The 576716-nt window shown below is 39.1% G+C and overlaps 5 protein-coding genes and 1 non-coding gene across 12 annotated transcripts; 5 read left to right on the forward strand and 1 right to left on the reverse strand.

Annotated features, from left to right (window-relative positions):
• Window positions 1–16390: 16390 nt before the first annotated feature.
• Window positions 16391–18583, forward strand: LOC145999736 (uncharacterized). Its single transcript, XM_083137016.1, has one exon. The coding sequence runs from the start codon at window positions 16391–16393 to the stop codon at window positions 18581–18583; it is 2193 nt and encodes a 730-aa protein (XP_082993142.1).
• Window positions 18584–19019: 436 nt separating this feature from the next.
• Window positions 19020–19979, forward strand: LOC145999737 (uncharacterized). Its single transcript, XM_083137018.1, has one exon. It carries the CDS (start codon window positions 19020–19022, stop codon window positions 19977–19979), a length of 960 nt encoding a protein of 319 aa, XP_082993144.1.
• A 14475-nt stretch (window positions 19980–34454) lies between these two features.
• Ntan1 (N-terminal amidohydrolase 1) lies at window positions 34455–417538 on the reverse strand. Of its 5 annotated transcripts, none has more exons than XM_083136527.1 (8): window positions 417349–417538; window positions 364271–364317; window positions 108970–109157; window positions 105238–105303; window positions 68470–68652; window positions 47389–47496; window positions 42910–43010; window positions 34455–35328 (listed from the first exon to the last, which is right to left on the reverse strand). In XM_083136527.1, exons 3-8 carry the CDS (start codon window positions 109154–109156, stop codon window positions 35038–35040), a joined length of 936 nt encoding a protein of 311 aa, XP_082992653.1. In that variant the 5' UTR covers window position 109157; window positions 364271–364317; window positions 417349–417538; the 3' UTR covers window positions 34455–35037. The 5 variants fall into 5 exon arrangements, with proteins under 5 accessions (XP_082992653.1, XP_082992655.1, XP_082992650.1 ...); XM_083136529.1 differs by having other exon boundaries at window positions 34455–35322; window positions 364271–364320; XM_083136524.1 differs by having other exon boundaries at window positions 364271–364320.
• A 7532-nt stretch (window positions 417539–425070) lies between these two features.
• Window positions 425071–483943, forward strand: LOC145999540 (uncharacterized). Of its 3 annotated transcripts, none has more exons than XM_083136530.1 (13): window positions 425071–425146; window positions 428457–428716; window positions 431665–431782; window positions 438519–438692; window positions 439985–440091; window positions 444215–444336; window positions 448021–448169; window positions 453419–453555; window positions 463557–463619; window positions 471135–471365; window positions 473179–473380; window positions 476769–477737; window positions 482571–483943. In XM_083136530.1, the coding sequence occupies exons 2-13, from the start codon at window positions 428630–428632 to the stop codon at window positions 483242–483244; spliced, it is 3033 nt and encodes a 1010-aa protein (XP_082992656.1). In that variant the 5' UTR covers window positions 425071–425146; window positions 428457–428629; the 3' UTR covers window positions 483245–483943. The 3 variants fall into 3 exon arrangements, with proteins under 3 accessions (XP_082992656.1, XP_082992658.1, XP_082992657.1); XM_083136531.1 differs by having other exon boundaries at window positions 425116–425134; XM_083136532.1 differs by lacking the exon at window positions 463557–463619.
• A 13135-nt stretch (window positions 483944–497078) lies between these two features.
• LOC145999541 (serine/threonine-protein kinase meng-po) lies at window positions 497079–552169 on the forward strand. The gene is made up of 3 exons (XM_083136533.1): window positions 497079–497329; window positions 502973–503066; window positions 545923–552169. Exons 2-3 carry the CDS (start codon window positions 502998–503000, stop codon window positions 547069–547071), a joined length of 1218 nt encoding a protein of 405 aa, XP_082992659.1. The 5' UTR covers window positions 497079–497329; window positions 502973–502997; the 3' UTR covers window positions 547072–552169.
• On the forward strand, window positions 523905–523975 carry TRNAS-GGA (transfer RNA serine (anticodon GGA)). The gene has a single exon. It is a non-coding gene; the product is annotated as a tRNA-Ser (tRNA).
• Window positions 552170–576716: the final 24547 nt, after the last annotated feature.

Genomic DNA, 576716 nt, shown 5'->3' on the forward strand with positions numbered 1-576716 from the left:
TATGATATTTTTCAAATTCCTCCCGGACGCTGGACATAAGGCTAAAATGTAGGACATGTCCGGGAAAATCCGGACGTCTGGTAACCCTACCTCTTATGCTTTAAGAATCGGTTTGGATGGAGGGGGGAGGGGCGTGGTATTCGCATTAATACAAGGTTAGTCGAGCAGACAAACTGTGGAGAATAAGGTTGACTAACAATGGCAGTGAGTCTATAGTATCTGAAGTAAACATATATTGCTTAATTATGTCTGTATTATACAGTGACGCAACCACAGGGGGGCGGGGGTCAATGCCTCCCCCCAACCTTCGACGGAAGTCAAATCTAGGGTAACAAGGGGGGGCAAACATTGACGGCCAAGGGCACCTGCAGGAGGGGGGGTACAGAGGAGCAATTAATTACCCCTTCGATTTCAAATTTTATGCAAATAAAAATTTATTTTGTAAAATTTTCTTGCTTGCTTCGCTCGCATTATCTGCTTTTCTCGTTTTCGTCAAGTTCAGAGCTGTAGCTAGGGGCGCCAAATGATCTAAAAAAACTGTAAAAGAGAGAATACCATGGCGTCCAGTGAAATTATTTGCGCCCTATTAAATCAATATTGTTTTCAATTGCAAAAATTGGATCTAAAAATGTTCTTGCTCGCTTCACTCGCATTCTAATTGTTTCCCGTAATCTAATGTATTTATATTATATTTGTTGTAGCTATATTTGTATTGAATAAGCTTTGAATACGTACACAATTTAGTGTTAGCTTGTTGCATATGGATTTCGTATTTTATGTCGCTCCATGTTGCATATGTGTAAAACATATATTGTACATGAAAGTTACACATGTATCTTCGGAATGCATTTATCATTCATTTTCTGCCATTCAAAAATACAGTTTGTGTGCTTGATTTCCATTATTAGCTAATGTGAAATTGACGGTGTTGAAAAAATATTTAAAATCGTTTGTTCCAAACAAATGCTTTAGCACAGACTTCTATCCGCTCTTTGCGTAATTTACGAGGATAATAACGTCTTTGATACTACTACTACTATTACTGGTAGCAGCAGCAGCAGCAGCAGCAGCAGCAGCAGCAGCAGCAGTAGTAGTAGTAGTAATAGTAGTAAAGCTATTATTATTATTATTATTATTATTATTATTATTATTAGTAAGTGTATCCTGGTACTTGCCCCCCCACCCCCACCCCGCCACACACAAAAATTCGTGGTTGCACCTTTGGTATTATATTTTTCCGCAAATTTTGTCTAACAAAAATAATTTGAGTAATTAATTCGGCATAAACGTGGGGGGAAGGAATGTTCTACCTTTTTGGGGGAGTGCGTAATGGGCTTTGGGGGGGGGGACGGGCATTCCTGAACTGAAGACATTACGAGAAGACATTGACACATTAGTATTGATCTTGAAAATCATGCTGCAATTGCTTAGACTGAAATTTCAATTTGGAAACAACCAGCACCGAACAAAAAACACTAACCAACTCATACAATGCAAACAAATATTTTTGGACCAAATGTCGCTATAAGGAAGCAAGTCGGCACACAAATTTTTCGAAAGTAGTGGAATATTAGTCTACCATTGTACGGGCAGTGTAAGAATACTTGGAACAGACACAAAATTACTGTAAAGTAAAAGTATTAATGAGAAAGCTGTGAAATAACACATCGAACAAATCAGAATCAACTAACTTCATTGTGTGTGCGTATGTGTACCATCTTACCTGGTTGGGACTTGAAAGGTGAATGCGATAATCCGGTTTAAATAGGCTCGTTGGACTCGTAAATGTTCCTGTGAATAATATGCAACGATTGCTTGTAAACACGATATGCATAAACAACCATTCCACACCAAAAAAGCACCATTTAAGTATTTAACACTCGAACGACTGAAACACTACCGCGCCCGCCATAAATACGTTCATATTCTGGTGCCAGGGAGGGATTAAAGTGATTATAAACTTGGTCTACTTTCTGTTCAGTCTGCGCTTACAGGAAAACGAGGCGTGGAGCCACCTGGTAGCTGGATTGAAAAGTACAGCTTGTCATAATCCACTAGACAGAAGCTTTGATCAATCTCTTGCCTAGCCAAATAATTTACATATACAGAGAAAGCGTGAAGGAGAGGAAAATCATAAAAGCTTAGTAGAAAGATATCTTGAAACAGAAAGAATGGAAGATAGAAAACTATCACTACTACTTTATGTATACTACTGTAAATGAACAGAGGTAAAAAGGAAGGATAGTAAGAAAATAAAAACGGAAGAATGAAAGATAGAAGGAAGATAAAGAAAGCAACGCAACGAGAGACTTAGCAGCAAGCATGTAGCCAGGGGGAGGGCTGAAGCCCCTGCCAGAATACTACAAATATTTAAATTGAAATACTGTATTGTGATAATCAATTTTACTTCCTAAGCATGATTGTGTAATAAGTTATAATATACTGATAAATTCATGTTCAGGGCTTCATGACAATTTTTTGTATTTAGTAGATGGAGGCTGCTGATGAGGGATGAGCCCCTCCTGAAATAAAATTCTGGCTACTGGCCTTAGCAGCAAGGACGTATTTAGATGGTGGGTCCAGGGTGGTGCAATCGTTCCCCCTCAGAAAATTACTTACCAACTCCGAAACTAAATAAGCCAAATGCATGCCTTTGCAATATGCAGTTGATTTCCGCAGAACTTACACAAAGACAGGAGTTTGTGATTATATAGCATTGCTTTGACAGTGACTGCAAACATCTAATCAAACCACCTGTAACAATAACATGCACAAAAATAATGATCAGGAACTTTACTTTTCATTAGCTGGATCTAACTACCCCTTTTGGTATTCAATTAATAATCCATTCAAAAATCACATTAATTTCTCCTGCAAGACAGCTGTTTTTATATATAACAGGCGATCTCTAGTAAACATAAGATAGATACTGAATATCAGCTGTTATGTCTTTATATTATCTCTTTACCTGTTCATATAAAAATCATCATTGTTGTTATTGTCCATCAGCAACGTAACTTGAAAGTTGTTTTCTGATGGTGAATATCAACATTATCATCTTAGTCTTACTGTTATTGACCCGTAATCAAGATATCCCAGGTTCGAATATCAGTGGTGGCATATTTCAATTTCAAATATATCCAGTAACAATTAGCCTATGATTATTATTAGTAGCAGACCTAATAATCTCATTAACCTATTACAAACTATTATTTCTAATGTGAGATGCTTGGTTTGGATCCTTCACGAAATATAATTCTATACTCTGACCGTCAGAATCTCTCAAGCAAGATCGTGCATAATGGTAGAGAAGGGGAGAAAGGGAGTGGGTGGAGCGAAGTAGCACAGGAGTTCATTGGTCGAGCCCGATTGACTTGGTTATACTAAAGACAGAGTATAGATACGTGCCTGCTCTGCTTGGCAGCCATGACCACCAAAGTTGAAGTAGAACAAACCTAAAAATATTTCGTTTATCTTTGAAACCTCCTCAACAATGTCCTCTGGCAATGTTACTCCCTCTAGGAAATAAAAGTTAAATGTGTTCCGGTGCATGCACTCCTATTTTGCAATTTGTAATATACGAGGTGTGGCTAGAAAAAAAACCGGACTGTTGCTACAGAATCTTTTATTGGTTATTTTATACTATACGAACATTATTCCCTTCAAAGTACTCCCCTGCACTATCGATACACCGCTCCATACGAATCTTCCATTGCTGGAAATCATTAGCTGAAACCATGTTCATGACCTCCGTCGCTTTTGTTTTCACAGATTCTACGGTCGTAAATCTGGTTCCTTTCAGTGCTGATTTGATCTTTGGGAATAAAAAAAAGTCGCACGGAGTAAGATCCGGCTAATAGGATGGATGTTCTAACACTGGGATCCCATGCTTGGCCAAAAAAGCCTTGACTGACAATGCTGTGGGGCAAGAGCATTGTGCTGATGAAGCAGACATGACTTGCTTTTTCACAAATCAGGTCGTCGTCTTCTTACTCGCTCACGAAGGGTCGTCAGCACTGTAATGTAATAATGTTGGTTGTTTTGCAATAGCTCGAATACTCAAGCGACGATCTGTTCGAATCAATTCACCGACACTTGCAATGTTTGATTCCGTTTTTGACGTGCAAGGCCGTCCAGGACGCGAGTCGTCCACGACCACTTCTCGTCCCTCTTTAAACCTTTGAAACCACTCAAACAATTGCGTGCGTGATAAACACTCATCTCCGTACACTTCCTTCAACAAACCATAAGTTTTTGTGGCGGATTTTTCGAGTTTCATAAGAAACTTTAAATTGTTCTACTTTCATACTTAACATTTTTCCGACGGAGCACAGATGTACGATTCACTTCGTCCACAAGCTACAGCGGAACTGATCGCCGCGCACCCTGGGCAATCACACAGTCGATAGGCAGGATATCAGGTTATACACTAATGCACCGCTTGACCTTGACGCGCTTGTCGTTTGTCGACAGCAACATCAACCCGGTTTTTTTTAGCCACACCTCGTATCTCTGATAATCCAATAGCTGTAATAGTTTGAGGACTTCCTTCAACTGCAATAAGATGAAATATTATATGATAATTATAACTCAAGTCCAATATCATAATTACAGCAATATTTGCATTACAAGGCAAATTGTCTGTCTCTATTCTTGTGCAACCACGGTAGTATTTGAAGGGAGATAAGGGGAATTACCTTTACTGGATGCTCCTCTTTACTCTTACAGGGTAGGACTATATGTACAATTTTTATAATATCCTGACAGGCACGTATCTAGAAATGGGAGGGAGGTCCCAACCAAATGTCTTATTATATTATAATTAATAATATTAATATTTAAATTAAAATAATTAATAACAGTATTAATTAAAATATTCAAATTAATTAATATTGTATTTTTATTACATGGATAGGTAAAATGACTGTATAAGGATAGTGATATTAATAGCAAATATTCATTATCTAGCTTACGTATAGCTCGGCAAAATTTACATATAAAAAAATAAAAAAACAACTGTAATGGCAAGGAAATTTCTGTCAAATAGATAAAGAATTGAATATCAAAAAAAGGATGTTAGATCCAGTTAACGGAAACTGGTAATATTTTATGCATATTATTGTAAGCAGTCATAGATCTCGCATAAATCTTCTTTGGTACTGTCATTCAAAGTCATATAATCCCAAAACCCTTGCTTTCCAAATAAGTTCGGCAGAAATAAATAATCCTCGATTGAGGGTTTTCACTATTTATTTAAATTATTTTCACTATTTAATTTTATTTATTTTAATTCTTCATTATTTAATTTTAGCAATTTTAATATTTCATTTTTGTACTTAGAAACCCCCTCCTAAATTCGACCTTGTATCCTGATGCTTCCAGAGTAATTAGTATTTTGGAAGTACCGCATACCACACCACCACACCACTTACAGGGTACTTGATTGTCAGGATTAGAATTGTTAATGGAGAAGTTACCAACAACTTCTTTGGCATCTTGTTACAATTCTCGAATCTTGCATTGCTGCAAAACAAAATGAATGAACATGACCGAAGTTCCGGGGTTCGAATCCCAGCCTGGATGTTCTTTGCGAATGTCCCTACACCAGTGATCAGAACGCTACATTTTAAAAGTAGCTTCGCTACAGCTACAACTACTCTTCCAAAATGTAGCTTCGCTACAGCTACAGCTACATTTTCCAAAAAGTAGGTCGCTACGCTACTCCTGTTTGCTACTCGCTACTTCGCTACTTTTTGCGCTACTTCTGCATAAAAAAATTAAAACAACCATATGGGTATTAAAAAATCCCCTAATACTGGTAAATAGATTATGTTATTTATTATCATGATTCCAGTCATTCGATAATTTTGATAGCAGTGTTACTTCAGTTACTTATTTTTACTATAGTTTTTGAGAATACCATACCTATGCAAGTGGCATATCAATTCAAATTTGATATATGAATATTGCAATTAGGGTGTTACCCAAATTAATTATTACAACTATACACAAATAAAATTTGGTAGGATTACGTATTTATGTTCACAGCAACATATTTTTCTTGAGAATAAATATTTCATTTTTTATAGACTAATATCAAGTCAGTATTTTGAATGAAAAGTACCTGGAGCCCTTTACTACAAAAGGGCCCCAGGTTCAATACCCAGCGGATTCACATAGTGGTTAGGATCCAGTCTCAATCAGCTTATCTATGCATAAAATGGACTCAAAACAAAAACTAGGAAAGATGCCAAGTTGGGAGGATGAGATCCTTCTGCTCCTCCATTCCCCACACTGCTCATCATTCATCATTCTTCCTCGTTCTCACAATTAGCCGAAAGTGGCAGAAAGGGACTATAGATAAGAGAATAATTAAATAAACCATTCATCCTCATTGTCATGATTGAGAGAAGTGGAAGAATAGATGAGGAGGTAAACAGAAGAGGATAAATGGGTGGTGGACTATATCAATGCGTTCGAAGATTAATATGGAACAGGGATGAACCTATGAAATGCAAGAAGGTAATATATAACACATACTATATGCCAATAATTACGTACGGAGCAGAGACTTGGACAATGACACAGAGAGACAAAGAAAGATGCAGGCAGTGGAGATGATTTTTTTAAGGAGTATATTGGGGAAGACTAGAAGGGATAGAATCAGGAATGAGGAGATCCGACAGATAGTGGGTGTGGTGAAGCTTCAGGACATTATAGATCAGGCACAGATGAGATGGTTTGAAAGAGGATGGGTGCATAAAGACTGCCAGTAAGAGCTTACACTGAACAAGGAGTGGGAATAAGGCCAAGGGGGAGACCAAGATGTCGGTGGAAAGAGCAGATAGTGGAGAGTGTTAGGAGAAGAGGACAAGATTGGAACACGTGGAAAATGAGGAGTGGTGGAAGACCAGGAAAAGATGGAGAGGCTTGACTTCTATGCCGACCCAGCCAGAGGCAGGAAACAGCGAAGGATGATGATGATGATGTCATGATTAGCAAAAGTTACAGAAAAGTGACGCAAAAGTAGGAGAAATACATAAATTTGAAAACTATGTATATTAACTAAAGAAAATTGTCCTTTCTGCAGGAAAGTCAATAACTCGTACATACTTTTTGCAATATGATAATTATTGAGGAAACTGTCGTGTAAACCTGAGTGTTCTAAACGTATTGTAATTTTAAAATTTGTGAACAAATACTATCGCGAAAATAATTGTAATTCCAGTAGAGTCTCGTGCGCATATTTTCATGCAAATAGTTTACTAACTTAATTAATTATAGCATGGACAAAACTGCAACAGGATCGAGAGAGTAAGATTGAACGGAAAGGATTAAGTAAGTCCCTCTACATGTATATAACGGGTCTCCATGACAGCATAACGCTTTAGGAAGCCAGAGGTCCTAGTTTGAACCATAGTAAGGCAAAAAGCAATGCTTGTCTCATTCTCCACTCATTAGTTCATCATTCATCCTCATAGTAGCGATCAACCCAGTAGAAATTCGTATTTAAATGAACGACACATACATACATATTGATTTATTATTATTTCGTTTTTCTGCTACTTCTGGCTAATCGCGAAGATGAGGATGAATCGTGATAAGATGAGGCGAATGAAGGGACAATCATGAACATGTAAGGACAACACAATACGAGCCCCACCAAGAATTATACTGGCCACGAGTCCAGACGCCAGAGCCTCGCTAGTCACTAGTATGTAAAATGCAGTCCAGGGTGTACTACGTGGAAATTAATACAATTGGGCACTCAGGCACTTGTGTGTGTAACGAACCTATATTTAGGCTTTTTTGTAGTCTTTGGGTGGTCCTGTCGAGTTGCATCCACAGGAAGCTCCAAAATTTCGGTGTTGTGTGTGTGTGAGTAAAACTATTATTATTATGAAGTTACAGTTACGCAATAATAAACTTCTAAGCCGTATGAATGCAAATATTGCCATCAGTTTCAATAATACGAATGTCTATAACAGTATCCTTCGTATTTAACACGTAGTGTTTTTTTTTATACGGAAGAAAACATGCATCAAATTATGTCAATATATTGTACATATATTCAGGTAGTGTTGTATTTTAAAAATTCCCAGCAGTAGAATTTCAGCAACTTCTTTTCAGGGGCGACTTATTGTTGAGAAGAATTAATTGAAGTTACTGCTGCATAACATAATAAGTACGAGTATATTGCAAAATCATAGAGAAAATGCAGTGGGTGGAGGATGTCTATGAAATTTATCCTAGTGGGGGAATTTTCTTTAAGAGGATTTTCTTAACTAGAGAGATAACATTCCAAAACCTTTCCCTCTTTAAGCACTGCTGCCTCTCCTGTGAAAAAATCTTGCGGGCGTCCTTGTCAAATTCCGTCATTACGAGGCAAATATTTTTTTCTTATTTTTGGTTTGCTTTCCTGTAACTTTTACCTAATTGGAAGGCGAGGATGAGTAATGAATAGATGAAATAGATGGACACCCGCAAAGGGACACAATGTCCAGGCGGGACTCGAGCCTTAAACCTTCTCTGGGTAGCGAGATCGTTACTGAACCAATTAACGTTCTCATCTATTTCTATTTTGAGGGCCTCCCGATGGCGTAGTGGTGGCGTCATCGCCTTATAATCAAGGTATCCCGGGTTCGATACCCGGTGGAGGCACGTAGTGGCTCGGATCCCACTTTAAACTGTAGGTCCAGTCCCAATTAGCCTCAATGTGCATAAACTAGACTTGAAACGCCAATTCAATCAATCTGTCTTTTTATTTCACGTCGCTTTTTGACATATAGAGCAAACTAGGGCAATGAAATGAAAATGAAAGATGAAATAGATAAGACACACAATGATACACACCCATGCCTCAACGAAGGTTCGCTTCTGAGTCCATAGAGCGTTACGCTAGCGATTCCTCCAGGTAAGGGATATACGATAGACGATTTGACGTACACCGAGGGGGTTCATACCTGCAGTTGGGAACATTCAAATGGAAAGTAATTGCTTCCAGTTTCCGAAAGCGACATGGCTTTCATTGTTCGGTATAAGCCAACTTCGAGGCACAGATTTCTCCCAGATGTCAGAAAAATCTGCAGGTCCAGTAGTAGCGATCAGGTATTCGTTTACAGAAGTGCTTGTGCTGTTTGTCTTGAATATTGAAAGCGAGTAATTTAGGTCGTATTACGTGTACCATGAATAAGCGTGCCAAAGGTAAACATTCTTGTGCTGTTGCAGAGTTTACCAATTGGGGCTTTAAGGAATCTGGCACCACATCTATTTCTATTTTGAGGGCCTCCCCGATGGCGTAGTGGTGGCGTCATCGCCTTATAATCGAGGGATTCCGGGTTCGGTACCCGGTGGAGGCACGTAGTGGTTCGGATATGGAAAAAAGATATTCAATTTGAGATTGTGTTTGCATCCTTCCATGGGTCAACTGTTTCCAAGCAACATAAAGTTATGGACACTCTAAAGACAGTACTTCAGTCAAAATTTCCTGAAGTTAACGAAAAGATGATTTCCCTGTATGTCAGAACAAGAACTTTTATTAGAATTCGACGTTTGAATAAACTAATGAAACTCAAGTCCATGGAAGCAAGTGCAGCGAGAAAAATACGACAGTGGGTAGCATCGTCTTCAAAATCATAAGTCTCCAGGAAGGGTAAGTTGTAATGAATTTTTATTCTTACTGATATTTATTTCCGCCTCGGCGTCCACCGTATAGTGATTAACAAATCACATTGCTAAACCAAGACAGAGGCCAGACCTATTGTTCATGTATTTGTTATTTGACGTCGCTTTTTTACCACTTTTGGTTAATCGCGGCGATGAGTGTTGATCACATAAAATTGATGAAAGGGCAGGCACAAAGAACATCAATGCCCACGACATGACTCCAAGTCGGTAACTTCAGTGATTGGATTCAAAGTCGAACACGCGGTTGACCAGATTCGCCATCGAGCTGGCACGAGATTCTTTGAATTTATTAAGGAATTACGCTTTCCCACGACACTGCATTTTATCCATTTATTATTTATTTATTAATTTCTAAAAAACATATTTTGATGTTACGGTATTTTAAACACAAATCAGTTTAGGTAGAATATTTCTGCAATTTTACCATAGTGTAAACTTTAATGTAAGCGAAAGCATGTGTGCATCACTAGTTAAAGATTTTCACATCTACAAAAAGAAAATATCTAAAACCCATTTCCACCTCACTCAAGGATTATGTTAATTCAATTCAAATTGTACGCGGGTTCAGTGCCATGAATCTAACCTTTACTGAACAAAATGAGATTGGTTCATAGAATGTATCGCCGGAAATCAATTTCGCTGATATCCCGTTGTCGCTGTTCTATTTTCATTAGATACGAGCTCCAATTACCATTTTAATCCTTCGTTTTAAAAGTTATTCAAACACAAAAATAGTTATCGGGGGTCATTTTAAAGTTATTTTTACTTCATTACTGTCTTCATATGATTTTTTTTTATTTTCTAAGAATTTCGGCGGGCTGCAACCCCTTAAGCCCCCCCCTGAGTACACCAGTGCTTGCCACACACATCTAGCCTACGCTCCCATCAAATTTATCATTTCATCATTCATTTTTATTGTTGCGGTTACCCTAAATACGTAGAAAAGCGACGTCATATAACAACAGCGACAGCGACATCCTATGTATACTAGATATATAAATTATAATGAACAAATTATTAATAACAAACATCTGTGAAAATTTGAAGGTGTGAAGGATAATAAGTATTGGTGTGGTAGCGAAATATTTAATACGTAAAATTGTATTTATTTACCCATACGCAACTTCAGATTTCAATGTAGGGGCGATATAAGAGGATAGTCGTGATTAGTTTTTGTTTGATCTGTATAACGCCATTTATTGTAATTGCGTGCTGTAAACTTCTTCATATTATTGCCTAGGCCTTATTCCTTGCATTTTGATTATTATTCTGCTGTAAATGGTTAATAGAACCAAGATATGGACAATTAAAAATGAAAATATTTCCCGTAAGCTTCCATTGCTACGCGAGCCTCGCCCCTTGACAGATCCCCTTCGTCACGTCAGAGCTCGTTGCGGCTTCTAGCCAATGGGAGAGCTCCGTGTCTCGGAATGCTCTTCCTAAAATACTTCTATATTCCTTGTGCGTGTGTGTCGCGGGAACACAATCTAGTTGTACTCGTTAGTTTGTGTATGTAATCATGTGTATTCTTCAAATATAGCATTTACAAGAAAAGAAACGTCTACTGCATCCGTACAAAAATCAGTATGGTGAAACAGTTACGGCAATCGCAAACATGTATGGTCCTCCGGGCCGGATGCCATTGTGGACGTTATCAAGTGCGTAGTTTGTGATGTGAAAAACAGTTATTGCAGTACAGTTATGTGCGTGTCGCTTCAAGAACACACTCGGTACATTCGGTTAGTGTATTACACACATTGAACAGCAGCATTAATGTGTATTACATACATTGAACATAGCAGCATACGTATATTTCTCAGTACGGGAACTGAGAAAGTTACATGAACATTTCGGGCGTGGCACATTTCGCCCGCAGTTCATTTCGTCGCGGCCAGCAATTCTTCTCGTGTTGCAGCCACTATCAACAACGGAGCTCCGAGCAGCCTTGTTGACGTCTGGAGTCAGGAGCAGCAATCAGCTGTACAAAGGTCAGTCATTTCTGCTAACACAACACCCACACAAGCTCAATTCCTTCCCTCTTGTTTCTTTCCCTTCCTTTTACAATGAATCAAGAAGCACGGAAGAAATTAACACGACAGCGCGGAGTTGTAAAGGGGCAACTTACACGTTTGTTAGAATTCATTCAGAACTTTGAGGAAACTCAAAATATTGAGGAGGTGAAATGCCGTGCTCTGTATTTATCAGATGTTTGGGCAAAATTCAATGAAGTGAAAACACAGCTGGAACTCGAAGACGACGAGTCAGAAGAACATGAAACTTACCGCATTGAAGTTGAAGAGTTGTACTTTCAAATAAAAGTTCAAATGCAAAACATAATTTCTAAACATGCTGCAATCAATAATCAGGGTCAAGAATAATCTAATCAGAAATTTACAAATAAAGACAACCAGCTCAAGCTACCTTCGATTTCTCTTCCTACTTTTGATGGTAGTTACGACAAATTGTTAGGGTTTTCGGATACATTTGTAGCCTTAGTGCACCTTATCTGCAATTCAGAAATTCCATTATTTGAAATCAGCTGTGAGGGGCCAGGCACTACGCTTAATCCAGAATTTGCCAATCACTGAAGGCAATTACACAATAGCTTGGGAACAGCTAGTTCAGCGCTATGAACACAAGAAGCTCATAGCGGCAACACACATAAAGGAACTCTTGCACATTCACTCAGTTAGTAGGGAAAATGCGTCAGATTTGCGTCACTTCGCAAATACCATTACAAGCAATCTTTCGGCATTAAAGGCATTACAGTTGTCGCAACCTTTAGAGGATGTAGTATTATTGCAGCACTTCGTATCTCAATTAGACATGCAAACAAGACGTGATTGGGAATTAACTCACACTGAGCAAGACTTCCCACCACTCTCAGAATTCTTTACGTTTCTCGAGCATAAATGTCAAGCACTAGAAACTATCAAACCGCAAGTAAGCCAGATACCAAGGGATAATAAATTCAATGAGGCAAGGACCAAGCAAAACAAAACTACACAGCAGTCACATTCATATTTGGCTTCTTCATCAAATGCATGTTTGTATTGTAAACAACAGCCTTCTCATTTTCTATATGCATGCCCAGGTTTTCTCAGTGCAAATGTACATCAAAGGAGACAGTGTGTGCGTGAAAACAAGTTGTGTTGGAACTGTTTGAAGCCACATCGAAGCAGGGACTGTAAATCAGGCAATGGACATTTCCACTCAATTTTTTTTACAACAATTTTAAAAACTACACCCTGGAAAAATGACCCCTGCAAGTTCTCGCGTTTCTCTGCGTTCAGTTTAAGGCAGAAACGAGACTTCCAAAGTTGGGAGGCTAGCGTTGCGCTGAAAACACGCCGCCGCCATGTTACTACGTCACTCATTAGGGAGAGCTCGTTTGTCGTCTGCTTCGAGCGTCCAGTTCCGGATGGGTAGCCCACGGTGAGCGAACACGTGCAGCAGTTTTACAAATCTGTACCGATTTAAATAATGGAAGAAGGAGCGATAGGAGAAAGGAAAGCTATGCTTTGTAATGATCATTCTTCTATGAAATATCCGTGCTGCTCACGTGCAAGATGAATGAAAGGGTTCAGCTGCGTGTGTGTTCTCAGGCCATGCGAAAAATATTGCTTATAAAATTGGTTGCTGACCAGAGACTCAAAAATATTTTTTAAACTTATATTTATCGATATTTAAAGTAACCTATGTAGTGCAAAATAGGAATTTTCACATTCTTCACTTTATTTATAAAGCCTATTTAACTTTCTTTTCCATAAAGCAATTTCAATTTGTGTTCCAATTCTGTTGCGCAAATTATGATCAAATATTTTTGTGCAGATAAGAGAAAATACACTGAGAAGATTACATTAGTTGCACAGTACATATATATACTTAGTTTATGTATAATTATTACAAGGAAATAATGTGTATAACCATGGGCGTATTTAAGGGGGAATCAACGGGTCCAACCCCTCTCTTTTTTTGGTTCACTAAAATTACCAGTTTCCTTGTTCTATCCGCTTGTTCATAAAAAATTCCTTCGGACTTATTTCATTCTCTTAAATTAGAGACGTATAGGACGGGATACGGATGGGAAGGATATTTCGTAATTCCACTCACCAGATGGGACTGCAGACCAATATCTGCAATTTCCTGATAGTTTCGGAATTTCTGCGATAACAAACTGCATTGAGACTATCAAATCAGTTATTTTTTCCCCCTCGAATCATATTAAAGAAATTTGGTTCTTAAAAACGTAGTGACACAAGATGAACAGAAAAGTATCAATACTTCGTGACTACAAACACACAACTTTGTCGGGTCCAACATCCCCTCCCCCCATGCTCCCCAACAAAGCTTCCGGCCACCAGTGTCCTGGATTTTCACTTACGAAATAAAGCAACCCTAATCATACCAAAAGTTGATCCATCCCTCCCCCTCGTGAACTATATATACGCCCATGTGTATAACAATATCCCATACTGAAATGGTACGATATAATTATTTTGAATTTTGTACTGCGAAAAAAGCCGCCTCATCTCGTTACCCCGAACGCATTAATTGGTTGGTTCACAACTTCACCACTAAGGATCCTATCGAGACGAGACATGGCAGCCTTGGTCTCGTTCTCGTTGAGAGTTGTAAATGTCTGTCTCGTGTTTATTTGTAAATGTCTCATTGACAGTCTCGTCTCAATTTATAAACATCCATCTCGGTTTGGGAGGGCAATTCTCGTTCTCGTCTCAAGTCTAGAAAAATATAGAATTAACAACGTATGCAGAGGCTTATCATTATAAATACAAAGAAAACCTTTCTTAATATATTTTATTATTATTATTATTATTATTATTATTATTATTTTTTGACTCCTCGTTTCGACGGTAAAGCCCTCGAAAACTAAATATTATCCTGCTTATATATGCAAACCAAACTGCAGATTCAGAATTACCAGGAATGAACTGGCGTTGTAATTATTATACACAAAATTCATGATTTATCTGAGGAAGTCGCATGTTCCAGGTTTGACTCTCGACCTGAGCATGACTGTTTCCTTGTGAGTGACATTTCATTGAACTGGAAATTGTTACATGGGAGGATGTTTGCTCGAGACTTTGGGGACAGCTAGGGCGATGCTTCTATTGTTAATGTTAGTGTTGCTCACGAGACGAGGCATGTTCCGTCTCGTCTCATAAAAGGAGATGGGACAAGTGAATGTTTTCGAAATGAGATGGGACAGAAGAAAAACTTCGTCTCTTATCATGGCAGGTTGGGTGATACTTAGATTGTGCAGTTGGTGGTAGTGTGTGTGTGTGGGGGGGGATGTACTCCTGCACCCCGACTTCGAATACAGCTTGTAGTTATAGTTATTCATCTTCATTGTAGCGATTAGCCAAAAGTGGGAAGAAATGTGATGTTAGAGATGAAAATTAATAAATAAATAAATTATAATAAATTAACCATGCGTTCTCATCGTTGCGGTTAAACAAAGTGAACGGAAAAGCGACGTAAAAGTAGGCTAAATACAAAAATTTGCAATATATATATTAACTGAAGAAAACTGTCATTTACTGCAGGAAATTGAAAGACTACACGTACCTTTTTATACCGTATCACCTCTTATATTGCAGACATTGGCGTGTAAACCAGTGTGTTCTAAAAGTATTATCTTAAAATTTGTGAAGAAAATATTATGACGAAAATAACTGTAATTCCAGAAAAGGCATTCCTATAATATTAAGTTCTTGCCAGTCAGAGCTAACCTATGTATTCGCAATGAGCAAGGCTGTTCACGTGTTCAGCCATTGACTGTTACAAGGTTTGCTTTGTCACCCGAATGGGAAAACCCTCTACCGAGTGGCTGAATTATAGTAAATACTACTATGCTGCTAGGGCATAATTCATCTTCAAGAAATGGAGCACAGATTTTTGCACTGGAAGTTGTAAGATACTTGTTTTACACAGTAGCAAGTGAAATTTCTGTCGCTTCCGCGTCTCATGCTAAGTTGTCGGGACGAGCAGATGCCCCGCCTGCACGCATTTCTAAGTGATGACGTCAGAGGACCTCCTGTCTGTGGAGAGGACGTTTTCAAATCCGTGACGTAGTAGGTGAATTTCAGCGGTGTTTGAATGCGTGTTTCTCGAGAACCGAAACAAATATCGCCGAGATATTTTGCACATCTCATGTTTGTGTCATTATCCGTAAAATGAATGGATTTAAAACGTTTTTCATGTCAAAGTGGAAATGTCCATTGCAGAGCATGTTCACAGAAGCACAACACTTTGCTGCACGATGATCAACGGAAGCTCGGTGCTGTTCGAAGGGAAACACAGAACAGACACACCGACACCCAAGGCTCAGTGGCGGAGAGTGAGACTCACAATCGGGAAAATACGCAAGCATCATACTGCAGTTTCAAGACCAGACACACACCGCATGTTCTACTTTCAACTGCTTTGGTACAAGTGAAGGATAAGGACGGAAGATTGGTCACATGTCGTGCCTTACTAGATAATGGAAGTCAATCAAACATCGTAACGGAGGAAACCGTACAAAGACTGCGTCTCAAGAAACAAAGGGCGTACATTCCAATTCATGGGATAAATAACAACGTTGGAAACTCACTTCAGTGTGAATGTGAACATTTCATCACTCGCGAATGACTTCTCAACTACAATCTCTTGTTCAGTTCTGCCAAAAATCACTGGAGATATGCCTGCAGAGCACATAAATTACGATACATGGAATATTCCAACGGACATCGCACTGGCAGACCCCACATTCAATAAACCTGGCAAGATAGACATTCTTTTGGGTGCAGGGCTTTTCTACTCCATACTGAAGCCAGAACGTCTAAGTAGAGAAGGCAATTACCCTGTTCTGCAAGATTCGCAACTTGGATGGATACTGGGTGGATCCATGCCTCAAGAATGCAACTCATCAATCACTGCATGTTTTCTAAGAACAGATGACAGTTTGGAAAAACAACTTATACGCTTCTGGGAGTTGGAAGGAATAGAGTCGCCACACAGATCTAAGGAAGAAGAGCTATGTGAAGAGCACTTTAAATTAAATACAACGCGATCCGAATCAGGTTGTTTCATAGTACGTCTACCTAAACGCCCAAATCATCCACAATTAGGAGATTCAAGTCAGCAAGCCATGAGTAGACTGGAACAACTGGAGAGAAGATGGAAGAGGCAGCCAGCTCTGAGAGAAGATTACAATAACTTCATGAAGGAATACGAGAATTTAGGACACATGAGAAAGTTAGAATCAGACACAGTCAAGGATGACACACAAGTATTCTACATGCCTCATCATCCAGTATTCAAGCCAGACAGCAGCACAACGAAGACCAGAGTTGTCTATGATGCCAGCGCCAAAACTACATCTGGAAACTCACTTAACGACATTTTACTAGCAGGTCCAATTCTGCAACAAGATCTGTACTCCGTCATTCTACGATTTCGCACACACAGCATAGCATTTACGGCAGACACGGAGAAAATGTTCCGCCAAATTATGGTGCATGAAGACGACTTACCATTGCAGAGAATATTCTGGAGATACTCATCAGACAGCCCAGTAGACACTTATGAACTTTTAACGGTGACTTATGGCACAAAACCAGCTTCATTTCTCGCAACAGCGTGTACACAAATGCTAGCCGAACAACAACAACACGTGTATCCGAATGCAGCAAGAGCTGTAAGGGAAGATATGTACATGGATGATTGTTTATCAGGCAGCGACAGTGTAGAGGATGCACTGAAATTACAAGAAGAATTAATACATATTCTACGAAGTGGCGGTTTCAATCTTCGAAAATGGTGTTCTAACCATCCCGCACTTTTAGAGGCAGTACCTCATAGCCAGAGAGAAGTGCAGTTACCACTTCAGTTAGATAAGGATAAAGGTGTCAAAACTCTTGGTCTACTCTGGGATCCAGGCACAGACAAATTCTTAATCGCCAACAAGGCAGGATCAACATCTGCCCACGCAGCAGAAATAAGCAAAAGAAGAGTAACGTCAATAATCGCTTCAATATTCGATCCTCTTGGATTGGTCAGTCCTGTAGTCATCAGTTTCAAGGCATTTCTACAACAGTTGTGGTTTCAACGCATCGATTGGGACGAGAGCTTACCACCGACGTTATTGCAGCAATGGTTTCAGTTGTATAGAAACCTACCACGCATCAATGATATACAAGTCAGTAGATTCATCTTGATTGAAGGAAAAATCAATGACATACAGCTTCATGGGTTCTGCGATGCCAGTACAAAGGCTTACGGTGCAGCAATCTACGTTAGGTCAACAAACAGAAGTGGTGATGTTGCAGTTAAACTTCTTTGCGCCAAATCAAGAGTGGCTCCAGTAAAACAGGTTACACTTCCACGTCTGGAACTATGTGGAGCAGTTTTACTTGCCAAATTAATGAAGAAAGTATTAGCGGTACTCAATCTTGCAATCAGTCAAGTATATTTTTGGACAGATTCGAAGATAGTCCTAGCATGGCTGTCATTGCCGCCAAACAAGTGGAAAACTTTTATCGCCAACAGGGTGGCACAAGTTCAAGATTCAACAAGTCCTTTACAATGGAGACACGTGTCATCACATGACAATCCTGCGGACCTTGTATCTCGAGGTGTAGAACCGGCCACATTGCAAGACAATATACTTTGGTGGAATGGACCCACATTCTTGAGTGAAGAATCTTCATCGTGGCCAAATTCTTCGTTACACGCAGAGAAAGAAGAAGTTACAGAAGAAAGAAAGGGGGTCACATCACTAGTCATTCAAGTTCCATCAACGACCTTCATCCACAAATTTTCGTCATTATCGAAACTAGTTAAGAGTCATTACCTATTGCCAGCATTTCATTCACAACACAAGGAATCGTGAGAAGAAGAAAACAGAGCAGCTAACAGCAAACGATTTGAGACTCAGCCTGGCAGCAATAATCAACGCAACACAACGAGATGTTTTCAGAGAAGCATTCCAGGATCTTCAACTCAATGGACAAGTGGGAAGGGATAGTCCATTAAGAAGTCTCTATCCATTCATAGACGAAAACAGCATGCTTAGAGTAGGTGGGAGACTACAAAATGCTCAAATACCCTATGAGAGCAAACACCAACTCATATTGCCATCAGAGCATCATTTAACAAGACTCATTATACTAGCAGAGCATCAGAGATTACTTCACGCGGGCTCTCAGCTACTGTTGGCCTCACTTCGCCAAAAATACTGGATTCCGAAAGCAAGACAAGTCATCAGGAAGGTTATACATAATTGTTTACCTTGCTTCAAGCTAAAATCATCTGTGTCAGAGCAACTAATGGGTCAACTACCATCAACAAGACTTCAGCCAGGTAGAGCATTCCTTAATGCAGGAGTGGATTATGCTGGTCCATTTAATGTGAAATCAGGAAATGCAAGAAGCAACATTTCGAGAAAATGTTATGTAGCAGTCTTCGTCTGTCTCACTACAAAGGCTATACACCTAGAATTAGTCTCAGATCTAACATCATCTGCCTTCATCGCAGCTCTAAGGAGGTTTACTTCAAGAAAGGGAAAATGTAGAAATTTATACAGCGATAATGGAACAAACTTCGTTGGAGCTTACAGAGAACTACAACAATTGCGTCAGCTGTTTGAGTCTCAAGAATTCAAGACTGAAATACACAAGTATGCAGCATCAGAAGAATTCATATGGCATTTCATACCTCCACATGCGCCCCATTTCAATGGCCTGCAGGAAGCAGTGGTAAAATCAATGAAATACCACTTAAGAAGAGCAGCTGGAAATCAGCACTTCACATTTGAAGAACTTTCGACTTTGATTTGTCAAATCGAAGCCTGTTTAAATTCACGTCCTATCACTGCTATGTCCAATGACCCTACTGACAATAGTTATCTCACCCCAGGTCATTTCCTAATAGGTAGTCCTCTAACATCCTTTCCCGAGCTTGATGTAACACATATAGCAGAAAATCGTCTGGATCGGTGGCAACGGATTCAACGGATCTATCAACACATCTGGCAGCGGTGGTCCAGAGACTATCTCAACAATCTGCAGCAGAGAACCAAATGGACAACAACCAAACCCAATCTCCGACCAGGAATGTTGGTGCTAATGAAGGAAGACCATGTTCCACCCCTCACTTGGAGGACTGGAGTCATCGAAGAGGTCTACACAGGATCTGATAAACTTGTGAGAGTAGTGAACGTTCGCACTACTCAGGGTACATTTAAAAGACCAATTCACAAACTTATCCCTTTTCCAACAGAGAAATAACTTGTTGTAGTGTTTTATGTTGATTTAATAAATCAAGGAGGGGGGAGAATGTTCAGGTTTTAATCGTTAATCAGTGTATTTTAGTGGGACTTGTAGCACGCCAGTGAAGCAACGTGTAAAGTTGGCAACACTGCCTCAAGACAGTCTCAGTCGGCAGCAGTGGAACATTCTACGAAGACGTGCGTGTGTTTGTGTATGTAATCATGTGTATTCTTCAAATATAGCATTTACAAGAAAAGAAACGTCTACTGCATCCGTACAAAAATCAGTATGGTGAAACAGTTACGGCAATCGCAAACACTCATATAGCCATATCCAGCAGCGAACAAGGTGAACTCTTGCCTACAATCTTGAAAATGAGTGGTGAAAAAAGCCGTTTGGTTCATTGTGCTTTGTACATCAGAAAGTAAATAAATTTGAAATAATTCAGCATTGCCACAATTTCGAAGTTGCCATAACTGGTAAAGTGTGGTTGCATCCTTGGAAAAACTTCGATTTTTGTCCTCCTGGAAATAGTCTTGGTTCACCCATGATCTTCCTGTCTTACCTCAGATTTTCAAAAAGTAAAAGAACCTCAGATCCTTGAAAAATGAGGCCATAATACAATGGTGATATACTCGTAGAATCTATCACCATATTTACATATTCCGCAAAATTCGTAAATATCTCAATAGAAATCTGAATAGACATTTCTACCTTTCATTTATTCGTCCCGTATTCGAGTATGGTGCTAGTCTTATTTTTGGCGGTAACATAACTCATCTGAAGAAACTTGAAACTATCCAAAACAATTGCTTAAGAATCATACACATGCACCCCCAAGAATATAATTCCCAACAATTGCGCAAGATTTACAATATACCTACAGTCACTTCGAGAATACATTACATCTACTTGAATAAGGTATTCCATAGCATACATAACAAATCATCTCCATTGCATAATAGGATTAAGCTCCGCTCAGAGTTCAGCACCCGAAACACCAGATCGTCCTTACATAGAGACCTAGTAATCCCCAAACCCAACAAAGCAGATTTGGTCAGAAGTCTTTCTCGTACTTAGCAGCGGTAACCTGGAATTCACTCCCGACGAAGATCAAACTCAGTACCAGCAAAGCGCAGTTCTGTCATCTTCTACGTTCACATGTCTATAAAATCTAACTCCAGTAATATTATTTTCAGTGCTTACCCCCACCATCCCCCACCCACACACATAAAATTTTCATCCCTGTACTTCGAACAGCAATTCCGTACACACTCATATCCAAACCCACTCACCTTTACACTTTCTTTTCTTCTAAATGTGTATAACTCTCAAACTTTCTTTATTTCATTGTTACTATAGAACACTATATATACTAATGTAAATTCATCACATTTTCCTTAGATGTAGCTTTTGCATATTTTTTTTTACTACGTATATAGGGCATCAAGTCATTATTTGTATTAATTTTGTTCAAAATGAAATGTTGTATGGCTTAATTGTAACCCTATGGAAATAATAAATAATAATAATAATAATAATAAAAGTATCTTCACAATAGCCCCTCTTCTAAATATGTCACTTGGCTACAACTGCATTTACCAAAACGTAACTGTACTACATACAGCTTCATTTACTAAAAAGTAGCTTCACTACAGCTCTACAGCTATTCCTCTACCTACTTCACTACTCTTGGATAAAAAATTACACAACCACATGGATATTCAAAAGAAGTCCTTAGTTTAATAAATAATAGGTTCTATTATTATCATGATACCCATCATTCAATATTTCATAGCAGTGTTACCATCTGTGACTTGTTCTTACTATTTATTGAGAATAATAAATGGCCTATCAATTCAAATTTGATGTATGAATAATGCAATTAGGATGCTATACAAATTGATGTTTACAACTGTACATAAATATAATTTGGAAAGATTGTTTATATTTATATATCATTTTTGTGAGGAATAATTATCATTTTCTAAAGATGAATTTGAAGGCATTATTTTGATCTAAAAATATCAATATATATTTTTTTTTACCGACTTCTAGGATGATAATTATCATGATCATGATGGATATCCAGATATCTGGATTGACTTGATATCCATCAATACTATAAAATAATTATTTGATAATTCAAATGGTGGAGATCTATATACCGAATATTCTCAATTTGGATATCTAGATCTATTTTAACTGAGCATCCAACATTTGAATTATCCATTTACTGTCACTACGGATATTTACAGGATGTGATTTGAAAGGCAGGTGGGGGAATCCTCTACCTCTCTGGTGTTTATGAATGACACATCCCAACCATTGATAATTAGTTCCCACTCACGGGACATATGAATTTTATTACTAAATATAACCTTCGTCAGAAAAGTTCCAAGACTGAAGTTAAAAATTATGTATTCAACTCACCAACTAATGGCCCTTGGTCCTGTCAAAGTATCCCCTCCACTATCGATATGCAGTTGCAAGCATATCTGGAGGTCTCGGAAGTAACCAGAGAAAGGCTCTTCTCAGATGCTTCTCACATCTGTCACAAACTTTTGGATTGCTGGAATTTCTTGACGCTGTTTCCCTTTCAGTGGAATTGAAAGAAATTGTCCAGCAAATATGGAGGATGTGGATATATATTGACTGCTGCACCAATACAGCAGTATGGGGCCTTGCATTATCATGCAAGAGGATGCCCACAAGTCAGGTTGGAACGTCAAGCTGGTCCGCTTTGTTGATTTATTACTATTATTTTTTTTATCGATATTTCACTATATTTTCCTTTCCTGTGTGGGGTATTATAAGCTTCCCTTGAACATAGAGATGTGTTATTGCCGACCAGAGCATGACGATTTCTATGCTGCCTTGGAAACAAGTGCGGTGCATTGGAGCTGCAGCCAGTACACCATTTTTTAATAAGTATTATTAAGACAAAGTATTGAGGATATGTGTATGTAATTCAAATTTTGTTCCCCTTTTGGGCAAGCTGACTACCATTCACGATTTCTCTCTGTTTACATTTTAAAAAGTAGAAAAATCCAGAAGCTTCTTGTCCAATATATTTTGCATTATTTGATATTTATGTAAACTTTTCAATACTAACTATACGAGGGTAGGGTGGAAAGTTTCTAGCCTGGCCCAGAAGGAAGCATTTTTGGTTCATGAAATTTTTGTATATTAGAGAGTAGTCCTTATATGGATACCCTACGAGGTTACATGTTCTAATGTTGAGCCGTTCCTTTTCAGCAGGAGGAATTGTGAGCCAGGATGGAGCCATCTGTGACTGAGCAGCGCATCGCCAATCGTGCAGTGATTCGGTATCTCTTCCTGAAGGGTTGGACGGCCAAACAGATTCATGAGGACATGCATAACACCTTACAGGACCTTACACCTTACATCCTATGGAACAGTGAAGTGGTGGGTGAATGAATTGAAACGTGGACGACAGTCCCTCAGTGATGAACCTCGAACCGGGCAATTGCGGAGTGCTTCCATCGACGACAACATCACGAAAGTGCATGACATGATCATGGCGGATCGCCGACTGACGCAACAAACTATTGCAACACGTCTAGGCATTTCGAAGGAGGGCATGCATGTCATTATTCACGATCATTTGGAAATGCGCAAGGTGGCTGCGCATTGGGTTCCACCAGACTTCACCAAAAACACACACGAGTGAAGCTCTCAGTTGCACATTTGCAACACATGCGTGCAGACCGTGAAGACTTTCTGAACAGGATTGTAATTCAGGATGAAACATGGTGTCATCATCTCGACCCCTGCCATGAAGACACACCTGAAGGGCAAGCATTTCCGCACACGGACGATGATGTTATGGATGCTGTTAATGACTGGTTACACCCCCAGGAAAAATATTTTTTTTTCCAGTGGGTTAGAGAAACTGGAGCAACGCTGGGGAAAGTGCATTCAAGTGGAAGGGGACTATGTAGAACGCACATAAAATTTCAGTTCGCTACCACATCTCCTTCCCCCTCAGGCCAGAAACTTTCCAGCCGACCCTCGTAATTAATTTCAATACAGCACGTCATATCACTAATCATTAATCTAGTCACAGTAGTAATCAGAGGCATGAAAGACAATACCATGCTAACAAAAGTACAGGGTTCCGTTTCGTGATAATTCTATTTCAAGACCCGTTAAGCAGTATGCTAAATAAAACAGTTATACAGGGTAATTCAAAATGAATGGTACAACTTTACAGTTATTATGACGTTACTATTTATAATAGAAAATCAGACAAGGCATCAACCTGAAGAAAAACTGTGGAAGTTTTACTCGCATGACTCACATTACAAAGATTCAACATGGGAACCACGTGTCACGCAGAAAAGGTCCTAACGATGATCAAGTACTTGCTATGCACGAGACAACAAGTCATTGTCAACGGTTTCAAAGGCACTAACAATTTGCAGTTGTCACTTTGTCAAATCTTTCGGAAGGGAAAAACATATGCATTACTACCGAAAAGCATGCGAAAATGTCTTTGCACCATTGTGATTGAATCAGTTCTCGATAGCTTCATCACACAATACGCCTTCTACTGGTCATTAGCCATTTTGCAACACTGGCGATCCTGGTGGAGCATCGGCTAAGCAGAATAAGCCCGCTAAGTGGGAATGAAACTTCCAGAGTTTTTCTTTACATTGGTGCCTTGTCTGATTTTCTATCCTAAATAGTAACGTCTTAATAACTGTGTAAAGTTGTACCATTCATTTTGAATAACCCTGTGCAGTAAAACCTCGTTAATACGGACCCCGATAAGCCGGACTTTGCTTGATCCGGACAGGCAAAAGGGAAAAAAAGCAGAAAGCAAGGTTTTAAATGTGGCTAGAAGTCAACAACAGAACTTCCCAAAGAAAAGGCAGTCAACCACTGATGAAATTCTGTTTCACGCAGACTTTGTACTGTACTGTATAGTGTATTTAGGCCTATGCCCTTTAAATACACCATAATAAACGTGTTTTGTGGCTATAAACGGAGTTTTAATTCACTTTCTATTGTTCTTTTAGGTTATTCCAGTTAATCCGGACTTTCGTTAAACTGGTCAACTTATCCCCCCCCCCCATTAGTCCAGATTAACGAGGTTTTACTGTATTTCTAAACTAGTAAGTGCAACTGGGTTACATTGTGTGCAAAGTAAATGTAACTTGGTTACTTTTAAAATGTAATTTTCTAAAATCTGAGTAATTATGCTCTTTTGTATGAAATAATACAAAATTAAATAAGAATTAATAAAACATTCCACACCTACCTGCTCCTTCCATTCTTACAATAATGGTAAATGCACAGTATAAAAATAAGCATAATGCTTCATGTACAACTATGTATTCAAATATATTTATTTCTTTTGTTCAACAGTTTTACAAATAAGTCATGTAACACTGCTACACAACATACTGGCACTTTACATATTTCTCACATATTCTTGGCACCATTTATTTAATGTAATAATATATGCATATATATAATATATATATATTTGTCTATACGAAACAAGTTTAACCCAATAAACAACAAAGAACCTTGTGCCAGTAAAAGCACCGAGTATAAAGGATATCAGATGCATCTAAACAGATGTGTAACTTAAGAAAGAGGCTATGTAAGGATAACCTGTTAACTGAGTATCTTTGCAGGTGTAACATCCCCTTGGCATTTTTCATAGAATTTGTACAGTGCTGGAGAAAATTCAATACTGCAATATGCGTTATATTACATTAAGGGCATGTTAAAATGAGCTTGAATATTGAATACACCCTGATGTATTCTAGAATATGTATTTCTATTTTAATTGTGGTAGATAAACGCTGATCTGAATGTCGAGTAAAGCTAGAAAATCGAAATTAAAATCAACAAATGTATACATATCTCATATGGAGATTGAACATTTTCCTTTCTTAACTTAATATTATTGCTATTTAAAACCATATTTCTGCATGTATGGTCTCTATTCATTATTCTTCTGTAGTTTACGGTTATTACAAGCATAAAAAACAGTTTTTCGTTGTGATGTTTCAGGAGAACACTGGAATAAATTAAATAATGAAAATGGTAACATAGATCCAGTATGGGGTTTTCTTTTTCACAAATGCAGTAAGCCACCATCTTTAAAATTTAATGTAACAAAACATCAATAGACTTTGTGAAAACAATGATGAATTTGAATTACCTGCTGATATTTGGGATTCATAATTTTAAATTAAAAAATAATGTGATCAAGTTTTTTTTATCTGAAATAAAAGTAAAACAGACTGCTTCTTTTCACAGTTAAGTTACTACCGTGCGTTCATTTCGATCTGCAGCCGAGAGATCGGGAGAAGAGTGGCAGGCGGCGCTCACGGAGATGCCGACATTTGCGGCCTGTAATGCCCGCTTATTTTTATGGACTAATGCAGACATTTATATAAATATTGCAAATCGAGCACTAACCTGTGTTATAACATGCAAAAGTTCTTCTGTAATTCATCACACAAATAAATACGCTTTAGAAACGATGTTAAGAGCCACAGATAATAAAACATTTTAATCATAGTTTTGACCAGTAACATCCTGCTTAAGTTTATATCCTTGAAAAAGTTTTGTATCGATGGGGATCGTTTGGAGGTTTCGAATGTGCAACACTGTATCAAGATTACGCTGCAGACGAAACCATCAAAAGTCACTGGTTTTCGTGAGCTTCCTTGCAATCCGAAATCTCCGAGCTCGAGTTTTTGTTCCTTCACGACTAGATTAAGACAGAGCTGTGAATATAGTGGCGAGCAGATGTATACCAAGAGCGTGTTAATTTCGTACTGTGCGCAAGAGTGTTATTCTTGGTTACTTGTTGTTACTTGTTTTATTGCATTGTGTGTGTGTGTTGTGTCAGTGAGACGATTGGAATGCCAGCTCAAGTTTCACTTTAAAACAAAGAATTTTTATGTATGACACTTACGTGAAAACAGACTCGTGTCGGGAAGTGTGTAGGCAATTTGTACATAAATTCCCAAGCGTTTCAACCCCACATAGAGATACGGTTAGACATCTTGTCCTTAAATTACGATAAACTGGATCGTTAAATTTTAAAACACCTAAGCAAAAACGAGTGATTCTAACCGAAGCAAAACTCGATGAAATTGGTGCAGCGTTAGAACGTTCTCCAAACAAACCTCTACGCCATGTTTCACAGGAGATGGGCGTGTCAAAATCATCAGCACATACAGCCACTAAGGTACAAAAATTAAAACCGTACTCTTATAACAAAGGTTAGTGCTCGTTTTGCAATATTTATATAAATGTCTGCATATGTCCATAAAAATAAGCTGGCATTACAGGCCGCAAATGTCGGCATCTCCGTCAGCGCCGCCCGCCACGCTTCTCCCGATCTCTCGGCCGAAGATCGAAATGAACGCACGGTATATTACAACAATGTAACATTGACAACATCCATTATATAACGGATTCTTTTTGTTTAAAAAAAATTGCTAACCATTGTTATAACTGTATCTTTAGTCAAAATGAAAATAAATGTCTGCTGAAGGGAGTGTGTGTTTTCCTGAAACGTCACAACGAAAAACTGTTTTCTTATGCTTGTAATAACCGTAAACTACAGAAAAATAATTCTACAATGCAAGCCATGTGTACATACATGAAAAACTATTTCTATTCATGTGCAGTTCCTACAGTTCTTTCAAAAAATATATTTCCATAAACAAGCCATGTGGAATTCTAGCTTCTGTCAACACCAGGCCACGTACATCTCCTTGTTGTTTGGTTATTTGTGCTCTGTGAAGGTAACTGTGCCTTTGTTCTTAAAGCTGGACTGAACCTTCACTCGATGCCAGGGCAGCTGTTCTGGAATCTCTCCGTTCGAAAAACCATTACGATATTCCAAAATTTGAAAATTTTACATATCCTCTAGAATAGAGCATTCATTCTCAATAGTTTTGTGGTAAAGTGAGTTTACTAAACTACTGATAATATCTAGTTAACAGTGAAAACAAGCCACGTGAAAATTCACGCAAATGTTCTAGAAGGGATTCTAAGCACATGTAAATTTTCAGATTTTGGAATGTCATAGCGGTTTTTCGAAACGAGGGGAAAATTCGAAAACAGTTGCCCTCGCATTGACCAAAGGTTCCTATTTTATATAATTTCTATGCAATGTTTGGCTAACCATGATGATAATGATGATGATATCTAACTGATGAAAGGACACTCACACCCATTCCCAGACTTGTATCGCCTCCAGATGTGGAAGTTTCCAAGTGCAAAAAAGCGGTGTTGCCACACATCTGTTGTCAACATGTACACCTCCCTCACAGTACAGAGAGAGGCCATTACGCTTAGCTCCTGATTGGGCCCTGAACTGTTGCTCTGTGGCATAAATTTGAGATTTAGTTTACCACAAGAAGTTCCTCTTACTATGCTCACTGGATCAACCTGATTGGTTCTAGGGCTCATGTGAACCTCCCTGCGCAAAAGGCAGAATTCCAAGTTGGCTCTTTGCTGATGGGGGATTAAGTATTCAAAATTTTTTACAGCACAAAATACGTGTTAATTTGAATTGTTACGACAAGATCCTGCAGTACGTTGTGCTGCATCATCGTGCACTCTGGTGGGCAAAAGGTCGATTACTGCAACATATTCTGGGAGCATTTGGTAGAAGAAAAAACAATATTACTGAGGAGTCATGGCATCAGATTCAACTCATCATACTCAGGGAATGTTAGCCTCTAAACAGCATGGATGTAACATTACATCATACCAAAGGGAAAATGTTTATGTACACATCATACCCAGTTAAGGGGTTAAATTCATGGAATTGCGAACAAAGAGTAAAAAGTACACTAACAACACTATAACTCATCGGTGAATAAGGCATTATCTTCCTCTTCTGAAGATTTTTGTTATCAGTAACAAAAAAACAACCATTTGTACTTTTGGTACTTCCACTAACCATAATTACAACATAGTAAAGATTAGTACAATTTTTATGTGCAATTACCATGCTTGAAATCTACATTTTCGGAGTGTAATTTGAACAGGTGTTAGTGCTTCGTCACATTTTTGTGGTGGGGAAAAAAATAATTACAATGTTCTTGCAACGTATATGTACCTGCAACTCTATTGAATGTTTTAACCCTTTCACTGCTGTAGGTAAGTTCTGTGAGATGCATGTCCTCTATGCTGAACCTGTAGATTTACAGATTTCACGTATCACATACTCAATAGTTTGTTTCTTACTGACAATATTATGAGGCGTGTTTTTAAAGTAAGGTCCATTAGCCAGTAACTTGCTATAGATCGACCACAAGGAAAAAAAATCTTGGGACGGAAAGTCCCCGCGCAGCTTTCCCTTCTTCCCTCCACCTTGGGCCATAAGGAAGCATGGTCCACTCTCCCCCTCCCCTACTCGCCGGGGTACGGTGCACAGGAGTCGCGGGTCTCAGCAGGTTGTTTTGCTCATGGTTTCACTATATATCCTGTGCAGACATGGTGTGCACGAACTCCCAGCATCCCTTGCACAGAAGCAGACACCATTTGGCACCATGTTGTCTTTGTGTGCAGTTCATACTGTGTGATTGCAATGTTTAAGACGATCGAGCAGCCTGCCGACTGTGATATATGGTCAGGGGTCCGGTTCTTGGCAGCACCAGCAGAAAGTCATCGCCAGATTTGTGAAGTGTACAGCTCCAATGCAATCGGTGATAGAAAAGTGCGGAAATGGGTAAGAATGTTCAAGGACAGACAGGAGAATGTGCATGATGAGCCACGCTCTCGTCAGCCATCTGTAATCAGTAACAATTTGGTGTATGCGGTATTGCTAAAATCCAGTAAAATGGACAATTCACAATCTCCACGCTGTCACTGGCCGACAGCAACAAATAAGTGAAAACGAGAGTTGGCGAATGGCTTGCCTCCCAGGCGCCTGACTTCTATGAGGAGGGTGTACAAGCATATCATGCATTATGACAAATGTTTAAATAACCATGGAAACTATGTGGAAAATAGATCAAGGCATGTAGAATCTGATGCAAAATAAATTTTCACTAAAAATTCGGCTATGTAGGTTTTTATTGGCAAAACGGACCTTACTTAAAAAAACATCCCTCGTAACTTAGAATATTCAAACTTCTCAGGCATGCAGAGACATCTCTTACGAACCGAATGTTAAGTATTTTTATATTGGTTCTTCTCCTTGGATGACATCTAGAGGAAAACATCTGAAGTGGTGCTATTGCACCTAACTAACCATGTAGCTATAGGAATCTCAGGGATGTTAAAGATGGTGCCTAGCAGCAAGTTTCATTTCCATGCTAGCTTACGGAAGCAGGAATGAGAGAAATTCTAACTACAAACAAATCGAGTGATAACATTCTGATTTTGATTAATTATTTAGTTCCAACAGTGAAATTTCACATGATGCCGATGTACAAATGTGGCCCCTTAGTAAACACCATTAAAAGTATAGAACTCATATAAAATCTATTTTAATTTTAATTTTGTGTAAGAAAATGTGATTATATTAAGTAAAACTCAATCAATGGCATATTCCTCATGTTACTGTATTCACCGCCAGTAAACAAACTTTTTTCACAAATTTTTACACATTTAACTTTAAGATATGGGTAATTGCTCATTATATATTATGCAAATTATTAAAACACTCTTCTAAACCAGAACTTAAGTAAATTATTGCTACATGAAGAGAAATTTCCCTCCAGATACAATTTTTGGTAAAAATATTGATTTTATAAAAATAAAGAACTTGACAGAATATTTGAAGTTGTCAGACTCCTGTTTTTGTTTTAATTGCATGCCTGCATATGTCTTTGATTTCTATCACAACTAATTAATTTAGAACCGGTATATAATAAATATATATACAATAAATAAGAATTACTGCAGTAAACTAGATCAAATTTTCAGAATACGTCACTGAACTCAATTACTAATTGTAAAATTTATTGAGCACAGAGTGCCATCACAGGAATATGCATATCTTCAGCAGTGAAAGGGTTAATTACTGAATGATGCATCTTGTGTACAGTTGTGCATAATTTATGTGTGGTGTTGCCCTCAAACATGAGACCTGTTTTCAGGAACTAAATTCAAATTTTAATATCCATCACCACCCACTATGACGCATGGCCACAACCTCGCTAAAATTAGTCACGATACAGTTTAAAGCTCATCTCACAATGCAAAAATGAAGATTCGTAAAGCATTACTTGAGCTGCAGTGTGTTCCCAGTCACATATTAGATAACATCATGTGATGGTACGGTCAGAAAACCCTCAACTTCTTGGTGTGAACTCAGTCGAAATTATTCTACTGAAAGTCTCTGGGATCATAACAACCCAGAAGTGTACGTGCCAGTATCATGATGGAGGCATCTCCTGAACGCATGTGGTGCATGCTGCGCATGTGTCAATTGTGAGAAAAAGGACAGCTTGCTCTGCGACGACATTAATGAGCATTTCTACATTCTAATTTCTTCATATAGGAGAAGTATTTATTTTACACGGGAGCGCTCAAGAATTATTACTTACTTACTTACTTAATATAATCTTAGTTGAGCGCTCTCGTGTAAAAGAAATACTTCTCCTATATCTATATTCATCTCTACATTTTCTTATGCATGTCCAACTAGAATTTTTCTGATGCATTCCCTGCATTATCTTATGCCAAAATGTATGCTCCTTGTATGGCTAAATTAAAGGATTGATTGATTTGGTGTTTTAAGTCCACTTTATGCACAGTAAGGTTAATCGGGACTGGACCTACAGTTTAAAGTGCGATCCACCAGGTATCAAACCTGAGACCTCTCAATTACAAGGCAACAACGCTACCACTGCGCCATTAGGAAGGCTCGCTAAATGAAAGGAAAAGGGGGTATTGTATAAATGGTGTAAGTTACTAAAATACTGCGTAAAGGAACAAGAACAAAAATTTGGTAAATTTAGTGCAAAAGTTTTGAATTTTCATTGGTGAATTCATGTTTTCCATAACCAGTAATGGAAAAGATTTACACATCAATCAGGTTTGCATGGCAGTGATCTGACTGGTTAGCTGGTTGGCATATGCTAGTCTTTAGAAGTTGCATGCATGGCGGAAAGAAAATTTGGCTATAGATAGTGCAATTCCTACCGCTAACATGAGAAATTATTGTGGAAAAGAAACTACACTTCTTGGTGAAACAAGGGATCAGCACATCACTTTTGTTTTCTGGCTTTCAAGACCAGATTATTGCTTTCAAGCAGCTCCCCAATTTTCCTCAATTGATCAACACCAAAAGTTTCAAGCTCGAACCAGATTGAATCTGGAACTAATTGCACCAAAAGTGAGTGACCCATGCAATGGTACAGAATAAGTTAATATTCAGAATAAAATGTTAGAAAGATTCAAAATCTTAACAAGTGTACAACTTTAATTTAGTAAATATTAATGATCTCAGACATTTTACTAAATTTTTGAAAATATCGAATCAAATCGCATCATGTTTTTAATGGATCTGAAGTATGTGCCATGAGACATGATGCCTTTCAGAAAGTTGACAGGTATTCAAAGATAAGAGGTCCAGTCGGTAGGATCATGCGGGAAACCCTGGTTCGATTCCCAGAATGGGTGATCTAAGTTCGGAATTTTTCCAACCTTGTCCCCTCATAAAGCAGCTCTGGGGCTCACCCAGCCTCAAATCAATAGGTACGTGGGGGCAACCCTGGGGGGTAAAGGCAGCCAGAGCATGGTGCTGATCATATAAGCCTCCAAATTGGCCGATATCGATAATATGCGAGGCCCTACCACCATATCCCCTAAATGTGCTTTCATGGCACAGTGATAAATGCATTGGAAAGGTAAGAAACAGAATATCGGAATTGGTATAAAAATTGCATTTAGCCAATACTAATGGTGGTGTCAATTTTGGCCAATATTCTCATGCATCTCATCAGCTCCTTACTCTATAAGAAAACAGAGCCCTGCCAATTGCAGTGATTTTGCACCTCATGTGAAAAAGAGGTGTCAAGACAATCAGATTCACAATAACGCAACACTAAACTCGAATGACGTTGTTACTAATGACTGCAGTACACTAGCAGGCACCTTCAAGATGATCATGCTAGTACAACTTATCACGAATGGGTCATTTCATATCAAATCATCTAACAGTGGTTACATGACCAGTTTAGAAAATTTTCATTTTTAGTACATGGATTTGTGCATGTTACAGTATATCAGAACCAGCGATTAAAAAAAATGTTCTGTGCTTATTTCTCCTGGGAAATTAATTTTTCCAACATGGCGGATGACATTTTTTGCTCACATAACTGTTTACAGTTACAGAAATGTAATTACTCGAATTGCTGGCCACTCTTGTAATCAAAGGGTTCCAGGTTCAACACCTGGTGATGGAGCATTGCACAATGGTTGGAATCTAACTTTAAGGACCAATTTGAGTTATTTAATACTGAAAACTGTTCAAATTCCATGAACAACCATGCTTGACTTGATGTTGGAAAAAAGAGGAATGTATTTCTAAATTATGATTTATTATTTGAAGACATCCTGTATGTAACTAAGTCTTGCACGTAACAAAAAATTTAAGCTTTAAACTAAACACCTTCATTTAAAAATTAATACATTTTTACCGGTTGTTGATGAAGTCTCCATTTAATTTTAGCAGTAAAAAGCGATTTTGAGCAAAACTTAGCTGAATATCTTAGGAAAGGCACTTCAGTAGCTACAAAATTAATTTTATTTCAGGTTTCTAAATCTAATGGTTTCCGAGATATTAGGTTTCCATAAACAGCTACGTCAGCAAAAATTGTCATCTGATACATTGTAAAAACAGCCACCCCAGGCGAACTTTAAACACTGGTTCCAATATCCCAAAACGTGTAAAAGCAAACGAACTGAAAATATGTTTTAAGAAATAGTTATGCAACCAATTTTATATTAAATTGGATAATCTGATATGGAATGACCCAAATCTATTTTCATACGACTAGGCAATGCGTTGCATTGGACGAACTCCTATATGCAAATTTATGTAGATGGCAACCAATTAATTTGTAATGATCTCTCACTGGGACGACACAGTGCTCCCCTTATTATACATATTTCACATAATTTAAATATTATGAATCAAATACCTTGCACAATGTAAAAATTTATATTGTTTTGGGAATCTGAGCACAAAATATTCACTGTACCAATAACATCATTCTGTGATTTGGAAACAAGAATTATGATTTGTAAAATGTTATATTAAGTTTTGATAAAGTTACGTATCATTTCCAGCAACAGAAGTATAATGTACAAAAGAAACTATTTATGTTGAAAGTATAACCAAAGTCATAACCATATTTCACTGGTTGAGTCTAAATCAGAAATGTAAGTATATAACACACTAAAAAAAATAAATCACATGTCATTTATGTACAATGTAAACCAAAACAACCATGTATGATAAAAAATGACTGCAAGAATAATAACTTCTTTACTTGAAGGAGAGTTTGTACACACCAACATAAAGTAGGAGAGTATAGCAGAAGAAAATACACGAAGGTCAACAAAAGAACTATTCAATTTGGTAACTGCTCCACCAACGAAGTCAAATTATACGTAATCCCCAATGTAGCTGCATGCATAGAACTTCTGAGGCTAAGAAAAAATAATAATATTATGAAAACACTTACACTAACGAGCATCTGATACACATAGTCTATAGGTGATCAACCTACAATCGTAACTTTCTGATCTACCATGCTTCCATTGTTCTATATGCTACAAGTTCCTGAAAATATACATGAAATGGCTCCTTCGTCGACTCACGTTTCCGAGTGACAGCATGAACATTTGTTCCGACCGAAAGACAATGGTTCTCCTCCGTGTGGTCACGGAAAAGCACAACAACAACTTCCTTTTGAACGACAACATGTTCACCCAAAACACACATTCGTTAGCACACATGTTCACACAACACACACGTTCCCACCCTGGGAACTCAAAATTAACAACTCGTTCACCGGATCAACTTGCAAAGAACAAAAACATCGCTCGGCTAATATCGTACCGGCACCCACGTACCACTTTCATCCCTCCTGTAATAGTGCGGTCTGTTGTCCGGGAAAATGGTAATGGCCGGGAAAGGATGCTCCTTGATGTGTTTCAACGTCGCCCGGACTTTAGGCACGAAATGTGGTGGCTCGACTTCAGGAGACGTAGAGAGATGTTGAAGGATGAATTCATCCGACTGCTGCAGCCAAAGGTTGACTCCTCGAAGAGGTTCGTAATGAAAAGGACCGATCCTCAAAAGGCCTAAACCGCAGTCGTAAATGTCCAACACCTGAAACTCAAAAAGAGAAAGTTCATCTGAGAAACTGACCACTATTTACGTAACATTTGTACCGTCAAGAAAAAGATCACCATTGTTAGTGACATTGCAAAACACTCTGAAATCACCGTATCCTGAAAAACAACCTTACGATCAGGATGACCACTCTAGGACCATCTTAAAATTCAAGCATAATTCCAACTTTTCGAGGTGAAATTTCCTAAAATTCAAGGGTCCGAGCAGATGTGTTTTTTTTTCTATTTCAACCTTATGTATTACCACCACTTCTCACCACCCACAAACGGATATATTAACAATATAAAGGATTTGTGTGATTCCAATGAATCCAAAAATTCTAATTCAATTCAATTCAATTAAATGGTACATATATAACATTTGAATTTTATTTATTTCATGTAGGGATGTGCCGAAGCCGATTACAGATGTATGAAAATCGACTGAAATTGACACATCGGCATCGGTATTGGAATCAGCAAAAATCCGATATTTAAACCGGTACAGATTATACTAGAGTTTTACCATATAATAAGTTTTATATTTTAGTTTTGTAAGATTTATTGAAAATTTGGTTATGATTCGTCTTTATTGTAGAGTTTTTGTAATAAAATTATTGCAAACTCTCATTCAGAGGATCAACCTAACTATAAATCGGAAATAAAACAATACATTGCTGAACCAGGATCTGCTGTTGTATTGGAAATTCAAAATTGAGTATTCAATCCTGAAGCAAGTCCTGAGAAAATACTTGGGCATACCTGCTGCATCAGTATTCAGTGATTGAGTGTTCAGTGTTGCTGAACAGATTTGGGATAAGAGAAGAAGTAGGTTCCTTCCTGAAGTGCTCCCAAAACTCGTATTTCTGAAGTTGAATCTGGCAGAACAGGAATTCATTTTGCATTTCAAAGAACTGCTTGTGTACTAATGTTAAATCTCTAGGTTCACGTAACCTTTTGTAGATGCAAATGAACTTTTGCATCTCTTGTGAATATATATGTACACTGCTCACCATTAAAATTGCATCACCCAGAAGGAAATGAGATAGAAACACGAAACTTGGCAAATATGTAGTTCATAATAAGATAAGAAAATGATTACAGTTAGAGCTCGGTGGTGTGACATGTGACACGTAGAACATGGTTGCATAACCCCAAGGAGCTAGTAGCGTGTACAGCCTCCACGGGCGGCAATAACTGCTGCAACACGGCGAGGCATGGACAGAATGAGTCTATCGATGTCTGCTTGTGGTATGGCGTCCCAAGCGGCTTCCACACGGTGCCAGAGGTCTTCAACATTACGTGCCGGAAACCTGAGTTGGGCCAGCCGGCGACCCACCATGGACCAGACATGTTCAATTGGCGAACGTGCTGGCCAAGGAAGCAGGGGCACGTGGTTAGCTTCCATAAATGCGAGGACATTCCTTGCAATATGGGGGCGCACGTTATCCTGTTGAAAAGTGGCATTATGCAGTGCATGGATTAATGGGACAGCAACAGGGGTGAGAACCTGTGTGATGTACCGTTGGCTGTTCAATGTCCCTTGAATGCGTATGAGACGTGAACGAACACCTATGGCGATGGCGCCCAATACCATGATACCCAATGAAGGCCCTGTGTGATGATGCATGATGCAGGCGCGGCAATTGGGTTCCAAAAGCAGAGGGGGAGCAAGGTGCCAAAACTAGGGGGGGCAAAGACAGTTGTCTTTGCCCCCCCTAGTTTTGGCACCTTGCTCCCCCTCTGTAGATAAGATTTAGCATAGTGCTAGGACAAAAGTGGTGAAAAGTGGGGGCCCCCTCGCTACCCTAATCACCGCCACTGGTTACAACTTTTGCTACATTTATCTAACTGTTCTAAATTTCACATTCTAGTAATTAATACCTAAATAATCAGCACCAAATTGTTACAAAATACTAAAATATCCATTCTTAGAAGTGGATGGCATGTTTGCGTGTATACTAGGGATGTGACGAAGCTGAAAATTTACCGATGCCGATGTACTCACCGGTCATTTTTGGAACCGATACCGATGCCGATATTTAACCGATTCCGATACATAAGATTATTAAACAGAAATGGGATGTTATTTTCATAGCAAAATAAATTTGCTATGTACATTTCTATTGCATATCATATGTATATACATATATATTCTCAAGAGATGCGAATGTACATTTGCATCTACAAAATGTTATGTGAACCTTTAACAAGAACATGGATTCTCAAGAACTTAAACATTAGTACATAAGCAGTTCTTTGAAATGCAAAATGAATTCCTGTTCTGCCAGATACAACTTCAGAAACACGAGATTTGGAAGCACTTCAGGAAGTAACCTACTTCTTCTCTTATCGCAAATCTGTTCGGCAACACTGAACACTCAATCGCTGAATACTGATGCAACAGGTATGCCCAAGTATTTTCTCAGGACTTGCTTCAGGTTTGAATATTCATTTTTGAATTTCCAATACAACAGCAGATCCTGGTTCAGCAATGTACTGTTTTATTTCCGATTTATAGTTAGGTTGATGCTCTGAATGAGTTTGCAATAATTTTATTACAAAAACTCTACAATAATGACGAATCATAACCAAATTTTCAATAAATCTTACAAAACTAGAATATAAAACTTACTAGAAGGTAAAAACTCTACTATAATCTGTACCGGTTTAAATATTGGATTTTTGCCGATTCCGATACCGATGCCAATATGTCAATTTCTGCAGATTTTCATACATCTGTAATTGGCTTCGGCACATCGCTAGTGTATACGTATGCAAATTATAAAATGCTGTTGTTAGTAACACACTGAAAAACATGCTAAATTACTACAACCAGGAGGGTTGTTCGAGTCGTTCCCAAAGTGTGCACTATGGCTGGCTTACAGGTGCACCATGCAATGTTTCAATATTCTCACTGAAATGACACTTATTTCAAGTGTGTGCTTATTTAGTGACTTTCACATATAAAATGTCTCTGAATTTGAAATGTGTGTTCATTTTTTAACTTAAGGCTAGAAACCTAACCACACTAATAAGCGTTGCAAGTGTACAAAAGTAAGAATCCAATTTTTAAGTGTTAAAGTGTTAAATTTTTATATAGTTTTACTTTAGATAGGCCTACATTCTGAATTGGGTGCCGCGGAAAAGTCTTGAAACACTAAGGGTGCAGTAAAATGAAAAAGTTTGGGTAACCCTGGGCTAATATATTGTTTTCTTGGGGATTCACCTAAGTCATATGACACATATTCAGTTTCTGCAAATAGACCTTATCTCCCAAACAGGGAACGATTTAAAGGTTTATTATCCAGAACTTTTTCATCTTAGAGTAAAAGGTTATACAGAGGTTGTTTCCGATCTATGGTGACGAAATTGCACACCTTCTGCAGGACCACCAAGCGAGAAGAGAACGAAGCTGCCAGTCGTGTGGGCACGTTGGACCGTTGACTGTGGGTGACAGGTGTGGTCATTGCGTATCGGAGAGAATGCCGCCGAAAATCAGTGCATATTGGGAGGGTTACATAACTGCACTTTCCGACGTAAACTACAGTTATAGTGCCATTATAAAACTGTGCAAGGAGCGTGGATTCACAGTGTCCAAAAATGGGATATCACAGGTGTTGAAAGGGGCAGGTAACGTGAGGCGTGGGATGCCACTAGCCGCACACCAGCTAGAATTCGGGACGTCAGTGTGCTGGTCACCAGGGAGAATCCAGCCACACAGAGAAGTATTGCGAACCGGCTACACACATCACTGAAGACAGTGCACGCCATCATTCACCGCGATTTGGGTTTGGAAAAGCGATGCAAGGGCGTATGGTTGCATCAAGACAAGGGGTAAGTCACACATCTCTCGCTCAACCTGCCTCTTCCTTCAACAAATGGCAGAATAATCTGGAATTCGTGCCATTCCCCTTTCACAGACATTCCAGTGAAGTCACCTGACGCCTCACTGATGGACTTTTGCGCCTTTGGCCTACTGAAACGAGCCTTGTCTCAAAGAAGACCCCACACCATTGAAGGGCTATGGAAAGCCTGTCAAGAGGAGTGGTTGAGGCTGGACTTGACTTACTTCGTGCCAGTCTCCTACAGTGGAAACTTCGCTGTCGGGCAATTGCCAAGATGCAGGGCCACCAAATACAGCACTCTGATGGTGGTGACATGGTTTCTCTTAAGGTAGGTGCAGTTTGAAATCATCACCATAGATCGGAAACAACCTCTGTATAAGAGGAATCTAACTGGTTGCGTAGACCTACTACAATGGCTGGGGATATGTTGGGCTGACCCCCCAACTATTCCAATCCTACTTGAAGATCTCCACGCTTAGAGGTGACGAAGGAAAGCGTGGCAGGTAGACCGGCAGTCGGTAGGTAAGCCAAGGCCCTTCATGGGCTGTTACGCACAGGGTTTTTAAGAGGAATCTAAGAGTTTTGCACCACAATAAATTGTGCCTTTATGAAAAACTTGCGGTCTGTCTGAGGAAAGAATGGGAAACTGTTAAGAGTGTGTTGGGGATGTGTGGGTGAATCCTTTCATACAGCCCACATTAGAATGAATAAAATATCAATGATAAACTACTTATACACCTACAAGAATTATTATAAAATTTAGAAGAAAAAAAACAGAACTGGACCTACAGTTATTAACTAAATACATTTATAACTCCATTAAGCCTTGTTTCCATGATTATGAAAAACTAAATATGCTGACCAAGGCAGTAATTTATTTTATTAAAAACATAAACTAACGTAACGTTTCAACCTTCTAGCAAGGTCTTCTTCAGACTCTGTATCAAGTACAAAAGTAACCAGATACAACAAGAAGGGTAATATATATACACAAACATTACTCCCTCCAGACTATTTAGAAAGTTGTTTGGAACTTTCTAGCAGATGACTTTCACTTTCCAACTTTACTTTCACCTAAAAGGCTAAACACAATTACTTCCATATAGGGGCTATCCACCGGAAGGAAGTGCCTTCGCGCGGACGCCATACTTGTAGCACAACAACTTCCGGTTCGTAGGCTCACAACATGCCGCTAAAGGGAGCTGAGATTGTGTCATGTATGAAAGGAATGAATGAGTGTGTACAAGGAGGATGTAAACTACGATCACGGCTAAATAATCTTTCACGGATCTCTCTTCATCCATTTCCTCGAGATCTAGGCGCCAAATTATTGCATTCAAGCTGTCAGGCGTGAAAATTGGAAGACCATTAGCAGGAGTAGACTGCGCAGTAATGACAACGGATGTGCAAAAACCCAAAAAGTCGGGACCTAAAAAAAAAAACCATTCCGATCCAGACCGGAAAAAATGATAGTTTAAAAGTAGTTTATTCCCTACATTATTTTTGTACTAATTGTCCGAAATTTATTGAAATTAGCAGTTTTTATTCCAGAAATGCAAAATACATCATCACCCGAGGGTAAAATTTTGTGTATAATTAACATTTTTTTAGTATCGGGTAATGTTGAATATTTTCCGCTCCTATAATCTCCCAATTTAGTCGGGAAATAACATTATTTTTCCCATTTTGAACGTCAGGACTTTAAAAATACCCCGTCCTGTTTCCTTCCCTACCAAAAATTTTGCGTCCCGCACCCCTTGCACTCCGTTAAAGGTAGAAGAGAAATCATTCAAATCTCGATTTTCTCTCTGTTTTAGTGATATGAGCAAAAATATTACTTTTCCTTTCAAAAGATGCTCGGTCATAGTCAGCTAGGTTACACGTTACGTTCTTGAAGTATACACGAACTGTATTAAATTTTTGTGTAACCAGATTTTTTTTGTGTGTTTGTAACCAGAGGAAATAAATTTTTGTGCAACCAGAGGAAATATTTTTTTGTGTAGCCAGAAAATTAAGTGCGGGTACTATTATAAATTTTCGTCTTTTGCAATGGAAATCTTTTCAACATTGATAGATAGAGTGCCTCCCCGATGGTGCAGTGGTAGCCTCGTCGCCTTGTAATCAAGGGGTTCCGGGTTCGATTCCCGGTGGAGACATATAGTGGTTCGGATCCCAATTTAAACTGTAGGTCCAGTCCCGATTAGCCTTACTGTGCACAAAGTGGACTTAAAACACCAACTAAATCAATCAAATCAACATTGATAGAAAAGAGGTCCTAGGTTTGAACACCATGGCGAGGCAATGGTGTGTCATTGTGTTTGTCCCATCAGTAATTTTTCCAGTTTATTATTCACCTTCATCGTCATGTTTAACACAAATAGCAGAAAATTGACTTCAAATAACAATGAGCGTTTTGTATTTCTGTGTTCAAACGAGAACGAAACCAGCAAGTGTGCATTATCGCATCCATCTGACTCGTCCTGACTGAAGAAAGAAGAAAAGAAGCTCCTTTTTCAGTTTTTTATATGTTCGTACATCTCGCACTTTTTCACTTAAACATAAATGTATGCATTTAAGCGCTCTCGCTCTGTAGGAAAAATTACTTTCTATTTAATATGTAGGCTACAAATATCGCCAAGGAAACGACGATCAGCAAATGAATCTCATCTTGGAATAATGCCGTATTACTTCCTAGTTGCTCATCCAATTGATATGCAAAGGCCTCTACTTTGCCCTGATATCTCTTATTCTCCTCGTCGTCAAGTGCTTTTATATGATCCATTTCATCCGGTATACAAAACGAGAAGAAATGCCACAAGTACGTGCTTGAATTACCCGGCCGCCGTGAACCGGAAGTTGTTGTGCTACAGTTCGACAATCGATTGTGCCGTTTGATATGTTTTTGTTTACTCGTGGATAGCCCCTATAGAATGTGGTTGGACTTTTTAATCTCACGCTCTTTTCCCTTCATTTTTCTTCCTTCTCCTTTCTAAGTTAAACAAAGAATGGAAGAAGATGTTGGAAAGAGTGGAAAGGACAACAGAAAAAGAGGAGAGGAGAAGGAAGAAAAATGAAGGGAAAAGAGCGTGAGATTAAAAAGTCCAACCACATTCTATATGGAAGTAATTGTGTTTAGCCTTTTAGGTGAAAGTAAAGTTGGAAAGTGAAAGTCATCTGCTAGAAAGTTCCAAACAACTTTCTAAATAGTCTGGAGGGAGTAATGTTTGTGTATATATATTACCCTTCTTGTTGTATCTGGTTACTTTTGTACTTGATACAGAGTCTGAAGAAGACCTTGCTAGAAGGTTGAAACGTTACGTTAGTTTATGTTTTTAATAAAATAAATTACTGCCTTGGTCAGCATATTTAGTTTTTCACTAAATACATGTGTACCTTAGAAATCGAACCTGAGACCCTTTGAATTAATATGACAGCTTTGTACACTACTGCTCTGATAAACTGGCACACACATCAACTGCACTGCATATTAATTAATTGCTTGCCGGCTGTTCATTATGCACAATAAAAAAAGATCGTAAAGATCAACCCCAACCTTTACAAAGTAGCTTCCCAATGATGCTCGGTCAACAGCAGAATATTGGAACTCAAATCTAGGATTGTTCACACCAAAAAGGAGATCACTAACCACTCAGCTACATGGGAGTTTGTCACCCAATACTCTATCATTTAAAAAAATCAACGTGGCTCCATCCCTACAATACTCTAAGAATACTAACTTGCTGTCCTGCTGTGAAATGCCTTGCACTTCTTAATGCCAAGTCTGGACCTTTGTCAGGGAAAGTTGCAGGAAATATTTCTCCCGTCTTTATGTTGACTCCTGCGGAGGAAGAAAACAACAAGATGCAATGAATATGAGGTTACTTTTTGTTACATAGATATGCATTATTACATACTATTATGTATATTACTGATTATCATGCTAAATATTAAAACATAAACAATAACATAATACATTTGCTCAATTACAAACACAGTACAGGTGATATGTTCCAAGACCTAACATAGACACAGAAAATGAAGAATATATTATGTAAATATACATAGATTATATTTATACATAGTTTACATATATTAGTATCACAGATCACAACTTTCATAACTCAGTCATTTTTGAACAGGTTCCAGGTTGATGTATCATATTTGGATATAGGGTCATTCCAAGCGAAATCACCCAGAGCACGTTGCTTCATAGTCATGGATTTGCTTCAATTTTTCTATACTGATAGATACTTGGTAAAATATGACAAATATGTAATATTAGACTTGTCCAACAAATATTTTGAAAGTTACAAATTTTTGAAAATTTGAAGATTTCCACAAATTGGGTGGACAAATAAACGCACCTTCTGACACGAAATATCCATATCTCAGAAACTATGTGAAATATTGTGATGATTTAGGTATTGTTGGAGAGGAGAAGGACAGTCTTAGCAGACAGTTGTGATAATTACGATAACTCGGCTAAGAAAAATGATAGACTAATGATAGATATGGATATTTCGTGTCAGAAGGTGCGTTCATTCGTCCATCCAATTTGTGGAAATCTTCAAATTTTCAAAATATTCTAACTTTCAAAATATTTGTAGGACAATCTCATATTACACATTTGTCATATTGAATCAAGTATATATTAGTAAGAAAAAAATTGAAGCAAATCCATGATTATGAAGCAACTTTTTGTCCTTCAATTGGGTGATTTCATGTGGAAAGACCCTATAGGAAAGGCCTTCGACTGTGTACATCACGAGATATTATTATATAAACTTCGGTTTTCAGATAGTTGTTGCAAATGGTTTGGAAACTACCTCTTGGACAGAACATTTAAAGTTAAAATTAGCAATTGTTATTCAGAAATTGCCAATATAAAGAGTGGTGTACCGCAAGGGTTATTCCCAGGACCACTATTGTCCTTGCTCTTCTTAAATGATATGGAACATTCTGTCTCAAGTACCAATCTCCTATTATATGCAGATGATGCCAAGGCATAAGGAAATAAATTCTATTAATGATTGTTATTTGTTACAGAAGCATTTGAATTACATAAACAAATGGATGCAAAACAATTAATTGCAGCTAAATGTACATAAAAATACATTTGTAAGATATACCAGGAAAACGCAATATACTGTATATAATTACAAGATTAACAATGTATCAGTACAGAATGCAGACAATATCTCAAGACCTAAGCCACATGTAAATATGATTGTTCAAAAAAGCAAGATCTATTATGGGAAACTTGACACGAAGATAGAAAGCAATTTGTAACTTTTCATCTTCATGTTGGTTAGAATATGCTTGTCATATATGGCATCCATTACATATATCTCAAAAGTAATACATTGCTAATTGAAAATGTTCAACGCATGTTTTGTAGATTTATGTATAATAATTTTAACATGCATCCTGTCTATTAACAGGGTGTCTACCAAAATTACAAATCCAAAATTCTTGACTTCTTCATGACTTTTTCTTGGCCTTTTCCCCCCTTTTCTTAATATTTATTGAATCGCCCCCTACTTAGGTACAATTATTTATCTTGTAGTCTACAATCTATATATACAAAAATGGATGAATGTGTGTATATATATGTATGTTTGTTCCGGCATAACTCTTGAATGCCTGGAGCAATTTCAACCAAACTTGGTACACATATGATTTACAATCTGGAAAGAAATACTGTCGGGGTAAGACACCCCTTGCACCCCTAGGGGTGAGGGTGGGAAGGGGTGACATGTAAAAATAATCTAAAATGACCGATATTAGTGTGGAATCCATAGCTTTCGAGGTCGCTAAGATGAATAGTGACACTCCCAATGCCTTTCGGGCCTCCCCAATGGCGCAGTGGTTGCGTTGCCGCCTTGTAATCAAGGGGTCCTGAGTTCGATTCCCAGTGGAGGCACATAGTGGTTCGGATCCCACTTTACTGTAGGTCCAGTCCTGATTAGCCTTACTGTGCATAGGTGGACTTAAAACAGCAATTCAATCAATCAATCAACCAATGCCGTTCAATTTATTTATTCTTGCTCCTGGAGGTGAAACTAAAAATATTGTTTATAATCAAGTTTTGAGGTAATTTAATATTACAGTGAATTTGTAACAGATTTTACTTTATAATTTGTACACTGTACTTATACTTCTAAATACCTGTAAATAAAATTAGTTACATTTTACACTATGGTTAGAATTCATTATTTTCCTGTCTAATAGAAGATTGGGATAAATAAATACTTGGCCAACGCCGGTAATCAGTTAGCCAATGTCTGATGAAGGGAGCGTGTGTTCTCCTGAAACGTCACAACGAAAAACTGTGTTTCTATGCTTGTAATAACCGTAGACTACAAGATATAATTCTACAATGCAAGCCATGTGTACATACAAGAAAAATTACTTAGGTACAGTTAGAAATTAACAAAATCTCTTTTTTTTTTTTGATGCAATGGAAAACCCCTACCACAAGGCACATTAAAATGAAAACTGAAGATGTAATTTAACAAGAGATTTAGACTTGCTTTAATTATTAATTATTAATGCATGTAAAAATCAATGCTCAGACTTCATTCTGGATGGGGAATGGCCACATTACTTTCTTAAATATTTTTACAAAACTTGACGCATAGAATTCTCAAGAAACAAACTGAACAAATCGTAACCACAACTCAATACAATTTTAGATTTCCAAATATTCAATTTTATCAAATCACAGTACATATATATAACAATGTAAATTCACTATACTATAAAAAAATAATAAAGGAAAAATTCTTGACTACAAGCATAATTTCTTGACTTTCTTAACTGGTAGACAAACTGAATAAGAATACAGTAACACAATATCTTAGCAGGTATAATAGATTGTAAAACAAATCTGGAATAATTATGTGAGAAAGTGCCTCAGTATAACACCAGAAGACATCATAATGAAACTGCAACTACAGTCATGAAATCTAACTCTTGGATGGACGAATTGGTAATGCTAGTGGGGGTAAATGTCCTGATGTATAGAAATGAAATTCGACAATAACGTAGGCTATTTTTAAGAACAATTATCTTTTACCTCTTTTCATTTTTTTTTTTTTTACATTTCTGACTTATGTATTGAATGTAAATTATTATAAACCTCTTTCATGTAGCTAACCTTACTCTGTAAAATAGTTTTATACATGTAAGTTACACACATGGTGTTGTATAATGGTGTAAATCTGTTCACAGCACTAAAATAAATCCATTTCAGTTCAATTCAATATATATATATTCATTCATAATGCCCACATCTTATCGAAACATGGCAGCAGAATCTGCAGATACAAGTGTTCTCACATAATTACATCTATAGATTGATTGATTGCATTGGTGTTTTAATTTCACTTTATGCACAGTAAGGCTAATCGGGACTGGACCTACAGTTTAAAGTGGAATCCGAATCACTATGTGCCTCCACCGGGTACGAACCCGGGACCCCTTGATTACAAGGCAACGATGGTACATCTATAGATGGGAGTTTTATCCAACCACTGGTGTAGATATCAGCAGCGTATATTCTCCAATGTAAGCTTGTAAACAAAATTTATTCATATACAAGAAATTCCAAGAAAATTTGAAGTTTCCTGACTTCTGTTTGCGTTTTACTTGCATGCTTGCATTGGCGTTTTATTTCTATTATATCTAATTAATATATACAATAAATAAGAATTGTTGTGGTAAACCATGTCAAAATTTCAGAATATTCAGAATTTCACTGGTCGATATCACAAGGAAAAATATTGGACACTTCAAACTTTTTTTTTTAAAAAAAAAGAGCACTGTCATGCTAAAATGACAGCCAGACTGACTTGCAAAATTCCTGCGCATACCATACTTATTTGTAGGCTCTCATAATTTAAGACAACAACATGCCATGACCATCATTACAATTCACAGATGAAAGAGACAGGTCATAAATGTTCATTTATGAATACCTAAAATCAGGTTGGTATATGTGTGGGAGAATGAGGGAAAAATTTCCCTTTTGGACGAAGGCATCATGCTTCTGGTTTAACTATTAATTCCTTGATGGGACAATATTTGGAAAACCAGAGATAATGTATTCAACAAGCTTAGCACATATTACTTGCACTTCAAAATGATGTAGTAAAAATTGACAATACCTGTTTCAACTGTATCACTTCCCATGTACAAAAAACTAAATAACTTACCTATTCCATAGATAATAGGCCAGGGAATCCCTCCACGAATTGCTGTGTTCAACTCCCCAATGCATGCTAAGGACAAATCTATTTCCACAGGCTGTTTGTGAAATGTATCTGAAAAAAATAGAAATGTGTGAATGTTAATACACTCAATAATATAGACATACATTTTACAATAAAATGTGCCATATGTCTTGGCGAAACCATAAAATTGTTTCAATAATAAACATTCTGTTCTAGTTTACTGTTGTTAAGTATTTAAACACATTTTTTATGCATGATGAAGGAAGTGTGCAATATCTCGAAACGTTATATAAAAAAAATGTGATTAAATGCTTTTAACAACTGTAATCTACAAGAGAAATAATTCTACAATTCTACAATGCAAGCAGTAAGTACATAGAAGAAAAAATAAATATTATCTATTCTCTGAAAGTTTGTAGGGGAAAAAAGTTAATTAACTCTATTTAAATCAATAGGTTTGTTTGAAACTAATCTTAAAACTATAAATTTTTTCAGTCAACAATTGGAAGAAACATGGTGTGCTCATATTTTTATCATAAAAAGCTTCACCTTTACACCATGTGCCGTTAGCATCATATGTCAGTTAAAGACACATGTTCAGACACATACTTTAAAAATGGTGCAACATTATAAATCCACCTTATTTCTTCTTCAGGGCCTGAGAAAGGACAGATGTTACATTAAGTAAAACGGTTAGAAACTTACAACTCCCCAGATATCAGTAATTTTAGCTAATGTAAGATATGTCCTTTGCGAAATGATGAAAAGAACAATTGAAATTAATTGATTTCATTGCTGGGTGAGATTCAGCTGTTGTTAGTCCACCACCTAACACCAGGTGACTTTGAAAATTTGGATCATTTTCTTAAAGTGTGTGTTTGGACACTAGTCTCTTAAAATATTTATCATACTTTTGCATAAGGTAATGGCAAAGCATAATTTTTATTTTTCTGCATGTCTACCAACAACATGTACATCTTAGTGAAATTAGGAGTAAACATCGAAACAGAAGGATAGTAAAGACAGTAAAAATGGAATAGCTACTGGCCCATCAAAGGATAAAAATTATAAATGATGAATATGAAGAAGACATGCTCTCTTGAAGTCTAATGTTTGAATAGTAGCAAAAATCAGACAATGGACTAAACATGAAAATAAAATATCATGTTAAACTTATGCTAGGGTTGCTTTACATCCGTTTTTGTTGCTGCACAGGGTGTCTACCAAAATAACAAATCGAAAATTCTTGACTTTTTCTTGACCTTTTTTTCTTTTTCTTTAGTTAGGAATAGTTGGAAATTAAAAAAAATAGATTTCTTTATTTAATGAAAAACACCTACTACAGGATCGGTTAAGAAGAAAACTGAAGCTGTACTTTAACATGAGTATAACCGATGTGCCAATTACCATTTCCATGTGCCAATTACATATCCCCATCGGTCTTTCTACGCTTTCCCCCAAGATCTTATTTTCTGCTCTCTGAGAAGAAACCCAGCTGCCTCGCCGAGCGTTAGTTCCCATGAAGCCTAAATTTATATCACCACCCCTACTTCAATGTGAAGGAAACAGTGTGTCCGGCAATAAACTCCCATAAACTCCCATATCTGTTCCGTACAAATTCACCTAAACTCTGGCTCACGTCAAGATAATTTCAGCCCAGATGGAGCCTATCGAGATAATTTCGGCAGAGAAGGAGCTAATCACCTGGAACTTCAGGCATTTAAAATTTAAAACCCCAAGAAGACTTTCTCCCTTGTTTTGAACAAAGATCCTCTGTCCTCGTGAGATTTTGCAGGTGGCCAGGCTCGGAATCGAGACAATTGCTCCACACATGGTGTTCTCCACGAGACGCATAACTTCCACGATCGCCGCCATCCCGTCTGGCTCACTGACGTCAAATTGACAAGAGTAAAAAGCAGAGAATCTTGAACTCCAACCCTGCCAGAACATTTCTTTTCGCATATCCTCGCTTCGATGCAATTTCGACAGCAAAGGAAGGAATAACTTTACTGAAGTGTCCGAGTTGTGTGCGATAAAATTTGAGCTGAGAGCCATTAAAATTAATTAGAACAGATGCTTTTCATTCCTCGAGATCAGCTCTCAAACAAGGTGCTATTGTGTTTTCATGCTATGCGATTATCGCCTCTCAGTAAGCAATTCTCACCCTTAACTTCCCCGTGTGTTACGATTATCACCCCTACATACAGAAGTGACCACGTGTGGGCGGAGCAAAAAGTTCAACGACCAATAGAGTGAAGGACAATTCTTCGGAGAACGGAAAGAAAAGACGAAGTAAGGACTTAGCAGGAGCAGTGCAAAGTGAGAGTGGAAATACACAGTTCGACATTCATTTTTTAGAGAGACAGTTTTAGAACATTCGCAGTTAAACTTTCAGCACCTTTATAGGTCAGAGAGAAATTGTTTTCTCTTCTCTGGACCATGCATCGAGTCCTAGCTTTGTGATTTCAAACTTCTTTAACGTAACTGGATAGGCCATGGTGCTAGAAACATAGCGTTTATGTACGTATAACGCCGACCATCAGCGGTCTGCGTTGCTCACTTGTTTAGATCCGGTGCATTGTGGGTCGGTATCAGTGTGTTTTTCTTATGGTGCCTCAGTAGGAGAGCGGAATTGTAAGTATGTATACAGGGATGTATTAAATATTATGTCGTAATTTATTTCAGTGTCCAGTGTTCTGATTTCCGATTCCTAAATTCATGATAAATTTGGCTAGTAAACGAAGACCATTGTAGAAGGAACTTCATCGTCCTCCTCCAATGGCCGAACCAGTGGCCGTTCACGCAATGTACATTTTAATTTCTCCTTACATTAGAACATCCATGCCTAAAAATTAGCCGTAACCTTGGTTCGAACCCTAAACGCCTCTGTTTTTTTTATTATGTTATTTATAATTACTGTTATAAATGGCTTTTCCCGAACAGGGACTTGTTTACAAGCCAGATTTAATGTACCGTTGGTAAAATTCTAAAATTCTAAATTTGCCCTAAATTTTATAAATCTCAAAAAGAAATCAGGACACTGCAATAGTTTCTTTTTGCATGCCACGCGAAGTGCACTAACCTCCGCTAAAACTAACAACAAACACTTGTTTGATTTTTTTTTCTTTCTCTTTCTTTCCTGTAAATTTTGAATGCCCATAACGAGAAAAATGGCACTGACATGGAAGGGCTTAGGGACACCCTAATGGAAATGCTCAAAGCTAATAGTGAAAAGTTAGACTCATTACAAAGGGGAAATGAGGAACTGGGAAACAGGATAGAGGCTCAAATAAAGAAATGTGAAGTAACAAGAGGGAAGGTAGACCAGTTAGAGAAGAGAGTAGAGAAGTCAGAGGGAGAGAATAGAGAGTTAATTGTTAGGGAAGTACAACAAGCAGAAGGTAGACTTAACAGAGAGGCTGTTAGCTACATGAACTCGTTAAGGGATGCCAGGGAACACGAGTTCAATACATACAAGGTTAGCTTTGAAGCTAGGAGTAAAAAGGAGCTCGAAGTGATTAAACGCAGAGTGACTGGCATCGAAGAGTTTAATAAGGAAGCGAGTGATCAAGTTAATGCTAGGTTAGGTGAGTTAGAGAAGGGAAATGCTAAAATACTGAATAAGTTACAGAGCAGATTAGATAGAATTGAGAACCTATCTAAAAATGTAAAAGGGAAGAAAGATAATAGTGGGGAAATTACCAAATTAGAGAAGGCTATCGAAGAGCTAGAGAAAAAATATGAGAGCAACCAGGGGGAGATTAGCCAGCTAAAGATAAAAAGGGAAAAACAGGCGGTTAAGCCTAAGGTTCAATCCCAAAGCACCCCTTATGCTTCCTCGGACTCGGACAGTGATTCCGGGGTAGAGCATAAGCCAAAGCCAAGGAAACGGACTGCCATCAGGTTTGGGGACCTAGAAAAACTCCCCAAATTCAGTGCCGCAAGACCTGAGTACCTAGCTTCTCAGTTCTTGGCAGACATTGAAGAGTCGTTTTGCTTGCTGGGTGTGCAGGAGGAGGATATTTTATCCTACCTGCCAAAGTTACTGACAGGGGTGGCCAAAAACTGGTACCTCCAAGTAAAGGGGAATTTTGATACCTATTCGGGGTTCAAGGCATTGTTTCTGTCCACGTATCAATCAGATACGTGGAAGTCAACGTACCTAGCCAAGGTAATGAATAGTAGGTACACTGACCATAGCAAGGGCTCCATGCTTTCCTATTTTTGGCAACAGGTAAACTTACTGAATAACATACAAACTGGCATGACGGACCAACAAAAGACGGTCATCATAGCCAACCAGCTCCCCAACAAGGTTAAGGAGGCACTCTTAATCCACCCCTACATTAGCCTAGAGATGGCAGCCGAGATTGTAGCCAGGTTAGACATAGTGTCCCAATCCAGTCAAAGGGAGGACCAAAGGAGGTTCCAACCCCGGTACCCCCAAAATAGACAAGAAAACTTTCAGGCTAGGCAGGTCAGGGTACGAAGACCTAGGTTCGAACCCAGCCCCCCGCGAAGAACTGAAAATAACTTCCGTCGGGGTAGCACTTGGGATAGCAACCCGCGACACAACAACTCATACCGGGGCAGATCGAACGCATACTCCGATAATCGTAACGGGGGAGGTAGTAGTTTCAGCTATCGTAACGGGAGAAGAAACTCCCCGGTACGTAGGAACAACAACCAGGCTAGCCAGGGTAGGGGTCCCACTTATGCACAAGTGGTGGCTGCGGATCGAACCCGAGCACCAGAACAAGGCCCCACCTTAAATCCTAACAGCCCTCCATTTAGAACTGGTAACCAGCCTACCAGATCTTTAAATGCTTAGGCTCCCCTCTTACAGAAGGTAGGCAAGGGGGAAGCTCCATTGATACTGATGACAGGGAAACACAAGTAAAGCAACTGGTGAATGATGAAAATAAATATGAAATTTGTAGGGTTGATTTGAATTTTTATGAGGATTTTGAAGATAATGAGGAATATTATAGTGCTAAAAACCTTTCATTGCCAGTAAATATCAGGAACAAAGTAAAATGTAGTTCATTTGTTAATGTAAGTTTCAATAATAAAGAATATAAGGCACTTGTAGACTCGGGAGCAGAAATTTCTGTAATGGCTGAGAGTGTTTGGAGAGAAATAACAAGTGAAATTTCAAGACCTACCTTGCTTAATACTGATAATATAATGCTGATAGATTACAGTGGGAAAAAGAAACAAAAATCACTAGGGAAATTCATTACAGATGTGGATATTGGGGGTAAAATAGTAACCGTGCAATTTTTAATAGTCAGAGAACTACCAGCAAGAATTTTGATTGGGTTGGATTTACTTTTTGCACTAGAGGCTAAGCTAGACCTGAAGGAAAGAGAATTGTTATTAAACACAGAACAAGGAAGTAAAGTAGTACCATTGTTACCCCTACCACTTGCTGAAGGCACTCAGGATTTAGATAATCCTTGTAACCAGGTACACAAGCAAACTAGGTATACAATACCAGTTGGGAATACTAATTGTAATACACAGGCCACATCCCAAGAACTTTTTCAAAAAGCACAAGATGCAGAAATCCTAAATCCTACAGAAAAGGATATACTTCTAGACACATTATTAGAATTTAATGATCTTTTTGATGACAAGCCTGGGTGTTGCAATAAGTATGTACATAAAATAGAGGTAGATACCGCAGAACCTTTGGTAGCGAAGACTTATCCCATACCATATAACTATAAATCTCAAGTCAGGGAACACTTACATAAACTTTTAGAGTGGGATATAATAGAATTTAGTGAATCTTGTCACCTCAACCCCCTGGTGGTAATACCGAAATCTGATGGGTCGCTGCGCATTTGCACTGACATGCGTAATGTCAACTTGCACCAGAAATTGATTCAAACAAAGCCTATTAGGATAGATGAGGCTTTACAAGGTTTTCAAGGCAAGAAATACATAACCACCATAGACATGTTTTCAGGTTTTTACCAGATTTTGATTACCGAAGAGTCTAAACCACTTACAGCATTCAGTTTCGATGGTAAATTATACCAGTACAAAAGGTTAGTTTTTGGTTCTTCGAACGGAGTGCAAGCTTTTACTGAAGCTATGAATAGAACACTGGGGGATACACTTTCAGATAAGGTTATGATCTATGTAGATGATTTGTGTATTAGGACAGAGACTTTTGAAGAACACATAGAGCTTTTAAAAGAAGTATTTTCGAAGATTAGGGCTGCTAACATGACCATCAAACTGAAGAAAAGTTTCTTTTGCAAAGAGAAAATAAACTATTTAGGCCATACAATTGATCAGAAAGGGATTCACATAAATCAGGATAGGATACAGTCAATAGTTGAACTTCCTAGACCTAGAACTAGGAAACAACTACAGAAAATTTTAGGTGCTTTTGGTTGGTTGAGAAAATTCATTCCCAGTTATTCAGAAATCTGTAAACCACTAACAGACTTGCTTAAGAAAGACAAAAAGTGGGAATGGGGTAGAAAAGAAGAAAATAGTTTCTTATCTATGAAAGATGCCATAGCCAGGGATGCTACATTACATCACCCTGACATGCAAAAGGAATTTTTCATACAGACAGATGCGAGTGGAATTGACATAGGGGGATATCTATTTCAAATTGATAACGGGGAGCCTCGTGTCATCTATTATGTAAGTAGAACATTGAGACCATATGAAGAAAAGTACACTATTACTGAACTAGAGTGTTTGAGTATAATCTTTTGCATTTCTAAATTTAGACAATATGTAGCTGGCACTAAATTTACAGTCATTTGTGACCACCATGCTTTGCAGTGGCTAAACAGCTCAAAAAACTGGAATGCTAGGCTAACCAGGTGGTCTTTGCAGTTGCAAGCCTACCAGTTTCAAGTACATTACTGCAAGGGCAAAGAAAATGGTCTGGCAGACCTGTTAAGCAGGACTTTTGAAAGTAAAGAAACTGAAAACTTACATATAAATGCCACAAGCGAACCGTTCCGTAACGAGATACTTGACTTTTCCGTTGACTTCGTAGCTGCGGAGCAACGAAAAGACCCCGTACTTCTCCCTATCATACAGTTTTTGGAGGGTACACACACAGAAAATTCAACTAGGTCTAGAAATTGGTTTAAGTTTTACAAAATTTTGCCAAACAACTTATTAGTTACGAGGGATTATCATTTTTTGAATGAATGGAAGCTCTGCATACCAGAATCATTTGTACCAGTAGTTCTTAGAGCTTACCATGACAATTTAGGACATTTTGGGGTAGATAAAATGATGAGAAGGATTTTAAAACTGTATAATTGGAGAAATATGAGGAAAGATGTCAGATCTTATGTTACAGACTGCATTACATGTCAAAGTACTAAAGATAACACACACCCACCTAGACAAACACTGTTATTGCACAGTATGGAAGGTAGAGATATTGTTTTGTTCATAGATATTCAGGGCCCATTACCAAGGGGTAAGAGAGGTGAAAGATTCTTACTAACTATTCAAAATGCAAAAACTAGGTTTCTAACCGCATACACATTACGTAACAGTACTACCGACGGCATACTACGGAAGCTAATTGATGTCTATTTTTTACATTTCGGGATCCCAAATTTAATAGTAAGTGACAACGGAGTCCAGTTCAAGGCAAATAAATATGTACAGTCGTTAGCCTCTCTAGGCATAAAGGTTGCTTACACCCCGGTATACAAACCGAGCAGTAACCTAGTAGAGAGGATACACAAAGATTTGAACCGGCTTATGCGAGTGGTCTGTGAGGGCGCGCATAATGCTTGGCCAGAGCATGTCACCAAAGTTGTTAACTTGTTGAATGGAAGTGTCAACCATTCCACTGGTTTTGCACCCATAGAGCTTCAATTAAATTATCCCATTGACAATGCAGTAAAAACACACTTTGACTTGCCACCTGGTGAAGAGATGAACTGGGAACATAAGCTGTACATGGCTAGTATTAATACAGCGGGTGAAAGAGACAAAAGAAACGCCAGGATAAATGCACAATTGTCCCAAAGGCCAAATGTCTCTGTAGGTAACTTAATCTTTTTGAAAACACACTTTCTTAGTAGCTTATTGGATGCCATAACCAGGAAATACTGCAATACCTTCTCCGGTCCTTATTACTGCTATCAAGAAGAGCGAGTTGACGTGTTCACGCTGTTGGACTGCTGTACCGGCCAGATGGTAACCAATCAGCATGTGGAAAACATGAAGCTGTGGCACTGTACCGAAGGTAAAAGGACATTGTACCTCAGGATGTTGAAGGGTAAGAGACCAGATCTTTTTCCACAGGATGTTAATGACGCACATGTTACATAACACGCATACTTACAAAGGGAAGTCCTCTTAAAGGACTGGAGGCTGGGAGAGACTTTTACACTTGATTCTCAGGATGGCGTAAATAGAATCTTGTTCTTTATTTCTCCTTCAACCTAAAAATTGGTTCTTAAAAACAATATTTGGCTTATCTTTTATTTTCCAAACTAAAAGCATTACGCTGTTAAATAAGGCACTTAAAATGAATTTTCAGCATAAAAGCTACAATTTTTGTAACAAATTCTTACATTTAGAACTTAATAATAACAATTAAGCTATAAATTACTTAAATATAAAGAGTTAATCTTGTATTGTTTCATAAAATTGAGCTACTGTGACGTAGAAATCCAAATTTTGTCTGAACTAGTACCTTTGCGGAGAACTTGAATTTTAAATCAGCCATAAAATGCTTAATTACAGTCGGATCTTTATGAAAACTAATTACTGAAGTCATAAACAGACTACCCTTGAGGGAAATTACAAAAAATCAACCAGGACTTGCATAATTTTATTTTTAATTATCCAGTTTTTATACGAAGGTGTCGTATCGGAGGCTCGTAAACAGAGAAACTTCGAATTTATGTAAAAATTTTACTTTTATTTCAGGATATTTACTTCGAACTTGTTTAATTATTTAATATAAGTGTTATAGATGTTTTGCAACCAACTACCATTTAAAGTTAGTGAAAATCAGTGTTGCCAGCTAATTTTTTAGAAAATTTTTGACGTTCCGAGGAATTATTTTCCGAAATCACCTTTCTTCAATGTACTGATTAAGCCAACATACCTGTGACTTGTGTAATCATACAGTATAATAGTTACTAAGTAACAATTCATTATAAATGGTTTTGCAACCATCAACTTTAATATTTTTCTCAGCATGCGTGCTTACCTGTACATGCTGAATGCGACGGATGACCTGATGATAAATAAAAAACTTATAATGAAAAGGGAGACCAACTTCTTCGTTTTATATATCTCCCTAGGGTTAATTTCTTGCTATAGAGAACCTCAAAGATCAAAATTTCTATTCTCAAAGGAGACTAGAACTCAAAATTTATTTTTGCCACCATTTTGAAATAATTTTGGTATACCCCGGGTAACTTGAAAGATTTTTTTTGGTGTGGAAGTTAAGGAGTTAGGAAGAGGAAGATTGGAGCACACCGCGTGTCACCTGTCCTCCCAACAGCTCATAAGACGCTATGGCAGCGTGAGCTAAACATGATTTAAATATGGATTTGACTTAATCATTGCGGAATTCGACAGTTTTCATGCGCGGAGCATATTTTATTTTACACTTTGCCTTCTTTAGGCTTTAAGGGATTTTTTTTATTATCAACATTTTATCTTGCTGTCGGATTCAAGGGGGGGGACTCTTTTATATATACATGCGGGTTGGGTTTGGACGTGTTCGGTTCCTGGATTCTATCAGCCACGTGAAAGGTCGACATTTGGCTGCTAGAAGTTAGGGCCTAACTACGTAGTCCTCATAAAATTGCCCTTTGCGGCTAAAACATTGCAACAATTGCTTAAGAATAAGTAAGACAACAATTACACTCGACCAAAAGGGAAAAATTTCATACACATGCATACACTTGTAATATAGTTGTATTTTAATCTTTTGATTTTATGATGTAACTAACAGAAGGTGGTGTTAAGTCATCTGTTTGTAATAATCTCATACATTTGCTCATATTAACTTCTTCATTATATCTAAACAATAATATTATCTTAATATTTTTGATGTGTTTAAATTTTATGTTTTATCATTTTGTAATCCTAATTTTTGTAAACTTGTGTAATCAGGTGCAACTCTATAAATGCACACACGTGACTCAGTAAGTCACCTTATCATTTTATTAATGTCTAGTTAGTGGTGAAACTTATAATTTTGTTTATTTAGCACAGTCATAGTGCCATGTAATCCTTTATTTACTTAGAAGAAGAAGTAGTTTTCTTTGTTTTCCTTTTCATTTGTTTGTCAATATTTACAGAAAATATTAATATCAATTGATTATTGATTAATCTATTTCTATGTTTTATCTAAACATGTATTCTGATCTATTATAGTTAATATTTGATAGGCTAGACACGCCAGACCAACCAAGGCATTGAACGGCCAGTGATGTATGATGAAGAAAATAAGTTGGGTCTGTATAGTAAAATAAGGATTAAGTTTGTATAACAACTAGATTCATGCACCATTTAGCTTTGATCAGGAGAAAATGGAGGCTAGATCTCCATAATGATTATTCACTGTTTGTTTTTATGTTGATAAGGAGAGTATTTAAATTTTGGCATTTTAACTGGCTCAAGTTGCATAATTTTACTTAATGTAAGGTATAAGACACAGAATAAATACATCTACCACATACACTTGCTGACAACACACAACAAGGATTTTGGTGTTATAAGAGGGTTGCGCTAATTTTAATTTGCCCAAGGAGGCCTATGCTTTATATAGCATTAAGACTGTGCCTATGATGCACACATAATTCCTGCCATAGAGCAGAAGATTTGCCCATAGTGGCCATTATAGTTTTAAGTATGCACATGTAAGGGGCTGAATGCCCGTGCAGTAAATACTGCCTAACCTATGAAGTGTGTTAGTGAAGTAGACTTGTGTTGGTAAAGCCTTGAGCCAAGTAATGAAATATGAGATAAGCTAAAAACGATGAGATAAGTTGAAGAGAAGGGTGCATGAAGGATATAAAGTAAAGGGAATTTTCTTATTTTAATGTGTGTATCGGTAATTTTTCAATTTTTTATCTCAAAACTAACCAACAAATTTTTATATATAATATTTTATTAAATCCTGTATTGATTTTCATACTATCTTTGTAGAAGCTACAAATTTTTGTGTAATTTTCATTATTCATAAAATGTAATCAAGAGACATAGTGGTCAAGTGCACAAAGACAAGGAACTTAAAGTGGTAAAGAGACTTGAAGTTGTGACATGTGAAGAAAGTGCATGAAGATAAATTAAGACTTTCAACTAAGCATATTCTAATGCCTTTAAAACTTTCACAGACTAAGATACTACAGCCAAAGAGATGGCAGGAGAAGAGGTACCAAGGAGACTCCGGACACATTTCTCCAGCTGATACGGGAACTCCAGTCAGACAGACCAGATGACAGAAGGAGAAGCCAGGACAGGCTACCATTCCAAGACGACTAGGCAATGAGGGCAGCACACCATTATTACCAACCATGCTCCTGAGCCACTCAACACCGGAGTTAGCAGTCAGAAGAGAGAAGAAGATGCCATGCACACCAAATGAAGCAGAGAGCGCACAACTCACTTGCCCAGAGCCAATCCAGGCAGGAGGAGAAGCAGCAGAAGAGAACTACAGCTATGGGAGAAAGAGAGTGGCAGGCAAACTTGCCAATAAGAGGCAGATGTGACCCGAACACTTAAGTCTACGGGTGCTAGGGTTACAGTCTGACCTAAGTTAACATCGGTAGGCAAGACACATCAGAAGTCCTGCAGGAGGCAACGCAACAGCGAACTGAAAAAATTTGCTTCCCTACATTTCAGCAAATTTTATTCGGGAGCAGGGGGATGTATAACCGATGTGCCAATTACCATTTCCATGTGCCAATTACATATCCCCATCGGTCTTTCTACGCTTTCCCCCAAGATCTTATTTTCTGCTCTCTGAGAAGAAACCCAGCTGCCTCGCCGAGCGTTAGTTCCCATGAAGCCTAAATTTATATCACCACCCCTACTTCAATGTGAAGGAAACAGTGTGTCCGGCAATAAACTCCCATAAACTCCCATATCTGTTCCGTACAAATTCACCTAAACTCTGGCTCACGTCAAGATAATTTCAGCCCAGATGGAGCCTATCGAGATAATTTCGGCAGAGAAGGAGCTAATCACCTGGAACTTCAGGCATTTAAAATTTAAAACCCCAAGAAGACTTTCTCCCTTGTTTTGAACAAAGATCCTCTGTCCTCGTGAGATTTTGCAGGTGGCCAGGCTCGGAATCGAGACAATTGCTCCACACATGGTGTTCTCCACGAGACGCATAACTTCCACGATCGCCGCCATCCCGTCTGGCTCACTGACGTCAAATTGACAAGAGTAAAAAGCAGAGAATCTTGAACTCCAACCCTGCCAGAACATTTCTTTTCGCATATCCTCGCTTCGATGCAATTTCGACAGCAAAGGAAGGAATAACTTTACTGAAGTGTCCGAGTTGTGTGCGATAAAATTTGAGCTGAGAGCCATTAAAATTAATTAGAACAGATGCTTTTCATTCCTCGAGATCAGCTCTCAAACAAGGTGCTATTGTGTTTTCATGCTATGCGATTATCGCCTCTCAGTAAGCAATTCTCACCCTTAACTTCCCCGTGTGTTACGATTATCACCCCTACATACAGAAGTGACCACGTGTGGGCGGAGCAAAAAGTTCAACGACCAATAGAGTGAAGGACAATTCTTCGGAGAACGGAAAGAAAAGACGAAGTAAGGACTTAGCAGGAGCAGTGCAAAGTGAGAGTGGAAATACACAGTTCGACATTCATTTTTTAGAGAGACAGTTTTAGAACATTCGCAGTTAAACTTTCAGCACCTTTATAGGTCAGAGAGAAATTGTTTTCTCTTCTCTGGACCATGCATCGAGTCCTAGCTTTGTGATTTCAAACTTCTTTAACGTAACTGGATAGGCCATGGTGCTAGAAACATAGCGTTTATGTACGTATAACGCCGACCATCAGCGGTCTGCGTTGCTCACTTGTTTAGATCCGGTGCATTGTGGGTCGGTATCAGTGTGTTTTTCTTATGGTGCCTCAGTAGGAGAGCGGAATTGTAAGTATGTATACAGGGATGTATTAAATATTATGTCGTAATTTATTTCAGTGTCCAGTGTTCTGATTTCCGATTCCTAAATTCATGATAAATTTGGCTAGTAAACGAAGACCATTGTAGAAGGAACTTCATCGTCCTCCTCCAATGGCCGAACCAGTGGCCGTTCACGCAATGTACATTTTAATTTCTCCTTACATTAGAACATCCATGCCTAAAAATTAGCCGTAACCTTGGTTCGAACCCTAAACGCCTCTGTTTTTTTTATTATGTTATTTATAATTACTGTTATATGAGATTTATGCCCGGTTCGCTCAACCATCTTTAAAACGTTCTTAACGAGTTGATAGTTAACGCATCACTAAAATCTTAGCAGCCTGTTAAACTTTTAATGTTCGCTCAAGCGATTTTACAGGCCCGTTAACTAACGACATGTTAGAGACATTTTGCTTTGATGCCTTGCTATTCTCATACTTTGATACAAGAAATGCAACGTTTTCATTGGTTGCACCGTGGACAGTAGACTGTGCGTAAGCGGAATTGGGCTTTTTTGTATGAAATCCCAGGAACAAAAATAAATAAAGTAACGTGTAACACATACATATATGTTTAAGAAATGAATGTTAGTTAGGTATTTACGTCCGCACACCGAAAATGTTATGTATTAGGATTAACAGTTACATTGTAATATCTTAAGTTAGATTTAAATGAGTGCCTACCGACTGGAAATACAAGATCATAAATATATAAATAAAAACTACTGTTCTAGGTTAGGGTTATCTGTTTGAAGTTTGATAAATTTAATTATATTAAAATGACATTGCAAAAGAGGCCTAAAGGTGGAAATGAACGTGTGTTTCCTATAATAATTTTCCTCAACAAAAGAGAACATTTCACGAAATGTACGCCATGCATAACTTAACTTACTGCTCCATGGCAATTAAATATGTAAATATTGCAACAAGTCACTTCTATTGGCATTGATGTGAATGTGGCATTGCAAACAAGAAGGCACGTAAAATGTTTATCAGTATGATTACCGTTCATGCATATGCACAAGGGACGTTTCTGAATGGTTGTGTTTTTGTTTCGTACAAATATTTTTCAAAGAAAAAATATACGTATATAATACAATACGATATTTTATATTTTGATTTATCATAAATGGTAAAAAGGACAAGTACACTGTTAGACAGTATCCTCACCACTTATACGAACGTACCGTGCAAAGAATAATTTCCGAATGCGTGGTAGTGTGTTTTACAAACAAATATGCATACTTTTACAATGTCCATGCACGTACCTACATAACCAGAAACAGCTTAGGATTAAGCTTTTTTCTTAATGAAACATACATGTACTTTACATTATGTTCGGTTATTCATTATGTCATGAAATTGTAGTCATTCAGAAAATGTCCCTTGTACATGGAATGGTTGATTAATATGATATTTTACATTTGATTTATCATAACTGGTAAAAAAAAAAACAGTGCACTGTTAGACAGTACCATTACCACTTGTACGTACGTACAAGGAAAAATTTCCGAATGGATGGTAGTGTGTTTTTCAAACAAATATGTATACTCTTACAATTTCCATGCACGAAACGACAACACCTTTTAACTGCTTAGGACCTGAAGCTTTTTTCCTTAATGAAACATACATGTGTAGTACGGTTCTTTACAATATGTTCGGTTATTCATTATGTGATGAAATTGTAGTCATTTAGAAAATGTACCTTGTACATGGAACGGTTGATTAATATGATATTTTACATTTAATTTATCATTACTTGTAAAACATATAACAAGTGCACTGAGACAATATCATTACCACTTGTACGTATGTACAAGGAATAATTTCCGAATGGATGGTAGTGTGTTTTATGTCACTGCACAATGTCAAAATGTTACAATGTCCATGCACGAAACTATATACTTGAAACTGCTTAGGACCTCAAGCTTTTTTTCTTAATGAAACAACATATGTAAGCTATATTACGCGATGAGATGGTAGTCGTTCGTAAATGTACCTTGTACATGTAACGGTTATTTTTTTTTTCAATTTTTAAGTGCTCTTTCAGTTTGTTATGAATACGATTTAATTTCTATTTGCACCGTTATATGTCAGCCCATTTTCAATATACTGCATAATAATTGTTTTGATTTTGTGATTATATTAAGACTCACGTTATATTAAACAACATGTTTTATTCTACAGTACTTACGTACAGCTACGTGCTAAATAAGTATATAGGTTAGGCAGGTTTTCTTTATTTCTGTACTTGGTTAGGTTAGGCTGGTGAGGTTTGGTGCTTTTAGCATCTTCAGTTTGCTACAGCTGTCCCTAGCCGCTTGTGATTTAGAATATAGAATGATGAACATTTACGTCGAGCATTCTCGTCACTGCAAAATCATTTTTTCCATTATGTTAATTGGAGTAGGTGGAAATTAATTTGAAAAGTTCGAAAGAACAATTCCCTACTACTTTGAAAGATTGCAGGCTACATTGTGTAATGTCACAAATTTATTTGACATTAAATGAGAGTACAGGACGTGTATTGCCTCTTTCTAGGACAGTTGCTTCATTTTAATTTTATCTCTTACGTTTTCCAGTTTAAAAAGCAACATAAAATTGGAATGGTAGTTATAAGCAGACATAAGCATAAACACAAGAAACCACGACTTTCTCCAGTTTCTATGTGATCCACTGGAAAACGGCGTGGACGACGACACCGAATATTTTGGTGAATGACTTCACCTTATACAAATTGAAATATGTAAAAGGAGGTTACATTATTTTAAAAAGTCATGCGATATTTTGTGTTTATGGTTACAGTGCATTGAAGGTGGAAGCCCAATATGCATTTTAAAAACATCAAGTTCGTATAATTAACTATAAGCATATATTTTTGGCTCGACAGGCAAAATTAATAAAATTTGAATAATGTGTGATGATCACGATGCCATTATTGACAAAACTTAAAAAGTACATTGATACGATATTTCTCATTTAACTTACATGTGATTTCTGATTTGCAGTACGAATTTATAATATGAAATACGAAATGGGAAAATTATTTTTGCTGTAGAAAGAAATCGAACTAGTGTGTTTTGCGACGGTATGCAAATAATGTGTTCAGATCGGTTTGGGACAACCTTTCAACACAACAGCTGGCATACGCAATTTCGCCATCTTATTTCCGACACAGCACAACGCGCTGTTAACCACTTTAATGAAGCAAAAGAGTGCCTTTAGATTTAACGACGACATTAGAGGTCTGTTAGCCTTAACGAAGGTTGGAGAAATGCCTCAATGTGCTAATGTAGCGTTAACTTGATTTAACGCTTCTTTAAAATTTAATGCGCGTTGAGCGAACCGGGCATTAGACTTGCTTTAATGATTAATGCATGTAAAAATTAATGCATCAGACTTCATTCTAGATGGGGAATGGCCACATTACTTTATTTAATATTTTTACACAACTTACATGCAAGAATTAAATTCTGAAGAAACAAATGAAATTTTTAGGTGCCACCATGATACACAATTATAACACAAGAAATAAAACTAACTTACTAATCCCTGCACACAATACAGTTTTATATGAAAAAGGGCCTAGGTACACAGGGACTCTCTTGTATAACAACCCACCAAAACACACAAAAACAATCGAAAACCTGCAAAGCTTTTAAGAGAGAACTATACAAATATTTACAGGAACATTGCTTTTACTCAATTGATGAAAATCTAAGCATGCAACAATAAAATTTCATTTTTTATTCTTATATCTTCTTTACTTTTCACTGTATACATATATTGCATCTCATTGTTATACTGCATTATATTTTATATTTTATTATATTCCACTGTAATCATGCACTGCATTGACAGTGTATTATTGTTGTAATGCTCATGGTATTGGAAACGGAAATTGGTAACATTTCCATTGCAGTCTTTGTATTTCATCACATTAGACTATATCATTGTATTTTACTATATTTCATGTGTACATATATTGTATTTCATTGTACTATTTGGTCTAGGAATTAATTCGTGCACCTGGACAAGAGATGGCGTAACGAGCGTATCTTCCCACAGTTCCGTGTATCCACACATGCTTTGAAAACTCCTGTCAGCGAGCATCGTACGTAGTATAGGGCAGTTGATTGACACGTCAACAACAGCATTTTGTAGTCAACTGAACATGGCGCAGTTCGTGCCAGATAAAGTGTTTTTGCGGGGTGTTCTGCTTCATTGCTTTAACATGCAGAAAAGTGCTACCGAAAGTCATCGTATTTTGGTGGAAGTGTATGGTGACCATGCGCTAGCTGAGCGAACGTGTCAGAAGTGGTTTGCACGGTTTAGAAGTGGTGATTTCGGCCTGGAAGACCAAGAGCAACCTGGACAGCCAGAAATATTTGAAGACGAAGAATTGAAAGCATTGCTCGATCAGGATTCGTGTCAAACGCAGGAAGAACTTGCAGAAGCATTAGGCGTTGATCAAACAACAGTTTCCAAATGCCTCAAAGCCATGGGAATGATTCAAAAGATGTTACATTGGGTTCCACATGAATTGAAAGACGAAAAACCATTTGCGAATTTCTGCTTCAAAGACAGAAAAGAAAGGGGTTTCTGCATCGCATTGTTACTGGCGATGAGAAGTGGATCCATTACGAGAACCTGAAACAAAAAAAAGCCTGGGTGAAACCAGGTGAACCAGGTCCATCACAACCGAAATGAGATATTCACTGTGCAAAGGTTATGCTGTGCAAATGGTGGGATATGAAAGGTGTGGTGTACTATGAGCTGCTGCAACCGGGTGAAACTATTAATGGAGAACGTTATCGACGACAATTAATGCGTTTGAAGCAAGCTCTGGCCAGGAAACGACCAGAATGGGAGAACAGACATGATAAACTTATTTTTCAACATGATAACGCTCGCCCACATGTCGCAAAACCGGTCAAAACCTATTTAGATAATGTCGGATGGGAAGTTTTACCCCATCCGCCGTATTCACCAGACGTTGCTCCTTCGGACTACTACTTGTTCGATTGCATGAATAACGATTTGATTGGACAGCGGTTCACTTCTTCAGAAGATATCGAAAAATGGGTCTCTGACTGGATCGCTTCAAAGGATGAGGACTTCTTTCGCCACAGAATCCGTAACTTGCCTGACAGATGGGCGAAAGTGGTGGCTCGCGATGGACAATATTTTTCTTAAGGTATTTATGTATTTTGTGTTTGAACTACAGCTTCAATGTGTGCGTAACAACCGCACGAATTAATTCCTAGACCAAATATTATATTGAAATATCTATGATACTGTAAATATAAATTGACATGTTCGATATCACTGCATGTAAATGCAAACAATGTGATTCATGGACGAAATCAATCAATCAAAGTACACAAATCATAACCACAACTCAATGCAACTTTAGATTTCCAAATATTCAATTTTATCAAATCCCACTACAGGTATATACCAATATAAATTCACTATAATGTAAAAAAAGATGCAAAAATTCTTGACCACAAGCATAATTTCTTGACTTTCTTGATGTACCTGTTGATTTCTTGACTTTTTCTTGACATTCCTAACTGGTAGACACTCTGTTATAGCAGAATAATGATCATACTGCACTACCTTTTATGCCTTTCGGAAGGATTTTACTGTATCAAGTGCATTAACAAACTGTTTTAACACACCGCTATGCAAAAAATGTATTGAAGAGTATTGAAGAAACTGAAATAACTTAATAGAGATGTTTTTACTCATCGGTGCAATCAAGGTTTGGCTGATAAAATATAAATATCAATTGTTATGCAGTTACTTTTTCATGTAATGACATTAACAATCATGACTGATTGATTGATTGGTTTATTAGCATCCATTCAACTTTACAAAAGTTTGGAATTGTGGTGTGATCATATTTTTATCACAAAGAGCTTCAATTTTACACCATGTGTCGTTAGCATCATATGTCAGTTAAAGACATGTTCAGACACATACTTTAAAAATGGTGCAACATTTTGAATCCAGGACAAGAGGAAATGAATGTAATATAATTTTATTCAGTGCCTCCCCGATGGTGCAGTGGTAGTGTCGTCATCTCCTGGGCTTGATACACAGTGGAGGCACATAGTGGTTCGAATCCCACCTTAAGCTTTAAAAACCTCTACCAAAAGGCCACTTCTCATGAAAACAGAAGTTGTATTTAACAAGGGAATTAGACTTGTTTTATCTATTAATGCATCCAGGACTGCATTTGGCAAACTAACAAGGCAAAGGTCTGGCAACTGGGCTCTTAGCCAGCATAATCTTATGTGGGGCTCCTGTATTTCTCATTGTCCCTTCATTTATCTTGTCTTACCACCATTCAACCTTACCACCTTTGCAATTAGGCAAAGGGGCAGAAAAGTGAAGTAAAATAAACTAAATGAATTTGGTATTGATAACAAAAATTCATGACCACAAGTATAATTCCTTGACTTGTTATTGACTTCTTGATGATTTCTTTTTCACGACTTTCTTGTCTGGTAGACATGTACAAGTAAGAAAGGTACAGAATGTTGTAGGAACACAATAACTTCGAACTGAAGGAGTATTTTGGGAGGAATTCTTGCATATCGTCACTGGAAAAAAAATCTTTTGGACATCCTCTGTAACTTTCAACAGAAATGAACAAAATTATGGCTGCTAAAGAAAATATAAATAAAAGATTACTTCATGCATGCGTATTATTTTACATTTGTGGAGTAACGTCTTCGAGTAATATTTTACTTTGAATTTACTATATTTATATATTTCAACATCTAAGGTTAATTAAAATTTAATGAGAAAAATATATAGATAGATGGCATCAGTTAAAAAATAAGTTTTTTACAGTTCAAGTAACACATTATACATAATACAGTAACTCAGTTACTTTTTGAAGACCGATAAATATCAACACAAAATTTATTTAAATATAGTGGCATATTTATTAGAGTAACCACTGGATGTTAAATAGTGAGATACTTAAAGTGAGGTTTCAACTGTAGGTTAGGTACCAGGTGTGCCGGTAATTTCGTCGCTGGATGGCGCTGGAAGCAAGGGTTGGTGCACAGTCTCAACTGTTACGTCAGTGTGTTGCCAGGACAGTACCTGTCAACCGAGTGCGAGTGATCGTGATATTGGGTTTGTGTGATAAACAAGTCGACCTGCAAACCAAATAAGGAGCATGTGCGGCACGTCCTGCTTTTCTTGTTCAATCAAAAGAAAAACGCGAGTGAAAGCCATCCTATCCTTGTGAAAACGTACGGTGACAATGTCCTAACGCAAGACGCGTGTGTGCGTTGGTTTCGACGATTCAAAAGTGGTGCTTTCGACTTGAAAGACAAAGATCGCTCGGGCCAGCCGAAAAAATCCAAGACGCCGAATTGAAAGCACTGTTGGACGAAGAAGATACGCAAACGCAACAACAACTGGCAGAGAAGATAAATGTTGGTCGTCAAACCATCTGATCGTCTTCATGCCATGGGAAAGATCCAGGTTGGGCGACAAGACACGGAAAAGTGATTTTGCAGCACGACAACGCCTCATCACACACAGAGAAAGCCGTGAGACATACCATTTCTGCACTTGGCTGGGAATTCTTGCCCCACCCGCCATACGCACCAGACTTAGCCCTACCACTTGTTTTCATCGATGTCTCACTCACTTTCCCAGCAACACTTCAACAATTACGAAGATGTCGAACAATGGTTTGCTGACTGGATCACCTCAAAATGTATAGCTAGCGATCGATGGGACATACTTTGAATAAAGTATTTGTTACCTTTGTCCCCAGATACACTTGTTTTCTTTCGGATCAATTAAGAACTATCAACCGGGACACCTGGTACGTCCCATGAGTTTGTTAAATACTCACGCATAATGTTGTAGAACAGCTCTTCTGAGTACCCTCTGGTGTCTGAGAAGCCTCCAATGAGCTGGAGCTCGATCCTTCCTTCCGGGTAGCCGAGTGACAACTCCTGCACTCGGTGCACCATGTTCATCACAGCCTCGTCCACACCAGCACCATCTAGGTGCGCCAGAGCTACGGCTCCAGATCCTACAAGAAGAAGGATAAATTCATTTAATAGGATTCTCACGTCATGTGCAGAAAGCAGATTTCTTACTTTTAAACGCGTTTACGAGTGGACAAGATAAAAACGAACTTTGCACAAGAACATCATGTTAAAATAGTAACATTCTTCTTCCTCTCAACATAGTTCCTACCGTTTACCTATCTCCGTTAGTGTTTTAACCTGACGAGTCATGCAAAACCGTCGTTTTGTGTGACGTTTGTGCAGTGTTCAGTGGTGCCAACTTATGTGGGGCCTGGGCCCACCCAATAATTTGCCTGTTTATTTTATTTTAGAAATAAAGTCCCTGCGCATAAAAAAATTCTCATCATTACACACTTCAAGAAATATCACAAAATAATTACTGACTGACCATTATCAAAATATTTCATAATAATCTGCTATATCTCTAATATGATGCTTTTCAGTGTTCTGCATTATTTACACTGTCCACGATTACGTTATTTGATTGATTTATTTATTTGCTTCATTTTACTTCGCTTTTTGTGCCACTTTTGGTAATTTGTGAAGATGGGGATGAGTGATGATATGATGAATGGACTCACAAACACCCATGCCCAGGCCGGGATTCGAACCCAGAACCTCCGGCATCATAGCACGATGTGATAACCACTCCACCACGGGGGACGGCACATCCTTAATTGAAAGTTCCCGGAACCCATAAATTCTAATGAGTTCTATTGGGTTCCGCTGAAGGACAGGAACCTTTCTTCTCGCACAATTTAAATTCGGTCCTGCGTATTGCTACATTCAAAAAGGTTCCTCGACCGAATTGAAATTCTTCCGAAAAAAAGGTTCCTGGACCGAGTTGAAATTCTTCCGAAAAAAATGTTCCTGGACCGAATTGAAATTCTTCCGAAAAATAGGTTCCTGGACCGAATTGAAATTCATTCTGGAAAAAAGGTTCCTGGACCGAATTGAAATTCATCCGAAAAAAAGGTTCCTGGACCGAATTGAAATTCATTCTGGAAAAAAGGTTCCTGGACCGAATTGAAATTCTTCCGAAAAAAAGGTTCCTGGACCGAATTGAAATTCTTCCGAAAAAAAGGTTCCTGGACCGAATTGAAATTCTTCCGAAAAAAAAGTTCCTGGACCGAATTGAAATTCTTCCGAAAAAAAAGGTTCCTGGACCGAATTGAAATTCTTCCGAAAAAAAGTTCCTGGACCGAATTGAAATTATTCCGAAAAAAAAAAGGATCCTGGACCGAATTGAAATTCTTCCGAAAAAAAGGTTCCTGGACCGAATTGAAATTCTTCCGAAAAAATGTTCCTGGACCGAATTGAAATTCATTCTGGAAAAAAGGTTCCTGGACCGAATTGAAATTCATTCTGGAAAAAAGGTTCCTGGACCGAATTGAAATTCTTCCGAAAAAAAAAGGTTCCTGGACCGAATTGAAATTCTTCCGAAAAAAAGGTTCCTGGACCGAATTGAAATTCTTCCGAAAAAAAGGTTCCTGGACCGAATTGAAATTCTTCCGAAAAAAAAGTTCCTGGACCGAATTGAAATTCTTCCGAAAAAAAGGTTCCTGGACCGAATTGAAATTATTCCGAAAAAAAGGTTCCTGGACCGAATTGAAATTATTCCGAAAAAAAGGATCCTGGACCGAATTGAAATTCTTCCGAAAAAAAAGGGTCCTGGACCGAATTGAAATTCTTCCGAAAAAAAGGTTCCTGGACCGAATTGAAATTCTTCCGAAAAAAAGGTTCCTGGACCGAATTGAAATTCTTCCGAAAAAAAGGTTCCTGGACCGAATTGAAATTCATTCTGGAAAAAAGGTTCCTGGACCGAATTGAAATTCTTCCGAAAAAAAAGTTCCTGGACCGAATTGAAATTCTTCCGAAAAAAAGGTTCCTGGACCGAATTGAAATTCATTCTGGAAAAAAGGTTCCTGGACCGAATTGAAATTCTTCCGAAAAAAAGGTTCCTGGACCGAATTGAAATTCTTCCGAAAAAAAGGTTCCTGGACCGAATTGAAATTCTTTCGAAAAAAAGGTTCCTGGACCGAATTGAAATTCATTCTGGAAAAAAGGTTCCTGGACCGAATTGAAATTATTCCGAAAAAAAAGTTCCTGGACCGAATTGAAATTCTTCCGAAAAAAAGGTTCCTGGACCGAATTGAAATTCTTCCGAAAAAAAAGTTCCTGGGCCGAATTGAAATTCTTCCGAAAAAAAGGTTCCTGGACCGAATTGAAATTCTTCCGATAAAAAGTTCCTGGACCGAATTGAAATTCTTCCGAAAAAAAGTTCATGGACCGAATTGAAATTCTTCCGAAAAAAGGTTCCTGGACCGAATTGAAATTCTTCCGAAAAAAAAAAGGATCCTGGACCGAATTGAAATTCTTCCGAAAAAAAGGTTCCTGAACCGAATTGAAATTCTTCCGAAAAAAAGGTTCCTGGACCGAATTGAAATTCTTCCGAAAAAAAGGGTTCCTGGACCGAATTGAAATTCTTCCGAAAAAAATGTTCCTGGACCGAATTGAAATTCTTCCGAAAAAAAGGTTCCTGGACCGAATTGAAATTCTTCCGAAAAAAAAAGGATCCTGGACCGAATTGAAATTCATTCTGGAAAAAAGGTTCCTGGACCGAATTGAAATTCTTCCGAAAAAAGGTTCCTGGACCGAATTGAAATTCATTCTGGAAAAAGGGTTCCTGGACCGAATTGAAATTCTTCCGAAAAAAAAGTTCCTGGGCCGAATTGAAATTCTTCCGAAAAAAAAGTTCCTGGACCGAATTGAAATTCTTCCGAAAAAAAGGTTCCTGGACCGAATTGAAATTCTTCCGAAAAATAGGTTCCTGGACCGAATTGAAATTCATTCTGGAAAAAAGGTTCCTGGACCGAATTGAAATTCATCCGAAAAAAAAAATGTTCCTGGACCGAATTGAAATTCATTCTGGAAAAAAGGTTCCTGGACCGAATTGAAATTATTCCGAAAAAAAAAAGGATCCTGGACCGAATTGAAATTCTTCCGAAAAAAAAAGGTTCCTGGACCGAATTGAAATTCTTCCGAAAAAAATGTTCCTGGACCGAATTGAAATTCTTCCGAAAAAAAAGGTTCCTGGACCGAATTGAAATTCTTCCGAAAAAAAGGTTCCTGGACCGAATTGAAATTCTTCCGAAAAAAAAGGTTCCTGGACCGAATTGAAATTCTTCCGAAAAAAAAGGTTCCTGGACCGAATTGAAATTCTTCCGAAAAAAAAGTACCTGGACTGAATTGAAATTCTTCCGAAAAAAAGGTTCCTGGACCGAATTGAAATTCATTCTGGAAAAAAGGTTCCGGGACCGAATTGAAATTCTTCCGAAAAAAAAGGTTCCTAGACCGAATTGAAATTCTTCCAAAAAAAAAGGTTCCTAAACCGAATTGAAATTCATCCGAAAAAAAATGTTCCTGGACCGAATTGAAATTCCTCCGAAAAAAAAATGTTCCTGGACCGAATTGAAATTCATTCTGGAAAAAAGGTTCCTGGACCGAATTGAAATTCTTCCGAAAAAAAAAAGGTTCCTAGACCGAATTGAAATTCTTCCGAAAAAAAGGTTCCTGGACCGAATTGAAATTCTTCTGAAAAAAAGGTTCCTGGACCGAATTGAAATTCTTCCGAAAAAAAGGTTCCTGGACCGAACTGAAATTCTTCCGAAAAATAGGTTCCTGGACAGAATTGAAATTAATTCTGGAAAAAAGGTTCCTGGACCGAATTGAAATTATTCCGAAAAAAAAAAAGGATCCTGGACCGAATTGAAATTCTTCCGAAAAAAAATGTTCCTGGACCGAATTGAAATTCTTCCGAAAAAAATGTTCCTGGACCGAATTGAAATTCATCCGAAAAAAAATGTTCCTGGACCGAATTGAAATTCATTCTGGAAAAAAGGTTCCTGGACCGAATTGAAATTCTTCCGAAAAAAAAGGTTCCTGGACCGAATTGAAATTCTTCCGAAAAAAAGTCCCTGGACCGAATTGAAATTCTTCCGAAAAAAAGGTTCCTAGACCGAATTGAAATTCTTCCGAAAAAAAGGTTCCTGGACCGAATTGAAATTCTTCCGAAAAAAAGGTTCCTGGACCGAATTGAAATTCTTCCGAAAAAAAGGTTCCTGGACCGAATTGAAATTCTTCCGAAAAAAAAGGTTCCTGGACCGAATTGAAATTCTTCCGAAAAAAAAGGTTCCTGGACCGAATTGAAATTCTTCCGAAAAAAAAGTACCTGGACTGAATTGAAATTCTTCCGAAAAAAAGGTTCCTGGACCGAATTGAAATTCATTCTGGAAAAAAGGTTCCGGGACCGAATTGAAATTCTTCCGAAAAAAAAAGGTTCCTAGACCGAATTGAAATTCTTCCAAAAAAAAAGGTTCCTAAACCGAATTGAAATTCTTCCGAAAAAAAATGTTCCTGGACCGAATTGAAATTCATCCGAAAAAAAAATGTTCCTGGACCGAATTGAAATTCATTCTGGAAAAAAGGTTCCTGGACCGAATTGAAATTCTTCCGAAAAAAAAAGGTTCCTGGACCGAATTGAAATTCTTCCGAAAAAAAGGTTCCTGGACCGAATTGAAATTCTTCCGAAAAAAAGGTTCCTGGACCGAATTGAAATTCTTCCGAAAAAAAGGTTCCTGGACCGAACTGAAATTCTTCCGAAAAATAGGTTCCTGGACAGAATTGAAATTCATTCTGGAAAAAAGGTTCCTGGACCGAATTGAAATTATTCCGAAAAAAAAGGATCCTGGACCGAATTGAAATTCTTCCGAAAAAAAATGTTCCTGGACCGAATTGAAATTCTTCCGAAAAAAATGTTCCTGGACCGAATTGAAATTCATCCGAAAAAAAATGTTCCTGGACCGAATTGAAATTCATTCTGGAAAAAAGGTTCCTGGACCGAATTGAAATTCTTCCGAAAAAAAAGGTTCCTGGACCGAATTGAAATTCTTCCGAAAAAAAGTCCCTGGACCGAATTGAAATTCTTCCGAAAAAAAGGTTCCTAGACCGAATTGAAATTCTTCCGAAAAAAAGTTCCTGGACCGAATTGAAATTCTTCCGAAAAAAAAGGTTCCTGGACCGAATTGAAATTCTTCCGAAAAAAAAGGTTCCTGGACCGAATTGAAATTCTTCCGAAAAAAAAGTACCTGGACTGAATTGAAATTCTTCCGAAAAAAAGGTTCCTGGACCGAATTGAAATTCATTCTGGAAAAAAGGTTCCGGGACCGAATTGAAATTCTTCCGAAAAAAAAGGTTCCTAGACCGAATTGAAATTCTTCCAAAAAAAAAGGTTCCTGAACCGAATTGAAATTCATCCGAAAAAAAATGTTCCTGGACCGAATTGAAATTCATCCGAAAAAAAAATGTTCCTGGACCGAATTGAAATTCATTCTGGAAAAAAGGTTCCTGGACCGAATTGAAATTCTTCCGAAAAAAAAAAAGGTTCCTGGACCGAATTGAAATTCTTCCGAAAAAAAGGTTCCTGGACCGAATTGAAATTCTTCCGAAAAAAAGGTTCCTGGACCGAATTGAAATTCTTCCGAAAAAAAGGTTCCTGGACCGAACTGAAATTCTTCCGAAAAATAGGTTCCTGGACAGAATTGAAATTCATTCTGGAAAAAAGGTTCCTGGACCGAATTGAAATTATTCCGAAAAAAAAAGGATCCTGGACCGAATTGAAATTCTTCCGAAAAAAAAGGTTCCTGGACCGAATTGAAATTCTTCCGAAAAAAATGTTCCTGGACCGAATTGAAATTCATCCGAAAAAAAATGTTCCTGGACCGACTTGAAATTCATTATCGAAAAAAGGTTCCTGGACCGAATTGAAATTCTTCCGAAAAAAAAGGTTCCTGGACCGAATTGAAATTCTTCCGAAAAAAAGTCCCTGGACCGAATTGAAATTCTTCCGAAAAAAAGGTTCCTAGACCGAATTGAAATTCTTCCGAAAAAAAGGTTCCTGGACCGAATTGAAATTCTCCCGAAAAAAAGGTTCCTGGACCGAATTGAAATTCTTCCGAAAAAAAGGTTCCTGGACCGAATTGAAATTCTTCCGAAAAAAAAGGTTCCTGGACCGAATTGAAATTCTTCCGAAAAAAAAAGGTTCCTGGACCGAATTCAAATTCTTCCGAAAAAAAAGTACCTGGACTGAATTGAAATTCTTCCGAAAAAAAGGTTCCGGGACCGAATTGAAATTCATTCTGGAAAAAAGGTTCCTAGACCGAATTGAAATTCTTCCAAAAAAAAAGGTTCCTAAACCGAATTGAAATTCATCCGAAAAAAAATGTTCCTGGACCGAATTGAAATTCATCCGAAAAAAAAATGTTCCTGGACCGAATTGAAATTCATTCTGGAAAAAAGGTTCCTGGACCGAATTGAAATTCTTCCGAAAAAAAAAAAGGTTCCTGGACCGAATTGAAATTCTTCCGAAAAAAAAAAGGTTCCTGGACCGAATTGAAATTCTTCCGAAAAAAAGGTTCCTGGACCGAATTGAAATTCTTCCGAAAAAAAGGTTCCTGGACCGAATTGAAATTCTTCCGAAAAAAAGGTTCCTGGACCGAACTGAAATTCTTCCGAAAAATAGGTTCCTGGACAGAATTGAAATTCATTCTGGAAAAAAGGTTCCTGGACCGAATTGAAATTATTCCGAAAAAAAAAGGATCCTGGACCGAATTGAAATTCTTCCGAAAAAAAATGTTCCTGGACCGAATTGAAATTCTTCCGAAAAAAATGTTCCTGGACCGAATTGAAATTCATCCGAAAAAAAATGTTCCTGGACCGAATTGAAATTCATTCTGGAAAAAAGGTTCCTGGACCGAATTGAAATTCTTCCGAAAAAAAAGGTTCCTGGACCGAATTGAAATTCTTCCGAAAAAAAGTCCCTGGACCGAATTGAAATTCTTCCGAAAAAAAGGTTCCTAGACCGAATTGAAATTCTTCCGAAAAAAAGTTCCTGGACCGAATTGAAATTCTTCCGAAAAAAGGTTCCTGGACCGAATTGAAATTATTCCGAAAAAAAGGTTCCTGGACAGAATTGAAATTATTCCGAAAAAAAAAGGATCCTGGACCGAATTGAAATTCTTCCGAAAAAAAAGGTTCCTGGACCGAATTGAAATTCTTCCGAAAAAAAGGTTCCTGGACCGAATTGAAATTCTTCCGAAAAAAAGGTTCCTGGACCGAATTGAAATTCTTCCGAAAAAAAGGTTCCTGGACCGAATTGAAATTCTTCCGAAAAAAAGGTTCCTGGACCGAACTGAAATTCTTCCGAAAAATAGGTTCCTGGACCGAATTGAAATTCATTCTGGAAAAAAGGTTCCTGGACCGAATTGAAATTATTCCGAAAAAAAAAAGGATCCTGGACCGAATTGAAATTCTTCCGGAAAAAAAATGTTCCTGGACCGAATTGAAATTCTTCCGAAAAAAAAATGTTCCTGGACCGAATTGAAATTCATCCGAAAAAAAATGTTCCTGGACCGAATTGAAATTCATTCTGGAAAAAAAGGTTCCTGGACCGAATTGAAATTCTTCCGAAAAAAAAGGTTCCTGGACCGAATTGAAATTCTTCCGAAAAAAAAGTTCCTGGACCGAATTGAAATTCTTCCGAAAAAAAGGTTCCTAGACCGAATTGAAATTCTTCCGAAAAAAAAGTTCCTGGACCGAATTGAAATTCTTCCGAAAAAAAGGTTCCTGGACCGAATTGAAATTCTTCCGAAAAAAAGGTTCCTGGACCGAATTGAAATTCTTCCCAAAAATAGGTTCCTGGACCGAATTGAAATTCATTCTGGAAAAAAGGTTCCTGGACCGAATTGAAATTCATCCGAAAAAAAATGTTCCTGGACCGAATTGAAATTCATTCTGGAAAAAAGGTTCCTGGACCGAATTGAAATTCTTCCGAAAAAAAAGGTTCCTGGACCGAATTGAAATTCATCCGAAAAAAAAATGTTCCTGGACCGAATTGAAATTCATTCTCGAAAAAAGGTTCCTGGACCGAATTGAAATTCTTCCGAAAAAAAAAGGTTCCTGGACCGAATTGAAATTCTTCCGAAAAAAAGGTTCCTGGACCGAATTGAAATTCTTCCGAAAAAAAGGTTCCTGGACCGAATTGAAATTCTTCAGAAAAAAATGTTCCTGGACCGAATTGAAATTCATTCTGGAAAAAAGGTTCCTGGACCGAATTGAAATTCTTCCGAAAAAAAGGTTCCTGGACCGAATTGAAATTCTTCCGAAAAAAAGGTTCCTGGACCGAATTGAAATTCTTCCGAAAAAAAAGGTTCCTGGACCGAATTGAAATTCTTCCGAAAAAAAAGTTCCTGGGCCGAATTGAAATTCTTCCGAAAAAAAGGTTCCTGGACCGAATTGAAATTCTTCCGAAAAAAAGGTTCCTGGACCGAATTGAAATTCTTCCGAAAAATAGGTTCCTGGACCGAATTGAAATTCATTCTGGAAAAAGGTTCCTGGACCGAATTGAAATTATTCCGAAAAAAAAGGATCCTGGACCGAATTGAAATTCTTCCGAAAAAAAAATGTTCCTGGACCGAATTGAAATTCTTCCGAAAAAAAAATGTTCCTGGACCGAATTGAAATTCATTCTGGATAAAAGGTTCCTGGACCGAATTGAAATTCTTCCGAAAAAAAAAATGGTTCCTGGACCGAATTGAAATTCTTCCGAAAAAAAGGTTCCTGGACCGAATTGAAATTCTTCCGAAAAAAAAGTTCCTGGACCGAATTGAAATTCTTCCGAAAAAAAGGTTCCTGGACCGAATTGAAATTCTTCCGAAAAAAAGGTTCCTGGACCGAATTGAAATTCTTCCGAAAAAAAGGTTCCTGGACCGAATTGAAATTCTTCCGAAAAATAGGTTCCTGGACCGAATTGAAATTCATTCTGGAAAAAGGTTCCTGGACCGAATTGAAATTATTCCGAAAAAAAAAGGATCCTGGACCGAATTGAAATTCTTCCGAAAAAAAAATGTTCCTGGACCGAATTGAAATTCTTCCGAAAAAAAAATGTTCCTGGACCGAATTGAAATTCATTCTGGAAAAAAGGTTCCTGGACCGAATTGAAATTCTTCCGAAAAAAAAAAATGGTTCCTGGACCGAATTGAAATTCTTCCGAAAAAAAGGTTCCTGGACCGAATTGAAATTCTTCCGAAAAAAAAGTTCCTGGACCGAATTGAAATTCTTCCGAAAAAAAGGTTCCTGGACCGAATTGAAATTCTTCCGAAAAAAAGGTTCCTGGACCGAATTGAAATTCTTCCGAAAAAAAGGTTCCTGGACCGAATTGAAATTCTTCCGAAAAAAAGGTTCCTGGACCGAATTGAAATTCTTCCGAAAAAAAGGTTCCTGGACCGAATTGAAATTCTTCCGAAAAATAGGTTCCTGGACCGAATTGAAATTCATTCTGGAAAAAAGGTTCCTGGACCGAATTGAAATTATTCCGAAAAAAAAAAAGGATCCTGGACCGAATTGAAATTCTTCCGAAAAAAAATGTTCCTGGACCGAATTGAAATTCATTCGGGAAAAAAGGTTCCTGGACCGAATTGAAATTATTCCGAAAAAAAAAAAGGATCCTGGACCGAATTGAAATTCTTCCGAAAAAAAATGTTCCTGGACCGAATTGAAATTAATCCGAAAAAAAATGTTCCTGGACCGAATTGAAATTCATTCTGGAAAAAAGGTTCCTGGACCGAATTGAAATTCTTCCGAAAAAAAAAAAGGTTCCTGGACCGAATTGAAATTCTTCCGAAAAAAGGTTCCTGGACCGAATTGAAATTATTCCGAAAAAAAGGTTCCTGGACCGTATTTAAATTGATCCGGAAAAAGCCCGAGCTGGCAACTATATGGAAAGATAGCTTCTCCTGATTTCACTAGGGATGAGAAGAAATTCATTCTCGCCGTGCAGTACTCAAGTATAAATTAAAACCGTGGGGCCATTCCAGAGTTAGGGCTTGCAGCCCGAGCTGGTAGCCAATGGAAAGATGGCCTTTGGTTCGGGGTTCGCCAACGATAAGAGGAAATTCTCTTTATCCAGTGCTGGTGAGAAATCAAATCTGCTGAGAGGGGACTGTCACCAGTGCACCATAGGAAGGGTAAAACGACTTGCAGCCCGATCTGGCAACCACCTGGAAAGATAGCCTTTGGTTCACCATCGATAAGAGGAAAACTTCACTTGAATGCTCTAGATAGAATTTTTAAGCTTTACAGAGAATTTTTCGAAACAGTCTTTGTTGGTGCAGACGAAAGCTCCCTGTGAAAAGTTTTCGAAAGGCTGGAACGTACAAAAATCACCAGCATGCGGGGTGCCATCTAGCGGAAGATTTTTCCTCCACAATTTCCTTTCTGGGTTTCGAAATTGGGAACAGCTGAAAGTGAGAGGGAAAAGTAAATGTCAAGAGGTTCCTTTGAATGGGAAGGCGACAGTCAATTGTCCCACTCCTCCTACAACGGCATTCCTTTAGACATGCAAGGACACAACAGCTCAAGGTCGCCATTTTGTAGGAAAAACAATGGCGTATCTCTCCAATCTCCTCTGTTCACTTAACTGGGTTTGTTTCTTTTTCTTCTTATTAACAGTGAGCAAGAACAATGGATCAGTAGATCTGGATGCTGAAGAACATTCAAATGTTTTTCCTTGCGGCTCTGAGGTTCACTCAGCTTCTCACCAATGGGTACCTGGGACCAGAACGTGGTGCTGCTCACACCATGCTGCCCACATCCCTATGTGCCTTGACGGGACCGTATAAATTCACAGGGGAGTACTTTACCTTTTTAATACAGTCAATCTCGTCCATTATGTTTAACAATTAATGATTCCTGTTCAAGAGAATAAGTTAGTCGCTATTTCAACCCCTGGGAGAGAAAGATGAAAAGTGAGGCAGAAAGATAGAGGTGGGAGGGGAACCAAATGAGAGGAGACAGGGAAGGAAAGAGAGAGAAAGGAGGGAGAAATAGATAGGGAGGGAATCAATAGCATACAATGTTAATTGAACATATCAATTAACAAGGATACTTAGAATAAGTATACTTAAAAGCGCTAGACAATGGTAAACGACCAATTAACATTTCACTAACATTCAGAGAAGCAAACAGATGAGATACACACACTGAGGTTTACCCACAATTTTCAATCGGGGGAAGGGGATAAGTTCGTATCAGCGGGGTGCAAGTGTAAATCTAGAGCCAAAAAGATAATAAAGATAATAAATTTTTGGTGCAACATTTTAGTTAGTAAATTCTGGAGGAGCCAAACACATTCTATCTATCTCGGTAAAGTTGAAGGTGGTGATCAGCACCACGCTCTGGGCGCCTTTCCTCCTCCGAGTTGCCCCCAAGTGCCCATTTAGTTGAGCCTGGGTGAGCCCCAGAGCCGCTATATATGGGGACAAGACCGGAAAAATTACGACCTTAGATCACGTATCCTGATAATCGAACCAAGGTCTCCCGCGTAGCAGTCAGACGCCATACCGACAATACCACCACGACTCCCCCCCCACACACAGAGGGCGAGCGCAAAGAGATACAGACAAGGATACTGTTACGTACCCAATGGGACCAACTCATGTAAACGGTTTGCCGAGGTGAAATAGAGATAGCAGCACCAGGTGTGCAAGATTGAAGATTAACAAGAGATACGCGAATAGCAGTGTAAATAAGCGCAGATTAATCTGGAAAGATGAACAACAATAGAATCCATTATAAGAGGATCAAGAAAAGATATAAAAATAATAAATTAATGTAAATACTTAATAAAATAAATTGATGCTCATATGCAAATATACCGGAAAACTAAAGAAGTGAAAACACTGATACAAATTTGGGTCTTTTAACAGATCTTGAATCTGTGACTTTGATTTACCATTCCCTTCGTGGAAATTTTGATTTATACCAGTGGCGGCGCGTTCCAGTCGCGAACCACAATTACCTTTGGTTGCGCGTTTCAGTCGTTGCCTCAAAGGAGGAGAGTAGAAATGGCCGGCGTAGATATCAACCCTCACCCTCGAAATCGTAACCCTCTGGGACTTGGTGTAAATGAAGAAAAAATGAGGTGTTACCAGCTTGTGAAAAAAGGACTTAGTGAAGAGGGACACTCTACATGTGAAACTACCAGAGGAATTGGCATAAAGGACACACGTTCCAGGGATTACATAAGAGTCCAGAAGGAAATCCAGATTTCCCACAAAGAAAGAAGTACAGAAGGAAGAATCTACTAAAGAAGATTATACAAATTAGAAAGAAGAAATAAATTCGTAAAAGCATACAAATTGGATGTAAATAAGAATCAGAGAAATACGTATCTCATTATGTAAATTATATAAATCCATGTATCCTTTTTGAGATAATATAATCGTTTAAACGTCTCCATTGGAAGGCATCCTGTCTGGTTTCGTTTTCAAAAAGGAACCCTACCCTGAAGATACATTAGCCGTGGTTGAACATTAAGATTTATGTACATTGCACAAATAGAGGTAGCAATACATAAACAGAGAAAAAGGGGGGAAGGGAGGGGAGATAAATAGAGGGAAGGAGGAAGAGGCAACGATAGGTTATACTCTGTCTCGGTTATCTCTGGACCAAGGCCGCGCATAGCGGAAAAACAGGTGGTGAGTTTATTGAGTTTATTGAGCAATTTTCACACCGAAAGTACTCCTGAGGGTCATTGGTGCATGTACATTACAAAATACAACATGTTGACATCGCACATAATATATTTCTATACATCAATTTGGCAGAATTTTTTATAATATAACATAATATAATAGTAAAACATACATTGACAAATTATTTTTTGAAGTGAACTAGTGCTGTAAAAGTACATATTATATAGTTGAGTTGAGTTGAGTTGAGTTGGTGTTTTAAGTCCACTTTATGCACAGTATGGCTTATCGGGACTGGACCTACAGTTTAAAGTGGGATCCGAACCACTTGTGCCTCCACCGGGTATCGAACCCGGGACACCTTGATTACAAGGCAATGACGCTACCACTGCGCCATGGGAGAGGCCCTACATATTATATAGTGTATACAATCTACATTTATTTTATAAAGTTATTTAATTCTTAAAATTCTTGAACTGAATATAATGTGTATTCCAATAACAATTTTTTCACTTTACTTTTAAAGATTGTGGATCTTTCAAAATTTTTGTAACATTTTGGTAATATATTGTATAACTGGATGCCTGAGTAAAAAGGTCCCGTTTGGTATGCAGTTAGCCGCACTTTGGGAATGTGGAAGTTATCTTTTTGTCTGGTATTGTAATTGTGGGTGTCTATGTTCTTTGGATAGTTCGATTTTGTTTCGTGTATGAAAGTAAGTGTTTCAAGTATGTACAAACTTGGAAGTGTTAATATACGGAATTTTTTGAAAAGAGGTTTACATGTATCAGTTTTGTGTGCATTTGCCAAAATATACAATGCTCTTTTTTGAATTTTAAAAATCCTCTGCGATTGAGCCGAGTTCCTCCAAAATTGGATACCATACCTTAAAATACTTTCGAAGTTTGAGAAATAGATACTTAGCATACATACTGTATTGAAACTATTTTTTAAGGTTCTTAATTGGTAACATACGGTGTTTAGCCTCTTGCATAAATGATCTATGTGAACTTTGCAGTTTAGACACTCGTCTATAAATATTCCAAGAAATTTTGTATTGTTAGTAGCTGTTATAACGGCATGCCCTACTGTGAAATTATATTGCTTAATAGAAGAGTTTTTCGTGGCCGCGGTGGCTCAGTCGGTAACGCGTCTGACTACCATGCTCAAGGTCCCGGGTTCGATCCCCGGCCGGTTCAAATCCGGGAACTTTTCTAACGATGGAAGCGGCCCCGGCGCCCACCCAGCGTCGAATAACATGGGTACCTGGGGGAAACCCTGGGGGGTAAAGGCGGTCAGGGGCGTGATGCTGATCACATCACCCCCACTCACGACCGGATCAAGAAAGTGTGGGGCGTTACCCCCACACCCCCTATACGCCTTCATGGCGTGGTGCTATGCACAGGGGAGCACTTTACCTTCTTTTTAGAAGAGTTTTTGGCTCTAGATACACCAAATTTTATTATATTAGTTTTTTCGTTTGTCGTGAAATCGAGTGTGCAGAGCGAAGGTAACTGCAGTCGCTTTCATCGCCTCCACGCAACCAGTTTCCTTCTCACGTGTTCATTGGTGGAGCCGTCTCGCGTCACTACTTGCGCAGAGACTTGTTTTCGTTCGCTTGCTCCAGACATAATTGGGACAGCGTATAGGGGGCAACGAAAGAGAGGGAGAGAATGAACGAGAATCAGAGACTCGTAAAGGAAGACCGAGAATAGAAAGGATGGAATATGATTGTGAAAGAGACGAGGACTCATCAGACACACGCAGAGTTCGAATTCAAAATGAATGGTACAACCAAACTTCGCAAAGCACGACTGAGAGCCACTTGGACACAAGCATCGAAGATGAAGGACGAGGGAGTCGAATGATGATGGATGAAGAAGCCGAAGACGAGAGAATAAAGCGTGGGGCGCTGAACATCGGAGGTTTCCCCTGAAGTCGCACGGGGGGAGGCAGTAAAGAAGAGTTTCCGTGAGGAATAACGTGTCATTAGCACCCATAATTCCGAGCTTAATCGTCCGGCCGTGAGCCGATTTCGAGGCGGGCATTATGTATGCTCGTGGAAGGAGTGCAGCCGCTTCGAACAAGTAGAAGGGTCGGATTTCTCCCCGCGAATGTTTCATTAAAATGTGCTCAGATATTTTCCTCTCTTTGCAAGAGTGGCGAATAATGACTCAATGATTTGGCACAGACGAGGCTTCAGGAGATCGGAACACTTCAGGATTTGAAAACCGGATACAGGATTTTGGATATCGCACTCGGGATTCGAAATTCGCGTATCGGATCAAAGAACAGGATTCGGATGAGTTCTGAATTGATCCAGAATTTGAATTTGGGTTATTTAACGTGGATTTTCTGCTACGTTAGGCTAATCGATACCCGCCGAGTATAACTTATGATTACATGAAACAGATGAATACAAACGCAAAGAAGTCTGTCGAGAATTCGAACCTATGCTCGTGCAAGGGATGATCAGGCATCGTGCCCGTCTACAGAGGCGGCGAATCTGTTATCGATACAATTACATATAAAATGTCGGTGTCTTCCGACTTGCGAAAAGAGAGATAAAATGTGTCTGTGAGAGAGGGTGAGAGATACTGAGTGGACCCTTGTAGCAGAGAGAGGGAGTCAGTGGGGGTAGAAAGAGGGAGATAGAAAAATAAGGACAGAGAAAGAAAGAGCGCGTGAGAGAGAGAGAAAAAAACAAAGAGCGTTAGTTAGAGAAAGAGAGAGAGAGAGAGAGAGAGGAAAAAGAGCTGAGAGAAAGAAGACTGAAAGGAAAAAGATAAGGGAGAAAGATTGTTAGAGAAAGATAGGAAAAATTGGGAGAAAGAGAGAAAGAGGAGGAGATGAAGAAAGCAGGAAATGGAGAGAAAGAGATAAATGGAGAAGGAAGGCAAGAGAAAGCGGTAGAGAGAAAGAGATGAAAGGAAATAGGAGAGGTACAAAAGGGAGATATAGAGAGAGAATGAGAGAAGTAAAGAGAGGGAGGAAGGAGAAAGAAAGAGGGAGAGAGAGAGAGAGAGAGAAGAAGACTCGAAGAGGAAAAGAGAAAAAGAGGGCCGTGTTGCATCCGAGTCCATCCCTTCTTATTTAACAGTCCTTCTCCTCGATTATTCTCTATCCGTTGTTTCTTTGTGTCCATATATTACGAGCCGTCGACTCCCAGGCTAATTGAATCGGCGTAAGTGGCCCTCTAATGCATGCTTAACATAAGCACGCCGCTGTCGAAACTGATCGTTCCGAACATTATCATATTTCTCCGCCGCCTCTCCACTTGCCATCAAGCGTCCCACATTCAGAGGACTCTGGTTGGCATCCTGCCACGTTACTCCCATAGGAGACTCCAACGGGCTATGGAGAAGATGCAAACATCTGCGACAAAGGAACTGATCATCTGGGAATCGAACAAAGATGCTTCGTCTCGGTCCCGATTCATTGATTGATTGATTTGCTTTATTTTACTTCGCTTTCAAGTCACTTTTGGCCATGGTTCTTAAGGGTCCAGGAATATTAAATAAATTCCATTCCGGTCCAGGAGAGAAAATCAGCAAGCGTAAATGGGTTCTGGACCGTAAGTAACCTTCTTATCTGTAAAGTATTTCAATTCGGTCCCGGAAGCTTTTCTCCGGATCAATTTTAATAAGGTCCAGGAAACTTTTCTTCCAGCTCAGGAACCATTTTTCGGTATCATTTTAAATCGGTCCCGGAATTTTTTTTCCGGGTGATTTTAAATATGGTCCAGGAACCTTATTTTCCGGATGAATTTAAATACAGTCCAGGAACATTTTTTTCGTATTGAAATGAAACAATACGCAACTACGACAGAACTTAAAGTTTTCGAGTAAAAAGATTCCGGTCCTGTTACGGAACCCAATAGACCCCATTAGAATTTAATGGGTTCCTGGACCTTGAACAACCCTGGTTTTGGCTAATCGCGAAGATGATAATGAGCGATGATATGATGAAGGAGCATACAAAGAACACGTATGCCAACGCCGAGATTTGAACCCGGGTCCCATGGAGTCGTAGCGAGCTGTGATAACCACTCCGTCCGGGAAGTCGGCGATCTCCCGAATTTGCTTTCCTTGTTTGGCGCTTCGTTTCGACGCTACTGACCCTCGTAAAGGGAGAATTTTCGTAACCACAACGTGCTCGTTCACAGTTGTCGGCAATGCACTAAATGCGTACACCGTAAAAACAACTTAGTCAAAAACGAGCAAAATTTAGTCACTTTTTGACTAAATCCAGTACTCAAAATAGCACCGACCCGATTTTCATCAAAACCGACTAGATGCATTTAGTCATTCCATTTCAGTGTGTTATATAGTCAAAAGTCAGAAATCAATTTAGTCATTTTTAAACTAAAATTTAGTCAAAATTGAAAAATTACTGCTTCTCAACGCTGAGGTAGATTTATTCATTTTTCATTAAAATTTAGTCAAAATTGAATAATTACTGCTTCTCAACGCTGAGGTGGATTTATTCATTTTTCATTAAAATTTAGTCAAAATTGAATAATTACTGCTTCTCAACGCTGAGGTGGATTTATTCATTTTTCATTAAAATTTAGTCAAAACTGAATAATTACTGCTTCTCAACGCTGAGGTGGATTTATTCATTTTTCATTAAAATTTAGTCAAAATTGAATAATTTCTGCTTCTCAACGCTGAGGTGAATTTATTCATTTTTCATTAAAATTTAGTCAAAATTGAATAATTTCTGCTTCTCAACGCTGAGGTGAATTTATTCATTTTTCATTAAAATTTAGTCAAAACTGAATAACTATTGCTTCTCAAGCTTGAGGTAGACTTAATCAATTTTTGACAAATTTAGTTACAGAGAAACTACTTTCCAAGATTGAAATATATTTGTCGTTTTTAAAGTTACCTGTATTCGAGACCAGTTGTTCGGTAACCAAAATCTATCCGATTTGATTTGTGCTTTTCTTCCACTTCTGGCTAATCGCGACCGAGAACGCCAAGAAACCGCCACGGACGTTCCCGGGTTCGAGTCCCGATCTGGACGTGGTGGCCCTTGAGAACCCCGCCGTAGCCGTGCGGCCTAGGAGCTACAGGACGCGCGCAGGTTCGACTCTCCTGGGGGAACCGTAACAACTTTTCTCCTGAGATTTCGGCCAGTGCATGGCACCGGTGGTCGCCCACCACCGTGAGGAAATTGGGGAGCTACGAATGAGTAGCGTAACCCGGTCATAGGAAAACCAACAATGACTGGGGGTTCGTCGTGCTGACCACACGTCACTAATTGGATGATCGCCCACTTCTGCTGTGGCCAGGAGGACTGATTAGTGTATTGTGGTAATTAAATTTACTTCACTGCAGGTTTAAACATCTTGTGTAGTAAGTCTCATCTTCATGGCCTCCGTTCTCCCACTAATTCGCCGGCTTAGATGCCGGCTCCTGATAAGGGATGAGCTCCCTTCGAGATAAAATTCTGGCTACGGGTCTGCCTCACGGTTTCTTTTTTTTATTGTGTCCCTTCATCAATTGCATTTCATAATCACTAGGTAGCGGAAGTTGATGAAATGTCATCTTTCTTCTGACATCTCGGACACGATCACCATTAAATATACACAATATTACACTTCGTCCAGAACCCAAAAAAAGGTAATTTTAAAGTGCATTTTTTTCCCCAATTTTCAGGTTTTAGGTCATTTTCCCCGATTTTCGGGATTTTCCATTTTTCGCAAATATTCGGTGTATTGTTTCGTCATATTTTGTCACTTATTTCATTTTGGTAATATTCTTGAGTCTTTTCACCAAGGTGAACATAGGCCTATATATATATATCTCGCAGGATTGCAATTTACGAGCAAAACAAATGCTGAACTGGTGACAGTCTTTGTTGTGTCGGGGGAAACTACGTACTAGGTGTACGTCTGGGGCAAACTCAGATTTAAGATAAGATTTTTTCACTGGAAATCATCATTGCATATTTTAATTGAATGTGCAAGTTGTATCATTATTTTGGTGCCTTTCTTTTTTTTTAAAGCAAGATTGCATTTTGTTTAGTTTCCTGCTTATTTCAATTTTTAACCTGAAACTAACAAATTTAATGGTTATTTTTTTGCATTTTTTACGTCATTTCCTCCCATCTTTTAGGACATTCTATAGGTCATATACCTATATTTTTTAGGTCAAACTTCCGCTCCCTAATAAACACTCATCCTTATCGCCGCGAATAGACGAACGTGGCATTAAAGCGACGTAAAAATATAAATACAAAACACACATGATTATTAGGGCACATAAACAGAACGACTCTTATGCACAATATCCTACCCACACCTATCAATTCACTTTGTTCCTACGACATTTCCATAAATACTCAGCTTCTCCGGAAACGGGCCTTGCCTGAAATTACTAACGGGTATTTCTCCTCCTTTTTCCTGGTACATATCTTGGAGGAGAGCTACAGAGTTGTAATGATGTATCACCGAGAGCTAATCTCGACCGGAGATCTTTTGTCCGCCGTGGAAACCATAGACTACGCCTATGGAGCGCTTCCTCGCGTGGAGGCACCGAGTATAAATCAACGCCACGGCTGTTCAGCGCTATTAAAACGCACGGTCGTTTTTCACTGCGAGAACGATTGTAAAACTCCAGAGTTTCAACACGACTGCACGAGACCGAGAGAGGGAGGGAGAGGTTGGAAAGAAAGGAAGAGAAATTACGAGACGATGCGAGAGAATATTGAAGACAAGAAGAAGAAAGGAGACAATGAAGGAAAGAGAAAATATGGAGAGTGATGATTGACATACAAACACTGAGAGAGAATATGAAAGACAAATATAGACAGAGAGAGAGAGAGATAAATGGTTAACGCTCTTCCTTTGATGCGAGCGGTCCTGATGGGAGACCCCCCCCCCCCAAAAAAAAATAATCGGGGTAGACCCAGCAGTGCGAGGACAATTGAGGAACTAATTGAACAGGGTGTCCAGAATTATAGAAAAAACAAAATTCCATGACTTTTCAAGAACAAAAACAAATATTTTCTAGACAAAGTCACGAAGACAATTCATGTATTTAAACAAGTGTATGAGAACATCCCTACATTTTCGTTATACACCACACTTTGAATTTCACTTAATCAAGCTTTTAGAATATTCACTTCATATGTTGCACGGCCCGGATTTTGTTGACATTTCATCTTTTAACTGGTGCAACGTAGACATTGCTAACTAGTACAGAAATCCTGAACACTCTCCGCAGGTTGAAGAAATGTAATTTTTTGGGACATTTTTTAACCATTTCTATTTTTAGTTCATTTTTTAAAATTTTGCGTCATTTTTTTTAAAAAAATGCGTCATTTTAGGCCATTTTTTAAAAATTTTGCGTCATTTTAGGCCATTTTTAAAATTTTGCGTCATTTAAGGCCATTTATTTTTAAAAAAATTGCGTCATTTTTAGGTCTTTTTTTTTTTCAAAAAAATTGTCATTGCATCCTGAAACATAAGAAGTTCAACAATTTCTGTTTTGTCTGAATGTTATCTTGCGGTACTTACTCTTGTGTTAAACTACCAGCGCAACAAAAAGCCTGTCTGAAAATCGCGAAATGCAACATTGTCGAGTTTCTTATTCACAGTCCGTACAACACACCAAGGTGAAGAAGCAATTCTTAAATTGTTAGTCTTGGAATATACACCAGGCTGTCCCAGAAGTCCTGCACCATCAGCACACTGAGCTCCAAGAGGTGAAGTTTGCGAGGGTATGTGTCGCCACCGATGAAAGGCTGTTGGCAGGCATAGAGAACAGGTTCGTGTAATCAAGTGAAGGCATGCACTGGATGTGTAGCGAGTGTTCCCGTGAAGTTAAAGTGAACACGATGAGTGAGGACCAAATTGCATTTCGTGCAGTGCTACGTTTTTTATGGAAAAAAACGACTAACAGCAAAAGCGGCAGCGGAGGAAATTTGTCGTGTGGAGAACGAAGAAGTGCTGAATCGATCGACAGCTTCCCGTCGGTTTAAAAAATTCGCTTCAGGTGATCTACGCCTCGCGGACAAACCCCGCACGGTGTGACCTCCGATGGACATTAACGAGTCTCTGCAGGATGCTGTGAATGCTACACCACAATCCAGCACACGTGTGTTAACAAGACTGGTTGGAGCATCCAAATCGACAGTAAACCGTCGCTTGCATGACATGGATTACACCAATAAACAGCCCCGACAAAGTCTGCACGAGCTGACAAGAGGTGCAGGCCCAGCGCAGAGATGCAATTTGCCCGACATTGCTACAAAACCCGAATGCTCTTCGTTTTTGGAGGAGACTTGTGACAAGAGACGAGAAGTGGGTGTTTCTGAAAACCCTGATACACGTAAACAGTGGATGAAAAGAAGACAGGAGGCCATCGCCGATGTGAAACAGGACAGATTTTGGAAAAAGCTCATGCTGAGTGTGTGGTGGAATATTGACGGGATTGTCCATTATGAGTTTGTTCCAGAAGGTCGTGCTGTAACAGGTGAACTGTATTCTGAACAATTACGCCGAGTGTATGCCATTCTGAATGGGAAATACCTGGCATTAACGAGAAGGAAGAGGTTACTGCTGCAAAATGACAATGCTCCCAGTCACCGGTCTCGAAGAGTGACCAACATACTAGCTGAGCTTGACGGATTTGAGTTGTTACCTCATCCCGCCTATAGTCTGGAAGTTGCACCATCGGATTACTGTTTGTTTCTCTCTCTCACACATTTCGTGTGTGGTCCTCACTTCAATTCATATGACGAGGTAAATTCTGCCTGTCGTGAGTTTTTCAATTCTAAACCTGCCACCTGATATCGCCATCAGATTGAACTGTTGTCGCAGAGATGGGTGAAGGTAATTGAACATGGAGGCCTGTACTTTGCTGAATAAAGTCTGTCTTTGTATCTGATATTCTGTGTTTTATTTTCTCCCTTGTATGGTGCAGGACTTCTGGGACAGCCTGGTATATACTATTTTCAACAAGGAGATTGAGTTTTGTACGAATTTTTGGGTCATTTTTCAAAGATTTTACGTCATTTTACAGGATTTTTGTCGTCATTTTAAAGGTCATTTTTCAAAGATTTTAGGTCATTTTACAGGATTTTTGTTGTCATTTTAAAGGTCATTTTTCGAAGATTTTTAGGGCATCAAAATCCGGGCCCTGGGCCAGGGAAACTAAACAGAAATTGACTGTTGGATAGGGGCATCAAGGGTTAGATATTATAGCCCATGCGTTTACTTCGTTAACGTCGAACAACTAAAGAAACCGCCGCCACAAACGTGGGTGGGGATAAATAGCGGGCGAGCTGTTTTCGTCCAATCACACTCAACCTTCAGCCAATGGGCGCAGCAGTCATTCTGCTCGTCTACTCCACGTGGAGTCTCGGTCACATGACTGCGGATACGCTGTTGCCGTACTCTGCAACTTCAATATGAAGACCGTGGGTAGGTGCTTGTGCGCGGAGGGACAAGGTGGCGTAGAGTAGATGTGTAGCAACACTTTGCGTTGAATGTGATTGTTGCAGCTGGTGGGCGCGCTCCGTGGACTTCAAAGCCAGCCGGTCGTTAACGCTAGCTAGCGCGTCGACTATACGTAATACTTGCCACGTATTGACTAATGATAAACATAGAATTATTTTTTAAAAAACAACAATAATTTATATTGTGTTAGGAAATAAGCAGGAACAAGGAAGTGTCAGCATGAGCTGGAATGCGGATCGGTGCAAGATGTGATAAGGGTGTTGACGTAGAGAGGGAAATAATCGGGAGTTTTGGTGGATAAGGGAGAATGAGGGTAGAGCTGTTGAATCACAGCCGGCAATCCAGGTAGCATCCATTCAGGAGAAGGTCCTCACACATCCCAGGCAAATGATACCAACCTAGTACCTATAAATGTGAATCTGTCTGTCGTTGTACCAGTTATTAGAAATGTAGGAATAAATAGGTATTTTGTAATTCGAATACATAAATTCGTAGTCGTTTGTTCGTTCCTTTTGCCAAGGATGAACCTCCACCTATTTCATCCCCTATATTAGTCGACGTTAATTACCTCTCGCAGCCCTTCCCTATTTCTAGGAAGGCTACGAATTATAGCATAAATAATATATAATTATAGTAAAATTAATATCAAACACAACCCAAAAAAAGCAACAAGAAAGTGGTGAATGTCACTTACTGTAGATTTCTACATGAAAACAGTCGAAAATATAACCCGTTTCCTTCGAGCATTCAATACACAATTTCTACTGTAGCTACCAGAAGCACTCAGTATATCAAACTAGTGTGAAATGCACACACACACACACACACCTGTTTTCCCACCCTCCATTAAGAGGAAGCTGTACTTTTCACGCCAAACCGAGGAAGTGTTAAAAGTGCTCTGATAGGACCGAGATTTTTACACGTAATAGAGCTACTCCCGAGGATAGCGGGAATCTGGGTGTGGCTGCTATACACTCCATGGAAGTTTAGATATTGACAAAGAATGGGCGGACAAGCACAGCACCCCGAAGAGAGGAACGTACAAACTTAAGAGTATTACGAGGAATCGTTATTCATTTGTCTTTTCTTAGGTCACACACTACGTTGATGAAACGCTATGTAACAAGCACCAAACCCCGAAGCGAGGAACCAACGAAACACAATAGTGTTCGTAAGACGTGAATAGAGAGGAACTACTTGTGTGAGCGAGAGGGACATTTAAAAGAGGAAGAGAGATTATAGATTAAGTAATTGTTTGGTTTCCTTTATTTTACTTCCCTTTTCTGCCACTTTTGGCAAATCGCGAAGATGAGGATGAGTGGTGATAAATGAAATAGATGAAGAGACAATCACAATACAAGCCTCACAGAGCATTATACTGGCTGTGAGCTCCAGACGCCAAGCCATCATTAGTCTGCGTAGAAGAGAGTTTGGCAATTTGGTGTCTTCGCAAAGAATCACTCCTTACATCACAGAGAGAGAGAGAGAGAGAGAGAGAGAGAGAGAGAGAGAGAGAGAGAGAGACAGACAAGAGTTGGTCATACCCAGTAGGGTGGGCTAATAGGTTTCGACAGCCCAAGCGCCGACCACCGTGGCGGAGTGGTTAGCACAGCGCGCTAAGACGCCAGGGGCCTCAGGTTCGAATACCGATCTGTGGATGGGTGTTCTTTGAAAGCATCCCTTCATTATATGACAACTCGTTCTCATCGTCGCGATTAGCCAAAAAACGCAGTAAAACGACACTAATTAACAAAAATCGAAACTATATTTCAAGCTCTATTTTTTCATGCCTTTCAATGGGGGAAAATTATGTTTATTTGTCCTTTTGATACGATAAAATATCGAGTTAGGTACCGGTGTAGTGGTACTGCCATGGGCTTGTAATCAAGTGTTCCCGGGCTCGATACCCGGTGGAGGCACATAGTGGTTAGGGTCCCACTTTAAACTGTAACTCCAGTCCTGATTAGTCTATGCACAAAGTGGAATTAACACAAAAATACAGCCGAAAATGACGATAGTAAAATGTTTGACCAGGGGGAATTTCGAGCAGGCGGTTGGCAACACTTGCAGCCCTAGCTGAATGCGCTACAGCCTTGGGCGTCCGCACGACCACGGCATAATAACAATAACTCACGCAGCCAGTCCGGCTACATTTTTTCCCTGCTTGCAACGGCACAGCTGATACCTCTATTCGAAGCATGTGCGCTTGCAATGATAACACTCGGAGCGGGCGAGAGAAAGCGTGGAATCGAGGAGGCAACAATCTTTGGTCTCTTACGAAGGCATTTGCGGCTTACCGATCATCCGAGAGTGGGGATGCACACGACAGAAGCCTGCTGGTTGACACTGCAGTCAAATGTCTTCTTCGCATAAGGGTTGTTAAAGAGGTTCCGGAATTCTAAATAAATTCGATTCCGGTCCAGGAGAGAATATCACCAAGCGTAAATGGGTTCTGGACCGAAAAGGAACCTTTTTTTATCTGTAAAGTATTTCAATTCGGTCCAGGCACCTTTTTATTCCGGATCAATTTACGGTCCAGGAACTTTTTTTTTTTCAATGAAACAATGCGCAACTTGTACCGAATTTAAATTGTGCGAGAAAAAATGTTCCGGTCCTTCGGCGGCCACCAACCAACCCTGGTACACTCACGGGACTTTCCCGACAAGTGCACACACCAATATAATTCCACGTGTGCTTCATTAGCAAGTACAGCGGCACACGCAAGGTCCAGGATTAAGTCATGCCTCTTTTCCATACGTGCAGATATCACTCCTCTGTCAACCTGTTCGGCAACTTGCATTGTCTCCAGATGCTCACCGACGTTCAAGGAATACATCAAACATGGTGCAGTGTTGCCACATGAGGGGGATATTTCCCTTTTGAAGGGAAATTCTGACCGAATTCCATGCGAAAAGGGAAAATCGATGAAAATAGCAAAATTTCAATACTAGTACAGAACATATTACGTCGTAATTTCATATTCATAGTTTTATGCGGTTATTTGTTAATATTTTCACTACTTTTAAGCCTATATATATATACATATACATACATACATGTATATCTCCGTTTTGAAGTCCTGAGCCGGGATACTTTCGAGGGGTCTAAATATCCTCAAAATTATGCACATTTAGATTTACACCACTTTTATGTGAAAAAAAAAACAATTTTGTGATAACACGTAATTTAATATTCCGATGAAATTCTCAAATATTTTAAAGGAAAGATCTGTGTAAATGGATGCACATAATTAGAGTCGAGTATTTACGCACTAATATTAATCAATATCTTGAACAACTTTTAAACACAGTAAAACCTCGTTAATCCGGACTAATGGGGAGGTCTGTTTGTGCGGAATTTAATATCGGTGGTTCTCGATTATTTTTACATGTCACCCCTTCCCACCCCACCCCTAGGGGTATCTTACCCCCACAATATATATTTCCACATTGCAAGTGATACGTGTACCAAGTTTGGTTGAAATTGCGCCAGGCGTTCGAGAGTTATTGCTGAACAAAACATACACACATACATACATACATTTATATATATATACAAGAGAAGATTATGTGAAGGGAAAAATTGCGGGAGAAAGGGAATTTTGCCTCTTGGAGAGGGAAATTATGTGGAAACACTGTTCGAGGAATACATCAGGCCTGGCAGAGCGGACGGCATCCGGCTAACTCGCTGGTCTCCAACAGTTATATATGGTCGCCGTATTGAATTACAAGGAATAATGCGGCTTGTCACTAATATTTAATAGCCCTTCCACGTAGACAACCGGTTGTTGAATGGCTACGGAATCTATTAATAATCCCGCAGCCCACAAACGCGGAGGTAAACACTGGAAAACAAGAAACCGGTGTCCCTGTGTAACTCGGTTGTTCTTGCACAACCTCTCCATTGTACAAATTGAGGAATAGGTACATTGTGTGTATAAAATGGTATAAATGTACACGTTTAAACATGAAGTAGTCGGAATGGCTTCCCGGAACAGAGACTGTGAGTTGATTGATAGAAAGCCTTCATGCAGAGGAGGAGAGTTTCAATGGTTGGCTGGCCAAAAGACCTCTCGTCCCATATATCTGCCTCGTTTCCATCTGCATCAACGTCGATGCAGAAGTTGAAAAGTTTTTTAAAAAACAAAAACAAAAAAGAAACATAGGACTAAGAGCAGAAGGTGAAAATTTAGAAAGAAAAAACAGAGATAGGAAATAGGGATACAAATATACAAAGAAGAAAACAAAGATAGGAAAAAGGAATACAAAGAAACCAAGATGAAAACAGAAAAAGGAAGAAGGGATATAAATAAACAAGAAGAAGAAAACAGAGAAAAGAAAAATGGTTACAAAGAAAAAGACAAGAAAATAGAGATTGGAAAGGGATACAAACAAACCAAGAAGAAAACACAGATAAGAAAAAGGGATACAAATAAACAAAGAAGAAAAGAAAGATAGGACAAAGGGATAAAAATAAACCAAGAAGAAAACAAGGGATAGGAAATAGGGATAAAAATAAACCAAGAATAAAACAGATAGGAAAAAGGGATACAAAGAAAATAGAGAAAGTAAAAAGGGATACAAAGAAAACAGGGAAAGGGAAAAGAGATACAAAGAAACCAAGAAGAAAACAGAGATAGAAAAAGGGATATAAATAAACAAGAAGAAGAAAACAGAGAAAGGAAAAAAGCGTTACAAAGAAACCGAGAAGAAATACAGATAGGAAAGGGATACAAGCAAACCAAGAAGAACACAGAGATAGGAAAAAGGGATACAAATAAACAAAGAAGAAAATCAAAAATAGGAAAAAGGGATATAAATAAACCAAGAAGAAAACAAGGGATAGGAAATAGGGATAAAAATAAACCAAGAAGAAAACAGATAGGAAAAAGGGATACAAAAAAATAGAGAAAGGAAAGATGGAAACAAGTAAACCAAGAAGAACACAGAGATAGGAAAAAGGGATACAAATAAACAAAGAAGAAAACAAGGGATAGGAAGTACGGATAAAAATAAACCAAGAAGAAAACAGATAGGAAAAAGGGATACAAAGAAAACAGAGAAAGGAAAAATGGAAACAAAGAAACCAAGAAGAAAACAGAGATAGGAAAAAGGGATACAAATAAACAAAGAAGAAAACAACGATAGGAAAAAGGGATACAAATAAACCAAGAAGAAAACAAGGAATAGGAAATAGAAATAAAAATAAACTAAGAAGAAAACAGATAGGAAAAAGGGATATAAAGAAAATAGAGAAAGGAAAAAGGGATACAAAGAAAATAGAGAAAGGAAAATGGGATACAAAGAAAACAGGGAAAGGAAAAAAGATACAAAGAAACCCAGAAGAAAACAGAGATAGGAAGAAGTGATATAAATAAACAAAGAAGAAAACAGAGAAAAGAAAAAGGGTTACAAAGAAACCGACAAGAAAATAGATAGGAAAGGGATACAAACAAACCAAGAAGAACATAGAGATAAGAAAAGGGGATAGAAATAAACAAAGAAGAAAACAAAGATAGGAAAAAGAGATACAAATAAACCAAGAAAACAGAAACAGAAAAAGGGATACAACTACACCAAGTGTTTTTTAATCATACCCCAAGGCGGGAATCCAAGAGGGGTGGGAGTGTGCATATAATTTAATTACAGTTATAAAATGAGTATCAACTCGGAGGAAATATGCTTGAAAGAAGACCGAGAGAAGGGGGTGGGGAGTCTGCCCCAGAAAAAGAAAAACTCGAAGACGATTTCGCTGAGAGTTTCCCACGGTGCGAGAGAGATGAAAGAAAGCTGGATGCTGGGAGATGGACTTCTCACTTCGCCGTCAGGGGGCACCGTTACACTCGGTGGGGACCACCTGGTATACTCCCAACCAGGGAAACCTGCTGGTCCTCGTAGAGGAAGCAAAAGCCGACAAAGAACTAGATTCGACTTTAGCCTTCTACTTCTCAGAAGTGTACGTGGGAAGTTTTCATAGTCTCTCTTCTGCCAATGATTCTTAAAATTTCCTGCGACTGTGCCTGTGGTAATTTATTATGAATTAAGCGACTCGGGAGTAAAACTTGATTACGCACAGAAGTGTAAAACCGAGAAAAACGCAAGTTAAAGTTCGTTGGCTTATGGATTTTTACGTAGGCAAAACAAGCGAAATATGTACATAAATATGTAGAAAAAATGTTGAAATATGTTAAAATATATACAGGGTGTACCAGAAGTGATAGCACAAAACTAAAACAGTCAAAAGTACACGATAGTAGAAGCAAAAAAGTCTCAGTACATATAGGGTCGCAAACGAACCGTTTGCGATGTAATTGCCACTTTACATATTGCTTCTACTATCGTGCACTTTTCACCGTTTCAGTTTGCGCTATCACTTCTGGTATACCCTGTATAAATATACTGAAATATGTAAAAATATGTAAGTACATTAAAATATCTAATATGCGTATCCTTTCTCATTTCTTTGCTGTTTTTAGGTTCCTGGCAGTAACAAAAAGTAATTAGGACTAAATTTATTTCTCAATTTTATTATATTTTAAAAAGTTACCTTCAAATAAAGTAATGTGCCAAATTGCATTGGAAAATTCGTAATCTGATAAACTGATAACGTGAATAACAACAGGCATGGGCGTCCGGAAGGGGGAGGGGGCACGGTCCCCCTGGAAAATTAATGTCCACCTAAAAGTTATCTATTTCACACATAATTTCATTTCAGTCACAGTAATTTGTGGTATTATAATTTCGTTGACCAAACATGATAATTTCAGACTGATATAGTGTTTTTTGAGGGGGCATCACTATCATGGGGAAAATATGCCTTTCCCCCCCTTGGAAAAAAATTACCTTGCTTGCCCCTCCCTGGTAAAAATCCTGCGGACGTCCATGACAACAGGGGTATTTTTCATTTAGGGTGTAAGGCAACATTATTACCTAAATTAACGCAAATCAAGTCTTTACAATGAGTACATACAAGGTGTACAACTTTGCTTCCGCCGTTTTCCGACAGGTGGCAACAACAGGAAGTAGCGGTCGAAAGAAGCAGATCGCAGACGTCACGCAGTTAGCTTGGACCTCTGTCAAGATAACCCCATTTAAACATTAGTCGAGTGGTGTGTGCATCGTGAAGTTGTTCGCGATTGAAAATGTCAGTGTACGAGCCAAATTCTCGCCATTTGCGGGAGGTTCTACTTTTTTGTTTCAATATGAAGAAAACTGCGGCTGAGGCTCATCGAATGCTCTCCACTACGTATGGTGAGGATGCTATAAGTGAGAGAACCTGTCGTGAGTGGTTTCAACGCTTCAAGAACGGTGACTTTAACGTCGAAGACCGGCATAGTGGTGGAAGACAGAAAGTTTTCGAAGATGCAGAATTGGAGTGAAACCAAGTGAAACAATCACAGGTGCTCGTTATCGAACGCAATTAATGCGGTTGAGCCGAGCATTGAAGGACAAACGGCCGCAATACAGCGAGAGGCACGACAAAGTGATTTTGCAGCATGACAACGCACGACCCCACGTTGCTAAAGTGGTGAAAACGTACTTGGAAACATTAAGATGGGACGTCCTACCCCACCCGCCTTATTCTCCAGACATCGCTCCCTCTGATTATCACCTGTTTAGATCAATGGCTCATGAACTGGCTGACCAACACTTCCGATCTTATGAAGAAGTCAAAAAGTGGATCGATTCGTGGATCGCCTCCAAAGATGAACAATTTTTTAGACGCGGCATTCGTACGCTGCCCGAAAGATGGGAGAAAGTAGTGGCCAGCGATGGACAATACTTTGAATAATGCCTGGGTAAGCAATGTTTTTCATTACAGCGTCATATTTTTGGGGAAACACGGCGGAAGCAAAGTTGTACACCTTGTATAAAAATATTTCCTTTATTAAATTATGTTGGCCATTTTAATAAAAGTACAAGAATTGGATATTAACAAGGTTGTTGAAGTAGCAAGATTAAGGATGTGTGTGCGTGTGTGTATTAGTGGGAGGGTAGTATTGCGGAAACGTTGGAGTTGTGTTTGAGGCCTGTTGAGGATGGATGGATTAATCGCTGTTGATTTATTGGTTTCGTTTATTTTACGTTGCTCTTCTGTCACTTTTGGCTAATTGAAAAGATGGGGGGACATTCACAAACACCCATGGGACGCCTGGCGTCGTAGCGCGATGTGCTAATGGAAAATCGCTGCCAGTAGACAAGAATTCACTACAATACTCTACAAGGGATTCTCAACACATGCAATTCTGCACAATTTGGAAAATTTTCCTGAAAATCTGTACAATTTTTCAGAAAAATCAGTCGGTGGACCTTACGTGAAAACAAAACAGAAAACCGCTGCTTGAAGTCCAGTCCGCAGTGACAGGCAAGAAGAGACCTTTGACCTCTCAAAACCCATCTGGCAATTTATTCATCGCCTTCCCCTCTAGGCTCCCCGCGTCCAGTCGGTGCATTTCGATTCCGTTTAATTGAATTACCTCTGACCTTCTGCGTTTTCGCATTTGCAGCAACGAGGACGCGGAGAGAAAGAAAATTCTCTTCCTTATTAAGTTTCAGCGCCGTGGCCCCACCCGTTCTCGGGAGATGCCTTTTGAAATCACGCGGGGAAGTAACCGTTAATTGGGAAAGACAGGTGCACTGCCCAATGTATAAGGCTCCATCCGTATGTGTACCGACCAGCAAAGGGGTCAACACCAATGGCTACATCGTGATGCTGTGGTCCTCGGGAGCAGTGTTGCAGACTCTGGCAAGTTTTGCTCTCGTTGCTTGCGCTTCGCATTTCCATCTTCTTATGTAAGGGCAAGGTGGTGTGATTTAAATCATGCTGCTGAATAATAATATAATAATATATTTCCTGAATTGGCTCTAATTTATGAAATAAATGAAACTAAACCAAAATGGCGGAAACATAAGACATACATATAAATGAACTTCCAACAACAATTTAATATTTCTTTTTGTGATTACAATCATTATTATAATAATAAATTTATATAGGCCTATGATCATAATAATTAAGAAAATATGTACACAATGAAGAAACAAACTATGTGAAACGTTTTCTATACGATTTCCTGCTGTATTGCTTTTTAGGACAATCCCTCTGTAAGCTCCAACAGTAGTCGGCCATCATGTGGCGATCCCACCGTCCCTGGTACCTTTCTTCCATTATTCTTATATCCTGATGGAAAAATATATTCCACATATATAGCAAAAAACATTTGGGTTATTGAAACACTTACTACGTGAGGAACTCATATTTCCAATGTATTCACATTAAACGCATTTCGCTTAGTTATACTACAAAATTCAACATTAAGAGATATATTGCCTAGCAATGCTTCATAAGTTGCCTAGCAACAATTTACAAATAAATAAATAAGTTTCTTAATGGGAATTTCAGCCCATTATCAAATGTTGATATTACCGAGAAAAGTGTGGAGCAATTTTACCTCCTACATTTTCCATGGTGCGTCTATTTTTATAACTGGAGTCAATTCAACTGGACCAATCATACAATTGACAATCACAGCTGTTTTGTGTGCTGAAACTGTTATTAAATTTTATGCCACAAAATAAAATCTTTTTTTTGTTCCCCAGTGTAATTTATAAAATAATGTACATAAGGATTCTGTATATATCAGAATCACTTTTGATGAAAGTACATTAATCTAACGGCGCTTATTAGGCTCTTACAAAGGAAACAAAATATATGTATTGATGGTGTGAAGCTCATACGAAAGGAAATGTAATACCGTCAAACGGGGTAACTTCGTCATGAGACCGATAGATGTCGGTAGGGGTCACATGCTGGTGGAATAAAGGGAGTGTGAAGCCACACACGTGCAGTTGTGGAGCGGACATCAAGGGAGGAAGTGCGTTGTGTGCTGTTTGCAGCATTTTCTCGTGCACCATGCCAAGGACATATAGGAAGGTAGTTGGTAATATCAGAACTATACCTCCGATCAGGTGCAGGAGGCTTTTTTACGACTGATCGGAAAGGGAAAGGGCTACAGCCGGATTGCGCACACTTTTCCGGTTTTATCAGCGGTATCCGAAAGCCGTTGACAAGCTGTCACACTGTACAGGATTGCGCACAAAGAAATGAGGCGATGTTGTCAGATGTAAAATGTTCTCAAGCCGTTCTCACTTCTGTCGTGTTTGTTTGTTTGTATGTGTGGACTTACACGTGTTTTTGCTAACCTAACTATTGAGTAAATTGGTATGAAAATTGTATCTTGAAAACATCAATAGTGACTTACTGTATTATGTAAATTGGTATGAAAATTGTACCTTGACTTGCTACATTTACTGGTCAAATTATATTTTTTATTTAATCCTTAAGAGATTTACTATTTTATTTCTAATTTCTCTCTTCTTGTCTAAAGAAAAAAAACAGTTCTGCGCACAGACTCTAAAGCTATCAAAGTGGCTACGTTCGATCAAAATCTGTGCGCAAAACAGGTCAGGGAGATTTGTGCGCAATTCTGGATCTAAGGACGGTCGTGGAAGCGTGACGATCTTACCTCCTCATGGGGGTAACTTTGACCTGCTAGGAACGTAAGCACAGATGACGAAGTTACCCCCATTTGCTGGGGTAACTTTGTCACGAAAATGCTGACGTATTTGCCCCACCCTAATATTTTGGAATTTATTTGGCATTCCTTCAGTACATTTATAAAGGACAAAGTGTTCCTCGCGTATAATTCTCGTGTTGTAACTCGCTACGAATTTTGCAGGGCACATTGGAATATGCCAAAATCTGTACGACCCTGTTTCACGGTATGTAAATTCAATAACTTTTATAGGCAAAAATAGTAAACATTTTGTTAGAATAATATACAAAATACTGATCATGTTAAAGTCTTTGTATATGCATTTTGGCATTATTTTAAATGATAGTTTGCTTACAGTTTAATGATATATATAAAACTTTCTCACTGTACTAGATGTATAATTTTTCTAGTATCTACAGTCACTGTCAATGAAAATGGAACACCTGGATCCTGAAATAATAGCTTCCGTGCTAGATGTTATGTGTGTTGCCTAACTTTACGGCGATAAGTGAATTTTAATAGCAATTTTTGAATGGCAATTTCTACCACCGGCAAAGCACACAACGCCTTTCAGGAAGTGAGTACTTCAGGATCTAGGAAAAGGGGGAGGGATAAGGTCGTTGGATAACTTCATTAGTAGAAATAATAACAATAGTTACTAGTACGATGATCTGAACCTGTGACCTGCTGAGTGCGAGTCTTGAACGGAAGAAATAGTGCAACTGTTGACTCAATGTCGCTCTACAAATACGTGTAAAGGGGAGGGATGGAGATAAATGAGAGCACTGAAAGGGGTTCTACATTTTTAAACACGGATCGAGAGAACTGAGGACCTGCCTCGGGGGGGGGGGGGGGAGGGGGGGCTTATTCTGAAAAAATTACACTTCTCCATAATTTCTCCGGTGTTATTTCAGTTCCCACGCAGACTGCAACAGCTCTTGCATCAAAACCGTATCCAGAATATCTTTACACGACTTGTAGTTCAACTGCTGAAACATCTTGAACGCAATTACGAATAAGAAAATGAAGCTAAAAAAAAAGTATACTATTTACTTCAATAATATAAGATCCATAGTAAGGAGCTCTGTCCCCATGATCCCCTCCTTTCTTTACGGCAATGCGTTGCCTAGATAGAGCAATAGTGTTGCGGATCGCTATTCCAACAGGAATTGCAACGCAAACAAATATTTCCTCGATGCCTTACGGGAAGAATTTCTTTCATAACTTAAAACTTCGAACAGCAATTCCATACACACTCATATCCAAACCCACACACATTTACACTTTCTTTTCTTCTAAATGTGTATAACTCTCAAACTTTCTTTATTTCATTGCTACTATAGAACACTATATATACTAATATAAATTCATCACATTTTCCTTAGATGTAGCTTTTGCATATTTTTTTTTACTATATAGGGCATGAAGTCATTATTTGTATTAATTTTGTTCAAAATGAAATGTGTATGGCTTAACTGTAACCCTATGGAGATAATAAATAATAATAATCATAATAATAAAAGTTATGGTACTTCACAATGACTGTCATATTCTAATTGCCGATACACGCCAAAATATCCATCGGGACTTTAATATAGAGATACGACATAATATCGTTTCAGCATGAAAAAGGTGTAAGGGTTGGCAACCATGTTAAGGAAGGCTTCATCCATTGGGAGGAGTAGTAGTTGGACCTGTTCCCACTAGAGGGGCGTGACGTGTCCTACCTGGAGGATTGTGGGAACTGGGTTTTCGACAATTCTCAACGCCTGGGAGAGAAGAGAAGAGGTGGTCATCTTTCTTCTGCGGAGAATCAACTTTCTCCGTCTTATTAATTTCCCTCCTGTGACCAATTATGGGCGCGCGATGCTTCCTCGTTCCTTATTTATTAAATTGCTCCGAAAAAGATGCGGCGCTGGAATTCGCGCGGGGAAAATTAATCGACTCCGTGAGCCTCTGGCGCGAGGGAAAGAAATGCACTGGAAATCTAATTTGTTTTCCGGTACGAGAAGAAAAGATCGGAGATGGATGGATCATGTGGAGATTGGAAGGTGGGTGGTGGAGAGGGACTTTGGTGGCACAGAGAGTACTGCATTGGACCACTCTCGCTCGAAAACACTCGATCGAATCTCCCACGGTCGAGAATATCAATGGGACAATAATCGTACAAATATATGTGTCAAAATTCGTCCTGGTAGTTTCAGCTCTTTATCATCTATCCATTTTCATACCGGGTGGCCAGAATTAAAGTTACCCAACTCAGAGCCCTCTGTAGCCCGTTTGAGGCATCGTAGAACATTGAAATTTGGTGAATCCATTATGCAGACCTTAGGGAAGAAGATTGCGATAAAAAAAGTAGTTCACTTTTCCTCCACCAGGTTGAAATGTGGCGCTGTACTTTCATGATGGGTTGTACAAATAATCACGTTAAGTGATTTAGCTGAGTTATTAATTAGAAAGACATTTGTTAGTGGCTGGAAGTTGCGAGAAAATAATCTCACGCTTATTGCAAGATTGCAAGGTAAAGGCAAATCCATAACCAATTGGAGCAGTTTACGTCATTATTACAACCCATCATGGAAGTACAGCGCCACATTTGTACCTGGTGGTGGAAAATTGAACTTCTTTTATCGCCATTGTCTTCCCCATGGTCTGCATGGTGGATTCACCAAATTTCAGAGTTCTACGATGCCTCAAACAGACTACAGAGGGCTCTGGGTTGGGTAACTTTAATTCTGGCCACCCGGTATATTGCTATGTATTGGTATGATATTTCACTGCGTCTTTGACTTCAGGATCAATATTTGAAGGCCCACTATACGTGACCTACGATCGTTTGAATGTTCGAGCGTTATTCGCTCGAGCGAAGAAACTGTCCATTCCGTAAGCCATCTAGCGTCATCCGTGCGAACTATTAGACGATCGAGCAAAACGGCCTCGATGCAGCACTCTAACAGAGAGAGAGGAAGATGCTGGAAAAGGAGAATCGGAGATTGACTGTGGAGGACAAGGATCTGCAAAGGCTGGAGAGCGACGGAGATGGGTAGGGAGATAAAATATGGAAAGGAGAGAAACAAAGAAATAGGGTGAGATAGAGAGAGAAAGACAGAAAGAAAGGGAGGGAGGGAGAGACAGGTATGGAGACAAAGCCATACAAAAAAAGAGAGAGAAAGGCTAAAACAAACAAGAGTGAAAAAGACAGAGGAGATAATGAAACACGGCGAGACAAGAAAAACAGAAAGTAAGAACAAAATGAAGGAAGGAAAGCAAATTACAGAAAATCATCAGAAAACAATAATGTGAAAGCAAGAGAAAGTTTAATACAAGTATTATGATACAAGTGAAAAGAACGAAAATTAAAACGGCTTCAAAACAGAGAATAGGAGAAAGGGAAGGAAAACGCAAGGGCATGCGAGAGAAAGATATAGCAAGACAGTCATGGGCGTCCGAAAGGGGGGGCAATAGGGGGGCCCCCACCCTGGAAAATGAAAGTCAACCAACAATTATGCATTTCACACATATAAGTTCATTTTAGCCACAATAATATGTGTTAATAATTGCATGAACATCATACATTCAAATTTAAGCAATGTTTCTTTAGGGAACAACACTATTTTTGGAGAGAATGTGCCTTGTTTGCCCCCACCTGAAAAAAAATTACCTTCCTTGCCCTTCCCTGGAAAGAATCCTGCGGACGTCCATGAAGACTGTATAGAGTAAAGGAAGGAAACGTGTATAGAGGGAAAGCAAGAAAAACGAATATGGAAAAGAAAATATAGAAGCAAAAGGATGCGAAGTGAAGGGCAAACTACACCAGGGGAAGGAAATCGGGTGGAAAGTATGAGAGCACAAGAGAATAGAAAATAAGCAGAAAAAATATGTGAACAATATGGAGTCAAGAGCAAAGAAAGATAGCAAGTGGATTAAGAGTGTAACCGAGGTAATTTTAAGCAAATAATTGAGCGAACTGACTTACCTGAATGTCTAAGAACGACGATGAGGCACGTTGTTGCATCATCTGATCCCAGGATGCTGACGTTCTCTGCAATGATAAAGAAGATGTTCCTTAAGTATATCAGTTAAAAATAAGCAAATCATTACCAAATCTAAACACGGTACTACTTTACTATAGGGGTGACACCTATAAATAATTTATTTCGCACTTTTTTACATTGCTAACGTACTATTCTGGAATGCGGAACATTTCTTTAGGTGAAATAATGAATTTCTAATGAAAATAATGTCTATTTCTTACATTTACGAGTACTTACTGTTAGTAGTTATTTCGATTCTGTAACACACATTATGGCGATAGCCTACTGGTTCATCGCGCGTTGTGATAGTGTTTAGTCGATTTGTGCAGTGTTGCAACCTTGTTCACCGGAAAATACCTACTTTCGTGCCCGGATTTGAAATTATGCTAATACCTCGCAAACCATTGACGTTAGCCCCACAAACCACTCTCGTTAGCCCCACAAACCACTCACGTTAGCCCCACAAACCATTTTCCGTAAGGTTAGGTTAGGTTAGGCAAGCATAGTTAAAAAAAATACTCGACACGTCATGTTATAGTGAGAACACGGAGAGTTTGAAACACTGACAACGGGGTTTACGTAATGTAAAACAAGGAGCATTGTGCTCTCGTGCAGAAAGCAAATGGCGGCAGCAGAAACAGCGTGTCGGACATATATTTTCGCAGAAAACAACATGCATTCGCATTAAAATGGATCAAAACTACATTAACGAACTTCCACAACGCTACAGAAAATGATTTCCGCAAGTACTTTCTCCTGTAAAAAGTAAGAAATCCGTCACACCTATAGTAAAGTGTTACCCTAAACACAAACACTAAACCAGTCCTATGAATAGGTGATTGATTCATTACATGTGTGTCTTTAAAACAGTAACAAGTCAAGCCTGCGATGGCAAGTCCCTTCATTTCACGCAACGCGAGCTAGGGCGGACTTAAAGAGTGCCTCTAGGGGCCTACACTCCCAGAAAGACTTGGTAAGAAAGTCAGAACTGGTGTTATTAGCACTAACATGAAAATAGAATATTTGTATGTCATTTGCCATATCAATTTCCACCGAACTTCCGTATAAAGATACAACTATATTTGCATTAGTCAGTCTTGTATTAACAGTGTGTACGAAAATTAATGCATTATTATATTAATCAACCTGTCTTATAAGAACCTTTTTGTTATCTTAAAAATCTTGGGTTTTAAAATTTGCTTTTCAATTATTTTTCACCGAAGTTACAAGGTTCGAATCCAGACTTGAGCATGGGTGTTCTTTGCGAGTGTAGCCTCATCAATTTAATCTACTCATCGTCACGAATAGCCAAAACTGGAAGAAATGCGACGTAAAATAACAATACAAATAGACTACTTTCCTTCGTGCACCATCTTTTACACCTTTCATGTATTAACAATTATGATTACCATAAATAATACTACAATATTACAAATAATATACCCATTAATATAACTAAAAATGTATTATTATTGCAATAAAATGACCTAAAAAAATGACTTCAAAATTTTGTCTTTATTTCAGGGTATGACAGTTAGTATGGCACAGTTCTTATTTTTGTAACGTTAGAACTGAAATTACAAGATGTATGTGGATTTTAGGCATAAAAATCTTATTCAGAATTACAGTAAAACCTCGTTAATCCAGACCTCAGAATGCAAGGTTTTAAATGTGGCTAGAATTCAACAATCACATTCGTCATATTGCTCCGTATCGGCTAAGAATATGTACATCCAACGTCCATGGGAGAACTTCCCAAATAATGTACGTACGTACTGCGTTGTATGTACAATATTGCTTAACATTTTACTGTACTGTACAGTATATTTAGGCCTATGCCCTTTAAATACATCATAACGGAGTTTTAATGGACTTTCTACTGTTCTTTTAGGGTATTTCAGTTAATCCGGACTTTCGTTGAACCGGTCAACTTATCCCCCCATTAGTTCGGATTAACGAGGTTTTACTGTATTGCAGTATGTAATGTTGAACGGCATGTTACTTAGTTCCTACAATCGGGTGGCAATAGAATTCTTGTTTTCATTGTTTCCAACATCCAGACGATAATTGTAAGTTCCGGGCTAAAAATGAGTTAAAGCCCTTTTCAGTTCTTACGGCGGCCGGTCCTAGTTCTGCCAATGGAAGTGGGGAGCGAGGATTACGCAACAGACCAACCAGACACAGCAGTGGCGCCGAGAGACACGACGCGGCCGGAAAAAGCACTACGTGAAACTCGTCTTATCGCGCTGGATTGGTCGCTTCCCCGCTCCCCACTTCCCCTGCCAGCTTCTAGAGCGCCCGAACGACCAAAAATTACCTAAAACTTAAAATAATGAAATTATGACGAAAATGCACAATAAAATCACCAGAGGTTCGTATTCAGGATTTTAATACGGGGTAATTCACAATGAATGGTACAACTTTACACAGTTATTATGACATTACTATTTATGATAGAAAATCAGACAAGGCATCAACTATGTAAAGATATCTCGGATGTGGAAAATGGGTAAAACTTATAATGGAAGTGGTAGCAAATGATCCGAGCGTTGATATAAACAATATATCACTTCAGTCATTCAAAAGAGCCCTACTGGCTCAATGGAGAAAGGAGTGAGGGTTTCGTCTATATAGTAATTAGTGAAACAATTTATGTTATGCACAAATATATGTAAGCCTCAATGGAGCAATGTTCTCTGCATCATTTGTTTAATAAATAAATAAATATAAAGAAGAACTCTGGAAATTTTACTCACATTATAAAGACTCAACATGGGACCACGTGTAACGCAGAAAAGGTCCGAACGATGATCAAGTCCTTGCTATGCACGAGACAACAAGTCAACGGTTTCGAAGGCACTAACAATTCACAGTTGTAATTTTGGCAAATCTTTCGGAAGGGTGAACCATATGTTTTACTACCGAAAAACATGCGGAAATGTATTTGCACCATTGTGATCGAGTCAGTTCTCGATAGCTTCAACACACAATACGCCTTCTGCTGGTCATTTGCCATTTTGCGACACTGGCGATCCTGGTGGAGCATCGGCTAAGCAGAATAAGCCCGCTAAGTGGGAATGAAACTTCCACAGTTTTTCTTTACATTGAGGCCTTGTCTGATTTTCTATCCTAAATAGTAACGTCTTAATAACTGTGTAAAGTTGTACCATTAATATTGAATTACCCTGTACTTAAGAGCAATGCATAGAAAAAAAGATGACATGCGTGACATTCACTAGTCAATCATTTGCACGATTACATTTCGTTCAAAAATAATCCGAATTATAACGGGAAGGTGAAGGTACAACTTCTATGGGTCTAAGTAGTATTAGAATAACTGACTAATATGCCGTTCGCTATTATCTATTTCCAATTTCATTATTTGATTCTCGTTGCTGTAGCAACGTTAGAATTCCAAATATTACCTCATTTATACAGCGTATAACGCAATAAATAACAAAAAAACATAATTAACGTTGTACAAAGTAGTTATTATACATTTTTTAACTGTTATTTGAAAGTGACTTGTATAATATGAAATTAATAATTTCAATAAACATATAATTAATTATATTGTGCGGATCCGCAGGACAGTCACACATGTCATCAAAATCAGGGGCCTGGTTAATATTATTGAGGTATTATGAGAGTAGTCGAACTATAGCACAACTTACTGTCCTGAGGCACAGTGGCCGCATACTCCCTCTGCTGGACGTAGAGAAGTCCCACGGGGCCCACCATTTTGGTGGGGATGGCCAGCAGCTGGGACGCCGAGTCCTTGTAGATGGGATGGTTGAGGTACAGAGTCCTCGAGTCGGGCGGAGACTCCTCCTGCAACACCCCGCTGAGCACTAGCACCATCCTGCAAGAAAAAGGAAAAAAATACATAAGTCGCTGATGGAATTTACCAATGGACACGTCAGAGGGAATGGGATTGCGTGGAGGGGGAAGCGACTGCAGTTACCAGCCTTCGCGGCAGCGTGTACTGCTTCGCTCTGCCCACTCGATCCCCCCCCCCTTTTCTCTGCCGCTGTGCGCGGTTTTGCTCCAGAGATAACCGGGACAGAGTATAGTTTTTCGTTTTGAAAATAACGCAAGTACAGCATGCGATAAATACAGTATTACCGAAGTATCACGCTATTCAGAGAGAAAGTTCAATTACACCTTTTTTTAAAGTTATTTTGTTTGCAAGTTTGACAAATGTCACTGGACCTTTGGCCTTTTTCAGCAAAAACTTACTCGAAAATATAGATCTGCTGGTCATTTTTTTTTCCTAGTTCGACTGGTTTCTTTATTTTACTTCGTTTTTCTGCAGCTTTTGACTAAACGCAAAGATGATGATGATGATTGATTTACCTTATTTTACTTCGCTCTTTGTGCCACTTTTGGGTGATTTGCGAAGACGAGGATGAGTGACATAATAACATAATGGGACCCCTAGCGTCGTAGCGCGATGTGCTAACCACTCCGCCACGGGGGACGGCGCAAAGATGAGTATGAGTGAGAGTGATTATATGACGAAACTGATGAAGGAACACTCACAAAGAACACCCACGCCGATTCGAACACTGAACCACTGGCGTTGAAGCGCACTGTGCTAACCACTCCGTCTGATAATTAAAATATCAGGATTTCAATAATCAAATTTGAAACTCGGATAGAAAATTATCTAATATGCGGATATTATAGAGGGACCACGTGTCCTGAGTATTGTACTAGGAATGGCCAAACGGATCCGAGAGTTTCGTATCTCAATCCCATTATAATATTACCACACCTTAAAAAGGTATTATGATCTTCGATTACAAAGAAATGTTTCATTAGTTAGTCCTACAAGAATTTTTTTCAAGTGTTGTTCCTAAAATACTTTGCTACGCATCGGCTAACACACTCGTGCACAAAAATAATCTTACTTGTTTAACATAAAATGTCAGAGGTGATTTTGTAAATGCCATTGAAACGAATATGTATTCATTCCAATGTATTGGAAATTGAAACACACATAAATGTGAGACATTCCATTCCAGGATGAAACCTTTAACACATATAACAAGATAGAAATGTTACACAAAAATTATACAATTGTTCTACAGTTACAGTTTTAAAAATTTAAATAAAACATTATAATATATGCAGTGTTATATATTTACAAAGTGTAAGACTAAGTAAGTGTATTAATTACAAATCGCGCACACACACACTATATATATGTATATTAGAAGGTAACAATATGTTATAAACACATTCTTACTTTCCAAAGAAGCGCTCATGTGGGATTGCCAAACGGATCTGGATCTGGCCATCCCTACATTGTACTCGCGCTTGGAGGGGAGGAACACGGTGGAGGAAGCTTCACCGTAGGCCGAACTAAAGGAATGGAGGGGAAGATGCGCGAAGGCTTCGGCCCGAAGGTCCTCTTGTTTGTGGTAGCACTACAGTTTGGTCAAAAAAAAATATCCCCACCCAAAGATTTTATTGAAAGCACATGGGAATGAAAACTAACCTAATTTAACCAATAATTTTGAAGTTTACTAATAGAGAACTACCTATACTTTATCTTTGGAATCCGTGGAGCAAGACCATGTGGTAGTGAAGGGGAGAAAGCGAGTGGGCAGAGCAAAGCAGTGCGCGCTGATGCAAGCGGATGGTAGCTGCAGCCGCATTTTCCGCTCCACGCCCTCGCTTCCTCTCTCATGCGTTAATTGGTCGAGTCAGTACTTGTCCAGATGCATGTGCACATGCAAGAAAATTACTCTGGGGTGTTGAAATAAAATTGTTTATCAGAAATAAAAAGAAGCAGAACCATCCACAACATTGCCATCAAACATATACGTCATAAAACACAATTCAATTCTTGTGTATGTATGATGTAATTCACGTCGATGTGTGAAAGGATGCCAATAATACGCATTCTTATCTACAGTTACAAGTTAATTGATACTTGTTTCTAAAGTAAATAATATTGGCGGATCCGCACAGCCGCCATGTTTGCGGCCAATTGTATTTGCTGTTTACAAGGAAATATCTACCACGTAATGTTCGTTACATCTGTACCAGCTGCACGCTTGCTTTAAATCACGAATGCCTGTGTTAAGATCTCCCGGCCGACCGCTTACACTGCTCAAAGCTACAATGCAACAGCTTGTGACGTAGGTGAAACGCACCTGTAAGTTACAATGGCTCTGTCCGAAAGGTACAAAGTACGGACTTGAAGTATGGTCTTGAAGGAAGTGACGTCACTTAGTACAGTTCGAAAGCGCCAAGAACAGGAGTACGCAAGTGCAGAGCTCGCAGTGCAAATGGGAGCTGACTCGGTCACGTGATTTCCACACTCGTTGTTCATTTGTTTAAAAATCGTTATGGGCCAGCAAGTTGGTGGTCAAAGTTCTTATAGGGTGTAGAAATGTATGTGTATGAACATTTGAAAATGCTATGTGATTTCTATGGTGAAAAATAAGTGCTTAAAACGCAAGGAAAACAACGAGTACTCAATTTTATCTACTGATCGTATTTGGCGCTGCAGTCGAAGTGCAAATCGAAAGACTTTCACTTGCAGTTCACGACTTGAAGACCGCACTCCAAGAGCATACTCGGAGGATCCTCGCTTCAAGTATGTGCATGCACCTTTCGGACACGGCCACTGTCTCAGATGCCTGGTCAAAATTGTAGGAGACTGCAACACTGCATGCTCTGGAGGTGGAAGCTTTCGGCTTGGAGGGCCGTGACGAATGGAAATGCACGCCGTGGTGGAACCAACGTTTTCCCTCCAACATCCACCAGAACTAGAATGGCGGAGCGGCGTCTCTCTGCTTCCAATTTGGAGGCTGCTGATACACAACGTCTTCATCCCCTTCGGAAGATCTCTCAATCACTGCTCTCCGGCGAGCACGATTCGCGCCCATGCTAACATCCCGTTCCCGAAGCTTCGTGATGTGGGCGCACGGCATCTTACCAGAAATCTTGAAAGCCCGAACAGATACAGCAAAGCGCACTCAAGATCTTAGGAAACAACCGAGTTACGAAATGGCAGGGAAGACGCTAGCCTCCGAAAAGCAAACTGCTTTTAACTGAGACCTGAAATACGTTTTTGTGAGCAGATTCCTAATACAGTAGTACTCTGTAGCAGTTTGGTCAGTGATCGGTTAGTTCGTATGAACTTTCCAGCCTAATTATTGCCTATTTTTGTGGGAGCAGGAAAAGGTATATTATCCATTTTGCCTTGACTCATCTCACTCAACAGGTCGCTAGGTGCCGTGGCTTGCCGCGAGTTGACAGCTTCCAGAAGATGAGGCCTTGCTCGAAAAAAAGGTTTATTATCCATTCCTAATACAGTAGACTCGCGATTATCAGAGCTAATTGGGACCGAGACTACCTCGGATACTGAAAAACTCGGATAATACGGAGATAATGTGCTAATAGGTTGTATATGACGAAACAACACTTAAAACTGTATAGTAATTATTTATTACTAGTACAACATAAATGAGAAGATTACTTTTTCAAAAAGTCTTTCATAGTTTTTTGGACAAACCTTTTTCCTCTCTTCGACGCTGCGATGTAACGCCAACGCTGTAGGACGAGTGGATCAAGCGGCGTAGACTCTTCTTGCTGTTCAATGTAGGCTATAGCAGCTTCGATCGCCTTCAGTCCCTCAGAATGTGATATTTTCGGGATGCTCTCGTCGGTGTCGTGCTCCTCGTAACTTTCTTCAGGATTGATGACCATATCAACAATAGCGTCGTCAGTCAGCTCCATTTGTTGATATTTGTTACACAACTCGAGGACGTCTTCATTTTCTATTGGCGTTTCCACTGGTAGCTCATTAGCTAGCTGGACGAATTGGGAGACATTTTCATTGTCCGATCCCGGCAAAGTTTCGTTGGATTTCTCCAAGCCATACAGCTTTCTCCATGATCTTATGCGTTATGACGCGCGATGTTTTCCAACCACTCCCTCGGTTAAAACGCAGCCTCGGTTAATCGCGAGTCTACTGTATTTCAATTCACAAGTATGTTTGCAGAGTGTATCCATCCCAAAGTATGCTGAGGGTGTGTTTGAGGCGAAGAGTGACATCTCGCACATTATTTCAATATCTTCAGAATGAGGACGGCTACAAAATATAACCCCGACTATACAAGGGGGTATGAATTTCTCCCCACGTTATATTTTCAAGTTCATCATTAAGCTAGACAAAATGTTTCAAAAACATGACGAACAAGTATTTTCAGAATCCCATGAATTCCTTATGGATAAAAAAAAACGCAACTTCAAGTTACGACAGAAAGGCTCATCGGGTACAGTTCAAAGTGGGATCCGAACCACTATGGGCCTCCACCGGGTATTGAACCCGGGATCCCTTGATTACAATGCGAGGACGCTACCACTGCGCCATCGGGGAGGCGCTAAATAATCGAATTGGAGTTTTCGACTTTTCCATTCCACAAAATTCTATATTGAAACTTCATGTTAAATACGTTGTTTTTCTACCTTTCTTGTATCGTTGGTTCAATTCCTCCTAACCTTCTGGTGTTTTGGCTGGTCGTCCGTGATACCCTAGATCTTTGGTGTACTGGACGCGTTCATATCTTCGTAGTCTGTCAATTTTCCCAAAATTTGTGCGTTCCTTGCAACACTGCCATACACCGTTTCGCCGTAGGAAATGACGTTACAAATGCGATTAAATGTTGTGTTGGGTTACCAGCATTCAGGCGGCGAAACGGGCGTTTTTGAACCACTGTAGCACCGAAACGACGCACCAGCGAGAAAAATATTAATGAGAAAAGATGTTTGTTTTAATGTCCTCTACACGTTTCTGTGGTCCATGGGCGCCATTAAAATGACACCCTGTATATTAACTTTACAACAATTAACTATCATTGATTGTGTGTATTTTGTCTGCAAGAACATTTCGAAATGTGAAGGTAACTTACAATGATTTTTCAAATACGAGAAACCGTAATTGTTAATGACTTACTTTGTGATTCAAGTAATTTACTGTGCCGGCCCCTGTGCAGGAGTGGTTAGCACATCGCGCTACGACGCCAGGGGTCCCGGGTTCGAATCCTGGCCTGGGCATGGATATTTGTGAGTGTCCATTCATCAATATCATCACCCATCCCCATATTCGTAAATTAGCCAAAATTGACACAAAAGGCGAAGCCAAAAAAAAAAAAAAAAAAAAGTAACTAACTGTAAATCAGTTACTTTTTGATCCATGTAATTGTAACTTTACTTTTTGATCCAAGTAACTGTAACTGAAAATCATTGATTGTAATTAGTTATACTGAAGTGGAAGGGACGAAGGAAAAGAGTGAAAAACAACGACAGGGAATTTCTTGAAAGTTCTTTACAGGAAGACGTTCCTGAAACGGCGAGAAATTCCTCACCGAAAGCCGTTACGCAATTTGTGAATCTCATCGACTTAGTAATTACTGTAGATCCACTCCACGTGTCGGCCAAGAATGCACGTGAAATCTGTATGTAATATCTTTTAGGGCTGAGAATTTTCCATAACCCTGTGTGCCGGAGAAACCATTGCCTTGTAAGTGCTCGGGAACTCCTTGGAGGTTGTTGGAAAACCGCTTTAGACACTGTGCCCGTACTTCAAGTGAAACATCTGACTCTTTAGACTGTGCCAGCAAAGGGCATTCTCCAAAATTCCCCACTTTTAGGAGAACAGGTATGAGTTTTAAGTCCACTTCTGGGTAACACTTTACTATACCGGAGACGGATTTCTTCAAATTTACAGGAGAAAGTACTTACGCAAATCATTTTCTGTAGCGTTGTTGATGTTCGGGAATGTAGTTTTGATCCATTTTAATGCGAATGCATGTGGTTTTCTACGAAAATCTATTTCCGACGCGCTATTGCTGCTTCCTGCATGAGAGCACAATACGCTCTCGTATTGTCCGTATATGCTTAATTGAACGAAAGGAGTGCTAATGGAACCTAACCTAACAGGCCTAACCTAACCTAGTAGGCATACCTCGTCCCCGTGATGGTTCGTGGGGCTATCGTATGTAAGAAATAGACATTATTTTCGTTAGAAATCCATTATTTCACCTAAATAAATGTTCTGCAACGCAGAATAGTACGTTATCATTGTAAAAAATTGTGAAATAAATCATTGATAGGTGTCTCCGGTATAGTAAAGTAGTACCCACTTCTGCACATATAGGCTAATCAGCGCTGAACCTACAGTTCAAAGTGGGATCCGAACCACTATGTGCCTCCATCGGGTATCGAACCCGGGAATCCTTGGTTACTGGTTACAAAGTGACGACGTTACCACTACGCCATCGGGGATGTCCGAAGAGCACAGAACGAACTTGAAACAAAGCTTTAATAATATACTCACTGCGGCAGATCCAAAGACCAACACGTCACAATCACAAACTCTTAACTGCCGATCAGGAAGGTTGCGTTGTTGTCAAGGTGCGTAGGCGGTTGGACAACGCGCACACGCAACAATGCACGGTAGATTCAGAATAGACCCACGCGGCTCAACCTTCAGCGGCGCCTTTTGACGAAATAACTAGAGAACGATTAACAATTCTCCGTCGCCTGAATACTTCCACGTCGCTTTGGGCCACTAATTAATTTCCAATTACTCTCACCGCATCTGTTGCGTAGGCATTACGATAGAAAGTTAGCCACAGGTATCCCCCAGCTCCTAAACACGTTATGTATTCCAAAACGCGGTATCTTACAAACCAAATCAACTTTTCTTTCTAATTAACTTTTAGTTTTACGTAAATGTACTTATATCTGAAAGTATTGTCTTCCTGCATCAATTATTATTGGCGATTCGCTTCAATTTAATGTTGTTCACATGCAAGCATATTACGGCCAACTTCCGTGGTGGAGTGGTTAGCACAGCGCTCCAAGACGCCAGGACTCCCTTGTTCGAATCACGGTCTATGCATGGGTGTTGTTTGCGAGTGTCCGGTCATCAATTTCGTCCTCATCGTCGCGATTAGCCAAAAGTGAAGAAAAGCGACGTTAAATAACAAGAACGATAAATCAAAAATTACTTAAAGAAACACATACTGTCCAAACAATAGTGCCTGGCTTTGTCTTTCCTGCAGGGACAGGAATGAGGTATTGACTTTAAGCCGGACTTGGCTTAATCCGGACAGGCAAAAGGGAAAAAAAGTCAGAATGCAAGGTTTTAAATGTGGTTAGTAGTCAACAAGAGAACTTCCCAAAGAAAAGGCAGTGAACCACTGATGAAATTCTGTTTCCCGCAGACTTTGTACTGTACTGTATAGTGTATTTAGGCCTATGCCCTTTAAATACACCATAATAAACGGGTTTTGTTGCTATAAACGGAGATTTAATGCACTTTCTACTCTTCTTTTAGGTTATTTCAGTTAATCCGGACTTTCGTTAAAACGGTCAACTTATCCCCCCATTAGTCCGGATTAACGAGGTTTTACTGTAATACTTGTGGTTTTAGATTTTACTCTGTCAGGGTGGCTACTCTAGGACCATGATAAAATTCAAGTATAATTCCCAGTTTTCAAGGCAAACTCTCCAAAAATTCAAGCAGATGTTTTCTCCATTTCAACCTTACGTATCACCGCCTCTCAACATCCACACACAAACATCTTCATAATGTAAAGGGTCTATGTGGATCCAACATCAAAAAATTATAATTCAATTAAACGGTATGCGTAATATAATTAAAATATTTAATTTAAGATGCTGAGTTTCAATTTACAATCAAGAAGCGCAACCACGATTTTTTGTCTGGGCGGGCGGGGAGAAAGTGCCAGGATAAACGTACTAATAATAATAATAGTGTTAATAATATTTTAATTATGATGATTATTATTATTATTGATTTATTTTATTTTACTTCGCTTCTTGTGCCACTTTTGGCTAATTTGCGAAGATGGGGATGAGTGACATGATGAAATTGATGAATGGACACTCACAAACATCCATGCCCAAGTCGGGACCAACATCGTTATTATTGTTATTAGTAGTAGTAGTAGTAGACGTTATTATCCTCGTGAATTATGCAAAAAGGGGGTAGAAGTTGATGCTAAAGCATTTGTGTTCGAACAATGGATTTCAATTATTTCTTCAACACGTTCAATTTCATAATGGAAAACAAGCACACAAATTATATTTGAGACAGAAAATGCTTGATAAATGCATTACAAATATAATTATTTTATACATTAACATGTATAACTTTCATGCACGATATATGTTTCACATATATGCAACATGGAGCGACGTGGACACTAAACTGTGTACGTATTCAAAGTTTCTTTAATACATATTATATACAATATATATTATTGAAATACAGTACAGAACCAATTCATCCATCTCACAATAAACCAACAGCAAAAATTACATAAATTGTCTCTCAAATGTGCACGCTCCCTTTCCTCCAAACAATTGTTCATGCATTTAAAACAAAATCAATTAAGACAATTGTTATTTCTCTGTCTCAAAATTAACAATACAATGCATATGATGAAATTGGATACAGGAACACTGACAAAGAAAGCCTATGTCAGGCGAGGATTCGAACTCGGGACTCCTAAAACCCCATTGCGCTGTGCTACCCACTTCGCCAAAAGTCTGTGTGGTGAGACAATGTAAATGTATGACTACTACCATTTAAACTACCGATGGTGTAGTGCTAACGGCGGCTTATAATCACGGGGTTCCGGGTTCCAAACCCGGTTCAGAAAAACGGTGGTTCGAATCCCGCTTTAAACTGAAGATACAGTCTCGATACATGTGCACCAAACTCAAATCATTACTACTGCTATATATAGATTGGTTTGGAAATTAGCAAAGAGAAAACCAAATATATTCTTACAGGCCGAAACCAAGTGTTAGGTAATAATCAAAATCTAATTATTGATAACAACTCATTTGAACCAGTTTCCAAATTCAAGTACTTAGAAGTAATACTAACAAATGAAAATGATATTAAAGAGGAAATGAAAAGCAGGCTTAATTCAGGAAATGCATGTTACTTTACTCTTATTAAACTTTTGTCTTCTCGTTTAATATCTAAGAAACTAAAAGTTAAAATATACAAAACAGTAATTTTGCTTGTATTATTATATGGGTGTGAAAATAATTGAGAGTATTTGAAAATAAGATCCTTAGGAAAATATTTGGACCTAAAAGGGATGAGGAGACAGGTGAGTGGAGAAGGTTACATAATTTGTATTCATGTCCAGATATTATTAGAATGATTAAATCAAGAAGACTTAGGTGGGCAGGCCATGTGGCACGAATGGGAGAGGAAAGAGGAGTTTACAGGATTCTTGTTGGGAAGAGACCTGTATGAAGACCAAGACGAAGATGGAGGGATAACGTTGAGATGGACCTAAAGGAAATCGGTAGGGATGGAAAAGAGTATATAGATCTCGCTCAGGATAGGGACAGATTGAAGGCCTGTGCTGCTGCATACATGAACCTTCGGGTTGAAGAAGGCTAGAGAGTTAGTTAGTTATATATTTGTATGACATGGGACCATATTCAGTCGATTGCCTAACGCAAGCGTGCCGCGAAATGTTCCAATATTTTCAATGAAATTCAATCAATGACAGGATTGTTCCAAATATGTGTTTACATAGTACTTTGTACATGTGAAACGTTTATGAATTTAATGTTGTTTCCTTTTTACTTAAGGAAAGCAACCTAACCTAAAACTGAGGTTTGCCAGTGTTAGATAAGTCTACATTCCGACTTGGGCGGCGCGGAAAAATATTGAAACAAAAAAGTTTAGGAACTCCCGGCCTAACGACAGTTTTCTCCGCACGGCACTGCTAAGCTACATAGTGTGTGCACAGTTTGATTTCACTTCTGTTATTTAGCGTCCGATGAGGATCAGTGATGATAGGATGAAATTGATGAAGGGACACTCACAAAGAATATCCATGCCCACGCTGGGATTCAAACCCAGGATCCCTGGTATGTACAGTCACGGACTCTTCTGGGTTGTCACAATCCCATTGAAAGCTAATGGTATCGTTACAATCCAGAAGTGTTACTGTACAGTCTGTTGTCGATATACACATGTACCAGACCCGTAGCCAGGCAGGGGCATGGGGGTGCTCCCCCCTGGAACTGCCGTCAGCCCCCCTGAGACTGAGGTCAGCCCTCTTGACATTAGGTAAAACTATTTTGTGTAATTTCTTTGCAGTGAAGAGTGAATATGTAGACAGCCGATATTATTTTGCTCACAACTTTGGTGAAGGATAAATTCAGGGAGCATGAACAGCAGCTATTACATTCGTTCATCTTATTTATAAGAAGTCTAGTAGCGGCAAGTATTTAGATTCTCTTCTCTAGACTTCAGAAAGTTCCTTCACAGGGGAGCTTCTTTATCTGTACCTTCGTTGCCTCTGTTGCAACCTCCCATTTATACAGAAATCCGTGACTTTGATGTCATTATGCACATTCCCTCCGCATCTTCGTCAAAGGTTAACAGCTCCCAAGTTTTGGGAACGAAGGGGAGTTTTATTGTTTCTGCCGGGGAGTGGAATGTACGCTAGGCACTATGATTGAATATTGCCCCTTTTTGTTGTGTGATATCTGTATCATCAAACGTAGTATGGAGTGTGTAGTAATGGATTATTTCAGTAGCGGCCAATTAACACTTCAAGTGATATTTTAAAAGATGTGGAATAAATGTACTCCCTCTGTCCCATAATTATAGTCCGGTATGCCAAAATGGTGACTTTTTATTTATATTCTTTTGGATACTTGATCGGCCAATTTGTACTGATCCTTGAGTAATAACGTTGTATGGTTCATTCCCGTGTTTAATTTTCTTCTTCTGTATACACCAATGTCACAGTTTGCCTATCGGACAATTATTATGGGACAACAAACTAAAGTGTACCGGACAATAATTATGGGACAGAGGGAGTAGTATTTGTGTGATACTCTCTCTGTCCCATAATTATTGTCCGGTACACCTTTCTTCGTTGTCTCATAATAATTTCCCGATATTCAAACTGTGACATTGGTGTATACAGAAGAACATGAAACAAGGGGATGAGTCATACAACTTTACTACTCAAGGATCAGTACAAATTGTGCTTTCCATCTGCCTCTTCGTCTGTCATTTCTGTACTACCATTTTGGCATACCGGACTATAATTATGGGACAGAGGGAGTATTTCTAAACTTTATGTAACTTAATGACCCCACCCCACACATAATTTAGCTTAATTTAACACTGTTAAACTTTTGAAAAATGGAGTTGATTTACAAAGCCCCCCCCCCCCCCGAGATCAATTCTGGCTACGGGCCTGACATGTACAGTAGGATCTATGAGTATTACCGTGCAAATCGTCCATCACCATGCTCGTGCACTTTATTTGATCCAATAAGAGCTTCAAGAATTAAAAGAAAACTCAAAAGAAGCTGTTGACAATAATTTGCACGGTAATACTCACGGATCCCACTGCACATGGGCCCGAAGCGAGTTCGAAAACTGTCGTCTCGACTTACGACACCGGTACGCATGGGAATATAAATTTCGCATCCGGGCTCAGACTGCAAGAAAATGCTACACTCTTCACGAAGAAGCAATAAAGTACACGTTAAGGAGAATCATCCGAAGCAACAATACCCGTCATCAAAGCAAGCTAAAGCCCTGAGAAGATGACCGACAATTGGCAATTACTGGAAGATCATCCAGAGAAGGGGAAAAAATCTATTCCAACTGTTCGTTAAAATCCCATCAACCCTTCCTCGCAAGCACAACGAGAGGTGATCGTCCTTCATGAAATGCATCTTTATTCTCCTTGCTTCTTTGCATGGGACTTCCTCTCTTCTGGAATAACTGTGGCGCCGAGAAAAAAGTCTGAAACGCGAAGACCTTTTATGCTCCGTTTCGGAGGACTATAAATTCTCCGTTGAACTCAACCTCCTGCCCTTACATTCGAAATGCTTGCAGACATCTTGGGACGAACAAGAAAAGAAACATCTCCAGAAATTTGTTATTTGAGCTCAGGTTTATTTGAGGACTTGGTCACAGTTAATCACTTGAAAAAGTAACTCGGATCTTAGTTATTTCATTCTAGATAATCTGCGGTAGCTCTGAGCATCTGGCCACCACATGGAACACTCTGTGTTCGAATCCCGGGACAGGTGATCTGGACTAGGATAATTTCCAGTCACTTCCCTGTTTCTGCTCGGCTCTGAGGCCCACCCAGCCTTGTAAATGGGTTCCTGAGGGCAACCCTGGAGGGTAAAGTCGGCCGGGCGTGATGCTGATCACATCATCCCAACTATGGCCGAAATCAAGAGCTCTACCTCCACATCAGCCCATATGCCTTCATGGCATGTGTGAACAGGCACAGGGGTACGTACCTTTTACCTTATTATACATCAGTGTGTAACGATCCCGGATCGTCACAAGTAAAGACGAATCCACCTCTAAGTTTGTTAGCTTCTATGATCAACTTTTGTAACTGTTTAATGTAAATATTGTCAGTTCAAGATTGTAACGAACTCGGATCGTCACAAGTATAGACGGATCCACCTCTACGTATAATCAACTTTTGTAACTATTTAATGTTAATATAGGTAGTTCAATATTTTCCCGCTCGCTTACGCTAGCATCGCCGACCGTATATAAGGGGGAAAGCTTGGCTGGCAAGTGAGTTAGACTCCGCCTGCGGGCGAGAGAAGGTGCCCTCCGAGGCGAGTCTCCAAGCACCATAGAGAAGTTAAACTCCACCTTCTGGTGAAAGAGATAAAAGGCCCTTATAACATTTAGTTTCGGCTTAATCCTACCTAATAATGGGAAAGTATTTCGGTTGCTTTGTAAGAAACGGTTGAAGTAGGAAATGCGTTTTTCCGTTTCCCTACTTGTATATATGTATAGGATAATTTTAGTAAGATTAATGAGTAAGCTTCTCAAGGTACTTATTATTGTTAACCCTGGGTAGTTTTGTTTTTAAAATGTGTATATATATTATTATTTTGTTAAGGAAATAAACTTTCATCACCTGTTGTTCTGTTGAGGTAAAAGCTATTTCATCTGAAATCTTTGGAGAAGCTCTTTTAACACCCGATCCCTGAGAACTATGGAGTCTCATCTCTCCGCTGAAGAGACAGTTAGCATTATGGGTAAATTTATGCACATTACGAAATGTCGTTCTCCGCAACGCGCTCACCGTGCTGGTGCGTGTCTACGTCGACGACGGAGGATGTTGCAAGTGTTGGTCTGGAAATCTTGCCAACCTCCGTAGCGAGAGTGGTTAGCACAGCCCGCTACGACGCCATAGATCCCGGGATCGAATCTCTGCCTGGGCATGTGTGTTCTTTATGAGTGTGCCTTTATCAAATTCATTATATCATCACTCATTCCTCAACTTCGCGATTATCCATAAATCCAAAAATAGCTGGAAAGACAAGTAACATTACCAAAATCAAAACAAAACCTAACTATCTGGATATGTTAGGGGAACAAATCTGAAAAGTACTAGTTGTTAACCCCACCACTTGCCCAGAAGGGTACAGAGGCCGAGCAACAAAGGGAATTTGGAGAAACTTTTGATTTTAATGATAAAACTATGACATTTCATTGGCAATTCAAATATTCTCTCAGGCGAACATTTGGTTCAAAATACTGAAAAAAAAAATTCTGGCTAAGAAAATTTCTTTCCATGCGAAAACGTAAGGAAAAGTAACTGTAAAAGTTTACTTTATTTCTCGTTACTGTAACTCGAAAAAGTAACTATTACTAGCAACTAAATTACAAGTAACCAAGTAACTCATAACTCCAAACGGCTACAAAGTGAGGGAGTGTATGTGAAGATGAACAATAACAATGAAGTGAAAGCCAGCCCCCGTGGCGGAGTGGTTAGCACAGCGCGCTACGACGCCAGAGGTCCTGGGTTCGAATCCTAGCCAGGGCATGGCTGTTCTTTGTGTGAATGTGTCTACATCAATTTCATCATATCATCACACATTCCTCAACGTCGCGATTATGCAAAAGTGGCAGAAAAGAGAAGTACAATCAATCAATAAAGAGAAAGGAAACAACATATGGGGAAGAACAAGGACTTGTTTTAACAAGACTGCTACCAGCATCGACAACCCGAGGCAGTCCCTGTTCTTGCATAGGAAGGTTCCCGGGCAGGTCACGGTTTTTAAGCAGGGCTGTAAAAGGAAAGCAACCGTCCGTTATAATCTTTGTTCCCTTGCCTCCTGGGCCCAATATCGTCTCTTTCATCTCCGCATTCCCTCGGCATCTTTATTCATGTGCGATGACCGCGCTGGCGGGAGACAATGACGAAAAACCTCTTCGGACCCTCTTAATATGGATCAACTTCCGGTTTACTCTGCGATGCGTGAAGGCGAGACGCTGAACTGAGTGGACGGGAATTCCTTACTCTTCGGATGTTTGGCACCGTATGCTTTCATTTTCCTTATTTAGTTATTTACGTAACCTCGGAACCCCACATTTTAAAATTTTGTACTGTTATTGAGTACATATCTTTGCGGATGATTGTAAACTCTTCAAGCAGATCTCATCCCATCATGACGTGACGATTCTTCAAAATGCTCTCACAGAACTTATTAAGTGGTGTCGTCAGTGGAATCTAGAATTAACCCTCAGAAATGCTCTTCCCTTACTTATTCCCTAAAAAAGAACAAAGTGCTGTCTGCTTACGCTATTGAAAACAATCCAATCCAAAAAGTTTCCACTCGAAAGAACCTAGGTATTATCATGGATGAAAAACTCACTTTTAATTATCATATTATAGCTACCACTAAAAGAGCCACGCGCCTTCTCGGTCTTCTATACAGATTTAGCGAAATTCAAAACCGATCATCTCTTGCTTATTCTTTAAATCTTTCATCTCGCCCATCCTTGAATACTGTTCCCCAATTTGGGCAATGGCCTCAAAAACCAATCTCACCAGAATAGATTCTGTTCTCAGTTTCTTTCTTGCAATTGTTCGCCATAGAATACCTTCCTTTCGACATGTATCCAAATCAGACACCATGGCTGTTCTGAATATTCACACTCCAACCATTCGTCGTGATCTAGCTAACATGAAATTTTTATACAAGATAATACTGTAAATGACAAAATCAGAACAGATCCTCTAATCAGTGAATTCACACTTAGGGTACCCCAAAAGCAAACGCGCAACCTGCAACTCTTCCACAACCCAATCACTAGGCTATCCCTTCTACAACGCTCCTTGTTTTACAGGCTGCCAGAAATCTTCAACAAACTTCCCCTAGATGTAGATATTTTCCTTACAGAAAGTAATTTTTGTACATTACTGACCAAGAACATGTAAATCTATCCCATCTTGTTATTGTTTTTATCTTTTGTTATCTTTGTTTCTACTTTCTGTTGTTTCAGTGTAAAATGGCCAAATAAGACTGTATCTGAAACTCTGAGTAAATAAATAAATAAATATATACTTTAATATATATATATATATATATTATATATATATTAAAAGAACAAAATTAAAAATACATGTTTTTGAGAAAATGGCCACCAAAGTTCTCTTTACACCACCTTCAATTGTTTTTTACCCTGAAATAAGCATGTAATATTTCGTGTGATAGAGCCCTTTAACACCTTTCCAACGCCTCTTAAATCACTCCTATAGGTGCACCGGTTGCCGAAATATTGCAATTTAAAGTTAACAAGATGTTTTAAATGGTCAAAGTGGCTAATTTTACACCCCTGTAATTTCGGAAATACGAAAGATATGGATCTACCGGGTGAACCGTTTGAGATGTCAGAAAAGTAAACCTTTACATACAAGAGGTTAATGCACGTATCTCCGAGCAGCTTGTTGTAATATAAGCACAAAGGATGTAAGTTTCGAATGAGTGGAGGTTTACAGACTTCAGCCACATGGTGATCATGGCACAACAGCGCACACAGTATGTCGTATGGTATGCGAAATCATCGAGTATTACATGCATGCTACTACCACCACCATTGGCGCCGACTTGTCAAAATTATTGGGGGGGCTCTGATCTCTTAAATAAATTAATGAATGACTCACTCCCTCCCTTTTTTTAAAAATAAAAATTACGTCTTCGTATAGCAGTTTTTAAGCAGCTATGATATTCCTCATGCAAATGAAATGTAACATGAAAAACGTTTAGAAAATGTTTCAAAGTCTCTTTATGTCTTTTGTTTTTTTAGATAACAATTAACATTTTTATTGAAAAGTATGTATTTACATTAAGAGTCCAACCTAACAGTTTTATGCCGGCCTCAGTAGGCGAGCGTGTTGGGTGGTCGACTCAACTCGATTTGATCCAGAGGTCTCGGGTTCGAGTCCCGGCGAGGGCATGGGTGTGTTTTAATGTCCGCAACAGACATGTAATGGGTTGCAAATAACCTTAGTGTTGACGTACCCATAAAATAACGAATATTTACAATATTTAACAGTTTTATTTAATTATTTACATAAATGCTAACACAAATCGCAGGAAAATAGTTTTACTTTTTTTGTTCTTGCTACAATATTTAACTTTATAAATTTCATTTTGTAATAATAAAAAAATAGCATGTACACTAAGATATAAAGTGACATACACAACAAAAACATATGAACAGGATTTAAAAATAAAGCAAAAGTTGCTCTACGCAGTGGGTTATTTTTTTATGAACTCATTAACGAGCGGTCTCAGGTCCAAATTATCAAGCAGTTTGATGTATTGGAGTACCGCTAAGTTGCTAAGTCTCTTCTGCCTCATTGTAGGTCTCAAATATGTTTTTAGTCGGCGAATAGCACTGAATGACCTTTCGACTGTGGCTGTTCTTACTATCGTGAGGACCATTGTATTTGGCAACTTCAAGCAGAAGATCCTGGAGGGTGCTGTCTTCGCTGGCTTCCAAAAGAAACTTCCTTATGTCACGCATGGTAGTTAGAACCACTTTCTTGTGTTTGGCGATATCACCCAGCATGGACATGTGTAAGGAGAGCCTATCGGCATCCAAATCTTGGCGAAGGAATTCTCGCCGCATTTGCTGAAAGTTTGTTGTGCAACTGTTCACAGTTCAGATGCATTCTTTCTCTACGGCTGTTATTTTTTGTAGTCCTGTAGATTCATGTCCTTGTTTAACACATGATTTTGCTGTATCACACACGTCAGTGTATATTGATTTATAATACTATTTTGTAGTGTAGAACTTGTGATGTTTGGCAGCATCAGGATTTTCAAGTCTCTTAGGGACGTGACGTTGGCCGTCAATTCTGGCTCATCAAGGAGACTGGGTTTGCCCTCTGTGCATTTCAGCCAGAACTGCTCAAAACACATTCGCTTTTCTTGAAAGATATCAATCAAGTATTTTAGTTTTGATTCCACTTCTGTAGCACCAACGCGTGGAGACTGAATCTTACAGTTTACCTCTTCTATTGGACCCATCACATGGCAGTAGAGGGAGAGAAAGAACAATGTCTTGAAGTGAAGCATTGTCTCCAGGTATCCAGCACATTTTAATGCTGCGTCAGTAGAATCTTCTTCAGAAAATTTCTCAAGAAAATTGAGAAGGTTTTCATAGTTCCTTAAGATCTGTTGCATACTGGAGGCTCTCAACGTCCAGACGAGGGCAAAGTGGTCGCAGTCTAGTATGGCCACTTCTCATTCACATCAATAATATTCCTAAATATTTGCATTCTTTTAGGGGATTTCCAAACAGTCTTTAACAAGTCCTTGGCTAAATTCATTATGTCTCTGATTAATATATGTATAATAGTAAATAATAATTATATACTTAGTATATAGTAATAAGTCATGTGTTTTGCTGTCTCCGGTCATAGCCTCCCCTCCCCAAAATTGATGGTTTAGCAGTCTCAACCCCCCCCCCCCCCCAAAGTTGATGGTCTTTAACATTTCAAATGTGCATTTAAAGTTAAGTTCATGTGGCACAATTCAGAGAACTTTACAAGAGAAGAAAAATAATACATTAGATCCTCTTAAGCAAAATTATTTGGGGGGCTCTGCCCCCACATCATTAACATTGGGGGGGCTCGAGCCCCCCTAAGCCCCATGGAGTCGGCGCCTATGGCCACCACGCAGCTGAAGTCACTCGAAATTTACATCCTTTTTGCTTAAATTACAACAAGCTGCTCGGAGATATGTACATTAACCTCTTGTGTATAAAGGTTTACTTTTCTGATATCTCAAAAGGATCACCAGGTACAACGTTGCATATTTTTCTACCTCAGGTTTCTGTATGCCAAATTTCAAATTAATCAAAATATGTGAGGTTGAAGTTCCTCTTCATTGGTTGATTTCACAAGGATGTAATTTACAAATTATTAGTTTTCTCCCCAAAATATGCACACACTCTCACACACAACATACATTTCCTGATTTCATTTTGAATTATTACGGTTCAGTGCAAAAAGTGTCAAAAAGGGCAGGGGTACATGAGCGACTTTAAGGGGTACGCACAAACACTACAACATTTGTGCTGCAGGTGTGTAGAGCAGACTTCATAGCATTAACACTCAACAGGAAAATAAGATTTTTCTCACTCACAGTCTTATCTTTGTTTCATATGTTTTGAAATAAAATACTCGTTCGAAATTTATAATAGACAAATTTTGGAGACGAATCTCCGCTTGAAAGTTTCAAGTGCACAAGCAGACATGAAGAAACTCTGTCAGGCTATGCAGGCACATCTTTCTCACCAGAAACTCCGGGGATTTACAATGAAAACTCCAAAATTGTGCTTGACAGTTTGTTTACAAACTTATTTTTGGTATTTACTTTTTCTTCAATAACTCTTGGGGGAAAAAAATGAAAATTAGAGTTTCTTATATACTTCTTAGCATGTGTCACAAATTTTCATTTTTGTAACTAACCATAAAGATTGTAAACGTACGAACACCCAATAAAATAATAAACGTACGATTCTAATGTTAATTTGTTTACCATCTTTCCACATACAGCACAAAAGCCATTTGGCACTATTGCAGATACGCGCCTCCAACATATCAAAAACGCCCCACCAATCAAGCAATCAAAAACAATTCCCCAAAACCCACTATTTGGAGAAATTCTATGGTGGGGATACATTAGACGTTTAGGAAAGACTAAAGGGTACAAATGAGTTGGTGTTTTAAATCCACTTTAAGCACAGTAAGGCTAATCGGGACTGGACCTACACTTTAAAGTGGGATCCGAACCACTTGTGCCTCCACCGGGTATCGAACCCGGGACGCATATTTCACATGTGCGTATTGATTGGGGACGTGGTTTGTAATGGAGATGTTTCTGGTTGGCTTAAGTCACTGTTTTTACTTTGTTGAGTACTTCTACTTGACTATAATCTTGAACTTGTTGAAAACTGAAAACCACTTATATTTTTCTTTCCCATCTATTATCTACTTTCAATACATTGCTTTCATCTTTTTCTACATATTTCTATTACAGCTTCACTTTCACTAAATCGATACCTATCCTCCAACGATTTACATTCTTTCACCTTGTGTTGCCATCTACTTTTCTATTTCGAAACTACTTTCATTTCATTTTGTGTTGTTATATTTGGTTTGTAACAACTCTTTTAAAAACAAATAGGCGCGCGCTTATATAGTCAAAATTAATGTTTTGGTGCTACTCAAGGGTTTGATAGATTTTTAAAGTAAGAATTCAAAATGTTTCTTGCTTGCGTGTGACGAAAACCGGAAAATGACCCAATATATTTAGTAATTGTATAAGAATGGTCATCAAACGCAACATTTTTAAAATTATTTCCAATAAGAAAGTCAATTCGCTTTCCGAATATTGATTACTATTCGAGTGCGTTGTCTTCCCCGACCAGATGGTTCTGCTTGTGCTGGGGCATAGTAGTCTGTGGTTTATAAAAAGTGTTCGCTCAAGTCAATGAAAAAATGCCAGTTTCCTATCCTATAATACAGATAATAATATACAGCGTGTCCATAAATATACTGTCATAATTTAAAGTGGTATTACGTCGCTTTGGATTATCGTATTTAAATTAAATTGGTGACATTTGAAAGAAAAACTCAAATATTTTATTTTACAACTCATAGACATTGAATGTGGCACCCACGAGTGGCCCTGCAGACATCAAGGCGATATTCCCATTCATGCCACACACGCTCCAACATATCCACAGGGATGGACTGGATTGCAGAAGTGATGCGAATTTGCAGTTCTTGCAGGTTTTGAGGCAATCGGGGTACATAGACACAATCTTTTATGTAACCCCATAAAAAAAAAGTCGCAGACCGTCAAGTCTATGGCCTTTCCTTTGATGACATATGCAGCCACGATCCACGTTCACCAAACTCTGCGTGTAATGATATTCTAAAACACACCAACTACGTTCTTAAATCTTCTGTAATAACAACACAATTTTAAAAGAAAACATTCACATGTAAATATCCTGCTAAATATCCAACAATGAACCCGCATCGGCCATTGTTGTCAGGTGTGAATTTATTTCAGTTTCTATGTTTGATCTCGTTCATTGTTGTCCATTGCTGATATTGGTGTCCATTGTTGACATGCACAAAAATATTTGAGTTTTTCTTTCAAATGTCACCGATTTCATTTAAATACGATTATCCAAAGTGACGTAATACCACTTGAAAGTATGACAGTATATTTATGGACACGATGTATAATAATGTAGGTTATCATTGAGGCAGTTTGCTAGCCAATGGGGAGCATTCATGCACAAACCACGCCCAATCTCTATTTCAATGTGCACATGTGAAATACGCACCCGGGACCCCTAAAGGGTACAGTGAGAAAAACATTTGAGAAACGCTGTTCTAAACCATTTAATGTTTTTTACATGTAATCCTTCTTTGTACAACATTGTCCAGAGTTAGGTGGTAGAGCAGCCCTAGGCTATAACTCGCTCTGCAGAAAATAAAAAGACTATTCTATTATATTCTATTTCAACCACTATACAGTCAACGGCAAAGATAACAGTCACTATTTTCATTTCTCTTTATACTCTTGATACAAAGCAGATGTTGTCCTCTGCCTATTGTCGTGTATACAGTGTGGAAAACGGACTGAATGGAAATGGTGATGGACAATTTGCCTACTATTTCTTTTGCCGTTGGGTGTACAACAAATCAAGCATCAACAGGGACGGCAAAGAGAGAGCTTTCGTTTTTCTTAGTCTCCGCTTGGTTTATTGACCGTTGCGTCACGGAAAACAGTGGGAATCCATCGACAAGGTACGTCACGCGTATTAGCCTGTGACGTCTTATTTGCGTGAGCTGTTTTCCAGCTGCGCCTGAGGAGGGGGCGGGGGGGGCACCCACCTGTCACTGTGACGTGGAATGTTTCAAGGTCGGGCTCTTTGTTGGACGTTTGCTGGTTTTCTGAAGCACGCGTTTCTGTTCATTTTTGTTCGCAGAATTACTGCATTTTTTTGTTATTTAGCGTCGCCTTTTCTGCAATTTCTGATCAAACGTGAGGACGGTGATGATGAGATGGAACTGACGAAAGAAGAATCACTAATATAAAATAACAACAATGCTCAGGCCGGGATTCGATCCCAAAACTTTGATGGCGAGATCAAATGTGGACCACTCAAGGATATAAGGGCCTTGTCCGAAAGGTGCACGACCTCCGAGAATAGTCTCTAAGACTCTGTCCGAAAGGTACAAAGTACGGACTTGAAGTATGGTCTTGGCGGAAGTGACGTCACATAGTACAGTTCGAAAGCGCCAAGAACAGAAGTACGCAAGTGCAGAGCTCGCAGTGCAGATGGAAGCTGACTTGGTCACGTGATTTCCACACTCGTTGTTCATGTGTTTAAAATCGCGGAGGTAGAAAGTCAGCAACAAAGGTTAAATATACGTTATGGGTCAGCAAGTTGTTGGTAAAAGTTCTTATAAGGTGTAGAAATGTATGTGTAGGAACATTTGAATATGCAATGTGATTTCTGTGATGAGAAACAAGTTTAAAACGTGGGGAAAACAACGAGTACTCAGTTTTATCTACTGATCGTATTTGGCGCTGCAGTCGATGTGCAATTCAAAAGACTTTCAGTTCCAGTTCACGACTTGAAGTCCGCCCTGCAAGAGCATACCCGGAGGATGCTCGCTTCAAGTACGATCTTGCACCTTTCGGACACGGCCTCAGTTCAGTCTCGAAGCCTTGGACTGGAAGCTGAAATCTTTCGAATTGCATTTCGACTGCAGCGCCAAATACGGTCAGTAGATAAAACTAAGAACACTTTTTAATGATAGAAAACACACAGCATTTTATAAAGTTCTTGTACTTACATTTCCACACAATAGAAGAACTACAATTAACAACTCCTTCACTTTCAACTTCCATGCTTTCAAACAAGTGAATAACGAGTGCAGAAGTCTAGTAAAGAAGACTGCAATCTCGCGTGCTGCGCGCTATGTGCTTGATTGCTCGTTTGATTGGCGCTTTCGAACTGGACTAGGTGACGTCACTTTCGACAAGACCGTACTTCCAGGCTGCTCTTTGGAGCTTTCGGACAGCGCCTGAGTCACCGAGGTGGCTCGAGAATTATTGCTGGTCTCGTGTTGATGTAGCCTTGGCTAAATGTCTTAGGTTGAAACATCGGGGGGCTTGGGTTTTATATGAAGACGACACGCTGACAGGTTACTCCAGCAAGAAACACAATTTCATATGATCATTTCACAGAAGACCAAATGCAGCAAATCTGCCTTTCGTAAACACGAAGGCACTGGAAACAAGGAAAGAGGATGACAAAATGAAGAGAAGAACGAGAAAATAAAATAAAGATAAGAGAAAATACGAAAGAGAGAAGAGAGGTGAAGCTAATAGGAGATAAGAGAAGATAAAGCAAGAAAAAGAGATGAAGAAAACAATTGAAAGAAGATAATCGGAGAGGATGAAATAGAAAAGAAAGAGGAAAGGAAAGAAAAGAGAATGAAAACAGAATCGAAGATGATGAAAAAGGGGTAACGAAGGAAAAGGAGGTTTGAAGAGAGGAGAATGAAAGAGATGGGAAGAGAAAAGAGAAGAAAATCGAAGAGAGAAGACAAGGGAAGAAGAAAAATGTAGTATGAAGTAGCGAAATAATTGGAGACAAAGAACTTTTCGTGACGGAAAATACTGAAAGAGTTTGAGAAAATCAACTTTATGGTCGAGCACTGAAAAAAAAAAAGAACATCCTTTAATGTTATGTGGGTGATAGCAGGAATACAAAATGCAACTATTTATTCACACTACCTTAGTTTCTTCCCCCTACACAAAAACCCGCAGATAAAAAATCTGGGAACACCTCTGCTCGGTACGCGCTGGATACGCAACAAGTAGTTTCCCAAAGACGTGAGAAGGGGAAGGAAGGGTATCTTCTCTGCTCCTCCCAGCATCCGTACGGGGAAAAGCGACAGTCGCGCCATCTCCGTCAACACGAGCGCAATGGTGGGAGAGAAGTGGTCCATTTGTCCCCCCGGACCGTCACCTCTGTCCTCTTATCACGAGGATCAGCCAAGGAAACCGATGACTGAACAACGAAATCTGGAAATTGGGGTGGCGGAAGGAGCCGAATATCTGCTCTAAAAAAAAACAGTCGGCGTAGAGTCTGGAACATGATTGCTCCGCGGTTCGAAGGTGACAAAGGGGAGATAAAGCCTTGAGTCCAAGGGGAAGCAATGCATCATCTCCTGACGCGAAGTATCTTCATATCTTGACATGGGCTATAAGGCGATACCAGCGGGACTGTTTAAAACTAATTTATTTTGGGGGAAAAAAAGAAGCTGCACATATAACAAATAGAATAATAAAACAAACAATAAAGCAATATTATAGTCTTCAGCTGCTTGGAGGCGTCGTCAATGAATTGAGTCCCATCGTCGTTGTTGTCTGGCATGAAACTTCTTTTCAAGTAGCTGCCCCAATTGTCCTCGGGATGCTTGGAGGCTCCGACCGAGAATCGAACCCGGGACCGTTCGCACCAAAGGCGAGAGCCCTAGCCATCTGGCTACGCGGGGAACCATTACGACAATAATGATGATGATCATGATACAATACCAAAATATCAATAACGATTCCTATAGGAGCACGCAGTGATGTGCTTCGGATTCAACATTCAACTGTATGTGTTCTTCTGCCACTTTTGGCTAACCGCGACGACGGGGATGCATGGTGGTCAGTTGAGATGGATGAAAGCACAATCACAAACACACACTGACACAACACAATACAAGCCCCACAGATAATTATATTGGCTGTAAGTCCAGGCACCAGAGCCTCCTTAGCAGTGGCGTATACTGAGTTCAGGTTGCCAACTCATAAGAAATCAGGTTGCCAACTCATAGGAAATCAGGTTGCCAACTCATAGGAAATCAGGTTGGCAACTCATAGGAAATCAGGTTGCTAACTCATAGGAAATGAGGTTGGCAACTCATAGGAAATGAGGTTGCTAACTCATAGGAAATCAGGTTGGCAACTCATAGGAAATCAGGTTGCCAACTCATAGGAAATCAGGTTGCCAACTCATAGAAAATCAGGTTGCCAACTCATAGGAAATCAGGTTGGCAACTCATAGGAAATCAGGTTGCCAACTCATAGGAAATCAGGTTGGCAACTCATAGGAAATCAGGTTGGCAACTCATAGGAAATCAGGTTGGCAACTCATAGGAAATCAGGTTGCCAACTCATAGGAAATCAGGTTGCCAACTCATAGGAAATCAGGTTGCCAACTCATAGAAAATCAGGTTGGCAACTCATAGAAAATCAGGTTGCCAACTCATAGAAAATCAGGTTGCCAACTCATAGAAAATCAGGTTTCCAACTCATAGCCTAGCTAGCCTAGAATATACGCCCCTGCTCCTTAGTCTGCGAAAATGAACTTCAAGCGTGTGGGGGAGAGGTTGGAGAACGCTGACCACTTTAACAGACTCCAACTTTTCCTTTCTAAAATAATAATAATAAGCAGGGTAGTGTCTGGGTTGCAAATTTTTAACCGTTGGGGAGAATATTTCATACATAACACCTCAATGGTTCAAAATAAGTTTGCAGAATTGACCTAAAACTAGAATTTTTCCAAATACTGTATCCATCTTCGGCCCCCGTGGTTAGCACATCGCGCTACGACGCCAGGGGTCCCCGGGTTCGAATCCCGGCCTGGGCATGGATATTTGTGAGTGTCCCTTCATCATATCATCACCCATCCCCATCTTCGCAAATTAGCCAAAAGTGGCAAAAGCGAAGTAAAATAAAGCAAATCAATCTATCTCTTTCGGATGTCTCTCGACGCTTTTCTACGTCTTTGCTTAATCGCTTCGATGAACTGATGTAAAAGGAGCGATCAGACGACACAATAATGCACACCAATGTTTTACCCAGATTCCGAACCTGGGGCATCTGGCTTTGTAGCACGTCAAGCTCACCACTCCGCCACGGAACGAAATTATTTACTCTTGTTGCCCCGCTACTACAGGAAAACAAAACTTCGAATATGAAAAAGCTTTGTGGTGTTCGTGAACAACACTTGTTGCTTTCCACACTTGCATATCGCAGGAGGGGTGGGGTGCTATAATTAAGCGAAAGATTTGGCAACACTGTCGTAGAGAATAGAACACTCAACAGTTGTAAATTAAAATTGGGGTCGTCCAGGTTTCCACGGCGTCGTGACGGCCTGGGGGGATCCAGTGACGTGTGTGTGTGTGGCAGAGGGGCGTTCCTTGCTGTTCACATGCATGTTCTGGCTACACTGAAAGAAGTTCGCTTTCTTTCTATTTATGGGGCCATCGGCGCGGCTGGCTCAAAGACAAGCTTACTGGCAGAAGAAGGAATGCTCAAGGAAGTTAATTGAATACCATACGGACAATGACGCGTCGAATGACACACAACAACAATTTTCACGATGCATCGTGGAGTGGGACGATTGATTGATTTTATGGGCATGTCAGCATGTAGGCTATTTTTACCCGTCACATAATACGGGGATCAGGCCCTTAAGTAAAAAAAAAATGAGGACAGGCCACTAACAAGAAAATACAAGATGTCTATTAAAAACTTCCTTCCTCAATTGTTAAAACTAAATCATTCATTAGGGCCTCCCCGATTGCGCAGTGGTATCGTCATTGTCTTGTAATCAAGGGGTCCCGGGTTCGAACCCGGTGGAGGCACATAGTGGTCCGGATCCCACTTGAAACTGTAGGTCCAGTCCCGATTAGCCTTACTGTGCATAACGTGGACTTAAAATACCAAATCAATCAATCGATTTTAAAACTATAGTGTTTTTGAGGATAAAATCTCCTTATCTCTTAAAAGCTGAGACTGTAAAGGGGCACTCAGCACGTATGGACTCAGGCGCCAGTGCTTCGTTGACCTGCAAAAACAATTACCTTGATATAGAGTCTCAGTCCTCATTGGAAAGCCACTTTACTTCAAATAAAGTTCCGAAAGATCAGTTTTCCTCTGACAACCACGTGCCAAGTTCGCGTGGAGACCGGCACATCCTCCCCGCAAACCTTTCCCACCAATAGCGTCCGTTTAAGGCGAGGAGGGACATTTTACCCTAGGTCTTTCTCGCTGGGGCAGCTGCCGATCACTGTTGCCAACTTCGCTCTTTTGGAGCCAGATCTGGCTCTTTCGTGCACTCGTTTGACTGTGAACTGTAGCACCCGCCCTCTGCCCCACCATGATGCCGCCACTGGCTCCGGCCCATAAAGACCAACCCTTGCCATGAGTGTACATTTTGCACGTGACGTGAGATTCATATACAGGCTGCGTCACCCACCCCATCTTTCCTCCCCAGGTATTTTTATATATAGAGCTGTGGCTTAAGGTGAAGATGTCAATATTATTATCCGGGAATCCTTTATTTTCGATTTCATATGAACATCATTGAATTATTGAGATGGGTGATGTCGCCAATCCTAGGCGGTGAAAACTAAGAATAAATTGCCATCACTTTAAAGCTAACTGTAATAGCAGAGCCCCCTCCCCTCTGACACCTAAAATTACCCTAGGAGGCACTATATGCAGCCTTCGTTAATCTAGCTCATTGAAAGTCATCTTTAGCTCTATTAATGGTGAAATGTAGCTCTTTTATGCACATCAGGTTTGGCAACACTGCGGGGATGGCCGTATGAGGCAAGAAAAATGCATTAGGTTTATGGGACCATTATTTTATTCGTTCTCATGGGAATATCAAACATCCAATAACGTAGAAAAGTACATGGACGGAAAAGGACACGTTGAACTATGTCATAGTAGTAGGATTGTCGAAACTTCCATTTCATTAGCCGTAATTTGAAGTTGAAGTTGATTTCCCATAAGGAATACATGGGATTCTGCAAATACTTTTTAATCATATTTTTCAAACATCGTGTCTAGCTTACTAATCAACTTGAAAAACAGTTTCCACTTGCAACATGGGGATAAATTCTTACTCTCTTGCATACTAAACCCTTTTTTAAATAGCAGTGCCCAATCCGACGATACTGAAATAAATGCACAACTAGTGCGTAATTGGCCCTCCTCGCCTTAAGGGACTGACAGTACTTGTCAAGTCCACGTGGAGTAAATGAGAACGTGAGGTTTGGATTATCTCGTTGGGATATTTTTTTATACAATGTGGAGATCTTTTGGGAGGGTAACGTCGCAGCGAATGGGATGTCTAAACACTGCAGGTATACTTGTCGTCCTGATTCCAACCTCACGTTACTTCAAAGAAAGTTCCGAAAGATCAGTTTTTCCCCCTAACAACCACATGTCAGGTCCACGTGGTGTAACCGATCTTGACGCACCCCTTATAAAAGTTGACCCGCCCTCGCTAGGGAAAAAGGGCGGCAAGAGACGTTAACGTCTTTTCGGGGGAACGATTGATGTGCCTTGCAGAGAAGACAGTCTGGTTCAAGCATTGATACGGTTAGGATCCGTGTTACGTTGGTTATTGGTTTCGCGGTCTGTGAAAAACTGTAAGTGAACTAACGGGCATAATCTCAGCCGGAAAGAGATATAGTGTCTAAAGAACAAACTGTGAGTGAACTAATGGCCATGATCTCTGCCGGAAAGAGACATATTGTCTATAGAATAAACTGTGAGTGAACTATCGGATTGTGCAGTATCTCTACCAGAACCTGAGAATAGGTTATTGAAGAAGAGAGGCTACATGTTTATTATGAATCAACAACAGGAGGATTAGAAGATTGAAGACGTCCAACTCGTTACCAGCAAGATTTGTGTTTTCCCCCCAACTCCCCCTAAGTGTTCACCGTTAGTGTTTTTCAGCGTGTTTATCGCCAAGAGAATTGAATACGTAAGTAGTTACATCGAAGACGTAAGTACTCAGTGAAGTAACCACTAAGTTTGGTCTAATATCTCAACAAATTCACACCGGAAGCTGACTAATCTGTGTATTCCGGAATCGTTTGTAAACCACGGACGTCAGGTGCCTGGGCCTATAATAAATATTAATACTGTATTTTGTGGTGTATGAATACTTAGATAGTTAAATATAAAAATTCCCTGCTGGTCTCCTTTTGTGTGGTTGACGTTGTTCGACGGCAGAATATAAATTGCTCTAATAAAAGCAAAACCAAAGAAAAAACGATATAGTGAGTCCAATAAATCGTCCCTTGAAACCTTTCCCACCAATAGCGTTCGTCCAAGAAATGACAGCTCTCGTGAAGTCCACGTGGACTAAATGAGATGTTGCTAATTCAGTTTCAGAGAGATTTTTGAACGCGAAGTTGCGGTTGCGTTATCTTTGCTAGGTTGTGTTATCGTATTGTGCTACTTTTTTATACAATATAAATACCTTGGGAGTATAACGTTGCAGTGAATGAATGGAGGTCTAAACACTGCACGCAAAAGTGACAACAGCGCTTTGCCGAAAAACAGGTGGTGGCTCGAAACCAGATACGGTTCCGGTCAGCTTCCTCTCGCGCTGCGTCAAAGATATCGAACTGGCGTTCGAATCAGGACTTCAACTATACTACGGCACACCGAGAGTGGGTCGAACCGGTCATTCGGGCATCCGTCGGCTTGTAACCAAGGTGTCTCGGGTTCGATATAACCCGGTAGTTAAGAGTCTTAATTTAAACTGCAGGCCCAGTCCCGATTAGCCTACGCATAAATTGATTGACCGACTTGTTTATGTCCCTTTTCTGTCACTTTTGGCTAATCGCGATGATCTAATGAAATTCACGAAGGGACTCGCAAAGAACACCCATGCCCAAGCCGGGATTCGAACAAGGGACACCTTGGCGTTGTGGCGCGCTGTGCTTACCACTCTGCCACGAAGTCGGGGGACGCAAGGTTGCCAACCGCTGGTGTAAGGGGTCTAGTTTGTATACGTATAATTTGTGCTTTTAAGGCGATTCTCAGCAACATACACAATATACACAACCATACATTTTTGAATCCTTGTCCCGAGGTTCAAAACTTGCAGTACCTGAAGTTCTGTGGATGCTAGTTTAGGCAATAGACACGTACTTCTTCAAATTATAACTTAACGGCCATTTCCTTTTAGATATATATAGGTTTATTCATATTATATTTACACATGTTAATTCTTGGCCGTTATTCGCAAAATCTACATTTCGGTGTACCCTGTCCCCCCTTCCCGAAGAGAGTGTCTAGACTAGCGTAGCCACTGGCTTCACGAGTAAAAAAAAAAAACAACCCTTCAGTTCCAAAAAAGGTGGCTGAAGGTATGTGTACCCGGTTTCCCACATGAGATACACTATTGAAATAATGTGAAAAGAGCAAGTGTGTGTATTAAAAGAAAGAAAGTTAACACCCCCGTCGGTTCACATAGTAAGGAAAGAAAGCTCGCCCAGCCGCTCCCCTTAGAGAAAAAGATACCTCTATACTCCGCCAAACATCTGAGAGCCACTGCTCAGTGTTGCCACAATCTGTAAGCACAATTTCCCTTTACAAGGGGTAAAATTTCCCTTTTTCGCCCATTTTTTCCCTTCATCTAAAGAATTATTATTATTATCCTTGATCCATGTTTGTATAAATGTATAAAATGTTAATCAATTTAACTTTTATATGCTACGACGCGAGGGGTACCGGGTTCGAATCCCGGCCTGCGCATGGCTGTTTGTGAGTGTCCATTCATAAATCTCATCATATCATCACTCATCCCCATCTTTGCAATTAGCCAAAAGTGGCAGAAAAGCGAAGTAAAATAAACCAAATCAATAAACATTAAAATCAATAACTTTCAAATGTTTTTTTGGAAGATTTAGATCTTATTGCTAACCTAAGCCAACTTTTTTGTTTTGAGATGAAAGCTAGAACTATGTTAAAGTTGACAACTGAAGATTTTCATGAGTAAAATGCAAAAAACACAAACAGAGATTGGATTTAGGGAGGCCAATGTCCCTTGTCTTCATCACACCATCAGAAGAAAATTAAAAATATTCTACACAAAATGCTGTTCTAGTAAGGCGCACATATGAAGTTCGGTGCATGGGTATACACGTTTTATTTTAAAAAAATGTATAGTACATACCTGAGCAAATGTTCTCTTCTGGTAAATTTTATATATTAGGTGGAAACTTCTAAAACACAGCAAGTTTTTATTAAAATTTAATTCATTGTTGGTCACTTCTTGCCACTCTGCACGGAATTTTTTAACTTGTTTCCGCGGTGTTTGTTCATCTTCCGATAATTCTCCACGACGTTTTCTAATATATTCTGGAGTTGCAGATAGTTTCCTTTGCTTCCCTTGTTCTTCCATCGTCCAAGAAGGGCACAACCTTCCACCAAACACTCGCACACGACGAATAACCCAGTGTCCAATGAAGACTGGTAAAAATACTTTTCGACAAAGAGAACTTTATGGTTTGCACGTGTAGTGCTTGAGGCAAAATTCAGAGAACCGTTGAAAGCTTTACATAAACAATACCCTAGGACTCCCACTCTCAAAGACGGGACATAAGGGTGAATGGCCAATGACCTCCGGCCCCAAACAGTAGCCAGATGTGGGTCAACCCAAATTCCACTCTTCCTCTCAGAACAAAGTATACGACAAAATAAATAAATAAATATATATATATATATACCAGGTGGTTATAATTAAAGTGACGGTGTTCAGAGTAGTACAGCACGGGCTGTAATGAGAGTAGCAGTCTTAAACTTCGTTGATATGCTAATGAAGCAATGCGCTCGCGAATTATGAAAAAAAAAAAAATAGTTCCAATTCTCGCCACCAGGGTAAAAAATGGCGCTGTAAGCAGTCAAAACGTGGTATAGTTACAGGAAAAACACTAAAAATCGCAGAAAACAATACTCTTTGTAATAAAATATCGCTACAATTTCACTATTCGAATTACATGATCATTACTAAAGGAAAAAGCAACAAGCGTCACCAATGACAACCAGGGAGCTCACACAATGGTTAGGCAATGTCACCGACTTTGACGTCAGAGTTACGGAAAATTCCACGTTTCGACTGCTTACAGCGCCATTTTTTACCCTGGTGGCGAGAATTGGAACTATTTTTTTTTTTTCATAATTCGCGAGCGCATTGCTTCATTAGCATATCTACGAAGTTTCAGACTGCTACTCTCATTACAGCCCGTGCTGTACCACTCTGAACACCGTCACTTTAATTATAACCACCTGGTATATAAGTTCTAATTTTCAAAACTGGAATCTGTTATAATGTTTAATATAATTAATGTTGAGTCTGTCTTAAAATTTCCCTGAAAATTCGTTTTTTTTAATCGAATTTCCCTTTTCCCTTTTAACTTAAAAATAGCTCCTAATTTCCCTTCAAAAAGGAAAATTTCCCTTCATGTGGCAACACTGCCACTGCTCCCCTGCCCTTCTTTACCGCTGGTCGGCTGTCCAGCGACACATCTACCCATGGTGGAATGACAAACAGGTGGATTCACGCGCATGGCTCTCAGCCATACGTCACAGCTCTGACGTCAACATAGTGGCCACAGCCAGGAGAGGGGGTGCTTTTCAGAGGGTACCAACCAGTGGAGTTTCCGGGTTTGTTCTTTTCTGTAGACCATTGAACTGGTGTTTCTTTTTTGTTGTCTTCGTTTCACTTCTAGTGAGAAGAATCTAAGTGCATTGCGAAACAAAATATGCCTAACTGTGCCTTTTACGGCTGTAGCAATCATTACAAAAAGACGAAAGGAACGAATATCAAGTATTTTGGGTTTCCTGTTAAAAAAAGAAGAATTTTGTTACGAATGGGTATTGGCTTGCAGGCGGAAGAACAAAATAAACAATTTTATATATCTCTCTCTCTTTACCACACACATACACACACACACACATACATATAATATATATGTGCATGTATTGTGTGCTTTCACGTATCACATTTCACGTTGCTTTTTTTGCCTACTTGGGCTGATTGCCCAACACAAATACTCTTACCCAGTTCAGGATTCGAACCCGGTAACTTCCGTGGCAATATCGCGAGTCAAGAATCCGGCGCCCTCAGTCACCGAAGCGACTCACGTATATATGCAGTCCTAGGTGTGTGGATATTTACGTATATGTATGATACGTACTATACATATGTGTATATATAGGGTTATTAATGCAGTCTGTGTTATATGCTCTTTCGTGCCTCAAATTTATTTCCAAGTTCCCCGTGCATATGGTACCGTACCATGAAGGCACATTTTAGAGGTTTTAGGTGTAGGGACCCACACATTCTAGATCTCGGCCATTTAGGAGGTGATGTAATCCGTACCACGCTTCGGCAGGCTTCCCCCCTCCCCCGTGGAAGGAAGTCTTCTATAGAATACAGCTGGATCGCGAAACAATTATTGCACAGTGAAAACCCTTCCGTTCCCAACACATCTAATGTTTCTTCTCCCATGATCAAATGCTTACTCATTTAGGTATCTCCAGTGACGTGCCCAAGGGAGGGTGGGTGGGGTCATTACCCCATTTGACACAGTCCTTAAAAAAAAGAACGTCAAAAACAGGAAAACATGGCAAAATGAGGACTGACAACCAAAAATAGTATGCGTAACCCCTCTCCCTGCCGAAAATCGTTGGCACGCCACTCTTTATCTCGGACACATTTTTAAAAACAACTCACCAGAAAGTTTTATAATTTCGTATTACAGACTGAAGTAATGAACCTTTAACACGATCAAATGAATCATGAACAAGTCCTTGAATTGAACGCTTAAAAGGAAATGATGTCAGAGACAACGCCATTTTTCTCTTGGATCCAAGGTTCGGTCAAAGAATTTCTATTTAGGAATGGTTCTAATTAACGCGCATTTATATCCTCAGTATATTCTACAACGTTGCGCAGATAAATGATTTATAAATATTGCCAGTAGTTCGACTCCACTTATTGAAGAACATTCCCTCTCGCGTCTTCCAGAGATTAAAAATTACAACTAGGCTAATCGCACTACGTGTGGCGATACCTTTGCTGTGCAGCTTCCAAATGCTGACAAGTATCTACATAGTGCTCAAGTTTGCTGCGACAATACTGAAAGCTCAAGAAAAATTTACGTGCAATATTATCAACAACAGGGTTATAGAACATTCTCCGTCTTGCCTCGATAATTGTATCTCTTTAAATTATCATCACATTATTCAAGAAGACAAGAACCTAATTTTATCTAGTGTAAACTAAAATATTTCCTTTCCTGGGGAGGGGGGCTCGAGCCACCTGATTCCCACCTTGGATACGCGCTATTAATAATAAGATGGTTATAGAACATTCTTCGTCTTGCCTCGACAATAATTTCTCCTTAAATTATCATCATAGGACTATTATTCAAGAAGAAAATACCTAATTTTATCTAGTGTAAACTGAAACATTTCCTGGGGGGGGGGGGTCGAGCCACTTGATCCCCACCTTGTATACGCGCTATTAACAATAACAGGGTTATAGAACATTCTTCGTCTTGCCTCGATAATTGTATCTCTTTAAATTATCATCACATTATTCAAGAAGACAAGAACCTAATTTTATCTAGTGTAAACTAAAATATTTCCTTTTCTGGGGAGGGGGGCTCGAGCCACCTGATTCCCACCTTGGAGACGTGCTAGTAACAATAACAGGGTTATAGAACATTCTCCGTCTTTTCTCGATAATTATTTCTCTCAAATTATCATCACATTATTCAAGAAGCCTAAATCCTAATTTTATGTAGTATAAACAGAAAAACACCCTACAGGGGGCTTGAGCCCCTTGATTTCCACCTTGGATACGCACTATTAACAATAACAAGGATACAAAACATTCTCCGTATTGCCTCGATAATTATTTCTCTCCTTAAATTATCGTCACATTATCTTATTTCACACCACAAGAAACCAAAAACCTCATTTTACCTAGTGTACAACGAAAACTTTCGGGGCGGGGGGGCTCGAGCCCACTAAGACCTCTCCTTGGATACGTGCCTGGCTCAGTATACCATGGTTATGGTTATTCCGCGTGTTTTGAAGTTATATTGAGTCTGTAGTTGAATTTTGTTTCACGAAGAACGCTTCACTGTTAAGCGAACGGACTCCCTGCAGTCCTCTTCTGCAACGATGATGACGTCATGCGCCGGAAGGGAGAGTTTTCAGGATCGGCTTGCATCCACCTCTTTAGTCTTTACACCATGACATCTACCTACCCCAACGGCCAAGGATTCAAACGTACAGGAATACATAGACATACACAATTTATAACACAAAAAAGGATCCAGTGATGATCGCATCATTACAAGTTTGACATCCCAACAAATTCAACGGATTCGGTAAGGAAGGCAAAGACTGGATTGATCTTGCCCGTGATAGGGACAGATGGAAGGCTTGTGTTGCTGCAGCCATAAACCTTCGGGTTTAACAAGGCTAGAGAGTTAGTTAGTAAATTCAAAGGATTAATCAACCTGTTTCAGTTTGGGCAAAAAACTATACAACGAGCAGCTGTAAGTAATTGAGATATTTTAAAAAGTTCTCCCAGCCATTGTGCTAACTGAAAGACCACGCCAAAAAGGCGGCAGCGCGTGTTTCTTATGGAATAAGAATGAGCTCATTACATTAACAGAATCCGGGAGCCAGGAAACTCGTTTAGAGCTGTCACGTCACAGGACGCGGGTAGAAAACCTGCCGCTACCGTCTTAATGCGTGTTATGCATTATTCCTGCATCGCAACCGGCCACGTACGGCTGACAAACCTTCCGGAATCCTGCAGGCCATGACACATGCCTTCTGTTTTGCACACGCATGACGTAATCTAGTACTTTCTACAGAAAAGAGCTTTTTTTTGGCTACCCGCTTCGAGTTGTGCACAATCACGTCGAAACTGATAAACTTCAGATTGATTTATTTGGCGTCGCTCGTTCTACCACCTTTGGCTACTAGCGAAGATGGGGATGAAAGGTGATCATATCAGGACAATCACAGAACACGGACACACGGACAGGACAAAAACTATTTCTTACGAGTTAGCAACCTGATTTCTTATGAGTTGCCAACCTGATTTCTTATGGGATGGCAACCTGATTTCTTAGGAGTTGCCAACCTGATTTCCTATGAGTTTGCAACCTGATTTCTTATGAGTTGGCAGCCTGATTTCCTATGAGTTTGCAACCTGATTTCCTATGAGTTGGCAACCTGATTTCCTATGAGTTGCCAACCTGATTTCTTATGAGTTGGCAACCTGATTTCTAAGGAGTTGCCAACCTGATTTCCTATGAGTTTGCAACCTGATTTCCTATGAGTTTGCAACCTGATTTCCTATGAGTTGGCAACCTGATTTCCTATGAGTTAGCAACCTGATTTCCTATGAGTTGGCAACCTGATTTCCTATGAGTTGGCAACCTGATTTCCTATGAGTTGCCAACCTGATTTCTTATGAGTTGCCAACCTGATTTCTTATGAGTTGGCAACCTGATTTCTTAGGAGTTGCCAACCTGATTTCCTATGAGTTGGCAGCCTGATTTCCTATGAGTTGGCAGCCTGATTTCCTATGAGTTTGCAACCTGATTTCCTATGAGTTGGCAACCTGATTTCTTATGAGTTGACAACCTGATTTCTTATGAGTTGGCAACCTGATTTCCTATGAGTTGGCAACCTGATTTCTTAGGAGTTGCCAACCTGATTTCCTATGAGTTTGCAACCTGATTTCCTATGAGTTGGCAACCTGATTTCCTATGAGTTTGTAACCTGATTTCCTATGAGTTGGCAACCTGATTTCCTATGAGTTGGCAAATATATTTCTATTCCTAGCCTAGGACTACACGACAGTGAGATAGCTCAGATTTTGGACTTAGTATACGCCACTATCTTCACTGGCAGACAGTCTCATTACTATGGCCTGGTGTGAATATAAGTTTCACTGCGACGAAGAATCGAACCCAGAATTCCTGGTTACGGTAAACACCACACTTCTATATTGCACTCAGAGAACTAAATGCATCATATCGATTGATGCACCAGAATACATCGATTGATGCACTAAAGTGTGTTTTATGGCATCTTGAAAGAATCAGATTCACATTTGATGCATTTGGATGCATTTTTGTATGTCGTGAAAGAAACACCAAAGTGCATCCATCATTTGATTCAAGTAAGGATTTCTTTCAGTCCAGATGCACTTCAATGCATCAGTTGATGCGTTTCGATGCACCAGAATGCATATTTTGTTTATGATGCACTTAAATGTTTCGTATGAGCTACATACACTCTGTAGGAACATCAACTGATGCATTGAAGTGCATCACGACTGATAGAGATTCACTTGAATCAAATGATGCATCGAAATGCATCAAATGTGAATCTGATTCTTTGAAGAAGCCATAGAACACACTTTAGTGCATCAATCGATGCATTCTGGTGCATCAATCGATATGTTGCATTTAGTTTTCTGTGTGTGGTTCATGGCTTGCAGACATGAAACCACCTCCTCGTATAGGATCTGGCATGTGAAAAACATACGTAGTCAGGTGTTCGGGAATTTCACATTGAGAGAGTTTCATGCGAAAACTTCCCACGTGTAAGTACATACCACGTCAGCGACAACTGTCACGTGCTGCTTTTTTCCACGGTGCTCTATTGTTGTCACTTTCTTCGATTTATAATTGCAACCGAGACGGGGATTCCCCCGTAATAGACCCAAACAGCCATAGCACGATAGTACAAATGCCATCCTCTTCAATTCTATTATTCCTTTTCCTTTCTATTCTCCTATTTCTTCTATTCCTTTTTCGGATGTCTTCTCTTGTTCTCGTTCCCTCTGTCCTAGCTTCAATAAATTGTTTTGCTTTTCTATCTTCGTCCATTCTTACCACATGTCCGAACCATTTTATTTGTCTATGTGTTAGTTTATCTTCTCTTGGCTTCTGATTTAATTCCTCCCTGATTCTTTCATTACGTACTCCTTCTCTTCTCGTCTTACCAACTATTCTACGGAAGCATTTCATCTCAGCTGTCGTTATTTGTCTAACTTCCCTTCCTCTTACTGGCCAGCTTGCACTTCCATATAGTAGAATTGGTTCCACTACTGACTTATACACTTGTAGTTTAGTTTTTGTGTTTAATTCCCTTTATCCAAAAATGGTCTGCCTTAGTTGGTAGTATGAATTGTTCGATTTCCGTACTCTATTCACCACTCCCTCTTCCATTCTTCCTGTCTGGTTTATGATTGTTCCCAGGTACTCGTATCTTTGTCTGCTACAGTTCTATCCCCTTGCACATTACAGGGTGGGAAATCACCTTTTGCTAGGGGTCTGCAGGAAAAAGTAACAACAATTAAGAAATTATGGTAATACCAAATGTTTACTACGCCAAACATGGTTACAAAACCAAATTAAAAGTTAGTTCACGATAAACCACCTTGCTTCAAGGCAAATGCTAAAACGAAGACCTTCTTCGGCGAAGTGGCATTGACTTCTTCAGCAGTTCTGAATGGCCGGGTGCATCACCGGACCTGAATGCAGCGGAGCACTTTCGGGCTATTCTGAAGGATGCAGTTGAGTCCTTGATGATAGTGGAAGGCGGACCGGACCATGGTGGAATGACAAACAGGTGGATGCACGCGCATGGCTCTCAGCCATACGTCACAGTTCTGACGTCAACATAGTGGCCACAGCCAGGAGAGGGGGTGCTTTTCAGAGGGTACCAACCAGTGGAGTTTCCGGGTTTGTTCTTTTCTGTAGACCATTGAACTGGTGTTTCTTTTTTGTTGTCTTCGTTTCACTTCTAGTGAGAAGAATCTAAGTGCATTGCGAAACAAAATATGCCTAACTGTGCCTTTTACGGCTGTAGCAATCATTACAAAAAGACGAAAGGAACGAATATCAAGTATTTTGGGTTTCCTGTTAAAAAAAGAAGAATTTTGTTACGAATGGGTATTGGCTTGCAGGCGGAAGAACAAAATAAACAATTTTATATATCTCTCTCTCTTTACCACACACATACACACACACACACATACATATAATATATATGTGCATGTATTGTGTGCTTTCACGTATCACATTTCACGTTGCTTTTTTGCCTACTTGGGCTGATTGCCCAACACAAATACTCTTACCCAGTTCAGGATTCGAACCCGGTAACATCCATGGCAATATCGCGAGTCAAGAACCCGGCGCCCTCAATCACCGAAGCGACTCACGTATATATACAGTCCTAGGTGTGTGGATATTTACGTATATGTATTATACGTACTATACATAGGTGTACATATAGGGTTATTAATGTAGTCTGTGTTATATGCTCTTTCGTGCCTCAAATTTATTTCTAAGTACCCCGTGCATATGGTACCGTACCATGAAGGCACATTTTAGAGGTTTTAGGTGTAGGGACCCACACATTCTAGATCTCGGCCATTTAGGAGGTGATGTAATCCCTACCACGCTCCGGCAGCCTTCCCCCCTCCCCCGTGGAAGGAAGTCTTCTATAGAATACAGATGGATCGCGAAACAATTATTGCACAGTGAAAACCCTTCCGTTCCCAACACATCTAATGTTTCTTCTCCCATGATCAAATGCTTACTCATTTAGGTATCTCCAGTGACGTGCCCAAGGGAGGGTTGGTGGGGTCATTACCCCATTTGACACAGTCCTTAAAAAAAAGAACGTCAAAAACAGGAAAATATGGCCAAATGAGGACTGACCACCAAAAATAGTATGCGTAACCCCTCTCCCTGCCGAAAATCGTGGGCACGCCACTCTTTATCTCGGACACATTTTTAAAAACAACTCACCAGAAAGTTTTATAATTTCGTATTACAGACTGAAGTAATGCACCTTTAACACGATCAAATGAATCATGAACAAGTCCTTGAATTGAACGCTTAAAAGGAAATGATGTCAGAGACAACGCCATTTTTCTCTTGGATCCAAGGTTCGGTCAAAGAATTTCTATTTAGGAATGGTTCTAATTAACGCGCATTTATATCCTCAGTATATTCTACAACATTGCGCAGATAAATGATTTATAAATATTGCCAGTAGTTCGACTCCACTTATTGAAGAACATTCCCTCTCGCGCCTTCCAGAGATTAAAAATTACAACTAATCGCACTACGTGTAGCGATACCTTTGCTGTGCAGCTTCCAAATGCTGACAAGTCTCTACATAGTGCTCAAGTTTGCTGCGACAATACTGAAAGCTCAAGAAAAGTTTACGTGCAATATTATCAACAACAGGGTTATAGAACATTCTCCGTCTTGCCTTGATAAGTATTTCTCCCCTTAAATTATCGTCACATTATTCAAAAACCAAAAATCCTAGTTTTATCTAATGTAAACAGAAATATTTCCTGAAGGTGTGTGTGTGGGGGGGGGGCTCGAGCCCCCTCATTGCCACCTTGGATACGCGCTATTAACAATAACAGGGTTATAGAACAATCTTCGTCTTACCTCGATAATTGTATCTCTTTAAATTATCATCACATTATTCAAGAAGACAAGAACCTAATTTTATCTAGTGTAAACTAAAATATTTCCTTTCCTGGGGAGGGGGGCTCGAGCCACCTGATTCCCACCTTGGAGACGTGCTAGTAACAATAACAGGGTTATAGAACATTCTCCGTCTTTTCTCGATAATTATTTCTCTCAAATTATCATCACATTATTCAAGAAGCCTAAATCCTAATTTTATGTAGTATAAACAGAAAAACACCCTACAGGGGGCTTGAGCCCCTTGATTTCCACCTTGGATACGCACTATTAACAATAACAAGGATACAAAACATTCTCCGTATTGCCTCGATAATTATTTCTCTCCTTAAATTATCGTCACATTATCTTATTTCACACCACAAGAAACCAAAAACCTCATTTTATCTAGTGTAAACCGAATACTTTCGGGGGGAGGCTCGAGCCCACTAAGACCTCCCCTTGGATACGTGCCTGGCTCAGTACACCATGGTTATAGTTATTCCGCGTGTTTTGAAGTTATATTGAGTGTGTAGTTGAAATTTGTCTCACGAAGAACGCTTCACTGTAAAGCGAACGGAATCCTTTCAGGCCTCTTCTGCAACGATGATGAAGTCATGCGCAGGAAGGGAGAGTTTTCAGGATCGGCTTGCATCCACCTCTTTAGTCTTTACACCATGGACCGGACCGCTATTCCCGGGCAACACTCCTTGCACATCTGGAACAAGTCCTCCGTGACATGGAATGGAATACGAACTGTTTGCGAATCTTCTGAGCTCCTACCCTGATCGTCTTCGTGCTGTGAGAGAAGCAAACGGCGGACATACTAACTTTTAATTTTGTTTTTGTAACCACAATTGTCGTAGTAAACATTTGGTATTACCATAATTTCTTAATTGTTGTTACTTTTTACTGTGGACCCCTAGCAAAAGGTTATTTCCCACCCTGTATGTGTATTCTTTCCATTACCTCTTCTGTTCTTCGTTCAAAATGATTCATCAATTTCATCATATTATCACTCCTCGTTTTCTACGTCTCGAGATCAATGCATAAATGAATGGCTTATTGCAGAAAGGGACCTGAGTCACATTTTTGAGGTATCGGAGTTAATGGTATTTTTGATTTTCCTAGTTACAGACACATCTTTTAGTGCAGAAAGGACGTCAGTCACACGAGGCTATAGCCAAGAAAATGTACAGTGAAAGTGTAGTTTAATGCAGAAAGGTACCTGAGTCACTGACTCGGGTCCTTTTCTGCAATAAACTTAGCCGTATTTATACGTTGTACGAACTGTGTACGCTAATCTGTAATGCAGCTCGGGGCGGTAAAAGTACTGTCAAGCTTATTGACACAAGTAACATTATTGGTTTCGCAACGCGGTGGCCTCATGTATACAAAACAAAATGTGGCATCTGTGAAAACTACCATGTGTTCCTACAAGAATAGGCAGTATTTTCATATTTCCAAGTATCATTACTTTGAATACTGTGTTGAACATAAGGGTACTGTCAAAGTTTCCGAATTCATCAAAGGTTTGACGTCTCACACCTTCTATCTGTCCAAAGGTGCAAGAATTGTAATTCCTACGCCACATACGTTCCCAGTTGCACGTATGCCGATCAAGCTTACTAAATTGAAGGACGTATGAACTGCCTTGTCGTATGTACCAGACGACGTCAAAGGATTTTATGAAGATATTCTTCAGTGGCCCACTACACACGGCAATGAAACAGACTCAGATGTAGAGTAACACATACATGTATGACCTCGTACATTATTGTACTTCAAACACCGACAATAAAGTCCAGAAAGCGCAGTACACTGTCATTCATTGATGAATCTATAATTTCCTGTGGCATATATAACATAACATAACCTAACCTAGCTTATGTGGCAACGACAAATGGGCGTTTGTAGGATATTTCTCGTCTTATTTCTCACAGATTCCACTTTTATTGCAGAAAGGTACCGGAGTCACAACTTTTTCATCTCCACTGTCTCTAGCAGCATACTGCAGGGGGGCGGATTGAGGGTTGCAAAATTAAGTTTTCTTTATGCTGAATATTTGAGCCAACAACGGCATATTTCTTTCTTACACTCTCAATATCATACAATTTTTCTTGTTTTTTCTCAGAATTGTGCAAAAGCGACTCAGGTCCCTTTCTGCAATAAGCCATTCAAATATGGTTCGGCGTTAGATTCCACAACTAGGCTCTCCGGTATAGTGCATTCTTCCAACACTACAAGCCTCAGAATTAGCAAAACGGATCTTGTCCCAATAATACACAATATATAATGCTCGTGCCATCGTGTTTCATTGTTGTCCAGTCTGGGACACACCATGGCAATATTTTGAGAACAACATCTTGCTATTTACATTGCTGACAGCTCGCAACAAAGTTTGCATAGAATCTTCTTTGTTTTCTGCGAGATCAGGCCGTAAGGAATGCTGCACGTGCGTTCGGGATTTGCATGAGCAAGATCCGAGGGTACACATGTGTGAAAGTGAATGACATGTGTTTGCGTGTGTGTGATGCTCATGTCTTACCTCTACAATGTTGCGAATGCAAAAAGATTGTAATACTGAAGCCCAGACAAATACACAGATTCTCTAGCGAATACTTTCAAGATTTCAAGGTCAGAATTCTACTGAATTTCTCATCCCACCAGACCAAAATCACTGTAAAATTATCATAATTAAATCGTTCTTGCAGACGATGATTTTAGGATGTAGTTGTAGTTTCATACAATTATTTGCAAAATTATAAATACAGTTATAATGGTGTAGGTGAACGAAGGTAATAGTTGAATAAAATATAATTATTCTTTCATTCATTTACTTGAGTAGTAGTATTGATACTACGGACAGCGCGAGAAAGGAAGAGTTCTTCTCAAGCAGCTTTGCTACACTTAAAACTTGCTCAACATGAGCATATGAGTTTTTTGCTCAAGTGTGGAGCTCTTTCTAATCCAAGATTTTTGTAAAAATGCCCTCGGGAATTTTTCAGAAAGGAAGAGCTCTTCTCATGCAGATTTGCTATACTTAAAACTTGTTCAACATGTTCATTTGTTCAAGTGTAGTACCTGCCTAACCCAAGAATTTTATAATTCGGAAAATATCAAACCCCCCCTCAAGCAGATTTACAAAAATTGCATCAGTTTGTCTATAAACTTGTATCCATACCCACCTATACATATTTACTTCAGGTTTAAGTTCAATTGGATACTATTCAATTTGCTTATCCAATATTAAAACAATGCAATATGCAGAGCCTACTTCTAGAATTGCTCCGTGTTTGCATGTTTCCTCTCTGTGTCAGTGTGTGGAATTCCCGAGACGGTAGTATTGATTTTTGCCTTGCCCTCAGCGCCAGTATTTACAGAAATTCCCGAGTATTGCATCATTTAGTATTGTGAGACTGACTGAGGAGAACAGATGTGTTGATACAGTACTTCTCATACTTACAGGTTTAAATTCATATTGAACAATATAAAATCTGTTATTTGTTGTAATCCACTCATATTTAGAGTCAAGCTTATATTTGTCCCAGCCTGTTATACATAACAAGGTTATTGCTATTCAAGATATGCATGTTTGTGCAGGCATTTGCGCTGGGTCAGTGTGAATGATTTTCCACTTGTGGGCTATTGGCTTTACAACCTGTCATAAGATTAATATTATTAATATTAATCCATAGAGATTAGATTTGAATCCCAGGAAATTTTATATAAATACCAAATCCAAAAATATTAAGTGTATATACACATACACACATACACACACACACAAATCACAGTGCTGAACCCAACTGATATTTTTTATTCAGTATAAAATTTTGAATTGAAACCCAGGAAATTGTATATAATAAACAACAGTAAAAATGCCGAATCAAAAATATTGTGACCAATGCAATAAAAATATATTTAGCTCTAATTGGGCCAGACACCAAAAGATTTGTAACCCAGATAAATACAGAACTCCCACAATAACTTGCCACAAATGCCATAGAGAATATAACATGGAATATTTCACATATAAACATAAAGATACTTGCTCTGCTCAATCATCAACATCTGGTCTGAAAAGAAGGCACGAAGCACCTCTTAATGCCAGAGCAGCAAAGCAGCCACGCTATGCACCACCTATCCGTAGCAGTTTTAACGGCAAATAACAAGCATATGCCTGATTATGATCCAGCACGGCCATCAAATTTTATACTGTATGTAGATGCAAACAGCCTCTATGGTTATGCCATGATGAAAAAACTGCCATATGCAGGGCTTGAATGGGTTGAAGATTTTAATATTGAAGATCTTCAGGACTTTGATGACAGTAACTACGGCCTGTTCTTAGAGGTTGATCTGACAATTCCAGATAATTTGCACAACATATTTTCTGATCTGCCCCCAATTCCCGAGGTTCAGTGCTCACCTGGCTCTAAACAGAAGAAGCTCATGATGACCCTGGAGCCAAAAGAAGGCTATGTCACATATTACAAAAACCTCCAGTTCCTGATGAATCATGGTGTTCAAGTGACCAAAGTTGGCAAAGTTTTGAGGTTCAGGCACTCAGAATGGTTGAAACCATACATTGATACAAACACGGAGCTTCGAACATCTGCAAAGAGCCAATTTGATAAGGCCTTGTTTAAATTGATGGTGAATTCTGTCTATGGCAAAACTATTGAAAATGTCAGAAAACATACCGATGTTAAAATAATTACTGACCCCAGCCGGAGCAAAAAATTGGTTGCAAAGCCTAATTTCAATTACAGAAAAATTTATGATGAGCACATGGCACTTTTCAACATGAAGAAAACAAAGATCAAGTTTGATAAACCTATTTATGTAGGGGCTGCGATATTGGAATTGTCCAAATTACATATGTTAACATTGTATTATGATGTGTTGAAACCTTTTTATGGTGATCGTGTAAAACTGATGTACATGGATACGGATAGTTTTATTCTTGATATTCAAACAGAAGATGTTTATCAAGATATTGCACAGTCTGAATTGTTTCAATACTTTGATACCAGTGAACATACAAAGATTCAACCCCACAACAAAAAGGTGCCTGGCAAGTTAAAAGATGAGACATGTGGTGATGTTATTGTGAAATTTGCTGGGTTAAGTGCCAAGATGTACACTTTTGAGACATGTAGTGGCACTGTTGCCAAAAAGGCCAAGGGTATTGGCAAAGTAACTGTTGAAAAAGATCTTCAATTTGAAGATTATGAAAATTGCATCAAATCACAGAGTTCAATCAGAACATCAGAATCCAGAATTCAGAGTGTGGATCACTTATTGACTTCAAATATTGTAAGAAAAGTGGCTCTGGACCCACATGATGATAAGAGATGCATTTTATCATGTGGCATACATACTCTACCATCGGGGCATTGTGATTTGAAAAATGGGAATCAATGCCCAATTACAGAGCATGATTTGAAATAAATAAACATGCCCATGAACTTATTTGGGTTCAAAAAACAGGCTAATATGGAGCTGCCAACACCACAACCCTCTCCTGATATGCTGTCTAAACTGAGTGGCTTGTTAATTATTCATCTGAACAGCATACTTACAGATGTTGATGAAGAAACAGGTAAAACATTGTACATATTTAACAATAATTTAAATCATTACCAATTACCTGTAGGTGGGCAATTGCAATTTATTACAACCCCTGAGGGTGATGTCAAGGTTTCAATAGGGAGAAATATTTATAGAATTAAGCACTCAAACATGGTTTCTGGCACTGTATATACTGTTTCTGCTGGTGACTGCTTATATATTGAGGTCCCTGGATCCTATGACAAGCTTATACCCTTTTTTATAGAATTAAGAATCAGATACTCTATAATAAATAACCACTAAAAGAAAATGCCTAATGATATATTTGGCCATACAAGACATGAAGATCACAGTGACGAGATTCTGATGCTTGATGTCAGAGTCAAGAAATTAAGAAGTGATTTACAAGCTTTACAAACCACACTCAATGCCAGTCTTCAATTAGAAATTACAAATTTACAATCACAATGCATGGACCCTCTTCTTAAAATTGATTCTGAACTCAAATTGCTGCTTCAGAAATATACTGATTTGGCCACATTGGATAATTTTCAAAGTTTAGAAGAAGCTGTAGCAGCTCTTCAAGCCAAATTTAAGACCCAGGCCACCAATTCTGAGCAATTGAAACAACAATTGGAAGAGCAAATAAATAATGTCCAGGCACAGCTCCAAACAATTGTCAAAAGCATAAAATCACAAGAAGATTTTGATCTAGTGATTTCCACTCTAAAGGAACAGATTCAATCACTCCAGATACCTAATCTGGATCCTCTGCACAATGCCATAGCTGAGGTTAAAGAAAAAATTGAAACACTTGAAAATTTTATGAACAATTTGCCATCTTCTGATGCTTTGAATGCAATAACTCGGAGTGTAGCAAACATTAAGCTGCAACTTGAAACATATGAAGATTTTGGAAAAATTCAAAGTACCATAACCCATCTTGAAGGTACAATAGCAGCAGTGCAAAGTGATTTGACAAATGTACTAGAATCCCGCCTGCCCGGTATTGTAGATACTCTTGTCAGTGTCCAGCAACAAATCACAAAGCTTGAAAACCTCAACACTGAATCTGAACTATCTCATTTTCATCACTTGATCGATGATATTCAAACAAAGCTTGAAATTTTACAACAATCCACACCCACTCAGGCAGATATAGCCCTGCTCCAAAATGCTATGCAAAATGTGGCTGATGCATCTGAATTAAATAATGTGAAATTGGTACTTGAATTTTTGCAAAATACAGTATCAAATCTTCCCACATCACAGGAACTTAAAAATATTAAGAGAGCAGTGAATCGCATATTGAAATCAGAAGATATCAAGAATATCCAAGCAGAGATCAAACAACTTACTCAGACAGTGGCCACTCTACCAACCAATCAACATATTAATGAATTGCATGCCCTGTTTGAGGATATCAGAAGACAGGTCCATGATCTTACTGCTCAAAATTCAAAATTGGCAGTTGTTGAAAATTTGCAACAAATTGTAGCTAATATCAAGCAACAGCTAGGAACCATGGAATCCAATCAAGCAAATGCTCTGTCTGTTTTTGCCACCCAGCTACAAGATATTGTGCAACAATACAAGAAACTTGTTGTGGACATAAAAATTAAGCCAGGCCATGATGATGTTGTTAGGACCATCAATGAGCACCTTGAATCTGTAACAAGCAGATTGCTTACAGCAGAAAAAGAAATAACTGGCATAATCGAGAATCCAAAACATACAGTAATCCTTGAATTGTACAGCATCCCCAACAAAGAATATGATTCACCATTTACACCAGGTGGCAAAATATATATGCTGTCCCCTGCACAATTTTATTACCAGTTTTTTGTTGGGGGCACATTGAGACCAATCAAGATCAAATATTGGCATCAGCCACAGGCACACCACTACCCTACCTTATCAATAACAAATGCTGAGAACAAAGCAAAGGTCACCAGTGTAGAGTTAGAGGATTTTACAGATCCCGATACATTAGAAACAGCCTATGCTGAAGATGATGGCTCTCTGGAATTTAAAATACAAATAGGGGACAAATTATATTTAGAAAATCCTGCAGTATCAGCTGCTGAACACCCCATAGTTGCAATATTCTTGTTTTCATATTATGTCTAGTAGTTGATGAATTACACAGACAGGCCAGGCATAATTTTAAGAGACTCCCAGTAGTCACAAAGGGCATAGATGATTTATGGCAGAGCGACTTGATTGAGTTGTCAAGTGGACAGTTGAAAAACTTAGACAAAATCAACAAGGGCTACAAGTATCTACTCACTGTGATAGACACATTTTCAAAATTTGCCTGGGCTGTGCCACTCAAATCCAAGACTGGAAAATGTGTTACAGAAGCCCTCAGGACAATCATCAATCATTCAGGAAGATCACCACGCTATTTGCAAACAGATAATGGCAAAGAATTTTATAATTCAGTGTTTCAACAATTTATTAAAAGCCAAGCAATAAAACATTACTCGAGTTACAGTGATCTCAAGGCCTCAATTGTAGAGAGATTCAACAGAACCTTAAAAAATCTTATGTATAAACAATTTACACTGCAAGGTAATTATAAATGGATTAATATTCTTCCAGAACTTCTACATAAATATAACAACTCGGTCCATTCCACAATCAACATGAAACCCTCTGAAGTAACTTCATCTGATGAGCAAAAATTGATCAGCACTGTTTATTATCCTAGATACCAGCCAACAACAAGAAGGGCCAAATACAGGGTGGGTGATCAAGTAAGAATCAGCAAATATAAGCACTTATTCAAAAGAGGCTTTACAAGAAACTGGAGTACTGAATTATTTACAGTGGTTCAAGTTAAACCCGGGACCCTTAACACATATATAATAAAAGATCACCGAGGAGAAATTCTCAAAGGCAGGTTCTATGAACAAGAGCTCAGCAAAACTAAACAGCCTGACACATATCTCATAGAAAAAATCATCCGCAGAAAAGGCAACAAGTTACTTGTCAAATGGCTGGGTCATCCGGAAAACAGCTGGATCGATGCAAACAAAGTGATAATATGAGCACCTGGGATGTTATAAAAAGGCTGCCAGAACCTGAACAGCAGAATAAGAGAAATGGCAACTTGCTGCCTGATAATATTAGGTGTCTTATTGTTGGGCCATCTGCTTGTGGTAAAACTACACTAATGGTTGATTGGCACCCAACTGGTTAGACTGGAAAAACAGGCACTTGTATGTCTTCTCTAAGAGCTTGGAACAATTAAAATATCAGCAGCTGATGAAGCTATATGATGGATTGGATATTGCCACTTTTGAATCAGATGTTAAGCCACTTCATGAATGTCTCGATAATTCTGTTGTTGTGTTTGATGACATTATACTGGATAATCAAAACAAGGTTAGAAATTTCTTTACACAGGGGCGGCACAAAAACATTGATTGCTTCTACCTGGCACAGACTTTTTCTAAAATACCGAAGCAGCTGATCCGAGACAACAGCAATTTTATATGTGTGTTTCATCAAGATCATACCAACCTCAAACACATACATGATGAATATGTAGGTGGGGACTTGAGCTACAATGATTTTTCCAAATTTTGCAGCAGGTGCTGGAACCAGGACAGTTATGGGTTTGTCACAATTGATATGACAAGAACACCCAGTAGCGGCAAATACAGAAGTAAAATCAACGATTTTCTAGACGTTGAGACGTATATAAATAACCATGAAAAGGCCAATCATTGATGATCTTAAGTTAAGAGATTATCTTGTAAAAAGATTCAAGGGATGGAAATCAGAGAACCGGGGAATTTATGAAAAACACAAACAAACAGAACAGCCTGTAATTGATGCTATTAATAATTTAGGTAAGAATATCAAAACTGTTACAGAGCAAAATCAAGATTTGATCACAGAGCTTGTGCCTGTAGCTGCTAGGAACATATTAGATTATCCAATCACCCCACTTTCCAGTATTCATACACCTAGTCCTGTTGCTCCTAGAAGAATTGAAGCTACTCAGGATCCTATTGAATTGGGTCTTCTTGCTCAAAAATATTTAACCACACCTAAAGACAACAAAGATGAGGTCTTTGGCTTATATGCTGACACAGAGCTTGATGGGAGCATCATACATAGAATTGGCAATTTCAGAGTAACATTTATGGGAGATGATATAATTGTATATTCAGAATCTCATCTTGGACAAAGAGGTGGTTTTGTTAAGTATCCCGGCACACCTGGATTGTGGGAACTGATGACTAGGAAAAGACCTGGCAGCTATACAGATCAAGATTATGAGCATTACAAAGAAATATTAATAAAATCAGATGCTCTATACCAGAACAATGATCCCACACAAAAAAGAGTCAAGTCGAGCAGTGGAGCAAAATACAATAATTTAATCAAGCCCATATGGTCACAGATCAAGACTGGCAGTGGAATCAAACAATACAACACCCTGCCTAAAGAATTTGTCTGGGTTGATGATGTCAGGAAACTTGTAGATAGGTTATTGGTGATAGCTGGGGAGGAAAATGCTGGCAACCACAATTTTTACAATGAAAAGGTTGGAATTATGGACATGATAAGCACAAAATTGTCTAATTTTATAGTGAATGACCCTAAAGGGATTGGATATCTCATAAAAATTATTAATACTCTACCACCTAAATTTTGGAATATTTCTGAGGGTCGGGGGCTGGTGAATGACATTATAAACAAGCTGCCATTTGAACTACACATTCCAGGCTATCAGTATTGTGGTCCCGGTACAAAATTGGATCATAGATTAAACAGAGGGGATTCTGGTGTAAATCCCCTAGATGCTGCTTGTAGAGACCATGACATAGCATACAACACACATTCTGATCTTGACAAGAGACATGTTGCAGACAAGAAATTAGAAGAGGCTGCATTTGGTAGATTTGTAAGCAAAGATGCTTCTCTGAGTGAAAAAATATCAGCATTGGGGACCACCATAGCTATGAGCACCAAACAAAAACTGGGGTGGGGGTTGTGAATATGTATATAATAAACCTACAATGAAGGCCAAGGGTGTTATGTATCAAATACCTTATGCAGGTCTCAAATCTCTTAAAACTATTGACAGTCTTTTAACCAAAAAGCAGCGGAAGAAAAAAAGCTCTTGTATTGCAAAGGGCCATGGTATGAAATTGTTGCTTAGTACCCCCCAATTAAAAAAATTACAGCAATCAAGAAAAAAATCACATGTGGGGGGTTTCATATTTACCATCCCTGCCATCTTAGCAGCACTCGGGGCTGTTGGGAGCTTGGCTGGGGGATCAGCTGCCATAGCAAAAACAGTAATAGATGCCAAGAAAAATAGGGCAGAATTAGATGAGCAGAGGCGCCATAACCTGGCAATGGAGAAAAAAGGCAAAGGTGTTAAGAGAGCCATGAATAAGTTTAAAAAAAACAAGATCCGCTTACAAACCAAGATATTGAAGCTTTAATCAAGCCACTGGGCATCAAAAATTTTAGAGGTGTGTACATGTCTGATTCTTTACCGGAACAACCACTCAACAAAGAGTGTGGCATTGTTAATTTGGATGAGTACAAAAATCAGGGCACTCACTGGATCTGTTATCTTAAATATTTAAAAAATGAGGCATTTGTGTTTGATTCCTTTGGAGGTGTTCCACCTGAAAATTTAATAAAATATCTAAAATCAGCTAATCTTTATTACAATAATGCCCGTGTTCAAAATTTCAAAGATGTTAATTGCGGACATTTGTGTTTATCTGTTCTCAGATATATGTCTCAAATAAATAAACCATCAATTGAAAATTTTCAAAAGGCCTTGTGGTATCTGAAACATCATGGGGGTATTCCATCTCACCAGCCAAAATTCAATATTGAAACTCAAATTGCATGATGACATAGTGTATCCCAAAACAATAGCTCTCAGAGCATTTTATGGCATGTACTTGATACCTAATATTACACACCACAACAACAAAATTGCAGTAGGGGATCAAAAAATTGTCATCACTCCAGGGCAGTATAATCTGTCCACTCTAAATGCTCAATTACCCAGAGGTGTAGTGTTAAGTCAAAATTCTGTCACTCACAGAGTAGAGATTGTATCTGCTACAGAAACAGTGGATCTGGGTACTATAGGAGAGCTGTTAGGCTTTGAGAACAACACAAAACTTGAAGCAGCCATCAAACACACTGCTATTAATATACCTAAATTCTTGGCCATAGAGACTCTGAATATTCACTGTAATGTGGCCGAGGGTATGATCACCAAATCAAATGGCATAGGCACTCACAAACAAACTGGCATCATTGCAACATTCAAACCTAATTCTGAATTTATGGAGCCCATCATCTACAATCCATCCCCAACATTATATTTTCCTGTATGCCATAATAGAATAGATTACATTGAATTGATGGTCACTAATGAAAAAGAAGAATTAGTTGATTTTGCTGGAGCCACAACAACTGCTATCATAGAGATTAATATTTAAATAAAAATACATACAATGGAAAATATTGAGAGTTATGAGCTACAATCATTCCCCCCAAACAGGAGGACATTTGCAAATTTAAATCAACCCAACACAGAGATTGAGGTTGATCTTGATGTAGGGGATGGATTTATACACCCCCACAGAGCAGATCTATACATCAAATTTGATGTTGTAAAGCTCGATGGAACAGATTATCCGGCAAATTCAAATATAAGATTGGTAGATAATTTTGTGCCGCATCTGTTCTCTGAAATTGAGATCAGAAAGCATGGCGTTGTTATAAACAGAGTGGATTATCCCGGCATTACCTCCACAGCTTTGGCCACACTAAAATTATCCAAAACCGAGGCTTCTTACTACAGAATCGGTGGATTTGAGGCTGGTGATAAAATATTAACCAAGAGCCACACTGTGCTGTTCCCCATGCGCCTGTTGCCAGGATTCTTCTCGGATTACAAAGATATTATGTGGAAGGGCAGGTTAAGAATTACATTTAGAAGAGCTGCAAATGATAATAATGCATTGATGAGGTACAGCACATTAAACCCTACAGGAGAAGCTCTGCCTAATACCCTACCTGATGAAGGCAAATGCATTATTCAGACTATGGAGTTAAGAATCCCAGTTGTTGAATATGAGGCCAGTTACGCTCTTAAATACAAAGCTGATATCCTAAAAAATCCACAGGTTCCTCTGCAATTTTATACATATCAATGCGTACAGAAGGTTGCCACTGGCACATATTATGAATTTGATGCTACAAATTCATTCTCTAGTATTCAATATGACATGCCTGATTTTGTGGTGGTACTGTTTCAGACTGGAAGACACAATAATCAGGAAAAAAATTCAAGTAGATTTGATAACTGCAACATCAAGAACATATATCTTAAAAATGGCAGAAATGAGGTATTCCCTAGAGAAAATTATAATTTAGACATGTCCAAGGATGATTTCCTTAAATTATATGAGGCTTTTTCGGCTTTCAAGCGTGTCACTACTGGCAGTACTGATATGTATTACTCACCAGATGAATTCAAAACACAGAGACCCATGTTTGTAATCAACACTTCAAAAAGGAAACAAGTTGTGGTGAATGACAGGACAAACATTAAAATTATCTGTGAATTCCACGAGGCTTTACCAGATGACACCATATGCAGTGTCATTCTCATAGGTGAAAAATCATATGTTTATGATGTAAGAAATGAGCGGGTCACAGAGCAGTTCTAGAAGCACGATTCAAACACAGAAGCCCTTTGGATATAAAACAATACTTTACCGTCAGTTACCTACCCATTTTATACCACCTCTGCTCGTAGCAGATACCTACCCAAAATACAATACATTTGCCAAAAGTTGAAATACAAAAATATTACAATGATTATTCTGTAAGTTAAAGACTTGCAACAAGACGAAACCTTTGCATGACAATATCCATGAAGAAATTTCCTCAATATGATGGAATGGTCCCTGAAAGGGGGGCACAGTACAGATAAGAATTTCTCTTTGAGTCCCATGACAAATGACATGTAATTTCCCTCGGAAAAGGCACAGTGTAGATAAGAATTTCTCTTTGAGTTCCATGACAAATGACATGTAATTTCCCTCGGAAAAAGGCACAGTGTAGGTAATATCAACAGATATAATCACTCAGGCATTTACTAATGTCTCTTTGATGATGAATAACTCTCTGAAAGGACACAATAAAGATTTTATCTGTTGGCATACAACTCCCAGGCTAGCATGATTAATTGTTGGCAGAAACATGGGACTGATCAAAAGATTGGAAAGAACATGGAATGTTTACTTGACCTCCATTCTATTGTATTGATCAGGCAGTTTTGCCCGTATTGTTGAGCTGATATTTTACCCAGATAACAAAACTCTGGTGATTCTTAATAGAAAATAATTTTGCTCTGTTGTATAACATTTTTTACCAAATTTAAGATCCGGGAGCTATCAACTAGCAGTATTTATTCTCAAAATCTCACATATAGAATGCCACATCTATCAGGACTCGAACCCAGAGCCCCTTGTTTACAAAACTACAATATTAACATTTTGCCATCAGATTTTATGAGGACTCAAACCCGAACCTTTTGATTACAAGACAATAAAAACCATGCACCACACTCCACTCGGTCTCAGAACCCAACAGATATCAATTCAAAATTCCTGGGATTTTGACAGAAAAACATACTATAAGCTTAATTTCTGGTGTGGCCAAAAATATATCACTTTTTGACAAGTTTATGGACAAAAATCTGGCTGATGCAACTTTTGTAAGTATGCACAAATCAATCTGAAGAGCTCTTCCTTTCTGAAAAATTCCCGAGGGCATTTTTACAAAAATCTTGGATTAGAAAGAGCTCCACACTTGAGCAAAAAACTCATATGCTCATGTTGAGCAAGTTTTAAGTGTAGCAAAGCTGCTTGAGAAGAACTCTTCCTTTCTCGCGCTGTCCGTAGTATCAATACTACTACTTACTTGCTTGTCAAATCCCCACAATAATAAGCGCTGATAGACGACTGCTAAATTTATCCTTCTAGTAGGAATCAAAGCTTAATCTCTTAATTTAAAAACCAACAAGTCAAAGTTTAGTCTGAGAGCAGAAAAACCGAGTCAAAATTTATTCTGACAGCAGAAAAACCGAGTCAAAGTTTATTCTGACAGCAGAAAAACCAAGTCAAAGTTTATTCTGATAGCAAAAAACCGAGTCAAAGCTTATTCTGATACCAGAAAAACCAAGTCAAAGTTTATTCTGATAACAAAAAACCGAGTCAAAGCTTATTCTGATACCAGAAAAACCAAGTCAAAGTTTATTCTGATAGCAGGAAAACCAAGTCAAAGTTTATTCTGACAGCAGGAAAACCAAGTCAAAGTTTATTCTGATAGAAGAATAACCAAGTCAAAGTTTATTCTGACAGCAGAAAAACCGAGTCAAAGTTCATTCTGATAGCAGAAAAACCAAGTCAAAGTTTATTCTGACAGCAGGAAAACCAAGTCAAAGTTTATTCTGACAGCAGGAAAACCAAGTCAAAGTTTATTCTGACAACAGAAAAACCAAGTCAAAGTTTATTCTGACAGCAGGAAAACCAAGTCAAAGTTTATTCTGACAGCAGGAAAACCAAGTCAAAGTTTATTCTGATAGAAGAAAAACCAAGTCAAAGTTTATTCTGACAGCAGGAAAACCAAGTCAAAGTTTATTCTGATAGTAGAAAAACCAAGTCAAAGTTTAGTCTGACAGCAGGAAAACCAAGTCAAAGTTTAGTCTGACAGCAGAAAAACCAAGTCAAAGTTTATTCTGACAACAGAAAAACCAAGTCAAAGTTCATTCTGATAGTAGAAAAACCAAGTCAAAGTTTATTCTGACAGCAGGAAAACCTAGTCAAAGTTTATTCTGAGAGCAAAAAAAAACAAGTCAAACTTTGTTTTGACAGCAGAAAAACCGAGTCAAAGTTTATTCTGACAGCAGGAAAACCTAGTCAAAGTTTATTCTGACAGCGGAAAAACCGAGTCAAAGTTTATTCTGATAGCAGAAAAATCAAGTCAAAGTTTAGTCTGACAGCAGGAAAACCAAGTCAAAGTTTATTCTGATAGAAGAAAAACCAAGTCAAAGTTTAGTCTGACAGCAGGAAAACCAAGTCAAAGTTTATTCTGATAGCAGGAAAACCAAGTCAAAGTTTATTCTGATAGAAGAAAAACCAAGTCAAAGTTTATTCTGACAGCAGGAAAACCAAGTCAAAGTTTAGTCTGACAGCAGGAAAACCAAGTCAAAGTTTATTCTGATAGAAGAAAAACCAAGTCAAAGTTTAGTCTGACAGCAGGAAAACCAAGTCAAAGTTTATTCTGATAGCAGGAAAACCAAGTCAAAGTTTATTCTGATAGAAGAAAAACCAAGTCAAAGTTTATTCTGACAGCAGGAAAACCAAGTCAAGGTTTATTCTGACAGCAGGAAAACCAAGTCAAAGTTTATTCTGATAGAAGAAAAACCAAGTCAAAGTTTATTCTGACAGCAGGAAAACCAAGTCAAAGTTTAGTCTGACAGCAGAAAAACCAAGTCAAAGTTTATTCTGACAGCATAAAAACCGAGTCAAAGTTTATACTGACATCAGAAAAATCGAGTCAAACTTTATTCTGATAGCAGAAAAACCAAGTCAAAGTTTATTCTGATAGCAGAAAAACGAAGTCAAAGTTTAATCTGACAGCAGAAAAACCAAGTCAATGTTTATTCTGACAGCAGGAAAACCAAGTCAAAGTTTATTCTGAGAGCAGAAAAAACAAGTCAAAGTTAGTCTGACAGCAGAAAAACCGAGTCAAAATTTATTCTAGATACCTGTCGTATCTAGCTTAATAATCAACTTAAAAAACCGCTTCCAGTTGCAACATGAGAAGAAATTCATACTCTCTTGTCCTATGTTTTGCTTTCTTCAGTAGCAGTGCCCATTGCGATGATATTGAAATAAATGCACACCATATACGAAACTGTCACTCTTTGCCTTAAGAAGTCAGGTACTAATAAACTCGCATAATACCAAACACCCATTAAAACGAACAATGATTACGAAGGGTTATTTCGATTCGAAATTTAGATTAAGACTTCAACTTTCTGCAGGACTGGTTATCAAAATAGAGACTGAAAATTTGGGTCTCGATTCCTCCTCCATCCGGGAAACTCATCCCCTCCCGCCCTCCCCCCTCGCGTCGATTGTAAATCAAAAGAAACATATAATCGCTTTCTACAACTGGTCCTGTATCAGAAATAACAGGAGGTACACGAGCATATTCCCAAGACCTTGATGCGGACCCAGTCGGACCTGTTTCCCTGTGATTCAATGCAAATGCAGCTACACCTGGGTCCAGCATAAAACGCTTCTCGCCTGTTCGGATGAGGCCATAAAACTCCCTCCGAGGAATCCTGTGGGAGGAGTTCCTGGTCTGTCGGCCAATTTACCTTCTTTCAATTTTTCACCGGAGAAACAAATCTTCCACAATGCCCCCTCTCCCCACGATGCACGCTAGCGGAGGCTACAATCCTTTATTTATTTATTTTGTTTTAGCTATTCAGCTGTGCACCACTTACATATGTTTTCACGTTACATAATTTTATAATACAATGTTTTCTCTTCTAAAATAATTGGTAAGTATATATATATATATAATTTTCATAGTCGGATTCATAGGCGCCGACTCCATGGGGCTTGGAGAGGCTCGAGGCCCCCCCCCCCCAATGTTAACGATGTGGGGGCAGAGCCCCCAAATAATTTTGCTTAAGAGGATCTAATGTATTATTTTGCTTTTCTTGTAAAGTTTTCTCTGAATTGTGTCACATGAATTTAACTTTAAATACACATTTGAAATGTTCTAGACCAACAATTTGGGAGTCTGAGACCAGATACAGGAAAACACATGACTTATTACTAAATACTAAGCATGTAATTATGAGTATTGTTAAAAATCTTACTAAAAACGTTTCAAAAGACGATGTGCACGAACTAGGAGAGTGGATGGGACGTTCGGGCTACGGGTGGCTCTCACATGACATTCAGAACGAGGTCATTGATATATTAGGGAGATCTGTTTTGCGCTCCGTGGTAGCAGATATTAAAAGTCGGGAATATTTTGCTATTATGGTTGACGAAACTTGTGACATATCCATCCGTGGACAATTAATATTCTGCATTCGAACTGTGAATAAAAATTTTGATATTTTTGAGGAATTCATGGGCTTTTATGAGATTCCGAAAACTGAGGCCAAAACTTAAAAAAGGGAGAGAGTGAGTCATTCATTTCAGTGATCAGAGCCCCCCCCCCCAATAATTTTGACAAGTCGGCGCCCCTGGTCGGATTCCTCAAAAGTGTTGACAAGGCGTATGCCCCCTTATATCCTGCTTCTTTTAGGTCTCTAAAGAAATAATCACGCGTAGTTTTGTTGAGACGACATTCAAATATAATATGATCAGGTGTTCCTTCAGATGCACCACACTGACAGCTTGGGATTTACACAATCTTCCTAGCGTATGTCTTTTGGGGCAAAGGTGTACTTCAGCCGACAACGAAAAAGGCTTGTTAAAGAGTTTCAATGTCCATGTATACCGAAAATGGGACACCTACATTGTTAGGCCATCATAGAAATGCCTTAATTTTGTTACTAAGGCAAAAATCACTTTATAAAATCATGACCAGGGAATGGATTTATGTGTACTAATATAAGAAAAATAAATCAAGTTTTGAAAATAGTAACACTGAAAAATCGATGTCCATAATTATCACAAGTTCTTGACTAACGAAAAAGGAACTAATGCCAGCATGGAATGGTTATTTTTTCCCCCTGATTACAAGGTTTTTGTTGATTATGAAGGTTGTTACTAAAATTAGCCACCCTCGGTGATAGCGTAACGATCCATAGGATATCTTAATGTTAACGTTCAACGAATTCTACAACCACCAGACATTTACCCATTCAGGAAATTGGTAGAACCATCTAAAGAATGTCTTGTCAGACATTGCCGAACTTCCTTCAGTTTCCTGGATCGCGACTGTTGCAAAAAGAGGTGCAAACAACCTCGATCAAGGAAGAGTCGTCAGATAACTGAGTTGCAATAAATGTATGGGAGGAGAGAGGTCAGTGGTCAGTTCCAAACGAACAGTCAGTCGGGCAGTCAATTTGAGTACGGAGTCAGTCAGTCAGGCAATCAGTAACAAGCCTAAAATGGAGCAGGGGAGAAGTACGGTTCAAGGAAGAACGTATTAAGTAGCGAGTCGCAAGTCAGACTCTTGTATAGCCCGATGGCGCAGTGGTAGCGTCGTCGCCTTGTAATCAAGAGATCCCGGGTTCGATACCCGGTGGAGGCACATAGTGGTTCGGATCCGACTTTAAACTGTAGGTCCAGTCCCGATTAGCCTTACTGTGCATAAAGTGGACTTAAAACACCAAATCAATCAATCGATCAATATAGTCGCGATCACAACCGAACTTCACGAAACATCAGCTGCAGTGTAGAGACAGGTATATCATTATTCTCAGCCATGATGATCCAGTCTGTAGGGGTTTAAACAAAAGAGTCGTGTATTGTCATTCAGTTAAGTGCTTAATTAGTACCTCTTGCTCTTTACCATCAAGCTCACCATGAGCAGACAGTGCTCTACCATCAAGGATGAGTGATGAAGTGAGCTACATCAACCCAGTTCGATCCCACGTTCTTGCAGAACGATAGGATAGTTTAGAAACACACTGAAGGCAAATTTTAGTGTGCTGAAGTACAACAAAATTTTGGGAAAAGTAACATCGAAAAATCTAGGTCTCTGTATATAGCACAATGAGTGCAAAGCGGCGAACGGGTAACAAGTTTCAAATATAAGCAACTACAGCTCCATGAACACAGGATGTAGTTAATTGACACATAAGATAGAGTGTTGGTGTTAAGAGAGAAGATAATATCACCACGATATCCTAATTTTTTGCGCCCACCGCCCATAATAAGGTCAAGCAACCGTTCTAGGGGTTTTATCAACTCCACCCCTAAGAGCGGCTCAAAGGTTCCAAATGAGTTTTTCCTTCTTAATGGGAGCCGCGACAGGCACGGCCGATAAGGCTCCCTGAATGAAAGCGTTGTTTTACATCTAAATATCCCAGCTCGTATATCATCATCACTTTCCACAATCGCTTCCTCCTTCAGACTTTATCTCAAAAGATGGTCTCCGAAGTTCCCGAGATGACAGGCTTTTCCACATCTCAACGTAGCAGTCTTCCACATTCTGGCGTTGTGATTACCTATCTCCAGACTCATCGGAAGGAACAAAAGATAGTGTCAAACCGAAAGCTACAAGAGGCAACATTGAATATGACAAAGACGTCAGGAGGAGATCTCTCTCTCTCTCTCTCTCTCTCTCTCTCTCTCTCTCTCTATCTCTCTCTCTGTTCCTAAGCAGGAGAGAGAGAGAAGAAAGAAAGAGAAACTGGGAGAAAGAAAAACTTGAGAGAGAGAAGAAAGAAAGATAAACTGTAGAGAGAGAGAGAAGAAAGAAGAGAAACTGGAGAGAGAGAGAGAGAGAGAAGAAAGAGCATCTGTAGAGAGAGAAGAAAGAGAATCTGTAGAGAGAGAAGAAAGAGAAACTGTAGAGAGAGAAGAAAGAAAGAAAGAAAGAGAAACGGCAGAGAGAGAGAAGAAAGAAGAGGAACTGTAGAGAGAGAGAAGAAAGAAGAGAAGCTCTAGACAAAAAAGAAAGAGAAACTAGAGAGAGAGAGAGAGAGAGAGAGAGAGAGAGAGAGAGAGAGAGAGAGAGAGAGAAGAAATAAGAGAAATTGTAGAGAGAAAAGAAAGAAAGAGAAATTGTACAGAGAAAGAGAAGAAAGAAGAGAAACTGTAGAGAAAGAGAAGAAAGAAGAGAAACTGTAGAGAGAGAGAAGAAAGAAAGAGAAACTAGAGAAAGAAGAAAGAAAGAAAAACTGGAGAGAGAGAGAAGAAAGAAGATAAACTGTAGAGAGAGAGAAGAAAGAAGATAATCTGTAGAGAGAGGGAAGAAAGAAAGAGAAACTGGGAGAAACAGAAACTGTAAAGAGAAAGAAGAAAGAGAAACTGGAGAGAGAGAGAAAGAGAGAGAGAGAAAGAAAAATAAACTAGGAGAAAGAAAAACTTGAGAGAGAGAGAAGAAAGAAAGAGAAACTTGAGAGAGAGAGAGAGAGAGAAGAAAAATGAACTGGGAGAAAGAGAAACTAGAGAGAGAAGAAAGAAAGAGAAACTGGAGAGAGAGAGAAGAAAGAAAAAGAAACTGGGAGAAAGAGAAACTAGAGAGAGAAGAAAGAAAGAGAAACTGGAGAGAGAAAAAAGTAAGAGAAGAGAGAAAGAGAAACTTGAGAGAGAGAAGAAAGATAAACTTGTGGGAGAAAGAGAAACTATAGAGAGAGGAAAGAAAGAAACTGGAGAGGAAAAGGAAGAGAGAGAAAAAGGAAGAGAGAAAAGGAAAGCGAGAGAGAAAGCCAATGGGAAGGCCTATCTCTCTCTCTTTCTATCTCTCGTTCTCAGCTGAGTTTTCGATAGGCACCTTTAGTCTGTGAAGGCACAGATAAATATATTATAAGACGTTTTTCTGTGCTGAAGGTGAGGGTCATCTTAGTTCCAGAAAGACTGCATTTTCTCCACATGCGAGAGAGATGGGATAAGAAGAGATAAAAAGAGAGAGAATGTAGAGAGAAATCGAGAAAGAGATGAAAAAGGAAAGAAAGAAAAACTGACAAACACTTTTGAATCACCCTGTACACACCCACATAAACACAGATTGTAAGGAAAAGAAACAAGATGGAGAGGAGAGAAAAGGGTAGATGCATAAGCACAGAGAAAGAGAGAGAGAGAAGAAGCTCACTGTCGATATTTGGAGACACACTCTTCATCCCTTCATAACCTGAAGATAAAAGAGTTAATTTTGAGGAATCTTTATAATATAATAATAATAAATAACAACGCAATTACGACAGCAGAAAAACCTACGCATCATTCCAGTCACACTATCAGCGACTGGGACTGTGTCAAATACACATACTGTGTTCAGAGAGCATAAGAGTTCATGGCCGCCTGCAGACATCTATAATCCTGGACGTCTGCCACAGTCAGAGGTACCGCAAATCAGATCTCACTCGCGGCAGTGCAACGAAACAATCAGTTGCTACGAAACGAAATTATGTATGCCCTGAAACAAGGGGGGAAGAGAGAAATTATTACAAATTTTCCGGTCTTGAAGCAGCCATTGCAGTTTAAGACTCTTTACTGTGCAACTTTACTGTGCAAATCCCTGAAGAGCGTGCAACTACGCCGACACCAAAAACATTAACGAAGTGTTTGCGTGTAGCGAGGCAAAGGAACGGTTACTTACAGGCTGTAGAAGTTCTGCGCATGCGCGGAAAGTCTGTTGGAAAACTTAGAGAAACGCTCAGGCGTTTTAGGGGCAAAACCACACCTCAAATGTCAAGATGAGGACAAATTGAAGTGGGGATCTGACCCCTGTGCCCCCCTACGATTTTCATGAAACATGGCAGGTGTATAGAGGGGCCCAAAGGAAGAAATACGTGTTTTTTGTTTCGGATAAAAAACTGTTTTAGGGGGCAAAACCCCCCCTCAAATGTCAAGATGAGGACAAATTGAAGTGGGGGATCTGACCCCTGTGTCCCCCTCCGATATCTTTGAAACTTGGCAGGTGTATAGAGGGGCCCAAAGGAAGAAATACGTGTTTTTTTTGTTTCGGCTAAAAAACTGTTCTAAGGGGCAAAATCCCCCTCAAATGTCAAGATGAGTGCGTATCTGTCCCCGAACCCACGTAAATATGGCATAGGAAGAACACGCACATATAATTGGAACACACACAGCACAGAGCTCTGTTTGCCAGTGATATGCACTTCATATCTCAAGTGTCCCACTTGTGTATCTGCCAGTACTATTAGCACAGAACTTCAACCGCCATCGTCTTCACGGTAGCACTTGCGTTTGGTACCGATAATCCTACAGTTGGATTATTGAGATGGGTGATGCCGCCAGAAAACTCAGAATAAATTGTCATCAATTTAGAGTTAACGATAATAGCAGTGCCCCCGCCATTTTGACAACTAACATTACCCTAGGAGGCACTTTATCCAGACTTCGTAAATCTAGCTCCTTGAATGTCAGTTTCAACTCCATTCAAGGTGAAATTTAGTTCCTTTAGGGTAACTTCGGTGATTAACGCCACCAATTGGTCATTTCGTTCTAGAACTCATACATTTTTATTGTTAGGAACATGAAACTTACATGTATAGGAGAATGAACTTTCCTCTATTGTGTAATAATAAAATATTGATTGCACTGTTATAATGAAAGCAATAAAATACTAAATTCTGTGTTAATGCGAAATGGCGTTATTTCCAGACCTGTCGGGTAATAACGCCATGTTCATAATTACAAGTAAAACATTCACATTATCCTAATTACAAGTAAAACATTCACATTTTCTTTACTAAACTGTACTAGGAAAAATAATTACTGTAGTAAGTTATTAGAAAAAAAAAAGTATTTTTTTGTCTTTTCGCGATACCCAGTCCCTCAAAGTTCTGCGAGGAACGTGCAGCACATGCTATCTTCTATCCCTTGTTTGATGGCCGCCATAGCTTGCCTCAAGTCATCCACTGACCATTTGGCCCGTATATTTCTACATTTCCTCGCCATCTGAAAGAGGAAATTAGCCGAGAATAAATATCTGTACGCCTCGAAAGTAACTGAGCAAGGATAAACCTATTTTCGAAATCAACATTTCCTTAAATTTGAGTTTAAATTGAGTGGCGTTATACCCCGACACGATGATGGCGTTATTTCCCGAAACAACAGATTGCAGTTTAACCAACTGTTCTAAACTTACGACACCGACCATGAAAACCGTACACACATCATTATCTTACGTAATAAACGTATTGTGGACGTACAACATTGTTACCATTTAAAATCTAATCCTACAATAGAAAAACACTCATCTTTGTCGGCGCGATGAAAATGTGGACCCTTTTTCCTCGAAACTCAACTCAAACGTCTACACTGTTCAAAGTGTTTCTCTTAAATGAAGGCTCGACAATGGCAACCGTTCTTATCAGCAATGCTACCAGGCACCATTGTTTATCGCACAACGGTGAGTCACACCTTAACTTTACATGCGTCCATGTTTTCAGAGTTGAAACTTTGAAATGGCGTTATTTCCCGCCTGGCGTTATTCACCGAAGTTACCCTATGGCAACACTGCCAGGAGGCAAGGAGAAAAGCATTGATCATATGGGAGTATTTGATTCGTTCTCTTGGGAATAACAAACTTCCGATGGAATAGAAAAATATATCAACGGGAAGAGTGCTGTTTGAAGATGGATTTTACCAGAGGAAAAGTCGAAACTTCCATTTGATTAGCCGTAACTTGATGATGAAGTTGATTCGTCATCATCATTTTTCAAACATCGCGTAATCAACATAAAAAGGCGCTTTCACTTGCAACATTGGGGGGGGGGGATTCTTACTCTTGGATACGTGCCGACGATATTGAAATAAGTGCACCACTGGTGCGTAACTGTAACTCCTCACCTTAACCAAACTTCTATTGCAGAGTTCAAATTTATCATCCATCAAACCTATCTACAACTTTCTTGCGAACACCTTAATGAATGTTTACTATGAATGTTTTGAATTCAACTTTCTTGCGAACACCTTAATGAATGTTTACTATGAATGTTTTGAATTCAATTTTCTTTGAGGGGGGATAAAAATATCCCTGGCAGGGATAAACATAGTTTTCTTTTGCAGGGGATAAAATTTGTTGTGGGCGGGAAATCACCTGCACCCCCCACCCCTCCCCGTTAACTCGCACACTGGTGAGAGGGGACGGTCAAAACACTGAGAATCAAATTGCCTGGTAGGGAGACGAATCTGCAAGAAATGTTGATGGTATCAAGAACAAGTTGCTGTCTGAGAATCTCGCATTGTCGTCTAGAATTTGTGTTTTAAGGGCACGAGGAACAGTTTCCATGTCCAGCAAGACGCGAGGACCCTCAACTGCTCCTCCCCCATCGACCTTACCCCGTGGCGTGGCGAGCTGGGGTAAGATAGGTCTGTGGGCTGGATGGTTAGGAGCAAAGTAAGGTTATGGAAGTATTATTTTACTTGTTCTCTTGGCAATACCAAAATTCCGATGGCGTAGAAAAACACATGAACGAAAAGAGGACAGGTTGAAGATTTGGTATGTGGTTAAAACACGAAGGTTTAAAAGGAAAGTGACTGGACTGAATCCTTCGCGACCTTAGAGAAAACGCTCAAGGGAACAGGAAGAGAACGTCCATTCTATTCCTGTCCTGTTTTAGGGGAGGGGGAGAGTGGTAAGACGTTTGGCAATTCCGAAGTAGTCTTCTTTTGTCGGTGTGTACGACGCCCCAAGATTTACGGTTGTGGTTTTCCTTCTGATTGGAAAAACGGGGGCGTTTAAAGATGTCGAGGCCTATATTTTTTTATGTCTATTCAGTACGATAAATAAAGTATAGTGCATTCGTTTTGACTCTGGGCCGAGATAGCGCGTGAACAACTCTTATAAGACAGGTTAATACTCGTTATGCAATTTAAATATAATTGTCCACGTGCTAAAGATATGTGCGTAAATAAGCGAGGCGTTACGGGAAGAAAATGCCGGCATCTACGCCATGTCACGCGCTATGTTGGCCCAGAGCCAAAATAAACGCACTGTACTATACTCCATCCCGGGAATCTCTGGAGCAAGGCCGTGCACAACGGTAAAGAAGGGGATAAAGCGAGTGGGCTGAGCGAAGCAGTACACGCTGCTGCAAAGGCTGGCTTCCCCCTCCACGCAATCCCGTTCCCTCTCACGTGTTCATTGGTGGAGCCGTCTCGAGTCACTACCTGCGCAGATACTCGTTTCCGTTCGCTCGCTCCAAAGATGCCCGGGACAGAGTATAATTGAAATATATTTCCAAGCTCACTGTAAATGATTTGGTTATGGCAATCCTGACCTGCTGTCACCCCCCCCCCCCTCCCTAAGCTTTCGAGGCTACTCACGAGGGCACAAAAAAAGGGAATCAAGGAAGCTCGCCAATGGCAGAGCGGCGCGAGGACAGCGGACAGAGCATCTGCCTCGCGCGTGCGGTCGGGTCACAGGTCACGCGAGGTGTACCCCCGGCCGTACGCATGACAAATACCTGAGAGACCGTTCGCCGAGTACGTGCCGAGGTCAAATGCCGGAAAGATCGCCCAATTAGCCATCGGTTCCTCTGCCGCTTCATCGACAAGTGCACTCGAGACGATGGCCTGGTGGAAAAAGCAATCTGCTACAGCGGAATAAGCGCGACAAGAATAACCGCTAACAGGATAGAACGCGAAAGGAATAACCGCTAACATAATTAAGAGCGAAAGGAATAACCGCTTACATAATTAAGAGCGAAAAGAATAACCGCTAACAGAATTAAGAGCGAAAAGAATAACCGCTAACAGAATTAAGAGCGAAAAGAATAACCGCTAACAGAATTAAGAGCGAAAGGAATAACCGATAACATAATTAAGAGCGAAAGGAATAACCACTAACATAATTAAGAGCGAAAGGAACAATCGTTAACATAATTAAGAGCGAAAGGAATAACAGCTTACATAATTAAGAGCGAAAAGAATAACCGCTAACAGAATTAAGAGCGAAAAGAATAACCGCTAACAGAATTAAGAGCGAAAGGAATAACCGATAACATAATTAAGAGCGAAAAGAATAACCGCTAACATAATTAAGAGCGAAAGGAATAACCGCTAACATAATTAAGAGCGAAAGGAATAACAGCTTACATAATTAAGAGCGAAAAGAATAACCGCTAACAGAATTAAGAGCGAAAAGAATAACCGCTAACAGAATTAAGAGCGAAAGGAATAACCGATAACATAATTAAGAGCGAAAAGAATAACAGCTAACATAATTAAGAGCGAAAGGAATAACCGCTAACATAATTAAGAGCGAAAGGAATAACCGTTAACATAATTAAGAGCGAAAAGAATAACCGCTAACAGAATTAAGAGCGAAAAGAATAACCGCTAACAGAATTAAGAGCGAAAGGAATAACCGATAACATAATTAAGAGCGAAAGGAATAACCACTAATATAATTAAGAGCGAAAGGAACAATCGTTAACATAATTAAGAGCGAAAGGAATAACAGCTTACATAATTAAGAGCGAAAAGAATAACCGCTAACAGAATTAAGAGCGAAAAGAATAACCGCTAACAGAATTAAGAGCGAAAGGAATAACCGATAACATAATTAAGAGCGAAAAGAATAACCGCTAACATAATTAAGAGCGAAAGGAATAACCGCTAACATAATTAAGAGCGAAAGGAATAACAGCTTACATAATTAAGAGCGAAAAGAATAACCGCTAACAGAATTAAGAGCGAAAAGAATAACCGCTAACAGAATTAAGAGCGAAAGGAATAACCGATAACATAATTAAGAGCGAAAAGAATAACAGCTAACATAATTAAGAGCGAAAGGAATAACCGCTAACATAATTAAGAGCGAAAGGAATAACCGTTAACATAATTAAGAGCAAAAGGAATAACCGATAACATAATTAAGAGCGAAAGGAATAGCCGCTAACATAATTAAGAGCGAAAGGAAAAACCGATAACATAATTAAGAGCGAAAGGAATAACCGATAACACAATTAAGAGCGAAAGGAAAAACCGCTAACAGAATTAAGAGCGAAAAGAATAACCGCTAACATAATTAAGAGCGAAAAGAATAACCGCTAACAGAATTAAGAGCGAAAGGAATAACCGATAACATAATTAAGAGCGAAAGGAATAACCGCTAACAGAATTAAGAGCGAAAGGAATAACCCCTAAAATCAATTTATACAACAGTGTCAAAGAACAACAGCGTTTGGCTAACATACATGTATTACTTCTTGCTTAATTCCTTTCGCAGTTTTTCGAGCAACCCAATCTTCGAACTTTCCTGCACGGCTTCTGGGCAGACAGTGACAGTGAATGACAGCGTCGGACATGGCTGCTCTAAGGTAGTACAACTCTTAGTTACAAATACCTACTAACTTGGTTTATTTTACTTCATTTTTCTCCTACTTTTGGCTCAACGCAAATGTGCGGATGAGTGATGATACGATGAAACTGTTCAAGGGACACTCACGCACACACCCAGGCCGGGATTCAACCCCAGAACCCTGGAGTCGTAGCGCGGTGTGCAAACTACTCCAGAAATACACATTACAATAATATTCTACTCTATTTTGTTCCGTTTCTGCTTCTAGAAACGGCCTGTAGAGCTCGCTCAAGTTGTAGATTAGATCTTGCAGCCAGTCAGCGGGCCCATAATGCTTGCAGTTTCCTACGAGCATGCGCAGCTACATTGTGGCGCTCTGTGCATGCGCCCGCGCAGTGAATCGCGTTGCGTGGGCGGAGCTTTCCCTGCAAGACTCGCTTCGAACGTGCGCACCCGAAAATATCCCAGCTCTGACATGCAACGCGCAAAGGGAAAGAGGCCGCGTCTCGTCAGCTAGACAACAGACGCTGCAGGGCGTGTTAGGAAAGAGCTCTCGTCAGAAGAAAGAAAAGCGCAATCCACAGAGGATCTAAGAACAATCAGAGATTGCACAACGTATACCCCGGAGCGTGCGGTGTGCTTAGTGACCGAGCGAGAGAGCTACTCGTGCAGAAAATTGAAAACCAGCCGTGAAAGTGGCGCTGATTGAGAACCTTCATTTTCGACATGCCTCTTGCTGTTTCTTTTTTGCTTTCCAAGCGGCCAATGAAGACGCCCCTGGCTGATGCGTGCACACACGGACTCGAGAATGAAGAAAAGAAGCAGGCGAATATGATCAATGACTACTGCAGGTTGGTGTGGTAGCACGCAGCGTGCACATCCAACTAATTTGCCAATAATAAATTGAATGCATACCTCATCGGGTACGAAGAAACTGGCATGGGATACGGTCTGAATGGAGTTGAGTGCAGGAACACTGCTTAACTCAAAGCATATGTGATGGTGAATGTGCGCCAGAAAGTACTGTCAAGCTTTTCTGTCAACTTTGGCTCAGGGCGAGGGGACACTCACTAGCAAAGAATGCCCCGTAACCCTTGGCGTCGTAGCGTGCTGTGATAACCACTTCGCCACGCAGATCGGTTCTTAACTATTGATATATATAGCAGATCACGTGATACACACTAAACTCACGGCCATGAAATTAGGCGGGTGGCAGAAGTTCGCGCTGTTGCCACGTCGGAGCGCAACCCCATGCTTTCGGAGGTTCAAGAGAATGAAAGATCTCGTTGTGGGGTTGGTCTTTGTAATCCATGTTATACAAAGGATGACACAGAAGTGCCCCGTAGAGAGGTGGGTCTGACGCTCGAACTAGTCAACGCAGCCCGGTTGACGTTGCCACACCGTGCGCGGGAACCACCAACTTTTGTCCAACTCTCGCTTTGCTTCTCCCAGATGTGGCACCAGCGCAATTCTGCCCAGCCGCCCATTTTCTTGGCCCTGCGTTTATATACGGTATCTTGGGTAGCATCCACGTGAAGTTAATCTCGCTTAGGAAAGGCAAAAAGCAGAGTCTCAGAAAACACTTCAAAGCTCCCGCTGGGAGATCCCCGTAATGAAGTGGCGCATCGCGTGACTCCCTTTAGAAGCAAACACTTGATCTGTCCATCTCATCGTCAGGGCGAGGTGAGGAGGGGGAGAACTGGTTATACACAACAAGAGCAAGATGACAAGGGTAACACAATCCCACGATGGAAGAGTCTCCGTGCTTCAAGCTAAAGACAGAAGCTCTTCCTGATAATCCCACGGACACATCTTAATTGCGTTCGACTGACTGGTTCCCTTTGCCAAGTAAAACTGTAGGACCATCTTGGCGAGGAACAAAAAGGTATTCTACTCTATCCCGGGAATCTCTGGAGCTGGAGAGGGCTCGCCAATGAACACGTGAGAGGGAACGGGATTGCGTGGAGGGGAGAAAGCGACTGCGGTTACCAACCTTTGCAGCAGGATATACAGCTTAGCTCCACTCGCTCGCTTTCTCCCCTTCTCTTCCGTTATGCGCGACCTTGCTCCACAGATTCCCGACACAGGGTATACAACAGCGAATGGGAGGAAACTAAGCGCATGCATTAGGTTTGACAACACGGTGTGTCACCGATGTTTGGTGGTGTTCAGCACCTTCTAATACGAAAGTAAACGATGACAGCCGAACACAACTGAACCGATAGCTGGATTTGTTCACTTCAGAAACTATCCCCATATGTTAGGATGACTAGGATTCAAGCTAGCATTCAAACCATTGTGCTTGCTTGCTTGACTGATTCTTCTGTATTATGGCCATATCAGCACATAGTTTTACGTAACGGACAAAAATTATCTAACTTAGGGCGAAGAGGGACAATTACACTCCAGTTGTGCATTGGATTGGCCACTGCTATTTAAAAAAGGGATTAGTATGCAAGAGAGTATGAATTTCTCTCCATGTGGAAACTGTTTTTCAAGTTGATTAGCAAGCTAGACATGATGTTTGAAAAATGTGATTAATAAGTATTTACAGAATCCCATGTATTCCTTATGGGAAATCGACTTCAAGTTACGGCTAATCAAATGGGAGTTTCAACTTTTCCTTCTACTATGACATAGTTCAACTTGTCCTCTTTCCGTCCATGTACTTTTCTACGTCATTGGATGTTTGATCTTCCCGGAGAGAACGAATAAAATAATGGTCACATAAACCTAATGCATTTCTCCTTGCCTCCTATGGCCATCCTAGCAGTGTTGCCAAACCTGATGTGCATGAAGTAGCTAAATTTCACCATTAATAGAGCTAAAGATGACTTTCAAGGAGCTATATTAACGAAGGCTGCATGGAGTGCCTCCTAGGGTAATTTCAGGTGTCAGAGGGGTGGGGGCGCTGCTATTACCGTTAACTTTAAAGTGATGGCATTTTTTTTTCTATTTTCACCGCCTAGATCTGGTGGCATCACCCATCTCAATAATCCACTGATTCTCATATGAAATCGAAAATAAATTACGAGTGCATGAAAGAGCCAGCCAGATCTGGCTCCAAAAGAGTGAATTTGGCAACAGTGATCGGCAGCTGCTGCAGCGAGAAACACACGAGGCCCTAACAAGAAAATGAAACATGTTCCTTACTCAAGTTTGGAAACTATAGCCCGAATCACACGGAACTGGATTTCCAGTAGGAATGCCCTAGTTGGCGCTGGACTGGCTACCCATTTGCTAGTTTTCGCCTCACAAGATACTTGTTAACGTACTTGTCGATAGACTTTTGTTCCCATAAGACACTGCGCAGAGCAATCTGTACTGTAAAGATTGACGAGCAATTTGAAGAATGTTGTAGGAGAATTACTACTTGGTGCTTTTATTAAAAATTTAAAAAGAAAAGTATGGAGTGGAAATTGGCTCGAAAAAAATATAGTAATCAATGCATACCGAATAAGCTTTTTCATGAACTGTATAACCCTCTGCCCACAAAATGAGTTGGTATCATTGTATGACGTCTTGCCTCATTTTGATTGGCTAGCATGCTCAGAGCCATGAGGAAGAATCAAGCCTGCTCAGTCGGGAGGCATCCGTTAAGGGGGAAAGAGTGGAGTCACTCTTACTGTACACGTGAATGGTGAGTGTGGCTATCCGATGGGGGATGTAAGTAGATTGGGGTTCCTTCTAATTCTTTAGTTAGATATTTATTTATTTGTTCAATATTAGGTTTGTTATTTTCAATTGATAATTAGATTTTTCAGTATCCAGGAACCTAATCTATAATTCTCGGTCGTATGGCCGTGGGTACTACTCTCGTATTGTCCCCCAATTATTAATCAATTAAGTTGTAGGATATAAATTTATTTGAATTTGCTATAAAAGGAAAGGAAAATATTAAATAGTTGTCTATTAGAATTCTATATTGCGGCATTGTTAAAAATAAAATTGAAAAGATCTAAGTTCTGGTTTGAATTCGTAAAAATAATTTCCTAGAAGAATGGACTCGGATAACAGCTTGCTTTCACTGTCCCTCTGTATGGTAGATCCTGCTTTATGCAGTTGAGGTTGAGCGTGTCGAATATGAGTAAATGTGCCTTTTGTACAGTTAAGTTGCAACTGGGGTACGCAATTCATAATTACACATGAGATTCGAAGGAGTCATTCACAAAAAATAAAACATTTATTAATACACTTGTAATAATAAGGATTTTCATTTTCAGCTAATCATATTTGTCACGTACACATCTCATCGCTTTACATAAATACCTAAATATTAATGAACTGAACACGAATGCACTGCACGTCATCTCTTTACTTGTTTTATCGACAAACAGAGAAACTAACAAAAACAGCCACCGACAAAAAAAAAACTGCCCTTTGCAAACTCGCAGATTATCTTCACATGGACAAACTTTGCTCTGGCTGTTCCACAGAATCCAGTCGAGGAAAGCCAGCAGCAATTAGAACATGTCCCATTCCTCCAAACCAGTGAAGCAGACAGCCATCACATCCGGGCATGTAGTCAGTTCAGCGCCAACTAACTGGAAATCCAGTTCCGTCTGATTCGGGCTTAATTAATTCATTCGTTACTTCACAAGAACTAGAACTATACTACCTCTGAGCAGTGGCGTGCCCAGGATGTTTGAAAGGGAGGGGTTATGTACAGTTTTTTCTGGTAGTCAGCCCTCATTTTGACATCTTTTCCTATCTTTGACGTTCCTTTTTTTAGGAATACTGGGCCAAAGGGGGAGGGGGGTTATAACCCCCACCAACCCCCCATTGGGCACGCCACTGCCTCCGAGGACTAAAATCTACGTATCTAGGTTAATAGCCTGGGCTGTAAATGTACACTCAGCACATACAGGGCAAAAAGACCCCCACAAAAGATTATCCTGGACGTGGGGCCAGCGCCTCGTTGACCTGCAACATTGCAGTCACTGTGGTGCAGGCACGCCTATTCTAGGCTAGATAAGCTGTCTGCGAAGCCTGAAGTCTAGAGAATAAAATACAGGAGAAAAATCGAGATAATGATGATGCTGATTCTGGAGATGACAACCTGATTTCTTATGAGTTGGCAACCTCATTTCTTTTGAGTTGGCAACCAGATTTCTTATGAGTTGGTAACCTGATTTCTTATGAGTTGGTAACCTGATTTCTTATGAGTTGGCAACCTCATTTCTTTTGAGTTGGCAACCAGATTTCTTATGAGTTGGTAACCTGATTTCTGATGAGTTGGTAACCTGATTTCTTAGAGTTGGCAACTTGATTTCTTATGAGTTGGCAACCTGATTTCTTATGGAGCCTGAATAGGCTTAGAAATTAATCTAATATCTTTTATTCCATTAATTTCTACACCAAATAATCAACGAAATACAGAAGCACACTCAGGTACTTCTTAATTCAAGCGCTAGCATCATTAATAATTCTGACAGAAACACTAATTATAATTAACTCAATAAATTTCAACCTACAAATTCAACTTCTAACATTAACATTTGAGTTGCCAACCTGATTTCTTATGAGTTGCCAACCTAATTTCTTATGAGTTGGCAACCTGATTTCTTTTGAGTTGGCAACCTGATTTCTTATGAGATGGCAACCTGATTTCTTAGGAGTTGGTAAATTTATTTCCATTCCTAGCCTAGGACCACGTGACATAGTGAGATAGCCCAGATTTTGGACTCCGTATACGCCACTTCTGTGGTGTACTGCGTGGAAGTGAAGTTGGGTGCCCCTCTTACACCCCTCAAACCCGTGCAAATCGGAATACAAGTACGTATAAGAAACCCCGATAGATCAGCTACCGAAAAAAAAGAAGTCTTCTCTGCACACAAAGGCCAGGATCCACTTCTGGAAAAAGTTCGGCACGCCGTGTCATTCATGCTCGCTTCAAGCCCGATCACGCCAAACCGCAAGAATGATGCTGCGGACAACGGAGGCAATTCCGCATCTCCCTCCACCCGCAGAAAAAAACCTCTGGATTCAGATGATAACCCGTACGCGGATGCCAGCACGCACGTCCAAGATCTTTCTCCCGAGAGGAGAACCGCAGCGCCTCATAAACACGAGGCTAATCTTGCCTCATCCATAAGGCACAATATTTTCCCTTCCAATCACGAAGAAGAATGCATGGAATCCATTATCTGCAATCTGGAGAGACTACAACAGAGCGCAGATAAAAGCCCAGGAAAAAACCGTTACGAGAAATTCTTGCGCGCTGGCCACATGGATACGTGCTCTCATAAGCTACAGCAGTGTTGCCACCTGGAGGGAAATTTCCCTTTTTGCAGGGAAATTTGGACCGAAAAGGGAACTTCGCTGAAAAATAACGAAATTTAGTTATATTTTTTGACACGTGAGCTTCATTGATTTTGCTTCGCTTTTCTGTCACTTTTGGCTAATCGCGAAGATGAGGATGAGTGATGTGAACAGCTATTCGAACCCGGGATCCCTCGCGTGGCAGCGCGCTGTGTTAACCACTACTCCACGGAAGTCGGCTGAGATTCAATATCAGTGATGATATTCGGTTCCAGTTCGATATCCATAATTTTTTAACTTCCTTCTAATGTAGTGGTTACAAAAGCACACTAAGACGCCAGGTATTCTGGGTTCGAACACCGGCCAGGGCATGGGTGTTCTCTGTGAGTGTCCTTGCATCAATTTCTACATCACCCAGTCTTATCGTCGCGATTAGCCAAAATTTACAGAAAAGCGACGGTAAATAAGAAAAATTAATTAAAATAAAATTCTCATTTCCACTCCTTTCAGTACAAGCGTAATGTCTATTTTATTTTTACGTCGCTTCTCTACATATTCGCGACGACGAAAATAAATGATGAATTTATTATAATGGGGATGGAACAAACACAGCTGTATATTCGTGCCTATCCAGGGTTTAAACCTCGGACATCTGTAGCAAGAAGGCCCTTTCCTATAGGCATGTATGTGATGAATTTGTTTAACATTTTTCACATAAAAGAACATGAGCCAACGAAAACACTACTGCCATTACTACTACTACTTCTATCATTATCATATCATTTATTTAGATGAAGGGAAATTTTGCCCTTGCAGAGGGAAATTTTACCCTTGCAGAGGGAAATTTTACCCCATGCAGAGGGAAATTTTACCCTCAGCTTATGGCAACACTGAGGCGGCTAAACCATCTACCGAACGTGTTGTAATGTGTTTGGAAAGAGGCTGGAAATAAGTGTTATCAACTCCAGATGCTCAAAGGGTACAGGTACCTAGACTCCTGCAAATACCTCCATGATGTCCATAATTACTTTGAGGTCCCGCTGGAATATAGACAAAGAGATGATCTTCCGACAGTATGTAATGATTCCCTGGTAGCCCCGCACATACAGCCATTCATTTATGTTCATAGTCCCTTTTAAGCAGCCCGCTGGTCAGAACCATTGTTATTTTCGAAATATCGCTGGATTTTGAACTTTCTACAATATTACAAAATTCAAATTTTGTTAAGCGCGTTAAGGCGAAGAGTGACACTTTTGCACCAGGTATGCATTTATTTTCAACAAATCAAATCTTCAACGCATCCTCTTTACGTTCATGTGTTTTTCTACGCTATCTTAGTATCCCCAAGAGAACAAGTAAGATAATACTAAGATTTGTAAGTGTGAGAAAGGTCGGTGAGGGAGGGGCGGTTTAGGGACCTCGCGTCTGGCTGGACACAAACTGTTCCTCCAGTCCTTCAGTGTTCGAGTCCCGATCTGGGTATGGTTGTTTTCTGTGAGTCTCCGTTCATCAATTTCAACATCATTCATTCTCATCGTCTCGATTAGCCAAAACTGGCAGAAAAGGCGACGCAAAATAACAAATGTACAATATGAGGACAAACTTAGTGCCAATAATGACCATACGTTGGGGGCCTTTTATCAACAATTTTGTGAATGTGCTTGGTACAATTTGGAGGGGGATGTTACGGGTGTGTCGATAAATAAATCACTGTTAGTAGACATTTGTATCCAGAACCTTTCATAGAATCCCCCGGTGGCGTAGCTGTAACGTAGTGCTCGTGCCAGAATGAGCGAAGCCAACGATAAACATATGGGGAAATAGTTTGTCAAAACGACGATAGATGGCAGCACAAGTGGAAAACTGAAATTATATTATTAATGAATTAAAAGGAATTAGAAAGTGATTAAAACCAAATAAAATAATTAAAGAGGAATGAGTAGTGATTAAATAGTTGTAAATAAAGAATAAAAAACATAAAGGAATACAGGAAGCTCAATGATAGACATAATCCTCATACGTTGTACATATAGAAGATTACAGAAATTAAGCAGCTGATTCAAATCTGTTACCTGAGATTAACTGTGGTATACAGAGTGACAACAAAAGACAGGTTGCAGTCGCTGGGTTAGATAAGTGGCGTAAGTACAGTCACCGTCAGTTTCTACGTGTCACATTTTATTGCCGCTGACTGTGCATGTTCGGATCCCACTTTGAACTGTTGGTCCAGTCCCGATTAGCCTATCTGTGCACAAATGGACTTTAAACATGAACTCAACGCACGGATTAGCACTAATGTATTAAAATTAAGGGATTCCCGGGTCAAATTTCAGGGATTTCATTTCCACTTTAACCTGGAGATTAACTTCTTAAGGCTTGCTGTAGCTTCTCTAGATTTGAGGCTCTACTTTCAGTGCAACTTGCTTCCGGATTCGAATCCCAATCTGGATGTTCCTTGTGAGTGTCCTCATCTTCACGATTAGCGAAAAGGGGCAGAAAAGCGAAGGAAAAATGAACCAAATCAATGTATAAAAAAATAAACAGTGTGGTTTAACTCTCCTTTACCGGTATGATTCGGCAACACTGACTTCTCGAGAGCACCCCGCGTGCACAGCGACCCGGTACAAGTCCTCTCCCGGCCCCACAACCGGTGCCATAATATTTGTCATCTGACAAGTTTATCGCCCACGTCGTACTTTCCGCGAGCATTAATAACCCATTGGGCCGACAGCTCTGACCATACCACCCGAGAGTTGTCCCGGACGCCTGATATCGAACCCTGGTCAGGTCCACGGGAAACACCTAGCGGCTCATGATTGTTACGCATGCTATTCAATCGTTCATCAACTTCACATTGCATCGTTCCTTGGAACTGTTTTGGAAGCACTTGAGACGTTTGTTTCAGAGTCAAGATTACCGCCTCACGGAAACCTGGCCAATCTCGTTACGAGTAGGGCTCGTAAGTTGATGAACGAAAAAAATCTTGAAAAAATGTTCCCTAGGATAAATTTGAAATTATTACAAAATGACCTAAAAATATGACCTAATATGGGCATTCCATCGTTACGTGTGTGACATTTTACACGCAAAATTTAAGGTTCTAGACATGAGTTTGGATTAAAATATTCATAATGAACTGATTTCATAGAATTACGAGGGGGTGCTCATACGTTTTGAGACTTACGCAGAAACAATTGAGGGGTCCAGTGAGAGAGGGAGCTATGCCACAAATCTTGAAAATTTTATTTTTTGCCATTTTTAGTCTTCTCCTACCATCTGTCATCTATCATGTGAACTACAACCATGTGGCATAGCTCCCGCTTGTTCTGCAGCAGATTTTCTGAGTTCTTGAATACGTCCTCATCAGCCTTTTGAGTGAGAGAAGGAGCTATGCCACTTACTGATGGTGTCTGCAATAGGAGTGGTAGAGGTTGTGTTCCACTAACCGGTGCTAGATTTAATATCAGCCCTGAAGTTAAAAGATCTCATGGCAATAATGCCTTATATTCCTCCAGTTCTTCATGGTATTTACCAAAAACTAAAATCCACAGAAACAATGGACAGTGACATATGAAGTTGTCTTTATGTATATCATATGTAACCCTGTGAACGTGATTTACACTCAGGGAAAAGTATTTAAGCCTTGTTCAAAGTATTTGATGTCCTAGATTGATTTTTCCGCATGGGTATACTACAACAATATACCATACATGTTCATAATAAGTGGTATTTATATTGAAATTCATATTTTTCCTTTTGAATAATTTACCTAACAATATGTTCAGCAAAAAAAAAATACCCTTTGTTATACAAATTATGACTCAACGCAATGCTTTAGAAAACTCAATTTATTTCCATTTCTTGTCAAAGTGGCATAGCTCCCTCTCTCACTAGACCCCTCAATTGAGCTAGGAGGCTGGCATTTGCTGAGTGTACTCGTCAATGTAATGGTGTAAAAATCGACTTTCTATGATTTTATCTTCCCTTTGTTTTTCAGGTCCAAAGTGAAAAATGGCAGCATCTCCAGAAAAGCTCTCCAAAGACGTCATCCTGTTTCATGACAATACCTCGCCCCACACTGCAGGTGAAACCTCCTTACGCTTTCAAGTGTTGTCCCATCCACCCTATTCGCTGACCTGGCTCCATCTGACTATCATCTGTTCCCCCATCTGAAAAAACACCTAAACGGATAACGATTTGCAACATGATGACTCCTTTGGAGAGCTTTTCTGGAGGTGAAGCCATTTTCACTTTGAACCTGAAAAACAAAGGGAAGATAAAATCATAGAAAGTCGATTTTTACACCATTACATACAGAAGAATTGATCAGTACTTCCTGCAAATTTCAGTCTGCTAGCTCAATTTATTTGGGTGAGCCTCAATTCTTATCAGCCTCCCCTCGTATGAAGTACTTTGTGGTGTATGCTCACAAGTAAAACAAAAAAAAAAAAAAAGAAACTTGAGTATGATGGCATAGACTGAATGTGTGACGCTTTAAAATCAAAGCAAAGTTTGATTTCATTTGTCTGTGAAGCATATAGGCTGCAAATGCTAGCAACTTTTATTGGTGAATGTGAAAATTATATGTATTCACAAAAATCTAGACTTTAATGCAATTAAAAACAATAATAATTTCCATGTTAACTCATGTTGTCATTTACATGGAGTAGGACCATCTTTTGTGGAATGCCCATATTAGATCTTGAAACGAAAGCGATTATTTCATAAATTAAAAGAGAGAAGTTGAATAATTCGTTAAAAACCTTTTGTTTGGTAGTTTAAATTACCTCCTTATACCGTGCGTCCATTTCCTTGCGAGGCCGGGAGATCGGGAGAAGTGTGGCGGGCAGCGCTAGCGGAGATGCCGACATTCTCTACCAGTAACGTCCCGCTTAATTTTATGGACAAATCTTTAGCATGCAGGGAATTTCTGTGCAAATTGCCTACACACGTCTGCATACTTTTTGGGCAGGAAAATCTTTGATGACTGCACCATTAAAGGACACGAATGATTCTTCAGTTGTGTTTGTCACATATCCTTTCCACTACATTTTCATTGAATGGGATAAAACATCCTATTTCTCTACTCCCCCTTCATCTGTCTGTCTCCTGTGTTCGTCTATCCTCTTTGTGTGTGTCTACCTTTTCTCTATTCTATCACTCCTTTTACCTATGTACCTTCTCTCGATCACTCTCTCTCTCCATCTGGTCACCTTATATGTTTCTATAGGTGTCCCTCTTCGTCTACACTTTCAACTTCTCTGTTTATATTCTCCTTTAGTTCGATCTGCCATCTCAATTTCTCCACTCTTTCTTTCTTATTCTATCTACATATTTCTCCTGATCTCTCTTTCTTATTCTATCTTCCTTCTCTTTTCTCTGTTCCCCTCCCTTTCCTTTTCTCTCTTCTGATCTCTTTCTTATTCTATCTACATTCTTTCTTTCTTTCTTTCTCTGTTCCCCTCCCTTTGCTTATCTCTCCTTCTTATTCTATCTTCCTTCTCTTTTCTCTGTTCCCCTTCCCTTTGCGTATCTCTCTTGTCATCTCTAATTTATTCTATCTGCCTTCTCTTTTCTCTGTTCCCCTCCCTTTGTTTATCTCTCTTCTGATCTCTCTCTTATTCTATTTTCTTCTCTTTTCTCTCTTTTCCCTTTTTCTTTTCTCTCTTTTGATATCTTTCTTATTCTATCTACATTCATTCTTTATTTCTCTCTTCCCCTCCCTTTGCCTAGCTCTCTTTCTTATTCTATCTTCCTTCTCTTTTCTCTGTTCCCCTTCCCTTTCCTTATCTCTCTTCTGATCTCTTTCTTATTCTATCTTCGTTCTCTTTTCTCTGTTCCCGTTCCTTTGCTTATCTCTCTTCTGATCTCTTTCTTATTCTATCTTCCTTCTCTTTTCTCTGTTCCCCTTCCCTTTCCTTATCTCTTGTCATCTCTTTCTCATTCTATCTGCCTTCTTTCTTCTCTCTTCCCCTCCCTTTGCTTATTTCTCTTCTGATCACCGGCAAACACCCCCCCACCCGTTAATTCGCACTAAGTCTCTTTCTCACTGCTATACGAGCAAAGAGTAATTCCTTTCAGTGACGTGGAGGTACGTCACACATTGCATATAATTTACATATAGTTTTGCCACCATTTAGAATGCAAGTGGTATGCGCAGTTACGTCCTTGCGCCACTACACATATTTAACTACATACATTTTGCCACATATTTATGTACACATTGCTACATAAAAATCCGTGCACAGTACAGGAAAAGTTGCTGCCACTTCTGATGGCCAACGTAGTGACTGTAAATGTACTCCGCATGCCCCAAGATACAAATCAACATTAAATATTAATGGTAATTGCAGAGCTTAAACATCAGGAAATTAATCCAAATTACTGCATCAGTTCTGCACATCTTAGGTCATAATGATCGTTGCCCTGAGGATACAGGCACCTGAGAAATTGCAGAACTGCTACGCAATAAATTTCACTTTTCTCCGCCTAATCGTTTCGTAATCTAGAGCAATCTTGTCGTTAAACGTACAAATGAATGCAATAATTATGCTGATTACGTCTTACAGCATTGTTGCAGCAACAAACATCGTAAGACTACACCTACTTTTTACATAACTGCTTGGGGCTCGTTCCAGCTTTATGTGCCATGATTTGAATACTTTGTCCAATTATCTGGACACGGAGAATGAATTTATCATATATATTGAGATTTTATGCAACACGGGTGCATGGAGGTTATCTCTTTTTTCTATTCTCTATTTTCCGTCTCCCTTAGTTCTCTATTCTCTCGCGCTCTCAAACTATCTGCCTTCTCTATTTCTCTACTCCCCCTTCATCTGTCTGTCTTCTGTGTTCCTTTATCCTCTCTGTGTATGTCTATCTTTTCTCTATTCTTTCACTCCTTTTACTTATGTACCTTCTCTCGATATCTCTCTCTCTCTCTGTTTCTGGCCACCTTATATGTTTCTCTATATTCAATGTCCTTCTTCGTCTACACTTTCAAATTCCCTGTTTTCCTTCTCCTTTAGTTCAATCTGCCTTCTATATTTCTCCACTCTTTCATTCTTTCTTATTCTATTGGGCCTATCTCTTCTGATCTCTCTTTCTTATTCTACCTGTCTTCTTCTTTCTCTGTTCCCCTCCCTTTGCTGTTCTCTCTTCTGATCTCTTTCTAATTCTATCTGCATTCTCTTTTCTGTTCCCCTCCCTTTGTTTATCTCTCTTCTGATCTCTTTCTTATTCTATCTACATTCTCTTTTCTGTTCCCCTCCCTTTGTTTATCTATCTTCTGATCTCTTTCTTTTCTATCTGCATTCTCTTTTCTGTTCCCCTCCCTTTGTTTATCTATCTTCTGATCTCTTTCTTTTCTATCTGCATTCTCTTTTCTGTTCCCTTCCCTTTGCTTATCTCTCTTCTGATCTCTTTCTTATTCTATCTGCATTCTCTTTTCTGTTCCCCTCCCTTTGCTTATCTCTTTCTTATTCTATCTGTCTTCTTTCTCTGTTCCCACCCTTTGGTTATCTCTCGTATGATCTCTTTCTAATTATATCTGCATTTTCTTTTCTCTGTTCCCCTCCCTTTGTTCATCTATCTTCTGATCTCTTTCTTATTCTATCTGCATTCTCTTTTCTGTTCCCTTCCCTTTGTTTATCTCTTCTGATCTCTTTCTTATTCTATCTGCATTCTCTTTTCTCTGTTTGCCCTCCCTCCGTCAATCTCTCTTCTGTATTTTCTCTCCCTCCTAGGCGGTCTTTCTACATGCATTCTCTCTCCGTTTCTTAATCTGCATGCCTTCTGTCCTCATTCTCTGTTTCTTATTCTATATTTCCTCACTCTTCACAGTCTTTCTCTTTCACTATTCTATCTCTGTTTGTCCTCTCTTCACCACCACTGACATATTCGCTCTGTCTGTCTTTCTTTCCTTGCGTTAAACAGCCCGTTCCCCCGTCTTTGTACCCTATATGTCCGCTCTAGGAACTATGAAAAAGCCTTCTTCCTATGTTCGGCAAATATGTCATGGATGGTGGTTAAAGGTTCTTCAAGTGTCGAGCCACAGTCACTGAAGCTCGGTCGAGGTTCCGATCGGACCTCAAGAAACTAGGGATGGACACAAATTCCGGATGACGGATATCCAGATTTCAAATTATCCTACAACCGTTTCCAGTGCAACGGATAATCCCGATATCCGAATATTTGGATAATCCAGATAATTATTTATTCTGATTAACCGGATATCCTTAAATTCGATCATGTTGATTATCCGGATAGTGTGGTTAATCCGACCTGTTCGTAAGGGCAAGGTTGGAATTTCGAAAAATTCATCACTCGATGTGTTCGTTTATACGTTCTGTGAATTCCCGCACGTCTTTTATCCGTGATACGGAAGCCGTATCTTTCCTGTACTGACTGTCAACAAATCGGCCATCCGAAATATCTGTATACATTTCTTTTACGGATATAGAACATACATTGTACTGCATTGTACGGTGGACTGTGTGCAGGCTGTAATTAAAGATCACGTGCCCCTAAGGAAAACAAGAACATCCCGATTCCCTGTGTGGTATACCGAAGAGACTAAGCTTACGCTGAAGAACAAAAAGAATGCGTGGATCCTGTGGAAACAAATTCCGAACGTTCATACACTGAACACTTTTACTTACTTAAGGAAGTATAGCAAAAACTTAATTCAAAGGGACTATAATAATTATATTCAAAGTGTAACAGAAAGTGCTGCTAAAAATCCTAAAACATTCTGGACGCTAATTAACTCACGCCGGCAACATGACCGTATTCCCCTTCAAGTCTCCTGGAACGGTAAGTCTGCTACAAAGGATGAGCGTTCATCACTTTTTAACTCGTACTTCCATAGTAACTTTACAAAGAATGCTGCTACCACACTACCGGAAGTCAGGTCCATTATTCCTTACACACTCTTTCAAATCTCAACTAACTGCAATGAAGTTCAAGAATTATTAAAAACTGTTTCAAGTTCCAAAGCTACCACTCCTAATGATATTCCTGCGATATTTCTGAAACATTTAGCCCATATTTTATCCAAACCAATAAGCACAATCTTTAATAAATGCTTCTCCGAAGGTGTGTTTCCTTGTACATGGAAGCAAGCAAATATAGTCCCTATCCTCAAACACGGAAACAAAACTCATGTCACTTCCTATCGGCCGATTTCCTTACTTCCTGCACTTGCACTGCTAGCTGAAAAAATCATTTCTAATCGTATCCTTGCACATGTTTCTCCGTTTCTCTCTCCCACTCAACACGGTTTTCTCCCTCATGCTTCCTGTGATACAAACCTTGCTTGCTTGCTTACCAAAGCAGTCAACTGCCTGAATGCCAAGCAAGACATGGATGTCGTATACTTAGACTTTTCCAAAGCCTTTGACTCTATCTCTCACACGCAACTCATCCACAAATTATCGAATAGATTCAATATTCACGGAGCTCTTCTTAAACTACTTTCATCTTACTTGCACAATAGAAAGCAAAAGGTTATCGTATCTGGTTGCTCTTCGTCGTGGCTCCCTGTAGTTTCCGGTGTGCCCCAAGGAAGTTCTCTGGGGCCCCTGTGTTTCTCTCTCTTCATGGATGACATTCACGAATATATTTCTTCCGAATGTTCAGTATTATTGTATGCTGATGACTGCAAATTATTCCGAAACATTACCTCACCTCAGGACACATGCTACATCCAAGACAATCTCAAACACATTGAACGCTGGTGTCAAGACTGGAATCTCAAATTAAATCCGGATAAATCTGTTGTCATGAGGTTTACCCTAAAATCCAATAACACAGTGCCATCCTACAAGTTATGCAACCAGGTTATTCCGTTCGTACGACAGCACAAGGATCTTGGTGTCATTTTTGATAGCAAACTGACTTTCAACCATCACATAGACTACATAACTTCGAAAGCGATGAAAACACTTGGACTAATTTACAGATTTACAGACATAACTCACGTTTCTGCCCTCAAAACCTACTTTACAATGTGTGTTGTTCCTATTCTTGAATATGGCTCCTGTATTTGGTCAATGGCATGTGAAAGCAATTTAAAGAAAACAAACAAAGTAGTAAGTTTCTTCGTCAGAATAGTCAAACACAGATGCCCAGCCCTTGCAAACTTCTCCAAACAAGAAATTCTATCCACTCTACAAATTCATGACCTTTCTCTTCGCCGTCAACTCTCAGATTTAACACTACTCTTCAGAATCATGAATGGACAACTTTTCACCAGCGAACTCTTGCCACTTCTTAATATCAGAATCCCACGTCCCAACAGTAAATGCAACAACTTCTTTTACATTAAATCTTCAAGGCTATCCTTCGAACAAAGATCACTTCTCTACAGGCCTCAAACCATTTACAACTCATTAAAAGACGCTCCGGGCTTCCATTTATCAAAGCAGACTTACAGAACGGCGTGCATAAAGCAGCTGAAGTATAAATAATATTATTCTTGATCTAGTTGTTATTATTCTTGTTATATATGTACTTGTGTGTGTATGTGTCCATCTTATTATTTTGTTTATTTCTTTTCCGGTTGATATCCTGATGTAAAATGGATTTTTCTGTATTCAGGACTTTTCAAATAAATAAATAAATAAATATACATATTTCTCAAGTGCAGATTCTCGAAACATGTCATCCCTTTAAAAGATTTTCCGCATACTCTTTATCCGTGATGATCCGTGATAGAAAATTGTCCGATATCCAGATAAAATTTTATCCGTATTTGACCATCCCTACATGATTGATGTTACTTCGCGTTTCTACCACTTTTTGGCTAATTGCGAAGATGAGGATGGATGAGCACCAAGCTCAACTTTAATAAGCATATTGAAACTGTTACTAACGATGCTTTCAGAAACTTAGGTTTTATAACCCGGTCAGGCCACGACTTCACGAAAATAGAACCAGTGAAAATACTTTACTATTCCCTCGTACGGTCAAAACTAGAATATGCGTCAGTAATCTGGAATCCCATTGAAATAGACTTAATTCATAGACTAGAACGTATTCAGTCAAAGTTTCTTAGATATTTCAAATTCAAAGCCTGTGGAGAATATCCAACATTCGATTCCTACGATAATCTAGTCTCGGAGACCAACTTCAGCAAACTAGCACTCCGACGACAAGCAAATGACCTGCTCTTTCTGTATAAAGTAATTAACGGTATAATAGACGATTCCAACTTATTGTCAGCCGTATCATTTAATGTTATCAGGTTTAAAACACGCCCCAAGCACAAAATCTTTCATTGCCAGAGAGCGAAAACTTAAATTCTTTCTGCCTCTCCGGTGTGGAGAGCGTGCAACTCTATCAACACAATTTCATGTGCAAATAACACAATTGATATTTTTGCAATGAATTTATACAATTTTCAGAATACTGGAACACTGAATATATTGTAGTAATATTATGTAATTAGAGCACTATAATTGGGCTCAGCATGTTGAGCTCTATCAATAAATAAATCAATAAGATGAAATCGACGAAGTGGCAATCACATACACATATGGACGGCACACCAGTGTTGCCACAATATGAGGGCACAATTTCCCTTTCCAAGGGGTAAAATTTCCCTTTTTGCACCAATTTTTCCCTCCACCTAAGCAAATTATATAATAATAATAATTAGCAGTAGTAGTAGTAGCAGCATTATTAGTGGTGGTGGTGGAAGCAGTAGTAATACGTAGTTAAGTATTCCTTTGAATTTGTTATTCGTTTGAATAAAACATTTCTTTTCATATTTCAGTTTCATCACTCCTGACCAGATGTCCCAGGTTTGAATCCTGGTCAGGAATCCATTTAATGGTTACTCCTCATGTCCTCCTCCTTACTTATCCAAAGATGCATAAAAGCAACGTACACAAAACTTAAAGGAGCAGTAACAAGTAGGAATATTAAAATAAATAAATAACATAAAAAGTGGGTATAAAATCCTACATTAACATAAATTGCAATAACTGTAGAAATTTCCCTGCAATTGTAGGATTTTTCATCGAAATTCCCTTTTGGCTAATATTTCGGTCCGAATTTCCCTGCAAAAAGGGAAATTTCCCTTCATGTGGCAACACTGCGGCACACAACAGAAGCTCCATAGAGGATTACACTCGCCGTGGGTCCAGACCAGTGTTGCCACATGAAGGAAAATTTCCCTTTTTGAAGGGAAATTTGGAGCTAATTTTAAGTGAAAAGGGAAATTCGATGAAAAATAACGAATTTTCAGGGAAATATTAAGACAGACTCAATATTAATTATATTAAACATTATAAGAGATTCCAGTTTTGAAAATGAGAATTTTTTTTTAAAAAAATTGTCGTATACTTTGTTCTGAGAGGAAGGGTTGGTCCACAACTGGCTACCGTTTGGGGCTGGAGGTTATTGACCATTCACCCTTATGTCCCGGCTTTGAGAGTGGGTGGCTAATTGCAAAGATGATATGATGAAATTTATGAATGGACACTCACAAACAGCCATCCCAGGCCGGGATTTGAACCCGGGACCACTGGCGTCGTAGCATTTCAAAGTTAAATTGTTTAACATTTTATACATACATACGAACATGGATCAACGATAATATTTATTATTATTATTATTATTATTATTAATTCTTTAGATGAAGGGAAAAAATGGGCGAAAAAGGGAAATTTTACCCCTTGCAAAGGGAAATTGTGCTTACAGATTGTGGCAACACTGGTCCAGACGCCAGACCCTAGTTACTCTGCAAAATGCCAGGATGTACTGGAAATAAGGTAGACATTTGGGTGCCTTGACAAAGAGTCATCCCTTACACTCTAGAAGAGACAGGCAACCGAAAACTAGCGTCTCGTCTAAGATTCCCTGCGCACTTGGAAGCCAGCATCCATTAGCACCCGCTACGGTCCCAAGACATGAGCGAAATCCACCAGCGCAGGCAATAAACGCCCTGCGCTCCTGGTTTGAAAGGACCGACGGCTTTTACGGCGCCGCCAAAGGAATCTGCAGCCGGCGACAAAAAACTGCCAATCCGAATGGCACGCAGTGACACCTCTTCGGATTCCTCAAGGTGACAATGGCGAGTGAAAAGTCCCTGCCACTTAACCGAATGCTGCGAAGTACCTCGGCAGAACGGGATTGCATCAGGATCGCCCTCAAGTGACGGGCTGTTGGTGCACTAAAGAATTCTTGGTGCAAATCCAAATAGGTTCTGCATCCACGACGTCTTATTTAGAAGAACAAGATGGCTACAGGTGGAAAAGAAAAGGTTGAAAATGCTGTAGAAAAGATAGAACGGATAAGGAGGAAAACATTGATTCATACATTTATTTGTTTCATCTTAGTAGGCTTTTCTGGCACTATTCGCTAATCGCGAAGATGAAAATGAAGGGTTATTAATGGTTGCTTTCCGTCACCTTTGGCTAATCGCGACGAGTTATGATATGATGAAAGAACATTCACAAAGGACACCCATGTCTAGGTCGGGATTCAAATCCGGGATCCCTGGTGTCATAGCGCTCTGTGCCAGAGAGAAATGAGAAGTTGGTTTTGTATACTGGAGAGAGATAGAGAGAGAGGATACAGAGCAATGAGGAGATTAGGATAAGTTAGGAAGAAGTGGGATTTCTCTCTCTCTCTCTCTCTCTCTCTCTCTCTCTCTCTCTCTCTGTCATGAAAGAAAGAAGGAAAGAAAGAAAGAACAAAGCAAAATGAAAGAAAGAAAGAACAAAAAAGGAAATGGTGAAAGAGGGAGATAAACCCCCTTCCTCCATTCTTTCTCTCTCTCCCTCTCTCTCTGGGAAGGAGGAAAGAGAAGGTAGAGAAGAGAAAGAAGGAAGGTGAAGAAGAAGATTATTTCTTCCCTTCCTTCTTTCTTTTTTGTGGGAGGGAGAGAGAAGCCCCCTCTTTCTTTCTTCTCACTTTCTGTGTCTCTCTCTCTTCTCTCTCTCTCTCTCTCTCTCCTTCAGAGAAATAAGGAAAGAGATAAAGTGAAAGAGGGATTATCTTTCTTTCTTTCTCTCTCTCTCTCTCTCTCCGAAAAGAGAGAGGGAGAAAGAGGAAAGGAAAGTGGAGAATGTAAAGAAAGAATTAAAGAGAAGGAAAGAAAGCAAAAACAAGAGTTGCCCTCTCCTCCTTTTCTTCCGGTATCCCACTCCCCCTCTCTCTCTGCCTATATATATATATATATATATATATATATATATATATATATATATATATATATATATATAGGTAGATAGATAGAGAGAGGAAGAGGAGAGAAACTTTCTCTCTCCTTCTTTCTTTCTTTCAAAAGAGAGAAAGAGAGAGAGAAAAGAAAGAAGAGGTCGGGACGTGATTGGGACCCGATTATATTCCTTCTCCTCTTCTTTCGCCTTCCATTCCCTTTCCCCTCTCCTCTCTTCTCGATGTGAACTGTGGCGAGAGATAGTGAGAGAAATGAGATTAGTTGGAGATAGAAAAGAGTAGACGAATATTTATTTATTTCAAAAAGCATTTAAACTTTGTTATACAGAAAATTCCTGAGCCGCGGTGATCTAGTCGGTAAGGCGTCTGACTGCCACGCTGGAGACCCAGGTTCGATTCTCGCGGTGCGTGATGTAAGATGGGAATTCTTCCGGCCTTCTCCCTGCATAAAACCGGCTCTGGGGCTCACACAACCTCAAATCAATGGGTAGCTGAGGGCAACCCTGGGGAGAGGAGGGTAAAGGCGGCCGGAGCAAGGTGCTGATCACACCACCTCGAAAATTTGCCGAGATCGAAATCATGGCATGGCGCAAAGTGGACAGGGAACTTTATCTTTATACGGAAAATTCTAAGTACAACACACTCGTAATGAAACGTCGCAGAGTAAAAGAAGATAATAAAGAATAAATCTGAACAGGTTGAGGTTTACAAGATATTGCGAAGCATAAAGGATGGAGAAGGACAGTTTGCAAAAGAAGAAAAATAACGGAATCAATTTTAGGTTGCATAAACACACAGTGTTGACTGCACCAGGCATGGATTCGGAATGGTCTGACACTGCAAGTTAATGGCCTTGTTAGGTGGAACTCAATTCACACCCTCCGACCCACCAATCAGAGCCTGGATGAGACACGTGACGCAATGCAAACCCGAATCGAAACCAGATAAATTACCGCAGTGCAACGTTTTGGCGCTGGACGCAAGAGTAAAGGTAATTTGGGTTTCGCTCATGGCACGCAAACCAATCACCTTCCTGTACTGACGTAAGCGAATAATGCCTTCATTATTAGGTTAGGCTTAGGTTAAGAAACTCCTACTTTTCTGCAACACTTAGGCCTACCAAAATTCCTCCCCCTCTTTACCTCTTTCATATACAGGGTTATCCATTTGGGTATGGATAAAATAAAACATTAATAGAAACGTCAATGTGATAGTTGGTGTTGTCGTGCGCGAAACATGGGAGTTTTGCTGTAGTGTGTTGGCAACAATGAAGTTTGAACTGATTCGTGATTTTCTTGACCAACATTTCAATCGTCGTTGGTGTGGCCGTGGGGGACCAATTGCTTGGCCTCTCAACTCCCCAGATTTAACCCCTCCAGACTTCTTCGTCTGGGGTTTCGTTAAAGACACTGTCCATTCACAGAAACCCACAGACATTGATGATTTGAAACTCAAAATCACACAGGCTTTCGACAGAATCACCCCAGAGATGTTACATCAGACGTGGAATGAATTGAATCACCGTTATGAGTCGTGCAGAGTTCGCAATGGTTCCTGGACAGTATTTGAATTCATACGGAGAAAAGGTTTTTGGACCTTATTTAAATTCATCGGCAAAAAGGGCCCTGGATTATATTTAAATTGATAAATTGGTCCGGAAAAAAGGTTCTTCGACCGTATTTAAATTGATCCTGAAAAATGGATTACTGGACCGAATTAAAAAACTTTACAGATAAAAGTTATCTTTTACGTTCCAGAACCCACTTACGCTTGCTGATTTTCTCTCCAGAACCGGAATTGAATTTATTTAGAACACGAAGTGCGTGGCTTGACCAAAAAGGTGTCTGGTGTGCGTGCGATGAGCGAGCCCCAGCTAATTTTCACCCTGCAATGCACGAGCGAATCTCCAATGGCTCGTGACGAATGCCGCGTGTGTGACGCGAATTTTGGAAGCTCCATACGATCTCGGTTCATTACGCAGAGCATCTCGGGTGGAAGGTTCGGATCGTGGTTCGACCACCGCTGCTGGACGTTTCGCGCCAATTACGGGGGGAAATCAGGCGGCAAATAGGAATAGGGACCCTTCCGCCACTGCTGCGTGATCGAAATTAGCTCGTAGCAATCAGGATGCGCACACCCTAATGATTCGACGAGTGGGCACAATTACTGGTCGGTCTATTTATTCATTCCCAGGCAAGTTTGCGAAGCTGTTTCTGAAGACATGTGGGATATCTCTTCCAAAGCATTCAATACATTAATGTCAGATGTAGGTTAATATAAATGGTCATTTTCTGGAGTGTTCACGGGGGTTCCAGATTCGAATCCTGGACTGGGCATGGATATTTGTGAGTGCCTGTTCATCAATTTCATCATGTCATCACTCATCCGCAGTTTCGCAAATGAAGCGAAGTACAAGGGTTGGATAAAAAGTAATGGCAACACTGGCATAATTGCTACTTGACTGTATTGGCAGAGGAGCCCGTGTTACATTCCTTCAATGTAATCGCCCCCCATCTCTACGACCTTCTGCCACACGTATGGAAGGCGTCGTACACCGTCAGCGCGTCCATCTCTGTCGATGTCCCGCAGTGACCGCCCTATAGCACGTATGATGGCTTCGCGCGTGTCGTAGTGCTTCCCGCCCAGTGGTTCCTTCATTTTGGCAAAAAGGTCGTAATCACACGGTCTCATACCGGTGAATACGGCGGATGTTCCAGTACCTCCCACTACCAGTTATGCAGGAGCACCGTTACAGTGTTCGCAGTGTGACACCTTGCATTGTCAAGCATGATGATGGGACACCGTGCCAGAACATGCCGTCGCCTGCCTGAGAGACGTTGTTCTTCTTGCCTAAACATATTGTTAGGGCGCTTGCACTCTCGTCCTCTGCTTCAGAGCACTGCTGTTTTTGACTGAATAACATACAATCGCTCCCACTCACTATACTTCCTCGTTTGACATTCCGTTATCAACCACGAAACGGTTGTGGCGCTGTGACTCACCCCTTTCACGGGACAGCAGTGTTGCCATTACTTTTTATCCAACCCTTGTAAATAAAGCAAATCAATCAATCTGGAGTGTTCAATTTAAAATAATTAATGATTATTGTTTACTTCTGCAACATAAAAGGGATTTACTTGTATTTTTGTTATCTTGCGTCGCTTGTATATATCACAAGGTTAATCGGAACGGTGGGGATGGATAGTAGTGGTGAAGTTGTTGAAGGAACAAGCAACATTGGATTTGTCGACACGAACTAGGCGCTTCTTTCGTGGGCGAACAGTACATCCATGTCTTACCAGGGCTCGAACATGGAACCTCTGCCTTACGTATGACGTTTCACTAAACTGTTTGATCGACTGATTTGCTTCAATTTGCTGACGGGTTATTCCATTCTTCCACTTTTGGCTAACCACGAGGATGAATGATGATATCGTATCATTCCACTGAATGATGGGATCGAAACCTACCACTCCCACAATAAATCGATGGGTGATGTAGCTTATTCATCATTCATCCTCATAAATGATGAGAGCACTTGTCATTAAGATGACAAGTCTAAATGCTTGGCTGCGAAAGGTAAATCTGAAATAAAATCTCTTAAGCAACTAGAAAAGACAATGGTCACTCATTCGGTCTTATGAACCTTCAAACCTGAATCATGCATGTTCGTTCCATAAATACCTGTCTATCTGAAGAATGATAATGATGAATTTAAAATGACGTGCAATACAATTTATCTAAACTCTCTTTGGACTTCGTTGCTTGTTGACCAGCGACACTCTGACCTCTCCTCTCAAGTCCTCTCTCTCTCGCAAATCCAAATCAAAAGTCCGTCCTCTCCCAGCCTGTCTACACTCTTAAAACCCAGGCCATGGAGCTCTTACTCCATGCCGAATCGTGAGTTTTCCACCTGTTTATTGCAAACAGCTGACCACCTATTTTCCTGATCAAACTCCTGTTTCCTCAACACATCAGGAAGTTTTGCTTAACGCTTAACTGTGCAATATTGAAATACCACAGAGGGTAGACGACTGGTGTAAACAAGTGAATGCCCTGGTCAATATGAAGCTTCCAGAGAAGGTTTAAATAAAATACAATCTTATGGATTAATACGATATGATGAAACTGAAGAATGGACACTCGCAGACACCCATGTCCAGACCAGGATTCGAATCTGAGAACTCTGTCGTCGCAGGGCGATGTGGTAGCCATTCCGCCACGAAGGTCGGCTGTGGCCTGCTGGGAGTTGAAATATGGCATGCTGGCAGTGTCCACCCTCTAAAGGTCAAATGATATGAGAGAGAGAGAGAGAGAGAGAGAGAGGGAGAGAGAGAGAGAGAGAGAGAGAAATGGGAGGGAACAGAAAGATTGATTGAATTGTTGTTTTAAGTCCACTTTATGCACAGAAAGGCCAATCGGGACCTGACCAACTGTTTTAAAGTATGATCCGAGAGACCGTGCAATGTGCTTCCACCGGGTATCAAACCTGGGATGCAATGGAAAGAGACAGAGAGAGAGAGAGAGAGAGAGAGAGAGAGAGAGAGAGAGAGAGATGAGTTCTTCCTATCTTCCCCTCTTTTATTTCCCGTCTCTCTATCTCGATAACAGGCTCAACCAGGGTGGTAGTTACTGGAGGGGATGCGGAAGCAATTATCCGTTAGATACAGCATCCCCTTCCCTTGACGTAGATGCTTCCAAACAAGTTGGGATAAGCGCCAACTGGGGAGTACTTAAAGAACTAGGTCTAAACAGAGAGACAGTATAAGCTCGGATGAGAGCTTTAAAGTATTGGCTTCAGCTGGCAAGGGAGGGTAACACGACACTGAAGGGTCATTGTCTGATAATGCAAGTAAGAGAAGAAAATACACGGAACTGGGCGAGGGATATAAAAAACGTGTTGTACTCTATTGGGATGGGGTGGGTGTGGGAAACGGGAGGTAGGGTAGATACATCAGTAGAAAACCAAATCAGAGAGAGACTGCTGGACATAGACAGACAAGAAATACTAGCCGACTGCCAGACGAAGACTTCACTAAGGAACCAACTGAAATCAAGGGAATAGGGAAAAGCAAGATACATCAATTTAGTAGGCAAAAAAGAAAGGGGAGGGTTAGCATGGTTCAGACTGGAGGGTTGGAAACAAGTGAAAATGAAGCAGGGGAAACGATATGCTCTTTGTGCGGGGAGGGAGAGACGGACGAGCATCTGCTATCTGCCTGCCCCTCTACGCGTGATTTGCGAGACAAGTGGGTTAAGAACGTAACAGTGGGACATAATGGAAGTGGTAGAAGATAGAAGAGGAATCATAAGTGAGATAGTGCAACGAGTGGGGAGATATTTGTGAGAAGTGAGAGAACGACGAGGAAAGGCGATAGCGGATACCGATAAGAGCGAAGAAACCGCACAAAGTAAGCTTATAATACGTGGACTGTGGAACCAGCATTGTGCAATGTTTGTTTGTTTTTGTTTCATATTTTCAAACATTTGTCAACAGAATAACCAATGTGAATCAACATGTAGTGCGTACAGCCAACGGCTCGCACATAGAAGTTAAAATATATCAAATAGAAGCCTACTGCTCAGAAACTGCGAAGAATACTGCCGTGTGCAAAACTCCCATTTCTCCGAACAAGCCTATAAAAAAAAAGTTCCGAACAGCAACAAATCAACTGGATCCTTTCCTTCGCCATATAACTCCACTTCCTCATTCCAAGAGCTCGTTACGGCTGCTGCTGAAACGGCTCCCGAGAAGATCAACGCGCATCTCCCGGAGACCGAGAAGACATCATGCGACACAGGAGGGTCAAAGGTCGCCTCCTAATGACGCATCCGCCAGCACCGAAGGTCGGCAGCATGTCAACTCCTGCTGGCGATTACTACCCCCCCCCCCCCCCCCGTGCTTCCCGGCGTAACGGTGCAGGGCGAACCCCGGTAGCGGTGGTAAGGTAGAAGGTGCGGGAGTGGATCTGCTATTAATCCTAGGTGTGGAGGTGGACATTTCAGCTCCTTAAGAACTCAAGGCGTGACGCACTGATAAATTCAATGTTCTTATAACAAGGCAATTGCTACCAACAACAACATGTATCCGTTGAACAAGTTGCACCTGAGTAACAAATATGACAAGTTTATAATTATTGTTCGCATTGTTCCTAGCAGAAACAAGATTCTATATTTCATCATTATTCCCTGAAACAGAACACGTTTCTACTGTTCGTTCCTTCCGAAATCATATTATTCTTCCAATATTTCTTCTCTGGAGAATAAGAAAAATCCTACTTATTCTCCACCAATTACATTTGACATAAGATGTAGCTGCATGTTTCCACAATTGCAGCCTGAAACAAAGCCTGCTACATGTTTCCAAAGTTACTCCATGGAACAAAATCGGTTGCATGTTTCCATAGTATCTGCCTCAATTAAAATCTGCTACATGTTCTCATTGTTCCTCCATAGTACAAAATCTACTACATGTTCCCATTGTTTCTGCCTGAATCAAATCTGCTACATGTTCTCATTGTTCCTCCATAGAACAAAATCTGCTACATGTCCCCATTGTTTCTGCCTGAATTAAAATCTGCTACATGTTCTCATTGTTCCTCCATAGTACAAAATCTACTACATGTTCCCATTGTTTCTGCCTGAATCAAATCTGCTACATGTTCTCATTGTTCCTCCATAGAACAAAATCTGCTACATGTCCCCATTGTTTCTGCCTGAATTAAAATCTGCTACATGTTCTCATTGTTCCTCCATAGTACAAAATCTACTACATGTTCCCATTGTTTCTGCCTGAATCAAATCTGCTACATGTTCTCATTGTTCCTCCATAGAACAAAATCTGCTACATGTCCCCATTGTTTCTGCCTGAATTAAAATCTGCTACATATTTCGATTGTTCCTCCATAGTACAAAATCTACTACATGTTCCTATTGTTTCTGCCTGAATCAAATCTGCTACATGTTCTCATTGTTCCTCCATAGAACAAAATCTGCTACATGTTCCCATTGTTTCTGCCTGAATTAAAATCTGCTACATGTTCTCATTGTTCCTCCATAGTACAAAATCTACTACATGTTCCTATTGTTTCTGCCTGAATCAAATCTGCTACATGTTCTCATTGTTCCTCCATAGAACAAAATCTGCTACATGTTCCCATTGTTTCTGCCTGAATTAAAATCTGCTACATGTTCTCATTGTTCCTCCATAGTACAAAATCTACTACATGTTCCCATTGTTTCTGCCTGAATCAAATCTGCTACATGTTCTCACTGTTCCTCCATAGAACAAAATCTGCTACATGTCCCCATTGTTTCTGCCTGAATTAAAATCTGCTACATGTTCTCATTGTTCCTCCATAGAACAAAATCTGCTACATGTTCCCATTTTTTCTGCCTGAAACAAATCTGCTACATGTTCTCATTGTTCCTACATAGAACAAGATCTGCTACATGTTCCCATTGTTTCTGCCTGGATTAAAATCTGCTACAAATTTCCAATGTTCCTCCATAGAAAAAATCTCCTACATGTTCCCATTGTTTCTGCCTGAATTAAAATCTGCTACATGTTTCCATTTTTCCAGTCTGAAACAAAGTCTGCTACACGTTTCCATTTTTCCTCTCTAAAACAAAGTCTGCTACATGTTTCCAAAGTTCCTCCATGGAAAAAAACCTGCTACTTGTTCCCACCGTTCCTTCATAGAACAAAATCTGCTACATGCTTCCATTGCTTCAGACTGAATTAAAATCTGCTACATGTTTCCATTTCTCCTGTCTGAAACAAAATCTGCTACATGTTTCCATTGTTCCTGCCTGAAATAAAATCTGTTACATGATTAAATTTTACGTTCGAAGCATAGCCTGCTACGTGTTTCCATGGTTACTACCTAAAACAAAATCCACGTTTGCACCATTCTTGCCTGGAAAAACACCGCTACATGTTTCCTTCGGTCTTTCCTAAGCACTTTCCCACGCAGTGATTATCCTTATCCTCTGCATATTTACAGCCTGGCATAAAAATTACCATGCCAAGATGGCGAGGCATTCGCGGGGCTTTGGTCTCGAATAAAAACCGTGGGATATCGGGCACACTCTCTCGCTCTCTCTCTCCTGCGGCCGCAATTTGACCGACCGCCGAGATCTCCACAAAAAAAAAAAAAAAAATGCGTTCCCAGGTGATCAGAACTCACTCGATTTATTTATCTTGGTGCAGCACCGTATCATCTTCTTGCTAGGCAATTAGGGCACGTCGACACTGATTGATCACCACGGTTTATGGATGCTGGAGCAGGATGCAGACAAGGAGAGTGCATGTGGTGAAAACGTATACATTTTATACATCCAGAATTTTATGGTTATAAATAGCAGGGAGTTACAGATTGGCTACTCTAATCAATAATTTAATGTGACCACATCGTTGTGTGAGAACCAGAGGGACGTAACTCCAATATATCAAATTTACAGAGAAGAGGAAATAATGTATTCTTAGGAATATACGACCATGATAAAATTCAAGTATCATTTCCGGTTTTCAAGGCGAAATTTCCAAAAATTTAAGGGTATATGTACATGTTCTCTCTATTTCAACCTTATGTACTACCGCCTCTCACCATCCACACACATACACACGCAAATATATTAATGTATTCCAATGTATCCCAAAAGTCTAATTCAATTCAATTAAACGGTATATACCGGGTGGTCCAAAAGTCCCGGAACGGTCACATATCGTGAGAAATACACATCGAATCCGAAAACGAAAAAATACGTGTTTAATAAGTGAAAGAAAGCTATTCAATGATATCACACTTGATTCCCACTCCTGCCCCCTGAGGGTGGGGCGGGGGGCAACTGTGAAATTTTAAATAGAAACCCTCATTTTGTATTGTAGAATCGGAAAGAGGACTTCATTCCGAGTCCAACGAGCTATCTATCAACCATCCTCCTAGCTCAATTAGGAACGGAGATATGGCGATTTTAAATTGGAAGGGGGTCTACCATATACTCTATTGAAAGGTCTTGACGTGCAGATTCCGAATCTGCAATCGTTTTCACTCTAGCTCAATTAGGGGCAGAGCGTTCCTTTCAATTTTTTTGGGTTTTATGAAATTTCTGCGAAAATTTAATTCGCCATATCTCCGTTCCTAATTGAGCTAGGAGGATGGTTGATAGATAGCTCGTTGGACTCGGAATGAAGTCCTCTTTCCGATTCTACAATACAAAATGGGGGTTTCCATTTCAAATTTCACAGTTGTCCCCTCCCCCCTTCCCCCGATTTCGTTTTCCGATTCGATGTGTATTTCTCACGATATGTGACCGTTCCGGGACTTTTGGACCACCCGGTATATTTAAAATATTTAAGGTGCAGAGTTTGCATTTGCCATTTCACACACTACGACGTACATCTACAAACACAAGTCACAAACGTCAAGGGATATACAAATCTACTAAAATATTGTTTATTGTATAAGAATTTCGAACTCAAATTTACCCACTCAATTTCAAGATATCTTATCTTGCAATAATCTTCCGCCTGTCAGATAGATTGTTCTACAAAGGAGACTAACAAACCAAACGAACTGAGATAATTCTGTTCATTCTCCAGACAGATTTATTTTCTTTCCTCCATAAACATAAAAGCTTAACTGTGAAAAACTTGTTTCAGGGTATTTATAAATATGTATAAATTCAATTGAATTTGGATTAATAAAAGTTGCAATTTTTTACGTCTACGGGGAAAAATTCATGAAGAATTCACGTATAATTCCCGGAGACAATAATTCACTCAGAATTCCTGGTGACTAGCCACCCTGATACAGTATCAGCCTCTTAAAAAGAGTTTGCAATTTGGTGATACGCGTCTTACTGCTAAGAATTAGAAGTGAAGATCTAACTTCAAATAGAGTTGCCAACCCAGTGATTCAATTTTCTGCTTGTAGCTGTGTGGTGATATGCCCACAGAAATTAGGTACAATATGCCCATGGGCATTATTATGAGAAGACAGGACCACAATGTGTCTGGATATGTACCAAATTCACGTCCATGTGTCCAAAGTGCAATGCAATTTCTCACAAATGTAAACAGTAAAAGAGGCTATGGTAAATTCAAAATAAATGTTGTTAGAAACGCTATGCTTGTCTGTACAAATGATGTTCTGTTTACGAAACAAACGTTAATAATCTTCCAGTTAATGCTGTGTATTATTTTCCTTTAAATATGTCATGTCAAGTATTACAATTGTTTCTTGTATTGGGCATTTTACCCTGAACACTGGGTGATTTGCCCAAATTGGCGTTCATCTGATTATTTTTCTATGGTTCTTTTGCTATACGACTTACAGTAATAAACCTTACAGGTAACAATAACAAAACATGTATCTTTCATTTGACATCCTTTTTATTGCGACACTCCTTCATTTCTCGAAACTATAAACCTCCAAAAAAAAAAAAAAAGTTGGGCGTATTCCCCCGAGTGACTCTATACACAAAACGTGCTCAAAAGTATATTTAACAAATAATATTCCTTAGAAAATCTTTTACGCAAGTAATCAAGATGCAAATATTCAGCGCATCCTTGGTGACGTAGTGGTAATCAAGGGATTCCTGGTTCGATACCCGTTGGAGGCACATAGTGGTTCGGATCCCACTTTAAACTTTATGCCCAGTCCAGATTAGCTTTTCTGTGCATAAAGTGGACTTCAAACAACAACTGAAAGGAAGTAATTAAAAAAATGTTTAAGGGGAAGAGTGTTTGATTGATTGATTTGGTGTTTTAAGTTCACTTTATGCACAGTAAAGCTAATCGAGACTGGACCTACAGTTTAAAGTGGGATCCGAACCACTATGGGCCTCCACCGGGTATCGAACCCGGGCAATGGGGAGAGGGAAAAAGCAATATATATATAAATTATACGTACAGTTCCCTACCCCCAACCCCATCCAATAATAAAAATACCACCCTGCAAATATGAAATATGTAAACAATGCACAGAGAGGGGGAAGATATTTCGAATGCGTGAATACAAGAAGCAAGGAAAGTTGTCATCGCGGATGGACGATATCACGATATGTCCTCACAGACGATACGATATTTTCTCCGTATCGTGATATCGGCGATATATCGTCTCCGCGACAATTATCGCCAAATATCGTGACGATACATCGCTGACACGATATATATCGCTAAAATATCGTGACGATATTTCGTCTACTTCAGTGGCTCCCAAAGTTTGCGCCGTGGCTGGCTTACAGGGGCACCGTGAAATGTTCCAATATTTTCATTGAAATAACAAACATGGTTTTAGTACATTTTCCATATAAAATGTTTCTGAACTTGAAACATGTTCTTATTTTGTAACTTAAGGCGAGGAGGGACAATTTCCCCTAGGTCTTTCTCGCTGGAACAGCTGTCGATCATTGTTGCCAACTTCGCTCTTTTGGAGCCAGATCTGGCTCTCGTTTGACTGTGAACTGTGGCACCCGCCCTCTGCCCCACCTTGATGCCGCCACTGGCTCCGGTCCATAAGGACCAACCTTTGCCATGAGTGTACATTTTGCACGTGACGTGATATTCATATACAGGCTGCATTACCCACACCCCTCTTTCCTCCCCAGGTGTTTTTATATATAGAGCTGTGGCTTAAGGTGAAGATCTCAATATTATTATCCGGGAATCCTTTATTTTCGATTTCATATGAACATCATAAAATTATTGAGATGGGTAATACTGACAAATGTAGGCGGTGAAAACTAAGAATACATTTCCGTCACTTTAAAGATAACGGTAATAGCAGCGCCCCCACCCCTCTGACACCTAAATTACCCTAGGAGACACTTTATGCAGCCTTCGTTAATCTAGATCCTCGAAAGTCATCTTTAGCTCCATTAACGGTGAAATGTAGCTCTTTTATGCACGTCAGGTTTGGCAACACTGCCAGGATGGCTGTAGAAATACATAACGCTTATAGGAGAATTATTTTACTCGTTTTCTTGGAGATATCAAACTTCCGATGGCGGAAAAAATATATGATCGGGTAAAGGATCCATTGAAGATGACATTTGCGCTAGAAATAGTCGAAACTCCCATTTGTTTAGCCGTAACTTCAATTTCAAGTTGTCTCTCCGTAAGGAATACATGGGATTCTGTAAGTACGTATTCATCACATTTTTCAAACATGGTATCTAGCTTAATAATCAACTTTCAAAACCGCTTCCACTTGCAACATGGGGAGAAATTCATACTCTCAAATTATGCTTGGATTTTCTTTAGTAGCAGTTGCCTATTCCGACGATATTGAAATAAATGCATGCCTGGTGCGAAATTGTCACACCTCACCTTAAGTCGAGCAACCTAACCGCACTAACTGAGCATTGCAAGTTTAGATAGGCCTGCATTCTGACTTGGGTGCCAAGGAAAAAGCTTGAAACACTACGGGCGCCGTGAAAAGAAAAAATTTGGGAACCGCTAGACTAGTTGATAGATATCCCCTGGACAATATTTTTTTCAATATCGCGACACATCGCCCAACGCTACTTATTAGATTGGTTTCAAGTCAGCATCAGAAACTCATCTTCACATCTGAAAGACCTATCATCAAACGCCAACCTACCGACAATTCTTGTTCTCCACGATGAATTCCACTCCACACCTCGATTAATAATCACAGCCGTCCAGGAATTTCCCCTCTCAATCACCACACGACCTGGCCACTGTGGGAAGAAAGCATCACCGTTAGAGAGACCACGGGGGCGCAGTCCAACTTCAGAAAAGACAGGGTACGTGGAAAAAAAAAGATCGCTACCAACCGATCCGGCAAGTTTCTTGTGGGCTGAAGCTGCCACGCTGCGGAGACGAGAAAAAGCAGCCGATGATGTATCCGGAGACTGCCTCGTGTTTCATTTATGTTGTTAATGGCGCTGAAACATGTGAGCGTGTAATCTCGACAACTCCCCCCTCCCACCGCTCATAGGAGGAACCGACCTGTTGGATTTCAAGTGGAGGGCACCAACACCTCAGCTGCTTGCTACAAAAATAAGCAACACTGCAAATTAAGGCTCGCCGAAGCCAGGAAAGATGTTTTGGAATTCTTCTATTTCCGAAAAAAGCTGTGCTTTTCAAAAATCCCTTGTAGAGCATACACGTGAATCTTCGTGTGATTTGCTTTCTTAATAGTTCAATAGTAGTCACAAATAAGTCACAATTTCGGTAACCCTTTTTGGGGCACCCTGTGTAAACAAACTAACAACATAACCTTGAGCACATTAAACAACATGTACAATAATAAAATAACCCGTGGATTGAGGGCCAGTGCCTACAGGTATATTTTCATTATTTAATATTAATAAAAAGGGTGAAAAGGTCAAAGTACTTTTGCGTGTGTATACATGGCACGACGGCATATGGGGGTGATGTGAAGGTATAGAGCTCCACATATTCTTGATCTCGGCCATAGATGTAATGATGTGATGAGCATCTAGCCCGGCCGCCGTTCCCCCCGCGATCTATTTACGAGGCTGGGTGGGCCTCAAATCCTCGCAGAAACAGAGAAATGACTGGAAATATTCGTGATCCAGATCACCTGCCCCGGGATTCGAACGCGGGTCATTGTGGTAGCCAGATGCTCTACCAACTGAGCTACCGCGGCTCCTCATTTTACCCTGGTAAATCTTTCATGTGGAGTCAGGACCCCCTTGGACACTCCTGAATCCCCTCCCCCCTTAATATGTCCTTTCTAGTGTTGGGGAATATTCAAAAAATATCATCCCGGCGATATCAACTAGACGATATATCGTCACGATATTTTGGCGATATATATCGTGTCGGCGATATATCGTCACGATATTTTGGCGATATATATCGTGTCGGCGATATATCTTCACGAAAATTTGGCGATATATATCGTGTCGGCGATATATCTTCACGATATTTTGGCGATATATATCGTGTCGGCGATATATCTTCACGATATTTTGGCGATATATATCGTGTCGGCGATATATCTTCACGATATTTTGGCGATATATATCGTGTCGGCGATATATCTTCACGATATTTTGGCGATATATATCGTGTCGGCGATATATCTTCACGATATTTTGGCGATATATATCGTGTCGGCGATATATCGTCACGATATTTTGGCGATATATATCGTGTCGGCGATATATCGTCACGATATTTTGGCGATATATATCGTGTCGGCGATATATCGTCACGATATTTTGGCGATATATATCGTGTTGGCGACATATCGTTTCGATATTATAGAGATATATATCGTGTCAGTAATATATCGTCACGAAATTTGGCGATATATATATCGTGAAGATGATATATTGCCGATATCACGATATGGGAAAAATATCGAATCATATCGTCTGGGACGATAATTTCTTGACGATATATCGCGATATCAATTTTCCGATATCGTCCATCCCTAGTCCTCTCCTGGCCCCACTGTATTCTTTACCCCGAGGAACTAAAAACTTACGCTATTTCTTTCGATAAACAGTTGCTTCCTGCGAGCAACGAAATCTAGATATCTGAGGGCGCAAAGCAAAATATACTCCGTTGCATACTTTTAGTCCGGCAACGCACGAGGAAGAGCGAAGATCGGGGAAGTCGTGAGAGGGCGTTGCTGGTTGCAATTGCAACTTCTTCCCTCCTCCAGGGGGGAGGGCGGAAAAGGCAGTTACAGGACAACAATAGGAACAGCAACAATATCCAAATGTCAGAAAATTACATGCTGGCTTCCTCCTTTCCCACACTTAAAAGACAAGCGAGTTTTCTGCTCACAGGCGAAGAGGAAAAACTTGACAGTCGGCAGTTTCCTCAAAGGAGGAAACCAGCGTGGTGTTCTCTCCAGACGTGAAGGCTAGGACACTCAAGTTTCTAATTTCGCTTGTGTACTGAGCGAATGCGTAGTCTTGGCACAAATATGGAGCTTTCAATCCGAGGCGACACGTGACAAGTGTCTCTTGGAAACCAACTGCCGCGCTGAATAAGTTGCTTTAGGGAAATTTCAGAACGAGCTTATACAGGTGGCTACTATAGGACCTTGATAAAATTCAAGTATAATTCCCGGTTTTCAAGGCGAACTTTAAAAAAATTTCAAGGGTACAAGCAGATGCTTTCTCTATTTCAACCTTACGTATTACCTCCTCTCATCACCCACATACACACACACACACACAAATATATTTACAATATAAAGGGTGCGATTCCATTTAAGGTGTGGAATTTACATTTGCCATTTCACATACTCAGACTCGAAATACAAGTCACAAATGTAACGCTATATATTAATGAAAAAATAAATATGCTGACCAAGGCAGTAATTTATTTTATTAAAAACATAAACTAAACGTAACGTTTCAAACTTCTAGCAAGGTCTTCTTCAGACTCTGTATCAAGTACAAAAGTAACAAGATACAAAAACAGGGCATTATATATACACAAAACATTACTCCCTCCAGACTATTAGAAAGTTGTTATGGAACTTTCTAGCAGGTGGCTTCCCTTGTCAACTGTACTTTCACCTAAAAAGCTAAACATATTTACTTCCATATAGAATGTGGTTGGGCTTTATATCTCCTTCATTTTTCTTCCTTCTCCTCTCCTCTTTCTCTCTTGTCCTTTCCACTCTTTCTAACACCTTCTTCCATTCTTTGTTTAACTTCAGTCCCCCATTCCAGTTCATTGTGTCTTCATCACCTTCCTTCTTTATTCCCTTGCCCTCCTTCCATTTTCTCACTAGCATTCTCTTCTCCCTTCCTATCTGCTTAGCCTCATCCCACTCTATGTCACGTCCTGTTTCTCTCGTGTGTTTAAATATCGCATTTCTCTCTCTCTTAAGTCGTACATCATCCCTATGTTGTTTCAACCTGTCTTTCAGTGGACATGACAGAGTGGGATGAGGCTAAGCAGATAGGAAGGGAGAAGAGAATACTAGTGAGAAAATGGAAGGAGGCCAGGGAAATAGAGAAGAAAGGTGAAGAAGACACAATGAACTGGAATGGGGGACTCAAGATAAACAAAGAATGGAAGAAGGTGTTAGAAAGAGTGGAAAGGACAAGAGAGAAAGAGGAGAGGAGAAGGAAGAAAAATGAAGGAAATAGAGTGTGAGATATAAAGCCCAACCACATTCTATATGGAAGTAAATATGTTTAGCTTTTTAGGTGAAAGTACAGTTGACAAGGGAAGCCAACTGCTAGAAAATTCCAGAACAACTTTCTAATAGTCTGGAGGGAGTAATGTTTGTGTATATATAATGCCCTGTTTTGTATCTTGTTACTTTTGTACTTGCTACAGAGTCTGAAGAAGACCTTGCTACAAGGTTGAAACGTTACGTTTAGTTTATGTTTTTAATAAAATAAATTACTGCCTTGGTCAGCATATTTATTTTTTCATAATCATGGAAACAAGGCTTAATGGTGTTATATATTAATGTATGAAAAATTGTTAATTGTATAAGAATTTCAAACTCAAATTTACCTATCAACTCCCAAGATTTCTTGCAATAATCTTCCGTCTGCCAGATAGACCTTCTGCAAAGGACACTAACAGAGCAAACGGATTGTGAGAATTCTGTTTTATTTTTCGCAGCTTTCCTTTCTTTTTCTTCCTCGATAAAAAAAAAAATTAACTGAAAAACTTGCCTCAGAGCATTAATAAATATGTATAAATTCAATGGGATTTGGATTAATAAAAGTAGCAATTTTTCACGTCTACGGAGGAAAATTCAAGTAGAATTCACGTATAATTTCCGAAGCCAATAATTCACGCATAATTCCCGGAATTCCCAGTGAAATGGCCACCCTGTATAAAAAAAAACCTTTTCTTCCAGTAGGCCTCATCTCCAGGAAGGTATCAACACTTCGCAGGTTCACAGTCGCACAATAGCATAGTATCTAGCAAATGTGGAATTGTCAAACGCTGAAATTTTAATATCGTTCCCTTGCAACACTGCACACAAATGATTCTACGGTTAAGCTAAAAATATATTTTCTTTTCTTTCAACGTTCCAGGCAGGCACGCAACATTCTGGGAACGCACAATATACGGGTTGATTCGAAAGAATCCCGCCCGCCCCCCCCCCTTCCCCTCAGCAGCCAAACAAGGTCCCTCCAAGGAATTAATAACATGCTTTCCACGGGTTTCAGAAACAGCTTTATAATTAGGTGGTACGGACCTTCTCGCTTTCCCACTGGGATAGTTTATGTTCCGCGGAAGATTAGCTAGGGAATGATTGGAAATTTCGTACAGCGGTTAATATGGAGGTTGGGAAACACTGCGGTCGAAGCTCCTACCTTTGGAGCGATTGGTCCTGGGTTCGATTATGGTTACGAACAAATTCTGATGAGAACAGATGAGGTCTGATCACATCATACCTGGGTAAGAAAACCCTTATTCTCCATTCACTGTTATTAATTGATTGATCTTGAAATTATGGACACGTCAAACATACCCGTCACTCAATACTGGGACAAGCCCCGCAACTGATACAGAATGGAAGTCAGGACCCTAACAAGAAAAAAATACAGGGTTATTCAAAAAGAAAGAGCAGATTTCAAATGTTTATTTCTCACGAACTATACGAGATAGAAACACGTGCCATACATCAATGGATAGAGGAAGGTTCAAAGTTTTATTGTTGAAAGTTTTAATCCATGCACTCAACATGACAAACATGAAAACGGTACTCTATTTCTTGCCACACACGGATTAACTGGTCCCTAGTTATCGAATTGATACCTACAACACTTCAATGTGTATTGAATGGAACTAATAGGCAGGATTATAAAACTTTGAACTTTCCTGTATAGTTCGTGAGAAATAAACATTGGAAATGTGCTCATTCTTTTTGAATAACCCTGTATGTCTGTTAAAAATTTCCTGAATCATTTTCCTAAACTAATATCCTAGTAGACTACCATCAACTGCCTCTGAGGATAACATCTCCATACCATAATCAAAAGCTGAGGCTGTAAGGGATCAGGCAGCACATACAAGGACAAACACAGGTTAACACGACCACACAGAGGATTATCCTGGCCATGAACCCACGGTCCTTTTCTTTCCCACCGCTCGCTCTCGCTCTCTCTCTCTCTCTAGGAGAAAGATAGAGAGAAGCCTCCTTCTCTCCTCCACATCTCCCCTCCCCTCTCCCTTCTTTATCTCTTTCTTCCATTTGTCTCTCTCTCTCTCTCTTTCCTTTCTCTGAGAGAGAGAGAGAGAAAGAAGAGAGGAACGAGAGAGAGAGAGGCAAGCGAGAGAAGAAAGAGAGAAGGAGGGAAGAGAATTCTTCCTCTCTCTCTCTCTCTCTCTCTCTCTCTCTCTCTCTCTCTCTCTCTCTCTCTCTCTCTCTCTCTCTCTCTCTCCAAGGGATGAGGAGACAGATGAGTGTAGAAGGTCACATAATTTAGAGCTGCATACTTTGTATTCCTGTCCAGATATTATTAGAAAAATTAAATCAAGAAGACATAGGTGGGCAGGCCAGGATGCGAAATCATTGAAGACACACCCGCACACACACATATAGGCCTAATACATACATACATAAATTATTATGAAATGGATATTTATAATGTCATTAAATATAAAAGCCAATTAATTACTAAATACTTTTAAAAAACATTATTATTAATTACACATAAAGTAATTAATTAGTTACTTTTTATATAAGTATCAGATATGTGTAAAGTAGCAAATTAATTCCTTTACTGACTGGTTAAAGATGTCAATAAATTACGAAATAGTTTTGTTACATACAAGCTTTTGTTTAGTTTTTGTATTAATACAAAACTATTATAATTTATAACTATGTTTGACTTGCATAATCTCTTGAAAAAGAGAGTAAGCATTCTGAACTCACTACCTTGTGTGTTTTCCATATTATCCTTAGTAAAGTGCATAAGAAGTAAATATTAATTGCTCATATTTTGTTGATACAAGAAAAACTCTCCCCTGCCCGGGAAATTTTTGGTAGGGGGATTTTTGAGGTCAAGATTGTTGGGGGGGGGAATCACCCTGTGCCCCCAGGATTTCGCACCCGGTGTCAGGCCATGTGACACGAATTAGAGAGGAAAGAAGAGTTTACAGGATTCTTGTTGGAAAACCTGATGGTAAGAGACCTGTAGGAAGGCCAAGACGAAGATGGAGGGATAACGTTGAGATCGAAATGATTAAAATCGGTAATGATGGAAAAGATTGGATTGATCTTGCCCAGGATAGGCACAGATGGAAGGCTTGCGTTGCTGCAGGCATGGACCTTCGGGTTTAAGAAGGCTATAGAGTTAGTTAATTGTATGATCAGATCCCACAGAGGTGTCCGAAATAGGGTATTGTGTTGCTACATTCTATGCAGACAACAGCGATGGGTTCCCCAATAACTCCTCGAAATGATACACGGCATGGAATGATGAATGAAGATACCTGCATGTATCTTCACCGACCTTCAAGATCAGGAGAAGAGATGACAAATGGTGCGACCGGATAATCTATGTCAGCATCCACTCACGGAGCCACAGCGTCCTCGATAGAGAGCAAGAAACACAACAGAGAGTCGCCTCTATAAAGTTTGTCCTTCCTCTTGGTCCTTATAAGGACCAACAGGACCTGTGATGCCAAGTGTTGCCAGCACCCAATAAAATACACCAGCCATGTCAACCTCATCTACATTACACAGGATTCTGGATGATACCGAGACGAGACAGGTTTCTCAGATGTTAGGTCTCATTCCACGCTTTCATATGAGAACAAACATTTACCTAAACGGAATTTACTTTACTATACCTCGTCGCCAGACATACCAAGCGGTAGTAATTATGAAGTCAATCCCTCAATGGCATTTCGCTTGTTGATTATTTTATTAAGCTTTTCTGCCTTTTTGGCTAATCACGACGATGAGGCTGAGTGATGATATGAATATATTGATGAAGGGTCACAAGTAACACACATGACCAAGCCTGGATTCGAACCGGGAACCCTTGGCATCGTAGGGTGCTGTGCTAACCACGGAGGTCGACGATATAATGGCATTTTGCAAGCATATACTGCGTACTGAAGGTATTCAGAATTATTTTGCAAATTAGAATCATAGAAACGTAGAATTATCCAGAAAAATTTTATTAAGAAAAGTTGTTTGCTTTAATGACCCCTAAGCGCCGTAATAATTAGTGCGGTGACACACTGTCAATGTTGCAGAGATCGAATCCCGGCTTGAGCATGGGTGTTCTTTGTGAATGTGTCTTCATCATATCATCACTCATCCTCAACGTCGCGATTAGCCAAAATGCTGGCAGAAAAGCGAAGGAATAAAAATTATTCGTCTGTAATGTTGTTATTGTATAATATTAACAGCAAAAATGATAGCCTGCCCCCCTGGCGGAGTGGTTAGCACATCGCACTACGGCGGTCCCGGGTTCGAATCCCTGCCTGGCCATGGATGTTTGTGTCAATTCGTCAATTTCATCACATCATCACTCTTTCTAATCTTCGTAAATAAGCCAAAAGTGTAACAAAAAGCAAAGTGAAATAAAGCAATAACAACAATGATAATTATTGAAGGACTCTGGTGTAAAACATGGTAAGTAACATGTTGGTAATTTTTGAGTTACAAAGTAAAATGCGCCATCCTTCAATTTTCAGTTGTTAGCATATGCAGATGATGTAGACTTACTGGGGGATGATGTGAATACAATTAAGAATAATGCTAAAATATTTTTCAAAACTGCTAAAGAGATAGGTTTGGAAGTTAACAAAGAAAACTAAATATATGCTTACAGGCCGAAACCAAGTGTTAGGTAATAATCAAAATCTAATTATTGATAACAACTCGTTTGAACCAGTTTCCAAATTCAAATACTTAGGAGTAATATTAACAAATGAAAATTACATTAAAGAGGAAATAAAAAGTAGGCTTAATTCAGGAAATGCATGTTACTTCTCTCTTCATAAACTTTTGTCTTCTCGTTTAATATCTAAGAAACTAAAAGTTAAAATATACAAAACAGTAATTTTGCCTGTTGTATTATATCGATGTGAAACTTGGTCCCTTACATTGAAAGAGGAACATAAATTGAGAGTATTTGAAAATAAGATCCTTAGGAAAATCTTTGGACCTAAAAGGGATGAGGAGACAAGTGAGTGGAGAAGGTTACATAATTTAGAACTACATAATTTGTATTCATGTCCAGATATTATTAGAATAATTAAATCAAGAAGACTTGGGTGGGCAGGCCATGTGGCACGAATGGGAGAGGAAAGAGGAGTTTACAGGATTCTTGTTGGGAAACCTGATGGTAAGAGACCTGTAGGAAGGCCAAGAAGAAGATGGAGGGACAACGTTGAGATGGACCTAAGGGAAATCGGTAGGGATGGAAAAGAGTATATAGAACTTGCTCAAGATAGGGAAAGATGGAAGGCCTGTGTTGCTGCAGCCATGAACCTTCGGGTTTAAGAAGGCTAGGGAGTTAGTTAGTTAGTTCAATTTTCGAGAGAAATTGCCACGTCATAGAATTTGCATTGGACTCAGTGAAGCCTTGTGAAATTGGTAAACACAACACGAAAACAATTTATCTACAGTATAGCTTCTAATAACATTTTTCTTAATGAACTCAGAAATGACCAGAATGTCACTTACCATGTTTTACACCCGACCCCATACATTATTATTGGCCTCATCCCACTTCTTGGGTTAATCGTAACGACGAGGATGAATGGCGAACTGACGAAACGGATGCTGCATCAAATACAATGATACATTCGCGCCTATTAATAAAGAATACTTCCATTGCATCTTATATGTTTTCCATCCATCCCTGGCGATCTCCATAGAGCACCATAACCCGAGATGTCTTTTCCCACGCCCCTCTCCCCGCCGACTTCTCCGTGGGTGAGCGACCTCTATCGGGGCCGTGGCGAGGTGTAAGAGCACATAAACTCGTCACCGATGCTTGTCGCTCGGGGATCGACCTCCCAGGATGCTCCGGAGAGGGATAGAGGAATGCGACACTCGTGCTGTAAAATCCGGTAGCAGGGATGCTGGGATGGACCGGAACGTGTCGGGAGCTCAGGAGGGTACTTTCCCCGGCTACCGTTCTCCTCCTCGTGAGGTTTCAGGGACCGTTTCCTCTCCAGGTGTCAAGGCATGAGGTCATCGGGGTCGCTGAACGCGCTGGTTGTCGCACCTCGGTACCCCCTTGCACGACGCGCCGCGTGTGGAAACTGCCTCACGTGGGGCCACGACACACTTGTCTGTTCCAAATAGGGATTTCGTAGAGACGAGACGAGATCTGCCTCGTTACCATGTCGGTCTCGTCTCGAAATATAGGGAATAGACAATAATCGATTGATTGAAATTAAAATTGTGGGTGCGTCAGCATCCGCGTTTCTGAGGAATAAAGTTTCCTTACCTAACTAAACTGCACGATTTGTATTCCTGTCCAGACATTATGAGAATAACTAAATCAAGAAGACTTAGATGGGCAGGCCACGAACGGGAGAGGAAAGAAGAGTATTTACAGGGTGTTCAGGAAAAGCACGTAAAGTGTTCTAAGATTTTGAACTACGAGATCCTCACGAAATCAGTGAGGAACTTTTTTTTTTTTTACGGAGCGGAAGGAGATAAAGACGAAATGGTTGTTGTTTCCTTATACAGTATTCGATTCTATTACAAGCATGGGCGTCGCCAGAAATTTTTGCAGGGGCAGAGGTCGGGCAAATTATAAAAGTTGAATAGTAGAAAAAATATTAAGTATTATTACCAAGGTTATAAATGTTATTTTACAATAATAAATATTAAACAAAACTAACTAACTAACTCTCTAGCCTTCTTAAACCCGAAGGTTCATGGCTGCAGCAACACAGGCCTTCCATCTTTCCCTATCTTGAGCAAAATCTATATACTCTTTTCCATCCCTACCGATTTCCCTTAGGTCCATCTCAACGTCGTCCCTCCATCCTCGTAACAAATATTAAACAAAAATAAATTTTATTCGAAATAATAATAATTATTATTATTATTATATAAATGGTAAGACTCGATCCACCAAACGAGTGAATACCAGCACAATTATTTTTCCATAATTTATTTTGCATTTTATGCAGTTAGTATCTGAATGCATTTTGATATTAACTTTTGCACGTCTCGTTCAAGAAAAGGCTTTAAATGTTAGGGGAAGTTTTTTTTTCATATAGTTTGTTGTGTAACCTCTCACCTGCAACTGTAATTATTAGAATTTTGAAAAGTGTGGAACCATTTGTTCTTTGGATGCAATGGTAGAATATAACCTTGTCCCTGTATTTTTCACTCAATGTTTTCGCTGTTCTAACTAAATTAATACTAACTAAATGAACTTTATTTCTGTTCTTAACAATAAGAGTAACAAACATTCGGCTTTCTTGTATCTTTAAATGAACGATGTCAATTTCCAGGGGGGTCCACCGAGCCGTTCGACACCCCTCCCGACGCCCATGATTACAAGTGATTTTGTTTTTATTCAATTTTGACGAAATCGTTTTAACAGTGTGGTTTCGACGCTACGCTCTCTCCAGAAACGACATTTCATGCATTTTGAATTACTACACTGTAAAAAAAAATATGGCGTTAAAGCGATAGAGGTCCACACCTCAGTGGTGGGAAAACAACACAGATCAAATGCTGTAAAGAAACACGTTGACCAAAATGATACCACCGAGTCACCTTTCATTGCAGAAGCATTAATGTTTTTCATATTTACCACAAAAAAAAAAAATCACGCAAAATTCCCAATGAATTCACTCAATTCCCGAACCCGTTCGAGAGATACCCTGATTACGTGTTAACCTGGCTGGTAGGCTAGGAGAAAATTCTAGAAATTAGGGAAAAAAGAAACAAAAAACGAATTGTAATAAGTAACTAATGACAAAAAATGAACTTGGATATACAGGGTGTCCACAAATTATCTTTACAACTTCAAATCTAAATAACTAAATAATTTAACGAGGTATCTCAGTTCTGTTGCCTTCATGTAAACAAGAAACTCTCAAAGTTTTGTTTACTGTTTTTTCACGTACATTGAGTATGTGTGGAAGATGTGAGGTCACATTTCCACAAAATGACTACTCCACAGGAGAAGGCACAGTGTGTTTCCTTTTCTCATAAATGATTGAATAGGCATAACTGTCGAATTTGGGGGGTCTGAAAAGCCTCACGAGGTTCGACAAATCGACCGCCAAAGCCCAAAGGTCCATGTGTGGTGTGGTCTTATGCACAATCAAATCATTGGCCCCTTTTTGATAACCTACGGGCAACAAGGGGGCGCACATAGAGATGCATTGAGGTGGTAAAAAAAACTTTGAGAGTTTCTCTTTTAAATTATAGAAACAGAACTGAGATACCTTGTTACATTATTTAGTTATTTAGATTTGAAGTTGTAAGGATAATTTGTGGACACCCTGTATATCGTTTGTAGTCGTGGTTCTCCCCTACGAGCAACTTTTGCGTACTACATTACCTTATCGTCACAGAGATTTCACACTCCTTCCACATGTATTGTAACTACTGCCAGAGCGATTGGACATACCTGAAAAGATAAGAAGGTCGAATTTAGAATAATAAATTACGGGGAATTATGCCTTATTGTAATACTGTACGCAGGGTGCAAATAAACTTGTGACGCTTATATGATCTACAGTCACGGTCAAAAACCACACTTCACTCCTTCAGCGGAGAACAAAAGATGAGACTTAAAACTATCTACTATGAAACCACCTCAGATATGGGAACAACTATAAAACAATGCAATACTGTGGAACCATTTGTTCTTTGGATGAAATGGTAGAATACAACCTTGTACCTGTATTTTTCACTCAATGTTTTCGCTCCAATGCTACACTGCAGTCCACAGTATCTATTCAGTGCTAAACTCTATCACTAACGTTTGTTCTATGTGTGCGTGTCTCAGATTTCAAAAGAAACACTGCTTGCTTCAATTACAGTTGTCGCCACGACAGCATACACATTTAAAAAATCTGTCCAAGTCGGCGATGGAATCTTGAACGAGAGTCACACATACTAAAACTAAATTAATTATTGTGACTCAAGTTGGTAAAATGAACATGAATAGTCACAACAAGCAGATTGATTGATTGATTTTACTTCGCCCTGCGTGCCACTTTTGGCTAATTTGCGAAGATGGGTGATGACATGATGAAATTAATGAATGCACACTCACAAACATCCATGCCTAGACCGGGATTCGAACCCGGGACCCCTGTCGTCGTAGCGCGATGTGATAACCACTCCGTCAGGGGGCCGGCACACAACAAGCAGAATACAGCACTTAGAAAAGATGTAAATTGCTATATTCTTAGAAGTGTGAAGATTTCATTAACGCCAGGGGGGGGGGGGGGGGGTCCCACTGGGGCGCGATTCTAACGATGTCACTCTACACTAGCACTGGAGAAAAAAGTTCAATTATGCGCAACAAACTGTCCAGTGTATGTACACAAAGACGCGAAACAGTTCATTGGGTCAAAAAACAAATATTCCAGCACCCATGCAGAATCACTCAGTATTTACTACAACCTATGAAATAATACATTTGAACACATCGAGGAAAGTCGCTGTAGATGCTACAGCATCAGCAATTCCCATTCCTCAACTTGCTAGTTCTCTCTCTGTACCTTGAAATGAATGGCGTGTCTAATTGGGGGCTGGTGGGCTCATACCCTCTCCTCCCTTGGCCCACTAGTATTCCTTTACAAAAAAGTCAAAGGCAGGAAAAGATAGCAAAAAAAGATGAGGGCTGACAACTAAAGGAAGTATACGTAGAAATCAGTGGCGTCGATTAGGGGGCGAGGAGGGCGGTTGCCCCCTACACCCTTTTCGTCACTTTTGCCCCCGCACTATGCTAAACCTTATCTACAAAGTGAAATATACTGTCTTTGCTCCCTAGATTTGGCACCTTGCCTCCCCGGTTTTGGAACTCAATCGACGCCACTGCTAGAAATTGTTCTCCTTTGTCTTTGACCGAGGCGAGAACTGAACGAGAACCGAGGCGTTAGCGTGGAGAGACATCAAAGCATTGTAAAATAAACATACAAATAATTATTGCAACAGGCCACACTCGGGACAGTTTCGCTACGTACTAATCGGAGGGGAGGGGGTATGTCTAAATCGTCCCATCAGACGCCCGGAAGACCGAAACGATCTCGGATGGGCCGTTATTCCACTTGATCAAGGGGCTCAATGAAGCGGCACTTTATGGACCTCCAGCGTCATTTCGTCCTCTGGCGCAGGCATTTACAACAATTGGCTTCCATCAGCCAAACTGCCCGCCGCGGAATCCCGGTTAGCAACGAAGGAAGGCCGCCATTCAAACAATACACGATAAGCCCAAGAATATTTAAAAATGACTGCTTTCAAATCTGATCTGTCACTAAAATAAAATCCGATATTTAAACCGGTACAGATTATACTAGAGTTTTTACCTTCTAATAAGTTTTATATTCTAGTTTTGTAAGATTTATTGAAAATTTGGTTATGATTCGTCATTATTGTAGAGTTTTTTGTAATAAAATTATTGCAAACTCATTCAGAGGATCAACCTAACTATAAATCGGAAATAAAACAGTACATTGCTGAACCAGGATCTGCTGTTGTATTGGAAATTCAAAAATGAGTATTCAAACCTGAAGCAAGTGCTGAGAAAATACTTGGGCATACCTGCTGCCTCAGTATTCAGTGATTGAGTGTTCAGTGTTTCTGAACAGATTTGCGATAAGAGAAGAAGTAGGTTACTTCCTGAAGTGCTTCCAAATCTCGTGTTTCTGAAGTTGAATCTGGCAGAACAGGAATTCATTTTGCATTTCAAAGAACTGCTTGTGTACTAATGTTTAAGCTCTTGAGAATCCATGTTCTTCTTAGAGGTTCACATAACATTTTGTAGATACAATGTACGTTCGCATCTCTTGAGAACATATATGTATATACATATGATATGCAATAGAAATGTATATATCAAATTTATTTTTGTCATGCTGAAAATAACATCCCATTTCTGTTTAATAATCTTATGTATCGGCATCGGTATCGGTTCCAAAAATGATCGGTGAGTACATCGGCATCGGTAAATTTCCAGCTTCGTCACATCCCTAATTTAAATATTGATTAATAATATTCGCGGGTGAGCAGGTATTCTAGTCCAATTATGAGCATCAATTTACCAACACAGAGGGCGCTTGCCACCTCCCCCCACAAAAAATAATAATTCAGGTTTATTAAAATTTACAAGTTAGGAGACCTGAGGAGCAAAATACTAAAAAGCAATATTTGTGATTTCGCAAATGTCACAGTTATTTTGCAAATAATCGTGGACGCTGTTTTTATTGGATGGAAAACTTTTCGAATCTCTTCCCCAAACTTAAGCCCCAGGTTTCATTCTACCCACTCAAAACTAGGCCGCAAGTCTGATTCCGTCCCCTCAAAATTAGGCCCAGTTTGATTCTGCCCCTTCAAAATAAGGCTCCAAATCTGATTCTGCCCCCCTCAAAATTAGGCCCAAGTTTAATTCTGCTCCCTCAAAATTAGGCTTAGTTTGATTCTGACCTCTCAAAATCAGGGTTGTTGAAGGTCCATGAATCCATAAATTCCAATGGGTTCTATTGGGTTCCGCTGGAGGACCGGAACATTTTTTCTCGCACAATTTAATTTCGGTCCAAGTTGAGTATTGTTTCATTGAAAAAAGGTTCCTGGACCGTATTGAAATTGATCCGGAAAAGAGGTTCCTGGACCGAATTGAAATGATTTAAATATGAAACGGTTATTCACTGCCTAGAACTCATTTACGTTTGCTGATTTTCTCTCCCAGTCCGGGATTGAATTTATTTACAATTCCTGGACCAAGGTTGACCGATCAAAAGTTGCCTTCTAAAAATGTCCGCGAGTACGTTTTACATTGGAATGTCACACTGCGGTTGTAGAAAACGTAGCGCAGGGAATAAATCAAAACGCTGTTGTTATCTCGTGAACCAGGTTCAAAAACTCCCTTGTCGAAGAGTTACTGTAGATTGTACATAACGCAATGGACTATATTAGTGTGGTGTTACATTGAGTTCAAACAAACTCGTCAAGTGTTGCTCTGGCATCCGATCCAGGAACCGTCGATGAGGCAACGAGGCTGCTGTGTTCCCAGCAGATATCACAACAGGGACGGGCAGTGCTGCTACAACCAAGTGGAAGGACGCGCGCGAGAGAATGGGGCTACATGGAGAGGGGCAACGTGACTCCAGCCTTTGCATTTCGCCCATTTCTACCTTGTACTTTAGATTCTCGAGACAGCCAGCACCTGGATTAGTCTTTCATGCTCACAAGTGGATAATTGTTTATCGTCAGCTCCGTATTCGATCCAAGTTGCTTATTGTTTCATTCGAAAAAAAAAAAAAAAAAAAAAGGTTCCTGGACCGTATTTAAATACTTCAAATTTATTTAAAATTTCTGGACCTTTAACAACCCTGCTCAAAATTAGGTCCCAAGTTACACCCATGATTTCCAGGATAATAAGCTCCGCGAAGGTGTGGAGCGACATTTCTACGGACCCGGCGAACGATCAAAACGCCGGAAAAGTAGCGGAAAAGGTCACGCCATACACCCCAAAACGATGATATTGAAATAGTGCCGAGACCGAAAATGAGAAAGAAGTTGTTACTGGAGACACGAGACCCTGCAAAGTCTCGTCTCGGTACCATCCCTGCCGCAAAAGGATCCACAGTAAGATTCAACTGAATGCCTGGCGCACAGGCCCCCCTTGGCACCAAATTGGGACTCCAAATTTCATTCTAGGATTTATTTTCAGGTTAATATAGCAAAAGAAAACTGTTCAGCTTTCGGAAAATTCTCGTCTGTTTTCATCTGGGCCTATTTCAGGAATGGGCCTAATGCTGCACCATCAATAGCACCCAGCTTAATCCGGCCCTGTGTAAGGGATGATGTCAGTAGCAGTCAATTAACACTTCAAGAGACGTTTTAGAAAATATATTTAAAAAAACTGTAGTATTTGTGAATATATCTAAGTTTATATTAACTTAATGACCCCCCCACACACACACAAATAATTTACCATCATTTAATACAGTACAACTTTTGAAAAATGGGCTTGGATTCGAAAGCCCTCCCTGATAAGACGTGAGCACTCCCCTGGAGATCAATTCTAGGGACGGGCCCGGCGCATCATGAATCCCGATAGCCAAAGGGGTTAGAAGCGGAGGCGGCGCTATTGAAGTCGGCAAAGAGAATAAACATCCTGTGAATCTTCACCATAAGAACCATGGAGCGTCAATCCCGTGGAGTTTATGAATGTAACCAACGCGTCAACGCTAATTTCTGCCACGTGACGCCTGCGTGGGAAAGTCCCACGGAGAACAACCCAATTCGCAGAGGAATCGGCCCAGCTTCCCAAGACGCCGGCTCCTGATGAGAAAGTCACTTCGATGACTCTCGCAGTTTGTCACTGAGCGTACGAACATTCCTGCCTCGAAAATGCAAGTGTTTTTTCTCAGGATTCATGGGCGCTTATGTTGATAGCAGTTTCAGAAACAAACTAACAGAGATGCTTCTGTGTGAGCAATGGTGAACAGTAGCACATACCTACTAACATAGAACCAGGCATACTACAAGAACATTAAAGTTCTATTGCTACCCTACCACAAAAATAACATAAATATGAGGGTTGGGGAGTAAGTCATGGCAACCCAGTAATAATTCGACAATCGAAGGATGTATTAAAAATTTGTTATATACAACTGAAAGAGTATCCATTGTGGATATTTTGTTGGTAGGAATCATGAAAGAAAACCCAAGCAACTCTGTGACATACACATGTGCACATGTTACAAAAACATGTCTGATTATGACAAACCTTCGAAATAATCTCCCGCATTGTCCATTGCATTATCGTGGAGTATGACTGCAATATGCCCTAGATCTGGACGCTTCTCCCTAACGGCACGTCGTAGATGTCGCTGCAGAAACTCTTCCACATCGATGGCAGCGTGGACAATGTGGGAGATTATTTCGAGAGTTTGTCATAATCAGACAAGTTTTTGTAACATGTGCACATGTGTATGTCACAGGGTCAGACAGGTTTTTGTAACTTGTACATTAATACATGTGTATGTCACAGGGCTGCTTGGGTTTTCTTTCATGATTCCTACCAAGAAAATATCCATAATGGATACTCTTTCAGTTGTATATAACAAATTTTTAATACATCCTTTGATTGTCAAATTATTACTGGGTTGCCATGACTTACTCCCCAACCCTCGTATTAATATCATTACTCGCTGTTTTACATGTATAGGTTTCTAAATTTAAATATGTTTATGTAAACCTACAAATAAATGATTTGCTTTTCAGGTGTATGTATTATCTTTTAATTACTGAATTATCTATTAATCACATTTATTCTGAATGGACAGGGTTCACAACCGCACCGCAGCATATTCCTAAAATTAGATCTAGGGAGATATAATCGAAAATAACTACACAAAAACGACACCAGTGTCTCCACTTTACGCACCGAAATGTTAATCTAAGATCCGAACCACTACGTGCCCCCCAGCGGGTATCGAACCGGGGACCGCTTGATTACATGTAGACGACGTTACCACTACGCCATCTGGGAGGTCGACAACATTAACCTTTCAAAAGTAGTGGATGCGAGATTGAGAACGAGACAGACCTGTGTGAATTTGAGCCGAAATGAGACTTGTTTTCCACGATTGTCGGCCTCAGTCGAAATTGGCATAAACTACAATCACAAAGCGACCACAAACACAAGAACCTTCGGCGAAAAGGCTCCGCTCTGCCCCTCCCCTCCACGTGGGAGTACGGTGCACAGGAGTCGCGGCTTCTTTCCTTGTGGTTCCACTATACTTCACTGCGCGACTTATTCAGACATAACAAGTAGACAACTATCCGATCATTTCTATAAGGTATGCCCAAATGAAAAGGAGACCTTTGCTGTAGCGGCGTTGTATCTAATCGAAGAAGGTAAGTATGTTTGCCGATAGATGGCGCAGTGTTTGTCCCAGTTTGCAGGTGTAGCGAACGGTTTCGCCTGCTGTTTCCTCAGTTAGCGAGAGTTGCTCTGCGTGGACAGGTGCGTTATCAGGGTTCCTAAACAAAATCATGCAATTTTTTCCAGGACATTTCAAGGATTTTCTACAATTGCTCCAGGACAAGTGTACAAAGCAACCATGGCAAAATACACATCATTACATATTTTCTATTATTAAAAAATATAGTTTTATTTTTTTTTTAATGCAGGCTCCCAACTCCCCTACACCTGCTCCCTTCCACACCTTTCATTTCTTAGTATAATGAAGGTTATTTAATTTTTACAATACTACAGAAAAAATACAAAGACAAGTATGTATATATAAGTTTATAAAAAAATTACCATCTTGTATTACAAATAAACAAGAATAACATCTTTAGAAAACTTGGAATATTTAGGATAGCAAACCCTTTTTTTAACAATTATTATTATCATCATATTTTCTACCTCTGAGCGATACAAAATAATACAAAAACGCGGGGCATTATCACAAAAATAAAACTTAGCACAAAACTATGACTACAGTACACAGCAACATCACATAAGTAAATAAACCATTGTCATGACACTGACCTGTTTTAAATTAAAACTTATTTTAATTCATACAAATAAAACGGGGTAAAGGAATTTCCAGGACAACCTCCAAAATTCCATGTACAGCTTGGAAAAATGTAAAATTTCATAACATTTCCCGGCCTGGAGGGAATATTTTAAAATTCCAGGTTTTCCAGGAACCCTGATTATGTATTCCTCCAGATCAGCGCAGAGCTGTAATCCAATTTCTTTGCGCAGAAGGCGAGTATGCTTCACAAATTTATCGCAGGATGAAGGACGTTTACGGAGAAAAGTGTCTCGCATGTTGCACCATATTCCGTTGATGTCAGCGTTATGAGGCGGGATGCGAAAGGAGCAAGGCAATGCGTACGTTGTCATCAAATCTGCCACGATTGCTGCTGTGGATAATCTCATTCATCGGAATCGTCGGATCACCACACGTGAAAATGCTGCTGAACTGTCGATAAGCAAGGGAACTGTGCAACACATAATCCACAAGAAGCTGAGTTATGGCCAAGCTTGTGTAAAGTGACAAGGAAGTGCAGAGCACCCCAGGAGTTCCTACACTGAAGCCATCCACTCCCTTCCTACGTACTGGGATCAGTGCATCAATATCAATGGCAATTATGTGTAGGTATCATGTTACACATTAACTGTAATTCACATATTATGTAATGCAAATATTCAGTAATATAATATTCTTTAGATATAACCGCAGTCTCCTTTTCATTTGGGCATACCTAGATTGGGGGTTTAAGGGCGACATTCGCTAAGGACACTCAATGTCAGCCTCGCTTCCACTTAGCCCGGGTGGAAGCTATAGAGGCTGTGGCAACTGGACCGACAGTCCATGGAGGTTTGTCGTCCCATATGTGTGTGTTTGTGTGTTCATCAGTCTTATCTATCAAAATTCACCATCATCGTCGCAAATAGCCGAAAGAGGCAGAAAAGCGACGTAAAAGTCCGACCGGCCAAAGAATAAGCTTCAGGAACCAGACTTTCCGCCTCCAGTTGTGGGAGATTCAAGGGGGGAAAAAGCGATCTTGCTACACGCCTGATTCTTGTCCAGTCGTACACGACAGCTTCTGCTGTCAACATGCACCCTACGCGGCGGCAACCATTAGGCTTTTGCCGTGCTTGGCCTTGTTGAGGGTGCCACCTGTTTCGAAAACGACTAGAAACGAAAAATTTGGAAACTCAGAATACCACGAGAATTTCCCCTCACCATGGCAACTGCACCAAGCCGATTGGTTCAGCGGATCATGTGACCATCCCTGGCTTTCGACGGAAAAGACAAAAATAGAATTTTGAAGTTTGTTCTTTCACAGAACAGTCTTTAAATCAACAATTTATAGATACATAATATATATATTTTTAATGGAAACTCAACAATTGCGGAAGCGACCAGTGATTGGGAACGAGCCACACCGTAGTCGCATGATAGGCTGTCAAGCCCGAGTTCGACTCTAGAATTCCTCACGCGACACGTGTCGCTTCGATCTGAAAGCCCCCTTAGTGGAAACTGAACTTGTCGAGCGCGTTGCATATGTTCAGGATAAAATCCAGCTTCTTTCAGAATTTATTGCGTTAAAATACGGCATCAGATACAAAATCTTATTGAGAAAAATTGCATGTACACTATAAAAAAAAATTGCAACTGAATTGCCACCAAAAGTGGTGGTAACAGGACACTTCTTTTGGTGTTAATGCAGAATTGGCGTTTTTTAACACCATTTTTTGGTGTTCTGTTATATCATTTGCCGTCACACCACACCACGTATAGAGGCCTTTAACACTCAATTAGGTGCTGTGCAACACCAATTACGGTGTTACACCACTTTAGATGGAAGATCAGTTGCATATTTTTTTAAAGTGTACGCTGTGAAATCTTGCTTGTTCTACAGTGTATATTTCAAGATCTGATACGAGGTCGAGATGGACGTTTACAAATCGACACCAGGCCGAGAACGAGATAGGGCGTTAAGGATCGGAACGAGACCGAGAGACTGCAAAGTTTCGTCTCGTCTCTGTTACCCTGCCCCCGTGTCAGGGCAACAGTGTTTTTTTCCTTATTGAAATATTTATTAATATATTAATTAATTAGGTAATTACGTGTATAAAAATATGCATATGTGATAAGTGAATCACTATTTATTATGCATTTTTAAGTTCGTATATATTCCATGTATAAAAACGATGTAGCTCTCTGTTCTTTCTTCATGTTTCGAACGTTCAAAGAAAGGCGGGCAGTTGCGCTGTTAAAGATTTCAAATTTTGAAAGAAGGGCGGTTGGCAACAGACTCCAACCAAACATATATAAACTCACAGATGAGAGTGGGGGAGGTCGACTGTTGGAACTGTGACTTGGAAGGGAGAGGCTGTTTTTGCTTCGGTCAGCTAGGACCGGAGGACAGGTCTCCTGAAACGGATGCTGTAAGAGATTGTATTGCCGGGCAAGCTAGTGCCTTGGTGTCCAGTTTACAGGTAAAAAGGTAGTTTGTACTGGATGTTATTTTGAAGTAATTACGGTGCGCCGGGCAGCCTAGTGCCTTGTCACCGTGGAGGTTGAGAAATGTACACGTCGGGAGACCTCGCGCCTGTTAAGACGTTTCTTGGAGTAACGCGAGTCTATCTTGTGACAAGCGTACTCCCGTTGTAATTCATGAAATGTAAAGCATCCAGGTACAAACAACAGAGATTTCCAACTTCAAAATTAGAGTTTTGGCCCGACAATTAAAGAAATGAACGTTCGGATACGACTTGGATATATTTCAAATTTTACGTTAATTAAACTTATAGAAAATACCCAAGATTTCAGTTTTTAATTTCACAAATGCTGGACAAGGTAATTTATCCCCTATAGCAATAAGGTTTCGCAAAGGTTATCCGTTGTCTCTTGTAGTTAATTATATAATTATGTTGACTTGTAGCAACCCACGTGCATTGTCGTACAAAGATACCCATAGACAAATCAGAGCCGAGTACGAAGTGCAGCAAACCTCGAGTGCGGAGATAGTGGGGGGAGGGAAGGGGCAAGTAACATCTCGAAATAATCCCTACACAAAGCAGCAGGTGTCCTTCTCTCAATTCGGTTAAAAATGAAGTTGTCATCCTCTCTCTCTTTGAAATCTATGTCAAGGCTTCTATGAGAACGTAACGACTAAATAAATAATCATGGGAATATAAATTAGCAACAAAGGCTTAATTTACACTCTTTGTTTGCAGTGCCAGGTTGGCTACTCTAGTGTCATGATAAAATTCAAGTATAATTCCCGCTTTTCAAGGCGAACTCTTTAAGGAGATCTCATCGCATCATGACATGATGATTCTTCAAAATGCTCTCACAGAACTTGCTAAGTGGTGTCGTCAGTGGAATTTAGAACTAAACCCTCAGAAATGCTCTTTCCTTACTTATTCCCTAAAAAAGAACAAAGTGCTGTCTACTTATTCTATTGAAAACAATCCAATCCAAAACGTTTCCACCCAAAAGGACCTAGGTATTATCATGGATGAAAAACTCACTTTTAATTATCATATTATTGCTACCACTAAAAAAGCCATGCGCCTTCTTGGTCTTCTATACAGATTTAGCGAAATTCAAAACCCATCATCTCTTGCTTTATTCTTTAAATCTTTCATCTCGCCCATCCTCGAATACTGTTCCCCTATTTGGGCAATGGCCTCAAAAGCTAATCTCACCAGAATAGATTCTGTTCTCAGTTTCTTTCTTGCAATTGTTCGCCATAGAATGAATACCTTCCTTTCGACATGTATCCAAATCAGACACCATGGCTGCTCTGAATATTCACTCTTCATCCTTTCGTCGTGATCTAGCTGACATGAAATTTTTATACAAGATAATAAATGACAAAATCAGAACAGATCTCCTAATCAGTGAATTCACACTTAGGGTACCCCAAAAGCTAACGCGCAACCTGCAACTCTTCCACAACCCAACCACTCGGCTATCCCTTCTACAACGCTCCTTGTTTTACAGGCTCCCAGAAATCTACAACAAACTTCCCCTCAATGTAGATATTTTCCTTCCAGAACGAAATTTTTGTATATTACTGATGAAGAACATGTAAATCTATCCCATCTTGTTATTGTTTTTATCTTTTGTTATTTTTGTTTCTACTTTATGATGTTTCAGTGTAAAATGGCCAAATAAGACTGTATCTGAAACTCTGAGTAAATAAATAAATAAATAAATAAATAAATAAAAAAAATTCAAGCAGATGTTTTCTCTATTTCAACCTTACGTATTACCGCCTCTCAACAACGATACACACGAATATATTAACAGTATAAAGGGTTTGTGTGATTCCAATGTATCCAGAAATTCAAATTCAATTCAATTAAAAGGTATAGGAGGAATCAATGTATATTTGAAATATTTAGTTCAAGATGCGGAGTTTACGTTTGCCATTTCACTTACTCAGACTAGAAATACATCTACAAACACAAGTCACAAACGTTACCAAAGATACTAATCTTTGAAAAATTGTTAATTGTACAAGAATTTCAAACTCAAATTTACCTAATCAATTTTTTGCAACAAACTTTCATCTGTCAGGTATAGTGTTGCCCGCGAGAGGAGACTTTGGCCTGTCTCGTCTCGTGGAAATGCTGTGAAATGCTGTCTCGTCTCGTCTCGAATTTTTAAAAGCCTGTCCCGTCTCGTCCCGTGGGCAACACTAGTCAGGTAGATTGTTGTGCAAAGTACAATAACAAAGTAAACGGATTGAAATAATTCTGTTTCATTTTCCATGCAGCTTTCTTCTTCTTCCTTGATAAAAATAAAATCTAAATTGTGAAAAACTTGCCTCAGGGAATTTCTAAATATGTATAAATTCAATGGTACTTGGGTTAATAAAAGTCGCAGTTTTTTACGTCTACGGAGAAAATTTCACGTACAATTCACGCATAATTCCCGGAATTCAAGGAATTCCCGGTGAGTAGCCACCCTGTGTTTGTGCCTCTTTTGTCTTTGTATAAGGCACAGGATATTTATGCAGCCAAAACTACATAAATATGCAAGAAAATGCCTTAAAATATCTCTAAAAATATATTTTTTGGTACTCGTCGGTACTTTTCTTCAGTCCTTTGCTACTTCTCGTTTCCTGACGAAAAGAAAATCATAATACAATAATTTCTAATATGTTTTCCTTTTCTATCAAGTCATTTTTAAATTCTGGCTGCTGACCTGACGTCAGTGTTCCCAGAATAGCTTGCGAAATGTGGCAGTAGCGAAAAACACAATACACACGGACCCTGCTTTTGAGGTGTGAATTTCCTCGCTTAAAACTGTCAAATTACTGATTTTTTTTAAAATTTTGAATGCCTTCCCTACAGTTACGTCTAAATTATTCAAGAAAAACTAGAGAAATGGATGTCACACCAACTGATTGAGTGACTGGATATATTTTACCTCTCTTTCCTGCCACTTTTGGCTAATCGCCAGAGCATCGTTGGCCTGCAACATTGCAATTACCGGGTGTACTAATTGTAAGTGAGGTTGACTTTGGGGTGCCTTCAGTGAGTCATCCCTTACACCACCACTCAAATGCCAGCAGGAAACATAATAGTGGAATATTTAATATTATCAAGAATTAGAAATGCAGGAGGAATACTAGAAAAAATTGGTCTCTCAATACTATCATTATCACTAAAGTTCGGATCAATATGCACTAAAAAATTGGAAAATATGCATGCATCTATGCACTAAAAACAAGTAAAATATGCACTCAAATATGCAAATTATGCACTAAAGGAAAAATATAGGCACAAAAAAAATTCCTCGAAATACATTTATTTTTTAAAGTGCTACACACACATAGTGACCATTGAAGGTAAAGACGAAGTAACAACAGCTTCCGTGTCAAGTAAGGTTACAAAATCCTGCATTAAATTGAATTTACTATTTCCAGTTGTTAAACACAATATAACGAAAATCGTTAAGTAGTTTTGAATTTATGTACATTGCAGTGCACTACAACATATCTCTCTAAATTGGTTAGAGTGATTTTTCCGTTTATCAGTTCGTATATCTATGTATGAAGAAAAAGTGCGCTCCACACTACAACTTGTCACTGGACAACATTTCAATGCAGCTATGTCCTCTGGCGTGAGATCTTGTAATAGTTCTGTTGATTCACCTTGTAGCACATCTTTCACTTTGCACAAAAAAATTCAAACCTGGGTTCTTGGAAGTCACTTTATCTGCCTTTTCTGCAATAATTCTCCCCGCTGATGTTGGAACGGATACAATTTCTTTCTTGACATTTTCCCAAAGAGTGAGAGCAGAAAACAAAGTCATTCCTTCTTTCTCCAGTTGCGTCACAATCGAAGGGAGGGATGCAAAGTGTGCATTTACAAAGCCAATTGGCTTTTCACAGGGAGGGGGGACCGTCTGCCCTGCAGCGCATAAAGAGAGGTTTTCGAACACCTGTGCTTGGAAATTTTATTCTCAGACACATTCCACAGACGAAACATTAACGAAGTAAACAAATATATTTTAAAAAAAACTATCAATTTAATGATTTTTTCACGTAATATGCATTTATATGCGCTTACGCAGTAAATATGCACGAACACCTTAAATATGCATTTATATGCATTTTAAAAACCCCTACTTCGATTCGGAATGCTCTGAAACAACTTTAGAATCCGGTTGCATATTAATTAGAGGACCGGAATAAAATATGCAAATATGCAAAATCCGCACTCTAATTATCACAAATCATATCATTGTAGAAAACGCGGTAGCATTCATCCAATCTTATGTATCAAACCAGTGATTCATCCGCACAGTCCAACACACTCTTTACATTTTCAATGCACACGAAGAATAAATTGGTCACACATTGCAAATGAATAAATTATGTGTAGTTCTTTTCAATCTGCTGTACGAAATCACGTTGACATGTAAATTAGTCTGAACCACAGAGAAGGGAAATACAAGGGAACGGAGAACTTTTGTGACACGGAACCTGGAATTCTTCTAAAAGAGTGATTTTCGGTGGATCCGGATACACACTAAAACTCCTGTTTAGTACCCATCAAGGTAAGATGGAATGGGGTTTTTCTATCTCCGACTGAACTTTCATCAAGGGTCTGTGCACGCCTATGAGAATAACCATCATAGGCGTAGTTAGGTAGAGGCTGGAGGACCAGACATTAGCCCCCCCAAAAAAAACAGCAACATAAGCACAAAATAATTAAGAAACTCCCCCAAAATCAGGAAATTCATAATGAAACTTCACATCTGAGAAATAACAATTTCATGTGTGTGACAGTAACACTTAAGGAGAGAAGTTCAAATTATGTTTTGATGCAGAATACGTCAGTTGCAGTAAAAATAGGAAAATGTAAAGTTCTAGAGAAATGAAAGAAATGTATATTTGTACTATTACATTACGTATGTAGATAGGGCTTCTAAATGTCTTGCAACATTATAATTTGTTCATTAGCATGAACACAGGATTACCCATTAGCATAAATATAATTAATATTATAACATTCAAATTATACCTTCTCTATTCTAAAGAATGCGTTCTTTACTAAATTTGCTTCCATCTGTAATAGTATATTTACTCCTTTCATAAAATTTGACACTCGAAAGTCAACACACGCTATGATGCCAGCGGTCCCAGGCATGGATACGGGCGTTCTTTGCGAGTTCCCCTTCATCAATTTCACCGTATCATCAGTCACTCTCATCGCCGTGATTAGCCAAATGTGGCAGAAAAGCGACGCTAAATAACAAAAATTGAATCAAAGAGCAATTACATATCTTTTGGAAAAGATGATGTGGGAATCACCTGTTTCCCAAGGAGAATGCCCATGATGATTTCCGTAATGGATAAAAGCATGAATAATGCTAGCCCCCACAAGTGGGCGGACGAAACTACTGCTATGATAACCATGTTGTAGAATCCTTACGCCAAATGGAAATTGTCTGTATTTTCAGTTTTCAAAAGATGAGGCCCTCCATCCGATCTCTCGAAATTAGAATGTCAGCGTGCTCCTTTGAAACGTTGCAGACAGTATTGAATCCAGACATCAAACTTCGGGGGGAGGGGGGGCACAGACATCAAATGATAACACCAATAAAACAATACTAATATTTTTAAAGTTGTTCCTTACATCTGAAATGTAATTAAATTAAATTCAGTGTAATTAGTTGGTGATTGATTGATTTGGCGTTTTAAGTCCACTTTATGCACAATAAGGTTAATCGGGACTGGACCTACAGTTTAAAGAGGGATCCGAAGCACTATGGGCCTGCACCGGTTATCGAACTCGGGACCCCTTAAGTGTTATGAGTAGGGCCCGGAAGAAAATATCAAAAAAGGACCTAAAAAAGGAAAATAAGACGTATAAATGTGATCCAAATTAATTAATAACTTCAGTTTTAGTTGCATATTTAATGAATTAAAAAAATACAAAATTCTGGTGGTATGGAACACAGTGCGAAAAAACTATATGAATGAAATGCATCTTCTTTCAGACATTATATATTTTTTAGATTAACATAATTTGAAAAATCATATTTGGCCTAACCACACTAGGGTTCCAGAAATAGGATTCGGATCCTATTTCAGTCGTCCAAAAATGTTTTTCTCTCGTTTCAGGGATGGTTCAAATATATAATTTTATTATTTCTTTACTACAGAAAGGATGTTTAAGAGGTGATGAACAGATGGTGATTCGAATTGAGAATGGGCAGTAAAAACGTATTCGAAAGAAGGTGAAGTTGGAAAAAAAAGCCGTTAAGACCTAAAAAAAAGGCTAAAAAATAGCCAATAAGCCAAAAAACGCAAAAAAGGACAAACAAAACCCACCCTTTTCTGGCCTACAATGACCCAAAATGAACATATATTATGTTGGGCCTCGTCTTCGGACACTAGGAAAGAGGATTTTTCCTCAACTTTCGAGCCCTAGTCATGAGGTTTAATTTACTAACATTTTAAGAATGAGATTATAAGAATCAATAAAATAATAATATAGTGTGCAAAAATTTACATTTACAGCAAACTAAGACGTCTAGGCTTTCAACAGCATATCTGTGGATGACATCATCGATGAAAGTTTCTGTGGGTTGACATCTTGACACAAGCTTCAAGCGCATCCTGATCCATCCTATTTCCTAATTCCAGTTAACAAAACGGACGATAATTTAAATGGGTTCATTATTTTGACTTTTAATTATAAAGTGGGCTGAATCAATGCTGAAAAGCTGCGTTCTGCGTTAAATAAAATGAATGAAAGAAAGACAAAGTGAACATGATTGCAACATTTCTTAGCTGGCTATTGTCCGAATGCTCTGCCAGGTTACGTTTGGAGAGGGACTTTTCTATTTCCGGGGAGTACATTCCCTCCCAGGCCACCCCCTGAATTCTTCTACACGTGACCTAAGGGACAAATGGATGAAAAACGAAACAGGGATGGAGGTGATAGAAGTGTTAGACGACAGAATAAAGATAAAGGAAGCGGGGAAGCAAGTGGGGAAATACCTGGTTGAAGTAAGAGAACGGCGGGGGAAAGCTATTAGAGAAGGCAGCGAAATGAGTGATCATGCTCCAGACGAGCCATCTTTATAGTGTAAGTGTGTCTAAAGCAAAATGTATGCGTTTTTTGGTGAGAGTGCATGAAAAGAGAAGTGGGGCGAGGAAGAAGGAAGAAAGATTGGAAGAAGAACTGTCGAGGGAGGGGAAGAATGTGTATATAGGGGACAAAGTAAGAGACAGCTTAAAAGAAAACTAAATGTAACAATTGTAGAAAAAACAAAACTATGTAGTGCAATCGACATCACTGCTTCTGACTTGGAGATAGGCTTCAGTAAGGAGGATTTTAAACATTGTAATTTTTCGAAATCAGAATGTCAGCGTGCTCGTGACAGACATTGAAGCGAACCTTTTCCAAAACGGCACTTACCTGAATATTCGCAACACAAGAGGACCTTCTGGAATTGAGTGGCACCCTCGAGAGATGATCTTCCTCAAAGCCCTAAAACCACATGACTACCGCGCAACGAGTGATGAAATACAAACTCACGGTCTTATCAATTCCGTCTTCGTCGTTTTCCTCGTAAAAAAAAAAATCTCCTTATCGGCAATAGCCCTCGCAAGAGCCAATGAGACGGACTAACAAACTGCTGAAAAGGCTAAGACGCTCGACCTCTTTCAAAAACAAGCACTTCCTATCGCCAGAAACTCGAAAATAAGCCACTGATAACGCACGTCCACAGTCCACATAGTCTCGGAACTAACACTTGTTGCTCCGATCCGAAAGACACGAGTAAAAAAAAAAAAGAACACTTGCACCAAAACAAACGCGCTTGCTTTTACAGACAGGCCCAACAACGCCGATCACAGCCGCAACAATGGTATTCTCGCACACGCAACAATGACGGCAACAACACTCGTGGCTCGTTCTCTAACGTAACGTTGGCTTTTTGTTGCAGCCGGTCCACTTTCCGTCGCGAACACAACACGGCGCGGCGTGCTTCCTCGCCTCCCCCGTCAACGTTCGGGCACCTTCGGCGAAGCTCGGGTTCCCGACCCGCCAACAATACGCCCGAGGCTGTACCACTGCTGGACGTCCCCTCCTCCTGGCGGGGGCAATCTCGGACACATATGCAGTGTAGCCAGGGCCACAATTAAAATATGCTGGAGAAAATCTACAATGTTCATTAGGCTTTTGTTATTTGGCGTCGCTTTTCTGTAACTTTCTATAGGCTTTCCCGCCAAAAATCTGTCTGCAAATATTCATACGTTCTTGCCAGAACGCAAGTTTCCAACAATCGTTAAGAATGTACATGCAACTTATTTTTTTCTGTGGTATCCTGTACCATAGGCGCCGACTCCATGGGGCTTGGGGGGGCTCGAGCCCCCCCAATGTTGATGATGTGTGGGCAGAGCCCCCCAAATAATTTTGCTTAAGAGTATCTAATGTATTATTTTGCTTCTCTTGTAAAGTTTACTCTGAATTGTGCCACATGAACTTAACTTTAAATACACATTTGAAATGTTCTAGACCATCAAATTTGGGGGGCTGAGACCGCTAAACCATCAACTTTGGAGGGGCTATGAACGGAGACAGAAAAACACATGACTTATTACTATGTATTACTAAGTATACTATAATTATGAGTATTGTTAACATTTTTACTAAAAAGAGTTTCTAAATAACGAGGTGATATGACAATTATACCAGTATGTTATTTAGTGAATTCTGGACACTCGAAAACACGACTTTCAGGCAATATTGATATGTACGATATATAGTTATCCTCGAAATCTCTTCCTCTAGTCCAAAGAATAAGGGGAAAATAACACTGGCTTGCAGTAAAATACTCAAGGGAAGCTTATGAAATGTCTGTATTGCGAAAGCGGGAACGGCTATGATCAAAGGCATTATTGCTAAAGCACGGCGTGCTAGGTGTTTATTTATTATTGCAAAATTAAATTTAAAAAGTAAAATATTGTAGCAAGAACAAAAAAGTAAAACTATTTGCCTGCGATTTGTGTTAGCATTTATGTAAATAATTAAATAAAACTGTTAAATTTTGTAAAGATTCGCTATTTTTATGGGTACGTCAACGCTAAGGTTCTTTGCACCCGTCACATGTCCTTTCTTTACAAGTCTGTTGCGGACATTAAAACACACCCATGCCCTCGCCGGGACTCGAACCCGAGACCTCCGGATCTAAGCGAGTTGAGCCGACCACCCAACACGCTCGGCTACCGAGGCCGGCAAAAAACTGTTATATTGGCCTCTTAATGTAAATACATAGCCTACTTTTAAATAAAAATGTTAATTGTTATCTAAAAATCAAATGAGCAGACACACGTTTTACATGTTTTGCATGAGGAATATAATAGCTGCTTAAAAACTGCTATACGAAGACGTAATTTTTATTTTTAAAAAAGGGAGGGAGTGAGTCATTCATTAATTTATTTCAGTGATCAGAGCCCCCCCAATAATTTTGACAAGTCGGCGCCCCTGTCCTGTACTGTATTGATTTGTTATTGTTGTTCTTGTTGCTACTGTTTCAGTATAAAATGGTCTTTGAGTACTGCATCTGAAACTTTAAGTAAATAATTAAATAAATAATCGCGACGATGAGGATAAGTGATTATATGACGAAACTAGCATTGCACCCCCCCCCCCAAAAAAAAAATCTGGAATGCGTCTTCAGTACATGTTTTCAAGACACAAGCAAAACACTTTCTACTAGGCAAAAATTGAATTAGCTAAATTGCAGAAAAGTGCTGAAACCCACAATTCGTACAATTTCAAACTCCATATTATTGTCAGGAATGTGTGAGCTTGTGTGTGTGCTTGTGTTTCCTTTGTAATTTTCTTTTTCCTCTTTTTTTCAATATTTCAATGTAGACTACAAAATTTCGTATTCAAAAATTGTGTGAACATGGTCAAGTTGAAGAAAAGGCTCCATAACTTCGCCATGTAAAACATGACGAAATACATAAATAAAAATAATTACGGGACACTCACAAAGAACACCCATGCCAAGGTCGGAATTCGAACCCGGGACCCTTTTCGTCTCGTAGCAAGTTCTGCTAACCAGTCTGCCACGGCGGTGGCCTAGTTCGAAAGTTATTGCAGACGGTTGTGTAAGGTGCCAATGATACCTTTATATATTGGTAGCCAAACTAAACTTTCTCCAAAGAAATTGGTGTACTTGCTTTTATGGCCCCTGAGAGAGGGGGGCGTGCCCGACAGGCCCCTCTCTATCGGTTTCCCTCCGAAAATTATCGTTCATCCACATCTTCACGAGGGATATAATGAAATGGAAACGCGAAGTTAGTTATCCACATATATGCATCCGACCTCCGTAGCTCTTCGTGTGTTCTTTTATCTATTTGATCACTTCAGCATTCTGCTACGATGCCAGGGGTCCCGAGTTCGAATCCCGAACAGGGCATGATTGTTCTTTGTAAATGTCCCTTCATCAATTTCAAAATATCATCACCCATCCTCATCTTCGCGATTGGAGAAGAAAAGCAACGTGCTCAAGGCTAACACTACTGCCCCTGTATCCTTTGGTATAGGCAACCCAACATCCTAACCATGCAGCATATTGCATAGTGACCAGGATATCTGCAGTACGGCAAATGTTCTCGCTGTTTCGAATAAAATTATGAAGCAAGCCAGACATATCATATGAATAGTTCGTACTTGCTGCACAACCTTCAGCACAAAGTACAGGGTGTTCACAAATGAAGTGTACACTTTCAGGTTGCTTGCCCAATGGAACGAAGACCAGGAGGCCTCTTTCTGGCAACGGATGCAGTAGTCCCGAGTTGGGTAACCCAATTGAATATTGTTTGGTGTATCGGAACCTTTCCATTCCTCCCGATGTCGAAATGTCGTCGAAAAATACGCTGGGTTACAGCCATTGTTTCTCAAGAGCGTTTCCTGCTCTTCAGACCAAAGCTACATGCCGACTGAAGGCTTCAAACCGCTTTAGTCAGGGATGTGTGTTTCACCACGTCACGTACAAAGATGTCAGTATGGCGCCAAATTTAAATAGTCTAATCGTTTCTGCCACTCTACAAACCAATATGGGTCTCCACCGGGTATCGAGCTCCGACTACAAGGCGACACCGTTATCGCCACACCACCGGGAGACCCCAACCCTCTTCCTCAGTCAGTGAAGAGGGGTGTAAGGGGTGCTCCTTCCACATAGTGCACCCAATAGTCAACCTCACTTCCACGTAGTACACCCCGGACTGCAGACTAACGAGGCTCTGGCGACTGGCCCCATAGCCAGTATAATTTTGTTTGTGTTGTCCTGTGTTTTGTCCTTATTTGTGCTGTGTGCTCCTTTACAGCCTCAGCTTTTAACGAAAGTCAGAAGATTTTAATATTTTATGATTTTAGTTATGCAACGTTAGTGTTGTTGTGTGTAACGATAAGGGGCTGAACCCCGTATAATGTGACGGGTGCAAAATAGCCTTAGTGCTGACGCACCCAAAATTTTAGATTCAAATCAAATCAAATCAGTCAGTGAAGAATAGTGTTGGGCGATATCAACTAGACTATATATCGTCACGATATTTTGGCGATATATGTCGTGTCAGCGATATATCATCACGATATCTGACGATATATATTGTGTTGGCGATATACAGGGTGTCTCATAAGTAATAGCGCAAACTGATACAGGTGAAAATGTACACGATAAGAGAAGCAAAAAAGTGTCAGTAAACATGGGTCTGCAAACGAGCCGTTTTCGAGATAATCGAGAATGTGTGATTTCAAGCCGCCACTGACTTCATTGCTTGTAAACGTCGTCCTAGTTGCAATAATACAGTAAGAAAAGTGACTCCCACAGTACGATTAGACTGTGTACTGATTGTACCCATCCTGTTTGATTACAACGCCACCTAGCGGAAATCTTCTGTTTTGTAAACAAAGAGCAAACGTGTGCAAGGAGTAAAGTACTCGGTGTTTACAAAATGCAATCAGTGACGGCTTATACTCACACATTCGCACACATCATTAGCAATTTACCAACTAGGACGACGTTTACAAACAATGAAGTCAGTGGCGGTTTTTAATCACACATCCGCGATTATCTCGATAACGGCTCGTTTGCAGACCCATGTTTACAGACACTTTTTTTTGCTTCTATTATCGTGTACTTTCACCTGTGTCAGTTTGCGCTATTACTTTTGAGACACCCTGTATATGGTGTCAGCGATAATCGTCAAGATATTTGGCGATATAATATCGTGGAGACGATATATCGCCGATATCACGATACGGAAAAATATCGTATCGTCTAACGCGATAACAAATTTCCGATATCGTCCATCTTAGTGAAGAGACTTGCCAACTCAGAAGCCGCCATTTTTTCGCCAGCGTTTTCTAAATCCTCAGATTAATGTTTGCCGTTTCCCCTGGTATGGACCAGGGTCGTCACACCATGTCACGGAGAATGTCCAAGACCGTGGAGGAATTCCGCATAAAATTTATGAAGAAGTGATAATTCGTGAGGTACTTGCAACCCTGGTCATTCTCCCCCTTGCTCTCGGAGCATGGGAACATACGTGGAAAGGAAACGGCCCGCTTGAAGAGTGGATGAGGCCACGCGACGGTCGGAACAGAATTACATTACGCTCTTCCCATCCTCAATCACAGTCGCTCGGAAACATACGATGCGATGCGATGCGATGTGTGGGAGGGTTCGCGTTATGTAGCTGGACTTGCTTCATGGTCCAAAACAAGTTGAGTCAAGGGCGTATTTAGGGTTTTGGGGGGGGGGGGTAGTCCGGACCCTCCCCCTCCCGAAAGACTTAGCAAGTACTAAATAATTAAAATATACTTGATTAGCATTTGTTGCATAATCGATGATTGTTCCCTCTGAACTTGTAAGGCAAGGATTATATTGGGATCATACGTCTTTGAAAGACAGTACATAATATGCATAAAATATTAATCAGGAACTTCACTTTTCGCCAACTCCGTCTAACATCCTTTTTTGTTATTCAATACTCCATCTATTTGACATTAATTTCTTTGCCAGGGCACTTGTTGTTTTTTTTTTGTTTTACAAACTATGCCGATCTTAACTACAGGTAAGCTAGATACTGAATATGTGCTGTTAATTATTTATTCTTATACCGTATTTTTACCCATTCGTGTAATAATAAGGATGTAATATTAATTATTTCCATATTTTAATATTATTTCAATTTAATTACTTTGATTTGAAGATTATTATTATTATTTCTGAGACACTTGGTTCGAACCCTCCCCCCACCCCCTGGTGGGAGAGTTCACGGAATGTAGCTGCACTTGCTTCCATGAACTAAAGAAAATTGTAGTTACTAACTTACAGTCGGTGTTCGGAAAGTTACTTTTTAGAAGTAAGTGAGTTAGTTACCTGGATACTTGGTTCGAAAAGTAAGTGAGTTACTTGGATACTTCGCTTGAAAAGTAAGTGAGTTGATTGGATACTTGGCTCAAAAAGTGAGTTACTTGAATACTTGGCTGGAAAAGTAAGTGAGTTACTTGTATATTTGGCTGGAAAAGTGAGTGAGTTACTTGTATACTTGGCTGGAAAAGTGAGTGAGTTACTTGTATACTTGGCTGGAAAAGTGAGTGAGTTACTTGTATACTTGGCTGGAAAAGTGAGTGAGTTACTTGTATACTTGGCTGGAAAAGTAAGTGAGTTGCTTGGATACTTGGCTTGAAAAGTAAGTGAGTTACTTGTATTCTTGGCTGGAAAAGTAAGTGAGTTACTTGTATACTTGGCTGGAAAAGTGAGTTACTTGTATACTTGGCTCGAAATGTAAATGAGTGACTTGGATACTTGGCTTGAAAAGTAAGTGAGTTGCTTGGATACTTGACTTGAAAAGTAAGTGAGTTGATTGGATACTTGGCTTGAAAAGTAAGTGAGTTGCTTGGATACTTGGCTCGAAGAGTAAAAGAGTTACAGTTACTCGCTTTTAAAAATAACCAAGTACCAGTAAATTTTACAGTTACTTCTCGCTGACAATTATCTTGCAAACACATTGGACACAATCAATGATTCTTAACTGGAATAAAATAAACATAAGTAGACTTAAAACACATGAATCAAACCCCAAAAGTAAACATTGAGGGGTGTTAGATCACATGAACGAGGTGGCCATGCAACTGGCCCGCCTCGACCTATCCATCGACCTGGAAATCGGCTATTCAGGATAACCCGGATAGTGAGGTGGTGCCTCATCTTGTTGGAAGTGCCAAAACACACACTGAGCTCGCTCTTGACAAGTGAAAGCAGTTATTTTTAATGGAACTGCCGATGGCTCTTGCGGTGGCGAAATTCGGTACTATTCTACAAAGCTGGTCAAACTTTATGTATTGCCTTACAAAATGACACCACAATTTTGTAACGTTTTCGACTTATTTAGGAGGGGGGTCCGGACTTCCACGAAAGACTTACTAAGTTCTGCGTTTAGGCAATGAAAGTAACGAAATAATAAAATAGCTAAAATTAAATATTGAAAATCTACTTGTTTAATAGAGGGTTGGTTATTTATGTCCGCCAAACTTATTGGAAGGCAAGGATTATATTGGGATTGGAATCGTACGACTTTGAATGACAGTAGCAAAGAAGATTTACGCAAGATCTATTACTTTTTTGTAATGGTCGGATTGACCATTTGGTATGATGTTAATTAATTGCTGGCCAGCTACAAGGTGTAGGGTTAATTTATATGTTTCCATGTGTGTACTTTTATACGTTATTGCTTGTGAGTACTTGTTTCATTGTACTTTTTATTGGATGTAAGATTCCCCTGTTCTTAGCTTCCCAGTTGGGGGAGCTGCCTTTCAAAAGACCGTTGATGGAGAAACTTCCAGCGCTACGGGGTGAACGTCCACGGAATCCCACCCAGACTATATAAAAAGGCCAGTTGGGTTTAACGAAAAACAGTTATTTGCCACCTTCACGACGACAAGGAACCATTCCTTTATTTATTGAACTCAACAGGTACATACCTAATTACAGAGCCCATATGAAGGATACATAGTGAATACAATTACATACATTTCTGTAATATAGATAGATATTATATATATATATATATATATATACACACACACACATAATAATACATTTAAATTTATTATATATATATACATACACACACACACACACATTTTATCACGTCATTTCATTAGGAAATCATGTGTTGAAGCTTAGGTCATTGCGTTAATAGTGGCTTTACTGAGGTCCCTTAGGTTCATAGAAAAGATGTCAATGGTGTTATTCTTGATTAGCAAGTTATTGTAACTGGTGCACATTCTCCACAATGGAGATTTCTTTTTAATTTCCGTTCTAGCCTTCTTTATAAAAAAAAACTTCGTTTTTGAGTCTAGTTTTCGACGAAGGGATTCGAAAATTTATCCGGCAGAGTAGATGTTCAGCATCTACTTCGTTATTTAACAACTTCCACAAGAATACTATTTCCTGTAACGTTCTTCTATGACACAGCTTTGTAAACCGACTTTCATATATTAGGTTGTCGTAGTGTTCAAATGTGGGGTAAACTTTCTGAAATTTGTATTTTAAAAATCTAAGAAATTTTGATTGGACTCTTTCAATTGCTAAACTGTACTTTGCTGTGTCTGTATTCCATATAATAGATGCATATTCGAGTTTTGGTCTTACATATGAATAATACAAAACTTTTAGTGTATCTATACTCTTTAAATCTCTCCCCAGTCCACTTATGGTGGCTAGACTGAATGATTGAAAAGTAAGTGTAATACTTGGCAAATGAACTTCTTCGAGAGTTTAGCCCGCTTATGGTGGCTGGACTGATAAAGGAAATATATGTGGCATTTGGTAAAGCCAACACCCTGTTTGAAATCATACGTTTCCCAATTAGCAAAGATTTGCATCTTGTAACACATTGCCGAGTCGCATCATAGTGCCTAGCGGGCTGAATAAGGATGCTGCGTAAGGAAACGCAAGACAGGTCGCAATGTCAATTAAGTCGAGGGTAGGCCACAGAGATAGTTAGGCTAACTCTGTTTTAGTGAAAGTACCAATGGTTAGGCCATAGGTACGCCTTTGTTTGAGTTACGGAAATGGGTTGATTTTGTAAATGCACATATGGAAACGCTATGTATATATGTATATAATAGCAACGTATATTAAACCCATGTAATCCTCCAAGATAATGTTATGATTTGCTGAATTAAACTCCCTGAGCAACATTATTTATTTATTTACTTCTTCTTTTGGATGACGAAGTAAGGCACAAGCCTTTTCTTACACTTAACCATCTCTACTTCACATTTTACAAATTTTATTGAAATATCTAACAGTTTGCGAAATATAAAACATCAAAATACCAAAGAAAATAAAAAACACAAAAAGAGGAAAAAAACACAAAAAAGAAAGAAGAAAAACAAAAAAAATGCACATATATGCTGTAAGAAACGTAAAAAATGCACGTACAGCATGAACACACACATAACAAAAATACAGAAAAGTCGGTCGGTGTTTGTCGTACAAATTTAGATCAAGAAAGGTTTCACTCTATTTTTTTCCCTTGTTTTCGGTATTGGTAAGTTGCCTCCAGAAGATGCTTTCTTAATTTTGATTTGAAATTGCCGAGACAAGAAGAGTTTCTTATGTCATTGGGGAGGTCGTTCCACGCTCTGGTGGCACCATTAAGCCTTGTTTCCATGATATGAAAAACTCAATATGCTGACCAATGCAGTAATTTATTTTATTATAAAACATAAACTAAACGTAACGTTTCAACCTTCTAGCAAGGTCTTCTTCAGACTCTGCACCAAGTACAAATGTAACAAGGTACAAAATAGGACGATATATATACACAAACATTACTCCCCTCCAGACTATTAGAAAGTTGTTCTGGAACATTCTAGCAGGTGGCTTTCCTTTGTCAACTGTACTTTCACATGCTGAAACGTTACGTTTAGTTTATGTTTTATAATAAAATTAATTTCTGCCTTGGTCAGCATGTTTAGTTGTTTTTTTTACCAGTTGTTTATTCACTCTCTGTACATGTGTAACGAACCTAGGGAATAAAAATACAAATTTTATGTGTAACCTCTCCTTTTGTACTTCTGGCGTTGTTATAATCTGCTCGCTAGACACTCGGGGAGAGGTGTGGAGGGAGAGATTTGAAAGGATTAAATAAGGGAAGTAATCCAGAGGGCCGGATAGAAAGAAGGGAAGCGGGGGCAGCTTTCACAACTTATGATATGCATAAAATATTACCAGGAACTTTACTTTTCGTCAATAGGATCTAATATCTTTTTCTGATAGCTATTCAATAAATATTCAATCCCTTATTTATTTGACGTAAATTTCCTTGTCAGGGCACTGTTTTTTACAAATTTTGCCGACCTTAACTACACGAAAGCTAAATAATGCATTCATGCTCTTAATTCATTATCCTTATACAGTCATTACTTATTCATGTAATAAAAATGTAATATTAATTAATTTAAATAATCTTAATTAAAATTAAAATATCTTAATTAATACTATATTTAACAATTATAATTATTTTAATGTAAACATTATTATTATTATTATTACTTTTCTAACGTTGGAAGCGGCCCCGGCGCCCACCCAGCGTCGAATGACATGGGTACCTGGGGGAAACCCTGGGGGTAAAGGCGGTCATGGGCGTGATGCTGATCACATCACTCCCACTAACGACCGGATCAAGAAAGTGTGGGGCGTTACCCCCACACCCCCTATACGCCTTCATGGCGTGGTGCTAAGCACAGGGGAGCACTTTACCTTTTACCTTTATTATTGCTTTGAGACACTTAGTTCGCCCCCCCCCCTAAATATGGTTCTAGATACTTGCCTGGTTTCCGAATACATTTTTAAACACTTCCAAAGATGTACACAGGGCCTCCCCGATGGCGCAGTGGTAGCGTCCTCGCCTTGTAATCAAGGGGTCCCGGGTTCGATACCCGGTGGAGGCACATAGTGGTTCGGATCCCACTTTAAACTGTAGATCCAGTCCCGATTAGCCTTTCTGTACATAACGTGGACTTTAAACAACTATTCAATCAATCAATCAAAAACCAAAGTTGTACAGTTCTTTTTGGACCACCCTGTATATTTGGAGCTTGGGACGCAACAGGGACTTGCCCTTACAGACCATCACTGCAAAGTCTCGTCTCCTCTAAACACCATCCACAGAGATATCGATAATTCAAGTCCATCATTGTCCTGCGTCAACTTTATAATCTCGAAACGGGAGATTTAAGAGTCGCATCGTTCTCCACACGCCAACCGGACAAGGTGAGCAAATCAACGTCTCGGTCGCTCGGACAACTCCATAACTCGGACACCCAGCGAGCGATTGGAGGGCGTGAAGAGGGAACAACCGTGAAATAAGATCTCTGTCAGCTGAGGTGACAATGCTCGTTTTCACGACATACCCTCGTGGAGTTTCGCGACCCGAGTGTCCCAGTGTTGCCATATCAAGTTACATTTCAATAAGAGCAGTAAAAATTGGGCATTCCTTTTCCAGAAGGTAAAAACTATACTTATTTAAAAAGAGAAATTCAATTTTTTTTTGCATTTTGGACGATTTTTTTTTTTCGGGGACAGAAGTAAAATTCCCAGAACCGATTTGGTTCCCTGATGTCAAGGTGTGTATTCTACTGCAGTTCTCCAAAACGACAAATTTGTCAACGCCCCCCCCCCCCCCACACACACACATACAAAAAGAGAGTGAGGTGGTGGCCAACGTGTCAATGACATGTTGTCCGCCACATAGCTTCAGCAGCTATCTAAGGCCTGCTTTACACGGAGGCATTTTTCTCAACATTTATGCCATGACCAAAATACTGCCGCGTAAAGTGAAAAATCTTATGGCATATTTCATGGCATTTCTCAAGCATAGAACCCATCCTATTTCCGTAGCATAACCAATCAGAAGCGACCTAGGTCACGTGCAGCTGTAATGGCGGCCGCGTGAAATGTAAACAATGTATCACTTCACATTTTTAAAAGCCGATAACTATTCAACCGAGAGGAATAACGTTTCGTATTAAGTGGTTTTAGATATAAAGCAATGGCGCTGCTTAAATACATACTTTATAACGTATACAGTACACGCATAGAAGAATATCTTAGTTGTTTCAATTGTAAACACTGTGCACTCACCATACATGGTGTAACTCGACGTGCTCTTGTGCTGCATATACACTACATAGCCAAACGTCATTGGACACCTTATCCTGTTCACTCCAGCAAGGTATGTAATAAGATGTCGGACCTAACTTCGCTATTACAGCATTTACTCTTCGGGGCAGGCCTTCCACTAAGTGCTGGAATATTGGGTGGATTTTTTTCCCATTCGTCCTGTATCCTCGTGAGTAGTTCATGGGTGGTTTTCGGTCGAGTGGGTCTGGCACGCAACGGACGCTCCAGTTCATCCCAAAGATGTTCTATGGTGTTGCAATCAGGGTTTTGAGCGGGCCACCTAAGCACATCCACCTGATTGTCCTCAAACAACGATGCAATGGACCCTGCTTTATGGCCAGGAGCACTGTCATAGGCGTAGCTACGGGGTGTGCCGGGTGTGCCTAGGCCCACCCTAATGGGCTGCTTTATCAAAGAGAATTAAAGACAGATAGTTCAATAAGAGAGAAAATAAGCGGCAGTTTGTAAGAAGTTGAAAATGTCATTACTTGGTACAAACGTGTGCATTATCGCTGATGAAACGAGTGTCTATAGATTTTCGATTTTTTGATGTCATTGGAGAAAGAAGATATTTACTGCATTCTACTCTGTACTACAGCGCTTTCCTTCTATACCTGTCACAAGCTGCACGTGAGAGAGAGAGCTTTCTCAAAGCTTACCCAAGTTAAAACTAAATTAAGAGCAACTCAGAAGCAGGATATATTGGAAGCCCTGCTCTTGCTATTTGTGCAACAGGAAAAAGCTTACACTATTGATGAAATTGAAGTTATTGATGAGTTTAAGAACATTGTACCTTTTGACAGACGTCTCTTGTTATAGATGACGTGTATTTTGATGTATTTGTTTGTAACATTTATGAACATTTTGTGTGTGTGTGTAATTTCTATGCAATTTGATTTTTTCTACTACATATATTCAGAAATTTTCAACAGTGTCATTTAGTGAATTTATATTCCTCTACAAACATCAGTGCAGTTAAAGAGCCAAGTGATTGTGTTACAAAATATGCTATGAAAACGCACAAGACCTCATTTTTTTCTTTGTGCACACCCAAATATAAAGTTCTAGCTACGCCTATGGGCACTGTTGTGCTGATAAGAGAAAATGGCCCATTCCAAAGTATTACCACAGTGTGGGCAGTATGCTATTGTCTAAAATGTTCTCATAAACACCACTGTTCATGTTGCCATTGACCAAAACTCCTGGCCCGAGCCCAAAACAGAGAACAAAACAGCTGCAGACCAAATCGCAAAAGCCAACCGAAATGTTCCATGAAATGTTTCCGTGTAAACTACTATCTGCTATAAGATTTCTGGAAGCATTTACATAGCATTTATGCTAGCAAAAATGTTAAAGGAAATGCTTCAGTCTAAAGCGGGCCAAACTGATGCCGTGGCAGAACGAATATTGACGTCACGATCAAGATCAATTATCATTATTACTCTACACTACAGCAAACACTGTGTCTGTATATTTTACGATTCCAGCTTCTTATGTTGAAGGTGCCTATTCTTTTACGAGCCTGCACTTTGAAAGGTGATTTTGACTCTCAAATATGGCAACACTGACAATCGCCCTCGGATAAATCGAGCGTGGCGGTCAGTCCTTGCGACGGGCACAGATAAAAGAGTCGCTACGGCACTCATTTGACTTTCTTTCTTATTGCAGACTAAAAGTACATTATCTGTCTTTGAAGAGCGTCGATAAGAGTCACATATATCACTTCACACGAAATTAATGTGTGACTTCTCGGGTATTGCTCCATACCTAACGTATGGAATCAGGCATCATGAAATATTTGCACGAATGCCTAGAACAATGGTCAGCAAAAGAAACGGGAATGAAGATCATAATAAAGAGATGAGGACCTGAATCAGTCTTAATTTAAGGATAGTATCTAGATAAGACTAGAGGTCTCATCTCTCGTGTGCGAGGACTGGTCCACCCACCCCCCTGATCTCGACTTATTGATTGATTGATTGATTTAGTTTATTTTACTTCGCGTTTTGTGCCTCTTGGCTAATTTGCGAAGATGTGGATGAGTGATGAAATGATGAAATTGATGAATGGACATTCACAAACAACCAAGCCCGACCGGGATTCGAACCCGGGACCCTTGGCGTCGCAGCGCGATGTGCTAACCACTCAGCCACAGGGTCGGGCTGATCTCGACTCATGACTCGAAACACATTGATTGATTGATCTGGTTTATTTTACTTCGTTTTTTCTGCCACATTTGACTAATCGCGAAGAGGGTGGACACTCTAGGATCATGATAAAATTCAAGTATAATTCCCGGTTCTCAAGGCGAACTTTCCAAAAATTCAAGCATATGTATTCTCTATTTCAACCTCATGTATTACCGCCTCTCACCAGTATAAAAGGGTCTGTGTGATTTCAATGTATCCAAAAATTCTAATTCAATTCAATTAAACGGTCGGTATATATACAATTTAAAATATTCAATTTAAGGTACGGCGTTTACATTTGCCATTTCACTTACTCAGACTCGAAATACCGGGTGTCCCAGAAGTCTTTCCTTGATTACAAACTTTATTCATATCCTCTATATGCAAGGTAGAGATGTGAAAGTGGTGCCAAAATGTTGGAAAACTAACCAAGTTTATTTGTTGCAGGTTTCAGTAATGTGACTGTAGTGTAGCATTGTCAGTGCCAAGGAATCCGAAATTAATGCTCTTGACATCGGGTGGCATCTTTCCATACAATGTGTCTTGGAATTGACAGGATTTGGGAATGAAGATAAATACCAACTTATTGATGGCAGATATTCTAGACGAAAGATTTCTGTACAGTTGAAAGTTCCTCTGCACTGTTATTGGTGACCGGGTCTCGTGATACCAGAGGACACGCTGAGCTCTTTCCTGATTTGTGAACATTACCGGTTTTCTGGGCACTGACACTGCTACGCTGCAGCCTCGTTACTCAAACCTGCAACAAATAAACTTGGTTAGTTTTCCAACATTTTGGCACCACTTTCACATCTCTACATTGCATATAGCGGATATGAATAAAGTTTGTAATCAGGGAAAGACTTCTGGGACACCCTGTACATCTACAAACACAAGTCACAGATGTTACGGGATAGAGTAAAATTGTCAATTGCCCACGCAGCTTCCTTTTCTTTTCCTTCCTCGATAAAAATAAACGCTAAACGTAAAAAACTTACCTTGGGGTATTTTGTAAATGTATGAATTCATTTGGATTAATAAAAGTTGCAATTTTCACGTCTACGGAGAAAGGTTCACGTAGATTCACGCATAATCCCCGGAATTCAAGGAATTCCCGGTGAGTACTCACCCTGGATGAGGATGACTGATAACTAGATCTCGGATTTTAGGTTCTTAACTTTTTTCCCTTGCAGATAAATAAGAAATCACAAGTTACGCGAGAGTTTAATTTTAAAAAACGCAACAACTGATGAAGTTTTATAGTGACTAAAATTACCTATTTTGCTTCTTAGAAGTTATTTTAGGTTTATACCCTAAATCAAACCTTTTTTTTTTTAGGTTTCTATGTATTTTTAAGGGTTTTCTATAGGATTTTTATTTCACACAAAGGTATTTTGCTGTGGTTGGTGACGAGAAAATTCAATGACCAACGTGTTTGAAACATACTCTCTGCGGATTTCCCTCCCTCCAAGTCCACCATGTTTTTCAAAGCTCTAAACAAAGCAAAATGTCTCTCTCCACTGTTGCCTATACATTCCAAAGTGCAAACTTCTGATTCTTGTAGTCTTTCTCACTTTCACGTCAGTTCGGTGCATTGTGACATTCTCGCCTTACGAAGTAAGGTTTCAGCATTCAAATTTGGATCACAGACTACGTTTCTGTTGGAAAATCGTTTTTATCATATGAGATGACACTCACAGACAAAAGGCGGAGTTTGACTGTGATAACATGAAAAATATTGTTGGATATTCAGGGTTGCCACTCTTGGACCATGATAAAATTTAAGTATAATTTCCGTTCTTTCAAGGCCAACTTTCCAAAATTTCAAAGGTACAAGCAGAGGTTTTCTCTATTTCAACTATACGTATTACCCCTTCTCACCACCCCCACACACAAATATATTTACACTATAAAGGATCTGTGTAATTCCAATGTATCCAAAAATTTTAATTCATTTGAGTTAAACGGCACATATATTTAAAATATTTAATTCAAGGTGAGTAAAGTTCAAATCGGCAACCCCGAGACCTTCTGTAAACAAAACCACGTGCATGCAGAAAGCAATGCAAACTCATAGAAGTAAAATAATCCACACGCAAATCCAGCGTTGTTACAGGATTCATTACGTAAGGTAAAACAACGGCCAATTTGTAGTATGAGATACGCTGCCGCAAATGACGTCTCACTTTAAACCCAATGCTCTTTCTTTTGTACTTATTGCTTCACTTTTATGGTTAACTCATTGCACCAGTAATCATTTCCCATAAATTTGGCTTCTTTCTTGCATGCGAATTGAATATATTTTACATGCATTTTTTTTGACAAAATGATATAACATGGTAATGTATATTTCTAAGGTTTGAAATAGATAGGGGTGTATTTGTAATTTGTTTGTAGATTTTATGTAAATTGTATCTTATGTAAATAAAATATATAATTGGCATAAACAGCCATATGGAATGCTGTATGTCCAATAAATCTATTGATGATGATGATCAAAACAAGACCTAGAATGTTCGTAAATTTATTGCGGTTGGAAACTTTGAAAAGTATCCTAATAACGATTTTTGTTCCGCCAAATATAATGCACTTCGTAAAATAACTTGGTAACATGGCAAGGCAAGATAAGTGTGAACATTTTGTAGGAATATGCATTGTAACTTTCAATGAGCTTAGAGATTTGTGTACATAATTATATTTTATAACATTGGTTATTTTCTAATAATAATCATGTGAACAGCAAGGAAGTGCCACTTAGTTTAATTGCCTGACTTGTCCTTAGAAAAATAACATTGAGAGTTCTATGCGTGCGGGAAGGTCTCCGTGTTCTTCGAGCTTGTTTTTAAAGCACCAGCAAGGACAGCCTTTGAAAAGGGGTGAGAAACAGATTCTACTCAATATTTATGTAACGTTCTGTCAGTGGTATCCTGAGAAACCAGTAAAAGAAGTGGTTAAGTTGGTATCCCAGTGCAGTGGTGTGTCAGTGTCTGCAGTTTTAAGGGTTATGAAAGAGAGAATGACCGGGAGAGTAACAATGTATGCGGCTGCATATTCGTCTGATGTTTTGAGAGCGGTTCTCACATTCAGAGGCTCTTATATAAAATGAATAGGTGCGGCGACCTACGAGTGTAACAGCAGATGATTGCGGTCATGAATCAACTGACGCGGAGTGATACATCGAATCGGTGAGACGGTTTGTTTACAGGTCTCAGGGTTGGTGATTTACAGTTTAGTTTACATTTGCCATCTCACATACTCAGACTCGACATACACCTACAAAAACAAGTCACAAATGTTACGGGATATACCAATTACTAAACTGAAAAACTTGCCTCAGGGCATTTATAAATAGTTACGTATAAATTCAATGGGGTTTGGATTAATAAAAGTAGCAATCTGTCACGTCTACGGAGAAAGGTTCACTCGGAATTCAGTGAATTCCTGGTGGGTAGCCATCCTATAGTAGTAAAGCAAAGCATAAAGTGTCACCCGAACTCTCACGACGTGTATGGGCCATTAGGGGATATAAAATAACGGCTATTCTCTGTTGGACGTCTTGTTTCGACGCTACGAACCTTCGATAAAGGGGACTTTATTCAGTTGACACAAATGGATGAACTTTGAAAATATCATAAACTACAATAAATATAAGGTTTCTCAGACTCTCTCAATCTTGTTCTCTCCCTCTCTCATTCTCCTCTTTATCTTTCTCCATCTCTCTCTTTGTTTATTTCGCCCTAAATCGAAAATGTAAAGCATATGTTTTGGAATATTCTAGTAATAGAAATTTTCATCCAATTAATTTAATCTCGATCCATCTCTTCAATTTAGCACCATCTCTCCAATATCCTACATTTATCTTCATCTCGCCTCCTGTCCATCCAATTATCTTCACATCTCTCCCTTTTCCTACATTCATCTTCACATCTCTCCACTCCATTTATTTATCTTCACATCTCTCCCTTTTCCTACATTCATCTTCACATCTCTCCTTCTCTCCACCCATTTATCTTCACATCTCTCCCTTTTCCTACATTCATCTTCACATCTCGCCTCCTGTCCATCCATTTATCTTCACATCTCTCCCTTTTCCTACATTCATCTTCACATCTCTCCTTCTCTCCCTCCATTTATCTTCACATCTCTCCATTATCCTACATTCATCTCCTTCTCTCCATCCATTTATCTTCACATCTCTCCATTATCCTACATTCATCTTCATCTCTCCTTCTCTCCATCCATTTATCTTCACATCTCTCCATTTTCCTACATTCATCTTCATCTCTCCTCCTCTCCATCCATTTATCTTCACATCTCTACATTTTCCTAGATATATATCTTCATCTCTCATTCACTCTCCAATTAATTTTATCTCTCTCCTTCCATTTATATTCATTCCTCCACCTCTCCCTCCATTTATTTTCATATTTCACCCTCTCAGTCTCTTTCTCCTCGCCTCTCACCACGTCGCTCTCTTTCTCATTACCCCACTCCCCTCCCTTTCACCCGTAAAACCCTCCGCTTTAGCGCCGTGCCCAGGATTTTCGAAAGTAAGGGATACGTATATTAGCCGGCATTCATTTTTGCCATATTTTACTGCCTTGCATGTTCCTTTCTTTATAGAAATACCGGGCTAATGTGGGGGGGGGGGTATGAAACCCACCACGGCATCGCTTTCTCCTTTTCATTTCTCTGCTCCCATATTTCCACCCTTTGTGTCTCTCTCTCTCTCATTCTCTCTTGTTCCATAATCCTCTCTCTGTTTTAGATCTCAGGATGCACTCGGTTTCTTATAATTCACCACGGACATTCATCCACGCTGTATAACATGTTCCAAGTACCCAAACATCTAATTTAAAACTCTCCGCGTATTTAATAATCCAAAATGAGATAAGCGCCAAGCTGTTATCGCTTGCAGTTGCGAAATAACAATAAACACAGAAGTGAAGACGCCCGAAGAAACATCGAAAATATAATCGGAGTCGATGCCATCAAGAAGTTAGCACTTTGCTACTCTCGGCCATTCATTACACAGCTGATCGAATAGTGTGATAGCACGTATATTCACTGCGATGTTTGTGGATAAATTGCCCATGAGCAAAGATGGACATTTCTGCTTGTGTAAGTACAGTGCTTGATTTGTTTGAGCATATTTTATGGTTTAATGCCACTTTATGCACGGAGAAGTTAATCGGGAGTGGACTGTGAACAATTCTATTTTATTTATTTTATTTATTTCCAAATACAGCGTTAGCCAATTTACATTGGAACGATTTTATAGAACATAAGGACAAAAATAAAAACATAATACAAAAATAATAACATGTGGTTAAGAGACTTACATACTTTTAGTTAACTTTCTTCTAAAGCGGTCCAGATTTTCAAAAATGTCTATTTGGCTTCCTACATTATTATACTCACTGGGCAGTCTATGGAACAGAGAGCGCTGGATGAGGCACAATCTCGGCTTCTGAGAAGCAAAAAGTTGAGTGCTTCTTGTTGAGCAGGCAGGCGCACGAAAGTGAATTTCCTGAAGAAGGCGGTCACTTCTGATGTTGCCATTCACTATTTTGTGTAGAAATATATGGTCAGCCAGTCTGTCTCTCTTGAGGAGTTTGGATATTTTTGCAGGAGGATGGACTTTTGCAAGTGTTTTGTGGACGGAATTCGGTATCGAACAATGGCCAGGAAGACATTTAGGACGGAATTTAGTCTATCTGAATTTGAGGGGCATGCCATAGACCAGATCGGAGAACAGTTTTCAATTTTAGGTGACACAAAAGATTTGTAAAAGGTGCTGAGGGCAGTCAAGTTGTTAATTTCCGTGAAACGATAGAGAAGACCCAGCATACGCATTGAATGCCTTGTGACTGTAGAGATGTGCTCAGAAAAGGAAAGTTTCTCGTCAAATATGAAGCCGAAAATAGAACCCGGGACTACTTGATTACAAGGAGGCTGTAGGCTCAGTCCCGATTAGATTGGAGGTCTAGTTCAGTAGGTTGTTTGACTGTCATGCGGGATTTCGGGTTCGATTCCCGAGGTGAATGATCGAATTCTAAAGGCTGTGAAACTTGCCCCTGCATGAAGCGGCTCTGGGGTTCGACCATCCTCTAATAAATTGTACCTGGAGGAGGGGGTACAGACGACTGAAGCGTGGTGCTAATGACATCACATCCACAAATGGTCGAGATCATGAATGTTTGGGGCCCTTCCCCCCATTCTCTTCTTGTGCCATCATGGCACAGTGCAGTGAACACGGTGAACTTTATTCCCTTCATCTTTTCGATAGCTATTCTGAGCGTAGTCTGGATGTGATATAATTTAACGGCGTTTTTCTACGAATTTATGCCAACCGCGACGTTGAGGATGCTCTTATACAGTATTGTTACCTATGCATGTAATAACAACACAATATTAATTAACATATTTGAATTTACTTTAATATAATGATTACTATGTGGTTCGGACCACACTCCCGAAACAAATTTCTAGATACGTGCCTGCCTGGAAGGTAAAAGCGCCCGGATCGTGGTGCTCATCACATCACCTCCATTATGACCGCGATCAAGAATTTATGCAGCCCTACCTCCACACAAAACTTCGCACCTGGGGAGATCTTTACAGGCAGGGTAAAGATAACACCAGAATGGCTCAAATTGTGATTTAGTAACAAAAATCTTGTAGTGTTAGGTACGTACCCAAATGACTGCCTCTACAGCCCTCGTGTGGCATCATTCCACAGCATGTACAGTGGATAGCCTCGCCTTTTGTCACATTCCAGAAAACATACTTCCGACATAGCTCTGCGGTCAGCATACTAAATACACGCATTGTTAATTTATCTCCATTTCTCCAACAATGCGGACACTCCTTTCTTCCAGAGGGAAACAAACGACTCGCGACTTCTTCCCCACATGTCCTCCAGCTTGCGTAGGCGTGAAGCCTCCTCCTAACAGCCATTGGCCAACCCATAGCTTATCTATGACAAAATAGCGCCGTCTTAGGTACATGGTTTTATCTCAAGAGGATTTTAACGGTACAAAGTGGTTGTGAGAAAGATAATATTTTTTGTCGCACGTTCAACGACCTCTTCCATTACACATGAATCTATGGTAACACTTTATTTAATGATAGGAGACAAGGGCGTACCGAAGGATCTTGTGGGCAACAGCCCCCTTCCCAAACGAAGGATGAAACGAGGTTGGAGAAAAAAATTGAGTATACTGTATTTACAAGTAATTTATACCTATGCTGAATATATGGATGTTTGAAGTACGATTTATAAATACCAGTCTCGATATTGCCTCTACGTCACCTTAGGTGTTAACCCTGAGCAGGCCCGTACCCAGAATTTTATTTCGGGGGCAGGCGCAGATCCACGGGGAGGGCGACAGAGGCCATAGCCCCTCCCAAATGCCTGGTTTTAGGATATAGTATTATGCCTAAGATTTTTCAAGACTCAAATGTTGTGTCTTTTTTGGTTTAACTTGTTTAACAAGCTTGATAATATTCCTTGAAGATTGATATAAGTCCATTTAATGCACATGATGTTCTTGCGTTATTCCGATTAGACTATCTAATAATAAGTTTTGTTTTCTTTGTTTGTTTATATACCACTAGCCGATTGCCCGGCGTTGTCCGGGTATTTATTTATCCCAATCTATTATTAGACAGGAAAATAATGAATTCCAACTATAATGCAAAATGAACTTGGAGTTGAACGACATTGGGAGTGTCACTATTCATCTTAGCGACTCTGAAAACTATGTATTCCACACTAATACCGGCCGTTTTCGATTATTTTTAAGTCACCCCTTCCCACCCACCCCTTCCCCCTCGGGGAGCAGGGGTGTCTTGGGAGTTGAACGGGATTGGGAGTGTCACTATTCATCTCAACGACCCCTGAAACTATGGATTCAACACTAATATCGGTCGTTTTCGATTATTTTTACATGTCATCCCCACCTCTACCCCTAGGGGTGCCAGGGGTGTCTTACCCCCACAGTATTTCATTCCATATTGCAAGTGACACGCGTACCAAGTTTCTTTGAAATCGCTCCAGGCGATTTTGTGTGTGTGTGTGTGTATGTGGGTGTGTGTGTGTGTGTGTTTTGCCGGAACACACATACACACACACACACACATCCATTTTTATATATTAATTAAAAAAATTGTTCAGCGTACCGTAGCATGGGAGGAATTATAACAACGATAACCATCTAGCCCTGAACTATTTATGCAAAACAATAACTACTCTTATTTACATTTTATGTTAATCGGTTTGGTTTCTGTTCACAGAATCATATATTCTTTACGTAAAACAGTGCACGTGTAGGTTACAATTGGTGAGGTGAGGTACTGGATTGAAATTCGCCCCTCCCAAATGCAACTTCTGGATCCGACACTGTTCCGGGGGGGGGGGTCATCCCTTATCAGCACGGGCGTTTCCAGAAAGAGGTGGTCAAGCCATTGATGAAACTTGATTGGTAGAAATAGTAATGACAATAGTAATTATTACCACATTTATAATTGATATTTTGCAATAATAAACATAGTAAGTTACTAAACAAACGCATTTTAATCCATAGTTATTGATATTATTATATAAATCGAGACACTTTGCTAGTCGATCCACCGTATGAGTGAATATTCAACACAAGTGTTGTCCATTATTTTTCTTACATTCTGTACAGCTAGTGTACTGAAATTCATAGTCATTGTATTTCGTTACTAACTTTTACACATTCCGTTAAAAAAAAGGCTTTAAAAGTTGCGGATAAATTTTACTCATAAAGTGTATATTGTGTGACCTCTCACAAAGAAAACTATAAGTTTTGGAAGCTGTGGATACATTTATTCTTTGGATTAAATGGTAGAATATAGAAACATAACCAGGTTTCTCTTTTATGCACTAAACGTTTTTCGATCAAATGCAGTTTTTACTTTAATGATAACTTTATTTCTGTTATTAACAATAAAAATAACCCAAGTTCTGCCTTTTAAAAATTGAATGATGTCAATATCTAGGGGGGTCGACTGACCCCCCCCCCCCCACTTTCCCGACCTATGCTTATCAGCAGCCATTATCTAAAGTATATTACAATTATACAAGATGTGTAATCCTACTAAGGAAGTAAAGTTTGATACCCACTAAACACTATTTAAATAATATATATGAAGGATTTCGGGGGGGGGGTTCAGCCCACTTAGACCTCCCCCTGGCTACATGCCCGACCCTGAGGTTGGTTTGCTAAAAGTTTATTTTCTCAAAGCCTCCCGATAGCATAATGGTAACCTCGTCGCTTTGTAATCCAAGGGTCCCGCGCTCGATACATGGTGGAGGTGGGGCAAAGGTCCTATATTCGAAATTTGCCAGGACCACGTCAGAATAACGCGCCAAATCTCGGAAACTATACGGGAGAGTGGGGAAAGTGAGACCCCTTAAGAAAAAAAAGATCATAGTGTGCACATTATTTATTTGAGAAGAAACAAACTTTTACCAGGCTACACATAGAACAGTTATGAACATTTTTTCTACTTCAAATACAATACAAAAAAAAAATATTAACTTCTCTGTTAAAAAATTGAAATAAATCATGTCTGCATGTGGACCGGGTGGGGCTAATGAGACCAGCCAGATACAGAAATTGAACCAAAAACTTGGCAAATAACTTTCACCAGACAAACGTTCTAAATCACTTAAATCATGTGTCTAGATTATTGGAATATGCTGGAGATTCCTTCAGACAGAAAAATTAACTGGCAAAAGGAACGAGTGGGCATTCCCCAGAATGAAAAATTTAACACGCATACTGCTCAATACACATGGGGGCATTGTTGTTAAAATTAAACTGTAATTGTAGTAACGCAACAAAAATAACCTACCAGTGAATCAATCAACCTTCAAACAAGTGCGACCGTCAAAGATTCTAGGTGGACGCTTTTACCCCACCCCACATGTTTTATTTAATAATAATAAAGCTAAATTCAGCGGATGCCAGTATGAGGTTCATAAAGAGATATTTATGCAATGGGTGTTAAAATGTATTGACAAAATGGAATGTAGACTTCTGTATACACCATAATCCTTATAAAGATAATACCGAAAATAAATACCCTCCCCTACACTATATTCCAGTTCTGTCTTTTTTGTTCATTAGTATACCTCTAAAGGTATTACATACTCGAATTACAAAACAATACCTTATATTCATTGTTACTATTATTAACAAGCGCTGTTTGAAAAGGTCTTAGTTCCCCTTTTGTTATTGTGGAATAAATTGAAGATAAAGGGGTACAATTCCGCAACCACTGCATATTTTTGAAAAATTTAAATTGTACATGTAAGACTGAGTAAAAAGCAACATTTTAGGCAACGTGCGACAATTAAGAGTCCAGGGGGAAGCGGGGGCAAAGGCCCAAAGTTTAAAATTTTCCGTCATTACGACAAATTTCCGAACGTCGTAATCTTATTTCTTTTTATTTATTTATTTATTTTTTATTATTTTTTTTTCTTTTCAAATTTTACATGTCCTCATAGTGTGGCGTTTTGTCGAACTTTCCTGCAAATTTGCTCCATCGAGCATCCATAGGGCTGACGCTAGAAGCGAAATTCAGGAAATGATCCGTACTATTCGACTTTTAAAACTCCGTCTCGGCTTAAGTTTCGTTATCTGCCCGCCGTGCACTGTGGGCCTGATCTCAGGCCGAGAGGTGAAGCACCCAGGACCCCTAGAGAGCTAACGGGCAGCTTCGTGATCTTCCGAGATAAACGGCCCGCTTGCTTCTTCTCGCCCGAGAGAGAGAGATCCACGGTGACCACGCAATGCGTGAACGCACCTTCTTCCGTGTGTCGCGACGATGCTTCAAATTACATGTTAGCTCAGTGGGATAAAGTTTCATCACAAACAAGCTATTATGCGGCAATGTCGTATTGGAAGTTTCATTCCGAGAATCACGTTGGAGTCAAGGCACCAGATTCATTCTTAAACAATCTGATCTGTTCGATAGCCTAGAGCGTTAAGGTCTTTGGCTGCGTAAGTCTGTTAAAGTATCGATAATATCTAGAAAGGAGCAAAAGCAAACCACACGAAGATTCACGTTAATGCTCTAGAAGAGATTCTAAAATGCTCTAGAAGGGATTCTAAAATGCTCGACGGGATTCTAAAATGCCCTAGACGGGATTCTAAAATGCTCCAGAATGAACTCTAAAATGCCCTAGAAGGGATTCTAAAATGCTCTAGAATGAACTCTAAAATGTCCTAGAAGGGATTCTAAAATGTCCAAGAAAGAATTCTAAAATGTTCTACAAGTGATTCTAAAATGCCCTAGAAGGAATTCTAAAATGTTCTAGAAGGGATTCTAAAATGTCCAAGAAAGAATTCTAAAATGTTCTACAAGGGATTCTAAAATGCCCTAGAAGGAATTCTAAAATGTTCTAGAAGGGATTCTAAAATGCTCTAGAAGGGATTCTAAAATTCTCTAGAAGGGATTCTAAAATGCTCTAGAAGGAACTCTAAAATGTCCTAGAAGGGATTCTAAAATGTCCAAGAAAGAATTCTAAAATGTTCTACAAGGGATTCTAAAATGCCCTAGAAGGAATTCTAAAATGTTCTAGAAGGGATTCTAAAATGCTCTAGAAGGGATTCTAAAATTCTCTAGAAGGGATTCTAAAATGCTCTAGAAGGAACTCTAAAAATGCCCCAGAAGGAATTCTAAAATGCCCTACAAGGGATTGTAAAATGTTCTAGAAGGGATTCTAAAATGAACTAGAAGGGATTCTAAAATGTTCTAGAAGGGATTCTAAAGTGCTCTAGAAAGGATTCTAAAATGCTATAGAAGGGATTCTAAAATGCTCTAGAAGGAACTCTAAAATGCCCTAGAAGGAATTCTAAAATGATCTAGAAGAGATTCTAAAATGCTCTAGAAGGAATTCTAAAATGCTCTAGACGGGATTCTAAAATGCCCTAGAAGGGATTCTAAAATGCTCTAGAATGAACTCTAAAATGCCCTAGAAAGGATTCTAAAATGTCCTAGAAAGAATTCTAAAATGCCCTACAAGGGATTCTAAAATGCCCTAGAAGGAATTCTAAAATGTTCTGGAAGGAATTCTAAAATGCTCTAGAAGGGATTCTAAAATGCTCGAGAAGGGATTCTAAAATCCTCGAGAAGGGATTCTAAAATGCTCTAGAAGGGATTCTAAAATGCTCTAGAAGGAATTCTAAAAATGCCCTAGAAGGAATTCTAAAGTGTTCTAGAAGGAATATATAATGCTGTAGAAGGAATTCTAAAATGCTCTAGAAGGGATTCTAAGCCCATGAAAGTTTTCAGATTTTGATATATATATCATAGCGGGTTTTCGAAAACGAGAGGAAATTTCTAAAACAGCTGCCCTGGGGTCCAGTCGAGTCGATCTCGCTACCGAAGTACCCGGGTTCGAATTCCAGCCCAGGCATGGGTGTTCCTTGTTTCGTTTGATTTGATTTTGTTTATTTTCCGGAAACTAAATAAGGCTAAAACATTAAGTACATTAAATGATATTCGAATAACGCAAGCAGTGCTTGCATTGCTTGTACAATATCTTCGCCTCTGCTCAGAGAGGGAGTACGAAATCCTAAGAATTTGGCAAACGAGATCGCCTTACCGGTCACCACCGCGTCTTTGCATGCAACGCCAGCATGCATCTTCGAGCAGGTGGTCCGCGTAGTCTTCTTCCGATGGCCGAAGATCCCAAGCGAGATACGCGGCGCTTGAGAAACATCGCAACGGAAAATCAAGATGCCCTTGGAGGAGAGGACATCCGGGAAACAGCAGAACGCGCTGACCACAATCATGTGAACGAATGGCCCTTTCGACAACTGCGAGGGAGATTGGTAATTAAGATGAACTGGACAATGGTTCGGACGTTGCAACTGCATGTATGTGTGAGTAACGGGCTTAGAATGCTAACGCTGGGAATTTAGTTTCGTCAAGGTTGTCCGAATCTATGTTCGAAATTGGTGGTCGCAAACTGCAACAATTTTTTGTTGTTCTAACGTCTATATAAAATCCTCTTAGCCGCCACTTTTGGCGACTTTAGAGCGTTAACCGGAAAAGAATACTCAAGTACAGCAACTTCGTGATCGGATAATGCATGCAGTGCAAAACATTACAGTGGACATGTTACACCGTATCTGGAACGAATTTGATTACCGCGTTGTAACACCATTAAACCTTGTTTCCATGATATGAAAAAATAAATATGCTGATCAAGGCAGAAATTGATTTTATTATAAAACATAAACTAAACGTAACGTTTCAACCTTCTAGCAAGGTCTTCTGCAGACTCTGCACCAAGTACAAATGTAACAAGGTACAAAACAGGACGATATATATATACACAAACATTACTCCCCTCCTGTTTTGTACCTTGTTACATTTGTACTTGGTGCAGAGTCTGAAGAAGACCTTGCTAGAAGGTTGAAATAAATTTCTGCCTTGGTCAGCATATTGAGTTTTTCTTACCGCGTTGATGTGTGTCGTGTGACCAGGGAAGCCCAAATTGAAGGATTGTAATTTAAACTCACATATCAAAAACTTGGACAGTTTCCGCCTCTAACAGTGTTTTCTGCAACCACGTAAGTTGAAAAATATTTATTTTATTGACATGTATAACCGCAGCATTCATTTGTGTACACCCTGTATAATACTTGAATTTCTATGGAAACGACAATTTTAGATTGTTAACTGACACGATAGGATAAAGTTACAGCACTGAATTCTAAAAAAAAATTAGGTCCAAGGACACTTTCACGTGGAATAACCCCAAATCAATTTTGAAGAAACGGGAACATTTCTTTTTCTAGAAAAAAATCACTGTATGTATGCACACACGATCGTGTCGAGAGATACAAAGCGACGACAGAAACCCGAGTCCTTGCATTGGTATGCACACATGCTACACCTTAGCTTCTTTATGCCTCACGACGGCAGAAAACACGGAAGAAAAGCAACAAAGGCCTTCCCAGCTTTTGGAGGTCAGAGGGTCGGAATGCGCGGTGGCTGGGGTCAGCCGGAGTGTGCCGGTCAAGAGACACTCCTCAACCTGTGTGCGACACACTGACCCTTTCCCCGCGTCGTAACCCCCTTTGTTTACACTCGGGGCCAGGGGTTAATCCGAGGGTTGACTTGGGTTGCGGCCGCTTTCATTGATTCGTATTGTGACGAGGTCGACCCTTTGAAGAAATAACAACCGTTTAGAATCGACGCTTCAAAAATGATAGCAGCCTTCGTTTTGTTTGGTTTGAGTACGTTTTAAGTGTTACTTTTATGCACAGAGAGGCTACTTGGGACTGGACCTACGATTTAAAGTGGGATCCGAACCACTAGCCCCGTCTAGTTGGCTGCACTTTTTGACTCGCTTTGACTCTCTTTGCACCGAAGCGTCTAGCTGGTTGCACGGTGCAACACTTATGGCCGCGTGCACCAACGCCGATTATTTCGAAGTTCAGTTGAACGAGATCAATTTTAATCCACTCTAAATGAACTTGGTTTAAAGATTTGCATTGCACCAACGAAAAACGACGTTCACGAGATTCCGTTCAACTGATCCGAGATTAATTTGTAAGGCTATACCTGATTGGTTGGCTGAAACAAATGACAATCAAGAACCCCACAGAGTAGTGTGATGTGTTAAAATATCAACATGTAGGAGAAGAAAGTAATTCGGGCAGCAAACTTCTCTGAATTTGAGAAATGTACTGATCAACCTTGTCGACGAGTACAAGGATGTAGTAGAGTATAAAGAAATAATAATATTTAAAAAGAACTGACGGCACAAGGCAAAAGGATAAGTAGAAAGCATGGAACCTTCTTCTACGGGACTTTAATGCCTTACGAAATGCATTCGATTTTGAGAGAACAGCGTACGCTGAACCTCGCCCGCTCAATAAAGATATATTTTTATTATTATTACTGTACTGTGGTAAGTATTTGAATTTTTCATTTCTTAATTCTTATATATTAATATTGTCGTGTCGTGTAAATAGCCAGTAACATGTATTTTCGAAAATTTATACAATCATATTTCCAACACCATGTAGCAATATCGTAACACTGCTCTATTCTAATTTACCTTGCACTTGCACATGATATATGACATTTATATATGTGTTGTGTTCTGGGATAGAAAGTACAGTATTTATTTAGAAACATTACGACAGATCCACAAATTATTACTATTATTATTTTGGCAGTTTTTAGTTTACTTTACACATTTCTCGAATTATCAGCATTGTACATCCAACATCTCTATCGTTTGAACGCCCTCGATATCACTTTCCGCTCTTTTCATATTAAAAAACAACTGCCTGCAGTCGAAGCGTCAGTATCGTGAACCAGGATCACACGCCAAAACGGTGGCGAATGGCCGATCAGAAGATAAACTCGTTTTGATGTTCCTAGATCGCGATCAAGTGTTGAACCGTCTTCGTGCAATGGAATTGTCCAGTGATTCTTTCCCGATCCGAGTTTAAAATTTGATCTTCGTTCTTGGACACGGCTACGAGTCGTGTAGTTCGTTGATTTCGAGTCAAGTAGTGTATTTGGTGTCTGCACCGTCTGCACTACGTTCTGGGTCGGTGTGTGTGGTGTATGGTCACGTGGTGAGTACAAATCAAATTACCGTTTAAAGCAGCAGATAGGCATTTGTTGAAACTTCTGAACTTGAACACCGCTTTCCGCCTAGTTGGTTGAACGCCATTTCCTTGCACCACCTTGACACTGGATACACCTGCACTGCACCGGGTGTCAAAAAGTGCAGCCAACTAGACGGGGCTACAATATGCCTCCATCGATTGATTGAATTGGTGTTTTAAATCCACTTTATGCACAGTAAGGCTAATCGGGACTGGACCTACAGTTTAAAGTGGGATCCGAACCACTATGTGCCACCACCGGGAATCGAACCCGGGACCCCTTGATTACAAGGATAACAGCCTTCGTGTTCCATAGTTGAGCAACCCTCATCAATAGGGCTACGATTTTTATGAATTAGCATTTTTTTTTTTTTTGTAAGGGTGGTGTGTTCCCCAAACATATAGAAATTCATATTATGAAGAAACTAATAAAATTAAGGTGCTTTTTAATGGCATATTTGGCCATTTCTACGTGATATAGCATATTTTGACGGATTTTCGGTAATATTCAGCGTATTTTTGCATTTTTCAAGAACTATACAGTCATTTTCGAAGTGGATTCGTTCATACTTCCATGTTTACTAGAGAGGTTTTATTTTCTTTGGACTGTAGCAAAATCTGTTTCATTTTTATTTGAAAATTTAGAGAAAGTGTTCATTGTGTATTGCAACTCAGGGCCCATAAAGTGAACTAAAAATAGTACATATGTGAAAATATGTCCGCATTTAGATATTGACGTTTGAAACAGTCCAGTTATAAGGGCATATTTTTCAAATTATAGTGAATATTTTGTAAAATTTTAGGTCATAAGAGCATATACTGATCACAAACGGATTTTCACATTCTGCCCATTTTTGACAATTTCAAACCCTGTCCAGACTAGGTTTTATGACAGTAGTGGAGCCGACCACCGTGGCGGAGTGGTTAGCACAGCGCGCTCCGACTACAGGGGTCCCGAATTCGAATCCCGGCTTCGGCATGGGTGTTGCGAATGCCCCTAAATAATTTCATCGCATTACTCATCCTCATCGTCGCGATTAGCCAAAAGTGGCATAAAAGCGACATTAAATAAAAATTAAATCAGGAGAGTGGTGGAGACGTCAGAGTAGTGTACGAAATCCTGTGGGGAAAATAATTCCGGCCTTGTCCCCGCATAAAGCGGCTCTGGGACTCACTCAGCCTCGAATCAATCGGTACCTGGGGGATAAAGGCGGCCACATCCCCCAAAATGTGGCTTCATGGCACGGTGCTAGTCAGGGTGCGAAATCATTTAAGACTGGTGGAGGGGAGAAAGATCTTAATCTACAAATCCTCCCTCCCCCACAAACATACATATAAATTATAGGATATACATATTTATAATGTTACTAAAAGTAAAAATAAATTACTAAATTAAAAATATATTATTATTATTATTAATTACAAAAAAATTGTTACTTTTTCTATATCAGATAATATAAAGTAGCAAACTACGTCCTATACTAACTGGTTAACCAAAATTCTTGAATAGACTTTCACTACTCAGTGTGCCTGGCAAATTCTGTTCAAGAATTTTGGAAACTAGACTAAGACAAGAAATAGAGGATAAATTAGAGGAGACACAAAGTGGATTCAGACCAGGTAGAGGTGTCCAAGATCACATTTACAATAAGGCAAATAATAGAGAAAGTTATAGAATACAATAGAGAATTATACCTATGCTTTATAGACTTGGAAAAGGTTTTCGATAGGGTGCCATGTATGGACCGTAGTGCGCGCGGAGCCGTCATTTTGTTTATTTGTGTGCCAGATGGATGGAATCTTCTTAATTTTGTCACCAGAGGGCAATAGCATCGGGTACGCAATGACGTAACAAGGAAACCTTGGTGCGAAGTCGCAGCCCTTCAGGCAGCGCATTTTGGATTCTGGCCCAGGGAGAGGAAGTAGTTTTTCCTCTAGACAGACACCTTAGGAAGGTGTCCGAGAAACCACGACATGGGAGGAGAAGGATAAGTACTTTTAAGTTTCGAATTGGCACTCACACACCCAAATTATATTTTGTTCATCTTTCTCGTCCGTTAAACTACGTGGAGAATTGATTTGACTGTAAATGGATATATTTAGTTCATCAATATTAATTATTTAGTTCAATTAATATCCATCCAACTGGCACAATTGATACGACACAAAAATGTTTAGTTCAGCGAGTTTAACATCGAAAATCTTTCTTTATGTAGACTAATGGTGCTTGCACATTATGTGAATATGAATAAACTCGCATATTTTGGAAAAGGTGTTGTATCTGTACTTTCTATTAACATAGCTGCCCCATATCAAATAAGTAGACCTATAAGGCGGAAATTTCCACTGCGCGCTTTCTAAAGGTTTGTATGCATTAAACAATTCAAGTTTAACGTGCATACAGATGCAGAGCATGGTTCTCTGTCGAATTGCATGGGGCAGTTAAAACTTCTGTAAAATGGCGCACTACCAGTTAAATCCATTTGTAACTGTAGATGAAACGGGGGTACTAGATACTCCACAAGGAATTCCTTTCGCCGGAATGTCTTCAACTAGAAGATCTGTGTTACATAATGAACTAAATCCTTTATCTGCAATGGAGTTCACGTGTGTAAACCGTGGTAACTCGAGTGGGGGAGATTTGATTAACTTTCAACCCATTCCTCGTCAAGAAAATGTCACGTCTGTTGTGAATACAGGGACCATATTCAAGGGACCAGAACTGTCTAAAATATCAGCTCAGGCAGCATCTAGCTCGATGCATAATCTCTTACAGAAAATTCCTCGCTTGATTAATTGTGATGCTATATCTATATTTGGTTTCTTGCTAGAAATTCAGAAAATTTTAGAACTTAAAATTTTCCCTACACACGATGTTCTTGTTTCATTACTAGACAAAGTACACGAACGTTTAGTGCCAAAGTGGTTGCAACATCTTCGAGAAGGTGTGCAATGGCAACATTTAGTAACTGATATATTAGACGTTTTTGTGACCTCATTGGGCAGGGACGAGATTATCCAGACATATGTGCTATGCAAGCAGTCAGTGAAGGAATCCCCACTCCAATTTTTCTTAGATAGAAAGCGGTGTGCATTGTTACTACAAGTGAATTGGACAGAATCTCAGTTCATTGCGCTTGTGATTGACAGGCTACTCCCAAATGTATCAGAAAGATTATTGTTTCTAGAAATTCCGAAAACTTATGCTCAATTCGAGATAATACTCGAAAAACTACAAAAGCACCTCACGGTAAAAAGTGACTTTTACCGAAGTTCCCAACATAAAGGAAAAGACGAAGAAAGGAATGTAACTTATTTTAAGGAAAATATCCCCAAATTCTGTCATAAGTGTGGTACAAGACATACAGCCTCACAAAAGTGTAATTACGGTTCGCGTAATGCTAACTTGCTACAAAACATGCGTGTTCAAGAAACACCAGAAAAAAGTGAAAAAGCCACTGCAGTTTTTGTAGATAGTACATTAAACAAAGTGATAAATGTTAAAGCATGTCTTGATACCGGAAGCACAGAAAACTTAATTAGTAATAAAACATTTAATTTGTTACGTTCAAAGTGTCCAGTTAATGTTCAAGATTGTTATTTAAAAATAACACAAGGAGAACAGAACGTCATCCTTAAAAAGGTAGTACAATTCACTGTACAGCTTGAAACATTGACTTGGCCTATATGGGCATATTTATATGAAAACCTTCCAGTGGACATAGTGCTTGGTGTAAACTTTATGAAAAACAATAAGCTTCTTCTTGACTTTCAACAAAAGTGCGTTACGGTTCCGTACGCGAAAGTGAAAATACCGATAAAATGGCATTTGAACAGTTTGTTTACAGACTTTAATTCGTTACAGACAAGTTATCCACAGCAATATTCCAGGCAGCAGGAAGTCCCGTGTACTACGCCTCCAAGGTCAACTCCATCGGGGCAACGATACGGAACAGGTGGTGGAAGAAGAAGAAGACAGCCAAACATGCACCGGGCAAACTTTCGCTTTCAGCGAGCTACAACACCTGGGCAGACAAATTTCAACTTCGAGACTGAGTCAGGAGTACGATGTGACGTAGGCAGCACCAAACTCCAAACAAATCAGGATGAGGACTACTGGAAAGAACAACTTGGTGAGTTGTTACATTCTTATAATACGGTAGTGAATGAAAATGTAGGATGTTTCAATGGGTGGAAATATACGATTCATGTTACAGACACTATTCCTGTGCGTAAACCTCCTTATTATGCACCGAAGGAGAAACAAAAAGAAATAGACGATGCCGTTCAAGAATTAATAGACGCAAAGCTCGTTGAACCGTGTAATTCTCCTTATGCGAGCCCTGCATTTATAGTTAAGGGGAAAGGTTCCAATAAACGATTAGTAGTAGATTATTCTGAACTAAATAAAAAGATCGTGTATGATTCATACCCAACACAACCTATGCAAGAATCTCTTTCGTATCTCTCTCGGGGAAACGTCTATTCGGTTCTCGACGTCAGAAAGGCTTTTCACCAGGTCTTATTAGACGAAAAAAGTAGAGATATTACTGCTTTCCTTACGCCAACGCAACAATTAAGATATTGTCGGGTTCCATTTGGTATGACCATTGGTACAGCTTGTCTCGCAAGAATGATGGAATGTATATTAGGAGATTTGCGAGGCAAGTGCCTAGAATATTATGCTGACGATATTATTGTCATAAGTAAGGATTTTGACACACATTTACGTGATCTACGTACTGTGTTTGAACGTTTGAAAAAATTCGGGGTGACAGTTTCAAAGAAGAAAAGTACCTTTATGACTAAAGAAATTAAATTTATTGGGTTTTTAATTAAAGATCACAAAATAGAAATAGATCCTGAAAGGATAGAAATAATTAAGAATTTACCACGTCCCAAAAATTTACGTGCATTGCGACGTTGTCTGGGATTTTTCAATTTTTTTCATACATGGCTCCCAGGGTTCGCTGAAATAACAACACCACTGTACGAACTTAGTTCGCCAAAAACACCGTTCCAATGGGAAACGATTCACGAAGATAGTTTCAACCAAATTAAAAGGTTATTTATGGAAAATGCCATTTTGTCCCTTCCAGATTTTGAAAGAACGTTTGTATTAGATACTGATGCGTCTCTTAAAAGTTATGAGGGATGTTTGATGCAACCAGATGATGATGGGATACTCCAACCAGTTGCATTTTTCTCGAAAAAGATACCAGAAAGTTCCAAAAACAGAACAATTTATGAGCATGAATTAAAATCTCTTGTCCTTTGCTTAGAGAAATTTTCATATTATCTGAAACACAAAAAATTTGTACTAAGGGTAGATAATATGGCATTATTTCATATGTTAAGAAAAGCCCAAAAATTCTCCAAATTCGCCAGGTGGGCAGAATTTATATCTGAATTTAAATTTGACTTGATCCATATATCTTCTAGTCGCAATTTAGTTGGTGACTTTTTAAGTCGTCTATATGATCAACGTGACTTTGAGAGTGATGAATTATATGCAAAAGAAATTCCTTCAACATATTTGTCACTTTGGAATAATAGTACACTAATTGACAATATTCAAGAACAAAAGGGAGACCCTGAAATAGCTGAGATATTGCACAAGATACAGGTTCAAAGATTACAAGTTCCAAATTGTATTGTGAAAGATGGTATAGTCTTTAAGAAAACAAAAAACAAAAATATGCCATTTAAAATTCTAGTTCCAAAGCTAATGATTAAAGCATTGGTTGATTTCTATCATACAAATGCATTAGGCGGAATACATAGTAATTGGTCCCGAACACTGAAGAAACTGCAAAGATTTTATACTTGGGACAACATGTTAAATTATGTTAAACAAAAGGTACTGTCATGTCAAATTTGTCAGAAGGCAAAATACACTAACATATCTCCTGTAAATGTATTAACTTCTGAAGTTATTAAGAAGCCTTTACAGCGTATTTGCTGTGATATTGTGGGAGTTTTGCCTCAATCCCATGGGTATAAATACATTCTAGTAGTTGTAGATTGCGCAACTCGTTTCGTTTGGTTTCAACCCATACGAAACCTTACCTCAAAGATCATAGCTGATTATCTGTTAAGATATTTTCTGCAATTTGGATGGTGTGCTGAAATAACCACCGATAATGCAAGTTACTTTACATCAGAATATTTCGCAGGATTTTTATATGGCAATGGTATAAGACATATCACTATCAGTGCTTATAATCCTCGTGCAAATTTAGCTGAAAGAATTATCAAGAATCTGAAAACTTCTTTGAGATGTTTTTGCTATGATGATCACAATTCATGGTTCAAATATTTATATTATATTCAACTTGGACTTAATACTATTTGGCATCAAGCCCTTAATCTTACTCCATTTGAATTATTCCTGGGTAGAGCTCCCTTAGATCCTCTCATAAATAATTGGAGTTTAACTGAACAGGAACTCTTGCAGGATAAGGTTAATCTGAGTGAAAAATGGAATAAGGCAATTCACAAGATGAAATTAGAATGGAATAAGAGAAACAGGCTATATCAAAGAAAGTTTCAAATACCGAAGTATAAAATACATGATTTCGTTTTGGTAAAAACTCATCCAAGGTCTTCATTGCTAGAAAATAAGACAAAGTCATTGTCATTAGTTTACGAAGGCCCATACAAAGTTGTTAAAATGCTAACTGAAAATAGTGTTCTTCTGGAAGATCCTAAAAATAAGACTAATATAAGACGTTGTCATGTAGATCAACTGAAACCATATATTGAATGTAATTAGTTGGAAACCAAAATGCCATTTGTAATTTCTTCTTCTTGGGGAATAAATAAAAGAAACAAATTGAGTTCTTGTAAGAAATTAAAGGAAGAAGAAATTACAAATTAAAAATTAAATGGGTATTATAATTTTGTAATATCAAATGATGCTGGTAATTAATTTTGTTTCCTTCAGGAACATATCCTGGAGATTCCAATTGTAAAATGGAAGAAGGAAGACCGTAGCCATAAAGCCTTACCCCAAAATCGACAGACATGGAAAAGTCGACACCTACCATCTATTATACCATCTGTCTGCGATCAACAATAAGGGCTGGCAAGAAACGATTTACACTTCCAATGTTATCCTTCCATTATTAAGTTTTCCTTAGTGTTTGTATATTTTTTTGTTTGAGGGTCTCGCCCGCACTGTGTCCATGTGTTTTTGATTTCACATGGGGGGAGGGGGAAGTGTATGGACCGTAGTGCGCGCGGAGCCGTCATTTTGTTTATTTGTGTGCCAGATGGATGGAATCTTCTTAATTTTGTCACCAGAGGGCAATAGCATCGGGTACGCAATGACGTAACAAGGAAACCTTGGTGCGAAGTCGCAGCCCTTCAGGCAGCGCATTTTGGATTCTGGCCCAGGGAGAGGAAGTAGTTTTTCCTCTAGACAGACACCTTAGGAAGGTGTCCGAGAAACCACGACATGGGAGGAGAAGGATAAGTACTTTTAAGTTTCGAATTGGCACTCACACACCCAAATTATATTTTGTTCATCTTTCTCGTCCGTTAAACTACGTGGAGAATTGATTTGACTGTAAATGGATATATTTAGTTCATCAATATTAATTATTTAGTTCAATTAATATCCATCCAACTGGCACAATTGATACGACACAAAAATGTTTAGTTCAGCGAGTTTAACATCGAAAATCTTTCTTTATGTAGACTAATGGTGCTTGCACATTATGTGAATATGAATAAACTCGCATATTTTGGAAAAGGTGTTGTATCTGTACTTTCTATTAACATAGCTGCCCCATATCAAATAAGTAGACCTATAAGGCGGAAATTTCCACTGCGCGCTTTCTAAAGGTTTGTATGCATTAAACAATTCAAGTTTAACGTGCATACATGGCAAGAGGTATGAAAAACCCTAAAAGAAAACAATGTAAACAAACAATTAGTAGAAGCAATACAAAGTTTCTACAAAACAAATAGATGCTATGTCAGAACTGGCAATAACAGATCAGAGGAATTCATAACAACAACAGGAGTAAGACAAGGTGATATTTTATCCCCATAGTTGTTTATCATTCTGATGGATGATGTTCTGACAGAAATAAAACCAAAGATGACAAAATTCAAAGTAGGAAACTGAAAACTGTAACTGTATCTGAGCTTTTATATGCAGATGATATGGTATTGTTTGCAAATTCACAAGCAAACCTACAAAGAAATTTAGAAATAATAAATGGTAATATGTCAAAGAAATATATGAAAATAAACAAAGATAAAACAGGATAGGGAGAATAGAAAAACCCTGCATAATAAGCCTTGAATCTCCAGAGCTAAAACAAGTACAAAGTTTTAAGTATCTAGGTGTTACAATCAATAGTTATGGAAAAATAGATGAAGAATTAAACACTCGAATAAAGAATACAAAGAGATTATATTATGCCATAAACAAAGGATTTTTAGGGATAAAGGAAATAAGCCAAAAAAACAAAAATGATTGTGTACAAATCAACTTATGTACCAACATTGATATATGGAAGTGAATCCTGGATAATTAATGAAAAACAAAAACAAAACTTACAAACAGTAGAAATGAAATATTTGAGGAGAACAGTGGGAAAGACCAGAAGGGACAAAATCAGAAATCAAACAATCAGAATAACATTAAACACAAAACCAATATATCAGGATGTTGAGCAAGCACAACTCAGATGGTTTGGACACCTCAGCAGAATGCCTGAACATCGAATACCTAAAAAGGTATGGGAGGATTGGATGTGAAGAGACTGAAAGGAAAACCACGTAGGACATGGAATGAAGGATATCCTGAGCAGGAGGAACATCTCGTGGAGTGAAGGAAGGAAGTTGGCAGAAGATCGTGACAGATGGCGAGCTCTCTGCAAAACCTCGACACCAATCGGTAGAAGAGGATCGGAATAAGTAATAAATTATGAAATAATTGAAGTGGTTTTATTATGTGTAAGTTTTTATTAAGTTTTTGCTTTATGTTAATATAAACCAATTAGATTTCATCGTTATTATTGTTTTACATTCCTCTTTTACTTTTATTGTGCGTATTGGTGTAGATTTGTTAATGATCTCCTGAGAGAGAAAAAGCATTGAACACTAACAACTACACAAATGTGTGTATGCATTCGATATTATTCTTAGTACAGTATATTTGAAATTAAAAGTAATTGCTTATCCATTGTTTGATGTAACAAAAACTCCCCCCCCACCGGAAAATTTTGGCGAGGGGGATTTTTGAGGGCAAGATTGTTGGTCGGGATCCCCCCGAGGATTTCGCACCCTGGTGCTAGTATATGCACGGGGAACTTTACCTTATTTACCTTTGTTGTACGATGGAATGACAGCTGTGACTGTGATTCACGAATCACAGTGATTGCATCACAGTTCTGCTTCAAATCACCACTTCGCCACAAGTGTAAACGAAAATCTCGGATTATTCCTAGGTCAATGCAAAACCAGGTTCTTGCCCTGGACAACCCCTTTGAGAGTCGCCGCCCTGGTGTGAGCATTTGGCATCGAATGGCCTCCACAAAAAAACGAGACAGCATCACGCCGCACTAAAAAGAGAAACGAGAAACGGAAGCAAAAAATGTCTGCGGCCCGAGGGAAGTAGAAAAAGACAAAACAATCTATCACCGGGCAGTTAAAAAGAACCGGGCCAGACTGAAAGCAGCACGTGTTTCGGGCTGCAGGTGTTTAAACCCTTTCTGATGAGCGAATGTTGTACGTCTCCAAGGACGTGTTTAGGAAGGGAGGGGGTCCTGACTCCCCTCCAAAGACTCAAATAAAATAATGAAAATTTACTTTTTAGCATTTGTTGTACTATAATCGATGAGTATTTATTTCACATGAACTTGGAAGACAAGGATTATTACATTGGGATCAGACTGATTTGAAGGGCAGTACCACAATGCATAATACTACTTACGATATGCATAAAATAGTAATCAGAAACTTTTTTTATTATTCAATAAATATTATTTATCTACCTGACATTAATTTCCTTGTTTTTACTTCGCTTTTTGTGCCGTTTTTGGCTAATTTGTGAAGATGGGGATGAGTGATGACATGATGAAATTGATGAATGGACACTCGCAAACATCCATGCCCAGGACGGGATTCGAACCTGGCACCCCTGGCGTCGTACCGCCATGTGCTAACCACTCCGCCACGGGGGCCTTGATTTTATACAAATTTTGACGATCTTAAGTACACGCAAGCTAGCTAATAAATATGTGCTGTTATATCTAGTACATTCTTACACCATTTTTTAAATAATCATGTAATACAAGTGCAATATTAATAAATATACATACTTTAATTAGTATTTAATTACAATTTAATTATTATTAATTCTGATATATTGGTTCCCCCCCCCCCCCCGCAGAAGTATATTTCTAGATACTTGCCTGTGTGTCTCCAATCTCTGTTCCCTCACAAAGACTCGGTGACGTATTCTAAACATTTTATGTAATACGTAGAATTAAACAAAGAGCTCTGAGAACAAACTTTTTTTGATAAAATCTCCCCTTGTACTTGGATTTCATTCTCCAAAGGATATCCCCCTTCATGTAGCAACACTGCCTCTGCCAAGCGTGACGCAGAAAGCAGCAAGGAACAAGCAGTGTTCTCCCGTCAAAGCTGTTTCCACACAGGCCGCGTGTTTTTATATAGCCAATTGCTTTGGCTCCCTGGTTCTCTCCGCATCCAATCGGTCGTCAGAAGGGTGCGATGGGGAACGATGAGTGGCTTACATAAACCAGACCTTAAGTTATTTGACTAATTTAGTTATATTCTTGTTTACAAGCTTGTATTAATAGTTTGCATAATATATAACGAGCCATTACGCATATATTAAAGCTAAATATATACAAATACAGTAGGCGCCATGTAGTTCGGTCACCTCACGACCGAAGTAATGCAAAAATGACCAATAAATCCTATACACGGTACAGCCATACATTAAAATTAGTTATATGGTAGTTTAAACCATGTTTAAGTGTATTTTACTGTACAAATAGCAAACTACATCTGGCCTACAGGGGAGGTTATCTAAGTGTCCCCCCTCCGATTTCCATGAAACTTGGCAGGTGTATAGAGGGGCCCAAAGAAAGAAATACGTGTTTTTTTCTTTCGGCTAAAAAACTGTTTTAGAGGTCAAGATGAGGACAAATTGAAGTGGGGATCTGACCCCTGTGTCCCCTCCGATTTTCATGAAACTTGGCAGGTGTATAGAGGGGCGCAGAGGAAGAAATACGTGCTTTTTTGTTTCGGCTAAAAAACTGGTTTTGGGGGCAAAACCCGCCTCAAATGTCAAGATGAGGACAAATTGACGTGGGGATCTGACCCCTGTCCCCCCCTCCGATTCCCATGAAATTTGGCAGGTGTATAGAGGGGCCCTATGCCCCTGTTTCTTCCTGTGCCATATTTACGTGGTTTCGGGGTCAGATCCCCACTTCAATTTCTCCTCATCTTGACCTCTAAAACAGTTTTTTAGCCGAAACACAAAAACACGAATTTCTTCCTTTGCGCCCCTCTATACACCTGCCAAGTTTCATGGAAATCGGAGGGGGACACTTAGATAACCTCCCTTGTTAGTACTGACCGACAACGTGATGTTTTTCTCGTCAGGTGTCGTCTACTTTCTTTGTCTTCACTTACAAATGCAACTGTTGATAGCTGCTTCATTAAGTATGAAAATGAAACACAAAACACAACGATATAAACACTGTCACTAATTTACATGAGACAATAAAAAAAATAGTAAATGCTGTACAGTATTCCTTTTACTGAGTAGAAAACACGTAGGCCTAAAGTAAAAACCGAACTCTTAAAAGATATTATTGGCCTACAAAACTAAAAACAAACTTAAAAGAAATCAGTAAGGGAGGGCCGAACCAACCGAAGCCGGAACAAAAGTTGGTTTGTTGGCGGTACTGATCTCCACCCCCAGCCCTCACTAACATATTAGAGATGACTCGTTATTGAGCTACTAACACTTACAGTCCGAATTCAGAATTCATTACGCAATTCAAACCACTTCAATTTCTATTTGCAGGGTCCAGTCCAGTTTTATTTGTTAAAACGGACACAATAATTACAACAAAATATTTATAATTTACAATCTAAATATTACACTTTCACTGTAATTTTCATGATTTACTCACAGCTTTACTGTTAAAGGTTACGTTAAAATCTAACGGTCTGTCTGTTGATTTATAAAAACGGGACAGTTTCTTTCTCGTGAGAGCAAAGATGTCACCACGCTGTTCTGTGGTTATAATCAGAGTTCGTTGGGGTTAGATGGGGGGATGCCCATATGGTTTAACATGGTGACAATGAGAGAACATTCCCCTCACTTCGAGCTCTGGCTGGTCGAATAACTATGACGTCACACAAATACATTTTACATACATGCTATTAATATAGCACTGAAACATATAATAAAAGAAACTTTAAAATTAAATTTCAATATTTTACTCATTAATGGGAACCGGAGTAGCTCAGTTGGTAGCGAAGACCAGATTCAAATCCCGGGGCAGGTGATCAGGACCAGAAATGTTTATAGTCATTTCCCTGTTTCTGTGCAGCTCTCAGGCTCCAGGGTGTACTCCGTGGAAGAGACGCTGTAATTTGGGTGCCTCCCTGAAAGGTATCCCCTTACACTTCGTGCATAGCAAGAAAATGAGATGTGGCAGAGTGGTTAGCGTAACGCATGATTGAGGCATGGGATAATTATTCTGTTTGTCCCGGGCATGGATGTTTGTGAGTGTCCATTCATCAATTTCATCTTATCATCACTCACCCCCATCCCCCACCAAATTAGCCAAAAGTGGCACAAAAAGCGAAGTAAAATAAAGCAAATCAATTAATTATTCTGTTTGCCCCGTCCTCCTTCACTACAGCAATTCACCGTCAACGTGGCGGTTAACCCAACGGGTAGAAAAGCGGCACAGAGTAAAGAAAGAAAGGTTGATTGATTAATTTGGTTTTTTTGATTTCCCTTCGCTTTTCTGCCACTTTTGGCTAATCGCGAAGATGAGGATGGGTTGTTGTTGTTTTAAGTGAACTTTATGCACAGTAAGGCTAATCGGGACTGGACCTACAGTTTAAAGTGGAATCCGAATCACTATGTGCCTCCACCGGGAATCGAACCCGGGACCCCTTGATTACAAGGCGACGACGCTACCACTGCGCCATCTTTTTTTTCTTTTCTTTTTTTTTTTTTTAAAGAAACCCGTAATTGGAAGCTTCCCCTATCACACTTCATTTTCACTCAAATGTCTAGTTCAGGACTTTTCAGGACAGACAATCACAAACATCCCGAGCCGGGAGTCGAACCCGGGACCTCTGGCATTCCAGCGCAGTGTGCTAACCACTCCGCCACGGAGGCCGACTGCGCCATCGGTGAGGCCAGATGAGGATGGGTAATGATATGAGATGAACACCGACGTTCAGGCCAGGATTCGACCCCAGGAGCCCTAGCGTCGTAGCGCGCTGTGCTAACCACTCTGGCACGGAGATCAGCTCAGAAAGGAAGTAAATGAGATAGAAAAACAGAGACAAATGCAACTAAACGAGCACTCTACTACGATCATCCCATGCTTTGCCTATCCTTCTCTTCACCCTCCTCTCCCCACTCGGCGCTTTTCAATCGCCTCCCCGATCACCGCAGAAGAACACCGGCGCTTGGACGCCCTCCAAAGCACATCCGTTCCCTCTCGCATTCATTAAAACCTCGTTTCGTGTCCAGCGTTCCCACGACATTAGGACGTTCCTGTCCGTCGTCTCTGGATATTATTCTTCCTCCAGCGTGGTTTACTTCTGCGGTCATTACAATTCTCCAATTACTGGAATCAGCATCCTCTCGACGGCAACAATCATACGCCGTCTCGTTTTCTGCCAATTGTAGAAATTTCTTTCTTCTTTCGGCGTTTCCTATGGGTGTAATGACCGTGGAATTGCAGGGGAAGGATGGTTGTTTACATCTCTTGGAATCGCTCTCTTGGATGTTTGACGATGGATCTCGACTCGACATATCGTGCGAGATATTCGGCCGGTATGGTACGGCAGCTGCCCTGGATCCCGATTTTTGAAAGCGGACCCAGTGCAGGAGCGAATCCAAGAGGACGGTGATAGGAGCGATCGCCACTCCCAACTCAACTGCCACGTTTTTTGATGTTGCCAATTCGGTTTCTTTAGAGATTTCTGAACGTGAGACTGCGGTTGCGTCATCATTAGGGCCAGGGACTTTGTTATAACATATTTTTCATTTGGCTTCGGATCTAATATTGGGGCGAGATCTTTACATATCTGACGAAAATCAGCAGAAATAGACAAACTTGACAAAGCATATTTTGACATATTTCACCAATTTCATGTTTTTACAACATATTTCTTCAATTTTGTTGTAATAAGACATATTCCTGTATAATTTCGTAATTCCCTCGCACATACTTGGTTATTTCATATTTCTTTCTTCGTAGCTTTAGCACAACGGATAGTTCATATTGTCAATGCCAGGATATGGAAATTACGGAGGAAGAAAGGTGTCGTCTTTTCTTAGTACAGAACAATAATACACCACTTTTTTTTTATCCCGCCGACAACTGATAGCCATGCAAACATTATTGAGGAAAAATGTTCTCTCTCATTGTTGCACGGGAAATAAAGAAGTTTCGTTCTCATTTCTTTGCCTTTTTCGCTTTTCACAAAAATCAGTCAAAAGTAAAAATAACATTCGGTACATTACAGCCCCTACTCTACTCTATCGGGTATGGGAGAAATTCGAGAGTACTGTTACAGCGCCTAGAATAACGTAGTGTGGAAAACGGCATGCTTCTGCGCTCTCAGGCTGGTTCCACCCGAAAATGATACCGCTAGAGGCGCTGGTGTCGGTACACGTGCTAGGCATTCGTCTGCTTATAATGGAAGTAAATGGAGTTTTCGCTGCAACGTCTGATTCTTTTACATGAAGCATTTCTATGAATGGGATAATTGCTATGATATTTGGTACAGTGGTCGCGAAGATATTAACGAACATTCTAGACAGTCGACCACGTCCTGTTATCGTCGTACTTTCGTTAATAATACGGGAGAAAAAATACGCGTGGAATGCTCTTGGCAAACTAATGTTTGTGTATGAATTAGGTTCAATATTATTATCATCATCATCATTTCTTTTAAAGATATACACACTGAAGCATTTGTATTTTTGATATTTAATGTCTCTTTTCTTCTGCTTTAAACTAATCGCGGCGATGATAATGATGATTGCATGAAACGACAAGGGGAACCCCACAAAACTTTCTTAGTGCCATCGACATGAGTGTAAGGCAACTTTCAAACCAATGGGACAAGCGACACGGGATGTTCACACTGTCACACTAGTGACACACACTTCCAGATTGTAAAATAGCATTCATTGCACATGAGGGTCCCAACTAAGTGACAAGCGACATGGTGCCTTCAGTCTATTAGCAAGCGTTGCTTGCGAACAGCAGATAGGCGACACGATAAATCGTACATTACAACAACAGATCTAGGCGACACGATAAGCCACACGTGTCGCTTTGTCGCTTCTGCGTCGCTCAAACTGGGCCATTTCCTCAATAGCTTGCAACATGTTGCCGAGGTTTGTTGTTCGCGCATACGCGATGCAATGAGTGTCTTGCTTTAGTGAGATTGCGCACCAAAGCGACAAGCGGCACGCGACACTTATCGCTTGAGGTTTTCACCAACCGAACGCTGGCCTGTGCTTCCCGTCATGCCGCTGCGATGTGAAATGTTGCTCTTGATTGGCTCCTTCCCAAGTAACATGTGTCACTTCGGTATGAAAGTTGCCTTGGACCGAATGACCCGTGTCGCTTTGGTGTGAAATCCTCGTATCGTTTGTCGCTTTGGTGTAAAATCTCCTTGAGGAAACGGTGGAGTCAGAGCTTTTGTCCCTACGGTTCGAAAGGCTGCATTGATTTCCGACTGCTCGCTTTCAAGCGACATTTGTGGTTTGTCGCCTCGGTATGAAATATCTCTCAGGATACTATTTATATTCTAATAACATAGAAAAATAAACTCTAATACACAGTCCAACACCTGACGTCCGGAATCACATTGCGATGTTTCTTTCTTCTTGTGTTACGCACGCATGCTATTTATTTATTAATTTTATTTTACTTTTCTTTCCAAAATAATGCCATTTCTTGACTGCGAATCACTCCACAAATATAACTGTTTCCATCAATTCACTTACCGCCTTTCTAGAGAAACAAATCTACACAATATATTCCAAAAACTAACTAAGCCGCATTACTTTCATAACAAAATTAGCACGTGTGCCGATCGCACTGCCATCTACTTGTCATCGTCTCGGGGAACCAGTTTCTTGGGTCGTTTTCCACACTACGTTATTCAAGGCGCTGTAGTACTGTTGTGCATATTTTTGGCTTCACTGGGAATATTTCTACATTTTTCTGACATATTTGTAATTTTTCATGACATATTTTCCAGTTTATATGACATAATTACATACATATTTTACAGTTTTATACGACATAAAGTCCATGGGACCTAGTTATCATTGCTGGGTTGTGTTATTGTGCTGTGCTATTTTTTAAATACAATATTTATTTATTTATTCAATTACTGCCTCAACAGAGGTAAGTCCTCCAATTTCAGAAGACAGATAAGCAATCTTACAAAAGATAAGTTTATAAACACCGTATCAATCCCTAAGATTGTATGTTTATTTTATTAAGTCTCTCTGAACGCTTCATGTTGACCAGGGCATTCACTTGTTTTTGTCAGCTGTCTCAAGCCTCTTAGGCATGTTTACAATGCATTGTGTTGTGCCATGCAAACCTCCTGAGCATTCAGGAACAGGTAACACTTCTGGTTTTAGAGTCAGCGGTTTGCATGGTAGCAATTATGATAATCACACGATTCGGCGATTCGGCATCGAGGAAGAGCTCGATGGCCAGGGAATATAGAGGTGAGACAAGCTGGGAAGTGACTGACTTTGGAGATTGAGTGGAGAGAGAGAAGGTGGTCAGCAAGTCAGTAGGTGAAGAGTAGAACGACGCTCTGGTCGACAAATAGGAGAGAAGCTTACAGAGGACTTCGCTATTTTCATTCAGCTAAGAGACTTCAGTTAGACAGGTAATTATCCTACACCCAGCCATGATACAGGTTCAACGGTTCACAAAATCCAACGAGTGACCATTGCTTTTTCAGTAGTTTAATTCCTTTGTGTAATTTGTACCTTTCGCATGCCAAGCGATAACTCGTCATGCTAATGACGAGTGGTCTCATCAAGAGGATGAATGATGAGTAGTTTACATCACCCCATCAGTTAACTGGTTAACCTGCTAGATACTCTTAAGATCCCACGAACTTTAAGGTTCGTTACGACACATACACAAAACTAAACAGAACAAATGCAATTAGCATACATACAAACATACATAGACCGATAGTACACAAGTAATCAATTACATAATCGCAAATAATCAACTTAAACAATCGGCATCTTTCAGTTGAATTTCACTATACAAGTACAAATTAGTTGTAATTAGTTATAATTACATATACTGAATATACTATTTGTACATAATTGTAGAATAAACTAGAAGATAGGATAGTTCTACCAAAATAATTACAATATATTTGTTATTATACTTTTGATTCAATCAATTTCTTGTAAAGTTGAAACCCAATGAGAAATCTAAGCTCTGATTATTAATTGAAAGCTTATTATACAAATCACACATTCTACTTAAGGCGAGGAGGGACAATATCCCCTTGGTCTTTCTCGCTGGGGCAGCTGCTGATCACTGTTGCCAACTTCGCTCTTTTGGAGCCAAATCTGGCTCTTTCGTGCACTCGTTTGACTGGGAACTGTGGCACCCGCCCTCTGCCCCACTATGATGCCACCACTTGCTCCGGCCCAAAAATACCAACTTTTGCCATGAGTGTACATTTTGCACGTGACGTGATATTCGTATAGCTATAGGCTGCGTCACCCACCTCTTCTTTCCTCCCCATGTATTTTTATATATAGCGCTGTGGCTAAGATGAAGATGACAATTTTGTTATCCGGGAACCCTTTATTTTCGATTTCATATGAACATCATTGGATTATTGAGATGGGTGATGCCGCCAAATCTAGGCGGTGAAAAGTAAGAATAAATTGCCATCACTTTAAAGCTAACGGTAATAGCAGCACCCCCACCCCTCTGACAACTAAAATTACCCTAGTAGGCTCTTTATGCAGCCTTCGTTAATATAGCTCCTTGAAAGTCCTCTTTAGCTCTATTAATGGTGACATGTAGCTCTTTTATGCACATCAGGTTTGGCAACACTGCCTGGATGGCCGTAGGAGGCAAGGAGAAATGCACCAGGCTTATGGGACCATTATTTTATTCGTTCTCTCGAGAATATCAAACATCCGATGACGTAGAAAAGTACATGGACGGAAAAAGGACACGTTGAACTATGTAATAGTAGTAGGAAAAGTCGAAACTCCCATTTGATGAGCCGTAACTTGAAGTTGAAGTTGATGTCCCATAAGGAATACATGGGATTCGGTAAATACTAATTCATCATATTTTTCAAAAATCGTATAATGCTTAATAATCAACTTAGGAAACCGCTTCCACTTGCCACATGGGGAGAAATTCATACTCTTCATTTCTGGTGGAGATCTTTTTAGTAGCATTGCTCATTCCGACGATATTGGAATAAATGCGTGCCTGGTGCGTAATTATCCCTCTTCGCCTTAATGGACTGCTCTTATATTTCTCAGTTTTAGGTGTATTAGAAATCAGCAAATTTCTCCCACGTAAATTATTTTTCCTCGTATTGAATTGCAGTTGCCTGAGAAAATATATAGACCTTTGGAGTGTAACGTCGCAGTGAATGAATGGATGTCTAAAGTGACAGCAGTGCTTCTCAGAAAAAGAGGAGGTCACTCGAAACCAGATTAAGATACTTGTCCGGTCGGATTTCTCTGGGGTTGTGTGAAAGATACTGCATCGTATTTTTCAAGATTTAATAAATGATGACCCAATCATCAATCGCTGCATCAGCATTAGGTGTCGTCCTTTCTCTCCCTTCACCCAGGGAGGTTTCAGGTTTAAATGAAATTGGTGACATTTGGAAGAAAAACTCAAATATTTTGTGCATGTCAACAATGGACACCAATATCAGCAATGGACAACAATGAACGAGATCAAACATAGAAACTGAAATAAATTCACTCCTGACAACAATGAACGATGCGGGTTCATTGTTGGATATTTAGCTGGCAGGCAGGTTACATGTGAATGTTTTCCTTTAAAATTGTGTTGTTATTACAGAATATTTAAGAACGTAGTTGGTGTGTTTTAGAATATCATTCCACGCAGAGTTTGGTGAAGGTCTTCTACAATTGGTCGCCGATGTCACCTGACTTGCCGGTCTATAACTTTTTTTATGGGGTTACATAAAAGATTGTGTCTATGTACCCCCATTGCCTCAAAACCTGCAAGAACTGCAAATTCGCATCACTTCTGCAATCCTTGTGGATATGTTGGAGCGTGTGGCATGAATGGGAATATCGCCTTGATGTCTGCAGGGCCACTCGTGGGGGCCACATTCAATGTCTATGAGTTGTAAAATAAAATATTTGAGTTTTTCTTTCAAATGTCACCAATTTCATTTAAATACGGTTATCCCAAGCGACGTAATACCATTTTAAAGTATGACAGTATATTTATGGACACGCTGTATTTTGTATATCATATATTTTCTCTTTAAGATATACAATTAAATTATGATGTTATATTTACACTTATGTGGAATTTACACTATCCAATATGGTTCCACGGAATCATATGAACCATTAAGATCTAAGGATCTAACACATAATTAAGTATCGTAAAACGGATTATCTTATTCCACCTATCATAATCTATTACATATACATACGTATATTTATTCTTAAAGTTAATACAAGCTTAACCAAAACAAGTAAACACATCTTGGTTAAATTCATTATTAGGTGCCAAGGTAATTTTCCCTTCCACAATTACTGTTATCCTCTTCCTAGAGAAATCCTTCCTTAAGGGACACAACCGACCTTGGTAAGATGAAACAGCTAGAGTAGAAAGCGACGCTAAGTACGCCGAGAGAGAGGGTGATTAGTGTGAGTGGCGAGAGGAGGCTGGAGGACCGTGGCTTGTGTTGTGTTCTGTCCATGTGTGTTTGTGATTGTCCTTTATTTTTATTACAGTAAAAACTGCACATACCGGAACCTCTATAAGAAGGAAACCTGTAAATAAGGAAAAAAGTCCCCAGAACGGACCGATTTCATACCTGAAAATGACCTGCTTAAGGCGGAAACGGAACACCAATTCAAGACCAACGAGATGTTTTTTTTTCTCATTAAGACTGAAATTTCTTCCTTTATTTTTTTCGCTCGCAAGAAAACAATGCAATACTGTAAGTGGAACACGCCTCTGTTGCCACTCGCTTATCGGTAACATTGTCAATATCAAAGAATGCGCTACAATACTCATAGCTATTACGATTCAGTTTCTTTCTTTCATCTCTTACCCTCTTTCTCCACCTTTCTTTGTCTATTTCTCCTCTGTTCTTTCGTCATATTTCTATTTTTCTTGTATCTCTCTTTGTTTCTTCACTTTTATCTCAATCTTTCTTCACCTCTCTTTTTCCATCTTTCAATGTTTCTCTTTCCCTCTATGCACATCGCGCTACGACGCCAGGGGTCCCGGGTTCGAATCCTGGCATGGGCATGGATGTTTGTGAGTGTGCATTTTACTTCGCTTTTTGTACCACTTTTGGCTAATTTGCGAAGATGGGGATGAGTGATGATATGATGAAATTGATGAATGTATCGCATTTTTATTCATGTACGTACATGCATTAGTACTGTACATTATAAGTAATGCGAAATGTAAATCTATCTTTCCATTATTTCCTGCAGCGCTCTATACTGTAAAGTCAACCCTGTAAAAGAAGGAAAACTGTTAAGACGGCAAATTTTGCTCGGAACCATCATGTTCCGGGATAGACAGGTTTTACTGTATTATTTATTAGTTCATCACAGGATACATCTCCCAATTATGTTTAACATATGAATAATATACTATGCATACAGAAAAATAAAACATAAATGGATATCTGTATACACAATATTTACACTAATTGATGCACCTGTTTTTCTTCAGTGCACTAAATGATTCTGTGAATATGTCAAATTCTACAGTCTTTAATAGTTCGTTCACTGTGGCCTGCATTTTCACTACAGATAAAAACCAATGCACATTGACTCTTCATCTCTCTGTGTAGAATAGAATTATGACCATTCTTTGCCGGAAAGTGGAAGAAAAGCGAAATAAAATACAACAAAAACAAAACAATCGTTGTCACAAAAATGAATAAGAGTTGATTATATCTATTTGATTTGAAACAGTAGTCAATTTGACAATTTTCGAAATTAATGATTCCAAGTCGTAAGTACGAATGTAATTTTAGAGATAAAATTTTCGAGATAAACTTTGAATTGGGTTCAGTGGCTGCAGAGAAAGATTCACATTCGGTTCTGGAAAAGTGGAGGAATTTTGTTTTCTCCAGCCTCTCTGGACCATGATGGAAACTGCAGCAGGGGGATGCTCCCTCCCGCCCCTCGTGGACAGTTGGCTCCTCAGCTGCCGGAGGGAAGGTCTGGACGCAATTAAGCAGCGTCCATGTTCCTCCTTCCGGTCAGAACCCCCTCCGTGGCAGCGTCCCCAACTGGAGAACCTGGAATTCCAGCCGAAATCGTATCATGTTACGGGGGTAAGAAAACTGGATGGACTTTCTCAAAGTTTAGGTCTGGAATATCGGTTGTGTTTGTGTCGAGGACCGTTTCAAGCGGGTGTCTCTGTGTGCACTGAGACCAGTGGCGGAGGGAAGATGTTTTGGGATGAAGCGTGGGGTTGCTCCCTACCTTCGATTAAAAAAAAAAGATGTGTTGAAATAGAAACATGAAATGTGCCTTTAATTATTAGGGCTCAGCTATTTATTGCTTCCCATGAATGTAGCCAAAAAAAATTACAAGTGTAGGTGAATTAAGACGTTAGTATATAAATAAAATTCATATTCATATTTGGAAATATATAGATATTATTCGTTAGGAGTATATATTGTTCCCTTCATTTTCAGGCTCGTATCTAGAACTATATTTCGGGAGGGGTCTGAAACCAATGCCTCACAAACTCATGTTATAATAATAATTATATTCCAAAAGTAATAATAATTAGCTTTACAATTAATAGGTTAGTAAAATTAATGTCTTAATAATATTATGATAGATCAATTGTCTAGTTCTGATCTCTAAAATGTGCACAAAACAGCTGTCCTATCAGAGAAATTAATGTCAAAAAATGATTAAAATGGATTATTTATTGGGGAGAAAGGGAACCAAAGAAAGGATTGGGTAGAAAGAGAAACAGAGAAAGATAAAGAAATGGGGAGACAGAAGAAGACAAAGAGGGAGAGGGGGAGAGTCTCTTTCACCCCCTTTCTCCTTTTCTTTGTCTTTCTTTCTCTCTCTATGTTCTCTGTCTTTCTCGCCGTATCCATTGTTTATTTCCTTAAACTATTGCGAATATCTACACAACAGCGAAAGTTACCAAACGAAGATTCATGTAAAAACTCTTAATTGGTTCATTGATTCATTTGCTTTATTTTACTACGCTTCTTGTGCCACTTTTGGCTAATTTGCATAGATGGGGATGAGTGATGATATGATCAATGATGGAAAACTTCACGGAAAACATCTTTGGCAGATTTGAACATCCAAAATCCCACGGAATCGATAATATTCCCTTTTAATAAAGAAAAAATCCCCTCCGACTAGGGAAATATCCCTCCAGATGGCAACACTGATCGCTCTCTGAGGCCGAATAATAACAAATGCGGCTGCGTGAATAGTTCCAAGGGCGAGGGGAAACGGAAATCTGACAACGCCGTGATTTTCTCCCCATTCGGCAGGAGTGGGTGGTTGAGACACGCCGATCGGGAGACCGCCGGGCAGTGATTTATTTCACTCCTCCGCCTGCTCAGAACGATACAAATTTTCCTCCATTCATCAGACCTGGCGTTCAGATAATCTGCTCTTGTTTATGTGGACACTCCCCCCTCAGACATAAGCATATTTTGAAAATTCCTATCCTCTCCCCCACACGCAGAAACCAAAGGGAATATCGTTTTTCAGTTTGCCTGTGCCGTTGGCTACAGTCGGAGATTTTGATTTTGAAATCATTATGGGTTCGCTACAGCCACGGTAACTGGAGGGAAAGTTTCCCCGGTGGAGGGATTTTTGAAGTTAAGAGAACCGAGTTTGTGAAATGTAACACACAAGAGGTTGGTTATTCCTCTCAGTTTGATTCTTCTTCTTCATTGCCTAATCCTAAAAGAGATAATCTGAAGAATTTCTCCTTCTTCACTGCTTTCTCTAAAGAGATGATCTAAAGAATTTCTACTTCTTCATTGCATTCCCTAAAGAGATAATCTTCAATGCATTCCCTAAAGAGATGATCTGAAGAATTTCCCCTCCTTTATTGCATTCCCTAAAGAGATAATCTAAAGGATATCGCCTTCACTGCTTTCCCTAAAGAGAAAATCTAAAGAATTTGTCCTTCTTCAAAGCTATTCCTGAGGAGATAATCTAAAGAATTTCTTCATCTTCAATGCTTTTTCTAAAGAGATAATCTGAAGATTTTCCCTTTCTTAATTGCATTCCTTAAAGAGATAATATATAGAATTCCCCCTTCACTGCTTTTCCTAAAGAGATTATCTAAACAATTTCTCCCCTTTCAATGCTTTCCCTAAGTGATAATCTAAAGAATTTATCCTTCTTCACTGCTTTCCCTAAAGAGACAATCTAAAGAATTTCCCCTTCTTCATTCCCTTCCCTAAAGAGATGATCTAAAGAATTTCCCCTTCTTCATTCCCTTCCCTAAAGAGATGTTCTAAAGAATTTCCCCTTCTTCATTGCTTTCCCTAAAGAGATAATCTAAAGAATTTCCCCGTCTTCATTGCATTCCCTAAAGAGATAATAATCTAAAGAATTTATCCTTCACTGCTTTCATTAAAGAGATGATCTAAAGAATTTCTCCTCTTTCAATGCTTTCCCTAGAGAGATAATCTAAAGAATTTCTCATTCTTCAATGCTACTCCTGAAGAGATAATCTAAAGAATTCCCCCTTCTTCATTGCATTCCCTAAATAGATAATCTAAAGAATTTCTCCTACTTCACTGCTTTTCCTAAAGAGATAATCTAATGAATTTCTCCTTCTTCAATGCTATTCCTGAAGAGATAATCTAAAGAATTTCTTCTTCTTCAATGCTTTCCCTAAAGAAATAATCTAAAGAATCTCCCCTTCTTCATTCCCTTCCCTAAAGAGATGATCTAAAGAATGTCCCCTTCTTCATGCATTCCCTAAAGAGATGATCTAAAGAATTTCTCCTTCTTCATTGCATTCCCTAAAGATATAATCTAAAGAATTTTCCCTTCTTCATTGCTTTTCCTAAAGAGATGATCTAAAGAATTTATTCATATTCACTGCCTCCCTAGGGAGAGAATCTAAATAATTTCTACTTCTTCACTGCCTTTCCTAAAGCGATAATCTTGTTTTTCACTTCGGTGCGAAACCGCCGTGTCGCTTGTCACCTGTCGCGTGCCGCTTCGGTCTGAAAGTCTCCTCGGGCATGGTAGTTTATATAGAGGATCGTAGAAGAGAAAGAGGAATATGATGAACAAATACCTCAAGAAATAATGCCAGCCTAGGACAGATGCGGGCTGGGAGCTGAGCAAAGCAAAAAAAGACGACCTAATAGAGATATATCCCCACGCTGCTCAAACGCCAAAACAGCATACAAGGAGAATACCATGCGCACAATAACATGTCAGCAGGAGCAGTAAACACAGGTATTTCGGTTCCTCGCCAAATTTGGTCCTGCAATTCGACTCGTAAAGAGCGACCAATACCTTTCACCGAGATCCCATCTCGCTCTGGTCGACCATGATGTACTAATCGACTCCAAGAAGTTGAGTAATAAGAGGCTCAGCCGTTGACCTCTTCGGGGTGTGGTGCCGGGAACGAAGACCCAACGAGGCAACTGTGTCACAGCCTACTTCTGTTCTTCTTTCTCTTCAGTCACGGAGATCACATCGTGAGGGTTGCCCACACGATGCTGGGAGCGAGACCGTCGCTTCCTGGCTACCGAAGATGCTCCAGCGATGTTCCTGGACCAGAGGGAAATTTCCCTCTGTCGTTTTTCAGAAATTTCCCTTTTCGACCTTACAAAACTTCCTCATTGTCAAAAAAACTACAAAAAAAAAAAAGGGTTATACCGAGCTTTCTATCTAGCAGGGAGTATGAACGATTTTAGGGGGTGTGGAGGCAAACAATCTTCAACTTAGGCCTTTGTGAATGAACACTGTTATGGGTGCGTATCAGAAAAAGAAATATTGGTACGTTAGCTGCGGTAGCCTAGTCGTTAGGGCGTCTGACTACCATGTGAGAGACCCGGGTTCGATCCCCAGCAGGGATTTTTTCCACCTGTTCAAGCGGCTCCCACGCCCGCCCGGCGTCGTATAAAGTGGGTGCCTGGAGGAAACTCTTGGTGGGTAAAGGCGGCCAGTGGCGTGATGCTCATCACATCACCCCTTGCTTCGGCCGTGATCAAGAAAGTGTGGTGCCCTAACTCCAGACCTCCTACACGCCTTTATGACGTGGTGCAAAGCACTTTACTTTTTAATTGGGGGTGGAAAATATTGTATTTATACTATGTAGGCGTACTTCATTGGTGCAAAATGCCTGCTTCCGATACATTTTTCAAGCAAAAAGATCCGATCATATTCTTCCATTCTTAAATAATAATCAGGTTCTTACCATGGCAAGAAGATGCATTCCCGTAGGGAAATCCATCAGTATGTTACCCGTAAGCGGAACAACTTCGACTTACCCCATCACTCTACCACGGCCTACAAATCATCTTTCTCCTTTTCGGCTCCCAAAGCATGGAATGTATTGCCTGCAATTATCGCTAGTGTAAACAACCCATTATATTTTAAAGGTAAAATAAAAGATCTGCTGTTAATGGAACAATGGCAGAGTCGGGGCACATACTGAAGGTATCAAGTCACTCACTATAAGAAATTGTATTATTGTATTATTATTACTATTGTCTTTTGTATTTCTAGTTACACTTTTTTTTGTATGCCACTAATTCCTATGTATTTTTTTCTTTCTTCATTTTTATTTTTTATTTTTATTTTTATTATTATTATTATTATTATTATTTTACGTTTAGCTTACTGCTCCATATGTTTATATCATCTCATATGTATTATCATATTGACAAGGGTTAGGTGGCAGAGCAGCCCTTGGCTCAACCTCGCCCGCTGAATAAAGAAAATTTATTATTATTATTATTATTATTATTATTCCATTTTTATTACAAATTAAATTTCCAAAATTTGCTTTACCTTGAGTCTGCAATACTAATTAAACATAACTTGAAAGTTCTTACACTTTTTAACAATTAATTGAGTTCTGATTCAAACAAAATACAATAATCCAGGCGCATATACTACACTAGAAGAGATAAACAGAAAGAATCGTGAGTCAGAAATGAACAACTGTGTACTAATTTCCCTCCTTGTTGCACATTTTTAGAATTTCTCCAATTTTTTTCCCTTTTATGTACTCTGCTTCAAAATTTCCCGTTCCTGGGAAAATTCCCTGCTGGGAACACCACTGCCCGAAGATGCCAAAAGGTACGGCGACTGCTCCACTTCCCACATCTCGGAAATGTAATCTCAATCGAGCGTCGAAAACCTGTCTGCAGGAAAAGTGGCGTATGGAGTCATCCTCACCGCCCACGCGCTCGCAAACAGATCCTCGGGCGACAAGGAGGAAACGGAGGATTCCGAAATCCCCATATCTATAAAAGCTACCACCCAAAGCACGTCCTCTCTCTATGAACCTGTACTCGCGTCTCCCGCCCCCCTCCACCAACAGGAGAAATGGAAGTAGCGAGAAGCAAGGTATGAATGTAAAAGAGGCTTGCAAAGAAAGAAAAGTATTCACACAAAACACGGACAAGAACCAGTGTGAAGCAGGTTACGATTGGATATGTGGATGCATAGACGTCGACAGGAATTTTTGTAGGGGGGGTGTAAGCAATTTATAAATCTTGAATTGTAGAAATAATAGCAAATATTTGATTTGGTTGATTTGGTGTTTTTTAAGTCCACTTTATGCACAGTAAGGCTAATCGGGACTGGAGCTACAGTTTAAAGTGGAATCCGAACCACTACGTGCCTCCTCCGGGTATCGAACCCGGGACCACTTGATTACAAGGCGACGACGCTACCACTGCGCCATCGGGGAGACCTAATAGCAAATATTATTATCATACCTATGAGTATTATTATCATCATTATTAGAAAATAATATATATTATAATCTAATGAAAATAAACACATTTATAAACCATAATGTTATTACTTTATTATATCCATGGGGAGACACACACAATACTAAAGCAATAATAACAAAAAACACAACTGTTTTTATTATTAATTTACATTTCATACAGTTAGTGTACTGAAATACATAGTTATTGTATTTTGTTATAATTCTATTTACACTCCTCGTTAAAAAAAAAAACTTTAAAACTTCGGGGGCAATTTTAGCGATAGCGTGTGTGACATCTCGCATTATACTCTAATTTTTGAAATTTTAAAAACTGTGAAACCATTTATTCTTTGCACTAAATGGTAGAATATTAAAACACAAACTGATTCCTGTATTTTACACTTGTTCTTTTTCGAACTGATGCATTCGTTATCCTATTCGAACAATAACTAACTGAACTTCATTTATGTTATCTCTTCTATATATATATATAAAAATGTATGTATGTATGTATGTGTGTTTGTTTGTTCAGCAATAACTCTCGAACGCCTGGAGCGATTTCAACAAAACTTGGTACACGTATCACTTGCAATCTCAAAAGAAATACTGTGGGGGTAAGACACCCCTGGCACCCCTAGGGGTGGGGTGGAAAGGGGTGACATGTAAAAATAATCGAGAACCACCGATATTAAATTCCGCACAAACAGACATCCGTGATTCAATGCAATCCGCACAACGATAGTGTTGCTCGGGTTGTCTAACATTCAGGCTGTGTTGTGAATGGAATTCATAGTGTAGGTACGCAACGAGCTGTACCTCCTTCATACGTACCGGTAATTACCAACTAACTTTAGACTGACATTCAAGTTTTTACGAAGACATCCGAAGCGGATTTAGCAACGACGACGGGGCTCGGGTTCGAATCCCGGCCTGGGCATGTGCGTTCTTTGCGAGTGTCCATTAATTAACTTCATTATATTATCACTCATCCTCACCTTCGCGATTAGCCAGAAGTGGGAGAAAAGGGAAGTAAAATAAACCAAATGAATCGATCATTTTGTACAGTGGAGCGGACACCCATATCTCTTTAAAATCTCGCATGGAAGAACCAACATGGTTGAAATGGAACCCCTGAGGAGAATGTGCAAGTTGTCCAACTCAGTGTCTAGTAATAACCCTACTATCGATCTTTTCAGATTTAAAAGTCATTGTATTTTCTTAACACTGTAGCCTACACAAACAGGACACAATTAAGATTGCTATGTTCATAATCTCACCCTAAATTAGACATTATCTATATTTTTGTTTAACCTTATTTAATATAAAATACTTTTTCAATTTCACTGTCGCATGTTTATCATTGTGTGTCTTACATGTGCAACTTATTACTCAATATCTCTATTGCACTGCTACTATTTACATGTATATAAGGTGATTACCTCTGTACAACTTGTATGCAAATATTACATAAACTCTATCAAATCAAGCAATATATGAAATCAGTCATGTTGTAGATTGAAATGTCATATTTCTCACTTGATGTAATTTGTATTACTTTCTTGTTTACTCTGTGAACACTGTAATTTGGCATGTGCCTGTGTGTTCGAAATAAATAAATAAATGTCTTGGAGCCTACCGGGTATATACTTTCTGATGACGCCAGAGGCAAAGGCGGAAGATGAACCCACAGCCCATCGCTGTAGTCGCCAAGGAGGATGAAGCTGGTTCCAGAAAGGAATGTGGAAGTTGCACAACAATGGAGTTTCGGTCACTCCCAGAGATGCCACACACCAAGAGGCAAACGAGAGACGAGCGGTGGCGATATTGCTCCCGCGATAAAAATTTCTCCCTGATGGGCAACGGCCTCATCAAAAGAATGCGACCTGCCCCCGAATCACGGTCAGATGATCAAGCCACCGAAACCTGTCAGGTGGTGCCTTACATATCGCTCCTTCCCTTCCTCTCTCACGCCGGGATGCTCTCGATGACAAATTACCAATTACACGTCCATGCCATTTCAACATCGTTAGGCTACTGGTTTGATCCAGTGTTGCCGCAGAGGGAAAATTCCCTAGAATTTGCACCGAAAGGGAAATTTTCATTTCCGTAGAAATTTCTTCGAAACGCACACGCTCGACCAAGACTCGAACCCGGACCTCTGGCATGCCGTTATACATTCTTATAATGCTTACTCTCTTGCTGAAATGTATACATAATACATCTGTGTGTACCAAATCGAAAGGTAATTTTCGTTGCCCCCAGAGTGGTTAGCACATCGCGCCGATGCCAGGGGTCTCGGGTTCGAATCCGGGCATGGATGTTTGTGAATGTCCATTCATCATCTCCATCTTGGCAAATTAGCCAAAAGTGGCACAAAAGCAAAGTACAATAAAGCAACTCAATAACAATACCAAAAAAAATCGTAAGGTAATTTTCATTTGTTTCTAAATTATTTACTTTCATTTTCAATACTGTAATTTTAAAGTGACAATTAGTGTAAAATAGTGACACTGAATAGTCTAACGTGTGAATAGAGAGTATCTATGGACAAGAAAGTTAACAAATAAAAATAAAGTGTCGAAAGGAATGAGAAAAAAAAAGCCACAGCATGGGATGACACCTAGTAAGGTTAAAGGAAATGAAGCACTCCGGCCTTAGTTAAAGTTATCATCGCAGCACTAGCCTGTAGTGATAAAGCAAAACTTATCACGATGGCTCATCGATGAATCTCTCAATCTCCAGTACACGAGTCCCGCACCTTAACCACTCACCAAAACCCGTTCGTACATACGTGAGGAAGATGTCCAGCATTCGAAACCCGTTGGAAGCACTATAGTACATCGGATCCCACTTCAAACTGCAGGCCCCGTCCCGATTAGCATATCTGCGCATAAAATGGGCTCAGAAACTTCAAGTTGTGTGTTACTGTTCCGAAAGGAATCCATGAATCAAATCTCTAAATCTGAAAATGGTTTTACTTACATAATTTCTTTTAACATCCAAATCTACCTCCGTGACGAACTACATTTCTCTCATTTCCCCTGATATTTATATCCAGTAGAGAAGGGAAATATCAGGGGAAATAAGATAAATGTTTTAGTTGCTAGTGTGAAATTGTCCTCTCAGGATGCAACACTGATTGTCGGACTCCCGCGTTCATGATTTCGGGACGGCGTGCAACAGGCAGCTGACCAGAGAGCATTGTTCGATCAACCGGAAGCTGTGCTAAGGAGCTCCTTCAACAATGCAATGTCTGATTGCAGTCATCTGCACGCAGAACAGTGCTGTTATCATTAGCACGAAGCGCTTCCTTCTTTCGCTTCTTGACTTGCAACACTGCGTAAATTGGTTGATTTCCCCACGATATGCTCGCGCAAGTTTACTCAAACGTTCAGAGCTCGTCAGCAGTAGGCATAGGTTGCGCCACGTGTCCCATTTTCATCTAATAGTAGAGCTATTTTCGTAACATCTATGATCGTATAGTCGACGCGCTAGCTACGATAACGACCGGCTGGCTTTGATGTCCACGGAGGGCGCCCACCAGTTGCAACAATCACATTCAACGCAAAGTGTTGCTACACATCTACTCTACGCCACCTTGTCCCTCCGCGCACAAGCACCTTCCCACGGTCTCCACATTGAAGTTGCAAACTGTGGCAACAGCGTATCCGCAGTCATGTGACAGACTCCACGTGGAGTAGACGAGCAGAATGACAGCTGCGCCCATTGGCTGAAGGTCGAGTGTGATTCTACGAAAACAACTCGCACGCTATTTATCCCCACCCACGTTTGTGACGGCGGGTTTCTTTCGAAGTAAACGCGTGGGCTATATCATGTCTGCAACTCAAGTGCGAGTCTACCGGGTGGCGTCGAACAGCAAGCTCCGCCCACTCAACGCTTTTCAGGCTTGCAGCGCATTATTCTACGCAGCGGCTTCGTTCATTGGCACTGAGATTAAATTCGTACATGTTAGGGTCGTCGGAGCATTCTAATAAGCATAACGAAGCATCAAAGCAAGTTTATGATCGCATAAATTAAAATCAAACGAGATGCATTCGATCTCTGGCGAGGATGGTCATTCTATAGATGCGAAAAACGGCACACACACACATATTCATACACACGCATTTATGTATGTGTGTGTAGACAGCGAGAGGAAGAAACATTGAGTATTCTATTAAGTCCATTTTATGTACAGATAGGCTAGCCGAGACTGGAGCCGAACCACTATGTGCCTCCACCGGGAATCGATAAGTGGACCCCATTACGCCATCGAGGCCCCAACAGGAGAAAATCTATAGATACAAATACACAGGAGGGGAGGAAGAGGTTTAAAAAATACGAAAGGGGGAAAGAAAAAAGCGCCAAGGGGGATACACACACACAGTACTCATGTCCATATATCATATATTAAGGGTCATGGCACATCACACACATACTGCTATCTATCGTGCACCAATTTGGTTTACATTGTAAGATACAAGCTGAAAACAATACAAAACACAAGAAACCCACAATCGTGGTTGGTACGGTGATTGGTACGTTATCACACAAAGACAAATTTGAATGCTCATTCATTCATTCCTTTATTTTGGACTTAACAGCTCATATGCCATTTTTTTGTCCATTACAATATACATATAAAACCTTCATTACTCCCTTACATTATAAAATATCCGTCTTCCCCCCCCTCTTTTACATAGATATTAGATTTTAAAAAACACAAAAAAAGGTCCCCCTTTACAATTGTATGTTACACTTCCTTAAAAATGATAAAAAACTATAACCAATCCGCACATCTGGATTAACAACCAAACTTAACAAATGCTAAGTGAATATGGTGTTCCTTGAAAGCAATGCATGCCATACAACGAAGTGGCATACTGCAGTTAAGACTAAGACTATTGAGCTATTCCTGAAAAAAATAGCGTCCGTCTTGCAACAATGCTCTATACAGCTCGTGGCGAGGGGTGGGATTCCGTTCTACAATGCCTCGCCTGAGCATATCGCACGCACCACGCATGTTCTATTGGGTTGAGATTGGGGGAACTCGCCGGCCAGTCTATGCGCCAAATATACTCTGATTCCAGTGACTCATTGACAAGGTCCGCTCTATGGGTCCTTGCATTATCGTCCATAAAGAGGAAAGCAAGTTTCATTGCATCCCTGAATAGGTGGACGTATTGTTGGATAACCACATCCCGGTATATGTGGCCAGTGACGGAATCCCTAGCAAAGACGGAACCTGTGAACGATCAAAATGCCGGAAAAAGTATCAACCGGTCAAGGCTCAGCCTTGGTCTGCTTGCATCTTCAAGAACTAAGCGATTCACAGTATATATGAAAGTGGATCAAATGAAAACGGGACAGTGGATGTATTGGGTTATATTTATGTATGTGTGTTGCGACAACCCTGTGTAGAGGTAGAGTGAGAGGTGAGGAAGGAAACCCCTACTGCATAATGGACTCGCCCTAGATAGTCGCACGTGATATGCGTAGGCCCTCGGGCAGCAGTATCGTTCGAGCAGCAATCAAGGCCAAACGGCCCGACCTTTTGTCCTCTGGAGTGGTTTTGCTGCATGACAACGCGCGGCCACACATACGTGAACTGTTACAAAGAACGCGTTGGCGACGTTTAGGTGGAAAGTGTTCGAACACCTACCGTATAGCTCTGATCTATCGCCATGCGACTTGCATATCTTTGGTCCGTTGAAAAAGGCATTGAAGGGTCGGCGCTTCCACTCGGCCAATGACGTCATGGACAATGTTCGAAACTGGTTCCGATCTCAGCCAAAGGAGTTCTACGAGCAGGGTATTCGCCGCTTGGTGAAACAGTGGGACAAGTGCTTGTGTAACTTTGGATATTACGTTTGAAATAAACCTTGTTCATTTCATTCTGTGGCCCCTGTTCCGTTTTCATTTGATCCGCAGTGTCAAAGATTTTCGTGACGGGCGAGATGGATATGCTTTGTTTCTGATGAATGGCAGTACATTATTTTCTCAACTTTCTATTTTTCATGTATCCAACAACGGGATTCCCTTAGATCAAGGAAACATACAATAGCAAAAAAAACCATACATACGAGCCAATAACACAACGAATAAATAGTACGTCAAAGCTTAGCACGCAATCAGCACAGCCCACGCCATGCACATAACTAAGACATGCAACAACACAGCGGATTCCCATTGGCTGTTTGGAGGACGTGTCAACAATGGCACGGCCCACCGAAAGAATGAAGCTGTGTTCCAGCATAAACAACAATCACGGCTAACGAACAATACAATTATCCTGTTTCTGCAGCGAAAAAAGAAAAAGCTGGTATCCACAAGAAGGCGGGTTTCTTGAGGCCATAAAGCCACGTAACACAATCAAGCAAGATGTTCGCGTGAGACGTGGATGCTTGTAGACCCATAATGTTATTTCCCAGGAGAAGATACGGGGAACCAAATTGCCAAGAAAACAAATGCTGTTATTGTTTTTTTCCTTCTTTTTTAGTGCAACGAATTGCCTGTTTATTGCACCGTATATCAAAACAGGGCCAGGGAGCCTTAGCAGTATCCATGATCAGATTGTTCTCCAGCGGGAGATGAGGATGCTGACCCTGTCCGGATGCTGCATCCAACAGGTTTCTAGTATGCGTGTATTGCTTACATTCATTATAGTGCAGACTGCCCACCACCTATTCCAAATTAGTAGCTTTGTTCGTTTTGTGCGACAATTAAGGCTTAGCATCTTAATCTCCATGGTCGTAAAGATGTTCATGCAAAGGAACTTGTGCATTCTTTTCGTGAGCAAATTTTGATGAGCGCATGCGCAAAATGGTTGTACTAAAGTAGATATGGTCCGAGACTGCTTTTTAAAATTCGAAACGAGGACCTCTATGAAATCCGAACGAAGCCGAGACGCACTATCGGAATTTTAGGTAAATAAATGTTTTGTTTTTTTTCGGCGATAAGATAGAGACCCTGGTTTTTGCCAAAATTCTGATCATAGCCTTACATGTCAACACAGCAAATTTTATTTGACATAAAAAAACATATTTTCAAGTTTTCCGTATGTAAATACATATTTTGTGAATTTTCATTTTAAATACATAAAATCGCTCATTGACTTCAGCTACCTCGAAATCCTCGAAGGGAAAATGTTTATTCTCCTCACCTCTTTCATATCGAGAGTGATAAGTCTGCTTTGTCATTGAACACGCTTGCTGGCAGACTTCTGGCGCCTCGCCTACGATCCTATTGGGGGAAAATATTACCCAGATGAGGCAAGCGTACAACGTAATGCTTTGGAAAACTTCAGCGTTAGCGACATTTCGTGCTTCAAATTTGCAAGAATTGTTTCTTGTGACGTGGATCGATCTTTCTCACAATAAGATGCTTTTTAGAGATAATTGTCATAGATTTACAATGGAGAATTTGGAAAAAAAAAACTATGGTGATCCACTGCAACTCTCCCAGAAAATACCTCGCTAAGAGGTAAGCATTTACAAACTGATTTCAGGTGTTTAAAATGCATGTAATATTTTGTTTTTGTTACCAAATGTTTCTTTTTGTCACATATTTTCAACATTTATGACACCTAAAAAAAATAATTTCTGAGTCTTTTAGCACATAAAGTTCCGTTCCGTAGTGATAATGAAAATGATACTGAGACACTATGAAAGGGGGTCAATGACTTATATAGAAAACTATCTGTAGCACTTAATTGCTTTTATCCCTTTGCTTCAGTAGTTTAAACCCTCAAACAAAGGGTTTTATCGAATTATTCACTATTGTCTTGTAATTTATCAAAAAATCAAGCTTTTATTTTCAGAGCGAAAATTTTTAGATCATTTTTTCCTACAGGTCATTTTTGACAGTTTTTACGTCTTCAACTTCCGAGCCCTGACATATTATTGCATAAAATTATAAAACAAATGTTCGAGTTCAGCCCACCAAGTGTTTTGCAGAAGTTGGCACCACTGCACCTGAGTGACGAGAACATCTTACACGTGTGTTCAGCATCCACCGGCAATGTGGAGAAACCTTGACGTCAGGAGACGCATCTCGATTATCTCTTCTCCGAGCGACAATTGAAAAGTCGTGACAAAAGAGCTTCTTTGCGTTTCATATGCAGGTCGCATTGTTGGCTCCCGATTGTTGTCGGGCGATTTGCATTCGTTGACACGGCAGAGTGACATCTGGCGACAATGGACGGGGAAGCATGACAACAAGGTGAGCGAGATAATGTAACGACGACCCCCCCGGGGTGGAGTGGAAGCACACGCTCCTGCATGTCGAAATTACCCCTTCGTTGCCTTGCAGATGAGATCATTGGGATGCAGCTCTGTCGGGCGACGGACCATGTAATTATTGCGGAAGAAGTCCCATTGTCGTGAAGGCGCCACCGTTTTTGCCTTGTTTACGTGATCCCGAAGACCCCTTACGAAGACAATGCCGGAACAAAACAATAAAATCTCAATGATAATTCATTCTGCTTTTGAGCTAAGGGGCCAGGCCGTGAAGTGTTCTACAATGCTGAATTCTATGATCGCTGATACGTAAGATAAGCGTTAGACCTGAGCAGGGGCGCCCCAGAGGGAGGTTAGAAACTTTTGACCGAGGAAAAAGTTTGGAATAACAAAAATAGTTCATGGCAAGCAAACACTTGTTTAAAAAAAGCGACAAAAAATGCTTATTCACCAGTAGTACCTCTATAGTAATCGAGCACATATGCTGAATTGTTACCAAAGAATTTGCACAAAATTAGAAACTTTAGTAAATGGTACTATGTTCATTATTTACAGTTACCAAACGTGTTTTGTTAATTCAACCACATCAGTTTCTTGTGTGTTACTATTATTACTAGACGTCGGATTTTAGGTTCTTAACCTATTTTTTTCCTATACAGGTATGCAAGAAATAATAAGTTATGTCAGCGTTTCGTTAGAAAACCGCAACAACTGATGGAAGTTTTATAGTACCTAAAGAAACTATTTTGCTTGTTAGAACCTATTTTAGGTCTATGCGCCTAAATCAAGCCTTTTTTAAGGTTTTTATATATTTTTAAAGGTTTTACAGGATTTTTACGTCGCACAGAGGCATTTGCTTTGTTTGGTCACAAAAAAAATTCAATGGCGAACGTGTTTGAAACGTACTCTCTATTGATTTCCCTTCCTTTAAGTCCATGGCGATTTCTCAAAGCTCTATACAAAGCAAAATGTCTGGTGCCACTGTTACCTGTAGAATACAAAGTGGTCTGATCCGTGCTGTCTTACTCACTTTCACGTCACTTCGGTGCTTTGTGGCATTCACGCCTTGCAAACTAACATTTCAGCACTGAAGTTTACACCACTTACTCTGTTTTGTTGAAATATTATATTTATTATTTTTTGTCTGTGATCCTCACAGACAAAATTGTGGAGACTGACTGTGGATAACATGAAAAAATATTTTTCCGTAACTATATGGCGAAGAGTGTATTTCAATAGCAAATTTCTAATGGTAAGTTCTGCCATAGCCGTAGGGTTAGGCAACACACATAACGTTATGCAAGATAGTGCGTATTTCAGATAATAGGTGTCCCATTTTCATTGCCTGTGACTATACCTAATCAGCATTTTTCAGAAATTTTGAACCATTTTAAGTTTTTTTGAACCTACTTCAAGATTTATCGAACCTAACTTAAGATTTTTAGGACCTATTTTAGGATTTTTAGAGCCTATTTTAGAATTTTTGGAGCCTATTTCAGGAACCTAAAAATACGAGGTCTAGTTATGACTAGTGTTCGGAAGTTGAGGAAAAATCCTTTTCTTTCCTAGTGTCCGGAGACGAGGCCCAACATAATATATGTTCATTTTGGGTCATTGTAGGCCAGAAAAAGGTGGGTTTTATTTGTCCCTTTTTGCCTTTTTCGGCGTTTCTTGGCTTGTTGGTCCTTTGTAGCCTTTTTTTTTAGGTCTTAACGGCTTTTTTTTTCCAACGTCACCTTCTTTCGACTACGTTTTTACTGCCCATTCTCAATTCGAATCATCATCAGTTCATCACCTCTTAAACATCCTTTTTGTAGTAAATAAATAATATATATATGAACCATCCTTGAAACGAGAGAAAAACATTTTTGGACGACCGGAGCAGGTACGGTACAAGGTCCTTTAACCGCAACTTGTCTGGAAGGTGTAAGTGGCAACTTTATATTGTTTTGAAGCTTTCAACACTGTGTATACGACCAGAGAGCACGCGCCTGTAAAGCTACCAAGTCAGATAAGGAGGTGCCGCGCATATTCATTAAATATGTAATTAAAACTGAAGTTATTAATTAATTTGGATCACATTTATACGTCCTTTTTTTCCGTTTTTAGGTCCTTTTTTATATTTTTAGGTCTTTTTATAGGTCTTTCTTTGGTAATTTATACGTCTTCAACTTGCGAGCCCTACGTATGACTTACGAAAACCATGTCGTCATGAGCGTATATTGTTAAGTATTCAAGAGAGAGAACAATAGCTTGCTACTAATCTGAAAGGGAAACCACATATGCTTCTTTGTACATTATGTGGTCAAAGCATCAAATCATTGGCATATTTTTCATAGAGAAGCATATTAAAAGTTGATTGGTATTTGATGTGCTGGCTAAATAATACATGCATGTTTCATGTTTTCTATATTATGAACATCGCAACCCCTACATTTTATTCCGCGCACCCTCAGCACCTGAGCTTAGTAGACCCACCCTCTGGGTTACCTTGTTACATAGGAGAGATTGTAAGACTCGTCACCGTCTCAGTGATTTATCCACCACCAACCCCAAATTTATACAGGTGCACGGGTTCTGAATCCTCATTTGGGGCTCGAATCATCATGTGGGGCTCAGTGTTGCCAACTCACCCCACGAAAATTTCACCAACTGATATTTTGAAGCCTTTCACGGTGTATGTTAACCTCACCAGCAGTGTTGCCAACTCGGCGTAGCTTTTTATGGTGTATGTTAACCTCACCAGCAGTGTTTCCAACTCGGCGTAGCCTTTCACGGTGTATAATTTTTTAGTTTTTTTGTGTGTGTGAGTGTACATGTGTTCGAACGAGGCGTAGCCTTTTACGGTGTATGTTAACCCCACTAGCCTCAGCGTACATGAGAGTTCTGAATTTTTTTTTGAGGCTCGAATTATTATTTGAGACTCGTCGTAGCCTTTTATGATGTATATTTTGAGGGCACAGAGTTGGCAACACTGTGGCCTATTACTGTAGCTTTTTATGAGGGGCCTATGTGCGCCTAGTGTTGCAAACTCTGTGGGCTTTTGTTGTAGTTTTTTTATGATGTATATTTTGAGGACAGAGTTGGCAACACTGTGGGCTCTTATTGTAGTTTTTTATGAGGGGGGTCCATTGCCTCTCTGTTTACATCTGGCAACACTGCTGTAGATTTTCTGACAGTGTTGTCAACCTACTGGGTTTATCACTGTAAACTTTTATCAAAGGGCCTGAGGGGCCCATGTACTTTTTTTATGTTTGGGCAACACTGTTGGGGGCCTAGTGTTGGCAACACTGTGGGTTTTTACTGTAGCTTTTTATGAGGGAGACCTATTGTTTTTTTTTTATATTTGGCAACTCTATTGGATGTTTTTTTTTTTTGAGGCTTGGGTTTTGCCAACCTATTCGAAGAAAATTCCACTATATGATCTTTCACTGGCTAAGCTAACCTACAAATAGGAATTGGCAACACTGACGAGGCTCGAAGCTTTGTTTTACCAATGCTGAAATTGGCTTGCTCGAAATCGAATCGCTAAATATAAAATAAAATAACAATGCCTATGAACCTGTTTGGCTTCAGGAAGCAGGCTATGGAGGCATTCGCCCAAAGTGCACCGTCGCCACCTGCGAGCTTGGACCTGTTGCCCTCCCTATTATCTAAACTCAACGGTTTGTTGATTATACACTTGAATAGCATTCTGACCCAGTACGACGAGGATGTGGGCAAGACTTTCTACATATTCAACAACAACTTGAATTATTACCAGTTCCCCATCTCCGGCAAACTGCAGTTTGACATGAATCCCGAGAATAAAGGAGAGGCCAAAATTTCTTCTGGCAGAAACATCTATCGCATCAAACACGATAGGATGAACAGTGCCACCACGTACGATGTATCTGCTGGCGATCGTCTGTATATAGAGCTCTTGGACGACTACGACAAACTCATCCCTCTTTTCATAGAAATGAAAATTAGCTATCCTATAATAAATAACAATAATGCCTAACGATATTTTTGGCCACACGAAACGCGACGACCATGGCGACGAGCTTCTCATGCTCGACGTCAGGGTTAAAAAGCTGCGAAGCGACCTGCAGGCCCTACAGTCCATGCTCAACTCCAGCCTCCAGACCGAGATAGCCAGCTTGCAGTCTCAGTGCCTGGACCCTGTACTCAAGATTGATGCAGAGCTAAAATCGCTGCTGCAAAAATACACTGACCTTGCGTCGATAGACAATCTCGACAAGCTGGCACTGAGTGTGGGCAATCTGCAGAACGAACTTCTGAAGCTGCAACAAACGCAAACCTCAGATGTTGAACAGCTGAAACAACGCTTGCAGGACCAAACAAGCAACATCCAGACCGAACTGCAAACTATCATCCAGAGCATTAAAACACAAGACGACTACGATCGCGTGAACGCTAGTATTGCTAAATTGCGCGAACAGTTTCAATCTTTCGAAATCCCTACGTTGGAAAGCATCAAGGCTGAGCTTCAAACGGACGCTTTGCATGCGGCCATCAACGAAGTAAAAACTAAACTCCAAACACTGGAGGATTTTATCGACAATTTACCGTCGTCTAGCGAACTGAACGCCATTGCCCGTAGCGTGGCCAACATCAAACTCCAACTTGAAACCTACGAGGATTTCGGGAAGCTGCAAGGCACCATAACCCATATTGAGGATGCACTTGCTGTCATTAGAAATGATCTGGCGAACGTTCACGATGAGCTGGAAACCAAACTGCCGGGCATCAGGGATACACTAGCCAACGTTCAACAGCAAATCGCCAAACTGGAAAATCTGAATGCAGAATCCGAGTTGTCTCATTTCCATCACTTGATCGACGACATACAGACTAAGTTGGAAACCCTGCAGCAATCTACCCCCACCCAGGATGACATAACGCAACTGCAAGAAGGCATACGTGCTGCTGCCGATGCCTCCGAGTTGGACGCGGTGAAAAAAGCTTTGGAATCGCTCCAAAACACGGTGGCCACCCTGCCTACCTCTCAGGAACTGAAAAGCGTGAAGAGAACTCTCAACCGAATACTCAAATCCGACGACATCAAAAACATCCAATCCGAAATTGAATCGATACGGGGGTCTGTCGCGACTTTACCTACCAACCAGAACATCACCGAGCTGCATGAATTGTTTGCGGAAATTAGAACCCAGGTCCACGACCTTGTAATACAGAGCTCCAAGTTGACGCTTGTAGAAAGCCTGCAGCAGATTATTGCCAGCGTGAAAGAGCAAATTGGGAGTATCGAGGCAAGTCAGGAATCGACTATAGCTAATTTCAGCACCCAACTACATGACTTAAATGAAAAATTCAAGAGCCTTATTGTCGATGTAAAGATCAAGCCTGACTACGACACTGTTGTTCGCGCTATCGAGGAACACCTGGAATCGGTGAATGGCAGATTGGAGGATGTGGAGACTGAGGTTCGAACCAACGTAAACACTCTAAATGCCAGCATCGACAATCTCAAGTCTACGATTGTCATCGAACTGTACAGCATACCAAACAGAGAGTTCTCCTCCCCTTTCAATCCAGGTTACAAACTCTACATGTTGACTCCTGCAAAAGCCTATCATCAATTTTTCCTCGCTGGCACACTTCAGTTCGTCAAGGTTTCCTACTGGTCTTTGCCTCACGCAACCCACTACCCAACCATGACCGTGACGAACATTGGCGACGAGCCTAAAATAAGAGGAGTTGAGCTGGTTGATTTCACACACCCCGAAAGTCGCGAGACTGTCTATGCCGAAGATGCCACTCAAATTATCGACATAGAAATAGGTGACAAGCTGTATATAGAAAACCCAGCATTGTCTGCAGCCAGAAATCCCATCCAGGCTATATTCTTATTTTCGCGCCATGTCTAGGCAGGGTATCGTGAACGAGCTGCATAAACCTGCACGACGAAACTACAAACGACTGGCGGTGGTGACCAAAGGCGTGGATGACCTTTGGCAGGCTGACCTTGTGGAAATGAGTAGCGGCAACCTAAAAAATTTACATAAAATCAACAAAGGATACAAGTATCTTCTTACTGTTATAGATACATTTTCAAAATTTGCGTGGGCTTTGCCCCTCAAAGCTAAAACAGGTGTGTGCGTAATGGAAGCATTCAAAACTATTTTTAATGAAAGTGGCAGGCGACCTCGATTTCTTCAAACGGATAACGGAAAGGAATTTTACAACTCGATATTTCAACAGTTTGTTCAGAAGCAAAATATTCAACATTACTCGACTTTCAGTCACATCAAAGCCAGCATAGTGGAACGTTTTAACCGTACTCTCAAAACACGCATGTGGAAACGATTCACGCTTCAAGGTAACCACAAGTGGGTCAATGTGCTTCCGGAACTCGTAAACGACTATAATCACAGTTTGCATAGCACGATACGCATGAAGCCTGCCGATGTCAGCAAGTCTGATGAGGCACAATTGATCTCTACTGTTTATTGCCCCAAGTACCGGCCCACTAACAAAAAACCGAAATTCAAAATTGGAGACCAAGTAAGAATTAGTAAATTTAAGCGCATGTTTGAAAAAGGCTTTACCAAAAACTGGAGTACGGAACTTTTCACTGTTGCTCGATTGTTACCCGGTAACCGTCACACGTATATAATAAAAGATAATCGCGACGAAATTTTGAAAGGGCGATTCTACGAGGAGGAACTCTCTAAAACAAAATACCCCAATACGTATCTTATCGAAAAAATATTACGTAGAAAAGGTGACAAACTGTTGGTGAAATGGTTAGGACTCGAGGAAAAAAGTTGGATCGACGCAAACGAGGTGATTGTGTAACGGGTGCTTGGGATGTGGTGAGGCGACTGCCAGATTTTCCCCCGGAGCGTCAGGCTAGGAAAAACGGCGAACTGTTGCCGGACAACATTCGCTGCCTTATTGTCGGACCTTCAGGGTGTGGGAAAACAACTTTACTTATTGATAATTTTCTTCTTGCTCCCGACTGGTTAGATTGGAAGAACAGGCACTTGTATGTTTTTTCCAAAAGTTTGGAGCAAGCAAAATATCAACAGCTGACAAAACTGTACGAAGGGCTGAGCATAGCTACTTTTGCCTCCGAAGTAATGCCACTAGACTGCTGCCATGAAAATTCGGTGGTGGTCTTCGACGATGTCATCCTGGAGAATCATAACGAAATTCGCAATTTTTTTACACAGGGGCGGCACAGAGGCATGGACTGCTTCTATCTTGCTCAGACTTTTTCTAAAATTCCCAAGCAGCTTCTCCGAGACAACGCTAATTTTATTTGCTTGTTTCGTCAAGACCACACCAATTTAAAACATGCTTACGATGATTATGTAGGCGGGGACATGAACTACAATCAGTTTTCTAAATTTTGCTCTTCATGCTGGAACCAAGATGATTTCGGATTTGCCACGATAGACATGACGAGGAAACCTAATGACGGAAAATACAGAAACAAAATCAACGACTTTCTAAACGTTGCGACGTTACAAGAAACGTCTTGACGTATTATAAATAACAAATGATGAAACGCAAACTCGCAGACGACAACTTGAAGCTGCGCGACTACCTGGCCAAACGCTTCAGGGGTTGGAAATCAGAGAATCGCGGAATTTACGAAGAGAAAAAGCGACAGGACCAACCTATTATTGATGCTATAAGTGGACTAGGTAAAGACATCAAAGATGTTACCGAGCAAAATAAAGATTTAATCAACGAGCTCGTGCCACTTGCTGCTCGAAATTATGCTGTGCCTACACCGATATCCAGTATTCACACTACCCCGTTCGAACTTGGAGCTGCACCTCTGAGACGTCAGGTTCTAGGCAGTACCTCTTCGGACAAGGTAGTTGAATTAGGTTCGTTGGCGAGAGATTACCTGAGCACCGGGAAATTTGAAAAGGACGAGGTGTTTGGATTGTACCCCTCTGTGGAACCTAACGAGGGTGTGGTTTGGAAAATTGGAAAGTCGAAAGTTACGTTCGAAGGTGACGACGTGAAAATTAATTTGGGCGAGAAGAACAGCTGGACTAGGTATCCTGGCACTGTGGGCCTGTGGGAACTTATCACCAAAAAGCAACCTAAAGATTACACAGACGAGGATTACCAAAGTTACACAGAAATTTTAATCATGACGGATGCCCTGTACCAAAACAACGATGCAACACAGAATCGCGTAAAATCAAGCAGTGGAGAAAAATACAGGAACCTCATCAAGCCAATATGGAACCAGCTCAAGACTGGCAGCGGTGTCAAACTCTACAATACCCTACCTAAAGAGTTTGTTTGGGTAGACGACGTAAGGAAGCTTGTAGATCGATTGCTGGTTATCGCAGGCGAAGAAAATGCAGGCAATCGCAACTTCCACAACGAGAAGGTGGGCATCATGGACATGATTAGCACCAAGCTTAGCAATTTTATTGTCAACGACAACAAAGGTATAGGTTACCTTATCAAAATCATCAACACCCTGCCTCCCAAATTCTGGAATGTGGCCGAGGGTCGAGGTCTCGTGAACGACATCATCAACAAGCTACCCTTCGAGATGCACCTACCAGGTTACCAATACTGCGGACCGGGTACTAAACTGGAACGGCGACTGGAGAGAGGAGACAAGGGGGTAAATCTGCTGGATGCTGCATGCAAGAATCACGACATTGCTTACAACACATATACGAATTTAGATGCGCGTCACGATGCTGATAGAAAATTGGAGCATGCCGCGTTCGGGAGACTCGTCAGCAGAGACGCCTCGCTGGGTGAACGGGTTGCAGCATTGGGCACGACCATTGCCATGAATACAAAACGAAAATTGGGATGGGGGCTGTAATTAAATAACATACAGTAAAAAATGTCTACGCATATAACAGACTTACCAACAGAAGTGTTATACAAAATATTTACATTTACTTTCGACAATAGTCACGAGGATGTTAAAAAGCTTATTGATTTAGTTAAAATAACACCACAATTTCGCTTGCCCTGTGAAATGCTACTTCTGGATCATCTGAGAAAAATAAGCGATGTAAAATCTTCTTCTTCTCCCTATGCTTTTTTTCGGGCTGCTGATGAAAAATTGGCTGATAAGATGGACGAACTTCACGAGTGGAGACAGGGGAGGAGACGATATACAGACGACTGGTATGCTTCAAATGCTGAAACCAGCAGGATCATCGATCACTTGATCGCATTAGGCAATGCCGAAACTTTTTTCTATAAATAACACACTGTAAAAAAATCTACGAGACCAAAAAAAATATTTCTTCGATATGGGTGAAAAAATTAGTGACGTCCAGGCATTAAAACAAATGCTAAATTTGTCAGTCGAATATATAAAAATTCAGGAATTGGAAGTGGACAAACCTTATGCAATAACTTCTGGTTCAATTGTTGCAACCCAGTTTGGTCCTAAAGTACGTCTGTTGCTCAACGGACAATACAGTCTATTTTTACCAGATCGATACGCTAGCATGTTATCCGACGAGAAGCTATCCATTTTAATCGAGAACACAACTCGAATCGTGTACAAGGGGACAAAAGAACTTCTTGGTAAGAAAACAAAGCACATAATCGAATTTGTTTAATAGCTGCAAAGTATATATAAATAACATACCGTAAAAAAATTACACGGGAGGGAAAACAAAAAATCTCTGAACATATATAAAATAACATACCGTAAAAAAAAAATTACATCATGAAGCCCAAGGGCGTCGTGTACCAGATACCATATTCGAATCTGAAAACGCTGGGTGCCCTCGATGGGTTACTCACCAAGAAACAACGCGAGAAGAAACGTTCATGCTTGTCCAAAGGACACGGAATGAAATTGCTGCTCAGCACTCCACAATTGAAAAAGTTGCAGCATTCGCGGAAGCAGCAGAAGATTGGAGGTTTCATATTCAGCATTCCGGCCATCTTGGCAGCTTTGGGTGCAGTGGGCAGCTTGGCTGGAGGCAGTGCTGCCATTGCCAAAACCGTCATCGACTCGAAGAAGAACAAGGCCGAGCTGGAAGAACAGAAACGTCACAACCTGGCTATGGAGAAGAAGGGGAAAGGTGTGACCAAAAAACGAAAAAACAACCTCGATGCTTTGAAGAAATATAAAAAAAAGAAGCAGCCCTGTCCAACTTCGATATTGAATCTCTGATCGAACCGTTGGGAATAAGCAACTTCAGGGGTGTTTTCATGTCCGATTCTCTACCCTCTGCTGTGAAGAAAAAGGAGTATGGCGTGGTCAACCTGGACAGTTACAAAAATCCTGGTACACATTGGATATGCTACCTCAAAATTGACGATGACAAAGCATTTGTTTTCGATTCGTTCGGTGGCACACCGCCTGCCAGGTTGGTGAAGTATCTCAGTGTTGCCAACCTCTACTACAATGACAAACGCATCCAGGGTTTCACCGATGTTAACTGCGGCCACCTATGCCTTTCTGTTCTCGCATACATGTCTAAAATAAATAACCCCTCAGTGGAACATTTTCAGAAAGCATTGTGGTACCTAAAACACCATGGGAGTGTTCCATCTCACCAGCGAGACTTCGGTCTTGAAACTCGCGTTGCATGACGACATCATCTATCCTAAATCTATTGCTCTTCGTGCATTCTACAGCATGTACCTGATACCCAATGTCACGGAGCACAATAACAAAATTACTGTTGGAAATGAAAAAATAGTTATCATGCCAGGACAGTACAATCTGTCTACCTTGCAAGCCCAATTGCCAAGAAATATACTGCTATCTCAAAATTCTGTAACTCACAGAGTTGAAATTGTGTCTGCTACGGAAACAGTAGACCTAGGCACTGTTGGAGAGCTTCTGGGATTCGAGAACAACACAAAGCTCGAACCTGGCATCAAGCACATCGGTGCCAACATTCCTAAATTTCTAGCCATCGAGACTCTGAACATACATTGCAACGTGGCAGAAGGCATGATCACCAAATCCTCGGATGGCATCCCAGGCAGCCACAAGCAGACAGGTATCATCGCTACGTTCAAACCAAACTCTGAATTCATGGAACCGATTATATACACACCCTCACCACCGATATACTTCCCCATATCTCGTAATCGCATAGACAACATAGAATTGGCAGTGACAAACGAGAAGGGGGAGGTGGTGAATTTTGCCGGAGCTACTACCACCGCCGTCGTGGAGATTAACGTATAATAAATAACAATCATGGAGCAAATCGAAAGTTACGAGTTGCAGTCCTTCCCACCCAATCGTCGCACGTTCGCCAATTTGAACGAACCGAACAGGGAGATTGAATACGATGTGGACGTCGGGGATGGGTTCATTCACCCTCACAGAGCTGATTTGTATATCAAGTTTGATGTGGTGAAGAGAGACAACGGGGAAGCATTTAACGCCAATGCAAATTTAAAACTTGTGGACAATTTTGTACCGCATCTGTTCTCGCAAGTGGAAGTTAGAAAGCATGGCACCGTCATCGATAGGGTTGACTACCCCGGGATTACTTCTACAGCTGTGGGAACACTGAAGCTCTCCAAGACCGATGCAGCATACTACCAGGCAGGGGGATTCGAAGCAGGTACAAAAATCAAAACTCGAAACCACACAGTACTGTTTCCCATGCGTTTGCTTCCAGGCTTTTTTTCCGACTACACGGAGATTATGTGGAAGGGTGGTTTACGCGTCACTTTTCGCAGAAGCGCCAACGACAACGATGTGCTGATGCGTTACAGCACCTTGGGTGCAGACGGTACAGCACTTGCCAACACACTACCCGACGCTGCCAAGTGCGTCATCCAGTCCATGGAGCTGCGCATGCCTGTGGTAGAATACGAATCTAATTACGGTCTCAAGTACAAAGCCGACATCTTGAAGAACCCCCAAGTACCCATCCAATTTTACGGCTACCAGTGCGTGCAGAAACCTGCTTCCGGCAACCATTTTGAATTTGATGTTACTACGCAGTTCAACAGCATCCGGTACGATATGCCAGAGTTTACCGTCGTGCTCTTCCAGACAGGGAAAGATAATAACCAAGAGAAAGATTCTAGCCAGTTCGATAATTGCAAAATTAAGAATGTTTACCTCAAAAATGGCAGGAATGAAGTTTTCCCACGCGAGAACTACAATCTAAACATTACGAGCAACGATTACCTGAAACTTTACGAGGCGTACACAGCTTACAAGAGAGTGACCTCCGGCAATGTGGACGTGTACTACAACCCCAACGAGTTCATAGCTCGCAGACCCATGTTCGTCATCAACACATCTAAGAGGAAGCAGGTGGTTGTCAACGATCGTACCAACATAAAGATCGTATGCGAGTTCCACGACGCCTTGCCTGCAGATACTCTGTGCAGCGTCATTCTTATTGCAGAGAAAACATTTGTGTATGACGTCAAGAATGAAAGAGTAACTGAACAGTTTTAGATACAAAAAAAAATTAAAAAAATAGCACACAATAAGAAATGTGGAATTTTATATACACAAGTACAAACTACAATAAGCAGTTTCCCAGAAGTTTAATTTTGCTGTGCCATGCATGTAATCGAGGAAGTTGAAGTAAATTAAAATTGATTTTTTTTTTCATTTTGCATTGCCTGTTACTTTTTGTTGCACTCTGGGCAGGCCTTACTAGTTTGCAGGCGATAGTGGCCCCACGGAAGTGTATGGACCCCACATTCAAGAATACACCTCTTGTCGTCGTGTGCATCCAGAGCAACTTTCCTGACAATATTAGTTGTAAGCACATGATCGACGCTTTGGATACGATGCTCTTTTTGTAGAATGGGCGATTTTGTTCTGAGGCACTCGAGGTAATCCTCAAACTTGAGGTGCTCCCGAACCACTTGCCTGCTTACACCCTTTGCCTTTTTTGTTACAGAACCCTCAGCCCGGATCGCATAGGCTTTGGCACGAAGTCCAGCAAACTCCACAATCACATCCCCGTCTTTCTCGTCCTTGAGTTTGCCGGGCTCTTTTTTGTTCCGGGGCAGAATTCCATACCGGTTCGGCTGGGGATAGCCCGATGTGTCGAAGAGCTCGACAAGAGCTGGAACTTTCGCTATATCACCATACGCATCGGCCGTGCGAACATGGTACACCAAGCTGTCTGTGTCTGTGTAGAGGAGCGAGATATTGTGGTTGTAGTGTGCACGTAGTATGTCGTAATATGTCTCGAACATGCACAACTTGCTCAGATCCAAAACTGCAGCTCCCACATAGATGGGCTTGTTGAGTAGCACCTCGCGCCGGTTCATGTGAATCAGAGACATCTGTTCATTGTAAATTGTTCGAGAGCTGAACAGCGGGCTTGCAACAAGTCGACGACACTGTGTTTTCTTCGTCACCAACCTCACATCAACGCGATTTCGCACATTCTCCATGGTCTTCCCAAATACCGCATTGTTCATTAATTTGAAAAAATCGCGATCAAGTTCCGAAGTGGCATCAGTGCGATGTTTGGTGTTCAGTTCGATGTACGGCTTCAACCATGGAGACTGCCTGAACAAGAGCACGTGGTAAACTGCTTTGACCGAGACCCCTTGCTGCATTAACCACTGGAGGTTCCGGTAGTGTAGCACATAACGCTTTTTGGGCTCCAAGTCCATGACGAGCTTCGGTTGATCCGAGCCAGGTGGACACTTGAATTCCGGAGCAGGCGAAAGGTCACAGAATATATCCTGCAGCTTCTCGGGGAAGTCGAGGTCCACCTCGGCAAAAAACCCAAACTCGTCGCACTCTTTTTCGATGTCGTGGTATAAAGGATCAACCCACTCAAACTGTCCTGTTGGGAGTGGCTGCATCATGGAGTGCCCATAAAGATTATTCACATCAGTGTACATGATGTAGCTTGATGGTTGGGAGGCGTCGTAACCAGTGGCCATGTGGTGATTGTTGGCGTGTGCGAAGCGTTGCGACACTTGGACCATGCCGCCCCGGATAGCCCTCTCGATGAAAAGCATGATATCCATATCGGAGATAAGTGAAAGTTTAATTCTAGTCAGCAGGAGCATGGCCGACCATGCCAGTCCAGGAAGGCTGTAAAAATATACAGGGTCCAGTTTGTAAATGTTTATCGCAGTCGCCCGAAACGCCTGGAACACATCAGCAAGAAGCGTCACATCAAGCTTCAGGTATGCATCGTGGTAATCACCAAAAGTTCGGCAACCCAACTTGACCCACATAGACTGAGCATGCTTGTACTCCTCGTCGGTAATACCTGAACCTCTCAGCTGGCTGTAGAACTTATCCTGGGGAGGCAGCAACTCTTCTTCGAACTTGGAAGGGTCGGTGACGTATTCGTAGGGGTAGACCCCTTTACGTCTGATGAGTGCGACATCTAAGTTCGGGAAACTTGATGTGGTAATGGCTAGTTGGTCGTCTCTGAGCTTCCCAGCAAGAGCATCCAGGCTTGCCTGGAGGAACCTCAGAGAGTCGAGGAACCGAAGCTCGATGCTCCTGTTTTTTGAGTCGGCGGGGATCGGCACCCACTTGCTGACGCTAATATAACGCTCCTCGTTTTGTGCGAGGACATTGATTCTTGCATTGTCGTACCCTAGATGTGTGACCAAGTGATGGAAATCATATCCCGAGCCATTGTGAAAAAAACCGGTATGAAGCGCGGGTCCCAGGCTCTCACGTTACACCTGTTGCACCACGGGCCAATGTAGCTTCCGGTCCCATAATGGTCATGGTGGTGGACTTTTTTGTTATCGTCAGTGAAGACCGAGTTGCAAACAGGACAATTTAGAGCTATTTCGTGCTGATGCTCGTCTTTGGGAGACAGAGGCAGCATGGGCTTGGGGGCCAACAGCACCTTCCCTATCTTGATGGCTTCCTGTTGCATTCTCTCCAGGAAGTGTTTGACCGGGTCGGGACCGCGATACACATAGGGCTCGGAGGCAATATGTTGGTCTCGCCACACCACAACATAGGAGTAACTCGAGGCCTCGTGGATTTGGAAAGGAATGGTAGAGGATGTTTCGGGGTTGGGCTCGCAGTTAGACAGAGGTTGAAGAAAAGCCTCGAAGTCTGCTACAATAAAGGCAGGATGCTTCACCATAGCACTGTGCATGCGAAAGCACTCTACTGCACCAGGTTCGGGCAGGATAGTTCGTGCAGGCTTGTTGGTACCACAGTAGAGCATGTGGCGAGCTAGCTTCTCAGCAGCAATGTTGGGTCCTCTGATGCGCCGGTAATCCTGCTGTTCTTGATTGCGAAATGTAGACAAGCACCTGCGACAAACTTCTATGTGGGTTTTGTCTTTGCTCCGTTGGCTCGAAACAAGCCGAGAGAGGGAACGGATAAGGGTGTAATGGTGATGGGTTTCGTCCTTGATGAGCAGGAGGTTGATTTCTCGTGCCTCGTTGTTGTTGCTCACGTTGCTCACCCGGATGGGGTAGACCTCATGTTTGTTCTCGGTGAGACCGTAAACATTGATGGCTAATTGCAGGCCCAACAAGTCACGAGCACGAACCTCAAACTTGCGAATATGCGAGACTTCTACAGGGTAGGCAATCCCGGCCATTGCATCCTCCAGTTCCGACTCATACTGCTTGTAGTGTGCAACACGGCGTGGACTGTTTTCCCGAGGTATAGGGTGCAATGCTGCCAGCACCGACCAGAGGAAGCATTTGGTGTCTTTGTTCTGAATATTGAGAACAGCTTTCCTTGCTTCAACCTCGGGTGGCAGGGCAATATAGCTAGACCCTGCCAGTGGCAGGAATTTGTTAAGTTTCAAACGAAGTTTGTGGGGGTCGCCACACAGCGAACCGCCCGAGCCTTCAGCCTGATGCTCCTCGTGCTTTGCCACAAGCTCCTCGACAAACTTGTCGTAGATGCTGTCGAGGTCAGTGACATCTGCCTGATGCAGTGTTTTTGCTTTTGTGGCATGGAAGAATTTATATATTTCATCAGACGGTTTCTTATACTTGCAGCGTAGCACAGCATAGAATTTAGTGGAGTGTGTAGCCAATGCATCGTTGAGGATGGATATTATCTTAACTCGCTCGCTCTCCAGAAAACTACGCACATCGCAGAAGCTGTCTGATGTTATGTTAAAGTCTTCTAATAAATGCTCAAACGCAAATCGGTCTGCTTTCTTCGCCAGCTTGACGCGTTTGGCAGGTGGCGATGCATCGAGAGAGGTTACTTCTACCTTTCGCTTGGAAGGTTGCGGTAGAGATGTTCCAGTGCTCTTGCAAGTAAGCTGGTGTCGCTTGAAGTTGGGAATAGAAATATTTTTTCCACACTTAGAGCACAGTTTGGTCGCACATATTTGTTTTCCCGGCACACAAGTACGACAGTGCCTTTGAAAATGTTTACTTGACACAGCAGTTTGGCACGTAGGGCAATTTTTTACAGAACGCATAATGCAGAGATTTTTTGGGGGTATGTTATTTAATATCCAATGCTGTGCAATGCAAAATATAATTGTTAACTTTTTTTTAAAAAAAAAAATCTTTTTTTGAAATATTCTCTATGACCTTACTTAGGTTTTTCCGCCAAATTATATGCTTCTAGTCTCCTATACTTTGGAGGAGCCCGTTCAGGTTCTATCCCCCGCCATGTGGGTTCCTCTGCCAATCCAGCAAAGGTGAGAAATCAGCGCTGTGCTCCGGCTTTAGACAGCCAATAGAAATTTTGCTTACTTAAACCAATCAGAAAACACCACGTATAAATTATTAGCCAATCAAAATCTCTGTTATTTTAGCTATCATATAAAAAAAATGCAAAATATCCCAGTTTCAATTCGATCCATTTATCTGAATCGAAGAAACCGACAATTCACATATCCCCATATCATTGTATGCTTGCCCTATTAGCACCTCTTTTGCTGTTGTGCTCAATTAGTTTTCACTAATTGGCGATTTTCTTGAAGAGGTCTAATAGAACAAGATACGGCGGTATGAGAAATATGCAAATTTAAAGATATTTTAGCGAATTACGCCGGCATAAGCTAAGTTCGTATTGCTAGAAGGCCTTCGTCGTTGCAAGTCACCTAACCCATTCACTGGCAAAAAAAATTAAAAATGTTGACGTACTGAAAAAAAAATGACTTGTCCCACTCAAGCATTCATCGAGTTCCAACATTTGTACAGAGATGGCTCTGTTGTTGTCGCTTATCAAATATATATATATAATTTTGGAATATCTCTAAAACAAAGAGAAACAGACAAAATCTGTTTGCAGATTTGTAATGTACACTCGAAGATAAATAAAAGTATGAATACAACCTATGCTCGGAAATCCAAAATGGCGACCGGAAGTAGGTTTATCTCTTAAACGGTACGAGTTAGCCAAAATCTGTTTGCAGATTTGTAATGTACACTCGAAGATAAGTAAAAGTATGAATACAACCTATGCTCGGAAATCCAAAATGGCGACCGGAAGTAGGTTTATCTCTTAAACGGTACGAGTTAGCCAAAATCTGTTTGCAGATTTGTAATGTACACTCGAAGATAAGTAAAAGTGTGAATACAACATATGCTCGGAAATCCAAAATGGCGACCGGAAGTAGGTTTATCTCTTAAACGGTACGAGTTAGCCAAAATCTGTTTGCAGATTTGTAATGTACACTCGAAGATAAATAAAAGTGTGAATACAACATATGCTCGGAAATCCAAAATGGCGACCGGAAGTAGGTTTATCTCTTAAACGGTACAAGTTAGCCAAAATCTGTTTGCAGATTTGTAATGTACACTCGAAGATAAGTAAAAATATGAATACAACATATGCTCGGAAATCCAAAATGGCGACCGGAAGTAGGTTTATCTCTTAAACGGTACGAGTTAGCCAAAATCTGTTTGCAGATTTGTAATGTACACTCGAAGATAAGTAAAAGTGTGAATACAACATATGCTCGGAAATCCAAAATGGCGACCGGAAGTAGGTTTATCTCTTAAACGGTACGAGTTAGCCAAAATCTGTTTGCAGATTTGTAATGTACACTCGAAGATAAGTAAAAGTGTGAATACAACATATGCCAACTCTGTGCCCTCAAAATATACATCATAAAAGGCTACGACGAGTCTCAAATAATAATTCGAGCCTCAAAAAAAAATTCAGAACTCTCATGTACGCTGAGGCTAGTGGGGTTAACATACACCGTAAAAGGCTACGCCTCGTTCGAACACATGTACACTCACACACACAAAAAAACTAAAAAATTATACACCGTGAAAGGCTACGCCGAGTTGGAAACACTGCTGGTGAGGTTAACATACACCATAAAAAGCTACGCCGAGTTGGCAACACTGCTGGTGAGGTTAACATACACCGTGAAAGGCTTCAAAATATCAGTTGGTGAAATTTTCGTGGGGTGAGTTGGCAACACTGAGCCCCACATGATGATTCGAGCCCCAAATGAGGATTCAGAACCCGTGCACCTGTACTACTGTTAGCCTAAAAGAAATAGACATTTTCAAAGTTTTACAGGAAGACGAGTATTAAAAACAGGGCTGAAATACTTGCATGGTTTGAAGAGTACGTCCCGAAGTTTACATTGGTAAGTTACGAGTGTTCTATGTGACAGATATCAATGCGACAGTCCACTTCTCCTCCCCCAGGACTTTTCCCATTTCACAGACAACCAGTTTCCTCAAATCTCTTGCTCCAATCGTAGACTGACTGCCTTGTGGGTGGTTGGTTGTCATACCGTATTCTAAAACGACGCTGCACGACATTAACAGAATTTGTTTTTGCAAATTCAAGCATACAGAAAATCTTTTCTACCTGGCTAGCGGCCATATTGCTCACGTGATGCTGACGTCACAAAAACAACCGAAAAGTGGAGGTCGTAAACTTGAAGACTTTCTCTGTAAAACAGTACTAAATACTTCCAGATGAAACATACAAATTTCAATATATAAAGCGTTTAAACTGTCCATTTCTTTTAGGCTAACCCTGTATTATAAATCAATTAAGATTTCACACTTCTATTTGTCTCGTATTGTTGTTTTACTCTTATTGTGCCTATTTTGTTATTGGTGTAGATATGTTACTGGTCTCTTGCAAGAGAGTGAGCGAGAAAGCATGCAACACACACACACACACACAGATTGACAATATCCTTCGTTCTTTCTATGTATGTTTTATTTTTTCTTACTAAAGTATATTTGAAATTGAAACGAATTGCTTTATCTTCGCTCTTATAACAAAAACTTTCCTCCTTCGGAAGTTTTGTTGTTCTTGCTCCTGTGCCGTTTCAGGATAACAAGATCGTTCAGAGCTGTATCTGAAACTTTAAGTGCATAATCAAATATGCAAAATTGCTACACGATTTGTATACAGAGTGTCCGAAAATAGTGTTTACACTCTTTGAACGTCAATAACAGGAACACTAATAACAGCAAGCACGAACTTCTTTTGGTGTCACATACCTTAAAGTTATAGTTATTTAAAATGACAGCCATTGGCAGTAATACATTATGCACAATCTGAACAGCAGATACGGTTTCTGCGGGAAGGGAAGCGTAAGTTGTCTCAATTGCATCACTCAGTGTCTCTGGCTTTGTGGCGTACACAGCATTCATCACAGTTCCCAACAGGTAGTAATTTAACTGTGTTAAATCAGGAGATCTGGATGGATATTGACTCTTCTTACCTTTCTCGAAATAAAAATGTCTCACCTCTGCCATTTTGTGTACAATAATCACTACCGCTTGGCAGGCTGGGACGGGACTAAAAAGAAAAGAAGGCCTATATGCTCTCACACATGTCCAACATAGACAATGCAGCTTCAAATGCAAAAAGTCCAGTCAAGTCATCTTTAATAGTTTTTCTGTTATTAAAGTTCAAAGAGTGTAAACATTATTTTGGGACACTCTGTATATACGTGGGTTGGAAATTTAATAGTGGCAACACTGCTGTGTATATACGCCATGAAACGGAACCGGTGCTTCTCACTTATACCACATGTTACTTTGATACCTAAGCTACATCCCAGTAAATGAACTCTTCCTTCCAACATTAGGCGCATGCGCACTGGCAAGAGGATAGAGTATCGTTGGAGTTGGCGGTTCAGAACCCCAGTAATGTCAAAGTTCTGGTAATTCACGCATCAGACAGAGCGTCAATGTGCAGTATTACTGTTCATTTTTGGAACAACTGCGACTTGCGTTGCGAAAGATTCTGCTGAATCATCACTTTGCAGGACAATGCTCGGGCGCATGTGACTGATTTGTTAACTTGATGGGGCTGCTAGGTGCTCTACCATCCCCAATACTTCCCTGTGACTTTGATTTGATCCCTAAGATGAAGGGAATTCGCTTCGGAACTGTTCCAGAGATTCTTCAGGCAATAGACCGCTCCATTCGAACCATCAACAGAACAGGCTCTGCTACAGGTATACTTCGACTTCCACATCGCTTGCAACGGTTTTGCACAATGCTGATGACTAAGGCCCGGATTTATAAGCACAATCAAACAGTAAAATAAGCAAGTTAATAAGCACAAAAAATGAAAAAAAGCACCAAAATAAGCATAAACAAATACAGGAAAATCTGAAAAAAACATTTGTTTATTAGATCTCTTATCTTATTCAAAGCTGTTACAGTATGTAAGGAAGGTCAACTTGAGATTTTCTTGTGTGAAGCTCCTGTGTTTGTCAGTGAAGAATGATTTGCACAGTGAAAATGTTCTTTCCACGTGACATCACAGGCGCATGTGGAAAACACCACAGTTCTTCTTCGGTGAATTCCTCTTCAATGTATGTTTCTTCACCAGAAATATTTTTATAAATTTGACACAGTGTTTTGTAATTGAGATTTTTCAGTAATACCTGACTGAGCTTGTCGGGCACAATTTTAGAAACACCGTGAGTTTCTGAAGACAACGTTACTGAAATTTCATGAATGAAAGAAAGCGAATGTTGCAATGGATTATTTCGAGCTTTCAACTGTGGTATAATATCAGGGAATTTGGAAAAATGATTTTGGATGCACTTTATCTTTTCTTGGATGCCGTTTCTCCCGTGCGGCTATTAAGAAGCATTGATCTCGTCATCCCAAACCGTCGTGTTATTGAAATAGGATTGAAATATGACAGATTTGGGTAAAATATGCTATTTTAAACCAAAATCATAAAATAAGCAAGCAGAAATAAGCATTTATAAGCACTTTCAACCTTGGTTAAATAGCTCATCAAGGTAATACGAAGTATAACCTTTCTCCTTACCATTAGAAGTCTGGAAAAGAATACGCTTACATTTCCGGGCTCTACTGATGACTACATCGAAGAGCTGTGAAAGTTATACAGACGTATCTCTTTTCTATCAATTGAGAATAAATAGTTTCCACTATTACTAGGGACGTTCAATATATAAGTTTCCCGGTGCTATAAAATATTGTATAAAGCAATGCCACTAAAAAGAAGCACATGGTTGACAAGCGCCATCCTTCGTCTACAAGGAACAACAATCGACTCGTTATCAGACGTGAAGGCGCATGCGCTCAACGGCGAAAAGTAAATGCTTGTACGGAAAACGCGGGCTCGCGTACTAAGGAGTTCAGAAGCATGTATGCTAAGAGCGTTCTGCTTATGGACTTTTTGGAACGAGGAAGAACAATTAATGCTGACCGTTATTGTCAAACATTGGATACACTGAAAAACGCAATTCGACATAAGCAACCAGGTCTCCTGTCAGATGGTGTCATTCTTCTTGACGATGGCGCTCGCCCCCACTCAGCAGTGCAAACACAACACAAAATTGAAGAATTGGGGTGGGAACGGCTGCCCCACCCTCCATATAGCCCCGATTTAGCGCAGAGTAATTTCCATCCTTTTCCGGTGTTAAAGTCTGAATTGCAAGGTTACCGTTTCGAAACAGATGAAGAAGTGAAACGTAATGTGACAATGGTGCTCAATAGCCAGAGCCCTGATTTTCTTGCAAAGGTTATGGACAAATTGGTGCAACGGTGGGACAAATGCCTGAATCTCTATGGGGATTATGTGAAGAAGTGAGGAAGGATCCTCCTACACATGTATGTATAGTTTTCTAACGTACCTTAAAATTTTTTTTTTTACAACATAGGGAAACTTATATATTGAACGACGCACGTAAATTTCCAAACCACGTACGTGAGCAATTTCCCACATAGTCATCAACCGACTAAGGAAAAAAAAATAATTCAGAGTTCAACATGCTCGCCCAGGGCACAGCCAAGCAGCTACTTGGAGATGACGTAAATCATTATTGACCCTGCGAGCGAATAAGAAGAAACCAGAAGCTCGAGACCAAGAAACGCCGTGCCTTGGTATCGCCACCGGCAGACAAGAGGTCGAGGCCAGCAAAACGCAGAACCCGATACATCAAAGGGAAACAAATTTTCATCCGGCTTAATGAATGCCTCGTTACGCGGCTGTGTTTCTCGCTACCGACTCCTTGGACAGGTACAGTTACCCGAGGTCGCCCGGACACAAAGGATGCGGTCCAGACGCGAGGGATGCTGATTGATGTCTCCAGGCGGAGAAGGAAGATACAGTTTAATGATCGGCCACTGAGATCTGTCGTTACTCTGTGCCAAAGAAGAGCAACGCAAAAATCATTCCTAGGCTCGAGCTTACAATGGCGTTTGGGTAAGATGAACTAGGGTCATCAAGATGATCGTGTAGTGCTTCCTGTTTAGTTATCCCACAGTGTCCGCTCTCTCAATTAGTGCCGAGGGCCCTATACAATATGCTAGAGGCTCTCTTTAAAAGTGGTGTTCGTACCGAGAAGTGCCCACGGAGCATTGGCGGATTTGGTGGGAAGGCACTGGGGCACGTTCTCCCCCAAACGGTATGACTAAGTACAGGGTGGGGCAAATGTTCAGCAGCACCCTATTAATTTGAAAACGACGGACGACGATGAAACTTCGGATATGGGTAATGGATATGTTTTTTTCCGAAATAAAGTTAGGGTGGAAAATAACTGCATATTCTTATTTCTGACAAAACGCACAAATCAGGCCTGTTGCTAGAAATGATCTCCAGGGGGGGCTCACGGGTTATCAGGGGGGGCTTGTAAACAAAGTCCATTTTTCAAAAAAATTAACAGTATTAAATAAAGGTAAATTATATGTGTGTAAGGGGGAGCCTCATTAATTTATAAATATCATAACGCGTCTGACTACCATCCTAAAGGTCCCGGATTCGATCCGGGAACTTTTCTAACGTTGGAAGCGGCTCCGGCGCCTACCCAGCGACGAATGACATGGGTACCTGGGGGAAACCCTGGGGGGTAAAGGCGGTCAGGGGTGTGATGCTAATCACATCAAGTGTGGGGCGTTACCCCCGCACCGCCTATACGCCTTCATGGCGTGGTGCTAAGCACAGGGGAGCACTTTACCTTTACCATATACTACATTTTTCTATATCTATTAAAACATCTCTTGAAGTGTTAATTGACTGGTACTGAAATCATCCCTTACATACCCCATACTATTTTAGATGATACAGATATGTATATCACACCCTAAAAAGCACAATATTTAATCACAGTGCCTACAGTATATTCCACCCCCGGCCGAAGCAATTAAACTCCCCTTCCTAACCAATACTGGGGAAATGTTGACCTTTGACGCAGATGCGGAGGGAACTTGCATGATGACATCAAAGTCACAGATTTCTGTCTAAAGGGAAGTTGCAACAGGAACAGTGAAGGTACAGATACAGAAGTTCCCATATGAAAGAACTTTCTGAAGTCTAGAGAATATTCTAAATACTTGCAGCTACTTCTGCTCATAAACCAAAAGAGCGAATGTAATAGATGCTGTTCATATTCTGTGGATTTACCCTTAAAGTTGTGAGTTGTCTACATTTACACTCTTTACTGCAAACAAATTATGCAAAATAGTTTACATAATGTCAAGGGGGGCTGATGGCAGTGCCAGGGGGGGTTGAGCCGTGGACAAAATGAAATATTAAGCTCATTCCTTTCTGACTCATTCTTAATACAAATAACGTAGAACTACTTCTCTCTCTCTCTCTCTCTCTCTCTCTCTCTCTCTCTCTCTCTCTCTCTCTCTCTCTCTCTCTCTCTCTCTCTCTCTCTCTCTCTCTCTCTCTCTCTCACACACACACACACACACACACAAACAAACTACTAATGATATCACCTTCTCATTAAAGAATCCCGCGTTCGTTTCCTGGTGTGTGTGCGTGTGAAAATTAAGATCATCCTCCCCTACCAGTCTTCAGTGATTTCGGACCCTGGTCACCCCTCACACCCCGCCTGTTTGAAGGCTAACGACGCTCTGGCGCCAGGACCTCCGGTGTGTCCATCACGACATTCGGCTGAAGCGACACACAGGCAAACCTCCACGGCTACAAGCCACGCGAAGAAGTATACAAGACATGATCTGCGAACATAAACTCACACCTTTCGATCCACTCAGCTTGCTATTTGCGCATTCAATGCACTCACCAATGCCAACGACGACAATAATATAACCAATCACCGTGGAACGAGCATGTCATTTACAACCGATGGTGATATATGGTCTCTGCCAATAAACATATGGCTGAGGTGCATATATCTCCCTGACGATAACCATCTGCTGCTTTAAAGCTTGTAGTACAATACTTTGCTTTCTCCAGCAAGCAGGCTGACGCCGCACACACAATACTCCTCTCCATATGTTTGCCATTCAACGCTAATACCGAGTACCACATCGTGACAGTGGGCATAAATAAATCCAACCCAATAAAGTCGATTTTTTTCATGTAAATCCAATCACAATGGAACCATGGCGAGACGAAGGATAACTTTTTGCAAAATATCTACCGTGAGGACACGATGCTATTAACTGCAAGGGAGGTCGTTACGAGCAAGCAGTTATGTTGTAAGTGGCCGCCTGCATAGAGCTATGAAAATTATTTTTAAGACGACCCGCTGCCATAAAAACCAAGCCATTGCATTGAAGAAGTCCCTTCGTATTAACTTTTGAACGGGGCATCTTGTTGCTGACGACCGGTCAGCCTCTGATACAAATATTCCAATGGGCGATCCATCACTAATGTGCTCGACAAACTTAAAGTCGCTTGAAGAATGCACCCAATGTGCTTCCACTGTGCTGTGCGTCAAGTTTACAAATTGCAAGATATTCCACCTTAAGGCGAGGAGGAACAATTACGCACTAGTTGTGCATTTATTTCAATATTGTCGGATTGCGCACTGCTATTTAAAAAAGGGTTTAGTATGCAAAGAGAGTATCAATTTCTCTCTCTGTTGCAAGCGGAAACTGTTTTTCAAGTTTATTTGTAAGCTAGACACGATGTTTGAAAAATATGATAAGTATTTCCAGAATCCCATGTATTCCTTATGGCGACAACTGCGAAAAATGTGAAAACTGGGGATACTGAAAGTAGGTGTATTCCTTTAATTTAATAATTAAAAAAACTACAGGGTACCCTACCACTATAAAAAGTCCCGTCCCAAACCGTAGCCTTTCCTTCTTACATACAATCAACAGATATTCGTAGCTTGTGACTTGTGTGCATTATCCTGAAAAACTTAGATATTTTAATTTTCAATTTCAGTTCTTCGTTAGTTCTTCTCTCTTGTTTATTTATAATAATAGTAGTATAGTATGAAAATACATTTCACTGTTCATAGGTCATGCATTGTAAACTATTAAAAAATAATACATTGTAAACTGTTGAAAAATAACGCATTGTTCTCTGCAGTTTTCAATGCAAAATTCAGGCTTTCTGATAATTCATCTTACGCTTCACATCAGGGTATGATCATCTATAAGTTGGTTTAAGCGAAATTCTCGATTTTTATTCTATCAATATCACAATGCAAAAATCGTTATTAATGGTTTCAATGTCATTTGCTGGGAATAAAAAAAATCATATTATTTTGGTTTCGAACATGCAAACGCAAGTATCAAAGTCTTTACTTCAGACAGCCACTCATGATTTTGAAACGTGGAAAGGTAATCATTTTACGGGGAACGTGAAATTTGGTGTGTTGACAGAATGTAGCCACTACCATATTAGCACTGACTAGGAAGCGATCTCAATGATAACGTGGCTGCATGCTTTTCGCTAATAACTGTGATTTTTCAACATATACACAAATCGTCGCTTCGGAACAAGAAATTTTCATCTTTGATGATTTCAGATTACCAACATACGAAGTGGCATGTAATTCAAAAGGTTTTGAAGAAACCTCAGTTTTATAAATGAGGTTGGATGAAATTTAGACAAAAAATGTTACCTTCCGGTGGGCTCGAACTCAGGTTGCCCGCATGCTAGTCCGACACGATAACCAACACTCCAAACGAGACAAAGACGATAAATAGACATCCAGGAATAATCACCCTCGCAAAAAATCCAGAACTCGAGCCTGGAACCTTCGATGCGAGGTGTGTTTCTTGTTTTAACTATAACTGTTGTTTTCTTTTTGTTAGATTCGTGGTATTTCATGAGTAGATATGAAGAAAGTAAATAAATAAGACAAGTGGATGGAAGGGACTGGAGAATCGTAGCTACGGAACCATTGAGAAGATATCCTTCGCCAAGATAGAGAATCTCTATATACCTTTTAGAAGAATGAAAGGACAGATTAAAAGATCAAATTTGATGTGTAACCCTTTCGTCAAACTGCATAGAAAACAATATAATATACTTGTTCACTGGTAGAAAAAAGAATTTAAAAAATTGTCCATGGTGGAGATCGAACCCAGGCCTCGCTGATGAAAGGTCTGCACGCTAACCAACACACTATCAATAACACTACATTTTATTTTCTCCAGCCAGTCTGTTTCTTAATCAACACCTGAAAAAACAAATGCATCTTAATTTCACTGATAATTGTTTGATTGTCTATTGATAGAAACCACGTATGTCAAAAATTGACGCATTCTTTCTGTGAAATATCCCATGATTCGCACATCATGCTTCTCCGTTTACTGTTATTTGGACATTCGCTTGGAAGTTAAAACTTAGCTTTGACGTGTGTTCACGTGCATGTGTGTGACAAGAGTGGTGTCAACGTGTGCTGGATGTTGTTCTAGGTATCATTTACGTTCAAAGCATGAATATAATTGTAAAATATAGAAATTAGTGTAATGCAAGGAGTGAAAATATAAACCCAGTCCGTCAGGTTCGTTCCCAAACAACATTAAATAAAGGAACGTAACGTGGACCGAGTATTATTCCATGTCGAGAACACGAGACATTACGTCCGTCAATCTTGATCTCGTATTTATCTTTGGCATCACTCCTCAATTTTCAGAGATGTATACCCGTGACTTATATACAAGCCGCAGAATTACAATGTTAGTTGGGTTGTCTAGTCACAAGGCGCTTGGTAGTCAGACATGGATGGCTTGCTTAAGTGCTTCTTCAATAGGGTCGTTACAATCCAGAAGTGTCCGTGACTGTACATTACATATGTGATTACTTTCACATGTGTGTGAAAAATTATTTCACGTAAATATCTACTATTGTGAACGTCGCACGCAAGAGCTGTTGCCGCGAAATTCATCATGCCACGTGTCAATGTTGTCGTGTTATTGCTTGGATTTCTGCACGGATATTCTACTTTAGCTGCTCGTCTCCTTTGAGGTATCCCCAAAGAAAAAGTTTCCTGCTGATAAATCTGGCGAACGTGGAGGCCAATGAATCGTGAAAGCAGTCGATTCCCGAAAATGGTCCCAAGGAGCACCATGGTGTCCCTGGCTGTGCGCGCTGTGGCTCCATCTTGCTGAATGGTGGTCAAAACATTTTCCCGCATGCCTATTTCTTATGTAACAAACAAATTAGACATTTCCACAATTAACATCGCTCATCCTGCATAACAGAACAGTTAGCGGTCTAGCAGAGTATAAAAGCCTATTCCATTCCACTTATTAAATTTTGAATAGTTAGCTGTTTGTCAAGAATTATATAAATATTAATACGATTCCTGCACAAAGGTCACAAGATTCAGATATCTAAGCAAATTCAGAATTACTGGATTCTAGAGTCTCCTAGAATAGTAAGGACCAGTCGAACACACACACATTGTACTGCATTGCCTCCCTATTCACATACGATGTACACGATTAAAAGCTATAAACTACACACAATAGACGACACAAAATATACTCCTCGCAAACACGCTGCCACATGTAACCCCCCCATAAACCGACCTGTTCTTAAAGGGGAGAGAACGACTTCCGCTATGCTAACATGTTATTTTGCTCTATTGTTTTAATGCTGCGTAAATCACTGGATACACGTTCGGAAGAAAGCGGAATGGGGGACGGAAAAAAAAAGTACACCCGGGCATTGTCTAGCACCCATAAAAAATGCCGTGGCGAATGAGGTGTTTCTCCTCCAACACCTGCACAGGATAACACCAATTACGACCGAGATTTAGCCATCATGTCCAAAAACACAAACACGGGCCCTAACCCTTTCATTACAGCCGAGGACTTACTTTGTCCACGGAGCCGCGTCCCTGGTGGCTTCCAGAAAAGGTTCTCGGACACTAAATATAACATCCCGAAGACCGGACATGTGGAATTTGGTCCAATTATCCCATCGTTCCTTTTTCTAACAATAGAACCTCTGCTGGTGGTCCGGTGACAATCACCTTCCTCCATGGCTATAAGAATAAGGATATAATCAGGTATTTACATTATCTTTGAAGATGGTTGCTATTTCCCTTTACTCCCACAAGAATATACATGCTTATACAATGAAAATTGGTCAGAACGAGAGTCTCTAGGACCACCAACAGATATCCCGAGCTGAAATTCTCTGTAGGTATGTCCATGATACGTAAACCCTTAGAGGATACTAGTGTACCAAGAAAGCCCGCTCTCTACGAGAACTAAACAATTATAAAAATAAAACTGTATGGTTTACGCTACTAAAATTTAATTATTGATAACAACTCGTTTGAATCAGTTTCGAAATTCAAGCAAATTGCATCTTCTCTTATAACATCTAAGAAACTAAAAGTTAATATATACAAAACAGTAATTTTGCCTGTAGTATTTTTGGAGATGTGAAACTTGCTCCCTTACATTAACAGAGAAGCATAAAATAAAAGTATTTGAAAAAAAATCCTTAGAGAAATATTTGGACCTAAAAGGGATGAAGTGGCAAGTGAGTGGAGAAGGTTACATAATGTAGAAGTGCAGAATTTGTATTCATCTCCAGATATTATTAGAATAAGAAGTCTTATGTGGGGAGGCCATGTGGCACGAATGGGGGAGGAAAAAAAGTTTACAGGATTCTTGTTGGGAAACCTGATGGTAAGAGACCTGTAGGAAGGCCAAGACGAAGATGGAGGAATAATGTTGAGATACACCTAAAGTAAAACGGTAAGGATGTAAAAGATTGGATTGTGTTGCTGCAGCCATAAACCTTGGTGATGGTTTACCCTAGTTTCCTTCTTATCATCTCCACGACCCTTCGTGTTTTTGGTCAACCCAAGTACACTGGTTTTCGATTCTCTATGGTATAATTCCCTTTTCCTTTTCTCATCGGATTCCACTTTGTCACGAAATCTTAAGATTGTTTTTTTTTTTTCAGTCTTCCGGTTCAAAGTTTCCATTCTATATTCTGTGTTGTTCTACTTCACTTATTTCTGGGGCGACCTTTCAGAAAAGGCTAACGAGGCTCTGGCACCTAAATCCACGGTCAGTATAATTCTCTGTGGGGCTGGTGCTGTGTGCCATCCATTTCACTATCACCGTCCACCCTCATCGCTACCCTTTAGACAAGAATGGCAGAAAAGCGAAGTAAAATAAATCTAATCACTCAATTCACTTTTATCAAGGGAAATTCCTGTAATCTGTTTCCATTCTAGTATTATAACACCATTAAACCTTGTTTCCATGATATGAAAAACTCAATATGCTGACCAAGGCAGAAATTAATTTCATTATAAAACATAAACTAAACGTAACGTTTCAACCTTGTAGCAAGGTCTTCTTCAGACTCTGCACCAAGTACAAATGTAACAAGGTACAAAACAGGACGATATATATACACAAAAATACTCCCCTCCAGACTATTAGAAAGTTGTTCTGGAACATTCTAGCAGGTGGCTTTCCCTTGTCAACTGTAGTGGCATGGTAGAAGTCCATTCTAGTGTTTCAAAAATCTAAGAATCATCATGTTTTAACTCTCTTAATCAAGTTTTCAATGGAATGTCAGAAATCATTCGTTCATACATTATTGATATTATTTGCAGATGGTAGAATTTCTTCCATACTGGTAGGTAGGAAGGTATGGAATACAAAAATGCAAGTATTCCAGTCACTAGAACTATACAAAATATATATATAACCTTGATGTAAGACATGAATTTAGAACTAAGAGGGAAAGATTTAGATATAATTCAAAGTAAGGAGGGAGGTGGAGAAGTAGGTCTTCTTGCCCCCCCCCCTTTTGCATTATGGAATAACCCTGGTGGTTTGACGATTGAAGTAATGTGCCATGGAGTAACACGTCCCACGTATAATCACATATATTGATGATAACTGAATGAATTAATAAGTTGTTTTTTTAAAAAAATGTGAGAGTTGGTACATATAACCATTTTTCATCCTTCAAAGTGTTCAACGAAAAATCCGCTTACTTAAAATCCCTACCTGAGAGTTAAAAAAAGGGGTAAAAAGTTCGCGAAAAGTTAAAAGTGCAAGGTTGTACAGGACATACGTACAGTCACGGACATTTCTGGGTTGTAATGATCACATTGAAAGTAAATGCGGTTGCTACAACCCAGAAGTGTCCGTGACTGTACAACACATGTTTAAAAGGTAAAGATAGATTAAAAGCTTCCGCAGAGACAGTATAAAGGGCGCCGTACATCTCAAACAGCTAAAATACTGTCATCATCCCGAAACATTCATGACAAGGAGTTGGGAAGATGAAATGTTTGCCTGAGAATATTAAAGTCTGCGCATTCGAGAAGGATCTGCCGAACACTTAAAAAAACAACGTAAAGTGCTCCCCTGTGCATAGCACCACGCCATGAAGGCGTATAGGGGGTGTAGGGGTAACGCCTTTCTTGATCCGGTCGTAGTTGGGGGTGATGTGCCGAACACTTAATTGATTAATTTTGTTCATTTTAATTAGCTTTTCTGCCACTTTTGGCTAAACGAGAGATAAGGATAAATGTTGATAAGATGAATTCGGTGAAAAGACAATCACAAACACACAAAGAGAGCACATAACAAAACCCCACGGAGTGCAAGGTTTTCTACGTGAAGGGAGGTGCAAAACACTTGAAACGATGATCACTGCGTCTTTATGTAAAAACTGGCGCATCTACAGTAGGGTGGAACGAAAAACAATATTCTTTTTAAAAAATCTAATAGTGCGGAAAAGTTGCCCTTTGATGTAAAAACGACAAAAATAAAATTTGATGGTAATCGGAGCATGTCTTGAGGTGCCGCAAGTACGATAAAGTTTCATAAATTTGATTTTCTTTTGCTCTATTTCAACCTTTTCTCTAGTTTCTTATTTGCGCTATAGAAGCCCAAATCAAAAAGTTCGTACTTTTTATGCCATTTTATTAATAGAACAAACGTTTTTTGGGAGTTTAAAATGTATGGTGAGGATAAAAAAAATATATTAAAATATGACATTTAAAACCCCCCAAAAAACGTTCGGCAGAACTACCGCGAAAGGGATCGAAAGTGAGATTTTCGCGGTTATTCCGCTCGCGTTTAATCCGTTTCACGCCTAATCTTTTCGCTCTTATTCCTTACTCCGTTTTGCCCTTATTCCTTTCGCATTTAAACAGTTTCGCTCTTGTTCCTTTCGCGATTAATCCGTTTCGCGGTTGTTCCTTTCGCGCTTATTCCAGTTTTCAATTTTGGTGTCGCGGTTAATCCCTTTCGCGGTTATTCCGGTGTTATATTTTCGTTTCGCGCTGAATCCCTTTTCGCGGTTATTCCTCCGCTTCTTACTTTGTGCATCCCCTAGCAGCCCCCTTTACAACCTGGCACCTTTGCCTTGTTTTAACATTTTAAGTAAGAATTTTAGATAAGGGGACATTCCCCCCCCCCATACATTGAAGGGTGCACAATAGCCCTACGTGCCGACATTTTAAATCAATCAATCAATCTAATTCCTAACTACAATATCAATTTGCCGATTAACTTGGAACTTCACCCAAAATGACTGACGGCTTATTCCCACTTCTGAAAAGGACATGGCGTTACTAACGGACAAAGATGTAGGAAGACAATGAACACCTACAACCGCCTGGCGCCAGGTACAAGCTCCGTGCAGACTTGCAATTGATACCACGCAATAAATCCCCAAGATAAATGGTTAAGCAATTAAACAAGCTTAAACGGAAGATCGTAAGCGTAAATCGTGTTCTCTCTCGCCTGTAAGTTGACTCTATGAGACCGCACCCTCTCTCTACACGCAAAAGATCAGAGGTAGCACTAGACCGAAGGCCCTGGCAATGTCTTCTAGTCCTCCAAATTGGGTGTCTCGTCCTGGGAGCAGCCGATAAGGTCTACAGTAAAGTTGTTACTATATTGAAACACGCCTCTGTAGTCTTCGCCACGAGAACCCCAGACGATTTTCTAAGAAGGGTTAAAATCGAAGTAGTTTCCTCAAGATGGATACAAAATTCATGTGACGTCATATGTACGGGTAAGACATGTTTAGCCATGTTTCAGCCATGTGTGTTCCTACCGTCAGGTAACATTTCTTCCTCATAAAACACACATTTTTTATACTGTCCCCATTGATATTTCATTTCGACTTTTGTTATTTAGTGTCGCTTTCTGACACATTTGGCTAATCGCGTCGATGAGTGATGATATGATGAAATTGATGAAGAGACATTCACAAAGAACACCATGGATGTCTGAAGTAGTAGCGCGGTGTGATAACCGCTCCGACAAGGCCCTCAGTTCCAGCATCCGTCTTGCACTCATTCCTCATTACCCTTTTTCACTTCGTTTCACCTCCACCCCCCGATCTTAACCATGCTAACCCTCAAATTACATCAACTCGTTTTTCATCTTATGCCGCATATTTCGAAGCCAACGTCTTCCAGTCGTGGTATCACAAATCAGTATGTAAAGTCAGTCACCTTGGTTTTACTTACCATGTTGCTGTTGTTGTTCTTCAGTGTATGCGCGACAATATCTTCACCACCTTCCTGAGCGAAGTGGTTGCGTAGTGCGCGCCGACACCAAGAGTTATAGGTACGTTTTTTGTTCGCTTTCTGGTAGGAAGGGAGTTTCTACCACAGCTTTTGGTTGTTTCCCCTTGGTGGAGCCATCTCCTAGGATGCCCCAAAGCACTACGAGTTGCGCATTCTGCATGCGGCACCGGGTTGAGCTGAGCGCGTGAAAGGACACGATCCTTAACTGTCCCTTTTGGTTGTTCTAGATAGCCTGTGGCACAGTAGTCATACACCCGAAGCAGGGGGACTAGCTAGTCGGACCGATGCCTAAGAAACGTGGGAAGCGGTCTGCGCTTTTTCTTTTTCCAGTCACCTTGTGAATGCGGGTTCATTTCTAGCTCTCTGATTGGCTGTTGGAAAGTTACGGTGCTCTGATTGTGAGAATATCTTATTTGCGCTGTACGTTAGGTTAGGTTAGGTTAGATTAGAAAGCAGCAAATTTGAGCTGAAAAATAGGAAATAAGACATTCTCACATTCAGAGCACCGCAACTTTTCAAGAGCCAATCAGAGAGCAAGAAATGAACCCGCATTCACAAGCTGACTGGAAAAAAAAATTCGCGACCGGGACACCCAATGAACAGGCATAAGGCAGGTGTTTGGAGGGGAACAGGCGACTGCGTGGGGACACGATGCCGTGACCTTGAAGCGCAGATTGGAAATGGAAGAAGTATAACATAGGTGAATCGAGACTGAACCGGCAGTTTAAAGTGGGATCTGAACCACTGTGCTCTGCAGGGTATAAAACCGAGGCCCTTTCTTTACAAGGCAACAAAGTTACCTCTACGCAATTGGTGAACCCCATGTTCTCTAATTTGATTTGAACTTTGTTATTTTACGTCGCTTTTCTTCCACTTTTGGCTAACGGCGACGATGAGGATGAGTGACGATATAATGAAATTGATGAAGGGACATCCGCAAATAACACCCACGCCTGAATTCGAACCCGGGATCCCTGGAACGAACGGGACAAAACAAAAGAGTATAGCAATAGATTTTTATTCTGTACCAGGAATGGGTGAAGAAACGCCGCGCATAACGGTAAAGAAGAGGAAAAGCGAGTGGGCACAGCGAAGCTAGCTGCAACGCGCTGGTAGCTGCAGTCACGTTTCCCCCTTCCATTTCGAACTTTCCCCTCTCACGCGATCATTGGTCGAGGCCAGGGTTGTTAAAGGTCCAGGATCTCATAAATTCTAATGGGTTCTATTGGGTTCCGGTGCAGGACCGGAACCTTTTTTCTCGCACAATTGAAATTCGGTCCAAGTTGTGTATTGTTTAATTGAAAGAAGGTTCCTGGACCGATTTTAAATTGATCCGGAAGGAAGGTTACTGAACCGTATTTAAATTCATCCGGGAGAGAAGTTTCCTGGACCGAATTTAAATTGGATCTGGTAAAAAGGTTACTGGACCGAATTGAAATTGGATCTGGTAAAAAGGTTCCTGGACCAAATTGAAATTGGATCTGGTAAAAAGGTTACTGGACCGAATTTAAATTGGATCTGGTAAAAAGGTTCCTGGACCGTATTTAAATTGGATCTGGTAAAAAGGTTCCTGGACCGAATTGAAATTGGATCTGGTAAAAAGGTTACTGGACCGAATTGAAATTGGATCTGGTAAAAAAAGGTTACTGGACCGAATTGAAATTGGATCTGGTAAAAAAAGGTTACTGGACCGAATTGAAATTGGATCTGGTAAAAAGGTTACTGGACCGAATTGAAATTGGATCTGGTAAAAAGGTTACTGGACCGAATTTAAATTGGATCTGGTAAAAAGGTTCCTGGACCGAATTGAAATTGGATCTGGTAAAAAGGTTCCTGGACCGAATTTAAATTGGATCTGGTAAAAAGGTTCCTGGACCGAATTGAAATTGGATCTGGTAAAAAGGTTACTGGACCGAATTTAAATTGGATCTGGTAAAAAGGTTCCTGGACCGAATTGAAATTGGATCTGGTAAAAAAAGGTTACTGGACCGAATTGAAATTGGATCTGGTAAAAAAAGGTTACTGGACCGAATTGAAATTGGATCTGGTAAAAAGGTTCCTGGACCGAATTGAAATTGGATCTGGTAAAAAGGTTCCTGGACCGAATTTAAATTGGATCTGGTAAAAAGGTTCCTGGAGCGAATTGAAATTGGATCTGGTAAAAAGGTTCCTGGACCGAATTGAAATTGGATCTGGTAAAAAGGTTCCTGGACCGAATTTAAATTGGATCTGGTAAAAAGGTTCCTGGACCGAATTTAAATTGGATCTGGTAAAAAGGTTCCTGGACCGAATTGAAATACTTTACAGATAATAAGATTATTTACGACCCAGAACCCATTTATGCTTACTGATTTTCTCTCCTGGACCGGAACCGGAATTATTTAAAATTCCTGGCCCATTAGCAACCTTGGTCGAGGCCTCTCGAGTCTCTACTTGCGCAGAGGACTCGGTTTCGTTCGCTTCCTCCAGATATTCCCGGGACAGCGTATAGTTCACACAAGAACCTCGCCAGGTTTGATTTGTGAAATTGGATTTTGTCTTCGGGCGGCCATTTGCCCGACGTTCCTTAGGACTTTGACATGGCGTAACGTGGCCATTCGAAACACGTGCGTGTCCAGCGCCATAACTAATAAGGATAATTAATTATTAGGGATGCGTTATTTATGTCCTCCCAGAATACCCATACGCGATCACGAAGTTTATGGCGTCGCTCGAAGGGTATTAAATACATTTCTTATCCCCGGACGCGGACCATTATTTACCGGCGATTCTTCAGCCGTTTAGTGGCGAGGGTGTGCATGCTGGACCCCGCGACGACGAAGACACAGAACAATTCTCCACGGTTTTATTGCTGGACCCAGAACGGGGACAAACGTAATCCAAGGGGACATAAATTTATGAAACATTCTTGGGAACTTAGCATGGGGCTGTTGCTTTGTGTCTTGTGGAATTGTACCATTGCGACATTGTAAGCGCGCGCGGGGGTCTTCGGCTGGTTCGTCGTATTTTACAAGTCGCCGTTGACAATCGCTATTAAATTTCGTCCTGTAATAGTCCAAGGAGAAACAAAACAGGAATATTTCATTGTAATATATGTGGTTGTGGTATTACGGCGGCCCCGTTGAGAATCACGCCAACGATGATTCTGGCTTCGACTCCTGGCAACATGGGTGTTCTCTTCATCAAACCATCACTCATCATTGTCATCTTCACGCATAGAAACGATAGAAAACAAGAAATGGACTAATGTCATTTCTAAGTCGCGTTTCGACTATTCACGACGATAAGAATCATGGGCGTCGCTATACATTTTTGCAAGGGGGGAGGGGGGTCGGTCCATTGATAAAACTTGAGTAGAAAAAATAGCAATAATTATGATTATTGACAAAATAAAATATAAATAATAAACCAATCTTATACCAAATTATTATTCATGCGAGAGATCCGGGTTCGATCCCCGGAGGGGGAGAACCGGGATTTTGTCCACCTTTTCAAGCGGCTCCGGCGTCCACCCAGCGAAAGTGGATACCTGGAGGAAACTCTGGGATGTAATGGCGGCCAGGGGCGTAGTGCTCATCACATCACCCCCACCTTCGGCCGTGATGAAGAAAGTGTGGGGCCCTAACTCCACACCCGCTATACGCCTTCATGGCGTGGTGCAAAGCACAGGGGAGCACTTTATTTTTTACTTTATTATTATTATTATTATTATTATTATTATATATTTCGAGAGACTTTTCTACTCGATCCATCAGATGAGTCAATATCCTGCACAACTGTCTTTTTTTTTAAAATTATTTTCTTTACATTTATACAGTTAGTGTACTGATATCCTTAGTTATTCTATATTGTTATTAATATTTATACACTTGGTTTAATGAAAAGCTTTAGAGGTTAACTTCTGCCACCTCTAACATAAAACTCAAACCTTGAAAACCGTGTAACCATTTATTCTTTATTCAAATGGTAGCATATGAACACACAAAGTGGTCCCTGTATTTTTTCACCCTATTTTTTCGACAACGTATTTTTGGCATCGTTATTCTGATATTTTTTATTTCTTTCATTATCAATAAAAATAATAAGTTCTCTGATTTTTGTAACTTGAGGTAAACGATGGCAATTTCCAGGAGGGGCGGGGGGACGGACCTGTTAAACCTCCCATTCCATTGGGCGTAATGAAGTTGAAGTTGCCTCTCCATAAGGACTATATGGATCCTGTACTTACTCATGTTTTTCACAGATCGTATCGGGCTTAATAATCAACTGGGGAAAAAACCGCTTCCACTTGCAACATGGAGAGAAATTCATATTCTCTTTTGCGTCTGGTGCTTCTTTCGGTAGCAGTTCTTGGACGTTATTGAAATGCATATCCACCTGTTGCGAAACTGCCTCTCGTAGCCTTAATAGACTCGCACCTAAACGCATGTCCATGAAATTATGCGGGTGGCAGAAGATGGCGCTGTTGTCACGTCGGAGCACAACCCCATGCGTTCGGAGGTTTAAGAGAATGAAAGATCTCGTTCTAGAGTTGGTCTTTGAAATCCATGTGATACAAACTGACAGTATTTGCTCGAAAGGTGAGGGATGACACAAAAGTGCCCGGGAGAGAGGTGGGTGTGACGCTCGAACCAGGCAACGCAGCTCGGTTGACGTTGCCATTTAGTGCGCGGGAACCAGCGACTGTTTTCCAGCTCTCGCTTTGCTTCTCCCAGATGTGGCACCAGCGCAATTCTGCCCAGCCGCCAATTTTCATGGCCGCGAGTTTAAGCAATCCTCTTCCACGCTGGAATTTGCCGCTCGCGTGCTGGAACCTGAATGTGTTCCAGAGCTGAGTGGCGTGCGGTGTGGACGTCACCTTGATTTACTCCCCGGTTCCCACGTTCATCATGCGTCGCTCAGGGGCCGACATCCCCGAGATGGAAGGTTCTGTGGCCTCCCTCCCAAGGATGCTTGGGTGGTGAGACCCACAATGCAATTGCGCTCCACCCAGTGTTGGCAGAAGGTAAGGAATTTCCATAAATGCAGGGGATATTGTGGTGAAGGGGGAATTCTATCTGAGCGACTGCATTATTGGAGGGCAACGGAAAGAATAAACGGGAACATATACATTTTTAAATTGCATTTTCCTTTCCAAAGATATTGCACGCTAATGCAATGGAAGTGAAAATTAAGTTGACAGAGACGAGTACTAGTGGAGCAATATTTCAATTTTATTTCATTTTTTAAAATAATTTGTTGTTTTCCATTTCGTGCGTTAATCGCGATGAGGATAAATGATGGGACTCATCGATCGAATGGGTTTTTTATACTTCGCATTTCTGACACTTTTGGCTAATGGCGAAGATGACGAGTGATGATGAAGTTGATGAAGGGAGACACACAACGAACACTCGGGATTCGAACCCGAGACCACTGTGCCACGGAGGTTGGCTAATCGCGAAGATGATTGATTGATTGATTTGGTGTTTTAAGTTCATTTTATGCACAGTAAGGCTGATCGGGACTGGACCTACAGTTGAAAGTGGAATCCGAACCACTATGTTCCTCCACCGGGTATCCAACCCGGGACACCTTGATTACAAGGCGACGACGCTACTTACTACACTGACGGACACTCACAAAGAACACCCATGCAGAGATTCGAACTCGGGACCCCTGCCGTTGTAGCGCGCTATGCTAATACTCCGTGACAGGTCGGAGAATGATGGCACTGATAAAATGGTGCAATAAACTGCCATGCCTCGCCACGGTCCGAATCTGTTGTCTAGATATTTTCAATAGTTTCATGGCCACTTAAACCTATTAAAATAGTGCGAATATCTAGACGACAGCGAAAGCAATCTACACGAATATTCACGTCAATGCTCTAGAAGGAATTCTTACCTGATGAAATTTTCAGAATTTGGGATATCATTGCCGTTTTTCTAAAGAGAGGAAATTTCGACCAAAGGGCAAGCCGAGAACGACGTCCATGAATGATGAACTGACATAATGGTGATGGAATAAACATCTATCATTGATCAGGGTTCAAAAGCGGATCCTCTGTCATCGTAGCACGTTGCGCTACTCTTCATCTTTCAACATTCTCCACAACTAAATACATCTGACGTTTCCGTTTTTCTGATCCCAGAGGAGTCAGTGACATACCCAAGGGATTGGTGGGTGATATAACATTCCCCTTTCGCTCAGCATCTCTAAATGCTAGGAAATAAGGCACAATGTAGGGCAGACTACTAAATAATAGGACATAACCCCCCGTTTAAAAATCATGGGCACGCCACTGCCTACAGCGCGCGGTAACCTTACTCCTGTCAACTTTTTGTCACATGAAGAAATTCCAATTTTAAATAAATTAAATTCCGGGCTAGGAGAGAAAATCAGCAAGAGTAAATGGTTTCTGCACCGTAAAGAGCCTTTTTACTGTATGTATAAAGTATTTCAATTCGATACAGGTACTTTTTTCTAGATCAATTTTAAAACGGTCCATTCGCATTTCTGACACTACCTGCAGGAACCTTCCTTCCGGATGAATTTAAATTCGGTCCAGAAACCTTTTCTCTGGATCAATTTAAATTCGGTCCAGAAACCTTTTCTCTGGATCAATTTAAATACGGTCCAGAAACCTTTTCTCTGGATCAATTTAAATTGGGTCCAGAAACCTTTTCTCTGGATCAATTTAAATTCGGTCCAGAAACCTTTTCTCTGGATCAATTTAAATTCGGTCCAGAAACCTTTTCTCTGGATCAATTTAAATTCGGTCCAGAAACCTTTTCTCTGGATCAATTTAAATACGGTCCAGGAACCTTTTCTCTGGATCAATTTAAATACGGTCCAGGAACCTTTTCTCTGGATCAATTTAAATTCGGTCCAGAAACCTTTTCTCTGGATCAATTTAAATACGGTCCAGAAACCTTTTCTCTGGATCAATTTAAATTGGGTCCAGGAACCTTTTCTCTGGATCAATTTAAATACGGTCCAGGAACCTTTTCTCTGGATCAAAATACGGTCAAGGAACTTCTTTTCCCGGATCAATATAATACAGTCCAGGAACCTTTCTCCCGGGTGAATTTAAATGCGGTCCAGGAACCGTTTATCAATGAAACAGTACGCAACTTGTACCGAATTTAAAATTGTGCAAGAAAAAAAGGTTCCGGTCCCGGACCTTTAACAACCCTGATTCCAAGCAGAATCCACATTTAACTTCCGAAGCCATCAATTCCCGGAAATCACGCATTTCCCGGTGACCCTCAATCTGCTACTCCGGGTCAGAAAGGAATTCCCTTCCACGTTTCTGACCATCCAAAGGGATTCTAGCGTTGAAGATTCTCGCCCAGTTCCCACGTTGCCCCTGGAAGGCCAGTACCTGGGAAAACACCCGTAATTTCCCCTCTAGATTGCAACCCCCCGCCTCTGCACCACCTGTTCGCAGGGCCGGGATAATTTAAGGGCGGCGCGGAAAATAAACAGGTGGCAACCATCGTTTGGCCATCAAGGCAAACACGGCGATAATTAGCGGTCAGGCCTTTCCCATTGTTGCAATCCCGGGAGCTGAGGGGGGGGGGGGGGGAGAATGCAAGGGACAGGGAATACAGACACGTCTTCCCTGCACAGTTAATGAATATGTTTAAAGCTACTAATTTCTTAAGGGTTGTTTCTTATTTAAATGGTCCAATCGGGCTTGATATATAAATAGGGACATGAAAATTTCGTTTTAACGATAACACAGAAAAGTTAAGGGGAAAAAAAAAAAGTTTTCACGGAGGCAAATTTTCGGCGTTTGGGAATCGTGAAAACGCGAATTTGTATATAATTTTTTTCAGAATAAATCCAAAATTTTGCACTTTAAAGTGAAAAACGTCGCGAAATATGCAATATAGACTGGGAGCAGTTTTTTCTATCTACTAGAATACTAGTGAGAAAATGGAAGGAGGCCAAGGAAATAGAGAAGAAAGGTGAAGAAGACAGAATGAACTGGAATGGGGGACTGAAGTTAAACAAAGAATGGAAGAGGATGTTAGAAAGAGTGGAAAGGACAAGAGAGAAAGAGGAGAGAAGAAGGAAGAAGAATGAAGGAAAAAGAGCGTGAGATAAAGAGTTCAACCACATTCTAGATGGAAGAAAATATGTTTAGCCTTTTATGTGGAAGTACAGTTGACAAGGGAAAGCCACCTGCTAGAATGTTCCAGAACAACTTTCTAATAGTCTGGAGGGGAGTAATGTTTGTGTATATACATAGTCTTACCATAAATACTGTCCCAACGTTTGAGGGTGGCTGTACTTCCACCCGTACAACCGAGAGACGGCAAGAGCTGTAGCGTGAAGCGTGAGTCTTTGCTTGTTGAGCTGGTCAAGTGGAAAGGTGTCTGTTGTAAGTGTTGAAGATGGAATGGGTTGAGTACGAAAATCGTGTGGCCGTTGTAGCATTGCACAAGGTAGGCAAATCACCAGGGGAGATTTTCAAAACCCTCCAGAAGCTCAAAATCTCCAAGAAATTTGTCTACCGCACTACCCAGCACTTTGATGAGACTGGTACTGTTAAAGATCGCCCACGGCAAGGAAGACCACGCACAGTATGAACACCAGAACTTGTGAAAGCAGTGGCGGCACGAGTGCGACGAAATCCTGTACGGAAACAGTCAGTGATGGCTCGTGAGCTAAAGATTTCAAAAATGTCGATGTCTCGTACGCTACGCAGTGACCTGAGACTCCATGCCTACAAACGACGCAAAGGACATATCTTGACAAGTGAACTGAAGCTCCAGAGGCTCCGGAAATCAAAGCGGTTACTTCAGCGTTACGCGGCAAATGGGCACCGTCGAATCCTTTTCACTGATGATAAAATTTTCAGTGTTGAGGAGACTTTCAATGCCCAAAATGACAGGGTGTATGCCACATCCTCTCGGGAAGCTGCTGACAAGGCCCCCAGGATCCAGAGGGGTCACCATCCTGCATCAGTCATGATGTGGTGGGCTGTGAGCTACGAGGGCACAAAGGATCTCCATTTTTGTGAAAAGGGGGTCAAAACTTCAGCCAAAGTGTACCAGCAGACAGTGCTTCAGAAACTATGCAAGAATCTTACCGACACCATCTTCCATGGAGAGAACTGGAGCTTCCAGCAGGACTCAGCTCCAGCACAATAAGCACGCACCACCCAGCAGTGGTTGGAGGCAAATGTTCCTGACTTCATTTCCACGTCAGATTGGCCCTCTGCCAGTCCAGACTTAAAAGCTTTGGACTACAAATTGTGGTCCAAGCTTCAGGAGATGGTTTGCAAGAAGAGACATCCCAATATTGACAGTTAAAAGCGGTCTCTTCAGAAGGCAGCTGCGGAGTTTCCACTTGATGTGTTGCGTAATTCCATTGATGAGTGGCCACGAAGACTTCAGAAGTGTTTCAGTGCTACAGGTGGTCATTTCGAATAATTATTTGTGATTTTGGTTCATAATGCATTCATGCACCTCATGTTATTCTGATATTAAAATATCTCTCACCATTTTGTGTCTATTTACTTACAACTTTGGGACAGTATTTATGGTAAGACTAGGTATATCGTCCTGTTTTTGTATCTTGTTAAATTTGTACTTGGTACAGAGTCTAAAGAAAACCTTGCTAGAAGGTTGAAACGTTACGTTTAGTTTGTGTTTCATAATAAAATAAATTACTGCCTTGGTCAGCATATTTAGTTTTTCATATCATGGAAACAAGGCTTAATGGTGTTACACTTTCTCTGTTCAAGCAGAGTTGCCTGAAATGCTACGAGTCGCTTAGCTTGTGAAAGTTCGATTCAAAGGGGATTGTCACGCTTCTTTTAATTAAATTTGGCGGTTTAGCGTATATTTAGTGGCCGATGAGATGGTATAATTTTCCAAATGCAATAATATGGTCATTTCTCACGGAGGAAAACCTTAATTTTATTATTTAGTCACTAAAACTAAACTTTGTCTCAATTTTCCAGAACTAAAGCAATGTGAAAATCTTACGCACAGAAGGAAAAATAAAGACGCATGTAAAAATAGCGATTTTAAACTAATAAACGGAACTTTGCCCTAAACCGCGAAAAACAACACCGAATTGAAATTAAAAATAACATCGAAATTCAGGGGAAAATATAACGAAACCTTCACATCCCTACATGGCCTATAGATATTATCCGAGATATTAGTATGCGCTCAAGAAGTGAGCACATATTCTCAATGTTCGTTTGAATACGGATTTCAATTCTCATAGATGAATTAGGGAAAGCAATCCCAAGATTTCGGGACTAGGGGCTCTAATTCCTGGATCCGGGTATCGGGGTCCAGATATATGACAAATTATTTATCCCCTCCTCTCCCCTTCGATTAATCATTCCACGCGGCTGCAAAATAGAGTTGACATGTGCCGATAGAGGCAATACATAGCTGATGTATAGGTGGACAAATAACACACGGAAAGGAAAACAGGAAAGCAAGTTCTGCAGAGGGTTGACAGCAGTGATGTGCGTCTATGCGTAAACAAGGATAGTCTACATTTTACACGTAGACTATTTTAAACACGTACATTACGTAATCTATGTAAACAACATAGCAAAAGGTGATAACTTAGCAAAGGGCGTCGTGGAATTAAAAGAAAATTATACTGCCTATCAGTTGCCGATGTGTAAGGAGAACTTTTCATACTCTTTCTTCAAAATTCGAACAATTTCTCACCTAGGAAGAAACCTAATATAGGAAATATTCTAGTGTTTTATCGGAAAAAGACCACTCTTGCCTCACGACTGCCATCTGTTGTTGTTTTTTGCATACTATTTATCATCTTCCATAGTTGATGATAGAAGAGAAGATAAATTTTGTTGTAAATAGGATTCTTTTCATTTCGTTAGGAACCAGTATAGTTGAAAATTTCACTTTCCTTTCATGAAACCCTTGAAATTAATTCTAATGGACTTTAGATTGTCTACGTAGTCTATGTAAACTACAACCCAATGTAATCTACGCGTACATTATGTGTAGAAAACGCATGTAGACGTAAACTTATAGTCTACGACACATCACTGGTTGACAGTCTTGACACTACTCAATATGCAGTTAATATTTTTATTACAAATACATCATTGTGCCTTCTTACAATTTTTTGTTTGAAAAAAAAAACAATTTCAGTAAACAATAACTGGCAAATGAAAATAATGGTATTGAAGACCCTACCTAACAATTACTCGGAAATCTACATTACTGCAGCGCTTATAGCGGGCGAATTGTTATCCTGCAATAACAAGAATAATTCCTCTTTAGTAGTGGTTGTAACGTCGAGTTTTGGCGAGAAAAAAGAGAATGATATGTAGAGAATAATGTAAATGCTGAGAGATGTGTAAATGATAGTTTCTACCAGGAGCGTATATTCTAGGCTAGCTAAGCTATCTGCGAAGACTGAAGTCTAGAGAATACAATTCAGGAGAAAAATCGATCAGAAATTGTAAATAATATATCCGTATCAGTGAGATGATGATGGTGATTCTGGAGTTGGCAACCTGATTTCCTATGAGTTGGCAACCTTATTTCCTTTGAGTTGACAACCTGATTTCTTATGAGTTGGCAACCTTATTTCCTTTGAGTTGGCAACCTGATTTCTTAGGAGTTGGTAAATTTATTTCTATTCATAGCATAGGACCACGTGACAGTGAGATAGCCCAGATCTTGGACTCAGTATAGGCCACTGATTTCTACATATAATGGCTACATTGTTCCTATATCCTTAATGTTCTGTGTAGTCGGGGGCACGTTTATTGATGCATATTATTAGAGAAACTCATAAGCAATAAGAATACAGCTAAGCATGGATGGATATAGACGGAAATATGTTTAGAATATGTAATTCAAATAATCTCTAATATCCTGGACTCGTGATCCCGGGATTTCGGGACGACAGAAATTAAGCGGGAACCCGGGATTATACTCCCCAATATATCTTTTAGCAGTGACTCTGAGCACACAAGTTTTCCCAACACCACTCCAATTTTTTTTCATGAAGTCTATGGTCGTGCTGGCACTAAACTTTAGCGTTAGTGTCGAGACGAGACTGCGTCTCGGTCTCGTCCCGAGTTACCCTACTCCTTCTCCTCTTGACTTATAAATACCCGTCTCGGTCTCGAAGGGTACGATCTCGTTTCTGTCTTGATTTTTACAAGGCAGTATCTTGGAAGGTTGTGTAGTTTCAATTAGAGCTCTGAGAATCCTAGTTTTCTCTAGTAAAAACAACATTAGCTTCACCTACACGAATACGATAAAAACTAATAACGGTAGCACGTACATAAGCGGTGCGGAGCAGCAAGGAGCTGAAGTTGTGAAATTGCAAGATGCTTTAAGCGACTTTATTGGTCTTATTATGCAGGGACACGCTTTACCCTTGCACCAGACCGAAAGCGTGCGCCGTAAGCATACGTGGAACAGTTTCGCACGCAGGGGGAACACGCTGAACTACAATGTGATGAATCACGCAGAGACCTCCCCCGATGGCGTGGTGGTTATGCTGTCGCCTTGTAATCAACGGTTTCCCGGCGCGCATACTGAACACTGCTGCACTGAAATAAACTAAAAATAAACTTTTGCATGTTCGTTTTTCGGTTATTATTCCAGAGCCACATTTCCACCTGGTGGTGACAATTTGAACTATTTTTTCAGCATTCGCTTCCCCATGGTCTCCATGTCGTTTGTATCAAATTTCACCGCAATCCGATGCTTCAAACGGGCCCCAGGGGGCTCTGAGTAGGTGGAATTTAATTCTAAGCGACACATTTCCACGTGGTGGCGAAAATTTGAACTATTCTTTTATTGGCCCATGGTGTAGAACTAATCTCCATGCAGCAACAACCAGTTGAAAGCAAGGCTCGACAAGAGGCTTTTCATAGGATGCCGCATAGTCCCCACAAATGTTTTCTGGCTTTCTAGACCGCAGTCCGCTCCTCTTTCAAACAGCAGTTTTCTCGATGATGGATCGGTATCAAAATCTCGTGCATCGAACCCGGAACCGCTCGCACCAAAGGTGAGAGCGCTAAGCAATCGGCCTGGGTGTCGGGAGTTGAGGGATCCAATCGATCTATCGACGCCGCTAGAAAGTTCAAGTTTTAAAAAGGCAGAAAGCTTGTTATTTTTAATGTTAATAAAGTTAGATCGAATAAAAATTAGTGTAAAATACACAAACTAGGTTACGTTTTTAAATTCTATCATCTATCCAAATAATAAATGCTGCTACAGTTTTCAAAATTCCGAACATTAGTTTTATGTGAGAGATCAAACAACATAATCTTTATTAGTAAAAATTCCCCTAATTTTTAGTTTTCTTATTGAACGAGGTGTAGTAACAAAGTTGAACAATTATACGTTTCAGTACACTATGTGAAATGTGTGTAGTGGTGGATATTCACTTATTTCGTGGATGGAGTACAAAATTCTCCCCAATAATAATATTTTTTTTTATATACATTTGGAGTAAAATTGTTTTATCATAAAATTTAGTATTGTGTAATAATAATCATAACTAGGGTTAGGATTTTCATTACTTAGCATATTTTTTTGGTATGGTGATGTCTTCCCTAAATATATAGAAATTCATATTGTGAAGAAACTAATTGGCCATTTCTACGTGGTAGAGCATATTTTGATGGATTTTCGGTCATATTCAGCATATTTTCGCTTTCTCAATAAATACACGGTCATTTTCCAAGTGGATTCGTTCATACTCCCATGTTCCCTCGAGGTTTTTCCTTTTTTTTTGACTGCAGCAAAAAATTTTTCATTTTTATTTGAAAATTTATAGAAAGTATTCATTGTGCATTGCAACTCATCAGGGCCCATAAAGTGAACTAAAAATAGTATGAATATGAAAATATTACAGCATAAGTTAGATATTGATGTTTGAAACAGTTCAGTTATAAGGCCATATTCTTGAAATTATAGTGCATATTTTGTAAAATTTTAGGTCATAAGAGCATATTTTGGTGATTTTTAGCTCATAAAGATCCTAACCCTAATCATAACCATGCTAATTATCACCATCATTATTTCCATACTCCGTCCAGGGAATCTCTGTAACGGTCGAAAGAAAACAAGCCTGCGCAAGTAGTGACTTGAGAGGGCTGGACCAATGAACACGTGAGAGGGAACGAGATTCTGTGGGGGGTAGGGGGGCTGCAGCTACTGTCTGCCTGCCTTAGCCATGGACGGAAGTGCGCATGCGCCAACCGGACGTGTTCAGTGGCTAAATAGGGGTGACGGAGATTTGGACAGGAAGCGGGTTCCTCGAAAATCGTCTGCTGTAGAAATAGCAATGAAGTTTCAACGTAGTAACATGACCGCCAAAATACATATAGACATGTTTACGAATTATATAAGGGTTCGGAACGAAATTGAAGCCATCCATATACTATATCAGCAAACAGAATATATCAGGAAAGTATTCATATCGTCACATTAGTAGATAAACTTGTTTGTAAACATGTAGCTTTATTTTAGACCATTCAATTAAATTGATCTCCTTAGAAAATATTATAAAGCATTAATCAGGATAGTGTTCACTAATAATAGTATTATTGTATATAGTATTGTAGAATGTGCAACAGGGGCGAAAACGTCCCAATTTTCTTTATTCCACTTCGAAACGGTTTCTTACGAATTGTAAGAGCCATCACAAACACAACACAGCAAGCGAAATACCACAGGGTATTTGGCGAGTGCTTCTCCCTGCTTCCCCTCTCGCGTTTGGAATCGTCCTTTCCAGGTAGTTTCGTCTTCCTTGGATGGACTGTACCAGCTACTGCTTTGCTCCGCCCACTCGCTCCCTCCCCTTCTTGCGCGGCCTTACTTCAGAGATTCCCAGGACAAAGTATAGTATTCAAGTTTTGTCGTTGGCCTGACACCCCCAATGGCGACGCCAATAGTCGGGAGCCAATCAGCTTATTCTACACACGTAGTTTCTTCCAAAGAAACCCAAAATACGATAATCTCGCGCCTACAGGCACCCATTTCAAGGGAAAAGAACAGCCGCATAAACAACCGCCATTCAAACATTTGGAGACAAAAAACTAGCGCTTTTCCAATAACAAGAATTGAAATACAAGCGAGCAGATATTACTCCACGCTCATAACTTATCATTCACATTATGCTAATGACACAGTTTTTCACGCTTCGACACACAAGTTTTGACAACCGCGAGGGTAACCCCAGAAGAAAGAGAAAATAATATAAGCAGTGTGTCTCCCAACGCATTCACGTCGCCATACTTTAGGTAAGGAAACTCTAAATCCCCAAAGCCGCGAGACAAAACAGAACAAGTCGAAAGAACAAAATGAATATCATTTCAACCCCAGGGACATCAAAGCATTCCAAAATCTCTACAGTGTTTCCATCCGCCAAGTCAAAAAAACAACCAGGTTTGGTCCCAACTGTACTTCTTTACAAAAAAGAAAAAAATACCGTAATTCCACGGTGAAGTTTCCGTAAGGGTGGAAAATCCGTAAAAGATGAACAGCCAATGGAGAGCTTCAATTTCAGTGAGAGAAGCGCTACACTATTGTACATAAAATGTCACCTTAAATTGTTGATATTTCGATTTGGCATTACGATAACACAGCCCTGGATATTGGGGGGGGGGGAATTAGGATGATTTGAAATCAATAGGTGATTCGGTTAGTATTTTGAATGCTAATGACGTATATGATACAAATTCCTTCCCATCACGTCAGGATTTTTCTTCACGTCATTAAGTTCAACCCACCATATTATAACATTGAGTTTTGGACATTTTGTGAAGGAAATCTTTATGAGGGATTTCGAAAATAAAACTTGAAGTTTACAATTTTCATCCCAATGTGTCTTGTGCAGATAGAAGATGGATTAAATGCTTACCATTCTATGCGCATTTATACAAAATTAGAGGGTTTGTATTGTAGAAAACCAATATTTTACCACAATCTAAACAGAGCCTGATGGAACTATGCATTTTATTGCGAAATTAAGGCAGTTCATAATATATTGCTATTTTCTGAAAAACACTAGACGTGATGGGTAGAATTGAATTTCATTTTTGAAATCAGCATGCTGAAATAATTCAGACAACGGTAATCTGCGAGTCATCCAAACCAATGCAGGCCTGTGTAATTAGAATAAGTACTCCATATACAGTATTGGCCAAATTATTGGACTCATTGTAAAAAATAAGCATATTTCCTTGTTTTGAAAGTGTTCCAACTAAATATATTTGACGATTGTTATATATTTTATGAGATTAAACTGTTCGTCTGCTTCGATATCATCTTGTTTCCCACAATCCTTTCAGTTACTGTTTACCAACAATAGGTGGCACCACGATTCTTTGCACATTCGCAAAAATGCCTGGAACAATACGTACATTGTTTACCGTGTTATTTACGCTATTAGTTTGGTTGTAACTAAGGCCCGGGACTTCAATGTCCTATAAAACTGGAAAATATGTTATGTAATTATGTCATATAAATTGGAAAATATGTCCTGAAAAATTACAAATATGTCAGAAAAATGCAGAAATATTCCCAGTAAAGGCAAAAATATGCACAACAGTACTATCGAATTTCTCCCATACCCGATAGAGTAGAGTAGGGGCTGTAATGTACCTAATGTTATTTATACTTTTGACTGATTTTTGTGAAAAGCGAAAAAAGCAAAGAAATGAGAACGAAACTTCTTTACTTCCCGTGCAACAATGAGAGAGAATATTTTGCCTCAATAATGTTTGCATGGCTATCAATTGTCGGCGGGATAATAAAAAGTGAGGTATTATTGTTCTGTACTAAGAAAAGACGGCACCTTTCTTCCTACGTAATTTCCATAGCCTGCCATCGACAATATGAACTATCCGTTGTGCTAAAGCTACGAAGAAAAAAAATATGAACTGATTATGTGCGAGAGAATTACGAAATTATACAGAAATATGTCTTATTACAACAAAATTGAAGAAATATGTTGCAAAAAGGTGAAATTGGTAAAATATGTCACAATATGCTTTCTCAAGTTTGTCTATTTCGGCTGATTTTCATCAGATATGTAAAGATCTCACCCCAATAATAGATCAGAAGCCAATTGAAAAATATGTTATAACATAAAGACCCGGGCCCTAGTTATAACAAGGGACATAACATTAATTCTGATTGTTGTAAGGGTGTTCTTTTTTGTATCCCCGGAGAAACATGTAATTTCATACACCACGTGGTTTGAAGTTTAGAGATAAGAGTGATGAAGGAATTGTACAGAAGCAATGATTAAAATGGGCTCGAAAAGAGCCAAAGTGGTCACACGAAGTACTGACAGTACTTGCAGCGTGTATAACAATGCAATGTGTATCACAAAACATCAAATCTGTCAAATTTCTCTACATAAAGTGAGTTTATCTGTGTTTCATTTTTTCAACTAAGGAGGTCAATAATTTGCGCAATACTGTAGAATCAGTATTAAGTTTCGTATTTTGCTGCTTCTCAAGTTGGAAACACTGTTACTTCCTTCTGTGACTTTCTCTCTGTATATCTCCTTTATTGTCCTTCTCTTATCTTTTATCTCTGCCTCCTCTCCCCCTTTCCTTCTCGTGAAGAAACATTGCAATTTAAGATTGAACACAAGGTCCACACAGAATTCTACTGGCTGGGAGTCCAGAAGTCAGGTCATCGTTAGGCTGCTCTAACACCCCTACTACTTGTACTTAAAGAAAAAACTTTCAACCACGATGTTGCAGTGAACAAAAACTCAATGCCAGAGTCGCGTGCCGGATGGTGAAAAATATTCTGGGCTGACAACACTGCATTCGGACTCCATGCCCGCCATGTTCGCCCATTCCGGCGAACCGGCCAATCAGTGTACCGCCAGCTCCGTGTCATCCGAACTAATGCATTTAAAGCGGGCGATTTGCATGCATTAGCATACCACCAGCGATGCTTCCATGGAGCTCGGGGAACATCCCCTTCTCCGACAGGTCGAGAAACCGAAATGTCCATTGCGAAAGGAATAAGCAATGAAGCACTTTTTCAGCTTTGTCATCCTGTCCGGGACCACAAACGAACTCCCGGGAATGCACAAGAGATTACACTCGTCAGGGAACGAAATCTCTTCGGGGAAGTGACAAAAATGTCCTCGAACCTTCCAAATGGGTACTACCAAGAAGGGAATTTCCCTTTGGCCCAATTTTAAAGCGTAGGCAAGCGTGGCCGTCGCGGTGCTACACTATCAACAAACCGTCAAAGAACAGTAAACAAATGACTGTCCATGCCAGTTGGCCGCAGTTTCTCTATTCTTGGTAAAACTGTACCCAAAACCTCATTGCTTGAAGCGTTCTGGACACTCAGGGGTAAAAGAGAGTTCATGCACAATACGTTTGTATGAGTTTTGAGTTCTTAAGTCTAATTTATGCACAGAGAGGCTAATCGGGACGGACCATCTAGTTTAAATTGGGATCCGGAGAACTCAAGATATACGAATAGAACAGATTTGAATGAGAAAATCCGTGCAGACAAAAAACGAAAATTTTACGTAAAAGAATACTTGGGCATGTGGATAGCCCATAGAATAAATGATAATACTGTCAGGATAATACACACACTCGGATATACGCACATGTAGGATATACGAATAATCCGGACAATTCGGATTTGGTCATCCATAGAGTGAGGTCACGATAACAGCCGGCGTGGGAAACGTCTTTATGGCAGTGACCCGCTGTTGCCGCGTTTACCTACACACAGAACCCAAAACGTGTCAATTGACACGTTTTGGGTTCTGTGTGTACGATGAAACTTGCGGTCAAACAGCCAATTAACCCTACCGCTACCCCCTCTTTGGTGCTACAAGCGGCAACCTTAGAATCCCTCCTCCCCGAAGAATCCAGCCGAGAAACAGAATTTTGTCTTCAAAATAGCCGTTCTGCGCTGTGAATGGGGGCCGGTTCTTAGCGTGGCCCAGGTATAGTTAGCATAACGCGCTACGAGGGCAGGGGTGACGGGTTCGAATCCGGGATGGGCATAGGGGCTCTTTGTGAGTTGGTGTTTTAAGTCCAGTTTATGCACAGTAAGGGTAATCGGGACCGGACCTACGGTTTAGGATCCGAACCAATGTGCCTTGCAACGTACTCCAGTTGGGCACTAGAGTCATTCCATGCGAAATCAACACAGCCCCCAACCTGACCATCTCCGATTTTCATGAAATTTTGGGAGTTGAAACTATGCATGGAACTTAGTAACTATGCAAATTTTTAGTTTCGTTTGTGATGTAATTGTTAAATTATTCAAGGTCAAAGTTAGCAGAAATTGCCCTTTTTGAGCCCGCTTAGCTGTACTAAATGTGCTGTAACTCCGCCCCTATTTTGCCTAGGAAGCTCAAATAAAGCTTATTGTACAGGGAATTGAACAAGCTTTCCAGTGATATATAACAAGCCTACCTTTGGATAAAAATGTCCATATTGTTGACTGCCATCTTGAATTCAACGCAAAAATTTCAAAGGAAAGTGGGTGATGTGATATATCAAATCAGGCTAGAATTTCACGAGAAATGAAACAGCGAAGGTTTTTCCAACTTATCTTTTGCCAGCAAAAAGTTATTACTGCATGCTTGTAACCATTTTCTCCTTTTCGAGGTGTTAAAAACAAAGGCTAATTTTTAAGGTAACGGTAAAGTTAATAACAAATAATATGCAATACCTGTGATTTGATAATCTACAGTAGACAGATGCATGGTGCATGCACTAAAAGTCCCTGATATTGACATTCTCTTCAAATGTTTCTGAAGGTAAAAGTCTGGGGAATGTGCAGGCCTTTTAATAGATCCCCGTCTGCCCATCAATCTACCTAGAAATTTATCGTGAATAAATTGCTAAAATGTTCATATAGATGGTCACACACTCTCCTGTTTGAAAACTCTGGAAAAGTGCCATATCCTGTAAGCAAGGATGAAAAACCTGTTCACGTAACACATCCAAGAAGCCCTCATCATTTAAGGTTCCGTTGTTGAATATGGACCAACCATTCCCGTTCACCATTCACTATACCACATCATTAGCTTACCAGCAACAGCCATTCAGCTGGGATTTGTCTACTGTAAGTCAAAGGTGAAGGTCACGTGACAAAATTATATTTTTATCCAAAGGTAGGCTTACAATAAGCTTTATTTGAGCTTCCTAGGCAAAATAGGGGCGGAGTTACAGCACATTTAGTACAGCTAAGCGGGCTCAAAAAGGGCAATTTCTGCTAACTTTGACCTTGAATAATTAAACAATTACATGACAAACGAAACTAAAAATTTGCATAGTTACTAAGTTCCATGCATAGTTTCAACTCCCCAAATTTCATGAAAATCGGAGATGGCCAGGTTGTAAATTGAGCATATCTGTGATGATTTGGCATGGAATAACTCACTAGTCGTTACAAAGTTAGTCCGCTGCTCCTTGTGTCGGGAACATGAGATTATGACTCTTCAGAGCTTGCTGGGTAGAAAAGAAACACAACACAATATTCAAAGTTAAACGCAGTTTTATAATCACTTATATTTCCTATCGTATGTGGACTTACAAGCAAGGTACAGATTTGCTTACGTTTCTGCCTGAAGAGGAACAATTCTATAGCATATTAAATCACATCACATTCACAAAACACACTTGCATATAGATTTAACGTTGGACAAGACAAACGTAAATACACGAAAGTTTCTGTACTTAATTATTATTTCCGAGTATAGCTAGAATGAAACGAAAATAGTTACCAATTACACTATTCGGGCATTCCATTAACCGTTAACACGTTTCTGTTGATTTCTCACCTTCACCTGTTTTTCAACTCAGTCTGTCGTCAGGTGAAAAACATTCAGTTGGGTTCACTTCCTCTGCTGAGATGAGAAAGTGACGTCAACACGAATAGATTTTGACGTATTTCTAAACATATACACAAGTTCCAACCACAACTGTATCAATCTAACTATAGTTGTCTGTGACAGCTTGCACATTATTTGAAGTAACAAATATTTTAAACTTCTTACAAATATAAAACCTTAAACGCTCAGGTTCCGGACAGCCTCAACCGGATATCGAACCCGGGACACCTTGATTACAAGTCAACGACGCTACAACTACGCCATCGGGGAAGCCCTTCATCAAATTCATCACTCATCCTCGCGATTAGCCCAAAATTGCAGAAAAGCGAAGTAAAACGAACCAAATCAATCAATCACTTCGTCCACAGCCGCACGAGCATCTTAGCAACAGAGGATTCAGCCACAGCATCCAAACAACCGCTTGTTAGAGCCAGGGACAAACCGGCCTAATACATCACGCGCGCATCATTACCCCGATGAATAATTCGGCCGCGCAAAGCCGGGAGCACATGAACGACGTGCAGGGGAGCGCATGATGTGTTGCCGACGAGGCCGGCCCCGCCATATATCAGGAACGCGTGGCTTTGAATATCCCGTGGCATTCCATCATTCGGACATTCTACACCTCATTAATCCCTATGTTCCTGGGCTGACGAGGAGAGACTTCCCTCAAAAGCGACTGGGAGGGGGATTCAGCAAATTCGACCCCCCGAACGGGAACCATGTAGACAGGCAATGATATGTACCCGTCAGAGAGGGCAACTAACATATGCTTCGTGTCAATACTTATTCTCTCATGTGGAGATCTCTATCAAGTAGATGTGCGCAGTGGTATGGCTATAATAAGGGCTAGAAAAATACAGGGTACCTGCAAATACGAGTTCGCTTATTGAAATTCCCATCACTTTTTTAAAAAAAAATAACGAGTCCAATAAAACATAATAGAATACTGCTCTCCCGTCTGGTCCATGGCATGTCCCACTCACCTCTCCAGAATCGATTCAGTCTTTCACTTCTTCCTAGCTATAGTTCGTCACAGGGTTCCCTCATTACGCAATTTTTCATCTCCGCATCTCTTGTCTTTTCTAAACTTACAAACTGCTTATCAGCGACGTTTGCAGAATGATTTTATTTATATATACAAAATTGTGAATGGCAAAATCCGCTGCAACACACTTCTTGAGGAATTCCACTTTCGAGTACCTATGCGCACAACACGCAACACAAGCTTATTTTATACAAAAAAAACCCTTGACTAGAAATTCAAAAAAAATCTCTCTTTTACAGACTTGCAGCACAATACAATGATCTCCCCTCAAATATTGATATATTTTCCTCCGAGTTTGCCTTTCGGTCTTCTATCAGAAGAAATGCTTATAATTAATATCACATAGTGAAATCTTTTACTTATTTTTTTTTGTTCATTTGCTATTCACTTTATGTTGTTTTGTTACTCTTAATTTTTTTGCTTATTATTATTATTATTGCTTTCTCATTGTTAACAATTTCAGTGTAAAATGGCCACCTGTGCTGTATCTGGAATTTTCTCAATAAATAAATAAAAAATATTCACGAAGGCAAACTTTTATTGTAAAATAAGACACAACGTACAGTTTCCACCCTCTAACAGGGTCTTCTTCAGACAAGGTTGCCACCCTAAGATCATGATAAAATTCAAGTATAATTCCCGGTTCTCAAGGCGATTTTTTTAAAAATTCCAAGCAGATGTTTTCCCTATTTCAATCTCGCCTCTCATCACCCACACACATATACATACAAATATATTATCAATATAAAAAATCTGTGCGATTTCAACGTATCCAAAAATTCTAATTCAATTCAACTAAACTGTAAAAATATTTAATTTCATGTGAGGAGTTTACATTTGCAATTTCTCATACAAAGGCTCGAAATACATCTTCAAACACAAATCACAAATGAATCGGTGAGATCAAGAAGGGAAAGATTCCACTCCACCTTACTTTCGGGAAATAAAAAGCTCATAGCAACCAAAACTAAAAGCCCGATGAAGAAACTTACAATTACAAACTTATTTATCATAACCATAGCAACAATATTCCATAAGTGGTTTGTTATCACTAGAGCCCGGAAGTTTGGCAAAATGCCTCTTTTTATTTACTGCATATATTGATAAAATTTTTCCGGATGTACGTTTTTTATGTTGTTTCGAATGTTTTAGAAGCTTTTTCATTTTGCCTATTTTGCCTATTTGGGATCCCACTGCCTATTTTTAATTATAATGCCTTTTTATGCCCTTTTCAATGAATTTTTTTAAAAAAATGTTGGCATTTATTTTTCTTCCGTTTATTACGTGAATAATTTTGGCCTTATTTAAGTAATATTGAACTCACGCATGTTTCAACATTGCTGAAGGAAAAAAGTGTGAGGAAAAAGTATTTCATGCTGAGTTAGGATATTGCCTTTCGGTTAACATTTCCTTGTGCATGATTGACTGCTGAAGTGGAGAGGTTGATTTCGAACACAAAGAAGATATTTCTGAAATCTCCCTCTCGAACCCGAAAATTTCAGGAAGTTACGCCTGAGCTTAGTTTTCCTCCGCAACCAGTCTTGACAAGATGGGGAACCTGGATATCAGCAGCTATATATTATGCTAACAACTTTGAAAAAATCAGTGAGGATCGATGCTCATCCAGAAAATGAAGCGGCTTCAATTCGTGAAGTGAAAAACTCCTGTGCTATTCAGAACTGAAGAATGAACTGTCGTTTATTTTTGCACATTATGGTGCATTGCCAGAGACAATTACAAAGCTAGAAAAAAGAGGTGAGACTCTTGTAACATCCATGAAAATCTTCGAGTAACCTATGCAGCAGATGATGGAAGTGCCAGGAGAAAAGGGGTCAGCTGTTGCGGAAAAGTGCAAACGGGTAGTGAGTGCAAATGATGACTTGAAACAATTGAAAACAATTTGTGATATTCTAAAAGATGAAAATGCTGTTACCAAAACGAGTCCAGCTACGTTAGCTTGTTCTATGTATGCTCCAATAACTTCTGTCGAAGTAGAAAGATCATTTTCTATTATGAAAAACATTCTCTCTGACAGACGACTATCAATGAATGTTGAGAACTTAAAAAGACCTTGTAGTTATGTGCAATCAAGACGGAGAAAATTGAAATGCTCTTCCCAATGTAGATTTTAACATGTTGCCAGAAATTATATATATAAAAGTAAGCGACTTCCAAATGTGCCATTTTTTCGGTTTATTTTGCCCTTTTTTCATTTTTAGTGCCTATTTTCCACATTATAAATGCCTTTTTGCCTGCCTATTTTAACGAAAATAAATGCCTGAACTTCCGGGCTCTAGTTATCACAACCTTTATTTTAGCTCTGATATGTATTCAAAATATGCAGCCCATTTTGTTCAAAACGTGGAATCTTTCCCTTCTTGGTCTCACCAGTTCAAATGTTAAGGAATATACTAATATACAAAAAAATGTTAATTGTATAAGAATTTCAAACTTAAATTTACCTAATCAACTTCTAGATATTTTATCTATCTTCTGTCTGTCAGATAGAAAAGTAAACGGATTGAGAGAATTTTGATTTATTTTCCACGCAGTTTTCTTTCCCTTCCTCGATAAAAATAAAAGTTAAACTGTGTAAAACTTGTCGCGGGGCATTTTAAATATGTATAAATTCAATGTGGTTTGAATTAATAAAAGTTGCAATTTTTCACGTCTCGGTGAAAAATTCAAGCAGAATTCACACATAATTCCCGTTGTCAATAATTCACCCGGCATTCAAGGAATTCCCAGTGAGAAGCCGCCCTTAATCCAATCTTGTATTAATTCATATATTAAAATGTTTTAATATCACATATCAAACTTGTAGCTTTATCTTAGTTGGAATCATGGCTCTCCTAGCCCGTATGGAAATACAGGCACCTTGGATTTTACATAATGCTGGCTCCTCTATACGAGAAACAAAAATTATTGTGCCTGCCACTGTTTCCACATACTCTTAATTCGACAGAATTATATCTTACTATGCGAATGATAATTGGACGTCTAGTCTCTAGTGCTTTTGACAATATTATTATAACACTACATTTCAAGAGTGCCAGTTTTTTCTCTTCTTCAGGTGAACAAATTTAGTTTTGTATTCATGTCCAGATATGATTAGAATATTTAAATCAAGAAGACTTAGGTGGGCAGGCCATGTGGCACGAATGGGAGAGGAAAGAAGAGTCTACAGGATTCTTGTTGGGAAACCTGACGGTAAGAGACCCGTAGGAAGGCCAAGACGAAGATTGAGGAATAACGTTGAGATTGACCTAAAAGAAATCGGTAGGGATGGAAAAGGAGTGGATAGATCTTGCTCAAGATAGGAACAGATGGAAGGCCTGTGTTGCTGCAGCTATAAACCATCGGGTATAAGAAGAGTTAAGCCCCTATCACACAGAACTGGATTTCTAGTAGGAATGCCCTAGTTGGCGCTGAATTAACTTTTTAGGTAGCGATCATGGCCGCCTGGCTGCCTGCTTGGCTGGTTTGGAGGAATAGGACATGTTCTAATTGCTACTTGCTTTCCTTGACTGGATTCTGTGGAACAGCCAATCAGAGCAAAGTTTCGCCATATAAAGATAATCTGTGAGTGTGCAAAGGAGCGTTTTTGTCTGTGGTTTCCGAATGTTACTCCAGCAATGTATAACGTATACAGCATAAAAGGCGTGTTGAGTTACACCATCTATGCTAAGTGCACGGTGTTTACATTTGAAACAACTAAAATATTCTTCCCTGCGTGTACAGCAAACGTTGTAAAGTATGTATTTAAGCAGCGCCATTGTTTTGTATCTAATAACGGTTTACACGATACGTTATTCCTCTCGGTTGAATAGTTATCGGCTTTTAAAATTGTGAAGTGATATATTGTTTACATCTCACACGGCCGCCATTACAACTGCACTTGTATGGGAACAAAAGTCTATCGACAAGTACGCTGATAAGTATCGTGTGAGGCGAAAACTAGCAAATTGGTAGCCACTCCAGCGCCAACTAGGGCATACCTACTGGAAATCAAGTTCCGTGTGATGCGGGCTTTAGTTAGGGCTACCATATTTTGAAATGCTAAAAAGAGGACATTTTCTTCGAAAGCCACACACACCATCAATTTATTCACAAACACGAAAACATTACATGAGGAACCTAGCACAGAGTTTACAATTGCCTCTGTTTTCGTTCTTGAAGTTGAGAACTTTCTAGCTACATTGGAATCAGGAAATAATGATTTTATCAAGCTTGATGTGCAGTCCATCACTTTATAACTGTTGTGATGCTTAACAGTATGAAACGCGAAAGACCTTCTGCAGCACTTACTTTATCTTCATGTTCACTGCCAGGTTTCGTGAGAAACTGAGTCAGTTTTGTAGATGAAGCTTCACCTCTGATGGCTCTTTTGTGCTTTTCGCACTCCACGTGTGCTTGCAAGTCTAGCCCTCCTTTGTTTACCACAGACACAAATGTACAGGGTTTACAAACCATACACTCGCCTTCAAAATCGTCTAAAACATGAATACTTTTCTTGTAACTCATTAGTAAACTTGCACTTTCTTTTAGGCATATTAGTAGCTTACACCGTGTTCGCAAACTCTAACTCTAACTTCTAGTTCGAAACACGAACAAACGAATGACGCGGAAATCACATCGACCGGAACTTGAAACTGTAACAACAAACGACTAACGCTTAGCGCATCATCCAGTACTGCCAAAATCAGACGTTTAATGATTCGAAAAGTTGTAACTTCGTGATCTCTGACCTATGATAATTGGATAAAAGTAAAAACCCGAACATTTTAACAGAAAGTAAAAACCCGCCCGGACGCAAATTTCAGGGTCCGAAAAGAGGAAATGTCCGGGAAAACCAGGACATATGGTAGTTAGCCGGTGGTAGAAATCGAACCTACGACAGGGCTGTGATTTTAATACAAATCCGGTACAGTAACAATTACTGCACGTGGTCCTTCCCCCCCTACGGGCACTTACACAAAAAAGAAGCCCCTTAGAGAAGAAATGAATAACAAAGTGTTGTACAAAGTTGATAATAGCATGCAATCACTTCCTGCAGAAGTGATAGCAACTACAACGTTGTTCCTCTTACCTTTTCCGATGAGGATAGGCACAGTTAGCGTAAAAGCATCACAACGGCTGCTGAAAAGAAACAAAAATAGTTTGTAAATCAAAGCACTAATGAAACACATTACAATATTTCGAATTAAATGTTTATCTCATAAACAGCACTTCAACGTTTGTGAAAGTGTCGCCCCCCTATCCCTCGTTTCTATCCGGCCCTCTGGATTACTTCCTACTTAATCCCTCAATCCCTCCTTTCACCTCACCCTGGGTGCCAAGCGAGCAGATTATATTTGCGCCGGAATTACAAAAGGGGGGATTTCACATAACAATTTATATTTGTATGTCCCTGGTTCGTTTACACATATACAGCAAGTGAATATACAACTGGTTAAATGGACAGTACCGTAGTTCTAGAAATTATAACATTCTCGTAGGATATATTGGTTTATTATACGTAGTTATATATATACATATTTTACAGAGCGTTTCCATGAGTGTCTTGCATAGACCAAATTACCAAATCTCTAAATCAATATATTTGCGCACCTATGGCATAACCATCGGCACTTCCCTTACCACCGAGTTAGCAAAACTATCTCGGTGGGCCTATCCTCAGCTTAAATGATATTCCGTTACAAATGCGTTTCCTTACGCCTTCACTCCTTCTTTTGGGCATCAATTAATCAAATACGGAAATATCCACATAATCAAAGCTTTTTCTAAAAGGGGACTTGGGACAGCAACAGGGGCTGGCATAACCAGATGCTACATTATGATATCCAGTTTAGCCACCATAAGTGGACTAAACTTGAGGAGACGTTCCTCTTTCGTCGATCAATGGGGAAACACTGTTTTTTGCTAAAGCCCACTGGCTCTTTTTATAGTCGGGGTAAACGTCCGTGGACGTGGACCCCGTAGCGTTGGAAAATTCCACTGCCAACGGTCTTTTGTAAGACAGCTAGCTCCCACAACCGGGGAGGTAAAAAACAGGGGAATCTAACATCCAGCAAACACAATCCAATAATATACACTTACATGCAATAATAACATAAAAGTACACTTATGGAAACATATTACTAAACCCTACACCTTGTAGCTGGCCAGCAATTAATTATTACAATATACCAAAACCAGTAATGGTCAATCCGACCGTTACACCTTCTAGCAAGGTCTTCTTCAGACTCTGCACCAAGTACAAATGTAACAAGGTACAAAAACAGGACGATATACACAAACATTACTCCCCTCCAGACTATTAGAAAGCTTTTCTATACCCCACCCGAGAACCGGAATCGCTGCACCAAAGGCGAGAACTAATCATTTGGCTACGCAGCCGTCTAAATAAGAAAGTTATTTTTTATTTAGATTTGTTTTTTAAGTTCGTTTCATTTATCTATTTTAATTATTTACCAAAAGTTTCAGATACAGTACAGAATAACCATTTTATACTGCAACAGTAACAGGAGAAAAACAACAAAAATAATAGGAACATAGTACAAGATGGCACAGAAAAGAATTTAAATTACACAATTTTCTGAAATTGTGCTCTGGTAAGAATAGCGTCAACATTTGGAGGCGAGCGAGGAAGCCTGAAGAAAAGACACCTTGTGGTGGGATTGTAAAAAAGCTTTACGTTGAGGGTTGGCCGTGTGGGGACTGGACCTACAGCTTAAAGTGGGAAATGTCCAATTATAACACCATTAAGCCTTGTTTCCATGATATGAAAAACTCAATATGCTGACCAAGGCAGAAATTTATTTTATTATAAAACATAAACTAAACGTAACGTTTCAACCTTCTAGCAAGGTCTTCTTCAGACTCTGCACCAAGTACAAATGTAACAAGGTACAAAAACAGGACGATATACGCAAACATTACTCCCCTCCAGACTATTAGAAAGTTTTTCTGGAACATTCTAGCTGGTAGCTTTCCCTTGTCAACTGTACTCACCTAGAAGGCTAAACATATTTACTTCCATCTAGAATGTGGTTGGACTTTTTATCTATTTCCTTCATTCTTCTTCCTTCTTCTCTCCTCTTTCTCTCTTGTCCTTTCCACTCTTTCTAACACCTTCTTCCATTCTTTGTTTAACTTCAGTCCTCCATTCCAGTTCATTGTGTCTTAATTCTTCTTCTCTATTTTCTTGGCCTCCTTCCATTTTCTCACTAGCATTCTCTTCTCCCTTCCTATCTGCTTAGCCTCATCCTACTCTATGTCATGTCCTGTTTCTGTCGTGTGTTTAAATATTGAATTTCTCTCTCTCTTAAGTCGTACATCATCCCTATGTTGTTTCAACCTGTCTTTCAGCCTCTTTTTCGTTTCTCCTATGTACACACTCTGACATTCTTTGCATTTCACTTCGTAGATAATCCCTTCCTTTTCCTCTTCTCTGTTTTCCTTTTTCTTGTTTGCATTCTTCGCTATTCTTAAGATGCTTCTCCCTCCCTTTCTGTAAGTTTTAATGCCCGCTTTTCTAAGCACTTTGCATATCTTTTCTGTGGTCTTCCCCATACTCCTTATCCCAAACCTCCTCTCTTTTTCTATCTCTTCCAATTCTCCCCTGCCGCTTTTCTTCCTTCTTCTGTTTATGTCCAGTCTATCCTCCTTCTCATAGCCATTCTATTCCAGCGGTTTCCATAGGCTATTTATTTTGTATTCTTTTTCACATTCTTTCGTGCATATTTTCTTGGAGGCACATAGTGGTTCGCATCCCACTTTAAAATGTAGGTCCAGTCCCGATTAGTCTTACTGTGCATAAAGTGGACTTAAAAAACCAAATCAATCTATCAACGACGACTTTACCACTACGCCATCGGGGAGGCAAAAAATAAGAAAGGTAGTTGACAGGGGTAAACTAAGACGTGTTTTTGGATCTCTCATATAATTTTTCCAGGTTTTTCGGATGTTTACAAAATTCTATGATTTGTTCAGGTTCCTTGGGAACCCTGTGACACCTTACGAACCTGGACGCAAGCTGCGCGGTACCTGCGAGCTTAGAGAAAATACCCATGACGTCAGCGTGAATGAAGGGTGGAGACGAGCGGTCTCTCATTACCTCAGGTTTATAGCTGTTGACTCGGTGGTCAGCCGGTTTCACGTCTCCTCACAAAACCATAATTAAGCCTGTGTCCACGTCGCTCCGGCCTAAAATTTCAAACGCTCTTGGAGGCACAAAGGTGTTGGCCGGGCAACGTCAACGAGAACGGGGGGGAGAGCCGCAAGAGAGGCGTCTCGAGTGAGCGAGGACGACACCACCACCAATGTAATTACTATGCAAGGAGATAGAAGATACTTCTCGCATGCGAGAGCCGTTTCAATAGCAAGAAAGTTTAGAAATAAAGACGACAGCGACAAGACTTGGTAGCGGTAGTGGAGGGAACAGAGAAGAGAAGAGAAACATCTATTTTTTCTATTCCTTCATATTAGCCCAGTAAAAGAACGATCGCGGTGTCGAGCTGAAATAATTTATAAAAAGCTAATTGTTTCAGGGTTTGCTCTTGGTTACTTCCGAAAAATGAAATCCGAAAAGTCCCCTAAAATCCCATGTGCGCATCACCTCCAACATGGCGGACAAAGATGGCGGCCGGGCTCGCAACGCGTCCTTTTTTCTTTAATAACTTTCGATAATTTAAAGCTGTGTCATTCCTGTTTTCACTATTTTACACAATAAATTTTGGAGAATCAGATAATGTATTAAAATATCCGTAAAATACGTATTTAACGATACTATCAACAAAAATGCTACTTTATTATTTCCATACAATTTCATGTAAAATAGTGAAAACAGGAATGACTTACGTAGAAATTTTCAGCGAAAAATGCAGGCTCGACCAGGACTCGAAACCGGATCTCTGGCATACCGTGCCATTTCTCTAACCACTGAGCTACCGAGCCGGCCTGGCCTCATCTGATCACGGTATGCCAGAGATCCGGGTTCGAGTCCTGGCCGAGCCTGCATTTTTCGCTGAAAATTTTTACGTAGTACACCTCCTGTGTGTGCCTAATCTACAAGGAATGACTTACCTTTAAATTATCGAAAGGTATTAAAGAAGAAAGGACAACATGTGTTGCGAGCCCGGTCGCCATTTTCGTCCGCCATTTTGGAGTTGATGCGCACATGGGATTTTAGGGGACTTTTGGGGTTTCATTTGGGTAGTAACAAAGAGCAAACCCTGAAAAAATTAGCTCTTTATAAATTATTTCAGCTCACAACCGGACTATATATATCCTCTCTCTCCAAATATCATCATCTTGTCTACCCCCCCTTCTTTGCCATTGCTTCAGGCAGGGGTAGAAAAATACAGGACGCCCAGTCGCCATTTCACCTGGCGCCTAAATTTTCAAATTAAGTTCATTTAAAAAAAAAAAGGTATCTCGAGTTCCCTTATGGAAATTTTCATGACTTTTTTTTTTAAAAAAAAAATAACGAGTACAGCATGCGTGTTTTCTGTATCACGTGTATTACTCAGTCAGAATAATAAACATGCTATTATAATTATTTTTTTGCAATGTTGCTAGCAGAATTTTTAAATCTGCAACTATATGGTAGAGTCAACCACATTAGAAGGTATTGCATAGTTCTTCATTCTGTTACCTGTTAAGCCTTCTTAACGAAGGCCACTTTGGTGAAAGAATTAATTACTTTTAATCCGATAATGTATGAATTAATAAGTTAAATGTTTTAAGATCATGTATCAAAATGTGTAGCTTTATCTATGTTGGATTCATGGCTTTCTTAGACCAGATTTGCCCAAGAAAAAAAGATAAAGTCCTACTTTTTTTTTTACTTCTTATCTGTCCATGATCCTAGCCATAGTACTCGTTCACTATGAGAACGGCATTACAATTATGCAATCAATACAATATTGTGCTAATAGTGCTTTTCAACTTCCCGAGTCAGGACACAACTATATGTGGAAGAATGAAGGCTGTGTCGTCCTTGGCAACAGCCGTTCAAAATGGGTACTGCAAACCATGCTCCCACAGGTGTCTACATGGAAAAACAGTGCGAAGTCATAGTTTTTAGTTCTATGTAATAAAAATTCCTCAACTCATATTAATCCAACTGGAGTTACTTTTCCAACAGCCCTCGTATATACCACAACAAACTAATATATTTTCTTCGTATGTCTGAATTAGTTAAATAGAAAGCAATTGTGATTTTCACATAGCCCTACCATACACTACAATTTGTGGAAGTTTCGAAATAAACGAGATTCTATCTCGTCCGTCACAATGTTTACACGATGGCCCCTAGAAAAATACCGGAGGATACAGAAATGAGAGCGGCTGGCAACCCTGCATGAATTCCTCCACTATCTGGGAGATGCTTTGATCTTGTCACCTTCTCTCACGTGTCACGTGGACACTCCGAGTGTACAAACACAGGTCGATGTCGCACGCTTACAAAGCATCAAATTACCCCCTCCTCCTCTTCCTAGAATCATCTCACTTTTCATCAACGTCCAGAATCAAGGTTTCCAACCCACTTCACCTCTCCCTAAATTAACTATTATAAAAATGCAATAAAATTGCTTACTTCTCAGGGTTGCAGATGCAGAGCCAAGGGTAACTCTCTTCGAAACTAGTTCTCCTTTCTAAAAACCGCTATGATATTCCCAATTCTGGACAATTACGTCTGTTTAGAATTTTTTTCAGAACATTTAGGTGATTCTTCCTATGGTTTTCTTTCGCTGTTCCCTATGTATTCTTAATAGTATGCATACGTAAATCTCTTGAAGGATTGGTAATATCTAGATATATTCTCCAGAGCGGAAATACGTCAATAAATTTATTTATTTATTAGCTGATTACCCGACGTTGCCTGAGTATTTATTTATCCCAATCTTCTTTTAGACAGGAAAGTAATGAATTCTAACTAAATAGTGTAAAATGTAACTAATTTTATTTACAGGTATTCAAAAGTATAAATACAGTATACGAATTATAAAGTAAGACCTTTTACAAATGCACTATAATATTAATTGAACTCAAAACGTGATTATATAAATTTGTAATGTCACTATTCATCTTAGCGACCCCGAAAGCTATTGATTCCGCACTAATATCGGTAGTTTTCGATTATTTGTACATATCACCCCCTTCCCACCCCTAGGGGTGCCATGGATGTCTTACCTCCACAGTATTTCTTTCCAGATTGTAAGTCATATGTGAACTAAGTTTGGTTGAAATTGCTCCAGGCGTTCGAGAGTTAGGTCATTTTTTTGACATTTTACATTTCACCTCCTCTAAACCCCCCCCCCCCATGCCGATAGGTGATGAACTTGGAGTTGAACGGCATTGGGAGTGTCACTATTCATCTTAGCAACCCCGAAAGCTATTGATTCCACACTAATATCGGTCGTTTTCGATTATTTTTACGTCACCCCCTTGCCAACCCCTTGGGGTGCCAGGGGTGTCTTACCCCCAGAGTATTTCTTTCCAGATCGTAAGTGATATGTGTACCAAGTTTAGTTGAAATTTCTCCGGGCGTTCGAGAGTTATGGCGTAACAAACATACATATACACACATACATCCATTTTTATATACTAGTATATAGAGATAAAAAGAAGAATATTATTTATTTTTTGATAGAGCCTAATTACAGTACTGTAGTTACATAATTACTTACATAGCATTATTGCAACGCTTCAGTAATGTTCTTTTCAAGCTTGTAGATTTCTGCATGCAGGGTTGCACAAGTTTGCTGCATTCAAGCCCAGATCTATTTCTGATCTACATATATTTTCAACTTTAACTTAGTGCCTTATTCTTAAGAATAAGTCTTTGAGGTGAGCAACTGCGAAGGCCTTTCCACCCATCTGCCTGCGAAGTGAGGCTATTGTCGAGCTTTCTCCTCCATCAGTAAAATTGCTGGTGTGGTACGCATACACAGAGGTATTGAATTTTCATTTGCCGAGAAATGTCTAAGTTTTAGGCTGGCAAAGGGCAAGAAACCACTTCTCTTCACCAGGAAACAATTAAGGAAGATAAACGAAGAAGGGGAAACGATATGTCCTTTGTGCGATTGAGAGGAGACGGACGAGCATATCCTCCTGAACTGCCCTTCTACACGTGACCTAAGGGACAAGTTTCTGAAAAACTTAACAGCGAGGGAGAAGTCGTTTTCACGTTCAGAAGACACAATGGGCTCTTATGGGCAATGCTTTTCTTATGGGAAATACGAGCGCGCTGTTGTCAAATTTCTGGATTTACAAATTTAGCTTAAGTAAAATCGGTACCTGCAGTTTTGCAGGAAATTTTGTAGAGAATACGATGGTGAACACAAAAAACTGGTAACTTGCTTACATAATTTTAGATAAATTAAAAACACAAATTTTCTGTGAAAACACAATTTTTACATTGTTTTCATTCCTAACGTTGAAACATGCCGTAAAATTGAAGCTTTCATTATGAAAAAAATTGACACTGTTTTTTAATTGTCATAGGTGACGGTGGTACTCAGAATTTATCAATACTTTAAAGCATATTTGCATTAAAAAAAATTCAAGTAAAGTATGTGGAGATTTTTTATATTCGTGCAGTAGAAAATGTCGTCGCTGGCCATTTTTTGTTCTGTAATTCCAAGTAAAAACTTCCAGCGACAAAGTTGTGGAGAAAATAATGAAATTATTTTTTATAACCACTCAAAGGTTCCCAGAAATATTACTTCCATGCATTTAGAGTTTCTTTTTAACCCGAACCGCGCGCGAAGTAAGGAGACGTTGTCTGGCCATCTTGAGCCGACTCACCGCAGCATTCCGGCTAATCACCACCAAGTGTTATTTTATTTCCATTCAGTAAAAATATGAACTTCATGTAGTTTGTTATAATAGAATTGAAATTACTTAAATTTAATAATTGACAATTATTTCTAATGCTGATGTTGTGAGCAACATTAGTGCTGTCGCAAATACACGTTGTTCTCGTTTACATTACTGTCGACATTAATGCTGAAATGAAGATCGCCTTTCACATAAATTAATATACACCATATTAACCTTTGAAAGGCTTTCCAACACGTGACAAAATATGGGGATTCAAGATAGAAATATGACATGCCTTGCTTGAGTCATTCACGTCTTATCAGTTCACGTGGGCCTTAACTCATTTGTTTGTTTGGGTTGCAACTTGAATCTAACCCATGTGCCAGGGTCCCCTTACTTGGGTGAGAGATCTGCTTTGGTCTGTTTAGACTTTTTCCCTCTCCCGAAAAAGTGTTTTCAGTTGTGTGAGCTCTCAGTGATTTTTACTTTTTTAAGTGATTTCTGAAGTGTCATATTCGTGCATTACACTCGCGTGTGTAGTGATCGCAATGGATCATAGTAAAAAGGGTAACTGTAACGTTCACAGTATAATATTAATATTAATAATTACATATAATTATCATTATATATACAAAATATGTAACACCTTCATTGTGAAGGAAGGTCATCATTTCCCGGCGACATGAGCTAGCGCTGTATTGGCAACACTGTGCGGTTTCTCCATAAGCCCCGTTGTCTCTTCTGAACGTGAAAACGACTCTAGAAGTGGTAAACGATAGAAGAAAGACAAAAGAAGCGGGACAACAAGTGGGGAAATACCTGGGGGAAGGAAGAGAACGGCAGGGAAAGCTATTAGAGAAGACAGCGAAATTAGTGATCATGCTCAAACCGAGCCATCTTTATAGTGTAACGTAAAGTGTGAACATCCCTTATCACATAAAGAAGAGGGGAGAATGGAAGTGTGAAAGGCAGCCCGAGAAATAGTGCAAGGGGGAGTTTGTGTGGGAAGTGAAAGATTGGAATAGAGGTATATAGAGACTGGACACCAAACGAACCAGACACATAACTTTATTTGATTGCTAAACTATACTTATTATGTCTATTTTTTTTTATATCTGATCAACTATTAAGACTTGTTTCCATGATATAAAAAACTCAATATGCTGACCAAGGCAGAAATTTATTTTATTATAAAACATAAACTAAACGTAACGTTTCAACCTCCTAGCAAAGTATTCTTCAGACTCTGTACCAAGTACAAATGTAACAAGGTACGAGGGTCACTATTTATATTTTGAGCCTAACAATGAAAAAACAGGAATTTGGCATTGAAAACTGCTTTATTGTTTTTCGAAGTATTCTCCTTTATGGTCAATACACTTTTGCATTCGTTCGAACCATTTGTCAAAGCAGTTTTTCCAATCTTCTTGAGACAACTCCATAATATGGTTTTTGAACGCATCAACGGTATCTTCCGCCGACGAAAATCGTTGTCGACGCAATTTATTCTTGACATTCGGGAACAAGAAGAAGTCATTGGGTGCCAAAACAGGACTGTACGGCGGATGACCCATTAATTCGATTTTTTGACTGTTCATAAAGTCGGTTGTTAGACGAGATGTGTGACAGCTGGCATTGTCTTGATGAAGAATGATCCGACGGCGTTTGTTTGTTTGTTTTCCGTATTTGACCGAAGACCTCTGGCAAACAAATTGTTGTGTACCATTCAAAGTTGACCGTTCTACGTTCCTCTAAAGGCACAGTTGCCACATGACCAGTTTTCCCGAAAAAAAAAAGGCGACCATTTGTTTCGATGTGCTTCGAGAGCGAACAACTTTTGTTGGATTGGGTTCATCTTGAAACACACATACAGTCGACTGCTGTTTACGTTCGGGCTCATATGCATATATCCATGATTCGTCACCTGTTACAATGTTATTTTGAAGCACCACGATTGTATTTATTGAGTATTTGTTTGCACCAATTGACGCGAGCGTCTTTTTGAGTTTTTGTCAAATTGTGTGGGATCCAACGAGAACATACCTTTCTCACAGCTAAATGATCATGTAATATTTTATATATGCTGGTGGAACTAATGCCTATGGTTGCCTCAATCTCACAGTATGGCACATGACGATCTTGCAGTATTAGGTTTTGCACAGCATCAATGTTTTCTTGAACAACAACTGATTTTGGACGACCTTCGCGAATCTCGTCGGTGAGCGAATGGCGGCCACGATTAAATTCGTTATACTAGCGTTTCACAGTGGCAAAGGATGGGGCTTCATCGCCAAATGTGGAAGTAAGTTGATCGATGCACTCTTGTCTTGATAATGCACGTCGAAAATCGTAAAAAATCATCGCACGAAAATGTTCACGAGTTAATTCCATTTTATTGTTGTCGCGCAATCTCCAAGGCAACATAAACAACACAAATGAAGCTATTGACAAAACGTTTGAAGTACGTTATGGTCAATAATGCCAGACGATTCCGTGCAAACGTCAAATCGCGCCTAACTTCAATCAGTGTTGCCAAGGCTCAAAATATAAATAGTGACCCTCGTACACAACAGGAAGATATATATACACAAAAATACTCCCCTCCAGACTATTAGAAAGTAGTTTTGGAACAACCTAGCACACTCTCTTTCATGTGAAAGTACTGTTGACACGGGAAAGCCACCTGCTAGATTGTTCCAGAACTACTTTCTAATAGTCTGGAGGGGAGTATTTTTGTGTATATATATATCGTCCTGTTGTGTACCTTGTTACATTTGTACTTGGTACAGAATCTGAAGAATACTTTGCTAGAAGGTTGAAACGTTACATTTAGTTTATTATAACACCATTAAGCCTTGTTTCCATGATTATGAAAAACTAAGTATGCTGACCAAGGCAGTAATTTATTTTATTAAAAACATAAACTAAATGTAACGTTTCAAACTTCTAGCAAGGTCTTCATCAGACACTGTATCAAGTAAAAAGTAACAAGATAGACAAAAAGGGCATTATATATACACAAACATTACTCCCTCCAGACTATTAGAAAGTTGTTAGGAACTTTCTAGCAGGTGGCAAAACAAAATAATTGTGTTTTGCAGATATGTGGACGATTGTTTTCGCATATGGAAGGGAACGAAGAGGCAGCTCGAAATTTTTGCCAAAGAAATCCAAGATGAAGAAAGAGGGATATTATTGGAACTTGAAATAGAAGAAGAAGACAAATTAAGCTACCTAGATATATTGATGAAAAGGAAGAGAGGACAAGAAATTGAAACCGCTTGGCATCAGAAGAAGTGTGCAGCAGGGGTATTCTGGCACAAAAGAAGTGATGTAAGTGAGGTGACAAAAAGAAATTTTATAAAGAATATGGAGGACAGAATCAAGAAAATATGCATGAAAGAATGTGAAAAAGAAGGCAAAATAAATAGCCTATGGAAACAGCTGGAAAAGAATGGCTATGAGAAGCAGGATAGACTGGACATAAAAAGAAGAAGTAAGAAAACGGGCAGGGGAGAATTGGAAGAGAAAGAAAAAGAGGAGAGAAGGTTTGGAACAAGGAGTATGGGGTAGACCACAGAAAAAATATGCAAAGTGCTTAGGAAAGCGGGAATTAAAACTTACAGGGAGGGAGGGAGAAGCATCTTGGGAATAGCGAAGAATGCAAGCAAGAAGAAGGAGAACAGAGAAGAGGAAGGGATTATCTACGAAGTGAAATGTAAAGAATGTCAGAGTGTGTACATAGGAGAAACGAAAAAAAGGCTGAAAGACAGGTTGAAACAACATAGGGATGATGTACGACTTAAGAGAGAGAGAGAGAAATGCGATATTTAACCACACGAGAGAAACAGGACATGACATAGAGTGGGATGAGGCTAAGCCGATAGGAAGGAAGAAGAGAATGCTAGTGACAAAATGGAAGGAGGCCAAGGAAATAGAGAAGAAAGGTGAAGAAGACACAATGAACTGAAATGGGGGACTGAAGTTAAACAAAGAATGGAAGAAGGTGTTAGAAAGAGTGGAAAGGACAAGAGAGAAAGAGGAGAGGAGAAGGGAAAAAATGAAGGAAAAAGAGCGTGAGATAAAAAGTCCAACCACATTCTATATGAAAGTAATTATGTTTAGCCTTTTAGGTGAAAGTACAGTTGGCAAGTGAAAGCCACCTGCTAGAAAGTTCCTAACAACTTTCTAATAGTCTGGAGGGAGTAATGTTTGTGTGTATATATAATGCCCTTTTTGTGTATCTTGTTACTTTTGTACTTGATACAGAGTCTGATGAAGACCTTGCCAGAAGGTTGAAACGTTACGTTTAGTTTATGTTTTTAATCAAATAAATTACTACCTTGGTCAGCATACTTAGTTTAGTTTATGTTTTATAATAAAATAAATTTCTGCCTTGGTCAGCATATTGAGTTTTTTAAACTATTAAGAGTATCTGTATATTAACATAAAGAGGGTACAATATTAATACATGACTGTAAGGAAAGGTGTAAAGAAAAAAATTATGTAGTGCGTACAGCGTACAGCTCGCACAAGGAAAATACAAATAAAATAAAATACAGTGCAAGTGTGTAGAGGAGGCGCCATATTTAAAATAACATAAATGGCGGTTTGAAGCTCACTTGATCAGTGTTGCAGCCTGCAGGTCGTTTTGTAAATAACAGTTGATAGTCGACTTACTTTCGGAACATCTCCAGCGGACTACGCGAGTCTGTCTAGTGAGCCTAGTGGGCGTGTGGAGCCTGAGTAGGGGGTTCTGGGTTGAGATGACGTCAGTGGCTCGCTTCGTTGATTGGCTGCTTCGAGAGTTGCGACTCGTTCCGAAGCTTCAAATGCATAAAAGCCAAATATGTTATGGAAATAATCTCCCTCTACCTCATGTAAATTTGAGCTGTACAGTCTGTTCTACAATTCGTATTGGACATCTGACTCTCCCTTCTACAAGTGTCTGGCAACACTGGCTGGAGCAACAAGTTCCGAGAAGATGAATAGAGACGCTTGTTCCAGCGGCCGTAATAAATAAGAACTCCTCCTCCCGGGAGTTTTATTTCCCGTTTCTTTCCTCCCTCGGGATTAGAAACAATACTCCTTCAGGTCAATACTCCCGCCCCGTACAAAGGACATAATAGCTCGTGCGCCGAACAAGCAATATTTTAATTCCGCTCGTCACGAATTCCGTATCAGCGTGTGTTGGAAGCGGGACCCGGAATATCACGCAAAGGGTTTTGACAAAGTAACAGCCTGATATTGGGAAACCCAGAACCAAAAGATACAAGGAGACATTTATTATCCAGTACAGAGATTATTCAATTATATTTACATAAGGATAGTACCGAGACAGGACTTTGGTTCATGGGCGTCGCTAGAAGTTTTTCTAGGGTGCGATGAGGCCATCGATAAAAGTTAAATACTAGAAATGAATACAGGGTAATTCAAAATGAATGGTGCAACTTTACACAGTTATTATGACGTTACTATTTATGTAGAAAATCAGACAAGGCATCAACATAAAGAAAAACTGTGGAAGTTTTACTCACATGACTCACATTACAAAGATTCAACATGGGAACCACGTGTCATGCGGTAAACATACGAACGATGATCAAGTACATGCTATGCACGAGACAGCAAGTCGTTGTCAACGGTTTCGAAGGCACTAACAATTCACAGTTGTAATTTTGGCAAATCTTTCGGAAGGGCGAAGCATGTGCATTACTACCGACACGCATGTGGAAATGTATTTGGGCTCCGGTACCCCTTTCTACACCCTCGATTTCAGGCACATTTCAAATATTTTCGTGAAAATATTTAGTTCCTCATAACAAACAGTGTTTGCAAATAGCGCGGAAGTTAATTTTTTAGACATACGTGCTACGAAACTTACGTTTTTTATAAAATTAAAATTCCTTGCGTAACGTGAAAAATATTTTTCAGAACTTCTATGACAGCGGATGACGGATTCATGTCACAGGCGCACGTCTGATTTTTTCTTTTTCTTCTCATGATTGACTTGTGCAATGGGAACACTTGCGATTGCGATATGTTATTTGTGTGATATATTGGCGGATTGGACATTTCAGACATTGGATTTCATTTATGCGACTTCAGAAATTAGAATCAATTATTTTTTTTTGGCAACTGCAGGCCGTAAAGGGGAGTTTTGTTTTTTTCTAAATGACTTGTGGGATGGGAAAATTTGCGACTTCTTATTTTTATGATGGGAAGGGAGTGGAGGGTGGTATTCTGTGGAAAAGGACAACAAGGACTTTCAACGTAGGATTTACTTCATTTTTGGACTTACAAGTTTCACTTCGACCCGCAATTCAGTGCCTGGCCTTGGTAAAAAGAGGTAAGTTACCTTCTTAGGTTTAATTTTAGCCTTCATTTTTGGTATCTTCATGTGTCAATGCGGAAAACAGTCAGAAAGTGTTGGGGGCAGGTGACTCCGGCCAATTTCTAACATGCCTTTAAAAGGGACTCTATAGATAAAAGCGGGTAGCCAGAGCGTAGCGTAGCGGAGCGGAGACGGGGCCGCGGTAGCGGTAGGGGGCGGTAAGCCAATTACCCCAGCGGCGGAGCCCGGAATCGGTGGGAAATTTGGACTCAACAATTTCAAACGACAAAATTTCAACTTTAAACGGCTGTACAGTCATAAATACTTCTTTCCGGGCTCCAATTTTTCGTATTCACAATTAGGATCACATAATCTTGATAAAGAAAAAAAAAATGAAAATTCGAGGGTGTAGAATAGGGTACCCGACCCTTTATTTGCACCATTGCGAGTGAATCAGTTCTTGATAGCTCCAACACACAATACACCTTCTACTGGTCACTAGCCATTTTGCAACACTGGCGTTGGAACGTCCTCCGGCAGGACACCAGTCGTCACAAAGTTAGTACGCTATGCCTTTTGTCGGGAACGTGGGAATCTTAGTAACCAATCAAGGCTTGCTGGGTAACAAGTATAACAACACCAATATCTGAATTTATACATTGTAGGTTCACACCTGCTTATGCATTTTTCAGTAAATATCCGATATCGCCCGAACGGATTTTTTCAAATTTACAGGAGAAACTACTTACTGAAATCAGTTTCTGTAGCATTGTCGAAGTTCTTGGGAGGTATTTTCTTTCGCGGAAACTGAAAACTTCACCATAGAATGCTGCAGAACAAGAAATAATCACTTTTTATGTAAGGAACTTGCATTTTCTGTAACATTATGCCGTTGTTTCCATTATGTACCTGCAGATGGCGCGAGCGTCGAAACTCACGCGGTCTCGCCAGTGTTTCCAAACGTGCCTTTTTCTTACGAGAATTTTTTTTAACTATGCTTACCTAACCTAACCTTGCCGGAAATGGTACGTGGGGCTATCGTAAATGGTTCGTGGGGCTATCCGTCAATGGTTCGTGGGGCTATCCGTCAATGGTTCGTGGGGCTATCCGTCAATGGTTTGTGATGACATAATGAACACGAAAGTAGGTATTTTTCGGTGAAGAAGGTTGAAACACTGCATACCCACTCCAAATCGACAAAACACAAGCACGACACGCGATGACCCATGACGAGTGCACGCCATATTGTCTGTTACCCAGGCATAACAAGGAAGACAAATAATGACTCGTAATATGAAAAGTTGACACTATTTTATGGGAAAGGGCATAACTTCACCTCAAAGAATCGTCCGCAATGCAGAATAGGTAAGTATCAATGCTAAAATTAACGAAATAAACGAGTGAGAGGTGTTCGGGCTTTATCGGATAATTACACATTTTTCTATTATATAAGGTTACAAACAGCATACACATAGATAATCCGTTGCTCATAAAACTAACAATTAAAGCACTAGAACTTTGAAACTAACGTTGTGCAATTTACTCACTAGTCGCGAAAGTCTAATTAAATAATTAGTTCCTCTCTTTCAACTTTTCGGCAAGAAGAAAACTCGGAAACCGAAAACTGTTCGTGAATTCTCCGCGTCACGAAGTTCTTCCTCCCCTTCTTTTGTCCAACGACACAACCCGTCGTTAGTTGAAAATATCCAGGTTGGTTCATAACTTCCTCTGCCAAGATGGAAAAGTGACGACATCACGAACAGATTATGACGTATCTTAACATTTTACAAGTATAAAACCTTAAACAGTCAGGTTCGCAACACGATCCTGGTGGAACAACGGCAAAGGAGCATAAGCCCACTTACAAGGGAGGTTATCTAAGTGTCCCCCTCCGATTTCCATGAAACTTGGCAAGTGTATAGAGGGGCCCAAAGGAAGAAATACGTGTTTTTTTTTTAGGGGGCAAACCTCCCTCTCAAATGTCAAGATGAGGAGAAACTGAAGTGGGGATCTGACCCCGAAACCACGTAAATATGGCATAGGAAGAAACAGGGGGCATAGGGCCCTTCTATACACCTGCCAAATTTCATGGAAAACGGAGGGGAACACAGGGGTCAGATCCCCACGTCAATTTGTCCTCGTCTTGATATTTGAGGGGGAGGTTTGCCCCCTAAAACAGTTTTTTAGCCGAAACAAAAAACACGTATTTCTTCCTTTGGGCCCCTCTATACACTTGCCAAGTTTCATGGAAATCTGGGGGGGGGGGACACTTAGATAACCTCCCTTGTTAGTGAGAAGAAAACTTCCAGAGTTTTTCCTTATACTGAGGCCTTGTCTGATTTTCTATCACAAAAATTGCGTCGTTGCCTTGTAAGCAATACCCGGTGGAAGCACACAGTGGTTCGGATCCCACTTTAAACTGTAGGTCCAGTCCCGATTAGCCTTACTGTGCGCAAAGTGGACTTAAAACACCAAATCAATCTATCACAAATAGTAACGTCATAATAACTGTGTAAGATTGCACTATTCACTTTGAATTACCCTGTATAATCATAGTTATGACTATGGCTCTGTAGTTGATGACCTAAAAAATGTAAAAAAAAATGACGTGCAGAATGGCCTTAAATTCTTTGAAAATAACCTAAACATTTTCTGAAATAATTTTCGCTCTGAAAATGAAAGCTTGATTTTCATAAATTACAAGAGAGTAGTGTTGCCCACGGGACGAGACGGGACAGGCTTTTAAAAATTCGTGACGAGATGAGGTTGACCATGTGTCACAAGACAAACGAATATTTTCGAGACGAGACAGCATCTTCACGAGACTCCACGAGACGAGACAGGCCAAAGTCTCGTCTCGTGGGCAACACAACAAGAGAGTAGTTGAATAATTTGATAAAACCTATTGCTTGGTGGTTTAAACTACTGAAGCAAAGGGATAAAACCAATTAAGTGCTAATTTTTCTCTAATTTTACTTCAAGCTTCCATAAAATACACAGCATTTTTTTTTCAGCATAAGTCTTTCATCTTCTTTCAGTGATTGGTGGATTTGCTTTATTTTACTTCGCTTCTTGTGTAACTTTTGGCTAATTTGCGAAGATGGGGGATGAGTGATGATATGATGAAACTGATGAATGGACACTCACAAACATCCATGCCCAGGCCATCGCGTCGTAATGCGATTTCATAACCACTAAGCCACGGCGGCCGGCAGTTACAACTGGAGACTTTGAGAATAATATTACAGAATTACGAACAAATAATAATAATAATAATTGCAATAGATACAAAATAGAAGAAAGGTGAAAAACTATATACAGGGTGTTCCGGGAGGAAGCGGCAATACTTTGGAAACTGGTAGTATGGGTGATTCTAAGCAAAAAAGTTCATATGAACATGGGTCGAATTTTGAACGATAACGGAGATATGAACAGAAATAAAAATTATGTAAGGAAAACGTAAACAAAAACAGTAACAAGTAAAACATGGCAATGTAATGGTAATTGTGTAAGTAAATACGAGAAGGGACATGCTGATACTAATCTTTATTGCATGAATTTGTGATGCAGCAGTAATTAGTACACGATAATTAAGTAATGATCATTCAACATCTGAATTCCACCTACCCTAATCGATAGATTGGTCGTTGTCGTCGTCGTGGTAGTGGTCTGGTTCCGTGGCCACCTCGTTCTCCCGACCTAACCCCTCTTGATTTCTGTTTATGGTGGTGGATGAAACAGGAGGTATACCGGGAAAGGGTGAATACAAGGGATGAACTGCACATTCGCATTATGAATGCTGCTGCGTTAATCCGGGAACTTTGTAGTGCAACACAAGATGTCCTCCGACGCGCTCAGAAGTGCATTGATGTTGGTGGTGGTATTTTTGAGAATACCTGTTATCATTTCTGTGGCCTTTTCCCTACTTACATTCGTTCATGTGAGTACTGACCAGCAGGTGTTAACATTTCATTTTTCTACATTTCTTGCTTGCTGCATTACTTACATATACAATACTGAGATAAAAATAAGAAAGCCGATCTCCGTGGCGTAGTGATTAACACAGCGTCTTACAGCGCCAGGGGTCCCGCGTTCGAATCTGTCTGGACATTCTGAGTAGCTATCCTTTCATGATTTTCATTTAATCCTCACTCTTCATCATCGAGTCGCTGTGGTCTAGTTTGTTAGACGTCCGACTGCCACGCGGGAGATCCGGGTTCGATTACCGATTTGGGTGACCTAATCGGCTCCGGGCAAACCCAGCTTCAAATCAATGGGTACCTGGGGGTGCAAAGGCGGCCGGAGTGTGGTGCTGATCACATCACCTCGAAAATGGACGAGATCGAGAATGTTTGGAGCCCTAACCCCGCCCCATATCAAATAAATGTGCCTTCGTGGCACGTTTACCTTTATCATCGTCGCGAGTAGCCAAAAGTGGCAGAAAAGCGACGATATAAATCAAAAAATAAATCGAAATATTAAAGTATAGATTAACTAGAAAACAAAATCTAGCGTGAGAGTATCCGCGACTCCTAGAGTCCATAAGGAACCCAACTCTGGAATCATCTAATAACAATGCAACACCTTTAGCATATCGGCGAGTTCAGGACGAGGTTATTAAAGATCCAGGAATTTTAAATAGATTCAATTCCGGTCCAGGAGAGAAAATCAGCAAGCGTAAATGGGTTCTGGACAGTAAAGAACCTTTCTATCTGTAAAGTTTTTCAATTCGGTCCAGCAATTTAAGTACGGTCCAAGAACCTTTCTTCCGGATCAATTAAAATACGGTCCAGGAACCTCTTTTCCCCGGATCAATTTAAATACGGTCCAGGAACCTTTTCTCCGGATCAATTTAAATACGGTCCAGGAACATCTTTTCCCCGGATGAATTTAAATACGGTCCAGGAACATCTTTTCCCCGGATGAATTTAAATACGGTCCAGGAACCTTTTTTTCCCCGGATCAATTTAAATACGGTCCAGGAACCTCTTTTCCCCGGATCAATTTAAATACGGTCCAGGAACCTTTTCTCCGGATCAATTTAAATACGGTCCAGGAACATCTTTTCCCCGGATGAATTTAAATACCGTCTAGGGACCTTTTCTCCGGATCAATTTAAATACGGTCCAGGAACCTTTTTTCCGGATCAATTTAAATACGGTCCAGGAACCTTTTCTCCGGATCAATTTAAATACGGTCCAGGAACCTTTTTCCGGATCAATTTAAATACGGTCCAGGAACCTTTTTTTCCCCGGATCAATTTAAATACGGTCCAGGAACCTCTTTTCCCCGGATGAATTTAAATACGGTCCAGGGACCTTTTTTCTGATGAATTTAAATACGGTCGATGAACCTTTTCTTCCGGATCAATTTAAATACGGTCGAAGAACCTTTTTCTCGGATCAATTTAAATACGGTCCAGGAATATTTTTTGGATCAATGTAAATACGGTCCAAGAACGTTTTTTCCGGATCAATTTGAATACGGTCCATGAACCTTTTCTTCCGGATGAATTTCAATACGGTCAAGGTACTTTTTTTTCAGGATCAATATAAATACGGTTCAGGAATCTTTTTTCCGGATCAATTGAAATCCGGTCCAAGTTGCGTATTGAAATGAAAGACTACGCAATTTGCACAATTTTAAATTGTGCGAGAATAACGGTTCCGGTCCTGTTATGGAACCCAATGAAACCGATTAGAATTTACGGGTTCCTGGACCTCTAACAACCTGGTTCAGGATGCACAAATGGAACAAGAATTCTCAAAATGTGCGAGGTTCTTCCCCTCTCATCCCATTCTCTCGTGGGACGTTCTCCGATGAAACTCGAAACCTTTCAAGAGGAAACCGACGTGTACTGAAGGAACGGGAAATCTTCTCGTCTTCCGGTTCCATCTTCCACATTTGTTGGACACTGCTCTTTACGTCAAGGACATCCGTTCTGGTCATCTCCCCCAGAAAATGGAGGTTGCCAACTCTGACGAAAATGCACTAAAGGGGCCGTAAAATAAAAATTAGCAATCTTTACTAAATTTGGTGATTTTGATCAAATTATTTGGTAACTAAACAAATGACCAGTTCCCTAAAAAAAATTCTGGCGAAAAACCGTGTGTGTGTTCACCTATTTGAACAAATATCTCGCTACCAGAATTTTTTATTTTTTTATTTTTCCAAACAAACTTTTCTCTACAATTAATAAAAACATGCATTACATTTATTTTTCTGACGAACGTTGCCGTTATTTCATGGCTAGGCTTTCATACGTATTTGTATGTTTGTCTTTCTGTCATCTCGCGTCACTTTTTCTGCCACTTTTTGGCTAATCGCGACGATGAAGAGTAGTGATTACATCATATTGATGGAGAGACAGTCACACAGAACAGCAATGCTCGGGCCGGGATTCGAACTCGGGAACTTTGGTGGTGAGATCGGAAGTCGACCACTTAAGTACCCCACATATGGGCAATATAGGGGGAGAGGCAAATGACCCATCACAATTACTAGAAAAATATGGAGATAATCTAGCTTCGTTTGGTCATATATACAGATGCATGTACAGGTAGGCTAATAGGGACTGGACCTACAGTTTAAAGTGGGATCCGAACCACTATGTGCCTCCGCTCCTCCGCCGAGTATGGAACCCGGGTCCCCTCATTACAAGGCGATGACCTTACCACTACGCTTTCGAGAGGCCCGGAAGTAGGTGAGAGGACACGGCGAAAGACATTACTACTACCTTAAGGTGAAATTCATATCCTTTAAATTGATATCTCGCTTTTCTGCACAAACATTGAAATAACTCCGTGCCTGTGCGGGGGTTGGCGTCAGGATGCGAATTCCCCGCCCTACCAAAAATTTCCGGGGAGGGTGAAGTGTTTGTAAAAACAAACAACACAAGATAACCGATTCGTTTTGACTTCAAATATACTTCACTAAAGATAATATCGAAAACACACACAAAGTAGGTGTGGTTGTACGTTTTGAATACTTTCTCGCACTCTCAAGAGATCATTAAGAGATCTACACCAATAACAATATACGCTTAATAAAAGTAAAAACAAGAATGCAAGACATAAATAACTATGAAATCTAATTGGTTTGTATTAATTTAAAGCAAAATCTAAAGACAACTTATACATAATAAAAATAAGTTCAAGTATTTCGTAATTTATTGACATCTTTAACAAGTTACTAAACAAATTAGTTTGCCACTTTATAAATATCTTATAAATGAATGGCTTATTGCAGAAAGGGACCTGAGTCACATTTTTGAGGTATCGGAGTTAATTTTTTCATCTCCACTGTGTCTAGCAGCATACTGCAGGGGGGTGCATTGAGGGTTGCAAAATTAACTATTCATTATGTTGAATATTTGAGCCAACAACGGCACATTTCTTTCTTACACTATTAATATTATACGATTTTTCATTGTTTTTCTCAGAATTGTGCAAAAGTGACTCAGGTCCCTTTCTGCAATAAGCCATTCAAATATAAAAGTATGAAATTATAATTCCCTTATATGTATTTAATAATAATAATTTACTTTTAATTATTTAATCATTTATTTTTTACATTTAATATTCTCCTTTATATATATATATATATATATATATATATATATATAAATATATATAAATGGATGTATGTGTGTATATACATATATTTGTTCCGGCATAACTCTCGAAAGCGTGAAGAAATTTCAACCAAACTTGCTACACATATGACTTACAATCTGGAAAGACATACTGTGGTGGTAAGACACATCTGGCACCACTAGGAGTGGGGGTGGGAATGGGTGACACGTAAAAATAATCGAAAACAACCGATATTAGTGTGGAATTCATAGCTTTCGGGGTCGCTAAAATGAATAGCGACACTCCCAATCCTGTTCAATTTATTTATTGTTGCTCCTGGAGGTGAAACTAAAAATGTTTATAATCAAGTTTTGAGTTAAATTAATATTATAATGAATTTATAATTTGTATACTGTACTTATACTTTTAAATACCTGTAAATAAAATTAGTTGCATTTTACACTACAGTTAGAATTCATTATTTTCCTGTCTAATAGAAGATTGGAATAAATAAATATACGGGCAATGCCGGGCAATCAGCTAGTGACTTTACAAATATGTATATCATAATGTACATTAAGATCTTCCTCCCTCCAACAGTCTTCAATGATTTCGTACGACGACAGGGGTCCCGGGTTCGAATCCTGGCCTGGGCATGGATGTTTGTGAGTGTTCATTCATCAATTTCATCATATCATCACTCACAAATTAGCCAAACAGTGGCACAACAGGCGAAGTAAAATAAAGCAAATCAATCAATGATTTCGCACCCTGGTTGGCGTGAAACATTCAGATCTTTAGCCAGTTCGCCGCGTCGCCCGTTGTCAACACTGGTCGCTCCCCGCAGAAGGTCCATCTGCAAGCATCCAGCACCCAAAACGTTGCCACGTCGACCGCGACACACAATTACACAAAGACCCCGACACTCGGAGCGTCGGGCGCCACATACATCAAGCGGTTTACCAGTTCCCGAGACGCGATACCTGACGCCCTCACTCGCTTCCGGGTAGTCAGATGCATCTCTGCCTCTTCGCTCTCATCCTCGAAGAACCTCACCCACGTGAATTATCGCTGTCTTATCGCGCGAAATCCATTACGTGGAGGCGTGTTAGTTTTCTCTTCATAAAATATAAGAAACTGAAAGTTAAAATATACAAAACAGTAATTTTGCCTGTAGTATTATGAGAATGCGAAACTTGGTCCCTTACATTCAAACAGGAACATAAATTAAGAGTATTTGAAAACAAAATCCTTAGGATCTAAAAGGGATGAGGAGACAGGTGAGTGGAGAAGGTTACATAATTTAGAACTACATAATTTGTATTCATGTCCAGATATTATTAGAATAATTAAATCAAGAAGACTCAGGTGGGCAAGCCATGTGTCACGAATGGGAGAGGAAAGAAGAGTTTACAGGATTCTTGCTGGGAAACCTGATGGTTAGAGACCTGTAGGAAGGCCGAGACGAAGATGGAGGGATAATGTTGAGATAGACCTAAATGAAATCGGTAGGGATGGAAAAGGATGGATTGTCCAGGATAGAGACAGATGGAAGGTTAACGACTGAATATGGTTTCATATGTAGTAATAATAATTTGTATCGGTATTGGTATATTTGTTCTTTAGCGCTAATTTCCGTCACTTTTCGCTAAAATAGCGACGGTGAGGAAGCGTAAAAACATTCTACGCACCAAAGGTGACAGTGCCTACCTTTAGGTTACCACTAATAGGAATCTCCACTGACAGGACTGTCATATTTATCATATTTTTACATATTTCAATTCTCAAAAGCAATCACTCACTTCTCCAGATTTTCAAGTTACTTTAAAATTACTTTCCAACCACTCTATAATGATTTAACAATACATACGTTGTTATGCATTCAACTAGGGATTTTAATCACATGAATCAAGTTTATTCAACATTACTGAAAATAAATTACGTAAAAGTTTCCTTATACGAAATATTTGCAAAAACGAAACCAGTTCGGAGGAAATATTGAAATATATTTTCAGTTTCAAGTCCCCTAAGGTAAATAATAATAATACATTTCCTGAATTTTGCACGTTAGCGATCTGACTTTTTCAAGCTCCCAGATCAGTGAGAACGTATTCCTTGTCATAACCAGAGTCTGATGAAACTTTAGGTTGATGTGTGTTACGGAATATTTTGTGACGTAGAAGTGCAGTACCAGCAGATTGGAATATCTTTTCATGCGTTACAGATGCCATCACAGAATGTATCTGGAAGGACTGGGGAAAACCAGGAAGGAAAAATTAGGATAACAGTCACAGGATTTCAATCCGCCATCTCCTGAATGAGAGGCAGAGAGGAAAGGGAAAGAAAGAGAGATAGAGGGGAAGAGGGAGGGAGAGAGGGTGCGTATGAGTGCGTATGCTCACACAAAGTGCGAGACCACAACCTATTCATAAAAAGCCACTGGACAGATATCCTTCCACAAAACTTAGGACAAACTTCTTTCGTTTCTCTAAAAGGACTTTTTCCACATGCATTTCAAATCCACTCCACACAATAGGAAAAAAAGATCAATTTCAATGTGGAAGAACCAAGCGTAACACACACACATGCTGGTCACGTACCGAGACATGTGTGCTCAAGCGCTAGTGCTGACATCTCGCGGAACGACGTGACATTTTCACACAGTCAGGGTGGACAATGGTCAGCTTACCCCATGAACCTTTTACAGCCTTGCTGGTGCAAAGGAGCCATTTGTCTCCCATAAGCTGGAGGGAAAAAAGCTTTCAGAAGCGGCGATGGGGCTTTTAGCGAACACTTCTGGCGTGGAGTTGAGGTTTATAGGTGCCAATGTAGTTGTCAATCAAAGATCCACACGTGTGCAACGAAGCGCACGCCATCTTACTCTTAAATAAAAACTGCCTTCTCACAGAAATGTCCGTAGCAGAGAATTTCCTCTGTAGAACTAAAATCTTGTGTTTTCTAACAATAAGTTTCTTTTCCCAACTAAAATTTTGCATATTGTGGCAAAAAAATCAATTTTCTAATTTAAATTTCGCATCTTGTAGCAAAAAGTTTCCCTGTTTCAATTTAAATTTCAGATTTTTTAAGCAAAAATATCCCTTTCCAAAGTAAAAAAAATAATCTTCACGGAAAAATGGATCTTTCCTTTAAGTACAGGGTGAGCATAAAGTCTTTCCCTGATTATGAATATTTATATCTCAACTTCCACGGTAGATAGGCTAATAAAACCTATGGCAATAAGTAGTGCAATACATCGTTTTTTTTCTTTTCTTTGTTTTGTCTGATTCTTATTCTGATTCCCATATCATGGCCACCGCGTTCGCCGGACATAACCCCTCTTGACTTTTTTTGATGGGGTTAGATTAAGGACACAGTGTTTAGTTCACCAGTTCCTCATATGCAAACTCTTCAGACACGAATACGGAATGCTATAGAGACGGTGACGGAAGAGATGTTGGCAAAGACATGGAGAGAAATTGAGTATCGCCTAGACGTTCTAAGGGCAACAAAGGGAGCACATGTCGAAGTGTACTGAAGTGTACTGATAACAAAACAATATAATTTAAGCTACCATTTCCAACAAACCGCATATCTGTATCTAGCATAGTTCTTTAGCAATAAAAGTTTGTAATCAAGGAAAGACTTTATGGTCACCCTGTATGACTTAATGCGTTTTGCCAACATAATTTGTAATAAAAACTAAAATATATAAATATGTGTTTTACTGTATTTGTAGTAGACGTATTTTTATGCAATAATTGAAACTGCGTTAATCAGGTGGCGTAGGAATAAGGATGCGAGGTCCGCACTTTGCCTGCTTGATTGATTGATTGATTGATTTAGTTTATTTTACTTCCCTCTTCTGCCACTTTTGCTAATCGAGAAGGATGAATGATGATGAGATGATTGAAGGGACAATCGCATAAGGACATTACACAGCACGAGCCCACGGAGCATTACACTGACCCTGAGTCCAGACGCCGGAGACGCGCTAGTCCGCAAAATGCAGTTCAGGTTGTACTACGTGGAAAGAAGGCTGACATTTCGAAAAGGGTGACCCCTTACACCCAACTTTGCCTGACTGAAACATTGCGCAGAAAGAAATAATATGCGTCGGAATTGCAAATACGATTATACCGGGTGTCCCAGAAGTCTTTCCCTGATTACAAACTTTATTCATATCCGCTATATGCAAGGTAGAGATGTGAAAGTGGTGCCAAAATGTTGGAAAAATAACCAAGTTTATTTGTTGCAGGTTTCAGTAATGTGGCTGTAGTGTAGCAGAGTCAGTGCCAAGGAATCCGGAATTAATGCTCTTGACATCGGGTGGCATCTTTCCATACAATGTTTCTTGGACTTGACAGGATTTGGAAATGAAGATAAATTCCATTTTTTAAATACCAACTTATTGATGGCAGATATTCTAGACGAAATAATTCTGTACATTTTAAAGTTCCTCTGTACTGTTATTGGTAACCGGGTCTCGTGATACCAGAGGACATGCTGAGCTTTTTCCTGATTTGTGAACATTTCCGGTTTTCTGGGCACTGACACTGCTACACTACAGTCACGTTACTAAAACCTGCAACAAATAAACTTGGTTAGATTTCCAACATTTTGGCACCACTTTCACATCTCTACCTTGCATATAGCGGATATGAATAAAGTTTGTAATCAAGAAAAGACTTCTGGAACACCCGGTATTAATTGTTTATCATTAAAGCTGTCTTTGCCGAGTATAAATTTCCCAAAAACCAATTATCTTCTCCCATGGGCATTTCGTTGCCTTCTCTGGCTGGAATGAATAATGAAATAGATGAAAGGACAAATAAAACGAAACGCCCATGTCTTCGATAGGAGTCGTACCCAGAATCCGTGGTTTCGTAGCGTGTTAAAGGGGTAGAACCTAGTCAAATGGTTCATACCACTGACATAACTGACAAAAAACGACCAAATACTGACGAATTACTGAACAATTTAATTACAGCCCATCGATAACATTTGCATTTTAAACATGAAATACGGATTCCATCAACAACATATTATCTGGCATCCAACATACCCCTAGATAGCAATACACCAGTGGCGTGCCCAAGGGGTGTTGGTGGGGGGATATAACCCCTCCTTTGGCACAGCATTCCTAATAATAATAAAAAAAAACGTTAAAGGTAGGGAAAGATGGCAAAATGAAGGCTGCCTACCAGAAAAAAGTGTGCATAACCCCTCCCTTTCGTAAATCCGGTTCACGCCACTCCATGACACACCTTTTTATTGAACACCAAACTATGTATTTTTTATGAACACAATGTATCCATTAACGTACTACATGTTTTAAATGAATTGTAAACAAAGATGACTTGGTAACATAGAGTGTTAATAAGATTGGAACCAAGGAAGAAAACCTACATTTCAAACCAGAATATAGTATGAACTTTTCAGCCATTATGGAGAGTCAGTGCTCAAGAAAAAGTTTTAAAAGCTGTAATACTTTGTCGAAACAATCATAGTTATTACTACATTAGGAAAAAGTGTGTAAAGAATGTCTTTATCATTAAATGGGTTGAAAATTCTCTCATCTCATCCCCTAAAATGCAATAACAGTAACAAAGAAAAGAAAAAATGCAGTTATCAACAAAAAATGTGGACTTTACTGACCAATCTTAAAAAAAAAAACTGACAAATCACAGACAAAGATGAAAAATTGACTTTTACTGACGTTACTGGTCACTTTTATCCCTGTACAGTCCGTCCGGGAGGATGTGGAACAAGGGAACGAAAGCTAGTCTCTGCGCAAGTAGGACTCGAGAGGGATCGACCTATGAACGCGCGGGAGGGAAAGTGAGTAAGTGGCGTGCCCAAGGGGGGTTGGTGGGGGTTATATCCTCCCCCTCTGACCCAGTATTCCTAAAAAAAAAGAACGTCAAAGGTAGGAAAAGATAGCAAAATGAGAGCTGACTACCAGAAAACGTGTACGTGATTCCTCGCTTTCGAAAATCCCGAGCACGCCACTGAAGTGAGTACAGCCGTTTGCAGCAGCGTGCAATGCTTTACCCCGCCCACTCGCTTTCTCTCTACCGTTATACGGCACAGTGTGTAGTAACGTCTGCATCTACTAAAATGTGCTAGTTCCCGGTAAAATTCCATTGTAACAGTAAAAATTTCACCTTTCCAAGGTAAAATATCGCATTTTGCACCTAAAAAGACGAGTTTTCCCAGTAAAATGAGTCAGAATTCCCATTTCCTAATTCAAATCACTTGGCAGCCTATTTCAAAACTAAACAAGACTGTAAATTGGACAGGGGTAACACAAAGCAGACCGAAACAGCCTTTACATAAACATGGCTGTTTTGTGCATGTGGAACATCTGACGCGATACTATACCTTAACGCATCTCACACAGCCGTCGAATGCGTAGTTTCTCAAACGCACGTACGCACACCACATAAAAGCATGCACTTACGCCATAAATTATACGAGCGCGCACGCTTTCGTATGCAAAATAGCATTCATGAGCCAAGTCGAAGCGGGATGAAGAACTCCGCCCAGCTGTCCAAAAGCATAAAACTCTTCCCCGAGCAGCGCTGTAATCCTGTCGTCATCCACGACGAACCTCTGACGAGACGGACGGCTCGTTTGTCTTGGTTCGAGGGGGAATTACCGCTCTCTGCTATGGAGGCTGTGCCCATCGCTGGCGACCCCTGACACTACGCCTATCCGTCTTCGGATACGAGGCCCCCAAGAATGAACTTCGGATATTGACTGCCAACCACGCCCTCTAGGAGTGCCCTCTGTTTCCCCATGAGTACGCAGTTCGCACGAACGACCCTAGATAGCGCACGGAATTGAGAGCTGCTTCGCTCGAGCGAATAACGCTCGTACAGGCAAAACGAGCGGTATACACTCGAAGCCCAGTAGTACACGTATAACCGTAATTTGTCTGTGGTAGTGGACCCTCAAATATGATCGTGATGCGAAAGACACAGTGAAATTGAAACTGAAGTGACCATAGTCATCATCTCCATGTTAAAATGTAGTTCAGTCTATCTTACCAATACACAATGTGAAAATGGAATAAATGCTTGTGGGCTGAAACTACCAAGATGGATATTTTACATACATTTGTGTGAAAAGCTCAATATGCTGACCAAGGCAGAAATTTATTTTATTATAAAACAAACTAAACGTAACGTTTCAACCTTCTAGCAAGGTCTTCTTCAGACTCTGCACCAAGTACAAATGTAACAGGGTACAAAACAGGACGATATATATACACAAACATTACTCCCCTCCAGACTATTAGAAACAGGACGACAGAGTGGGATGAGGATAAGCAGATAGGAAGGGAGAAGAGAATACTAGTGAGAAAATGAAAGGAGGCCAAGGAAACAGAGAAGAAAGGTGGAAGATAAATGAACTGGAATGGGGGACTGAAGATAAACAAAGAATGGAAGAAGGTGTTAGAAAGAGTGGAAAGCACAAGAGAGAAAGAGGAGAGAAGAAGGAAGAAGAATGAAGGAAAAAGAGTCCAACCACATTCTAGATGGAAGTAAATATGTTTAGCCTTTTAGGTGAAAGTACAGTTGACAAGGGAAAGCCACCTGCTAGAATGTTCCAGAACAACTTTCTAATAGTCTGGAGGGGAGTAATGTTTGTGTGTATATATCGTCCTGTTTTGTACCTTGTTACATTTGTACTTGGTGCAGAGTCTGAAGAAGACCTTGCTAGAAGGTTGAAACGTTACGTTTAGTTCATGTTTTATAATAAAATAAATTTCTGCCTTGGTCAGCATATTGAGTTTTTCATATCATGGAAACAAGGCTTAATGGTGTTATAACATTTGTATGTGTCTAAGATTGTTGTCGAATTAAAATATTGGATTGTTTACGCTTGAGGATAGTATGCTAGTGTGTGGGAGACTCAAACGAGTACGAGCGAGCGAAAGTGGCCTCATTTAGTACTCTAGTCAGTATCCGCTCACAGAGAGAGAGAGAAAGATGGAGGTGGGAGAGAGAGATGAAGAAAGGAAAGAAAGAAAAATACAGAAACCATTTTCTATTTTAACAAAACACTGCATCTTATATATAAAAGTACGATATTTGGCATTTAGGGAGATTTCAGACCGAAGCGACACGCGTCTCTTGGAAGCGAACCCTCAGCAATCAATGCAACCTTCCGAAGAGAGGCACCATAAGCTTCAAGTGTCGCCTCGGTCTGTTGTTCGTGCATGCTCGGTGAATGTCTTGCTTTAGACTGAAGAGGTCCGTGTTGCTTCGGTCTGAAAGCTCTCTTATAGCTAACAAGTTATTTTCATAAGGACTTTGAGCCGCCATGTTGAATAATGGCGAACGTAAGTTGTTGGTTTTGATTGATCTATGTTATATTTAACGTCGAACGGAGATTCATTCAGAATTTTCTATCCAGAGCGGGGCACAAGTTCCTATTTAGGAGAAAGTAAGTGCAAATTTAGAGCCAAATGATTTTAAATTTGGCTTCTGTGAATATATATATTTTATTTAAAAGGACATTTTGAAGATGTTGCAAGTGTGTAGATAAATCATTGACGTCTCATTTCTTGCATTTTAACTAATCGCGATCAGTACGTGTTCATTATCTAGCTCAAATGTAGTTAAGATCGCCATTTTGTATAAAAACAATTGTCCTAGAAAGGAAATTAATGTAAAAAATATTATTAAGAATTGAATACAGTCGAACCTTGATAACTCAAACGTGAGGGGGGAAAGAAAAATATTCGAGGTAGAGGTAGATTATTTCCATAACATCTTTGGCTGTTATGCATTTGAAGCTTCGGAACGAGTCACAACTCTCGAAGCAGCCAATGAACGAAGCGAGCCACTGACGTAATCTCAATCCAGAACCTATCGCTAAGCACCCTGCTCATGCTCGACACACCCACTAGGCTCGCTAGACAGACTCGCGTAGTCCTCTGGAGATGTTCCGAAAGTAATTCGACTCTATCAAGGATTTCGACTTACCAAGGCTCGAGTTATTGAGGGCCAAAATCGCCGACTTCGAGTTATAGAGGTCTAAACACATTAACAATGATGGTTACGTATACGACACGATTGTTGAGGTCGACTTATTGAGGTTCGTGCGACTAAAACTTAAGAGTTATAGAGGTGATTAGAATTTAACTTCAACTCATAGTCTACCTTCGAGTTATTGAGCTCCCATACACTGTACAAAAATTCGTCTTATCAAGGTATTATTCGAGTTGTTGAGGTAACATTAGCCTAGTATTGCGTGTTATGGACAATTCAAGGGGATTACAAAAAAATCGACTTATCAAGGAATTCGAGATGTTAAGGTTTGAGTTATCAAGGTTCCACTGTATTTATTGAATAACAAAAATGGATGTTAGATCCAGTTGATGAAAATTGAAGTTCCTGATTAATATTTTATGTATAGAGGAGAAGGTCTAAATATGGGCGAAGGTTTAAATATGGGTTTTGGAGTTATCAGCGCTCCCGGGTGCTGCAGCGTGGCGGAGGCTATTGGAACTGGTTATCTGTCAAGGACAAAGGTTGCAGCAATAATTCACAAGAGAAAGTGGTGGTTAGTTTTGGCCTTGGACGCTGTTATAGAATTGCGACCTCCGAAAACATTTTGCAGGTATGTTTTAACTCAGCGTTTTCTGAATTCTCATCTGCTTTGTATAGGTTATGATATTAGCGGTACTTAAAATAAATGTGGGCATTTATAATGCCATGATGTTTGTGAAATATGTACCACAGAGAGCGAAAATAAATTAAGAAGAAAAATAGCGTAATGGTCTAAATATGGGCTATGACATAAGGTCTAATGTTGAGATCACATTTTCAACAACTATTTGGATGTTTTTTATAATTTTGATTTTTCCCATTCCGCGTGATTTTCAAAACAACAGATTATTCATAGATATGAATTTTATAATGTTTTAGCGATAAATGACTGGTTTTTTTTAAAATTTTAATTGCTTTTTGTGATATTGCCACAAGTAGCCCATATTTAGACCACAATTTTGAAATACATCATTTTACCATTTTTTGGAAATTGCTTTTTTTTAAAAAAAAAAATTGAGGCCTTCTATAATTCAGCATGCTATTACATTTAAGTATATACTTCATGGATATGCATTTTAAAGGCAGGTGCTTGATATATTTATATTTTCCCTCCCGAGAATGACAAGATAAAAAGGGGGGCCCATATTTAGACCTTTTCCTCTATTGGTAATGTCAATCAAAGCCGTATGTGTAGGTTATATAACGAAATTGCAAAGACATATGATAAGATAGACATCTTCCAAAGTTTTGGAAAATTCAAAAGGGAAACAGAAACTTATTTCCAAAGCCAGTTCAGTCTCTTTATGTACAGGCGTAGAGTCCATCCTATTTTTCTTTTTTCTTTTGTGTTATTTACTAATTACTGTCATTACATCTATATATCATCGTTTCTAAATGTAAGGTGAAGTACATATGTTTTCCTTGGTTATTTTCTTGGTTATCATGTGTAAGTTCTAACCCAAACTGTCAGGTTAATACTTTATACTTCTCTTTCATATCTAATCTTATATTAATTTTTATATTACTGTAACACATATTATCATATTATTGTACTTTTTGAATTCTTCTGATTGCATATTTTGTGTACCAAACAGTGTTATAATACAAGACTCTGTAAATGCGCATTTGCCTGTAGTGTCATGTCTTTAAATAAATAAATAAATAAATGATCCCAATCTAAGTTAGACCGAAATAAACAACCCTCCATTATAGAACAAATGCTAAACAAGAATATTTTCATTACTTATTTTTAGTAATTGGCAAAATCTTTCTGGAGGGTCCCGGACTCCCTTGAACCCGCTCCTAAATACGCTATTGTTCATTGCAGCTGCAGCAGATTTTAACTTGCGAACAGCTACTTACCAGAAGGAAAGAAGTTCGCTTTCACTTCGTATCGAATCGGTCGAAGTTGCGACACGTTGTTTTTTTTAGCAAGGCTACAAGTCTCCAAGAGCAGATAAGCATATTGAGGACAAAGTGCGATGATTGGCACGAACAGGCTCATTTACATACAACACGATTTTCCGAACGCGTGTGTGCGTTCGCTTTCGCAAATCAGGCGGTTCTGTTTGTCGTTGTGGTGATTGATGGAACCTTCTTAGGTCCTTAACGCAACTGGAAGATTCCAATACGAATGGATGCTGTGAGAAATCCTTGTTGGTTGGCTTGTTGATTTTCCTTTCGTATTTAGCGTCGCTTTTCTGCAATTTTTGGCCAATCGGTGATGAATATCCGAAGTTTACCTCAGAGGTAACACGTTGCGTGAAATGTTGAATGTTACGTCGCTCGAAAAAAGAAGACAAATGCATCAACTGACTTTCTTATCCAAACTTGTCAACGGAAAAATAGATTTTCCAGCTCTACTCTCACAATTAAACTTTCCAAACGCTATTTTAAGACCCAGAAAATCTCGCATGGAAGAACCAACATGGTTGAAATGGAATCCCTGAGGAAAATGTGCAAGTTGTTCAACTCGGTGTCTAGTAATAACCCTAGTATCGATCTTTTCAGATTTAAAAGTCATTGTATTTTCTTAACAATGTAGCCTCTACAAACAGGACACAATTAAGATTGTCATGTTCATAATCTCACCCTAAATTAGACATTATCTATATTTTTGTTTAACCTTATTTAATATAAAATACTTTTTCAATTTCACTGTCGCATGTTTATCATTGTGTCTCTTATATGTGCAACTTATTACTCAATATCTCTATTACACTACTACTATTTACATGTATATAAGCTGATTATCTCTGTATAACTTGTATACAAATATTACATAAACTCTATCAAATCAAGCAATATATGAAATCAGTCATGTTTCTAAGTATGTTGTAGATTGAAATGTCATATTTCTCACTTGATGTAATATTATTTTTGTATTTTGTATTACCCTCTTGTTTACTCTGTGAACACTGTAATTGGGCACGTGCCTGTGTGTTCGAAATAAATAAATATGAGGATCAGTGATATGATGAAATTGTTGAAAACACATGCCGGGATTCGAACCTGGAACCCATGGCGTCGTAGCACGCTGTAATATCCACTATCCTACGAAGATCGACTTCATTCAATTGTTACTAGTCCTTCGGTCTTCCTCTTCTTCTATCCTCTTTATCGTCTTCCTTTCCTTCACTCATTCCTGTCTTGCTTTCTCTCTTTCTTAGAGAGAAGTTAGAAGAAGACGGATAAAAATAGAGAAATGAACATAAAAGATTAACAGAGAAAATGATAGAGATGGCGAGAGAAGATGAGGTAAAGAAATAGATGACGAAGACAGAGAACAGCGAGAAAGAGTAGGAAAAGAAAGCAGGAAAAGAGAAGAAACACAAAAATGATAGACAAGGGACGAATAGAAGAGAGATGAAGAGAAAAGGACAGAGAAGAAGGAAAATGAGTAGAAAAGAAAGATAAAAGAAACGAAGAAAATGAAGTAGGAGACGAGGGACAATTTCTCACCAGTTGTGCATTTATCTCAATATCGTCCGAATGGGAAAAGGCTGGTGTTCAATAAAGTATGAATTTCTCCACATGTTGCAAGTGAAAGTGTTTTTTAAAGTTGATTAGTAAGCTAGAAACGATGTTTGAAATATATGATGAATAAGGTTTTTCAGAAACCTATGTATTCCTTATGGGGAATCAACTTCAAGTTACGGCTAATCAAATTGAAGTTTCGACATTTCCGCCCGTCAACTACTACTTCAGTCCGTCCTTTTTCCGTTGATATATTTTTCTATGCCATCGAAAGTTTGATATTCCCAAGAGAACAAATCAAATAATGCTTCCATACGAGCAATGTATTTATCCTTGCCTCCTACGGCCATCCTGGCAGTGTTGCTAAACCTGATGCACATAAAAAAGAGCTAAATTTCACCGTAAACTGAGTAAAAACTTTCAAGGAGCTAGATTTACGAAACTGGATAAAGTGCCTCCTGGGGTAATTTTAGGTGTCAAAAGAGTGGGGGTGTGGGTGAGGGGGCGCTGTTATTACCGTTAACTTTAAAGCGATGGCAATTTATTCTTAGTTTTCATCGTCTAGATCCGGCGGCATCACCCATCTCAATAATCCACCGATGGTCGTATGAAATCGAAAATAAAGAATTCCCGGATAACAATATTACGTCCTCTTCACGTCAGCCAAGGCGATATAAAGAAAAGTAACTGGGATGTAAGAGGGGTGGGCCAATATAACAATATGACGTCACGTGCAAAATGTATTCTTATGACAGAAGATGTCTATGTAAGCCGGAGCCAGTGATGGCATCATAGTGGCAGGGGGGCGAGTGCCAGAGTTCACAGCCAAACGAGTGCACGAAAGAGCGAGATCTGGCTCCAAAAGAGCGAAGCTGGCAACAGTGATCGGCAGCTAACGAAGAGAGAAGAACCTAGGGGAAATTGTCCCTCTCCCCCTTAAGCCAACAATATGCTGGTGTTCTTGTCTCGATACAGTGCTAAGGAACAACGTAAGTTTTTCTCAAAAACAAAGACCACTTCACTCTTCTGAACATCTAGATAACAAGTCAGCCAGGTGACAATTCGTTGAGGATTCCTAGTTGTTGAGAACATACGAGTCAATAATGGTGTAACACAAGCACGGCCACCCATCGCGCGCCCTCCATAACAGACAACACGAATGAAGGGAGTATACATACAGACAGAGAGAGAGAATGAGGAATTAACCTTTACTCCCTTTCGTTGCTTATTTGTGCTGTTGAAGGAAACGAAATCGGTCAACATCCTCTCAAGCAGTGATGCTCCTGACACAGAGGGAAATTTCCCTGTCGTATACCAAGCATTTCCCTTTTCGACCTTAAAATTCCCTCTTCATCCGGAGATGTCGATGTAGAAGAGTGTACGAACGATTTTAGGTGTGGAGGCAAATTTAGCTTCAAATTAAGACTTTGTGAACACCTTTATGGGTGAGTATACTATACACTTAATTTATTTACGAATTTAAATTCACAAAACCTACTTTAACATGACGCTCGGATATTGATGACATTTCATATTTTAACTGGTGCAACGTAGACATTGCTAACTAGTACGGAATTCCTGAACACGCTCCTCAGGTTGAAGAAATGTAATTTTTTTTTTGGATCATTTTTTTACTATTTTTCTTTTTCGGTCATTTTTTTAAAATTTTGCGTCATTTTTAGGTCATTTTTTTTAAAAAAAAATGTGTCATTGCATGCTGAAACATAAAGAGCTTCAACAATTTCTGTTTTGTCTGAATGTTATCTTGCGGTACTTACTCTGTGTTTAACTACCAGCGCAACAAAGCCTGTCTGAAAGTCGCGAAATGCAACATTGTCGAGTTTCTTATTCACAGTCCGTACAACACACCAAGGTGAAGAAGCAATTGTTAAATTGTTTGTCTTGGAATATATATACTATTTTCAATAAGCAGATTGAGTTTTGTACGAATTTTTGGGTCATTTTTCAAAGATTTTAAGTCATTTTACAGGATATTTGTTGTCATTTTAAAGGTCATTTTTCAAAAATTTTTAGGTCATCAAAATCCGGGCCCTGAGAGTCTTCACTATTAATTGAACTCATAACTTGAAATTTCTTGCACTTTTCGTTACAATTAACCAAATGAGTTCAGAATGAAACGAAATACGATATTTCAGGGTCTAATACTCCACTAGAAGAGGAAGAAAGGAAGCAACCTTGAGTCAGAAATTAGCAATTTTGTAGTGCATTAAGGGCAGGAGAAACAGTTTGTGTCCAACCAGATGCAAGGACCCTAAACGTCTCCTTCCCCAACGACCATTTCCAGCGGCGAGCTGGAGAAAGAGTTATCTTCCTTTCTTTCTCTCTCTTTTTCTCTCTCTCTTGCGGAGAGGAGAAAGATAGAGAAAACACGAGAGGGAGAGAGAGAGATTGTCCCCTCTCTTCCTCCGCTCCCTCTCTCTCTTTAGAAGGAAGAAAAAGAAGAGAAAGGGCTCTCTCTCTCTCTCTCTCTCTCTCTCTCTCGTCCATTTCTCTCTTCTCTCTTTCTCTCTCTCTTCCTAGCAGAGGTCTCTGCGCTGGATGGTCGTAGGAGGAGGAAGAGAACACTTAGCATTACGTTCATGGGAGCACTATCTTGCTTGTTCTCTTGGGAATATCAAAGAAAGAAAGATCAAACGATGGCGTAGAAAAACATATGAACGGAAAGAGAACAGGGTCGAGATTTCATTTCCGGGTGGAAAAGTAGAAATGTCAATTTGATTAGATGTATTGATTGATTCATTTGCTTCATTGTACTTCGCCTCTTGTGCCACTTTTGGCTAATTTGCGAGGATGGGGATGAGTAATGATGTGATGAAATTGGTAAATGGACACTCGCAAACATCCAGGCCAGGATTCGAACCCGAGACCCGTGGCGTCGTAGCGCGACCTGCTAACCACTCTGCCACGGGGGCCGGCTGATTGGATGTAAGTTGAAGTGGCTTTTCTCCATAAAGAATATACGGGATCCTGTAAATACTTATTTTTAGTAGATCGGATCAACTTAATCATAAAAACCGCTTCCACTTCCGACATGCGAGAAGCTCTCCTTTGCCTCTATCGTTACTTTCAGTAGTACCAGGTGTGCCGGTTAATAATTCTTAATTTCGTCGCTGGATGGCGTTGGAAGCAAGGGTTGGTGCACAGTCTCAACTGTTCGTGGATGTGCAACCGAGTGCGAGTGATCGTGATATTGGGTTTGTGTGGTAAACATGTCGACCTTCAAACCAAATAAGGAGCATGTGCGGCACGTCCTGCTTTTCTTGTTCAATCAAAAGAAAAACGCGAGTGATAGCCATCGTATCCTTGTGGAAACGTACGGTGACAATGTCCTAACGCAAGACGCGTGTGTGCGTTGGCTTCGACGATTCAAAAGTGGTGACTTCGACTTGAAAGACAAAGATCGCCTGCCTTAGCCGAAAAAAATCCAAGACGCCGAATTGCAAGCACTGTTGGACGAAGACGATACGCAAACGCAACAACAACTGGCAGAGAAGTTAAATGTTGGTCGCCAAACCATATCTGATCGTCTTCATGCCATGGGAAAGTTCCAGATTGGGCGACAAGACACGGAAAAGTGATTTTGCAGCACGACAACGCCTCATCAGAGACACCATTTCTGCACTTGGCTGGAAATTCTTGCCCCACCCGCCATACGCACCAGACTTAGCCCCTTCGGACTACCACTCGTTTTCATCGATGTCTCACTCACTTTCCCAGCAACACTTTAACAATTACGAAGATGTCGAACAATGGCTTGCTGACTGGATCACCTCAAACGATTTTTCTGGTATGGCATCCACAATTTGACGGACAGATGGGCAAAATGTATAGCTAGCAATAGCGCATACTTTGAATAAAGCATTTGTTTCCTTTCTCCCCAGATACACTTCTTTTCTTTCGGATCAATTAAGAATTATTAAACGGGGTGTAAGGGGTACCTTCCACGTAGGCGCCCAAAAGCAAACCTCACTTCCACGTAGTGCACCCTGGACTAAAGACTAACGAGGCTCTGGCGACTGGCACTGGCCAGTATAATTTTGTGTGTGTTGTCCTGTGTTTTGTCCTTGTGTGTGCTGAGTGCCCGTTTACAGCCTCAGCTTTCAACAGAAGTCAGAAGATTTTAAGATTTTTAGTTATGCAATGTTAGAGTTGTTATTTGTAATGATAAGGGGCTGGCCCCCGTATAATGTGACGGGAGCAAAATAGCCTAAGTGCTGACGCTCCCAAAATTTTAAATTCAAATTTAAATTCAAAATTCAAAGGAATTATTAACAGGCACACCTGGTAGTTCACATTTCGTGAGCATTTTTGGATGTTTCCCTCTTTTTCTGCTCGAAAATTCCCCATTCTTGGGAAAATTCCCTCTGGGGACATCACTGCTCCCCAAATGGAGATTCCTGGACGGAATTCCCATCAAGAAGAAAGCCTGGTAACGCACGGAGAGTAAAAGGAAATCATTATGGGAGGAGGCAGATGAACACGACACACATACCATCTCATCGGAATGCCTCTCTTAACGACCGGAGCATCCTATACATTCGAATCACGTCCGCCTGTGGAACCGGCCGAATGAAGACCCGTCTCGCGTATTACAAAAAGCGACGTCGCGCAGGTCTCATAAAAACAACGGACTATCGTTCGCCAGTCATCGTCCCACAATGAATGGGTTCCTAACAAAAAAGTCCTTTCGCGACGATCTATGGATTCCTGGCTGTTTCTAAATGAATGGGAGCGAGATTCATGGAGAAAAGATTCCGCCTCCCGTGATGCGAACACAATGCTACTTTCAGGTGATGGAATGTAGTTTTGTAACGGGGAGAGATTGAGATTAGGATTAGTTTAAGATTAGTCGAAACCAGTGGCGTATGCTGGGTTCAAAAGCTGGACCACCTAGAGGTAAAGGTGGTATTATGAGACCCCATTTTGTTTTGTAATTTTTAAAATTTGATTTTTAACTTTATTCAGATTCTTATGATAACTTTAACTACAACATTTCATAAAACTATTGTTAAAATATAGACCAATTTGAGCAACTTTAAGGATATGAAAATAATAAAATATAAAACAAGTCAATTTGTGGAAAAAAAGTTTTGTGTTGGTAATATGAGCCCCTAGGAAAAAATAATAGAATAACTGGTTTAGAAAAGTGTATGACAAATTAAATCATACAAACAACATTTTATTCATTACAAAACCTACCTTTAAAAAATATTATGATGTGAAATACCATAAAAGAGTTCATAACAAGATCATTGAAAAAATCATTACAAAACCAATTGTAAGGGTAATTAAAAGTGAATTGAAAGGGTCATTAAGAAACCATTTGAAAAGTTTTATTTTGTTTCTCTGTAATGTATATTTACAAAAGTTTAAAATGTAAATATCCTTCTCGCATCCAGCGCAGTCGTTGTGTGCCCACATTTCACAGATGAGACATTGCACCTACAGTTCTCCTCGGTCATCTGCCGAAAATAGACCCTCGCAGAACAGACAAACTGCTTCTTCATCACTGGGACTTTCTACTCCGATTGGTGTTTCTAAGACATTTTCCCCAGAATCGATATCTGATTCACAGGATTCATCATCTGAATCTTGATGAAGCTTCGGTTTCACTGCATGCTTTTTTTAGTTTGTGTTTGAAGAGTAGGTCTTGGAACAATAAACATTTTTGATGCCTTTTTCAATCCCATATGTTGTTTCTTACAGTCTTAATCGCCTTAACCATATCTTCAGTATTCCAGTTTTTTTTCTTTTGGTCTTGTTTTTTGGACCTAGCACTTTTCGTGGCATCTGAAAAGACAATGTTGAAAACACTCCCGTAGTGTATATAATGTGAGCCCCTTAAAATTTGGGGGCTCATTTTACAACCCTTGCCATATTGGAATTGGAACATGCATAACGAATCTTTGTTACTTGCAAAATTACATAGTATCTACACAAAAACAATCTTTTAAACATGCTTTATCTAATGTAATAATGCACTAGGGTGAATTTAAATGAATAAGTACTGCAATTAAAAGCAAAACATTTACCTTTAAAAGTTTTTCAGATCGAGAAAACAAAAAGAACACGTTCACTCATAAACTATCAGCTGCAACTGAACGAGAACTCTCTCGCGGCAAAATGCATTACTAAATTAGCAGTTCAAATCATCGCCACGAGGCTGAGGCCACTCCATGAACAGATATTGGGGGGGGGGGGGCTCATAATACATGAATGGCTCATAATACCACCTTTACCTCTACCAATACCGTAGTATTCTCGTTTTGGAGATTTCGAAACAATGTCAATATACCCTGTCTTTCATGCATTTAGTCAACTGTTACAAATGCCGGCCTCTTCCTATTCAATCTGGCAATAAACTTTGATAGATGGACACAATGTTTAGGAGTAGATGCACATTTTAAAACTTTTATCCCTTTTTTGCAATATTTTGACTCCAAAATGAAGCCCGGTTGCCAACTCCTGAAGCACCATCATCTTCTTACTAAAATGAACAATTTCATGCACAGTTCTGAGCGGCTTTTATTTCTGTACTATTACAGGGTGGCGCAAAAGTCACTTTACCCAACAAGCACATTGATAATAATATTACAATAGCGTATGTGCCTCTTGTGCTAATATTTTTTAGGTATACGGTTGGTAACATTGTCGTGCGACACTGGCAACAGTGCACTCGTTATTCTTTTGTCGACAGTTGAGTGTCTGGCTTGTTGTAGTGTGGTTGTTTGTTGTTTGCAAGCAAGTTCTGGTCTGTGACGTGTTGAAAACTGCAATGGCATATAAGTACACAACAGAACAGCGTGTGTGCATGCTTCAATTGTGGTGGAAACATGATAACGATACAACCGAAGTGCTGGCAGGTTTTCGCGCCTTCAACAAGTGTGGAAACTGAACAAAAAAAATTGAAAACAAACGTGAAGTGTTGCAGATGCGCCAAAATCTGGAGGACCTGCAAGTGTTTGTGCCGAAGGTGTAACAGGGCCTTATTTCTTTGATGGACATGTTACTGTGGAATCTTACCTCGAGATGCTGCAGGAGGTTGTGTTAGTTGAACTTGAAAGCAACCCCACTTATGCAGATCACTGTTTTGTATTGCACCAAGATGGAGCTCCTCCACATTATGGACGTGATGTTACATTTTTTTAGATGACACATTTGAAGAGTGGACGCCGATGTACCATTTGATTGGCCTGCGCGTTCTTGTGATTTGACGCCATGTGATTTTGCTTTGTGGGGAATTGTTAAGGATATGGTATACTCATCATCACCGGCAGATTTGCATGCACTGAAAGACTCGTTTCATGTCATCAACAATGATACAAGTTTACTGCATCGTATTCGCAATTGTGTTGTTGATCGTTGCACACAATGCATTGCAAACATTGGAGGACACTTTGAACAAAACCACTGAAACTGGAATCTTGTGTATCTACTTGCAGGGGCGTATCCAAAAACAAAATTTGGAGTGGGTCCAGCCAGGGGGGGGGGCATCCTCCAAACCCAATGGCCCCCTCATTAATAATACGATGACAGTAATCTCGTTTATTATTATTACTGTGTTTTGTTATTCTTCGAATCGTAATTTCAGAATTGAATGTCTGTTGACACTTTTCAGAAGCAGTATGAAATATTTCACTGAACTCTTCATTTGAAATTTCACGAAGTCTCTGAAGCAGTTCTGTGACGTGCCTTAGATAAGAAAGAGCAGAGGATAAATTGTGATTAGGGCTCTAAATACTTTGACAACTGTTCAGTAACACTGAAAAACTTTTCACAGAAAAAGAGTACAATTAAGAAAGTCTCCTTTTTCAACTGCGGCTAGAAAATCAGTGATGGCTCACTCGGACAGCTCCGCTTAACTGACAAAGTTTAAGAAATTTAACAAAAACATGAAGTGAATCGGGTTTTTATAGAAATCCAGTTTCACACATTGACAATAGTTTCTTTTTCATTTATGTCTGGTACATAATGCAATCCTATTTGTCATTAGTATTTCACCTCTCCATATATAATTTTAAAAAACACATACACACACATCAACTTCACTTACTGTACCAAAACAATTTCTCACTGAAGTCAAATTTTCAGTTGATATACTGTGTGACTAATGTGTGAAACTAAAAATACAAAGGCTGTCGCAGAGCTGGTGAGACTAATTCCTGTATAGGAAAACAGCGACCTCCATTGGCTAGCAAATGTACTAGGGTGCAAATTTGGTACATTATCTGCAGATTGTGACCAAAATGAGCGCAATAGGTCAAAACGTCTTGACTGCGTAGCAGTTAAAACACAAGCATGTACATGGAACCCTCCAAGAATCATTAAAATGAAACAAAAAAAAATACAAACCACAAATTTTTTATTCAGATTCAGCCATATCAAGTAGACGTACATCTTTTTTCAAAATAGGCGCCATTGACAGCTGAGCAAGCGTCCATACGCTCCTGCCATTTTGTGAATGTCTTTGAAAATTCGTCGTCAGGTAGCGAACTGAAGAAAACTTTCGCTGCGGTGATCACTTCTTTGTTCGTCATGAAATGACGACCACGTAAAGCGGACTTTAAGTGAAAATAGCCAAAAGTCGCAGGGTGCAGGATCCGGGCTGTATGTTGGATGCGGGAAAATTTCTATTTTTCTCTTCGTCGCGTAATCCTGAAAAGCCCGCCAAGTATGCGGGCGTGCGTTATCGTGGTGCAATATGAAGGAGTTCTTCAAATGCGGCCTCTTTTTTTCTACGTGTTGGCGCATAGTCTCAATGACTCCTTGGTAATACTGTGGCTCTACTCAGTCTGTCTTGATCGGCATATGCCTGTTCAAACATTGCATATGTTTCCGCAGCACTTTTCCCTAAACGCCAACAAAATTTTATGGCATGTCGCTGTTCATCTTGAATACTCATCGCGAAAAGCAATGTTATACACAAAAACCTGGAGGGGTAAACGAAACACGTTCCACGTAAATGAACACAGCTGCTCACTAACGTGGTTTCGTAACATGTGACAACTTGCTACGGAAACAGAATGAGTCATTCTACACGACGCGACTAGTGCCGAAACCATAGGCAGTGTTGCCAAGCCAGAAAAAAAATCTGTTTCACCTTCTCTGCGACAGCCCTTGTATAAAAAATAGTGGATGTTATTTTCAGAATCCATAAAAAGTAAAGGAATTTATGGACCCGCCTCCTGGATATGCCATTATCTACTTGTATTTTCTATGTATACTTGAATTTTGTGTATAAACTTGAATTTGTGTATGGGTAAACTGACTTTTGCGCCATCCTGTAGTTTCTGGCCTTCGCAGATAGCCTAGAGAGCCAGCTCCTGGTCGAAACAGTACAAAACGAAGGTGTCAGAAATTAGTTCAAAGAAAGTGTGCATTCTCGAATGTCTGGACATTTCGTTTTACTTCGCTTTTTCTTCTACTTTTTGGCAAATTTCGAATACGAGGATGAATAATGATCAAACCTGCGCAAGCTCACAGGGAGTTATATTGGCTGTGGTGCAGGCGCCAGAGCCTCGTTCGCCTGCACAGATGAAGTTTACCAGGGTGTATTCCGTGGAAGAGAGGTTGACATTTCGCAAGAGTGACCCTCCCCCCTACGGTTTCGTCGAATAAAAAGTTGCATTGAAGAATACCAAAAATTACGAAAAAAAAACATACCCAATTTTATTAACAGTTAGTTAAAAACATGGTTCTTAAAGGTCTAGGAATTTTAAATAAATTCAATTCAGACCCAGGAAAGAAAATCAGCAAGCGTAAATGGGTTCTGCCTTCAATCAGGCAGACAGGAATGTCTTGACTTTACAATTTTAACAGTAAATTCCTCCTCTCATTAAGGAATTACTGATATAGAATCGAGCGTGAAACCAGTCTGTCAGTGTTTGTGTGTGTGAGAGGGGGGGGGTGAAACAAGTGAATGACTGAAAAACGTTAATATTCACTTACCGATGTAACCCAAAGTTTTTGAACGTAACTTCTGTGATTTTTTTCACAGAGGAAAAACGTTTGATCATTCGGTGCGATTTGTTACCAGAAGAAAACGTCAGAAGTGGTTGTCATATGCAAGGAGTTTCAGTAACAACACAAAGAAAAATACGTTCCAAACTCAAAATTCAACAATTATTTTCTCCTTGCCACACGAACAACATCAAAGAATAAAGCTGTTACTCGGTGAAATACTTTACGTGGCACCCGTTTGGCAGAAAAAGCGGGGGGGATTGACCACGCGGGGATTCGAACCTAGGAATTCAACTTACAAAGCTGTAGTTTTACCGACATGGACACAAGCCGCGCTGCGAAAAAGCTATTAGGGGGACTTCTCTTTAAGATAGCACTTTTGGTACCTGTCCTGTTCCAAACTTTCAATGTCTCTTCTCTCTAATTACATTAATTTGAAAGCAATACGCTTCATGGTCAGTCCGGCCAAGGAAGACGAAATACCTGGAAAGGACGATTCCAAACGCGAGAGGGGAAGCAGGGAGAAGTACTTGCCAAACTACCCTGTGGTATTTCGCTTGCGTGGGTTCGCTTGTTGTTTATTATCGCTTTCTCTGTTGTGTTTGTGGTGGCTCTTCCAACCGTTTCGAAGTGGAATGAGGAAAATTGGGACGTTTTGGCCCCTGTTGCACATTCTACAAAACACCCTCGTTATGCTAGAAAATGTCACAAGCCATTCAGTTACTACATTTATACTTATAATACTATATAAAACAATATTATTATTATTAAATACTATCCTGATTAATGTTGTGTACATTTGTGCTAATTATAATATTTACTAAGAAGATCAATTTAATTGAATGAACTAAAATAAAGCTACTGGTTTACAAACAAGTATATCTACTAATGTGACGACATGAATACTTTCCTGATATGTTCTGTTTGCTGATATAGTGTATGACTGGCTTACATAACCCTTACATAATTCGTAAACATCTCTGTATGTATTTTGGCGGCGATGTTACTACGTTGAAACTTCATTGCTGTTTCTACAGCAGACGATTTTCAAGGAACCCGCTTCCTGTCCAAAGCTCCGTCACCCCTATTTAGCCACTGAACGCGTCCGGCTGGCGCATGCACACTTTCGTCCATGGTCTCGGCTAAGGCAGCCAGACAGTATAGTGTCTCGCAGACTATAAGTTAATATTGTGTGTGTATATTAATGAAGACGATTGAACACGTGCTTTTGTGCAAGGTTAGTGTTTCCAACCCCTAATAATCTTCGTGCTCTAGCTTCTGTCAACATAGCAGATTCTGATATGTGGCGACGAATCTTATAAGTCAATGGCACATACATAATTATATTTTTAAACTAACTATTTGACGAAGAATACTGAGTTTTCAGGAAAATATGAAGACATTCATTCAGCCTGAACTGATTTTGGAAGCTTTATTATCCTACTTTCGTGTTCAAATTACAAGCTAGAACAGTGGTTTCCAACTTCAAAAGGTCCGAGGGCCAAAATTATATCCAGCAGTTGATAGGCGGGCCGCATTTTTTTTTTGGGAGGGGTAGGGATTAAAAATTACAAAAATTGTAAGTACTGAACTGAAAATGTAGTACTTTCGCATGACCTAAATTTATAAAATGAGGCAATAAAACAATGGAATTACAAATCAAAATTGTATAATTACAATTTATTTCACAAAAACCCAATACTTATTGATGAATTGAAAGAAATTAAAGACACACCATACAAATAAGAATCCTTCATAGTAAGTGTTCAATGTGAACATTGAGGCTGATCTGCTTCTTTTATTAAAGTTGTATTTGAATTTCTGTATTTGAAAGTCTCAGAAGGTGAAGCAGTGAAGAATCTGCCAGTCTGCTTCTGTAGCGGTTCTTGATGAACTTCATTGAAGAGAAAACACTTTCACACGTGTATGTGCTGCCGAACATCGATGTCATTCTTTGCCCAAATCTACGAAGGTTTGGAAAGCGTTCCTTTGAAAAGTTTTTGAAAAACTCTGGCCCCTTTTCTTGCCTAGTTTGAAGGAACACATCGCCTTGCAAATCACGCAATTCAAGTTGGAGAGAAGCTATTTTAATTTTCAATCTTACGTTTTTTGGAGATATTGCTCATTTCGATATTTGCCCAAACTTTAACAATCAGTCACAGTACGATCCGAGTTGGAACATGGAAATCTCTTCGTACTTCGTGCGTAGTAAAACACATCTCTATAGCGCCTCTCTGCAGTTTGTTTCTGAACACAAAGAGTGAAGCATAAACTGAAGGAGACGAGTTCATTCCACATAGCGAAGAGATGGAATGCATGGTGTGAAGAGAAAGTTACGTCACTTTAGAGTCTTCTGATTATCAGTATTGACTGCAAAATCAATTCTACCTGTGATATTGTCTTTCTTCACAGAGCATCCGTTCCTTCAGTAAAAAAGGAACGTATTTTAATAAAAATAAATAAAATTAATGTATTTTACAAACTGGCTTCGCGGGCCGCAGAAAAAGACAACGGGGCCGCATGCGGCCCGCGGGCCGCCAGTTGGAAACCCCTGAGCTAGAACAACAGTTTGCATACGTAATAGATAGTAACGAAACTGATCCTGAAGTCACATCGTTCGGGCCGTGATAGCTATTCTTATTGGCTTGGATTGTTTACTTTCTCCCGTCCGCATCTTGAATGTCAATTTGATTGATTCTTTGTTAGCTTCGCTTTTCTTCCACTTTTTAGTTAATTATTATTATTATTATTATAAGTTATGGGATACTGAGTATCTCGAACATATTTTCCTGATTTTTCCCCGCCATTCTCTTGTAAAATTGGAAACTGCATTGCATTAATAATTAAAATGCAGGTATTTCCTGTAACCGTCGTTCTTTTCACTCGGCAAGTCAGAAAATTCCCGCATCCGGTGATAAAGTTTACTGGTAAGCAACACTGCAGAGTGCTCTTTTCCCGAACCTTTGCTTCGGCTGTATTGCCACACATCGGCTCCGAAGCTGATCTTTAACACAAACGAGTGTGACAGTTTCTCTGAACAGAAGTGTACAATGAACTAATATTTTCTATGTACACAATATATTTTCCCCAATTATCGGGGGGAAAAGTCATTCCCCATCCCTGTCGTGGCAGAATGGTTAGCAGAAACGACGCCAGGAGTGCCTGGTTCGAATTTTCAGATGCTGACCGTTTATTGTATCCTGTAAGGTCTACTTTGAAGGGAGGTGAAAACGTTGCGGTGTGTTTCATGTAACACTGACCTAAAAATAAAGAAAACTACAACCTCTATCATAATTTATGAAAAATCCAATTTTAAGAGCGAAAATACATTTTGTCATTTTTTAAGGTCATCAACTTCCCGAGCCCCAATGATAAAATATGCCTCTTATTTCTTTGTATAACAAAGGTAAAAGAAAACTAAAAAAGAATCGTGTAAGATCACATTACAGTCCACATTCTTGGTTTGTGTGATTGACACTTGAAACAGAAACCCGCGCACGCACGTGCATTGCGCGGCGGTTCTCTTCGACTACATGCATTTCCACCCACACGCACAAAAAAGGGGAAGAAAAGGTTTTTTTTATCCTCTCGACGGGAACCACAGCGTTCTAACAGGTGTTTCCGTTGATCAGGCTGCACCAACAGGGCTGCAAAAAGTTACCCAGTATGCCGCTAGATGGCAGAAATAATCACGCACGATGCCACCTGGTTGCAGCGCCTGAAACTATAACGAAATTCGAACTTTGCGAGAGAGAGAATAGGGCATTTGACTGACATGCCCGTAGCCAGGAATTCTTTGTTGGGGGGGGGGGGGGGAGTAAATCCTAGACAGGGCATATTTTTTTTATATATATTGTGTCGCATTGGCAAATATAGCAGGCTACACAGAAGCACTTGCCCCCTCCTCCAAAAGAGATAAGTAACAGAAAAGGGATGATATCTTGAAACTACAACGAACAAAAAAAAACTTCGAGCAACATCAAATAGCAATATTTCGATAATGACCTTTCCAGATTGCCAAAGAATATAAAGTTTGACATAAATAGGCTAATAGGGACTGTATCTAATTTATATTTACAGGTCGATAATGTTAATAGACGATTAATATGTACCAACAGCTTTGGGCCTCTCTGCAGAACTGTAGCCCTTTATAAATCATACTTCATAATGATTCCCTCTAGTTTCTAGTATGCAAGATTTTTACGCACAAAGGAATCTAACGAGAATCCAACAACACCATTGTGTTGTGTTATGCAAGAAAAATCGAATTATTTAAATAATAATGGTTACATATTATGTACACTTTAATTATGTAAAAATTTGTAATACCCTCTTTGTACTTGCTAAAACTTTAAAGCATGGGTCTCTTAGTCTACCAAGGAATCTATTTCCTTGAAAGGGGAGGCTCTTGCATCACTACAGACAATGTTTGCCTACTGGTTACGTTAACCATTTTGCAAAATATTGTGTGAATTGTATTTTATTGTTGAAATACATGTTTGACACCAGACCTACAAATAGGAATCCCTTGATTGATCAATGACTTCTTGGATTACAGTGCCATCATTAATATCTCATATTAAGTTTCATAGAAAGAAATTGTTTTAATAGGGCACCATGGAATTCTCTTAGACATTTTTTTTTTCATATAGACTCCCAGGGCAGACTCCCGCCTGAACTTGGACTATAATAATAGCAGATATTTCGAACGAAGCGAGCAAAAAAAAAAAAAATTACGAAAATGTATTTTTATTTGTATAAAATTTGAATTCGAGAGGCCCCTCTTTGCTCCTTGCAAGTGCCCTTGGCCGTCTGGAAGAAAAATGTAAGGAACACGTAAAAACTAATTCCTTCATGAGTACCCAATTGTCCTGCTATTCTTAGATTCTCCTAGTCTTGTTTTTTTACTTCAATGTTTGCTTCCCCTAGAATGGACTTCCGCCCAAGGTGGGGCTGGACAACGCCCCCTGTGGTTGCAGCACTGTTTATGAGTTTCTCTTCATCAATTTCATGTCATCACTCATTGTTGCAATTAGCTAGAAGTGGCAGATAAGGAACACTAAGTAACATAAATCAAATATCCACTCCTCTCTCTACCACATGAATCACTATTACCAAAAGGTAGACTTGGGAAACAAAACTTTGAACAGATCCAAGTTAATAGCAACACATCCAAGAAAAACATCCGAACACATTAGGCACCTTTAATACAAGCCTACTCAAAATGTCACATGTTCTGGATACTGAAAATTGAGAAATAATTTCCTGAAGTCCGAATCTGGAAGGGAATTTTTTTCCCCAATACTGATAGGACATTATACGGAATCCCATACACCCTAATAAATCACAAAATCAATGAGTGTCTTTGTTATGTTGTTCGAGTAACACATGACATAATTGTAAAGATTAGTGAGAATTCTAGGTAAGAATGTGTTGTATTTTTCACAGGTAGGGGCAAAGAAGGCTCTCAGGGAGGCAGTTGCCCCACTGACCCCCCTCTAGCTACGGGCCTGGTTGGATTCCCAGGGTGGGTGATTTCAAGTGGGAAATTTTTGACAATGTCTCTGAATATATCGGCTCTGGGGTTCACAAACAAATATCATAATACATTATAACTCACTATGATGAGCAATGGCACAATGATGAATGAGGTTTGATTATGTCTATAAGTGCTCGAAGTGAAAATTCATAGCTGGGATGGCTGCTTAGTCGAGTTAAGAGATAAGAAGGGGTGTTTGTATGGATCCACATGAAGACAGTATGTTGGAGGATGCTTATGAAAATTATTTTGCTGGAGGATGCTCTATGAAAATTATGTTGACTGGGGTGGGGGGCAACCCCAGCCCCTTTGTGCACGGATGCCTAGGCTTCACAAATATATAACACTTGGTTCAGATTGAGTGTCTACCATTGGATCTAATAACAATCTTGTAGTTTCCTCAGCCCAACATCATTAAATTAATTTGTACTGCTGATTTTCACTGGCATGTTGCATTTTGAACACAAAAAAAAATAATTTGGTTCTGCTGATTTTCACTGGCATGTTGCATTTTGAACACAAAAAAATCAAATGAATCAGAATATTTAGAATACAAAACATTTGTTAATGTAAATTGCTGAGCAAACTAAAATGACAAATTTCAGAACCTCCCCCAGACCTGTATAATTGATGCCAGGACCTTGTACCAGGCTACACAGTTCTAACAATAATCCAATGGTGTTCAGTTTATGAAAACTTACTGAACATTTATTTAACATTGTGAACATCATGATGATGACTTAGGAGAGCATCTAATTCACAGTATGTTCCCTGAGTAACAGGCAAGAAAAACTTGGTTATCATAAATACTTTTACTCGTGATTTATATTCAGGTTATATTTTTGGATATAATAAATGTATTACGAATAATATATCAATAAATCATAACAAAGTACTAAACGGCAAGGTTCAAATTGCATAATTCTAATCTCATATTGATACACTCATATTGTCTTAATGAATTCAAATATGTATTATTGACTGATTGATTGAGTTGGTGTTTTAAGTCCACTCTATGCACAGTAAGTCTAATTGGGACTGGACCTACAGTTTGAAGTGTGACCCAAATCACCATGTGCCTCCACCAGGTATCAAACTCGGACCCCTTGATTACAAGACGACGACGCTACCACAAATATGTATTATCATTCTATACCATATCTACAAGCAGACATCAGGTTTTGAATTTACTTACTGTGTTTTCTGCGCACATGTATTTTTCATACTGCTCCGGTGTGCTTACATTAGTAGGTTAGGCAGGTCAAGTCATGTTGGCAGCGGGGCCAATCGTCTAGGAGTTCTGAAGGGTGCAAAATTTAATTTACGGAGTGTGATGTTGAGAACAAAGAAAACAAGAAACATGCATGCATGCATTAGTCACTACATCAATTACCAATTAACTTTGGTAGGCTTCTATGAGAAATAAGCCAATGAAACTGAACTTGCTTTAGTTTTGTTCGATTTGACAACAACCACATGTTTTGTAATTTGAAAAGAACAAACTATTTTAATGTAGGACAATCCTCAACAATAATGCTGACGAAAGAATGACAACAGCTGATGTGCTTTAATTAGACTGCTGCCAGTAAACTATATGCGGCTTCTCTTTCAGATTAGGATCAATCGCTTGCCTGTCATATCCATTACTAAGGACCTCGCGTCAATACCTAATATTCTATGCTGAACGATGATTGATTTATTTTACGTCGTCTTTCTGCCTGTTTTGGCTAATCCCAACTCTATGCTCAATATGACAACATGGTTTTACACCATAAACGATAACATAATATGATACTACAAGAGTTAATAGTGTCTTAGATTGAAAATAGGTTTTGAAAAAGGGGTGTGAAGGTGGTACAAAAGAAAATTAAAGGGGGTCTGCCACTGGTTATATCCCTACGTCCTTACCGTGTTAGTGTTACATTACAGTAATGTTATTATTTATGTTATTTTAAGTAGGTTAGAACTGAAAAGTTTGATGATCTTAATATTTCTACACTTTCTTTCATCTCCTGCATGTATATAAAGCATGTTGCATGTCAAAAAGAATGCTTCACTTCAGACAGCAGCAACTTAAGATAATGCACTTGCAATTATGGTGTAACCTATCTTCACAGTATAATTCCTCACGACTTCTGAATTTTCAAAACATACAAATGAATTTCTCTGAGCTTCAAACTTACTTTTACAATCATTTCCTGTATTCTAAATTCATTCCTCATTCTCCTGTTAGACTTGAAAAAAATTATGGTACATTCAGAATTGTTATCTTCTCCTTTGTAACACAAAATCCGAAGCAGTGCATAAAATATAGGGAAAGGGGATTATACTATACCCTAATTGTTATCAAGAACGAAAAACAATCTCCTAAGTCCACATTCCATTTAGTTAATTCTGAACTAATCATTGTACACAAACACTTTTAAAATGGTGTTATTCATGTCTTTACACACGTATTTCCTGATGCCATATGATGTGAAGGGGGATTTTACATCCATAAATATTTTTGTTTTTAGGTTAGGTGGGAACCGCCTCACACAGTAGTTGGGGTCTGAGACAACCGTAAATTTACAATGGCTGCTTCCTGGGAAGTGTGCATGTTCGCATAAGCTACTTTTCAAATCATAATTTCTCCAAGCTTCAAATTTAATTCCACCTTTCTAAAAGATATTCTAATACTCTTATTATGCTCTTCATCTTCACTTCTCTCAGAATTAGTTCATGTTATGATTCTCATGATCTGCTTCTTGAGTAAAGTAATAATCTCAAAACATTTCAAATGAACTAGTGTTGCTCTCTTTTTTAAAAAAGAAACCCCAATTTAAAATCTGATCACACACCCACTGATCAAGTAAAAACTGCTAAAATAGTTCACTCACGAACCACATAGGCCAAAGTTTTAAAAACTGAACAACAAAAAATCACGTGTTACCAGGCACGTGGGGGTATATTTGACCCCCAGCAACTTTGAAACAACACCTTGTTGTAGTTATTCACACACTGAAGGATATGACGTTGGCGTTTGAATCAGACTGTTTTAGGAAGGTAGCAGTGTGGTCAACCAACAAGTGTGTGGGCATTACAAAATTCTACCTGGGGGTCAAATTTGCCCCCACCCCCACCCCCGGGCCTACTTAAGGATTAAGACATCTAGAAACATGAGAACCCGACGTGAATAAACACAACTGGACATCGATGAAAGTGCAAGGGTATAAATTTATTATCGTACTTATTTCGTGTGACAATCATAAATTGAAATTTTGATTTTTCTTTAAGCAGTGTGTCCAAATGCATTGAAAATCAACACATTACACAATCAAAAAACTAGGTCGAACATAATAAAACGTTAACTGTTCCGTATCAGGTACTCACCAGCTGGAAGTCGAAAAAGCACAGTTGATTTTCTATTACACTGTATGTCCTAACAATTAATTCACTGTGTTCCCTGGCTTCTTGAGTACACGAAATTTAATTTTGTTCTGGCAAAAAACTCAATACTCGTACTTTAACGTGCAAAATATTGCGAAAAACATATAGTTGCGACTTTCACTTCTCATTTATTCTTCACCTTCACCTTTTTTTTCGTTCCTCGTTTGTTAACAGGGGTGTTCGTTCATTATTTCACACACCAAGTATAGGATCTGCCAAGATTGCTAGGTTTGAAAATCGTTCTGTTAAGCCCCTATCACACGGAACTGGATTTCTAGTTGGAATGCCCTAGTTGGCGATGAACTGACTTTCTGGTTAGTAATAATGGCCGCCTGGCTGACTCCTTGACTGGTTTTGAGGAATAGGACATGTTCTAATTGCTACTAACTTCTTCGATAAGATTCTGTGGAACAGCCAATCAGAGGAAAGTTTGACCATTTGAAGATATTCTGTGAGTTTGTAAAGTAGCCTTTTTTGTCTGTGGCTTCCGAGTGCATACAACACGAAAGGCATGTTTACAATTGAAAAAGCTAAAATATTCTTCCATACGTGCATATTAAACGTTGTAAAGTATGTATTTTATCAGCGCCGTTCTTCTCTACCTAAAACCATATAATGCAATGCGATATTCCTCTCGGTTGGATAATTATAGTATTTTAAAAGTGTGAAGTGATACGTTGTTTACATCTCGCGCGGTCGCCATTATGGGAACGAAAGACTATCGACAAGTACGGTATAACAAGTACCGTGTGAGGCGAAAACTAGCAAATGGGTAGCCAGTCCAGCGTCAACTAGAACATTCCAACTAGAAATCCAGTTCCGTGTGATAGGGGCTTTAGTTCTACATTTCTGAGTCGCCGAGTACATTCATAATTCATACAGGAAAAGTTATATAAATAATTTAAAGGCGTTTTAACAAATTCATTATCCGTGAAATATGCTAAACTTATTTCTGTAATAAAAACTAAGGATGTGCGGAATTCTGAAAAGACGGGACCGGGATAGGGGAAAAAAATCCCCATCCCAACTTCGAGAAATGACTTCCCGACTTTTCGGGATCCCAGCAGTCAGGAAATACCGAATGGTCATTCTAAAAAGTTGTTAATTCTCGGCGTTTTCTGCATTGTAAGTGTCTAGAACTTATCGGAAATTATTATTTTTTATTCCAGAAATGCAAAAACAACCACTTAAGGTGAAAATGACGCGTGGAATTATAAATTTCTAGGGCTTCGGAACATTTCCCGATTTCGTCGGGAATTTACGATTTTTTCCCGTTCCGAATGTCGAGATTTAAAAAATTATCCGTCCCGACAAGGGTGTCCGTAAAAATTGCAAAGGAAAAAATGGCCAAGTAAAATTGGGAAACGGAAAATATAGCAAAAGTAAAAATGGCCTAGTGAATATGGCAAGTTTTCTTCTTTGGCAGTTGTCCTCTCTCAGCGTGCAGAATGAACGATCACCTGATTAGCTTCCACAATAAAGCATATAGTCTTTACTCTGTAGGATGTTTGAATTTGAATTGCATTACTCCATATAAACCATATATGGCGGGTTCAGTACAGTTCAGATAAAAAATATAGTTACAAAATTTCTATAATTTACAATCTAGATGTTCACTAACGCTATAATATTCCTTACTAACTAATAGTTTTTTTTTAAATTTGTGTTTGAAACTTGTCATTTTCCTGCTTTAATATCATTTGGTAGGTTATTGAATATTTTAATTGCCATATGTTCGAGTTCTTCTTGAACTAATGTTATGGCTTTAGAAGCTGATTATTTCGGGTGTTATATGTATGTTCTATTGAACTTCGTAGCGCAATATTTTTTCTCGCATATAATGACATTTCATATATGTATAGTGAAGGGAGGGTTAATATTTTGAATTTTTTAAAGAACGTTCTGCACAATTCCCTAGGCTATTCCTGCCCACCAAATGGAAAAACTTGTTGTTTTATTGTTTCTGCCTTCAAGTATATTGTATGCAATGTTCTCTTATACCGTCCAAAATTAGGACACTTGGCCATCTTCACAGCATCATAATCAGGTGAATGATTATGGTCATAGGAACACACAGGACTTTGTTTCAATAACTTTGTTTTTAGAATTCCTCGACACTTGAAATTGTTCCTCCGCCTTATAACATTCTTCAGATCAGACTGTTGTAGAAAGAAGAGCGTATCTCCAGCTTTCCCAGATTTAACAATTTTCATTTAAAAAAAGGATACAAGTTCGTCCCTCTTAGTGCGAGGGGATTATATAAGGGCTGACTTGAAGTCCTACTAGTAACAAACATGTATGACTGGTCAGCAGGTGCGCCCAAAGCGTAAACTTGTTTTCAGTCAAGATGAAAACACATTCTATGCTGCACCCCCCTTAAGTTTCATGCATCACACATCTTTCAAATTATTTACACAGGTTAACTTTTATTAGCATGTATATTAAATTTACAAAGAATCATATCGTGATGAATAACCATGGGCCACGTTTAAAATACCTGGCTGTTTTTTTACAGGTGTTTTAAAAAATTGAATACTACAAGGATAAAAACGTTTTGTTCCTCACTTAACACACTGCAAAATGTACACATTGCTGTTAATGTCAATATTTAGTTCCATTCACAATAAAGTGTCTTATATATATATATATATATATATATATATATATATATATAACAGAGTAAACACCACGTGGATAGAGTGGGGCCACGGTGGTAGCTACTTTTTATTTTTAAAAAAATACATTCTATCGTGAATGCAGCTAAATATTGACATTAACAACTATGTGCAGTATGTTAAGTGACGAACAAAACTGTTTCATCTACATAGCATTTAATTTAAAATATGTTTTAAATACTTGTAAAAAAAACATAGCCAGGTGTTTACATGGCCAAAGGGTACTCATCACGAATCATCTTTGTTAATCGATGTACAATTTCAGTCACTGAACGAACAGATTTCTAAGCACAATCGACAAAATGACACGGATTGAATGAAAAGGCAAAGTTACAAATCTCGCAAATAATAACCACAATCAAACATCAAGTGTCAAAATGTGATTTAAACAAGTCTGAAAAAAACATGTTTAAAACACTGTAAACGTTTTAAACATTTGTGAAAAACAAAGCTGTGCATTTTAAACGTTTAAAATAAGTTGTTTAAACACTTATGTTTTAAACATGCAGGAGAGCATCCATTTGCATTATTCGATATTTTTAGGGATGTGTGGGATCCCGAAAAGTCGGGACCGGGAAAAAAATTCCCGTCCAGCCGATCCCGACTTCGGGAAATGACTTCCGACTTTTCGGGATCCCGAGCAGTTGGATAATAGCGAATGGTCATTTTTAGGGGTGTGCGGGATCCCGAAATGTCGGGACTGGGATCGGGAAATGACTTCCAGACTTTTCTGGATCCCGAGCAGGGAAACACCGAATGGTCATTTCAAAAATTCGTTAATTCTTGACCTTTTCTGCATTGTAAATGTCTGGAACGTATCGAAAAGTGTTAGTTTTTTTACCAGAACTGCAAAAAACAATCACTTATAGTGAAAATGGCGTGTAGAATTCGGGATGTTGACAGCTACCTGAAATTTCGAACATTTCCCGTCCCGAAAATTTCCCGACTTGGTCGGAAAATGGGGCTGATATTTGCCAAACTTTTCCGGTGGCGGCGCTACCCCTATTGTGTCCCTAAATAATTTCGTTCGTCATTTGGTTGCCCTAAGCTTTACATAAGAGCACGATGGGATGGCTATTCAAACTTTATTTTCAATGAAGGTAAGAATTTCTCGTGTAAATCCATAATAAAAATGGGTTTAGCAAAGCTTAAAGATTATGTAGCCAGTCATAAGTTTCCGAAAATTACATTCTCGTGAACCTAAGAAATAATATATTAAAGTGCAATGAAATGGTTGCGAAAATGAGCTAAATATAGTACGTTTATGCACAAAGAACACTAAACTTGACGTCATTTGGGTCGTCTCTAGCTGCCATGAGTCGAAAATACAAAACTTTAAATTTTTACACTATGCTTTGCTTTTTTTCTGGTTGCGGGCATGTGTAATTCAACGTCGGGTAGGAATATTAATGTATGTTTTCATTGAATTAAGCAGATATTCTCCCCTCGTATTTTCGTCCTTCTTTTTCTTGGTAACAACAATTTTAAAATTATAATTCCTGTAAATAAGATAGCCCAAGAGATTGCAAGACATACATGAAACAGAAGAAAATATATTTTTTGGTAATAACTATTCTTGACGATAAATGTGTGTATGTAAAACAAAGGACCATATTTACTAGCTACGTGGAAAAGTATGATATCACGTGGAAAAAAATCCGTTATTAAAAACAACTGTAAAAATAAAAGTTTCAGTCGCGCTCAATGATTATGCATTATTCTTTACCGGATTCTCAACAATAGATCACCTAAATTGTAAAAATTGAAAGTGACGTACTAAAGTGCTGTGCAAATTTTAACGCTTTTTTTGAGTTCCGATAACTTTTCTGTTGTTGACGATCGTCTTTTCAAAAGTCTTACTTTTACAGCACTGATTATTCAACTATCATGTTCAGACATCATTTCTGAGGTTAAGATGATATTAAACTTGCAATTTAATGTATACCAGCACGATCGACATCAAATTTCCCATGTATTTAAATGGGAGAACAAATGGCGATCAAAAGCGTGGGGACCCAACAGGGCTGCTGCCACCTACAATAGTTTGCTTTGACTAGGCCCATTCCGAGCGACAAGCGACACCTGCAATTTGTCGTGTCTCTTTTAGGGATGGCCAGATCCAGATCCTCGCGGATTTGAAATCCGGATCCGGTTGGTTCCGGATCCTAAAATTTTTCGGATCCGGATCCGGTACTTTTGGATCCGGATCCGGAATTTTCGGATCCGGATCAGTTTTGCCATCCCACATGCGCTTCTTTGGAAAGTACGAATGTGTGTATAACATATTGCTACCTGCTAATACACACACACACACACACACATATATATATATATATATATATATATATATAATATACATACATACACACACACATATATATATATAGTGTGTGTGCGCGCGTGCGCGATTTGTAATTAATTAATACACTTACAAGGGAGGTCTAAGTCTCCCCCTCCGATTTCCATGAAACTTGGCAGGTGTATAGAGTCCCCCCCTCAAATATCAAGATGAGGAGAAATTGAAGTGGGGATCTGACCCCGAAACCACATAAATATGGCATGGGAAGAAACAGGGGGCATATAGCCTCTCTATACACCTGTCAAATTTCATGGGAATCGGAGGGGGGCAGAGGGGTTAGATGATCCCCACGTCAATTTGTCCTCATCTTGACATTTGAGGCGGGTTTTGCCCCCTAAAACACTTTTTTAGTCGAAACAAAAAAAACACGTATTTCTTCCTTTGGGCCCCTCTATACACCTGCCACGTTTCATGGAAATCGGATTGGAACACAGGGGTCAGATCCCCACTCCAATTTGTTCTCATCTTGACATTTGAGAGGAGGTTGACCCCTAGAACAGATTTTTAACCGAAACAAAAAACACGTATTCTTCCATTGGGCACCACTATACACCTGCCAAGTTTCATGGAAATCGGAGGGGGACACAGGGGTCAGATCCCCACTTCAATTTGTCCTCATCTTGACAATTAAGTGGGTTTTGCCCTGTAAAACCGTTTTTTAGCTGAAACAAAAAAAACACGTATTTCTTCCTTTGGGCCCCACTATACACCTGCCAAGTTTCATGGAAATCGGAGGGGGACACGTTGGTCAAATGCCCACTTAAATATGTCCTCATCTTGACATTTGAGGGGGTTTTGCTCCCTAAAAACAGTTTTTTAGCTGAAACAAAAAAAACACGCATTTCTTCCATTGGGCCCCACTATACACCTGCCAAGTTTCATGGAAATCGGAGGGACACAGGGGTCAGATCCTCTCTTCAATTTGTCCTCATCTTGACATTTGAGGGGGTTTTGCCCCCTAAAACCGTTTTTTAGCTGAAACAAAAAACACGTATTTCTTCCTTTGGGCCCCACTATACGCCAGCCAAGTTTCATAGAAATCGGAGGAGGACACTTAGATTACCTCCCTCTTTAGTCTTACACTTTGTAATTATATAACACTGCATATATTATAATGTTTTATTTTAATTTGTAAAACTGTAACTGTAGAACAATTGTATATTTTTTGTATAAAATTTCTATCTTGTCATATGTGTTAAAGGTTTCATCCTGGAATGGAATGTCTCACATTTATGTATGTTTTCATTTCCAATACATTCGAATAAATACATATTCGTTTCAATGGCATTTACAAAATCACCTCTGACATTTTAAGTTAAACAAGTAAGATTATTTTTGTGCACGAGTGTGTTAGCCGATGCGTAGCAAAGTATTTTAGGAACAACACTTGAAACAAATTCTTGTAGGACTAACTAATGAAAAATTTCTTTGTAATCGAAGATCATAATACCTTTTAAGGTGTGGTAATATTATAATGGGATTGAGATACGATACTCTCGGATCCGGATCCAGATCCGTAACATTGGATCCGCATCCAGATCCGTAACATTGGATCCGCATCCAGATCCGGAACTTTCGGATCCGGATCCGTTTGGCCATCCCTAGTCTCTTTAATTCGGAAAGTGTTGTTTATTTTTGAATGTTGGTTTCCAAGAGACACGTATCGCTGCAGTCTGAAAGCTTCCTTTCGAACCAATTCACCACGAGAAAATGCACTTGTCGCTTGGACTGGACTGTTGTTTTCTCAGTACCATGCATCGTGTCGCCTCGATCTGTTGTACTCGTATGCAAGGTGAATTGTTTCCTTTAGAGTAAAGGGGCTGTTGCTTGTCGCTTCGGTGTGTAATCTCCGTGCCACTTGAAAGGGAATCCTCAGTGATCAATGCAATTTTTCGAACCGAAGCGACACGACAAGCTGCACGTGTCGCTCAGATTTCCAATGGCGTGTATTTTGCCGCCTGAGACTTGATTTCCCATGAGCGGTAAATGCTTATTTATAGACTAAATTGACCTGTGTCACTTGTCATTGTCACTTCGGTACGAATCACTGCTGTCGCTTCGGTTTGAAACTTCAGTAAGAGGCGTGCCTTTCACCACAACACAATACGCAGATAAACCATCAACATGTTTGTAACAAAATGCAAGTCGTACAAATCCTTTCCGGGTACCAATCCTTTCTTCGTTCTGCTTGTATCAACAGGTTTCGTCTCTACGTCCTTCGGAAACCTAGGAAGTGATACTTGACTCAATATTTTTTTCCCGATCGAACTGTACAAGCATACGCTACACAGCTGACACCCTATTTCCTTGTAAAAGAATCTCCACTTTGCCCTTTCATATTAACGTCCATAGCACCGTAAGCGTAACCGGATGTTCGAGGGGGACCAGACCGGTGCGCATGCTCCGCAGTAGCTCCGCCTTTAACACCGTCTATATATAATATTCATGAAATATCTTCTGTGCTTTACTTACTGATGGTGATTTTTTTCCCTGAAAACGCGAATATGCATTCGCATTCCGAATAACTTTAATTTGTTTCAGAGCTTTCCGAATTTAACGTCATTCTTGGTGCACCGGTCTGTTGCACGGTGGTGAATTCTGGAAAGCGCGGAAAAAGTTGAACAAGGTAAAGAAAAAGAAGAAGATAGCATGTTGCTTGCTGTTGCTGTGTTGTTATTTGGATGATGTGGAGGTGGTGCGTGTGTTGGTAAATAGGTTTTTCATTTTTATTTATATTGCGGAAAATGTAGTGAATTTTAAAATTATTATAGATTTGACTTGATTGCCGCTTTTGTATTTTTAACTGTATAAGTTAGCACAAAAATAGAATAATTTCATCATTTGTGTTTTAATTAATGTTAAATATGTTACATTTATAGTATCCGGCTTAAATCGTACATGTACTTGAATAAGCAGTAGAGGTACTTTCAATGGTATTGTTCTTGGTCAGGTATCAAATGGCTTGAAGTGAAATATGGCTCTTTGTAGTCGCGAATAAGTTCTACACTGCCAACGTCATCATAAATTCAGCTGTGAATGCAGTAGAATAAGGTGTATTGGCAGCAGGGGTTCCCCCCCCCCCACCAAGACCAATGGCGCATCCCCCCAAAATGGAGCGATTTTACAATACAGGGAATTTCTCCATTTTGTTTGAAATTCGGCATACTCACTAATTTTGGCCCCCTAATCACGAATCTGCAGTCAAAATTTGGCGCTCACACGTGGAAATAGCAAAATAATCGAAATTAAGTTCTTATTTCGGTAACGGTAGGGTAAGCCGGAGACGGATTTCTTAAAATTTACAGGAGAAAAGACGAGAAAGTACTTACGGAATTGTGTTGTTGAGGACTTTCCGAAGTCGGAGGTATTGTTTTTTAGAATCGTGCTACGTTTCTTGCCCGTAAGTAAGGTATTTTTCGTCAATCATGCATCTCCGTTGTGCGATAGCTCGTTCCGCCATTACCGTTGACTACGTGAATCAAATGTTCCGTGCGTTTGGTTATGTAACCCCCTCACAGTGTAGCAACCACGCGGAAGTTTGACAAGATGACGTGTGAGCGTTTTTTTTTTAACACTGTAGTTTACGTCCTTTTCATAAGGAATACGTGTCATATATCGTTGGAAAGCTTATTTTATAAGGAATTCAACAACGTAAATCTCAAAGCGAGCAAAAATTTCTTGAAGGAGTAAATCGAGAAAAACCGATGTTGTCCGGATATGCGCAATTGAACGTACTGAGGAATTTTTTAGATGATGAAGCACATATTTAGGGGTGAAATGAGTGCTAATGGAACCTAACCTAACAGGCCTAACCTAACCTCATAGGCATACCTCGACCCCGTGAATGGATAGTGGGGATATCGTGAACAGAAAGTGTAAAAAGAAAAAGGTACTTACCCGAAGAGATGCCGGGTGCCGCACCACGATCGAGCAGCGCGAACGCAAAGAAGCAATCACCATGCAGATAAAGACGTAAAGTAGAGTCTAGCCTCAATTTTAGCTTAAAAACCTTTTGTGAATAGTTTGTGCGGCATTTATCGGTTCATAAGTTTTGAAACACTGCACATCAGCTGACGATACTTGCATATCAGCTGACGATAGACAACGTGAGTCAAAATTTGCCCGCCGAATTAGCAACGACCAATAAATGATTATAATGTTAAAAATAACGCTTTTTTCATGGGAAAAAAAGTTATCGCCAGGTTAAAAAATCTTCCGCACTGCATATGAGGTAAGTAGCAATGATTTTTATTTGAAAACAACCGAGTATTAAGTGTCTCCGGCTTACCCGAATTTCCCGCCGGTTCCGGGCTCCGCCCCTGGGGTAATCGACCTACCGCCCCCAACCGCTATCGCGGCCCCGCCTCCGCTCCGCTCCGGCTTCCCGCCTATATCTATAGACTCCCTGTTAAGGGCATGTTAGAAAGTGGCCGGATTCACCTGCCCCCAAATAAGCGCCAAATTTATACGTGAGCGCCAAATTTTAAGTGCAGATTCGTGATTAGGAGACCCAAATTAGTAAGTAACCGAAAATTCAAACAAATTGGAGAAATTCCCTGTATTGTTAAATTATACCCTTTTTTCATAACTTTGCTGAACACTATACTTGATCTGCCCCTCCTCCCATCACTCAAGACCACCCCTAAAATCGTTGACCATAATCGAGAATATCGCTTGTCTTGTAATGCAGCTGTAGTATAAAAACTTCACATTCACCTCATTAAAGTGCCAAACACGCATGCTCGCAACACGTTACTGTGAGTGAAGAGAGCAAGAATATTTCTTCATCCATTTCTTTGCAGGCTTTCAAGAATATTAGTTTAATGGGGTGTCAATACTTTCTTAAGATCCATTCCAGAGATATTTAGTCTTTTCCAGCTTCTACTTTAGCACGTTCGAGGTCAAAAACTTGTAAACTGAAATTGGTAACAGTTCGTTATATCGGCGACACATTTCTTAATTTTTACAGAAGAAACTACTTACGGAAATGAGTTTCTCCAAGCTTCCCAATGTTCGTCGAGGTATTTTCTTTCATCGTGGAATATATTTGACTGGAAAATCATGTATTTTTCAAGAGAAATATCTCACCGACGCTCAATTGCCATTGCTTTTGCTACGTGAACAGCATGCTGCGTATGTTTGATGACGTAAGCCTCTTGTCAGTGTTTCCAACCCCCCTTTTTTCACTATGCTTGCCTAACCCAACCAAACCTAACCTTATCGGAAATGGTTTGTGGGGCTATCCGTCAGCTACCATGCATAATGGTTCGTGGGGCTATCCGGGAATGGTTCGTGGCACTATCCGGGAATGGTTCGTGGGGCTATCCGTCAGCCACCTGTGCATAATGTAAAATTTTCGCACGTGATGAACACGATAGTAGGTATTTTTTTTTGTGAAGAAGGTTGGAAACACTGCATACCCACAACTTGAATAAAAAATGTGCCCACCATATTGTGTGTTACAGAAGCGAAGAAATGAATCAAAAAAATCACTCTCTATGTAAAAAATTGTGTTTGTTTTTGTGTAAAAGGCATAATGGCACCTTGAACTATGTTCCGCAATACACAAATGGTAAGTACAAACCATGCGAAACACAAAATATCCGATTTTAATGTGTGTCAGATATAACGAACTGTTACCCCGAAATTTAATGTTTGAACTCTCTCTCCACTACAGAAATTCCTTGGCAATCCAAGATTAAAGCTTTATCAAGAGCTTTTTATCTCCTTCCTTAAATTTAATACTCAATCTCCTACCACCAAAATTTCCATGCCAATTGTAGACTAACTAAAATATAAAATACACGCCCCCCACAAATCTCGATGGCGCATCTTGCACCATAATCCCGCCTGTGGGCACCCCTGATCAGCAGTGAATGGGAATGCCGTATATTTCCTTTAAAACTATGCATATTGTGACTTTAGGAACTTCATATATTTAAATGTACCTATTACGTAGAACCAGGAAATAAAAAAAAATAATTACTGATGGAATATATGTTATTATTTTTTTACAGCCATTACGTAGAGTATTGACATGGTGATTGCTGTCACATTCAGATTCATTGTGTGCATCCATGTAACAAAGCCTGCGTGAATAATTTGCAACTTAGGATGCTGTAAATGGAATTAAAAGGAACACTTCAAGGAAGAACTTAATTTTTTTGTTTCTGTTCTAAAACCATTCATCATGTCTACAAGCAGAGCATATGTAATGACACTTGCAAACAGCATTATTGGTGTCAGTGTTCTTGCAATGCCATTTTGCTTCAAAGAGGTAAGGTCATGTGTGTTATTGTTGTGAGACATATTTAGAAAGTAAGTACTGCAGAGCCATCTGCTGAGCGCATGCGTTAATTGTGGGAAATGAATGATGAAGAGTGGCAGAACTTTTCATCCTGAAATAAAATGCACTGAGAATCTGTGATGTTAAAAGATGTAAACATAAGGCTTCATGCCCAAGAGGAATAAAGTATAAATTTGAAAGTTTTAAAACCAATATTTATATTAAAAGGTGCTTGTTTTAAACTTTATAATTCTGCTTATTTGCTTAGATGCATGAAAACATGTTTTCAAGTTCAATACAATACATCCACCATCTTGATTTACAGTTGTCATACTTTTTTACAGCAAAGAATTCTTTCCATATTACTTGGATCTGAAGTGAAAGATAGTAATCATTCTTTTCCCACAATTGAGGCATGCGCTTAGCAGATGCCTCTGAAGTACTGTTAATATATTTTCAAATAATTTTATTTTTATTAGAAGAGCCATTCCCTTACACTATCTTCTACACAGTTTGAATATTTGAGACGTTAATGATGATGGGATACCAATTTCTGCATCCCTATCTTGTAGATCAAGTCTCTCTGCAATATAAAGTAAATTGAAATTGTGAAGTAACTATTTACATGATGTTAACAATCAGCAGGTCATTTGCTTATCTTAAGCATGTTAAACAAACAGAAAAACATGTAAACATGATCTGATGTTCTCATAATACAGAGCATTCCCTGACATTCGCTACGAGACTTGGCCGCAAGTGCCCAGCATCAGCGCTTGTATTTCCCGGTGAACGGGGTCTGCGACAGTCGTTTGACTCTGCTATTAAAATTACAGTTTTCATATTGTGTACTAACCTTGACTACAGAAGGTGTTGAAAATGATGTCCCTCTGCTGCAACACATTCCTGGCATCTCCAAAGGAAATTGGCATTTACACGTGCAAGTTCGTCTACTGTAATTCTCCCGATTTCTCGTACAATACTCTCTTTTAACTCACGGATGGTGTGCGGATTGTCTTTATATACTTTATTTTTTAGATTTCCCATTTTTCTTTCCACTTTTATTCAGAACTGACCCTGTTAGTTTAAACTTTTTTACGACGTTTAATATTGTGGTCCTATGTGGAACGGGAACACCAGGAAATTTCGTTGCAAAATGTCGTCGCACTTCTCCACAATTCCTCTTTCCGAAGTAAAACTCGACAAGATAAATCCTTTGTTGTAATGTAAACTTTTGTGGTGCCATATTAAGCCACAATCTTCAACACACGGACACGACACAACACAACTTCCGAGGGAGGATTATACTGGCGTCAGTCTGCATCGTCAACAGAAAGGGAAAGAGAGCGAAGAAAAACAGACTGTAACATGCCACTGTCGCGGACCCGTTCGCCGGGAAAGACATGCGCTGATGCCGGGCCGCTTACATAAAAATTACAATAACACTAAAATCCCAATAATTGATAATTGACATAAAAATTACAATTTTGTTCTCATTGCACAACTAAGCATCATAAGAAAATATAAATTTAAAAAATAATTATCTCATAGACTACAAAACTTACATTTCAGAACAAATGCTGTTGTATACAGAATCTGCAGTGTTGCCACCATATTATTTTTATTGTTGATCATAAGAAAGCAAAGTTTGCAAGATTTTCATGGAAGAATACAATCCATTTGTGGCGGCTGGTTGTTTGAAATAACACCGTAACAAACATTCTTGTAAGGAGTGGCGGCAGACCTTTTCATCCTGAAATAAAATGCACTGAGAATCTGTGATGTTAAAAGTATGTAAACATAAGGCTTCATGCCCAAGAGGAAGAGGAATAAAGTATAAATTTGAAAGTTTTAAAACCAATATTTATATTAAAAGGTGCTTCTTTTAAGCTTTATAATTCTGCTTATTTGCTTAGATGCATGAAAACATGTTTTCAAGTTCAATACAATACATCCATCATCTTGATTTACGGTTGTCATACTTTTTTTAGTGCAAAGAATGTGCACCACTACCTTCCAAGCATGGGGAGGCATTAGGGAGATAGTACTTTAATGCATGCTGAGTTATATTATTTTTCCAACAGCATTTGCCCAAATAACGAGCACTGAGGTGGTTTTCACATTGGGTAACAATATGGTATAGAGAAAACACATTTCTTCAAATTTACAGGAGAACGTACTTACGGAACTGAGTTTCTGTAGACTTTTGGAAGCTCGTGGAAGTGTTTTCCCCCTTTGTTCAACTTATTCTGCCAGTAAATCATGTATTTTTCGACATAAATGTATCTCCGATGCACAATAACTCTTGCCACCATTATCGTCAACTACGTGAATCAAATGTTCCATGCGTTCGATTATGTAACCCCCTGTTAGTGTAGCAACCACACGGTAGTTTTACAAGATGACGTGTGAAGGTTGCATTGTGAAATTTTTTTTTAAATTTAATTTTCTGTTTGCCTATCCTAACCTTCCGATTGTAGATCAATATTCACTTAAAAGCCTTCTGTGAATAGTTTGTGCATCATTGTTCGGTTAATAAGTTTGGAAACACTGCATATCAGCTGACGATAGACAACGTGAGTCAAGATTGCCCGCCATATTGTGTGTATCAAAAGCGAATTAGCAACGAACAATAAATACTTGTAATGTGAAAAATTACGCTTTTTTCAGTGTAAAAAGCAAAATCCCACGTTCAAAAATGTTCCGCTATGCATAACAGGTAAGTACAAATGTAAATAATTAGGAAATAAACAAGTGAAATGTGTTTTCACTATACCATACTACCATACTGTTACCGCACATTGTACACTGAACTTGCTGAAAATTGCTTCTGAACACATTCTTGTAAAAAAAAATTATATAAAATAAGCAACCTGTTAACAATTGATGGTATAGTGGATTGTATATTATTTTGAAAATTGCTTTTCCTTTTTTTTTTTTAGTGTGGCATTGTGCTTTCAATACTAATGCTTATCCTGAGCAGTGTTACAACACGACTAGCATGTCATTATTTAATCAAGGCAGCTGTGATGGCTAGGAGGAGGAACTATGAATTTCTAGGTACGTACTCTTTCCTCTACTCACTTACGTATATCAGCTTAACAGCAGTGTTCTACTGTTGAAATGGAATGTCTATTTTCTTGTGGTTTTTCTTGACACATTGGCAGATCTAATGAGGCATTCCACAAAAAGTGGTCCTACTCTGTGTAAATAACAAAGTGAATTAATATTAAAATTATTTTTATTTTTAATTGCATTAAGGTTTAGATATTTCTGAATTGATATAATTTACACATTTCACCAATAAAACTTACTAGCATCTACAGCCTATGTGCTCACATACAAATGAAGTCAATATTTGCTACATTTTTTAAAGCGTCCTACACGTAACATATTTTTATTAAAGCTTTTTCATGCATTCAGTCTATGTACTATCATTCTCAAGTTATTTTCACGAAGTACTTCATAATTCCATGAAGTCATTTCAGTATATGGGCCTCCCCGACGGTGCAGTACTAGTGTTGTAACCTTGTAATCTAGGGGTCCCGGGTTCGATACCCGGTGGAGGCACATAGTGGTTCAGATCCCACTTTAAACTGTAGGTCCAGTCCCGATTAGCCTTACTGTGCATAAAGTGGACTTAACCCAATCAATCAATCATTTCTTTATGAATATTTTGATGCAATCTTATGTCTAGAACCTTAAATTGTGTGTGTAAAATTGTACACGTAACACTGGAATGCCCCTAATACTAATGGGATTTGTGGTACTGTGGATGCAGTATCGCACATTTCCTCTTCTTCATTAAGTTTATAATAATACAACTTCCTTCACAGTGCACACGGAGGCATGCAGTGCCTTTTTTTGTGGAGGTATGCAATGGTACGCCGTATTAGCATGTTTTTAGAGGTTATTATTTATGAATATACCACAATGTTCTGAGTAGTTCGTATGATGAAGAACCAACCAACTTGAAGAGTACCGAAACCATTCTTCCTAGTGTCCGGAGACGAGGCCCAACATAATATATGTTCATTTTGGGTCATTGTAGGCCAGAAAAAGGTGGGTTTTATTTGTCCTTTTTTGCCTTTTTTCGGCATTTTTTTGGCTTATTGGTCCTTTTTTAGCGTTTTTTAAGGTCTTAACGGCTTTCTATTGCAACTTCACCTCCTTTCGACTATGTTTTTACTGCCCATTCTCAATTCGAATCATCATCATTTCATCACCTCTTAGACATCCTTTCTGTAGTAAAGAAATAAAGAAAAAAAAATAAATACACTAGACTCTCGCTAATCCGGCCATTCCTTGCACATATGGGTGCCGGATTCACGGAAGTGCCGGATTATTGAGTGGGTCGGAAATTATGTACTGCTATGTAGTTTAAACACATAGGGACTATACAGGCTGTACTTTACGTGTTTCCTTTTAGAAGCCATAGTATGTACTGAACTTTACTGTAAGAAAGTCAATTTCAAATACTGTACGTATGTATAGCATTGTTGAACACGATAATTCATTGTTGTGCGTGTCATTTCTGCTTGAGTGACTACTGGCCGGATGTGGGCCAGACTACTGAGAGAGCGGACTATTGAGGGCCGGATTAGCGAGAGTCTAGTGTATATTTGAACCATCCCTGAAACTAGAGAAAAACATTTTTGGACGACTGAAGCAGGTACGGTACAAGGTCCTTTAACCGTGACTTCTCTGGAAGGTCGCGCTGTAAGTGGCAACTTTCTCTTGTTGTGAAGCTTTCAGCAGGGTGTATACGACCAGACAGCATGCGCCTGCAAAGATCTCAAGTCAGATAAGGAGGTGTCGTGCATATTCATTAAATATGTAATTAAAACTGAAATTATTAATTAATTTGGATCACATTTATACGTTCTTTTTTCCGTTTTTAGGTCCTTTTATTTATATTTTTAGGTATTTTTATAGTTTTTTTTTTGGCAATTTATAGGTCTTCAACTTCCGAGCCCTAGTCATAAGGTTTGTCTATATTAAAATAATTACACATATGCAGCAAGCATAAAATAAAAAAATATCACGTCCAACGAATATAAGCAACTACGCTGAGAGAATTCACGATAGGTGGAGCGTAAATGCTGTTCGCAATCATCTCCGCTTTTGTTAATACGTGAAAAAGTCGCGAAATTGCATTGGCTTTTCTATTAGGTGCATTCAAATGAAAAGGTCCATTTCCTTGCAGAAACATGATTACAGTAGTTGACTACACATATTCACCGTATGAGGTAAGACACTGGTCCCACTTTGAAACAAGGTTATGAATTCCTTGGTAGAAGAAGTCCTTGTGCTGGGAATGAAACCATTCCCTGACAGCTTTTGCAACTCAGGACTCGAGGCAAAGCGTCGTCCTCTGAGGTGTTTCTTCATAGGTCCGAAAATGTGAAAATCACATGGACTCAAGTCAGGACTGTAGGCAGGGTGGTCTAGCACTTCCAAATGGAATCATTGCAACATATCCTGTGTCTGTCTGGCTGTATGGGGACGAGCATTGTCCTGGAGTAAAATGATGCCTTTGCTGAGTTTTCCTCGACGCTTATTCTTGATTGATGTCCGTAGACGATGCAGTGTTTCGCCGTACGTGTTTGCGTTAATTGTGTGTCCCTCCGGAAGGAACTCCACTAGCAGTGGCCCTTGGTCATCGAAAAATACTGTCATCATAAGTTTGCCGACTTTAGGTAGTGACTTGCTTTTCTTTGGTTTTGGTGATCCTGTATGCTTCCATTCCATACTGCCCCTCCTTGATTCTGGCTGGTAATACGGGCAGATGGATTCATCTCCAGCAATGATTTTGCTGATAATGTCCTCACCTCCATTCCTGTATCGCATCAAATGAGCCAATGACATTCCCATTCTGCACATTTTTTGTTCCTCTGACAAACACTTTGGCACCCATTGTGCGCACACTTTCCTGTAAACCAGTCTGTGCCTCACAATGTCATGCACACTACCCAATGACACGTTCACTTGTTCGCTAATGGCTGCCAGGGATATCCGTCTGTCTTCCTGAATAAGGTTGTCAATAGCAGTCACTGTCCAGTCAGGAATGCGATTTTTCAACTGTCCCGGCCGAGCATCGTCCTTCAATGTGTTTCGTCCACCACGAAAACGCCTACACCATTTTCTCACTGTTTTGTCCGATACACATTTTTCATACACAACTTTCATTCTCCTTTGAATGTCTGCTGGATGTACTCCTTCCGCATGAAGAAACCGAATGACACCCCGCTGTTCTTCCTTGGACACGTCCCTTAATGGCAGCTCCATTGTTCAGCACAGCGTTCCAGCTGGAGGGAAGAAAGTGAAGGTGATTAGATAACGGACACGTGCTACCTGGACACACTTGCGCATGCGCAGATGCCTCATTACTAAAACGTCACATATACCTGTGGGTATACAAAACACATGAAATTACTGTCTCGTATAAAACGCTTTTTTAGAAAATATGAAATGGACCTTTTCATTTGAATGAACTAAGTACATACATGTAAAGCCTTGAATTCTGAAGTTGTGTATATTTGGCTGTTGTTTACATATCAAAATTAATTTCATTGTTAATTTAACTACATTGTTACTTGTTTCGGTCATATATCTATCAAATATTGAGTTTCTCAAAATATAAGCAGTAAATTCTGTGTAGGCGTATGCAGTGGGACATTTCGGGTAAAAGCTGTTTTGACCGGGTTCTGCAATTTGCACACAAAATAAAATGTAAAAGATTCTACAGCATATTATGCTTTTATGATTTTACGTGAAATGATTATCAAAGGATACTAATGTTCGACTGACTAAAGCAACGTACAAAAAAGGATAAAAATAACAAGGTTCCCGCAAAGAAGGTGGATGGAATATAACGTCGAGAGGCTGAAATTTGGTGATTTTCGCATTCGTGTGACACTTGTTCGTAGAAGGTGCATTGTCTTTCTACAGAGAAGCAATGAAGAACAGTTTTTCGTATGTGTAAGTTATGGTGCGAGAGCAGGATGGCCGAAAATCCGAGATAAAAGGTGTGGACAGTCTTTGTTCCAGAACTCCCCACCGTTCCACGGAGGTAAGCTGAAATTTAGCTTCTTGTGTCATATGAGCTCATTAAAACATATTGTTAGGTAGATCTACCTTATTCGCGACAAATTCTTGTAGCATGCTAGTGTGTGCGTCGTGAAGAAAATCAGAAAATATTAACTCCAAACAACGTGGCTTGAACGCGATGGCGGATAACACCATTGTTGACAAAATTTGGTTTCTCTTATAAGAAGGATGCGAATCTGGTTCAAAACACGAGACACAATTGGGAATATATGTAAATATTAATGTACGTTTTTATATCCCAGTTTTGTTGTGGGGAATAAATTAATATTACGTCCCAACATGGATCAAGGTCACGTGCCCTTATATGGAAATCTTCCCAGCTGGTAAAGTTAATGCAGGAAGAGTAAAAACGTATCATGGGTTGCATAGATATTCATAGCAAAAATAGACTTAGAATATTCGCTGGTGTTATCGAAATGTCATTCTTCGTTAGATACGTATTTGCCGGGAAACACTTATCCAATATTTTGTTTACGGCAACACATGTACATTGAAGCCGTACACTAATTACTAGTGTTGTAACTATGAGTTTAAGAATGCAGTGAAGTTGTCGCAATAACATTTCCTCAGATTAAAGTAAATGAGATATATCCTTGAAACTTAAATACCAGCCGTTATTTGTTGGATCAGTCGGATGTTGGTTTGTTTTCATTTATGAAAGAATTATGCAATAAGGTTCATGCTGCACGTTGGTGGCAAGTCTGTAGTTTGTTCGTCATAAGATTTTTTTTTATTTATTTATTTGAGAAATCCTGAATACAGAGACAATCCATTTTATATCAGGATATCAACAGCGAGAAAAATAGAAATTAACAAATGAGAAGCACGCACACATATGTAACAAGAATAATACAATAAAAATAATAAAAATTAAACAATAATAAAACAATAACAAGGGTATAACAAATATTAATATTAGTACCATTTCAACCCATGATAATGCACAAAGATTGCGCAAGTTGCTTGTGTTGGTATACTAATCATTGTTGTTTCCTTTCAGGAGAGGGAATTCTGGGTGAGTTCTGGTCATGAAAAGTACCGTAGTTAAGCCTATTTAACAAGGGTGCTTTCTAGTTCAAGTACAAAAGGGAAAATCAATACCTATAAAGCATTATTACATCAATATCAGAACAAAATAAGTGTGTTAACTCAGACCTGCTTATTAATAGCTTCAAGGTTAGGCATATCATATGAAATAGGGAGGGGATGAATTTCTGTAATGTGCTAATATTTGTACGAGGTTGGTGCAAAAAGTGTTACCTTAATGTTACAGGTAAAGAAAAACTATTCGGTGTGAGGCCACGTTCACTCTAAAAGGGAAGTAATAGAATAATGTCCATAGAAAAATCAATTTGTATTCAAAATTTGATTTATTTATTGTATTAGCAATTACAAATTTACAATAAAATTGTTTCATCTCCATCTCATTCCCAGAATACAGTGTTCTATCTGGTAGATAGAACACTGACACTCTCAAATCAAAGTTAGTGTTGCATGCAATTGTTCTATTGTTAATTAAAGCATAAATACCTAGTTAAACATCTTTTTATAGAGGTTCAACATATCATCCTTTGCAAGGATACAAACTTTCAGCACAATGCTGACAAAGGTTCAATAAATATATCATGTCAAACTTTAAAGGGCTCTCCTAAAAAAATGAAAAATTCGACATAGAACATTTGCATTCTCGGTGGACGAACTGTTATGTAATGAGTAGAGGCACATATTTTTGGCAAATAAGAAAGCAAAATTTTGGCACAAAAACCGAGTCAATTAAGTATTCAAAAGCGGTAAATAAAATAAAATTTTGCTGTTATAGCGGTGAGAAAGCGGTATATAAAATGACATTTTGGTTTTAAAAAATGTGAATATAATCCCAAAATACGAGGGGGTACCAAAAAAGAAAAACGGAATAATGCTGTGCTGGGCGGAGCTTCCGTAGTACAAATTTTTCCAGGCAGGCTAGCGTCGAGCAACTCGTTGTGAGTTCAGTGCACCCAGTGGCTTCGCTGGGGAAGGTTGTCTCTGGTCACAGTGATTTTTTTTCTTCGTAAAAGCAGTTTTGCTCGCACCTCGTTTTTTTGACGACGTAGAAGAGGTGAAGAAAAAAACGAGGAAGGAGCTGTCAGCCATCACAACAGATGAGTTTAAAAAATGTTTCCAAGAATGGAATCACAGATTGGCCAAATGTATTAAGTGTCATGGAGAGTACTTTGAAGGTGATAAGGTTTTTGTAAAAAAAAAAAAAAAAAAAAAAAAAAAACACCCTCCTACACAAAATAAACATAGCCCTTCTAATAGAACATTTATGTCGTTACCAGAAATATTAAGTTTATTCTTGTACAACGGGATCCATTTTTTCTTCTCAAATATTTACAGCAGAATTAATCAATTTTCCGTGAATAATTCTGACTTCAGAAAGTGTCGCATCCGTAAATAAACTCTGTATTTCGTGTTTATTTTGCATTATTTCGTGACAAAACAGGGTAGGAAAATGCACTTCACACCTTTCAGAAACATGAAAAATTGACGTTACAATGTGTTATTTCACATTTTGTGTTTTCGTCAAAAACTAAATATGCATTCCTCTAGTAATGAATAAGTTTGGAACTTCCATTTAACAACAATGCAATGTTTTATTTTCGAGATCTGCTGCTTACATGTTTCTCTTCTATTTTATCCACAGCCTTTCATACATTTGGACCAACTGGAAAGTTCATGGTGGAGCTGTGCATCATAGGCTTCCTCCTGGGCACCTGCATCGCCTTCTTCGTCGTCATGGGAGATTTGGGGCCTGTGATCATAGCAAAGATCCTCAACATAGAAAATACCCCATCGCTTCGTCCTAGTGTGTTGCTGGGTGAGTGCACTAGCCTAACATGTCTCGCAGAAATTTTGTTTCGAGTCTATTTTATGCTCCGAGAGGCATAAACCACATGAACATCCCCTGGCTAACCTCAAGACTTAACGAAGCATCCTCCAGCTAACATTTTCCACTTCCAAGTGTGGTCTTCCATGCTGTTTTGTACATTATACGATGACTCATTCCATAGAATGGAAATCATGTGGGAGAAAAATGGACTAAAAATCAATGTTACCCATAGTTTGTAGTGACTAGCAGAAAATGCCGCTGCGATGACGTAGTGGTTAATACATCACCTCGTAATCAAGGGGTCCCGGGTTCGATTCCCAGTGGAGGCACATTGCACGGTGATTTGGATCCCACTTTAAACTGTAGGTCCAGTTTTGATTAGCCTTTCTGTGCATAAAGTGAACTTAAAGCAACAATTCAATTCGACTAGCAGAAAATACAGTGAAGCTTCAAATTTGTTGCACAAGTGGGTATGACTTAAGATGACCGGACCCCTCTCTGATTTACTTCATATTTGACATACTTACTAATTGAGGCCTGCTAATGACGAATCTGAAGTTAAAATTTGTCGGAAACGTCTAGAAATTGCAAAATAATTGCGAACCATTGGTGCTAGCACCACGAACCATTAACGTGTGGTTAGGTTAGGCAAACATAGTTAAAATTTGGTGTTGTGAAAATTTCGTGAAAATCGACAGTTTCCATTCTGAAAACTAACGCCTTATTTTAGCTTATTTTGCAATTTCTAGACGTTTCCGACAACTTTTAACTTCAGATTCGTGATTAGGAGGCCTCAATTAGTGAGTATGCCAAATATGAATAAAATCGGAGATGGGTCTCGTCATCTTAAATCTTTCCCACAAGTGGTATTTCATAATTCCACATTGCAAATCGAATTGTTTTTCCAATTAACTTCAAAGGGCATTAACTTAACAGAAGATGGCTCTTGGAAATTATTTGGAAAAACAATTTGATTTTTCAATGTGGAAATATGAAATATCACTTGTGCAATATTTAAACTGCATTTACCGCACCCACTATGAACTCAGTTTCATGTTTTTCAGGGGACCAAAATAAAATAAAATGAAATACAGAAAAATATAAACACGGCTTTTTACGGTAGTGAGAGCATGAAGAGAGAATGTATAATGCGAAAAATGGGAAATCCAAAAATGTAAAATTTGCAGGTTCACTATATAATGTGCATAAACACTAAACGCAATTGTCACATCAAATCACAAATGTAATCTGAAAAAATACATTTTCTTTTCCAATTATAGGTTTGGCAGCGTTTGTTGTGCTACCATTGGGTCTGCTTCGTAATGTCGACAGCCTGACTGCATTGTGTACAATTTCTATTGGGTTTTACTTGTGTTTAGTTGCAAAGGTAAGCATGCATTCATAGATATTACCAAAATTTGGTCCAAAAATAAAAATTTGTAACCTAAAAGATATTCATAATTTGGAAAAGAGAGACGCGGTAGTATATAAATATGGAGAAACTATTACTCACTTTTATCCGCGAAGCTGTTTTTTCTTTTTCGATTAGCACTGTGTTCAGTTGAAAGATGGCTGACAACAAACAGAATCCCTGCTCTAGAGGTACAAAAGATTACCAGGCTATTGGAAGTTTTTCTAAAACACAACTTTCAGTTTGAAGATAAATTCTACAATCAATCCGAGGGCCTTGCAATGGGCAATCCGCTATCAGCTCCTTTAGCCAACATCGTCATGCACCTAGCTGAAAAAGAGATACTCCACACACCAGAACTACAATACATCCGATATGGAAGGTACGCAGACGACACAATAGTCGTATACAAAAAGACAGAAGAACTCAACCTTCTAGTGAACAAGCTAAATAGCATCCACCATAGGCTCAACTTCACCGTAGAACAAGAAAAACATGGTAAAATCAACTTCCTGGACATCACCATCAGCCGTGCACTTAACAAATTCACAACCACTGTGTACAGGAAACCGGATGCAGGCAACCAGTACATACATGCTCTCTCTAGCCATCCCCCCCAAGCAAAAAGCCAATGTGTGGCTGAACTTTTATCGAAGAGCCTTCTCCTACTGTTGCAGAGAAGAGGATCTACGAGAGGAGATAGCCACCATCACTGAAATAGCCCTAAAACATGGCTACACTGAAGCACAACTTTCCACTTGGTGCAGTAAAGCGGAAATACAGGTCAGACACCCTAACCAACCACAATCAACCTCCAGCGGCCAATATAAATGGTTTGCCTTCCCCTACCATCCCACCACTTCCATAATAAACTGAACAAACACAAACGGTACTTCCTCTCCCCCCTTGATAACCCAGGTGTATACGATGCAGAGTGTGAATGCAAGGCTCATTACATCGGCAGGTTCATCAGATCTGTCAATGAAAGAATCCAACAGCACCTAGCAGATGCGAAAAAAGCCCAACCCACTACTGGTCTTGCTAAGCATATCAAATACAATAGCCATAAAATTCAAACACACTGCCCACATGCTCGTAGACACCAAAATCAAGGAAACGCACGCCATAATGCACTTCCCGCACGAGCTAAACATCGATAGCGGGCAAGCGCACCACACTTGGATTCCCCTACTACAACAGTTATCGCCCGAAAATAGCAGACAACACAGACCGAGATGCACAGTTAACAACAGCACACCTAGCGGCAGCCAGAGAACTACAAACAAAAGACGCATGCCAAGCAACAGTACAGCAAGTTCCAACGAGGATGGTGGCAGTGGCCACTGAAATTAATCGAAAAAGAAAAAAACAGCTTCGCAGATAAAAGTGAGTACTAGTTTCTCCGTATTTAAAAGATAATACTGAAATTTCAAAACATGCCTTTTTATTGAAGCACTTTACAAAATCATTTTGCACTAAAGTGCCCTCTACAGGATATTGTTATCCCTATAACGAAATAAACTACAAACTGGTTTAATATTTCTTTGGTAAAATGGATATTCCTTCACGTAATTGTAACATCTTTCTAAGAGAAGGTCAAAGAGGGAAGAAAAAAAATACTTTTGCTTTAGTGGTGCAGGCATGATTTTATAATCAGTATCTGGTGAAATGTTTTTTTTAAGCCAAGTATGATCGACAATATGCATTCATGTGACCAATACAGCCAGTGTCATCATATTCATGAAAACTAGAAATAGTTTTAATTAACGTAAGCATGGATAAACAATCTAGGTTAGTTATTAATAGGGTTTGAATAATTATGCATTTTTAAAGCACATATTTTTGGTAAATAAAAATGCAAAATTTCTGTACAAAAACAGTCTATTTCGGGTTCAAAAGCTGTAAATAAAATAAAATTTTGGTGTTATAGCGGTGAATAATCACATCAAAAGTGCTATATAAGATGACAATTTGGTTTTAAAATTGTGAACATAATCCTAAATTTGATTTAAAACTGCACTTATTACACAAAATAAACTTTTCCCTTCTAATAACACATTTATGTAGTTACCAGAGTATTAAGTTTATTCCTGTGTAAAGGGGTCAATTTTTGATCTTCAAATATTTACAGTAGAATTAATCAATTTTCTGTGAATTGCATAACTCACAGGATACTTCAGACTTCAGAAAGTGTCGCGTTGGTATATAAATGGTAAATTTTGTGTTTCAGAGTATATTTCACGTTTTGCAGTTCATTTTGCATCATTTCGTGACAAAACAGGGTAGCAAAATGCACCTCACACCTTTCAGAAACCTGAAAAATTAACATTCCAGCATGTTATTTCATATTTCATGTTTTCGTCAAAAACGAAATATGCATGCCTCTATGCATTTTGCATATGCAAATGCATATTTAAGGATGTTTAACTAAAAATGCATATTTCATATGCAGGTGCATATTTGCATGAAAATACTTTGATGTTGTGCATATTTTTGAAGCCACAACGAACACCGAGCATATACTGTACCGGGTGTCCCAGAAGTGTTTCCCTGATTACAAACTTCATTCATATCTGCTATATGCAAGGTAGAGATGTGAGAAGTGGTGCCAAAATGTTGGAAAACTAACCAGGTTTATTTGTTGCAGATTTCAGTAATGTGGCTGTAGTGTAGCAGTGTCAGTGCCAAGGAATCCGGAATTAATGCTCTTGACATCGGGTGGCATCTTTCCATATAATGTTTCTTGGACTTGACGATTTGGAAATGAAGATAAATTCCATTTTTTAAATACCAACTTATTGATGGCAGATATTCTAGACGAAAGAATTCTGTACATTTGAAAGTTCCTCCGCACTGTTATTGGTGACCGGGTCTCGTGATACTAGAGGACATGCTGAGCTTTTTCCTGATTTGTGAATATTTCCGGTTTTCTGCGCACTGACACTGCTACACTACAGCCACGTTACTCAAACCTGCAACAAAAGAAACTTGGTTAGTTTTCGAACATTTTGGCACAACTTTCACATCTCTACCTTGCATATAGCGGATAGGAATAAAGTTTGTAATCAGGGAAAGGCTTCTGGGACATCCGGTATTTATTTTTCTTGTCCTCGCTTCTCTTCTCTTTATCTTTTCTCTGTCTTTCTTCTTTCAACAACTTCAAACAAGCATCAAAATTATAGACGACATTAAAGAGGCCCTCGCCCAGTTTGAAGATCCTGTGTATGTACAGAAATTGGATGCAGTATTGAAAAAGAACAGTGGATATGCAACAATGGTGAAAGTTTGCAAAATTCTGTATACAAATGGACAACGTGTGGATGATCTGAAAATAGATGTGTCTGACTTTGTTGCCCTAAAATACAGTCCACTTGTACCTTGCGTAGTGGAACGTGTGTTTTCTGAATATAAGACTATTCTAGCTAAAAACAGAAGGAGTTTCAGAATCGAAAATTTGAGACATCATGTTGTTATCAAATGCAATCATAATCTGTAATGTATTGTGCTTCATTTAATGCAGAACTATATTAGTTTTAAAAAAAATATGTGTAACGAATGAGCATTCAGAATAATGTGTATTCATTGCCTGGCATGCAATCTTTTATAGTTTGTAATATACAGCATTTATAAATTAAACTGGTTTTTAAAGTGCATATTTTACACTTTTTAGTGCATATTTGCATATATATTTTGCATTTTTTTAGTGCAAATTTATCCGAGCCCTAGTTATTAATATGCCTGATCACTGGGGTCCATATAAGTTATTTACGTCCATTCAAATTTCTTTAACTAACTAACTGTTAAGCATTCTTAAACCCGAAGGTTTAGCAACACAAGCCTTCCATCTGTTCATATCCTGGGCAAGATCAATCCAATCTTTTCCATCCTTACCAATTTCCTTTAGGACCATCTCAACGTTATCTCTCCATCTTCGTCTTGCCTTCCTACAGGTCTCGTACCATCAGGTTTCCCAACAAGAATCCTGTAAACTCTTCTTTCCACTCCCATTTGTGCCACATGGCTTGGCCTGCTAAGCCTTCTTGATTTAATTATTCTAATGATATCTGGAGATGTACAAATTATGCAAATTTCTTTACAGGTTATAATTGAGGCAAGGACTCACCTAATGGCAGGCGATTGGCTAGAGAATGTTCATCTATGGAGACCATCTGGTTTACTCCAGTGCATCCCCATCTTTTCTATGGCCTTGTCTTGTCAAACGTAAGTTACATGCTTTCTTAATATCTGTAACAACTGTTAATAAAAGTGCATGGAAGTTTATTATTGTTATTGTTGTTGTTGTTACAAAGTTCTGACTGACCCAGTGTCTGGGTACAGTATGGTCACTTTTAGTCTCGCTGCCAGAGTTCCATGGCTTTGAGTCCCAGCCTGAGCATGACCCAGCCTGAGCATGAATGTTCTTTGAGAGTTTTAGTTTTGTAGAGTCGACTTTTATGCACAGAAAGGATTATCGGGACTCAACGTACAGTTTAAAGTGGCGTCTGCGACTGTGTCTGAAAGGTACAAAGAGAAGACTTGAAGTGACACCACCTAGTGCAGTTTGAAAACCCCAATTAAATAAGCAATTGAGACCACAGCATGGAGCATGCATCGTTGCAGGCTTGAGTACTTGACTCGTCCTCTTTTTCCTTTGATGGAAATCACAGAGGTAGAAAGCCAGCAAGTTGTTGGTTGAAGTTTTTCTAATTTGTGGAAAAGTATGTATAAGAACATATAAAAATGCTATGCGATTTCTATGGTGAAAAACAAGTGTTTGAAACACGAGAGGAACAACATATCCTCAGTTTTATCGTTTTTGATGCTGCAGTCGAAGTGCAATTCGAGAGACCAAGACCGAACTGCGAGACCATTCTCAGCAGTGGCGGCTGCTTAATACATGCTACCGTGCTATAGCACGTTACTCAATTTACTAAAATGGAAAGAAAGGAAGGGACACATTTTATAGATTGAAGAAGTTTAATAAAACACTGAAGTGAAATGAAACTTCTCACGTTAAGAGGCTCAAAAATTTGCAGCGCGCTATGTATTTTCCGCACCCTGTTAAGCTACAACGAATACCGTGCTATTGGCTTCTCAGCACGTTTTCGCCACCTTGCGGCACGCCGAAGCTGGCCGAATGCCCCTCGGTTCTGCAGGGGAGGTAGGATCGGAGCCAATCAGCTCGGGAAATCCGTCTGCTAGCGTGGTACACAGATTCACAGGACGGTAAGTGTTGTCATCTTAGTATGAGAAGAAAGTTTGCGGATAGCTTTACAGAATCAACAGACACACATTTTTTTCGCGTGGAATATGGAGCAGTCATTGTAAAGGACAGTTGTGCTCTGTTGTTCCAAGCAGTGGCGTACGTGAGGCTTGGGTTAGGAAATTGATGGGGGCTACAACCCATCTCCAAATTTTGAGTTTCGGATGAAAGAAGCAAAGAACTCTGAAACAAAAAGCAGTGTTAAATGCAAACACCCCTTAAAATGATCTCCAATTACCATTTTTGTCTTTGAATGACTTTTAAAATGAAGGTTCAAATCGGTGATTGCAAAATATGTTATAGTTTATTCCGGCCGTACGTAGAAAGCAGCTATGTGATACAGACCTTTACAATTCCAGACCCCTCGTGAAAAAAAAACCCTGCGTACGCTAGCGGCTCCAAGTGAGTGTGTAAATGTGTATGTGTTTGGGTGGGGGGGGGGGGATAATTGTTAATGCAAGAAACAACATCTACCTGTAGCATGCATCTGTGAAAAGTCATGAGCCGCCACTGATTCTTAGCATGTTCCCTTCAAGAACAGTCTTGCACCTTTTGAACACAGCCTGATCCACTGTATTCTTCCACTGGGTATTGAACCTGGGAACCTAACGTTCTTTGTGTGTGTCTGTCAATTCAATCGAATCATCACTCACCCCCATTGTCTCAATTAGCGAAAAGTGGCAGAAAAACTTTGCTAAATAACAAGAATGCACATACTTGCAAACTTCCTTTTCTCAGCAAATTTTGCATTTGAATTTTATATTTTCGTTATTTAACCTTGCTTTTCTACTATTGTAGTAATGAGGATGAGTGATGATTAGATTAAATTGATTAAGTGACACATGCTAAGGCCAGGATTCGAAAAACCCAGGAACTTTTTTATTATGAAAGTCTGCCACTGAAGCAACCTCTTCTCTGCGAACATTATCAATATTCATGTCTTGGTAAAGCTCCTGATAGGTAATTTAAATGATAATTGTTGTTTAATATCATCTATTATACACTAAACTCTAAACCATATCTTATGGGAGTGTTTTTAAGCATGGACTTTTCAAATGTGCAATGAGTACAAAACAATTATAAAAGATGTATGTACTTACTATATACCGTATTTACTCATGTATAATGTGCACTTTTTTCCAGAATTTTTGCACCGAAAAAGTGTGGTGCGTATTATGCACGGAATATTTTTTTTCATGTTTACGGAACCATACCATGTTATATATCGTAAAGCTTGAATTCTGTAGTTTCTGAATATGGCAACAGTATTCCATTCAAGATGGTGACACTAATGTGCTGATTTTTGTGGTACTTTGGATGAAAGAAAAGATAAGGAAAAAGAAAATAATAATTAAAATGTATTACTGGCCAAATAATATGACATATATGGAGTGTGTAAATGAAAGAAATCTTGTTCTGCTAACTGCTAGTTTGAGGGTCCTGAATAGGCCTCTTATAAATGTTAGATTAGTCATGGAAAAGTATATATTTTGTAGTGTTTTTTTTGTTTTTAGAAAAAGTAAAGAGAAAATTAGCAAAACCATTCATAAAAGTTTAATGGCCATTTTTCACGATTTTTCACTTTGTAATGTAATGTTCTGCAATGCAACAGAAGAAAAGCAGTGCTTTTCATATGGGATGTGTATCAGCGGTATTGGGTGAGAAATAACAAAATAACTTCCTGAGCACTGCAAATACATAAGGTAATTTTGATCTCCCTTTCTACTTTTACAGAGTAAATATAATGGTTAAAGAGTGCAAGCTTTGGGATGCTAAACACAGTGGAGGGAGAGGGGGGAGGTAGCTTTGGTTGGTGACTTACTGTTTACACAAGATAATATGCTCCTCTTGGTCCACATAGCAACAGGTGACTCACTGAATAGGTATGTCGTCACTAGCTCTTGATTGGCATGGCAACAGCTTTACGACCTACAACTAAGAAAGCCATTTCTTGAACCTGGATTATACTGCGCATTATACAGGAGATAAAATTTTAGTCACTTTTCTCTATCAAAAACCAGGGTGCGCATTATACATGCGTATATACGGTAGTATAGAAGTTGTATTTTTCTTTATTTTCGTGAAAAGTCCAGGATATCAGTGAAATGTTTACATCTCCCTTCCAACAATCATAGAAGAAGAATGAAATTGATTTTTTATCCAAATGTATTCATTTGGTGAACCATACTTGTGTTTGTATAAAGGTGGGATGTTGAATTTTATTTTCTGTGAAAACCAATGTCATTCTGACCAGAATAAATCAAATGTCAACCCTCTACATCTTATTTGATGATTTTATGATGTATGCCGTAAACAAGGGAGGTGGTAGCATGTCAGAGGCCATACTATTAGTGAATGAAGGCAGTGAGCCTTCGAAATGAATCTGAAATAACTATTAACTTGTGCAACGTGCGGAAATATGAAATTTCATGTAGGTAATCATTTGATGATATTTTTTTTGTTTTTATCCTCCTGTTTGAATAGCCTATGCTTTTTATATTAAAATCAATATTTTTAATAAAAAGCTTGCAACAAACCTACAGCAGTTCCACATGTGTAAAGGGAAAGAGAAATAGATATGAAATATCAAGAGTTGTCCTGGAGACATTTCAATTTAGTCACATGTCCCATTTATTTTATAGGCAAGTGTTCGAGATCTATGATTCCCTTCCTGACGCTTCTCACTCCAAGATGAACGAAGTGGTGAAAGCTGCCGTCAACATCTGCACAGGTGTCTACATATGTGTTGGATTTTTCGGTTATGTGGCGTTCTGCAATCAGAATTTCTCAGGTTTGTAATTAAATCAAAAGTTACGAGAGAATGGCAAATGATAGTTCACACCTCACACACGATAGAAATATTTTTGATTCATAATATAAATTTGCAGCATCACATGCTGAATTCTTCATCTAGTTACAAGCATTTAAACATGGTTTTTGAACTAACACTGTAAACTAGAAGAACTGTACAATGCAAGCAATACACACATACAAGAAGAATCACATACTGAACAATATCTTGTTTACACAGAGGATTGATATCTTAGCTGGCATTGTCATGTTGTTAGAATTGCTCACCGATAATTTTTTAAAATTAATTTCTCTGTACATATTTATTTGACAGAATTGCAGTGCCATTTTCAGCATGGCAAAAAGGCAAATTCTGTTTGTGTGCGCACGATAAATATCCCTAGATATTATTTACTGGTACAATAAGGTAACAGTTTCATAGATCGGAGATACATTAAAATCGGAAGTTTTGTTGTTTCGCATGGTTCGTACTTACCAATTGTGTATTGCGGAACATAGGTCAAGATGCCGTTATGCTTTTTACATGAAAACAAATGCAATTTTTCACATTCTGAGTTTTTTTTAATTATTATTATTCCTTTCTTTTCTTCCGGAACACACAATATGGCAGGCACATCTTGACTCACGTTGTGGCAATGCAGTGTTTCAACCTTCTTCACCAAAAAATACCTACTATTGTGTTCGTCACTGGTGGAAATTATACATTATGCATGGGTAGCTGACGTATAGCCTGGGTAGCTGATTGACAGCCCCACGAACCATGATTTTTCACTTATTTATAACGAGGAATAAAGTTGTGAGATTTTAAAACTTAAAAAAGTGCATTTGTTATGTTTTTCCTTAGAGCACAACATACACTGTGTGATTCATAAGTCTGACAAACATTTTTAAAATTCAGCACAGATAAACTCTGCAAAAAATAGTGGTAATTCTCATACCAAGTATTTGTAGGAAACCCCATAGTTGCCATAGTGTGCTTCTAGGAGACCGTAGTACAGGGTGGCTACTTGCTGGGAATTCCTTGAATTTCGGGAATTTTTGGGTGAATTATTGGCTCCGGGAATTCTCTATTTACTTTGTTAGTGTCCTTTGCAGAACAATCTATCTGATAGACGAATGATTATTGCAATTATGATATCTTGAAGTTAATTAGGTAAATTTGAGTTTAAAATTTTTGTACAATTAGCATTTTTTCCTACATTACAGTATTCAGTAACATTTGTGACTTGTGTTTGTAGATGTATTTTGAATCTGTGTATGTGAAAGGGTAAATATTAGGGATGGGACCGATTAATCGGTACTCTATCGGTAAATTTACCGATTATTTTACCGATCCGATATATCGAAAAATATCTCATAATTTAGTGCAAAATTCTGCCATTTTGTTGTAACTTTTATGGATAATCTCGATGCCCTACTTTCTAAAAAAGTAATTGTCTAAATATTCAACTTTTTACACTGCAGTCACCTCGAAACATATATTTATTAAGGAGATTAATGAACATTTCAGGTTCTTCAAGGACCATTTCTAATTTTATATCGGATCGGTAGAATATCGGTATCGGTAAATTTTATATCGGTACTTTATCGGTATCGGCCAAAATTTCATATCGGCCCATCCCTAGTAAATATAAACTTAACACCTTAAATATTTTAAATATGTTGATGAGGGAAACTGTGCAAACGTTAGAACATCGCCTCTTCACACAGTGCACTGACCCAATCGTGCAGCTAATACCTAGCATACCGCTGGCCTAGCACTAACATTCCTCCGTCGTTACTGGGTTCGGCCGCCTGATAGAGGTAACCAACCCGGTGGTAGAGGAATGAAAACCTGCAGGGTCAACACATTATGACAGGGAATAAAACATCGCCTTTGGGATGAGAATAAGACAGTTATCGTAGATCACAGAAAGCGCCGCCAGCGAGTTGAATCACGGAGGACGCCCGAGGCGAGACGAGACGGCGACATCGGCATGGGCCTGTGGGTAGCCAGCGGCGATTGGACCAGGTAAGTGTGGAGAGAGCTCTGTCTTCTTCATCTACACTCTTCTCGGCCAAGCGGGCCAACGAGTTAAACTTAACCTCTCGCTTTTCTTGGAGTCACAAGGATGTAGGAATGTTAGTGCTAGGCCAGCGGTATGCGAGGTATTGGTTGCATGATTGGGTCAGTGTACTGTGTGAAGAGGCGATGTTCCAACGTTTGCTCAGTTTCCCTCATCAATATATACCGTTTAATTGAATTGAATTAGAATTTTTGATACAGGCACATAATTTTGGTAAATAAAGAAGCAAAATTTCGTTACAAAAATGTATCAATTTCGGGTTCAAAAGCGGTAAATAAAGTAAAATTTCGGTGTTATAGCGGTGAAAAATCGGATGAAAAATGGTATATTAAAAGACATTTTGGTTTTAAAATTGTGAATATAATCCTAAATTTGATTTAAAAACTACACTTATTACACAGAATTAACATTTCACTTCTAATAGCACATTTATGTAGTTATCAGAATATTAAGTTTATTTCTGTGTAAAGGAGTCAATTTTTGCTTCTCCAATATTAACAGCAGAATTAATCAATTTTTCGTGAATTGCATAAATCACAGGATAATGCAGACCTCAGAAGGTGCCACGTCGGTAAATAAACCCAAATTTTTGTGTTTAAGAGTTTATTTGGCATTTTGCAGTTCTTTTCACATTATTTCGAGACAAAACATGGTAAGAAAATGCATCTCGCACCTTTCAAAATCATGAAAAATTAACACTTGAATGTGTTCTTTGATAATGTTTTTTCATCAAAAACGAAATATGCATGCCCCTATACATTACACAGAACCTTTATATTGTTAATACTTTTTGTGTGTTGGTGGGTGTTGAGAGGCAGTAATGCATGAGGTTAAAATTGAGAAAACGTCTGCTTGTACTCTTGAAATTTGGAAAGTACACCTTGAAAACCGGGAATTTTCACTTTAATTTTATCGTCGTCTTTTATCGCCACCCTGTAGTAGCAATTAAGTAAATACGAGAAGGCGTTTTGTTTAGTGTGTGTTGGGAACAAAATCTATCGGCGCCAGATATTATTCTTCGCACTTTAGTTTGCACACTTTGTAGCAATCTTTGGTATGAAGGCACATTATGCTGCCAGACCATGCTTGGAAAAATGCTGGGCCAAGAAACATTGTATGACTACATGCAACACGAAAGGATAAAGTTTTGGGCAGATTTATAAAATGCAGAAACTAGAATAACTCACAAATACACTAAGCAGCAAGTCGCGTAAGATAATACATACTGCAACCTGCTTAATGGAACACAAGTCACATAGTGTCTTTCCTGGACTGTATTCGGATGGGTGACAGTCATAATACCAGGTTGAATATATACGAGGGCATGCTGAAAAGTAATTCTAACTAGAAAATTTGTCCCCCAATTGACATATTCATCAGAGAATGAAGGCTTTTTATGGCAATGAAAGTGTAACGTCAGTACTGAATGATGTTGGGCTGTTCATGCTCACAATGAAAACCCCTGCCGAGGAATGCTTAACTCTCAAGAAGTTCTTTGTCACACACATTGAGAGTTCCTCGGCAGGTGTTTTTGTTGTGAGCATGAACAGCCCAACATCATTCAGTACTTACGTTACACATTCATTGACATAGAAAGCCTTCATTCTCTGATGAATGTCAATTGGGGGACACATTTTCTGCATTAATTTTCAGCCTGCCCTCGTACAACAAATAAATTGAGTAAACCACTTAAGACAAGGGCAGAAGAAATGCAGAGGCAAATATATGTAATAGAATAGAAACGATCAGGTCTAGCTACTTAGCCTAATTCTAGTATAACTCATACAATGTTAAATGCCCTATTAGCATGACAGTAATACGAAAGGGGAAAATGTCAAAACAAAGCAAACCAAGATGGAAAAACGGCTACAAATAGCAGGGCAACAAATGCAAAACTCCCATGATTACTCCTGTCCTGTGTGTTGGAATACGCAACAGCTTTGTCCACTGTGACTTCTTTTGGGGGTTTGTGAAGGATACTGCCTTTGTGCACCCGCTCATCGCTAATCTCCAGGAACTTTGTAAGTGCATCACCGCAGCTGTGGCACTAATCAAACATGATATGCTAACACACATGTGGTACAAAATGCAGTATTGGTTAGATATTTACTGCATCAGCAAAGGTGGACACATAAGAGCATTTGTGATAGGTGTACAAAAAGCTTGGAGAGTTGTATCATTCTGTCAGCATCAAAATTACCACTGTAAACAATATTGTTTATCTGTAGTAAATTTCTAAAACATTTCACATACTTATCAATAGAGGCACGCATATTTCGTTTTTGACGAAAACACGAATGTATAATGTTAATTTTTCATATTTCTGAAAGGTGCGAGGTGCATTTTCCTACCCTGTTTTGTCACGAAATTAGAGTTTGTTTACCGATGCAACATTTTCTGAAGTCAGAATTATCCTGAGGGTTATGCAATTTACAGACAATTGATTAATTCTGCTGTAAATATTTGAGAAACAATTATGGACCCCTTTTTACAGAAATAAACTTAATACTCTGATAACTACATAAATGTGTTATTAGAAGGGATATGTTTATTTTGTGTAGTAAGTGCAGTTTTTAAATCAAGTTTGGGTTATATTCACATATTTATAACCAAAATGTCATTTTATGGACTGTATTTCACCGCTATAACAGCGAAATTTTATTTTATTTACCACTTTTGAACCCGAAATTGACTTTGTTTTTGTACCGAAATTTTGCTTTTTTATTTACCAGATATGTGCCTCTACTTATCAATCATCCTGTACTTCATTAGACTTGCCAGAACTATATCAATATGGCCTCTAGTTTCAAAATTTTGAAGACATATTGAAATTGGTTTAAATATTTCAATTTTATCTCTTCTGATACCAATTTCACTACATCACTTTCAACATGTGTTTAGAGGAAAATATTTTTGAAAATATATGTTTTTGCGTAACCTTGAGAGAGGTGCTGGGAGATGTGGATGATGAGTAACTTCTGATGTACAATTCTCCTTTTTTTAACAAATTCTCTAGGTGAGGAGGAGGGGCTGCTTAAAATTTTCTGATTAGTGAAGTCTGGTGGTTCAACTGACAGTCCATTGTATTTTTGTAATAAACTGTTACATATGATGTCTTTCAACACTTTTACAGTGATGGCTTTGTTTCTGTTTTGTTACACAGGAAATATTCTTCTAAGTTTTACCGAATCCTTAGCGAGCGAGATAATAAAGCTCTGTTTCGTGCTGTCTGTGGCTATGAGCTTCCCTCTCGTCATCTTCCCCTGCAGGGCCAGTTTGTATTCGCTGCTGTTCAGAAGGGTGAGTATTGTTATGTAAGGATGTTGAGATAGTAATCAGGGAATGTATTTATATGTAGTAAAAATGTGCTATGTAAGTACATGTTTAGTTATTTTCACCAAAATATGGAGTTAAGTTCCTCCTCGTCCGTTGCTGTTTCCTGTCTGAGTCGGCATAAAAGTCATTCCTCTCCATTGTTTCCTGGTCATCCAACACTCCTCTCTTTCCACGGTGTACCAATCTTGTCCTCTTCTCCTAACACTCTCTGCTATCTGCTCTTTCCACCAACATCTTTGTCTCCTCCTTGGCCTTATTTCCACTCCTTGTGCATGGTAAGCTCTTACTGGTTCTTTCTGCATCCATCCTCTTCATGTGTCCGAACCATCTCATCTGTGCCTGATGTATCCTGTCCTGAAGCTTCACCACACCCACTGTCTGTCGAATCTCCTCATTCCTTATTCTATCCCTTCTTGTCTTCCCCAATAGACTCCTTAAAAATGTCATCTCCACTGTCTGCATCTTTCTTTTGTCTCTCTCTGTCATTGTCCAAGTCTCTGCTCCATACGTAATTATTGGTGTGTAGTATGTGTTATATATTACCTTGTTGCATTTCATAGGTACAGCCTGTTCCATATTAATCTTCGAACGCTTTGATATAGTCCACCACCCATTTACCTCCTCATATATTCTTCCACTTCTCTCAATTATGCTTCCTAGATATTTGAAGCTCTCCACTACCCTCAACTCTTCTTTGTTCATCTTTATTCTTGGTTCATTTCTGGCTCTGTTCCTTGTTATTAGTCCCTCGCTCTTTCCTGCACCGAATTTCGTTCCTGCTGTTCTGATCTCCTCATTCCAGTATCAAGCTGTCTCTGTACTTCTTCTTCCCTGTTCCCCCATATTACTAAGTCATCAGTAAAATTGACTTTAAAGTTGTAAAAATTTGCCTTTTTAATAGGGTTGGGACCAATTAGTCGGTACTCGATCAGTATCTGCCGATATAGGCTTATCGGTAAAATTACCGATTATTTTACCGATTCGATATATCAATAAATATCTGATAAATTAATGCAAAATTCTGCCATTTTGTTGTAATTTTTATGGATAATCTCCATGCTCTAATTTCTAAAAAAGTAAATGTCTAAATATGCAACTTTTGCACTGCAGTCACCTTGAAACAATTTATTAAGGAGGTCAATGAACCTTTCAGGTTCTTCAAGGATCATTCATAATTTTATATCGGATCGGTAGAATATCGGTATTGGTAAATTTTATATCGGTACTTTATCGGTATTGACTAAAATTTCATATCGCCCCATCCCTACTTTTTAATAATATGAGACTACACGAGCTACATAAAATACAGTCTCAGCATTGTAACTATTACCGTGAGTGTCTTGAAGAGAAACTGGAAGAGAGTCCTGTGTGCCACAAAATCATTGCTTCTGGTGCTGCTGCCGGACGAGCAACTAAAAATTAATAGTGGCGAGGGTAGGGTTAACAATGGACTGCTCGACTTGGGACTCTCTTCCAACGTTGCCAAAATAAAGTTTGCAACAACAAGAACCGATGCTTGAGACCTCATTCTCTATTGTTGGCAACAATTGTAAATAAACAGGAATTTCAAGTGTTTTACAATAGGGTCATTCCACGTCAAATCATCCAGGCCATGTCACCCACCATCTCCGATTTTGATGAAATTCGGTATACTTATAGAACTTTTGATGCTGATTACAAAAATGACAATTTTTTTAAGATTGGTCAAGGGGTACAGAAATTACGCGAATTTAAAAATCCCCCTGTATGCCACATGCGGCTCTACTTTGAATGACACGCATTAGGCTATAAATTATAGTATCTTCTCTCAGGTTTGCCGTAGAAACTTCAAGTTTGATTTCTTTTGCTCAGGATAGTGTAAGCTTTCATTTAAATAAGGTTTCTGATCAGTGTATCAATAATCATGTATTTTATGTATAGTTTCATGTATTTTTTTAGAAAAATAAATGACTAACTTCAAGAGCGAATTTCGTGCAATGCCCCCCCTGCAATTTCACCCAAATTTTATATGCAGGTTGCTGAGAGTGGGTACTAATGCTTGATGGAAAAATTTGGATGGGCGGTTTAGAGACAGGGTGATAAAAAAATCATTTGCATTAAAAGTTAATGTTATTAAAAATACTTATGTATTTAGCACAAGGTCTGAAGTACAATATGTTTTGAGGTATAATGTTCAAAATTTCTGTTCACTATGTGTGAAGGTAAGCATAGTCGTAACCTGGTGGGGGCAAAGGGAATCATTTTCCCTATCCAAAATTTATAGATTAATTAAAACCTACAAGTTAAATATATTTTGTGAACCTCCTGGCACTTGAGGAACAAAAAAAAAAAAAAAAAAATAGATTAATTATTGTGATTTTTCAAATGCATTTAGCAAATAATCTTTGACACTATTTTTATGGGACTGAAAACTTTGATTCTCTCAACCAAAGATAGTTCCCAAGTTCCCAAGTTACGCCCATCAAGATAGTACCGAAAAATACTTACTCGATTGTATTCTATGCATTGCCAAAATTTCATGCACTATAAATTGTGCCGTTCACATTTTCTTTTCCCAACTGTAAAAAAAATATATCTGTACCTTCTCTGGATGCTACGTAAAAGGATTTTCTCGGAGTTCCTGGCCTGTCAAGGAAGCTATGCTTTGTTGCATGCTAACTTCATCCACGCTTTACTTCAATTCATATCTACTTGTATGTGAAAACGTAAGTGTTTTAGGTGGACTGTCGAACTAGGAAACAGTCATCGTTGAAGGAGTGGATCTTTGGATTTTGTTGAACTTGGAATGGAGGAGAAAGAAATAGGTGCAAGTGAAATCAATGACACTAACTAACCACCAACTAACTCTCTAGCCTTCTTAAACCCGAAGGTTCATGGCTGCAGCAACACAGGCCTTCCAGCTTTCCCTATCTTGAGCAAGATCTATATACTCTTTTCCATCCTTACCGATTTCCCTTAGGTCCATCTCAATGTTGTCCCTCCATCTTCGTCTTGGCCTTCCTACAGGTCTCTTACCATCAGGTTTCCCAACAAGAATCCTGTAAACTCCTCTTTCCTCTCCCATTCGTGCCACATGGCCTGCCCACCTAAGTCTTCTTGATTTAATTATTCTAATAATATCTGGACATGAATACAAATTATGTAGTTCTAAATTATGTAACCTTCTCCATTCACCTGTCTCCTCATCCCTTTTAGGTCCAAATATTTTCCTAAGGATCCTATTTTCAAATACTCTCAATTTATGTTCCTCTTTCAATGTAAGGGACCAAGTTTCACACCCATATAATACTACAGGCAAAATTACTGTTTTGTATATTTTAACTTTTAGTTTCTTAGATATTAAACGAGAAGACAAAAGTTTATGAAGAGAGAAGTAACATGCATTTCCTGAATTAAGCCTACTTTTTATTTCCTCTTTAATATAATTTTCATTTGTTAATATTACTCCTAAGTATTTGAATTTGGAAACTGGTTCAAATGAGTTGTTATCAATAATTAGATTTTGATTATTACCTAACACTTGGTTTCGGCCTGTAAGCATATATTTAGTTTTCTCTTTGTTAACTTCCAAACCTATCTCTTTAGCAGTTTTGAAAAATATTTTAGCATTATTCTTAATTGTATTCACATCATCCCCCAGTAAGTCTACATCATCTGCATATGCTAACAACTGAGTCACACCATTTAATTTTAGTCCTTCGTTAGTTTCTTTTACCTTCCTAAGAGCATATTCTAAGGCAAAATTAAAGAGCAATGGAGATAATGCATCTCCTTGTTTTAACCCATCATGAATTGTAAATTTGTCAGACATATTAATACCCACACGAATTTTACTTTCTGTTTCACTGGTGCATATTTTTATCATACTAACAAGCTTCTTAGGTATTCCAAACTCTACTAATATATTATATAATTTATCTCTTTTGACCGAATCATATGCTTTTTTGAAATCAATGAATAGTTGATGGACATTTTGATTATATTCCCACTTTTTTTCAAGTGTCTGTCTGATGTGAAAAATTTGATCTGTAGTTGATCTGTTACGTTTAAATCCACATTGATAATCACCTATAATTTCATTAGCATATGGGGTTAGTCTTGTTAAAAGAATGTTAGATAATATTTTATATATTGTTGAGAGTAGAGAAATTCCACGGTAATTATTGCAGTTCATTTTATCACCTTTTTTAAACACAGGAACAATTATGGATTCTTTCCATTGTTGAGGGATTTCTTCTTTATTCCATATTAAACAAATTAATTTATGGATTTGACATATTAATGAATTTCCACCATATTTAATTAACTCAGCTGGTATTAAATCAATGCCAGGTGCTTTGTTATTCTTTAGCCTTTTAATAGCATCTTTAACTTCAGTCACGTTAGGTTCTGGAACTAAAGGTTCTGCTGTGTGTACTTCATTCACTTCTGATTTATCTCCTACATGGATATTTAAAAGGTCATTAAAGTAGTTCTTCCATCTATTTAGAATATCGCTTGGGTCAGCAAGAAAATCACCGTCTTTATCTTTTATCAAGTTTACTTTAGGTTGCCACCCCTTTCTAAACTCATTTACACCTTTATATAAATCTCTGATATTTTTATTTTTGCTGTTTGTTTCAATTTCGTTAATTTTGCTTTTCAAGTAATCTCTTTTTTTACTTCGAAACGTGCAGTTAACTTCTCGCTTTATTCTATTATAATTGTTTAGATTTGTATCATCACAGTTATTTAACCACCTAAGTCTAGCCTGATTTCTTATTTCTATTAGATTATGACATTCATTATCAAACCATGGCTTACTTTTTCTTGGTTTATGGTATCCTATACTTTCTTTAGCTGCTGATTCTATTGCATTACGTATGTGCTCCCAATTCTTATTTACATCTGTTTCATTTATATTTTCATCATCATTTAAATCCTACAAAACATCAAATCTATTTGACAGTTTAATTTGGTAATCTTTCTTAATTCTTTCATCAGTAAACTTTCCTGTATCAAATTTTATAACTTTTAGATTTTGTTGCTTATGATTTATCACTGAGAGTCTTTCTCTTAATTTAGCAATTACTAAATAATGGTCACTGGCACCATATTCAAAATATTGTGGTCAGCATTCAAATGATTTCTTAATTAAAATCGTTCAAGCAAAGTTGATTCTGTGTTTCATCATTTATTTGCAGTAGTAATGTACATTTATGAAGACATACGGATTATGTACTAGAAACACAATTTGTAATTTTTACACAAATCAATGATCATTAACTGTAAGTCTCTTTCACAGTAACTGTAAAGTAACTCAGTTACTTTCAAAGTACCAGTAACTGTAACAGAGTTACTTTTTAAATGAGTAACTGAAACTCGGTTACTTGTAAAAAGCAACTTACCGAACACTGTAAATAACCTGTAGCTTAAGTTCAAAACAGTGCATACTTAATCTTCCTGGTGCTGTTGTATAGTACTTTGCAATCGCTGACACATTGTACTGCGGGTTGTTATCATTTCACCTTACGTGATTAATAATAAATTTATGCCTCTAATACTATTTCTATGGAATTGGTACTACATTGCTGAACTTGTTACTTGATACTGTTGACTTCTATACAAGTCTTCTAAGTGTTCCAACCACCCCATCACAGAGATTTTCTCTGGTATGTGGCAAGAAAAGCTCCATTTGGAAAAACTTCAATCAGCACAAATGTGTATTATTAATTCTTACTTCATATTACGTATCTCCGTGAAGAGTATAAAAAATTCCATATTGAGATAAAATGCACAAAAAGAAGAATGTTCTCGAAGAAAATTTGCTAAGTTTGGGAATGCTAATGACTATGATTATAATATTTAAAAATTGAAGACAGTTGAAACTAACTTAGATAGAGTGGAACTTCGATTTTACGTTGTTCAGGGGACCAAGCTGAAAAAACTTAGAATGCGAGAAAATGTAAAACCGAGGAAAATTTGCTATGTTGGGACCACCAATATTGAATGTAAAATGCAGGGAAATGTAAAATTGAGGAACTTGAAATCGGGGTTCCACTGCAATTATTATTTGTAGGTTTTAATTAATCTATAAATTTTGGATAGGGAAAATGATTCCCTTTGCCCCAACCAGGTTACGACTATGCTTACCTTCACACATAGTGAACAGAAATTTTGAATATTATACCTCAAAACATATTGTACTTCAGACTTTGTACTAAATACATAAGTATTTTTAATAACATTAACTTTTAATGCAAATTATTTTTTTTATCACCCTGTCTCTAAACCGCCCATCCCAATTTTTCCATCAAGCATTAGTACCCACTCTCAGCTACCTGCATATAAAATTTGGGTGAAATTGAAGGGGGGGCATTGCACGAAATTCGCTCTTGAAGTTAGTCATTTATTTTTCTAAAAAAATACATGAAACTATACATAAAATACATGATTGTTGATACACTGATCAGAAACCTTATTTAAATGAAAGCTTACACTATCCTGAGCAAAAGAAATCAAACTTGAAGTTTCTACGGCAAACCTGAGAGAAGATACTATAATTTATAGCCTAATGCGTGTCATTCAAAGTAGAGCCGCATGTGGCGTACAGGGGGATTTTTAAAATCGCGTAATTTCTGAACCCCTTGACCAATCTCAAAAAAATTGTCATTTTTTTAATCAGCATCAAAAGTTCTATAAGTATACCGAATTTCATCAAAATCGGAGATGGTGGGTGACATTTTCACAAAATTCTGGATGATTTGACATGGAATGACCCAATAGCAAAAGCAAACCGTTAAAAAAAATAACATCTTTCGGTCACAAGGGGACATGTAGTTATTGCACAAAGATGGATTATATGTTTAGAAATGTTCTGAAATATGGAAATAATATGTAAAAATAAGTAAGATATATAAAATGTAAGCCAAAATCTAATGTTCAAATATGGAAAATAAAAACTGATTTTTTCGAGTCTACATGGCATGATGCGCAAAGATAATACAAAGCATAACTGATTTCAGCTTCATACATAAATATGTATTTACATATAAATCCATTCCCTGATAATAACATTATTGGCTTTGTCACAGAATTCAGTTGTAGACTACTCTAGAACAGGAAACTGTATTCTCCTCCCAGTCTAAGTAATACTTTTTTATTTTATTTTGGTGAAGCTAGTCGTATGGTGTAAAATTCTCATACTACATACTTTATGTATATCAAGGCTATTTAACGTAGAAGATAACTGTTATATTTTTTTCATTTATTTATAGTTCTTTAAAAATGTTTCAGCTGGATTACAGTTGGTGTTTTGTACATATTTGCATAATATAAATGCTATTTATATTATTTTTAAAATTAAGTTAAACCACTAAAGTTACACCATGTGCATGATTTTTAATTGGACAGGGTGGTTCTTCAGAGAAGGAAAGAAAATCAATGAATGATTAGAATCTTAAAAAGCATCTAAGCTTGGCAAATGAAATTTTCCATTTAACAGCCTGAATGTTTTGGCCTCTCTGATGGTGTAGTTGTAACGTTGTTGCCTTGTAATCAAAGGGTCCCAGGTTCGATACCTGCTGGGGACACCTAGTAGTTCAGATCTCACTTCAAAATTGTAGGTTTAGTGTCCGTGAGTGCAAAGAAGCTTGAATGTTTCTCTATTTATTATTATTGTTCAGGTCAACCCTTGGGGATGACCTGACAGTGTTACCAACTACATTATACAAAGTGTACCCACATAACACACCCTCCTCAGTTCATAATATAGCAATAATAAAATATTCAATACCACTCAAAAGGAAGTGAAATTAGTGCTTCATTTCTTCTGTGGCCTAATTGTTGTCTCATTCTGTTACCAGAAATCTCAACAATGCACATAATTCACTTCAAGTGACAAATTGCTTTGTGTTGTAACACTTCAGAGGTTGACTTGCAAATTTTCTACTCTCCGAACATGGTGAGATCGGTGCAGGAACACAGGGAAATGTCATGACCTGTGTTTTGGAGCAAAACCATGGACTGTCCTCGGAATAACAATGGTAACTATTTTCAGAGACACAGGAAGCAATTTTGGGTAACCATTTCCTCCTCAACCATTAACATTTAACTAGGAACAAGGAAGAAATATGATGGTTAGGTGCCGATAGTTGGCAGTGTGAAGTATTCAACAGAAATGCTGGAAAGAGCAAGTCGAAATGGAGACCGTTGAGAACTTCCACGAGTTAGTCACACCTCCTCTGTTAAGTGACTGCCTGGCCAGAAACCACCTTCCTTCTCTAACTATAAGGAGATAATGTGATAAACTCCTACTCATCCTGAAGTTATGGACAGCTATGTCCTTAATTGTGTCAAAAAAAGGTAAAGGTAAAGTGTTCCCCTGTGCTTAGCACCACGCCATGAAGGCGTATAGCGGGTGTGGGGTAACGCTCCACACTTTCTTGATCCGGCCGTGAGTTGGGGTGATGTGATCAGCACCACGCCCCTGACTGCCTTTACCCCCCAGGGTTTCCCCCAGGTACCCATCTTATTCGACGCTGGGTGGGCGCCGGGGATGCTTTCAACGTTAGAAAAGTTCCCGGATTTGAACCGGCCGGGGATCGAACCCGGGACCTTTAGCATGGTAGTCAGATGCGTTACCGACTGAGCCACCGCAGCCAACCCTTAATTGTGTCAGTGTATTAGTTTTCCTATCTGGAAAACCTGGGAAAATCAGTTAATTTATTTTTCCAAAAAGTCATGGAAATGTCAAGGAAACTCACTCTTATTCTGGAAAAAACAATTTTTTCATAGTAGTTCAATAATTTTTGAAGAAACAAAATAAATATGACAAGCTGAGAACTCCAGTTTGATATATAAGTAATGAGTATTACAGGTAGTTAGGGTAGAAATTGTATATTAAATATTGTAGGAAAAGGGGCCATACGTCGAGAATAAGTGGTTCTTGATATTTATCACGTTCTTCCAATACTGGAGTTGGAAGGTTTAATTTATCTAGAAAAATATATTAATAAATTTTACTATAATTATGTATTATTTATTATTTTGTAAAAAAATAATTATTTGTTAATCATTAGTCAATACATTCCGAGTATTACTTGGAAACTCAACCTTGATTCTCACTTCCTTCCCTCTTTCATTTTTCTTCAACATTACTAGCTTTATATGTTCTAAAACTTGGGTAAGTAGAATTCTAAATGTTAGTATACATGTACACTAATTACCTCAATGATATGCTCTGGAAAATTTTTGTTCTTGGGCTTGGAAACCTGGGAAAAGTCAGGGAAATTATGTTTTGAAAACCTTGGAAAAGTCAGGGAAATTGTGTTTTGAAAACCTGGGAAAAGTCAGGGAAATTATGTTTTAAAAACCTGGGAAAAGTCAGGGAAATTATGTTTTAAAAACCTGGGAAAAGTCAGGGAAATTATGTTTTTATGAAATTGTGGACATGCTGAGTGACATCTTCAGGAGAAAATTTTATCTTGAGATTGTCATATCCATGTAATTGGAGCCATGGCTAGCCAGAACTCCAGGATGACAAGGAGTTATTCTATTTTATCCTTACCAGAGATCCTTTTGACCTTTTAATGAATATAGATCCAGATGAGGTTGAATATTTTTATCAATAAATTCATGGACATGCTGGTGACTGTTTACAATATTAATGACACATGGCATTAAGAACCATCTTTTTTATACTATTTTATTATCAATAGACACATACAAACCGCACTAAAAATATGTGAAATAATATAATGTTGGATTAAAATGTGTACCGGTTGTAAATCAATATTATTTTAAAGTCCCGCAATACCAAATGAAAGAAGGTATGATAAAATGAAAGAAGAAAACAATAATCTTGCTATGAACAACTGTTTTCTGTATATCTAGTTTTCTTTCCAGCACTAGAAAAAACTTGATATCTTTGGACATATCGTAACTCAACAAAAAACTAAAGAAAATGTTCCATTTTTACTTCACAGAATGTCACTGGTTGTAATTTGAGATTCTCTCCTTTTATTGCTGCTTATGAACAGAAAGAGAAGGTAACTAGTTATGCACTAAGTAATAAAGCTGCTTTGGAAGCTTTCTCTCCTTGTATTGTTGTTATTTATCTTCCAGTAGACGTAGCGTTAACTTACACACATGTAATACACATACCAAAATGGTTTGGCATGAGATTTCAGTTCATATGTGTACTTCTGAAGGGTTCTACTGTCTGCTACTTATATTGAGTACTTCATAGTACAAATATATATATATTAATAACTTACGTTTTGCGAGTATCTAGGTAACTCCTGCGACGTTTCGGGATGCAACTGCTCCCTTCCTAAGGCTGCTCACGTTTAGGTTATGTATAAATCATAACTATGTACACCACCTGTAATGGGTTTTAGATTTTTATTACTTTTTAACCACACACCTTTTACCAATCCTATATCCTGTACCTATGGAGAGTTCGACGTGGTTATGATTTATACATAACCTAAACGTGAGCAGCCTTAGGAAGGGAGCAGTTGCGTCCCGAAACGTCGCAGGAGTTACCTAGATATATATATATACATATATATTATTAATATATATATATATTAAATTTGTGAGTAATTCGCACAACCTTCATCATGAATTCATAGTACAATGTCTTCATTTGAGCATTTTGCCACTTGAATGCATGCCTGTGTAGCGACCGCAACCATGCTGCCTGCCAGCAAATACAGATGCTCGCAACCCCTACACTCAAGCACATAATTAATTTTAATTATAATATTTCACAATTACAAGTAATCACATACTTTTGCCACAGAACATGTTGCACGTGACGTTATATTGGCTGCATCACCCCCCCCCCCTTTTCCTCTGAACTCCGAAGCTACTTTTTTTGTAGCGCCATGGCTGACATGAAGATGACATAATATTGTTATCTGTGAACACTTTTGTTTTCAATTTCATACGACCATCGATGGATTATTGAGATGGGTGATGCCGCCGGATCTAGGCGGTGAAAACAAAATAAATTGTCATCATTTTACAGTTAACGGTAGTAACAGCGACCCCCACCCCTTTGACTCCTAAAATTAAAATTCGTAAATCACTCCATTTAAGGTGAAATATAGCTCTTTTATGCACATCAGATTTGGCAACACTACCAGGATAGCCGTAGGAGGCAAGGAGAAATGAATTGTGCTTATGGGAGTATTATTTTATTTGTTCTCTTGTGAATATCAAAGTTCCGATGGCATAGAAAAAAAATATCAACGGAAAGAGGGCAATTCAAAGATGCAATTGACAGGCAGAAATGTCGAAACTTCCATTTGATTAGCCGTTTAGCTTAAAAATCAACATAAAACAAACACTTCCACTTGCAACATGGGGAGAAATTCATACTCTTAGATACGTCCAGTTTTTTTTTTTTTTTTTAGTAGCAGTGCCCATTCGGACGATACTGAAATAAATGCACAGCTGATGTGAAACGGTAACTCTTTCCCTTAAGAGCATGTATGCAGGACACTGTTGCTTCTCTCATACGCAAGATGATGATGATGGAGGCTAAATGATGAAATGGGACAATGCGACACCCATACTCTATCCATGGTTCAAACTTGAGACCTCTTCCTTTGTAGCACAATGTGCTAACTACACTGCCGATTTTAAGAATTTCATGTACAGCTGTTTTTCTTTTCAATAATACTTGCCGAGTTTGTCTTCAACTTGCATACATTAATTTTATCTGTATTAAATTCAATTAATGCTCATTCAAAGTGTGTCAGTCTCAATCCAGTCACCCTGTCTTTAATATAGGGTGGCCCAATAGAAAGGCAGCTGAATAATTTTGGTTACCTTTTTTGGGGGTCTACTGTATAATTAGTATATTGTTTTAAGAACATGTTTTGAAAATGTTCCTTATCAATATACATGAAGAAAGTTAAAATTAGTAGTACATATTAGTATTGGACAAAATAGGAAACAGCTGTGGAAATCGGAACATCATGTATTAATATACCCATTTTATGCAGTTCAGTTCAGTGTTGCCAGGCACATTCCACAGGTGTTTCCATTATTTTGTCCAATACCTGTACATCTTATCAAGAAAAATCGTACTCATTCGTAACAATACTTTGTCCTTTGTCCAGGTCTGGTCTCCTGTGCTCGTTTATCTTTCACTTGCAATTTTTACTAACTCTGAACTGTGGAACTGGGGTAGAAACGAAGTATACTTTGAACAACACTTATATTTCTTACTTTCTGTTTGTTTAGTTTGTGTCTCTTACTTCTTGTTTGGTAGTTATTTAGTTTTGAAATTTTGAATTATATGCTGCTTCAACATGACCACCATTACTGCACTGACTGAGTTACCTCTGCCTTTCCACATTGTCATCAAAGGGTAAACCTGATCCACTTTCTTCTCCAAAATTACCTTCAGCATCTGTCAGCATATATTTTGCTGATTCATGGGTTATCTGTGAGTACTCCTACTCGCAGATACATTAACATTGTGCATGAGTAGTATTGATATAAGTATATTCCACAAATAAGAAATCAGGCTAGACTTAGGTGGTTAAATAACTCTGATGATACAAATCTAAGCAATTATAATAGAATAAAGCGAGAAGTTAACCGCACGTTTAGAAGTAAAAAAAGAGATTACTTGAAAAGCAAAATTAACGAAATTGAAACAAATAGCAAAAACAAAAATATCAGAGATTTGTATCAAAGTGTAAATGAATTTAGAAAGGAGTGGCAACATAAAGTAAACTTGATAAAAGATAAAGACGACAATTTTCTAGCTGACCCAAGCGATATTCTAAATAGATGGAAGAACTACTTTAATGACCTGTTAAATGTTCATGTAGGAGATAAATCAAAAGTAAATGAAGTCCTCACAGCAGAACCTTTAGTTCCAGAACCTAACTTGACTGAAGTTGAAGATGCTATTAAAAGGCTAAAGAATAATAAAGCACCTGGCATTGATTTAATACCAGCTGAGTTAATTAAATATGGTGGAAATTCGTGAATATGTCAAATTCATAAATTAATTTGTTTAATATGGAATAAAGAAGAAATCCCTCAACAGTGGAAAGAATCCATAATTGTTCCTGTGTTTAAAAAAGGTGATAAAATGTACTGCAATAATTACCGTGGGATTTCTCTACTCTCAAGAACGTATAAAATTTATCTAACATTCTTTTAACAAGACTAACCCCATATGCTAATGAAATTATAGTTGATTATCAATGTGGATTTAAACGTAACAGATCAAATTTTTCACATCAGACAGACACTTGAGAAAAAGTGGGAATATAATCAAAATGTCCATCAGCTATTCATTGATTTCAAAAAAGCATATGATTCGGTCAAAAGAGATAAATTATATAATATATTAGTAGAGTTTGGAATACCTAAGAAGCTTGTTAGTATGATAAAAATATGCACCAGTGAAACAGAAAGTAAAATTCGTGTGGGTAATAATATGTCTGACAAATTTACAATTCATGATGGGTTAAAACAAGGAGATGCATTATCTCCATTGCTCTTTAATTTTGCCTTAGAATATGCTGTAAGGAAGGTAAAAGAAACTAAAGAAGGACAAAAATTAAATGGTGTGACTCAGTTGTTAGCATATGCAGATGATGTAGACTTACTGGGGGATGATGTGAATACAATTAAGAATAATGCTAAAATATTTTTCAAAACTGCTAGAGAGATAGGTTTGGAAGTTAACAAAGAGAAAACTATATATATGCTTACAGGCCGAAACCAAGTGTTAGGTAATAATCAAAATCTAATTATTGATAACAACTCGTTTGAACCAGTTTCCAAATTCAAATACTTAGGAGTAATATTAACAAATGAAAATTATATTAAAGAGGAAATAAAAAGTAGGCTTAATTCAGGAAATGCATGTTACTTCTCTCTTCATAAACTTTTGTCTTCTCGTTTAATATCTAAGAAACTAAAAGTTAAAATATACAAAACAGTAATTTTGCCTGTAGTATTATATGGGTGTGAAACTTGGTCCCTTACATTGAAAGAGGAACATAAATTGAGAGTATTTGAAAACAAGATCCTTAGGAAAATATTTGGACCTAAAAGGGATGAGGAGACAGGTGAGTGGAGAAGGTTACATAATTTAGAACTACATAATTTGTATTCATGTCCAGATGTTATTAGAATAATTAAGTCAAGAAGACTTAGGTGGGCAGGCCATGTAGCACGAATGGGAGAGGAAAGAGGAGTTTACAGGATTCTTGTTGGGAAACCTGATGGTAAGAGACCTGTAGGAAGGCCAAGACGAAGATGGAGGGATAACGTTGAGATGAATTTAAAGGAAATCGGTAGGGATGGAAAAGAGTATATAGATCTTGCTCAAGATAGGGACAAATGGAAGGCCTGTGTTGCTGCAGCCATGAACCTTCGGGTTTAAGAATGCTAGAGAGTTAGTATATTCCACAAACAACTGGCTTACTTTTTGGTATGCATTGTTTTTATAACGGTGACAGTGGTACACCATTATAATCTGATTAAATTATAAAAATATAATTAACATTGAAATAATTAATTCACTTGATATATAGTGTTCAACAGCAATGGAACACAAATCGTTAAATTTCCTTTCGGTATTTTCTTAACAGATTATAATTTTTATGTAAATTGTAGCACTGCCTTGAAGTTTAAAAATGTATAAAAATAAAACGTACATTAATTTGTGCTTACAGTAGCGAAATAAAAGTGCTTACGATCACAAGAAATCATACATAAAAACATGTAAAAGTCAGGATTTATCTAGTTTTGCAAAATAATTATGCTATCAGGTGATATTCGTGATGATCAGCATTCAGATTTGACTGAAAAGAGCAACGATTTTAATTTAGTGATAAATTCATGAAAAGTGCCTTATGCAGAGGTTGTTTCCGATCTATGGTGATGATTTCAAACTGCACCTACTTTAAGAGAAACCATGTCGCCACCATCAGAGTGCTCTATTTGGTGGCCCTGCATCTTGGCAATTGCCCCACAGCGAAGTTTCCACTGTAGGAGACTGGCACGAAGTGTAGTCATGCCCAGCCTCAACCACTCCTCCTGACAGGCTTTCCATAGCTCTTCAATGGTGCGGGGTCTTCTTTGAGACAAGGCTCGTTTCAGTAGGCCAAAGGTGCAAAAGTCCATCGGTGAGGCATCAGGTGACTTCACTGGAATGTCTGTGAAACGAATGGCACAGATTTCAATTTCATCTGCCATTTTTTTGGAGGAAGAGGCGGTTGATTGAGATGTGTGACTTGACACCTTGTTTTGAACATGCCCCTTGTGTCACTTTTCCAAACCCAAATCGCGGTGAATCATGGTGTGCACTGTCTTCAGTGATGTATGTAGCCGGTTTGCAATACTTCTCTGTGTGGCTGGATTCTCCCTGATGACCAGCGCCCGGATGTCCTGAATTGTAGCTGGTGTGCAGCTAGTGGCAGGCTGGGGTTTGGCCTGTTTCTGCCCCGTAGGAATCATCCCACACCTCACCTTACCTGCCCCTTTCAACACCCGTGATATGTCATTTTTGGACACAGTGAATTCACGCTCCTTGCACAGTTTTATAATGGCACTATCACTGTAGTTTACGTCGGAAGGTGCAGATATGTAACCCTCCCAATATGCACTGATTTTCGGCGACATTCTTCCCAATACGCACAGTCAATGGTCCAACATGCCCACACGACTGGCAGCTTCGTTCTCTTCCCGCTTGGTGGTGTTGCAAGAGGTGTTCAATTTTGTCACCATAGATCGGAAACAACCTCTGTATTCTATGTTAATCCTAATCTTTAATCCTACTCTTAAATTAGGTAATTTCTTGTAGCCATATCTCTATATGGGAAAATCTAATAGGCATGTAAAAAAAACCTTTTTCCCTCTATAACTTAAAATATTATATCTAACATTTAAACATGAAAAATAATTTAAAAAACCTTTGATGTGTATCCAAGTATATTTATACTGTGCAAATAATGTTTTATACAAAAATATATATTACGGTGAATACAATTGGATTTCACATATTTATATATTTTCAAAGTTAGTAGCCTGTGATAATAGGGAATTAATGACAGGTTTGGCAACACTAGAGAAGGTAGTAGGAAGGAAGAAAGTGGATAAAAATGTGATATTTTGTAGAGCCTGAAAAGAATCTGAATTTGGGGTTCAAGGACTAATTATGGAGATGTTCGGTATCGGAAAATGATATAGTGACACCCAAAAATGTGTGTGGGTAAATTTGCCTATTGAACTTAAATTTATGTGATCAAGTGAATGCTGTGAGAACAAGATGATTTTCTACAGTTGAAAGATATTACATATCCAACACATAAGTACTTTTCTAACTTTTATGACTAAAATTTATAGTAAGTGGTAACATAAGAATAAAACAATCTCTTTGGACAAAAGTGAGATGATGTGTACATAGATATGTTTCCCATGTTTTGAGTAGAAGTGTTTGAACCAGCTGTGAAGGCTCTTAAAAGTATTTGGATTCTGCAAATAGGCATGGAGTAACTTGTCTATTTACCAGGAGTATCACATGATATATAAATACAAGGACTTTAATTGAAGCGGTAACAGTTTCATACATCGGAGACACATTTCTTCAATTTTACACAAGAAACTACTTACGAAAATGAGTTTCTCCAAGGTTTACAACGTTCGTCGAGGTATTTTCTTTCATCGTGGAATATATTTGACCGGGAAATCATGTATTTTTCAAGAGAAATATCTCACCGACGCACAATTGCCATTGCTTTCATTTGCTTGCCCTACAACAACCGGATGCTGCATACGTTTGATGACATAAGCCCCTGTCAGTGTTTCAACCCCCCCTTTTTTTTTACTATGCTTGCTTAACGTAACCAAACCTAACCTAACCTTATCGGAAATGGTCCATGGGGCTATCTATCAGCTACCGTGCATAATAGTTCGTGGGGTTATCCGTGCATAGTGTATAATTTCCACCGGTGACAAACACGATAGTAGGTATTTTTCAGTGAAGTGCATACCTACTACATGAGTCAAGATGTGCACGCCATATTGTGTGTTCCGGAAACGAAGAAAGGAATAAAAAAAAGCACTCGGAATGGGAAAAATTGCATTTGTTTTCGTGTAAAAAGCATAATGGCACCTTGAACTATGTTCCACAATACACAATTGGTAAGTACGAACAATGAGAAACACAAAATATCCGATTTTAATGTGTCTCCGATATAACGAACTGTTACCAATTAAGGCATGTAAATGTTGTGTGTTAAGGTTGTTAAACCTTTTTTATTGGCCAATAATTATTTATAATTGTACATATGAATTTGTTAAGGTTGAACATAAGTGTAATTTATTGAAAGAATTTATGTTATTTATTGAATGGTTATGTATGGATTTTTGCATGATTCCCTATGAGGGCATAGTGCTCTTACTTGTGGCATCTTGATTTTTAGCAATAATACAAGGCCAATTGTAAAACTGAGGCAAATTGAATTGAATATTAAAAATGGAGATGTTATATTTTTACTGATTATGATATTTTCTTGCAGACTCAAAATCCCCATGAACTCGTGAGCAACCATATTCCGGAAGCCAGGTTCAAGTGCATTACAGTGTTCATCGTGTGCGTGTCTCTAGTGACGGCTCTTCTGATTCCTAACATTGAGCTCGTCCTTGGGCTGGTGGGCTCCACCATCGGAACGATCATCTGCATCATGTTTCCTGCCATCATGTTCATACGGGTGTCTACGAAGAATACGAGCGAGAGGCTATTGGCACAGGTAAATATGTTAGAGTTTTTTTGTTTTTTTTTCCCGTTTGATGCACAGATGTGCTAGGACAAATCCTACAGTTTAAAGTAGTATCTGAACCACTATGTGCCTTCACCAAGTATCGAACCCAGAACTCCCCCCCCCCCCTGGTTACAAGGCAATAATGTTATCATACCACCGGGAGACATTTGTTTATTAGGCAACAGATATTTTATCGTCTATATATATAAAAACGGATGTATGTGCGTGTGTGTATGTATGTTTGTTCTGGCATAACTCTCAAACGCCTGGAGCGATTTCAACCAAACTTGGTACACATATCACTTGCAATCTGGAAAGAAATACTGTGGGGGTGAGACACCCCTGGCACCCTTAGGGGAAGGGGTGGGAGGAGGGTGACATGCACAATCGAAAACGACCGATATTAGTGTGGAATCCATAGTTTTCGGGATCACTAAGATGAATATTGAAACTCCCAATGCCTTTCAACTCCAAGACACCCCTGGCACCCCTAGGGGTGGGGGTGGGAAGGGGGTGACATGTAAAACTACCGATATTAGTGTGGAATCCATAGTTATTGGGGTCGTTAAGATGAGTAGTGACACTCCCAATGCCATTCAACTCCAAGTTCATTTTACACTATAGTTAGAATTCATTATTTTCCTGTCTAATTGAAGATTGGGATAAATAAATACCCGGGCAATCAGATAGTTACAAATAAATCATAACACTTATTGTATTTGTGGAGTGTAATTTTTGTTTTTAACACAATATTTGAAAGCACTCTTTGTTACGTGAGCTACGAACAAGAATGCTAAGTAAGGTGTAAATTGCTTACAAATTAGTTTTGGCTTTTCTTTTTTTTCTCCTTTCCATCTTGTATATTAACTTTTCTGTTACTGACACTGTTATTTGATTTAAAATAAAACAAGCATAAATGTTTAAAGTAGCAATGTTTAAGCTTTGCGTACAAGGTTTTCATATGGCTACATGAAGCAGGTAGAGTTGAAATGATAGTTCATTGAATTTGGCTGCTTCTTGGTAGCAATTGTAGTGGACTCCTGTCCCAAAAGCGAGAAAACCACAGACTGTTTTAAAGAATATGCAGCAATATTACTGGGTATGCATTCAAAAATTTCAAAGTCCGAGATATAATGGGACGTCTTAACATCCGAACATCAGAATTCATCATCTCATCACTACATTCTACTCTATAATCCTTTTTTTTTACACACACACACACCTTGCATGTTTCGGTACTACTTTACTATACCAGAGACACCTATCAATGATTTATTTTGCAATTTTTTACATTGCTAACGTACTATTCTGCATTGCGGAACATTTCTTTAGGTGAAATAATGAATTTCTAACGAAAATAATGTCTATTTCTTACATTAACGAGTACTTACTGTTCCTTATTTCCCACAAACCATCCATGGGTAGCCCCAAAAATTCACGATAGCCCCACGAACCATCACGGGGACGAGGTATGCCTACTAGGTTAGGTTAGGCCTGTTAGGTTAGGTTCCATTAGCACTCCTTTCGTTCAATTTAGCATATACGGACAATACGGAGCATATTGTGCTCTCGTGCAGAAAGCAAATAGCGCGTCGGAAATAGATTTTCGTAGAAAACCACATTCATTCGCATTAAAATGGATCAAAACTACATTCCCGAACATCAACAACGCTACAGAAAATGATTTGCGTAAGTACTTTCTCCTGTAAATTTGAAGAAATCCGTCTCTGGTATAGTAAAGTGTTACCCATGTTTCAATTCTCCCTCAGTTTCAAGGATTAAGCTCCTGTGTTATTTTCAGGTGATATTTTTCCTGGGTGCTATGATTCTTATCCTGGGAACGTATGCCAACTTATACGCCGTTGATAAGGCTCATGCAGAAATGGATTCCGTGAGTGCGAGGCCTGATTTCGTCATTCCGCAAGTTCCTAAGACGGACAAGGCTCCGGTGGACGCAGAGATCATAAAGGCGGTGGAAGAGGTGAAGGATGGGCCTCCCCCAGGTTAGTGCGAATATCCACATGTAGTGATTTACTAGTACTTCTACTGATGTGGTATTTATTTAAACAACTTGTGTCATTTGCTTCTGGAATTTTGATATTATTTTAGTAATTTGACTTAAGAACCAATCCCCACAGCACGAATATGAGAAAAATATTCATATCCTGGTGGGTTGGCATATATTAACTTCCAAGTTATATAATATAATATAACTTTCAAGTTTTCAATAGGCTTATTTTTTTTCTTCTCTTCAAATTTTGCCAACCTGAAAATTTGCCGCTCTGGGCAGTGGCAAGGTTTGACAACCCCTTCCTGCCAGCCCTGCTGCTCAGTCGGAAATGCCTTCAAGATTTGTTGGGTCACAACATGAACGAAAACAGCGTAAGAATGGCTATTGTTTTTGGTCAAGATGTGGATGCCATAGCATGTGCTTAGGTTATCAGAATTAGGGTTTCCATAGGGCAGGGATCACCAAACCATCGACCACAGCTATTCGTAGGTTGTGAAGATATTTTTAGTAGCTTGTTAATGGTTGGACATGCACTGGTGGCAATCTTTATGTAATATTTGAAACGTCATGTTTTCATACGGATCACTCACCACAGACAGCAGGTAGTTTTGTCAATATTTCGAAAAACAGTAATAACAATAATGCCCTAATACACTACAATAATTTTTAGTCTCTCCCGCAACTGACTTGTCTGACCATCGGTATAAGTTTTGGTGGAATAATAGAATTACCAAATGAAATAAATTGGGCTAGGCACGAGAGACGACAATCAAACTGATCTTAGAAACTACTATTAAAGATATAAAATGTACATATTTCAAAGCTCTTACAAATAGGAGTTTAATCTTTTAATTCTATAATTGTCCCATCTCTCCATCTAACAAGTTTTTATGAACTGAGAAATGATCATAAGAAAATTGAGTCCACTCTTGGTAGCTCGCCATGTATTTGCAAATGTGGAAAATAGCTTCATTACTCTGCGAGTTTGGTTTTCTCTGGCGTAGGGTTGCATTAAAAAAAAATTGGTGTACCAGAGTTCGCAGTTGGGACCGTTTGAAACAGGGTATCATCGAAGTAGTTGCTCTCATAATGCCTCAAGATACTGTACAGTCCCGTGCAAATTAATCGGAACAAGATATTGACTTGACTATGGTTTCATGATGATGAATCTATGACAAATCGTGTAATACAAATTATGTAACAGAAAGAAGAACATAATAGCTATTAAGAAATATTACGAATATGTAATTTATTGTTTCTGAATACTGTAATTGATGAATTAGGGTATAAATACAAAAAAATACATAACGTGTGTAGTTATTGTCGTATTTCAATTAATTTGCACGGGACTGTAGACCTCATTTCTGATTGGCCTACTTTATTTGAAATATTTTCTCAACGTTCATACATTTATTAGTGGGCGAATTCACACACACGTACAGTCTCATGCAAATTAATTGAAATACGACAATAACTGCACACTTTATGTATTTTTTTGTATTTATACCCTAATTCATCAATTCCACTATTCAGAAACAATAAATTACGTATTCGTAATATTTCTTAATAGCTAATATGTTCTTCTTTCTGTTATATAATTTGTGTTACACGATTAGTCATAGATTCATCATCATGAAACTATAGTCAAGTTTGAGACTATCATGCATAAAAATATCTTGTTCTGATTAATTTGCACGGGACTGCAGTATCATTTGGGCATCTGCCAAACTATGCGAGTTCCCTTGTATAATAATCAGTGTAAACTCTATGGTGCAACAACCCACTAAGAACCAGAGCTGCTTTTTCATTGGGTGACGCATGGTCAGCGCATCAATTTCCATCGCCGCTGTTTTCTGACTTTCGAGACCAAAGCCCGCTACTTCTTTTTTTCAAGTAGCTCCCCAATTTTCCTACACCATGTTTTTTTTTTTTTTTAGATCCCACCGCGAATCAAACCCAGGACCATTTGCACCAAAGGTGAGGATGCTAACAATCTGGCTACGCAGGAGCCAGATATTTTAATGAGCCTTATAGTTGCCGAATTACATGCAATTAGTTTTGGATACTCTTAGCCCGAACATCCTGTCATGAAGTAAAATTGATACAAGTACTACAATATACAAAATAGTTATAACCAGGGGTAGAGAAAACTAAAACTAATTCAAGCACAAAGTCCTTTTTCCTGGGAACCAGTTTTTTTTTCAAATATGGTCTAAGAAAGCCATGAATCCAACTAGGATAAAGCTATACACTTTAAAATATGATCTTAAATCATTTAATTTATTAATAAGTACAGGGTTTTTCATTACGAGCGCTCGAACTTTGAAATGAAATAAAACAAATTGTGTAAGTGATACCACCATGCTTGTACTTTTATTTTGAAGCCAATTCAATGACATTATGTTTTAAAAATTATATCAGCCACATGGCCACTGCGGCTCCGCTGGGTGATACAAATCCTGGAGATTCAATTTTCGATGACATTCTCGCACAAAAGTGGCTCAGTTTCACCAATGACGAGTTATGTTGGCCTTGAGGTCGGCAATCGTCTGTGGTTTGTCGCCATAGACTCTAGATTTTATGTAGCCCCACAAAAAAAATCTAATGGCGTTAAATCAGAGGATCTGGGAGGCCAGCTGATGTTGCCATCTCGCGATATAACGGAGCCTTCGAACTTCTCATGCAACAATGCCAGTGTATCGCGTGCAGTATGGCACGTTGCACCGTCCTGTTGAAACCACATGTTCGTAAGATCCATCCCATCCAATCTAGGCCAAAAAAAATAATTGTTAACTCTCCCTCAAGGCCAACATAACTCTCGTCATTGGTGAAATTGAGCCACTATTGTGCGGCCATTTGGCTGATATAATTTTTAAAACGTAATGTCATCGAATTGGCTTCAAAATGAAAGTACAAGCATGGTGATATCACTTACACAATTTGTTTTATTTCATTTCAAAGTTCGAGCGCTCTCAATGAAAAACCCTTTACAAGATTAGATTAAAATTAATTAATTCTTGTGCCAGGGTGGTATTCCTAAAGGCAGATCAACTGGTAACGCTGCACCACATTCTATTATATGGTGACTCTACCATATCACCGCAGATTTTAAAATTTGGGTAGTAACAGCGAAAAAAATTATAATGATGCTATGTTCATTATTCTGATACACGTAATACAGAAAAAAAACACAATGCACTCGTTATTTAAAAAAAAGGTAAAGCAAACTCAAAATATTTAAAATATATGTATTTTTTTAGAACTGAATATGAAAATTCAGGTGCCATGGCAACAGGGTGCCCTGTATTTTTCTACCCCTGGTTAACCATGTGCTTACTATGTAGTTGGTAATTTATTTCTGTGTGTTTAATTTCTTGCAGTAGGAAACCTGAAAGTGCCTATAGAAGCTGTGGACACAAAGAAGGAAGTACAGAGCGAACAAGAAGATGCCAAGAGTGACAAACGACAAGAACCTCCTGTTCCTATGGAACCTGTGATTTCGAACGAGGATGGCCCAGTAAAGGATAAAGAAACTTTAGACAAACAAGATGAAAAGAAAGACGAAAGAGGAAAATCTGATGGAGGAGGCGTGGAGGATAAATCAGTTAAGAAATCTAGTCCGGCGAAGACCGTCAAGAAAGACGGTAACGAGGAAATTGCTAAGGAAGCAATAAAGAAGGAAGAGGAAGAGGAAAAGCAAGCAGAAAGTGATATAAAAGAGAATAAACAACATAAGGAGCACGAAGAGATATTGCAGCAGCTAGCTGCACACGAAGAGGAACAAAAGAAGATCATTGCAGAACAGAAACAGATCCTAGAAGAGTTAAAGGAGCACAAGAAAGAATTAGTGCGAGAGAAGGTGGCGGACGATATCCTGTCGCAGGATAAACCGAGTAAAGGAGACGCTCCAAAAGAACCGGCGGTAATTCCTCAAGAAACTAACTTGGGAGTCCAAAATTTTAAGAATGATGCAGAGGAGGCTAGAGAAAGTGAACTGGTGCAAAAACATGTCATCGAGCAAGACGTTATGAAGCAAGAGAGTGCGAGAGAAGTGGTGAATGATAATTCTGCACCAGCACCAAAGGTGTTGCTCAAATCTATGCCCAAGGTTTTGACGGAAGATGATCTTAGAAACCCACTGAAGGTTAGAAAAGCCCCCATCTCTGCGAATAGAATTCAGGTACCTAAACGGGAGCCAGTTGTCAAACAAGATAGGCAAGATGTTCAGCTACCTATCATTAACAACCTACAAGTTCCTGCCAAACCTGCGACTGAAATAAAAAAGATTAGCCAGAAAAGTAACGAAGATAATGTTGTTCCAATAGGGGACCTGCAAGCTGGACGAAAAGGTTAGTGTATTTCTTTGTTGTTTTTTTTGAGCTTCTACACACAGATGTACTGATACAGATATCTTTTGGACACATTAAGTGTATGCCTCTGTGGATTTTGGTTCCAATACTAAATTGAATTTGAGATTTGGATATATGATCAACAATTATCACAACCAATGTGTACCTTTGGATTTTTCTACATATATTTTATTTATCACCCTTGATCCTTTTTGGGAAAGAAAATGCTTATATACAAGACATTATATTTAAACAAGGTTAAAATTCATGATGGGTGCGGTAAACGCTGTTTAAGAATTACTTACGTGAAATTTCGTATTTCTGCTTTGCATAATTTAATGGTTATGTCAGACTAATTTCGAAGAGACTCTGTCTGTACGGCGTCTGCCGTACCCTTAGTGAATGAAGACAGAGAGCCTTTGAAATTAATATGAAATAACCATCAAATTGTGCAACGCGGAAATATGAAATTTCACATAAGTAAGGTTAAAATTATTCTTGAAGATTTCCTAGCTGCGAATGATAAAAAGGATTTCTTGGGATATCAACCAGGCGATTTCTGGATAGGCTTCAGAGCTTTCGTCACTCATCTTCAGGGATTGAAGTGCAGAGATGTGTCAAGGTAAGGTTTTGTATTTGAATCCCTGAAAGTGAGAGTGACGTTAGCTGTCAGAAGCCTATCCGGAAATCACCTGGTTGTCATCCCAAGAAAACCTCTTCAAGGTTAAAATTTCAGCCAATATCCTGTGAAGTGATCACGGAATCATTTATCCTGCATGTTTATTTTACAAACCTTTTAACAGATTTTAACCGTGTTTTACCTGCTGAGATGCATAGCCTTTCTTTACTGAGAAACATAGACGTCGATCCAAAAACTAGGAAACCCCTAATAAGCTAGTTGTGCAGCTGCCAAACCTAAGATTTTATATGACAGGAAAAAACTTCTTATGTTACGTGGCGACAATATATTTATTAAAGACAACAAAAACACAAACAGCACTATAAAAAACTCTAGGAGTTCTTCCAAGCTTTCGATTCCATCTTGGAATAATCATCAGGGCTGGTCGAGAGAAGACGAAGAGAATGCAGTTTAAGTTCCACTGGCACTACTTGTTGTATCTTTCGGAAGATGTCGTTGCGGTCTTGCAGTGTTGGTAAGTTCTTGTATGTTGGGATTGTTGGCTGGGGGAGATGGATTTTCAAGTTTTACTGTGTTGTACCATGATAAATAAAGATTTCCACATAAAATTGTCATCAATCTTAATGAAGATTTCCACATAAATTGTCATCAATTTTAATGAAGATTTCCACATAAATTGTCATCAATCTTAATGAAGATTTCCACATAAATTGTCATCAATCTTAATGAAGATTTCCACATAAATTGTCATCAACCTTAATGAAGATTTCCACATAAATTGTCATCAATCTTAATGAAGATTTCCACATAAATTGTCATCAATCTTAATGAAGATTTCCACATAAATTGTCATCAATCTTAATGAAGATTTCCACATAAATTGTCATCAATCTTAATGAAGATTTCCACATAAATTGTCATCAATCTTAATGAAGATTTCCACATAAATTGTCATCAATCTTAATGAAGATTTCCACACAAATTGTTATCAATCTTAATGAAGATTTCCACATAAATTGTCATCAATCTTAAGGAAGATTTCCACATAAATTGTCATCAATCTTAATGAAGATTTCCACACAAATTGTCATCAATCTTAATGAAGATTTCCACAAATTGTCATCAATCTTAATGAAGATTTCCACATAAATTGTCATCAATCTTAATGAAGATTTCCACATAAATTGTCATCAATCTTAATGAAGATTTCCACATAAATTGTCATCAATCTTAATGAAGATATTGTCATCAACCTTAATGAAGATTTCCATATAAATTGTCATCAACCTTAATGAAGATTTCCACATAAATTGTCATCAATCTTAATGAAGATTTCCACATAAATTGTCATCAATTGTAATGAAGATTTGTACATAAATTGTCATCAACCTTAATGAAGATTTCCACATAAATTGTCATTAATATTAATGACAATTTATGTGGAAATATTAATTTATCATGGTACAACACAGTAGAACTTAAAAACCATCTCCTCCAGCCAACAATCTCAACATACAAGAACTTACCAACACTGCAGGACCGCAACGACATCTTCCGGAAGATACAACAAGTAGAGCCGCCAGCAGAACTTCAGCAGTGTTCTATTAGTCTTCTCTCGACCAGCCCTGACGATGATTCCGAGATGGAATCGAAAGCTTGGAAGAACTCCTAAAGTGTTTTTTTTATAGTTTGTTTGTGTGGTTTTTGTTGTTTTTAACAACTAAGATATTATATTATTCCAATGTACAAGCATGAGTAGCTTGTCTTGAACTTTTAGTTTTATTTAGATTTTTGATTCATGAAATATCTGCAGGACAGTGTTTGAAATTAGCGAATGCAACTTTAATTTTTATTTTCGGCTTAATTCAAATTATCACATTGCTATTTTTGGCAACTCTGATTCAAACTACTATTTTTTTTATATCCTTTTAGTGCATATTTGATTTTTTTCAGTAAATTTCCCTTAAATTTTATTGGCCAATTAATGAGCGTAAATCAGGATGGAATTCAGTAGAGAACAAACATGATTGAAATCTAGGACGTCTGTCTTTGCAGCAGCAATCAATTTATGTTTCTTGCACTGTTAGCTATACAGTTTTATGTACAAAAATGTGAAAGTAAGGGAATATTTTATAAAATTTAGATTGATTTATTGTATTAAGTGTTCTACTTCAAAAAACACAAAATGCAGCTTTCGCACATAAATATTATGGTTATACAGGGCTACTATAAATGATTCATTCGATTTCAAAACATTGTATTTCCCAAAGCATTGCACATACAGATATGAAAATAACTGTAAACTCACCAAGTTTTCCTCACATTCTACACTCTGGCCACACGACACACATCCAAGCGGTAGTCGAGTTCCACTGATACATTTTGTATAGCAATCCCCTGTGAATGGTCATCAGAGGAGCATTGATGCGTTCCCTGAGCCTTCCCTGGTTCTTTTCTGTATTCTTTTCTGAATGCACGCTGCACTGCAATAACAGCTCAACACACGAAAACTCTTTTCTCAGTTTGTCGGCATTTTGTACAGGCATTGCACTCGTGTTGCCAACTGGTGTGTCACGATGCAAACTTTTCGAGTTTACAGTTATTTTCATATATCATTCATATATGTATGTGTAATATTTTGAAAAATACAGTGTTTTGAAATCGAATGAATCATTCATAGTAGCCCTGTACTTACAGGTAACTTCAAAGAGGTTGTAACATGTTGCAAAGTAGGTTGAGCATATTATGGATTAGGCATTTAAATGCGAAAGGCTTGTTTCAAACACTGCTGCACAACTACATTGGTGGTTAAATTATAACTAATAGTGTTTTAAAGCTGAAGGAATGTTCTACAACTGTTATTTGCAACGTTTTTCCAAATCTTGTCACTGAAAAATTCTATTGCACCTAAAATGCAAAACATGTGCCAAAATTTTGTTATTTTACAATTTTGAAAGTAAATAGCTTATGTACTATGTAACACATAGTGTATACCTATACAGCAGGAGGTTCAGCACTCTTTTAGAAATTAAACAAGCATCCCGGATGTTATAGTGGTAACATTGTTGGCTTGTAATCAAGGGGTCCCAGGTTCGATACACAGTGGAGGCATGCAGTGTTTCGGATCCCACTTTAAACTGTAGGTCCAGTCCCAATTAGCCTTATTGTGCATCAAGTTGACTTATAACAAAAACTCAAAAAATAGAAAGAAAGAAATTAAACAAAAAGAAAAAAAAATGTTCCGAAATACCTATTTGAGAGTTATGAGCAAATTTCCAATAACCTGAAGGTTTGATGTTTGGGCAAGGAAGCATCAGACATGTGCATGTTTACAATAATATGAACTAGTCACCGTAAAATATTAGGTTTGCCACTAATATGCTCCTGGGGTTAATTCTTTCTGTACTGGACTATATTTGAAGTCCAGATCCTTTGACGAGTCATTTCCAGTAGTTTTAAATTTTATAGGGATGGGCCGATATGAAATTTTGGCCAATACCGATAAACTACCGACATAAAATTTACCGATACCGATAACCGATATTCTACCGATCCGATATAAAATTAGAAATGGTCCTTGAAGAACCTGGAAGGTTCATTGACCTTAAGAAATGTGTGTTTCAAGGTGACTGCAGTGCAAATGAAATTGCATATTTAGACATTTACTTTTTTAGAAATTAGGGCATGGAGATTATCCATAAAAATTACAACAAAATGGCAGAATTTTGCACTAAATTATCAGATATTTATCAATATATCGGATCGGTAAAATAATCGATAATTTTACCGATACACCGATATGCCTATATAGAGTACCGATTAATCGGTCCCATCCCTAAAATTTTAACCAAACATATTTATCATAATATATGTATAATTAGATAAGATTGAACCCAAAATTTGGACAATTACATCCAGGTACTTGTAGGAACTCATTTTATTTCCATTACATATTTATCGGTCAGTTTCTTAACATGCCGGGCCCCCATGGCGGAGTGGTTAGCACATCACGCTACGACGCCAGGAGTCCCGGGTTCGAATTCTGGCCTGGGCATGGATATTTGTGAGTGTTCGTTCATCAATTTCATCATGTCATCACTCATCTCCATCTTCGCAAAAGTGGCACAAAAAGCAAAGTAAAATAAAGCAAGTCAAATCAAAGTTTCTTAACATGTAATCTCAATCTCTTTCAGACCCTGTCATAGCTGCAAACTACCAGAATAAGGAGCAGAAACATGTGCCAGTGTTGCCTCCATTGCCCATTAAGCAGCTGAACAATGCCATCGCACTTGCTAACCAGGGAATCAACAACAATGACATAGTGAAGTCCCCACAGAAAGCCCCTCTGCCTGGCCCTGTGGACATCTTAAGTGGGAATAAGGTTCAGCAGAGCGAGAACGCAGCTATGAGGAGAGAGATATTGGAGAGCGGTGATGTGAAATTGAACAATGGTGTGGCGTTGCATCGCGAGAAGCGTGACGTAGAAACGGAATCTAACATATCACCGCTAGTAGGTATCGTTAATAATCAAGCAGTCAACGCCCCTCTGCGGAACGTTCCGGCTGAAGTCGGCACGAAAGTGTACAAAGCTGCGGAGGCAAACCAGAAAAGTGTTGTGTCTGATGAGCCTCCAGTGAAAAGTGAAATCGCCGACAATATCCCGAAAGTAGACAGCGAGGATAACACTTTGATAAAGTCAGTTGCGTACTTGTCGAACCCGGAAGTTCCGAAGAAACTAGAATCGGGTTCTGTACCAGCAGAAGGTCCGCAGGCAAACGATATCAATGCAAACCGATATGAAGAAGTGAAGCCAATGAAACGAGACCTTAAGTTTATCGAACAGAATGAAAAGAAGCAAGAGATCTAATCGACCGAGGTAGTAAACCTTTTCTGTGAGCACATGTAGATACGTGTAACAAATACCTGAACATTTGTACCTATGAGTATATTTTTGTACAATTTATTTGTTACTACTACAGGAAAACACTACAGGGATAACCAATATTGTATACTGTTTGTACAAAAGTTCAATTGAACCTGTATTAGTTTTCTAGGGCATATATTTGTGAAACTTGATGTTGAAATCGTCTATTTTTTGCTAATATCAATGCACCTGGTGACAATGACGAAGCAAGGTAATGGTTTTTGTTGCTTATCGCACAGACTGAAATATCTAGTGTAATTATGTGAAAATAAATTGTTTCGAACTTGATTGTGTCCTGGTAGGTTGTTGCAATATTATTCCCTCCAGCTGTCTTATGAATAGTAAGGCACTATTCCTCTGTAACTAGTCAGACCAAGAAAGAGACCAGATTGTTATTTCTGTAATAAACTGTAAAATTGTTCAATTGCTTCGTTTTTAGGACTTAAGAGAACGTAATGTTTATTTCCTCTAAAGAAGAAATGCAATGAATGCATCCTGTGTTTGTAAATTTAATATTAATTTTATTATATATGTTGCTTCTTTTTCTGTGAATGTTTAGTCATATGTATATGTTCGATGATATGTTACCAAACAGTTGTGGTGCAAAATATATTAATAAAATAAAACATGTGTCATTTTTTACATGCTTGTCTCTCGGCACATCTGATTTATATTGTGTCAGCCTTCATGTTGGAGGGGTGGTTCGAATACCATGCTTACGGAACTAGAGGTCTTATTAATATACACATGAAATAAATAGGTACACAGATACGTAAACACGTTTCATGAGTATATTAATATCGCACCGCATCTAAAGTCTCGTAATCTGAATAGGGGTCCTGGTTAAGGCAAGCATGGTCATTGTATTTTATTTGCTCTCCCGTGTGTTTAACCCCTTAAGTACAGCGCCTTGAATAACGTAGTGTGGAAAACGACCCAAGAAACTGGTTCCCGAGACGATGACAACCTAGATGGCAGTGCGATCCGTACAGGTGCTAATTTTGTTATGAAAGTAATGCGGCTTAGTTAGTTTTTGGAATATATTGTGTAGATTTGTTTGTCTTGAAAGGCGGTACGTGAATTGATGGAAAACAGGTATATTTGTGGAGTGATTTGCAGTCATGAAATGGCATGAATTTACACAGAAAAGTAACAGAAATATGTTTTATGTGCAACGGAACACGAGCAGCAACATCGCAATGCGAGGCTGGACGTCGAACGTTGGATTGTGTACACAAGTTTATTTTTGTATACTAATAAAATTTATCTTTTTGTTTGGGAACACTAAATATACAAATACCCTTTTCTTCACTTGAATGATATCCACTAGAACAACCAGGCACAAAACAGTGGCGATCATATCTTCGAGACATGGTGAAAATATAACTCAACTAACGCGTTGTTTACATTTTTCCAGTAAGCGGGAAACAAAAAAGTGTCATATTTCACACTTGCGAGTTTTTGGGGCAGTAAGTTAGACAACACTCAAGTGGATGTAAAGCAGATCTTTGAAAAATAAACGAGTATTGTCTGTGTGAATTTCCATAAAAATAATGTTTGTGATGATGACAATATTAATGAACCTTTCAGGATAATGCATACACAATATTAATTCTCGCGGCAATTGTCATATTACGAGTTACGAGTAACAATCCATACCTATGTTAATAAAAAACTGAAGGACAGGTCATGATCGATGGTTCAGAATGTTCTTTAATATTTTCGCGACTACTGTACCAAATATCATAACAATTTTCCGATACAAAGAAATGTTACAAGGAAAAGAATCAGACGTTGCAGCAAAAACTCAATTTACTTCCATTATAAGCAGACGAATGCCATGCACCTGTACCAACACCAGTGCCTCTAGCGATATCATTTCTGAGTGGAACCTGCCAGAGAAGCCAGAACCGTCCGCTTTCCACACTACATTATTCAAGGCACTGTACCTTAAGTGTGGATGACATATATATACGCCCTCCACATTGTGCTGCTGTAGTGCGGAAGGTGTATATATATACGCTTTATGTTTGTTTCAACTACGTAGGTATATTCGATTTACTGTGGCGTATATAGTGACACAGACATTTGGTGAGATGGCACAGGTGGTAGGAAATGTACAGTGAGTAGGAAATGCACATTATTTACATTTGTTGTGAAATATGAAAGCCTTTGTATAGACTTTATAAAAGAAAAAGGCATGCAAATATTGGTGTATTATTTCAATAAGTGTTGTTCAACTGAATTTTAATGAAAAAACCTACATTTTCCAATAGCGACTTGTTCAACAAATTCCACACTTAAGGGGTTAATCACTAAATCTTCATAAGTAAGCCTTGATGGTCAAGGACGTTGTGTTATGATCTCCAGGACTACCAAAGAGCTCTGAAAGTTGTTTTTCTTTTTTCACAAGTTACATTGAGGATTATGGACTGAATTTTGTTTTTAATATTTCCGATGCAAAATTCCTTTCTAAAATGGTTATTCCACTGTTTCATTGCTTACAAGGTGCTGTAATTATAACAGCACCATTCTGGATTCTAAACATTTTAACCGAAACACATCAGGTCCAAGTACAGGGTGTTTCACTTGATCTCAGGCCCCAGATTTTCGCTTATAAAAATAAAACTATTGGTCACAATGTAATGGAATTTGCTATGGATATACCTTGGTGTGTGAGAAGCATGGTGACGTCATTGGAGATGCTGCCACAGTCTCTAGTTCTTGCATGAACATGCACATGCATCTGGGCAATCCTGCCATTAAATTCCAATCACATGGACGTGTGCTTTCAGTCTGAGTTCTTGGCCCTGCTGTTGTGATGCACCTGATAGTGGTTTGTGTTTGTTCGGGTTCGGTTGAAAGTTTGTGCTTGCAACCGGTGGTTTGAATATTTGGGGAAGAAACTGGAAACAACGTGTGTAGGCATGAATTGATGCTAATTGAGACGACTTCCAACACTTGTGATGTCACGATAATATAAAATTATCAATAATTGTCGAAAACCAACTTCTTAAACATATATACAACAAAGAACAATAATTGACTAACATCATTTTCACTTGGTATGAGACATTGGTTCGGAAATATTGTCGAGTAACGTCCGTAATAGTAATACCATTCCATGTAAATAGTGAAAACTTTAACCCACTTGATTTTTGCTCAATGAACACAAAAACACAACACGAACTTCCACCATTACCAGACAACATCGCCACTGGTGCATTATAGCAGTTACTTTTAGATATAACGAACTGTTCCATCTCTCCCAGAATTATCCTATATATACGGGATTTCAGAACTTATTTTGAATAAAGTGGGAAATTTTTTTCCTCTTTTCTTCATAGAAAAGCTATTGAAAAATGTCCACCCACTTCCCCTTCTAACTTCAAAATAAGTTTCACATCTCTGGTGCAGGTAACGCTCAGTAGTTAATAAGCCCCACAACGGCGTCAACGTGGCTACCATCTGTGGGGGCCTCTTTTTTTCTTTTTTTTTTTTTTTTTTTTTCAAGTTTGAGAGGGACGCCAGGCCACCTGCACCTTGCAGCCTTGCGCCGAAGAACCAATCTGTCAACTTGACACCAGGCCCGAAGCAAGAATTGATTTCCAGGGGGCTCATGGGTTAATAAGGGGGGTGCTTTATAGACCAAGTGCATTTTTTTAAAAAAAATATTAAATGAAGGTAAATTATGTGTGTGTGGGGGGGGGGCACTCATTCATTTATATATATCATATACTACACAAATACTACATTTTTCTACATCTTTTAAAACATCTCTTGAAGTGTTAATTGACTGATACTGAAATTATCCCTTACACACCCCATACTATTTTAGTTGATACAGATATGTATATCACACAAAAAAAACAACACAATATTTAATCACAGTGCCTACAGTATATTTCACCTCCGGCCGAAGCAATTAAACTCCCCTTCCTTCCCAAAACTTGGGAGCTGTTGTTGACCTTTGACGCAGATGTGGAGGGAACTTGCATGATGACATCAAAGTCACATACACTGCTCGCCATTAAAATTGCAACACCCAGAAGGAAATGATATAGAAACACGAAACTTGGCAAATATGTAGTTCATAATAAGATAAGAAAATGATTACAGTTAGAGCTCGGTGGTGTGACACGTAGAACATGGTTGCATAACCCCAAGGAGCTAGTAGCGTGTACAGCCTCCACGGGTGGCAATAACCGCTGCAACACGGCGAGGCATGGACAGAATGAGTCTATCGATGTCTGCTTGCGGTATGGCGTCCCAAGCGGCTTCCACACGGTGCCAGAGGTCTTCAACATTACGTGCCGGAAACCTGAGTTGGGCCAGCCGGCTACCCACCATTGACCTGACATGTTCAATTGGCGACATATCCGGCGAACGTGCTAGCCAAGGAAGCAGGGGCACGTGGTTAGCTTCCATAAATGCGAGGACATTCCTTGCAACATGGGGGCGCGCGTTATCCTGTTGAAAAGTGGCATTATGAAATGCATGGATTAATGAAACAGCAATAGGGGTGAGAACCTGTATGATGTACCGTTGGCTGTTCAATGTCCCTTGAATGCGTAGGACACGCGAACGAACACCTATGGCGAAGGCACCCCATACCATGATACCCAATGAAGGCCCTGTGTGATGATGTATGATGCAGGCGTCACGAAGCCTAGTGCCACGGTGCCGCCACACGCGTGTACGTCCATCATGATGTTGTATACAGAAGCGGGATTCATCAGAGAACACTACAGCATTCCACTCCGCCATCCATGCACGACGGTCTTGGCACCATCACAGACGCAAACGCCTATGCTCTAGCGTCAGAGGAATCCGCAACAGTGGGCGCCGGGAAAAAATTCCCTGGTTCGCCAAACGACGAAGCACGGTTTGTGGGGACACTGGACGTTGTAAAACATCCCGTACTTCATGCGCAATCATCGTTGACGTGGCGGTTCTGTCTGTAAGGGCCATGCGTATCAGACGTCTGTCCCCTCGTTCCGTCGTCCGATGCGGACGTTGTGAACCTCTACGTCGCTCTACAGTGCCTTCCTGGACCCACTGGTTCCATACACGGATCACTATGGATGCATTCCGTCCTACACGGGCACCGATCTCACGGTAGGATAATCCGCATTCACGGTATGCAACAATTCGGCCGCCATCGAACTGGGAAACCTGCTGGAATCGCTGCCATATTCGACGACGTGGCATTGCTGACAGATTTTAACACACTACACTCACGACCATGCACTTTCACTGCTCTTCTGCACCTATCTGACCTGCTACAGGTACCACTTACCAGATGGCGTGGCAGGCGCACATGACGCATGACGGCCTTGAACACCTAATCATTTCCTTCTGCACCTCTCCTCTACACACTGTGCACATTTCGTCCGATTCCGATTACTCCTTCTGGGTGTTGCATTTTTAATGGCGAGCAGTTTATTTCTGTCTAAACGGGAGGTTGCAACAGGGACAGTGAAGGTACAGATAAAGAAGCTCCCCTATGAAAGAACTTTCTGAAGTCTAGAGTATATTCTAAATACTTGCAACTACTTCTGCTCATAAACAAAATGAGCGAATGTGATAGATGCTGTTCATATTCTGTGGATTTATCCCTAAAGTTGTGAATTGTCTACATTTTCACTCTTCACTGCAACCAAATTATGCAAAATAGTTTACCTAATGTCAAGGGGGGCTGATGGCAGTTCCAGGGGGCTGAGCCCCCCCTGGCCCCTGCCTGGCTACGGTCCTGCTTGACACTGTCATAAGATTGCAAGACATAATACGAAATTTTCATAAAATAATACAGATTTGCATTAATTATGAACAAAGAATCGAAGTTTCAGTAACGATTATATTTTCTTAAGATATAGACACGCCAACTTCAAACAATATTTTACGTGATTGCTCGGTGGCTAAGCATGTCTAGTGGTGAACTTGAGTTCTGGCTTGGGCATGGTTGTACCTTATGAGTGCCCCTTCATCAAATCATCACTCATCCTCAAAAGTGTCAGAAAAGCAACGCTTAAAAACAATAATACAAATGTATATATAAATATGCCTGTTCTGTAGTATTATATGGATGTGAAACTTGGTCCCTTACATTAAAAGAAGAAAGTAAATTAAGTGTTTTAAAATAATATCCGTAGAAAAATATTTGGACCTAAAAGTAATGTGGAATCATGTTAAATACACTGCTGTTTGTGAAAATTGCAACACCAAGAAGGAAACGTATGATTGAAATGAACTTTATACCACAGATTAGGTACATGCCAATACACAAATGATTAGGGTTACAGACCTGTACATGGTCTGTGACCTTGAGTATTCAGTATGGTGTGAAGCCCCCATGTGCTGCAAACAGAGCCTCTACACGTCGTGGCATGGAATCAATGAGGGCCTGGATATGTTCCTGGGGAATTTCCCTCCATTTGGTTTGTATGCGAGTCCACAAAGCATCATCAACAGTGGTTGCTGGAGGACCATGACGAACAAGTTGCCGACCAACCATATTCCGGACATGTTCGATGGGCGACATGTCAGACGAACGTACAGGCCAGGGAAGCAGTGGTACCCGTCGTTCTTCGAACACGGCTTGCACATTCCTCGCCACATGTGGTCGGGCATTGATCTGCTGAAATATGGCATGTGGAGTTGCCTGAAGGAGGGGCAGTGCCTCAGACTCTAAAACCTCCCTGACGTAGCGGTTGCTGTTCAGAAAGCCTTCAATACGTAGGAGGGGAGATGGCATGTTGTATCCAATGGCGCCTCAAACCATCACACTTGTCGTTTGTCCACTATGCCGCTCAACAATGCAGGCTGCCAGATTGCGTTCACCACGGTAGCATCTAACACGTATGCGGCCATCACTGTAGGACAAGTTGAAGCGAGAATCGTCTAAAAACACTACATTTTGCCATTCAGCAGGCCAGCGACGGCGTTCACGTGCCCATTTCAGTCTGAGGCGTTTGTGGTTTCTGGACAATGGAAGCCGACGCAATGGCATGCGTGCCACCAGTCCAGCCTGCAGCAGACGGCGTCGAATCGTCGACGCAGACAGGTCCACAGCCGTTGTAAGGCTCTAGCGTCGAGCCAAGACTGTGGATGAAGCTGTACAGTCCGTTACAGCCATGCGGACAAGATGGCGGTCATCCCGTGCTGTGGTCACATTGCGTGGTCCAGTACCTGCCCGTCGCTGTGTACGACCCTCTTCTATCCACTGGCTCCACACAAGGATCACTGTCGTAGCAGCATGCCCTGTACGAGCCGAAATGTCACGGTATGACAAACCCGCTTCCAGGAGACTGATCTTTCTGCACCATTCGAACTCACTCACATGCTGATATTGCGCCCTTTGACGTCGACGAGGCATACCAGCACTTGCATTCAAGTTTCCGCTTCCTTTGACGGCTCTTCACTGACTGAGCTTGGCGTAACACTGACCTTTCCGGTCACACAAGAGAGGGCGCTGCTGGGTCTACGTGCACGCCATCTCTCTGCAATCCTAATCACTTATTGCTGGTACACTGTTCTACACATCCTCCGAGTTTGGATTCATTTGGGCCATTACTTCTGGGTGTTGCAATTTTCACAAACAGCAGTGTAATTTAGAACTGTATAATTTGTATTCATGTCCTAAATCAAGAAGACTCAGTTGGGCAGGTCACGTGGTATGAATGGGAGAGGAAAGAAGCGTTTACAGGATTCTTGCTGGGAAACCTGATGGTAAGAGACTAGTAGGAAGATCAAGACGAAGATGGATAACGTCCAGATGTTAGAGATGGAAAAGATTGGACTGATCTTGCCCAGGATAGGGACAGATGGAAAACTTGTGTTGCTGCATCGATAAACCTTCAGGTTTAGGAGGAAGGCTAGAGAGTTAGTTATGTAAATATACAAAATATCTGCCCCTCTTGAGGAATTTTGCGGGCAGTGCCTTGGGTAACAATTTACAATATAGAGAAAGTCTCCAATTTCGTTAATTTTCGGTATACTAACTAATTTTGGCCTCCTAATCACGAATCTGTTGTAAAAAACCGGGGGTCACGTCTGGAAATTGTACATTTTGATGAAAAATTGTTCGTTAGCGCCAAAAACCATCCACGGGTAGCCCCACAAACCATTGACGTTAGCCCCAAAAACCATCCACGGGTAGCCCCACAAACCATCCACGGGTAGCCCCACAAACCATCCACGGGTAGCCCCACGAACCATTCACACGAGGTTAGGTTAGGCCTGTTAGGTTAGGTTCCATTAGCACTCATTTCACCCCTAAATTCATCGAAAAAATAGGGATCGTACTAGAATTGAACATCATAAATCATTTTCTTGTAAAACAACGGCATGGTTGGACACAATGACAGGAGATTACATTTTTGTTCGTAAAACTACGCATATACACGTATATATATAAAAAATTCAATCGGCTTTTTTTTCAAATTTTCAGACGTGACCCCCGGTTTTTTACAACAGATTCGTGATTAGGAGGTCAAAATTAGTTAGTATACCGAAAATTAAGAAAATTGGAGACTTTCTCTATATTGTAAATTCGCTCCGTGCCTTGCCCTCCTCCCTGAAGTAGACATGGACACAGTGGCGGATTAAGCTTCCTCGCCGCCCCTAGGCACAAACTTAATTTGCGCCCTTCTCAAAAGAAAAGTAGTAACTTATTTGCAGTATTTTTACAAGCTAATATAAAAATTAGTGAACATACTGAAATAAAAAACAAAGGATAAAAATCAATAACAAACAATTCATTTTTTGTATGTGCTATACCTAAAATTATGTAATGTATTGAGAAATTAAATTCACCACTCAACACTTTTCCTGTGATGCTAGAATATTTGAAATGTTTTTCCAGTCTGAAATGCCGTGAGTTGCGATGTTTGTCTTGCCCTTGAACAACCTGCATGATGCACAATAAACGGCACCAGTGCTGCACGAATATACCAAATAATTCCGCAAAATTGATTCGCCATTTACAAGTTTACGAAAATAAAACACTATTATTTAAAAATCTTGTCTTACCTGCTATGAGTCTTTGCGATTTAGAAAAATCGTTTTCACCATTCTGATTAATTCCACGTCTTAGAAGAATGTCAATTGTAGACTCATTCAGACACCACTCGGCAGGATCGTCACTAATGAAATTTACACTCTCACTGTCACAATCAGGACCTCCTACGAACTGAGGGGACACTACCTCCACTAAACACACAATATTTTCGACATTTTGCGTTTTACAGAAAACTCGATGTAGCCGCTTCCACTTCAATTTTTGAACTGCTTTCGGAAATCACTTGTTCCTTTCGCCTAAAAAACGTGCCCACTGTACCAAGCTTTTTCTGTAAGGTTGCTCCTCTTTCCCGCTTTTCGTTTGCAAGTTTACGATAAGCCGCCCAACTTAACTTTGTTCGCTTCATTCTGCCTGCTGCATGAAAAAAAACAACACCAAATCGCATACGCACCAGCAACGAACTGAATGCGCCAGCCAGAGAATACAGTAAGACAAAAGTTAGTTCCTGTCCACGCGAAAGCTGCACTCACTTACTCACTCATTTATCAGCAGTGTTTATGTGTTTTTTTTTTTTAAGACTGGCATTGTTACAGATGCGAGTTTCAAACAATCAGTCTTCTTTCCTGCCTGTCCATTAAGGCTCGGCTGGACCTTTGGCATGCAAATGGGCGAATTTTTTTAAATTTTCCTCTCCATTCGAAAAACTTCTTGGATATTTCAAAATATGAAACATTACATCAGCTTAGAATTCCTTCTAGAGCATTGACGTGAAATTTCGTGTAGTTTTCTTTCACTGTTGTCTAGATATTATCAATAGTTTTGTGATTACATAAGTCTATTAAACTATTGATAATATCTAGACAACAATGAAAGAAAACTACATGAAAATTCACGTCAATGCTCTAGAAGGAATTCTAAGCTGATGTAATGTTTCATATTTTGAAATATCCAAGAAGTTTTTCGAATGGAGAGGAAAATTTGAAAAAAATTCGCCCATTTGCATGCCAAAGGTCCAGCGGAGCCTTAACAAAAGCTTAGTGGAAGATCGAGTGGTATGTATTTACAAAAACAAACCAACAAGGGCTGGGCGGCTTGCATTGTCATTGTAAGCGATAAAAGCCACAGCACGGGTTAAAAACAAATTGACTGGCGCCTGAAGGAGGCAGAGCAGACGAAACATTTCTTGATATAAATCCGATACATCAAGGTTTCTTTCGTATGAAACGAAAATGTTGCAAACCGTTGTTTTGAAACATTGGTTTCATAGGTCTAAATTGTCACTGTGTACGTAAGACACTTTTTATTATTCTTGATATTCTGGAAAAAAGATTTGCCGCCCCCAAGAGTTGCCGCCCCTAGGCACGTGCCTAGTGGGCCTATTTGGTAATCCGCCACTGCATGGACATTATATAGAAGGAATAAACAGCAATATTTAGTAACAACGTTTATGTTTAAGACAAATGCGCAAATCATAGCGTGCATATACTACTAAGATAATCTTGCAGAGGTCCAAAAAAAAAGGTATTACAAAATAGCAGAGACATCTCGACATGCTGCGACGACAAAGAAATCATGAGCATTTCTACATTCTAGTTTCTTCATATATGTAGGAGAAGTATTTATTTTACACGAGAGCGCTGAACTAAGCTTATATTACATTTTCGTTTCACGGCACCAAAGTCAGAATGTAGGCGCCCTATCTAACGCTCAGTTAGTGTGGTTAGGTTGCATTCCTTAAGTTAAAAAATAAGAACATATTTCAAATTCAGAAACATCTTATACTGGTCAAAAAAAGTTTTGCATATAACAATTTCTTTATTTTCTGCATCACAGAAGCCACACATGTCGATACCTCCGACTAGGGCAATTAAAATACAAAATACAAAACATAGTTAAAGACAATTTTGAAAGATATAACCAAAGATACAAAAGAAACAAAGTTGCTTTTCTAACCAAAGTAAGATGCAACCAAAAGATCACCAATTACCAAGGTGAGTAAAGCTATCAGAAACCCCTCGCCGTGTATTCAGTAACGTGTGTGGCCTCCACGAACACGTAGACATTCTCGAACACGACGGAGCATGCTGAAAACCAGGTTATCCAATGCATGTTGTGGAAGATTGTCCCATTCCTGAATGGCAGCGTGTATCAGTTCACGTAGGGTTTGTGATGGGTGAGGGCGGTTTGCAATGGCACGTTTCAGAAGGTGCCAGGCATGTTCGATACAATTCATATCGGGGGAGACTGCTGGCCAGTCCATCCGACGGATTGCATGCCATCGAAAGAAAAGGTCCACACGGTGAGGACGGGCATTATCGTCCACCAACGTGAATCCTGCTCAAATGCCCTAACGACGGGTCGAAGAACAGTCCTCGTATGTCTGTGCATCCATAGTACCCTGTATGTGAACTAATGGCGTCCGGCGACCCAACATGATTCCTGCCCAGAACAGTGCCGAACCACCCTGTTGCTGGAAGCGTTCCACCATGAACGATTCATTGAAACGCTGCCCATTTGCTCTCCAGACACGTATAGTGTTGTCATCGGGGTGTACACTAACCCGTAGTTCATCTGTAAACAGTGCTTGTGACCACTGTTCTCGCGTCTAGTTCTCATGTTGTCTAGCCCATCTTACGCGTAGTGCCCTATGTCGTGCAGTGAGTCGGGGAACCTTCCAAGATTGACGGGCATGAATCCCTATATTGTGCAGTCGGTTTCGTACCGTTTGGGTGGACACCATGATCCCTGAGGCCTTATGGAGCTCCTTCTGGAGTTGGGTTGCTGTGGACGTAGGACGTCTGCGCGCAGAAATACGGATATGCCTGTCTTGTGCAGCCTTTGTTTTGCGTGGTCTTCCTTCTCTGGGCCTATCTGCTATTGATTGGCTCTCCTGGAATTTCTTACACTCTCTAGAAACGTCACTTTGATTACAGCCTACCCGATGTACTACGTCCACTTGCTTCATAACTTCCAGTAGTAGAGTCACTATTCTGATTCTATCCACTGCCGAAAGTGTGTTTCGTGGCATTTCTAAAATGTAAACTCACAGCATGACAACCTTCCTTGAGACGTCCAGTGCTCTATACTCCCCCTTCTGACGAACTGTCAGACAATCGGTGGGTGAATCACGAGGTTAAAACGTGAAACATGCTTTAAAACCCGGTCACAGACATGTATCTGCTCTTTTGTGTGTTGAATTGGCCTTCAGTAGATGTGTGCGCTTCAAAGGTATGGAGATTTGTGGCGCCAGTGATACAGAATATGAAAAACTTTCAACATGCAAAACTTTTTTTGACCAGTATATTTGTAAAAAGTACTAAATAAGCACATGTTTGGAACAATCATATCAGTGAAAATATTATAACATTTCTCGGCGTCCCTGTAAGCCAGCAACGGCGCCCCAGGGAACTTTGGGAACTATTGCCTAGGGTTATCAGTCAGGTCAATCAGGGTCAATTGTCTTCCTTTTCAACAATGTTGAAAGATTGTTGTTCAAACACATCAGTGACAATTGATCATGTTCAGTGGGAGTTATCGTTACGTGAGAAAACCCTAATTGGCAGATACGTCTGAATCAGGGGGAGGGGGACCAAACTTATCATTGAGGAAGCAAGATAGCCTCCCCCCTAGTTCATGAAGGTCCGTGACAATTTCCATTTCGAGCACTGCAACACCCTAACCTCTCCTTCAAAAATTGCTGGCGATGATCGTGCTTACAATAATGCAATGTCCATTATCTATTATATACAAGTACATTATGATCAGTGAAATATCCACATCCAACAAAAGTTCTTCAACATTCACGTAAAACGTTACAGAAAGGTTCAATTTATGGCCATTTTGTTTCTAAATTTACCCTAACACTCACTAAACACGAACGTACACCCCCAAGATAGAAAATTCTGGATAGACCCCTAATTATTGTATTTTTTTTAGGGCCTATTCAGTGCAGGTAGATAGTTGGCAGGGGTATACCCAGAATTGTCCACCCGGGCTGGTGTAAGATGTATTCAAGGGAGGTGTAAGGGTTAATTAAAATTCAAAATTACCATAAATTGGGATTGGTAGAACCGCGGTCGTCTAATCGGTAGGGCGTCTGACTGTCACGCGGGAGATCCGGGTTCGATTCCCCGCATAGAGGGTTTCTGAGGCGCACCCAGCCTCAAATCAACCATGGGGGTCAAAGGCGGCCTGAGCGTGGTGCTGATCACATCACCCCCAAAATAGGCCTACGTCGAGAATGTCATCCCCTAAACGCGCCTTCATAAGGAACTTCCACTTGGTGAAAAATGTTAGGGGCTTGCGAGTATATAGATAAATCACTGCACAATGGGGTCTCGGGTTCGAATCCCGACCTAGCCATGGATGCCCTTTGGAAGAAAAACGGATCTAATTAACAAAAATCAAATCGTATCTCGGTGAGAACTGTAGGTCCAGTTTCAATTAGCCTATGCGTATAAGGTGCCCTTAAAAAACTTTTGAGATGTTTATACGGTGACCAGAATGCCTGTAATAAACTTGCGACGGCGCCTGCCACGGATTTTCATGTGCGCGGCAGGTTAGACAAGTTGCGATCGGAGGGGGTGAAGAGGGGGGAGGGGGCAAGGCGGTTGGGAACTCCACAGCCACTCAGAATAGATCCACGAGTTGGCTTCGACGGTGTTCACCCGGGCGCCAGGCTGCACAAGCCAAGAATCTCGACTTTATTTTCTCCCCCACCCCTTCCTTTCTCAGACAGTGGGCGAGTAAATACGACAACAAGAAGGAGTTAGTTAACGTGACGACACAGTTGTGCTCGGTCAAATGCAGTACACGAGATCGAAACATAATTACACGTTCCGATAAGCGAGCAATATTCGGTGGGGATTGCTTTCGCTACTCTAAGTGAGAGTGTGTCTAAAGTTCACGTTAGGCTTGTCGTGTGCAAGTGTAGCTATTTCCTCAAGCTTGTGTGTCTTCATTTCTATGTGATCCCTTTCGAAAGACAGTGCTTGTGTGTTAATTAATTGGTAAGTAAATAATTGTTTTCTACCCTTTAGTAGTAGTTCGTAAACAAATCACTGTATTTTTGCATTTCTCAAGTTGATAACTTTTAAAAATCAATACATTTTCGTCAAGGTGTAATACGCAGGTAGGCCCATGACTGGTAGCGTGCAGTCATTGGTTAGCGAAATGACGTTATGATGATAGACTGGTTTGTAAGTAGAAACAATACTGCATGCTTCATTTTCATGAATTTCTGTACAAATGGCATTTTGTGGCCAAATCAGCAAATGTCTTTTCTGCACGATGTACATCCCTTTAATTATCTCAGCTACCACTGAATAAAAAAAAAAACATCGAGTATGTAAATGATTGATTGATTTCATAAGTTTCTTATCTGCCACTTTTGGCTTGATTTGTTGTCCGATTTATGCGCAGACAGGCTAATCGGGATTGGGCCTATAGTTTAAAGTGCCATGTGTTTCCACCGGGTGTCGAACCCGGGACCACTTGATTACACGAATGAGTGATGGAACTGAATACCCATGCTCAGGCCGGGACCCTGTGCCATCGTACCGCGCTGTGCTAACCATTCTGCCACGCAGGTCGGCTAGGGTATGTCAAGTGATGGAAAATTCCAGTACTGATTAACGTTTTAGAATAATAAGTTTTCTTGTAATAACTTTATCACATCATACTTCTAGGTATGTTACGTGATAATTCGTACTTAAATGGCAGGTAAAGTTGGTACCCAAACAAGAAAATTCTCGTTACGTCGCTTTCCTACTTCTTGGGATAATCGTGACGAAGATTAATGATGAAGTGAAATGGGCGATGAGACAAACACAGTGATGTATTCATAATTTAACCAGGGTTCGAACCTGGGACCTCTGACTCGTAGCGCGTAACTCTGACCACTACGCCATGGAGGCCGGCAATTTGATTTTAATCAAAGTAATTGACACTTATTATTACAAGGACCTGGTGATTGAGAGTAAGACTGGTACTGTAAGAACAGGTCAATCGCAAGAAAGCCTGAATTTCAAATTCAAGCGGTGTTTGATGGAGGAAAGGCCACGACGCTTTTAGAGACAAATGCCCTGGTTGTGCTTTTCTGGGAAAACTTCCGCGCTCAAGCCATTGCAATGCCTCTCATCTCGCCATTTTCGCATTAAATTCTTGAACAAGGAGACAACAGGAGCGTACTGAACCTTAGGGCAAAGGGATCCCCTGGCCCCCACCTCAATTAATTTTTATGGTACTTCGGACGAGGGAGGAAAGAGTCGCTCCGGGTGTTGAGCTAAAGAGGTCGCCGAACTAGCAGAAAGGATAATGAGAAAGAGTTGCCTGGGCATCTCCTAATAGGTCCTCCAAATTGTAATATATGCAGCAATAGTTTAATCGTACAATTAAATCATGAAGTGAAAATATTATTTCATGTGAAATAAATTCCAATTCAATGAAAATATGATAAAGAATGTTTTTGAATATGATTAAAAATGATGAAGAGGTTTTCTCTAGATATCAGCCAGGTGATTTTCGGATAGGCTTCCGAGAGCTAATGTCACTCTCACCTTCAAGAACTGAGTAACTTCAATCCTTGAAGATATCCCGAAAAGATCTCTTCATCATTCGCAGCCAGGAAAGCTTCAATAATTATTTTATGATTAAAAATGTCCACTTTCATATGTAAATTAATTGACATTTATGCACGTTAAACTGGCTTGTTTAATGCACACGAACCTTGAAGTAAGCGAGCAGTGGAAGATTTCGGCCTTAAAGGTCTACTTATAAGCTATGGGGCAGCTATGCTCTTCGAATGTACAGATACAACACTGTTCCAGATTATGCGAGTTTATTTACATAATGTGCAAGCGCAATTAGACTACATAAATAAAGTTTGTTCGACGATAAACTCCCTGAAACAAAATATTGTCTTATCACTTAGGCCAGTTTGATAACAGTTTAACTAATTCATAATGAACTAAATCTGTCTTTTGACTGTCAAGTCACTTCTTCACTTATTATAGAAGAGAAAGATCATGAACATTGATTGAGTGCTTGCAAGATCGAAACTTAAAACGATCCACACATTGAACACACCAAGTTTTGTAATTAAATACAATGAAGGTCGAACCAGTGATGCATCGGAGAGAAACAATCGCTCAACCTTCAACACGTTCCGCCTATTTCTCTTAAGAAATAAAACGAATTACATAAATTAACTGTTTATTAATTGTAATAATATTTTTATTGTGATAATATTATAGGACACGTATACTTCAGACCAGTGATGTGCGTCTACGCGTAAACAACGATAGTCTACATTCTACACGTAGACTATTTTATACACGTAGATGACGTAATCTATGTAAACAACATGGCGAAAGGTGATAACTTAGCAAAGGGCGCCGTGGAATTAAAAGAAAATTATACTGCGTATCAGTTGCTGATGTGTGAAGAGAACTTTTCATACTCTTTCTTCCATATTCGAACAATTTCTCACCTAGGAAGAAACCTAATATAGGAAATATTGTAGTGTTTTATGGGGAAAAGACCACTCTTGCCTCACGACTGCCATCTGTTGTTGTTTTTGCATACTATTTACCTTCTTCCATAGTTGATAATAGAAGAGAAGAGAAATTTGTTGTAAATAGGATTCCTTTATTTCGTTAGGAACCAATATAGTTGAAAATGTCACTTTCCTTTCATGAAACCCTTAAAAATGATTTCAAATGCACTTTAGAATGTCTACGTAGTCTATGTAAACTACAACCCAATGTAATCTACGTGTAGAGAATGCATGTAGACGTAAACTTATAGTCTACGGCACATCACAGCTTCAGACTAAAGTAACAAAAATCTCTGATTATTTCAAATCTCTGACAAACTTTTGGTTATAGAAACGGCATATATTATATGCCCCAAGCCCCGCACGCACGTAGGGCCGGCCCTGGATAAGAGCAATAGAGAAGTAGGGAGACATAGAGATAAAAGTAGGGAAGACGAGAGAAGGCCGAGTACTTGCTTCAGAGGCGTGCGCAGACTGCTTTATTTGGGGGGAGGCTTAAGGGGAGTTTCAATTGCCTATCTTGACAATGTTAGCCTAATTATCGTAACTTTATGTTTCCTTTGCACATAAATTTTAACATTGTCGTCTCTGAGTATACGTTGGTAATTTAACACAAGTTTTCCTATCATTGTGACGATATTATTTAAATAATGAAAATAAATAATGTAAAATTAACTTTTTACTAAATAACCAATTGTAAGAAATGTAGTACGATACATGTTATATCAGCTGAATCTCTGATATACTATATAGGTTCATTTTTCAACGTTTTCTAATGAATATTACTTCAAAATATAATATTGTTACTTCTCAGTTGAGAATTAATACCATGTGTTTTTTTTTCAATTCATTTTAAACAGTAGATTTATAGCTTTCAGATACAATCGAAGTCTGAAAAAAATTATATTTTTAATATATTTTAGGCATTGGAACTTTCTTAACGGAGTGATTATAGTGATTTTTGTTCCAATTTTACAATACATAACTTCACATGTTCTTATAGAGAGAGAGAAACGAAATTCCTGACTTTTAAAACACTAATATTATTTTCATGGTGGTTTTAAATTTTCATTTCTTAAGGACACATTACTTGGTGCCCAGGCGCCCCTAGCACCCACCGTACGCACGCCTATGGAGAGAATGGGACATTTATGTCTTATCGATGATTCTAACCCACGACCATTGACCTCGCAGCTTGCTATGATAACCAATACGCCACGGAGGCCGAAAACCGGCACGTGGCTTACGATTGGACCGCGATTTTTTGACGAATGTCCTTGAAAACGTGGTCGGCTATCGATTGATTCGGTTCGGCTATCTTCGACTTTTTCCGAAGTCTTTCAATAAGACGAAAGCGCTATCTAGCGGCCTCAGGAAATGAACCAGGTTTTCCAAGGCCGTCAGAATAGCGCCAAGACGAGACGAGACGGGAATCGAGAATGCTCGTCCTCGATCTTATCTCGAGTCTCGAGATAATAGATACGAGATAGGTAAAACATACTAAGAACATAAGTTTTGGGGCATGAAATAACGTATCATAAAACTTACAATGCTCGATTTGTTGGATTTTGTCCCATGTCCACTTTTATGTACAAAAAGGCTTATTGGGACTGGACCTACAGTTTAAAGTGAGATATGAACCACTATTTGGTTCCACCCAAGGTAACAATCGCAAAATATATTTTTCAAAACATTAAACTTATATTATAAAAAACAAAAATTAACCATTCATAACAGCAAAAATATTTTTATCAATGCGCATATTCAAATTAAAAATAATTCCGCATATACACAATAAAAAATCATTCATAATAATACTAACACCAAAATTAATAATTATCTTACTAAAATTTCTCAATATTTTCCATATAAATTTACAATAAGAAACATAAAACCTAATTATCAAAATTTATATCAAAATATTACTAATACCCACAACAAAAAAACGAATATTTCTCAATTTAAAAAATTATTTAATACAAAACTTTCTATTTTCAATACCATATCAATTAATCATTTATCACAATCAATTAAAACTTTAACAACCAATCAACATCATATTATTCAAAAAATACAAAATATAAAACAAAATCAATTAAAAATAATCAACATTATCAATAAAATTGATAATTTTAAAACAATCAATTTTACATTTAAAAAAATTACTTGTTAAATTTTATTATAATTATAATAAAAAAGCAATTACTTTATTACACCTCTAAAATAATAAAACATTTAAATTTTATAATTATAAAAATAACTTCAAAAAAATTATCTTATCATATTTTAACTCCTAATTAACTCCATCGAACCCGAGAACCCCTTGATTACAAGTCGACGAACTTTAACAGTATGCCGCAGGGGAGGCTATTCATTGGTTTTTGTATTAATCCAGGGGCTTTCATTGATGTAATTTCATTGATGTCACTATCATATGCCGCATAAGGAGGGGGGGGGGGATTCCAGACATTTGAAACATGCATTGTTTAGTTTGATTTGATTTGTTTTTGTTATTTAGATTCGCTTTTCTCCTTTTTACGTAATATTATCAACCAAGAGTGTGCGGGATCCATAAACGTTCCTGTCCCTATTCAGACTTTGGGAAATGACTTACAGACTTTTCGGGATCCCGAGCAGTAGCCAAATTTCAAATTATATTGTTTAAATTATGTTTTCTTCATGGTGTGAAATTTCTTGAAATTAGCAGAGTTTTTCTTCTAGAAATGTATAAACAATTACCTGAGGATCGTGTAGGATTCGAGATTTTTAGTGTCGGGGAATTTCAACCATTTCTTCGACATATTTCTAAACATTACAAACGTTAAGATACGAGGCGAAAGGGGGCACAGCTTGTGTGCAAAAACCTCCTAACCACCATTCTCTTATTTTTTCAACCGACCTCCGTGGCGTAATGGTTAGCACAGCGCGCTACGACGCCAGAGGCTCCGGCTTCGAATCAAGGCCTTACATGTGTGTTTTCTGCGAGTGTCCTTCATAAATTTCAAAAGTGGCGGGAAAGCGACGCTAAGTGACAAACATTAAAGCAATCCTGTTTTTAGTATGTAAGTTGCACTGATATGTGAATTTTTGCTTTCAGACTGGCAGCGGTCTTCGAACCCGATATGGGTAGCTTGGAGAGGAAGGAGAGTTCTGGAAGTATTCATAGGATACGGGAGTTTGAATTACAAGAGGTGAGTATTCCTTATGGGGAATGAACTTCAACATCAAGTTATGGCTAATCAAATGGGAGTTTCGACTTTTCTGCTGGGTAATCACTTCTTCAAACTGCCCTCTTTCCGTTGATATAATTTTCTGTTCCATCGGAAGTTTGATATTCCCAAGATAACAATCAAAAAATACTCCCTTATGCCCAATGCATTTCTCCTTGCCTCCTGGCAGTGTTGCCAAACCTGGTGCGCATAAAAGAGCTAAAGTTCACCTTAAATGGAGTTAAAACGGACTTTCAAGGAGCTAGATTTACGAAGTGCTTCCTAGAGTAATGTTACTTGTCAAAGGGGTGGGGCGCTGCTATTACCGTTAACTCTAAATTGATGAAAATTTATTCTTAGTTTTCACCATCTAGTTCCGGCGGCATCACCCATCTCATGGTCGTACCAAATCGAAAATGAAGGATTCCCTGATATCAATATTATGCCAATTTCACGTCAAGGCGGCGCTATAAAAAACAGTAGCTGGGGATATAAGAGGGGATGGAGCGACGCAGCCAATATAACAATATGACGTCACGTGCAAAATGTATAATCATATCAAAAGTTGGTCTATGTGGGCCGGAACCAGTGATGGTATCATAGTGGGGCATGGGGGCGGGCGCCCCAGTTCACAGGCAAATGAGTGCACGAAAGAGCCAGAACTGGTTCCAAGAGAGCTAAGTTGGCAACACTGACTCTGAGGGGAAAGCCGGGCGGAGACTGTCTCGCATGCCCTTAAACACTGTAGCTAATGGGATAGAGTTTTCGGTACACCGGGTTTATCCTTCGTATCCCCAGCTGTTCCTGAGATATCCATTGATTTATTCGAAAGAAAACAACAGCTTTACTGTATTCAAGGTGTGCCTTATTTAAAACCTTAGCTTACCCAAGGGGGGAGCTGTCAGGCCAACCACCTCAATTCTATTTTTAAATTGTGAAAATTGTTATAAGTAATTTAAAGTAAATTACATTGTTTACTAGGATGTTCCTAATATTTCTGTATCACGTTTGTTCATAAAACATAAATCTAATGTAAATAGGAGGCAAAATGCACTTTGTGGGCCTATCAGCCGCCATCTTTGATTGCGTCTCATTCGAGACCCTCATGCCAGTGGCAGTGCACAATTGGCTGGTAATGATAATAATTATTGTAAGTATTATAATTGATTGATTGATTGATTGATTTAGGTTATTTTACTTCGCGTTTTGTGCCTCTTGGCTAATTTGCGAAGATGGGGATGAGTGATGAAATGATGAAATTGATGAATGGACATTCACAAACAACCAAGCCCGACCGGGATTCGAACCCGGGACCCTTGGCGTCGCAGCGCGAAAGTATTATAATTAATAAACAATTGCAGCTCTATAAACAAAAAAGGCAGCAATGAAAAATTATTATGGTTTTTGTGATTTCTAGTGAATGGTAAAATATGTGTGCGACACTCATGAGATAATTGATTATTATTTTCTTATTAATGATGGTAATTTTGGGAATAGTATTATAATTAAAAAATAACTGCATATATATAATCAACATATGAAGCAGTGATTCAATAACAAAGTGGTTTCTTGAATTTTAGTGATAAAGTGTGGGCCTTTGCCCCCCACCCTCTCTGGTAAATAAGTTTTTCGTACGGCAAGGGTAAGCTAGCATGAAGCAAAAATCAAGCTTCAAAGTAGCCCCTGCTGTGCTGTTGACCCGTCATGCACTGATATATTGTGGGTAGCCTAAGCATAAGGATAGGTTTTTTTAATATGCTGCCCGAATCCTGTTACGAAAATATGCGAAATATATGCACTTATATTATAAAAATATGTAAAATAAACTATAAAGGTAATAATATTTTCGTAGTCTTCGGTAATATACTCTATTTCTAAAAAAAAAAGTAAAGTGCTCCCCTGTGCTTAGCACAATGCCATGAAGGCGTATAGGGGGTGTGGGGGTAACGCCCCACACTTTCTTGATCCGGTCGTGAGTGGGGGTGATGTGATCAGCATCACGCCCCTGACCGCCTTTACCCCCCAGGGTTTCCCCCAGGTACCCATGTTATTCAACGCTGGGTGGGCGCCGGGGCCGCTTCCATCGTTAGAAAAGTTCCCGGATTTGAACCGGCCGGGGATCGAACCCGGGACCTTTAGCATGGTAGTCAGACGCGTTACCGACTGAGCCACCGCGGCCACTTTATTTCTATGTTACTATTTAGGTTAGAGTGAATTTCTATGAAATTCCGTTAGGACAACTACGTGAACTGTTTATCTGCAATTAATGTTCACAGAATCGATAGATTTGGGGAAATAATTGCAGCGGTGGGGAACAAAGTACACACATAGCCTTGTTTTGTAACAGTGTCGTTTTCATGGTTTAAAACAAGATTAAGTGGAAGCCTACGTATAGGGGTACACATTCTCGATCTCGACCATTTTGGAGTTGATGTGATCAGCACCAAACGCCGGTGGCCTTTACCCAATAGGGTTGCCCACAAGTATTTGAGGCTGAGCGAACCCCAAAGCCACTTCATGAAGGGACAAGGCCGGGAAAATTCCGACCTTATATCACCCACTCCGGGAATCGAATCCGGGTCTCCAGCGTGGCAGTCAGACGCCCTACCGAGTACACCACCGCGGTTCCAAACCGCTTGTAATTAACATAAACCACTGCGGAAAATAGAATTATGTGTGTGAAATATATATTTTTAAGTTGACACTCATTATTCCAGGTGGAAGTGGCTCCCTTGCCCCCTCTTTCGGACGCCCTATATATTACTTTACAGTTCACAGTTCTTCTCATCATTAACACTATTGTCGTTTTTCCATCACGTATATCAGGGGTTTCCAACTGGCGGCCCCCCGTTGCGTTTTTCTGCTGCCCGCGAAGCCAGGTTGCAAAATACATTAATTTTATTTATTTTTATTAAAATACGTTCTTTTTTTACTGAAGGAACGGATGCTCTGTGAAGAAAGACAATATCACAGGTAGAATTGATTTTGCAGTCAATAATGATCATGAGAAGAATCTAAAGTGACGTACCTTTCTCTTCACACCATGCATTCCACCCCTTCGCTATGCGGAATGAACTCGCCCGCTTCAGCGAAGGCTTCACTCTTTGTGTTCAGAAACAAACTGCAGAGAGGCGATATAGAGATCTGTTTTACTACGCACGAAGTACGAAGAGATGTCCAGTGTTCCAACTCGGATTGTACTGTGACTGATTGTTAAAGTTTGTGCAAATATCGAAATGAGCAAAATCTCCAAAAAACATAAGATTGAAAATTAAAATAGCTTCACTCCAACTTGAATTGCGTGATTTGCAAGGCGATGTGTTCCTTCAAACTAGGCAAGAAAGTTTTTCAAATACCTTTCAAAGGAACGCTTTCCAAACCTTCGTAGTTTTGGGCAAAGAATGACATCGATGTTCGGCAGCACATACACATGTGAAAGTGTTTTTACTTCAATGAAGTTCATCAAGAACCGCTACAGAAGCCGACTTGCAGATGCTTCACTGCTTCACCTTCTGAGACTTTCAAATACAGAAATTCAAATACAACTTTAATAAAAGAAGCAGATCGGGCTCAATTTTCACATTGAACATTTACTATGGAGGATTCTTATTTGTATGGTGTGTCTTTAATTTCTTTCAATTCATCAATAAGTATTGGGTTTTTGTGAAATAAATTGTAATTATACAATTTTGATTTGTAATTACATTGTTTTATTGCCTCATTTTAGAAATTTAGGTCGTGAGAAAGTACTACATTTTCAGTTCAGTACTTACAATTTTTGTAATTTTTAATCCCCCTCCCCCCAAAAAAAATGCGGCCCGCCTATCAACTGCTGGATATAATTTTGGCCCTCGGACCTTTTGAAGTTGGAAACCACTGACGTATATTATAAAGACGGGTTGCAGAATGAAAACATATACTCTATCCCAGGAATTACTGGAGCAACACCGCGCATTATGGTAGAAAAGGGGAGGAAACGATTGTGCAGAGAGAAGCAGTAAACACTGCTGTAAAGGTTGGTAGCTGCAGTCGCCTTTCCCCCTCCACGCAATCCCATTCCCTATCACGCGTGCATTGGTCGAGCCCTCTGGAGTCACTACTTGCTCAGAGACTTGCTTTCGTTCGCCAACTCCAGAGATTTCAGGGACCAAGTATAGATTGTTATTTCAGCATTCCAGTTATGAATTTTGGCATTTAATCCTTATGCCTTGCTGCGTCGAAATTCTTGATGAGTCCCTCCTTTTCACACAACTGTCGTGTTACTACGTGTTTTCCCTATGATACATGGCCAGGTTATTAAGCAACAGGTACATAAGATAATCTCTAATATACACATTACATGACAGAGTCAGATATACACAGGTGTAGACCAAATCTACTTATGCTTCATTTAGATGGAGATAATTAATTGATAGTAAAATATTTTCCAATAAGAATGATATGATTTTGAAATGAACTGGCAACTATCCTTCAAATGTTATAACTGTCACTAGTTGTCATTTGTGTTTAGTATTCTGTGACAATTCATCATGGCTAAATACACGCTTCAAGAACTTTTGGTTATTGTCCAAAAAATTTATGAAAATAGACGTTGTATTGAACTTGAAACGGATCATAATTTTGGGCGAAAAATATCTTCTCAGATGAAGCTCATTTCTGGTTAAGTGGATATGTTAACAAACAAAATTGTTGTTTTTGGTGTGAAAACAATCCACAAGAGATTCACGAGAAGCCCTTGCATCCGCGAGAGGTCACTGTATTGTGTGGTTTATGGGATGGTGGCATCATCGGACCATTTTTTCTCCAAAACGAAATAGGAGATGCATTTGCAGTGACTGGTGAGCGGTATCGATTGATGTTAACAGATTTTTTGTGGCCAAATTTAGATGAATTGATTTGGAGGACATGTGGTTCCAACAAGACGGTGCCACATGTCACGCTGCTATTGCCACTATTGACGTATTGCAAGAACAGTTTGGTGAAAGGATAATTTAAAGAAATGCAACTGTTAGTTGGCCTCCAAGAAGTTGTGATTTATCTCCTTTGGATTGCTTTTTGTGGGGTTATTTGAAAACTATAGTCTATGCAAACAGACCACGAACCCTTGATGTATTAAGATTGAACATCGAACGCTGCATTCGTGACATTAGGCCCGAGTTATTGCACAAAGTCATCGAAAATTGGGTTCATGGAATTCACTCGTGTGATGTGTTATTTGAAAACATAATGTAATAAACTATACTTCAAAATAATATAAAAAGTTTGGCTGTCTGAAATAGTTTTATTTTATTTCATTTTAAAATCGTATCGTTCTTATTGGGAAACCATATATATACTTACTATCTTTAACATGATACATTGATTGTTGATTATCAGCCACTGACCGAAACAGATGCTGGTTGACTTTATGTGATGTTACATTAAGTTGTAGTATTATTGATCAAGACGCAGCATCTTGTGTGTTTGTCTTCTTGAGTACCTTCGTCCTATGTTGTGAATTGTAGGATTTGGATCGTGAGGTTACTTCGTCCAAAATTTGATTTTTTTTCTCTGCATGAAGTTGAATAGAGTTTCTTGGTCGAGCATTTCTCGAATCATCTGCATATTGGAAACATATGTATCTGCGCTGTTATAATTCGCAGTGTTTTGTTTTGTACACTTTGGAGGCGATTTGTATATCTTGTTGTGTCACGTTGCGACACTTCAGAAGCATGCGCAAGCATTGATCTTATTAATACACTAACTGATTACCTGGCGTTGCCCGGGTATTTATTTATTCCAATATTCTTTTAGACAGGAAAATAATGAATTCTAGCTATAGTGTAAAATGATCTTGGAGTTGAACTATTCATCTTAGCGACCCCAGAAACTATGGATTCTACACTAATATCGGTCGTTTTCGATTATTTTTACATGTCACCCCTTCCCACTTACACAACTAGGGGTGCCAGGGGTGTCTTACCCCCACACTATTTCTTTCCAGATTGTAAGTGATATGTGTACCAACTTTGGTTGAAATCGCTCCAGGCGTTCGTGAGTTATGCCGGAACATACATACATATATACACACATACAAATACATTGAATTTTATATAGCCTATATAAAATAAATGTGTAGATTGAACAATGTAATTCGATTTTAATCGTCAGTATTGTGTTTTTCCAAAGTGGACACAATCGTCCGCTTCTTGCATTTCCATTGTTATCTGTATCTGTTACATGTTCCCTGAATGTTAAACCTTTGTCCAAGAGGACTATAAGCCTTGCTTTCCTGGGAATATTGTGTCTTCCCACTTTGAAATTCAGTGGGCCGCGTTTTCTTTTGTTTGTAAATAATACCGACACACTCTTGTTAGGGTTTGCCTTGATCCTCCATTTCTCGGCCCATCTCTGGAAATCCCGCAAATGTCTTTGTAACTTGAGAGCACCGACAATACTACCAGGAAATATATTGAGTCAAACAATCAAAAGGAGAGTGGATGATTCCAACAATGCCGCAACAATGAGTTTGGTTGCGTGGTTCAGAGCTGTGATTCAAAAGGCTACCGTTGCCAGATCTGAAGGAATGCGTTAGTGTGCGTGTAAGGAACAGTCATAGATGAGACCCGAAGCCAGAAATAGATCGTCTGATTGTACTCTTTTGACATGACTATCCCAAAATGTGGAGCCATATCTGCTATAGTTCCTTACTCTGAACTTAAAAACCAACTTTCTGGTATTCCTCTTCAATGTTTCATTTCCCTCTAAACGGAAAACGTTGCAGCTGTGTTTAATGAACAACCGCTATGGATATAGTCCGATTACTTTCGTAATATCCCCATCTGTCTAGCTAGCTAACCTACCGATACTGTAGAGCGTGAGTAATTGGTGCTGGGTTGAGATGACGTCATCGGCTCGCTTATTGGTTGGTAACTTCTGGAGTTATGACCCGTTTCCAAGCTGCAAAACCAGAACAGGCAGAGTTCTTATGGAAATAACCTCACTCTACTAATCGTAAACTGGTACATCAAAAGCACATTGCTTATAGTTTTTCTAACAAACTTGATGACTATACTTCATAGCAGGGTTGTAAAAGGTCCAGGAATTTTAAATAAATTCAATTCCGGTCCAGGAGAGAAAATCAGCAAGCGTAAATGGGTTCTGGACCGTAAAGAATCTTTTTTATCTGTAAAGTATTTCAATTCGGTCCATGAACCTTTTTCCGGATCAATTTAAATACGGTCCTGCAACACCTAGGTCATGGGTCATACGATTCATATTTTAGTATCTGATTGATAATACTATCTCATAGTGCTGTACGCGCATGTCCACATTATCTGAAGAAAACTACAAATTTTGAGTTTGTTCACCATACGTTTCCGTCCGATGAGAAGTTCCGAAAAACTGGGAGAGGAAATCCTATCCAAAATACAAAATTTGAGGTGACCCGAAAAATGGAAACATTGTTAAACCTCTCTCCCCGAAATTCGTATTGCCTCCGAAATCCGGTCACAGAAATCGTGCCGTGGTTGTAAGCATGTGGGCTGAAAAAAGAGGTATTTTATGACCAGACCTTCCAGAGCGGGAGAAACCAGCGGTCGAAGGACTTTGGATTCGCAGACCTGCTGCGATGACTTGGCCCGCCTGACACCATTCCACTCAACAGGAACCGCAGCGGGGCTGTTGGGCACAGGCGGTAGAACTGGGCTCACATTTCGATGCGCTAAACTTAGCGAATCTCTTGCTTATTTCTAGCTGTTTCATAGCTTCACTTGACTAACTTCGCACAAAGATGCGAATATTCTGACTTATTTTTTACTTTTTCTCTAAAATATTTAAAATGCAATATTTTTATTATTTTGCTTTGTCATCGTCGCATCTCCCTCTGCTTCCATCATATTGTTAAGTCAATTTTATGCACAAATAGGCTAATCGAGACTAAAGCTAATGGTTAAAATGAGATCAAACTAATGCTCTACAGGGAGGAGTTTTGGTTTTTGGCGCTCCTAGGCAGAGAAAAACTTTGCCGCCCTATTTAAAAATAAATACATTGCACCACCAACTAATCATGTTAATAATATTTTGGTAACAGGAAGTAAAGCACATTTTGTATTTGAAGTTTGCATTACAATTAATGTCATATGAGCCGAATGCGTTTTATCTTGCTTGTAGAGCCACTTGCTCAATGAAAAATTTCCAATTTTCATAATTCTATGTCCATATTTAATTTCATATTTTGATGAAAAGAAAATAACTAAATATATATTCACATATCTAATACTTTTTGGTACATATACATTCGTACCTTGCTAAAGCGGACAATTGAAAACTTGCTTAAGACTTTTCCTTCCACTGGTGTATACATAATTTCAAACGCACACTCGACGTTTGACGTCGTGTGACGTCAACGAATCGTCTGGCCATTCACGGTTCATGCGATTAGTTCGTTGAAGCTGCGAGAATGGAATTCTGGGAAGAATTGCCCCGATAGTGACGTAACTTTAAACTGTCTTGACGATGTTTTTTCTTGTCTAATTTATGGAATCTTGTCTGTTCCAAGCTTCGAAAGCAAGAAATATCGTCGTAGAAATAAACATTATGGCGCTTTCTCAGTATTGTACGTCAGATACATAGACGGAAATTATTAGAAGCCCAGCAAAAGTTCGGGGAAATTTTTATAAAACAGTTATATTTTTGGTTACTCAAATGAGAACAACGGTATCTATGAAATTTTACAAATCTCTCAAACGAATATTTCGTGTGAGCGGAAAATGAATACATTCCCCTCCTCTACAGAGCGTCACCAAGTATCGGCAATGGTGGGCTTTAGCTCACCCAAATAGGTTCCATGGGAAAAAATCCAAATTCATTTACAGTAAAGCAGACACATCCTTGGAGAGAGATAAAGAAGTACAACGACAGGAAGGAATGAAGACAAAAGAAAGAGACAGGGCTAGAAAAAAAGGGGTATTGGAAGGCAAAGGAAGTAAGAGAGAAGAAGTAGGTAAAAGATAATAAAAAAGAGATATCAAACAAAAAGTAAACAAAAAAGTAGAAATAAAGAAGGAAATAGCAAAAGACAAAGGGAGATAGAAATAGAGAGAATAGTAAAAATAAGAAAAGAGATAGAAAGGAAAGAATAGGAGAAATAAGAAAAGAGATAGAAAAGGAAGGAATAGGAGAAATAAGAAAAGTTAAATAGAAAAACAAAGAATAGTAAAAATAAGAAAATAGAGATAGAAAAGGAAGGAATAGGAGAAATAAGAAAATATAAATAGAAAAAGAAGGAATAATAAAAATAAGAAAAGAGAGAGAAAACAAATAATACGAGAAGTAAGAAAAGAGATAGAAAAAGAGAGAATAGGAGAAATAAGAAAAGAGAGATAGAAAACGAGAGAATAAGGAGAAATAAGAAAATAGATAGAAAAAGAGAGAATAGTTAAAATAAGAAAATAGAGATAGAAAAAGAGAGAATAGTTAAAATAAGAAAATAGAGATAGAAAAAGAGAGAATAGTAAAAATAAGAAAAGAGAGGTAGAAGAAAAGAGAATATGTGAAATAAGAAAATAGAGATCGAAAAAGAGAGAATAGGAGAAATAAGAAAAGAGAGATAGAAAAAGAGAGAATAGTAAAAATAAGAAAATAGAGATAGAAAAAGAGAGAATAGTAAAAATAAGAAAATAGAGATAGAAAAAGAGAGAATAGGAGAAATAAGAAAATAGAGATCGAAAAAGAGAGAATAGGAGAAATAAGAAAAGAGAGATAGAAAAAGAGAGAATAGTAAAAATATGAAAATAGAGATAGAAAAAGAGAGAATAGGAGAAATAAGAAAAGAGAGATAGAAAAAGAGAGAATAGGAGAAGTAAGAAAAGAGAGAAAAAGAGAGAATAGTAAAAATAAGAAAAGAGAGAGAAAATAAATACTACGAGAAGTAAGAAAAGAGATAGAAAAATAGAGAATAGTAAAAATAAGAAAATAGAGATAGAAAGAGAGAATAGGAGAAATAAGAAAAGAGAGAAAAAGAAAATAGTAAAAATAAGAAAAGGTAGAGAAAAGAAAGAATAGGAGAAGTAAGAAAAGAGATAGAATAACAAAGAATAGGAAAAATAAGAAAATACAGATAGAAAAAGAGAGAATAGGAGAAATAAGAAAAGAGAGAAAAAGAAAGAATTGTGAAAATAATAAAAGGGATAGAAAATAAAGAATAGGAAGAATAAGAAGAGATAAAAAAGAAATAGGAAAAATAAGAAAAGAGAGATAGAAAAACAAATACAAGGTAAAGACGAAGAAAGATAGTACGAGAAAGGCAACGAAAGAGAGAAAATTGTAAACACCACAAAGAAAAGGGAGCGAATAAAAAGATGTAGAGAAAAAGAACAGGAGAAAGACAAATAAAGACAGAATATTGAAAGATAAAGAAAAGAGGTACAGAAATAAAGAAAAGGTAAAGACAAAGACAAAAGAGAAAGAAAACGAAATGGAGAAAGTTAAAGACAGAAAAATAGATGGATAAAGGAAGAAAAGAGAAATCGATAGAAGAGAGTTCCATGTATACTCTATCCTGGGAAACTGTGGAGCAAAGCCGCGCATACAGGCAAAGTAAGGGAGGTTTGGGCGGAGTGAAGCAGTACGCGGTGCTGGAAAGGTTGCTAACTGCAGCCTCTTTCCCCTTGCACGCTATCCCGTTCCCTCTCACAGCTTCATTGGTCTAGAGTGACTACTTGCGTAGAGACTTGCTTTCGTTCGTTTGCTTCAGAGTTTCCCTGGACAGAGTATAGTATTAGTGATTGGACTTACGGCCTTTGTAACTATGAAAATTTAATTCATGGAAAAACGTTTACATGTGGGAAATATTTGTATTACAAATGGGTTATTACTAATATTGCTATGGAGAGATATAATCACACACTGCCAGCGATGAAAATTTATTATCGTTGCCCGCGATGTTAAGTCTATTTGGGGTGTGGTCCCCAGCATTCCCCCTTTTTATACGCATCTGTATACCACTTGTCACTTTTGTTATTTTCTATTTTGTACGTTTACATTAATTTTTCATTCACCTTCTCTATTTTTTCTTATTTTATCATCAATTTAATAAGATACAGTATGTAACATTGTTATTCGTACACATAGAATTTCCGAGGAAAAAATGTCATATCTACTAGTAAATATAATCATTTTGATATGTAGTTGGAAATTAATATTCATGTAGGGTTCACCAACAAATGTCAATAAAAATGTATGTTCAAAGTGTATAAACAGAGCATTTAATTTGTGTGAAAAGATAAAAACACGCTGTTTTATGCAACATTGTTATTCGTACAGGCAAGAATTTCAATCTTCCTCGCATACAGCGCCACCGCTATTCGGGCGATTTCGTGCAGTTTGCAACTTCGTAACAAGTTTGAACATGCAGGCGCGCTCCCCGTCAAGCGGAATGCTGGCGTAGATAAGGCCTATTGTCTATCTATCAGCGTGTTCGAAATGACAAGGTGAAGGAACTTAGTTCCGGTGTGAAGGATGTTATTATAAATTTGGCCCTTAGAGGTTATTCGTTAAGAAAAATTGGACAAACAGTCAATAAATCACACTCCACAGTTCAATACATAGTAAACAAATTTAGAGAGGAAGGTTCAACACAGAATGTGCCGAGAAAACCAAAAGAGAGACGGTTGAATTAACGTGATGAAATCTTTTTTTTAAAAAGAGTGCGAGAAAACCCCCCGACTAAGTGTTCCTCAGTTACGACCGTTAGTAGAAAATGTTGCTGGCAAAATGATGTCCGATCAAACTGTCCGACGTGCCTTGTGGAAGCATGAATATCATGGCAGAATACCACGAAAGAGGTCGTATGTAAATAAGGTGAATCGCAGGAATAGACTTTCATTCGCGAAAGAGCACATCCACATGAACCAGGAATTTTGGGATAGTGTCATATGGTCAGACGAGCCCAAGATTAATATATACGGGTCAGATGGGATAAATAGGGTCTGGAGAATATCAAATAAAGACAATGATCACATTAACACAGTTCCAACAGTTAAACACGGTGGTGGGTCATTAATGATTTGGGGCTGTATGTCGTCCAAAGGTGTTGGTACCATCCAGTTTATTGATGGTATCATGGATGCATATGTCTATTTGGACATATTGAAGAACAATGTAAAGCAGAGTGCCCAAAAAATTGATAAGCCGCCTATCTACAGATTCCAACAAGACAATGACAGTAAGCATAAAGCGCGAGTTAACATGAATTGGCTAATATGGAATGTGCCCAAACTATTACAAACACCAGCTCAAAGTCCAGACTTAAATCCCATTGAGCATTTATGGGCAATTTTGAAGAGACGAGTCCATAAAGCAGTCGTCAAGTCCAAACAAGAGTGGAAAACTATTGGCAAGCCGAGTGGAATAAAATAAGCTCTGAAACATGTCGGAAACTAGTTAATTCTATGAAGAATAGGTGTCAAGCAGTAATTAAAGCCAAAGGATACGCATCAAAGTATTAGAACTGTCAGTCAATTTGCTCTGAATATACTTTTTTCTTACCTATATATTATTAAGTGTACGAATAGAAAAGTTGTACAAAAATTGGCATGTTTCTCTTTCAGTTTCATTTAATTTATTATTGTCATTGGCTATACAGAATTTGGGTAAGATTTTATGTTCCTAATGATATTAGTTATTGAATTGTAAAGAAACAATTTCAAAAGAGTGTATTTCCTTTCAGATATTAAAGCATTTACTTCGAAAATCCGTGTGTACGAATAAGAATGTTACATACTGTATATGAAGCTATGAACGGACACTTGCCTGTAGTGTCGACAAGATTTTAAAGTTGGCTTTACATACACAATAACGAAGCCAACACAATTACAGTTTCCGAAAATTTCTCTCCCCAATTTGCATTTTGATCGTTGAAATAGAGCTTTTTAAGGAAATGTTGTGGTTTACGCAAGCAAAAATAGATTTTCCCAAGGAAATCTCGCTCGAATCTAGACCAAGATGCACTACAGCTAGTGGGGGAGGAAAAGTAGCATTTCACGGATTGTTAGTTCAATGGCAACCAGACAGAGGTCACCACAAGCGTTGCCTGGAGAGTTCCCAAGATTCCCGTCCGAAGGCATTGATATTTATAAATAGATACAACCGAATCGACTTGGTCGCCGGTAGAGGGACGCTGGCTGGCGGAGGAGGTTATCGTTTAGCATAATATTGTTTCCTAAGTTCGATTACCGCAAGGGTCGACACACTTGGGCGATGTCGTTGACGCCCCACGCACAGATATTGTTCGGTGAGACTTCCGTAAAATTTTCACAGGGTTGGAAACATTGGAGAAAATAGGGATTATAACAGTAACATCAGTGGCGTATGCTGAGCCTAAGACCTGGACTAGCTCAGTATGACACCTCATTGGTCCTAGGCTATGGAGGAGGGGAGAAGACTGGGCTCATTCTTGACGTCTTCAAGGAAGCCACGTTGCCATCCCAACGGTAGGCAGGTTGCCAACTCTTAAGAATTCAGGGTTGCCTACTCCTAAGAATTCAGAGTTGCCAACTCCTAAGAATTCGGGGTTGCCAACTCCTAAGAATTCAGGGTTGCCAACTCCTAAGAATTCAGGGTTGCCAACTCCTAAGAATTCGGGGTTGCCAACTCCTAAGAATTCGGGGTTGCCAACTCATAAGAATTCGGGGTTGCCAACTCATAAGAATTCGGGGTTGCCAACTCATAAGAATTCGGGATTGCCAACTCCTAAGAATTCAGGGTTGCCAACTACTCCTAAGAATTCAGGGTTGCCAACTACTCCTAAGAATTCAGGGTTGCCAACTACTCCTAAGAATTCAGGGTTGCCAACTCCTAAGAATTCAGAGTTGCCACCTCCTAAGAATTCGGGGTTGCCAACTTCTAAGAAGTCAGGGTTGCCAACTCCTAAGAAGTCAGGGTTGCCAACTCCTAAGAATTCAGGGTTGCCAACTCCTAAGAATTCAGGTTGCCAATTTCATTAATGCCATTATCTTCTTTTTGAAATCAGGTTAATTCACAGTTTGTAATCGATTTTTCTTCAGTACTTTACTCCTAGACTAAAACCTTTTCAGTTTATACATACTGCAGTAATGTGGTTTTATTTCTCTGTGCTGTGAATATTGTCTTTGCCTAACACTATCCCTGTACCTGAGAGTAGTCTGTGTACTTCACCGCGTCTCATCGTTCACCGCTGAGTATTACTGAGTTATTAATAGTATAATAATACGACGCGTCTAATTACAAGAACGTATCAAGGATAAGAATAATTACTAATCCTATTTTAAATATAATCATTGAAATGAATCAATAGTTATTACACTCGGGCCTCCCCGATGGCGTAGTGGAAGCGTTGTTGCCTTGTAATCAAGGGGTCCCGGGTTCGATACCCGGTGGAGGCACGTGGCACAGTGGTTCGGATCCCACTTTAAACTGTGGATCCAGTCCCGATTAGCCTTACTATGCATAAAGTGGACTTAAAACAACAATTCAATCAATCATGGCGAAGTGGTTAGTACAGCGCGCTACGACGTCAGGATTCCCGGGTTTGAATCACTGCATGGGCATGAATGTTCTTTGCGACTGTTCCTTTATGAATTTCATTATAACATCGCTCATGCTCATGTTTGCGATTAGCCAAAACTTGCAGAAAAGCGAAGCAAAATAAACCCAATCAATCATCACTCATCCTCATCTTCAGTACCGATAGCGTAGTGGTAAAGTCTTCACCTTGTAACCAAGGGGTCCCGGGTTCAATACCCGGTGGAGGTACACTCTATCCAATCTATCTGTGGAGCAGGTAAACGATAGCAAGTCTCTGCGCAAGTACTGACGCGAGACGGCTCCAACAATGAACACGTGAGAATAACGGGATTGCGTGGGGGGGGGGGGGGGGGAAGCGACTGCGGTTACCAGCTTTCGCAGCAGCGTGTACTGCTCGCTCTACCCACTCGATTTCTCCCCTTCTCTGCCGCTATGATCGGCCTTGTTCCAGATATAGCTGGTACGGAGTATACAAGTGGTTCGCATCCCACTTTAAACTGTAGGTCCAGTCCCGATTAGCCTTACCGTGCATAAAGTGGACGTTATAAACCTAAACTCAGTGGCGGCGATTGGATTCCAAAACGGGGGGGGGGGGCAAGGTGCCAAAACTAGGGGGGGGCAAGAACAGCTTACTTGCCCTTGATACATAAGGTTCAACATAGTTTGGAAGCAAAAGTGAAAAAAATTAGGGGGCAACTGCCCCCCCTCGCCCTCCCCCCTAATCGCCGCCACTGCCTAAACTTAAAATTCATTCTTATCTTCGCGATTAGCCACAAGTGGCAGAATATATATATATATACATATATATTGATTTAGTTTATTTTACTTCGCGTTTTGTGCCTCTTGGCTAATTTGCGAAGATGGGGATGAGTGATGAAATGATGAAATTGATGAATGGACATTCACAAACAACCTTTGGCGTCGCAGCGCGATGTGCTAACCACTCGGCCACAGGGTTGGGCATATATATATATATATATATATATATATATATATATATATATATATATATATAATTAACAGTTTATAAGTAATAAATTGTTACTACCCTTGGTCTGCTGAACTCGTCCTATTATTTCCCTATACATACGGCCGTGGGAATTTATATGGAGAGGAAGGGATTTCTTTTCCCTTTGAGGGTTTTTCCCGGGGTCTCCCAATCTTTACGGCGCCCTTGACGGCCACTTGGGAAACCAAAATAAACCTCAGCAAAAACAACATTTTGGAAGGGCTACAAGGAATGGCCGCGGGAATCAAATGGACGCACACGGGTGAGTGCTCCGCCTGTTTACGGAGATGTAATAGCCAAAGGCCGCCAAGCTCCCTTGAGAAGCCTAGCGGGATGAGTAAATAGGCCGTGTTTGTATTAAACTGTAGAGGGCAGTAATTTCACCCTTATATATCGGATCAGAAACTTCAGATTTATATATTAAGAACAAAACAGACACATGCAGTTTACAGCGTTCTGTAAACTGTAAACTAAAGTTTTCCAACGCAATTAACAACTGAGTACAGTTGTTCTGAAATCACAACGTGGTTTACACTAACATAAATGTTATTATTAGGTCTAGGAAGTTGAAGACCTATAAAAAGACCTAAAAATATAAAAAAGGACCTAAAAACGGGATCTAAATTAATTAATAACTTAAGTTTTAATTACATATTTAATGAATAAAAATAATACAAAGACAGCGCGTGCTGTCTGGTCGTATACACCGTGCTGGAAGGTTCAAAACAAGAGAAAGTTGCCACTTACAGCGCGACCTTCCAGACAAGTTACGGTTAAATAACCTTGTACCCCGTACCTGCTTCAGTCGTCCAAATATATATATATATATATATATATATATATTCTTTACTACAGAAAGGATGTTTAAGAGGTGATGAACTGATGATGATTCGAATTGAGAATGGGCAGTAAAAACGTAGTCGAAAGAAGGGGAAGTTGCCAAACAAAAAGCCGTTAAGACCTGAAAAAAGGCTAAAAGTTACCAATAAGCCAAAAAACGCCGAAAAAGGCAAAAAAGTACAAATAAAACTCACCTTTTTCTGGCCTACAATGACCCAAAATGAACATATATTATGTTGGGCATCGTCTTCGGACACTAGGAAAAAAAAAAGGATTTTTCCTCAACTTTCGAGACCTATATGTCAAATCACAAACCCTTACACCTTCTGTAAACAAAACCACCTGCATGCAGAAAGCATTGCAAACTCATACAAGTAAAATAATCCACACGAAAATCCAGCGTTGTTACAGGATTCATTACGTAAGGTAAAACAATGGCCAATTTGTAGTATGGGATACGCTGCCGCAAATGACGTCTCACTTTAAACCCAATGCTCTTTCTTTTTTTACTTATTGCTTCACCTGTATGGTTAACTCTTTGCACCAGTAATCATTTCCCATAAATTTGTCTTCTTTCTTGCATGCGAATTGAATATATTTTACTTGCATTTGTTTAGACAAAATGATATAACATGGTAATGTATATTTCTAAGGATGATATAGATAGGAGTGTATTTGAAATTTGTTTGTACATTTTAAATAAATTGTATCTTATGTAACTAAAATATATAATGGGCATAAACAGCCATATGAATTGCTGTAAGTCCAATAAATATATTGATGATGATCAAAACAAGACAAAAAGTTCGTAAATTTATTGCGGTTGGAAACTTTGACAAGCATCCTAATAACGATTTTTGTTCCGCCAAATATAGTGCACTTCGTAAAATAACTTGGTGACATCGCAAGGCAAGATAAGTGTGAACATTTTGTAGTAATATAACTTTCAATGAGCTTAGAGATTTGTGTGCATAATGATATTTTATAACATTGGTTATTTTCTAAAAATAATCATGTGAACAGCAAGGAAGTAGTGCAACTTAGTAATATTGCCTGACTTAGCCTTAGAAAAATAACATGCCGAGTTCTATGCGTGAGGGAAAGTCTCCGTGTTCTCCGAGCTTGTTTTCAAAACACCAGCAAGGACAGCCTTTGCAAAGGGGTGAGAAACAGATTCTACTCAATATTTATGTAACGTTCTGTCAGTAGTATCCTGAGAAACCAGTAAATGAAGTGGTTAAGTTGGTATCCCAGTGCAGTGGTGTGTCAGTGTCTGCAGTTTTAAGAGTTATGAAAGAGAGAATGACCGGGAGAGTAACAATATATGCGGCTGCATATTCGTCTGATGTTTTGAGAACGGGTTCTCACATTCAGAGGCTCTTATATAAAATGAATAGGTGCGGCGAACTATGAGTGTAACAGCAGATGATTGCGGTCATGGATCAGCTGACGCGGAGTGATACATCGAATCGGTGATCCGTTTGTTTACAGAAGGTCTCAGGGATTTTGATTTAGACCTTAGTTATTATCAACTTTGACATGTACACGTTCATAATAATTATAATAAACTTATCTGATATAATCATACAAAACATTATACAATACGTTCAAGGGGTCCCGGGTTCGAAACCTCGTGGAGCCACATTGCACAGTGCTTCGGATCCCACTTTAAACTGTAGGTCCAGTTCCGATTAGCCATGCATTAGGTGTGCATTGCTAATTGCATAATGATGTATGTGCTTCTTGAAACGAATATATAGGGGGGAGAGTGGTGGAAAATAAATAAGTGCCATAAACATAGTTTATTTAAGCAAACTAAGCACATAGCCACCCCTATTGTGTGTGATTTGACAGTATTTGATTTGGTAACTATGTGATTTTCTGATTTCGTGACTATCTGATTTGACGGTATCTGATTTGACGACTATCTGCTTTGGTGAGTTTATGATTTGCCGACTGTCTAATTTGACTGTATCTGATATAGTGAATATTTGATTTAACGGTATCTGATTTGGCGACTATCTGGTTTGAGAGTATCTTATTTAGCTAGTATCAGATTTGGCGACTATCTGCTTTGGTGAGTTTCTTATTTGCCGACTATCTGATTTGACTGTATCTGATATAGTGAATATTTGATTTAACGGTATCTGATTTGGCGACTATCTGGTTTGACAGTATCTTATTTAGCTAGTATCAGATTTGGCGACTATCTGCTTTGGTGAGTTTCTGATTTGCCGACTATCTGATTTCACTGTATCTGATATAGTGAATATTTGATTTAACGGTATCTGATTTGGCGACTACCTGGCTTGACAGTATCTTATTTAGCTAGTATCAGATTTGCCGACTATCTGATTTGACTGTATCTGATATAGTGAATATTTGATTTAAAGGTATCTGATTTGGCGACTTTCTGATTTGAGGGTATAACAAGAAGTCGCAGAGCAAGACAACTATGATATATGCTACGTTTTACATTCTACTTCACTGGGGACTCGATCTTCAAACAATAAGTCTCTGTATCGTCTCGACATGGCCTCGGATGGCGTAGTGGTAACGTCATCGCCTTGTATACAAGAGGCCACGGGTTCGATAGCCGGTGGATGAGGCACATTGTGGTTCTGATTCCTCTTTAAACTGTAGCTCCAGTCCCAATTAACCTATCTGTGCATAAAAGTGGATTTTAAAACAAAGCTCAGACTCAAAGTAACGTACAAGAAGTTTGATCTGATTTGTTATTTAGCGTTGCTTTTCTTGATATTTTGCCTAATCGCGACGATGAGGATGGGTGATGATATTATGAAATTGATGATGGGATACTCACAAAGAACATCCATGCCCAGGACGGAATTAGAAACAGGACCCCTTGAGTCGCAGCGGGCGGTGCTAACCACACCACCACGGAGTTTGATTTTTCTTTTTATTATATTTTATCTACTTTTTTCTCTCTTACTTCCTTTGCCTTCCAATACCCCTTTTTTTCTAGCTCTGTCTCTTTCTCTTGTCTTCATTCCTTCCTCTCGTTGTATTTCTTTATCTCTCTCCAAGGATGTGTGTGCTTTACTGTAAATGAATTTGGATTTTTTTTCCCATGGAACCTATTTGGGTGGGCTAAAGCCCACCATGGCCGATACTTGGTGACGCCCTGTAGAGGAGTGGAGTGAATTCATGTTTCGCTCATACGAAATATTCGTTTGAGAGATTTGTAAAATTTCATAGATACCGTTGTTCTCATTTAAGGTACCAAAAATATAACTATTTTATAAAAAATTCCCCCTACTTTTGCAGGGCTTTTAATAATTTCCGTCTATGTATCTGACGTGCAATACTCAGAAAGCGCCATAATGTTTATTTCTTGCTTTCGAAGCTTGAAACAGACAAGATTCCATAAATTAGACAAGAAAAAACATCGTCAAGAAAGTCGGGCAAAGGAGGTCGGAAACTACAAAGAAGTAACCATAAAAGTAATTATTAATGTCTTAAAGTAATTATTAATTAATTGACTCAACTAAAACGCATAAACTCAATGCATGGCTATCGGCGTACCTATGATCACATAGGCCTAGCTTGCGCCCCGAACTACCATACCAAGATGTATGCACAACACTGAGGAGTTCTTTTTAATTTTAAAAGCTTCGTCGATCCGAGGCGAAAAAGTGTGATCTTTCTTACGCGATATCCTCGCTTTTATACTATTTCGAGAACACAGATTAAAGTACAGACGAATCACTCACTATTTACAAAAAGATTCTACCAACAAAACTGACATCTATGCAGGTTTAGAAATACAAATTCGTATAGTGCACTCTCTCAAACAAAGATACATTAAATTACCCATAATGTAGCATAAAATACAATAAACAATAAACAAAAGATATACATTACAAACAAGGTGCATTATTACATATAATAACAAAGAAATTACGCTTTCCTTCACAAAAATAAATACATTGGTGACATGTTTTCTACTGGTGACGTCACATAAAAATGTGGATCATATCATCATCAACATTAAAATTTACAATTAATAAATAGCACATTACGGTTTAAACTATCTCATTGAATGTGCACTATTAACAACATAAAAATCCTTCATTATATTTATTGTAGGAATTGATATTTCTGTTTTCAACTTTTGAAAAAAAAATATCAAAATATATTTGAAATTTTACTCTTTGAGACTACATACAATTACTTATTGTTATTGCAGTATATATTATCCATAACAAATTTGGAAACTTGCTTAGGTTATGACACACATATAACATCATTGTAATTGAATGAAACGTAAGCATTCGTCATAAATAAACCAGAATTCTTTCAAGTAATATAATGAAATGATTAGTTGTTGATTTAATCATGTAATTAATGCAAATGTTTTACTAAACCAATGAGAGGTTCAGGCGAAAAATCAGGCGAAGCAGGCCGGCTCGGTAGCTCAATGGAAGAGCAATGGCACGGAATGCCAGAGACCCGGGTTCGAGTCCTGGCCGAGCCTGCATTTCTCGCTAATAGTTCTAGGTAGTACATCTGTGTGTGCCTAATTTAATGCACTAAGCTCATCATCAGTGAAAGAGGAGAGTGCTTGAAAGCGGTTCCTTAATTCTAACTTAAATGATATTGCAGCTTACTTTTCTTAAATTTCTTCTTTCAGATTTGTTGACAGTTGATGTTATCTTAAATTGAAAGTATGCAACTACAACGACAAGGTCACTGTCAATATCTCCCCCATCCACTACACTCCCACTTCGCTTCATATTTTTCCCTTTCACCTTCATAAATTTCCCATTTTCCCTTCCTCCCCATCGTCGATTGACGTCACCGACAACACAAACATACTACTACAGTTATTTTGAACGAAGTCGGTCGAGCTTGTTCCCATATAATCTAGGAATAGAATTTTCAGAAAATCAAAGAAAACACGTAACATACTGTGGCGTCATACACATGCGTCAGACATAAATCTCTAATATACACCTCTCGAACATCGTATCGTATTCTGATTCACGATTTATCATTTTAAGTTTGATTTTTTATTTTTTATAAATTATTGCGTCTGTATACTTTCTGGGAGGAAGGCAAATGCACTTCGACTGCAGCGCCAAATACGATTAGCAGGCAAAACTAAGAACACACTGTTTTTCCCGCGTCATAAACACATTCTTTTCACTACAGAAATCACATAGCATTTTAAAAAGTTTTTATACTTTCACACATTAGAACTTCAACCAACATCTGGCTGACTTCCAACTTTTTAGATTGTGAACAAGTGAACATCGGGTGCACGAGTCAAGTATTCAAGCCTGCAACGATGCGCGCTCCATGCTACGGGCTCGATTGCTCGTTTGATTGGTGCTTTCGAACTGCAATAGGTGACGTCACTTCCGACAAGACCGTATTTCAAGCCTACTTTTGGGAGCTTTAGGACAGAGCCTTCGACCAGACGTCAGTGGTAAATATTACGGACAGATGGCAGCCTGTTCTACAGCGCGAATAATCCGTTTGGAAGCAAAATGTGGAAGAGAAAGCAATTTGACTAATTGATGATTATTGGTTAAAATTTTGTTCATGTAATGGTTGATTGATTGATATGGTGTTTTATGTCCACTTTATGCACAGTGAGGTTACTTGGGACTGGGCCTACAGTTCAAAGTGAGATACGAACCATTATATTAGCCTCCGCCGTTCATTTAATGGTTCAATTCCGTTGTTCCTATGCTAGATAATTATTATTTCACTAATATTTGTGCTTTTACGTTCAGCAAACTACAGAGTGGCATAGGCGTAGTTAGATAGGGGCTATGGGGTGCTAAGCATCCCCCTAACTGTACATTTGCCCCCGCAAATGCATACTACATACGCACAAAATAATTAATGGGAGCGTAGTTAGATAGGGGCTAGGGGGTGCAAAGCCTCCCCGTAACTGTACATTTGCCCCCCGCAAATGCATGCGACATACGCACAAAATACATAATTAAGGGGAGAGAAACTGCACAAAAAACCTAGGAAATTCATCATGAAACTATCATATGTTGCTCTTGTGGCGTGTCATCATTCACTTATGGAAAGAAGTTGAAATTGTTTTATACAGAATACAATGGAGATTAGGTTCAAGGCGGATTTCTTGAGCCATTCCAGTCTCTGGTTATGTGGTCATAAAAAACACATCCCAATCAGGGCTAATTCTTCCACCCATTGAGTATGTAAACCATACTGGCACCTACACTGAATTATGGCGATGTCTTATGATTATTTAACAGCATTTAATTTACAGACTAACGATTGAACATTGCTTTTATGATATTTTCGTGAACGTTACGTGAATGAAAATGTGTCGAAATCGTGAAGAAGGAATTTAAGTTAGTCTCGCGTTATCGCTTTATTAAATTGTGATCACTACAGTTCATTAGTGAAATCAATTCTTTTTCCACTTAATGGGGTAACATTCAGAAGTTATGGCAAAAGTATGAAACTTAATTTACATGCCTATGAGCTTATCAAAACTATAACGACAAGACCCGTCCAGATTTAAAGAGTTTGCTGTTTTATCAACCACGAGATAAACAGCCTATGAAGAGGAGAAAAACAGAAACTGTATATACACTGTATATACAGAAACTGAGTATTGGGGGGAAAAAACTGTTTTAGTGAGAGTATTGGAGAGCGATTATGTACTACAGACTTTTAGTGAGTTGTTTTTTTGTTTTTTTTGAGTCCACTTTTTGCACAGATAGGTTAATATAGACTGGACATACAGATTATAGTTGGACCCGAACCACTGTTTGTCTCCATCGGGCATCGAGTCCGGGACCCCTTAATTACAAGGCAACGACGTTACCACTAGCCAATCAGGGAGACCCTACCAATCGCTTTGAAATGTGATTTTCGGAAGACAGCTTACGCATTCAGTAACTTCGAATTTTCAGCGCTGAATCTTCAGTTGACGTCATCGCCTATTTCACCACTTAACGTTCGAATTTTCATCACAAATTGTTTCAAAATGGAGGCTACAGTTGCTCTTTTCTCTGCAGTTTCGGCTGTTGCTTCGGTTTTTATGGAAACACCGTTGTTGAATGAATTTAAAAGAACAACTAAGGACAGTACGAAGGAAGAGGAAGATTTATTTCTACTTACAAGTGCAATGGCAGAACACACACATTTATTCTGTAGATTTCCGACCCGTAATTCCCTTCCATCGTTCTCATCGACGCCATTGTAGCTCGTCGTTAGCAGACAACAATTACCCACAATTCCTAAAATCCACCGCTTACACCAGCCCCTGTTTGTGGTGGAAGAGGTGGAATCTGATGGATTCAGCGCTGAATCCATCGGTGAATATCCGAATAAAAATCCTTAAGCGCTGCGAATCCGAATGTGCGGATTGCTCGTGCTGTAGACGACTTCACGAATTTAATATCGATAGTTCAACATCTTTCATTGCAAATTGTAGTGAAATTAGAAAAATGCAAAGTATCGTTGTACAAAAATTAAAGAAATATTAATTTTTACTGTTTAATTACCTCGTACTTTTAAATGCATTTCAGCTTTATAATTTGTTCATTTCTATGAAGATAGGAATACCGAGTAATACAACACAATATCACGATATCAACACAATTCCAATAGGCATCACCTGTTTTCCAAGGGTAATGTCCGTGATGAGTTTCGTCATGGATAAAAGCATGAATACCGTTAGTCCCAGTTAAACCCCCCCCAAAAAAGGTAACAGCAAGTTTTAAGTACTACGTATTTCCGTTGGTAGCCGGACAATTGCGATGAACACAGAAGTAAAAGGGCGGATGAACAATTGACCTAACACCCCGTACAAGAGAATTATGTGAAATATTGATATGAAACACACGAGAGAAACAGGACATGACAGAGTGGGACGAGGCTAAGCAGATAGGAAAGGAGAAGTGAATATTAGTGAGAAAATGGAAGGAAGCCAAGGAAATAGAGAAGAAAGGTGAAGAAGACACAATGAACTGGAATGGGTAACTGAAGATAAACAAAGAATTGAAGAAGGTGTTAGAAAGAGTGGAAAGGACAAGAGAGAAAGAGGAGAGGATAATGAAGAAGAATGAAGGAAAAAGAGCGTGAGATAAAGATTCCAACCACATTCTAGATGGATAGTAAATATGTTTAGCCTTTTAGGTGAAAGTACAGTTGACAAGGGAAAGCCACCTGCTAGAATGTTCCAGAACAATTTTCATATAGTCTGGAGGGGAGTAATGTTTGTGTATATATATCGTCCTGTTTTGTACCTTGTTACATTTGTACTTGGTGCAGAGTCTGAAGAAGACCTTGCTAGAAGGTTGAAACGTTACGTTTAGTTTGTTTTATAATAAAATAAATTTCTGCCTTGGTCAGCATATTGAGTTTTTCATATCATGGAAACAAGGCTTAATGGTGTTATGAAATATTGATATGTTCGAATAGAACACTGATTCCTCTCACATTTTCTTCAGGCCTGAGACTGGTAAGGTAGCTTGTAAACACAGCCTACTTACATTACAACCACTTTTAGGTTAGGTTAGGTGCACCCGTGGTTAGTCATCTTGATCGTCGAAATTGTCCTACCATTATTTTGTAAAATGACCTTCACCGTCAATCATCACAATTGTCCGTGACTTATTTCCGTCAAATTTTTTTCATCCACGCCGTATAATGAAGCAAGCAGAATTTAAGTAATTTTAAATTAGAATTTAAGCAATTCTAAATTAAAAGGTGTTTACAATAGTAGAATATTTTGTTAACATTAAATATGTTTATTTTTTTTTATTTAATTTCTACTTAGGATGTAATACTGACTTCAACTGTTTATCAGAATGGCGTTGAACGAGATAACACTTTCATAATATATTTTTTATGTAGAACACAATACTTTCCGTCATTATTTACAATATTTAACAGCGTACTCCAGTGATTCAACGTGATGAAACCTTCCACACAAAATATACATATATTGTAATTCCATTATAATATTGCTCGGTACAGTGTATGAATATTGAAATGGGTTCAAGAAGACATTTTGCCTTCAGAACAGTAACCATATTCTAAATACGGTAATACTAGTTACAGCACCATCTGTACGTAGACGAGTGAACTAATGCGTCATCAAGCTCCTGCAGTGATATGCTAAATGCAGTGCGTTCCTGATTATCCGAAATTGACTCAGTCCCATCAAATTTGAATAAATGGTTTTTCAGTGTACGGTCACCGGCAATAAAATGTGACATAGATTATTAAATACTCTCAATATAACAATGCCTCTCACAGGGGCTATTGTCACGACCATGGAATTTTAGTCTGCTTTCAGTCCGTGCTGTACTTATATCTAAAGCTACCATATTTTAAGAACGTGAAATCGGGACCTTTCGCATTATTAAATGATCTTGTAAACTACTTCGATTTGTAATCTACGTGCGTTTTTTCTTTATGTTATAAAACTTCTTCGATGATGTGGTAACGTCGTCGTATTATAATCAACGGGTCCCGGGTTCGATACCCGGTGGGGCACAAGCGGTTCGGACCCCACTTTAAACTGTAGGTCCAGTCCCGATTAACCTTACTACAGCGCCTTGAATAACGTAGTGTGGAAAACGGCACTGTTCTGGCATCTCTGGCTGGTTCCACTCGAATATGTTACCGCTAGAGGCGCTGGTGTCGGTACACCTGCATGGCATTCGTCTGCTTATAATGGAATTAAATGGAGTTTTCGCTGCAACGTCTGATTCTTTTACATGAAGCATTTCTATGAATGTGATAATTGCTATGCTATTTGGCACAGTGGTCGCGAAGATATTAACGAACACTCTAGACAGTCGACCACGTCCTGTTATCGTCATATTTTCGTTATAATACGGGATAAAAAATACGCGTGGAATGCTCTTGGAAACTAAATTTTGTGTATGAATTAGGTTCATTATTATTATCATCATCATCATTTCTTTTAAAGGTATGCACACTGAAGCATTTGTATTTTTGATTTTTACTGTCTCTTTTCTTCCGCTTTAAACTAATCGCGGCGATGATGATGATTGCATGAAACGACAAGGGGAATCCCACAAAACTTTCTTAGTGCCATCGACATGAGTGTAAGGAAACTTTCAGATCAATGGGACAAGCGACACGGGATGTTCACACTGTCACACTAGTGACACACACTTCCAGACTGTAAAATAGCATTCATTGCACATGAGGGTCCAAACAGCAAACGACACGTTCATATGGCTTATTCGCGTGCTACTTGTTAGTTCGGTCGGAAAGCTTCTTAAAGGAAGGATGCTCAGACCGAAGCGACGCGCTACAGGGGGAGTTCCCAACTAAGTGACAAGCGACATGGTGCCTTCAGTCTATTAGCAAGCGTTGCTTGCGAACAACAGATAGGCGACACGATAAACCGCACATTACAACAACAGATCTAGGCGACACGATAAGCCACACGTGTCGCTTTGTCGCTTCTGCGTCGCTCAAACTGGGTCCTTTCCTCAATAGCTTGCAACATGTTGCCGTGGTTTGTTGTTCGCGCATACGCGATGCAATGAGTGTCTTGCTTTAGTGAGATTGCGCACCAAAGCGACAAGGGGCACGCGACACTTGTCGCTTGAGGATTTCACCAACCGAACGCTGGCCTTTGCTTCCCGTCATGCCGCTACGATGTGAAATGTTGCTCTTGATTGGCTCCTTTCCAAGCAACATGTGTCACTTCGGTATGAAAGTTGCCTTGGACCGAATGACCCGTGTCGCTTTGGTGTAAAATCTCCTTGAGGAAACGGTGCAGTCAGAGCTTTTGTCCCTACGGTTCGAAAGGCTGCATTGATTACGGACTGCTCGCTTCCAAGCGACACTTGTGGTTTGTCGCCTCGGTATGAAATATCTCTCAGGATACTATTTATATTCTAATAACATAGAAAAATAACACTCTAGTACACAATCCAACACCTGACGTCCGGAATCACTTTGCGATGTTTCTTCTTGTGTTACGCATGCTATTTATTTATTAATTTTATTTTACTTTTTTTCCAAATTAATGTCATTTCGTGACTGCAAATCACTCCACAAATATAACTGTTTCCATCAATTCCGTACCGCCTTTCAAGACAAACAAATCTTCACAATATATTCCAAAAACTAACTTTCATAAGAAAATTAGCACTTGTACTGATCGCACTGCTATCTATGTTGTCATCCGTCTCGGGAACTAGTTGCTTGGGTCGTTTTCCACACTACGTTATTGAAGGCGCTGTAGCCTTACTGTGCATAAAGTTGACTTAAAGCTAAAATTCAAACGATTATCCAAAAGTGGGAGAAAAGCGACGCTACATAACAAAGTTAATTAACAAATCAAAGTAATTTACAATATACAGGGTGTGCCAAAAGTCCCATTACCCCCACCCCCCCCTTTGAATTGTAGACAAACCTGCAGAATGTTATTTTAACAGCATGCGTATGATGGGAGGATGGTATACCATTAAATCAGACCAATGGCCACCATTTACTCCAGAGGATCTGTGTGCACACCGCCATTTTCATGGCACAGTATTATACGCCTCCAGGTGCGATGTGAAATCCTCCGTAACATGGCTGGCGTCAGGGAAGCAAACGCACTGCGAACAGCTTCTTGAAGTTCCCCACTTGTCTTATAACGATTAGGGGCGACTTTCTGTTTGATGTGTCCCCATAGCGCATTATCACAAGATGTCAGATTTGGACTTCGGGGTGGCCATTTTAGAGGCGCTGGTAAATTTGGCGATCCTCGTCCAATCCATTTGTCTCTGAAAACATCATTGAGGTATTCTCTTAAAATGTCCACCCTGAAATCCAGATCTGATATGTTACGGAGGATTTCACATCGCACCTGGAGGAGAATAATACTGTGCCATGAAAATGGCGGTGTGCACACAGATCCTCTGGAGTAAATGGTGGTCATTGGTCTGATTTAATGGTATACCATCCTCAGATCATACGCATGCTGTTAAAATAACATTTTGCAGGTTTGTCTACAATTCAAAGGGGGGGGGGAGGTAATGGGACTTTTGGTACAACCTGTACAGTAGGCTATACTACATTGATTTGATTGGATGTTATTATTTATGGACGCTTTTCTTCCACTTTGGGCTAATCGCGACGATGATGATGATGAGTGTTGATATGGTGGATGAATTAATGAAAGGACACTCACAAATAACACCCATATCTAAAGCCGGATTCGAACACGCGACCTCTGGAGTCCGCCACGGAGGTCGTTACTACATGCCTGTTTATGACCAAACAACAAGAATGTGCGATGTAAATATGTGGTGGGGGTAATTGCCTCACTCTCCCCTCCTGCATGCAGGGACGGCGGCAGCCTGAAATAAGTGGAAGGGCTAAGATTTCGGAGTGAAATTCTTGGGGGCTAAAAGATGTTTAGTTCATACTTTACTACGATATAATTTTACCAGTGACACATTTTATAGTCAGATCCAAAGATAAAGCGAGAGGTTAACTGCACGTTTAGAAGTAAAAAAAGAGATTACTTGAAAAGCAAACTTAGTGAAATTGAAACAAACGGCAAAAACCAAAATATCAGAGATTTATATAAAGGTGCAAATGAATTTAGAAAGGGATATCACCCTAAAGTAAACTTGATAAAAGATAAAAAAAATGTGATTTTTTGGCTAATCCAAGCGATATTTTAAATAGATGGAAGAATTACTTTAATGTTCATGTAGGAGATAAATCAGAAGTAAATGAAGTACACACAGCAGAACCTTTAATTCCAGAACCTAACTTGACTGAAGTTAAAGATGCTATTAAAAGACTAAAGAATAACAAAGCACCTGGCATTGATTTAATACCAGCTGAGTTAATTAAATATGGTGGAAATTCGTTAATATGTCAAATTCATAAATTAATTTGTTTAATATGAAATAAAGAAGAAATCCCTCAACAGTGGAAAAAATCCATAATTGTTCCTGTGTTTAAAAAAGGTGATAAAATGAACTGCAATAATTACCGTGGAATTTCTCTACTCTCAACAACATATAAAATATTATCTAACATTCTTTTAACAAGACTAACCCCATATGCTAATGAAATTATAGGTGATTATCAATGTGGATTTAAACGTAACAGATCAACTACAGATCAAATTTTCACATCAGACAGACACTTGAGAAAAATTGGGAATATAATCAAAGTGTCCATCAGTTATTCATTGATTTCAAAAAAGCATATGATTCAGTCAAAAGAGATAAATTGTATAATATATTAGTCGAGTTTGGAATACCTAAGAAGCTTGTTAGTATGATAAAAGTATGCACCAGTGAAACAGAAAGTAAAATTCGTGTGGATATTAATGTGTCTGACAAATTTACAATTCATGATGGGTTAAAACAAGGAGATGCATTATCTCCATTGCTCTTTAATTTTGCCTTAGAATATGCTGTTAGGAAGGTAAAAGAAACTAAAGAAGGACTAAAATTAAAGGGTGTGACTCAGTTGTTAGCATATGCAGATGATGTAGACTTATTAGGGGATGATATAAATACAATTAAGAATAATGCTAAAATATTTTTCAAAACTGCTAAAGAGATAGTTTTGGAAGTTAACAAAGAGAAAACTAAATATATGCTTACCGGTCGAAACCAAGTGTTAGGTAATAATCAAAATCTAATTAATGATAACAACTCGTTTGAACCAGTTTCCAATTTCAAGTACTTAGAAGTAATACTAACAAATAAAAATGATATTAAAGAGAAACTGAAAAGCAGGCTTAATTCAGGAAATGCATGTTACTTCTCTCTTCATAAACTTTTATCTTGTCGTTTAATATCTAAGAAACTAAAAATTAAAATATACAAAACAGTAATTTTGCCTGTAATATTACATGGGTGTGAAACGTGGTCTCTTACATTGAAAGAGGAACATAAAGTGAGAGTATTTGAAAATAAGATCCTTAGGAAAATCTTTGGACCTAAAAGGGATGAGGAGACAGGTGAGTGGAGAAGGTTACATAATTTAGAACTACATAATTTGTATTCATGTCCAGACATTATTAGAATGATTAAATCAAGAAGATTTAGGTGGGCAGGTCATGTGGCACGAATGGGAGAGGATGGAAGAGTTTACAGGATTCTTGTTGGGAAACCTGATGGTAAGAGACCTGTAGGAAGGCCAAGACGAAGATGGAGGGACAACGTTTAGATAGACCTAAGGGAAATCGGTAGGGATGGAAAAGAGTATATAGATCTTGCTCAAGATAGGGTCAGATGGAAGGCCTGTGTTGCTGCAGCAATAATTATATTGTTTTCTTTTCCTATTTGATTATTGAGTGGAATAATATCACAGATTTACTATTTATATGAATAATACAAAATACACCATAACGTTATTAACTCGCTGGATGTACGTACAAATAAGTACTACTGTACACGTAACACACTTTCTATGCATAGTGTGCGAGTACTTTTTTGTTCAAGTAAGAAAATAACCACAACAAGCAACGACGATAATATAGGTCTGTTTTTATGAGCTGCAACCACCTTGATTAAATCCAAAGATTTTGCAACTCAAAGGACAGAATAGATAGAGCACTCAAACTCTCAAGGTAACATTTGATTTGCCGCAAGCAGCCGTTGATGGGGGTATGCAGTTTTGCTGCTGAAAGGTCTTTGTTGAGTTCCTTTCTGCCTCATAGTCTTCCATAACTCTAAACTGTCCAAATCACAACAGTAGGGAGCGGCGGAGAGATTGTAGCTTTTCGTGCTTCAGAAAAGCGGCACTAACTTAATAAAATAGGCACCAAATAAACAATACCACTCATCAATAGAAAGTGTGTTAATGATACCATTTTCTCTGCCATGATGAAATATCATACGTTGTCTTGTTCAACGACTGGAATTCAGAACTTAGGATGTGCCACTCTCAGGGTAGAAACAATCACTACAAATTCAACAATTGCACTTGGGATTTTGATTAGTGAAAATAACTGCTGAAAATTATAATTTTATTTCAGAATGTACGAGGTGTGGCTAGAAAAAAACCGGATTGACGTTGCTGTCGATAAACGGCAAGCATGTCAAGGTCAAGCGGTGTATGAGCGCATAATGTGATATCCTGCCCATCGACTGTGTGATTGCCCAGGGTGCGTGGCGCTCAGTTCCGCTGTAGCTTGTGGACGAAGTGAACCGTACATCTGTGCTCCGTCGGAAAAATGTTAAATATGAAAGTGGAACAGCGTATCAATGTGAAGTTTCTTATGAAACTCGGAAAATCCGCCACAGAGAATTATGGTTTGTTGAAGGAAGCGTACGGAGAGGAGTTCTTGTCACGCACGCTAGTGTTTGAGTGGTTCCAAAGGTTTAGAGAGGGACGAGAAGTGATCGCGGACGACTCGCGTCCTGGACGGCCTTGCACGTCAAAAACGGAATCAAACATTGCAAATGTCGGTGAATTGATTCGAAAAGGTCGTCCTTGAGTATTCGAGCTATTGCAAAACAACCAACGTTATTAAATTACTCTGCTGACGACCGTTCGTGAGCGAGTAAGACGACGACGACCTGATTTGTGCAAAAACAAGTCATGGATTCTTCATCAGGACAATGTTTCTGACCACACGGCATTGTCAGTCAAGGCTTTCTTGCCAAGAATGGGATCCCAGTGTTAGAACATCCACCCTATTCGCCGGATCTCGCTCCGCGCGACCTTTTTTTTATTCTCAAAGGTCAAATCAGCAGTGAAAGAAACCAGATATACGACCGTAGAACCTGTGAAAACAAAAGCGACGGAGGCCATGAACATGGTTTCAGAAAGTGATTTCCAGCAATGGAAGATTCATATGGAGCGGTGTATCAATAGTGTAGGGGAGTACTTTGAAGGGGATAATGTTCGTATTGTACAAAATAACCAATAAAAGATTTTGTAGCAACAGTCCGGTTTTTTCTATCCACACCTCGCATTATGCATAAATACTGATGAAAATTGGATCAATAGTTTTAGATGTGCTTCAAAGATTGATTCTCCTGCATGGAGTCAAATTTGGCCAGTATGACGGTACTTACTGTAGAAATTATATTTTCTAACCTCACAAATGATAATAATTAATTTACATGCAGGACTAGGACTGAGAGTAATAAAATTCCCCAAGCAAACTGATTTTCGCACCGTATTGCAATGATTAATTGATTGGAATTTGTATTAAGGTCCACTATGTGCATGGGCTAATCGGGACGTGAGCTACAGATTCTAGTGGAATCTGAACGACCTAATGAAATGTTACCTCCACTGGGGATCAGAACCGAGACTCCTTGATACCAAGGCAACAGTTTCCAATTCTTAGCATTTAAGAATTAGGTATTTTGTGTATTATTTCATTCTTTAACATCGCATTTCTTCCTGTCGAATATTTGCAGCGTATGACACGAAACCAATGAGAGAACATCGCTACACTCATGCAATTGTTGGTATTCGAATGAGGAACTAATAAACAGAAAGGAAACATGATTTTATTTAGATTTTGAATGTCGCCTTGTTTGTAAAAATTCATTTGTCACACCAGTTACACCTATTTCGAAATATAGTGAAATGATTTATAGAGGTTAATTATTGTACACATTTAGCAGTACAGACCAACAAACCAAGAACAATATTACAACCAATGAATACTTCCAGCTACCAGGCAGGTAGCAGATTTCGTAGCAAAGTTTGCGCCTCATGATTGGAAAATTACTTAGTATCAAATGTTATCCAGGCATATTTCCAGCTGCTTCATCCCCCCCCCCCACCCTTGATTTTAGAACACATCGTAATGAAGTAACTTTGAGATCTAACCGAACGATAGAAAATGTACTTGAACACTGTACTTGCCCCAATGGAAGTTTTATAATGGAAAATGTAAACATCTAGTTTTTAAGTTTTTAGTCGAAATGCATCTACCGTACTACAAAAATCTAGGGAGGCTGAGTGCTGTTTCGGGGGCTTCAGCCCCCCTGTAGCGCCGTTCCTGCCTGTATGGGAACAGTGATGTGCCGTAGACTATAAGTTTACGTCTACATGCGTTGACTACACGTAATCTACGCGTAGATTACATTGGGTTGTAGTTTACATAGACTACGTAGACAATCTAAAGTGCATTAAAATTAATTTTCAAGGCTTTCATGAAAGGAAAGTAAACTTTTCTACTATACTGGTTCCTAACGAAATGAAAAGAATCCTATTTAGAACAAAATTTCTCGTCTCTTCTATGATCAACTATGGAAGAAGATAAATAGTATGCAAAAAACAACAACAGATGGCAGTCGTGAGGCAAGAGTGGTCTTTTCCCCATAAAACACTAGAATATTTCCTATATTAGGTTTCTTCCTAGGTGAGGAATTATTCGAATTTGGAAGAAAGAGTATGAAAAGTACTCTTCACACATCAGCAACTGATATGCAGTATAATTTTCTTTTAATTCCACGGCGCCCTTTGCTAAGTTATCACCTTTCGCCATGTTGTTTACATAGATTACGTAATCTACGTGTATAAAATAGTCTACGTGTAGAATGTAGACTATCGTTGTTTACGCGTAGACGCACATCACTGTATGGGAATAAAACCTCTTCCTGACTCATATACTGCGTCTCTTCTCTCCCGTGGGTCATTTCCCAGAATCCTTCAGGGTGCCAAGTATCTTCTTGGCAATTTCAACCAAGAGAAGCTCTGGTCCATTTCAAAGAGAATCCCTCTGACGTCATCGCTGCTCAAGTGTTCAAATGACGCACTATCAAAAGTTTGAAGTTCGATTGGGTAATGTAACGGAAATGCATCACCTGAACAGGAAATATTTTTGTAAATACGTTTACCGAAAGTTCTCTTGGGTAACACTGTGACGGATTTCTTACTTTTTACAGGAGAAAGTACTTACGCAAATAATTTTGTGTAGCGTTGTGGAAGTTCGTGAATGTAGTTTTGATCAATTTTAATGAGAATGCATGTTGTTTTCTGCGAAAATATATGTCCGACACGCTGTTGCTGCTACCGCCATTTAAGGTGTAAGGGATACCTTCCACGTAGGAGCCCAAAAGTCAACCTCACTTCCACGTAGTACACCCTGGACTGAAGACTAACGAGGCTCTGGCGACTGACCCCATGGCCAGTATAATTTTGTGTGTGTTGTCCTGTTTTTTGTCCTTGCTTGTGCTGAGTGCCCGTTTAGAGCCTCAGCTTTTAACAGAAGTCAGAAGATTTTAAGGTTTTTAATTATGCAACGTTAGAGTTATTTGTAATGATAAGGGGCTGGCCCCCGTAACGGGTGCAAAATAGCCTAAGTGCTGACGCACCCAAAATTTTAAATTCAAATGCAAAAATTCAAATGCTACCGCCATTTGCTTTCTGCACGAGAGCACAATGTTCCGTATGTTAGATGACGTAAACCCCGTAGTCATTGTTTCAAACCTCGCCGTCTTTTCACTATAACATGACGTGTCGAGTATTTTAAATTTTTTTTTAAAAAAATTTAAACTATGCTTGCCTAACCTAACCTAACCTTACGGGAAATGGTTTGTGGGGCTAACGTCAATGGTTTGCGAGGTATTAGCATAATTTCAAATCCGGGCACGAAAGTAGGTATTTTTCGGTGAACAAGGTTGCAACACTGCATAAATCGACAAAACACTCGCACAACGCGCGATGAACCAGTACGCTATCGCCATAATGTGTGTTACAGAATCGAAATAACGAGTAACAGTAAGTACTCGTAAATGTAAGAAATAGACATTATTTTCGTTAGAAATTCATTATTTCACCTAAAGAAATGTTCCGCAATGCAGATTAGTACGTTAGCAATGTAAAGAAGTGCGAAATAAATGATGTATAGGTGTCACACGTATATGAAAGTAGTATCTTCTCTTATGGTACATCAACCATACTTAGTTAACTGTTTTTCATTTGTTTTGCTAAGCTTATTTAAAAAATAGATTTTTACCTCGAAGATTATGTTTCTAATTCAAGAAATATGCCATAATTGATAGAAGAGTGTGGCGTCTCACGAAATGTACTGGGCTTAATACCCGAGTACAGCACCATCTGTAGTATTGATCTGTAACTAGGTGACCATTCGATGTTAAGACAGGGTTGTTAAAGGGGAAGGAACCCGTAAATTCTAATGGATTGAATTGGGTTCCGTAACAAGACCGGAACTTTTTTTCTCGCTCAATTCAAATTCGATCCAAGTTGCGTATTGTTTCATTTCAATACCGAACTAGGACCATATTTATATTGATCCGGAAAATAATACATCTGCTCGGATTCATATAAACGTCTTGGATTTATAATTAGGTCAACTAAAGACTTTAAGAATACGCAAGTTTTAATGAACCTATATAATGCAATCGTTCGTTCAAGACTTGAATACTTAAGTGAAATTTGGGATCCATTTTATCAAGTACATTCAGATTATATTGAACGAATTCAGTTTAAACTTTTACGATATTTGTATTTTAAAAAGTATAATCGTTCAGCAGTATTAAATAGAATTTCTTATAATTTTTTACTTGTTGATTTTCAGGTGCCACCTTTGAAATCTAGAAGATTAATAGCTCAATATTTTATACTTTATAAGATTATGAATTACTTAATAGATTCGCCTGAAGTGTTGCAATATTTTAAACTTAATGTTAAGCCAATACATTTTAGGTGTTTGCTTCCTTTTTTTATTGATAAATCGAGAAACAATATACATAAATCTTCAGTTGTTATCAGACTATGCACAAATTATAACAACCTTGTTCAAAAGGGAATTAAAGTAGACTTCCCGCTTCCTTTTATAACATATATATCAATAATAAAAAGACATATATTGTCATTGCCTAATCATTTAAATTCACAGTAAATTTGATTGAAGCTGTGTTTCTATTATATTATTTCTATCGATACTATGTATTTAAAGTCATGCCTTATTTACTCTCATATGGATTTGATATTTGTACAAATTGTGTAATTAATCTTAGTGTTCATCGTCTATTGTGCGATGTATAATATGTTTGTATCTGAAAGTATTTAGCAGTACTCTGTTGTGATTGTACTATATTGTGTGTGTATTTTGTTCTGTTACTTTGTGTAACATACCTACTGCCATTTTTATATTTTTTTATCTTTTGCTTTGTATTTTGTAATACTGTAATTCTGTTGTTTTGTAGTTTTGTATTTTTTGTAATTTTTAAAATGTACATTTAATCTATATTATAAATATTTTTAATATGATCCTTTGTAATTGGAACTATTGGTTCTGTTAATGATCTTTCGCTAAATAAATAAAAGGTTACACGACTGAATTGAAATACTTTAAAGATAAAAAGGTTCTGTTCTGTCCAGAATTGATTTAAGCTTGCTTATTTTCTCTTCCGGACAGGAATTGAATTTATTTACAATTCCTGGACCCTTAACAACCCTGATTTGAGGTTGTTTTTTAAGCGAAGGGTGAGAGTTTCCCATCAGGTGTATTGATTTCAATATCGTCGAAGTGGGCTGGGCAATCCTACAAAGGAACATTGTACAATAAAGTATTAATTTCTCCCAATGTTGCAAGTGGAAGCTGTTTTTAAGTTCATTATTAAACTAGATATGATCTGCAAAACAAATATGATGAATAAGCATTTACAGAATCCCATGTATTTCTTATATTCAAGTCACGGCTAATCAAATGAAAGTCTCTGGCAGGGATGTATTTTTTCTTCTGCCGGGGATAAATAAAATTGTGGGGGGAAATCCCCCCTGTTAATTTGCACACTGTGTATATCAGGGGTGCCCACAGGGGGATTCATGACATGCCTGCGTCATGGAAATTTTTTTGCGGGGGGACAACATTTTATAGTTAGCTTTCAATTCTGTATATCTCCACACAAAAATGGGGGGATTGTTTCGTTTGATTAACTTGTTATTGATTTTTAGTGATGGTTATTAAGTACAATTTTTCTACCTGCCTGTGGGTCATCGCGGAGACGGAGTTGAAAGAAACACCACCCCTTATGCCTTTAGAATCGGTTTAGAAAGAGGGCGTTCTGTTATTAATACAAGGTTAGTCAAGTAGGCAAACTGTCTGCTAGTCCAGTATTCGACCTTTCCAAATTTGCAGGTATTTTTCAAAATTCTGATCTCAACACCAGTGACAAGTTGCTCTGCAGAACGCAGAATGCGTGTCATAAGAATAATTAAAAACAGACTACGTTCGTGTATGGCCAATGAGTGGCTAATGTCTACCTAAATTCCATCGTGCGAGTCCGATGTTTTAAAAGTGGTTCAAAGAGAGGAAATTGTCAATAAATTTGCTGCAACAACTTTGCAACGTCAGAAGTTATTATCACTTATGTAAAATGTTATTTCAATTAATGTCAAAGTAATATAAAATGTACATGTAAATCGTGGCGGGCGATTAGGTGGACGAGGGGGACAGTTGCCCCCCGAATTTTCGCCACTTTTGCCCTCGTACTATGCTAAACCTTATATACAAAGGGAAATATACTGTCTTTGCCCCCCCCCGGTTTTGGAACCCAATCGCCGCCACTGTGTAAATGTGTATATTGTAAACAATACCTAAAGTAAGCATACATTGCTTAAATAAGTCTATTATATTGTTCCGTAAATTTTGTCTGACCAAAAATAAAGTAAATAATTTGTCAAAGGGGGGGGGAGGGAAATGTTCTCCCTTTTTGGGAGGAGTGCGTCATTGGCCTTGGGGGGGGGGATGGGCACCCCTGGTGTGCATCACCATATTACGTAAGTTATTTTCACAGTTTCCATACCTGGTGGAGGCACAGTGGTTCGGATTCAACTTTAAACTGTAGGTCCAGTCCCGATTACCCTTACTGTACATAAAGTGAACATAGAACACCAACTCAATCAATACCAATCAGAAATGTCACGAGACGGTTAATTTATTTAATTAGATTTCAAACATTATGACGAAACAGATTTTATATTAAAATTGTAAATTTTGCGGTCCAATTTTGTCCCGCTTTTTCTGCAGGATAATATGAAAAATGTCCAAGTTTGATTGTTTTGAAAAAGTGGTCACCTCATTCGAAAAGAATGCGAGGTGGAGGCTAAGCGCGTGTGGCTCCCTCTCGAATATCTTTCGATCTTCTTTTGTCACGTCGAGACTTTCAGCAACTCGCTGCAGACAAGCAGACATGAAGAAAAACATGGCAGACGGCCAAAAAGGCAACGAACCACGCTTAACTTTCCTTTCTCATCCTTTAATTTCCTCTATGATCTAAAAACTTCCTGTGACGTTCCACAAAGAAGAAAGAAACGTGAAAGAAGGGAGGGAAGGGACGGGCGAACAGAAATTGCAAGTGAAAAACGGCTGAGAACGAATTCGCTTGTGTTTCTGGAACTGAGGATCATTTTTGTGCGGATCCTTTATCATTTCTCTTCAGCTGACGTATTATTGGCTCTTTGCCAGACAGCGCAGCGGGTAGTTCGGAATTACGCCGCTACGTGGCGCAGAGGAAGGGAGGGGAGATAGAGAGAGAAAGAGGAGAGGAAAGCGAACTAGAGGTAAAAGAAATGACAGCGGGAAGGAAAACAAAGGAAAAGACATAGGAACATACAGAGTGAGAACGATAAATCCACGAAACGGAAGAGAAGACGGCGGAAACGAAGACACATGACAGTGGACACGATAACCAATCTAGCACGAAAGTCGAAAACAGCTAAATAATTATTGGTCTTCTGTAATCGTCATTGAAGTTAATCGTCACACATGTCGCGGTCGTTGAAATATCAATGTTTTGTTCCTGTTAGGTAGTGCAATCTTTCCCTTCTGCATGCAAATTTTGATCACACACACATTTATATAGGTATATACCGGGTGGTCCAAAAGTCCCGGAACGGTCACATATAGTGAGAAATACACATCGAATCTGAAAACGAAAAAATATGTGTTTAATAAGTGAAAGAAAGCTATTCAATGAGCTCACACTTGATTCCCCAACCCCTGCGGGTGAGGCGGGGGGCAAATGTAATATTTTAATTGGAAACCCCCATTTTGTATTGTAGAATTGGAAAGAGGACTTCATTCCGAGTCCAACGAGCTATCAACGATCCTCCTAGCATTCTACAATACAAAATGGAGGTTTCCATTTAAAATTTTACATTTGCCACCCGCCTCACGAGCAGGGGGTGGGGAATCAAGTGTGAGCTCATTGAATAGCTTTCTTTCACTTATTAATCACATATTTTTTCGTTTTCAGATTCGATGTGTATTTCTCACTATATGTGACCGTTCCGGGACTTTTTGACTACCCGGTATATATATATATATATATATATATGGGGGTGTAAATACACAAACATACATTTGGTGTTGTTTGATTTTAGATTTCATTATTTATTTTAGCAATTTAGCGTCGGTTTTCTTCTAACTTTGACTAACCGCGACGATAAGTTCGAAATTGATGAGATTCTCACAAAGAACACCCACGCCGGGCAGGGATTTCAACCCGGTTCCCACGGCGTCGTAGCGCTGTGATAATCATTCAGTGACGGAGGTCGGTGACATGTTATATATTTGTCATAGATGCAAACGTTAGCGGATTTAGCAGGATGGACACGAAGTCTACGGCCTACAAAAGTATTTTACAATTGGCAGAATTTTCTAAAGGTCTCATCAAATCCATATCGCAAACTATTCCCAATGGGATAGAAGGGAAGCGAAGAGATCTATTATTGGTCCCCAGTGTGACTTGTGAGTCACTGAGCCGTTGGGGGGTGGCGAATGTGTTCAGGCGTGTCTCACCTAATCATATCCTACAACTACATGGCATCAGTTCAATTCCCCCCCCCCCCCACTTCCAAACCACCTTCACTTTTGATGTCGTTTCGTCCCAGCTGTGGCACCACTGCGCATATTGGGAATGCATTCCAAAATAAATCTCTCCCTTGCCCTACATTATTCTATTTTTATATTGGAAAAATCCATCTAAATCCACTGGATAATTATCACCAGTTCCTTTTCTAGTTTCGCCTAAAACACTCACAGGTGGGGTACACTTCTGAATAAGTTCACTGATATGTGTGTGAATTAGTGTATTATAAGTCCATAAATATAGATTGTGGCGTGTGCATGTGTGAAACAATTGTCTACTTTCTACACGTAGACAATTTTGAAATGGTTGCTACATTCAACGCGTAAGTAAAGTTGGCAGCGGCTATTTACATTGTCCGCGTAGACAATGTTGGCAGCGGCTATTTACATTGTACGCGTAGACAATGTTGGCAGCGGCTATTTACATTGTACGCGTAGACAATGTTGGCAGCGGCTATCTACATTGTCCGCGTAGACAATGTTGGCAGCGGCTATTTACATTGTCCGCGTAGACAATGTTGGCAGCGGCTATTTACATTGTCCGCGTAGACAATGTTGGCAGCGGCTATTTACATTGTACGCGTAGACAATGTTGGGAGCGGCTATTTACATTGTACGCGTAGACAATGTTGGCAGCGGCTATTTACATTGTCCGCGTAGACAATGTTGGCAGCGGCTATTTACATTGTCCGCGTAGACAATGTTGGCAGCGGCTATTTACATTGTCCGCGTAGACAATGTTGGCAGCGGCTATTTACATTGTCCGCGTAGACAATGTTGGCAGCGGCTATTTACATTGTCCGCGTAGACAATGTTGGCAGCGGCTATTTACATTGTCCGCGTAGACAATGTTGGCAGCGGCTATTTACATTGTCCGCGTAGACAATGTTGGCAGCGGCTATTTACATTGTACGCGTAGACAATGTTGCCAGCTGCTATTTACATTGTACGCGTAGACAATGTTGCCAGCTGCTATTTACATTGTACGCGTAGACAATGTTGCCAGCTGCTATTTACATTGTACGCGTAGACAATGTTGACAGCTGCTATTTACATTGTACGCGTAGCCAATGTTGACAGCTGCTATTTACATTGTACGCGTAGACAATGTTGACAGCTGCTATTTACATTCTACGCGTAGACAATGTTGACAGCTGCTATTTACATTCTACGCCTAGACAATGTTGACAGCTGCTATTTACATTCTACGCCTAGACAATGTTGACAGCTGCTATTTACATTCTACGCCTAGACAATGTTGACAGCTGCTATTTACATTCTACGCCTAGACAATGTTGACAGCTGCTATTTACATTCTACGCCTAGACAATGTTGACAGCTGCTATTTACATTCTACGCCTAGACAATGTTGACAGCTGCTATTTACATTCTACGCCTAGACAATGTTGACAGCTGCTATTTACATTCTACGCCTAGACAATGTTGACTTCTGTCTACATTCTACGCCTAGACAATGTTGACTTCTGTCTACATTCTACGCCTAGACAATGTTGACTTCTGTCTACATTTACACGTACACAGTGTTGACTTCTGTCTACATTTACACGTACACAGTGTTGACTTCTGTCTACATTCTACACGTAGACAATGTTGACTTCTGTCTACATTCTACACGTAGACAATGTTGACTATTGTCTACATTCTACGCGTATACAATGTTGACAACTGCTGTCTACTTTCTACGCGTAGACAATTTTTACAATTTCTGTCTACATTCTAGGCGACAACTGCTGTCTACATTCTTCGCGTAGACAACATAATGACGAGTGTGAGCTTAACAATGAACGTTGTAGAAATGAAAAAGGTTTTATCCTACGTTTCAATTGTGAAAAGCATGAGAGACGATGTACTCTTCTTGCCCTCATCTCGTCTTACCCTCCGTTGTCATTTCTGAGACTGTAATTCTTTTGAAACATCTCTGTGAATAATTTAGAAATTTTAATAGTATGTAACATGACTTTTAATATCCGAACGAACAAGTATATTTAAGTGGTACATAACAAAGCCTTTTACATGTTTTGAGTACCCCATCTCTCCTACAAGACTGTAAAAATTGTCTATAACCTGAAAGGTCTTCCTTGGAGTATTGTTAAGAATATTACATGGCCTTGTGATGATAGATAATCTAATACAAGGTGAAAAGAAATATTCGAAAGTAGCTTGTCTGAAATTTTATAAATGAGCGTCCGCCATCTTGAAGACGTCATAAAGGCCAACAGCTATCCAAAATCAAAAACTATGATCGCTTAGGTTTATACCCTATCAATGTAGAATCTAACTGTGCATGAAGTGTATGGGGTGACCTTCTTCAGAGGCACCCATTGTCAACCTTACTTCGACGTAGTACACCCTGGCTCTGGTGTCTGGACTCACGCCAGTGGAGCTTGTGTTGTCTGGCCATGATTGTCCCTTCATCTATTTACCCTGATATTTGCGATTATCCAAAAGTGACAGAAAAGCGAAGTAAAATAAGGCAAGTCAATTAATCGAATGGCATATGAAAAATTTACTCCCCTTGACTATCACTGTGATTTTATAGAGTTTCAGAGGGTTAAGTCAGATGGAGGATTAACACCATGATTTTGTCTTTGCAGATCGTCCTCAACGAAGAATATGACATCCTCCAGATCGTCGGAGAGGGATGGTTCGGGAAGATCTTCCTGGCCGAGCACAGGAGCACGGGGAGCGAGGTTGTCCTGAAATGCCTCCCTAAGGACTTCACATCCGTGAAGGACTTTTACAAGGAGTTCCACTACAGCCACTTGCTCAGTCCTCACAAGAACATTCTGAAGACCTACGACCTGGCGTTCGAGGCGGACGGATTCTACGTGTTCACTCAGGAGTACGCGCCTTTGGGTGACCTCACCTCCAACGTCTCCGATATAGGCATTGGGGAACTGAACAGCAAGCGGGTGGCAAGGCAGATCGTGTCTGCGCTGGATTTCATGCACGGGAAGGGGTTGGTTCACAGGGACGTGAAGTTGGACAATATCCTGGTCTTCAAGACTGATTTCTCAAGGGTGAAGCTGTGTGATTTTGGCGAGACAAGTAGGATCGACGCTCAAGTGCGCAAGCGCAACGAATGGCAGCCATATTCTCCCCCAGAAGTCCTTGCGGCAAGCTACGACGAGACTTACAGGGCAAGTCCGACCCACGACGTGTGGCAGTTCGGTATAGTTCTCTTCGTATGCCTTACCGGGTGCTTGCCTTGGCAGAAAGCCCAGAGCGACGACCCTAGATATGTCCGTTACGTCACGTGGCACAGTCGGATCATGGTCAAGAGGCCGAAGCTCTTCAAAATACTGTCGTCGAAGGCGCAGAGGATGTTCAAGAAGTTGATAGAACCTAGAATCTATAAGAGGGTAGGTATCACAGAGATCAGTAAGTTCTTGGACGACCGCTGGCTGTCCAAGGTGCCGGAACGACCGGACACGGACAACGAGTCGCTGTGTCCGTCCATGTACAGCTTCCACAGCAGCCTCGAGGAGAAGAACAAGCTCCTGTTCACCCTGAGCAAGTATGGGGTCGAGACTACAGTCGACAGGAGCGCCAAGAAGGATCGCATCAGGGAGTGGATCCAGAGCAGCGTGATCGAAGAGGACGATGAGGAGGACGCTGAAGAAGATGAGGATGAGGAATCGACGGAACAGGACGGAGAGAGGAAAAGAAGGGACTGGGAGTCAAAGTCGAAGTCCAAAGAACCGTCCGATTCGAAAGAAGGAACTCAATCTGCGAGCCACTGAGGCTCAAGGCGAATCTTACTCGGTATTGTTATGACTCAAAATGCCCATGACGGGCGTTCTTGTCTTGAAATATTGTCCACTACCAGAGACCTGCGTTTATATGCTGTGCAAGAAATGTACATGGTCTCTTCTCATAGGACGAACCAAACATTGAGGAGAAAAGACTAATTTGCTAAACCCCGTAAGTCCAAGCGATCAGCAAAATCGTCACATTCAACAATTCACATAACGACATTGTGACGAAATTGACATATTCCAAGTCTTCTTATAAAAACAGTCTTACTTTTCGAAGAGATCTCGAGTCATAGAGATTACTTCTAGACCACGATGAATTGTATTTGCCCTGTGTCCAGAACTGAAGCATGTTACTCGTAATTAAGATCAAGTAATACCCATGTGACCTGGAAACGTGTGTTTCGTCGACAAACACCGCCATTTTGTTCATTCTACCCGACTTCATTGCAGACAAAATGGCTGCCTAAACTTTTGGCGCCAAAAAGTATATTTTGAAAATTCCAGGATCGGGAGGCTACATAGGTACGTTTCACTTTGTGGAAATCTTATTTGTAACTTACCAAATCACAAAGAAAAACTAATATTGCCACATGCGCAACTTATAAATCTTTTTTTATTATTTCCAGTTTTTTATAATGCCGACAGAAATATGTGAATCAACGAAAATTCCACAAGAAAATCCACCAATCTTGCTCAGAAAGCTTTGGAAATAGAAACCAGAAAGCACTATTTAAGGAAATGTTTTATGGACAATAATAGTTTTCGCAATGTTGAAGACTGGTAATTTGCTATGTTATATTGCTATGTCATATTGTGTGTAACTCCCCACGGCATTGTGGGAGGTCGACTGTTTTGACTGTGTAATGTTTATAAACGTATTTATGGTATTTGTTTCAAATGTGGAGCAGTAATACCTCGAACAATACTACAAACTTTTTTTATATATAGAAATACGTTGAGTACTGTGGTACACAACTTTTGAATAATAGAACGAGCTTCTTTGGTTCAGGAACTGTAAGTAGTATGTTTATGAATTGCAGTCTTGTAGTTGCTGCAGAAGTTAATAGGGGAGGTTTCGTATGAGAGTTTATGTTTTTACTTCATTTTTCATGTTTTCTACAATAAAAATATTGGAAGAGCTATAACACAGGGTTGGCAAAATTTGTTGTTTTGTAAAAGAAGCAAATAAATCATTTCTTGTTTTAATCATGTTTTAAATGCGTTAAACAGTGTTTCAGTCAAGAACAAAAACATGTTTTAGACAAATAAAACTTTTAAAATGTCAAGAAAACTTCATTTCTAAAAATAATGGTTGATAAGGAATCTGTTGATCACCCATGGAAGGACTGTTTCTAGTTTAACGTAAGCACTTGATTAACTTCTTGAAATACGTATTTACGTTACTTGTAAATCTCGCATGTAGACTGTTCAAGAATGTTCAACTCATCCACGGTTGCCAGTCTTAACTCTATCCCCTTGTAGACACACTGTTTTCCGAAATACCACATTTTATAGTGAATGCAACAAAATTAATTGATTGTACGTAAACTTCGGAATAAAACTGTTTTATCCATGTACTATACAATTACAAAAGTGATTTACACATTTGCAAAAAAAAAAAAAAAAATAGACGTGTTTTAAACCACGTGGCCCACAAGTATTGAATACATTTTCAACAACTGAAACGATTTCTCTTCACAGTAAACTAAATAACACACAGAGTTGCCAAACAAGCAACAACTGATTATCAAATACTAAGTATTAAAATATGTCTTAAAAAGTCCAAAAATAACTTGCTTAAAACACTGTTTGAAATGTTTAAAACATTTATAAAAAATCAAAGTTGTGTGCATTAAAAATTTAAAACAAGTTACTTCAAACACTTTTGTTTTAAACATGCCCTGATACAACGTGAAAAATCTTACCTTCAGTCTCCACAAACAATGACTTTGAGGTCATGTAGTCTGTAGAGTAATTTACAAAGACTATTACACAGCCCTCCATTTCGGGAAAAAAATCGGATGATTTCAAATCAATAGGTAATTCTGGAAGAATTTTGAATGCTGATCACGGAAATAACATCCATTTTTCTCCATCATGTCAGAATTTTTCATTATTTCACAATCAAAATTCTCATAGTCGCCATTCCATTGTACCTATTACAGAACGCAACAAAATCAATTTAAATAAGGGAAATTTCGGTTGTTTATAAAAACCAAAAGGTGATTCTGGAAGTATTTTGAATGCTGATGACGGATATGACATAAATTTCATCCCATCACGTCATGATTTTACGCTAGATCAGGATTTTACTCCACGTCATTAAGTTCAATCAACCCACCATATTATAACATTGGTTTTCTATTTTGTGAAGGAAATTTTTATGAGGGATTTCCAAAATGGAACTTACGTAATCAAAGTTTACCATTTTTATGACAATGTGTCTTGTGAAGATAGAAGGTAGATTAAATGCTTACTATATACTATGTGCATTTGTAGTTTAAATTTGGAGGATTTGTATTGTAAAATCCAATATTTTTACCACCAACTAAACAGAGCCATCTATTGGAGAAATGATGGAAGTACACATTTTATTGAGAAATTAAGGCAATTTATATATTGCTGTTTTCTGAAAAACCTAGACGTGATGGGTAAAAATGGATTTCATTTTTGGAATCAGCATGCTGAAATGATTCAGAGACAACAGTCATCTGTGAGTCATCCAAACCCATGCAGGCATATTCTATGAATATGCAGACATCTGATCCCTTGTACAAAAGCGATTCTCAAATTGTATGATACGGCCAAATGAAGAGTTTGCAAGTGCAATAGTGCATCGTGTTCACTTATTTACAATTCCCAGGTACAGAGCGAGACAATTTCCAAGAAACGTTTACCAAAATAGAAATGTTTGAACGTCGTTCTCTTAGTTGGCTGTTGTTCAAAATTTGAAATCTCACTCGTGTACTGAGAGTCACATGGGAAAACTTCATGTTTGAGTAGTTGTTTTGCTTTCTCGTTTATATATATATACACATGGGCGTCGAGTGAAATTTTTGCAGGGGAGTCGGGCAAATGATATAGTTGAATTTCAGAAAAAATAACAATGAGTATTATTAACACGGTTATAAATGACATTATACAATAATTAATACTATAAACTAATAAAACAAATTTTATTCAAAATGGGCCTCTCGATGGTTCGATACCCGGGGAGGCACATAGTGGTTCGTATCCCACTTAAAACTGTAGGCTCAGTCCCGATTAGCCTTACTGTGCATAAAGTGGACTTAAAACACCAAATCAATCCAATTTATTCAAAATAAGATAATAATAGTTATCATCATCATTATTATATAAATGTGGAGATTCGATCCACCAAACGAGTGAATACCATCACAACTATTTTCCATCATTTCTTTTGCATTATATGCAGTTAGTATCTGAAATGCATTTTGATATTAACTTTTGCACGTCTCGTTCAAGAAAAGGCTTTAAATGTTAGGGGGATTATATTTTCATAAAGTTTGTTGTGTGACCTCTCACTCTGTATAACTGTAATTGTTAGAATTTTGAAAACTGTGGAACCATTTGTTCATTGCATGAAATGGTAGAATATAACCTTCTCCCTGTATTTTTCACTCAATGTTTTCTCTCCAATGCATTTTTACTCTGATTATTCTGTTCGAATACTAACTTAATTATTTTTTTCTGTTCTTAACAATAAGAGTAACAAACTTGAAAACAAACTATTTCAATTTCCAGGGGGTCCGCCGACCCCCCTCCAGACGCCCATGTATATATATACATATATGTGCATCTATTAACAACATAATTATTATTCATTATGTTTATTCTAGAAGTGCATTCTTATTTCAATTTTCAACTTTTGAAAAATATGTGTGTATTTTCATTTTTTGACACTATATAAAGTACAATTAATTATTACCAACAACAGTATATTGCTCCATAAGAAAGAAATATGATTAGATTATGAAGAATTAACATAATTTTAATTGAATAATATGTCAGCATCTATTATGAATGAACCATGAATAATTGCTTTCATTTTTTCCAAGTAATGAATTGATTAATTAAACCCTCCCCTTTTACATGGCCATGATCCCAACACACATTGTATTGTATTTATATTACATTAAATCACATAATATCGACTTATACAGGACGTCTGGAAACTTTACACATGAATGAAATAGGGATATATGTATGAAACATTCGAACTCTCATCCGAAAACAGTAACCACATGCATGACAACAATGAAAACAACGAACAACGCTGCTCTTCCAGTGACTAGAAACTAGACCAAGAGTCTTAGAAACCTCATAGATACCCTCTAGCGGACATTGGCCGCAGAAATTACAGTAGGAGAAACCTAACTAGTGAAAACCGGATTGAAAAATGAGATGCATGTACACAAATAGCTTGAATCCTAGAAGGAATTGCCTGGTGCAATTCCCAATTGTGTGTTTTTGCTGTATGTAAGTATGTATGCTGTGCTTTGGCATTTTGAAGCTGATTCAGTGATTTTTGTACTGGTTGTTCAGAAATAAATTGTGTAGTTAATACTACAGCTGAATGGCAATCATTATAAGCTCAAATTGTGCTTTCAAAATGGTGAAAAGTTTTTTTTATGTTCACTACCAATCTTCGAATGCTGAAAACTTTTTTTTTTTTTTTTTTTTTACATTCAAACCACATTCTGGCTGATAGTTTTAGCTTCAAGTTTTTCCATTAGTTTGTTTGTAAGCTCCACTACCAAACGTACAATGAAACTCGTACTGTTAGTTTTAATCACATTCATAGTTTATGCCAACAAAGAAAAAAAATGATACTGTACCTTATCTGAACAATGTGGTGAATGTGTGAACTTCTTTTCTTGTCTTTATTTGTTTAAGAAAAACAAATGTATGTTTATACTTTTAAAGAGTATTGAAATACATGTATTTTATAATGCTATGAATCTGTACCAACTTTCACTGTTCGAAAAAACGTAGCAAGAAAGCAAATATTATATTTATTGATAAAGAGAAGCATGTTGCTTGTTTTAAAAAGTTATTGTATGAAGGCAATTTGAAATAGACTTTTGTAATTTATTTCATTGTTGTTTATTTCAAATTATTCTCTATTGTCTCTATTTCAAAGCACATTATTTCATTTCACTATGTGGCAGCAGGGGCGTTCTGGCCAATGGGGAAAGTGAGCCCAACTTGAGAACATAAACTCTAAACTACTCAAAACAAGAGCAAAACACAAAATTTGACATATTTAGCTAACTGTTGATCATGAACTCGTAACCAACTTGTAAAAATGTATTAACTAAGCCAGTGGTTCCCAAAGTGTGCGCCACGGCACCCTGGGGCGCCGCGAAATGTTCCAATATTTTCACTGAAATGACACTTATTCCCAATATGTGCGTATTTAGTACTTTTTACATGTAAAAATGTTTCTGAATTTGAAACGTGTTTATTTTTTAACTGAAGGCAAGCAACCTAACCGCACTAACTGAGCGTTGCAAGTGTTAGATAGGCCTACATTCTGACTTGGGCGCCGCGGAATGATATTGAAACAATAAGGGTGCCTCGAAACGAAAAAGTTTGGGAACCCTTGAACTAAGCGATGGGCGTCGGCAGAATTTGTTCCACGAACGGGCCAAGGAAGGTTTTTTTTGGGGGGGGGGTATAGTAAGGCGATTCCCTCCCCCAATACAATGCTCCAGTTTACCGCAACTCTGTTCTTGTAACGATTTGTAGCAATCTTGTAACAATAAGTCCTTTAGGATTGATTGATTTCGTTTATTTTACTTAGCTTTTCTGCCACTTTTGGCTAATCGCGAAGATGAGAATGAGTGATGATAATGATGAAATTGTGATTGGGAGCTCACAAAGGACACCCATGCCGGGATCCGAACCCGGCACCCCTGGTATATCAGTGAGTTGTGATAACCACTTCGCCACAGAGGCCGACAGTATAAGTCCTTTACAGCGCTTCAAGTGTAAATTGATAGGTGTGGGAGGGGAGGGTGCTCCATGTAAATGTTCCTACCTGGGTGTACAATCCCCCGATCCCTCCTCACTTCGAGCACTGGTTCTTTATTAAGGTAAACCACTGTGACTGAAATGAAAGTGCATGTATTTCATGTATAATTTTAAGCTGACATGAATTTCTCACTAGGGCACTAAAGTCCCCCTTTCCCCACTTGCGGAAGCCCTTGAGCTAAGCAATGGTTTATGAAGATTTTTCGAATAAGATGAACCCAAGCAGAAAAGCAGAAACCTTTCTCTCAACTGCCAAGTATATTCAAGTACACACACACACACGCACACACACACACACACACATAGAGTCATTATAATGGTAACCACGGACTACAGAAACGTACAGAGGACATCAAAACAGACAACTTTTCTCAGTAACATTTTTGCCGTCTCGGCGCTACAAACGTTCCAAAAAGGCAGTTTTGCTGCCTGTACGCTGACAACCCAATACAACATTTGATCGCCTTTGTGGTTTATCTTCCTGTCGTGGATCGGCAAATGTCAATGTTGCAAGGAACACACAAACTCTGTGAAAGATTACAAACTACCAACCACATTGTGTGTCGTAGAACGAAGCGAGAAATGCGCCCACTTCAAATGGAAGTAGTCCCCACTTTCCCCGTTGCATTAAATGGCGGGAAAATAACGTATTCCAAAGCAAATTGTTCCAAACTGTTCGTCTCTTATGCTAGCTTGACATCTGAAACCCACTTTAAACGGTAGGTCCAGTCCCGATTACCCTTACTGTGCACAAAGTGAACTTAAAAGCACAAAATCAATCAATCAAACCAGCTTGACATCTAAATAAAAAGTTGATTTAAAGGCACAAGGACGATAAGCTCATATCCCTGAATGTATGCGGGTGGAGGTTGGGCATCTTTCGCCCACCCCCTTTATCCACTTGTTCTTCCAATACTGGTTGTCTGCCGACCCCTTAGCGGAGTGGTTAGCACATCGCGCTAAGGGGTCCCGTGTTCGAATCCCGTCCTGGGCATGGGTGTTTGTGAGTGCCCATTCATCAATTTCATCATATCACTCATCCTCATCTTCACAGAAAAGTGAGTCAAATAAACCAAGTCAACCAATCCATCTGATACTGGTTGTCTGTGACACACTAAACAGTTAATAATGCAAAAAATTAACAAACTCAAAACTCCAAAGATAAGTAACATAAAACTGTAATGTAATGCTCAGGGTATTACACGTTCATTGTGGTATTGGTCGTCTGATGATAGCATCATCCAAGGTTCACGCTGTTACATTATGGCTAAAATAGTAATATAAGTACAGTGGGATCCATGCAAATTGTCCATCACCATGTTCGTGCACTTTATTTAACCCATTAAGAGCTACAAGAATTAAAAGAAAACTCAAAACAAGCTGTTGCCAACTTCTGCACCAGCATAAATAAAAATTTATCGCTTAAAAACACAATAGGATGCGAGATAAAAATTAATGAATATAGTCATGGTCAATTTGCACGGTAATACTTATGGATCCCACTGTACAACCATATTAGCAACCTAATAATGAATCAGCAGCGAATGTACTGTCATGCTCATTCATTCATTCATTACATGTATGTGCGGTGCTAGAATGTTACAGTCGTCAGCATATTTTTACAAACACCACAACCCACGTGCAATGCTCTGAACATTATGTTATTGTTATACGTTGTTTTATAATGAAAAATAAGTGAAACTATATTCATCCCTCCTAACATCAATGTACTGGTATATGGTTTCCATAAAGTTATTCAATTCAATCTAAAATCAAAAACAGTCACCTTCTTGAAACACGAGTTTGTGGCAAAATTTCTTCTCAAGTTCATTTCATGCATATGTAAATCTTGACACGTTCTTTCAGTCAAAAGAACATGATTATTTAACTAAAATACAATAAAAATGATCACATGAAGACTCGTAGCATTCACGTGGTTCGTTCGTCAAATAAAAATCAAAGTCAAGTTTTCACTAAGAGAAAAGAAGTAAATTTTACTTCTTAGCAAAATAAATACTTACGTGCATAACATCCATTGTACTCAAATAAATAACAGCTTCTTACAATTCAACTTGACCACTTTTTTAAAACTCAAAGCCCGAAATAAAAGTAAAGACAAAAAAAATCGTAATTCCCATTGCAACAGCTCATACAAGATATGTACATAAAGGTCAATCACTATCGTGACATTATCAGTATCAGTGATAGGTCTAAATATGAAATACCACAAGAATCACAAAATAAATAACAGAGATTAAGATTAATAACAATACACATTTGTACAAGAGGAAAGGACGTGTCAGTGGCAACAGTTCTTTTCAAGTTCATTTCATGCATATGTAAGCTTATCAGGCCGTGGTCTTTAGTTTAAAGTGGATCACTGTATATGATGTGGACATTGTAACGTGCTACGTAGCAAGAGGAACAGGTTTGAAGCATGGTTAATGTATGAGTTGTCCCATCATCTAGTTCGTTCTTCATCCTTATCGTTCGCGATGAACCCAAGAGGTAGAAATGCGACGTGAACTATCCTACAGTCAGTCCTGTAGTCCCAAAATTTCCACAGGGTATAAGATAAGTGTAGTGAAACGTTATTTCCATGTTTTCATTAACTTTGGATTTAAGGCACCTGAACCCAATGTGGCCTAGTGTCCAATATGGCCTATTTGCTGTTCCCAAGTAGTTGCAATGTTAATTCAACAGATGGCGTTAGTATGTCGTTTAAACTGTCCGAATGACGTGATTGAACCTTCGGTGCAATAGCTTGAGACAAAGAAGCGAAACAGCTGGACCTCGTGACCTAATATTGCATATGGAAGTTATTGCTTACTACATCTTCCAAGGGATAGGTGTATATATATATATCTAGTACATGTTATTATGATAGATCATAATTTGTACTTTACAACAATGTACTTAGTTTAGCCTCTAATCTAAAGCACTGTTTATAACGCTGGAAAGTAATAGGAAAGCATGGAGAAGAAGTGATAAATAACAATGGAGCGAGACTATTTCAACTCTGCATAATAAATGATCTGATTATCACCAACACTATGAACATACATAAAGACACACACAAATATACTACAGAAGAACCAAGTAAAAATGAAAAATCTATAATAGGTTACATCATTGTGCGGAGAGTGATGAAAAAGTTCATAAGAGATGCAAGAGTTAAAAGAGGCCAGAAGTAAACACTGATCATAAACTTCTCATATTAGATATGACCATAGGGGTTAAAAGTAAGACATCAAGAAAGAATAGAAGGAAGAAAAGGATAAATGACAACATTAGAGAGAAGATAAAGGTTCACAAGTTGAAAGAGAAAAATCTTCAAGAAGAATTTAGAAAGAAAGTGAAAGAAGAACTAGCGAATGAGCAAGTAGAAGAAAAAGAAGAGGACTCAGAAAAACTCTGGAGTAAATGGAAAGGGGCAATAATATCTGCAGCTGAACAAATTTGTGGAACATGTAGAGTAGGAAGCAAGAAGAAGATAACAAATTGGTGGAATCCAGAAATAAAAGCAGAGGTAAAAGAAAAGAAAGAAGAATGGAAGAAATACCTGTCAGTGGGTGGCATTTGAAGAATATAGAAAGCAGAGAGCTAAAGTGAAGAAAGTGGTTCAAGAGGCAAAGAAAGAAACTTGGGAGCAATTTGGAAGAAATATGGAGCAAAATCGTAAAGAAAATCAAAAACGTTTCTACAAAGTTCTGAAGCTGAAGAAATAATGAAAGGATGGAAAAACTACTTCCAAAACTTATTAAGTGAAAATGAAAGAAGAAACATACCAAATGAAGAGGAGGCGGAGGAGAGAAGGCCTGAAGAACAAGATATCCTAGATGTAGAACAAGAAGTAATTACACGGGAAGAGTTAAAGAAAGCTATTGGAAGAATGAAACTAGGAAAGGCAGCTGGTCATGATGGCATTGCACCAGAAATGATCACGTATATGGGAAAGGAAGGAGAAGTACTGTTTATATCGAAGGAAAAAAGAACATTATGGAAGGTGTAGTCAATATGTCCCACATAGGAATATATCGTGAAAGACATGCGCAAATGTGACAGTCGTTACTCTCATGTTCACGTAGTGTGTGTGGAACTCACTAAGGATGATGAAGGACCTTTCATTTGCTCAGACTGTGATGTGTAATCCATAGTCTTCTGGTAACAAATTGTGACATGCCACTCCCTTGATTATTGGTTTGTAAACAATGTTATTTCTTTGTGCAAATCTCCCATGTCATTACATACTGTATAAAATGTAAGTGTATCAATATACTTTTCTACCTATAAAAATAACATAGTTGTACTTTCCTTACAATTTCTGTTGCATATTTTGATGTGAAGGAACAAAATATATGACTAGGCCATATTGTATACATATGTAAATACATAAATATAATTTTTTAATAAAACCTTCTCTGCAGTCATGTTATAATTTGGAATTTGCTTCAATTTTCAGCGAACGTCCAGAAATGTTCTCTCTTTTGAATGTTGCCACTAGTTTTACCTTTCCGACTCTGTACACCACTAGAAACAATCTCAAACCTTAGGTAGGCCATATTGGGTTCAAGTAGCTTACATTTCCATGAAATATACAAAACGTCATTGATGGTGGAATACTGATGATAATATACCTACAATTGGCTTAAAAAAAATCATTTTTCAATAGAAAAAGCATTTTAAAATTTTAAACGGTAAGGATTAAGTTAACCAGAAGGTATATACGTCATATATACTTTCGATTACAACCCTACCTAGAGTGGAAAACAGTGAAAATGATTTTTAACATGATAAAAATCTGCACATGGTTACTATTTTCCTCCACAGATGGCAGGGGACAACATAGCCGATCAACCTACCACCTGGTGTTCGAGTTTAGAACTGCTATGAGCAGAATGCAAGGATATTTACAGTTCTCTACGAAACAGGTAGAAATCAGGTTGGATCTAAGTGATATAAAAAGGTGACGAGGGTACTGCCACCTTTTGGTTCTTAAATAAAAAGAATATACAGGGTGATTCAAAAGTCCGGCACTATGAGGCAGTTCCAAAATTAGTACAGAAATTTGCTGGAAATAAGTGATTTTTCAATCAAATGTGCTTCAATTTTCAACGGAGAATGCATCGTTGAGGCTGTACACTGGCCCGAGCCTCGAGAACGGAAAATGCCGGTATCCCGGGGAAAAATCCACTCCGGAAGTAGAAAAGTACCACTTTCGTTTTTCAACAAATTCTTAATTGCATTCATTTGAAAAGTTTGTTTCCCTCAAAATTTTGGGAAAAAGACTACAGCTCTTAAAACGTCAATAAATAGAGGACAACGTGTCTGTTTCGCGTCAACAAAATTCCTTCCTTAAAAAATGCACAGGATGTAGAAATAAAAAAATGTATGAAAGTAACGATAGACAATTTGCATGCTATTATCTTTGCCATTGGCTGTACAGTGGGATCCATGAGTATTACCATGCAAATTGTCCATCAGCATGTTCGTGCACTTTATTTGACCCAATAAGAGCTTCAAGAATTAAAAGAAAAGTCAAAACAAGCTGTTGACAACTTCAGCACCACCATACATAAATATCCATCGCTTAAAAGCACACGGGCCTCCCCCATGGCGCAGTGGTAGCGTCATTGCCTTGTAATCGCGGGGTCCCGGGTTCGATACCCGGTGGAGGCACAAGTGGTTCGGATCCCACTTTAAACTGTAGGTCCAGTCCCGATTAGCCTTACTGTGCATAAAGTGGAATTAAAACAGCAACTCAAACCAAACCAAGCTTAAAAGCACATAGAAAGTAAGAGAAAAATTAATGAAAATAGTCATGGACAATTTGCACGGTAATACTCATCCATCCCACTGTACAAGGGCAGAACTTCCAAGTTCTTTCTGTGAATGCATAGTGAAGGTATTGTACTACATAAGATATTGTGCGTAGAGAAGACAGGAATGTTTGTAAGGGTTACAATTTTTCAGTGTTGCATCATTATGGAATTTCGAGGCATTGGGCGAGAAGAAGACATGGTTGATGTGGACATGCTTTTGAAGAGTTGCGTGCCAAGGTGGCGCGAGCATCGTGCTGGTGATTCAAGGTCATGGAGAGTAGGAACTTGAAAATAATAAGGTGGCAACACTGACGCCCTTTCTGAAGTTAGAGAATTTCTATATGCAGTGGCAGCACTTGCAGCAGCCAGCAACTTCAAGTAGTTCCCTTGGTACTCGAGGATGGCGCCACACACGTAGAGACCTGCTGCCATCTGTCGGCTGCTTGTTCTCTTGCTTCGGTACCCAGTGATTTGTGTGTTCGTCTGAATTCAAGTTAGAAATTTAAATGCACATATGATCAAGGTGCTCTCAGTGGCGTGCCCAAGGAGGGTTCGTGGGAAACAACACCTCGTTCGCCTAGTATTCGTAAAAAAAAAGAGCACGTCAAAGACAGGAAGAGATGCCAAATAAGTAGTGACTACTAAAAAAAAAGTATACGTAATTCTCATTTAGAAAATCCTGGCACGCCACTGAATGCTATTGTGTATATTTGTCATTTAGCGTCGCTCTTCCTCCATTTTGGGATAATCGCGACGATGAGGATGGGTGATGATTGCATGAAATTCATGGACGCTCACAATGCTCAGACTGGTACTCAAACCCGTGAACTTCGGTGGCGATATTGAATGCCGACCTGGCATGATCAGTGTGAATTTCAAAGGGGGAGCGAGGGGGGATTTCCCCTTCTGGTTGCTAATTTTTGGCACTTGTGGGAGCGAGGATCCTAATAGCTATGCAATTTATATAATATTCTAATGCTTCAAGAATATTTAATGGAATCCCCCCACTGGAAATATTTCAAATACGACACTGTGCTTACTGGCACGAAGTTTTTCAAACAAAAGGAGCAATGTGTATTTCTTTTTAAAAAATTGGGGTTCTGATATCGAAAATGACATTAACTGTTCTTGATTAGCTCTTGCTTGTTTTCATGTTATGCGAGGGGATGCAACACAAACCAAGAACCACTTACACCTACAAATGTCCAAACACAAGCCACGGAGCAAAAAACTTATAAAATGAAGTATAGATGGCAGCACATGAAATAAGAGTTTAAATAAATTATTATGGGAAGAATTGGATCAAATTAGAAGAAATATATGGGAATAAAATAAGAAAAATAATGAAGACAAATGTATGAAGATAAGTGATGAAGTTAGAGAAACGAGCGGGATGATATAATCTGGGATGAGTTAAGGCTCGTGGAAGATGGTTTGAGGTAATCTATTTAGTCATGACAAATATATTTTTGTACGTTAAAACATGGGTTTTCTTATTGTAGTTCGAATCCTATTTGCTTCAAGAAGACGTTTGCATTAGTAAAGACAATGTTGACTTACTGGTTACGTTAACCAATTTGCAAAATATTGTGTGAATCGTGTTATTTTATTGTCAAAAACATTTGTTTGACACCCGACAAATAAATAGGTATCCCTTGATTGATCAATGACTCCTTGGATCACAGTGTCATCATTAATATTTCATATTAAGTTTCACAGAGGGAAATTTTGTATCGTATTTACATTATGAAAAATATGTTCCTTCACCTTACCCCACCCTGCGGCACGAGGTCTCTGGGGAGCTTATCGCCACCACTGAACAGAAGCATACAAACCCCAAATATCAGGGTTTTTTATACTGATTTATGCCAGTCACGGAATAGCTTAAGATGAAAAAATAGGAGAATCCACTCCACAGCAGAAGAGTTGATAGAATTTTTTGTCAAATAATTAGGTTGTAAAAAAAAAAAAGGTGCATGTAGGACCGTGCCATGTAGACACATCCTCGAACTCGGCCAAATTGAAGGTGATGGGATTATCACACCGCTCCGGCCGCCTTTACCCCACATGGTTAAGCTCGCTGTAAAGTTTGCACCGAGTATTTGACAAGAACTGGGCTAAAAGTGCTGGAGCATCCTCCATACGGTGCAGACCTTGCTCCAAGCGACTTTGCACTGTTCTCTCACGTCAATAACAGGCTAAAAAGAATAGGTTTTCCAACGAAGAGAACCTTGAAGGGCGTGGGATGACGAGTGTGCCTAGCTCCCTTAGGAAACATGGAAGACTGGTTTCGCAGGATGAAGAAGTGCATACATAGTATGTGTTGGATAGTAGATTTTGAAAGATTATGAAAATGAAAGTTGTATTGCAATACGTTCCTAGTACCTTTTCTATTTACACTCCAGAAGATGCCGAATCACAGTGTCATACCACATTTTTTTTATTGTATCTAACAGAAATAAGAAATGTGAAACACTATCACATTTTAGTCATGTTTGATAATTGACCCAATAAGCTGTCCTGCCTGGGCATTGGTGACTTTTGTGAGTGTCCCTTCACCAATTGAAGACAAAAATTGGTAAACGCTGTAAGTGCCACAATAATTCAAACACCGTTTTCCACGTTAAACTGTGAAATGTGCCATGCTTTATAATGTGGTAAACGTGAAATGTGGCTGGTAGCCCTCTAAGTAGTTCAAAGGGCGTGTAAAGAGGTCACTAGTGTGCACGTTCTTACGGGCTGATGTGCGGAACGATGCGATTTCACAACACTTTCGCTTTTGGCACTTACAACGTTTACCACTTTTAGTCCTCAATTTCATATCATCACTAGTTCTCATCGTCGCGATTAACTAGAAGTGGCAGAAAAGCGATGTTAAATAACAAAAATCAAATATTCACTTCCTCTCTCTACAATATGCATCACTATTAACAACAGTTAGACGTGGGGATCAAGAAATTGAGCATTTTAAACTTCATAGAAATATATAAAAGAAAACGCACCTTTAATAATACAAGACCGCTCAGAATGCCCCAACTGTTCTAGATACTGAAAATTTGGAAATCATTTTCCGAAATCTGGATCTGGAAAGAATGTTTTTTTCCCAATTCTGGTACGACATTAGGGAATCGAACACATCCTCCTTAATAAATCACCATAAGTGTCTTTAAGTTGCTAGAGGAATATATGATATAATTGTAAATAATAGTAAGAATCTGGATAGGAATGTGTTCTATTTTTTCACAAGGGGGCATAGCAGGGTCTCAGGGGGCAGTTGCCCCACCTGCCCCCAAGGTAGCTAAGGGTCTGACTGGCTAGCTGACTGGAAGTGATGCCTGCCTAGCTGGCTGCTTGACTGGTTTTGAGGAATAGGACATGTTGTAATTGCTACTGGCTTTCCTCAACTGGATTCTGTGGAACAGCCAGCCAATCAGAGCAAAGTTTGGCCATGTGAAGATATTCTGTGAGTTTGGAAAGGAGAGTTTTTTTGTCTGTGGTATCCGAGTGTTGGCTGTTTTTGTTAGTTTCTTGCTTCCCTTTTTTTCTTGATAAATCGAGAAACAATATACATAACTTTTCAAATGTTATCAGACTATGCACAAATTAGGAACCTTGTTCAAAATGGAATTAAAGTAGACTTCGCGCTTCCTTTTATAACATATAGCTCAATAATAAAAAGACATATATTGTCGTTGCCTAATCATTTAAATTCACAGTAAATTTGATTGAAGCTGTGTTTGTATTATATTATTTTTTTCGATACTATGTATTTAAAGTCATGCCTTATTTACTCTCATATGGATTTGATATTTGTACAATTTGTGTAATTAATCTTAATGTTCATCGACTATTGTGCAATGTATAATATGTTTGTATCTAGCAGTACTCTGTTGTGATTGTACTATATTGTGTTTGTATTTTGTTCTGTTTCTTTGTGTAACATACCTACTGCCATTTTTATCTTTTTTTATCTTTTTTTTGTATTTTGTAATATTGTAATTCTGTAGTTTTGTAATTTTTAAAATGTATATTTAATCTTTATTATAAATGTTTTTAATATGATCCTTTGTAATTGGAACTATCGGTTCTGTTAAGGATCTTTTGCTAAGAAATGACGTGCAGTGCATTGGCGTTAAGTTCGTTAATATTTAGATATTTATGCAAAGCGATGAAATGTGTACGTGACAAATATGATTAGCTGAAAATGAAAATCTTTATTATTACAAGTGTATTAAATGTTTGATTTTTTAAAATGAATCCTGCGAATCTCATGTATGAATATGCATACCCGAGTTCATTGAAAAGCTTATTCGGTACGCATTGATTACCATATCTTTTACGAGCCAATTTCTAGTTCTTTTTTTAATTTTTAATAAAAGCACAAAGCAGTAATTCTCCTACAACATTCTTCAAATTGCTCGTCCATCTTTACAGATTGTCTGCTCTGCGCAATGTCTAAGTACGCTAATAAAGTAGTAGTATTGGTGCTATTATAAGGACAACAAATGATGAGCCCCCCCTCAGGCAGATTTGGCTACACTTAAACCTAGCTCAAGATGAGCATATGAGCTTTTTGCTCAAGTGTGGCACTCTGTCTAATCCAAGATTTTTGTAAAAATGCCCTCGGGAATTTCCCGAAACTATAGTGTACAAATGATGAGCCCCCTCAGATTGATTTGCCCATACTTACAAAAGTTGCATCAGCCAGATTGTTGTCCATAAGCTTGTTAAAAATTATGCCCCTTCTTGATATTGTTTTGGATACACTTGAAATTAAGCCAAAATCCCCATAAACCCCCCCCCACACACACACACACCCACACACACACACATACACGCACACACCTACCCACACACATACATGCTTACTTCTGGTTTATTTCTATTGCTTCATGTTGTGCAACAAATTATTATCCAATATTATGCAACAAATTATAAGACAAGAGCTCTTGCATCATGCTGTGCAATAAATTATTATCCAATATTATGCAATAAATTATTAGGCATGTGTTGTTTTCTGATTGGTTAATTATGATATAATATGATGATGTGTTATATTCTGATTGCTTTATTGTTTCAGATGTTTTAATCCATGCTTAGGGTATATAAAGAGATTTTGCATTACATATCAGCCAGTATTGTGAGAGTGGCTGAGGAGTACAGATGTGTTGTTACAGTGTTAATATATAACATTTCTTATTATTCATATTAAATATATTTCTAGTATATTGAACAAAAGGGCTTATATTTTGTATAAAAAATCTGATATTTGTTACATCCAGCTTGTTTGTTGTAATCCACTCTTATTTAGAGTCAGGCTTATATCTGTCCCAGCCTGTTATACAAAAATCAATACATAACACAGTGCTAGGTCATTGCCTTTCTAGGACATGCATGTCTGTGCAGGCATTTGTGCTAGATCAGTGTAGATCAATATTTATTCTCTTTTTCTACTTGTAGGCTATTAGCTTTACAACCTGTCATAGTAAGCATAGAGTTTTGATTTAAAACCCAAAAAATTTTATATAATAAACCGAGGATAAAAATTAATAATATTAACATATTAAATATACACAAGAAATATACAAAGCACACAGCTGAACAAAACTTATATTTATATATATATATATTAAGTACAAAATTTTGAATTGAATCCCAAGAAATATATATAATAAACCAATAATAAAAATGCCAAATCAAAAATATTGCAATCAGTGTAATAAGAATATATCCAGCCCCAATTGGGCTAGGCATCAAAAGAATTGTGACCCAGGCAAATATAGAACTCCCACAAAAATATGCCCCAAATGCCATAAAATATTTAGCAAGGCATATTTCAATAGACATGTAGGATCTTGTTCTGTACAGTCATCAACATTGCCCCCACAACCATCTACATCTGGTCTGAAAAGGAAGCATGAAACACCTGTTAATGCTAGACCGGCAAAGCAGCCACGCTATGCACCACCTATCCATAGCAGTTTTAATGGTCAATTAAGGGATCACTGTTTTGTATCAGAGCCAAGATGTGGTATTAAGAATTTTTGAACAGTGTAAATCCTGATGTGCAGGCAATTCTAAATGCACAAAATGGCTCTTATAAGCTGTCCCTCAAATTGTTTACACAATATAAGAAGCCAAATGGCACAAAATTTACACAGCCCCACATAACAGAAACTGTACCTGTATATTCAAATACAAATTCAGACAAAATAATAAGCAGTTTGATAGATCAATTGAATATTAAACACTCTGAATTTGCTGGAAAAGAGTCTGGATGGAGCCTATGCGGTTCTCCACACAAGTTATATATTAATATTTCTGAATTCAACCCATTACAAGGTTCTACATATCTGCCATTACCTGCCAATATTAAAAACAAAAGAGCCGTGGTTAACATAGAAAATACCGACCAGAAATGCTTTTTGTGGTGTATTTTAGCTGCTTTGTATCCAGTTTGAGATCATCCTGAGAGAATAACTTATTATAAACAATATGAACACAATTTTGATGAGGCAATGAAGGGCTTAGAATATCCAATGTCTGTTCAGAATATTGATAAATTTGAAAAAAAGGCCAGGCATATCAATGGCAAACAATTATCTATTAATGTATTCATTTGTTCTACTGGCCGTGGCAATTGCTTGATAGCACCTCTCAGAATCAGTACACTTGATGATGATTCTGCTGTTCCGATTGATCTGCTCTTAATTGAAGGGGAAGACACACACCATTACACTCTGATACACAGTCTTGAAGCTTTAATTAGAACACAACTAGACAAATTTAATAGAATATTTAAGTTGTGCAGAAGATGTTTAACTGTATTTGATGGTAGAAAAATGGTGAATGGGGTTTGGGAAGTGAATGCAGAAATTGCTAAAAACAAGTTAATTGAACATTTAAAATACTGTGGCAACTATAAACCTGTTCATATGCTTATGCCTAACCCAAGTGAAAATGCCAAATTCAAAAAGTTTGAAGCCTTGTTGGAACACCCAGCATATATAGTCTGTGATTTTGAATCAAACCTCAAACCTCTTGCATTCTGTAGCCCAGATCCTGATGAATCTTCAATTACACCATACCAATTACATGAACCTTCTAGTTTTTATTATGTTGTTGTACAGGATGGTGTTGTTAGTAAAGAAGATTTATACATAGGAGCAGATGCCATCAAAAAATTTGCACATAGAATAGAAAATGAGTGCCATGACATAGCATCTAATATCTTATTAAAATCAAAACCTATGTTGCCTTTAACAGAGAAACAGATTGAAGATTTCAACAATGCAGAAAAATGCCCGGTATGTGATTCTGAATTTTCAGATACAAATATCAAGGTACATCACCATTCTCATACAGATGGTAAATTCTTAATGGCCCTGTGTAATAGCTGTAATATTAAGATCCAGAGACCAAAATTTGTCCCCATATTTTGCCATGGAGCATCAAATTATGATTTCCATCATTTGATCAGGTACGAGGGGTTTGACAAGCAGAATTTAAATATTTTAGCTGAAAATAATGAAAAATATATTGCCATTAGCAAAATAATTAAAGTTAATGGTGTTCCTATTCACTTAAGATTTCTTGATTCCTACAGAATTCTGTCTGCTAGCCTGGCTACACTGGCCACTCAATTATCTGATGATCAATTTAAAATCACATGTGCTTTGTTTCCAAATCAGGACCTGAAATTAATTAGGCGGAAAGGTGTATATCCATATGATTATGTTACAGATTTTTCTAAATTTGATGAGTGTTCTCTGCCACCACAACAAGAGTTTTACAGCAAAATCAGAGCATCTGGAATCACAGATGAAGATTATCTCCATGCCCAGTTGATGTGGAACAATTTAAAATGCCAGACATTTGGTGATTATCACAAGGCATATTTAAAACTTGATGTGACCCTCTTAGCTGATATACTTCAGGCATTCAGAAAATCTTCCATGCAAAATTATAAGCTGGATCCAATGTATTTTTACAGTGCGCCAGGCCTAGCATGGTCTGCAATGTTTTTAAACACTAAAATGCAATTGGATCTGATCCAAGATCAAGACATGTATCTGTTTATGGAGCAATGTATAAGAGGAGGCATGGTGCAATGTTCTCAGAGATATGCCAGAGCAAATAACAAATATATTCCTGATTATGATCCAGCACTGCAATCAAATTATATACTGTATGTGGATGCCAATAGCCTGTATGGTTTTGCTATGATGGATAAACTGCCATATGCAGGGCTTGAGTGGGTTGAAGATTTCAATATTGAAGATCTTAAGGATTTTGATGACAGTAACCATGGCCTGTTCTTAGAGGTTGATCTGACAATTCCAGATAATTTACACAACACATTTTCTGATCTGCCCCCAATTCCTGAGGTTCAGTGCTCACCTGGCTCTAAACAGACGAAACTGATGATGACTCCGGAGCCAAAACAGGGTTATGTCATATATTACAAAAACCTACAGTTCCTGATGCATCATGGTGTTCAAGTGAGCAAAGTTGGCAAAGTTGTGAGGTTCAGGCACTCAAGATGGTTGAAGCCATATATTGATACAAACACAGAGCTTCGAACATCTGCAATGAGCCAATTTGATAAAACTTTGTTTAAATTGATGGTCAATTCTGTGTATGGCAAAACAATAGAAAATGTCAGAAAACATACTGATGTAAAAATAATTACTGACCCCAGCCGGAGCAAAAAATTGATTGCAAAGCCTAATTTCAACTACAGAAGAATTTATGATGAAAATATGGCACTTTTTAATATGAAAAAAACAAAGATTAAGTTTGATAAGCATATTTATGTAGGGGCTGTAATATTGGAATTGGCCAAATTACACATGCTGGAGCTCTATTATAATGTGTTGAAACCTTTTTATGGTGATTGTGTAAAATTGATGTACATGGACACAGATAGTTTTATTCTTGATATTCAAACAGAAAATGTTTATAAAGATATGTCACAGCCTGCATTGCTTGAATATTTTGATACCAGTGAACATTCAAAAATTCAACACCACAACAAAAAGGTGCCTGGCAAGTTAAAAGATGAGACACTTGGTGATGTTATTGTGGCATTTGCTGGGTTAAGGGCCAAGATGTACAGCTTTGAAACATGTAGTGGTGTTGTTGCCAAAAAAGCCAAGGGCATTGGCAGAGTAATTGTTGACAAAGAGCTTGAATTTGAAGATTACAAAAATTGCCTCAAATCATGTAGCACAATCAGAACATCAGAAAATAGAATTCAGAGTGTGGATCACTTATTGACTACAAATGTTGTAAGAAAAGTGGCTCTGGACCCACATGATGATAAGAGATGCATTTTATCATGTGGCATACATACTCTACCATGGGGTCATAGTGATTTGAAAAATAGTAATCAATGCCCAAACACAGAGCATGATTTGAAATAAATAAACATGCCTATGAACTTATTTGGGTTCAAAAAACAGGCTATTATGGACCTGCCGACACCACAACCCTCTTCTGATATAATATCTAAACTAAGTGCCTTGTTAATTATTCATCTGAACAGCATACTTACAGATGTTGATGATAAAACAGGTAAAACATTGTACATATTTAACAATAATTTAAATTATTACCAATTACCTGTAGGTGGTCAATTACAATTTATTACAACCCCTGAGGGTGATGTTAAAATTTCAGTAGGGAGAAATATTTACAGAATTAAGCACTCAAACATGATTTCTGGCACTGTATATACTGTTTCTGCTGGTGACTGCTTATATGTTGAGGTCCCAGGATCCTATGACAAGCTTATACCTTTTTTTATAGAATTAAGAATTAGATATTCAATAATAAATAACCACTAAATCAAAATCCCTAATGATATATTTGGCAATACAAGGCATGAAGATCACAGTGATGAGATTCTGATGCTTGATGTCAGAGTCAAGAAATTAAGAAGTGATTTACAAGCTTTACAAACCACACTCAATGCCAGTCTTCAACTAGAAATTACAAATTTGCAATCACAATGCATGGACCCTCTTCTTAAAATTGATTCTGAACTCAAATTATTGCTTCAGAAATATACTGATTTGGCCACATTGGATAATTTTCAAAGTTTAGAAGAAGCTGTAGCAGCTCTTCAAGCCAAATTTAAGACCCAGGCTAACAACTCTGAGCAATTGAAACAACAATTGGAAGAACAGATTAATAATGTCCAGGCACAGCTCCAAACAATTGTCAAAAGCATAAAATCACAAGAAGATTTTGATCTAGTGATTTCCACTCTAAGGGAACAGATTCAATCACTGGAGATACCTAATCTGGACCCTCTGAACAATGCCATAGCCGAGGTTAAAGAAAAAATTGAGACACTTGAAAATTTTATGAACAACTTGCCATCTTCTGATGCTTTGAGTGCAATAACTCGGAGTGTTGCCAACATTAAGCTGCAACTTGAAACATATTAAGATTTTGGAAAAATTCAAAGTACCATAACCCATCTTGAGGGTACAATAGCAGCAGTGCAAAGTGATTTGACAAATGTACAAGAATCCCGCCTGCCTGGGATTGTAGATACCCTTGTCAGTGTCCAGCAACAGATCACAAAGCTTGAAAACCTCAACACTGAATCTGAGCTATCTCATTTTCATCATTTGATTGATGATATCCAAACAAAGTTTGAAATTTTACAACAATCAACACCTACTCAGCCAGATATAGCCCTGCTCCAAGATGCTATGCAAAGTGTAGCTGATGCTTCTGAATTAAACAATGTGGAATTGGCACTTGAATCTTTGCAGAATACTGTATCAAATCTGCCTACATCACAGGAACTTAAAAATATTAAGAGAGCTGTGAATCGCATATTGAAATCAGAAGATATCAAGAATATCCAGGCAGAGATCAAACAACTTACTCAGTCAGTGGCCACTCTTCCAACCAATCAACATATTAATGAACTGCATGCCCTGTTTGAGGATATCAGAAGACAGGTCCATGATCTTACTGCTCAAAATTCAAAATTGGCAGTTGTTGAAAATTTACAGCAAATTGTAGCTAATATCAAGCAACAGCTAGGGACCATGGAATCCAATCAAGCAAATGCTTTGTCTGTTTTTGCCACCCAGCTACAAGAGATTATGCAACAATACAAGAAACTTGTTGTCGACATAAAGATCAAGCCAGGCCATGATGATGTTGTTAGGACTATCAATGAGCACCTTGAATCTGTAACAAGTAGATTGCTTACAGCAGAAAAAGAAATAACCGGCATAATCGAGAATCCTAAACATACAGTAATTCTTGAATTGTACAGTATCCCCAACAAAGAATATGATTCACCATTTACACCAGGTGGCAAAATATATATGCTGTCCCCTGCACAATTTTATTACCAGTTTTTTGTTGGGGGCACACTTAGACCAATCAAGATCAAATATTGGCTACAACCACAGGCACACCACTACCCTACTTTATCAATAACAAATGCTGATAACAAAGCAAAAATCACCAGTGTAGAGTTAGAGGATTTTACAGACCCCAATACATTAGAAACAGCCTATGCTGAAGATGATGGCTCTCTGGAATTTTATATACAAATAGGAGACAAACTGTATTTAGAAAATCCTGTAGTATCAGCTGCTGAACACCCTATAGTTGCAATATTCTTGTTTACATATTATGTCTAGACAAATTATTGTTGATGAATTACACAGACAAGCCAGACATAATTTTAAGAGACTGCCAGTAGTCACAAAAGGCATAGATGATTTATGGCAGAGCGACTTGATTGAGATGGCAAGTGGACAGCTGAAAAACTTAGACAAAATCAACAAGGGCTACAAGTATCTACTCACTGTCATAGATACATTTTCAAAATTTGCCTGGGCTGTGCCACTCAAATCGAAGACTGGAAAATGTGTTACAGAAGCCTTCAGGACAATCATCAATCAGAGTGGAAGATCACCGCGCTATTTGCAAACAGATAATGGCAAAGAATTTTATAATTCTGTGTTCCAACAATTTATTAAAAGCCAGTCCATACAACATTACTGGAGTTACAGTGATCTCAAGGCCTCAATTGTAGAGAGATTCAACAAAACCCTAAAAAATCATATGTATAAACAATTTACACTTCAAGGTAATTATAAATGGATTAAAATTCTTCCAGAACTTCTACATAAATATAACAACTCGGTCCATTCCACAATCAACATGAAACCCTCTGAAGTAACTTCATCTGATGAGCAAAAATTGATCAGCACTGTTTATTACCCTAGATACCAGCCAACAACAAGAAAAGCCAAATACAAGGTGGGTGATCAAGTAAGAATCAGCAAATATAAGCACTTATTCAAAAGAGGCTTTACAAGAAACTGGAGCACTGAATTATTTACAGTGGTTCAAGTTAAACCTGGGACCCTTAACACATATATAATAAAAGACCACCGAGGAGAAATTCTCAAAGGCAGGTTCTATGAAGAAGAACTCACCAAAACTAAACAGCCTGACACATATCTCATAGAAAAAATCATCCGCAGAAAAGGCAACAAGTTATTTGTCAAATGGCTAGGACTCCCAGAACACAGCTGGATCGATGCAAACAAAATGATAATATGAATACCTGGGATGTTATAAAAAGGCTGCCAGAACCTGAACAGCAGATTAAGAGAAATGGCAAGTTGCTACCTGATAATATTAGATGTCTTATTGTTGGGCCATCGGCTTGTGGTAAAACTACACTAATGATTGATAATTTTTTATTGGCACCCAACTGGTTAGACTGGAAAAACAGGCACTTGTATGTCTTCTCTAAGAGCTTGGAACAATTAAAATATCAGCAGCTGATGAAGCTATATGATGGACTGGATATAGCCACTTTTGAACCAGATGTTAAGCCACTCCATGAATGTCTCGATAATTCTGTTGTTGTGTTTGATGATATTATACTGGATAATCAAAACAAGGTTAGAAATTTTTTTACACAGGGCCGACACAAAAACATAGATTGCTTCTACCTGGCACAGACTTTTTCAAAAATACCGAAGCAGCTGATCCGAGACAACAGCAATTTTATATGTGTTTTTCATCAAGATCATACCAACCTCAAGCACATATATGATGAATATGTAGGTGGGGACTTGAGCTACAATGATTTTTCCAGGTTTTGCAGTGGGTGCTGGAACCAGGACAGTTATGGGTTTGTCACAATTGATATGACAAGAAAACCCAATAGTGGGAAATACAGAAATAAAATCAACAATTTTGTAGACATTGAAACATATATAAATAAACATGAAAAGGCCAATCATTGATGATCTTAAATTAAGAGACTATCTTGTAAAAAGATTTAAGGGATGGAAATCAGAGAACCGAGGTTTTTATGAACAACACAAGCGCACAGAACAGCCTATTATTGATGCTATTAGTGAATTAGGTAAAAATATCAAAACTGTTACAGAGCAAAATCAAAATTTGATCACAGAGCTTGTACCTGTAGCTGCAAGGAACATATTAGATTATCCATTCACCCCACTTTCTAGTATTCATACACCTAGTCCTGTTGGTCCTCGAAGAATTGAAGATACTCAGGATCCTATTGAATTGGGTCTTCTTGCTCAAAAATATTTAAGCACACCTAAAGACAACAAAGATGAGGTTTTTGGCTTATATGCTGACACAGAGCGTGATGGTAGCATCATACATAGAATTGGCAATTTTAGAGTAACATTTATGAGAGATGATCTGATTGTATATTCAGAATCTCATCTTGGAGAAAAAGTGGTTTTGTTAAATATCCTGGAACACCTGGATTGTGGGAACTGATGACTAGGAAGAGACCTGGCAGCTATACAGATCAAGATTATGAACATTACAAAGAAATATTAATAAAATCAGATGCTCTATACCAGAACAATGATCCCACACAAAAAAGAGTCAAGTCTAGCAGTGGAGCAAAATACAACAATTTAATCAAGCCCATATGGTCACAGATCAAGACTGGCAGTGGAATCAAACAATACAACACCCTGCCCAAAGAATTTGTGTGGGTTGATGATGTCAGGAAACTTGTAGATAGGTTATTGGTGATAGCTGGGGAGGAAAATGCTGGCAACCACAATTTTTACAATGAAAAGGTTGGAATTATGGACATGATAAGCACAAAATTGTCTAATTTTATAGTGAATGACACTAAGGGCATTGGATATCTTATAAAAATTATTAATACTCTACCACCTAAATTTTGGAATATCTCTGAGGGTCGGGGATTGGTTAATGACATTATAAACAAGCTGCCATTTGAATTACACATTCCAGGCTATCAGTATTGTGGTCCAGGCACAAAATTAGACCATAGATTAAGCAGAGGTGATCCTGGTGTTAATCCCCTAGATGCTGCTTGTAGAGACCATGACATAGTATACAACACACATTCTGATCTTGACAAGAGACATGTTGCAGACAAGAAATTAGAAGAGGCTGCATTTGGTACATTTGTAAGCAAAGATGCTTCTTTAAGTGAGAGAATAGCAGCATTGGGGACCACCATAGCTATGAACACCAAACAAGAACTGGGGTGGGGGCTGTGAATATATATATAATAAACCTAGGATGAAGGCCAAGGGTGTTATGTATCAAGTGCCTTATGCAGGTCTTAAATCTCTTAAAACTATTGATAGTCTTTTGACCAAAAAGCAGCGCAAGAAAAAAATTCTTGTATTGCCAAGGGCCATGGTATGAAATTATTACTTCGTACCCCCCAATTAAAAAAATTACAGCAATCAAGAAAAAAAATCACATGTGGGGGGATTCATATTTACTATCCCGGCCATCTTTGCTGCTCTCGGGGCTGTTGGGAGCTTGGCTGGGGGATCAGCTGCCATAGCAAAAACAGTAATAGATGTCAAGAAGAATAGGGCAGAATTAGATTAATTGAAGCGCCATAACCTGGCCATGGAGAAACAAGGCAAAGGTGTTAAGAGAGCCATGAATAAGTTTTAAAAAAGAAGAGCCGCTTACAAACCAAGATATTGAAGCTTTAATCAAGCCACTGGGCATCAAACATTTTAGAGGTGTGTACATGTCTGATTTTTTACCAGAACAACCACTCAACAAAGAGTGTGGCATTGTTAATTTGGATAAGAACAAAAATCAGGGCACTCACTGGATCTGTTATCTTAATTATTTAAAAGATGAGGCATTTGTGTTTGATTCATTTGGAGGTGTTCCACCTGAAAATTTAGTAAAATATCTAAAATCAGCTAATCTTTATTACAATAATGCCCGTGTTCAAAACTTCAAAGATGTTAATTGTGGACATCTGTGTTTATCAGTTCTTAGATATATGTCTCAAATAAATAAACCATCAATTGAAGATTTTCAAAAAGCCTTGTGGTATCTGAAACATCATGGGGGTATTCCATCTCACCAGCCAAAATTCAATATTGAAACTTAGATTAGATGATGATATAGTGTATCCCAAAACAATAGCTCTCAGAGCATTTTATGGCATGTACTTGATCCCTAATATTACACACCACAACAAAACAATTGCAGTTGGTGATCAAAAAATTGTCATCACTCCAGGGCAATATAATCTGTCCACTCTAAATGCTCAATTACCCAGAGGTATAGTATTAACTCAAAATTCTGTCACTCACAGAGTAGAGATTGTATCTGCTACAGAAACAGTGGATCTGGGAGTAGTATAATTTGACCTATTACTGGGACGAGAAATGATGAGCCCCCTCAGGCAGAATTGGCCACACTTAAAACTAGCTCAAGATGTGCATGTGAGATTATTGATCAAGTGTGGTACTTTGTCCAATCCAAGATTTTTGTAAAAATGCCCTCTGGAATTTCCTGTGAAATGATGAGCCCCCTCAGATTGATTTGGCTACACTTACAAAAGGCACTTCTGTGAGATTGTTGTCCATAATCCTGTCAAAAATATGCCCCTCTTGATATTTTTTTTGGCTACACCTAAAACTAAGCCACCCACACCCACACACACACACACACACACACACACACACACACACACACACACATATACACCCACAAACACATACAACCACACCCACACCCACACATATTTACTTCCGGTCCACTTCCGGTTTAAGTTTAATTATACACCAGGCCCAACTTGTGCAATATGCAGAGGCCCTCTAGAATTGTTCTGTGATTCTCTCATTTCTTACATCATAAACATATGATTTTTCACCTATAAGAATAACACTACATATGGTGTCATCGGGGAGTGTATCATGGAATTCACAGATAATTTTAATATTTGTCCTGTCATTAACCACAACTTGTTTTCTTTTTGAAGTGTTAATGACAAACATGGGTCTCTGTGCTTTGAATTCATCTGGTGTGTAATACATGTCAGTATTGCCAGTAGTGACCCTTTTGTATGCTGTAAATGCCTCATATAATTTAAGGAAATCATCCTTGGACATGTCTAAATTGTAATTTTCTCTAGGAAATACCTCATTTCTGACGTTTTTAAGATATATGTTCTTGATGTTGCAGCTATCAAATTTACTTGAATTTTTTTCCTGATTATTGTGTCTTCCAGTCTGAAACAATACCACCACAAAATCCGGCATGTCATATTGTATACTGGAGAATGAATTTGTAGCATCAAACTCATAATAGGTACCAGTGGCGGGTTTCTGTACACACTGATATGTATAAAATTGTAAAGGAATCTGTGGATTTTTGTATTATATCAGCTTTGTATTTAAGAGCATAACTGGCTTCATATTCAACAACTGGAATTCTTAGCTCCATAGTCTGAATAAGACACTTGCCTTCATCAGGTAGGGTATTAGGCAGAGCTTCCCCTGTAGAGTTTAATGTACTGTACCTCATCAAAGCACTATTATCATTGGCAGCTCTTCTAAATGTGATTCTTAAACCACCCTTCCACATAATATCTTTGTAATCTGAGAAGAATCCTGGCAATAGGCGCATGGGGAACAGCACTGTGTGGCTCTTGATAATATCTTATCACCAGCCTCAAATCCACCTATTTTGTAGTAAGAAGCCTCGGTTTTGGATAAATTTAATGTGGCCAAAGCTGTGGAGGTAATACCCGGATAATCCACTCTGTTTATAACAACACCATGTTTTCTGATCTCAATTTCAGAGAACAGATGGGGCACAAAATTGTCCACCAATCTTATATTTGAATTTGCCGGATAATCTGTACCATCCAGCTTTACAACATCAAATTTGATGTATAGATCTGCTCTGTGGGGGTGTATAAAGCCATCCCCTACATCAAGATCAACCTCAATCTCTGTGTTGGGTTGATTTAAATTTGCAAATGTCCTCCTGTTTGGGGGGAATGATTGTAGCTCATAACTCTCAATATTTTCCATTTTTTTTTGTATGTATTTTTATTTAAATATTAATCTCTATGATTGCAGTTGTTGTGGCTCCAGCAAAATCAACTAATTCTTCTTTTTCATTAGTGACCATCAATTCAATGTTATCTATTCTATTATGGCACAGAGGAAAATATAATGTTGGTGATGGAGTGTAGATGATGGGCTCCATGAATTCAGAGTTAGGCTTGAATGTTGCAATGATGCCAGTTTGTTTGTGAGTGCCTATGCCATTTGATTTGGTGATCATACCCTCGGCCACATTACAGTGAATATTTAGAGTCTCTATGGCTAAGAATTTAGGTATATTAATAGCAGTGTGTTTGATGGCTGGTTCAAGTTTTGTGTTGTTCTCAAATCCTAACAGCTC

Source organism: Lepisma saccharinum, chromosome 15 (assembly GCF_977018435.1).
Source record: "Lepisma saccharinum chromosome 15, izLepSacc3.1, whole genome shotgun sequence".
NCBI classification, from domain to species: domain Eukaryota; kingdom Metazoa; phylum Arthropoda; class Insecta; order Zygentoma; family Lepismatidae; genus Lepisma; species Lepisma saccharinum.

Coding starts and splice junctions, on each gene's coding strand:
- LOC145999736 (XM_083137016.1), top strand. CDS start 16,391: ATGCCTGCAGAGCACATAAATTACGATACATGGAATATTCCAACGGAC.
- LOC145999737 (XM_083137018.1), top strand. CDS start 19,020: ATGGGTCAACTACCATCAACAAGACTTCAGCCAGGTAGAGCATTCCTT.
- Ntan1 (XM_083136527.1), bottom strand. CDS start 109,156: ATGGTGCTAGTGCTCAGCGGGGTGTTGCAGGAGGAGTCTCCGCCCGAC. Junction 105,304..108,969: donor GGCCACTGTGCCTCAGGACA/GTAAGTTGTGCT, acceptor TTATCATTGCAG/AGAACGTCAGCATCCTGGGA. Junction 47,497..68,469: donor GCTGTTCTACAACATTATGC/GTGAGTATTTAA, acceptor TATTTTTTTCAG/ATACATTTCACAAACAGCCT.
- LOC145999540 (XM_083136530.1), top strand. CDS start 428,630: ATGTCTACAAGCAGAGCATATGTAATGACACTTGCAAACAGCATTATT. Junction 428,717..431,664: donor TGCCATTTTGCTTCAAAGAG/GTAAGGTCATGT, acceptor TTTTTTTTTTAG/TGTGGCATTGTGCTTTCAAT. Junction 453,556..463,556: donor ATTCGCTGCTGTTCAGAAGG/GTGAGTATTGTT, acceptor TTTACTTCACAG/AATGTCACTGGTTGTAATTT.
- LOC145999541 (XM_083136533.1), top strand. CDS start 502,998: ATGGGTAGCTTGGAGAGGAAGGAGAGTTCTGGAAGTATTCATAGGATA. Junction 503,067..545,922: donor GGGAGTTTGAATTACAAGAG/GTGAGTATTCCT, acceptor TTGTCTTTGCAG/ATCGTCCTCAACGAAGAATA.